Source organism: Scyliorhinus canicula, chromosome 12, assembly GCF_902713615.1.
Source record: "Scyliorhinus canicula chromosome 12, sScyCan1.1, whole genome shotgun sequence".
Lineage (NCBI taxonomy): Eukaryota > Metazoa > Chordata > Chondrichthyes > Carcharhiniformes > Scyliorhinidae > Scyliorhinus > Scyliorhinus canicula.
This window is the reverse complement of record NC_052157.1, coordinates 93,127,936-93,704,651: the sequence shown is the minus strand read 5'-3', so window position 1 is coordinate 93,704,651 and position 576,716 is coordinate 93,127,936. Positions and strand designations below refer to the sequence as shown.

General features: G+C 46.0%; 2 protein-coding genes across 2 annotated transcripts; both read right to left on the bottom strand.

Annotated features, from left to right (window-relative positions):
* Positions 1 to 56,470: 56,470 nt before the first annotated feature.
* On the bottom strand, positions 56,471 to 156,159 carry LOC119974297 (E3 ubiquitin-protein ligase TRIM39-like). The gene is made up of 10 exons (XM_038813069.1): positions 155,977 to 156,159; positions 154,927 to 155,097; positions 130,951 to 131,005; positions 116,731 to 116,757; positions 113,591 to 113,614; positions 112,261 to 112,287; positions 103,064 to 103,084; positions 87,742 to 87,762; positions 74,605 to 74,631; positions 56,471 to 57,447 (listed from the first exon to the last, which is right to left on the bottom strand). Exons 1-10 carry the CDS (start codon positions 156,157 to 156,159, stop codon positions 56,927 to 56,929), a joined length of 1,077 nt encoding a protein of 358 aa, XP_038668997.1. The 3' UTR covers positions 56,471 to 56,926.
* Positions 156,160 to 172,188: 16,029 nt separating this feature from the next.
* Positions 172,189 to 435,532, bottom strand: LOC119974296 (myosin-8). Its single transcript, XM_038813068.1, has 30 exons — positions 435,512 to 435,532; positions 423,216 to 423,251; positions 418,960 to 418,986; positions 411,758 to 411,793; positions 410,221 to 410,247; positions 387,793 to 387,828; positions 385,367 to 385,393; positions 373,491 to 373,526; positions 368,443 to 368,469; positions 363,549 to 363,584; positions 356,127 to 356,153; positions 351,418 to 351,453; positions 323,638 to 323,664; positions 312,315 to 312,350; positions 308,512 to 308,538; positions 300,944 to 300,979; positions 274,989 to 275,015; positions 248,413 to 248,439; positions 247,833 to 247,868; positions 246,165 to 246,191; positions 234,391 to 234,417; positions 224,743 to 224,769; positions 211,696 to 211,731; positions 211,261 to 211,287; positions 207,150 to 207,176; positions 199,328 to 199,354; positions 198,726 to 198,761; positions 198,121 to 198,147; positions 179,059 to 179,085; positions 172,189 to 172,226 (listed from the first exon to the last, which is right to left on the bottom strand). Exons 2-30 carry the CDS (start codon positions 423,241 to 423,243, stop codon positions 172,189 to 172,191), a joined length of 885 nt encoding a protein of 294 aa, XP_038668996.1. The 5' UTR covers positions 423,244 to 423,251; positions 435,512 to 435,532.
* Between the last annotated feature and the right edge of the window lie 141,184 nt (positions 435,533 to 576,716).

The following is a 576,716-nucleotide window of genomic DNA, read 5'->3' as shown; positions in this document are numbered from 1 at the left end:
TAAATCCATGTACACTACATTCACTGTTTTAACCTTCATCCACATGCGTGGTCACCTCCTCAAAGAAGTCAATAAGACTTGTAAGGCAAGACCTACCCCTCACTGATCCGTACTGGACTATCCCAAATCAAGCAGTGTCTTCCAGATGCTCAGAACTCCTATCCCTCAGTACACTTTCCATTACTTTGCCTGCCACCGAAGTAAGACCTAACGGGCCTGTAATTCCCAGGGTTCTCCCTATTCCCTTTTTTAAATAGGGGCACGACATTCGCCACTCTCCAATCCTCTGGTACCATCCCTGTTGACAGCGAGGACGAAAAGATCATTGCCAACGGCTCTGCAATTTCATTTCTTGCTTCCGATATGAATCTTGGATATATCCATTCAGGCCGGGGGACTTGTCTAAAGTCACGTTGTTCAAAACGCCCAACACATCGTCTCTCCTAACACGTACCTCCTCGAGCTTACCAGTCTGATTCACACTGTCCTCTCCCAACAATATTGCCCCTCTCGTTTGTAAATACTGAAGAAAAATACTTGTTCAAGACCTCTCCTATCTCTTCAGACTCAATACACAATCTCCCGCTACTGTTCTTGATCGGACCAACACTCGCTCTAGTCATTCTCATATTTCTCACATATGTGTAAAAGGCCATGGGGTTTTCCTTGATCCTACCCGCCAAAGATTTTTCATGCCCTCCCTTAGCTCTCCTAATCCCTTCTTCAGTTCCCTCCTGGCTGTGGTTGTACCCCTCCAGCGCCTGTGTGAACCCTGTTTCCTCAGCTTACATTGGTCTCCTGCTTCCTCTTAACAATACATTCAACCTCTCTTGTCACCATGGTTCCCTCACTCTACCATCTCTTTCCTGCCTGACAGGGACATACAGTATAAAACTCGCAGTACCTGTTCCTTGAACAAGTTTCACAATTCGCTTGAGTCCTGCCCTGACAGCCTTGTTGCAACCTTATGCACTTCAATTGCTTTGTCTGGACAGCATTGTATTTACCCTTCCACCCTTCCCCAATTGTAAAACAGTGGCCCTTTTGCATGCCAATATCCCTCTCCATTACTTAACGTGACAACCCACAGAATTGTGGTCACTACTCCAACAGTTCCCTCACTAACACATCTATCACATGCCCTGGGTTTCATTACAAGTGTCAAATCCATATGGCCTCTCCCTCTGGTCGGACAATCTGCAGACTGTGTTAGAAAAGCTTCCTGGACACACTGCACAAAACACTACCCCATCCAAAATATTTGATCTAAAGAGTTTCCACTCAATATTTGGGAAGTTGAAGTCACCCATGCCTACTACCCTGTGACATCTGCACCTTTCCAAACCTGTTCCGCCACATCTCTGCTGCTATTGGGCGGCCTATAGAAAACTCCAACAAGGTGACTGCTCCGTTTCCTATTCATGACTTCAACCCATATTACCTCGGTAGGCAGATCCCCCTCGAACTGCCATTCTGCAGCTGTTATACTATATATAATTAGGAAAACCACCCCCCACCCCCACCTATTTTAACATCCTCCCTAATATTGTTCAACATCTATAACCAGGGACCTCCAACAACCATTTCGGCCTCTCTTCTATCCAAGTTCCGTGATGGCCACCACATCGTAGTCCCAAGTACCGATCCATGCCTTAAGTTCACCCACCTTATTCCTGATGCTTATTGCATTGACGTATATACACTTCAACGCATCACCTTGACTGCAAGTATCTCCTTGTCAGTGTTACTGTCCCCACTGCATCACTACGTGCATTGGCGTCCTGAATACGGCTTCCTTAGTTGCTGGACTACAAATCCGGTTCCCATCCTCTGCCAAATTAGTTTAAACCCTCCCGAAGACTACTAGAAAACCTCTCCCCCAGGCTATTGGTGCCCCTCTGGTCTAGATGCAACCCGTCGTGCTTGTACAGTCCCCCCTTCCCCAGAATGCGCTCAATTATCCAAATACCTGAACCCCTCCCTCCTACACCATTCCTGCAGCCACGTGTTCCAACTCCACGCTCTCCCTATTCCTAGTCCTCGCTAACACGTGGCATTGGCAACAAACCAGAGATGAACACTCTGTCTGTCCCGGCATTTATCTTCCAGCCTAACTCCCTAAAACGTGTTTATTCCTCCAAACCCCTTGCCCTACCTACGTCGTTGGTACCATGTGCACAACGACTTCTTCTGCTCGCTCCCCTTCCCCTTCGGATCCTGAAGAACACGATCCGAGACATCCCGGGCCCTGGCACCGGGAGGGCAACATACCATCCGGAGTCCTCGCTCACGGACCACAGAATCTCCTATCTATTGCCCTAATCATTGAATCTCCTATTACTATTGCTTTTCTATGCTCCCCCCTTCCCTTCTGAGCCCGAGAGCCAGACTCAGTGCCAGAGACCTGGCCGCTAGGGCCTTTCCCCGGTAGGTGGTCCCGCCCCCAACAGCATCCAAAAACGGTATACTTGTTTTGAAGGGGAACGGCCACGAGGATCCTTGCACTGTCTGCCTGTTAGTTTTCCTGTCACCTGACTGTAACCCATCTACTCTTGTTCAGTTCCTTGTGTGTGGCTACCTCCCTGTAACTCTTCTGGATACCCCCTCTGCGTCCCCGGTTAGTCCAAAGTTAATCCAGCTCCAGCTCCAGTTCCCTAACACGGTCTCTGGGAGCTGGAGTGGGTGCACTTCCCCGCAGGTTTAGTCAGCGGGACACCAATGATATCCCTCACCACCCACATCCTGCAGGAGGAGCATGCAAACTGCCCTAGCCTCCATCCCCTCTTAATTTACAGAATTAGCTGCCCGTAGACCAACTGGACCTCCGGCCTCCGACTCTCTGCTTCCAGTCAGCTGTACTCTAAACTCCTGGCTCCCTTCACGCTCTTTGATAACGTAAACAGAGGAGCGAGAGTCAAACGTGCAAACTGGTGTTGAATTTATGAACCTTTTTTTAGAAAGTGGAAAGTTGGTGGGATCATGGTAGCAGAGGCAATCACGCACATAACGATAGTCACCCACGTACACATAGTCATGCGCACTCTGAGACTGTTTTCTGAGGGAGACAGCTACATAGGCACATAACATATACATAATCGAGCAGGAAGGCACGCCATGACATGCATGCTAGCACAGAGATGCCTGATGCCAGCCTTTGGCACATGCGCACTCACACACAAACAAATAAACACGCGAGAGGTTATTACAAATATCATGTGGTAACACCAGACGTTCTTAGAATGCGCGTTCGGCTCCATATGGTGTGTTGGTGTCCAATGCTGGTCATTAGACCTTAGGAAGGACGTCAATACTTTCTTAAATGTACAGAAGATATTTACCGGAACATTCCCGGAATAAGGCTCTAACCATCCGTCGGAGGGACTTGTGAACGTGGGCATTGCTACGAACAGTAGCAAATAAGGAAGCATGATCTGGCTGTTCCAAAACACGTTCAAAATCACATCAATTTCTAGACTTCCAAACAAGTCCAAATTGTTGTTCCCTCTCAAACCCCCTCAATTACCATTAGTGGTTACACAGACTAAATAATTGCTTTACCTCACACCAACGTGTGCACATCGTCATCTGATCTGTTGATCAAGAACTCCTAACTCTCATACAGAGTGGAGCTATTTACAGGTCCCAATTTCCCCGACCCATCGCATTGTAGTTTGAGAATTTCCATTGTGAAAGCAACTCAATTCACACTTCTCAGTGTGGTAATCTAGTGTTCCCCTCACTGAATCTTTACATGAAAGCACGTGGCGAAGATTAAAATTTTTGACAATGTTGTTTGCCTACTCACTGATTGTATGTTGTCCCCTTCTCTCGTTGTGATACCTTTTCTGAGGATTCATATTTATATTTTTTAAATATAACTTAAGACTGCCAAACTCATTTTTCCAAGTGCCACCGTGCTGTCTCACCAGTCTGTGGATTGCCACCAGTCATAGCGGCCACAAGAAACAGCCCGTCTTGAACACAGAGACCACCGGTTGCCCACACCCTGTGCTGCATGCATCCAGATGCCGAATACTTTACTCTTTCTGTCTCAGCCATTCCACAATCAGGAGAAGGCAGTGCATAACATTTGGGAGAGAGAGCATACCAAAGGGGACAAACTCACCGCAGCCACGCGGCCGGTACTGGACCTGGTTGGTGGTACCAGTGAGGGGGAGCTCGGCAACGGGCGAGTCAAGCCCTCACATGTCACCATTCCTCCTTCCATCTTACCTCAAACCCACGCCAAGCACCAGCCATTCCCATGGAACTAGTCCTCCTTTTCTCACACCTGTCGCTGCCGAAAGGCCTAAACAGCGCGGGCCTCTGACTCCGGGGATCCTCCCTGCGGGCGAGGGATTTTGGCTCGTCTACCTGGTGCACTCCGTTGGAGGCTACGAGACGCATTGCCTTTTCACGTACTTCGACATGCCCGATAGCTGTAATGCCTTTTTGGAGCAGCGTAGTTAGTATGGCAGCCAGGGAAGGGGATTTGTGTGTGTTGTGTTGGTGGTGGGGGGGCGTGGAGGGGGGTGGGTATAGGTTACGGGTGTATTGCGAATTGTTGGTGCTGTGCAGGGTGGAGGAGGGGTACTGTGCTGTGGATGGGGGGCTGGTGCAACCATTGGGCCAGCATCAATGTGCGGGAACATAGTTCCACAGTGAGCGGTGATTGGAGATTGCAGCAAGAGGGCACCTCAGCAGCTCTGGCAACTGCGGTCCGTTCTGGACGCCTCGGGCGTAACCACGACAGACGGCCAATCACCTGACCACTCTGCATCATCCTATGCTACTTCCCCCGGACCTGGGTAACGCACGACCCCCAGCGTGCCCTGCCAGCTGCAGGACCATCGGGTCCACGACCACTGTCGCGCCTCTGCACGTAGTATCTCTTCTCTCTTCCATGAGCAGCGACGCGCCTGTTACTCAATTTTTAAAGCGGGAACTAATGATCGCCTTCAGTTATTCCTTCTTGGGCAGCAGCGTTCCGCGGAAGCCCCTTAGAATACGGCTCAGGCTCCTTCTTCGCCTGCAATCACCGTATAATGTGCATACAGAGTAGAATGCATTGACGTCATTGACCACATCCCGATCATAGCATTATGTCGGACGCCACCGCAGGCCGCGATTTTGGGCTCGCACACGAATCAGGTTTCACGAGAATCCTGACGGCTGTCTTTACATTAAACAATCTCAGAATGGCCAGCGGTGGTTCAGTTGTTAGCAGTGATGCCTCACGGTGGTGAGGCTTTGGTTTCGAGCACGGCCCCAAGGTCACTATCCATGTGGAGTTTGCACATTCTCCCCATGTCTGCGTGAGGTCTCACCCCCACAACCCCAAAAATACGTGCAGGGCAGGTGGATTGCCATCCGAAAGTCCCACGTAATTGAAAAACAAATTGGATACTCCCAAATTTCCTGTAACAAAAAAAAATCATTGAACGCAAAACAAAACGAACTAACCGTTTCAATTCAGGCAAAACCCCAAATTATTTAATTCGGATGCGGGAGCGGACACCTATTTTATTATCAAGAAGTGGACGAGACCCACGCCAAGCTTTGAATCACGGATACTTCCCTCCCAGGAAGTGATTCCAGTGGACAACTAAGGATTTATTTTGCTTGGATCAAACATTATACTATTTACAAATAAGTTACCCCATTTTCCGTCCAAGGATTTTTGAATAATTGGTAAACAGTTCACACAATTCAATAAAGTAACGTCCTTGAACTTACATTCCCATGAAATTCTTTGCCGGCATCCGTCGTTTGAGCACTAAGTGCCTGATGCCAGGGTTGAATTGGGCGGTGTGGGGGCGGAGAGGGGAGGGGGGTTAAGTTGGCGCAATTCTGGTGCAATTGTTATAGCCATTCAAAAGTGCTAATATACCCAACACACACGCCACGTTGAATTAGTGGCCAACGCTCAAACGCTTGGGAGTTTCTGGTGTTCGGAATGTTAGTCGAGAGTCTGACGAGCCAGCTGCATATAAGCTCTCCTCACCACACACTGTCATTTCAACCAAGACGGTGGCACCACAGGCAGCGGCCCCAATGTTCGCAGTGGTTCAGCTCGATATTTTGCTGGATGGCACAGTTGCACTGTGTGAAAATGCGCCCCAAATGTGAGGAATGAGGCTTCCACCCAGAGCGATGTAAAATTCATCGGATGTGGCAGAGCTATGGTCGCAGTGGCCTCACCGTGAGAATAGGGTCGTCGCATGACATCGTCAGGGTGGCTGGGTGAGTCACCAGCTCAGTTGTCCTGCAACAACTTCATCACCCACAGCTTAACTCCAGAGGACAGCACCCCGTTCCATCATGTGGCCCAATCAGATGGACAGGTAGGTAGAGCTGGCTGAAGATGTGCAACCACCCAGGCACAGTGACTCATTAACGCCATGTCCATGACAGCAACCCATCCCGCATTCCAATAAGACACCCATTATTCGGCAGGTGGCGACAAACACCACTCACTGGCAGTCCACAGGCAGTCCACCACGCACCACGTGTCAACACCATACCACACACCATGCCGGGTCCCTTCACACACAGGTCACTAGTTGAGGACACCTTGCGCTGCCCGCATTAAAGTGTCTAACACTGTGCGTGTCTGCACCCCCAGGAGTAGGCGGCGCACAGCAGTTGGGAGTGGGTGAAGGACTGGAGTGCGCCTGCAGGACGTGCGACTCCTTTCGTCATGGCACAGAGGACGATATGTCTAATCAGTTGGGTGGGAAGACGCAGAACCTGAGGTGGGCATTAAGAAATAAAGGGAGCCCCGATTGCGTTGCCATGCCCATGCAAATGTTTACAGCGATAATCAGCATGTGTTATGGACAAGGGTTTTAGAAAATTCAAAAGAACATGATGGAGTTCAGCTGACCTACAGGTGGTTATTGATTTTGGTTACGATGGTACAAGAACTTGCCTTGAGGTGTTATCACAGATTCTCAGGCGTTTTTAATAAAAAAACAAACGTTATTCCTCCGAAGTTAGTTAACATTTCGATAAACACACACAGTAACCATTTTATCATCTATAAACATGAATACCCCACAGAGCTACCTAATCTATATATAACAATAAATGCATCCCCATTTACTCTTTCATTGTACTAACTCGATTCAAATGGAAACTAGAAACATGTTTTCAAAGGTGTGGGCCAGCAGGCAACATTCAAGGACCTGATACTCTGTTTCCTTTCCAAACACTCAAATTTGATTACATCCAGAAAGTAATTGTCTCTTTTCAAGTTATCAAGCAATTTTGAATCAGATTTTAATAAATGAAGACAGAGAGACAAGCCAGGATACGTATCTGTCTGAGTACAGCAGCGGAAATGCAAAAACGCAGGCAACAACTCAGAGCGACAAACCAATCCCAAACCAAAGCTAAAGTAAACCAAGTCCAACGAAAGTAAAACGAACCGCCAAAGCCACAGAAACAGCTCCACCCACATAATGACGTCGATCAATGGCGTCATGTTGATAAGAAAAAAACATTTATGACGGGGCACTCACATGATTTCCCCAAGAAAAGAAATAAACCATAAATTCAAAAATGGTTTTACTTTTTGCTTTTTCACTTTTGCGTGAAAGAAAAATTGACAATAAATATACATTTTTGAAACAAAAACAAAACAGGCAAACATTTTTAATGATACAGTCCATTTCAGTTATTTTACTTTCCATCATTAAAATTCCTTCTTTTCATCACATTAGTGACAAAGCACCGGCAAACACATTTTCTCGACCTGCCACGTGTATAATTTGTAAATGCAATGGCTGTAACAATGAATTCCATAGAAACATTCTGGCATTTTTAGTCCTAAATCGCTACATTAACGCCAATGGATTATGATCAGTATCTATTCTAAAATACATAGCTCAGGATATTGTAGAGGCAATGGTGATGATCTTTCAGGAATCACTGGCGGTAGGAATGCTGGCAGAGAACTGTAAAGTGGCTAATGCAACACCACTGTTTGAGAAGGGAGGGAGGCAGAATACGGGAAATTATTGGGAGATTAGCCTGACTTCGGTCATTGGTGAGATTTTAGAGTCCATCATTAAACACGAGATCGGGCAGCACGGTGACGTACTGGGTTCGTCCTGCTGCCTCATGGCGCCGAGGTATCACGTTCGATTCCGGCTCTTGGTCACTGCCCGTGTGGAGTTTACGTGGGTTGTGCCTCCACAACTCAAAAGATGTGCAAGGTTGGTGGATTGGTCACACTAAATTGCCCTTGAATTGGAAAAAGAAATAATTGGGTACTCAAAATTTAAAAAAGAAATTAAAGATTAGGTCGTGGCGTACTTGGAAGAGCATGATAAAATAGGAACGATTCAGCACGGATTCGTCAAGGGAAGATCATGTCTGGAAAATCTATTAGATTTATTTGAGGAAGTAGCAAGGAAGTTAGACAAAGGTTGAACTGTGGACGTGAATTATTTAGATTTCAAGAAGGCCTTTGAAAAGGTGCTGCATAGGTGACTGCTAAATAGGTTAAGAGCCGATGGTGTTCAGGGTAAGATACTGGCATGTATAGAGGATTGGCTGACTGGCTGAAGGTAGCGAGTGGGGAAAAAGGGGTATTTTTCAGGATTGCAGCCGGTGACTAGTGGTGTACCTCAGGGGTCGGTGGTGGGACCACAACTTTTCACAATATACATAAATGATCTGCAGGAAGGAACTGTAGGCACTGTTGCTACGTTTTCAGATGATACAAAGATCTGTGGAGCGCTCGTGGTATTGACAAAGCAAGCGGGCTGCAGAAGGATTGGAACAGGCTAGGAGAGTGGGCAAAGAAGTGGCAGATGGAATACAATGTGGAAAAGTGTGAGATCATGCACTTTCGAAGGAGAAATGGAGGCATAGACCATTTTGTAAAAGGGAAGATGCTTCGGAAATCAGAAGCACAAAGGGATTTGGGAGCTCTTGTTTGCGATTCTCCTCAGTTTAACGTGCAGGTACAGTTGGCAGTTAGGAAGGCAAATGCAATGTTCCCATTCATGTCGAGAGGACTAGATTACAAGGCCTGTACTTCTGAGGGTCTATAAGGCACTGGTCGGACTGTGGAGTATTGTAAGCGATTTTGGGACTGGTATCAAATAAAGGATGTGCTGGCCTCGGAAATGGTCGAAAGGAGGTTGACAATAATTATCTGTGGAATGAAGAGCTTGTCATATGAATAACGGTTGAGGACTCTGGCCCTGTACTGGATTGGATTAGATTGGATTTGTTTATTGTCACGTGTACCGAGGTACAGTGAAAAGTATTTTTCTGCAAGCAGCTCAACAGATAATTCAGTACATGGGAAGAAAAGGGAATTGAACAGAATTCAAGAAAATACATGAAAATACATAATAGGGCAACACAATATATACAATGTACTACATAAGCATTGGCATCGGATGAAGCAGACATGGGTGTAGTGTTAATGAGGACAGTCCATAAGAGGGTCATTTAGGAGTCTGGTGACAGTAGGGAAGAAGCTGTTTTTGAGTCTGTTCGTCCGTGTTCTCAGACTTCTGAATCTCCTGCCCGATGGAAGAAGTTGGAAAAGTGAGTAAGCCGGGTGGGAGGGATCCTTGATTATGCTGCCTGCTTTCCCCCGGCAGCGGGAGGTGTAGATGGAATCAATGGATGGCTGGCAGGTTCGTGTGATGGACTGGGCGGTATTCACGACTCTCTGAAGTTCCTTGCGGTCCTGGGCCGAGCAGTTGCCATACCAGGCTGTGATGCAGCCCGAGAGGATGCTCTCTATAGTGCATCTGTAAAAGTTGATAAGGGTTAATGTGGACATGCCAAATTTCCTTAGTTTCCTGAGGAAGTAAAGGCGCTGTTGTGCTTTCTTGGTGATAGCGTCGACATGAGTGGACCAGGATAGATCTTTGGTGATGTGCACCCCTAGGAAATTGAAACTGCTCACCATCACTACCTCGGCTCCGTTGATGCTGACAGGGGTGTGTACAGTACTTTGCTTCCTGAAGTCGATGACCAGCTCTTTAGTTTTGCTGGCATTAAGGGATAGATTGTTGTCGCTGCACCACTCCACTAGGTTCTCTATCTCCCTCCTGTATTCGGACTCGACGTTATTCGAGATCCGGCCCACTATGGTCGTATCATCTGCAAACTTGTAGATGGAGTTGGAACCAAGTTTTGCCATGCAGTCGTGTGTGTACAGGGAGTAGAGTAGGGGGCTAATTACGCAGCCTTGCGGGGCACCGGTGTTGAGGACTATTGTGGAGGAGGTGTTGGTGTTCATTCTTACTGACTGTGGTCTGTTGGTCAGAAAGTCAAGGATCGAGTTGCAGAGTGGAGAGCCAAGTCCTAGGTTTTGGAGCTTTGTTATGAGCTTGGCTGGGATTATCGTGTTGAAGGCGGAGCTGTAGTCAATAAATAGGAGTCTGATGTAGGAGTCCTTGTTTTCGAGATGCTCTAGGGATGAGTGTAGGGTCAGGGAAATGGCGTCCGATGTGGACCGGTTGCGACGGTATGCGAATTGGAGTGGGTCAAGGCGTTCCGGGAGTATGGAGGTGATGCGCTTCATGATCAGCCTCTCGAAGCACTTCATTACAACTGACGTCAGGGCCACCGGGCGGTAGTCATTGAGGCACTTTGCCTGGTTCTTCTTTGGTACCGGTATGATGGTGGTCTTCTTGAAGCAGGTGGGGACCTCGGAGTGGGGTAGGGATAGGTTAAAGATGTCTGTGAAAACCTCTGCCAGCTGGTCCGCGCAGGCTCTGAGTGCACGACCAGGGATCCCGTCCGGGCCGATCGCCTTCCGTGGGTTCACTTTCAGGAAGGCCGATCTGACTTCGGAAACTGTGATGGTAGGTATGGGTGAATTATGGGTTGCTGGGGCACTCGATAGCGGATTGTTGGTTACCTGCTCAAACCGAGCATAGAATGCATTAAGTTCAGTGGGGAGGGGTGCACTGCCGCCAGAGATACTGCTCAGCTTCGGTTTGTTGCCCATTATGTTGCTTAGTCCTTGCCACAACCGCCGAGAGTCTGTCTGTGACTCTAGCTTAGTTTGAAATTCTCTCTTGGCATCTCGGACGGCTTTGCGGGTGTCGTACCTGGATTTCTTGTATAGGACAGGGTCGTCTGCCTTGAACGCCTCAGATCTGTCCTTCAGTAGGGAGTCAATCTCGCGGTTGAGCCATGGTTTCCGGTTGGGGAACGTACGTACTGCTTTCTTTGGCACGCAGTCGTCCACACATTTGCCGATGAAGTCTGTGACGGTGGTGACATACTCATTTAAGTTAGTCGCTGAGTTCTTAAATATGGACCAGTCCACAGTCTCCAAGCAGTCACGTAAGAGCTCTTCTATCTCCTCGGACCAGCACTGCACAACCTTCTTAGCTGGATTCTCCCGGTTGAGTTTCTGCTTGTAAGCTGGGAGAAGGAGCACAGTCTTATGGTCTGATTTCCCAAAGTTGGTACTGTTTGGAGTTGAGAAGGATGAGGGGGGATCTTATTGCACATTACAAGATATTGGTTGGCCTGGATAGAGTGGAGGTGGAGTGGATGTTTTCAATTGTGGAAAAAGTAGAAGCGGAGGAAGCAATCCCACACACAAGGGTCGATCATTTAAAACAGAGATGAGAAGGAGTTTATTCAGCCAAAGTGTGGTGAAACTGTGTACGTCTTTGCCGCAGAAGGATATGGAGGCAAAGTAACTGAGTGTATTTAAGACGTAGTTGGATAGGTTTTTGATCAACAAGGGGATCATGATTTACGGGGAGAAGGCAGGAGAATGGGGATGAGAAAATTACCAGCCATGATTGAATGGTGACGCAGGCCCAAGTTGGGCCTTGTGGTTTAGTTCTGCTCCTGTCTTATGTAATTGTTTCGACGAATTGTGGTAGCATACATTTTAAAATCTTTCCAAGCTCAAATTCTGCTTTTCAATTGTTGAATACATCCTCTGTTGATCATTTACTTTTTTGGAAAAATATCAATCGGCCCTTTTATTCCTTCGTCGTGTTCTTGCTAGCGCACAGCACCTGCGCCAACATCAGTCCGATCGACAGACACCTTGAATGGTTTTGTGTAAGTTGGTGTGACCTACACAGGAGCACTACTTAACGCATGTTGGCTCTCCGCCGTCCACAAACATTAGCTACGTTTCTTCAGCAAGTCCCTCCGTGGAGCAACCATGCTGCTAAAATTCGGTCCAATATTTGGTAAAAGCCCTCAGGCCAAGAATTCGCATTGTTTCCATTCGTCCCTAGGGTATTAGAAACGCCACAATAACCTTTATTTTCACATCATGTGGGGCAATTTTTCCATCTTCAATTGAATGGCTAAGGAACGCGAGTTGGGCTTTTCCAAATTCACGTTTGGCTATGTTTACCAGCAGACCCGCTCCCTAAAAACCGATCGAATAACTCCTCGGATGTTTCAAATGTTCTTTCCACGGCTGATTAAAAATCAGCAGATCGTCTATGTCTGCCGCACACATAGGGTAGTCCTGAAATAACTTTGTCACTTAACGTTTGAAAATATGGCTGTGGCGTTTTCATTGCAAATGCGTAACCCTTGAATTTGGATACACCGTTTGGAGTCACAAAATCCGAAGTCTCCTGGGTCCTTTCGGATAAAGGTACCTGTCAGCAACATTAAAGTAAATCCACTTTGCCGATAAAAGCTGATTGTCCCACCTTCTCAATGCAGTCCTCCAAGCGTGGACTAGGAAAGAGTCTGTTCATGTAATTGCACTCACTTTTCTATCGCCCAGAAATAATTATCGGAACGGTCAGGTGTTGGTACCATCACTGTGAGTGAGCTGCATTGGCAGCAACCCACTTTATTTATGCCATTTTAAACATACTTCAATGTCTTTTTAATCTGTACCAATAATAAAAGAGTTAAGTCTATATGGATGTTATTTAATTGCAGCAGCATTTCCCACATCAACATCATGTATAGCCATTTTAGTACTTCCCATATACTTTTGCAGAATTGCCCATTTGATATTCGTAACCCTTTCAGGTCTGTTCATCTTTCCTTTGGCAGGTAACTCAACAATTCATCGCACTTTGTAAGAACATCCACGTTATCCAATTTACTTTGAGGAATAGAAAATTTAGAGTCATCTCGATGCCGCTTTTCACTTTCACTTACAATCAATAAAACCCCCTCCTTTGCTCTCCTTCCCTTTCAAAAAACATTTTAAGCGTGTTCACATCACACACTCGGTGAGTTTTTCTTCTATCTAGCGTTCTTACCACATAATTCACCTCAAATAATTTATTTCAATCTGATAAAGTCCATAAAACCATGCTTTTTAAATAATTTAGAGTACCCAATTACTTTTTCCAATTAAGGGGCAATTTAGCGTGGCCAATCCACCTATCCTGCACATCTTTTGCGTTGTGGGCGTTAAACCCACGCAGACACAGGGAGAATGTGCAAACTCCTCCCGGACAGTGACCGCAAAACCATGCTTTTAAAGGTACCCCTACCACTGGTAACAATATTGAAACTTTATCTCCACTGGCAAAACTAAGAGCTTTGGATTTCTTGTCCGCTACCCGTTTCATCACATCTGGTGCAACTTTTAAATGCTGTCTACCAATTCCCTGCCCTATTTCATCGTTCCCTAAAATTGACACGTAATCCAACAATGCATCATTGTCTGCTCACTCACCAATTTTTTCTTAATCAATTTCTGTGGTCCTCTTACCTCATGAACAAAAATGTGTACAAAAGGGCTGAATCTGGTTGACTCATTCGGTGCATCACGAATTGCAAAAAGTACGAATGGAATTCCATTATCCCAATTATTGTATATCTTGATAAGAAGCCCCCAACATTGTCTTCACCGTCTGATGGCACGTTCTAATGCTCCTTGCGATTCTGGATGTAACGCAGATCATTTAATTTGTTTTCGTCCTAAGCTATATATTACCTCCTTCATCCTCCAAATGTTCTTTTCCGTTTCCAACCATCTGATCAAAAATCATTTCTGATATCATTATCTTCACTCGTTAATTTCCCCTCTAGTTTTAACCAGCGACTTTCCGACCTCGTTACGACACATCCGTAAATATCCCAGGATCTGCGTCCTTCAACAATTGAGTTGTTTGATTTGCCACTGGCTTATCAATCATAAGACCATAAACATAGAAGCACAAATAGGCCACTTGGTCCAATCGAGTTTCTCCGCCATTCAATCATGGCTGATATTTTCTAATCCCCAATCTCCTGCCTTCTCCCCATAACCCCTCATCCCCTTATTAATGAATAACAGTAGCATCCCTGCCACCTGCGATCCAGCTATTTCATTACTCAAAATATACTGTATCCCTGGACAAGATAATTTCTCCATTAATCCTACTAGTACTTCACTACTCTGCACTGGACGTTCCAACCTCGCCTTATATAATTGAACACTACTTTCTCACACAGAATTCAACGTTTTACCACCTTTCCTGGGAAAATTCCACGCAAACTGTATAGCTTTTCTTCTCTTACCATTAAAGATTGACTAGCTCCTGTATCACTTACAATTCTGACATCTCTACCTACTCCTCGTGCTACAAATGAGTAAACTTTACCCACACAAGTAAATTATTTAATGATAAGTTGCACCATTTGATCGATGAACTGTTGATCAGGGTGTATATTCTTTTGCACCTCCTTCGCTTCAATTGGGCATTCCTTTTCCAATTGAACAAACCCCACTGTCTTATCCTGTTTTACCACATCAGTCTTCGCAGGGCTTTTCTTCAACCCCCAACATTGACTTTACACCTAGTTTGCTACAGTAAAAACATCTGAAACGTTTCAGTTCTCTTGAACCCTCTTGGATTTTGTTTTATTCTGAGGAGCACTCTCCTTACTTTCTCCCATCAGATTCGCTTTACCTTTACGACTTGAGTATTTCTCTTTTCCCCGCTTCCTATCCCTCACAGGTTGAAACTGATGTCGGAAACCAAATTGTGATTTATGAACTAATTCATAATTATCTCCCATTTCTGCTGCCAATCAATCAGTTTTAACCCTCTGCCCCTCCACATGAGTTTTCACTGCATCAGAAATCGAATTTTTATACTTCTCTGAAATTATCATTTCTCTGAGAGTTTCCTCCATTTGGTCTGTTTTCAAAGCCCTTATCCACCTGTCAACATTTCTCTGGTTGATCCTTTCAAACATCATGTATGTTTGAACAGGTTGTTTCCATAAATTTCTAAACCTTTGCCGTTCATATGCACCAACAATTGTTTTATTCAACTTCACATATGTGCCAGACACTTTCTCTGATATGATGCAAACGTGTCACCTTCTCTTCCTCCGAACTTTGTTTGAATCAGTAATATCCACGTGTTCTGTGGCCACTTGATTTGTTTAGCTACCTTCTCAAATTAAATGAAAAACATTTATACAGCCCTTTCATCAAACCTTGGCAATGATTGGACATATTTAATTAGATCCTCACCAAGCCTTCGAGTACAACGCTCTTGCTCACTATTCTCACCTCAGTCCTCAGATTGCACGTCTTTCTTTATCTCTGCAAACATTAACTGACTTTCACGTTTCATGGACAGTTTCTGAAGTTTAAAGTCTCTTTTTTTTCTTTCTCCCTGATCTGTACCTCGCGTCTCTCTTTTTTTGTTCCCCAACATTATTCGGTTATTTTCCCTTCTTTCACATTGAAGCTGTTTTTATTCTTTGTCAAGTTCAAACTGCTTGACGTGTAATTATATTTTTGGCATTTCCAATGAATCTGACTGTCACAGGCAATTATAGGAGCTCAGTTACCGCCGCAATTACCTCTTATTTTCGTATTTTGTCAGGCAATATTGACTGCAATGTTTTTGACAAATCTAGAATCCTTTGTTAAATCTCCGTTTGGAGAGTACTTAGTATGACGTTCTCCAACTCCAAAAACTTCTGAGCCTCTAAAAGATTTATTGTCCACAACACACTCCCTATTTGAACTGGAATATAACACCTGAAAAGCAAACAGAAATATGCTCACCTATCGCTGTCTTTAAGTTCACTAAGCCAACCTAATCAAGAAAGATAGACTTTCATCCCGGAAGAGCCCCCAATTGTTCTGGATCATTGTTTCTTAAACTCTAAATATATCATGGAGTTCACAGCTCTTTATTGATTTTGGTTACGATAAGCACAAGGCCCTGCCTTTCATGCATCATTCAATAGAGTTCTTCGGCGCTTTTAATGAAAAATGTAACTTTGCTCTCCGGATTTAGGTCGCATTTTTTAAACACACACTGAGCATTTTGTCAACTGCAAACATAGATACCCCATTCAGTTACTGTAACTTATCTGAAACTCTGAATGAATCTCGCATTACTGTTCCAATTTAATAACAAGATCCAAGTAGAAACCAGAAACCTCTTTTCAAAAGTACGACCCAGCACACAGCACTCAAGATCTGGTATTCATACTCTTGTTTCATTTACAAAACAGCAGTTTTGCGTTCATCCAGAAAGCTCTTCTCAATGTATCAAGCAGCCTGAAAACAACTTCTAAAATGAAGATAGAGAGAAAGGCCAAGATACTTCTCTGTCTGAGCACAGCAGCCAAATGTGAAAACGAAAGCAACAACTCAGATCCACAAATCAGCCCCAAAGTAAAGGGAAAGTAAAAGCAACTCCAGAGCTGCAGCCCAGCTCCACCCACCCAATTACATCGCTGAATACATGTGATAAGACTGAAACATATCTTAAAGGGACACTCCCATGATACTGACGTCTATGTTTCAGGGTCATCTCCCGTCAAGGCGGGTGCCCCGAGCCAAAACACCACAACTCACCTAGCGAGGAGGCTGGATCATCCAGTGACCCATTCCCCCTGCTGAAAACCAGCAACGGACCAGAAAACTAGTCCGGGAACGACAAAAACTTCTCGCCACTGCTTTCACCAACACACTCCACCATCCCTAACTCGGTTGGGGACTTTAGTGAAGAGGGTCATGCGGAACTACCTGATCAGCACCGGTAACGCATGTCTGAATAACCGTGGGAGAAGACATTCGCAGTATGGACCTCGCCTAGAGAACACTTCTGTCGAGCTGATTAAACCATATTTGGAAAACGCGGGTCCCACCAATGATGCAGATGCAGGAACATAGTTGCAGCTAGATGACGGCCGTCAGCAATCATCCAGCGCCTTCAGATACATCTGTATATACGCAATCGCCTGCAAGAGAAGGAAGTGCTGTCAAGAATAGGTGCCACCCAGGCGAAAACTGCAGGGCGGCGGCCATGCTGAAAGCCTTGGGTGTGAGGTTCATAGCTATGGGTCTGGATGTCCATGGCCTGGGGAACAGTGGTTAGACGGTTGCTGAAGTGCAATGTTCAACGGCCATGCCACAGGCAGCCATTTACCAGCACCACATATCCAGTGCTGCAGTCCACCAGCGAGTGGCTATTGGTGGCGAGACTATTGGGCTGGCGCAAGATGAACGCCGCCAGTCACAGATGGACGTCACACGGCCAGTGAGGGACGTGGCATATTTCCAGAGAGACTTGGCAAAGTGCGAGAGGGGCGTGTTGGAGTACTTGATCTCAATGGCCACGGGCATTGAGACCCTGGAATAGACGACAGCAGGCCTTCGGGACTGACGCTTGTAGGTGACCATGGAGCCCAAAAAGCTCGATCTAGCTGCCCTCTCCAGCACATGAAGGAGCCTGACGTTCAGGGTGAACTCCGATGAAGGAGGAGCGGGGCCGACCCGTGCCTGTGACTCCCACAGGGTAGGCGCGAGTACAGGTCAGTAATTCTGAATCAACTACAGCTGTCCCTGTTACGTCCACTGGGTAGCGAGTAGGTCAATGTGGCATGCCTCTCACTGGAACAATCGGAAGAGCTCTGGCCCAATAGAGGCTTGTCGCTCCAGAAAAAGGTCACCATTGTGGACCAAAATTACAGTGCTACATAAGCAGCTCCACGCTTCAACATCAGATGCATTAACTTCAGGTGCACGGAGATGGAGTATTGGGTTACGTAAAGTTAGAAAGGCAGCAGGTAGGATACCATTAGGTGTTAGGGCGCACGCAATTTTCATTACACTTTCGCCAAGAACGACATCTGCCGATGTACACTATTCTCAGGGTTTGCGTATTGACGTGGATCCGGCAGAAGATGTGCTGGGGGCGAGGTTGGAGTGGGGGTGGGGCGTCAGGGAATCCGATGACTCAGGGTGCGTATATTGGAGTACGTGCCATGTGCCAGGAACCCAGGGACATTTGGGGTTCGCACTCGGAGTCGCCCACGGATGCAACAGTGGACTGGGACAAAGATATGGGTGTCCTGTGTAATCGGGCCTTCGTGGCGACTGACCCTTCTCCTTTCCTCAGCCAAGGAACATCCGTGTCCCATACCCGTCCCAGATCCGAGCCCACCCCGTATCCCCTGAAGGTCTGTGGACCCGTGCGATGTAATGACCAGCGTGCCTGCAGGGATCACTTGGGCCGACAGTAGAATGCTGCATCGGGTAGTTGACGATTATGTCAACCGATGCGAAGCACAAGAGCTCATCACACTGTGGGTATTTATCTTCCTCCATCCCACTGACCAGACAACCTGACAACAGCCAAATCAAGGCAATAACTCGGTGGGGAAGCTGGTGGGAAGCTCGTTGGGCAGGCGGTGGAGTGCTGAATGCGGGAGTGTATGTACTGCAGGAAGGCGCGACATGGGAGGGGACTTATCCATCAAGGGGGTATGTGGGCGTAAGACAGCACTTCTTTTCCCACGGTGCCCTGGCTATCTCGGCAGCAATGCTGAGAACCATTTGGTTATCCGATGCAAGGCGGCACTGGCGTACACATACAGCGCATGAGGTCTGCCCTGGTCATCGTGCTTCCCGCCACATCGTTCTTGCCAGATGAGGCGTGGATTTCATCCTCCTCCTCCTCCAAAATGTCTTTCCTCTATTTCACGATTATTTTGAGGATGCAGAACCACACCATGATGTTGGAGACCTTCGAAGTGCGAAAATGGAGGGCCAAACCAGAGCGGTTCAGGTTCCTAAAAAGCACATTCAGGACCCGACGATTCCACGGTTGCTGCATATGCGTCGTTATACCGATTCACTGCGTCGGCATGGGACCTTCTGACAGGGGTCATTAGTCACGTCTGCAGCAGGCAATGCCTGTCGTGCAAGAGGCAGTCAACACAGGAGGCCGAACCTCGAAGGTGTTGGACAGCGACAGTGTTCCTGAACCATGGTATTGTGCACACCGCTTCTACATTGGGCACAGACCTGCACGATGTTCAGCCAGTGGTCACACACCAACATCACATTGATGGAATGGGAACCCTTCCATTTGATAATTGGCACCCACACATGCGCCGATGGTCGTAGGGGGATACGGATCACATTGATCATCGCAGAAATTGGGATATGCCAACAATTGGGGTGAAGCTTGCTCCCTGGGAACTCTGATGGGCTCGGTCCACATTCAATGTGATCACGTTTGACGCTCAGGCATATGACGCATCCATAAAAAGAACACATGTGCCTCTGTGCATGGAAGTCTGCGAAATCCCAGACAAGTCCCCAGTCGACGGTTGGAAGGACTGTGCCATAAACGTTTGTGGAACGAATCAGCTTAGTGGCGAATGGCGCACGTTCCTCATCCATAGGTTCGAGGTTCCATGTGTTCCATAATTGTGCAGGGATGGCGAATTGTCTCCAGGCTCAGACGTAGTTAGAGGTGACACTTTCGGTCTGGCATGTCCTGAGACAGCAAGCATCACCGGGAACATGAGGACTTATGGGATCGTAGGATCATAGAATAATAGAATCATAGACTTTACATGCAGAAGGAGGCCATTCAGCTCATCGGGTCTGCACCGGCCGTTGGAAAGGTAGCCGAGGCCTGCATCCAAACCGTGCCACCCATAAACATCACCTAAACTTTTGGAACCTCAGGAGCAATTTAACATGACCAATGCACCTAACCTGTACATTTTTGAACTGTGGGCGGAAACCGGAGCAACCAGAGGAAACCCCTGTAGACACGGGGAGAAAGTTCAACCTTCACACATACACTCACCCAAAGTCTGAATTGAACCAGGGACCCTGCTGCTGCGGGGGAGCAGTGCTAAGCACTTTGCAACCATCCTTTATTCCATTCCAGGTCCCTGGTGCTGTGAGGGAACAGTGCTACGCACTTTGCAACTATGTTTTATTCCCACCACCACACCGGTCATTGGACGGCCGGCTGTCCGGCATCATTTACTTGCCCCTGCTTCTCTGGGCCAGGCTCCACCACAGTAATCTCCAAAAAGCCACTGGTCGGGCAGCCTCAGTGCATCAGTAAGGGCTGCCCGGACTCGGTGGATGCGAAGCATACCTCTCTGAATTCCGAATTCGATATTCTTCAGTAGTGAAGTGCGTACATGTTCGCATGTTGAGTACTCCTACGCCAACCCAGGTATAACTGTGTGCACAATTACCCTTGCAGAAAGGGCAGCCCTTCCACTGCATATCCCTCCTGCAATATTGCACGTTCCATCTGACACACTGCCTTCTGCAGGGCACTCCTGTCCCCACCAACGCATGGCCAGTTGATGAAGTTTGTCACCCGGCCATATGGGACATCCATGAACGCGTGCAAAAGGAGCACGGCATTAAAATTATGGGATATGGTGATCGTGCTGGCGATCGGAAGACGGTGCGTCACCCATAACATCGAGGTTCCAAGTACACCGTCATTCAGCAGCGACGCTGCTCTCTCTGCTCAGCCATAGTCACTGGCGACACACTCTGTCCGAATGCTCGTCAAAGGACAAGCACTGCCGATATAAATGAGGATTTCTGTGATGCCTCATTCCTAACCCCTACTCAGCCATTTGGGCAGAAGACACAACGAACACAGGGACTAGCCTCTGCTCCTTTGGGTCAGCCACTGCTTTTGTAATACACCCCCCCCCACTACAAGCTGATGTTCAGGAAGCCTCAGTGCATATCTCTTGCCGCCGCGGCAACGTGAGTGCCAACCACTCGTAGCTGAGTTCCGCTGAGTTCCGCAGTCCATGTCCGGAAGAGGGTTTAAGAGTGGACATGTGAGCCTCCTGAGTACTGCCATTTCTCTCCATGTCCACCAGTCTAAACGGTGACCCTGGCTGACACTCCAACATGTCCATTGCATGCCCCTCTCCCGCTCCCGGACGTTCCTCCCCTGAGAAGCGTCCATCTGAAGCACCCGTCCATCTGAAGTCCTCGCAAATGCCTGAAATCGGGGAGCTCTGCTAAGATGGGTACCGCTGGTTGGCGCTAATATGCGAACGATATCATCGTCGTTCCTTGTCTTGTGTCCACCTGTGCCATCTACTGTGGTTGTCCTCCTTGGGTGGACAGTGCGATTCCCCGCTAGCAGAATAGCACCTGGTTGTTCGGAGACTGTGGAAATGGTTCCATGCGAGATTGACCAATGCCATGCTTGGTGGCGTACGTGCAGGCAGAACCCACGGATGGGACTTGGTAGGGGTGTGGGCATCGATTGGCACCATAGATGTAGTGTGCCTTCATTCTTTGTGTGCGACCCACGGCTTGTACATTTCGGTCGGGGGGGAGGATGGAAGTGAGCAGAAGCAGAGTGGGCAGACGGAATTGGTGACCATCGGTGGTCCCGTGGGATGGGATCGAAGATAATATTACTAGTGGGCATTAGAGCTGAGCCGGTTGTGTGCCAAGGTGTGTGTCAGAGGCGTCGGGGCATCCTCCTGTTCTCTCTGCTCGCCCTTTGCAAAGTTGCAGCGCCTCCGATGGTGGCACTGAGAAATGAGAGCACCTGTTGAGCCACTGGCTGTGCTGAACAACGCCCTTCCCCCTGACGCGTAGACTGGGGTATGAGGGTCACTGGGACGTGGCCTTGTGAGCGTGGGGTGCATACAGCAGTAACGCTCTGTATTTTTACAGGACAAGTAGGCAGACGGCGAAACGGACAGCTAAATGGCTGCTTGTAGACTGCTGCAATGGACAACTGTGCCCAGGCATTGAGGTCCCAGTCGGACACTTCGAAACCACGGCCCACCCCTTGGTCGACTCCTTCTTCTCCCTTGCCTCACAACCGCCTTTGGAAAATGTTCTTTCCTCGTCCCTCTTGCGTCCTGCGGTACACACACTCACACATATTATAACACCTACCAACAGATACCGTGTCCTGCACACACACCAACACATACTGTGACACACACGTTCAAACACGCCGGTACAGCGACAGACACGCACGCCCACTGTTACTGCAACAGACATGCACGCCCACAGACAATGATACACACAAGCACAGATTTGTGACGCACACAAGCAGACACTGCGATAGACAGTCACATTTACTACAATACACTCATAGGTCCTGTGATATATACATTGAAACACATATGGATGGACACAAATCACTGAGGATGCAGGAATCTGAATGAAAAACACAATGCTGCACCATCTCAGAAGCTCCGACAGCATCTGTGGAGATAGAAGGGAGCGAATTTCCTATTCTGGATAACACTTTATCAAATTTTGAGAGATCTGGGAGGGTGTGGAATAGTGGGTTCGATAGAGGGCCAGCGATATGTGGAGATCAGCACATATGTTGTTGATAGAAAGACAGTAAATGTAAGTGAGCGTGATAAAGATTAAGACGGTTGGTGACAGTGACAGGTAAAGTGATTAGAATGTGTGAATCGCAGAACAAAGGTAAACGATGAGTCAAAGGGCAAAAGTGAAGAGATGGCGCCACGTGATGTGGGGTAGGGGTAAGGGGACAATGGCTAGTGGAAAAATCTATGGACGAAACGAAATAAATTAACAGAAATGCAGATGGGTAAAGGTGGAGAGAATTCACAGGATAAAGTTGTTGAACTCAGTGTTACGTCCTCAGGTCTGCAGTGTCCCCAATCAGAAGATCAGGTGCTGCATCTGTAGTTTTCCCTGGGCTTCGATGTAACATCGCAGCATCCTAAGGACGGATATGTGGATATGAGGGCAGGACAGTGAGTGGAAATGGCAAGCGACAGGAAGGTCTTGGTCCTGCTTCCAGTCAAACGATGGTGTTCTGCTCAGCGGTCACCCAATCTTCGTTGAGGCTCTCCAATATAAAGTAGACCGCATTCAGATCAGCAAATGCTGATTGAAAGTCGTGCCTATGAAGCACTGCCTCACGTTAAAAGACTGTTAAGGCCCTTGGATGCAGAGCATGGAAGAGGTAAATGCCCAGGTATTACTCCTTCTGTGATTGCATGAGAAGTTGTCCTGGGGGACTTTCTTCTGGTTCAGTGAAGTAGGATGCGTGCAGATGTGTGGGAGATGGTTCGGTCTGGAATGCGAGGCCTGGTGACCACAATGTGTATGAAACCACGATTGAAACAAACCTGTTGGACTAAAACTTGGTGCTGTAAGACTTCTTACTGTGCTCATCCCAGTCAAACGCCGACATCTCACGTCACAATTAAGAAATCATGAAGACATGGCAGCAGCACTTATTATGGAAATTGCATAATTGGAACACGTATGATGGAATCGAAGGAACTAGAAGACGAGAATGGAGTTCTTACAGGATGTTGGGTTTAAGAACTGAAGTCCAGGTGGATGTGATAGCGTAGGTTTACAATATCTACAGTTAGATAGTCTCTCCTTAGAAATTGTAATAGAAAGATCAGGGAACAGAAGGAAATGTCGGAGATGAACCAAGTCATAAAGGGGTGGAATTTGAAGGCAACAGTAACATTTATTTACCACGTACAGGCGGGAACATGAAGGTGCACAGAAACATTCATCGATTCGCTGATAAAAGTGTTGTGGGATGGAGTCGGAGTTGGAATGGAACAAGGACCGTCTCGCATCAGCCGAAAAAGTAACCCGTGTGAGTCCCCATAGCCAAACCTCTGTTTCAGAGGAAGTTAGACAAGATAAAGAATACATCTTTCAGTCAGACGACAAGTGCAGGCAGAGACAAGAGAGTTGTAGTGGATGATGAATGTTCAGGCCTCTGTTCGAGAAAGAGCAGAGAGCCTTCAGACCATTCTGATGGGGAAAGGAAGGATAGAGAGATTATGATGTGCGCTCTCAGAGAGATCGCAAATGTAGCTGGAAGGGAACTGGACAAGTGGAGATAAATGAAATCAAGATAGGGAATAGTCAGTTGCGGAGGACAGATAGGGATTTGGGAGATTATGCGGTTGTGAGTCTGTGGAGGGAAGATCACCAGAACAGATCACCAATCAGTTTCTTGGAAACAACAGTTTGATGCTCGGTGGTTGAGCCATGTTTCGGGGGAAGGTAAGAGGTAGTATCTGAAAATTAACAGTTAGATTCTGCGAGGTAGAGGTCAGCATTCCAGACAACAACAATCCTATAATTGTTCGAGGGTTTAATGACAAGGATTGGGTTGGCTATTAGAAAGAGGAGTACAGCAAACTCAGAAGGCGACAGATTAGAGTGGGTGAGAGAGAAACAGAGAAACACATGGAGAAACTGCGACAGATGCACAATAAGATACTGCAGCACACATACAAACGAATGCTCGAACACAAAAATCCTAACAGATACAACGTCACGCACACCTATACAAATACTGTAGACACAGATATTGCGACACACAGAGTGAGGCACTGCGAAACACAGACACAGATACACCGACACTTATACAGACAAATGCTACGCACACAGATACTCGACAGACGCACAGGAACTGTAACACACATATACACTGTGACACATACACACAGATAAAACAATGCACGCACAAAAAGTACTGCACACAAAGATAATGCGACATACACATACAGATGCTGCAACCTTCACTCGCGCATACAGTGAGAGCGATGCACACACAAATAATGCAATCATACACTAATTGATACGTATTCACACTGGCATAGGTACTGTGACACACACACGTGCACACACATATACAGTGATACACACACGCAATTACGATATGCACCCATGCACAAAGAAAGACTGCAATGCAGGCACATGCTGCGGCAGACAGACTGACGCTGCAAGGGAAACACAATGATTCTCTGACAGACATACAGACAAACACCTTCTTCGACACAGATACTGTGAGTGTGCACAAAGAAAAGGCGACATACGCACTCACATATCACGTGACACACACGCAACCACATAATGAGACACACAAACTCACCTATACTAACACAAACACAAATACAAAGATACTGTGACACGCACAGACAGTTACTCCTGAGGACAGATAAAGGTAATATTCTGCAGAGGAGGCAAAAGATTTAGTTCGAAAGGGGAAATAAAATACGAGAGCAAGCTTGCAGGAAACATAAAAACTGAAAGTAAAACGTCTATAGATCGGTGAAGAGAAAATAACTGGTGAAGGAAATGTAGGTTCCTTACATTTAGTATGAGGTGAATTCATAACGAGCAACAAGGAGATGGCAGGCCACTTGAACAATGACTTCGGATCTGTACTCACTACGGAGTACACAAATAACCTTCCAAAACGTCTGGGGAAAGAGGGTCCAGCATTAAGAAGGAAATTAAGGAAAATGCATTGGGTAAATTGATGGGATTAAAACTCATAGAACATAGAACATTACAGCGCATTACAGGCCCTTCGGCCCTCGATATTGCGCCGTTCTGTGAAACCACTTCAATGTCCATCTACACTATCCCCTTTTTATCTATATGTTTATCCAATCACCATTTAAATGCCCTTAATGTTGGCGAATCCACTCCTGTTGCAGGCAGAACATTCCACGCCCTTACTACTCAGAGTAAAGTACCTACCTCTCACATCTGTGCTGTATCTATCTCACCTCAATTTAAAGCTATGTCCCCTCGTGCTAGCCATCACCATCCGAGGAAAAAGGCTCTCACTGTCCAAACTATCTAATCCTCTGATCATCTTGTATGCCTCAATTAAGTCACCTCTTAACCTTCTTTCCTCTAACGAAAACAGCCATAAGTCTCTCAGCCTTTCCTCATACAATCTTCCCTCCATACCAGGCAACACCCTGGAAAATCACCTCTGCATCCTTTCCAATGCTTCCACATCCTTTCTATAATCCGGCGACCATAACTGCACGCAATACTCCAAATGCGGCCGCACTAGAGTTTTGTACAACTGCAACATTACCTCATGGCTCCGAAACTCAATTCCTCTACAAATAAAAGCTAACACACTGTACGCCTTCTTAACAACCCTATCAACCTGGGCAGCAACTTTCAGGGATCTATGTACATGAACACAGAGATCTCTCTGCTCATCCACATTACCAAGAATCTTACCATTAACCCAGTACTCTGTCTTCCTGTTACTCCTTCCAAAATGAATCACCTCACACTTTTCTGCAGGAAACTCCATTTGCCACCTGTCAGCCCAGCTCTGTAGCTTATCTATGTTCCTTTGTAACTTGCCAAATCTTTCCACACTGTCCACAACTACACCGATATTTGTGTCCCTCCTTCTACGCCCTCCTCCGATACATTTATAAAAATGACAAACAGCAGTGGCCCCAAAACAGAGCCTTGTGGTACACAAAAAGTAACTGAACTCCAGGCTGAACACTTCCCATCAACCACCACCCTCTGTCTTCTTACAGAGAATCAATTCCTGATCCAAACTGCTAAATTACCCTCAATCCTATGCGTCCGCATTTTCTGCAATAGCCTACCGTGAAGAACCTTATTAAACGCTTTACTGAAATCCATATACACCACATAAACTGCTTTACCCTCGTCCACCAGTTTGGTCACCTTCTCAAAGAACTCAACGAGGTTTCTGAGGCACGACCTAGCCTTCACAGAACCCTGTTGACTATCCCTAATCAAATAATTCCTTTCTAGATTATTATAAATCCTATCTCATATAAACCATTCAAGACTTTGACCAAAATAGACGTAAGTCTGACTGGTCTATTATTACCGAGGTTGTCCCTACTCCCCTTCTTGAACAAGGGGACAACTTTTGCTATCCTCTAGCCTTCGGGAACTATTCCTGTAGACAATGACGACATAAAGATCAAAGCCGAAGGTTCAGCAATCTCCTCTGTAGCTTCCCGGAGAATCCTAGGATTAATTCCAAACGGCCAAGCGGACTTATCTATTATCATACTTTCTAGAATTGCGAACACATGCTCCCGATGAAGCTTAAGCCGTTCTATTCTAGTAGCCTCTATGTGAGTGTTCTCCTCGACAACATTGTCTTTTTCTTGCGTTCATACTGACGAAAAATACTCATTTAGCAGCTCTCCCATCTCCTCGGACTCCACGCACAACTTCCCACGACTGTCCTTGACTGTCATTCGTTCGCTTATTCCTGACATACCAATAGTGAGCTTTAGTTTTATCCTTGATCCTACCTGCCAATGGCTTCTCATGGCCCCTCCTGCCACTTCTTAGCTCTCTGTTTAGGTGCTTCCTAGCTAACCTGTAACTCTCGAGCACCCTAACTGAACCTTCACGTCTCATCTTTGCATAAGCCTCCTTCTTCCTCTTGACAAGTGATTCAACTACTTTGGCGAACCACGGTTGCTTCGGCCGACTGCTTCGTCCCTGCCTGACAGGTACATACTTATCAAAGGCACGCACTAGCTGTTCCTTGAACGAGCTCCACTTTTCAATTGTGCAATCCCCTGCAGTTTCCATCCCCATCCGATGCATCCTCAGTCTTGCTTCATCGCATCATAATTGCCTTACCCCCAACTATAACTCATACCCTGCGGAATATACCTAATGCTTTCCATCACTAAAGTAATCGTAACTGAATTGTGGTCACTATCACCAAAGTGCTCACCTGCCTCCAAATCTAGCACCTCTCCTGTTTTATTACCCAGTACCAAATCGAATTTGACCTTGCGTCTTGTTGGCCTATCTACATTCTGTCTCCGAAAACCCTCCTGCTCACATTGCACAAAAACGGACCGTTCTAAAGTACTCGACCAATAGGGTTTCCAGTCAATATTTGCAACGTTAAAGTCCCCCATAACAACTGCCCGGGTACTGTCGTTCCTATCCAGAATCATAATTGCAATCCTTTCCTCTACATCCTTGGAATTTGTCGGAGGCGTGAAGAACATTCCTAGAAGTGTGACCTCTCATTTCCAGTTTCTAACCTCAGCCCATACTACCTCAGCAGACGATTCCTCGTGAAACGATCTTTCTTCCACTGTAATACGGTCCTTGGCTAAAAATGCCACCCCTCCCCCTCTTTTCCCACCTTCCCTGAGCTTACTGAAATATCTAAACCCCGGAACCTGCAGCAACTATTCATGTCCCTGCTCTAGTCATATCTCCGAACTGGCCACAACATCGAAGTCCCAGGTGCCAACCCATGCTGCAAGTTCACCCACATTCCGGATGTTCATCGCGTTCAAGTACACACACTAAAAAACAACTTCCTGTCTACCAGTAAACTCCTACAACATTGAAACCTTACTCATGACCTCCCTACTCTCAACCTCCTGTACACTGGAGCTACAATTCAGGTCCTTAACCCCCTACTGAATTAGATTAAAACCTCCCGAAGAGCATTAACAAATCCCCCCCCCCCCGCTCCCCAGGATATTGGAACCCCTCTGGTCCAGTTGTAGACCATTCCGTTTGTAGAGGTCACACATACCCCAGAATGAGCCCCAATTTTCCAGCTATCTGAATTCCTCACTCCTGCACCATCATTGAACGGCCACTGCGTCCCACCGTACTTAGGGAAGTGCCACTTTAACAGTGAAAGCACTGGTGAACATTTTACAGCATTCTATACGTTCTGGAAGAGTTCCAATGAATTGGAGGGTAGCTAATGTAAGCTCACATTTTAAAGATGGAGGGGGAGAGAAAACGTGGAATAAAAGACTGGGCTACCTGACACAGGTGACGGGCAAACTGCTGGCGTAAATTATTAAGTATGAAAAAACAGCACATTTGGAAAGTAGGGACAGGATCGGACCAGGTTAGCACGCTTGCAATTTTTTTGAATTGTTTTGAGCATGTGAGCAGTAGAGTGGCCAAAGGTGAACCAATGGGTGTACTGTATCAAGTCTTTCAAAACGCTTTTGTCAAGGTCTTACACGAGAGATTAGTGAGCAAAATGAAAGCTCATATATTGTGGGAAATGCATTGACGTGGACAGAGAACTTGTTGGCAGGCAGCAGCCGGGACTGGGAATAAACTGGTTCTTTCAGAGTTAAGTGCTCGCACCCAAGCTGTTCACAATATGCAATAATGATGTCGACGAAGGAATAGTGCACACATCATCAAATCTGCAGATCGCAATTACCTGGGTGGCAGTGTGTGCTCTGAGGAGGAATGGAAGAGGCATCAGGGTGACTTGGACGGGCTGGCTGAATGGTAAAGTAATTGGAAAATGCCATTTAAGCTGGGTAAATGTGAGGTTGTTCACTTTGCTGTCAAAAACATGAAGGCTGATTATTATCTCATCGGCAGTTTAGAAAAAGGCTGGTGGTTGGGTTGCTGAATGTTGGCATGCATGTGCTGCAGGCGGCGAGGAAAGCTAATGTCATGCTGGACTTCATAGCAAAATAACTTGAGTATAGGCGCCCCTTGCTGCAGTTATGCGGGCCCTTGGTTACGGCACACCTTGAGATATGTGTGTAGTTTTTGTCTCCTTGTTTGACGATGTTCATACGTGCTATTCACGGTGGCCAGCGAAGGATTACCATGCTAATTCCGAGATGCTAGTACTGACATATGAAGGACGACTGGATCGACTGGGGTATTATCGCTGGAGTTCAGAAGAATGGTTCTGTATCTCAAACCAATATATAAGATTCTAATGGGAATGGACAGGGTAGATGCTGGAAGAATGTTCCCGATGATGGGAACGTCCAGAACTAAGGGCTACAGCGTCAGAATATGTGTCACGTCATTGAGCACTGAAATAAAGAACACATTCTTCTCTCAGACAGTGGGAATTTGTGGAATCCTCTACGCACAGTAAGCTGTTTGGGGCCATTTCTTTGGATATATTCAAGATGGTGCTTGACTTAGCTCTTGTGACTAAACTGATCCAGAGGTATAGGAAGGAAGAGGGAGTGAGATATTGAACTTATATGATCCGCCATGTTCATATTGAATGTTGGTTCAGGTTCGAAGGGCCGAATACCCGATTCCGGCACCTATTTTCTTTGTTTGTTACATTTCAAAAAAGACACACATACTGGTTTTTAAAATTAAGTTACGGTGTGTAGGCGTCGCTGCTTGGCCATCATTTATTGCCATTCCCTCGTTGCCCTTCAGACAGTGGTGGTGAGTGGCCTTCTTGAACCAAAGCAGTTCTCCAGGTGTAGGTACACCCACTGTGTTTTTGCAGAGGGAGTTCCAGGATTTTAACCAAGCGACAGCGAAGTGACGGTGATATATTTCCAAGTCAGGGTGGTGAGAGACTTGGATGGGAATCTCCAGGTGTTGGGGTTCCCACATATCTGCTGCTCTTGTCCTTCTAGATGTTAGATTTCGTGGGTTTAGAAGGTGCTGTCGAAGGAACCTCGGTAAATTCCTCCAGTACATATTTAGATGGTAACCAAGGCTGCAACTGTCCATTGGCGGAGGAGGGTTTGAATGTTTGTGGAAGGAGGAACAATGACGTGGGCTGCATTGTTCTGGATGATTCTTGGTTTCTTGTGTGTTGTTGGAGTTGCACTCATTAAGGCAAGTGGAGAGAATTGCCTTACACTCCTGACTTGTGCCTTCTTCGGTCCGCAGGTTGAGTTTCCTCCACGTATGATTCCTGGTCTTTGACTTCCCCTGGTAGCCACAGTATTAACTACTGCATACAAGCACACACGGGGATTGCGAAATTCGCTGATATTGCGACGCATACAGATGTGGCACGCTTGCAATTAACCATGAGTTTCGCTATTGCGTATGGGAGATGTTATCTTCGTCTGTTCGAACAGCTTTAAATTCAATAAAATCAAAATCAAACTGCATTGGATAAAGGACTTTCCACAATGAAAATTTCGATACTCTCTGGAACAGATCATATATTTTGGGAAATTCCTCACCCTGTATTTAATGACATAATTCATAGCAGCTCCAAAACTGATTGAGACCTAAAATAATTTACCGCAAAAAAATAGAACATCGGTTTATTCAACTGACAGCATCCCACGAACGGTTTCATTCCTGTGTACAATAAAGTACATGTCTTTCAAATATACCTCCAATTTCGTTTGAGAAAGTTTGCAGGTTTTCTCAGCAAGCCAGCGAGATCCTGATATTGCCACTCGCTCTTTAAAAAGAAAGAATTTTCTTTTCATCAACTTTGCATCCTCCGACAAACTATGCCCTCAAATTATTGTAACAATGTAATTGGAACGTATCCTCCATGCCTATCTTAATGAACACGCTCATTAGCTTGTCCCTCTCTCTCAAATTTGCCTAAAATCTTTTTACAAACTATGATTTTGTTACGGACCACGCCGATGACAAATACGAGGAGTTCAGCAAACACAGAAGGGGAACTTGGAAAATAGTGACGTATGTGTTTTTCAATGCTTGTTATAATGTGAGGAAGGGGGTATAACCAAATGCGAGAAAAACCCGCGTGCCACTCTTCCACCTTCTTCCAGCGGGCAAGAGATACAAAAGTTTGCACTCGCACAAACAGACTCAAAAGCAGCTTCTTCCCTGCTGTTACCAGACTCTTAAATTATCCTCTTATGGACTGATCGTATTAACCAGTAGGCTTCACAAGATGCCGGTGGTATGTAGTTACATTGTGTACCTTGTCTTGCTCTATTATGTATTTTTTTCATGTACTTCATGATCTGTTGAGTTGCACGCAGAGAAATAATTTTCGCTGTACCTCTGTACACGTGACAATAAACAGCAGGGCAGCAGGGTAGCATGGTGGTTAGCATAAATGCTTCACAGCTCCAAGGTCACAGGTTCGATTCCCGGCTGGGTCACTGTCTGTGTGGAGTCTGCACGTCCTTCCCCTGTGTGCGTGGGTTTCCTCCGGGTGCTCCGGTTTCCTCCCACAGTCCAAAGATGTGCGGGTTAGGTGGATTGGCCATGCTAAATTGCCCGAAGTGTCCTAATAAAAAGTAAAGTTAAGGGGGGGGGGGGTTGTTGGGTTACGGGTTTTTGAGTACGTGGGTTTGAGTAGCGTGATCATGGCTCGGCACAACATTGAGGGCCGAAGGGCCTGTTCTGTACTGTTCTATGTTCTAAAATCTAAATCCCGAAGCAGGCCCTTCTATATTTTGATTTATGAATAATGAAGGCACCTCTACTGATTCACTGGGCAAGGAATTCCAAAGATTCACAACCGTTTGGGTGAAGAAGTTTCTCCTAAAAGCAGTCCGAAATCTTCTTCCCCTTATTTTGAGGCTATGCTCCCTCGTTCTGCTTTCACCCACCAGTGGAATCAACCTTCCCGCATCTATCCTATCTATCCCCTTCATAATTTTATATGTTTCTGCAAGATCACCCCTCATCCTTCTAAATTCGAACGAGTACAGTCCCAGTCCACTCAACCATTCCTCGTAATCCAACCTCTTCAGCTCTGGAATTAATCTAGAGAATCTGCTCTCGGTGCCAGTGCCAGTGCGTCCTTTCTCAAATAAGGAGACCACAACTGAACTGAACTTCAAGTGTGGCCTCACTAACACCTTATGCAATTGCAGCATAACCTCCCTGGTCTTAAACTCCATCCCTCTAGCAATGAGGGACAAAATTCCATTTGCCTTTTGAATCACAAGTTGTACCTGTAAACCAACTTTTTGCGACTCGTGTACTCGCACCCCCAGTTATCTCTGCACAGCAGCATGCTTCACTATTTTGTCATTTAAATAATAATCCCGTTTTCTGTTATTCCGACCAAAATGTACAAGCTCACATTTGTTAACATTGTATTCCATCTGCTAGACACTAGCCCATTCAAATAACCTATCCAAATCCCTGTGCACACTTCCAGTATCCTCTGCACTTTTCGTTTTACCACTCTTCTTAGTGTCATCTGTAAACTTGGACAAATTGCCCTTTGTCCCCAAACTCTAAATCATGTATGTAAATTGTGAACAATTGTGGGCCTAATACTGATCCCCGCGGGACACCATTAGCTACTGATTGCCAACCAGTGAAACACCCATTAATCCCCAGTATTTGCTTTCTATTAATTAACCAATCCTCTATCATGTTACTACTTTACCGTATGCAGCTAACCTTTTGTGCGGCACCTTGTCAATGGCTTTCTAGAATCCAGATATATCAAATCCATTGGCTCCCCATTATCTACCGCACGGGTAATGTCCTCAAAACATACCAATAAATTAGTTAGGCACGACGTGCCCTTTATGAACCCATGCTGAGTCTGCCCAATGAGACAATTTATATCCAGATTTTCTTCCTTGATGATAAATTACAGCATCTTCCCTGCACCGAAATAGCTTACTGGCCTATAATTACCCGCTCTCTGCCTACCTCCTTTTTAAAACAGTGGTGAAAGTTTGCTAATTTCCAATCCACCGGGACCACCCCAGAGTCTCGTGAAGTTTTGGCATTCATCACTAGTGCATTTGCAATTTCCCCGTCATCTCTTTTTTTTTATAAATTTAGATTACCCAATAATTTTTTCCAATTAAGGGGCAATTTAGCGTGGCCAATCCACCTACTCTGCACATTTTTGGGTTGTGGGGGCGAAACCCACGGAGACACGGGGAGAATGTGCAAACTCCACACGGAGAGTGACCCAGAGCCGGGATCGAACCCTGGGACCTCAGTGCATGAGGCGGTTGTTGCTTAACCACTAGGCCACCGTGCTGCCCTCCCAGTCATCTCTTTTGGTATGCTGGGATGCATTCCATCCGGGCCAGGATACTTCTCTCCCTTGAGCCCCATTAGCTTGCCCATCACTACTTCCTTAGTGATATAATCCTCTCAAGGTCCTCACCTGTCAGAGTCTCATTTATATCAGTCAATAGCATGTTATTTGTGTCTTCCACTGTGAAGACCGACCCAAAACACCTGTTCAGTTCCTCAGCCATTTCCTCATCTCCGATTATTAAACTCCCTTCTCATCCTCCAAAGGACCAATATTTACCTTAGCCACTTTTTTTGTTTTATATATTTGTAGAAACGTTTACAATCTGTTTTTTATATTCTCAGCAAGTTTACTCTCATAATCTATTTTACTCTTTTTTATAGATTTTTAGTTGCTTCCTGTTGCCCCCTAAACATGTTCCAGTCCTCCAGTCTCCCACTAACCTTTGCCAGTTTGTATGCATTGTATGTAACGGAACAGAAGAATGTGATGAGGAGAGCTAAGGGAGGGCATAAGCGGGGATCAAGGAAGCCCCCAAGGCCTTTCACACATTTGTGAGAAATATGAGAAAGACTAGAGCGAGGGGATGTCCGATCAAGCACAGAAGCGAGAGATTGTGTATTGAGTCTGAAGAGATAGGCAAGGTCTTGAACCAGTACTTGTCTTTAATATTTACGAATGCGAGTGGCCATATTGTTAGAGAGGACAGTGTGAAACAGACTGGTGAGCTCGAGGAGATACTTGTTAGGAAGGAAGTAGTGTTGGGCACTTTGATAACTTGAGGATACACAAGTCCCCCAGACCTGAAGGGATATATCCAAGGATTCTATGGGAAGCAACAGATCACGTTGCAGAGCCGTTGGCAATGATAATTTCGGCCTCAATGTCAACAGGGATGGTACCAGGGGATTGAAGAGTGGTGAATCTCGTTCCCCTTCTCAAAAAATGTAATCGGGATAAACCTGGGAATTACAGACCAGTTTGTCTTCCTTCGCTGGTACGAAAAGCAATGGAATGGGTACTGACGGATGGGATTCTGAGCATCTCGAAAGACACTGCTTGATTAGGGATAGTCATCACGGATTTGCGAGGTACGTTCTTGCCTCACAAGGCTTATTGGATTATTTGAGGAAGTGACCAAGCACTTGGATGAAGTTAAGGCAGTGGATGTAGTGTACATGGATTTCAGTAAGCGTTTGATCAGGTTCCCCGTGGTAGGCTTCTGCAGAATGTAAGGACACATCGGAGTATTGGGGAATATGGCCAGTTGGAACGACTGGCTATCAGATGAACAGGGAGGGGATGGCAAATATTCAGCCTGAGCCAGTTACCAGTGGCGTACCACAGGGATCAGTTCTCGTCCTCTGCTGTTGGTGATATTCATTAATGACTTCGATTGGGAGTTGAAGGTGGGTCAGTAAAGTTTGCAGACGCTGCAGAGATTGGTGGAGCTGTGGAAGTGAGAAGTGCAGTTGTAGGCTGCAAACAGACATAGATAGGATGCAGAGCTGGCCTGGAAGTGGACAGGTGGAGTTTAACACTGAAAAGTGTGAGGTTCTCCATTTTGGAAGGACAAATATGAATGCGGATACAGGGTTAACGGTAGCGTTCTTGGCAATGTAAGGAGCGAGGAATCTTTGGGGTCTATATATAGAACATAGAACCATAGAACAGTGCAGCACAGAACAGTCCCTTCGGCCCTCGATATTGTGCCGAGCAATGATCACCTACCCAAACCTATACTTGTAACCCAACAACCCCCCCCCCACCTTACTTTTTAGGACATACGGGAAATTAAGCATGGCCAATCCACCGAACCCGCACATCTTTGGACTGTGGGAGGAAACCGGAGCACCCGGAGGAAACCCACGCACACACGGGGAGGACGTGCAGACTCCGCACAGACAGTGACCCAGCCGGGAATCAAACCTGGGCCCCTGAGCTGTAAAGCATTTATGCTAACCACCATGCTACCGTGCTGTCCCTATTCATAGATCTTTGAAAGTTGCCACTCAAGTGGATAGAGGTGTTCAGAAGGCCTGTGGCGTGCGAGCGTTCATCAGCAGAGGGATTGAATTTAAGAGCCGTAAGGTGATGATGCAGTAGTACAAAACCTTGGTAATGCCACATTTGGAGTATTGTGTGCAGTTCTGGTACCCTCATTTTAGGAAGGATGTGGAAGCTTTGGAAGACGTCACAGGCGAATTTCCAGGATATTGCCTGGAATGGAGAGTAGGTGTTACAAGGAAAGGTTGAGGGTCCTAGATTCTGATTAGAGTGGAGATGGATGAGGGGCGACTTGATAGAGGTTTAAAATATGATCAGGGGAATAGATAGAGTAGAAAGTCAGAAACTTTTTTTTCGGATCGAAGAAACCATTACAACCGGACATCAATTTAACGTGAATGGTTGAAGATGTAGGGGGGATGTCAGAGGTATGTTATTTACCATGGGGGCATGGAATGCAATGCCTGTGGAAGAAGTTGAGTCGGAAACATTAAGGACCTTCAAGCGGCTATTGTATAGGTACATGGATTATGTGCGCGTGTGCATATTGATTTGTTCTTAATCTAGGATAAAGGGTCGGCAAAACATCGTGGGGCGAAGGGCCTGTTCTGAGCGATATTTTTCATGCTCTATATCTATTGGGAGATAATAAAGGTAGTGTACCTCACATTTAAAAATAAATCCAGGCTGGGTGGAAGATAAATTAAAAGATTCATAGATTTTTACCGTAATAAACTAGGCCGTGTGAAATCGCAGTTTTGGGGGTTGGAGCAAAACACTGGGATGGCTGATGTGGTAAAACAGGATCGGCCAGTGGGGTTTGGTAAAGTGGAAAAGGAAAGCCGGATTGAGCGAACGAGGTGCAAAAGAATGTACATCCTGATCAAGAGGCAATTGAAATGAAGGTCCCAGATCTCTTTAAGGAATTTAGTTGGGTAAAGTTTGCTCATGTATGCCAGGAGGGGGAGGGAAACATTTCACACTGTTGAGACATACGGGACCTAGTCAATCTTTGATGTTCAGAGACGAGGAGTTATGCAGTTTGGGAGGAATATTGCCTGAAAATGTTTCAATATGTGGAATTTAAGCTAAGAGATGCCATTGCAGCATCTGACGAACCATTTGCAAGATTCCTCATTGTTTACGTACGACTGATTCATAAAAAGAAAAGTGGTATTCCATATCTTTTGACTATAATGGATGTGTCTATGCGGTTTCGATATGTCATTCTAGTACGCAATATCACAGCTAAAAATATAGTGGTGGAGTTACTTATAGGTTTCACTCGATATGGACTACTCACAGAAACACAATCGAATCCAGGATCAAATTTTACCTCGAGGTTATTCAAGTAGGGGATGGATAACTCGGGAGAAAAACAATTTCAATCAACTGCGTACCAACCAGAATCGCAGGGAGCGTTACGACGGTGGCATCAGACGTTAAAGACAATGTCGAGGGCTTTTTTTCAAGATTATCCAGAGGATTGGTATAAAGAAATTCCATTCACACTGTTTGCAATTATGGATGAACCTAATGTGTCAACGAAATTCAGTCCCTTTGAATTAATTTTTGGTCAAGAGGTAAGAGGACCACTTAAATTGTTTCAGTAGAAATTGGTGATCAATTAATCTGAAATTACATTATTGCATTACATGTAAAATATTAGGGAACTATTAAATAGAACCGATTAATTGCTACAAAAATAAATTGACGGTAGGCTTAAATGGCACAATTGAAGTGGGTTGCAGCAAATGGAGCTCACGCAATGTGATTGGACAGAAATCGGACGGTACCCAACGACTGTGTGCGAACTTTAGAAACACAAATGCAGTTACAAGAACAGACTTTTATTCTATCCCACGGTTGGCGGGCTGCAAGGTGGGGCAATCAGCTTTTATCACCAAACAGGATTAACTTAAAGGATACTGGCAGAGACTATTATTCGAAAGGACGAAAGGGATTTCAGCTTTTGTGACTTCAAATCGCAGATACGAATTCAAAGTTATGCCATTTGGCATGCAAAACGCCGCCGCCACATTTAAATGGTTAACTAAAAAAAAGTATTTCAGGTTACCCAATTGTGCCGTTACATAGACGATTGGCGATTTTTACGCAGGCATGGAAAGCACTTTTCAAGCATGTGATGCAGTTATTAGTTAGACTTCAGCATGCCGGTTTGGTGTTAAACAAAGCCAGAGGTGAATTTGGAAAAGCCCAAGTCACGTTCTTTGGCCATAAAATTGGACATTGACAAATTATCCCACGGGATTTGAAAACACAAGTGATTAGGGAGTATCAAATAATCTCGACAAGGGAAATAATGCGATTCCATGACATGTGTGCTTTTAATTAATTTAGGGTACCAATTCATTTTTTTCCAATTAAGGGGCATTTTCGCGTGGCCAATTCACCTAGCCTGCACATATTCAGGTGTGGGTGCAAAACGCACGCAAACACAGGGAGAATGTGTAAACTCCACACAGACCGTGACCCAGAGATGGGAACGCACCTGGGCCGCGAGGCATCGGGGCTCAACACTGCGCCACCGTGCTGACAAATCTTCAGGTGTTTCAACCAATTGGTTTACTCAATGGTTTACCGAGTGTGTCTTTATTTGGCATGAAAAACGCCCCAGCCACTTTTCAACGGTTGACTAACAAAGTCATTTCAAAATTGCACAAATGTGCGATGTATATCGGCGAGGTGGTATGTTTTTATTCAGACATGGAAATAATATTTGACGCATCTGATGGAGTTATTCGATCGACTTCAGTTTCCAATACCATCGACACGAAGGGAAATAATGCAAATTCGTGGTCTGAGTGTTTTTTGGAGCCAATTGGTGCATAATTGTAGCAACGTAGTTGCTCCACTGATGGACGTGCTGAAGAAGCGTAGGAAATTTCAGTGCAAGCCGTACTGTCAACAGGCATTTTACGGCCTTAAGGTTGTGTTAACCACTTCTCCCTTGTTGGCCACCAAAAAATTACATAAAACCTTTCAAGGTGGCTATCGATACGGGTGATGTGGGAGTCGGTGATGTGTTCATGCAAGAACACAACAAAGGAATAGCGCGGCCAATTGGATATTTTTCCAAGAAATGCAATGATCACCAGAGGATGTATTCAACAATTGATAATGTGACTGTGAGCTTGACCGTGACTTCACTATTTTTAACATTTATGTTACCAGCAGTTCATATGAAACAATCTGTGGCTCCGCGTAGTATGATAACATCTGATGTTCTTCCTTGGCAGTGCTTCCCACCGTCCACCCGCGTGATCCCGGCACGCGAGCTGGACATTACATCACGCTGTAGCATTGATTCCCTGGGTTGGCGGTGTGGGGATGGTCGGGGGTGTGTGAAAAGGGTGGGGAGCACGGGTCATCCACAGGATCCGCGCCATTCCACCGCCACCTGCCCCCTCCCAATGTCTGCCTGTTACCCCCAAACCCCCGCCCTGCCCAGACTATACCACCCCTCACACCCATCAGGCAGAGCAGGTGTTAAATGTGAACAAATAACTAAACTGTGCCCTGCAGCGTGCCAACCTAACTGGTGTCCAACATTCTGGCCCTCCGGGCTCTAACGCACGTCTATGTGGGACCCCAGACAGTACAGCAGGAGTGGATGCAGCGTCCTGTGCTTCCTGCCCTGGCACGTTTGTCCCCGTTGGCGGGCGTCTTAGCGGGCGAAGGGTTCTGAAATGGCCCGGCCGCTGCAAGGGTGTGACAGGTGGCACGGTGCCGCTCTGCCCTGCCCGCTACCCGCCAGATAAGCCAGGGATAAGGGCGCGGGATACCGAGGTGCTGTTCTGCCACAACGTCTGTGGTCTCGCCAGCACGGGCCTCATCACCTCCTCCGCCCCTTGGGTGCCAAAATGGCCCCTGTGTTAATCCATGGGACACGGTTGACAATGGTTAGGGTTAGCATAGAGCCCGGAAATCCAGAAAATTAGACATCAGTTAAGTTGCCCTCCACCTCTGGCAAGCCCTGGACACCGGCTCTGGGATCGCCCAGGACCTGCGCACTCGGGGCCAGAAAGCACAGGGAGTGAACCATCTCTGTCTGTGTTTGCCGCACATCAATCTGCGACTGTGCTACGACCTTCTGGGTTTGTGTCACAACAGGAAATGTCTGCGCCATCAACCTCTATGCCTGCGCCACATTAGCCAGTGCCTGGGCAATTCTGACGACTTTCCTAGCCATGGCTTTCTTTGTCCCAGCCACGCTAAGAAGCGCTGCTGCAATGTCCAGGTCGCTCTGGGGCATTGTCGCCTTTGAGAAGGGAACGTGTCCTGGGCACCGGACAGATCAGGCACAGAATTCCCCAGGCCTTTCACATGCCGATCCATAGCAAGAACGGCCACCCACAATGCTTCTACCGCGGATACTACACCTGTGGAGTTCCTGTGGGTGGCGCGCACTGCCGGCACCACATCTTGTTTCTGCAGGATACTTGACTTCTCGAACTTTGCCTGCACGTATTGGATGTTCACCAACATTGATCATCAAAACACTGGCTCTGCCACTGCATCTCCACTATTGACGGTACTGTCTGTTCGATAAGACAGAGACCCGTCTCGATGACAGCTGGTCCCTGGGTTCGGACTGCCCTCCAGCCGTCCTCCCCTCTGAAGCTCCTAAGTCCACCTGCTGTAATGGGTCAACTGTCTGTGCGCACCAGATAGTGTCCAAGGTACCTTTTCACAAAGAGGTCCAAACGAGGTGAGTGGCTCTGGGATGATGGAGTGTACTGGAGATAGCTAGCTGAGATATAAAATATGTGGCACCCTCTGAGCTCGGCTCACGGCGGGACCGGTGGGTGGTTTTGTGTGTATGGGGGGGGGGCTCTGGCTGTTGCATTCGGTGTGCGCGGTGGACGCCTTATGAACCTACCGGATCTCTAGGGGATGTTGGTGTGGTGGAGATGTACACTGAGGGTGTTGGTGGGGGTGAGGGTGTTTTGGGGGTGAGGATGGTGTGGGGTGAGTGTGGTATAGGGTTGGTGTTGGGGTTCATGTTGACATACGAATCATGAGAAGCTGCAACTCAGAGGGATCTCAACTCATCGCTCGTTGCTGAGCTGCACATCGGCGACCTCGTTTTGCTTCCAGTGCCCCCTTTAATGTTATTGTGAGGTGCTGCAGGGCTGGGGGTGAGTGTGGCCTTCTCCGTGCGGGGGGCACGGGAAGAAAAGAACAGTCTCAAAGAATACGAAACTTTGAGCGCAATGGGAGGGTAACTGGTGGCCTCAGTGACAAGGACACCCGGACAGAGCGACCGGTATTGGTGCCAGCATATGGGCATGGTGATGGTTTGGCGGCCCTCCGTGGGGGTGAGATAGGGGTAGGTGTGTGTGTGTGTGGGGGGGGGGGGGCGCAGTTAGTGCCAGGTGAACTGTGCTATCTACTTAGATAAATGATCTGGATTCGCGCAGGCTGGTAGGGCCGAAGAGCCTGTTCCTGTGCTGTAATTGTCTTTGTTCTTGGTTCTGCTCACCCAAGCCGCCCTGAGGAGGACGTGTCCTTTCGTCCGGAACTGCTGGCCATTTGGGACTAAGTTGGCCATGGTGCTGACCACATCTTCCACCTACACCCAGCCACAATGAATAGCGGCGGCTGTCAGCTTTCCTCCCGGCCCGGGATGCCGTGTCGCCCTACTCTCCTCCACAGCATCCAAGAGTGTATCGCGCTCTGTGTCCGTGTACCTTGGTGCCACTCTACTTACAGGCATCCTGTTGGTTGGGACGGTGTGTGTGGGGTGAGAAATGTTTTTATGCGACAGCTGCTTGTCAGCGTCCTGAGAATCAATGACCGACTCAGCGCATTCCGCCCGTTTTCATTCGAAACGATTGTGTTCCAAGTAGCTCCTGTGCTAGCAGAATTTTAGCCGCAGAATTGGTGCAGGAGTGGCGTCGATCTTTCTGTCCTGCAAGTGCAAAGAGCGGGATTATCTGTTGTCCGACGCTGATGTCGTAATCGGCGATAGAGTGGATAATCCGCTTCCAACCGCCCAAATCATGTGTTGCATGGTTGTCGAGTCTCCAACCCCAAGAATGGCGTCATCGTGCTTTTGTGCAGGATACGCTGTTAAAAAGTTAAAAGAGGACCTCAAAGTAGTAATCTCAGGATTGCTACCAGTGCCACGAAACAGTCAGAGGTGGTAGTCAGGAATGGTCCAGATGAATACGTGGCTTGGAGAATGGTGCAGGAGGCAGGGTTCAGATTTTTGGGACATTGAACTGATCCTGGGGGCGGTGGGATCATGACAAAATCGGATGGTTTAAAACTTTGCAGGACTGAACCAATGTTCTGGTGGTGCATTGCTAACTCTGTTGGGGAGGTTTTTAAACGAATGTGGCAGGGTGATTGGGAACCAGATGAGGAAGTAGAGAACAGTAGAGAAGCAGCAACTAAAGGCAGTAAGGTACTAGATAATAAACTCAATGTGACTAAGGCGGAAGAGTAGACATGAAGAGGACGATGAACGCAAATGGACACATGGTCTGAAGTGCATTTGTTTTAATGCGAGATGTGCAGCAGGTAAGGCAGAGATGAATTTAGGGGCTTGGATTAGTACAAGGGATATGATGCTATTGGTATTACTGACACTTGGTTGAGGGAAGGGCAAACTGACAACTAAATATCCCAGGTATAGATGCATCAGGCGGATAACGAGGGAGGGATAGGGGTGGAGGAGTTGCATTACTGGTTGAGGATGATATCACAGCTGTACTAAGGAGGGCACGATTGAGGGTTCGAGCACTTGAGGCACTAGGAGTAGTAGCAAAAGAAATAGGAGGAAGCCAATAACATCGTTGGAACTTTTACTGCAGGCCTCCCAAAGAAGGCGTGAAGTAGAGGTACAAATATGTAGACCGATTATAGAAAAATGTAAGAGCAATAGGGTGGTCGTGATGGGAGATTTTAACTTCCCAAACATTGAATGGAACTCTTGCAGTGTTCGAGGAGTAGATGGAGCAGAATTTGTAAGGAGCATCCAGGAGAGTATTTTTTAGAGCAGTACGTAAATAGTCCAACTCGTGAAGGGGCCATACTGGACCTGGTATTGGGGAATTATCCCGGCCAGGTAGTTGAAGTTTCAGTCGGTGATTACTTTGGGAATAGCGATCACAATCCCGTAAGTTTTAGAATACTCATGGACTAAGAGAAGAATGGTCCTTAAGGAAGGATAATGAATTGGGGAAAGGCTAAGTATAACAAAATTCGGTTGGAGCTAGGGAATGTGGATTCGAAGCAGCTGTTTAAGGGTAAATCCACATTTGAAAAGTGGGAGACGTTTAAGGAACGGTTTATTAGAGTGCAGGACAGACATGTCCCTGTAAAAATGAGAGATAGAAATGGCAGGATTAGGGAACTATGGATGACGGGTGGAATTGAGAGACTAGCGAAGATGAAAAAGGAAGCATACATAAGTCATAGGCGAATAAAACTGATGAAGTTTTGGCGACAGAATATCGGGAAAGGAGGACAAATTTCAAACGCGCAATCAAGTGGGCTAAAATGCTGTCATGAAGTAGCATTGGCTAACAGGGTTAAGGAAAATACCAAAGCCTTTTATTCGTATACAAGGAACCAGAGGGTAACTAGAGAAAGGATTGGCCCACTCAAAACAAAAGAGGGTATTTACGCGTGGAGTCAGAGGAAATGGGGAGATTCTTAATGAGTACTTAGCATCGGTATTCACCAAGGATAGGGGACATGACGGATGTTGAGGCTGGGGAATGGATGTTTAAATACTGTAGGTCAAGGCGGCATAAGGAAGGGGGAAGTTTTGGTATGCTAAAAGGCATTAAGGTGTACAAGTCCACAGGACGGATGGGATCTACGCTAAACTACTGAGGGAAGCGAGGGACGATATAGCTGGGACATTAACTGACATCTTTGCCAGCATCGTTGAGCAGGGTGAGGGTCCCGGAGGACTGGAAAATTGCTCATGTCGTCCCTTTGTTTAAGAAGGGTAGCAGGGATAATCCAGGGAATTATAGACCTGTGAGCTTGACGTCAGTGTCAGGCAAACTGGTCGGAGATATACTGAGGATAGGATCTATTCAACATTTGGAAGAAAATAGATTTGTCAGTGATCGGCAGCATGTTTTGTGCAGGGAAGGTCATGTATTACAAACCTAATAGCATTCTTTCAGGAAGTGACAAAGTTCATTGATGAGGGAAAGGCTGTAGTGTCATATACCATGGACATCAGTAAGGCGTTTGGTAAAGTTTCCATGGCAGGTTGATGGGAAAAAAGTGAAGCCGTATGGGTTCAGGGAGTACTAGCTAGATGGATTAAAAAACAACTGACTTGGCAACAGGAGACAGAGAGTAGTGGTGGAAGGGAGTTTCTCAAAATGGAGAAGCGTGACTAGTGGTGTTCCACAGGGATCCGTGCTCGGACCACTGTTGTTTGTTGATCTACAATAATGACCTGGAGGAAATAGTTAGGTGGCCTAATTAGCATGGTTTGCAGATGACCACTAAGATTGGTGGAGTGCTAGATAGCGAGGAGGTCTGTCAGAGAATGCATCAAAATATAGATAGTATTGGCGTGTTCGGCAGAGAAATGGCAGATGGAGTCCAATCCAGGCAAATGCGTGGTGATTTATTTTGGAAGACTCTAATTCAAGAGGGACCATCCGTTCAATGGAGGAGCACTGGGAAAATTGATTGTACAGAGAAAAAAAGAGAGTTCAGGTCCAATTGTACCCTGAACCGTGGCAACGCAGGTCGATAGAGTTGCCAAGAAGCATACAGCAGGCTTGCCTCATTGACGGGCTACTGAGTCCAAGTGTCGGCACGCCATCTTACAGTTGTATCGGACTTGGTTAGCCCATTTGGAATACTGCGTGCTGTTCTGGCCGCCACATTACCAGAAGTATGTAGATGTTTAGGAGATGGCGCAGAGGAGGTTCACCAGGATGTTGCCCGGTATGGGGGGTGCTAGCTGTGAAGAAAGGTTGACTCGATTGGGATTGTTTTCGTTGGAAAGACGGAGGTTGAGGGGGGACCTGATTGAGGGCTACAAATTTATGAGAGGTATGGACAGGGTGGATAGCAACAAGCTTTTTCCAAGAGTGGGGTTATCAGTTACAAGGGGTCAAAATTTCAAGGTGTGATGGGGAAAGTTCAAGGGAGATGTGCGTGGAAAGTTTCTTTTCGCAGTGGATGGTGGGGGCCTGGAACGCTTTACCAGCGAAGGTGGTAGAGGTGGGCATGATAGCAGCATTTAAGATGGATCGAGACCAGGGGTGGGCGAACTACGGCCCGCCAAAGGTCTTTATGCGGCCCACCAATATCAAGTCATAAAAAAAATTAAGTTTAATGGGGGGGTGGGGGGGGGGGGGGGGGGGGGGTGGTGGCTGTTGGGTTACTGGTATAGGGTGGATACGTTGACTTGAGTAGGTGTGATGGTTGCTCGCACAACAGGTGTGTCATGGAAGTTTCTACTTAAAATAATTAATTAATAAAATTTTCTTTAAAATCCTTTTATTGTTGGCTATGTTAACTAATAATTATTTTACTTAATGATACTATGCAGCCCTTTATAATTTTGAATTCTGAATGTGGCCCTTGCACAGAAAGGGTTTGCCCACCCCTGCCTCCAGACAGATCTATGAACAGGCAGGGAACAGAGTGAAGAAGATGCCTTTGGAAAAATACGCGACAGGTTTGGACAAAGTATCTGGATCGGGCAGGCTGGGAGGGCCGAAGGGCCTGTTCTGTGCTGGAATTGTCTTTTTTGTTTTATGTCTTTGTTTTTGTGTAGTTGTCTGCCGTGTGTGAGATATGATGTTTGTGTGATTATGTGTGGTTATGAGATGGATCTGTGTTTCTGTGTATGTTTGTCTGAGTGCGTGTGAGTGTGATTACGGATGTGTTGTTTGAAAGTGTGTGACTTTCTGACAGCACATTTGTTGTGTGATTGTAATTGCATGTGAACGTCTCTGTGATATCAGCGAGGTTCAGACTTCAAAATAGAAACATTTTTGAACTACAACTTTTGAACAGAATCATGTAACCCCTGTGCAATCCGAAGGGAAAGAGTTTCTAAAATAACTGAGGTAACATTCAGCCTTTATGTGTACATTTTATGTTGGGAACAGAGCCCATGTTAAAAATTCAGAGTTCACACTTAATCTTCGCGTCTAACATTCGCTGATGATTGACTTGGCAAGGTTATACGGACAGAGCCTTGGATTCGAACTCACCTGCTCCCTCTGCATTGCCGATATAAATATGACTGCAGGCCAAGAGCTGCAAAGTGGGAGTGGTGTGTAAAGCACTCCTTGCCTCGTACAGCACAGATAAAAGCTGAATAAATGCTATGAAGATGTAAAAGATACATTGCTGGATTGTAAGCTTTGGGATTCTCCGTTACCCCCGGTAGCTGTAGAATTTTCCAATGGCATGGTCTGCCGACAACGAGAAACCCTTTCGTTCGCTGGAGAGATGCAGAATCCCGTGGGAACGGTTTTGCGTTCGGACGGAGAATCCCGCCCAATCGTGCAGGCACTAACACTGCTGCCTCACAGTGCCAGGGAGCATGAATTGCTTCCGACCTCAGGCGACTGTCCGTATGGATTTTGAATATTCATACGCATGTCTTCTTGCGTTTCTTCAAGGTCCTCATTGCTAGATTTTCTGAACAACGTCCCCCCCCCCCCCCCATGCCGAATCGTATTTGGCGACGGGGCGGAGAATCCGTTGTAACAGGAATGGGTACTGGCACCGGGGTCGCAATTTCCACGCACCCAAAATTCGGCATAAACGTGCAATATGCCACGCGGAGTATCCACTGCCTCAAGTCATTCTCTGAGCTCCGCCCCGTGATGCTCCAAACCCGAGCACCCACATTCCAGATGGCGTGGGACTTGTTGGTCCAACCGTCTGCGATTCTCGCGTGGCAGCAGCGGACTAATCCTTGTCGCCGCAGTCGGGGGAGGGCAGATTAGCGCGCAGAGGGGGGATTATTCGGGGCTGGGGGAAAGGTTGTGTTTGCGGTGCGGGTGCACGAGTGGCCACTGCGAGGTACTATTTCGCTGGTTCAGGTCAGCGGGCTGCGTCCGCCATGGAGCATTGCGCGGCTGTTGGAGCCGCTACCGTGTGAATGTGTTGCCTCTGACCCGCTAGCTGCGAGCTCTCTGATGGCTGCCTAATAACCAGCAGCAAAACTAGGAATCTGCCGCCTTTTAAAAGATCACTGTTTCCCGACGGCGTTGGAACTTTGTCCTGAAAACGGAGAATCCAGCCCCAGGTTTCCGTTCACAGTTCAACGATGTGCCGATTATTATGTGGATTGGTTTTGACAAGTTGTCCCTTCGGGATTTGTTGCAGGAAGGGGGTGGGAATGGGTCTGTGTGGGGTGTAGTTTTGGAGGTCCCCGCAGGCTTGACCGGCCTTCTCCACTGTGAGGCTTCTGTGATAAATTATGTCCCTTGCAATATTTTGTCTGCAACATGCAAAGAATCCCTGTACGGAACTGAGAATGATTCACAAATGTTTTTTTTTTAAGACCATTGCAAAGATGGGATTCTGCATTGGCATACTCGGAAATCAAAACATGCAATTGGGCAGAAAATGCAATTGGGCGGAGAGTAGGATCCAACGCTAAAATCGCAGAGGGCGCCAGTTGATGCTTAATTTCAGTTCTGTGTCGCCTCGACAGAGGCGCTAATGCATTCCGGAATGCACGGACAGAAAACACTGTTTAAATTTAGTTCATACGCCTGACCCGTTTCTCTCTGGGGGGCCTCCGCAATTGCGATTTTAAAAATCGTGTAACCAGCATTGTGGCTGATAGGGTATGGCTAGTCTGCAACATTCTCATTCTTTTTTCAGTCATGCGACTGGCCAGAGGGCTTCAGCCAGGCCGGAGGGAGTGGAGGGGCGTGGCCTGACGGTGGCCTGTCGGGTCGGGGTGAACGGGCATTGAACACTATTGCCGCGGTCTGAAAGGCAGCCATGCGTGAACTTTCTTCCACAGATCTTATCGGATGTCCCACCTTCGGTGACCTCTGGACCCCGCCGTCCCATCAGCAGATGGCTACCCTCCAGTGCAACCAGTGCCATCTTGTTGGCTGGGATGAATATCTGTTGGGATGTAATGTGTGGGTGCGGCTGCAGATTGTGGTTCACGTGATGCAGTGCTAACACCTCCAAAGTCGCTGCATTGGTCGCAGCTGAAACGTCAGGTTTGCTGACGTCGAACTCCACATATCCCTCACAATTCTCTGCCATTGGGATTCTCTAATTTGCGGTAGTCCGAGTGTTTCCCGATGGCGTTGGCCTACGCCACAATGGGGAACCCCAGCGTCCATCAGGCAAAAAAGACTCCCGACACATCAGAAATCTGGTGCAGGCGGGATGGAGAACCAGCCCATATCTCAGTAATGTTGAATCCAGCCGAACGTCTGGACAATGTCTGACAGAGAATTCCAGAGTGCAGAAATATCTCAACGTAACTCTCTTCCCAACGGATATCCGTGGTGTTTAACAATTGGAAAATCGGCACTGCACTTGCACCATTCTGGTGCAGGGGCTAGCAGCGGAACATGTGGAAGAAGGGAGAAGACCGGTAGGCGCCACAGTTCGCTGTTACTGGGCGCAGTTGGCAGAGGCCGTCAGCATGATGGCACAGTGAGCATTGTCGTTGGACCAGGATCGTGTACAGGAAATAAAACTGCACGACCTCCTTAGGGCGGCCAGGGCGAATTAGCAACCCGTATCCCGGGACATGTCTCACCTCCCATACACCCGTAACTCAGCCCCTCCCTCCCAAGCCTGTCCCTATGCCAGCCCCAATGCCTGCCAGCATGCTCGGGTGCCCTGGCCACTAGGCCACCAGCTACTCAAACCCTGGAATGCATGCGTCGCTCCAGCTATATGTATGTGAATATGTATGTAACCTCACCACCACCAAGGCTAAGGCCGCGCAAAACCGACGGAAACGGGAGAAGACGGGAGGGGAACGAGCACACCTACAGCACCCTTCCACATTGCCCAAGCGACAGCACCGATGATCCCGGCGGCCAAGAGGAAAGAGAGATCGCTGGAGCGGAGGTTCGGACATGGGTGAGGACGTAGCGAATCCGCTGAGTTTGGTTCACTATGACAGTGTGTCGAGATCCCCCTCTCACCAACAATTCGCTGACCCCCACACTCCCCTCAACACCTCAACCCCAGACACCCGATCCACACACAGTCCTCACCCCCTCAACACCATACCACCATCAAACCGCAAACCACCTTCACCACCCTCACACCTCACCAGTATTCCAACGCCCCCCACCCAACACGGCTCCATCAGGCCCGCTGTCTAATCATAAAGGCCATCTGATCTTGCAGGACATGCAAGTGATGGCGGGTGCATCCGGGCCACGAACCCCAGATGGTGTCAGAGTCGGTGCCTCCCAGACATCTGACTACTGACGGGGAGATTAGCTCAGACAGGAATTCACCTGTGTACAGGCGCAGCAGGTGGTCCCGACCAACCCTGGCACCCAGGCCAAAACTACATGAGTGGAGTCTGCTGTGGAGGCTCTTAGGCCAACGGTTTAGGCTCTGGATCAGCATATCCATGGCCTTGGCCATTCTGTGCAGGCGTTTGCCGAGGCCCAGGAGAGGGCGGCCCTCTCACAGCAGCCACGGGTCAAAGCCACGTGGCCTTTCCTGCAGCGATCCTCAGCTTGGCACAGTCACAGCGGGCCATTGCTGGGAACATGGCCAGCATTGTCCTGGCGCTCGCCAGAGTGGCGGAGAGATTGAGTGAAGTGGCCCAGTCCCATAGCGAGGTGGCCCAGTCCAAGAGAGTGCTGCCCCAGTCGCTGGCTGATGTGATGCAGGCAACGAGGGTAGTGGCACATTCAAGCTTGATGTGGTGCAATCCCAGACAGAGATGGTCCACTCCTTCCCTCCATAGACGGGAGCGTGCTGACCCTGTTCAAGGCCGAAGCAGGCCTGTCAGGGTCAGTTGGCGGCTAACCTCAGGGGATGGATTTGCACGCATGTCTGTCCCATGACGTAGCCAGGGGAGTATCGTGCATCCCGAGGGAGGAGGAGGTGATGGGGCCTGTGTCGGTGACTCCCGTGTCGGAGATTTTGGAACGCCGCAGCATCTCGGACCACCCCCCCCCCTTCTTGTCCCTGGGGTATCAGGTGGGTAGCGGACAGACCAATGCGGAGACACGCTGCCTGAGATGCATGAGCACTGTTAGTGAACGTGAGGCCAGAAAGTTAGACACCAGTTACGTTGGCACGGATGCAGAGCACAGCTTAATTATCGGGTCTATCGCACACATCTGTCAGTATTCGATGACAATAAACACTTATTACCAACGTTATCACCTGCGTCGGTGTGCTCTCTGATAGGTCAGAGGGGTGAGCTGGTCCTGGCTGGCCAAGGAGAGGAGACGGGGACTGATGCAGGCCAATTAGGTGGACAGCGATCCCCCCTTCCCCACGGTCTGACCCCGACCGTGCTCACAACACCACTGCAGGGAGTGGGTGCGACCTTCAGGTGTAAAGGCCTGCGAGCATGCAGGGGTCACCCAAGTGAACGTTGCGACCTACGGCATGAGTCGCACGTTGTCCTACAATGCGGAGCTCCAGAGCACACAGCAGCGCATGTTCTCATGATCCTCCATGCAATGGACCGGATTCGCTATTACTGCCGACCCATGGCCTCAACCTCGTAGTGCTGCCTGCATGTAGAACTACGGAGGTACAAGCGGGGAATATTGGTGGGTCGGAAAGTGACAGGGTGTATGTTTGAAATGTGGTGTCCGTACCGCTAGACAGCCCCCTTCCAGTCACCAAGTCGGTGAATCTGAAGGCGACCAGACAGTCCAGTTAACCTTGGGACTGGCACACACATCGTGAAGCCTCCCGAAGCTGCCCAGGCTCATGTCCTGCTCATCAACCTCTCCCCCGCCGCCTCGTCGCAGGACGAGTCCTCCCCTTACTCTTCAGCCTCCTTCTACACCACATCGTTCCTCTGCTGCACAATGTTGTGGAGAATGCCGCAGGCTGCCATATTGTGGTACTGGGGGGTCCCTCCAGAGCGGTCCAGGCACCGGAACCGCAACCTCAGGAGTCTGAAGTACCTTTCGATCTCACTCCTGGTCGCTCTTTGGTTGTCATTCCTGCGGGTCTCCGGATTGATCTGTGGCCTCCGGATAGGTGTCATCATCCACGACCGCAGCGAGTAAAACCTGCCAGCCAACAGCCAACCCCTCAGCCCGTCGAACATGTCAGGTATCGTTGACTGTGCCAGGAAGAACGGGCGACACGGTAGCGTAGTCGTTAGTTGCTTCACAGCTCCACTGTTCGAATCCCAGACCCAGGTTACTGTCTGTGCGGAGTCTGCAAGGTGCATTGGCCTTTGTAATTTGCCCTTAGTGTCCAATCAGATGATTGGGTGGGCTGACTGGGTTACGTGGATAGGATAGAGGTGTGGGCTGACGGAGGTGCTGTTACCAACGCCAGATGCAGGCTCAATGGACCGAATGGCCTCCTTCTGCACTATAAATTAATTTGATTCTATGATTCTATAAAGGAATCGTGCATACTGCCCGGGTATCGTAGACAGAGGTCTACGTTACGCAGCTGATGGTCACAAACCAGCTGGGCGTTCATTGAATGGTAACAATGCCGGTTTATGTTTTGCCGCCTGTTAACCATATTTGCCCGTAGCTATCTATCTATTGCCTTGTGTGCCCAGGTTATCATGGTCTTGGCGTCGAACCCCACAGCCCGGGCACCATGATGGGCTTGGTCAATACCAAAAGTAATTTATTGATGCGCCAGGGAATATAGGGCTGCTGTGACAGCGCAGTTGTACCTGTGCACCGAGGCCTGTGCGATCCCGCACAGGTCACTAGTTGGTGCCTGGAAGGAACCCACGGCATTGACGTTCAGGGCGACTTTGACCTTTCCGGGCAACGGGAGCGCACCTCCCCCCCCAAAATATCGTCTTGCCAAGTGTGCAATCATATGCCAGGTGTGTTACACTGTCTCTCGACTCAGCCGGAGTCTTCGAAGGCATGAGCGATATGGCAGGTCCTCGAATGCCTCCTTCCCAGCTCCACCTCCTCCGCCTATTGAGTGAGCAGCCTTGCATCCTGTGCGGCTGCCACCTGCCACCTGCCCCACTGCAGCCCTCTCCGCTGCTACCTGCTCTGCTGCTGCAGCTTCCCCGTCACCTCAAAGTGGCTGCCGCCCATATGGCCGCAGGGCATCCCTCAGAGCTGCGGCTGACAACTACAACGGCAACCACGGCTGGTCGAACTCCAAAAGTTCTCTGCAGGTGTGAAAGTCCAACATGTTCGCAAGATGCATACTCCTGTGGGCAGCCAGGTTCAATGGGCGACACGATTGCCACGTTTCACAGTACGGGCTGCGTCCCCGCATGTGCCCCACCACAGCTTCACTGCTGCCATGTCGGTGGCCAGCACGCTGGAAGACTCCAGCATTGTGCGTTTCCCTGATGCCAAGGACATCGTTGGGTATCACTGCCATCGCTGGGAGTGACCGTATGTGTGGTCCTGGGTTGGCGGCGGCCGCTAGGGCCGAAGTTTGGGAATGAAGGGGATGCCATATTACCTGGGGGTAAGATGCGTGGGTGGATGCACCCATAAGGCCGGAGTCAATGTGTAGAACCAAGGCCGTGTATCTGCTCAGGACATTGACCAGCGTGATGGCGGTCGGTGCCTCAGCATCACCCCAGTCCACTGGGGCATTCTGCCAGTTCACTCAGCCTGTCCCTCTCCTCCACCGGCCCTGGAAGGCCACGCCCCCATCAACCAACACTGTCAGCGTCCAGGCCGGCAACCCGCAGTCTCTGCTCACCATACCTTACCTCTTCTCCTCTCTCTCTCAGCAGCCGCCACGCCAGGTACACTATTTTTGAAACCACAAGTGAACCAGTCATCTTGGACTCGGCACATCGGAGATGGAGAATCGCGGAGGCCTCGAAGAATAACAGGTCAGGCCCGCTAATGGCATGCATGCGCCAATTCAACGCTGTGCGTTTACCGTTGCATTTACCCCTCCCTCCCTCCTCCACCCAACCAACAACTGCCACTTTGATTTTTCATTCCTCCTTCTTCTGCTTTGGGATTATATGCAACCCACCCACACACCACATTGGACAGCGAATGCAATCTAATTTCGCTTTCCTTCTGTATAGTAATCTAATGGGACTTCAGCTAAGGCGCGGAAAGTTGCTGCACAGACCGTGGGGTTCAAAGGCCTTTTTCATCCAGAGCTCTAAAATTAATTAATTGCTTCTTTACGCACTCAAGGTATAATCGTGAATATTTTCACCTACAAAACATAATACTTTAAAAACCAGGCTTGTTACATATGTATTCGTTTCAACGGGACAAAATTGGAATTCCAGTATTAAGTGTCACGGCACGGTGGCATAGTGGTTAGCACGTCTGCCTCGCAATGCCAGATACTCGGGTTCAGTTCCAACTTTGCGTCACTGTCTGTGTGGTGATTTCATTTTTTCCTCATGTCTACTGATTTTTCTCTGGGAGCACTAGTTTTTTCCCCCATAGTTAAAACAGGTATAGCTTCGGTGATTGAGCATGCATTGATATGTGCAGATTAAGGGGTTCCATGCCTTGAGTGGGCAACTGGGCCGAGGTAGAATGCCCTTTCAGCGAGACTCGGCAATCTCTAGTGGCCAGTTTGCCTCCTTCCGTCGTGTCGTAATTCCATGCATTCAAACTAAGGGAACTGTTCCCTATTTCCCCTATGCAGGATCAAATATTTGAGCGGGGTTCTCCATCGTTCGACGGGGTATTCAGGAAGCACGATAGCCCAGAGAATCGCGGACGGTCGGGATTCATGCCTAATATCAGCTCTGAATCGTCTCAGTGTGAATGTCTTGCACCGGAAAAATGTGCAAATTCTCCATTTCCCGACGCCCATGCCGTAATCGGTGATCGTGCAGAGAATCCATTCTGTCTCCAAAATTTTGCCCGGCACCAGTTTGACGCCGACCATCCTTGCTCCGCCACCAATAGATGAGTTCCGACCACGCGGTTCACGTATGTTCTGAAGTGGTGTGGGCACTGGATGCCCAGACGGTGGCCCGTGGCATCGCCTATGATGAGTCGGTTCCACGCACGGCAAGCGCCATGTTATATGGCACGACCGCCCCAGTATGTTGACATGCGCAGGTGCGGCTACGGACTCGGCCATTCTTCAGCTGTTTTAGGTTTCGGAGGCCGGGTTCACTCGGAGCCGCTGCTAGCCCAATACTGGTTCTGGAATACGTGAGGGATTGCCCGCCATTTGTCGGTTTCAGTTGGAACGTAGCCGCTGAAACAGAAAATCCAACTCAATATGTTTCAGAGCATTTGTACAGTCAGCACCATTCGCATCTCATTATCGTTCCGACTCTGTATACTTCGGGGCCTCCGCGATGCTCTTCCTCTATTAGGGAGAATTCCCGATGGAAATATTCACTGCCGCTTTGAAACAAATGTGAAACTGGAGCCGTAATTAAGGAGGGAAAGAGATGAAGTATGGAAAGCGTCCAACATCGCCATAATTGGCTGACAGACAGGCCGCTTCCGGGGGTGGCGGTGCTCCTGCGAAGGCCAAGGGTAGTAGTGAGGTGTGGGGAGGAGGTGGCCTGTGGGGTCGGGATTGACGCGCACGAACCACCATTGCACCAGCTTGCAAGGCACCCATATGGCTATGTCCGCTGCTCGCTTCCGACAGTAAACCTCGGGCCGCAGGTCGTATGAACACGTCGCCAAGCTACCCGCTTCGGTACCCTCTGGCCCCAGCAAACCCTTCAGCGGGAAGTGCACGCTCCAGCGCAAGGACTGCAATCTTCTGGGCTGGTATGAGTGAGGGTGGAGAGCAAGTGTGCATATGCTGCAGCAGCTTGTCAGCCTCCTGAGTATGAATCACGCACCCAGCGGACCCCGCACAGTTTTGCATTAAAATCGATCATGTTCCAGTGGCCCTGTTACTAGCCCATCCATGGTCATCGAATGGGCCCAGATGCGACTCCAGTTTTGCTGTCGTAAAATTCGACGAATGCTGCCCCGACGTCAGAACTTAATCTTAGGAACGGAGAATCGGGCTCTTTTATGAAATCCAATTGGCTCTTTCTGTTTCAAATCGGCTGATCCGCTTATAACCATTGCAATTGACTTTCGATTTTTCTTAAAGCCCATATAACACAATTGAAGAAAATGTTGAAAATATTCAACAATATCACCACATATTACCTCAACACAACACCATTTCTTATTTTACGTTTTCCTATATGTGTACACCCTTTCTCGTAGTATTACTCCATAACTGTCGTGAGGTTAATATCTTTGGTACCGGAAATGGAATGCAATATTGAACCAGCTTGTGATGTTGTCAACAGTTTCGAGTTTCCTGTCTGCATTATGATTCATTGTTGCCGCATCCCAATGCACTGCAGCAGCAGCGTGCCAAGTTTAAAGGTCTGAAACCCTATGTTGTCATAGTGCGCTGGCAGATTGCGTCTTCTGCTGCAAACAAATTTATTAATTGCACTATGTGCTCGTGTTAGCAATCATAATTTTAATTAATATTGTTGTTCTTTTTGTTCCTGTTCTATTTTGTTATTTTTGATATATTTCCTTGATTTTCCGCATGGTCAGACCGCGTTGACACCAATTATTACAGCATATAGTGATATCCTTTTCGACCTTAAAGTATTTTGCTACTGTTAACTGTGTAGCTTTACCTTATACGTGTTTCTTCATTTTAATGAAAAACGATGATACTTAATGTGCTTGTCTGGGATTTAGTTATAAAGTGGGAGAGCATTTGCCTAAACCAGGAAAACAGAAAATAATATATGAGATTAAAGACGGATGCAAGCGAAATTGCTTTAACTGCTTGGGAGTCTCTCAACGCATGGAGCGTGCATGCTTCTTTAAAGCTTAATAATGATTAACGCTGTTGGTTATTCATAAAATGAGAACAATTGCTTGATGGGCAAGTTATATTATCTGTGCTGGTGATAATGATATGCGAATGATGCTGACTGGACAAACGCTCTGAAACATATTGAGTTGGATTTTCTGTTTCAGCGGCTTCGTTCCAACTGAAACCGACAAATGGCGGGCAAACCCTCACATATTCCAGAACCAGTATTTTAAATCGCTCGCAAATTTTAAATCGCTCGCAAATCCGATGCCCGTTGTAAACGCTTGGAATTTAATACGCGTGTGTTATGGAAGCTTGCCAATTGCTGTTGGTTTCGATACATTATTGTGTTCCCAAGATAATGGTAAGATTATCCCAAGACGCATTTATTGTCAGACTGTCCTTTACTTAATTACGCACAGAAGCTTTAACTGCTTGGGAGTCTCTCAGCGCATGGAGCGTGCATGCTTCTTTAAAGCTTAATAATGATTAACGCTGTTGGTTATTCATAAAATGAGAACAATTGCTTAATGGGCAAGTTATATTATCTGTGCTGGTGTTAAATGGGGTGCCATAGTAAAAACGAGATGCAACATAAAACTGATCACACTTTTTTTTTTACCTTTTATTAATTTCCTTTATTTGCGAAGCCAGACCAGATAAACAGCAAACAATGCACTATTGAAGCAGAATATGCAAAGCGATGCAAAATAGTCGCATTTTCAACAAAAATGCAAATTTCGTGATATGTTCTGGAGAGCTCATCATTGTGCTGCCGTGATTCGTTGAAGTCACGCTGGCAATGTAGCTGAATATTGTGTGGGCTTCTTGTGTGAGTTTCCCCCAGTTGCCTTTCAAGACCGTAAGTAAGGAAAGCAAACGTTTTGAAGAGGGAGGAGATTGAATGAAAGGGAACGGAGATTGTCGGGATATGGTGCTGTCAATGGATTCTAACGTGCAATTATGTAAAGTGTTAGCATAGAACGTTGAGTGAAAACGTGGTGTCTCTGGTGATGGAAATGCAGAGCTTCAATTTACCAACTTGCAACAGCAGCGAAATGTAAAAGGTAAACCCATCAGGACACTGGAATTGTTTGTTGGAAGGAGCGAGTAACAATCCAGTTTTGTTTTGAGGATGCAGTTTGCATGGCAATATGATCTCTCGTCCATGATATCTGTTTTCCTAGAAGTGTCGAAACTGGGATCTGTCGCTACATCACTGTCAGTGAGCCATCCTTCTCAGTGATAATCCAGAGTATGAAAACAGGATTAAGTTCACCACTGAATGTGTCAGTGATGGTGTGCAGGAGGCAGCTGTCACGAACATTGTAAAAAGACAACTTCCCCGCCTCATAGTCCAGGAACATTCCAATTGTGCTCACATCAAACAATACGAGAGAAGTGCCAAACGTTCTAACTCTAAAGTCCGTGTTTTTAATATTCCACAACATGAGAGTCCAAAAGCCCTTACTGGTTGAAGGCCTTCTCCACCTAGTCATGGGGGCATCGGGTTTTGCTATGCCTACACTCCATACTGTGCCCTTAGTCACCACGACCTCCCAGTAATGCTTGCCGGATGTGAAACGTTCAGAAGCTCTGATGGTCCAAGAGTCGTGGTACTTCTCGTCCTTCGTTGGCACTTTGCTCGCTTTGGGGTCCCACGACGTGTTTTTTCCATCTCCAGACACGCTGAACCGTGAATCAGACTTCTTAGCATCTAGATGTAGGTGGACTGTAACGAAACAACATGAGTTAATAACGAATCTCTCTTCCTTAATCTGATTGACCATCAGAAAATCGCTTGCACATTTGTATATTTTCCTCGAGCACCTCGTCCAAGTGACATTCCCATTTTCGCCACTAGAGGAATGGCATTCAGAGGGTGTGTGTTATTCACTTCACAATAACTAGAGGTGTAGTTGCAAGGTGGTTAACATTGTTGTTTCACAGCGCCAGGGTCCCAGGTTCGATTTCCAGCATGGGTCACTGTCTGTGCGGAGTCTGCATGTTCTCCCCGTATCTGTGCGGGTTCCCTCCGGATGCAGTGGTTTCCTCCCATAGGTCACGAATGACATGCTTGTTAGATAAAACTCTTCAGTGTATCTGAACAGGCGCCGCAGTCTGGAAACGAGGGGTTTTCCACAGTTAATTCATTACAGCGTGCTTGTGAGAATAATAAAGATTTATATTATTCATATCTATAGTCTTTCTAATTACGGCCATCCAATTGACATTTCAGGCATTGGGCAACCAGTGTACGTTTGTTGCAGTACGTAGATTTGAACAACAGAGTAAAAACCAGAGGGATTAGAAATATGAAATCGCAACACAAATTTCAGAAAAAATTCTTAGCTGATCATGCCTCATATGTAGAGACAAAATCAATTCGTCAACGTTCTTTTGAAATGACAACACCTTGACTTATTTGCTGTGCTTCGTTGATCTACTCTGCTGCCAAACCTTCCTGTAGCTCAACTGTTAACACATTTTGAAATCCGAGAGAGTTACTGATTCAACTGTCAAAATTGTAAATACAACTATCTGCCCTGGATCCTCTTAATGTTATCTCCCTGATGGAACCGGTTCCAATGGTAGAAACACAGCCACTACAGCTGCACAGGTCGATGCTGGTGCATTCACTCCATTCCTCCTATTTACGATATGTAACTAGAAACGCATTTCACTACATCAATTTGGAATCTTAGCAATTTGGAATATTTGAATTGCATTTATACGCATTTCGATCAATCATTTCAATTATTTATGGACAACACAGTCTCCACATTGGAACCATTGGCTGAATTACTGCTTTTGTGTTGAATTCAAAAAGTGATACATTGTCACATGTCAATTTCCTCATGGTCAATCCATAGGGTCTGTTCCCAAATAGAGAATTTTAAAAATATCATCGATATCTCTTGCGGTGCAGTTTCAGCAAGTCATTTGGATCACGAAACGTGCATTCCTCCATGAGTTTCATCTGAGCTGTTTCAGTCACCATAATTGGATGGATAGCATATCTCTTGCATCAAGGCCTTCCATCATAAATAACATAGAAGTTACAGTGCAGGAGGTCATCGTCCCACAGAGTCTGCACGGGTCCCAGGAAAGAGCACCCGACTTCAGCCCATGCCTCCACCCTCCCCCCGTTATCCAGTTGCCCACCTAACCTTTTTTTGTGGACAAAAGGCAATTTTTCATGGCCAATTCACCTAACCCTCACATATTTCGACGTTGAGATGAAAACAGACCACCGGGAGGAAACCATGCAGACACGAGAAGAACGTGCAGACTCCTCACAGACAGTGACCCAAGCCGTGAATCGAACGTGGGGGACACTGGGGCCGTGAACCAACTGTGAAAACCACGGTACCACAATCAGTTGAAATAATCTTGGGTGGCCACATTGTGAGCGTATAAACCCCGTCCACAATGCAATTCTGCAACCAACGTACAGAAGTGACAGTGCTCTATTCTGATATTGGTGGTTGCCATTCACTTTTTGCCGTCAGCAGCGTAGCTTCGCTATTTGGTCTAGTTGGTTAAATGGGAAATGCCACTGACCAGCGGTCCAAACTTCAATACTGCCACCAAAGAGCTGGGCGAGGCTGAAAAACAGGCGGCTGCGGGAGCGGAGAATGCAGTCCATATCTTCTCAGTGCACCGATTCCCTCTGAAGAACGGTGGCAGAGACTGTCCTTACTGGTTCGGATTCGACCGTTAACTCTGAAAAACGCTGCATCATTCCACTTTTTGCGGGAGTAAGAATTGAGAGGGGAGTCTGCTGATGTTTCGGTTCGTCTGGTTCAAATGCACCTACGGGCAGCTGTTTGCAATTTCAATTAAATGATTAATACCTGCACTTTAACCATAGAAGGAAGGCAAACAGATTGGCGGCCGAGAAGGTTATTCGGAACTTCATGTCCGCCGTACCAATCATTATGATGAAGACTGACCATCCAACTCAATAGTCTAATCCTGCTTTCCCCCATATTCTTTGTTCCCCTCCCCGTAACTACTATATGTAACTGCTTCTTGAAACTATCGAATATGTTTACAGTCAATTACTTCCTGTGGCTATGACTTTCAACAGCTCACCACTCTCTAGGTGAAGAAATATCTCACCATCACTGTCCTGAAAGGTCTATCCAGTATTCTCAAACTGTAACCCTTAGTTCTGGACCCAACCACCATCGGATCTACCATGTCCAGTCCTGTTCGAATTTTATAGGTTTCTAAGCGACACCCTTATCCTTCTGAGCTCTCCAGCGAATACAATGCCAACTGATTCGATCTGTCTCGCACATCAATCCTACCATCCTAGGAATCAGTCTGGGAAACTTTAGCTGCAATCTCTCCATAGCATGTACATCTTTTCTCAGAAAAGGAGACCAAAACTGCACACAATGCTCCAGGTATGACCTCAGTAAGGCCCTGTATATTTGCAGCAAAACATCACTGCGCTTTACTGGAATCTTCTCGCAATGAAGACGAGTGTACTGTTTCCCTGTTTTATCGCCTGCTCCACCTGTGTGTTTACCTTCAGCGATTTGTGTAAGAAGATTCCCAGGTCCCGTTGCACGGCCCTCTCTCCTACATTATGGCCATTCAGATAATAGTCTACCTTCTTGTTTTTGCTACCAAAGTGGATAATCTCGCATTTATCCAAATTATATTGCATCTGCCATTCATTCTGTGATTCACCAGTAATAGGACGTCTTCCATTGTTCAATTATGCATTTCTCTGTTGCTGACGGTAAGTGACCTACATGTGTCCTCACCAATCTGTATACTCTTCACTTGCCTGTAGAAACCATTACGGTGAATTTTTATATTACATGCAAGGCTACTTTCGTATTCTATTGTCCCTTCTTAATTCATTCATTTGCGCCTTCTTTGCTGATTCTGAACAGCTGCTAATCTTCAAACCTTTTGTATTTGTTTGCCAAATGTATGTTCCTTCCTTGGATCGAATACCATTCTTAATTTCCCTTGTAAGACATGTGTTGATAGTTAAATTCTTCACACGGTAGTCTAGCTCAATAAAATGAGAGATGGATTTGTAGGTATAGTACCATTTAATAATTAGAAACTTGCAAGGCTGGCTTACTCGTTGGACCTCAGAACACACACACAGCCGTCTTCTGGGAGCCCAGAGCAAGAGAGACCGAGTACAAAGGGTCTCTCCAGATATATTCAAATCACAGTAAGATTAACATATAAGCTTCCCATTGGTCATTCTATACACCTCCCGACCTAGCCATATACCCTGATGGGGTCACTTGGGTTTTCTCAATCCTGGGCCCTTGTTACCCAGCATCCTTTTCACATTCTCTCCATTAGTCTACCCTCCCCATTATCTAGCCAGGCTTTGCTAAACTCATTTGTTCTTTGTCTGTGAGCTCACTAGCATCGGTCAGACCCTATTATCTATATTGTTTTAACTAATAATACTATTTTATATCACATTCATTTGTTCAATTCCTCATTCCCTCCTTTTATAATTTCGTGATAACCTATTGGTTCAAATCGCAGTCACGGCCCCTCATCTAGGAACATTCGTCGCTGTATTTCTAATTCCTGTTGCAGCACCCCATCATCCACTGCATCCTCGTGGATCCGAACAGCCAAGCCTCTAGGGGCGGCTATCTGTTCCAGCGCATCCTGCATTTACCCATCACGCATTTAAGGATGGCCAGGCCCACAAAGATGCAGCCGAGTGCCACTGCTAGATACATGGCCATATTTATTAACCAATCCTTCCAACCTCCGAATCCCCAGCTACCTCAAAAGCCAGGGTCCTGCATAGCGTTCAGGTGGTCCCTTATGCGATCCATAAATGTAGTGATGCTAGCTGTTAAATCTTGAATTCCCATGACACAATTACCATGCACTATAGCGCATACCCCACCTTCACGGGCCAGAAGATAGTCAAGAGCATAACGGTTCTGCATGGCAATCAACCACAGTTGAGATAGTTCCTTTGATATTGCCCCGAGGGCCCCCAATGTCTCGTTTCCAAGGATGGTAAGGCCGCAAATAAAATAATTCATATCGTTGACCGCCAAGGAACCCCCCACACACCCCAGTGTCAAGGCGCTCAGAATTCCCCATCCGGCTGAGTGGCCCCCGTTGGGTGCTGGGACCTGAGGTTTCCTCAACGTTCGCAGAATTAGGCTGAGGCTGACGGCGCGCCAATCGATGGTGCAGTATCCACTCAGTGGGGCAGGGGACTGTGGTAGGGACTAGAGTCCCGATAGCAATTTGGCGGGGAAATTGGGGTTACAAACATTGGTCGCTGTGCCATTAAAGAAAAAGTAGTATCCTTGATCCGTGTACAGGCTAGCATCACAATCAGTATATTGGTTGGGCAGGGATCTCCAGTAGCCCATTTCATCCAGCTTTGGAACGCCCCACTCGGGCCTCCTAGCAATGCGGACGCCCTAGATCCAACAGTGATATGAGAGACATTCGCCCAGCCAGAAAGGAGCTGGAGGCCGGCGTTCAATGGAACGCAGGTGGTGTTATGACAGATGCATTGGCCAGACACCTGAGTGACGTGACACCTCCTATCCGTACAGGTGGGGAAAATACATGTTATATTCGTTTCCACCTCTACTAGCAAACACCCGTACCCCGGACTGCTGAAACAATTCTCAGACAACCGGGAATCTCTATTGGGAGTGAAGTGGCTAGGTATATACGCCCTCCACCATCGAAGCTTATCATGCTGAAAGTGGGAATTATTCCGAGGAAGGGAATAGCCGGTGGTGTGGAAGCTGGATCGTAAGGAAGAGTGATTAGTTCAGGCGGTGGCTCGGCACGCTGACAATTAACCACAGTTTGGGGAGTGCCCCAAACCGGTTAAACAGAAAATAACCTAGACACCGATACGGGGTTCGGGTAGCAGACTTACATATATAATTTACAGTGCAGAAGGAGGCCATTCGGCCCATCGAGTCTGCACCAGCTCCCGGAAAGAGCACCTTACCCAAGGTTAACATCTCCAACCTATCCCCATAACCCAGCAACCCCACCCACACTAAGGGCAATTCTGGACACTAAGGGGAATTTATCATGGCCAATCCACCTAACCTGCACATCTTTGGACTGTGGGAGGAAACCGGAGCACCCGGAGGAAACCCACATACACACGGGGAGGACGTGACAACCCGTCCCTGGCCATACAAGCGGTGGTAAATCTGGTAGTAGAGATTCATACTGCAAAAGTTACCACCCTCCCGAGTCCTAAATGAATCAAGTACATCCTCCGAGAACCTACGTTCTAGTTGTACCTCCCTCCTCATACGGCCCTTCCTCTGTCTAGTCCCTTTCTCTCTCACACAACCTCTTCCTACCCCCTCCTCACTGTCTGATTTTATTTCTAAGGCACCAAGGTGAACACATCCAAAATCAAATTTACATGTACTCCAAAAACAAGGCAATGTCCATGCAATAGTCCCTTACCATCGTCGGGACCGGTGCAATTGCTTCATGAGTCCTGCATGGTCCGTTAACCTGATGACCTTCCATGAGTCGATACCACGTCCTCGTATATGGGGGCAGCGGAGAACGTCACCTCTGCATAAGTGAAATGTTCTTGTAGTTTGGTTGGGGTTGCAGATGTAAATGATATTCCCCTGTTCCATTTCCGCCGCCCATGTCACTCCAAGCGAGGCGAGGTCGAAGATCACACAGCGGTGCGGAGCCACCATCATGCTTCACACCTGTAAAACAACGCTGGGGAATGGAGGTAAATTAGTGACCGACCTTTTTACAATTGTGGAGGTGGACCCAAGCACTCCGCCCCTCCACTTTGACTAGCAGTGGGGGTGGTAAGAAGAACTTGGAAGGACCCCTCCCATCGCGGCTCCAAACCTTTCCGAGTCCAATTTTTGACCATGACATAACTACCAGGCTGCACTGAAAGCAATCAGTGTGATGGGGAACGTGACGGTTGAGCTGCTCGAACCTGGCCGTGGAGCTCCTTGAGTACCTTAGTGAGGGCTAGAATAAGGTAGTAATTTCTTCAGTCATATGGTGAAACTGAACCAGGCTGGGAACATGCAGGTTCCAGGGAGTTCTAAGGCGCCTGCCATAAGGGATCTCGGCAGTGGAGAGCCGGGCCGATACCGCAGGTGTAACCCGCAGCTGGAAGAGGGCAAAGGGGAGCAACTTAAGCCAGGTCAGTCCCGTATCTGCTCTTAATTTAGCCAATTTAACTTTTGAGGGTCTGATTGTGTCTCTCAACCAACCCGCCTGCGGCCTGTGTGCACAGTGTAACTGCTGGCGTATGCCCAACTGGGAGCATAACTCCTTGTTAATCTGTCCAATAAAATGAGGCCCGTTATCAGAACTTAACTGGGCTGGTATGCCGTACTGGGGAATGATTTCCCGCATCAGAACTTTAACCACAGTAGCAGCTTTATTATCGGTAGTCGGATACGCCTCAACCCATCTGCTGCACACATCCACAATTACCAAAAGATATTCATAACATTGACACCTTTCCAACTCAATGTATCCATTTGGAGCGTCTCAAAGGGACCACTGGGCAATGGAGTTTGCCCCACCCCACAAGGGATACCTTTACCGGTGTTATATTGCTGACAAATCAAACACCGATTACTGACACTTTGGGCCAGCCCCTGCATTTTAGGGTGCCACGAAGTGTCCAGTAACAAATCACTAGTCCCACGCGCCCCACAGTGAGTTGCAAAGTGTACACATTCGATGACCCATAAAGCTAGCACATCAGACATTCAAGTCTGATGTGCTGGCGTGGCCCATAAAGAACAAACTGAATCATACAACCTAACCATTTCCACAATTGTTTATCACTCTCAGAAGCGTCCTCCTGTAACCTTATGACGTCTTGGATGGTTGGCATTGGCTTGTCAGAGGCAGATCTATTTACTGCAGAACGTTTAGTCTGACTCAATATTTTAGGCATCATCACTTGCTGAATTTGCGCGGCTGTCCGCGCTGCACATTCATTACCAACGTCAACCGGGATCTTACCGTTTGTATGGGCCGCGCATTTAATGACGGAAATCTGCGCGGGCATAAGGAGGGCGTGCAGAAGGTCATTAACTAAAGCCCGGTGGGATATATCCGTGCCTGCCGAGGTAAGGAATCCCCTATGCTTCCAGAGCTGTCCAAAGTCATGAACCATCCCAAAGGCGTATCGTGAGTCAGTGTAAATATTTACCCGGCGATCTGCACCAAGTATACATGCACGGGTAAGGACAAAAAGTTAGGCTTGTTGGGCTGCATAAGGGGTCTGAAAAGCGGCCGCTTCTAGGGTCAGGCCAGCCTGATCCACGAGTGCGTAACCGGACAGTCTCCGGCCAGTGGGGTTATTAATGCACTGCCATCAACATACATAATCATGTCAGGTTGATCTAATGGAATATCGCTCAGATTTTCCTTTATTGTGGTAGCTTCCTGAATCAAGGATAAACAGTCGAGGCCAGGTGTCTCTTCATGGCCAGGGGGGCCGCTAAGAAAATAGGCTGGATTTATAGTTGTACAATATTTAGATGCCAGACCTGGATTGTTTAAAAGGTACATTTCATACCTCTTCTGACGAGCTGCGGTGAGATGCTGAGTCTGCAGTTGTCCCAACAGTGTGATGACCATGTGGGAGCTGTACACCGTAACGTCCTGTTGGAGAGTTATATTGGCAGCAACCTTCAAACTATTGTACATCGCTGCCAGGATCTGGGTGCAAACAGGGTGGCCCAACGCCACTGGATCAAGTTTGGAAGAGTAGTATGCCACAGGCCGGTGCTTATCCCCATGTTGCTGGGTGAGTACCGCTGTTGAACATCCTTCTGGAACAGTACAATACATCTGGAACGGTCCGGTCGTACAGGGGCCTGCCGAGTGCCGGTGCTTGTAGCAAGGCCTGCCTCAGGCAACCGGAAGGCTTCGAGTGCCTCGGTGGTGAGAGTAAAATCCCCCATTCGCTCGTGTAAGGCGTCAGCAGCTTTGTATAGACAGCTATGTTTGGTATCCACTGCCAACAATAATTCACAATACACAGCCAATGACGGACCTCCTTGGCTATGGTAGGGGCGGGGAACTGATATATGGGTTCAAGCATACTGGGTTCAAAACTTCTGTGTGTGGCTGTAAGAAAAAAACCCTGATAGCTTGACCTTTGTCTGAGCCACCAGGACATTTGATTGTGAAAGGACGAGGCTAGGTGGTTTAATAACTGGATCACATCATCCCTGTGACTGGGCTCATGGGGACTCGCTACCAATAGGTCCTCTACATACTGAACTAGAGTGGAACTATGCTCCAATGTCAAGGCCTGGAGTTGGGTCTGCAGACATCTGGAGAAGAGCGTTGGGGACTTGATGAACCCCTGAGGCAGTCGGGTCCAGGTATACTGCTGTCCATTATAAATGAATGCGAACAAATATTGACTTTCAGATGCGAGCGGAAGGGCAAAGAAAGCGTGCTGGAGGTCAACTATAGCGAAGAGCTGGGCTCGAGCTGGAATTTGAGCCAGTATGTGGGCGGGATTAGGGACGAGAGCATGTAACAGCTGCGCGATGGCATTGATTGAACGTAAATCCTGTACTAAACGGTACTGGTCTGGTTTGCCTGGTTTTGGTACAGCAAGTATTGTGGTGTTACATTCTGATTGGCAAGGGACCAGAATACACTGTTGCAACAGTTCCCTGATTACTTTTTTCTATAGACGGGGCCGCTTGGGGTTTCAGGGGGTATTGCCGAATGGAAGGCATTGTTACATTGTCCTTATTCGGTACCTTAATAGGTGTAACATTTGTCTGTCCCACTTGTGATGGGCATTCTGCCCAGACCTGTGGGTCGACATATTCCAAAACGTCACGTCCAAGATGATGCTGAAATCGAGTGTTAATAGTTTCAGGGAGCTCCAAATATTTTATGGAAGTGTCGTCTGGCATGACTTCAAGTGTGTACCCCGTTGAAAATGAAAATGAAAAATGAAAATCGCTTATTGTCACGAGTAGGCTTCAATGAAGTTACTGTGAAAAGACCCTAGTCGCCACATTCCGCCGCCTGTCCGGGGAGGCTGATACGGGAATCGAACCGTGCTGCTGGCCTGCTTGGTCTGCTTTTAAAGCCAGCGATTTAGCCCAGTGAGCTAAATCAGCCCCTAAATAAATTGAGTAGCCTATTCTTTTTCTTTTCCAATTAAGGGACAGATTAGCGTGACCAATCCACCTAACCAGCACATCTTTAGATTGTGGGGGTGAAACCCACGCAGACATGGAGAGAATGTTCAAACTCCACATGGACAGTGATGCAGGGCTGGGATTTGAACACAGGTCCTCAGCGCCACAGTCCCAGTGCTAACCACTGCACCACATGCCACCCTGTTGGATCTGAATGATCCACTGCCCTCCTTAGCATAGGCCCCAAATCCTTGGCTTGGTATTGGTCTTGGACTTGACGTGTAATGTGAGGGCCTACAGAAGCTTACTGTAGCCATAAATGTGGTGTTATTGTAACAAAATCGGCTGTACCTTCTTTTCCCGTGACTGTGGCTGTAATCTTGACCGGTCATTCGGTCCCAATTAACGGCTGGTATTTGTCCTCCAACTCCCTGTTCTGTCCGGTTCTATCATAGGCCAGTGTAACGTAGCACAGTGAATGTTCAATATCTAACGCCCACCACTGTGGCGTGACAGAAATATAGCACTGTTGTCTCGTCATCCATGATTGAACCGTTACCCCTTCATCCCCACACTCGAGCTGTAGGTGGAAGATACACAGTAAATCTCTGGCCAACAAGTTACAGTCCAATCCAGTAGTCACCACAAACCGATGATCTGTAGACTTATACTCACGAGTGACTACCACAGGTTTATAAATAGGATACTCACACACCTGTCCTTGGAACCCCGACAAATGCTGGGTGCGGTCTGATAGTGGTAGTTGAAGTGCTGATTGCACTGAAGACATGGCTGCTCCAGTGTCGATTACAAATGGGTGATGTTGATCTCCTATCTGCAGAGAGATAAGAGGTCCCCTGTCCGATGGCAGTGTCCGTATGACTAAATTAGCGAGTCAATCTTGTGTTGGGAAAGGGTTTGCCTGGGAGAAGCCGGTGTACCTCGTCTGTCCTCCCCTTTGTGGGTACCCCCTTCTTTGAATCGGGTAGTCTCCTCCTGCTGGCTGTCTTTTAAAAGGGCATTCCTGATGCCAGTGATCTGCACGGTCACAATTAAATGCATTGTTCCCTCTATATCTGCCCCGTCCACTTTTCCCGGTAGACTAATGACCCCTCAGAGGGGGCGGCAGTTGTAAAACTGTTGGTGCATACGGTGGGCCATACATAGGCGCTACGGGTCCATTCGGGTGTGTTTGATATCCTCCACCGTGTTGATCCACCCACCCAAGATCGCAGTATTAGGGTACCAGCTGGTAAGCCACTGTATCTGCCGCTGGTTGGGTCTCAGATCATCCTTTTCCATCACGTACTCAGTCTTAATCTTTGTAACGGAGCCTCCTTACTGGCCTACACCCTCCTTCCAATAAAATCTGACTGCCCGGGCCATCTGGGAAGGGTCGTTCTCTGTCCAATTCATGTTATTACATTTCACGGCAGTAGCCACAGAAGGTGGTAGGCAATGCATTAACATAGCACAGTACTGAGGGGAATTCTGGACATTTTGATACAGCAAGTCGCCTGACTGCGCACGGTAGAGTTCATTAAAGCATTCCAGAAATTCCTCTGGCTCCTCAGTCTTTTTAGGTTTGAGGTCTAAGATAACAGAGATGTTTATGGGCTTTTGAAACGTGGCATTCAACGCATTCAGGATCTGTCTGTCTATCACCGTCCAAGGCATGGGTTTGCTGGAGTGTGGCGTGGCTAGCATAATTTAAATGGTTAAGGTGACTGCGGTATTCTGCTGGGTTTAAAACCTGGTGGACGAGGTCCCAGAGGTCCCGTGAATCAGCGTGATAGACCGAGATGGTGGTTCTCAGATAGTCCACGAAAGCAGCAGGAGATGTCTTCCTGTCAGGGATTGAAGCCAGAATAGCCATCATCTCACTGGGTCTCCATGGAAAATAAATACCTACAGTGGGTTGGGCGGCGGCTGTCGCAGCGTCAGGATTCGGTACTTCCTAACCGGCAACTGGATCAGAGTCTCACTAGGGGGCGCTTTAGCGGATTCCTCTGGCTCCTCAGAGAGTTCAATGTCTTTCCCTTCCACTAGGGTGAGCTCCGACCCTTCAGAACCATCCCCGCCCCTTTTCGTTGTTCCAACATTTGTCTGTCTCGAGACATCGGCCTTATGGGTAATTGTTGCAGTATAGGATCAGACCCTTCTCTTATTATCCGGGATCTGGTCCTAGAACTAACGGACTTGGGGAACCGAGCCCTTCTTTTCTAACCGCAACCAAAGGGACTGGAGAGGCTGGTATTATGTGAATCTGGGAAGGAGCAACTGGATATAAATTATGATGTCCTGGGGGCTCTGGAATTAATGCAGGCAATGTTACTGGTGCAGTGGGGACTCTACCCGAAATGGTCCAATTATCGAAGTCATCGCCTACCTCTGTCAATGCAAGTCCAGCTATTGAACTGCGTAGCCCATTTTTCTTACTCGAGTCTGCCCCAGTAGGTAGCTCACTCTCTTCAATGGCGCGTTTTTTGAATGCACACTCCTTTTTCAAGACCTCTAGAGTTTTCTGAGTCCCGCCTTCACTAATTGGAATCCCCATTTTAAGGGGATTGTCTTGCCAACTTGATAACATGATCTTATCCCTCTCCTCTTGACAATATTGTCTCCATAATCCAATCAACTCTTTCGCTCGGAGGCTTTGATATTTCTTCCAATTTTCACCCTCAATTTGTTTAATTAAGTCCAGAAATTTAGTGCCCCCTAGTGGCCATCCATCTCCCAATTTCTTTCTTAAAGTTGCTGATAGTTTTCTAAAATCTCTTGCTTTATCCGGATAAATATCACATAATATTTGCAAATAACTGTTTGGATCACTCGTGTTATCCTAGCAATTCCCCATTATCTCGAACTAGTCCTCTCGACTGCGTTGTTCGCCACTACAGTCCAAGGATACAATTTTAACTTAACCAACTATAGTTTCCAAAACACACGGGGAACTGAACCGTTCGCTGACGTCGCATCAATCCCACAATCAACCTTTAACTGAACTGTCGCTATGAAGACATCCCATCAGTTAAACCAACCCTTAACTGAACTGTCACGATTAAGACATCCCATCAGTTAAATCAACCCTCAGTCGTACCTACATCGACTGATTTTCCCACTTTTCTAATCCCCAGACTAACCTTTTATTTCGTCGAGACGATCGTACCGTACCAGCTGCGATTGATCAGACCAATCAGTCCATGTGAAAGGGGAAATCAACGTGGCAATTTACAGCTACTCACATTGTGGGCCCATTTCCACTTTCCGTGTCCAAAATCAGCCAAATGCTGAGTTCGCAGCTGGCCGGTGATCATCTGGAGAAACCCGGGTTTCAGGCAACAAATGTTGATAGTTAAATTCTTCACCCGGTAGTCTGGCTCAATAAAATGAGAGATGGATTTGTAGGTATAGTATTATTTAATAATAAGCAACTTGCAAGTCTAGCTTACTCGTAGGACCTCAGAACGCACACACAGCCGTCTTCTGGAAGCCCAGAGTAAGAGAGACCGAGAACAAAGGGTCTCTACAGATATATTAAAAATCACAGTAAGATTCACAAATACGCTTCCCATTGATCATTCTATACACCTCCTGACCTGGCCATATATCCTGATTGGGTCACTTTGCATTTCTCAATCCTGGGCCCCTTGTTACCCAGCATCCATTTCACCATTCTCTTCATGAGGCTACCCTCCCCCTTATCTAGCCAGTCTTTGCTAAATTCCTTTGTTCTTTCTCTGTGAGCTCACTACCATCGGACCGGCCCTATTATCTATACTATTTTAACTAATAATCCTATTTTATATCACATTCATTTGTTCAATTCCTCACATCAATTCGCAATTTTTTTCCGTTTTACGTTTGTTAACAGGAATAAACAATTGCAGCGGCCCTGCCGTGTGAACTTTGAATGTTTGCCCTTGCCTATCCACTGTCATCAGCTTGAGTAACATCCCACAATCGATCATAACCAACGCACACCTCACTGGATCGTAGTATCCTTTGTTACGATTCAGGACCATAGTCTCAGACTCAACTATGTCATTCTCCATCTGGTGAAATCGCCCATCATTGTATTGTCGTTCATCCCTCAGGTATCTCGCATAACTGGATTGCCAATAATTTCGTTCTCAATACACAACACTCTGTCTGCGATGACCTGTTCTCTAGTTGGCTCCTCAACATGTTGATCCAGAAACCATCCCGCTTACGTTCCAGGAATTCCTCATCCACATGATTATGGATAATTTAATTTTATGAACCTATATGCAGATTAAAATCACCCATAATTAAAATTGTTACTTTATCACATGCATCTCTAATGTCCTGTTCAATGCCATTCCCAATAATATCAGTTCAGTTTGTCCGTCTAAATAATCGCCCACTAAGATTATATGTCCCTTGCTGTTTCTCAGCTCTCTACATACATAGAACATAGAACATAGAACGATACAGCGCAGTATAGGCCCTTCGGCCCTCGATGTTGCACCGACATGGAAAAAAACTAAAGGCCATCTAACCGACACTATGCCCTTATCATCCATATGCTTATCCAATAAACTTTTAAGTGCCCTCAATGTTGGCGAGTTCACTACTGTTGCAGGTAGTGCATTCCACGGCCTCGCCACTCTTTGCGTAAAAAAACCACCTCTGAGCTCTGTCCTATATCTATTACCCCTCAATTTAAGGCTATGTCCCTTCGTGCTAGCCACCTCCATCCGCGTGAGAAGGCTCTCGCTGTCCACCCTATCTAACCCTCTGATAATTTTGTATGCCTATATTAAGTCACCTCTTAACCTTCTTCTCTCTAATGAAAACAACCTCCATACCAGTCAACATCCTGGTAAATCTCCTCTGCACCCGTTCCAAAGCTTCCACGTCCTTCCTATAATGAGGCGACCAGAACTGTACGCAATACTCCAAATGTGGCCGTACTAGAGTTTTGTACAACTGCAACATGACCTCATGGCTCCGGAACTCAATCCCTCTACCAATAAAGGCCAACACACCATAGGCCTTCTTCACAACCCTATCGACCTTGGTGGCAACTTTCAGGGATCTATGTACATGGACACCGAGATCCCTCTGCTCACCACACTACCAAGAATTTTACCATTAGCCAAGTATTCCGCTTTCCTGTTATTCTTTCCAAAGTGAATCACCTCACACTTCTCCACATTAAACTCCATTTTCCACCTCTCAGCCCAGCTCTGCAGCTTATCTATGTCCCTCTGTAACCTGCAACATCCTTCCGCACTGTCTACAACTCCACCGACTTTAGTGTCATCTGCAAATTTACTCACCCATCCTTCTGCGCCCTCCTCTAGGTCATTTATAAAAATGACAAACAGCAACGGCCCCAGAACAGATCCTTGTGGTACGCCACTCGTAACTGAACTCCATTCTGAACATTTTCCATCAACTACCACTCTCTGTCTTCTTTCAACTAGCCAATTTCTGATCCTCATCTCTAAATACATTTTCTATATTGTTACAGCTGACATTCTTCCTGAGTATTGTGATAATTTCCTCCTTGACCAGATATGCTACCCTATCGCCTTTTATGTTTTGTCTGTCTGTCCTCAATGCTGAATACCCCAGGAAACTTAGTTCCCACTCCTGGTCACCCTGCATCCATGTATCCATAATACCGACTATATCATATACGTTCACATCTATTTGGGGATTAGATCATCCGATTTATTACAAACGGTCTGCATGTTAAGGCACAAAGCACATAATCTTGCCTTTTTAACATTAGTCCAATATATTTCACTGTTTGAATATGGCTCTTAGTTTTTCTGCCTATCACTTTTCTTATTCCCCTCTTTGTCTTTTGTTTTTGGCCTTATTTCTTACTCCTTTGACTCCTTGCAAAGGTTCCCACCCCCATGTCATATTCGCTTACACGCTCTCCACCCACTCTGAATCTCCTGTTCCGAGGACATCAGTACCGGTCCTGCCCAGATTAAACCCGTCCAATTTGTACTGGTCGCTCCCTCCTCCACCACAACTGGTTCCAATGCCACAAATTCTCAAAAGCTCCAACTGACATTTGTTCAGTCAGGTATTTATCCAATACATCATGCTACTTATACTCCCACTCGCACGTGGCACTTGGAGTAATCCTCAAATAATTACTTCAAACTCCGGCTTCTCAACTTTCTTCCCAACTACCTATCGTTTCCTTTAAGACCTCGTCCGTTTTTTTTGTTACCACTGCAGTTGGTACCATGCGGACCACGACCACTGGCTATTCACACTCCCCATCCAGAATGTCCTCTTATCGGTGCAAGGCACGCTTCATCCTCGCAGCAGGGAGACAACATACCATCTTAGAGTCTCGTTTGCGGCCGAAGAAACGTGTATCTATTCCTCTAACAATTGAATCCTCGATAATTATTGCATTTCCACACTTTTTATTTCTCCCCTGTACAGTACAAGCCGTGGAGCAATCAATTTGGCTACTGTCGTTTTGCCCTGAGAGGTTATTCCCCTCAACAGTATCCAAAGCTGTATATCTGATTTCGAGGGGAATGACCACAGGAGAATTCTGTACTGCCTGCCTCGCTCTCTTTTTCTGCATGGTGGCTGCCTATTTCCTTCTTGCCTGTGGATTCTGAGACTCCGGTGTGACCACCTCGCTGTACGTTCAAACAACGACGCTCTGCGCATCGTGGATGCTCCACTGTGTCCCCACCCGCCACTCCAGCTCCGAAACCCGGGCTTCCAAAGGCAGCAGCTGGATGCACTTCCTGCAAAGACGCTAGTTACGGGAACTGGAAATGTTCCCCGCCTCCCACAACAAGGAGGAGAAGCAAATCAAGGCTTTGAAAACTTCTGCCACGACGTAACCTTTTAAATTATACCCACAGAAGATGCTTAATATCTGATTGCATTCAATACTCCCCGGCCCTTCTTTCATTGTCCCCGTTACTACCAACTGTAAACAGATTATATATGCAGATTATGAACCCCGCAACGGATTTTCAAACCATATAAATTATTTGTTATAAACATATCCAGGATTTACCAATTACTTATAAATCAGCTCGCTCTCTTAAAGCATTTTCTCCCATTTCTACCGAACTCCCTGTTTCCACACAAATCCCATAACACAGTCACTCAGCCGAGCAGCACTAACAGTGCTGAGAATTCAGCACTTAAACATCTCTGCTTTTATAGGCTTCAAATGTAAATGCTCTAGAAATGGTTTGAAACAGTTGAACAATTAACCTACCAACTCTAAATTTGACTGCAACTGAACTGACCCCTGTTTTAAGAATGGAACACACTAAAGTGCAGGTTGCAATTACCCATTTAAATAACTAATCGATCTACTGCTGGAAGCAAGTTTAATTAAAATTAGTTTCCTTGTCACTCACCAATTGAACTCGCTATTGCCCCAACTCCCAAAGCAATGCCACACTGTCTACCAGCAATGACAGTGCAGACATGGCATCGGTAATGTTGACTGCCAATGGAGCAATCGTCGACTATTGTAAGGAGCCATCTGTGTCACTAGTATCTATTACGAAAGGCAATCTGGCATTATCTCTAGCCTAAATGTGACACCATGTAGCATGTTGTCGGCAGTAACTGTATTGGGAGAACATTCTGATCCTGCTGATCGACTAAAATGGACGGATATTTATTGTAATGAAAGCGCAAAACGTATTTTCTGATGGACCGATGCAGAAGAGAAATATTACCTTTAGTTGATTGTAATTCTTTTGGATCTGAAAAATATATGGAGCAGGTGCATCAGCAGCGACATTGATAATTTCCCGAAAATAAATTGATGGTATGACGTCCTGGGAAGAAGCTGAAATGAATGTGTGTCTATTACTATGGCAGACTTTTATATCCCCTGCTTGATCTCCAGTTGTATTCAATACCGTTGGTCTCGGTAGTTGCACGTGGCGTTGACCGGGTGGTTATTCGAAAAAATGAAAAAATGAAAATCGCTTATCGTCACGAGTAGGCTTCAATGAAGTTACTGTGAAAAGCCCCTAGTCGCCAGATTCCGGCGCCTGCCCGGGGAGGCTGGTATGGGAATCGAACCGTGCTGTTGGCCTGCTTGGTCTGCTTTAAAAGCCAGCGATTTAGCTTTGTGAGCTAAACCAGCCCCTGTCTGTTTTTACGGCTAGCTAATTAAATCAAATACAGCCACCCTCTCAGTTCTATTGCATACGGTGGAGAAGCCGGCGTTGGACTGGGGTGAGCAGAGTAAGAAGTCTTACAACACTAGCTAAAAGTCCAAAAGGTTTGTTTCAAACACGAGCTTTCGGAGCACAGTTCCTTCCTCAGGTGAATGGAGAGGTATGTTCCAGAAACATTTACATAGACAAAGTCAGAGATGCCGGACAATGCTTGGAATGTGAGCATTTGCAGGTTATAAAATCATTACAGATCCAGAGAGAGGGAAAATCACAGGTTAAAGAGCTGTGAATTGTCTGAAGCCAGAACAGTTGGCAGGATTTTGCAAGTCCAGTCCAGATGGTCGGGGGTGGATGTGATGCGACATAAATCCAAGATCCCGGTTCAGGCCACACTCATGCGTGCGGAACTTGGCTATAGGTTTTTGCTGAGCAATTCTGCATTGTCGCATGTCCTGAAGACCGCGTTGTTTCTGGAACGTACCTCTCCATTCACCTGAGGAAGGATAAGTGCTCCGAAAGCTGGTGTTTGAAACAAACCTTTTGGACTTTAACCTGGTGTTGTAAGACTTCTTACTGTTCTATTGCATAATAACTGGTGTAACTCGTTATGGACGACAACCCGTTTAACCTCGCTGTGAGACTCTCATGTGAATCCAGATTTGTGCAGCGATTAAACAATTGTTCACAGCTGCTTACGTCAAGATGTGTAACACACCATTTGGGTGCTATGGCTGTGAAACTGGACTGTCATACTCTTCAACATATACCCATGTTTCTTCTTACTACAGCCTACAGGACAACGGGTTTGCATTGCATCGTTCATTATATCAACAATCAGAAATTGCGAATTTCCGTTTTCTGAAGCTGTAGCCATATTGGATCCAAATCACCGTTCTTGAAACATTTTCATCCTTTGCAACTTAATTTCCACTGGGTGTAATTACAGCCACAGCGAACTTCGGAATATAATGTTGTGAACTTGCCCGAGCGACAGCGACTAAACTGTGCTATATTTAAAAGACGGGTTGTGAGTGACTTGGAGTGGCACCTCCTGAGTATGATCTTGAAGTGTATCTGCTAACTTTGTAGTTTATGTACGGTTGGAAGGTGTGCCTAAGGATCCTTGCTGAGCCTCTGCAGTGCATCTTGGAGATGCTACATACTGTTGCTAATGTGCATCGCTGGATGAGAAAGTCAGTGCTCGCGGATGGGGTTACATTCGAGCGGTCTGCTTTGTTCTGGATGTCTTTGAGCTTGTTGACTCTTGTGAAAAGTGCACTCATCCAGGTAAATGTGCAGTAATCCATCATACTCAGGACTCGTGCCTTGTAAATGCTGGACAGGGTTTCGCGAGACAAGCAGTGAGGTTTTAGCCTTAAGATTTAACTTGCAAGATTTTAGAATGCTGATGTATCTTGCGCTTAACTTAATTGTAGAGCGCAATTGGTGAGTGAACTGATGAAAGCACACTGAACCGCAAAACAATACGGACACATTGAAAATTCAGTGTACACTGTTTTATGTTGCAGTTAATTACATAATGGTCGGTCGTAAATTATATAACTTGTCTTAATATTGCACTTTTAACACGGGAAACAACCCACAAGGACAGAAAAAATACTCCCACGTTTCTCCTCGAAATGGGCACAATTATATGGGACTATGTTCTGAAAGGGGAGTAGGCCGGGCTAATGGTGAAGTAGGTATGCGGTTCTCGGTGATAGATCTTGTCGAGGGAACAAAAGGACCACGGCGGGTACAGGCGTCATCTGCTGCTGTGATTATGTCCCAATGATGTAAACAAACCGACGTTGCCCTCGCGGCAGAAGAGACGTTTTTGTCGACTCCATTGGTGACGTGACCTTCGAAGTGGGATGAAGAATAAATCATTTGCGATGCTTTTAAGAGAGGAATTCGCACCCGTCCCGACTGAAGTAGGGGTTAGAATGCCATACACAGACTTCCCACCACGCCGACAATTGCGACAGTCCAGCCACCAAAACCCGCTGAACGTGCACTTTGTACTGCTCTTTGGATCAGGCGACGTGTCGGTGGAGCAATCGCAGTGGAGGAATCGCAGTGGAGGAGGAACGGAAAGCAAAGTTTATGAGTTGTTAACAAGGCTTGACGTTCCGCTGGTTGATTTTTAACGCATGGGGCATGTCAGTGGGAAGGGGTATGCACGATTAGATCCAGCGTCGCTGAGCATTGTACAAATTACCGTAAACCTTTTTCCAAACCCTTAACCGCCGCATCGTTCCAAAACCAGGTTCCTATGACCGAGTTTGCTCAGAGACACATTGTCCTGGCACATTCCGTGATCTGTATTTTGACCCGCTGTCACCGCGTGGCCCATGATGCGGCGGAAAATAGAGGTGCCGCCCTCTGACTGTTTCTGAGCAGATTCTGCTTTCAACGCGAGAAGCATTCTGACATGGTGGAGAGTTTGTCCTATCGCCGTGATTTACAGAATTTTGCACTTCATCGAGTTAATTATTCGCACAGGAGGGCAACGGCGCTCTCTCGTCGGCTCTCCCAACCAACCATCAAGAAAGCACTGCCTCTGTAAAATTAAGCAACGTTTACAAATGCCGCCAAAATATGTGACTGGTTCAATGAATCATAAGAACATAAGAACTAGGAGCAGGAGTAGGCCATCTGGCCCCTCGAGCCTGCTACGCCATTCAATTAGATCATGGCTGATCTTTTGTGGACTCAGCTCCACTTTCCGGCCCGAACACCATAACCCTTAATCCCTTTATTCTTCAAAAAACTATCTATCTTTACCTTAAAAACATGTAATGAAGGAGCCTCAACTGCTTCACTGGGCAAGGAATTCCATAGATTCACAACCCTTTGGGTGAAGAAATTCCTCCTAAACTCAGTCCTAAATCTACTTCCCCTTATTTTGAGGCTATGCCCCCTAGTTCTGCTGTCACCCGCCAGTGGAAACAACCTGCCCGCATCTATCCTATCTATTCCCTTCATAATTTTAAATGTTTCTATAAGATCCCCCCTCATCCTTCTAAATTCCAACGAGTACAGTCCCAGTCTACTCAACCTCTCCTCATAATCCAACCCCTTCAGCTCTGGGATTAACCTAGTGAATCTCCTCTGCACACCCTCCAGCGCCAGTACGTCCTTTCTCAAGTAAGGAGACCAAAACTTAACCTATCCAAATCCCTCTGCAGACTTCCAGTATCCTCTGCACTTTTCGCTTTACCACTCATCTTAGAGTCATCTGCAAACTTGGACACATTGCCCTTGGTCCCCAACTCCAAATCATCAATGTAAATTGTGAACAATTGTGGGCCCAACACGGATCCCTGAGGGACACCACTAGCTACTGATTGCCAACCAGAGAAACACCCATTTATCCCAACTCTTTGCTTTCTATTAATTAACCAATCCTCTATCCATGCTACTACTTTACCCTTAATGCCATGCATCTTTATCTTATGCAGCAACCTTTTGTGTGGCACCTTGTCAAAGGCTTTCTGGAAATCCAGATATACCACATCCATCGGCTCCCCGTTATCTACCGCACTGGTAATGTCCTCAAAAAATTCCACTAAATTAGTTAGGCATGACCTGCCTTTAACGAACCCATGCTGCGTCTGCCCAATGGGACAATTTCTATCCAGATGCCTCGCAATTTCTTCCTTGATGATAGATTCCAGCATCTTCCCTATTACCGAATTTAAACTCACTGGCCTATAATTTCCTGCTTTCTGCCTACCTCCTTTTTTAAACAGTGGCGTCACGTTTGCTAATTTCCAATCCACCGGGACCACCCCAGAGTCTAGTGAATTTCGGTAAATTATCACTAGTGCATCTGCAATTTCCCTAGCCATCTCTTTTAGCACTCTGGGATGCATTCCATCAGGGTCAGGAGACTTGTCTACCTTTAGCCCCATTAGCTTGCCCATCACTCCCTCCTTAGTGATAACAATCCTCTCAAGGTCCTCACCTGTCATAGCCTCATTTCTATCAGTCGCTGGCATGTTATTTGTGTCTTCCACTGTGAAGACCGACCCAAAAAACCTGTTCAGTTCCTCAGCCATTTCCTCATTTCCCATTATTAAAACTCCCTTCTCATCCTCTAAAGGACCAATATTTACCTTAGCCACTCTTTTTTGTCTTATATATTTGTAAAAACTTTTACTGTCTGTTTTTATATTCTGAGCAAGTTTACTCTCATACTCTATCTTACTCTTCTTTATAGCTTTTTTTAGTAGCTTTCTGTTGCCCCCTAAAGATTTCCCAGTCCTCTAATCTCCCAGCAATCTTTGCCACTTTATATGCTTTTTCCTTCAATTTGATACTCTCCCTTATTTCCTTAGATATCCACGGTCGATTTTCCCTCTTTCTTCCGTCCTTCCTTTTTGTTGGTATAAACCTTTGCTGAGCACTGTGAAAAATCGCTTGGAAGGTTCTCCACTGTTCCTCAACTGTTCCACCATAAAGTCGTAGCTCCCAGTCTACCTTAGCTAGTTCTTCTCTCATCCCCTTGTAATCTCCTTTGTTTAAACACAAAACACAAGTATTTGATTTTACTTTCTCACCCTCCATCTGTATTTTAAATTCCACCATATTGTGATCGCTCCTTCCGAGAGGATCGCTAGCTATGAGATCATGAATCAATCCTGTCTCATTACACAGGACAAGATCTAGGACCGCTTGTTCCCTCGTAGGTTCCATTACATACTGTTCTAGGAAACTATCGCGGATACATTCTCTAAACTCCTCCTCACGGTTGCCTTGACCGACCTGGTTAAACCAATCGACATGTAGATTAAAATCCCCCATGATAACTGCTGTACCATTTCTACATGCATCAGTTATTTCTTTGTTTATTGCCTGCCCCACCATCTCGTTACTATTTGGTGGCCGATAGACTACTCCTGTCAGTGACTTTTTCGCCTTACTATTCCTGATTTCCACCCAAATGGATTCAACCTTATCCTCGATAGCACCGATGTCATCCCTTACTATTGCCCGGATGTCATCCTTAAATAACAGAGCAACACCACCTCCCTTACCATCCACTCTGTCCTTCCGAATAGTTTGATACCCTCGGATATTTAACTCCCAGTCGTGACCATCCTTTAACCATGTTTCAGTAATGGCCACTAAATCATAGTCATTTACGATGATTTGTGCCACCAACTCATTTACTTTATTCCGAATACTACGAGCATTCAGGTAAAGTACACTTATGTTGGTTTTTTTACCTCTGTTTTGAATCTTAACATCTCCAGTTTTATTCCTTTTGTTATTACTGGGCCTATTAACAGTTTAGAAAAAATGAGGAATGGATTCGAATGCCCATTTTCGTTTCTACTTTCTCAACGACTGGCTGGAGGAGAGGTTGCACTTCCCGCCGGTCTTTTGGCATGTCTGATTCGCTTCCAAAGATAGTCATGGTTTTCGGCAGCTGCTGAGCTAAACGCTACAGTTCACTTTCTGTTCAGGTATGAGCTCAATAACTAGACCATGAAGCTGATTGCCACATATAAAATATGTATTTGAGTCATTTTCCCAAAAAATGTGGAACCATCCGTCACGCATCAATATTGTTGACACTATAATATCATATGTGACTACGATGTGGTGGCCATCACGGAAACTTGGATAGAAGAGTGCTACAAATGGTTGTTGGAGGTCCCTGGTTATGGATGTTTCAACAAGATTAGGGAGGATGGTAATAGGTGTGCGGGGGAGCATTGTTAATTAGAGATAGTATAACAGCTTAGGGGCCTCACGGTAGCATGGTGGTTAGCATCAATGCTTCACAGCTCCAGGGTCCCAGGTTCGATTCCCGGCTGGGTCACTGTCTGTGTGGAGTCTGCACGTCCTCCCCGTGTGTGCGTGGGTTTACTCCGGGTGCTCCGGTTTCCTCCCACAGTCCAAAGATGTGCGGGTTAGGTGGATTGGCCATGCTAAATTGCCCGTAGTGTAAGGTTAATGGGGGGATTGTTGGGTTACGGGTATACGGGTTACGTGGGTTTAAGTAGGGTGAGCATTGCTCGGTACAACATCGAGGGCCGAAGGGCCTGTTCTGTGCTGTACTGTTCTATAGCTGCAGAAAGGCAGTTCGAGGGGATCTGCCTACTGAGGTAATATGGGTTGGAGTCAGAAATAGGAAAGGAGCAGTCAGCCTGTTGGGAGTTTTCTATAGGCCCCCGAATAGAAGCAGAGATGTGGAGGAACAGATTGGAGACAGATTTTCGAAAGGTGCACAGAGTAGTTGTCATGGGTGACTTCAACTTCCCAAACATTGTGTGGAAACTCTTTAGATCAAATAGTTTGGATGGGGTATTGTTTGTGCAGTATGTCCAGGAAGCTTTTCTAACACAGTGTGTAGATTGTCCGACCAGAGGGGAGGCCCTATTGGATTTAGTACGTTGGATTGGATTGGATTTGATTGGATTTGTTTATTGTCACGTGTACCGAGGTACAGTGAAAAGTATTTTTCTGCAAGCAGCTCAACAGATCATTCAGTACATGGAAGAAAAGGGAACTAAACAAAATTCATGGAAAAACATGAGAATACATAATGGGGCAACACAAGATATACAATGTAACTACATAAGCATAGGCATCGGTTGAAGCATACAGGGTGTAGTGTTAATGAGGTCAGACAATAAGAGGGTCATTTAGGAGTCTGGTCACAGTGGGGAAGAAGCAGTTTTTGAGTCTGTTCGTGCGTGTTCTCAGACTAATGGATCTCCTGCCCGATGGAAGAAGTTGGAAAAGTGAGTAAGCCGGGTGGGAGGGATCCTTGATTATGCTGCCGGCTTTCCGCCGGCAGCGGGAGGTGTAGATGGAATCAATGGATGGGAGGCAGGTTCGTTTGATGGACTGGGCGGTATTCACGACTCTCTGAAGTTCCTTGCGGTCCTGGGCCGAGCAGTTGCCATACCAGGCTGTGATGCTAGCCAGATAGGATGCTTTCTATAGTGCATCTGTAAAAGGTGGGAAGGGGTAATGTGGACATGCCGAATTTCCTTAGTTTCCTAAGGAAGTATAGGCGCTGTTGTGCTTTCTTGGTGATAGCGTCGACGTGAGTGGACCAGGATAGATTTTTAGTGATGTGCACCACTAGGAATTTGAAACTGCTCACCATCTCCACCTCGGCTCCGTTGATGCTGACAGGGGTGTGTACAGTACTTTGCTTCCTGAAGTCGCTGACCAGATCTTTAGTTTTGCTGGCATTGAGGGAGAGATTGTTGTCGTTACACCACTCCACTACGTTCTCCATCTCCCTCCTGTATTCGGACTCGTCGTTATTCGAGATCCGGCCCACTATGGTCGTATCATCAGCAAACTTGTAGATGGAGTTGGAACCATGCTTTGCCACGCAGTCGTGTGTGTACAGGGAGTACCGTAGGGGGCTATGTACAGAGCCTTGCGGGGCACCGGTATTGAGGACTATTGTGGAGGAGGTGTTGGTGTTCATTCTTACTGACTGTGGTCTGTTGGTCAGAAAGTCAAGGATCCAGTTGCAGAGTGGAGAGGCAAGTCCTAGGTTTTGGAGCTCTGATATGAGCTTGACTGGGATTATCGTGTTGAAGGCGGAGCTGTAGTCAATAAATAGGAGTCTGATGTAGCAGTCCTTGTTTTCGAGATGCTCTGGGGTTGAGTGTAGGGCCAGGGAATTGGCGTCTGATGTAGACCGGTTGCGACGGTATGCAAATTGAAGTTGATCAAGGCGTTCCGGGAGTATGGAGGTGGTGCGCCTCATGAGTTTAGGAGGAACGTCTTCACCCAAAGGGTTGTGAATCTATGGAATTCCTTGCCCAGTGAAGCAGTTGAGGCTCCTTCATTACATGTTTTTAAGGTAAAGATAGATAGTTTTTTGAAGAATAAAGGGATTAAGGATTATGGTGTTCGGGCCGGAAAGTGGAGCTGAGTCCACAAAAGATCAGCCATGATCTAATTGAATGGCGGAGCAGGCTCGAGGGGCCAGATGGCCTACTCCTGCTCCTAGTTCTTATGTTCTTATGTTCTTATGTTCTTATATTCTTATGATCAGCCTCTCGAAGCACTTGATTACAACTGACGTCAGGGCCACCGGACGGTAGTCATTGAGGCATGTAGCCTGGTTCTTCTTTGGTACCGGTATGATGGTGGTCTTCTTGAAGTAGGTGGGGACCTCGGAGTGGAGTAGGGATAGGTTAAAGATGTCTGTGAATACCTCTGCCAGCTGGTATGCGCAGGCACCGGGCCCATCGCCTTCAATGTGTTCACTTTCAGGAAGGCCGATCTGACTTCTGAAACTGTGATGGTGAGTATGGGGGAATTATGGGCTGCTGGGGCACTCGCCAGCGGATTGTTGGTTACCTGCTCAAACCGAGCATAGAATGCATTAAGTTCATCGGGGAGGGGTGCGCTGCTGCCAGAGATACTTCTCGGGTTTGCTTTGTAGCCCGTTATGTTGTTTAGTCCTTGCCACAACCGCCGAGAGTCTGATGGTGACTCTAGCTTAGTCTGATATACTCTCTTGGCATCTCGGATGGCTTTACGGATGTCGTACCTGGATTTCTTGTATCGGACAGGGTCGTCGGCCTTGAATGCCTCAGATCTGTCCTTCAGTAGGGAGTCAATCTGGCGGTTGAGCCATGGTTTCCGGTTAGGGAACCTATGTACTGCTTTCTTTGGCACGCAGTCGTCCGCACATTTGCTGATGAAGTATGTGATGGTGGTGGCACACTCATTTAAGTTAGTCGCTGAGTTCTTAAATATGGACCAATCCACTCTCTCTAAGCAGTCATGTAAGAGCTCTTCTGTCTCCTCTGACCAGCACTGCACAACCTTATTAGCTGGATTCTCCCGCTTGCGTTTCTGCTTGTAAGCCGGGAGAAGGAGCACAGTCTTATGGTCTGATTTCCCAAAGTGCGGTCGGGGGATGGAACGGTAGGCGCCCTTGATTTTTGAGTAGCAGTGGTCAAGAGTGTTGTCGCCCCTGGTGGGACAGGAGATGTGCTGGTGGAATTTTGGCAGTACACTCTTGAGGTTGGCTTTGTTCAAGTCTCCGGCCACAATGAACAAGGCCTCTGGGTGTTCTGTTCATAGTTGTTTATAACTGTTTACAGTTCGTCCAGCACCGTCCTCACTTCTGCCTGGGGTGGGATGTAGACCGCTGTGATAATGGCTGAAGTGAACTCACGTGGAAGATAATATGGGCGGCACTTTAAGGTCAAGTATTCCAGGTCTGGGGAACAGTAGGTCACCAGGGTCACCACATCCAAGCACCAGGAGGAGTTGATGAGGAGGTAAACTCCTCCACCCTTCGCTTTGCCTGAAGATGATGTGCGGTCCGCCCAGTGAATAAAGAAGCCTTCAGGTTGTATGGCACAGTCCGGTGAGGTGGGGGTGAGTCATGCCTCTGTGAAACAGAGCACACAGCAGTATTTTACTTTCCTCTGAGAGGTAAGTCTGGCGTTACGTTCATCCAGCTTGTTTTCAATCGCTTGGACGTTTGCCAGGAGTATGCTGGGGAGAGGGGTCTTGAAACCGCGTTGCCTCAGTCTAACCTGCAGACCCCTGCGTAACCCTCGCTTTCTCGGTCGGCGGCTGCTGCTGGATGATCCTGGAATCCGATGGGAGACGTCTGCCCTTGTGGAAGGTAGGTAGTTGCGTCTGGCGGGGTCCAGGGCGCTAGCGAGGTCCAGGGCGCTGTTTACATATCCGGGGTCGCGTCTGGTAGAGTCCCAGCTGCTGGTTGAGGTAGTGGGGTTGCTGGGGGTTGGGTTTGCGATCCGGATGGGTCCAAGCGTTCTGCGGGCGCGGGACTACCTTGCAGCATGTTCGGGTCCTCGCGCGCCGTCTCCGTTGTTTCTAGGGTCCTGGGTCGTGGGCAGATTGGGCTAGGTCCCATGGTCTGTTCCCTCCCTGGGCGCTCCTGGGGTCGGACCTTGAAGTCGGCACGGTGGGGCCTCCATGTGTTTTTTTTATTTCTTCCATCACCAGGTACTTGGTAATGAACCAGGGCAGGTGATAGATTTGTTAGTGGGGGAGCATTTTGGAGTCAGTGACCACAATTATGTGACTTTCACTTTAGTTATGGAGAGGGATAGGTGTGTGCAACAGGGCAAGGTTTACAATTGGCGGAAGGGTAAATACATTGGTGTCAGACAAGAATTGAAGTGTAGAAGTTGGCAACATAGGCTTTCAGGGAAGGACACAAGTGAAATGTGGAACTTGTTCAAGGAACAGGTACTGCGTGTCTTTGATATGTATGTCCCTGTCAGGCAGGAAAGAGATGGTCGAGTGAGGGAACCATGGTTGACAAGAGAGGTTGAATGTCTTGTTAAGTGGAAGAAGGAGACTTATGTAAGGCTGAAGAAACAAGGTTCAGACAGGGCGCTGGAGGGATACAAGATAGCCAGGAGGGAACTGAAGAAAGGGATTAGGAGAGCTAAGCGAGGGCGTGAAAAATCTTTGGCAGGTAGGATCGAGGTAAACCCCAAGGCCTTTTACACATATGTGAGAAATATGAGAATGAATAGAGCGAGGGTATGTCCGATCAAAGACAGTAGCGGGAGATTGTATATTGAGTCTGAAGAGATATGAGAGGTCTTGAACAAATATTTTTCTTCAGTATTTACAAACGAGAGGGGCCATATTGTTGGAGAGGACAGTGTGAAACAGACTGATATGCTCGAGGATATACTTGTCAGGAAGGAAGATGTGTTGCGCGTTTTGGAAAACTTGAGGATAGACAAGTCCCCCGGGCCTGACGGGATATATCCAAGGATTCTATGGGAAGCAGGAAATGAAATTGCAGAGCCGTTGGCAATTATGTTTTCCTCCTCTCTGTCAACAGGGGTGTTACCAGAGGATTGGAGAGTGGTGAATGTCGTGCCCCTGTTCAAAAAAGGGAATAGGGATAACCCTGGAATTACAGGCCAGTTAGTCTTACTTCGATAGTAGGCAAAGTAATGGAAAGGGTACTCTTGGATAAGAGTTCTGAGCATCTGGAAATACACTGCTTGATTAGGGATAGTCAGCACGGATTTATGAGGGGTAGGTCTTGCCTTACAAGTATTATTGACTTCTTTGAGGAGGTGACCAAGCATGTGGATGAAGGTAAAGCAGTGGATGTAGTGTACATGGATTTTAGTAAGGCATTTGGTAGGGTTCCCCATTGTAGGCTTGTGCAGAACGTAAGGAGGCATGTTATAGTGGGAATTTTGGCCAGTTGGATAACAAACTGGCTAACCGATGGAAGACAGAGAGTGGTGGTGGATGGCAAATATGCAGCCAGTTGTCCAGTTATCAGTGACGTACCGCAGGGATCGATTCTGGGTCCTCTGCTGTCTGTGATTTCCATCAACGACCTGGATGAGGGAGGTGAAGGGTGGGTCAGTATATTTGCAGATGATACGAAGATTGGTGGAGTTGTGGATGGTGAGGAGGGCTATTGTCGGCTTCAAAGAGACATAGATAGGATGCAGAGCTGGGCTGAGAAGTGGCAGATGGAGTTTAACCCTAACAAGTTTGAGGTTGTCCATTTTGGAAGGACAAATATGAATGCGGAATACAGGGTTAACGGTAGGGTTCATGGCAATGTGGAGGAGCAGATAGATCTTGGGGTCCATGTTCATAGATCTTTGAAAGTTGCCACTCAAGTGGATAGGTCAGTGAAGAAGGCCTATGGTGTGCTAGCGTTCATTAGCAGAGGGATTGAATTTAAGAGCCGTGAGGTGATGGTGCAGCTGTACAGGACCTTGGTCAGGCCACATTTGGAGTACTGTGTGCAGTTCTGGTCGCCCCATTTTAGGAAGGATGTGGACGCTTTGGAAAGGGTGCAAAGGAGATTTACCAGGACGTTTCCTGGAATGGACAGTGGGTCGTACGTGGAATGGTTGAGGGTGCTCGGACTTTTCTCTTTAGAACGGTGAAGGATGAGGGGCGACGTGATAGAGGTTTATAAGATGAGCAGGGGAATAGGTAAAGTAGGCAGTCAGATACTTTTTCCCCGGGTGGAACACACCATTGCAAGGGGACATAAACTTAAGATAAATGGTGGAAGATATAGAGGAGATGTCAGAGGTAGTTTCTTTACCCAGAGAGTAGTGAGGGCATGGAATGCACTATCTGTGGAAGTAATTGAATAGGAAACGTTAGGGACCTTCAAGCGGCTATTGGATAGGTACATGGATTAGGGTAGAATAATGGAGTGTAGATTAACTTCTTCTCAAGGGCAGTACGGTAGCATTGTGGATAGCACAATTGCTTCACAGCTCCAGGGTCCCAAGTTCGATTTCGACATGGGTCACTGTCTGTGTGGAGTCTGCACATCCTCCCCCTGTGTGCGTGGGTTTCATCTGGGTACTCCGGTTTCCTCCCACAGTCCAAAGATGTGCAGGTTGTGTGGATTGGCCTCGAAAAAGTGCCCTTATTGTCCAAAATTATATGATTAACCTAGGACAAAAGTTCGGCACAACATCGTGAGCCGAATGGCCTGTTCTGTGTTGTGTTTCTCTATCTATTTCTCTATAATCAGGCATTCAGTTTCGAACAACAATACTCGGATAATACTTTTAATTCGTGGTTTGTTGGCTCAGAACTGGCCTTCCACATACTATTTTGTATCCCGAAAAATCCACCGATGGAAATTGAGTCGCACTATCCCACTATTGGTAAGTATATGTTATTCCAGTTGCACAAATGCCTCACCTGCTTTAACTCCCTTGCAATCTGCAGTTGGGTGAAGATGCATTTTAAGCGGTGAGGAAATTTCAAGCGCGATTGAAAAACATACCGAGGATCAGAATCTTAACTTCTGAATATTGTGCTTTGCAAGATACTTGGATTACAGTAGAATGTAGGCAATTGCCTTGGAAACTCAGAAATATCAATTTGTGTCCTATGTTTTACGTGTTACATACCCAGTTTACTACTTGGAGCGCCCGGTTGATTTGTACTACGGCTGTTATTTCTTCCTCGCAATTTATTCCTCAGATGGAATATATTCAATACACAAACATAAGGACTTATGTTTCGTCACAAATAATAGGTAATGCATACATCGCAGCAATGTGGATATAAAATAAAGTTTCATGAGAAAATGTGAACTGGTCACTTTGTACTCTTTTTACTTTTTTCCCTGTTGACCAAGACACGAAATGCATTCAAAATTGGCCTTACGATGTTTCCGCAACACTATTTCGCGACTTCTTCTACTTCACTCCCATTCACTTCGTGCGAAGTGGTACTTTATGCCACCTCTGCACAATGAAATTTTTCTATAGGTTTTCCGAAATATCCTCAGTAAAATTTTCGTTCAGAAAGCATTCTGTCTTCCAACTCCACAGCGGTACACTTTCTTGAACCGGTGTTGCTTAACAGGCATTTGAAAGAAAACTCTACCATGTTCTTGATCGCTATTAATTTATAAATGTTTACTTACTTGTTGGATTTTTGAACAAGTTATAATTATCGTTATGTACACAGAATAAGAAACACACACATATATATATATATATATATATATATATATATATATATATACAGATTTAGAAGAGAACGGCACACTCCAACATAGAATAAAATAAAATATGAAATAGAATAACTGGAAGGGAAATGTGCACTAGCTCGACAGCAGCAGCACTGTACACCTGGCAAAATTATTTACACCACGTAAGTAGGCGACTGTTTGCCGGGGGTGTGGGGGGCGGGTATTGGGGAGGCAAATATACATTTGGGTGCCAGGAAAAAAATTACAGTGTGCGATACTTGGCTCTGTTTTGTGTTGTTGTCGCCTGCTTCTCCCGGACGGGTCTCGGTGCCGTCCCGTGCTCGCCTCCATTTCAGCTGCTCAGCCAATGCTCCATCTTTATTTTCCTCGCTCCCCGCTCCAGGAGATGTCATGCACGTTTTGGCATCCCGTGCCTTCCTTCCGGCTCCAGTTTCCCCGCCCCCGCCCCACCCCACCGGTTCTCCTCTCTTAAACCACCCCCCCTCCACGGTTCGCCATTCTTTCCTCAAGTTTAGCTGTCTCCCCTCCCTCCCCTCCCCTCTTGGTTCACCTTTCTTTCCTCAGGTTTAGACGTCCCCCCTCTCCCACCCTCCCTCCCTCCCAGTCTATCTCTCCCTTTCATGCCTTGGCTACTTACAACAGATTCTTGACTACTTTCCCCTGATTCTTGGCTACCTGGCTATTCTTCCCCTTGTTCGATGGCCACAAACAGGTCCCGGAACAGTCGCGTGAATGGCTCCCACGTTCTGTGGAAACCATTGTCTGACCCTCGGATGGCGAATTGAATTTTCTCCATTTGGAGAGATCCTGAGAGGTCGGACAGCCAGTCTGCAGCTCAGGGTGGTGCTGCTGACCGCCAGCCAAACAGGATTCTACGGCAGGCGATCAGAGAGGCAAAGGTAAGAGCATGCACCCTCTTCCCCTGGAATAGATCTAGCTGTTCCGAGACCCCGAAGGCCGCCACTTTCGGGCATGGCTCCACCCACACCCCCACCACTTTGGACATGGCCTCAAAGAAGGCTGTACAGTACTCCACGAGTCTGGGGCAAGGCCAGAATATGTGGGCGTGGTTGGCCGGGCCTCTATGGCACCGTTCACATCTGTCCTCCACCTCCGGGAAGAACCTACTCATACGGGTTCTTGTTAAGTGGGCTCTGTGTACCACTTTTAATTGCGTCAGGCTGAACCTTGCACACGTGGCGGTGGAGTTGACCCTATGCAGTGCTTAGCTCCAGAGTCCCCACCCTATCTCAATCCCCAGGTCCTCCTCCCATTTATTTCTTGTGGAGTACAGTACGGTGCCAGCCCTTTCTGTGGGTGTGTCCTTGTCTCCTTTCGTAGTAAGGTTTTAAGCTGCAGATACCTTAGCTTGCTCCCCCTGGCAAGCTGACATTTCTCTGTCAGTTCATCCAGTGTTGCGACCCTGCCGTCTGTGTATTGGGTCCAGCCTGACAGTTGCCCTCCGTCCTGCCTCCGCCTTTTGAAAGTGGTGTCAGTCAGTGCTGCTGTAAACCTATGGTTGTTGCAGATGGGAGTTTTGTCCGACATTTTGGCCAGGCCAAATTGCTGCCGCAGTTGGTTCCGGGATTGGAGGGTGGGTATGACCACCGGGATGCTGGAATGTTTTTTGGGTGGGGGTGGGAGTGCTGCCGTGGCGAGGGCCCAGAGCGAGGTCCCCACGCAGGAGGCCTCCTCTGTGCGTACCTACTCGGCCACTGGCTCCTTGATCCATCCCCTTATTCGCTCGGCTGTCGCCACCCAGTAGTATAATTGTAGGTTTGGAAGATCTTGCCCCCTCTGGATTTTGTTTTTTGTAGGACCTTCATTGGGATCCGAGCATTCTTAACCCCCCTCCCCCCACCATACGAACGCCATGATTAGTTTGTCCAGCACTTTGAAAAAGGCTTTGGGGATGTAGTTCGGGATGGATCCAAACAGGAAGAGGATCCTGGGCAGTACGTTCATTTTGATTGTCTGTACTCTCCCCGCGAGGGAAATTAGGAGTGTGTTCCATATTTGCGGGTCCTTTTTTACTTCCTACGTCAGACTGGCGAGGTTCCATTTGTGGATCCCTTTCCAGTCATGGGCTGTTTGGATGCCCATGTTGCGGAATTTGTGTCGGGCTTGTTTAAACGGCAGGCCCTTTAGCGCTGTCACCTCCCCCCACCCCAACTTGCGGGTGTACTGGGAAGATCTCGGTTTTGCTCATGTTGAGTTTGCAGCCCGAGAAGTCTCCAAACACTTTCAGGAGCGCAATGATTCCGTCCATGCTGATCTGTGGATCCGAGATGTAGAGGAGCAGGTCATCTGCGTATGGTGTGACTCTGTGCTCTCTGCTTCCCCTTCGGTCCCCCCCCCCCGCAGGTGTTGCTGCCGCGAGCGCGATTGCTTGCGGTTAGATCGCTTGGGCGAACAGCAGCTGGGACAGTGGCATCATTTTCTGGTGCCCTTGTGCAGTTGGAATTATTGGGAGTTGGTATTGTTTGTCCGTACGCTCGCCATGTGAGCGTTGTGTAGGAGCTTTACCCAGGAGACGAACCGTGTTCCAAGACAGAACCGCTCCATTACCTCAATGACGTATTTCCATTCGACTCTGTCGAAGGCCTTTTCTGCTTTCAGGGAGATGATCATCTCTTCTGTTCTCTCCCCGGAAGGGGGCATTATCACGTTCAGCAGGCGCCTGATGTTCGAGGTAAGCTGTCTACCTTTGCTGAAGCCCGTCGGGTCCTCTGTAACCACCTCAGGTACACAGTCTTCTAGCCTTTTGCCTTGGATTTGGCCAGTATTTTGGTGTCTGCGTTCAGCAGAGAGATAGGTCTCTGTGACTCACATTCCGTTGGGTCTTTGGCTTTCTTAGGTATCAGCAAGATTGAGGCCTGTGCTAGCGTGGGTGGCAGTGTGCCCCTAGCTAGTGAGTCTGAGAACATCTCCCGCAGGTGTGGCAGTTCGGTCAGCGCGGTCGCGATTTTTTTGTAAACGTCCGCTGGGAATCCGTCTGGTCTCGGCGCCTTCCCCGCCTGTATGGAGCAAATGCTGTCATGACCTTTCCCAGTGCGAGTGGTGTTTCTAGGCCCCGTTTTCTGTTGTCCCCCACGACTGGGATGTCGAGTCCATCAAGGAACCGTTTCATCCCAGACTCCCCCCTTGGGGGCTCTGAGGTGTACAGCTCTTGGTAGAAGGCCTTGAAGGTTTTGTTAATCTTTTCCGGTTCTGTTTCCAACGTGCCTCCGGTACCCCTGATTTGTGCAATTTCTCTGGTGGCTGCCTGCTTTCTCAGCTGGTGCACTAACAGGCGGCTGGCTTTGTCTCCATGTTCGTACAGGGTCGCGTACACCTGGCGGAGTTAGCGCACGGTTTTCCTGGTGGAGAGCAGGTCAAAGATCCTTTGTAGCTCTTTCCTCTCCGCCAGGAGCTCCACGGTCGGGGTGTCAGAGTATTTACTGTCTACCTATAGTATGGAGTCGACAAGCTGCTGCCTAGCCACCTTTTCCTCCCTATCTCTTTGCACTTTCAAAGCGATGGTTGCACCTCTTAGTACGGCCTTCAGCATTTCCCAGAACGTAGAGAGTGAAACCTCCCCATTCTGGTTGTTCTCCGTGTACTCTGCTATGGCCCACGCTATCCTTTCGCAGAAGGCCTTGTCAGCTAGTAAGGCACCGTCCAACCTCCATGTGGGGCGCTGGGCCTTGCCAGTCTCTAGCCGCACGTCCATGTAATGTGGAGTGTGGTCCAATATCACAATTGCGGAGTATTCCACATTGTCTATCCCTGGAAGCACCATTTTCCCACCACAAAGAAGTGAAATCTGGTGTATACGTTGTGTACTGTGGAGAAGGAGGAGAATTCCTTTTCCCCCGGGTGGGTGATCCTCCAGGTGTCCACCGCTCCCATCTGTGCCATAAACTGACTGTGTTCGCTTGCCATGCTTGAGTTTTTCCCCGTTTTGGGGTTTGATCTGTCCGTCTTTGGATCCTGTACACAGTTGAAGTCTCCCCCGCCACCCGTCCCCGCCCCCCCCCCTGATTAGTCGATGCGTAGTTATGTCTGGGATTTCTGCCGTGGTCTTTTTGATGAAGCTCCTGTCATCCCAGTTGGGCGCTACACGTTGACTAGTACCACCGGTGCCCAATCCAGGTCCTCGCTGACCATGACGTACCGTCCCCCCAGGTCCGTAACCGTCTTTGTCGCCCTAAACATCGTCCACTTCCTGGTCAATATCACCACCCCCCCTGGCCCTTGTCCCATAGCAGGAATGGTAGGTCTATCCTACCCAGCCCTTTATTACTCGCAGTCGGCCCTGCTCTTTCAGCTGTGTCTCCTGGAGGAGGACTATGTTGGCCCTCATATTTCTTAGGTTGGTGAGGACTCTGGATCTCATCACCGGGTCGTTAGGTCCTCTTACATTCCAGGTGAATATCCTGGTGTGGGGCCTGTGCCCCCTCGCTCCTGTGGGATTAACCATACTTAACTGATGGACGGTCCCCTGCACTCTGGGGTATCCCTTCGCCCAGAGACCGTTCTGGGTGGGTGCTTGCAGCAGTTCCTTGTTTCGAGCCGTTGGTTGTGGCACTTTGCAGCCCTGTTCCTTTTCCTGCCTCTTTTGTCCCTCCTTACCCTGCATCCCCCCCTCCCCGGTCTCTCGCTTCCTGTGTATCCCCGCACCCGGTCTCTCCGGATTCCCTCCTCCCCCGTATACCCCTCCTTTGCTCCTCGTTCCCCTGTTCCTGTCCCCGTTTCCTATTCCGACTCTGATGGGTGTTCCCACCATCCCCTGCCTGGCGCCTTCCCCCCTCATCGGGGCGCGCTGTGGCCCTGCTTTGTTGCGTGCCCCCGGCGCTAGCTTTCCTGCAAGTGCGGTGGCCCCCCTCTCGGGATTTACTGTCTCGCTTCTCTCCTGCCTCGCCTCTACGGTTTTCTGCCCACTCTTCCCCCATCTTATACTGGACCCCTCTCGCTTGCTCTCCCTTCTCTATTTCTCTCATTCCCTCGTGCTGGGGGCTGGCCTCCCACCTGGAGCAGTCCCTCGGGCAGTGGTTTTCTCTTTGTTCAGAGTGTTCTTGCCGTGGCGGGGGCGGGGCGGGGGGGGGGGGTTGGAATTGCCTCACCCCCCCACCGCCCCCCCCACCCCCCCCACCCCCCGTCGGCGTGTCGTTGCCCCTTGTCAGGGGACCCTCGTCCGTACCCTCGCTTTAGGTTTTCCAGCCCATGCTCCTCGACAATCTTGTTTGCCTCAGCGGGGGCTGTCAAGAAGTATTACCTGTTTTGGTGTGTGACCCAGAGTTTCGCTCAGTACAGCATACCAAAAAGCACTTTGCTCCTGTGAACAGATGATTTTGCTCTGTTGAACTCACCCGTCTCCTGGCTATATCTGTCCCAATATAATCATAAATTCGAATGGCGTGTGCTTCCCATTTGCAGGCTCTATTTTCCCTGCTCCAGCACAGGATTGTCTCCCTATCCTGGTACTGGTGCAGTTCAGCTATGACTGCTCGCAGGTGATCCCCTGCCTTGGGCTTCGGGCGCAGCAACCGATGTGCTCTGTCCGTATCAGCAGGGTTGGGGAAAGTTTCCCTCCTCACTACGTTTCCCAGCAACTCAGCCACGTATGCTGTGGGGTTTCTATACTCGATCCCCTCTGGAAGGCCCACTATCCTGACATTTTGCCTTCTCGAGCTGTTTTCCTGGACGTAGACTCTGCCCTTAATGCTCCCCTGTGTTGCGCCCAGTCTCGTCACCTCTCTCTCCAGGGCCGAGATCCGGTCGCTCACGTCAGTCACTGCTTTCTCCAGCTCCTTATTGGTCGCCTCCTGGGCTTCCAGTTTCTCCCCTTGGGCATCCAGTTTCTCCTCTAGTATTGGCAGGACATGCTGCATCCCTGACATGGCTCTGGTTACTGCTGCCTGCACTGCGGACTCTATGTCTGTCTTTGCCTCTGCCTTGTTTACCTGATGATGCTCCCTCAGCGCCTCGCAAATGTTGCCTTCCAGTCCCAGCTCCCCCCTGGCCCAGGGGGAGAGGGCACCTATCTGTACAGCTCTGATGCGGCGATACTTCTGTTCTGTCGCCTCGTGTGGTGATTCGCTCGCATCAGGTGGCGCGTCCATTGACCCGTCTGCCTCTGGTTCCCCTTCTCCCTCTCCTTTGGCTCCCTTCTGGCACTTTTTCTCCCCTCCCCTTTCTTCCTTTCTTCTACCCTTGTTTTCCTTTTCCGCCCATTTCCGCACCCTATTTTTTTTGTTTCTTCCCTTTTTCTTCTCTCCTCCCTTCTTTCCTTTACGACTTTATTTTTTTTGTTTGATAAAACTCCTCTAATGTGGGCTTGTTTTGGGTGAGAAAAGAGAGAAAATAATATATTTCCCCCTCCCCTCTCTTTAACAGTTTTCTTTTGAGTTTCGTTTTTGTAAAAGTTATTTTTTTCTTCCTTTTCCCTCACTCACCCAGGGTAGAGAGAGAGAGAGAGAGGCTTCTGATCGGAGTTCCTTTTGTCCTGCGTCGTGGTGGTCAATACCGGTTGTGGTGGGGTTGGTTCGGTCCCCGTTGCTGTCCCCGCTGCTACGTCTGGTCCGCCGCTCGTCGCACCCCGCGCTCTCCCCGTGTGGGTGGTTACGTCGTTGGTCGCTCCTCCATGCCCTGCCCTCTCCGCAGTGTGAGCCCCGCTTCGGTCCTGGCCGCTGCCTCTCCGCTCCTGCTCTGCTCTCTGATGCCGTGGGGGGGGGGGGGATCTTCTCCTTCCCTGTTGTTCCCGCTGCGGAGAAAAAGGCCCCGACATTGTTGCAATGCGGGAGCCCCTTTCTGTGCGAACGCTCCGCTCGCCGACCGGAAGTCTCTCCTTGATCGCTCTTAACTACCCAATCCCAACACATCATTTGTCCAGGTTTCACCATATTTAAACTGGAACCGTAGCCGAGAGTTACGGGCCAATTTGGAATCGAATCTTTCATCTGGAAACAGTCAGGATTGCATTCCTCAACGTTTTGCAGCTCATTCACCTTTAAGATATCTAAATGTGGGATATGAGGTTCTAATTTGCTCCTGGCATGAAGCACATTGTGTATATGTTAATTAAAGAGTCATGCAATTTACGTCTTTCAATGCAGTAATTAATTTGCTGCAGCCAAAGAAAATATTTTGGCTTCTACGTTACCCAAAGAATCGGACAGACAGTTGGAATCGTGTTGCCCCATACGAGTGGACATTTCTTACAAGAAGGACGTCGGAGTAGCAATGTCTGCGACCATAAGCATGTAAAGACATTGAAGTGAAATGTAAATTCACAACGTGAAATTATTTTAAAGAGTGCATTAAGTTAGAGGTATTTTGGTCCAATTAATCCTGGCTGGACCAGCATTTAATGCGCATCCCCAGTTGCCATGTACATGGTATTATAGGCCAGTGAGCTTAACGTCGGTAGTAGGGAAGATGCTGGAATCTATCATCAAGGAAGAAATAGCGAGGCATCTGGCTAGAAATTGTTCCATTGGGCAGACGCAGCATCGGTTCATAAAGGGCAGGCCGTGCCTAACTATTTTATTGGAATTATTTGAGGACATTACCAGTGCAGTAGATAACGGAGAGCCAATGGACGTGATATATCTGGATTGACAGAACGCCTTTGACGAGGTGCCACACAAAAGGTTGCTGCATAAGAGAAAGATGCATGGCTTTAAGGGTAAAATAGTAGCATGGATAGAGGATTGGTTAATTAATAGAAAGCAAAGAGTGGGGATTAATGGGTGCTTATCTGGTTGGAATTCAGTAGCCAGTGGTGTACCTCAGGGTTCAGTGTTGGGCCCACAATTGTTTACAATTTATATAGATGATTTGGAGTTGAGGACCAAGGGAAATGTGTCCAAATTTGCAGATTACACTAAGATGAGTGGTAAAGCGAAAAGTGCAGAGGACACTGGAAGTCTGCAGAGGGATTTGGATAGGACCAGTGTGAATAGACAAGTGTCTGGCAGATGGAATACAATGTTGACAAATGTGAGGTTATCCATTTTGGTAGGAATAACAGTAAACGGGATTATTATTTAAACAATAAAATATTAAAGCATGCTGCTGTGCAGAGAGACCTGGGTGTGCTAGTGCATGAGTCACAGAAAGTTGGTTTACAGGTGCAACAGGCGATTAAGAAGGCAAATGGAATTTTGTCCTTCATTGCCAGAGGGATGGAATTTAAGACTCGGGAGGTTATGCTGCAACTGTACAAGGTGTTAGTGAGGCCACACCTGGAGTATTGTGTTCAGTTTCGGTCTCCTTACTTGAGAAAGGGCGTACAGGCAGTGGAGGGTGTGCAGAGGAGATTCACGAGAAAAATCCCAGAGCTGAAGGGGTTGGATTACTAGGAGAGGTTGCGTAGACTGGGACTGTACTCGTTGGAATTTAGAAGGATGAGGGGGGGATCTTATAGAAACATTTAAAATTATAAAGGGAATAGATAGGATAGATGTGGGCAGGTTGTTTCCACTGGCGGGTGAAAGCAGAACTAGTGGGCATAGCCTCAAAATAAGGGGAATTAGATTTAGGACTGAGTTTAGGAGGAACCTCTTCACCCAAAGGGTTGTGAATCTATGGAATTCCTTGCCCAGTGAAGCAGTTGATGATCCTTCATTAAATGTTTTTAATCTAAAGATAGATAGCTGTTTGAACAATAAAGGGATTATGGGTTTTGGTGTTCGGGCCGGAAATTGGAGCTGTGTCCACAAAAGATCAGCCATGATCTCATTGAATGAAATGCCGGAGCAGGCTCGAGGGGCCAGATGGCCTCCTCCTGCTTCTTGCTCTTATGTTCTTATGTATTAAAGGCGGTTCGTGGGAGTTAATTTTATTTTTTAAATAAATTTAGTGTACCCAATCATTTTTCCAATTAAGGGGCAATTTAGCATGGCCAATCCATCTAGCTTGCACGTTTTTTTTGGGTTGTGGGGGCGAACCCCACGCAGACACGGGGAGAATGTGCAAACTCCACACGGACAGTGACCCAGAGGCGGGATCGAACCTGGGATCTCAGCGCCGTGAGGCGGTTGTGCTAACCACTAGGCCACCGTGCTGCCCTAACGTGGGAGTTAAAATTGATCAAAACGGATAATGAAGAGGATCGTCTGACTGCACTGACGACTGCTATTCGCATGTCTTCCTAATAAGCTTCAGTGTAAACAATTCCATACTAACGTCAACACGTGTTGCTGCACGGTAGCATAGTGGTTAGCACTATGGCTTCACAGCGCCAGGGTCCCAGGTTCCATTCCCTGTCTGTGTGGAGTCCGCAAGTTCCACACGTGTCTGCGTCGGTTTCCGCTGGGTGCTCTGTTTCCTCCCACAGTCCAAACACGTGCTGGTTAGGTGGATTGGCCATCATAAAATGCCCTCATTGTCTAAAAAGTTCATGAAGGGTCATTGGGTTAAGGGAATAGGGTTGAAGTGAGGGCACAGACTCGATGGGCCGAATGCCCTCCTTCTGCACTGTATGTTCTATGTCTACGTTCTGACAGGTTGGTCAGAAATGCATAATATGCATACTGATTAGTTTTTATCTATGTCACGCCTGAATTTCAAGCTCCGTCCCTGTAATCCTATTGGACTGAATATTAAGAAATCGCTTGCATGGACTGCCTCCAATCTCCCTATGGGCATCATCAGTACATCATTAGGACCAGGATTACTTGTAGATTCAATGGCAAGCGGAAGTCCTTGTGTGTCGCCCATTCGCTGAACACAACTGAATTTTGAGAGAACTTGCTTGAATAAATATGGCCGGGTTATGTCCATGAAGAAAATTGCCGCTGTTTGGGAAAAGGCGGAAGCTACATCAGCTCTGTCATCGCAAATTAAACATTCTCCGCTTGGACTGCGAAATACTCGTATAACACATAAAGGACATCGGGAGTCTCTCCTCAAATGGAGCCTATGTGAAAATACACGGAGTCATGCCGCGAATACTCTTACTCGTTTGTCTGTCATGCCCTTGCAATGCATCCTTCCTCGTTATTTCCCGTCATGTCAGGCAACCGTGATTACTGCACTGTTTTGGTTCTGGCTCATTGTATTATACTGAATTAACTGGTTCCTCTCTTCGAACTACTGACGTTATCCCTCTCCTGAGCCAACGTTTAGAAGTTGCAACACTATCCTACAGCACTTTCCGGTGTCAATCCGCTCCATCGCCAACCATTTTTAAAAATATGTCTTTCACACATTATCCCCCTGTCTGTGTGGACCTCGCCCCCTCAGCCCAAAGATGTGCAGGGACAGGCCACACAGATTTCCACTTAATTGGAAAAAATGAATTCGGCACACTAAATTTCTATTTAAAAATGTATTTCACCTACTTTTCACTGCATGATCTGGTATCCCCTCTTTGGCATCTGTGAAGCGCATTTAACAAGCTATAATCCGTTCCAGTAAATCAAGATCGACCTCCTTTAAATCAACTATATTGCACGGGAATGGATATTCTAAATTGTTAATCCAAAATTAACAATTGCTCTTATTTAAGGTAGACGACAGGTAACATTCCCGTAATGTACACAGAACACATCGTCAAATGTTCCACTGCTTAACAAATTATTCGTCAGTTTGGAGATTGGTCAAGGTGTGCCTGTCATCCTGGCAGTATCCAGTAGTGGTCCACTGGTAAATTTGTACATGCAATTTTTACATTCTCGACTGAAGGGTCGATTTGAAAAGGAGCGTGCGTGTGATTCAGTCATACAGGCAGATTGGTACGTGTATATGTGTGTGTGAGAGAGAGATAGTCTGAAATTATTCACCAATGAGTAGATTGGGAATGGTGTTTGTGTGATTTTAACATTGTCCACTCGCGAGTAGATTGTGAAATGTGTTTGTCTGCGATACAGACGTTCTTCACTCGGTGAAGGTGCGTGCATGATTCTGAAATTCTCCAGCAGAAGCAGGTTCATTAACATATGTGTGTAATTGTGAACACTCTACACAAGACTGCAATTGTTCGTCGGTGGTGGAATATTTGAATATTTGTGGAAGAGGCAGTAGTCAAGCCGGTAGCTTTTTCATGAAATGTGCTGATCTTCTGAAGTGTTTTTGCAGCTGCATTCTTCCAAGCAAATGGAACGTATTCCATTACGCCCCTGTCTTCTGCATTGTAGATGGTGGAGTCTTTGGTTGTCAGGTAGCGACTTAATCGCCATAAGACACCCAGACTTTGACCTGCCCCAGTAATTACAGTATTAAACTGGCAAGTCCTGTTCAATTTCTGTTCAATGGTAACCCCAACACAGGATGATTGTGGAGGATTTAGCGATCGTAATGTAGCTGGTCGTCAAGGGACGATAGTTAGATCCTCTCTTGCAGGAGATGGACATTGTCAGGCACTTGCTTGGCACAATTGTACTTTGCCACTTGTCAGCGCAAACCTAGATATTATCCAGGTTATGCTGCATTCTTTCATGGACAGCCTCGTTAACGGAGGAGTGACAAATGTTGCTGGACATTGTGAAATCATCTGCGAACATCCCACGTCTGACTTTATGAAGGGATGGAAGGCACTCATGAAGCAGCTGCAGATAGTTGGACCATCCTGAGGAACTCCTGCAGTGAATTCCTGGATTGCAGATGATTGCTCTGCAACCATAACAGCCATGATCGTTTGTGACAGGAATGATTTCAACCGGTGGAAAGATTTCCCCCTGATTCCCAATAACTCCAGTTGAACTCCGTGATGCTGTAGTCATGCAAATTCTGCCTTGGCATCAAGGTTAGCCAGTCTCACCTCGCCTTTGGCATTCAGCTCTTTTGTCCATGATTGAACCGAGGCTGGAATGAGGTCAAGATTGGAGTCATCCTGGCGCAACGCAAACTGAGCGTCCATGAGCAGCTTACTGGTTAGTAGGTGTTGCTTGGGAAATCTGATGAAGATTTGTTCCATCACGTCGATGCCGCCGATGAGTAGACTGATAGGATGGTAATTGGCTGGAACCGATTTGTCATTTTACTTGTGTAATTTTTGGGCAACTTTCCACAGTGCTGGACAAATACAAGTGTTTCAGTTGTACGGAACAGTTTTGCTTGCGGTGCGATAAATTCGGGAGCACAATTCGTCGGTACTATTGCAGGAATATTGTCACGGCCCATAGCCTTTGTATTTCCAAATGCCTTCAGTTGTTTCTTGATATCACGTAGAGTGGATCGCATTGGCTGAAGACTGACATCACTGATGCTGGGTACGTCTGGCGGAGAGCGAAACTATTCATCCAAACGGCACTTCGGTGTGAAAGTTGCAGAGTATGCCTCAGTGTTGACGTTTGCACAAATGATCTGCACTCCGCCATCATTGAGGATGCGCAAATTTGTGGAACCTCTTCCTCCAGTTAGTAGTTTGATTGTCCACCACCATTCAAGGCTTCATGTGGCGGGACTGCGTATTTTATATCTAATTTGTTCGTTATGAAAGCATTTCAAGTATTACCTCTTATGCTGGTTGCACAAAAATAGTCATGTGTTGTAAATTCACCAGGCTCAATCCTCATTTCTTGTTATGCCTGGTGTTGCTCCTCGAATGTTCTCTAGTGCTCTTCAGCGAACCATGATTGATAACTTGGGTTGGTGGTAATGGGAGAGTAGGCGGTATGCCATGCCATGCTATTGCAGACTTTGGTGGAATACAATTCTGAAATTCTCCAGCAGCGGGCAGACAGTTGAAAGTGTGAGTATAATTCTGATACTCTCTACTAGGCGCTAGATTGGTGATGATGCTTGTGTATGATTTTGTCATCGAGCACAGGATAGGATGGAACAAAATATGGTTGTGTTTATATTTTACTATTCTTTCATGGACAAAAATGTTAACTTTTACAATGTTCACCGAAGAATTCCATTCCGAATTAACATGGTATAACAACATATTCATCGGAATATTGAGGTCTAATAAACCACAGCAGCACATTAAACGGCAGATGCAACAATGATAGGCACCAAACATTTCTAAGCGACTTACTGGATGTGGATTTGGCTTCACAGTGTCACAGTTCGCCTGCTGCCTCACAGCGCCAGCAACTCGTATTAAATCCCAACCTTTGGCACATGTCTGTGTGGATTTTTCACATTCTCTCAGTGTATGTGTGCGCTTCATTCAGATACTTCGGTTGCCTCCCACAGCCCAAAGATGCGCTGGTCAGGCGAATCGCTAAATTGTCCCTTCCTATCATAACGTTTGGTTGGGTTTCGGCGATAAAGTGGGGGAGTGGGCCAAGTGCGGTGCCGTTTCGGAGGGCTGGTGCAGACTCGATGAGCCGAATGGCCTCCTTGAGCACTGTCTGGAATTTATGATTCGATGGCGTCAGGAAACATGGCGCGGCCGCAAATTTATTTGAGTTCTCTTAGTCAAGATGCGTTTCAGCTGCTCCGACTGGATGTATTTCCGCAGATATCCCTCATCAGAAGCTCCAGTTGAAGTAGAAGCTTTCTTGCTTCTTCAGCTTGCAATATGTTGCCCGTCCGTCCTACTTAATATTTGGCTGCCGTAAAGAGCTTTCACCTCCCAAACACTGAATTAACTTCTACGAGCCTGCCCTAAATTCCCGCGCCAGCACCCCCATACATCTCTCCGCCTCTCACGATATTTGGCATGTGTGGTTCAATACTTTTTTTTAAGGAAATGTATCCTATATTTCCCCAAATACAGACATTATCCTATCCTATTCTTGTTAACCGTTCCTGTCAAATTGGGCGTATTTGCTGACAGGATGTATTTTCGCTTTTTGTTTAGCTAGAGAGCATAAGTGGAGAGGACAGTCACCATCCGGTCCCTTTGCACATCATCCCATACTACATTTAATGCAATGATCAAAGTTTGCGATCAGCAGCACAGCAAGGGCAACGTACCCAAAGCAGACAGATCCAAAATAACCTCCCTTTAGAATGGTCCTGAAGTGAATTGCCGAGTACGCTAAAAGAGATTGAAACAGTTTACGTGCACTGATATAAAACTTCCCCAGCAGCCAAATTGCCGAAGCATGCAACAAGTGAAATTGTTAACGTAAAGTAACATTTTAACTTATGGAGCACTGGAGAGTAACCAAATTCAGGCTCTGGAAGAACAATGAGCTCTACAAAGGCAAGTTACCTTCAAATCCGAAAGTCGCGGGGCCTCACGGTAGCATGGTGGTTAGCATCAATGCTTCACAGCTCCAGGGTCCCAGATTCGATTCCCGGCTGGGTCACTGTCTGTGTGGAGTCTGCACGTCCTCCCCGTGTGTGCGTGGGTTTCCTCCGGGTGCTCCGGTTTCCTCCCACAGTCCAAAGATGTGCAGGTTAGGTGGATTGGCCATGCTAAATTGCCCGTAGTGTAAGGTTAATGGGGGGATTGTTGGGTTACGGGTATACGGGTTACGTGGGTTTAAGTAGGGTGATCATTGCTCGGTACAACATCGAGGGCCGAAGGGCCTGTTCTGTGCTGTACTGTTCTATGTTCTATGTTCTATGTCCCTCAAGTAAAACCATAATTCATATTGTGAGCAACATCATTAACTAGTGCTTCGGACTCACCTTTTTCTTCTGTTTTTTCCTCTTGATAAAATATTGAAGATTAGTCACATTAGTCTTTCATCCAGGGAATTGTGAGCCAATTTTTGCTTTATTAATTGATACAACAGTGCACATCCGTTACTTTGAATTCCGCTATTACTGTGCGTGTGTCAGAGCGTGTGTGCCGATGAATGAAAGTGTTCGAGTGATTGCACGTGTGCATGTTAGTGTGTGTGTGGGTGCATGGTTGTGTATATGTTCCTGTCTATCTGCGACCATGTGAATCAATGCGAGCATATGTTTATACTGCGAGCATGTCCTATCTTTTTCAAATGTCGGTTAAATCATTGCAGGAGTTCCATATCAGTTAACTTGTGACGGTGTCGATTTCATGTGCTGAATGACATATTACCAATCTAAAATTAACGGATGTCTGTAGTTTCCTTTCACGTTGTCCCCAGATATGCAAGCCACTCTCGAACTCGAGAAACCTGCATATGCTAATCCGGGACAGACCTTTGCTAAAACCTATACATGCATCACAGAAGCATCCATTACATTAATTGCCAAAGTCATTAATAGACCAAATTCCACTGAGAACAGGATAATTCAAAAGGTTTTGCTAATTAACGGAAGAGAGAGACAGTATGCAGTGTTCTGATGAAAACGAAAGTTCGCAATATTATGCTAGAATGAGATTAATATTTTGGAACAAGTTAGGCATTTGTTGCGTTCTGTCACCAATCTTTATTCAATGAGGTGTGTGAAGTAAAAATGGGAAAAGATGTCACATGAAACATGGGAGTCTGGGAAAATCTGACCTAAGGGTACATGAGAAAATGTAGGGAAAATCCCAAGAAGGGTTAACAACAGCTGCGAAAGAAGGTTTTAAAATGCACATAGCCTTTATCAAACAGGCGTTGAGAAAACAGCTTGTGTCTACTCAAGCTGTAAAACTAATGTCTGTCTTTCCAAGATGATTGAAGTTTTATTTACATTAAAGGAAACAATATTTCGCACTTAATTTGAAGTTAATTATTTTAGTAAGCAGCTGAAAAAGAATTGCTAGGATCCTCATCTAATTAGGTGGCACATGTGTACGTGTGAAATCCTGCTGACACCAGTTGAATATGGGAAGCCGGAGACGACGTGTCCACGAGAGCACAGATTAACCCCAAATCGGGACCAGAGGTCTGACAAGCTAAGGGCACTATTTGGTAATAAAACAACTTTAGAAGTGACAGGAAGCATAATCCTCCTCAGATCAAAGCTCTTCTGAAAGGTAGAAAGGAATCAAATGTAATCAACGTACGATTAGATAAAGTCATGCTCAACGTGTATACATCGTCGTGTTTGAAATAATTCAGATTAAAGTTACCTTGAACAATCAAGAGCAAAACAAAGTTACTTTACGATTATGTCATATAAACTTAATAACTGTGGTAAGGAAAATATTGACCATAAATCGGTAACAGCCAGCAGAGTCAGCTCTCAATGCTGCCCTCGGTCATGGGAAGGATAGGACACAGAACGAGCACAACAGAGAATCCATCAGGAGAAAACCAAAAGGTGAAGAGAGGTTTTCGAGGTAGACCTGAACGTCTTTACAACCAACCAGGAGAATCCAAAAGCGAGATCGTTTTACTTTATTGTAAAGACTGATTTTATCTTTCAAAAGAAAAATAATCATAAATAACTTAAAATTTTAAGCTGAAACAGTGGTTATTAGACTATCGACTTTACTTACTTCGCAACGCGGGACCCGTGTTACTAAGTGGTAAGTAGATGAAATGTTCTAAGACGATATAGGTTATCCCGGGGATAACTTGAAAATATAGATTGACCCGAAGGGCACCGACTTAAGTCTGCATAGGATTCAGGGAGTGAGAATCTCTGTTCACCATTTAGAAAGTCTTATTGACCCTTTTTGGTGCAGGGGGAATTCGAAACATAGTGGTGAGTTTTTTTTTACTTCATAGCGCCCAGCTTGGAGGCTAGGATATTAGAAGTTACGAGTTAAGTGAAGTGCGGACTAGAATATTAAAAGTGTCTAGTTCCCAAACTATGGTTGGAATATTAGAAGTTTCCAACCTGCACAAAGGCTAGAATGTCAGATGTTTCCAGTCGATGTGTGAGTGAAATTGTACCAGCCAAGTTTAGTTTGTAATGTCATGTGTGATTGCATTTTGAAAAGATATTCTGTAAATCGGGTGGACGTAAAACTCAGGCTGGGTGTGAAAAACAGTAGACTAGAAGATACGTACCCTGATAAAAAGTCTGCAAGACATCTTGGTGACAACACTAATAATCTTGCATCCATTACTGGTAAAGGGAGGCCAAAAAATAACTCATCCTTAGAGTCAGGCAGATTGTGTGGGCAAGCCTGGAGAAATAGGGACGCCGAGGAACCGTTGGAGATCAATAACCAATCGACCCTAAACTAAAACAGGAAGATAGTGCCTTAGTCCCCTTGGATATGTCCCAGAAAGCGTATGTATCCTTAATTTCAGAGTGCACCTAAATGGGACAACCAGGAACAGAAGTTAGAGATCCAAAAAATGGCAATTAGAGTAATCCTCTTGCTCTGGAACACGGTAAAGAGATATGAAGCAATGGAACGAGAGTGGAAAATATTAACAGAGGAACAAAAACTGCTGGATAAGATATAAGCATCAGAACGGAGGGGTCTCAATTTTTGTTAGCTTACCTAAACCCTACAGAATGGAGATCCAAGATCCCGGCAGATAAATTAGTGTGTGGTTTATACGGATATGTGAAGCCCTACAGAGTATAGATACAATATGTCGGTAGATGAATGAGTGCATGTGTGTCTTTGATAAGGATTTATGAATTTCCTTTGGAGCTTCTAGTACTTAAAATGTATTTTACAAAAACGATGTTCACATCAATTAGAAGTTACCACGGCAGGCAGAAATTAAATCAGTGTTATGAGGTAATAAATTAGTATGTTCAGAAGTAAATTCGTCTCAGCATAAACACAAGAAGATGTTTTACTCGGGAGAAGTCAGAGTTGTGTTCAGGAAATTACTTTGAAACTAACTTTTTGAAATTCACACAGTACGGCTCCACGAAGATCCTAGCGCTCAATGGTCACAAAAAAGTGACGAGCAGGAAAATGAACGTTTGGAATGTGAAATACATGGTGGAAGGAGCGTTAGGAAATAAATATATTAGACCAGAAGTTGGATTGGGATAACTACTTGGATATCATGAAATGAGAATCTGATGCAGGTAAAGATTTAATACAATTATTTGCAGGAAAAATTAAGATATTAAATCCGATTGATAACACAGATGACGTTTGGGTGAATATACCAACTAAAACCACAGGCAAAGTAATCTGTGAAGATGTAAAAGGTAAAGACAAGATCGCTCAGAATTTGGGTGAACACACAGTTGAATTAGAGAAACATGGCGCCTGAAGCAATATAAAATGTATCGGAATTAAAACATCTGACCCGATTAAATAATAACAGAGGGATTAAGATAATCCATAGGCAACCTATCGACAGAAAATGAGGAAACGTAATCAGCAAGGAATTGAGAATACGGGATGGTAGATCGAGGGTTGTTGTTAATGCATCTCAGTTTCAAATGATTCATTGTGATCATGAGGAAACAACATGTCAAGGATGTCGTGCATTTTGTAGCCCAATTGTTTGAACGGGGAGTAGTCATATGAAGACCAGGAGAATTACAGATGCAGCGTATCCAGGTGATTTAAAGCTACCTTTGCAACGACAACGATGAGGAAATGCTGCGTCCCACAGGGAAATTTGGGGAATTTAGTTTTGTCACGAATGTTTTGTAAAATATCAGGCAACACTAATGATTCAAGTTTTTGACCACAAGATAGATTTTGATCCTGGGAGGTGTAATTGTAGATTGGATGGTATGATAATGACAAACTAATTACTGCAGAGAAAACCTAGCTTACGACGATGTAACTCTGAATGTATGTTCAGGATTGTGGTGAAGTGACAATTTTACAGTCCCAATTAGTGAGGGAGTATATAGTTTAAAAGATGTTTGGATGACCTGGAGACGAGAAATTAGACGAACATTGTTAAGAGACTGGTTTACCGCAATGATGCCGTGACACAGGTTAAATCATATCCACAAACCAATTGGACAAGGGAAAATAAATGTAGTACGAGATCAATGATTGACCTGGGAAACGGATTTAGAAAAATTATAAACCAAAATAAACCCCGAGACACGGGTTCTGGGGACAGATTGAAAACCCCGGGCGATGGACAGGCTTTAGAGTGATGGGAAACTTTGGTTATGAGTGTTGGGGGATGAGTGCACTTACTAGCCTTATGTGATGAAGTAGAGTGGGAAGACAGTAAATTAAAACCCGTTAGCAGCATTGATAGGACAGATGATCAAGATAAAATGTCATGTTCGTAACTTACCATTCATAAAAATCCGGTCATATTAAAAAAAATAAAGAAATTGGAAGTAAAAGCAGTAGCAATACACGAAATGTATCAGGGTAAGTTTCGACCAAATTGGACCATTGAGCGAGCAAAAAAGGAGGAGTTTGACATCACTCAGGGATGCAAGGATAGGAGGAGGTGGCTTAACAGGTCTTAGTTGCATGAAGTACATAAATTATAAGGAAATCAAACCGTAAAAATAGAAAAAAAGAGAAATGGTGGCAAAGGAAATCTGGATATCCTGGAGAGGGCACATCTAGAGTGTCCAAACAAAAATAGAAAATACAAATTAAAGAATAGGGCACGCTCCTGCCTTGACCTGTGCGGTTGATTTTTCAGATGGAAAATATAATACAGACATACTTGTGCAGACGAAGAAAGAGGACTACACTCCAGAAAAAAGGATCAAGTTTGAAGAAAGAAGGGAAAAAGCTAGGTTTAGGAGTAGTCTGGATGTGTTAAAATATGGGGAGCACTTACAAGCAGCATGGGAGACGTGCTAAACTTATCAGATAAATTAATAATTTTTAGACAGTATTCCTGGAAAACTAATGATACTCAATGGAACCCCGAGAAAGAGCAAGTTAAGATAGAAAACGCGTAAAAAAATAAAACCGTAAGTAGGAGTAAAAGTCACAGCGTTGCCCTGGAAATTGGGAATTTTAAATCATGTCAAAACTTATGTTGCGAACGTTAAAATAAAATAACTCAACGGAACGAACGGAAAATGATACGATTGGCTCCATATTTGAGAGAATTAAATGAACGAGCCCGGAGGAAAACATTACGGGTGAGAAACAAATCAAAATATCAAATTATTACTGAGCAGTAAAACCTTCAGTCACATATTTCGAATTGGACATGTGTCCTGGACATCAGGTGATGGAGTTTCTGCGGTCTCCACGGGGCACGTACTACGATGGAGTTATTAAGGGTCTCGGCAGACAGCAGCGACTGACGAGGAACCCCCACATGCTGAATGACAATAGCTTCTAATCTTTGCAGTTTGATGCCACGGCGGGAAATGTGTAACCAATGCAGAAAACAATATTATATTTGAGATCTGTCCCGGGAGACATGATTAGAGCGAGGAAATTGGCAGACGAAACCAAATTAATATGACTGCAACTTACAGCATAACATCCAAGTTTAATGAACTTATTGTACAAATAGAGTTAAATGTGTATGATCGGAAAGTCATTACTGAGACATGGTTGCAAAGGGATAAAGCTTTGGAATTCAATGCCCAGGTTTTTATTCAGGATAGGCTGGAATGCAAAAATGATGGCGTAGCTCTTCTGAGAAGAGACGGAATATAATTTTTCTGAGTGAAGATCTCGGCTCAGAGCTGTTGCAGTCAATATGTCATGAAGCGACATATAGTGAAGGAAGCAGTAGCGTGGTGCGAGGCTTCCGAACAGTGGCCATTCTGTAGCAAATAATTAAAACCAAGAAATAAGTAATCAATATAACAAGAGTACTGCATTAATGAATGAAACATTAGTTTTCATATAGTTTGGACAAATCAAATCTGAAATGACAGACAGTAGATTGAATCTGCAGAGTGCATTCGGTATGGGGTGTTAGAGCTGTATGCTATGGACCGAACTAAGGATCAGTCTATTTTTGACCTGGCAATGTGTAAGAGGTAGGCTGAATAAATGGTTTCGCCCGAACGTCTCCGAACAAATAATGATCTTGTGTAATTAAATTTACCAATCAGCTTAGAACATAGAACAGTACAGCACAGAACAGGCCCTTCGGCCCTCGATGTTGTGCCGAGCAATGATCACCCCACTCAAACCCACGTATCCACCCTATACCCGTAATCCAACAACCCCCCCCCCTTAACCTTACTATTACACTACGGGCAATTTAGCATGGCCAATCCACCTAACCCGCACATCTTTGGACTGTGGGAGGAAACCGGAGCACCCGGAGGAAACCCACGCACACACGGGGAGGACGTGCAGACTCCTCACAGACAGTGACCCAGCCGGGAATCGAACCTGGGACCCTGGAGCTGTGAAGCATTTATGCTAACCACCATGCTACCGTGCTGCCCTTAGCTTGAGTGTCAGAAAATTGGCATTAAAATATCTATGTTACACCTAATGAATAGAAATAACGACAGCATGAGGATGGTGTTTAACAACCTGCAATGGTTCGTTGGATTCGTAGGTAAGTCAATCGATGAGCAGTCGCATCCATTTTGGGAGATAATTCATGACTGCCAGAAAAAAGCCATCCCAATGAGGAGGTAAACAAAGGCTGCTATGTTACATGCGGAAACGAATACGGTCCCAAAGTTAGAGGTAGACAAGTGGAGGCAGGCAATTACCGAATGTACAAAAATGTGCAAAACGGCTAATCACGAGGAGAAAACATGTGATGGAGTCCAGCCGGCAGGACACATTAAAAACGGACAATAAGATATCTTACACGTGCATTAAATGGACGATAGAATTATTAAAATTGGAGTGCAAGACCCTCAGAGAATGAAACTGGTTATTAATTATTGGGAACAGGGAATTGACACGAGGACTAAATGAATGGTCTGCGTCGCTTTATGCTTGGAGGTAATAAAAACATCAGTAAAGTCTTTAAAATGGAGTAGGAATTAAAAAACAGCCACCGTCACTTAATAATTCGTTTGCGGCAATGCAATGTGATTAGAAGTTGACAGCTCCCGTGGACCTAATGGTTTGCATTGCAGGATATTGCAGAAGGTAGTTCCAGAGATCGTGTATGCATTGACAGTGATTGTAGCATAACCCTTGGATTCTGGAACTGTTACAACGGATTTCAAAACTGCCATTCCGATTCCCTTGTTCATAAATAGAAGGGGGATAATAGTAGAAAACTAAAATCTAAGGCTTGTTATTGGGAAAAATATCTTTCTCTTATTAAGGACAGAATAGTAGCGCATTTGGAACGTCATAATCGGATTAAGCAGAATTAACATGCTTTCATGAAGAAGCAATAATGTTGTACCAATTCACTATAGTTCTACGATGCAGCTTCAACTAGAGCAGATGGACCAGAAGCAGTCGATTAAGTATATTTTAATTTTTAAATGCAGTTGACACAGTGCCACACCACAGTCTTCGACGAATCGGCGGATCCGATGGCGTTGGAGTTAATTTTCCGGTGTGGATGGAGGATTGGCTGAGTAACAGAAAACAAGTAGTAGCGATACATTAATAATTCTCAGGTTGGAGAGCATTCTCCACTGGAGTACGATAGTCAGCAGTGCTGGGTTCGCAGGACTTCACACTATATGCATGAATTATTTCGAGAAAGGAACAGTGTGTACTGTATCCAGATTTACGATTGATACCAAGGTGGGAGGCAATGCTCGTTGTAAAGAGGAGATAAATAGCTTACAGGGATATATGAACAGTTTAGATCAGCGGGCAGAACTTTGGCAACGGAATTTATCGAGAGAAAATGTGACATTGTTTATTTTGGAGGAAGGAATGGCAAGGCCGATTATTATTTAATTGAAAAAAGACGGCAAGTCACAGGACGACTGGACCGGCGGTGTGTGTTTATGCAGCCAGAAAAGCTAGAATTCAGGTGCGAAAGTTAATCGGGAAGGAAATTCAATAGTGGCTTTGATTTCTCGGGCGCTGCAGTGTAAAATCGACGCAGCACCAGAAAGTAATGTGATCATTGGCATCAACACAGAGGAGGTTTACTGGGATGATTCCTTGTATGCTGGAATAAAACATGAAAGAAGAGTGAACTGCTGTGTACTCTGTGAAGTGGAGCAGAATAACACGTGATATTCTTGAAACATATAAAATTCTTCGAGGGCCAGACAGGGTAGGGTTTGGGTAGATTTTCCGCTCATGAGAGAGTGTCGGACTACAGGGCGTGGTATAATTACTTCTCTGAAATAGTGTTCGCTCTTTGGAATTATTTTATCCTGGAAGCTGTGGAGGCCGAGTCGTTTTCAAGGAGGTGATCGCAAAGTTTTTCTTCATCACGGGAATGAAGAATGCGGAGATACTGCAGGAAAGTGAACATTTTGTCAGCAATAATCTTCTTAAATGGCGTCGCAGGCTGCAAGCAATGAATAGAACAGTTATATTCCAATTTCTTATAGTCAGCTGGTCAGTGAGTGGATATAGGTGCCCATCATCTTCTTCCCCAGAGTTTTCCATAAACCACAATGCCGAGTGGTGGAGCGCCATGCGATAATCTCCAATCGCGTGTATGCCTGAGGCTACGAACACTTGCGTGAAGGAGGTAGCATCACCGACAAAGCAACTCTCCCAATGGACACAGCATCAAACATATTAACCACTCACCCTTGACACAGCGACCCACTGCGACATGATTATGTAACATATTCAGGATCAATCGCAGCAACTCAGGGAGGCTCCACCAAAACACGAGTTCTGCTCCAGCTACAAATTTAAAAGCAGCAGATTCATAAGAACAGCATCACCTGCACGTTACACATTCAAACCTCACACCATACTGACATGCAATTGATTCGCTATTCGTTCACTGTCCAGGGAAGAAAATAAAAGTAACACTTTTTTAGCAGGATTATGAGTGTTCCCGCGACAGGCGCTCAGAGGAGTTCTGCACAGATGGCTCAGCACTCCTTCTGAAGGTCCACTTGAAATTAAGAAAAAGTGCTGGACTTGAGAGCGGTACTCCTAATCAGCAAAACAATAATAACTACATATGGTTGATGTACGCTATTAATATTACTTTCCCTGGCAAGGTAAATAACCCAACCTCGATCTCGAAGCTTGACTTCAAGTTCTGGAAGCACAAACGGAAAAATAAGTATCAAGTGAGCATTCTATCGCGGAGAACCACATGCTGATCTAATATTTCAACGAGTCCCAGTGAGTAGAAAATATCCTTCTTTTTACCAGTTCCATTGAAATATCATTAACTTAAATCACCAATCTAGATCACCTTAACGCATTCCTTTTGACTGACGTTCAATTTCACATTTTGACGTCAACACTTTGATCCAAGTTATCAAGTTCCAGATCTAACTTGACAGAAATATTTTGATTCATTCTCTTCCTACTTTGCAATTCGTGTTATATCGTCAAATACCACGGGTTTGTAACGTTGTCTATTCGAATGTTTGCAACTGTGAGTACATCTAAGTTTCTGAATATATGTTTTGTGTAGAAATTACGGAGTGCTCGCCAAGGTCCTCAGATGTGTAACAATCTCTTCTACTTCAATTATATCTACCGTTCCGTGTTGTTGCCAGGTTCCTGCTTTACTGCCATTGTCAAATTTCTACAGTATGCATGTTGTGTTTTGTTGAAAAATACAGTTTTCATATTTTAAGATTCACATTTATCATCGAAGGATTTAATTCCGTTAATTATTCGCTTTCTTGATCCTGCTCCAGTTTTAAATCCACCATAAGCTTTATGATTTTCTAATAAGCCGGTTAATTTTCAGTCTTTACTGAACAACTTTGCGACACGCCCGTCACATATTTAGGACCACATGCTGACGTGCCGTTCACCAAATCGTTGTTGGCAGTATTGCATTAACAAAATAATCACCCAACTCAACTGTGCTTGATAGCTGATAGGAAATATGTGTCTGTCAAACCATCGATTTTAAAAATCTGTTTTATTTTAGATGCAGTCATGGGCTGGTCCTCATATATGTCACCTTTAAACTCCAATTCCCTGAGTTGTCAACAGCTCCAGTACTGTATATAATAGAGCATCCCAGTTTCTTGAGGCATAAAATGCACAAAATCATTCACAAGTCCCTCCGTATTGCAATAGTTCCTCGACGTTGCGTTCGACGCTCTGTGGGGGTCTGTCTCCTTGTCCTAGACTTTCGTGGCAGGTTCTAAGAATATTTTGTGCAAGGTTATGCAAAGAAGAAAAGGATGAAACTACTGTGATATGTCCACAAGGTTTTTCGAAGTTCTGTGGTTTTAAACATGCAAGGGAGTTTTTTCGTGAAGACGACGAATTGGCGTTTTATTATGGTCCGTATTGGATGCAGGAACCGGAAAGATGAACGTAATCTTGTCTGCTTCGCTTAAATAGGACATCAGGTTATATAATTCTATATTTACCTTTGAGCTTGTAGCAGACGTCAACTGATTAATAGGAAGAAACAAAAGCTATCACTTCAATGATGTGAAAGTGGAATAAAAATATAATCTCTTCAATTGCAAAATGTATATCAATATTGCAGTATTGTAATAGAGCACGCTGTCACAATGATTAGCAGTACTGCCACACAACGTCAGGCTTCAATTCCTGCCTTGCGTGCCTGCCTGTGTGGAGTTTGCACTTCCTCCACGTGTCTTCTCTGGGTATCGGGGTTCTCCCGTTTTTATCCAATTATCCAAAGATGTGCAGGTTAGGTAGTGTGGGGAGTAAAGGGTCAGGGAGTTAACCTCTTTCAGAAGGCGTGTGTGAGACGATTGGTCGAATGGCTTCCTTCTGCACTGTCGGAATCCTGTGGCTCAATTATATGGTGCATGAGGGCATTAAGACCAGGCGAGTGATGTATGCAAGCGATAAAAATACAATAATGACGGTAAATGAAATGAAAAATAAAGCCAATTTAAGTGCAGATCAAAGGGTGGCAAGTTTTGTTTATCAATGAGGGACACTGCGTTGTCTCACGTTGACCAATGCGTGGTGACGTCTCTAGGTAAGCATGGTCTCATACCACATGGAAATGTTCAAAAAAATCAGGCAGCATCTTTGGTTTGTCAAATTCGGTGTCAGGTATTCGGGTGCATCTCTCAAGCCGGATCCAGCAGTTAAGTTGATAACAAGGTTCAGGGGTTGGGGAACCCGGAGAGAGATGCGGAAAAACATTCAGCGGGTGGAACCGTGAGCTGTATCTGGGATATTTCTGCCGCCCTGGCACATTAGCGTTCCATGGGGACGATCGGGTATTGTGATCGTGTTCGGTCGGTTCAGGAGCGGGCCATAGGGAGGGGGGGGGGGGCTGTCGGTTAAAATTAGCACTAGTCCGACAGGCTGTCGTATGTCAGTATGCTTCAATCCCTGGTAAATTTGGACACTTTCCTCGTGCTGAGACTAGAATTATTTTATACCCTTGTATCCATGATACATAAACCTGGATTGGCAGTATCCTTGGAATGTACATTTCGAATAAAGAGGTTTCCGAGTTTCACGGAATCATGAACAAACCACGTCCATCGAGCCGTCAAAATTCACTTCCAACTCCCACATATTTCACAGGTTGAGACTTTTGTGTTTCCCGTAGCAGATCTTGTGGGGCACATCTAATCTCCGACTATTTGGAAACTGCAAAATAGGTAAATAAGGTTAATTTTAATACATTTAACTTTCAACGAGATCTGAAACGAGATCCACTTGCCGCCCCTTGCGCATATCGATCAATTTGAAATTATATTAAATCTGCAACGAAGTATAGCGCTCTATTGTTCAGTCTTAATGTTGTAATCTCGCAAGTGACATTTCGAAATCAATATCACAACTTTAATTGGTATGCTTCATATCATACAATGATGAAACAATCATGAATCTGTCATGTGTTTGATACACGAAGTCAGTAACGTTGTCGATCGCGAGTTTAGATTATGGTGCCCAGAAATTCAATTTGTCGGATGCTTTCAGATCACACCAATTTTCACCTCCTTGAATCCAGTCATGAGCACGTGAAATTGCCAACATTTCTGACACTTCGGTATTCTTTTGGCATAGATTTTGGCTCTACTTGGAGCACGAAATTGAACTTTGATTCATATAACTGAAGATCCGGTTGGTTTACAATGGGCCGCCGATGCAAGTTTGTTTATTCTGCGTCACAAACACTTCGAAATTAATATTGTGCAGCTCAAGGACGAAATAAAAACAGAAAATCCTGGATCCGTGAAGAGAAATAAAGTTAACGTTGCGCATCGCTATGATGGATTCTCAGAACCACAGGACCGAAGAATTGATAGTTCAGAAGGAGTCCATTCGGCCCATCTAGTCTACACCGGCCCGGGGAAGAGCACGCGACTTAATCCCACACTTCCCTCACCCCGTAACCCAGATCTTGGCGAGAACTCCATAATCGCTACACATAACGTTTTTTTGAAACAACGGGCAAATTGGCATGGCCAATCCACCTAACATGCACTTCTTTGGACAATGGGAGGAAGCCGTTGCACCCGGAGGAAACCCACATAGTCACGGGGAGAAGGTGCAGACCCCACACAGATTCCCAAGCCAGGAAGCGAATATGGAATCTTGGAGCTCTGAAGCAACTGTGCTAACTACTGTGATACCGTGCCGTCCCCACTGTGCTATCGTACCTCCCCACAGAAGTGAATAAGGTAGACATGGACAGAATGATATAGGTGGAAACGTGTCGGAGGATTTAGGGAAGGATGGAACACAAGTGATAACACGGAACAAATGAGATATGGACATTTTCGTTGTCGTGGAGTAAGACAAAGTGGAATGTTAGTTAAATCCCTCGAGTGAAGAATGGGATCATCCGGCCCATCGAGTCTGCATCGATATTCCTGAAAAGCAATGGACGTTGCACCCTCCCCTGCTCTATCTCCATCACACTGCGCATTAGATTATGGCCAATTCACCTGGAAACAAAGGTCAGTAGCACGATGTGCAAACTCTTAAAGGAAAGTGGCCCAGGGCCGCGATAGATCTTGAAACCTCGATGCCGCGAGGCAGAAGTGGAAATGACTACGCCACCGTGCAGTCCTATCTTCTATTTGGAGTCAACCTAACCTGCAAGTCGTTAGTGCGTTAAGGAATGAAGATGTAAATGGTTGCAACACGTGAGAAAGTAGAATGTGCTAATGAGAGCACCAGGACATCCAGTGAGAGGTGAACTGTGTGGGGCGGGATTTGTATTAGATCAGCCGAAGGAGCTCCAAAAGAACGGGCATGAGAATTGAATTGTGTGTTTGTGTGTGCGCGTGTGTGTGGGGGGGGGGGGGGGGGGTGGATTTACGTTGTAGAGGACGTTTACTCTCTCAATTTGTTTAAATCAATATTTTGTCGTAAAGGTTCTGACATGTCTAATCGGTAGACGAGGTGTTGATTTATTCAGCTTGCGTTATGCTCGCCGGTTAATTGCAGCAAGCCAAGGATTGATTTTAATTAATTGATTTGGTAGTGAAATATTGTCGAAGAACGATGGCATATGCAAGTAGGATGCTGATACTGACGCATATATTTCAGTAAATAAGATATTTACCATACTTTTGCCGGAGAATTGCCAGTTCTGGAACAAAAAGGATTCAAAGGTGCTAAGATTAAAGCGAAGATAATGCGGATGCAAATAATAGATATTTTGAAAATGGATACATTTCTTTAGACTTTAAACTAAGATTAAACTAACATGAGTAAGGCACGGGCGAAGTGCCGGTAAATTACATATTTTACATGACATTCCAAGGTACCTTACAGGTAATGACATTGTCTTACATTGAAAATTCTTCCAAAATAGGAAATCTGACGGAAATTATGCGCACAACTGGATCACATACAAAGCAGTGAACTCATGCTGGCATGCACTGAGAGTGTTGATGTTAACTGCAATACTGGAAAGTAAAAATGTAAAATTTGGCATGGTGCCTTCGAAATATTGTTGTGGAAGTAGTTATGTTCTCTTGATAGCTTCGACTTTTCCTCCCCTTAGTATTCTGAAATTTACAACACTCAAGCAAAGTTCCATAACTTGAAATATAGTGTACGCTAAATGTACAGGGTTCTGACTCTCAGACGACAGTGACTCCCATTGAAGTCGTGTTGATAAATACGTAGATTTTTGAATGTTGCAGTTTCATTTTTTCAATGTTTGGTTGATATACTAGATTACGACTCCAGTCCCAATACATTCACCGTATTGCTCACATAGATATTATAATGCATGTCATATCTCGAAATACAATGATACACAAACACGCAAAAATCACACAATTGGTCCCGATCACGGAGCAATTGCGGAGATTCTGGGAATGCGACAGCAAACAACAAACCGAAGTACAGCTGGAATAGGAACGTCGGCACTCCAACCTGCGCCTAAAATGCTGACCATCTGGTCTAAAACGATTGCATTTTTGTGGCCCGTATTCCTCGATTCCCACGCTATCTATATATTTGTGAAGACGCGCCTTAATCGTCACTATCTCACTTGCTTCCACCAACTCCTCCACGAGCAGATTTCCCGGCACCTACTACCTTCTGTGCAAAAAAAACGTCCTTCGCTCATCTCTACGAACCGTTGCCTTTCACACCTTAAATCCACGCCAACTAGTAACTGATTCTTCCACCCTGGAAACAAAAAGTCTGATCGTTCAGTTTGGCCATATGCCTCTCAGAACTTTGAAAACTTCTATGAGGTCGCCCCTTACCCTCCTTCGTTCCAGTGGGAACAAACCGTGTTTCCCCAACCTCTGCTCATAGTCAATGCACCTCACAGAACACAAAATTCTGTTCACACTCTTATGTACCAACTCTAAAACGTCCATGGCCTTCTGGTAATATATTCACAGTGTTGCCTAGCTGAGATTCTATTCAGGTGCAGCATGATTTGCCAGTTTGTATACTCAATGCACCGTCGGATTAAGGCACACATGCCATATGCCTTTCTGACTACTTTTCCACCTGCGTTGTCACTTTTATTGACCTGTGGACCTGGACACCGAGCTCCATCTGCCTGCAAAACTATTAAATGTTTCTGATATTTACTGTATATTTCCCACTAGTATTATATCTTCCAAAACAAAATACCTAACATTTACCCATATAAAACGCCATCTGTCATCTCTCTGCCCAAGTCCGTAACTGATCTCTCTCCTGCTGTATCGTCTGACAGTCCTCATCGCTATCCGCAATTCGGCGAAAAGCTGAGTCGTCCACAATCTTACAAGTCAGAGCAGTTGCGACTTACTGCAAATCAATTATATATACTGCAAACAGCAAAGACCATGGCTCTAATAGATCTGCAGCACCGTTAGCAACAGCCCTTCATTCAGAAAAGAACCCTTCCACTGCAACCCTCCTTCTCCTGTGGCCGAGCCAGTTCTGTAGCCATCTTGCCCGCTGACGTCTTATTCAATGTGACATCGCCTTCTGCACCAGTCAGCCATTAGGGAACTTGTCAAAGACCTCACTGAAGTCTAAGTAGATAACATCCATTGCGCTACCATCTTCAATCATCTTCGTCACTTCCTGGAAAAAAACTCGAGCAAATTAATGATAGACGGCCTCCCCTACAAAAAACGATGCTGTCCTTTGCGAATACGTCCACTTCCTTCCAAAGAGGAATAAATCGTGCCTCGAACATTCCTTTCAAATAATTTCCGTACCACTGACCTAAGGCATGTAATTTCCTGGACTATCGTTTCTGTCCTTCTTAAAGTAAGGAACATCACTAGCTATTCTCCGGCGTTCTGAAGCCTCACCTTTAGTCAAAAAGATATAAAGATTCTTGTCAAGGCCCCACCAATTTCCTCCAGTGCCTCCATCAATAATGTGGGTAGATTCCATGAGGCCCTGGGGATTTATTTACCTCAATGTTTTTCAAGACGCCTCCTCGTTTTTGATCTCAATGTGACCCAGACTATCTGCACATCCTTACCCAGACTCATCATCCACCAATTCCTTCTCTTTGGTGAATACTGATGAGAAGTATGTACTTTGTACATCGTCCATTTTCTTACATTGCGCTAAATATCACAGGATCCAGGGTGTGTTAATCAATTGGATACAAAGTTGCCTTGAGGACAGACGACAAAGGGTGATTTTCGAGAATTGTTTTTTAAACTGAAGGAGTCGGGACGTTTGCATAAATTCTACAAGGCAATAGTGAGACCACACTTGGAATACTGTATACAGTTCTGGTCACCTCAGTATAGAAATTATATTAGTAAACTAGAAAGAGTACATCTAATGATCACTAAGAAGCCACCGGTACTTGATTGTTTGAGTTATAACGAGAAGGTGGAAATGACTGGGTTTTTTCTTTACCTGGAGCGTCAAAGGCTCAGGGGCGATCATAGATCATAGAACAGTACAGCACAGAACAGGCCCTTCGGCCCTCGATGTTGTGCCGAGCAATGATCACCCTACTTAAACCCACGTAACCCGTATCCCAACAATCCCCCCATTAACCTTACACTACGGGCAATTTAGAACGGCCAATCCACCTAACCCGCACATCTTTGGACTGTGGGAGGAAACCGGAGCATCCGGAGGAAACCCACGCACACACAGGGAGGACATGCAGACTCCACACAGACAGTGACCCAGCCGGGAATCGAACCTGGGACCCTGGAGCTGTGAAGCATTGATGCTAACCACCATGCTACCGTGAGGCCCCTTGTAGATGTCTTATAAAATGAGGGAAATAGATCAGGTAGTTGGTCAACTTATTTTCACAAAGGTAGAGGAGTCTCAAACTAGAGGGCATGGGTTTAAGGTGAGACGGGAGAGATTCAAAAGGGAATTTTTTTAAAACAGAGGGTTGAGTGCCTTGAAGGAGCTGTCAGGGGAAGTAGTAGAGACGGTTACATTTTGCCTTTTATAAAGCGTTTGGACAGTAATATGAGACGCATGGGTAAAATAGGGTGAGGGGGCAAATGCGGGCAATTGGGATGAGCTCAGTAGTACAGACTGGGCGATATTGTGAAGTTTGGCCGAAGGGCACATTTTAAGCCGGAAACCACAATGACTCTATGATGCATATATTCGCTCTGCTGTTCACGTGTGGGCCATTCATTTCCCTGGCTGTTCTCCTGCTCTTTATATATTTATAAAAAGCTTTGGTATTGTTCTTAACCCTGTTGGCGAATGACATTTCGTGACCCCGTTTTAGTATTCCTGGAACCTACTTCCATCATATTCCTCACCAGTTTCATCTTTTCCCAGCCTTCCAGCTTTTACAATTGCTTCCTTTTTCTTTTTAGAACATAGAACATAGAACAGTACAGCACAGAACAGGCCCTTCGGCCCTTGATGTTGTGCCGAGCAATGATCACCCTACTCAAACCCACGTATCCACCCTATACCCGTAACCCAACAACCCCCCCATTAACCTGACACTACGGGCAATTTAGCATGGCCAATCCACCTAACCTTTTTGACCAGACTCAGAATATCCCTCGGTATCCAAGGTTCCCGAAAACTGCAATATTTATCCTTCTTCCTCACAGTGACATATCGTTCCTGAATTCATATTAATTGACATTTGAATGTCTCCCACAACGCCTCTAGATGTCGATCTAATCTCAAAGATCCGCCCACAGTCTACATTACTCAGTTCTTGCCTAATAATGTTGCAATTAGCCTGATCTTAAATTTAATACTCTCACCCGAGAACTACTCTTATCTTCATGCAACAGCATTGTAAAACTTATTGAATTCTGGCCACTGTTCTCGAAATGCTTCCCTCCTGAAACTCGAACACCTGGCGCGCCTAATTTCCCAAAACCAGGTCCAATTTGGCCGATTCCCCAGTTTGACTATTTGCACATTGTTTAAAAAAGCCCTCCTGCATACTGATACAAACTTTGCCTCATCCAATACCAACGTACTAAGTGAGTCCCAGTCAATAAGGAAGAAGTAAACATCACCCACCAAAACAACCTTGTTGCTGTTATACCTTTCCTGCATCTGTCTACGTACCTGCTCCTCTATCACCCGCCATCTATTGGGATGCCTGCAGTAAACCAGCAACAATATGACTGTAGATTTCCTATTCCTGAGCTCTACTCATATTTACTCGCTGCGTCAATCCGCTGAGGTGTCCTCCCGCAGTGTAGCTGTGATATTCTCTTTCACTGTAGTGAAACTCGCCCATCCCTTTTCCATCCCCCGCTATTCCGTTTGAAACATCTAAATCCAAGAACGTTCAGCTGCCAGTCCTGTGCCTCCATCAACCGAGACTCTGCAACGACAACATTATTACAGTTGCAAGTACTATTCCAAATCTACGTTGACTTGCCTTACCTCTTATACTTCCCGCAGTGAAGCAAATGCACTTCTGACCACCAGGGAAGCTATGTTCAGCAACATCTTCCCTGCCTGCTCTTTTTTCTGAGGCTTTCTCGCCCTATTAACCACTTGCCACTCAGTTATTTCACCTTCTGACCTATTGCTCTGGCCCGAACTCTCTGCCACACTAGTCTAAACCCTCCCATGTGACCGAATTAAACGCGTTGGCCAGGATATGTACGTCCCTCAACTTTAGATCTAAGCCGTCCTTCTTATAGAGACCCCACCTTCCCCAGAGTAGATCCCAGTGGTCGAGTTGTCTGAAACCGTCACTCATGCACGTGCTTTTTAGTCAGGTGTTTAGCTGTACGACCGTTCAATTTCTATCCTCACTGGCCCGTGGCACAGGCCGTACTCCGGAAATAACAACCATCAAACTGCTGTTTGACTTTCGACCTTACTCCCTGAACTCATGTTGAAGGACCTCGTCACTTTTCCTACCAAATTCATTCGTATAAATATATACCATTACGTCTGGTTGTTCACCCTCCCCCTTCAGAATGAGGTCAGCCTATTCAGAGACATTCTAGACCCTGGCACGAGCCTCTGACAACAGAGTCTCCGACACTGTTGCTCTTGTACGCTTTGTCACTCCCTGCTCAACAACAGAGTTAGCCGTGTTGGCACTGTTCTGTGTGTTCCTGCTGTTTTGTCCTAATAAAGCATTGCCCCCAACAGTATCCACACTTGATAGAGAAGGGGACAGCTGCAAGTGATACGTCCACGGCCTGTCTGCCCCTTCTGGCGGTCATCCATCAATATTCTTGCAGCCCCGTGTAACCACGGCTCCAAAGATCCCGTCTTTGACGCTCCTACTTGCATCCAACTGCTGATCCAAGGGATCCATGCGGTCTGCGAGGTGTTGCAAACAGGACAACATTCTCCAGATGCAGTTTTCAGGAATTCTGGAAGTTTCACTGACTTGCCATATGTCACAACTGAAGAACTTTACCGCTCTATCTGTCCTTTCTAAAACTGATAAAGACATGAATGTAAAAAATATATACTTCAGAGGTTAAGAAAATTTCTACTCTAAATGACACACACTATTCTTTCAGCTTGGTTCCCTAACTGTTATCTTTTTTAGTTCTTTCTATTACAGCTATTTATATACAATCCCTAGTATAAGATACTGCCCAACCACTCAAATTAGCGTTTTGCTCGGACGTCCCTATTGATGTTGTTAATTGCGTCCCAAGATAGCTTCTAGTAGCTTCCAAGGCAACGATCCGTGGTTGAGTAGGCTTTACATACATAGAAATGGCTTGCAGTAGGAGGCCATTCGGTCCTTAGAGCCTACTCGGCCATTCCTTATGACCATGGCTGATCATAGAGTTAAATACCCTAATCACCCCCCCCCCCCACCACCATATCCCTCATTTAGTCCCAAGAACTTTATCTAATTCCTTCATGAAATTGCACAATGCTTTCACCTCAACTGCTTTCCGTGGAAGCGAATTCCACAAATATTCCACACTCTGCGAATACATTTATGCTCATCTACGTCATGAAGAATTTATCCGTTATACTCAAGCTATGACCCCAAGTTGCAGACTCCGTCACCATCCGGAATCAATATTAGCCTGCCTAATCCTGTTAGAATTTTTTAAGTTGCTGTGAAATTCCTCCTTCACTCTGAACTCCAATGTACATCATATAACTGAATTCCTCTCTCCTCATATGATAGCCCCGTCTTCCCAGCAATCAACTTCTAAACCTTCGCTGCACTCCCTCCATCACCCCTCCCCCTCCATCTTTCGTCAAAAAGGACAATAAGATTGCATACAATACTTCAGCTATGACCTCACCAATGTCTTTAAGATATCTTGCAAAATATCCATATTCCTATACTCAAATTCTGTCGCTATGAAGGCCAACATTCAATGTGTCTTCTTTACTGCCTGCTGTACCCGCGCTATGACTTTCAGCAACCGACCCACGAGGGTACCAAGCTCTCTCTGAGTATCCACCTCTTTTAACATACACCCATTCCAATAATAATCTGCCTTCGTATCATCGCGACCCATGTGGATGACCTCACATTCATCCACGTTATACTGCATTTGTCATGCACATGTCACCTCACTCAGCCTGTCCGTATCCCGCTGAAGAATCATCTCTACAACCACCTCAAAATTCAACCTCCCACGCAACGTTATATCTTCTGGAAATTTCGTAATCTTGCATTTACATCCCTCGTTCAGATCAGAAGCATATGATATGAACAGTTGGGGTTCTATAACGGATCCCTGCTGTTCTACACTAGTCACCGCCTGCCAATCTAAAAAATATTTACTCCAACTTTTTGCTTGCACTCTCCTAACCGTATGACTCTCCATCTCAAGCCACTACCCACAATACCGTCTGCTTCAACTTTACATAGTCATCTTCTGTGTGTGAGAATCTATCCACAACATTCTGAAAGTCTAAATCAACCACACACAGCGCTTCGCCCTGGTTAACTCTTTGAGTTATATCAGATGTGAGTAATAACAATAATATTCTTTACTGTCGCAAATAGACTTTTTTCGTTTTCAGTAGTTGGGATGTTAGTTCAGTGGGACTGGAGGTTAGGGCAGTTGAATGTTCCTCCTGCAGAATGTGGGAGGAAAGGGTCACCTCGAGTGACCCTGCTGACTACATTTGCGGGACCTGCAGCCAACACCAGCTCGTCGAGAAACGCGTTAGGGACCTGGAGCTGGAGCTGGATGAACTTCGGATCATTCGGGAGGCGGAGGGGGTTATTGAGAGGAGTTATAGGGAGTTAGTCACACTTCAGGTAAAACGAGAAGGTAGATGGGTTACCGTCAGGTGAACGAGAGGGAACGGGCAGGCAGTGCAGGGATCCACTGTGGTCGTTCCTCTCAATAACAAGTACACCGTTTTGGGTACTGTTGGGGGGGGGGGGGTAAGCAATGGGGCACAGGTCTCTGGCACATAGTCTGTCCCTGTTGCTCAGAAGGGAAGGGAGAAGTGGAATAGAGCACTTGCCATTGGCGACCCCATAGTTAGAGGAACAGACAGGAAGTTCTGTGGGAACGAATGATACTCACGGTCGGTGTGTTGCCTCCCAAGTGCCATGGTTCGTGATGTCTCTGTTCGTGTTTTTGGGATCCTTAAAGGGGAGGGGGAGCAGCCCCAAGTCGTGGTCCACATAGGTACTGACAAAATAGGTAGGAACAGATATAGGGATTTGAGACAGAAATTCAGGGTGCTCGGGTGGGACGGTTTTGGTTTCCTGGATAATTGGGGCTCATTCTGGGATAGGTGGGACCACTAACAGCAGGATGGTCTTCACCTGAACCAGCGGGGTACCAATATCCTGGGTGGGAGATTTGCTAGAGCTCTTCGGGGGGTGGGGGGGGGGTTAAACTAATTCAGCAGGGGGTTGTGAACCTAAATTGTAGTCCCAGTGTACAGGATGTTGAGAGTAGTGTTGTCAGGGATAGGGTTAAAAAGTCGAAAGAGGGCACCGGCAAGCAAGGGGCTGGTTTAGCTCACAAGGCTAAATCGCTGGCTTATAAAGCAGACCAAGCAGGCCAGCAGCACGGTTCGATTCCCGTTCCAGCCTCCCCGGACAGGCGCCGGAATGTGGCGACTAGGGGCTTTTCACAGTAACCTCATTGAAGCCTACTCGTGACAATAAGTGATTTTCATTTCATTTCATTTTCAAGATGCTGGTTTGAAGAGTGTCTACTTCAACGCCAGGAGCACCAGAATAAGGTGGGTGAGCATGCAGCATGGGTTGGTACCTGGGATCTCGATGTTGTGGCGATTTCGGAGACATGGGTAGAGCAGGGACAGGAATAGTTGTTGCAGGTTCCAGGATTTCGATGTTTCTGTCAGAACAGAGAAGATGGTAAAAGAAGGGGGGGGTGGCATTGTTAATGAAGGAAAGCATTACGGCGGCAGAAAGGACGTTTGAGGACTCGTCTACTGAGGTAGTATGGGCCGCGGTTAGGAACAGGGGAGGAGAGGTCACCCTGTTGGGAGTTGTCTATAGACCTCCGAATAGTTCCAAGGATGTAGAGGAACGGATAGCAAAGATGATTCTCGACAGGATCGAGAGTATCAGTGTACTTGTTATGGGGGACTTTAAGTTTCCAAATATTGACTGGAAATACTACAGTTCGAGTACTATAGATGGGTCAGTTTTTGTGCAGTGTGTGCAGGATGGTTTTCTGACACAGTATGTAGACAGGCCACCAAGGGGCGATGCCGCATTGGATTTGGTACTGGAAAATGAACCCGGCCAGTTCTTAGATTTAGATGTATGTGAGCACTTTGGTGATAGTGATCACAATTCGGTTACCTTTACTTTAGCGATGGGCAGGGATAGGTATATACCGCAAAGCAAGAATTATAGCTGGGGGAAAGGCAACTATGATGCTATTCGGCAAGATTTAGGATGTATAGGATGGGGTAGGAAATTGCAGGGGATGGGTACAATCGAAATGTGGTGCGTTTTCAAGGAACAGCTACCGCGTATCCTTGATAAGTATGTATCTGTCAGGGAGAGAGGAAATTGTCGAGCAAGGGAACCGTGGTTTACTAAGGAAGTTGAAGCACTTGTCAAGAGGAAGAAGACGGCTTATGTTAGATTATACATGAAGGCTCAGTTAGGACAGTTAGAAGTTCGCCAGGAAGGACCTAAAGGGAGAGTTAAGAAAAGCGAGGAGAGGACACGAAAAGTCGTAGGCGGATAGGATCAAGGAAAACCCTAAGGCTTTCTATATGTATATCAGGAACAAAATAATGACTAGAGTAAGATTAGGGCCAATCAAGGATAGTAGTGGAAAGTTGTGTCTGGAATCAGAGGAGATAGGGGAAGAGTTAAGCACGGTAGCATTGTGGATAGCACATATGCTTCACAGCTCCAGGGTCCCAGATTCCATTCCGGCTTGGGTAACTGTCTGTTCGGAGTCTGCACATCCTCCCTGTGTGTGCGTGGGTTGTCTCCGGGTGCTCCGGTTTCCCCCCACAGTCCAAAGATGTGCGGGTTAGGTGGATTGGCCATGATAAATTGCCGTTAGTGTCCAAAATTGCCCTTCGTGTTGGGTGGGGTTACTGGGTTATGGGGATAAGGTGGAGGTGTTGATCTTGGGTAGGGTGCTCTTTCCAAGAGCCGGTGCAGACTCGATGGGCCAAATGGCCTCCTTCCGCACTGTAAATTCTATGTAAGTTAAATGGATAGTTTTTGACAGTGTTTACACTGGAGAAAGACAATGTTGTCGAGGAGAATACTCAGGTACAGTCGACCAGGCTAGATATGATTGAGGTTGACAAGGAGGAGGTGTTAGCAATTTTGGAAATTGTAAAAATAGATAAGTCCCCTGGGAGAGATGGGATTTATCCTAGGATTCTCTGGGAAGCCAGGGAGGAGATTGCAGAGCCTTTGTCCTTGATCATAATGTCGTCTTTGTCGACAGGAATCATGCCGGAAGACTTGAGAATAGCAAATGTTGTCCCCTTGTTCAAGAAGGGGAATAGAGGCAACCCAAGTAATTATGGACCTGTGAGCCGTACTTCGGTTGTGGGTAAAATGTTGGAAAAGGTTATAAGAGATAGGGTTTATAATAATCTTGAAAATAACAAGTTGATTAGCGATACTCAACACGGTTTTGTGAAGGGTAGGTCATGCCTCACAAACCTTATTGAGTTTTTTGAGAAGGTGACCAAACATGTGGATGAGAGTAAAGCGGTTGATGTGGTGTATATGGATTTCAGTAAGGCGTCTGATAAGGATTCACACGATAGGCTATTGCAGAAAATACGGAAGTATGGAATTGAAGGTGATTTAGCGGTTTGGATCAATAATTGGCTAGCTGAAATAAGACAGAGGGTGGTGGTTGGTAGCAATGTTCATTCTGGAGTTCAGTTACTAGTCGTGTTCCGCAAGGATCTGTTTTGGGGCCTCTGCTGTGTGTCATTTTTATAAATTACCTGGAAGAGTGTGTAGAAGGATGGGTTAGTAAATGTACAGGTGACACGAAGGTCGGTGGAGTTGTGGATAGTGCTGAAGGATGTTAGAGGTTACAGAGGGACATAGATAAGCTGCAGAGCTGGGCTGAGAAGTGGCAGATGGAGTTTAATGATGAAAATTGTGAGGTGGTTCACTTTGGAAGGAGTAACAGGAATGCAGAGTACTGGGCTAATGGCAAGAATCTTGGTAGTGTAGATTAACAGAGAGATCTCGGCATCCAGGTACATAAATCCATGAAAGTTGCCACCCAGGTTAATAGGGCTCTTAAGAAGGCATATGGTGTGCTAGCCTTTATCAGTAGGGGGTTTGAGTTTCGGAGCCACGAGGTCATGCTGCAGCTGTACAAAACTCTGGTGCGGCCGCACTTGGAGTACTGCGCGCAGTTCTGGTCACCACATTATAGGAAGTATGTGGAAGCTTTGGAAAGGGTTCAGATGAGATTTACTAGGATGTTGCCTGGTATGGAAGGAAGGTCTTACGAGGAAAGGTTCAAGGACTTCAGGTTGTTTTCGATAGAGAGGAGAAGGCTGAGAGGTGACTTAATAGAGGCATATAAGATAACCAGAGTGTTAGATATGGGTGGACAGTGAGAGTATTTTAACTCGGATGGTGATGACCAAGACGAGGGGACATAGCTTTAAATTGAGGGGTGGTAGATATAGGACAGCTGTCAGAGGCAGTTTATTTACTCAGTTAGTAGTAGGGGTGTGGAACGCCCTGCCTGCAGCAGTAGTAGACTCGCCAAATTTAAGGGCATTTAAGTGGTCACTGGATAGACATATGGATGAAAATGGAATAGTGCAAGTCAGATAGGCTTCAGATGGTTTCACGGGTCGGCGAACATCGAGGGCCGAAGGGCTCGTACTGTGCTGTAATGTTCTATGTTCTATGTTCTAGTCTTACGATAACAGTGCAATAAAGATATTGTGAAAAACCCTTCGTCGCTACATTCCGCCGCCTGTCCGTGTCGACAGACGAAAATTCAGAATGTCCAAATTACCCACCAGAAAGTCTTTCGGGTCTTGTGGGAGAAAAGCGGAGCACCCAGTGGAAGACAGGGTGAGAACGTACTGAGTCCACACAGACATTGATGCAAGCCGCGTTTCGAACCTGGGACCCTGGAGTTTTGAAGCAATACAGCTATCCACTGTGAAACAAAACGATTTCCGAAACGTGATTTACCTGTCATATATCCATTCTGACTTCGTCTGTGGATACCTTTTCTATCCAAATGCCGCGCCGTGAAATCCATGATAATGGACTTCAGCTACTTCCTTATTGACGACGTTTGGCGCACTGGTCTCTAGTTCATTTTAGTTCTCTCGACCTCCCTGTCTGAATTGCTGGGATTTATTAAATCTTTACAAACCATCCCAGACTTCAAACAATTTGGGAGAACGACAGCCACTCGATCCAATATTGTTAGGGTTACTTCCTGAAGTACTCTGGGATGACGATAATCGAACTCTTAAGAGTAACCTGCCTTCAATGCTGCTAATTTCATGAAACCCATATTTCGACTAATACCATCTTCCTTCAGCTCCTCGCTAAAACTTTTATTTCTGAAAATCTCCGGTACGTTATCTATGCCTTCCTTTGTGACCGTACATGCCTCTTTATTGTATATAATACTATCCCCGTTTTTCCTTGGAAGCCATAGTTTGGCCACGGTTCCCTTTCTCCTTTTGTGCCATCAGGAATAAAAAACAACTTTTGACCTTCATCAATTCGTTGTTTGAATGACTGCCGTTGCCTGCCCACGGTTCCTCACGGTTCCAAGAGCCGATTCAGACTCGATGGGCCGAATGGCCTCCTTCTGCACTGTAAATTGTATATAATGTGTCCCAGCCCATCACAGCCAGCTCATACCATCATATTTACCTTCCTTGAGACTCAGAACTCGAGTCTTGGAATCAACTACCTCACTATCCACCAAAAAAATGTATCATATAATGATCACTGTTTCGCAAGAGGTCTCTCACAACGAGGTGACCAACTAACCCTTCATCATTGCACAACGCCAAGGCCAAGGTCGTCTGCTCTCTTGTTTTTCCGCAAGAATTGTTTCAAAAAACCCATCCGGTACAGACTCTAGACATTCCTCCTCTTTTGTACTGTCACTAATTTTACTGACACAATTGTTATGCAGATTCAAATCAACCATAAACACAGATGTTCCTTTAATGTACGATTCTCTGATGTCTTGTCTAATGTTTCCCAACATTACCACTGCAATTTGGTGGCCTGAATACCACTACTCGGAATGTTTTTCGATCTGTGGTTTTTCTTGCCTCAACCCATACAGGTTACATACATCGCCAGTGCTCTTTTCATTACTCAACATTGTATCAATATTTTGTTCAATCAACAAGCGAACTCGACCACCTTCCACTGATTGTCCTTCCTATAAACCGAATACCCCTGAACATGGAGATCCCATCTGTGGTCACCTTGGAGCGTTGTCTCCGCAACCTCATCCATAACACACGTCTTTACATCTATCTGCGCAAATAATTCATCAATGTTATTTCGAATGCTTCAGACGTTCAGGTATAAAATCTTAAGCCGAGTACTTTTAACACTCCTTGACCAGTCCCCACTATGTTTTAAAGTGCCGTTATCGGATGCTGACACTTGATGTCTCTGCCTTTCACTTTTCTCCATATATTTGCTGTGTTTTTTCTTGTTCTTGATTCCACCTGCTGTGAATCGTTACTTAGGTTACCATCCGATCGGTTTGTATTTCTTCCAAATCCAGCTCAAATTCCGTCCGAAGGAGGGAAAGTGTCTGGTAAGAGCAAGCAACATGTAAGATGTAGTAATTTAGTGAGGGTGAAAAGGAACTTGCAACAAAGGAAATAGTGGAGATGTCTCCATGATACCTGTCTAGTACTGTAGACGCGCAAATTGAGGGGACATCCAATCTCAGAAGGACAGTTCCGTGTATTTAAATGTACTCAATACAACCAAGCACGCAAAGTTTGCCGCTTTGGGAAGTGAGCATGCCGATTATTAGTAACAGCTTTCAGAATCCATCCACTTCCCTGAGGCCATTTTTGGAAGACAGCATATGTTGATTCTCTGAGGCTGCGAGAAAAGTTGCATTCCTCAAACAGATCATTTGCCTGTTTCACGGCATTGGCATAGTACATATCCATAGATGTGACCCTTGGCTGCAAATGAAATTGTCCTCACAACTGACACTCTATCAATTTCATTGAGACATTTTAGCATCGTCGTGAGGTCACATTTTCCTGTCCTCCACTGTTAAATTTAATTACTTTTAAATAATCTTAACTAAATGTGAAGTGTATCGGGCAGGAGCAGAACACACACTATTTTTGCCCTTATGATCTCGAATAAAATATAGGATGTTTTAAAATTGTAGAACTACATGTTGATGTCAAAATACATGTTTGGTATTATGCAAGCTACCTGATGATTCATCGCTATCATTTTTCTCTGCAATACAAAAATGAATAAATATCTTCTGAAAAGATAAAATGTTATATTGCACCAAACTGATTTTGAAACATGACCGGAATCATTTTGCATGCCAATGCAATTAAAATATTGAAACATAAAAATTTAATTTGATTTTAGCTGCATGACGGTGTTTCTTTTGTTCAAAGTCGACATTGCATCTAGTTTTAAAACGTGTCAAAATGAAAAGTGGGTCGTTTTCGCATCGTCATGAAGTAATGCGGTATTGAATACAACAATTTCGTTCATCACGTGCGGCTTTATTCTTTGAGACGGCTGCCTAATTTAAACGCATACGTCAATTCCTTGGCCATGTTGCTGAAATGTCATAGTTCAAGACCATGCTAAATTAACTTTTTTCTAAAATCTGATATATAAATTCATTATGTCATGCATTCCAAATCTTACCCAATATGGGTATGCATCACATTCTTTCTCAAGTCCCATCTGAAAAGATTTCTATTCACTGAAAATCTATGACTTCGTGCCTTATATTTATCTTTCACAGTGGCCAGTATCTCGCGAGTGAATCATATAATTTTCAGCGCACAAGGAGGCTATTCGGCCCCTCGAGTCTGCATCTGTATTGGAAAAAGCACCGCTCTTCAGCCACCGCCCTATCCCCGTAAACCCATAACCCAGTAACCCCACCCAGAGTGGCTCTCTCAAGCTCCTCCTAGTATTGAATTGATATGGTATGTTTGCGCGTAGCCATCGCGGCAAGGTTATTTTGCTCTCTATATCTCGAAATGCTTTCTAATTCCTTAAATCATCCAGGCTGATTCGGTCATTGCTCTGCCTATTGTCTTTACATGCATTGTGTGGGTCACCACACAGAATGGCACAAAACACGCTAGTTAAAACCGATGCTAAGTTACACTAATGCTTAATTGTGTTTTTACTTTCTCATTGACCCCAATAATTGTCAAACCATCGTGTGCCATCGTAAACGAGTTATAAAATAGTCCTCTATCACAATTATATATGAAGCGTGTGACTCCACTGAACATTATGCCCAAGATGCCTCAAAGTAATATCCAAGACATCACATATAAAAGCAATATTGCAGTTTGTCAAACAATTTACGATAACAGTGTTGTCGCCTTATTTTTGCAAGATATCTACACACATAGAATTTATAATCCCAATTAACATTTGCAGATTATGTTTTTATAACAATGAAATCAAATGCTTCGGAAGCAATATCTGGCGATCGTAACTGGAGTTGTATCCCTTGTAAGGAGCATTTGAATAAGCACCTGAAACACCATATTATAGAAGGCGATGGACCGACTCTTGTCGAATGGGATTATAAGGAATAGGTGTTTAATAGCCAGCGCAGAGATGATGGGCCGACAGGCCTCTTCCTATGCTAAACAACTCCATGACTCTAAAAGTGTAATCGGATTAGTATCATGTTCATTTCTGCTATCCCTTACGTAATTCAGTCTCCAATGTAATGTCAACCTGTTTGTCCGACGTCTGGCGCTTCAAAACTACCTTGTTTTCACTTGGTTCTTCATAATCCGCACATTATTCTGTAACAATACGTTGTCTTGTGACTTCATCATTATCCAAACCATTGTCAAACACGACTTCTGTTTAAGAGTCCCAGACTCGGTGTCATTTAATAATCCATGGTTTGTCAAAGGTAGATAATGAAAGTTTAAAACGTCAATCAATATTTTGGCCGTTTATTCTCCGATTTACGGGCCTGCACTGTGAAGTTTCATTGTAATCTCAGTCGTTAAGAATGCACGCCATTGGAAAAACTCTATTTCATTAACAGTGATCCAAACCATTCTGAAAAGGATTTTAGGATTGTAACAGATGTCGGCCTTACTGCAGGGTTAAATGCATTGCAATAAAAATAATTTAATTTACTACATACTAGGAAAAGTAATTAGATTGCTCTAGTTATATCGTTTCCTGACTCAGCAGGCCGACATAATCCAGACTGTTGACGTCTACTGTTTAGTGCTCTCACTTCTATCTCCTATATTTCTTATCAACTGCATCAGCATTGCGTTGTCCACTCCGGTATTTACTTCCTTTTCTCTTTTTTTGAAGAAGACGTCAATGTACCGATTGAACACATCAAGCACACACTTTCACGGGAGGCGTTGGTCTATCTCACCTTGACGTCCAATGTAATTGCCTTCGCTGAGTCTCCGGTGTCAACGTCCTGGGTGAAAATATCACCCCGATTCTGTAATGGAACAGATATCTAAGTAGCTGCACGAGCAGGTCAAAAGCATCTGTCAGGAGTATAGTGGAAAACGCCCACATTGTCTGAACGCGTGCAACTTAAATAATGATAAAGAATGTCGACATCTTTGGTGGACTGGCAACTTCAGTTTTCTCTCGCAAGGATGCACACTGGCAGCAGTGTGCTTCATCGACGAAGAGCAATACAACAACTCACGAACAGCACGTTTTCACGGCCTCTGTCATAAATAAGGCGACCACAGCACATCGGCTGCAATACTTCAAGAAGTGAGATTCCCGATCCCGTCCTCAAGGGCATTAATCGGCGGGCATGAAAATGCTACTCTTTTAGCGTGGCTCACGACATGTCAAATGTCTTTATTGACGCATCTCCAAGCAAACTACTTGGTTCATTTCACTCTCCATTTATTTAAACGCATCTGTCTGGTTTCTGTCTTCCATGCTATACGACCTGTTTATCATTGTCCACTTATAGACTGTTGGAATCATGCAAGAACAATATAAATAAGTAATCTTGGAATTGCGACTTCGACGTTTGTAGTAATTGGCTAATATTATGATAATAGGTTAGCTGGTCCGTTTCATACCTTGCAATATTTTCCCAGACTTTAAACACCATTGGTTTTCTGTCGCAGGTTAGGTGTTTGTGAAAAACCGCAAATAAACGTTGGCATTTATTCATACTTTGCTCTGTGGTCGCTTCTTGATGTCTGCTGTTGGCGCAACGACCCTTGCCCATTTGCAGTCCACCTTCAACCTCCCTCCAAAATCATAAACCCTCTTCTTCCTCACAAACCATTATATAAATTTTCCCGGAAATTAGAGTTTGAGCCTATCGAAATATGACCACCACCACCCCCCCCCGCCATTATACAAAAAACCTCGCATCAGAAGTACATAGGTTATCCTACATAAATTGATTATTTATCTTTAAATGCCTCGAATTCTGCTATTGACATGGCATGCATCACTATCATTGCCGATTTGTTTATGCTATAACCCAGCAGGGTGAATCAATTCTGAAGATCTTTTCTTCGTCCCTATTTAAAAGTAACCAGGCGGCAACTTGTAATGGCTCCGTTCCTGCTCTTCAACCGAATGTCTGCTGCGGCCATACATCTTCCCTTTCTGGCACTTGCTATTTCTCGTCTACAGGCTGCCCATTGGTAATTTAATCAAAAGGCACACTGCTTACTTTCACATGAATGTTAACGGCACTCTTTTCAAATGAAATATTACGTTGTTTTCCGTTGTTGATCCCGCCTCTGTTCTCCAAGGAAATGAACCACCGCTGTACCACAGAATAGCCTGATACTAATCCAGATCATTTGAAATCTTGGTAGCAAATGACCGTGCGTTTCAGAAGAGACCATATCCCGAATTATCTGCTTCTGTTCCCAACGGCAGCGCTCTTCCGTCTGCGGTTTCTCGCATCGTTCGATGGCTTCAATTGGTTGTGTGGCTTCAATTGAAACTTCCTTTGATAAACGGGGGGTGGGGTGGTTGAAGAAAGCACCCAGCTTCCAGTGACCGGCATACCGACGGGAACATCCGCGTTGGGGGGGCCAGAGAATATAACCCCTTGTCTTTGCCCTGAATTTGACGGCCTGTCCTCTTCAGCTAGTTAATGCAATTGAGCGCTTATTGCGCTTTAAAATAAAGACAGAGGCAAGAGGCGTACGCCGCTCACCAGAAATTACATTGAATGCAGCCCATTTTAACACTAAAGACAATGACATATTTTTTAGCCGTGAAAGATTAGGAAGTGCAAGCAACATTGAACAGAATCACTTCCATTGTTGAAAGGCATCCACGGTAATAAAGATAGTTATTTTCAGCTTCAGTTCTGCCTCGTTCGAGTCATAGCGCAAACAATAACAGTCATGCCGTCGGCGTCCAGGCTCACTCGTTGCTTATCGTCACTTCGCTGCTTATCATTTTCAACTTCAAAGCACTTATAAAAACAACAGTCTTTGCTCAAAGCTCAGTTCACTTGTCATAAAAGCAAAGTATTAAATACATGGCATGGGTAACTTCAAAACGACCCCGAGAAGTGACTTGCGGCAGTTAATTTCGTTCAGATAAAAACATATCTCGTATTTATGAATGTGACAAATTCCATTCTGTTCACAGCGTTTGTGCTGAGATAATTGGCCTCTAACCACTGCTTCTCTCGTCTTCTATTCATTTTCTCTTCAATCAGTAATAAATCTATTGCCACGTTGTTCCACCTCCTGGTAATATTCTTGACTTTAATTCTACAGTCTCCATCTAATTTTTAAAAAATTAAGTTGAGAGTACTCAATTCATATTTTTCCAATAATGAGGCAATTTAGCGTGGCGAACCTACCTTTCCTCCACATCTTTCGGTTGTGGGGCGAAATCCGCGTAAACACGGGAAGAATACGCAAACCCAACACGGACAGCGCCGGGAGCGAACCTAGGACCACGACGCCACGAGGCAGCAGTTCTAACAACTGCACTACCATGCTACCCTGCAGTCTCCATCTTGATGACATACATGTGTTCATTCCATTTTTACAATGACATATCAGTTTGGTGCAACAATGCAAGAACTTCCTGAAGTCATTTAAATCGGTTCTTTACAGGTTGATCATTGTCAGTTCCTTTCTTCTTGCATTTCATCAATGCTGATCTCTATTGATAGTACGTTCATATTTACAATGAAGTTGTCTCGCTCAGGTATGTTTCACGCATTCCATTACGCTGCACACGAATAACTCCATCATTCCTTTTCGCTCGGCGACGAACAAAGGAAGCGATGAAGAGAACATAATCTCTCACTTTACGTTTCCGCTGGTTTGCAAGGCTGTGAGATTACGTTGACTGGTCATATACACGTAAGCATCTTTTCCCAAGTCGATCACTTTTATTGTACCAAACTATGAACTATTTGTATGAAGGCTGATTGACACAATTGATCGAGCACCAAATTGCCGGAAAAGGAACAGGAGATCCGAGATGTTGCCACAATTGATCGTAACTCAATTCGTGTGAAACATGTAAAGAATGATCGGCATATTTCCGGAAGTGCTGCATGTTGCTGCTCTTTATTCACTGGGCCTTCTCAAATTCCACATTGTAATAAATTATTTCCCGTAATATAATGAAGTGATTTGATTATTGAATCCCCGTTATTGTCTCATCCAACTTTAACACACTAAAAATCCAATAAATCGACTCATCGATTCGGCACATTGATTACATGTACATCTATACATGCTTCCCACATTTCGTTGTCAGGTTTCTGTACAGAAAGACGATATTACCATCGAACAACAGGATCACTGCGTCATTTGAACCCTCACGGAGAAGTCACCTTTGACCTTTTCCAAATCCCATCAGGCAGCTTAATATTTCCCAGACTCAGAATTTTGACCACGTAAAAATCAAGTATCTTTTCCGGTCATTGTGGAAACGATACTGCCCTTGTATACAAACTCAATATCCTTCTGCAGTGGCCGTGTGTCTCTTTAACTATGCTATAGGAATGGGACGTGAATGTATGTGTTTCCCCAATAATATCGTCCGTTGTTTGCTGAAGATGTTAATTAAGGGCTCGTAAGAGGGTGCGAAAGGGAAAGAGTAGGGTGCGACTTGCAGTATTGGAAAGGGAGAATCTGCACCTCGCCAGTCAGGACTGTACTTTGAGCAATAACGCCTTCCTCATTTTGTACAGATAACTTGTCGTCCGTGCACTAGTGGCAGCTATAATTCGTCCTCATTTCCGCTCATACTTAAGTTAAAATTCAATAGTTGCATGTCGGTTATAGACTGTTTGCTTGAATCCTCAACGGGTGAATAGAAGAATTGTGGAGCAATTTTACCCATCTCTACCTTAAAATAGCAAGGCACACCTGATTTTAATTTAATGCAGTCATATACTTTATTTTGCTTACTGCACTGTTCTTGAAGACTTTCAAGTTGGATTTCGGCGGGAGCTGGGATACTTCAGCTGGTGAGTAGATTTGTCAATTTCAAATTGCAGCAGCCAGCCATTGGATACCGGCAGGGGCTGAGCCTATCGGGAGGTGAGTGGTAAGTTTAAATTACTTACCTTTGCAGGGGTTGCAGTCAGTTGGATTTCGGCGGGAGCTGGGATACTTCAGCTGGTGAGTAGATTTGTCAATTTCAAATTGCAGCAGCCAGCCATTGGATACCGGCAGGGGCTGAGCCTATCGGGAGGTGAGTGGTAAGTTTAAATTACTTACCTTTGCAGGGAACAGGAAGTTTGTCCCGTGGACTTCTGGGAAGGTTTACCCCTCCCTAGTTAATAAATTCTGGTGGAGAGGAAACCCGAGACACTACACGTGTAGTGTCTCCCACCCGCCCTCCTCCTCTAACCTAATAATAAGACCCATTGGGGTGAGCAGGTGAGTGCCTTATTACATTATTATTTCTCTTTTTCTTATTTGTTAACCAGAACTAGGTTGGAAAAGACTATAGCAGAGGTCTCCAAGTTTTTTTAACTGAAATTTATACAAAGTAATAAATTAATTAACTAATCAGAGATGGCTGGGCAGGTGATGTGCTGTAGCTGTATGATGTGGGAGCTGGCTGTTCCCCTTGTGAATGGCAATGACCACATCTGCAGCAAGTGTTGGTTGCTGGAAGATCTCCGGCTCAGAATTGATGATCTGGAATCTGAGCTTCAAACACTGCGGCACATCCGGGAGGGGGAGAGTTACCTGGACACTTTGTTTCAGGAGGCAGTCACACCTGGGAGATTAAGTAATTCACATTCAGTAACTGATCAGGGACATCAGAGTGTGACTGTAAGTGAGGCAGGCAGAGGGAACCTGAGTTCAGGAGTGCAGGAGCCTCAGCCCTTGACCTTGTCCAACAGGTATGAGACTCTTGCTCCCTGTATGGATGAGGAAAGGGGCTCTGGACAGGATGAGCCAACTGACCACGGTACCATGGTGCAGAAGGCCATTCAAGAGGGGGGAGTAAAAAGACAAGTAGTTGTTATAGGGGATTCTATAATTAGGGGGACAGATAGTATCCTATGCAAGCCGGATCGGGAGTCTCGCATGGTGTGTTGCCTGCCCGGTGCCAGGGTGCGGGACATCTCTGACCGGCTTGAAAGGATACTGGAGCGGGAGGGGGAGGATCCAGTTGTTGTGGTCCACGTTGGGACTAACAACATAGGTAAAGCTAGGGTGGAGGACCTGTTCGGGGACTATCAAGCACTAGGAAGAAAATTGAAGTACAGGTCCTCAAGGGTCATAATCTCTGGATTACTGCCCGAGCCACGTGCCAATTGGCATAGGGATAGGAAAATTAGGGAAGTAAACACGTGGCTAAGGGATTGGTGTGGGAAAGAGGGATTCCACTTCATGGGACATTGGCATCAGTTTTGGAACCGGGGGGATCTGTACCGTTGGGACGGTCTCCACCTGAACCGATCTGGAACCAGTGTTCTAGCGAAGAGGATAAATAGGGTGGTCAGTAGGACTTTAAACTTCTGAGTTGGGGGGAAGGGAAAGTGAAAGCGACAGGGAGCAGGGAGTTAAATGGCAAGATGCGCAGGAGGATAACATGTAGGCAGGTGGATTTAAGCTTGAGGCAGACTAGGAATGCAACAAAAAGGAAGGATAACTTTGGACATCTTAGGACTTCCAATATCTGTACTGATAAGAAAGTTAACATTAAGGCACTTTACCTGAATGCTCGTAGCATTTGTAACAAAGTAGATGAACTAATGGCACAGATCATCGTGAATGATTATGATGTGGTAGGCATCACAGAGACATGGCTGCAGGGGGTTCAGGACTGGCAGTTAAACATCCAAGGATATACAACCTATCGAAAAGACAGGGAGGTGGGCCGAGGGGGTGGGGTTGCCTTGTTAGTTAAGAACAAAATTAAATCTATGGCACTAAACGACATAGGGTCGGATGATGTGGAGTCTGTGTGGGTAGAATTGAGGAACCACAAAGGCAAAAAAACCATAATGGGAGTTATGTACAGACCGCCTAACAGTGGTCAGGACCAGGGGCGCAACATGTACCGGGAAATAGAAAAGGCATGTCAGAAAGGCAAGGTCACAGTGATCATGGGGGACTTCAATATGCAGGTGGATTGGGTAAATAATGTAGCCAGTGGATCCAAAGAAAAGGAATTCATGGAATGCTTACAAGATGGCTTTTTGGAACAGCTTGTCATGGAGCCCACAAGGGAGTAGGCTATTCTGGACCTAGTGCTATGTAATGAACCAGACTTTATTAAAGATCTTAAAGTAAGGGAACACTTAGGAAGCAGCGATCATAATATGGTTGAGTTCAGTCTGCAGTTTGAAAGAGAGAAGGCAAAATCGGATGTAATGGTGTTACAGTTAAATAAAGTTAATTACGAGGGCATGAGAGAGGAACTGGTGAAAATCAACTGGAAGCAGACCCTAGCAGGGAAGACAGTAGAGCAAAAATGGCAGGAGTTTGTATGCATAATTGAGGACACTGTACAGAGGTTCATCCCCAAGAAAAGAAAGATTATCCAGGGAGGGATTAGACAGCCATGGCTGACAAAGGAGGTCAGGAAATGTATCAAAGAAAAAGAGAGATCCTATAAAGTGGCCAAAAGCACCGGGAAATCAGAAGATTGGGAAGGCTACAAAAACAAACAGAGGTTAACAAAGAGACAAATAAGGAAGGAGAGGATCAAATATGAAGGCAGGCTAGCCAGTAATATAAGAAATGATAGTAAAAGTTTCTTTCAATACATAAGAAACAAACGTCAGGCCAAAGTAGACATTGGGCCAATTCAAACTGATTTTGGAAGGCTAGTGATGGGAGATGAGGAAATGGCTGGAGAACTTAATAAGTACTTTGCGTCTGTCTTCACAGTGGAAGACGTTAGTAATATCCCAAAAATTATAAAGGGTCAGGGGGCTGAGTTGAGTATGGTTGCCATTACAAAAGAGATGGTGCTAAAAAAGCTAAAAGGTCTTAAAATTGACAAATCTCCTGGCCCCGATGGGCTACATCCTAGAGTTCTGAGGGAGGTGGCTGAAGAAATAGCGGAAGCGTTGGTTGAGATCTTTCAAAAATCACTGGAGTCAGGGAAAGTCCCGGACGATTGGAAGATCGCTGTTGTAACCCCCTTGTTCAAGAAAGGATCAAGACAAAGATGGAAAATTATAGGCCAATTAGCCTAACCTCGGTTGTTGGTAAAATTCTAGAATCGATCGTTAAGGATGAGATTTCTAAATTCTTGGAAGAGCAGGGTCGGATTAGAACAAGTCAACATGGATTTAGTAAGGGGAGGTCGTGCCTGACGAACCTGTTAGAATTCTTTGAGGAGGTGACAAGTAGGTTAGACCAGGGAAACCCAGGGATGTGGTCTATCTGGATTTCCAAAAGGCCTTTGATAAGGTGCCACACAGGAGGCTGCTGAGTAAGGTGAGGGCCCATGGTGTTCGAGGTGAGCTACTGGCATGGGTTGAGGATTGGCTGTCTGACAGAAGGCAGAGAGTTGGGATAAAAGGTTCTTTTTCGGAATGGCAGCCGGTGACCAGCGGTGCCCCACAGGGTTCAGTGTTGGGGCCGCAGCTGTTCACCATATATATTAATGATCTGGATGAAGGGACTGGGGGCATTCTAGTGAAGTTTGCTGATGATACGAAGTTAGGTGGTCAGGCAGGTAGTGCTGAGGAAGTGGGGAGGCTGCAGAAGGATCTAGACAGTTTGGGAGAGTGGTGCAGGAAATGGCTGATGCATTTCAACGTGAGAAAATGTGAGGTCTTGCACTTTGGAAAAAAGAATCCAAGCATAGACTACTTTCTAAACGGTGAGAAAATTCATAATGCCAAAGTACAAAGGGATCTGGGAGTGCTAGTCGAGGATTCCCTAAAGGTAACATGCAGGTTGAATCCGTGATTAAGAAAGCGAATGCTATGTTGTCATTTATCTCAAGAGGGTTGGAATATAAAAGCAGCGATGTGCTACTGAGCCTTTATAAGGCTCTGGTTAGGCCCCATTTGGAGTACTGTGTCCAGTTTTGGGCCCCACATCTCAGGAAGGACATACTGGCACTGGAGCGTGTCCAGCGGAGATTCACACGGATGATCCCTGGAATGGCGGGTCTAGCATATGAGGAACGGCTGGCGTTCCTGGGATTGTATTCATTGGAGTTCAGAAGGTTAAGGGGAGATCTAATAGAAACTTACAAGATAATACATGGCTTAGAAAGGATGGACGCAAAGAAACTGTTTCCGTTAGGCGAGGAGTCGAGGACCCGTGGGCACAGCCTTAGAATTAGAGGGGGTAAATTCAAAACAGAAATGCGGAGACATTTCTTCAGCCAGAGAGTGGTGGGCCTGTGGAATTCATTGCCGCAGAGTGCAGTGGAGGCCGGGACGCTAAATGGCTTCAAGGCAGAGATAGATAAATTCTTGATGTCGCGAGGAATTAAGGGCTATGGGGAGAATGCTGGGAGGTGGAGTTGAAATGCCATCAGCCATGATTGAATGGCGGAGTGGACTCGATGGGCCGAATGGCCTTACTTCCACTCCTATGTCTTATGGTCTTATGGTAAGTTCTTGTATAATGTTTGAAAGAAAATTGAAAGTATTTTATCATGAATCATGTTGAATTAGGTAGCATATTTTTACATTCCTTTCGCAAGGGGCCTCACGGTAGCATGGTGGTTAGCATCAATGCTTCACAGCTCCAGGGTCCCAGGTTCGATTCCCGGCTGGGTCACTGTATGTGTGGAGTCTGCACGTCTCCCGTGTGTGCGTGGGGTTTTCTCCGGGTGCTCCGGTTTCCTCCCACAGTCCAAAGATGTGCGTGTTAGGTGGATTGGCCATGCTAAATTGCCCGTAGTGTAAGGTTAATGGGGAGATTGTTGGGTTATGGGTCTACGGGTTAAGTAGGGTGATCATTGTTCGGCACAACATTGAGGTAATGTTCTATGTTCTATGTAACTGAAGATCTTAAGGTCGTTCCAACATAAAACGTGCAATATTTCAGGATGTCCCAATTCGCTATGCAGCTCAAAGAAATGCAACCGGAATTGCAACTAGTGGACTGGACAATCCGTGTAGAATCAAATACCCAGGAGACAACATAAAACCAATAGAGGATTTGATATTACCTTGGAACATTTTTCACTGATCCCATTTAACAGAATATGCAAGCTAAACATCCTATTCCTCGGTTTAAAAATAAAATACACAGCTGTGAACATTGTCCGGCACACCAGCACATGACCGACGGGAGCCCTCCCGCTGGGATATAGAAGATCACTTTATGACAAATATAGATAATTGACGTTTCTGTAACGTAATGTGTAGGTAGAAAAAAATGTGGTATGCAATGCTATTTTGTGTTGATGGTGGGGACCTGTATTGGGAATTGGCACTGAATGGAAGGTATTGTTGTGCACAATTTCAGACAAGCAAGATTTTCAGAAAAGCTTGAATACCAGAATAGGATGTCTGATGATTAAATCATGATAAGCAGAAGAGGAGATTATTCTAATAAGGTATATACAAATAGAGTGCAAGAACGTTTTTATATATACATAAAATTAATTAGGCAGCAAAAATAAATTAATGCCCCTTGGCCGTTGGCACTGGAATTACGGGAAAATGAAAAAGGGTAGATATTTTGGATAACAATATTCCGCTGCTCACGTGGTTCAAGACACATTAGGTGTAGAAATTTAAAACAAAATCCAGTGGTGATTTTGAAACAATTCGTATGGTTGGAGGACGACCCTTATCAATGGTAGTGTGCGAATGGATGATCGGCTCTGTGCTCAAAATCCTCACTGACTTATGGTCTTGGAATAGTACGAACAGCTGATTGAAACTCCGTGTGGAAGAAGACTCAGACTTCACGGGCGATCAGACATTGGTATTGTCCTAACCTGACAAGCACCTGTTTTGATCCCAACTAAAATGTATATTTGAACTTAAATAATTGGGCACTTTAAATACAAACTGAAGCTAACCTCAGTCAGGCTGTAGAGAATTCAGACTTGACCAAAGTTAAAAAGAAGACCCAGGCACCAGCTACCAGAAACAATTCTGAAAAGGACCCGTCAATCACCCATCAGGAGATCATCGCATCCGATTGGTGTGCACGTGTCTTTTGTCAGTTTCACCGATCGAACGAGACTCGTGCACCCAAATGTCTGCTGTTGCCTTTTATGGGAAAACGTTATGTGCAAACCATACCACCAGAGATGGGGCACTTGCGAAGTTACAAGGCATCCTGGCTAAAGGTCATCAAGAGGACTATTTAGGATCTGACCCCCGCCTCCCGGCCGAGACATAATTTTCACAAAGGCAGAGAAAATCGCAAATGGCACTGTTAACCTGCCCAGTTTACCACTGGCTCGGGACTAATGACAATCACACAATCCTTAGGAAGTATGGGCTTCCCCACTGAGGGGGAGGGGGGGGCGGATTAATCATTAGCGGGTCGCTGCATAAATAAAGCTGGCCTGTATGGAATAAGCTAGAGAGGAGTCAGCAGAAAGGAAGTTACTGCTGCTGTTGTATATTTATATGTTATTGTAAAAAAGGTTTTATTTCTGTTCTACCAACTCTTGTTGGATTCTTCGTGGCCCTCACGAAACTGGCGACGAGGGTTAAAATGGATAGCTGTCGACGCTGCTGAAGCCACATCCTGGATCTTTGTTTGATACAGGTTGGAAGTTTTCTTTCTGTTGCACTATGCCTCTTTATTGACATGTGGATATCTTTGCTGCTGCACTTCAAAGGTGGAACCAGTACGCACAACGAATGTGTCACTACGTCTGGGCAAAAAAACATCACCAAAGACGATCGGCAGGTGGTCATTTTGCCCACTTCCTGCGGTCTGTATACGTTTGGAGTGGTTAGGAGCCTTACGTACCCAGCTGCGCCAGACACTAAGGCATTTGATGAACTTGTGATGTTAGTGGGGCAGCATTTTAATCCAAACCCGTCCACGATCGTCCAGCGTTACATGTTTAATACCGCTGAGAGGGACCCAGTAGAATCCCTTGCAGTGGTTATCCATTCTAACAATGCGATCACCCAGAGAAGTTGTCAGCTGAACCAACATTGACTTTTCAACAGGCCATTCAGACAGTATTCTCCGAGAGAGCGCAGAACGGAGAGTGCAGGAACTACAGGGAATGGAGGTGCGCGGCTTTGGGCGCAACCCCTTCTATCCAAAAGCGTCTCCCTGCAACCTTGCCGTACCTTGGGCGGGACAGCGTCCGGATCGACGGCAGGAGGCGCCGGACGTTCCTCCCTAAGGCAAGACTTCTCCAGAACCGGTGGCTGAGGAACCATGTCTGTGTCGGACTTGTGGACGCCGACTTCCGTCACGGCCAACACTCCTGGGGCGCTAAAGGTGCATTCATTCCGACAGAAACTGGGGCCAGCCCAGGGACCGTACCTTCCATTTGGATGAAAATGCGGGACTACTGCCGAGGACGTGGATAAGGAAGGACGACTGCCTGCAGCTTCATTGTGCGGCAGCTCCCCGTGTGGCCCCCATTAAGGTGACAGATCGGGTCAATGGTCCACCCGTTTGATAATACGTTGGACACTGGCGCTGCAGTCTCCGTGATCGTCCATATGTCTTTCGATCACATCGGGCAGGGTATACAGCCCTTGCATTCACCTATACACGGCCAGGTTGGCCACCTACACGTGGGAACCATTGGACATAGCAGGAGTTTATGATGACGCCAGTTGTTTATTGACGCCAGGAGGCGGCGTTGCCCACTTAACCTGAGTGGGCGGCCATGGGCCCTGTCTGTTGGGTCGGGATTGGAGGCGCCATTTGCGGCTGCAGTGGCAGCACATCCTTCAAACAGTTTTTGAGGGTTGATGTTGGTGCCAGGACAGAATTTAGTGTATTCCAGAGGGTTTGGTGAAAATAAAGGGCCGGCAGTCCGTATCCAGGTCGAACCAGGAGACACGCCGCCCTAATTCCGCGCGCGCCAGTGCCTATGCCTTGCTTGAGAAGGTACACGGGAGCTCACTCGTTGGAGTCCTTGGGACATTATATCGGCCCATCACTTTCGCTGACTGGACCGCGCCATTTACCTGTAATGAAACCAGATGCCACAGTTTCACTTGTGCGGCGACTATAAACTTACATTGAATACGGCTTCAGGCTCGCCCAGCTATCCATGAAACCGAATAGAAAATGTCTATGCAAAGATTGCAGGCGGGACTCTCGCTCACAAAATTAGATGAGTCACGCCGACCTACAGTTGGAGCTGGACTTTGCCTCCCAGCCATATGTGTCTATTAATACACACAGGGGCTTGTATAAATATATACCATTGCCCATTGGGGATCTTCTGCCTCAGCTTTCACTCAACGGATCACGGAAGGCATCTTGAGAGGTTTACCGGTGTCATGTCCGCTTAGACGACCTTTTTATTACAGGGACGTCGGAGCAGGAATATTGTGGAAAATTTGGAGGCTGTCCTTGGACGCTTCTCGGTGGCTGGAGTACGTTTAATGTCATATACAGTGCGTTTTTCAGTCGAAAGAGTGGTCTACCTGGGTTATCGGGTGGACTACAATGATGTGCACCCCGTCACAGAGAACGTAAGCGTCATTCAACAGGCTCCCACCCTGACTGACACTTCACATATTCGTTCTTTCTCGGCCTCGTAAATTATCACGAGAACTTACTCCCTAACCTGGTAACTCCGCTGGTCCCCATTACACCTTCGGCTAAAGACGACTCACATCTTGGGTTGGGGTCAGCCACAAGAAACTGCTTTCCGGCGGGTAAAACAGCAATTGTCGTCGAGGTTCCTATCTCACTTGCTCATCACATGTAATGCATCTGCATTCGTATTCGGGCCGTCTTGTCCACAATATGGAGAACGGGTTCAATCAGCAGATAGCTTTCAGTTCCTGGATATTGACTGCCGTGGAAATGAAGTACACACAGATCAAGAAGCAAGGCCATTACACCTTCGGCTAAAGACGAATCACATCTTGGGTTGGGGTCAGCCACAAGAAACTGCTTTCCGGCGGGTAAAACAGTGGTCTTTGCGGTGAATTGCTTCCATCAGTATATCTTTGGCTGCCATTTCACTCTCATGACTGATCATAAGCCTCTGCTGGGGCTTTTCCGAGAGGATAAGCCAATACCACCCATTCCTTGCGCAGGGATCCAGCGCTGGGCTTTGCGCTCGCTGTCTCTGAGTATTCTCTGGAGTATAAACCAGGGACCTAGATAGCGAATGCTGAAGCAGTGAGGCGATTGTTCTTGTTGCCGGCCCCATATCGACATTCACGACAAGTGAGGTTGTTGCCACCCTAAATTTTATGGGCTCGTTGACTGCCACTGCATCGCAGATCCTTGAGTGGAGCCAAATTGAACCAGTCCTGTCAAAGGTTCGGCACATAGTCGTGCATGGTGGGCAACATAGACATTTCCCAGGCGAGTTGCGGGCATTTTTCTCCAAGCTGTCAGGATTTAGCTTGTAAGAGGATATCCTCTTGTGGGGGATGCGTGTGGCCTTATTGGAAAAAGGTGAGGACCTCGAAATACAGGACATGCACGATGGACATCCGAGCGTGACCAAAATGAAAATGTTGGCCCGGAGTTATTCCTTGTGGCCAGGCCTCGCCATCGACATTGAGATGGTGGCGGAAAACTGCTCCATTTGACTGGAGCAATGGCGTCTTCTGCCTCCGCGCCCCTACATCACTGGGAATGTCAAGGGCTAAAGCAGCACGCTTGAATGTCGATCTCGCTGGCCCATTTCAAGGATTCATGTTCCTTCTATTATTCGATGCCCAGTCTAAATGGCTGAGGCGCATAAGATGGTAGGCACAACGTCCTGCAGAACGATTCAGAAGATGTATTTGTCTTTCAGTACACATAGCTTCCCCGAGGTGCTCGTCACGGACAACGGCACTCCTTTCTCAAGTGAGGAGTTTGCGAGGTTCATGAAGATATACAGCATATCCCGTACCAGCACGGCAGCATCCCACCCGGCTTCTAATGGGTTGGTAGTGCGTGCAGTGCAGACAATCAAACCGGACCTAAAGACGCAGCCTTTGGGGTCTATTGACACGAGACTGGCTCGTTTTTTGTTTTCATATAGGGCCACTCCACATGCGGTGACTCGGATAGCTCCTGCGGAACTCCGAATAGCCCGTAGAATTCGCACGTGCATTAGCATGGCTTCCCGGATGTTGGCGCAAAGGTACGCTATTCCCAAGAATGGCAGGGACATGGCTTTTATCGGCATTGCCCAATTCGGCACTTTACGCCTGGTGACCCGGTGTTCATTCGAAATTTTGCTGGTGATGCCCAGTGGGTCCGTGGCGTTATCTTTCGACGAACGGTCCCGATCTTTTTCAAGGCGCAAGCCCAGGGTCGCCTACAGCGCAAGCATATAAACCACGTTTGGTTCAGACGGCCGCGTCTTCCAAAGATTCCCTGCCCTCGGAGCTTACTTCTCCAGCCGCAGAGACCAGAAACAGTGGAGGTCGTTCTTCACGGTTTTCTTCTGGCGCCGCACTCAAAGACTGAACAGAGCGTTGCAGAACCACGTGGAGATAGGGACGCGGAGATGACAGAGACATTGGACTCCCACTTCGAGATGGAGACACAGGATGCCTCAAAAGGGGAGTCCTCGGTCCCTCGGTCCCACGGGCCGTGGATGTACAAACATTACGTCATTCATCACGGAGATTACATTCCACCTGCACCAGCACATGGTGCAAATAGTGTAAGGCCTGCGGCAACACGACTCCGATGCCCTCCTTCACCATTGTCTCTGGTGGACTCCTTGGACATGGGGCGGGGGGGGGGGGGGGTTGGAATGTTATAACTTGTCTGCTTATCACTGGATGTGGACTAATAGCAATCCCGGAATCCTTAGGGTGTATGAGCTTCCCCAATGAGGGCGGAGAAATGATTAACAGGTTCCTGCATAAATAAATCTGACCAGTACAGAACAAGCCAAAGAGGAGTGGGCAGCAAGGGAGTTAATGGTGCTGCTGTGTATATATATATATGTTATTGTAAATACAGTTAATTTTCCGTTCTACAAACTCGTGCTGGATTCTTCGTGGCCCTCACAAAAGGCGCGAAGTGATGGAGGATAAAAAGAACCACCCGAGCACATTGGCAGCGGACACTAAGGCAGATGCAATGGAGAAATTTAATATAAAAGGAAGGAACGAGCTACCAACGAGACTCACCTTCATAATGACGGACCAGAGGGACTCAGGAATCCCACCCACCGTTCAATGAATCCATCTTTGCAGGTTGCATACTTGAATCTTGTGTATTTCTAGGATTATGTTTTATTGGTTCCTTCATGGGTTAATTGTGTGTTGAATTAAGGTTTTTTGAATTTATACTTGCAGATGTCCTTTGTTCTCCTTCCACCAAAAGACACCTCTTTGAACCTCTGAATACGTGAACTGGGCGAAAGAATCTGAAGAGGACAGGTACAACATTTGGGCACTATCAGATTCGACTTCAATTAAAAGTGACCATGTTGCTCTAAATTAGGACCCATCAACCCTGGGCTGGCCAATATGCCTTCTGAGCCTGAATTTAGAGGACACATATCTCAAGTGACGCGCAGTCTTAAGTGACTGAACGACTGATAAAGATTTCGACAAGTATATTCAGCTATTGTCTAGGTGTTTGGAATGTGAGGTATGCAAACTGCACTCAAACTTCGGACAGTCGAGCGAATTCGGAATACACTGCGATAGTGAATATACTGCGAACCAGACCCCATCCCAATTGCTTTCGAATACACCTGCGACTAATCCTAAGCGTTACAAAGGATAGTAATGACCTTTCATGCCAAATAGCAGGACGTCCTCCGTATATATTTACATTGTGCAAGGCCCAAATTCGTGCAGTACGGTGACACCGAAAATTGAGATGGAGGGTCCAAAGAATAAAATTGTTGGAGTCATGCCAATGCGTAGGTGGTTAAACGGGCTCCCAAACCAAGTAAGACGATCACGATTGCAAGTTGTTCAGAGCAGCTGCGTGGAAGAGAGATGGAGCTAATCAGAAGTTAACGGGAGAGAAGTCCAGTTGGCCAAATTAAAGGAAGGCTTAAAAGAGCAGCCAAACCAAATAATAAAAGAGAAAGAGAATCAAATGATGCCAATTTTTCTGGTATAAATGTCTACCGTTTTGACGCCCGTGTGGGGACATAGTCCCAATAATTGAGAATGAAGCCCATGAGGGGGGAACCACTGCCGGCTGACACCGGAATGGGATACATAATAGGGCGGATAAACGGTTTTGACGTTGAGTTTGTGGCGTGGACCGTTTTCACGCTCAATCGCAATTCCGTGGCGCCTCGGCAGCTGCATCAATATGTTCCACTCCGCAGTAAACACAATTGTCATTTCATTACCGGGCTTGATCTGGCATTCTCCGGGACTCCGCGATTATCTTCCTCCAACAGGCGCATTCCTGGCTGCGAGGCTCACTTTTTCTTTTAAAATTCGAAAACACAGGCGCCATGGCTGATTGCGGAGATGTGACCATCGGTTGCCGGCTCTGACACTGGCTGAGTTGGCTGTGCTGGGTGGGGGACATTTTCTCGTCCAGGGCCGTTGATGAGGGGAACCAGGGGACGGGCGTAGGGCAGGGACCACTCCCAGGGAATTGAGGTGATGTCCAGGCATTGACCGCCAATGTTACGGGCTGCAAGTTTATCATGCCGCTGCACAACTGACAGACCACCCTCACTGGCCGCTGGTTCTTCGTAGTGCCACGGCCTGATAAGTGCTCCCACTCCGCGCCCCTACGCTCACCCTCCACGCCACCGCCGCAAGCATTCCTGCCCCTATCTGCCAGTACACCACCCCGCACCCGGCATCCCGCCATACTATACAAGGCAACCGGCCGACAGCCGCTAATGGGACATACACGCGGCCACAGGATCATAAAGCACATAGTACTGCAGGAGGGTGCAGGACGTGGTCAGCGGTGCTTACAGCTGGCAAGGGGAGCGAAATCCGACAGTACTCCTGGCAGCATTGATTAGCGCCAGTGCCAGAGTGAGGTCAGGGACGTGGCCATGGACATGCGGATACCGATACTGCCCTGTCGCCCAGTGGACCTGTTGGGAATCTGGGTACGCACCGTGCTAACAGATAGACCTTTCTTCCCATGTATAAAATGGAACATTGCAATTCAACAAACAATCGTGGCCATCCTTCTTGTCGCCGCAGACCTGGAGATGCTTTGCGGCTGTCCGAGCTGCAACTGCTGTACTGCGAGGAAGCTGTAGTGGCGAATTGTGCAAAAGTGAATCTTCACTAGAGGAACAAGAGACAGCCGATAAAGATCAGGAGCCGGCCGGCAAAGATGCCAAAGAGGAGGGGTAGGAGATGCATTGGAGGCGCCACATCAACATTCATTTGTGCTGACAACGCCTATCACTCAAGGGCCTGCAGGACTTTACATGCCTTCCAGGACTCCGGCTGAGAGGGGGAACATTGCGACATGTCTGCTAGATCATAGTGCACCGACCACCAGGGGTAATTCGGGGAGGTTGCCAGCTCCCGGTTGCCATCAAGGTGATGGTCGCCATGAAAATCTATGTCACGGGACGCATTTGGGCGCTAAGTGGGATTTGTCTGGAATCTCACAGACCTCGGTGAACAAATGCATTCTCGCCGTCACGGTGGACCTACATGACCAGTCGGCACGATACATTCTTTTCAATGTGGAGCAAGCAGACCAGAGTTGCGGGGCAGTGGGGTTCACTGCCATTGCAGAGATTTCCCGGGTCCAGTGTGTGAACGAGGGAATGCATGTCGCCCGATGGAGAACTGCATCAACCAAGCCTTTTCACACAAACCGAAATAATTTCTGGACAATGAAGTGCAACTGGTGTGTGACCATCAGCTGTGAAACACATACATCTCCACCCGGTAATATGGCTATGTGAATGATGCCTTCTTCCTGGAATACTCGAGGATTGTTGATTTCTTTGACACGCACAGTTGGCTGTTAAGTGGAGGGGGATGGGGGTGAATTGTCGCCTGGACAACACCTATTATCCGCTACTGTCGTGGGTGATGGCACCTACCACAGGTCGTAGACAGACGCGGAGGCCGACTACAATGATGCACATGCAACCGTCAGGAGTGTGATCGAGCCTCGTGAAGTTGCGGTCCAGGCGCCAGTGCCACTCTGCATGGACTCTCCAGTATAACGCTGGGACGGCCGGCCGCGTAGTGGCGGCCTGTCGTGTGTTCCACAACATTTTTCGGAAGAGGGGAGGCGTACTGGAGGTGGAAGATCAAAGCTAGTCCCCGTCCAACGAAGAGGATGATAGAGATGGTGATTATGGCCTGGGCATGGGGTCCCGGCAGGCACCGGAAGCCGCATCATGCGTATACCATGCCTAAAACGTCCGGGATGCTCTGACTGCCTCCAGGTTCCCCTACTAGATGGGGGAAGGTCTGTGACACGGACACTGAATCCCACCACCTCAAACCCCAACCCCAGCCACCCCGTACTTCCTGCAATGCCCTCCATGAAATATACCTATCTACAACTAGGGTTGGCAGTAAAAGGTGGTCTGCTCCATGAGAAGCAGAATTATGTGCTTTGCTGCTCGTCAACTTTTGACAACATCTGACTCCTGCCCACGAAGTACTAACCATAGTCCACATGGCTGAATCCTAATTGCTGGCTGGCCTTTCCATGACACGGTCCATCAAATCCCTCGGGAGGTGGGGGAAGAAATGGTGAAATGAAAAGTACATTTCTGCGAGCAACTCAACAGATTATTAAGTACATGAAAATAAAACAAACGAAAAGTAAATACATAATAGGGCAACACAAGGTCCACAATAGAAGTACATATACGCCGGCATCGGGTGAAGCATACAGGGGTGTAGTGTTAATCAGATCACCCCTTTTGAGGGAAGTTTCGGAAGATAGAAACAGCGGTCAAGAAGCAGCTTTTGAGGCTCTCGGTGAGTGTTCTCAAACGTTTCTATCTTCTGCCCGAAGGAAAAAGCTGGAATTGTGAATCAGCCGGGTTGGAGTGGTCTTTGATCATGCTCCCGCTTTCCCCAGGCAGCGGGTGGTTCGGATGGAGTAAATGGATGGGAGGGAGGTTTGTGTGATGGACTGGCTTTGTTCACGACTCTGGGAAATTACTTGCTGTCTTGGGATGAGCAGTTGAAATACCATGCTATGATACACCCTAATAGGTGCTTTCTCTGACGCATCTGGAAAGTTTTGCAATAACTAATGCGGGCATGCCGAATTTCCATAGTTTCCTGAGGAAGCATTGGCGCTGTTGTGCTTTCTTGGCGGTCGCGTCGACGTTGGTGGGCCAGGACAGATTTTTGGTGAAGTGTAACCCCAGGAATTTGAAGCTGTTAACCATCTCCGTATCGGCTCCTTTGCTGCTGAGAGGGGTGTTTTGCTGGCATTGAGGTCTAGATTGTTGTCGCTGCACCACTCTATTATGTTCTCTATCTCCCTCCTGTATTCTGACTCGTGGTTAATCGATATCTTGCCCACAATAGTCGTATAATCAGCAAACGTCAAGTTTCAACCAAATTTTGCCAAGCAGTCGTGTGTGTACATGGTGTACTGTGGGGCTAAATACGCAGCCTTGCGGTGCCCCGGTATTGAGGACTATGTTAGAGGAGGTGTTGTCTTTATTCTTAATGATTATGGTCTGTGGGTCAGAAAGTCGATTATCCAGTTCTAGAAGAAGGAGCCAAATCTTTGGTTTTGGAGCTTTGATAGGAGCTTTGCTGGGGTTATGGTTTTGAAGGCGGATCTAGAACATAGATCAGTACAGGACACTATAGACCCTTAAGCCCACAATGTTGTGCCGACCATTTATCCTGATCTCAGATAAACCTAATCTATAGCCCTTCAATTTACTGCTGTCCATGTGCCTGTCTAAGATTCGCTTAAATGTCGTTAATGACTCTGACGCCACCACCTCTGCTGGCAGTGCATTCCACACAGCCACCACTCTCCGAGCAAAGAACCTACCTCTGTCAAATTCACGAGACCTTCCTCCAATCACCTTTAAATTATGTTCACTCGTGACAGCCATTTCCAACCTGGGGAAATGTCTCTGCGTATCCACTCTAACGATGTATCTTATCAGCTTGTGCAACTCTATCAAGTCACCTCTCTGCCTCATTCGCTCCAGTGAGAAAAATCCCAACTCCTTCAATCTTTCTTCATAAGACATGACCTCCAGTCCAGGCAGAATCCTGGTAAATCTCCTCTGTACCCTCCCCAAAGCATTCACATCCTTCCTTTAATGAGGCGACCAGAACAGGACACAATATTCCAAGTGTGGTCTAACTCGAGTTGTATAACGCCGCAGCAAAACCTCACGGCTCTTAAACTCAATCCCCCTGTTAATGAAAGCCAATACACCATACGCCTTCTTAGCAACCCTATCAACCTGGGTGGAAAATTTGAGGGATCTATGTACATGGACCCCAAGATCCCTCTGTTCATCCACACTTCCCAGAATCCTGCCGTTAACCCTGTATTCAGCACTCAAACCGACCTTCCAAAATGAATCAATTCACATTTATCATGGTTGAAATCGATCTGCTACTTCTCAACCCAGCTCTGCATCCTGTCAATGCCCTGTTGTAACCTGCAACAACGCTCTGCACTGTGTGAAACCCCTCCCCCCCCCCCCAACATTTGTGACATCGACAAATTTACTAACCCAGCCTGCGACTTCCTCATCCAAGTCATTTATAAAAAAAAACAAAAGACAGAGTACCCAGAAGAGATCCTTGCGTGATGCTACTGGTCACCGACCTCCAGGCGGAATACTTTCCATCCAATACCACCCGCTTTCTTCTTTCGGCCAGCCAATCCTGTATCCAGACAGCAAAATTTCCCTGTATGCCATGCCCCTAACTTTCTGAATTACCCTGCCATGGGGAACTTTATAAATGCATAACTGAAATCCATATACACCATATTCAATGCCCGAATTTCATAAATGTGTCTCGACACATACTCAAATAATTCATTGCGGGTTGTGAGGCATTACCTGCCCCTCATACAACCATGCTGACTATCTTTAATCAAACTATGTTTTTTTTCTAAATAATCATAAATCCTATCTCTCAGAACACTTTCCAATATTTTGCTCACCACAGACTAAGACTGATGGGTCTGTAATTCCTAAGGATTTCCCTATTCCCTTATTTGAATAGGGGAACAGCATTCGACACCCTCAAATCATCCGGTACTACGTCAGTGGAGAGGGAGAATGCAAACATTATCGCCAACGGCCCAGCAATCTGCATCCTCGCTTCCCATAGTAACCTTGGGTATATCCCGTCAGGCCCAGGGGACTTATCTATCCTGATGTTTTTCAAACGTTCCAGCACATCCTCCGTCTTAGTATCAACCTGTTCGAGTCTATTAACTTGGTTCACACTGTTCTCATGAGCAACAAGTTCCCTCTCTCTAGTGCATACTGGAGAAAAGCATTCATGTAGCCTCCCCATCTCTTCAGACTCACGGCACAAGTTCCCTCCACTATCCCTGATCGGCCCTACTCTCTCTCTGATCGTCCTTTTATTTCTCACGTACTTGCAGAAGGCCTTGAGCTTCTCCATAATAATACACGCCAGGGCTTTTTAATCACCTATTCTATCGCTCCTCATTCCATTTTGAGTTCCTGCGTGGCTACCTTGTAATAGTCTAGAGCCGAGTCAGATCCTCGCTTCCTCAGCCTTACGTAATCTTCCTTCTTCACTTTGACTAGAAGCTCCAATTCTCTTGTTATCCAAGGCTCCATAACCTTAGCTTTCCTTCCTCGTCTCATTGGGACAAAACTGTTGAGCACTCGCAGCAAGTGCGCCTTAAACAATCCCCACATTACTGTTGTGCATTTAACCAAGAACAATTGTTCCCACTTCATGCTCCTCAGCTCCTGTCTCATTGCAGTATAATTTCCACTCCACAATGTAAATAACAGCCCATTATGGGTGTTCCTACCCCTCTCCATGACTATGGTAAATGTCAAGGAGTTGTGGTCACTGTCATCGAAATGCACCCCCACCGAGACATCTGACACGTGGCCTGGTTCGTTGCCAAGCACCAAATCCACTATGCTCTCCCCTTGTTCGGCCTATCTACATGGTGAGTCAGGAATCCTTCCTGTACACACCTGACGAAATCTGTTCCATCCAAAACATTTGCACTAAGGTGGTTATTCCCGCCTATTGCGAAGATTAACCAATGATCAACATTTCTGAAGCCTTCCCTCCTGCCCTAGCCCTGTAGCTACGTGTTCAGCTGCACTTGACCTGTGTTCCTTGCCTTACTTGCAGGTTGCACCGGTTGCAATCCTGAAATCACTCCGCTGCTTGTCCTGCTCTTTAGCTTCCAAACTAACACCCTAAAATCACTTCTTAGATCCCTTTTCTTAGTTATGTCGTTGGTGCCTATGTGCACGACGACTTCTGGTTTTCTCACTCTCCCCGTTAATAATCCTGCAGGTTCGATTCGAGACATCCCTGGGCCCGAGCACCCGGGAGGTAACATACCTTCCGGGAGTCTCGCTCGTGACCACACAATATGCTATCCATTCCGCTAAACATTGAGTCTCCTATCACTATTGCTTTTCTATTTTCCCCCTTCACGCCTGAGCCACAGAGCCATACTCCGTGGCCTGAGACCGAGGCGTTGGGCCTTCTCCCGGTACGTCTTCCATCCAAAAGCATCCAAACCAATATACTTCTTTTGAAGGGGAACGGCCACGAGGGATCTCTGCAATATCTGGTCGTTCGTATTCCTTCCCCCTGACTGTAACGCAGCTACTTTTGTCTTGTACTTGGATGTTGCATACTTCCCTGTAACTCTTCTCTCTCACAACCTCTGCCCCCCGGATAATCCGACGTTCATCCAGATCCACCTGCATTTCCCTAACATGCTCTCTGAGAAGCTGGAGTTTCTGCACTTCCCGCAGGTATAGTCAGCGGTGGCATGTCACCATCCACATCCTAGAGGAGGAGCATACATCTTCCCTCGCCTCCATCCCCTCTGATCTGAATTCACAAAGAGATTTAAATGGTTTGAGGGGGAATGAAAGATTAAACACCTTTAGAACATTTAATATATATAAACTGCTGATACCATCCGAAGTGAACACTCGAAAATTGATGATTCTGCGAAAAGAAAGAATGATAGCTTGCTGCACCCAAAAAACAAAACAAACAAACAATAACATTATAAATAATTAAAAATTAACAAAATCACCAAAAGAAACAACTCTTATCTTACGGATTGTATCTGCCCTGTGGCCAACTGGGACTCTACCGTCCGACTCTATACCCAGTCAGCTGCACTCTCTGTAAATTCTGCGCTCCCTTCACGCACTTTGAGGAACTGTAGGAAATGAAACGAAAGGAGCTCTTTTCTCCCTTCTCACAAAAATCCTTCAGTCACCAGACTCTTCCTATAGCACTCAAATGCACTCAAACTTAGCACTGAGTGAAAAGAAAGTCTGCACTGTAAACTGGCTCACCTTTATACTGTCACTCCAGCCTCTGAAAACTGGCCTAATCCAATTAACTAATTAACAAGCTCCAGCTGCACGTAGCACCTCTGTTTGAAGCTGATTGACAACTTATCTTCTTCGAAACCCAAACAGAAACTTTCAAGTAAATTAACTAAATAAAAGAAAGACTAGACTTTAGGTAAAAATGAAGCCTTAATATCCCTTAGTCACCAAACTTTCACTATTGTACGCAGATTCATCACTCAGTGCAAACTAATTCATTACATAGGAGTCTATAATTAAAAAAAAAGAGTCTGATACAGGAGTCCATGTTGTCGAGATGCTCTCGGGATGGGTGTAGGCCCGCAGTGATGGTGTCTGCTGTGGACCAATTGAGGCAGTATGCGAATTGCAGTGGATCATAGAATCATAGGATATACCGTGCAGAAGGAGGCCATTCGTTCCATAGAGTCGGCACCGGCCTTTGGAAAGAGCACACTACCCAATCTCACAGCTCCGCCCTATCCCCGTAATCCAGTAACTCCAGAAATTTTGCATGGCCAATCCACCTAACCAGCACATCATTGGACTGTGGGAAGAAACCGGAGCACCCGTACGATACACACACCGGCAGGGGGAGAGCATGCAGACTCCACACAGACAGTGAACCAAGCCCTGAACCGAATCTTGGACCCTGGAGCTGTGAAGTAACTGTGCTAACCACTGTGCTGCAGTGCTACACTCAAGGCTTTCTCGGAGTATGGAGTTGATGCACTTCATGGCCAATCTCTCGAGGATATTCATTATGATTGTTGTCAGGGCCACTAGCCGGTAGTCGTTGAGGCACGTAGCCTGGTTCCCCTTTGGCCATCGGTATGTTGGTGGTCTTCTTGAAGCAGGTGGGGTACCTCGGAGGCGGAGTAGTGACAGGTTAAAGATTGTATCTGAACACACCTGACAGCTGGTCCGAGCAGGCTCTGAGTGCGTGACCAAGGTCCGGGTCTGTACCCGTCGCCTCCTGAGGATTCACTTTCAGGAAGTTCACTCTGACTTCGGAAGCTGTGATGATGGGTATGACTGTGTTATGTGCTGCTGTGGCAGTCGACAACAGGGCCGTTGGCTTCCTGTTCGAACCGAGCGTAGAATGCATGAGTTCATCAGGGAAGGGGACGCTACATCTGTAGCTTTTGCTCGGCTTCACTTTGTCGCCCGTGATGTCGTTTTGGCATTGCCACAACAGCCGCGAATCTGTAACGCTAGTCTGTGACACGAGCTTGGTTTGTTTTATTTCCTGGCATCTCGGATGGCCGTTGCGGAGACCGTACGTGGATAACCTGTATTGGACAGGGTCGCCTGACTTGAACGCCTCAGTACTGCCCTTCAGTGCGGAGTCAAAATTGCAATTGGGCCATGGTTTCAGGTTGGGTGAACGTCCTTACTGCTTTGTTTTTGCACGTAGTCGTCAAACATTTGCTGATAATATCTCTGCCGGTGGTGGCATACTCATTTAAGTTGGCCGATGAGGTTCTTAAATATGGACCTGTCCACTGTCTCTAAGCACTCACCGAGGAGCTCTTCTTTTTCCTCGGACGAGCAATGCATGACCTTCTTAGCTGGACACCCCAGCTTGAATTTCTGCTTGAATGCCGGGAGAAGGAGCACCGTCTTTTGATCTGATTTTCCAAAGTGCAGTCATGGAATGTAACAGTGTGAGCCTTTGATTTTTGAGACATCAAGTGTGTTGTCGTCCCTGTTGGGACAGGAGATGTGGTGGTGAAATTGTGTCAGTGCACTCTTGAGGTTGGCCTTGATGAAGTCCCTGGAAACCATGAACAAGTCCTCTGGGTATTCTGTTTCGTAGTTGTTTGTAACTGTGTACAGTTTGTCAAGCGCCTTCTTTACATCTGCCTGGGGTGGGTCGTAGACCACTGTGATAATGGCTGAAGTGCACCCACGTGAAAGGTAGTATGGGATGCACTTCACGGTCAGATAATCCATATCTGGGAAGCAGTTGGTCGCCAGGGTCGCCACATACAAGCACCAGTGTGGAGATGGCGAGGTGGAGGCTTCGGTGAGACATCGGAGCAGTAAGTGCTTGATCAACTGCAGGCACTGAGCCAAACTCTCCCACATTGTCCGCGAACCTATCCCCTCCCCAACTGCATCCACTCTGTGGCCTGCCCTGACCAGAGCAGCTCTCACACCCTTCCGACCGACCATGGAGGCAGGTTGTGGGCATTGTACACAGGTGCTTAAAGTGGAAAACATATATACAGATACGTGTCCTGGAAGCTATCTCTACGATATGCCCTGCACGCGTGACCACATAACCTGTGTCTACTTTTCTGTCCTTATTGCCCCCAATGCTATATCTGGTTGGGCACCAGGTGACGTGGAGTTGAGAAGGTCACTATGATTCCGCCCTCCGACCAATATACCATCCCGTGGCTGTCTTCATGTGTGGCCGGATCTGGATGTACCCGGCTGCTGTTCGGGTGTCCCGTGTGGTGTGGAGCTCTCCTGTTCTTTCTACTGTCCACCAGATGCCCCAGGGAAAGGATTAAAGAGTGTTCGCACCTGCACAGTCATCAGCAAGGCCGCATCACCTCCTCCTCCCTTGGGCTGCCCGATGACCCTCGGACTGCTTAATAGCAGTACTGCTTCACCTTATTAGCTGGACGGTAGCTACGAGAGGAGCTAAGCCAGGAGGCGCCACGTTTCGTGAGCGCAAGTGCTGTTGTATCGACCAGTGTCTGCATTCACGAGGCATCGATGCACGGGGAGTGGACCATTTCTTTCTTGGACTGTGCCACATCACGCTGTGACTGTGCCATCAGCTTCTGGGTCTGTGACACATCAGCCGATGTTTGAGCCATCTCCATCTGCGACTGCACATATACTTCTGCATCTATGCCAAGTCAGTCAGTCGTCGGGAAATGGCGTCAACGCTCTGTGTCATGGCCTGCTGTGGCAGTTGGCTCTTGCACATGGCAGCCTGTGAGAGGGCAACCCGATCCTGATTATGACAATCCTGATTATTTTTGCTGTCAGTCTGGTCTCAATAAAATTTGAGACAGATTTGCATGTATCAATTATTGTTTATTTTAACCAGCTAGCTGGGGTGATTCACTCTATTGGGAGAGCAGGACACAACCAATCTCCTGAATCTTCAACAGCCAGAGTGAACAAAGGGACAAAATATTTCTGTACAGATACATTCAAGTTGCATCAAATTTCACATACATACGACCAAATAATGCATCAGCAATGCATAGGCTATTCCTTCATGACCTGGTCATATATCCTGATTAGCTCATTTCACATTTCACAACCGTGGGCTCACTTCACATTCTTCAGCCCTTGGGGGGGCCCATTGACTCAGCATTCTCGTCCAGGCAATTACCCATCCCCCCATCCAAGCCATGCTTTGTTCAGTTCCTTTATACCGGCTCCTATACCCGGGTATTCTTTACATTATCCTAACTAATTATTCCATTTTGTATCACATTCGTTTGTTCAATTCCTCATTCCCTCCTTTTATCATTTCATGAAATCCTATTGGTCCAATCCCAAGTTGTGCACAGGATTCCCCTCTCACAGGATTCTGCTGAGAGTGCACGCACACATAGGGGCAATGGACTGCGGTAGAGACTAGAGTTCTGATAGCGATTTGGCAGGGAAATGGAGGTGACAAAACATTGGTCGCTGTGCCATTAAAAAGGAAGTAGTATCCTTGACCCGTATACAGGCTAGCATCACAATCAGTATATCGGTTGAGCAGGGATCCCCCAGTAGCCCAGTTTATACAGCTTTGGGATGCCCATTCGGACTTACTAGCAATGCGGAGAACCCTAGTCCCAACAGTGATATGAGAGGCATTCGCCCAGTCACAAAGGAGCTGAAGGCCTGCCGTCAATAGGAAGCAGGTAGTGTTATAAAAGACGCATTGACCTGATGTCAGAGTACCGTGACACTTCCGATCAGTACAAGTGGGGAACAGACATATTATATTGATTTACATCTCTCCCAGCAAACAACCGTACCCCTCACTGCTGAAACAATTCTCGTTCGACCGAGAATCTCTATTGGGAGTGAAGAGGCGAGGTATATACGCCCTCCACCGTTGAAGCTTTTCCTACTGTAAGTGGGAGTTATCCCGAGGAAGGGGAAGGCAAATAGATGGTGGGGCCGAACCCGGATAGTAAGGAAGAGTAACTTCCTCAGGCGGTGGCTCGGAACTCTGACAGTGAGCCACCGTTTTGGGTAGTTCCCCAAAGCGGTGTGACGGAAAATAACCTAGACACCGATACGGGGTTCGGATGGAAGACAACCCGTCCCTGACTACACATGCGGTGGTAGATTTGGCAGAAGAGATTCATGCTGCCCATGTTTCCCTCGTTCTGGGTCCTAAGTGAAGTAAGTATACCCCATGATAACCTGCGTTCTCGTCGTGCCTCCCTTCTTACTCGTTCCGTCTTCTTGCTGTTCTCCTCTCTCTCCTGCAACCTTTTCCTACCCCCTCTGCACGGTTTGATGTTACCTTTGTGGCACCAACCTTATCACATCCAAAACCAAATTAATATTTACTCTAAAACAAGTCAATGTTCATGCAATGTTCCCTTTCCATAGCCGGGACCGATATAATTGTTTCATGCGTCCTTCATTGTCCGTTAACTTGATAGCCTTCCATGAGCCGATACTAAACCCTCGTACATGGTGGCAGCGGATAACGTCACATCTCCAAAATTAAAATGTCCTTGTAGTTTGGTCGGGATTACAGGTACAGATTGTGTTCCAAGTGAGGCGAAGCCGAGGACAGCACCGGCGGCACGTATCCAATTCATCATGCTCCAGATGTGTAAAACAGGGATTGGGAAAGGAGGCAGGTTAGTGACCGACCATTTTACAGTGGTGGAGGTAGACCCAAGCACTCCCCCCCCCCGCACTCTAACTGCAGTGGTGGTGGTAAGGAGAACTTGGAAGGGCTCATTTCACTGTCGCTCCAACCCTTTGCGAGTGCAGTTCTTAACCATGACATAAATATCAGGCTGCACTGATGTTTCATTTTTCAAGCGAGCTATGTAATGGAGACGGTGAAGGGTGAGCCGCTCGAACCTGGCAATGGAGTTCCTGGAGGGCTTTACTGAGGGCTAGAACATAGTTAGTCCTGTCTTCAGTCATATGATGAAACCCCACCACTCTGGTAACACGCAGGTTCCAGATTGATGAGGACTCGAATACTGAGGTAGTATGGGCTGAATTAAGAAAAAGGAAACGAGATATCACCCTGTTAGAGCTTTTCTACAGGCCTCCGAAAAGTTCCAGAGATGTAGATGAAAGCATTACAAAGATGATTCTGGATAGGAGCGAAATTAACAGGGCAGTTGTTATGGTGGACTTTAACTTTCCAAATATTGACTGGAAACACGATTGTTTGAGTACATTAGATGGGTCCGTTTTTGTCCAATATGTGCAGGAGGGTTTCCTGACGCAGTATGTAGATAGGCCCACGAGAGGTGAGGCCGTATTGGATTTGGTACTGGGTAATGGACCACTATTCGATTACGTTTACTTTAGTGACGGAAAGGGATAGGTCTATACCGCAAGGCAAGAGTCCTATCTGGGGGAAATGAAATTATGATGCAATGAGGCAAGACATAGGATGCATCGGCTGGAGATGAAAACTGCAGTGGATGGACATAATGGAAATGTGGAGCATGTTCAAGGAACAGATGCTGCGTTTCCTTGCGAAGTATGTACCTGTTAGGCAGGGAAGAAGTGGTCGAGCGAGGGAACAATGGTTTACTAAAGCAGCTGAAACACTTGTCAAATTGACGAAGGAGGCTTATGGAACGATGAGACGTGATGGTTCAGTTATGGCGCTTGAGAGTTACAAGTTAGCTAGGAAGTCTCTAAAGAGAGAGCTACGAAGTGCCAGGAGACGACATGATAAGTCTTTTGGCAGGTAGGGTCAGAGATAACCCTAACCACTTTCTATCGATATGTCAGGAATAAAAGAATGACTAGGGTAAATGTCGGGCCAGTCAAGGACAGTAGTGGAAATTTGTGCGTGGAGTGTGAGAAAATAGGGGAGGTGCTAAATGAGTATCTTTCGTCTGTATTCACTCAGGAAAAAGACAATATTGTCGCCGATAATACTGAGATACAGGCTACTAGACTCGACGGGCTTGACGTTCATAAGGAGGAGGTGTTAGCGATTCTGGAAAGTGTGAAAATAGATAAGTCCCCTGGTCCGGATGGAATTTATCCTAGGATTCTCTGGGAAGCTAGGGAGGAGATTTGCTGAGCCTTTGGCTTTGATCTTTAAGTCATCTTTGTCTACAGGAATAGTTCCAGAAGACTGGAGGATAGGAAATGTTGTCCCCTTGTTCAAGAAGGGGAGTGGAGATAACCCCGGTAACGATAGACCAGTGAGCTTTACTTCTGTTGTGGGTAAAGTCTTGGAAAGGTTTATAAAATTTAGGACGTATAATAATCTAGAAAGGAATAATTTGATTAGAGATAGTCAACATGGTTTTGTGAAGGGTAGATCGTGCCTCTGAACCCTCATTGAGTTCTTCGAGAAGTTGACTAAACAGGTGGATGAGGGTCAAGCAGTTGATGTGGTGTATATGGATTTCAGAAAAGAGTTTGAAAAGGTTCCCCACGGTAGGTTATTGCAGAAAATACAGAGGCATGGGATTCAGTGTGATTTAGCAGTTTGGATCAGAAATTGGCTAGCTGATAGAAGACAATGGTGGTGGATAATGGGAAATGTTCAGCCTGGGTGCCCAGTTACTAGTGGTGTACCATAAGGATCTGTTTTGGGCCCGCTGCTATTTGTCATTTTTATGAATGACCTGGGGGAGGGCGTAGATGGATGGGTGAGTAAATTTGCAGATGGCACTAAAGTCGGTGGAGTTGTGGACAGTGCAGAAGGATGTTACAAGTTACAGAGGGAAATAGATAACCTGCAGAGCTGGACTGACAGGTGGCACATGGAGTTGAATGCAGAAAAGTGTGAGGTGATTCATTTTGTAAATGAATAACAGGAAGACAGGCTACTGGGCTAATGGTAAGATACTTGGTAGTGTAGACGAGCAGAGAGATCTCGGTGTCCATGTCCATAGATCCCTGAAACTTATCACCCAGGTTGAGAGGGTTGTTAGGATGGCGTACGGTGTGTTAGCTTTTATTGGTAAAGGAATTGAGTTTCGGAGCCATGAGGTCATGTTGCAGTTGTACAAAACTCTGGTGCCGCCCCATTTGGAGTGTTGCACGCAGTTCTGGTCACCGCATTATCGGAAGGACGTGGAAGCATTGGAAAGGGTACAGAGGAGATTTACAAGGATGTTGCCTCGTATGAAGGGAAGATATTACGAGGAAAGGCTGAAGGACTTGAGGCTGTTTTCGTTAGAGAGAAGAAGGTTAAGAGGTGACTTAATTGAGGCATTTAAGAAATGAAATGAAAAAATGAAAATCGCTTATTTTCACGAGTAGACTTCAATAAAGTTAATGTGAAAAGCCCCTAGTCGCCACATTCCAGCGCCTGATCGGGGAGGCTGTTACAGGAATCGGACCGTGCTGCTGGCCTGCTTGGTCTGCTATCAAAACCAGCGATTTAGCCCAGTGTGCTAAACAGCCACTGATCAGAGGATTAGATAGGGTGGACATTGAGAGCTTTTTTCCTCAGACGGTGAAGTACAGCACGAGGGGGCATAGCTTTAAACTGAGGGGAGATCGATATAGGACAGATGTGAGAGGTATATTCTTTACTCAGAGAGTAGTAAGAGAGTGGACTGCGCTGCGTGCAACAATAGTGAACTCACCAACACTAAATGGATTCAAATGGTCATTGGATAGGGATACGGATGATAAGGGAATAGTGTAGATGGGCTTCAGAGTGGTTTTACAGGTCGACGCAACATCGAGGGCCCACGGGCCTGTACTGCACTCTAATGTTCTATATTCTAAGACGTTCTAATGGGACTGCCATAAAAGATCTCGGCAGGAGAGAGCAGGGCCGATCCCGCAGGTATGACCCGCAGCTGGAAGAGGGCTATGAGGAGCAACTTAAACCATGTTAACCCCCTGTCCAATCTTAATTTGGCCAATGTGGTTTTGAAGTTCTGATTGTGTCTCTCAACAAAGCCTGGCGTCTGTGGCCAGTACGCACAGTGGAACTGCTGGCGTCTGCCCAACTGTGAGCAGAACTCCTCGTTAATCTGTCCAATAAAATGGAGCTCGTTATCGGAAGTTAACTGAGCTGGTATTCCATACATAAACAAATCATCATATTTTTACAGCCACTGACCCTCCGTCCAGCTTCCTTCTCTGATGATCACCAGTACAGGGATGTCATCTTGCTGAGTAGTGATGGGCCGAGTCTATCGGCATCATCCGAGTTTTAGCCAGCTTACAACACATATTAAGGCATCCAATGATTAGACAATATACAATTATAGTAACACGTATAATCAATCCATGAATCAGGTAAAATCCCATGACCGAGCAATGAGAGCTAACTCTGAGCTGACTCCTGCTGTAGGGTTTATATCCCTCTTCTAGTGGTACTGACGAGCAACTAACCCTCACACTTGTCATTCATATGTACATGTCATGATTTGTAAACTGTGCACGGAAATCAATGGTAAATGCATCCATCTCGCAAACCAGTGGCGATAGGCCCTTTGTATTATTCTTTCCTCAAGAGAAATCACCGTGAACCAGAGCTGAAGCCGCTCAGGAAGTTAAGACAATAGCTATCTCCGTGTGTTCCACTACCCACAAGGCATCTGACTACCTTTGGGGTAGCAGCACCGTAAATGCTTCTTCATGTCTCTGAGAAACAGCACACAACACGGCCACCGCCGACACAGATTTCCATAGACATTGGACATGCTGATGCATAGCCGAAACACTCTCCCACAAGCCATGGACGGCATTCATGCTGTGTTGTCCTAGATGGCACGCATGGCTGGCACTACTTCGCTCATGCTGCATGCCTTGCAGACACGTCCACAGGCGCCATCAAGTGTTGTATCTCGTCTCAACCCCTCATGTAGTTGCTAACTCTGGACGTCTTTCTCCACGGACGGTAGGGTCTGTAAGTTCCAGAAGGTCGAAATCCTTCTGAATTTGCAGCTACTCTACTGGAACCAGACTGTCCCTTGTGCCTCAAGGTCCAGAGCATAAGGTGCATTCCGCAGAGACCGTTCCCTCCGGGATAATCCAGTCACACCTCCACTATACCCAACGTCTCTCCCATCACCCATTGCACCTTCCCATGCAATTGCAGAATGTGTGACACCATGTTTAACGTCTCAGGCACAAGATACTCATTCCAGCTTTCAGCAGCGTTTCACTTCCACCTCTTTCAATATGGTCTATTCCTTTCGCTGCTCCCAATGTGGTCTCCTCTATATCGGAGAAACCAAACTAAGATTGGATAATCCCTTTGCTGAGCACTGTTTGTCCGTGCGAATTCAGGACTCTGACGTTCACGTTGCTTGGAATTTTAACACAAGACCCTGCTCCCATGCCCACACATCTGTCCTTGGACTACTTCAATGTTCTAGTGAAGCTCAACGCCGACTGGAGGAACAACATCTAATTTCCTGGTAAGTCTGCTTTCCGGTCTCATCATCAAATTCAACAATGAAAGATGATTAATCCCTTGACCCCCTTGTTTTGATCCCATTCCATTTAAACTGTCTTTTGCTATTTCTATATTTCTTGTCTTTCTCTCTACATATTTAATACCGCCCCGATCTTACCTTATTTCCATACCTATTCTCCCCTATGCTTCTCCGTTCCGTCGCCCAACATTTACATCTGTCACAGTTTATTCTCTGATGTTAGTTTCTCTGCTGTTTCGCTTTTCACATCTTTTGTTATCTCTCGAGACTGCCAATAACACCCCTTTCCACTGTTTCTCTGGCGATTGGTATTTTATTTCCTTGGTTTCTGTGGCTACGAATCACCTCCAATTCGTTCCCTCTACTTTCTCTGTCTTTTAGATTTGACAAAGTGTCATCTGGACACGAGACTTTAGCGCTTTCCTCTCCCTCCAGATTCTGCAAGAGATTTTCCAGCACTGTCTCTTTGGTTTTAGATTCCAGCATCCGCAGGAATTTTCATTAATTAGAAAGGCGACACTTGGGACACTGCGGACAGTTCTGGTCATCCTATAATAGACAGGATATTGTTAAACTAGAACGAGTGCAGAAAGAAATGTACTAGAATGGGCAGCACGGTGGCGCAGTGGGTTTGCCCTGTTGCCTCACGACGCTGAGGTCCCAGGTTCGATCCCGTCTCTGGGTCACAGTCCGTGTGGAGTTTGCACATTCACCCCGTGTTTGCGTGGGTTTCACCCCCACAACCCAAAAGATGTGCAGAATTGGTGAATTGGCCACGCTAAATTGCCCCTTGATTGGAAAAAATTAATTGGGTACTCTAAATTTAAAAAAAAAAGAAATGTACTAGAATAGTACCGGGACTAAATGATGTGAGTTACAAAGGGAGGCTGGTTGGACTGGAACTTTCTTCCCTGAATCGTAGGAGCCTGCGGGATACTCTAATCATCGCTCAGGAAGTAGTGAACATCTTTTCCACAGTTAAGGGACTCAAAACCTGGAGGGCATACGTTTAAGGTGAGATGGGAGAAGTACAAAACTGTGCAGAAGGGCAATTGATTTTTTCACAGAGTGTGTTGAGTTCCTGGAAGTAGTTTCCTGAGGGAGTCGTAGAAACGGGTATAATTGTGACTTTTAAAAATCATGTGGACACTTATAAGGTGGGTAGTGAGGGATATGGGCCATTTGCGGGAAATTGTGACTATCTGAATGGTAAAAACTAGGCGACATGCACAAATTGGTCTGCTGGGGTTATTTTCATGATGTAAGCCACTTGACATTTTGACTCAATTACCTAAACGTGATGTTGCTAATCGAATAATTCAAATAAAGGAGAATGTTTAAATAAGAAAGGACATTGCGGTTAATGACACAATTCAACCGCATGTTGTCGCTCGTTAGATAAGAACAGCAGATGAGAAAGTATATGTGAAGAGATGATTATTGTTCTTTCTGACTTTGTTCCTGAATTGTGAAGATATAGTAGTGCGAATGGATTATATGCTTGGATGACGTTGGAGAGCTTGTGAAGCAAACGAGACGGTTGCCAATACATCAGAGGGAACAAAGGTTGAATGAGCAGTATGTCATGTAGTCAAAGGCAAATGGAGTGTTAATGTAGTAAATTGACTTTTGAAAAAAATAACCTAAGGGTTGTGGGCGTCCCTGGTTATGCCAATATTAATTACTCGTCGCTAATTTCCATTCAGAAGATGGTGTTGATATCCCTTCTTGAAGGGTTTCATTCTTGCTTTGCGTTACCACCGCGGCTAAATACAACATGATGGCCAGCTGGGAAATTTCGGACGGAATTCACAAGCGAACTAGATTTCAGTGGGTCTGGAGTCACATGTTGGCCATCCCATACAGGAGGTTATTTTTATGAGATAATCGATCATCGTGCTCAGATATTTTATTCAGTTTAAATTCCACCACAGGACCTTGGAGTGATTTCAATCCGGTCCCCAGGTCAATACATTATCTGTTTGTATTAGTAGCCCAGTTGCAATCGTATCCGCCATCTCCTCACATAAATTTGAAAACTAATTGTTGCAAATGCATTATTAAACTCGAGGGCAGACATGAAAACCAATGAATGTTGATGAAATAATAGGCAAAATGAAATCCCGTCGACAGAAAGCATATGAATTTCAATGTGGGCACTTCTGCAATATTAGCTTGTCCTGTTGCTTAATTGTCTGCCAATTGTTCTCTCTCGATCAATGTCACTTGATCTGTTGAGTTTTCAGAACACTTTCTGTTTTGATTTCAATCCTTTATATTCGCAATATTTTACTTATATTATGACATGATCACTCTGTGATGTTTTCAGAGTGAGACCATTTGGCCAGTGGGCGACTGAGGTCATTATGTGTTACAACACAATGCAGGGACAAATAAGTTTGGTGTTTTTGTGTTCCGCGCAACAGACAGTGGCATGAGAAAATGTGTTTTCTGAACTGCATGTTTGCTTGTTTGAAATGAGGAGGGTGTAGATATGGTATTGGCGTTAATAGTTGAAAACAATGCACAGATCACTGACCGCATGGCAGTAATATGTGTTTTAGTTTAATAGAGCTCTCAACACATTGAGAAATTTCTTGATATATATTGATATTGTGTATATAAACAGGGTAGAAGGTAATTTGGGTGCAGTCGGTTTATTGGTTGTGTTGATATTTCTGTTTCCTAAGGCAGTTAGATTCTATTTCGTATGTGCTTCAATCGAAATAAAAATGCCTGTTGAATAACGCTGTTCTCGAACCCTCCTGCCTTCAGTTGCACGTTCTGCCATGTCAGGAAGATGGTTGAAGCAAATAATCCAACTTTTACGGTTCTCCATGTACTGCACACAGGTGTTCATATCTCTGCGTTTTCTACGTCTTAACTAGTCCCAAGGAATTGACTATGATTTTCTTTTCCAAGAAACATGAAAATCCAAAGGTGACAAAAAATGCCGCGTCACCTCCAGTCTCGGTCAAAGGGGGACAGAATGTGGGCAGAGGAGCAAGAGCGTGGGTTTTTTGAGATGCCACTCATTCGCTTGGCTGCCGACATTTGGCTAGAGTTCAGAAAGCCCTTCAAACTCGAGGTGTTCAGCCGCTTGCCAAATGTTTTCCTCTACATCACCTTTCCGCCACGGATTGCCTGGTGTTGGACATTTCCAATGAACATTTGAAGGTTTCCCTGAAGCGTGTCTACTGCCCGACCGGGGCTCGTTTACCTTTCCAGAGGTCGAAATAGAGCGCTTGGTTCTGGACGTTCTTGTCAGGGATGCAGATGATTTGGCTCACCCATTGGAGTTGATTGAGCAAGGCCGTTGCTTCGATGCTGGCGAACATAACCTGAGCGAGAATACTAACGTTAAAAAATTTATGGAGGCAGCGCTGGAAGTACTTCCAAATCGGTTTGAAGTTCCTGCTGCATACACTTTCACTTTTTGAGCCGGATATTAGGACAGTTACCTCAAGCCTGTTAACGCGTCATTACAATAGAATAGCTAAACACATTGAAAATTAAGGCGGCCTCAATTTAATATTCCTCAAGGGAACATGGTTTTAGAGGCTAAGATAACTGCCACATTCAGAAGAAACGGGGACATTGATGACAGGTGTGTCCATGAATACCATTTTGCACAGAAAAAAGCAAATTAGAAATGCCAAGTCTTCAATGTCCTCTTGTCCAAAAGTGAATTCTTAGGATAAATAATATAACTGTGATCGCTTAGTTGCAGCTACAAAACTGCAAAGGAGCGTTATTCTGGACTGGGCAGGTTCGTTGCGGACTCCTTAAATCTCGTGCGGTGAGATAGTGTGTGTAGCTCGGCAGTATGTTGAAAGAGCAGAAAGGAACAAGGTACATTTCAGGATTGCCAAAGAATGATTGCTTCAGTATCTTCCTCGGCCGGCAATCCTGTCTCAGACACAATGATGTATTAGCAGCGCAGCGGGTCGATCATCAAAGTCGATAAGAAGAAACAGAAAGAAGGACAGAGTCCTTTTATGACTGCAGTAGCTGCTGGAAAGCTCGTGACTTTAAATATGAGTTTGAAAAGGACACGCAAGCTGGATGGTAGCTTTCCAAATTAAACGAACTGAATGTGATCGATGGAGCGGTCTTATTTCGAAATGGAAGGGGGTTAGGACGGCTGGTGGTTGAGGCGTCAGAGTTCACGTGTTGGAGTGTCGGACAATTTGGATGAGGGGTATGAGATCGAATGCTTTGGAGGTGAGTTATTACTGTATTTGAGTAGTTGAAAATAGGGGAGGGTCTAGGTAGATGGCAGGACATCGACAGGCTTCAGGGCTTGGGCTTAGGTTTCCAACATTGGACAGGTGCGGGAACGATGTATTTGGATGTGGAGTATCTGAAGCAAGAAGCACGGAACCAAGCTCGCTGACATAAATGGGGTATGTCGGTAGCTACCTGTTTTTAGGCGGGCGAATTTCGGGAAGTGTAGGCTTGGGGAAATTGGAGGGAGTGGAGACCTGAACATTGGAGGGGTGGTGGGTGGTGGAAAGGGGGGTGGGGGCACTGGCGAAGTGCAGACTCGTGTGGCGGGCAACAATTGGATCCGTTAAAGTTGTGGGCTAGGAATCCACGAGGTGGAACATAAACGTGCAAATGTCACGATTAGTGTTCACGAAGGTAATTTAAGTGCAAGGATTGTGACATGATTAATTAAAATAATACAGATAAATTGGACAAGTGCATCTGTTTCAGGGTAGAAGAAAACAAACAAATCAATAAATCCAAGTGTGAGGCACAATCGAGATCGGTCCAAGAGTGTGGACTAGTTTCAATTTATATCAATAACTTTGCTGAATAGGTGCAATGAATTGCTGCCGAATTTGCCGCTGATTCGATGCAAATTGAAAGTGTGAAGGAGACAACATTTTCCTTAAATGTAGATATATAGGCCAAATGAGTGTAAACATAGAAGGATAGAATAAGGAATAGTATTGCGCCATTTGGCCCAGCGAGCCTGTTCTACCTTCATGATGACCATGGATCAACCGATTCAATATCGAACTTCCGTTGCCCTTTGCCCTTTGTTCCCCTTCGCCTTAAGTTCTAAATTTAGCTGCATCTTGAACACAAGTGAGTAGAGATGCAGTATGTTCATAGCATCGGAGGATCATGTTATCCTGACAGTTTAAAAGAAGATTGGGCCAGGCGATTTTACACCGATCCTCCAAAATATGACCCGACAAAACCTGTTGCCACTAAAGCACAATTGGCAATGATCAGTCTACACAGCCAACACTCCTTTGTACTCTGGAAGGAAACCTAAGCACCTGGAAGGAAACCACGGGGATTGTTTTCAAACTCGAAGCTGTCATCCACAATTGAACTCGGGTCCTGCCGCCGAGAGGAAGCAGTGTGGAACATTGTGCCACTGTGCTGCACCAAACCGATCATCAATTGGTCTGGATTCTCCGGTCCTCGGCCACATATTTCTCGACTGCACGCCATTCGCTAGCGGCAACATAATGTCGTCCTACCACTTGTCATTGTAACTATCCACGGAAGTTCACGTGCAGGGGTGCGCTGCCTCTGGCGAAATTAATCACGACGATCGTAGAATTCTAGTCCATGTTTCCAAGTTGAACGGTGCAGTTATACTACAGAGAGTGTCGGGAACACACTGATGTGACTCTGGATGAATTGCATATTCCTAATAAGAGTTCATCGAATAAGATGATACTTTTCAAATATTGCTGAAATTCTGAATGAACATGACAGGACAGGTGGTGTATGGACGTTGATTTCATGAGCCAATTCTAGATCCATGCTGCAATGCAATGAGAAAAGGTCAAACTTTACCTTTGTTTTTCTTTCTCAGCTTTTCCTCTGTAGGAACAGTGCAGAAATGCATCATTGGGAGTGTCATAGATCAGGCCAATTATCCAGTGTGGGAATTGGGGAAATTTTCTTTCCGCATCTTCTTCAAATATTTTAGGTCCGCTTTCCAATCATTAACATCTTCACCTTACTTTTAAGCAATTAAGTAGTTCGTCATAATTTCGTTTTCTGCCGGTACAGTTAGAGTCTGTTCGCAATTGTTTCCATGCAGGATTTGTGAAAGAGCAAGCTGATGAATTTAAACTGCGTTTAAATTGTTCTTACTCCCCTCCCGTTGCCTATTAAAGATTCAGACCAAAACCAGAGCTACAGATCTCCGGCCGTTTGAATTCTCTGTTCCGGCCGGCACGGCATCTCTGCCCGAGCTTGCCCTGTTGGCTTGGGGTGGTTTCAAGTGGAGATTCCAATGTGGAGCAGCGGGAGTATCCGACAAGCGTAGGACGACCCGCCGACAAGCATGCGACTCTGGTTCTGGAGTATTCAGCTCAGGGATACATTATACTGAGCTCAGCTGCAGAGCTGTTTACGGGTGCTGGTGTAGATCGTAACCACTTCATCATTGAATTCCTGCAGTTCAGAAGAAGGCCATTCCGCCTATCCAATTAGGATCGACGGTTCAAAAGAATGCCCCAAACCTGGCCCACTCCACCACAACAGTCACACTGCCCCAGCAAACCTTTGGATACTAAAAGGTAACACAACCGGCCAATCCATCGAACTTGCACATCCTTCGACATTAGGAGGAATCTGGAGTACCCAGAGGAAATCAAAGCAATAAGGCTAGATCGTCCAAGCTCCACCCCATCACAGTAAGCCGAACTGAAATCTGGGTCTGTTGCGCTATGAGGCAGCTCCGTGAACCACTGTGCCTCTGTTCCAGCTCAATACATTAATTCATCCCTCGGTTCAACTCTTGGTTAAACCGTCTGTCCATCCATCCATCCGTTTATATACCCACGTAACGGTTCGCCATTGTGTCAATCCATCCATCCATCCATCCAACCGTCCGTCCATCCATCTTTTCAAACACCCGCTATCACCTCCGTGCGCCCGTCCAACCACGCAAGGTGGTACAGTAATCAGTACAGTGATGCATATTTCATTCCATTCATGGATTCCTCCATCGACCCATCTGTTCTCTGGTCCGGTAATCAGTCCTTCCATCAACCCACATAGTCATGCACCTGCCTATCCTGCCTCATTTATGCATTTCAATGCGTTCGCCCGTCCATTCAATGTTATATTAAACCATTCAAACAATGTATGGATTGAAGAATGAATGATTGGATGAACGGACACACAGACGAACTAATATAGAACATGGAACAATAAAGTGCAGAACAGCCTTTTCAGCCCTCTATGTGGTACCGAGCTGTGTCCGAAACTATGATCGAGCTGCCCCACACCCTGTCATTCTGGTGTGCTCCATGTGCCTATTCAATAAACGCTTGAATGTTCCTGAAGTTTTCGACTCCACTACCACAGCAGGCAGTCCATTCCACACTCTAAGCCTCTCTGAGTAAAGAACCTAGCTCGGACATCGCTCCTATATCTCCCACCCCAAATCTTATAATATGTCCCCTTCTAACAGCTAAATCCACCCGAGGATATAGTCGCTTAACGTCCACTCTACCTATCTCCCTCATTATCTTATAAATCACTATTAAGTGGCCTCTCATCCTCCTCTGATCCAAACAAAAAAGCCCTAGCTTCCTCAACATTTCCTCATAAGACCTACCCTGCAATCCAGGAAGCATCTTGGCAAATCTCCTTTGCACCCTTTCCAATGCTTCGACGGATTTCCTATAATACTCCAAATGTGGTCTCATCGTGGTCCTGTACAGTTGCAGCATAACCCCACGGATCCTAAACTAAAAACCCCTGTTAATAAACGCTAGCACACATTATGCCTTCTTCACTGCTCCATCCACTTGAGTGGCAACCTTCAGAGATCAGTGGACATGAATCCCAAGATCTGTCTGTTCCTCCACATTTCTCAGAACCCTGCCGTTGAACCTGTAATCCGCATTCAATTTTTGCCTACCAAAATGAATCACCTCGCACTTATCAGATTTAAACACCGTCTTCCGTTTTTCGGCCCTGCTCTGCATCCGATCAATGTCTCTTTGCAGCCTACAACAGCCCTCCACCTCATCCACCATTCCACCAATCTTGGTGTCATCAGCAAATTTAGTACCCACCTTTCTGCCCCCTCCTCCAAGTCATTGATACAATCACAAATAGCAGAGGACACAGCACTGATCCCTGTGGTACACCGCTGGTAACTGGTCTCCACTCTGATCATTTTCCAGCCACATCCACCCTCTGCCTTCTATGTGAGAGCCAGTTACTTATCCAATTGGCCAAATTTCCCTTTATCCCACACCGCCTAACAAGTTTCATGAGCAGACCATGGGGAACCTTATCAAACGCCTCACTGAAATGCAGGTATCCGAAATAAACTGCTCTACATTTATCTACGCACTTCGTTACATCCTCAAAGAACTCAATCAAATTTGTGAGACAAGACTTACCCTTCACGAATCCGTGTTGACTACCCCGGATTAAGCTGCATCTTTCCAAATGGTCATTAAGCCTATCCCTCAGGACCCTTTCCATTAACTTTCCGACCACCGAAGTAAGACAAACTGGCCTATAATTACTAGGGGCATTCCTATTCCCTTTCTTGATCAGAGGAACAACATTCTCGACTCTCCAGTCCTCTGGCACTATCCCTGAGGACAATGAGGACCCAAAGATCAAAGCCAAAGGCCCTGCAATCTCATCCTTGGCCTCCCAAAGAATCCTAGGGTATATCTCATCTGACCCAAAGGACTTGTCCACCCTCAGGTGTATCGAAATTGCTAATACATCTTCCCTGAGAACACCTACCTCCACAACCCGACCCGCCCTTTTCACACTCATCCTCAAAAACACAGCACCTCTCCTCGGTGAACACTGAAGAACTGTATGCATTGAACGCATCTCCTTTCTCTTCTGACTCCATGCACAAGTTCTCACTGCTGTCCTTGACCAGCCCTAACCTCACCCTGGTAATTCTTTCATTTCTCACATAAGAGTAAAAAGGCATGGGCGTTCCTTGATCGGACGGGCCAAGGACTTATTTTGCCGCCTCCTAGCTCTCCTAAGACCTTTTTACATAGATTTACATAGAATAGTACAGCACAGAACAGGCCCTTCGGCCCTCGATGTTGTGCCGAGCAATGATCACCCCACTAAAACCCACGTATCCACCCTATACCCGTAACCCAACACCCTCCCCCCCCCCCCCCACTAACCTTACTTTTTTTAGGACACTACGGGCAATTTAGCATGACCAATCCACCTAACCCGCACATCTTTGGACTGTGGGAGGAAACCGGAGCACCCGGAGGAAACCCACGCACACACAGGGAGGACGTGCAGACTCCGCACAGACAGTGACCCAGCCGGGAACTGATCCTGGGACCCTGGAGCTGTGAAGCATTTATGCTAAACACCATGCTACCGTGCTTCCCCATATTTTTGTCGTTTATTCCTTGCTATCTTGTATACCTCAAGCAACCCAACTGAAAACTGTTTCCTCATCCTTCCATATGCTTCATTTTTTCACTTGAATTTACATTCAACCTCTTTTGTGAACCAAGGTTCCCTCACACGGCCATTTCCTCCCTGCCTGAGAGGGACATACCTATCAAGGACACACTGTTTTTATTCCTTGAACAAGCTCCACTTTTCATTTATGCTTTTCCCTGACAGATTGTGTTCCAAACTTATGCTCCATAATTCTTGCCTGATCACATCATAATTACCCCTCCCCCAATTATAAACCTTGCCTTGCCGTATGGCCCTATCCCTCTCAATTGCAATAATGAATGACACCGAATTGTGGTCACTATCTCCAAACTGCGTTGCCACAAGCAAATCTAACATTTGGCCCGGTTCATTACCCAGTACCAAATCCAATTTGGCCCCACCTCTTGTCGGCCGATGCACATATTGTGTCTGGAAACCCTTCTGCACACGCTGTACAAAAAGTGCCCAAACCGTTATTTTCGACCTGTAGAGATTCCAATCAGTATTTGGAAAGTTAAAGTCACCCATGACAACTACCCTGAGACCTCTACACCTATCCATAATCTGCTTTGCAATGTCTTGCCCCACATCTCTATTACTATATGGGGGGGGGGGGCTATAGAAAACTCATAACAACGTGGCCAATCCTTTCCTATTTCTAACTTCAGCCCGTATTACGTCAGTAGGCAGATCCCCCTCGAACTGCCTTATTGCAGCCGTTGAACTATCCTTGATTAACAATGCTAATCCTGCACCTCTCATACCTTCCCTACTCGTACTGAAACATCTATACTCCGGAACTTCCAACAACTCTTTCCGTCCCTGTTCTAACCCTGTCTCCGTAATAACCACACCATCGCAGTCCCAAGAACCAACCACGCTTCAAGTTCACCTACTTCATTCCGGATCCTCCTTTCATTAAAGTAGACACACTTCTTCCCACCTTCCTGCCTGCCGGTACATTCCTGCAACTTTGATACCCTACTCAGTACCTCACTCCTCTCAAAACTGGCTTCTCGACTGCAGCTCGTATCCTCACCCCCCTGAGAAATTGGTTTCACTCCCCCCCCCCCCCCGCTCCCCCCGATGAGCCGTTGCATATTTTCCTCCCAGTGTATTGGTGCCCCTCTAGTTCAGGTGCAAACCGTCCTGTTTGTACAGGTCCCACCTTCCCCAAAATGTGCTCCAAATATCCACGTAACTGAAACTGTCCTTCCTGCACTATCCCGACAGCCATGTGTTGATCTGCACTCTCTTCCTGTTTCTCAACTCACCAGCACGTGGCACCGGTAACAAAGCAGAAATGACAACATGGCTTGTCCTCGCTGTCAGCTTCCACACAAGCTCTTTAAATTCGTATTGTAAATTACCGTCCCTACTCTTACCTATGTTGTTGGTTCCGATATTTTGCACGACCTGTGTCTGTTCCCCCTCCCCCTTAAGGATTCTGAAAACATGGTCCAAGACGTCACGATCCTGGCACCCAGGAGGCCACATACCATCCGTGAGGCTCTCATTGCCACATAACCGTCTATCTGTCCCTCTATGTATCGAGTAAACAATAACTATTGCTATCCTGCTTTCCCCCTTCCATTCTGAGCCACAGGGGCGGACTCAGTGCTGGAGATCTGGTCACGGTGGATTATCCTTGGTAAGACCCCCCTCCCCACCTCCACTATTACCCAATGCGAAATGCTTGTACTAAGGGGAAGGTCCACAGGGGATCCCGGTACTGATTGTTTCCTCCCAGCCCCTCTTACCATCACCCATCTATCTTAATTCTCTTACATCCCTGAAGCTACTATCTATGCACATCTCTGCCTCCTGAAAGATGCAAGGTTCATCCATCTCGACCTCCAGTTCCCTCACGTGGTTTCTGAGGAGCTGGATATGGGTGAACTTCCCACAGGTGAAATCAACAGGAAATCTGACGGCGTCCCTCATTTCAAACATTCTGCACGAGTAAGATTGCAGTGCCTTCCCTGCCCCCCCCCCCCCCCCCAGTTAACTAGCAAGCGTCCAACTTAAAGACAGGTAAAAATATAACACTTAAGTAGCAACCACTGCGTCTCCCGGCTATCATCTCTCTCGCGCTGTTTTCACTCCCCCGACTATCACTCTCTCCTCTCGCTCTCTTTTCAATGTCCCGGCTGTCTCTCCTCTCGCGGTGTTTTCACTCCCCCGACTGTCTCTCCTCTCGCGCTCTTTTCACTCTCCCGGCTGTCTCTCCTGTCGCACTGTTTTCACTCTCCCGGCTGTCTCTCCTCTCGCGATGTTTTCACTCACATGTCTGTCTCTCCTTAGGATTCTAAAGGTGGGCGCGAAAGGTAGGATTACAGGGATAATTCTCCCACTTTGGAGGATTGCAGCAATTCGACCGGATGAGTAGCCTACTTTTCCACTGCAGGGCTTCCATAATTCTTTGATTAACATCTGTATGTGTGCAAGTATACCTCAACTGAGATTTAAAAAATAGAACACTGCCAGGAAATAATCGGATGTATTCATTTGGTTTGTGATTGCAGGATGTTTCTCATCATTCAATACTAAATCCGGAAACATGTCTGATATTTGGAAAATGAAGGATTCTGTGTAAGTGCTGATGAAATGGTGCGATCGTCACTGTGCAGAGAAACACTAATAACCTGCGTTAACGTGTGTTTTTAACGAAAGCATATAGCTTATAATATTAAGCGGGACGGAATAATATTTAGAGTACAGCAGACAGACAGAGCTTGGTGAACTTGGAACGTTTCTCTTTGCTCAAATCGTTCAGAACGCCTTTTCAATTTACACTGCTCCAGTGGTGTGACAGTGAGGCAAATATATGAATGTACTGAAGGAACTGGCGTTTTCTGAAACAATTAACAGTTCTTTTCCGGAAAAACGTGTTGAGAATTGGCAGCAATATATGAAGACGATGGTTTCAGTCGTGTACCTTGATGACGATTAGAAAGAGAGAAATATATGTCCTGAATGGAATGAATTCCTTATAAAATAAGTAACATGTGAAATAACTCCAGGTGCCTCATTACCACTTTCGAATTCCATTAAGTGCACCTAAAGGGCTCTTTTCACCAGATGGGCACAAAGAAGGCAAGCTCAGAGACTGGATAAATCCTAAAGATGAATAGGAGTTCAGCGTGTGCAGACACACTTTTGGCAAAATGGATTCCAGAAGGAAACGAGGTAGAAAGATTAAATAGTTTTCAAAGCTCTATCACCACTTCGAGAAGTACTTTACCTGCATCTTTCTCACTTGTGCCTTCATCTGCCGGTGCACAAAGAAAAATTATGAACTACAATGCGATTCAATAAATACGGGCTCACATAAATGGTTTCGAATTCGCTAAAGTATAAATTCAATTATAAAATTCCTTGCACATGCACTGTTATTATGGAGATGCGGAGAACGCTGATTGTGTTCCCCCGTATTGTCACATAAGACGACATTTCAGTGTTCCAAGATGCAATGAACACATCACAAAATAAGGGGCATGAGAATAATTTATCCACAGCATAATCACTACAATAAATACTGAAAAACTAATAATATTTACCAAGATATAATTCAGCCTTTCACTAGCGCATTAATTAATAACTGCTGCTCAGCCTCAGGCAGACGAAAACATAGCAGTTATTGATCAAAATTAAATTTGAAATCGCTGTAGTTTTCCCTTTCTGTTGCCTTTTTAAAGGAACATTTCGAATTCAACCGAATGTTTGATGTACATTAATATTACTTGTGCTTCACTTTGTGAACTCACGTATTCACGTGACTCATTTAAACACTTCAGGATACTATTTCCAATCACACGATTGGATGGAGTTTCATAAACTTTGAAATGAATCAGAAACCAACAACAAACATGATGGACGTATTGCATACATTGGACCTAGCCCGCATTTGCATCAATTTGCCTCTCACAGAATGTTTATTTTGATAAGGGTATAGATGACGTAGCTTCCATTTTATATTGGATAGATATACACTTCTTTCAAAAAATATTTTTATTCTCCATTTTCACATTTTCTTCAGAATTTACTCCTGACCAAAAGTAAACGGCAACGGTCACAATGTCAAGCCCCTTATTCACATCAATAACCTCATCCTCCCACCACCCAAAAGAACGGCCAACCTGACAATATAAGCATGAAATGAAACAAATCCTCTCCAGGTGAAAAAAAGGAAAGACTAAAAAGAAATCAGGAATCCCCTGTAGTCACCATTGACATATGGAGTCTACCTCGACCCCCCCCCCCCCCCATAGTCAACGCCATCCAATCCCCGAAATAGTACCGTGAATGACACCCATACATCTTGCCCCCTCACCCCCTCCTAGACTTCTCCCCTCCTCTTGTAAATTCCTCCCCCCACCTCGGTTCCTTCCTCCGAATTTTCACCCCGGCTAGACTCACCAAAACCTGTTCCACCAGGCTCCGATAGCCGCTGCACCTCCCCCACCTCTCTCCCGTTCCCTGGCCGGTTTATGACGGCCAGCGTGGAGGCCCCACCCGGATCTCCTTCCCCCTTGCCCGGTCACATGTAAACCAGAAAAAACCGTTTAGCACACAATCGCAACATTCACAACCCCCCCCCCCCCAAGACCCATCTTTGCATATAAAAGTCCCATCTCTTCATTTGTCCATATAAGTACAGAGTCGACTCATTTGGTACATACACCAACACGCAGTGAAGAAATAAAGGCAGGTGAAACGACATCAATACATGACCATTTCTCAATCCTGCCACAGTCCTTTTGCGTTCGCAAACTCCACCGCCCCTTCCGCCGTCCCAAAATAAATGTCCTTGGATTTGGAGGTCACCCTCAACTTAGCTGAATATGGTATGCCACACTGCTCCTTGCCGATGTACAGTGCCTTCTTCACCCAGATGAATTCAGCCCACCTCCTTTTCAGCTACATCATAGAGTCCTGGTCTATGGGTATACAAGCTCCAGCCCGCTGCACCACCCGCTTCGGTTTGTCCAGCACATAACTTTCTCCTTCACGTTATAACTACGGAAACACAGAGTTATTATTCTTGGCAGTTCACTAGGTTTTTAGTATTTACCTCAATAACCGACGAGCCCCATCCAGCTGATATCCAGAGGGTTCGCCGCCCTCCCCTAATAGCTTCACGAACATCGTGGCAAAATACTCCGTCGGAATTGGGCCTTCCACCCCTTCGGCCAGACCGACAATCCTCAGATTCTGTGCCTGGATCTGTTTTCCTGGTCTTCAATTTTGGCTCGCAGTTCCTTATTGGTCTGTATCACCTTACGCAACTCCTCCCCATCGAGGTGAGTTGATCACTGTGCTGCGACAGTGCCTCTTCCACTTCCTTCAGTGTCTCACCTTGCTCCCACACCTCTCCGGCTGCACTTCTTACCGCCATCCATGCCATGGTCATAAACCTTTCAATCTCACCTGATATCAGAATCCGCTCATCTCTGGAATCAACTTCGTGCACTTCATTTGAACTGCCTCCAATGGCACTACTATCTTTTCTCAAATAAAGGGACTAAAACTGTGCACAATACTCCAGGTGCGGTCTTGCCAATGAGTTCTATGTTCCAGAACTCAAATACGGTGGACACTGTCAGCATGTCATCAGCGGTACCAATCCGCAATTTTCCTGGAACTCCGCGATTCCCCGCCTCCAGTGGGCCAAATTCCTGACTGCGAAGTTAATTCGTAATGTTAAAAATCGTGAACCCGGCGTCATGGCGGATGAGGGAGAGAGTGGTGACATCGGACTGCTGGGCTGGGCACTGTCTGGGATGGCTGGGGTGGTGGGGGAGCGGCCAGGGTCCCGGATGATGGCAAGGGCACGGCCAGTGTTTCCACGGGACTGGGCTGCTGTCCATGCACGGACCGGCTCTGCAACGGCCTGCAAGACAGCCACCTTGCTGCACACCTCATTTAATTACCACCTGCTGAATGACACTGGGCATATGGGTGCACCCATCTTGTCACGCCAGTACAGCAGGCCCGACCCCACACCACAGCAATCACGCACGCCACACGGCGCAAGAACACCCAACCCCCAACTGTCCCCTTTCCCCCCCTAACCCACACACACCCACAAGCTGGGCAGTACGCGGCCCACTCAAGCATAGAGCCTTCCGTCGCGGCTATCGGGGGTCAAGGACGGAGGCCGTGGCCAGTACAACTGGAAAGGGCAGCGCATGCTGACGGTACCCCTGGCCGCAGGGACACGCGCTGGGCCAATGGCCACCACGGACACGTGTATCGATGCGTGACTGGGGCGGGGATAGTGGGCATGAAAGGCAGAGCCCGCAGTGCCAATCCGGGCACCGTGTAGCTCGTTCGACGTGATTGGGTACGCACTTTGCTAACATGCCTGCCTTTTAACCGCTGCATACAATGCATTTTGTAATGGAAACAGCAGTGGTGATTTTTTTCGCAGCCATCTTAGCCCTGGAGGATTCCCTGCAGCTGTATGAGCAGGCGTTCCTCGAGAGGGAGCAAGCTGTAACAGCAGAGCTCGCAGCAGTGTAGTGTGCCGCAGCAGCAGCACATTTAGTAGCAACTGAGGATTGAAAGTAGACCGCACAGCAGACCAAAGAAGCCGAGGTGTAAAGGAGGTACCGCATGAGGCCTCGCTCATACTGGCAGCACCTGTTATTAGAGGAATTGCCAGACCGAGCATGCTGCTGATGTCTCTGGCTGAGCAGTGGAGACAGTGCAACATAGCTGATAGATCAAGGTGCACTGTGGGCAGCATTCGCTCTACCGGTGGTCGTCAAGTTGGTGGTCTCACTGAACGTGGACACCACGGGGCCCTTCCAAGTTGCGAGTAGAGACCTGTTAGGAATCATGCGGATTTCATTGCACGGTGATGTGGAGAACCCGTATGCCCTGTTGGCACAACACATGCATTTCAAAGTGAACCGGGCCCTCCAGGATGTCCGGGAAGCGTATTTCGCCACCATCGCTCACATGCCCAGGGATCAGGGGTGTTCAACGAGATGCATGTACCCCACGGGCCGAAAAGATGACAGGCGGCTCTTCACAACAAGAAAGGTTTCCCCACAATGCACGTGTGCCTAAAGTTAAACATCAGATGCACATCATGCAGGTATGTGCCAGTTACCGTTCAGTATGTAGAACACCGTCACGCTGGCACATTTGACGATTCCTCACATGTTTAAGACTGGGGTATGGACTCCAGTCGACAGGGTTACGCACTGCGGTCGGGGTTGATGATGCCGAATCGGCAGCTACAGACTGGCGACGACATCAGCTCAAATGCGGCTCATGCAGCGTCTAGAGTTGTGATCGAGCGGCTGTTAGGCATCCTGAAGATGAATATCCGATTTCTGGACAGCTCAGTATAATGCTGAGAGGGTTGCGGTATCGTGGTGGCCTGCTGTATCCTCTGCAACATCGAGCAGCAGAGGAACGATGTGGTGGAGATAGGCCACGTCGGACTGACAATCCTGATTCTTTTGCCTCAGTCTGGTCTCAATAAAATTTGAGACGGGTTTTCAGGTATCAATTATTGTTTATTTTAACCAGCTATCTGGGTAACTCACTCTATTGGGAGAGCAGGACACAACCAGTCTCCTGCGTCTTCAACAGCCAGCGTGCAGACAAAGGGACAAAACATCTAAATCCATACACTTTTAAGTTGTAGCAAGTTTCACATATATACGACCAAATAAGGCAACGGTGCCAACCCAAAGCTCCCATAAGATTTCCCCACATTCCTTAATCTGTGCTGAGCCCCCTTTTACCAGTAACCCTTGCAACAAAGTAATGGTCCTCGTGGCTGCCCATCCCCCTCTTCCTTCCTTGAATCCCAGCTGATGTTTAAAAGTCCACTAGCCTAACTCCTTATTCTACTGCAGTAAAATGTTACTCCTAACTTGGCCTGACTATTCATTATGCATTTCTGTTCATTTCCTCATTCCCTCCTTTTGTCATTTCATGATAACCTATTGGTCCAATCCCTATCTGTGCTCAGGATTCCTCCCTCGCAGAATTCTGCTTAGACTGCCCGCACACAGAGGGGCTGGGGACTGTGGTAGTGACGAGAGTCCCGATAGCGGTCCGGCGGGGAAATGGAGGCGACAAAACATTGGTCGTTGTGCCATTGAATAGGTAGTATCCTTGATCCGCATACAGGCTAGCATCACAATCAGTATATCGGTTGAGCAGGAATCCCCCAGTAGCCAAGTTTACCCAGCTTGGAATGCCCATTCGGCCTTCCGAGCAATGCGGAAAGCCTTAGTCCCAAGAGTGATATGAGAGACATTCGCACAGCCACAACGCTGAAGGCCTGCCTTCAACGCGGCACAAGTGGCGTTGTAACAGACGCATTGACCTGATGTCATGGTTATGCAACACTTCCGATCAGTACAAGTGGAGAACAGACATGTTATATTCATTCCATCTCTGCCAGCTAACAGCCGTATCCCTCAATGCTGAAACAATTCTCGGACGACCGGGAATCTCTATTAGGAGTGAAGTGGCTAGGTATATACGGTGTCCACCGTTGAAGGTTATCATACTGTGATTGGGAGTTATCCCGAGGAAGGGGGAGGCAAATAGCTGGTGGGGCCGAACACGGATCGTAAGTAAGAGTAACTTGCTCGGGCGGTGGCTCGGAACTCTGACAGTGAACCACCGTTTTGGGGACTTCCCCAACGCGGTGAGATGGAAAATAACCTAGACACTGATGCGGGGTTCGGGTAGCAGCCAATCTGTCCCTGGCCATACATGCGGAGGTAGATTTGGCAGAAGATATTCATGCTGCCCACGTTTCCTTCATTCTGGGTCCTAAGTGAAGTAAGTATACCTCCTGATAACCTGCGTTCTCCTCGTGCCTCCCTTCTTACTCGTTCCGTCCTCATGCTATTTCTCCTCTCTCCCCTACAACCTTTTCCTACCCCCTCCACACGGTCTGATTTTACCTTTATGGCACCAGTCTTATCACATCCATAATCAAATGTACATTTACTCCAAAAACAAGGCAATGTCCGTGCAATGTTCCCTTCCCATCGCCGGGACCGATATAATTGTTTCATGAGCCAATCATTGACCTTTAACATGATAAACTTCCAGGAGTGGACACTATGCACTCGTACATGGGGGCAGCGGAGAACGGTACCTCTGCATAAGTGAAATGGCCTTGTAATTTGGTCGGGATTACAGGTATAGATGGTGTTCCAAGTGAGGCGAATCTGAGGACAGCACAGGCGTCATGTATCCAATCAGTCATGCTCCACACCTGTACAACAGCACTGGTGAAAGGAGGCAGGTTAGTGAACGAACATATTGGTGTGGTGGAGGTAGACCCAGCACTCCGCCCCTCCACTTCAAATGCAGCGGGGGTGATAAGGAGAACTTCGAAGGGCTCCTGTCAGTGTTCCTTCAATCCTTTCTGAGTCCAGTTCTTAACCATGACATAGCTACCAGGTTGCGCTGATGTATCATTTTTTCATTTTTCAAGCGAGCTATCTGATGAGGACGGTGACGGGTGACCCGCTAGAACCTGGCTATGGAGATTATTCTGGGCTTTAGTGAGGGCTAGAACATAGATAGTCCTTTCTTCAGTCATATGGTGAAACTGGACCAGTCTGGGATCAGGAAGGTTCCACGGTATTCTAATGGGCCTGCCATGAAATATCTCGGCAGGAGAGAGCCGGGCAGATCCCGCAGGTGTGGTCGCAGCTGGGAGGGGGCAACGGGGAGAAACGTAAACCCCCAGTCCACTCGTAATTTGGCCAAATTGGTTTTGAGGGTCTGATTGTGTCTCTCAACCAAGCCGGCCGCCTGCGGTCTGTACGCATAGTGGAACGGCTGGCGTATGCTCAACTGGGAGCAGAACTTCTCGCTAATCTTTCCAATAAATGGGGCGCCTTATCAGAACTTAACTGAGCTGGTATTCCGTACATAAATACCTCGTCATATTTTTACAACCTCTGGCTCTACGTCCAACTTCCTTCTGGTGCGATGGTCACCAGTAACGGGATGTTACCTTGGTGAGTAATGATGGGCCAAGTCTATCAGCATAACCCGAGCCATAGCCAGTTTACAACACATATTACGGCATCCAACGATTAAACAGTATACAATTATAATAATATTTTTGGATTTTGGATTTGTTTATTGTCAAGTGTACCGAGGTACAGTGAAAAGTATTTTTCTGCAAGCAGCTCAACAGATCATTCAGTACATGGGAAGAAAAGGGAATTAAACAGAATTCAAGAAAATACAAGAAAATACATGAGAATACATAATAGGCCAACACAATATATATATAACAAGTGTTATCGATCCATGTATCAGGTAAAACACCATGACCGAGCTATGAGAGCTAAGTCTGAGCTGAATCTCTTGTTGTACAGACTAGCAATATCTCTCATCATTTTCATTCTCATGTACATGTCATGATTTGTAAACTGTGCACGTATTTCAATGGTAAATGCATCCATCTGGCATACCAGTGTCGATAGACCCTTTGTGCTGTGCTTTCCTCAAGTCCAATCACCGTGAATCATTGCTGTCGCCGCTCAGGAAGGTAACACAAGAGCTATTTCCGTGTGTTCCACTATTTCCAAGGTATCTGACTACCTTGTGGTAGCATCACCGTAACAGCTTCTCAAGTCCCTTGAAACAACACTTAACTCAGTCCATCAACGATCAAAAAGTCTTTTATCCCTCACTGGTTTTTTTAATGTAGGAAAGTGCTTTCCGTTTCTCATTGGAATGGTAAATTATGATATCATGTATGATCCACTGATTATATTGCTTGCTTAATTACAGAAGCTTCAACCGATCCTGCTTATATTCCTGACTTCCTTACACTAACGTTGAACATTGTACTGGACCATGTAATCTGCCAGCCCTGCCTAACTTGAGACAATAACTCAGTTTTCTTCAAATCCCTTTTGTCCGTTATCATTTTCCTTGCAGCATGAAGTGTATACTGGCCATTATTCGTTTTTTTTTCAATAACACCACTCGCACATTTAATACAGTTAACTTTTTGGTGTTAGAACCAAATTGAATCCTCACATAACAGTCCCTAACAACTTACAGGGCATTTCGTCTGCATTAACTGTTACACTCTCCAATGTTATATTGGTTGCCGCATTGGTTACAAATTTCCCCTCGTGGCAGAAAGCTGCCAACATTCTTAAACTATTGTCATTTAAAATACGGGGGTTCCTCGTCAGTCGCTGCTGTCTGCCGAGACCATTAATAACTCCACCGCGTAATACGCCCCTCCTGGACACCACAGATCACACATCAGCTAACGTCCAGTGACAGTTGTCTGACCGGAGGTTTCACTATTTAGTAATAATTTGATACTTTGATTTGTTTCTAACCCGTAAGGTTTTTCTTCCGGACTCTATCGTTTAATTCCCAAAAATATGTAGCCAATTGTATCATTAGTTTTTCCCCCGTAATGTCTGAACCATTCCTCTCCGGAGTTTCTGTTGTTCCGGTGAACCTGTTGTTGAGGTTCGTCGTTAGTATTATTGTTGCTTCATCTGAAAACCAAATGAACAGGGCAAAGGCGGGGAGGGCCCTATTTCTTGATTTGTACCTTCCTATCCTTGCTTGGATAAACCAGAAGTACCCTCTCCAGGACTTCCAGATTTCTATTACCACCATTCCTCTTTTTCTAACTCAGTGATTCAATCAGGTCGAAAATTCCCCTGATACATTTCGGATATTGCTGCTTCATCGACTTCAATGTTTTTAATTCTGATTGTGACATGATTTTTTGAAAGCTAAGTTCCGAACATGACATGATAATGTGCTGGTTTAGCTCACTGATCTAAATCGCTGGCTTTGAAAGCAGACCAAGCAGTCCAACAGCACGGTTCAATTCCCGTACCAGCCTCCCCAGACAGGCGCCGGAATGTGTCTTTTCACAGTAACCTCATTAAAGCCTACTCGTGACAATAAGCGATTTTCATGTTTCATTTCATTTAATTTTCATGGTATCACCTGTCCTATCCTTACTGCTAACATGTTTCATTCACTGGCATCCTGACACCCACACCCAAACATCCCTTTTTCCCTTGTCCGAGCGGTTGGGAGATATGATCTATCCTGTGGCACGGCACCATTGCAGTGATACAGTCTCGAAGCACTGTCAGGATAATTTTACGTCCCCAGGTCATCACAAACTACAATCACCAGTTTGCTTTGAGCCGAAGCATTTACCCATTTCTATTGTTCTAAATGCAATATCAAATCGGCTGACTACGCTACATCTGTCATTCTCCTAGGTTCCATATGATTACTCCTTGACCAAACTACTAGGCTACAAGACGAGCGACACCATTGACACGATGTTTCATTATGTTCACAACGAATTATTTTAAACTGGGGACCAATTCTCTAATAAAACTGCCCCTCTGTTTCTATCAGCTGTGATTAAAAAGTACAAATTACTTTTGCTGCCCCGAGTAAATTTTGGTCACTCTTTCAACATGTGTCCCCCTCATCATCATCTCTAATTAACACATCATCAATATATACGAAAGTCAAATCATGTCTCTTTCACGTGCAACAAGTGTGTTCAGTTGCAGCTCTTGTTAGACCGCTTGACGGCTCTGGAGCTGCGGTTGGACCCACTTTGGAGCATCCGCGATGCTGAGGAGGTCGTGGACAGCACGTTTTGCGAGTTGGTCACACCGCAGGTGAAAGTTACTGAGGGAGATAGCAAATGAGTGAACAAAAGACAGAGCAGGAGTAGGAAGGCAGTGCAGGTGTCCCCTACGGTCATCTCCCTGCAAAACAGATATACCGCTTTGGATACTGTTGAGGGAGATGTCTCACCAGGGGAAGGCAGCAGAGTCCAGTTTCATGGTACCGTGGCTGGCTCTGCTGCACAGCAGGGCATGGAGAAAAATGGCAGGGCTATCGTGATAGGGCACTCGATTGTAAGGGGAATAGACAGGCGGTTCTGTGGACGCAATCGAGACTCCAGGATGGTATGTTGCCTCCCTGGTGCAAGGGTCAAGGATGTCACAGAGCGGCTGCAGGACATTCTGGGGGGGGGGGGGTGAGGGTGAACAGCCAGCTGTCATGGTGCACATAGGCACCAACGATATAGGTACAAAAACGGGTTGAGGTCCTTCAAGCGGAATTCAGGGAGTTAGAAGTTAAACTAAAAACTAGAACCTCAAAGCTAGTAATCTCAGGATTGCCACCAGTGCCACGAGCTAGTCAGAGTATGAATGTCAGGATTGATAGGATGAATGCGTGGCTCGAGAGATGGTGCAAGAGGGAGAGATACAAATTCCTGGGGCATTGGGACAGGTTCTGGGGGAGGTGGGACCAGTACAAACAGGACGGTCTGCACCTGGGCAGGACTGGAACCGATGTCCTGGGGGGGGGGGGCGGTGTTTTCTAGAGCTGTTGGGGAGGGTTTAAACTAATGTGGCAGGGGGATGGGAACCGATGCAGGAATTTGGAAGGTAGTAAAACAGGAACAGAGGCAAAAGGAAGCAAGGGGAAAAGTGTAAGGCAGAGAAGACATAGTCAAAAATCTGAAAGGGCGACAGTACAAGGCACAGTGACTGAGGGGGGCTCAGTGAATAGGCCCAGTAATAACAAAAGGAATAAAACTGGAGATGTTAAGATTCAAAACAGAGGTAAAAAAAAACCCAACATAAGTGTACTTTACCTGAATGCTCGTAGTATTCAGAATAAAGTAAATGAGTTGATGGCACAAATCATCGTAAATGACTATGATTTAGTCGCCATTACTGAAACATGGTTAAAGGATGCTCACGACTGGGAGTTAAATATCCGAGGGTATCAAACTATTATTAAGTACAGAGTGGATGGTAAGGGAGGTGGTGTTGCTCTGTTATTTAAGGATGACATCCGGGCAATAGTAAGGGATGACATCGGTGTTATGGAGGATAAGGTTGAATCCATTTGGGTGGAAATCAGGAATAGTGAGGCGAAAAAGTCACTGATAGGAGTAGTCTATCGTCCGCCAAATAGTAACGTTCTGGTCGGGTAGGAAATAAACAAAGAAATAACTGATGCATGTAGAAGTGGTAAAGCAGTTATCATGGGGGATTTTAATCTACATGTCGATTGGTTTAACCAGGTCGGTCAAGGCAACATTGAGGAGGAGTTTATAGAATGTATCCGCGATAGTTTCCTAGAACAGTATGTAATGGAACCTACGAGGGAACAGGCGGTCCTAGATCTTGTCCTGTGTAATGAGACAGGATTGATTCATGATCTCATAGTTAGGGATCCTCTCGGAAGGAGCAATTACAAGATGGTGGAATTTAAAATACAGATGGAGGGTGAGAGAGTAAAATCAAATACTATTGTGTTGTGTTTAAACAAAGGAGATTACAAGGGGATGAGAGAAGAACTAGCTGAGGTAGACTGGGAGCTAAGACTTTATGGTGTAACAGTTGAGGAGCAGTGGAGAACCTTCCATGCGATTTTTCACAGTGCTCAGCAAAGGTTTATACCAACAAAAAGGAAGGACGGTAGATAGAGGGGAAATCGACGGTGGATATCTAAGGAAATAAGGGAGAGTATCAAATTGAAGGAAAAAGCAGATTCAGTGGCAAATATTGCTGGGAGAGTAGAGGACTAGGAAATATTTAGGGGGCAACAGAAAGCTACTAAAAAAGCTATAAAGAAGAGTACGATAGAGTATGAGTGTAAACTTGCTCAGAGTATAAAAACAGACAGTAAAGGTTTTGACGAACATATAAAACAAAAAAGAGTGGCTAAGGTAAATATTGGTCATTTAGAGGATGACAAGAGAGTTTTAATAATGGGAAATGAGGAAATGGCTGAGGAACTGAACAGGTTTTTTGGGTCGGTCTTCACAGTGGAAGACACAAATAACATGCCAGCGACTGATAGAAATGAGGCTATGACAGCTGAGGACCTTGAGAGGCTTGTTATCACTAAGGAGGTAGTGATGGGCAAGCTAATGGGGCTAAAGGTAGACAAATCACCTGGCCCTGATGGAATGCATCCCAGAGTGCTAAACGAGATGGCTAGGGAAATTGCAGATGCACTCGTGATAGTTTACCGAAATTCACTAGACTCTGGGGTGGTCCCGGTGGATTGGAAATTAGCATACGTGACACCACTGTTTAAAAAAGGAGGTAGGCAGAAAGCACGAAATTATTGGCCAGTGAGCTGAACTTCGGTAGTAGGGCAGATGTTGGAATCTACCATCAAGGAAGAAATAGCGAGGCATCTGGATATAAATTGTCCCATTGGGCAGACGCAGCATGGGTTCATAAAGGTCAGGTCATGCCTAACTAATTTAGTGGAATTTTTTGAGGACATTACCAGTGCAGTAGGTAATGGGGAGCTGATGGATGTGGTATATCTTGATTTCCAGAAATCCTTTGACATGGGATTTGGATAGGTTAAGTGAATGGGCTAGGGTCTGGCAGATGGAATACAATGTTGACAAATGTGAGGTTATCCATTTTGGTAGGAATAGCAGCAAACGGGATTATTATTTAAACGATAAAATATTAAAGCATGCCGCTGTGCAGAAAGACTTGGGTGTGCTAGTGCATGATTCACAGAAGGTTGGTTTACAGGTGCAACAGGTGATTAAGACGGCAAATGGAATTTTGTCCTTCATTGCTAAAGGGATGGAGTTTACGACTAGGGAGGTTATGTTGCAATTGTATAAGGTGTTAGTGAGGTCACACCTGGAGTATTGTGTTCAGTTTTGGTCTCCTTACTTGAGAAAGGACGTCCTGGCACTGGAGGGTGTGCAGAGGATATTCACTAGGTTAATCCCAGAGCTGAAGGGTTTGGATGATGAGGAGAAGTTGAGTATACTGGGACTGTACTCATTGGAATTTAGAAGGATGAGGGGGGATCTTATAGAAACATTTAAAATTATGAAGGGAATAGATAGGATAGCTGCGGGCAGGTTGTTTCCACTGGCGGGTGAAATCAGAACCAGGGGACATAGCCTCAAAATAATGGGAAGTAGATTTAGGGCTGAGTTTAGGAGGAACTTCTTCACCCAAAGGGTTGTGAATCTATGGAATTCCTTGCCAGTGAAGCAGTTGAGGCTCCTTCATTACATGTTTTTAAGGTAAAGATAGATAGTTTTTTGAAGAATAAAGGGATTAAGGGTTATGGTGTTCGGGCCGGAAAGTGGAGCTGAGTCCACAAAAGATCAGCCATGATCTAATTGAGTGGCGGAGCAGGCTCGAGGGGCCAGATGGCCTACTCCTGCTGCTAGTTCTTATATTCTTATGTTTAATCAGGTCCCTTACTATTGCCTGAAAGTGGTTCGGGGAATTAACATATCCTTGTGCCAATTTACAGTATACGTAACGTTTAGTACCAAAGGTATTACTAGTTTTGCTTTCCTTATCTCCTCTATTTATCAGTTGGTGTTCATATCTTAATTTTTCTTTTTTTCATCTATTTTTATTAATCTTTCCCTTGCTTTCTTAATTAGGTTCTTAATGATTCTCATTTCCTGATACTGGAAGTAATACTCCTAATCTAAGCTCCTGTCCCGTATCTTTATTCCTTCAAGCTCCATCTGCAATGTAGTCCAAAAATAATCCAAAGTCTTTGCTGTATGAAAATCCCCGATCAAAAAATTTGATGTGTAGTGAGTTTCCAGAGAAAATACTGAAATCTCCACAAATTTGGAAAACAGCGAACAAAATTTTTAATTGTAGGTACATCATGGCTGCTTCTAACAAAGGAGCACATGGCGCACACCGAATGCCTCGTCTTCACATTTCAATTTAAATGCCTTTGCTCTCTTATTTCTTAATTTTTCTTGCATCCAAGATTATGCCGAGTTGAAACTAATCATATTCAAATCCTAGTTTATACATTTTGATTTTGCTTTTTGTTTACTTCTTGAGAATTATGTTCTAGTTAACTCCCACAACATTAATCATTATTACTGATTTCCTAAAGAAATTTCAAATACTTACCCCGTTTTAAATCTCACTTTAACGGCCGAGTACATCTCGTAATTGATGTGCAACTTCGTTTTGTAAAATACAATATTTTAAAAACTAGGAATACCAGAGGATGTTCACAAATCCTTATTAAACGGATTCGTTCATTCGTTGGAGATCACCATTCAAACAAAAGGAATTCAAAGCATTATACTTTCATTCATCTCAACCAACCGAACAATGAAAGTTTGAATTTTCAAAGAAACCAGAATAGAATTTTACAAACTCCTGAGAGCTCCACTTTCCGATACAGTTCTAAATTTTCCAAGTCTCTCGTTCCACCTAGTGGCCATTCATTTCCCAATTATTTGTTTCAATCAAAAAACGTATCTCCCAACAATAAATTTTAACTTAGCCAATTCTAATTGTACGGAATTGAATTGCCTCCAGGACATTCCACCAGCGGGCTTAACTGAATTGTCTCTGTGACATTCCACCAACCCGTTAAAGACCTTAACCGAATTTGTGCAATTTAATAAAACCAATTTTAGCCAATTCTAATTGTACTGAATTGAATTGTTTCAAAACATTCCATCAGCGGTCTTAACTGAATTGTCTCTGTGACATTCCATCAACCCGTTAAAGACCTTAACCGAATAAAAGTGTAATTTAATATAACCAATTTTAATTTTCAACTCCCATGCAACTAACTTACTAGGCAACATTCCAACAGCTGAATTGTTACTCCGTATTCACTCAATTATGTCCCAACCCTATGCCGTACCTGTATCGACTGAAATAAATTCTTCTAATCCGCCAGACTGACCATTGATTTAGTCGAGACTATCTTACCCGATCAAATGCGAGTGATTAGACTGTAATCAGAATTCGAGAGAGAGGAAAATCAACATGGTAATTTTACAGCTACTCATATCGTGGGCCCATTTCCTCTTTCCCCGTCCGAGATCAGTCCAATTCTGATTTCGCAGATGAGAGGTGAATGTCTGGAGAAATCCCGGATTTCGGCACCAAATGACAAGGCTGATTCTTTTGCCTCAGTCTGGTCTCAATAAAATTTGTGACGGGTTTGCAGGTATCTATTATTGTTTATTTTAACCAGCTAGCTGGGTGTCTCACTCTATTGGGAGAGCAGGACACAACCAGTCTCCTGGCTCTTCAACAGCCAGAGTGCAGACAAAGGGACAAAACATCTAATTTCATATAAACTCCAGTTGCATCAAGTTTCACATACGTACGACCAAATAAGGCCACGCTGCAAATTCAAAGCTCCCAGAGGCTCTCCCCACATTCCTTATACTGGCCTGAGGCCCCTTTTCCCAGTATCCCTTGCAACAAAGAAATGGTTCTAGTGGCTGCCCATCCCCCTCTTCCTTCCTTGAATCCCAATTGATGTTTAAAATTCCACTAACCTAACGCATTATTCTACTGCAGTAAAATCGTACTCATAACTTGGCCTAACTACCCATTATGCCTTTCTGTTCATTTCCTCAGGATGACGGGGATTCATGGTGGAGGCAGGGTGAGCAGGAGATGATCCCAAAGCGTGGCACGAGAGGCCACACTAACGTGGTGCCAGGACCAACGCATACGGAACCTCTGATCATCTCCCGGTTTATAGACTCGTGGCGACAGGAAACTGGCCATTTACACGGATACTGCCTCCCACCCCAACACTACGGGCACAGCCTTCCCCATAACCTGTAGACCACATGCCTTCAAGCCCATCCATGATACATACGGGATGTGGTCATTGGATTGGCAGTAACAACAGGTCTGTTCCATGGATTGAAGATCATGACAAATCGCTCTGCGTTGATCTATGGTGCTCCGTATTGTTTGACAACGTCTTACTCCTGTCCACTGCAGAACTTTCCACCGTCCACCTGGATGATCTCTGCAATCGAGCTGTCGAGTTAATCACAGGGTGCCATCGGATCCTCGGGGTGGCGGTGGCGCGGGAAGTCCAGGGAGGTGGCGGGATGAGGAGACGGAGGCAAGCACACACAGAAATTACCCCCATCCCCCCCCCCCCCGTCCGGTCTCTGGCCTTCGCACACCAGTCTACCACTCACATCGATCTGACAGAGCACAAAGGCAGTTTGGAACAGTTTGAACAGGTGTTTCCTGTGCACCAGTATATATGGATACGAGCCCCAGATCCGACAACTAATGTTTGCCCTGCACCAGTGTCAACCTTACTTGTGTATTATTTTCGACCTTATGGGCCTTAACGCCACCACGCCACACCACCGACCAGTCCAATCGTGCATCATGCCTTGTGTTTTGCAGAAACACCAAGAAAACCTGGACCATTCTGGTGCTCCCTCACATGTCCACAATCCCAAGCAGAAAGCATCAAGGTAACAGAAATGGACAGTCACAGCAGCCGGCGAAACGCAACCCGAGTCATCACGGAGCACCAGTCCTGGTATTGCACGGACTTATCGACATATCCTTATCCAAGACCCTGCAGCATCTCAGGGAAACTTACCTCGGCTGGTCCCTTTAGTGAACTGTCTCCTGCGGCACTATCCGTTGCGCACAACATGCGTGCGGTGGTGCATAAAGTGGAGGCAAGAATTCCCTAGGAGGCGGACGGCCGGAAAAGTGGACCAATTGGTCCCCTCGATAGTGGAGATGCACCTGAAAGTCGGAGACTTCATGAGGGGTTGACAGCAACGACCCAGCACCTGAAGTTGCAGTTGGAGTAGACCAACAACCTGCAAAGACAGGAGGCGATGCCCGTAAAGCATGGCACACAAGCCAACACCGCACGATTGGGGTCCATGGTGGAGGCCTTCGAGGCGAAAGTATCGACCACGGTACGGATGCCCGATGCCTATGGCACTCTTTGCGGACAGTGGCTGAGACACAAGACAAAGCTGTCCTTCTGCAGACAGTCATTATTGAGGCCACCATGACACAGTTGTCGCGCACCAGGTCATGGCCCTTTCAAACTGCTTCGGTGCTATATCGGAACGGTGCGATCGATGGCCTGGAACGAGGTCCTGGTCGGTGGCGGTCGAAGGGCGGGCGTTGGGGCTGGGTTTGGCCCTGTGTCTCAACGTCAGCATGCGCTCAATGGCACTGTGTCCCAACCCCATACCGCTGTACCCATACGCCCCGCATCTCCCGTCCCATCATCCATACCTTTGCCAAGGCTGAGCTTCAATAGGACCGTGTGATGGAATGCTCAGCTTGCATGCATGGATCAGCCAGGTAGGCGATAGAAAGTGCTTCCAGGGGCAGACATCAGACATGTTCATGCAATGCCCAGCACCAAAGGTTATCGCACACCGGAACACCATCATCCTGATTCCAGTGAGCAGAATCACTGCTACTGTCAACGCAGCTCGCATAGCCATAGTAACTCAGGAAGGAATCATGGAGGGGTGGCGAAGTTGGCGGATGAAGTGTGGTCTTTGGAGGGGATTGTCTGACGGTGGCGGCGGGGATGTAGGCATGAACACAGTGTTCTCCCAATCAGTGAACCTGGGCACGATTAAAACATCCCGTTTGAGATGGGGCAGGCGCAAACATTGTGCGGCCAGATGTCCCTGATCGAGCCTCATGCCCAGCCCATTCTCACCCACCCTCATATCCTCCCACTTTTGTCGAGACCTAGCATTGATCCTCATGCTGCCGCAAAACACCCCTCTGCTGCACGATGTTGTGGGGGACGCATAAGCTCGCTACGATGTGTGACACTATCCCATTATGGGACGATAGATCGTGGTGCAGGCCCCTCCTCAACTTCATCTGCAGTAATCGTCGCACAGTTCCATCACGTCCCTGGTCCCTGCTTCGACGTCGTTGTAGAATGTCTTCACCTCCGTCTGTTGCCGCCGGATAGTCGTCCTTAGCCACATCTGCTGCCGAAAACCCATGCCGAACTGGAGCCAAGGCCTCAGCCGTGAATGTGCCCGAGGATGTTACAAACCGTCGAGTGGTCCAGTGTTAAGGTAGCCGTGCACACTGGCCGGTTATGGCGTGCAGACGTGTATATATATATATATATATATTTATTTTAGATTACCCAATTGATTTGCCAAATAAAGGGCAATTTGGCGTGGCCAATCCATCTACCCTGAACATCGTTGGGTTTTGCGGGGCCAAACCAACGCAACACGGGGAGAATGTGTGAATCCACATGGACAGTGACCCAAAGCTGGGATCGAATCTTTGACCACGGCGCCATGAGGTTGCTGTGCTACCCCTAGTGCAGACGTATATGACGTGCATCTCATGGTCTCACCAGCTCCACATGCATAGTGTGGAACCAATTTCGGATTGTGAAAGCTGGCTTGCCTTGGGCCAGTGCTCTTCGAGGGACTTGGTTACGTCCATCCCCCTGGACCTGGTAAATCTCGGCGATGAAGGGAACCCCCGCTCCCCGGGTGTTCTGGTGCTTTATCTCGACATTGACTTCGATATAATATGCAGACCTATCAGAAAGGGCCGAGGTGACTGCACAGGTAAATCTGTGCCCGACGTCTGATATATCCCAAGCAAATCTCCATTCGGTGCCTGGAAGGACCCGGTGTCTTGCATTTTCAGGGAAACCATTGCTTTGACGGCCACTGGAAGCAAGTATCCTTCCCCATAATCCCTGGAGTCAGGTGCCATGATGCGGATGATATGTATTTCCACGATAGGTATTTCCATTTTCCTAAATGCGTCTCTCAAAGTGCCTTTTTTATTTCCCCTCGATTCCAGATCCCAACATATTGGCGACCACTGATGTGAAGCTTTCTACTCTGGAAGTCGATCATGTTCTTCATTGGGTGAGGCTATTACAGATGCCACTCTTGATTCTTCCAGCAACTGTCCCGTATCACGGAATGATTGAATTATCATGACAAGACCGTTTAGTATCTTCCTTTGGCAATCTCGTTTCCGAGCATTCCGTCCCATGCGATCAAATTAATTTTAGCCTGGTCAGTTGTTGCAAGACATCAGATTTCATTTCGCTTTGAAAGCGGTCGAAACAGAAGGTACACGAGGAACGACAATAAAATAATACCTAAGATCAAGTATTAGTGCCTCGACATCTGGTTTGCTACGATCCGGTAGGTGCTGCTACATAAGTGCAAATATGTATTTTCCATGCTTGCCAGGCACTCAAAATAATTGAATATATACAACTGCGTGTTAGTTTTTCTGCTATATTTACGAAACCGGCAAAATGTAATTAACCCACAATGATACAAGGTGCATTCAACGTGACGATTTCAAATTACAGCAGTCGCTTTTCAGATATATTAAGAGTCAAGCTGGATTTTTGAATCACGAAACAACGCACACGAATAAATCACAATTATATGTTCAATATTTTGTCCATCAACGTTTACCTTTATCTTTTTCGTCCAGCTTTTCCTCTATTATAGTGGACGGCAAGAATCGAAGGAATGTCAGACAATCAGAGAATTTACAGTACAGAAAGGGGCCATTCAGCCCATGGCGGTTGCACAATCCCTTCGAAAGTGCACACGCCTCCATGCTATCCCCGTAACCCAGTAAACCCGCCAACCTTTTGGACAGTGTGGGCCAATCCACCAAACCTGCACATATTTGGACTATTGGAGGAAACAAGAGCACCCGGAGGAAATACACGCAGACTCGGGGATGAAGTGAAAACTCCACACAGTCACCCCAGGCCGAAACCTGGAGCTGCCAGGCAGCAGTGCCAGTCAATGGGCCGCCCCTAAATTAAATCAAGTACTGCACAAGCAATCCTTCGCGAATTGTCACTGTGGGCATAATTCAACTAACGTTACATTTAAAAGTATGTAATGATATCGCACTTTTTATACAAATTGACGGAAGGCTAGGACCGACGTACAATCTTTCAACATCTACGCATGACATTCTTTTTGAGTTGTTAGTTTAATGAAATGAAAAATGTTGTACCTTGGAGCTGTGGAATATTCAGACAAAATTTCGTCACATTGCTCACCTAATTCCTTGAGCGACTTGCGACAGGCAGATAATTCTAAAGAGGAACACATAATAATCGGACAATTAATCGTCTCATGCTGAAAGTCAGATGATTCAATTTTCAGATTCTGACTGATTGCGAGGAATATCTGAGCCCACAAAGTTCATTCCACACGTGGAATTACGTGTGCTTCTAGCCCCGTCCATGTTCATCATATCTCATCATTTGACTGATACATTTAATTTCGTTTTCTCTACTTTCCTCAGAAAAATCTCTGTAATTAACGCTCATTACTTTCCTGGTCAGTATTTTTCAAACGTAGCGCAGAGAAAAGAAAGCTGTCTCTTTTCAGTTGTTTACTGAAAAATGGAGACTGGATTGCAAATACGGTGATCATTGTTTTCTGTGTCCGTGCATTTCCAAGCATCTGCGTTATGTTTTACTTTAAAATCGTTGTTAATTCGAATGTCAACTGAACGTCACCAGTATCCATAATTTCCCCCATGAACGAGGTTCAGCCTATTCTATATTTCAAGATAGCTTTAAATTATGTGGCTTCGTTGCGACCAACGTTTTGACAAGTAAAACATATGACATATGAAATGCATTTTATCACCTACTTTCATTCAATTCACGTTCGATGTCCACTAATGAAGGCAAAAGACACATTTAAACAACAACATATAACATGGAAACAGTATCAGCAATTTTGGAATCGAGTAATCAAGTTATTTTGCAAACGGACGAAATTATTTTTCAAGTTACGAAAAATATAGTACTATCAATACGGAACATAGCTGGCATTCTGTGGCTGGCTGGGATTGATATTCATTTTTTTGAAACTTCGTGTAAGTTAAAACACGTGGTGTGCGTGCGTGTGTCTTTGAGTTTGCTAGTGGATATGTTGAGGTGGAATTTTATTTTCGGCGGCAGATTGCTGCCGATGTAAAAATGGCTGCTCCCATTGCCTCCAATCCATAATATGTCCGTTAGGCACATCATCTTTCAAGGTTGCATCTTTTTCCAATTCTGTTCCTTTTTGTTCCTCCTCTTGAAATGCACGTTGGAGTTCCATTTTCTAAAGCGATGTTGTCAGTCATGGACACAACCAATGCTTTTGGGCAAAACCGTGAAAAACGAAGAGCATTAAGGATAGGTTATCTATGTATTGCATCGGTTCAGTGAGAGACATAATGGAAATTGTGATTTAGCGATTAGTAAATTAGGTATTTCCGTGTGGTGTTTATGAAAAAATGTTGAATAATTTCTCTTTTTTCAAATTTATAATGCCTAATTCATTGATTCCAATTAAGGGGCACTTTACCGTGGCCAATCCACCTACCCTGCACTGCACTTCTTTGGGTTATGAGGGCGAAACCCACGCTAACACTGTGAGAATGTGCAAATTGCAGATGGACAGTGACCCAGAGCCGGCATCGAATCTGGGATATCGGTGCCGTGAGACAGCAGTGCTAATGACTGCGCCACCGTGCTGTCCCCAAATGTTGAACACTGTTGACAGGAGTCAGCAGGTGTTTTAGAGAAGCAAATTGTTTCCCAAAGTGGAATTTGTCCATTTCCTTTGTATGGCAGGTGTGCAAAATGTATCAGCTGTACATCAATTATTCTTATTGCTAGCTACCTTCCCTTACAAATCGTGCTGACTCCAGCCATGAAAAGAGTTCCGGCCAACCAAGATAACACACATGTAATTTGATCGAGGCGGCGGATGGTCGGCACAATGGTTAGCATTACTGCATCACAGCGCTAGATAATCATGCTCAATTCCCGCCATGGATCACCGTTTCAAAGGCTTTGCCAAGTCCCATGTTTACAATCTGTAGGAGTTCCGGTTTCCTCCCATAGTGCACCATGTGCAGGTTAGTTGAATTGACCATGCTAAACCTCCCATTTTTGCCCAAAGGTTAGACAATGTCAAAAGGTCACAGGGTTGGGGCGGGGACGTGAACCTAGGTGTCGTGTTCTTTCAGAGAATGGGTGCAGACTCGATGTACCGATCAGGGTCTTTCTGCACTGTAAGGATTCCAAGGTTCTACACATCTAGCTACCCATGCACCATTCACCATCGATCGATGCACCAAACTATGTCCTGTCCATCCATCTTCTTTGTTCTTTCGTTCATTTCTTTGTTTGTTTCTTTATTTATTTTTTCTTTCTTCCTTTCTCTCTGTCTATCGATCTAGCTCTCTCTGTAGATATATATATATATTTATATGTATGTGTATATCTATCTGTCTTACTATTTATTTAGCAATCTATTCATTGACCTGTCTATCCATCCATCTATCTATGTGTCTATCTATGTATCTGTCTCTCTAACTATCTATCCAGATATTTACAATTCAACATATCTATATGGCTATTGATATATGTTTTTTTTTGTTTTACTGTTAATTGTCTAAAAGCAATTTAAGAAATCTTATGAACCGCAATCCCGGGATCTAAATTTGTTTAAATGTCTTGCATTCCCTTCAATTCTTTATTCTATAACATTTGTGGATGTCATTATTGCAATTAACCCACAGTATTTAGTAGTTTGCTGCTTCCACCACTGATGCAGTCTAACAGGAAAGTGAATCACCAAAAGCGTTCAGAGCAGCAACTCATCGATGCTTGTAAACTCCATGTTTTTACGCACAACCGTTAACTACCGGAAGAAAAGGAGGTAGCAGATGAATAGGATGCCACAACCTGATATTTCCCCTCCAACACACTCACCGTTGGAGGTGGAACTATGCACCGTCCCTCCAATGCCTTTCGGTCAAAATCCTGGCACGGCTTCCGTAACAACATGGTGCTGTCCCAAAGTCGCATGGATGACAGCAATTCAAGGAAGCATCGCAGTGCCACATTCTCAAGGACAATTTGGGACCTGTAACAAATTCTGTATTCGCGATGCACCAAAAATATATATTCGACAGTGTATTGCACTTGTAGACTCTTTATTCTTCTGAAGTTGCGTTATGATTCATCCTTTATCTGCATACTTTGTTTATCGAATGTTAACAGATTTGCCGATATTCGTAATCACCTCGCACAAAACCTATCTCAAGCAGATCTTCTCTTGGCAGAACATTCCAGTTTCACCAATGTACTGTTCTCAGTGATGATCTCATCATTCGATCTCATATGAACCGAAATTTATGATGCTCCTTCTCTGTAATCGTTCCATTGTTTATTTGAACTGGTTAGCGGAAGTGACTAAACGATATCAAATTATGATGAATCAGGTTTTTCTGAAATTGTCATCATAAATTCCTTGTTTCCGTTTTGAACCTTAGCATACATCGATACAGTTCACGATCCAATATTCCTTGAAAACTACGGTGGACCACTGCCCTGTTACATTTATAGCACTCCACATACACTTTATTCTCCATATTGATAAACCTTTCCATGAATTTTAACGGTTACCTGATGTTGCATTTCTGCCAATTTCCATGTTCCATTTCATAAGTATCAACATTCCAATTGTGTGTCTATCCAACTGGGGTGCATTTGATCTTTTTGTGTCACCCAGTATCTTAATTACAATTCGTAATAGATCATTGATTGACTTGTTGTTTTTCAAAATTTTACTAAAACAAAGTGCCTACGATCGTCAGCTTCCAAACGTTCACAAAATGCTATTTTGGAAGTTAATATACATATATGATTTTTCTCAGAATCTAATCGTACATTTTATAATCCGTACTGTGCAGAAGGATGCCATTCGGCCCATCGAGTCTGCAGAGACCATCAGCCGAGGTCCACCCGGCTTGCACACTGCAACTACCGAACACAACCTGAACGTTCCTGGAAAATAAAGAGCAGTTTACCATGACCAATCAATAGAACTTACAGATATTAGCTGTTCGAGGGAAACGGAGCACCTGAATCAAATCCAGGTGGAAACCCCAGGGAAACAAGGCCTGCATCGAACCCGAATCTCAAGCACCGTGCGGCGCAGTGTTAAGAACTGTGACTTTATAGTTTGGAACGGGTAGCAATGTATGGTACTGCGGAATTGCGCTCCTGCAGCTTCGAGAGTTTTCTTCATATTTGCGAAATCTGCGATTAAAAGAACATATAGTCCCTCCTTGGTGAGAACTAAAAACAGCAAGATAATATTCAGCCAGGGGCTTTATTGGTCACCACATTGCCTTTTGTGAATGATTCTGCACATCAGTAAGTGTCTCAGGAGCAAAATCGATGTATTCCCTTGATGGAAGGCACAGAATAATAGATCAAATGGAAAATTAAACTCTGCTGTCAGCAGTGGCAGATTAGGAAAGCATGATCAGGATATTTGGTTAAACGGAAATCTGTTGAAACTCTATATTTTAATATAAGCAAGTTCCTTGTTTCACTCACATCAATTCAAATTAAAAATATATGCCAATTAATTCATGACAGAAGGGAGCATCAGCTCAGATTTGGTCTTCACCGCAATCGGGTTTAATGCGCGTCTGATATCTGCTCGTGAGAGGACAGGGTATGAGAAATTACGCTTCCTGATTTTCTCAAGGAATATTGGAGTCCAAACTATAATTGTGTTTTTGTTGAATAAGACACAGAAGTTGAGCATCATTTTACCAATGAACGATAAAATATTGAGGCTACTACAAATGTTTGTTTTTGCAAGTAAAGAGACCCTGCATTCTATATTTTGAGGAAAATTTCATAAATCAACCAGAACTGCGAACTACCTGTTTACCTTTCGTCCAAAGTCCTTCTCAGTTAATACAGTTAGGGCTGACTTTTGGGCTAGGTGTCATCCAAACATTGATTTTTTCCCGTGCATAAGTATGTTCTTTAGCGCATGGTGTTCCTAACGGCTGTGCTGCGCCACAATTCGCCAAATCGCACGATTTTCCCTGCTCTCCAGTCCTAAAATATACATTATTTTCGTTGGCTGCCCAGCGACTCGTACAAGAACTACTGCAAGACAAATTTGCATTCATAATAGTCATTAGTTATGCATTTTTTGAAGTTACAAACAGGTGTGGTTTGGCACAGTGATTCTGGTACATCATGATGAATTGAATTTCTCTCGACAAACGATCCAAAATAGTAAATGAGTTCTGATTTTTCCAATTTCAATTTAGAGTACCAATTTTTTGTTACAAATAGGGGGCAATTTAGCGTGGTGAATCCAACTACCCGGCACGCATTTGACTTTTGGCGGTGAGAACCTCGCAAATATGGGACAATGTGCAAACTCCACACGGACAGCGACTTGGGATTAAGTTCGAACTCGGGTGCTCGGCTCTGCGAGGCAGCACTGCTCAAACAGCGCCGCCATGCACCTCATAAATGTGTTCTGAAGATGACTGGTGAAAAAATGGTTTTCTATTATTTAATTAAATCTTGATTACAACGAATATCTTTTGTCGTTCAAAGGAACTATCTGGGTAAAAGGGAAGTGACAATACTTCCGTTTCTAATGTCCTTTCGCCAATGTTTATTGATTTTCACAAGTGGTTTGCGGTACATTTCGCCACAGTCCCTGGGCAATCTGGCGATTCTCACTTGGTCTGCAGATTCGGTCTATCATAATCAAAATGTGGAGATGCCGGCGTTGGACTGGGGTGAGCACAGTAAGAAGTCTTGCAACACCAGGTTAAAGTCCAACATGTTTGTTTCAAATCATTAACTTTCAAAGCCCTGCTCCTTCCTCAGGTGAATAAAGAGGTATGTTCCAGAAACATATATATAGACAACTAAAAAGATGCAGGACAGTTCTTTGAATGTGAGCATTTGCAGGTAAAGACATAAATACCTGCAAAAGCTCGCATTCAAAGCACTGTCTTGTATATTTTACTTTGTCTCTATCTATGTTTCTGGGACATATCGCTTCTTTCACCTGAGGAAGGAACTGTGCTCCGAAAGCCAGTTATTATAATCAAGAATTACAAGCCAATTCCTCAGAAAATGCATAATAGCATTTACTCGATGTTGTTTACAATCAGATCGATAACGTTAAACAAGAATAATCAGGGCAGCACGGTGACGCAGTTGTTTGATCTGCTGCCTCACGGCGCCGAGGTGCACATTCTCCCCGTGTTTGCGTCGGTTTCCCCCCAAAAGCAAAAAGATATGCAGGGTAGGTGAATTGGCCACGCAAAATTGCCACTTAATTGGAAAAAATAATTGGGTACTCTAAATTTAAAAAAAACTATCTATCAGAAGCATATAACGTAACAAAGTCGTCCCAAAGAACTGATCAGGATGAGTCACGATGAAAAAGCAAACAGCACAGCAAATACATCGCTCTTACGGCTGGTGATTAAACATTTGTGGAAAGAGTAGGATTTTAAGCAGTGCATGAATGAAGAAAATTAAGAACGAAAGGTGGAATCGTTGATACACGGTGTGCAGCACTTAATGTTTCTAATTTATATGCAATTAACTTGGCCTATCGACTCACGCTGCACACCTTTGTGTTGTGGGGGAAGACCCACGCAAGCTCCGAGTCAGCAAACGCTATATGAACAATGACCTTGGGCCGGAACAGGATGCTGGACCTCGCCGGGAGGCAGCAGTGCTAAGCAGTGCGCCATCATGCCACCGTTGAGGAATTTAATTCACCAATGATGCGTCAAAGAATCATCAAGCAATCATAACTGAGGCACTGCGAGTGGGCAGCATCAAAGTAATATATACAACTCGAAATGTAGTTGTCTTTCAACCAGCTGCCCAGCCGAAAAGGAAGGATTCCAAAGTGACAATCCTGATTCCTTTGCTGTCAGTCTGGTCTCCATAAATTTGAGACGGACTTGCAGGTATCAATTATTGTTTATTATAACCAGCTTGCTGGGGTGACTCACTCTATTAAAAAGGACAGGAAACACCCATGTCGCGTGAATCTTCAAGAGCGAGTGAACAAAGGGACAAAGCATTTCTTTAAGATACTTTCAAGTTGCATCAAGTTTCACATACATACGACCAAACAAGGCAACAGTAATGAATGCAAGATTCCCATAGTTCATCCGTATACACTTATTGACCTGGCAATAAACCCTGATTGGCTCATTTCATATTCCTCAGCCCTGGGGGTGGGGGCTTTCACTCAGCATTCTCGTCCTTGCAACTTCCCATCTACCCTTCTTGACCATGTTTCTCCAGCCTAAGATAGAGACGTTTAAAAGTCCACTAACCTAACTCCTTATTCTACTGTAGTAAAATGTTACTCCTAACTTGGCCTGACTATCCATTATGCCTTTCTGTTCATTCCCTCAAAACCAAATTCGGAATGCTGCAAATCAAGAGGGCATCTTGCCTGTCCGGACCCATTATTGCCCACTGAGCTCACGACTGTCATTTAAACAAACTTTAGGCAATCAAATACACAAATAATCGAGTTGTGTTGGCCCTGATGTTTAGAGTTGGTAAATTACGGGGCATAGACCAGAACTAATTATGTGTAATCATTTTCCGTCTAGATTAGTGAGTCAAGCAGCAGAACGTAGTAGTGGATGAACTAGGTAAAGGTGGTGAAGGCAGGAAACCCTAAACTGATATAGGGTGGATATATCAGTTCATCTGCCCATTTCGAAGTCAGGACAAGACATCATTGACGCCAAAAAAGGCTGTCAGGGACCGTCTGAGAATTTGTTCTGGGAGAGGGGTATTGACTGGTCACCGACGAAAATGGGTTTATGTATGTAACCTAAATATGTGATTTGGGATAAATGTCAACTTAAGCAATACTGATGCTACGCAATTACACTGCTAACTTGCAACAGGGGATGATTCATTGACTATGATCGTGCAATCAATTGATGTGTCCTCAGTGCGCACATACAGATTGCGGCTGCACATTCAGCAGATTTATTAAGTGGTTGCATGCCGGTTAGAAATAGAATGCGGCAAATAATACGCTGCATAGGGCAGCAGGGAAACAACTGCACAGGCAGGCCGCTAATGCGTTGCAAGTGATCGGGATTCATCATGATGAAGAGGAATGTTTCTATTGTATTCTGTTTCCGATTTTGATCAATACTGTTGGCGTACGTGCTTGCTGAAAGGAACAGGGACCAGATTTTCGGGATGCAGACATGAGATTCAGGTAAGAATTATGGTAGGCGATAACATACAAAGATATTCGGTGGGTCATCGCATCTTGGTGTTTGGGTGGTTGTACGTCAAGCTACTGGGGTGTTCTAAGGTTTCGGTTTGAGGGTATGTCACGCGAGGTAGTTATAACACATGAGGGAGAAAGTTGCCCATTTCGGACATTTGTTTGAAAATGCCACTGAGGGAGCAGACGTTGAGCCTCGTGGATGAAACAAGGAACACACAGGGCAGATGGAAGATAACATGATGAAGTCGAGTTTAACAGATGCGAAACGATATTTGCCCTTCATTGAATAAAAACAGTTCGGATAATGAGGACGAACCCTATTTGCAAGTAACCTGGTCAGTTCATTACTATTTTACCTGAATTCTTGTCACTCGTTTCTTCATCTGCACAGAATTAAAATGAGTTGCAATTAACACATACGCATTTTCGTTTGTAAAAGCGCATAATCATTGTTTCACAAATTGCTGTTCTTTTAACGAAGATAAAGGATCGCAGTCGATGCCTCTACACCTCCAAGACACGTTGTTTATTTTTTCTTTGCCCAGGCAAAGTTTGTCAAAGTTTGAATTGTCAAAGTTATTACTCATGGAATACATCTCATTGTGTATCAATGATAATTATCCAAACATCACTTATAATTCCCCAGATGCCGATTCTCCAGACGTCGATTGTTTCCACCCTCGTATATTGCTTCGATCATAATGCCGAACAAAAAAGGCAAACTGTCCTTTGTTAATCTGATTGTCCTTTTCTGAAAGAAAAGTGCCAAGTTTGCCACGCTTTAACATGCGGCACGAGGTTGAGATAAGAATCTGGCAAGGCCGCTCATTTTCTACTCCACTGGCAGTCTTCCATGGGAGCGCTCCGACCCCGTCAATCTGATTTTATTTATTTTCCATGCTTGAAGTGCACATAATTGAATTGTGTCTTTTATGCTGAAAGATCGAGGTGGAATGATGAAGGGACGAAATTGAAATAGATAGATAGAGAAATACAGATCGCTAAATACAGCACAGAAAGGCCCTTCGGCCCACGATGTTGTGCCGAACTTTTGTCCTCGGTTAATCATAGAATTTTGGACACTAACGGCAATTTATCATGGCTAATCCACCCAACCTGCACATCTTTGGACTGTGGGAGGAAACCGAAGTACCCGGAGGAAACCTACGCACACACGGGGAGGATGTGCAGACTCCACACAGTGACCCAAGTCGAAATCGAACTTGGGACCCTGGAACTGTGAAGCAAGTGTGCTATCCACAATGCTAACGTGCTGCCCTTAAGAATAAGTTAATCTACACTCCATTATTCTACCCTAATCCTTGTACCTATCCAATAGCCGCTTGAAGGTCCGTAACATTTCCTACTCAACTACTTCCACAGGCAGTGCATTCCATGCCCCTACTACTCTCTGGGTAAAGAACCTACCTCTGACATCCCCCTATATCTTCCACCATTTATCTTAAATGTATGTCCCCTTGTAATGGCGTGTCTATTCCCCTGATCATCATATAAACCTCTATCAAGTCGCCCCTCATCCTTCTCCGTTCTAATGAGAAAAGGCCTAGCACCCTCAACCTTTCCTCGTATGACCTACTATCCATTCCAGGCAACATCCTGGTAAATCTCCTTTGCACCTTTTCCAAAGCTCCCATATCCTTCCTAAAATGAGGCGACCAGAACTGCACACAGTACTCCAAATATGGCCTGACCAAGGTTTTGTACAGCTGCATCATAACCTCACGGCACTTAAATTCAATCCCTCTGCTAACGAACGATAGCACACCATAGGCCTTCTTCACTGCTCTATCCACTTGAGTGGCAACTTTCAACGATCTATGAACATAGACCCCAAGATATCTCTGCTCCTCTACATTGCCAAGAACCCCACCGTTAACCCTGTTTTCCGCATTCATATTTGTGCTTCCAAAATGGACAACATCACACTTGTCAGGGTTAAACTGCATCTGCTACTTCTCAGCCCAATTCTGCATCCTAGCTATGTCTCTTTGAAGCCGACAACAGCCCTCCTCACTATCCACAACTCCACCAATCTTCGTATCATCTGCAAATTTACTGACCCACCCTTTAACTCCCTCATCCAAGTCGTTAATGAAAATCACAAACAGCAGAGGACCCACAACTGATCCCTGCAGTACACCACTGGTAAGTGGGCTCCAGGCTGAATATTTGCCATCCACCACCACTCTCTGTCTTCTATCGGTTAGCCAGTTTGTTATACAACTGGCCAAATTTTCCACTATCCCATTCCTCCTTACTTTCTACACAAGCCTACAATGGGGTGCCTTATCAAATGCTTTACTAAAATTCATGTACACTACATCCACTGCTTTACCTTCATCCACATGCTTGGTCACCTCCTCAAAGAAGTCAATAAGACTTGTGAGGCAAGACCTACCCCTCACAAATCCGTGCTGACTATCCCTTATCAAGCAGTGTCTTTCCAGATGCTCAGTAATTATACCCCTCAGTACCTTTTCCATTACTTTGCCTACCACCGAAGTAAGACAAACTGGCGTGTAATTCACAGGGTTATCGCTATTCCCTTTTTTGAACAGGGACACGACATTCGCCACACTCCAATCCTCTGGTACCACCACTGTTGACAGCGAGGACGAAAATATCATTGCCAACGGCTCTGCAATTGCATTTCTTGCTTTCCATAGAATCCTTGGATATATCCAAGGTAGGGCAGCACGTTCGCATGGTGATTAGCATAAATGCTTCACAGCTCCAAGGTACAGGTTCGATTCCCGGTTGGGTCACTGTCTGTGCGGAGTCTGCACGTCCTCCCCGTGTGTGCGTGGGTTTCCTCCGGGTGCTCCTGTTTCCTCCCACAGTCCAAAGATGTGCGGGTTAGGTGGATTGGTCATGATAAATTGCCCGTAGTGTCCTAAAAAGTAAGGTTAAGGCGGGGGGGGGGGGGGGGGGTAGGTTATTGGGTTACGGGTATAGGGTGGATACGTGGGTTTGAGTAGGATGATCATTGCTTGGCACAACATCGAGGGCCGAAGTGCCTGTTCTGTGCTGTACTGTTCTATGTTCTATGTTCTAAATTCTATATCCCGTCAGGCCCGGGGTCATCTCTATCCTCACGTTTTGCAAAACGCCCAACACATCTTCCTTCCTGACAAGTATCTCCTCGAGCTTATCAGTCTGGTTAACACTGTCCTCTCCATTAATATGGCCCCTCTCGTTTGAAAATACTGAAGAAAAATACTTGTTCAAGACCTCTCCTATCTCTTCAGACTCAATACAGAATCTCCCGCTACTGTCCTTGATTGGACCTACCCACACTCTAGTCATTCTCATATTTCTTACATATGTGTAAAAGGCCTTGGGGTTTTCCTTGATCCTACACACCAAAGATTTTCCATGCCCTCTCTTGGTGCTCCTAATCCCTTTCTTCAGTTCCCTCCTGGCGATCTTGTATCCTTCCAGCGCCCTGTCTGAACCTTGTTTCTTCAGCCTTGCGTAAGTCTCTTTCTTCCTCTTAACAAGACATTCAACCTCTCTTGTCAACCATGGTTTTCTGACTCGACCATCTCTTCCCTGCCTAGTTTTATTTTCTTTTGTTTTAGTACTAAATTAATTTTATACAAATAAGGGACAATTTTCAGTGGCCAATCCACCTACCCTGCAGATAGATATATGTCATAGATGTTTACAGCATGGCAACAGACCCTTCGGCCCTGCTTGTACATGATACACAGTTTCTATCACTAACCTAATCCTAATTGCCAACATTTGGCACATATCACTCTATACCCAGCCAGCCCATGATAAGGTTTAACTGTTTTTAAAGGAAAATAATGTACCCGCCTCGACCACTGCCTGCGTGAAAATACTGATCCACTGTATGTCTCTTGTCTCATATTAAACTAATGCCCTCTAGTTCTAGACTCCTCAGTCTTTGGGAAAATAAGTTCACTACCTACCGTCCCTATGCTCTTCATACTTTTATTGACGTCGGTAAGACCACCCATTATCCTTCAACGTGCCAGGGAAAAAAATGTCTCAGTCTATCCAGCGTCTCCTCATAACTCAAACAATCAAGTCGTGGCGTCATCCACGTAAATTTCTGCTGCACTCTTTCTCGTTATCAATACCCTTCGGATAATGTCCTTGAATTATGAGGGCCAAACACACGCAGAAACGACGGGAACGTGCAAACTTGACACAGACAGTGACCCAGGGCTGGGACCGAACACAGGTCCACGGCACCGTGAGGCAGCAGTGCTAACCATGGCTCCACCGTGTTGCCCCAACAGTGAAATTCTCAGCAACAATATGGCGATTTTAGTTGATTAACCATCAGTCTATTCTTTCAACAGCAGGATGCGTGCTTTAAGAAATCCTGGTGAAAAGGCTTGTTGAGTGGAAAGGAAATGTGAAATTATGTTGGACACATATGTGAACCAAGGAGATGTTTTTTAATCAGCTAACCTTTATCTATCCGTTCCAGCTTTCTTTCTGTCAGGGTGAACAGAATTCCAAAAAGTTCCGAATTAATATGAGAAAAAACAATTTAGTGTACAGAGAAGAAATCGGCCAGCCGGCGTTAATTTGCTGCGTTTACAAATATGTCATGTCTGAAAAGTGTTACCATGTACTTCAAATTGTGTAACAACGCACTGGATTTGGAAACTAGTTAAGCTGTGTACGTTGATATAATTTACATGTAATAGATAGTTATAGATATTTATAGAGTGAGAGTAAGAGAATATTAGAGAAAGAAAGGGAGAGACAAACGCAGAGAGAGAGAGAGCGCGAGAGAGTGAGAGGTAAGGAAACCGACAGACAGACCTGCAATGAAACATTAAACGCATGGGCCTAGATTTGTTTTGTTTATTTGTAAATCTATCCTGATTCCTTGCTCACCTAATGTTTTTAGCGTCTCTTGGCACGTTGATAATTCTAATTCACATAACAAGTAAAAATAAGTAAGTTAAATAAGTAGACTAAACGATCTTCTCCTCCGAAGACATGGACGAATCGATTAACATACTCATCAGCATGACATGCACCGTCTGAGACTGACAAGGTTCATACAGGGTTTTTATTTCCTGCGTGCAGGATGTATAAATGACCCAACATATCCCAGACTAGCCTTCCATATATTCTTGATTTCATTTCGATTTACTTGACCAGCCTTAAATGCATCGATGATATGTACTTCACTTCCTCTTCGTTGTGCTAATGCTGCAGTACATGGCATTTACTTAATAAAGCTATCACTTTGGAATGATCACTGCTTAATTAAAAACATTGTTTTGAAAAAATCGCCAGATTTTAATCCGCACAGGTGTATTGCAGAATCAAGGAAAGTTTAAAAATATATATGGCAGGTCACTAACTTTAGACCCTTTCCGAGTGCAATATATTTCATTCAATTGACTGTAACTATTTTATCAACACTCTTTTTTCTAGTATGCATCTTACCAACATTACGCTGCCTGACCACTCGAAACCCTGCATTCTATGTAAGTAATTTGAAGACCCAAAATGCTGCACATTCTCCTTTAAAAAACACAGTTAATGCTCAACGCACTCCTAAACTAGGGAGTTAGGCTGGAAGTTAAAAGCCAGGACAGACAGAGTTGCTAGTGCCACGTGACAACGAAGCTAGGAATAGGAAGAGAGTGCAATTGAACACATGGCTGTGAGGGCTTCCGGTATGTGGATAATTCGAGCGCATTCTGGTGAAGGTGGGACCTGTACAACCTGGACAGGTTGCATCCGAACCAGAGGGGCACCATTTCCTGGGAGGGAGGTTTTCTCGTACTCTTCAGGAGGGTTTAAACTAATTTGGCAGTGGAATGGGAACCGGATTTGTAGTCCAGAAACTAAGGTTGGCAATGTTCAGGACGTCAAAGCGCGTAGTGAGTCAGTGTGGAAGGTAACATTGACAAAGGAGAGTACTTGCAGGCACGGAGATGGATTGAAGTGTGTATACTTCAACGCAAGAATCATCAGGAATAAGGTGGGGGAACTTAAGGTATGGATCGGTACTTAGGAATAGATGGGGTGGCCATCACGGAAACTTGGACAGAAGAGGGGCATAAATGGTTGTGGGAAGTTACCGGTTATAGATGTTTCAATACGATGAGGGAGGTTGGTAAAAGAGGATGAGTGGGGCGTTGCATTATTAATTAGAGATAGTATAACAGCTGCAGAGATGCAGTTCGAGTAGGATCTGCCGACTGAGGTAGTATGGGTTGAAGTGATAAATAGGAAAGGAGCAGCCACCACGTTGGGAGTTTTCTATAGGCCCTCTAATAGAAGCAGAGATGTGGAGGAACAGGTTAGGAAACATATTTTGGAAATGTGCAGAAGTCACAGGGAAGTTGTCATGGGTGACTTCAACTTCAAAAATATTGCGTGGAAAGTCTTCAGATCAAATAGTTTGGATGGGGTGGTGTTTGTGCAGTGTGTCCAGGAACCTTTTCTAACACAGTATGTAGATTGTCCGACCAGAGGGGAGGCCATATTGGTTTTGGTACTTGGTATTGTACCAGGGCAAGTGACACATTTGTTAGTGGGGGGGGGGGGGGGTGGTGAGATTGTCGATTGTGGCCACAATTCTTTGATTTTCACTTTAGTAATGGAGAGGGAGAGATGCGTGCAACAGGGCAAGGTTTACAATTGAGGACGGGTAAATGCGATGATGTCAGTCAAGAACTGAAGTGGAAATGTTGGGAACATAGTCTGTCATGCAAGGACACAATTAAAATGTGGAACGCGATCAAGTAACAGATACGACGTGTCGTTGATATGTCTGTCCCTGTCAGGCAGGGAAGAGATGGTCTAATGAGGAATCCATGGTTGACAAGTGAGGTTGAATGTCTTGTTCAGTGGAAGAAGGATACATATATAAGGCTGAGGAAACAAGGCTCAGATAGGGCGCTTGAGGGATGCAAGATAGCCAGGAGGGAAATTATGAAAGGGATTAGGAGGGTTAAGAGAGGGCATGAAAAATCTTTAGCGGGTAGAATCATGGAAAACTTCAAGGCCGTTTACTCATACGTGCAAAATATGAGAATGACTTGAGCGAGGGTGGGTCCGATCAAGGGAAGTAGCGGGAGATTGTGTATTGAGTCAGAAGAGATAGGAGAGGTCTTGAACGAGTACTTTCTTCAGTATTTACGAACGAGAGGGGTCATATTGTTGGAGAGAACAACGTGAAACAGATAGGTAAGTTCGAGGAGATACATGTTCGGAAGGAGGATATGTGGGATATTTTGGAAAAACTTGAGAAAGGACAAATTCCCCGTACCAGACGGGATACATCCAAGGATTCTATGGGAAGCAAGAGATAACATTGCAGAACCGTTGGCAATTATCTCTTCCACCTTGCTGTCAACTGGGGTGGTTCCAGGGGATTGGAGAGTGGCGAATGCCGTGTTGCTGTGCAAAAAGGGAATAGGGATAATCCTGGGAATTACAGGTCATTAGTCTGACTTCGGTGTTAGGCAAAGTAATGGAAAGGGTACTGAGGGATAGCATTTCAGAGCATCTGGAAAAACACTGCTTGATTAGGTATAGTCAGCACGTATTTGTGAGGGGTACGGCTTGCCTCACAAGTCTTATTGAATTCTTTGAGGAAGTGACCAAGCATGTGGATGAAGATAAAGAAGTGGGTGAGGTGTACATGGATTTTAGTAAGGCATTTCACAAGTTTCCCCATGGCAGGCTGACGCTGAACCGAAGGAGGCATCGGGTAGTGGGAAATTTGGCCATTTGGAATACGAACTGGCTAACCGATAGAAGTCAGAAATTGGTGGCGGCTGGCAAATATTCAGCCTTGTGACCAGATGGCAGTGGCGATCGACAGGGATCAGTTCTGGTCCTCTGTTGTTTGTGATTTTCATTAATGACTTGGATGAGAGATTTGAAGGTTGGTCAGTAAATCTGCAGACGATATGAAGATTGGTGGAGTTGTGGTTAGAGTGGAGAGCTGCCGTCAGCTGCAAAGAGACAAAGACTCCAGATCATCGGCGGGAGCAGTGTCCAGGGGCCTGTAGGAAAGGAGAAGCAGCCTCCAGATTTTCGGCAAAAGTAGTGCCCAGGGGCCTGTAGGAAAGGAGAAGCGGCCTCCAGGTTTTCGGCGGGAGCAGTGTCCAGGGGCCGCTCGGAAAGGAAAGAATAACTTAAAATACTTACGTTGCAGGAGAAGCAGCCTTCAGATTTTCGGCGGGAGCAGTGTCGCGGGGCCTGTCGGGTAGGTAAGAATAACTTTAAATACTTACCCTGCGGGAGAAGCGCCCTCCAGATTATCGCGGGAGCAGTGTCCAGGGGCCTGTAGGAAAGCTAAAACAACTTTAAATACTTCCTTTGCACAAGAAGCGGCCTCCAGATTTACGGGGGGAGCAGTGTCCAGGAGCCGTTCAGGAATGTAAAAATAACTTTAAATACTTATCTTGCAGGAGAAGAGGCCTCCAGATTTTCGGTGGGAGCACTGTCCAGGGGCCTGTAGAAAAGCGGAAGTGGCTTTCAGATTTTTTCGGCGGGAATAGTGTCCAGCGGCCTCTAAGAAAGATAAGAATAACTTTAAATACTTACCTTGCATGGAAAGCAAACTCCAGTTTTTCGGCGGGAGCAGTGTCCAGGGGCCTGTCGGGAAAGTAAGAATTACTTTAAATACTTACCCTGCAGGAGAGGCGACCTTCAGATGTTGAGCGGGAGCTGTGTGTCCAGGGGCATGCAGAAAATGGAAGAAAAACTATAAATATTTACGTTGCAGGAGAAGGGGTCTCCAGATTTTGGGCGGGAGCAGTGACAAGGGGCCTGCAGAAGAGGTAAGAATAATTTTACATACTTACCTTGCAGGAGAACCAACCTCAGGATTTTCGGCGGGAGCAGTGTCCAGGGGCCTGCCGAGATTGTAAGAATTACTTTAAATACTTACCCTGCAGCGTCCAGATTTTTGGCGGTAGCAATGTCCAGTGGCCTGTCGAGAAGGTAGGAATAGTTTTAAATACTTCCCTTGCAGGAGAAGCGACGTTCAGATTTTGAGCGGGCGCTGTGTCCAGGGGCCTGGAGAAAATTTAAGAATAACTTAAAATACTTATCTTGCAGGTGAAGCGGCCTCCAGATTCTGGGCGTGAGCAGTGCCCAGATGCCTGCAGGAAAGGGAAAAAATACATTTAAATACTTACATTGCAGGAGATGCAGCCTCAAGATTGCATGGGGAAGCAGTGTCAAGGGGCCTGCAGGAAAGTTAAGTATAACTGTCAATAACTACCTTGCAGGAGAAGCAGCCTACAGATTTGCTTCGGGTGCAGTGTCCACGGGCCTGTCGGGTGGATAAGAATCACGAAGTACTTACGTTGCAGGAGAAGCAGTCTTCAGATTTTCGCGGGGAGCAGTGTCCAGGGGACTGACGAAAGGTTGGAATATCTTTAAATACTTACCTAGCAGGAGAAGCAGCCTCCAAGTATTCGGCGCAAGCAGTGTCCAGGTTCCTGTCGGGTTGGTAAGAATAACATTAAATACATACCTTGCAGGAGAAGCGGCCTCAAGTTTTTCGGAGGGAGCAGTGTCCATGCGCCTGGAGGAAAGGTACGAATAACCTTAAATCCTGGGCATGCAGGAGAAGGAGCCTCCAGAGTTTCGGAGGGAGCAGTATCCAGGGCCCTTTCGGGAAGGTAAGAATAACTTTAAATACTCGCTTTGCTGGAGAAGCAGCCTCCAGATCTTCGGCGGGAGCAGTGTCCAGGGGCATGTCGGGAAGCTACGATAACTTAAAATACTGACATTGCAGGAGAGGCGCCCTCCAGATTTTCGGCGGGAGCAGTATCCAGGGCCCCATCGGAAAGGTAACAATAACTTTAAATACTTACCTTGCAGGAGAAGCAGCCTCCAGATATTCGACGGGAGCAGTGTCCCGGGGCCTGTAGGGAAGGTAAGAATAACTTTAAATATTCACCTTGCAGGAGAAACTGCCTCGAGACTTTGGGAGACAGAAGTGACCAGGGTACTGTAGGACAGTTAAGAATAATTTTCAATACCTACCTTGCAGGAGAAGGGGTTCCAGATTTTCTGCGGTAGCAGTGCCCAGGGGCCTGCCGAGAGGGTAAGAATAACTTTAAATACTTACCCTGCAGTAGAAGCAGCGTCCAGATGTTTGGCGGGAGCAATGTCCAGTGGCCTGTCGGGAATGTAAGAATAGTTTTAAATACTTGCCTTGCAGGAGAAGCGACGTTCAGATTTTGAGCGGGAGCTGTGTCCAGGGACCTACATAAAATTTAATAATAACTATAAATACTTACCGTGCAGTAGAAGCGACCTCCAGATATTGGGCAAGAGCAGTGACGAGGTGCCTGCAGAAAAGATAAGAATAAACTTTACATATGTACCTTGCAGGAGAACTGCAGACAACCCACCCCAGGCAGATGTGTGGAAGGCGCTGGACGAACTGTACACAGTCATAAACAAGTATGAAACATAACACCCCGAAGGCCATGTTCATTGTGACCGGAGACTTCAACAAAGCCAACCCCAAGAGTGTACTGCCAAAATTCCACCAGCACATCTCCTATCCCACCAGGGGCGAAAACACTCTTGACCACTGCTACTCAAAAATCAAGGGCACCCACCGTTCCATCCCCCGACTGCACTTTGGGAATCAGACCATAAGACTGTGCTCCTTCTCCGGCTTACAAGCAATAAACTCAAGCGGGAGAATCAGCTAAGAAGGTTGTGCAGCTGCTGGTCCGAGGAGACAGAAGAAGCTCTTACGTGACTGCTTAGAGACAGGGATTGGTCCATATTTAAGAACTCAGCGACTAACTTAAATGAGTATGCCACCACCGTCACAGACTTCATCAGCAAGTGTGGACGACTGCGTGCAAGGAAAGCAGTGCGTACGTTCCCCAACGGAAACCATGGCTCAACCGTGTGATGACTCCCTTACTGAAGGACAGATCTGAGGTGTTCAAGGCAGACGACCCTGTCCCTATACAAGAAATCCAGGTACGATCTCCGTAAAGCCATCCGAGATGCCAGAGAGAATATCAAACGAAGCTAGAGTCACCATCAGACTCTCGGCGGTTATGGCAAGGACAAAAAAACATAAAGGGCTACAAAGCGAAGCGGAGCAGCTACTCTGGCGCAGCGCACCCCTCCTCGATGAACTTAATGCATTCTATGCTCTGTTTTAGCAGGTAACCAACAATCCGCTGTCGAGTGCCCCAGCAGCCATAATTCACCCATGCCCACCATCACAGTTTCCGAAGTCAGATCGGCCTTCCTGAAAGTGAACCCACGGAAGGCGATGGGCCCGGACGGGATCCCTGGTCGTGCAGTCAGAGCCTGCGCATACCAGCTGGCAGAGGTATTCACAGACATCTTTAACCTACCTCTACTACACTCCGAGGTTCCCACCTGCTTCAAGAAGACCACCATCATACCGGTGCCAAAGAAGAACCAGGCAACATGCCTCAATGACTACCGTCCGGTGGCCCTGACGTCAGTTGTAATGAAGTGCTTCGAGAGGCTGATCATGAAGCGCATCACCTCCATACTTCCGGAACGCCTTGACCCACTTCAACTTGCATACCATCGCAACCGGCCCACATCAGACGCCATTTCCCTGGCCCTACACTCATCCCTAGAAAACAAGGACTCCTACATCTAACTCCTATTAATTGACTACAGCTCCGCCTCCAACACCATAATCCCAGCCAAACTCATATCAAAGCTCCAAAACCGAGGATTTGCTCTCCATTCTGCAACTGGATCCTTCACTTTCTGACCAACAGACCACAGTCAGTAAGAATGAACACCAACACCTCCTCGACAATACTCCTCAATACCGGTGCCCCGCAAGGCTGCGTACTTAGCCCCTACTCTACTCCCTGTACACACACGACTGCGTGGCAAAACTTGGTCCCACCTCCATCTACAAGTTTGCTGACGACACGACCATAGTGGGCCGGATCTCAAATAACGACGTGTCCGAATACAGGAGGGAGATAGAGAACCTAGTGGAGTGGTGTAACGACAACAATATCTCCCTCAATGCCAGCAAAACTAAAGAGTGGGTCATCGACTTCAGGAAGCAAGTACTGTACACACCCCTGTCAGCATCAACGGAGCCGAGGTGGAGATGGTTTGCAGTTCAAATCCTAGCGGTGCACATCTCCAAAAATCTATCCTGGTCCACTCACGTCGACGCTATCACCAAGAAAGCACAACAGCGCCTATACTTCCTTAGGAAACTAAGGAAATTCGGCATGTCCACGTTAACCCTTACCAACTTTTACAGATGCACTATAGAAAGCATCCTATCGGGCTCCATCATAGCCTGGTATGGCAACTGCTCAGCCAAGGACCACAAGGAACTTCAGAGAGTCGTGAATACTGCCCAGTCCATCACACGAACCTGCCTCCCATCCATTGATTCCATCTACACCTCCCGCTGCCGGGGGAAAGCGGGCATCATAATCAAGGATCGCTCCCACCCGGCTTACTCACTTTTCCAACTTCTTCCATCGGGCAGGAGATTCAGAAGTCTGAGAAAACATTCGAACAGACTCAAAAACTGCTTCTTCCCCACTGTCAGCAGACTCCTAAATGACCCTTTTATTGATTGACCTCATTAACTCTACACCCTGTATACTTCCACCTATGCCAATGCTTATGTAGTTACATTGTATATCTTGTGTTGTCCTATTATGTATTCTCATGTATTTTCTTGAATTTTGTTGAATTCCCTTTTCTTTCATGTACTGAATGCTTTGTTGAGCTGCTTGCAGAAAAATACTTTTCACTGTACCTCGGTACACGTGACAATAAAAAAATTCAATCCAATCCAATCCAATCCAACTAGCCTCAAGATTTTCGGCGGGTGCAGAGTCCAGGGGCCTGTCGGGAGGGTAAGAATAACTTAAGTACTTACCTTGCAAGAGAAGCGGCCTCCAGAATTTGGGCGGCAGCAGTGTCCAGGGGCCTGCAGGAAAGGGATGAATAACTTTAAATACTGACCTTGCAGGTGAAGCGGCCTCAAGATTGTCTGCGGAAGTAGTGTCCAGGGGCCTGCAGGAAAGTTAAGTATAACTGTAAATACCTACCTTGCAGGAGAAGGGCTCTCCAGATTTTCGGCGGGAGCAGCTTCCTCGAGATTTTGGGCGACAGAAGTGTCCAGGGTACTGTAGGAAAGTTAATAATAACTTTAAATAACTACCTTGCAGGAGAAGGGCTCTCCAGATTTTCGGCGGGAGCAGCTTCCAGGGGTTGCCGGCAAGGTAAGAATAACTTTAAATATTTGCCATGCAGGAGAAACAGCCTTCAGATTGTCGGTGGGAGCAGTGTTCAGGGGCCTTTAGGAAAGTTAAGAATAACTTTAAATACTTAGTTTGCAGGACAAGCAGCCTCCAGATTATCGGCGGGAAGAGAGTAGAGGGGCCTGCAGGAAAGGTAAAAATAATAATAAATATTTACCTTGCTGGAGAAACTGCCTTCAGAATGTCGGCGGGAGTAGTGTCCATTGGCCTGCCGTAAAGTTAAGAATAACTTTAAATAATTACCTTGCAGGAGAAGCAGCCTCCAGATTTTCGTCGGGAGCAGTGTACAGGGGACTGAAGAAAGGTAAGAATATCTTTAAATACTTACAATTCAGGAGAAGCAGCCTCCAGATGTTCGGCGCGAGCAGTGTCCAGGGGCCTGTCGGGAATTTAATAATGACTTTAAATACGTAATTTGCAGGAGTAGCAGCCTCCTGATTTTCGGAGCGAGCAGTATCCAGGGCCCTTTCTGGAAGGTAAGAATAACTTTAAATACTCACGTTGCTGGAGAAGCAGCCTCCATATTGTCGGCGGGAGCAGAGTCCAGGGGTCTGCAGGAAACATAAGAATAACTTTAAATTCTTACCGTGCAGGAGAAGCAACCTCCAGATCTTCGGCGGGAGCAGTGTCCAGGGTCCTGTCGGGAAGGTAAGAATAACTTTAAATAGTTGCCTTCCAGGTGATGCGGCCTCCAGATTTTCGGCGGGAGCAGAGTCCAGAGGCCTGCAGGAAAGTTAAGAATAACTTTAAATACTTACCTTGCAGGAGATGTAGCCTCCAGATCTTCGGCGGGAGCAGTGTCCAGGGTCCTGTAGGGAAGGTAAGAATAACTTTAAATAGTTGGCTTCCAGGAGAAGAGTCCTCCAGATTGTCGGCGGGAGCTGTGTCCAGGGGCCTCTTAGAAAGGTAAGAATAACATTAAATACTTACCTTGTAGGAGAAGTGGCCTTGAGGTGTTCGGCAGGAGCAGTATCCAGGGGACATCGGGAAGGTAAGCGTAAATTAAAATAGATATCTTGCAGGAGTAGCAGCCTCCAGATTTTCGGCGGGAACAGTGTCGAGGGGCCTGTCGGGAAGCTACGAATAACGCAAAATACTTTCCTTGCAGAGGAGGCGCCCTCCATATTTTCGGCGGGAGCGGTATCCAGGGTTCCATCGGGAACGTAACAATAACTTTACATACTTAACTTGCAGGAGAAGCAGCCTCTAGATTTTCGGCGAGAGCAATGTCCGGGGTTGTCCACAAGGTAAGAATAAGTTTTAATATTTGTCGTGCAGGTGCAACAGCCTCCATATTGTCGGCGGGAGCACTGTCCAGATTCCTGTCGGGAAGGTAAGAATAACGTTAAATACTTGGCTTCCAGGAGAAGCAGCCTCCAGATTTCCTGCGGAAGCAGTGTCCAGGGGCCTGTAGGTAACGTCAGAATAACTTTACATACTTAGCTTGCAAGATAAGCAGCCTCCAGATTTTCGGCAGGAGCAGTGTCCAGGGGACTGTCGGGAAGTTAAAAATAACTTTAAATACTTACCTTGCAGGAGAAGCGGCCTCCAGATTTACGGCAGGGGCAGTGTCCAGGTGCCTGCACGAAAGTAAAGATAATCTTTAAACACTTGCATTCCAGGAGAAGCAGCATCTAGATTATCTTCGGGAGCAGAGCCAAGGGGCGAGCAGGAAAGTTAAGAATAACTTTAAATACTTACCTTGCAGGAACAGCAGCCTCCATAGTTTCGGCGCTGCAGTGTCCAGGCGCCTTTAGGAAAGGTAAGAATAACTTTAAATACTTACCTTGCAGGAGGATCGGCCTCAAGATTTTCGGAGGGAGAAGTGCCCAGTGGCCTGTCGCGAAGGTAAGAATAACTTTAAATTATTTTCTTGCAGGAGAAGCAGTCTTCAGATTTTCGGCGGGAGCAGTGTCCAGCGGCCTGTCGGGAAGGTAAGAATAACATTAAAGACTTACCTTGCAGCTGAAGCGGCCACAAGATTTTCGGCGGGAGCAATGTCCAGGGGCCTGGAAGAAAGGTAGGAATAATCGTAAAACTTGACTTGCAGGAGAAGCATCCTCCAGAGTTTCGACGGGAGTAGTGTCCAGGGGCCTGTCTGGATGTTAATAATAACTTTAAATACTTATTTTGCAGGACTAGCAGCGTCCAGATTTTTGGAGTGAGTAGTAACCAGGAGCCTTTTGGGAAGGTAAGAATAACTTTAAATACTTACCTTGCAGGAGAAGCAGACTCCGGATTTAAAGCGGGAGCAATGTCCAGCTACCTGTGGGCAAAGGAAAGAAGGAAACCCCGGTAACTATAGACCAGTGAGCGGAAGGGACTTCCGTTGCGGCCAAAGTCTTGGAAAGGTTTATAAGAGACAGGATGTATAAGCATCTGGAAAGCAATAATTTGATTAGAGAGAGTCAACACCGTTTTGTGAAGGGTATCTCGTGCCTCACGAACATTATGGTGTTCTTTGAGTAGGTGTGAAACAGGTGGATGAGGGTAAAACAGTTGATGTGGTGTATATGGATTTCAGTAATGCGTTTGATAAGGTTCCCCACTGTAGGCTATTGCAGAAAATACGGAGGCATGGTGATTTAGCAGTTTGGATCAGGAATTGGCTAGCTGGAAGAAGGCAAAATGTGGTGGTTGATGGAAAATGTTCAGACTCAAGTCCAGTTACCAGATGTGTACCATACGGATATGTTTTGGGGCCACTGCTGTTGTTATTTTTACAAATGACCTGGAGGAGGGCGTTGAAGGATGAGTGAGTAAATTTGAAGATGTCACTAAATTCTTTGGAGTTGTGGACAGTGCGGAAGGATGTTACAAGTGACAGAGGGACATAGATAAGCTGCAGTGCTGGGCAGAGAGATGGCAAATGGTGTGAGGTGATTCATTTTGGAAGGAATAAAAGGAAGGCAGAGTACTGGGCTAATGGTAAGATTCTTGGTAGTGTGGATGAGCTGAGAGATCTCGGTGTCCATGTACTTAGATCCCTGAAAATTGCCACCCAGGTTGAGAGGGTTTTCTAGACGGTGTTTTAGTTTCTATTGGTAGAGGGGTGAGTTTATGAGCCATGAGGTCATGTTGCATCTGTACAAATCTCTGATGTGGCCGCATTTGTGTATCGCATGCACTTCTGGTCACCACATTAGAGGAAGGATGCGGAAGCATTGGAAAGGTTGCAGAGGAGATTTACCAGAATTATTCCTGGTATGGAGGGAAGGTCTTATGAGGGAAGGCTGAGGGACTTGAGGCTGTTTTCGTTCGAGAGAAGAAGGTTAAGAAGTGACTTAAGTGAGGCATACAAAATGATCAGAGGATTAGATAGGGTGGACGGTGATAGCTTGTTTCCTCGGATGGTGATGTCTAGCACGAGGGGGCATCACTTTAAATTGAGGGGAGATAGATGTAGGACAGATGTCAGAGGTAGGTTCTTTACTCAGAGAGTAGTAAGGGCGTTGAATGCCCTGCCTGCAAAAGTAGTGGCCAGGCCAACATTAAGGGCATTCAAATGGTCATTGGATAGACATATGGACAATAACGGAATAGTGTAGATGGGCTTTAGCGTGGATTCACAGTTCGGCGCAACATCGAGGACCGAAGGGCCTGTACTGCGCTGTAACGTTCTATGTTCTTTAGATAGGATGGAGAGCTGGGCTGAGAAGTGGCAGATGGAGTTTAACCCTGAAAAGTGTGAAGTTGTCCATTATAGAAGGACACATATGAGTGTGGGATGCAGGGTTAATGGTACGGCTCCTGATAATGTGGAGGAACAAAGAGATCTTGGGTTCCATGGTCATAGATCTTTGAAAGTTGCCACTCAAGTGGATAAAGCTGTGAAGAAGGCCTATGGTGTGCTGGCGTTCATTAGCAGAGAGATTCAATTTAAGAGCCGTGTGGTGATGATGCAGCTGTACAAAACCTTGGTATGCCCACATTTCGAGGACTGTGTGCAGTGCTGGTCGCCTCACTTTAGGAAGGATGTGGAAGCTTTCGAAACGGACAAAGGAGATTCACCAGGATGTTGCCTGGAATCTTACGAGGAATGTTTGAGGGCGCTCAGCCTTTTCTCATTGGAACGAGAAGGACGAGGAGCGACTTGATGGAGGTTTATAATATCATCAGGGGATAAGATAGGGTAGACAGTAAGATACTTTCTCCCTGGTTGGAACAAAACATTACAATAAGACAAGCATTTAAAGTGAATGGTGTAAGATATAGGGGGATGTCAGAGATAGATTCTTTACCCAGAGAGTAGTGGGGGCATGAAATGCACTGCCTGTGGAAGTAGTTGAGTCGAAAACATGAGGGACCTTCAGGCGGCTATTGGAGAGGTACATGGATTATGGTAGAATGATGGGATGTAGATTAATTTGTTCTTAACCTGGGACAAACGTTTGGCACAACATTGTGGCCTAACGGCCTGAACTGTGCTGTATTTTTCTATGTTCTGTATTTTCCTATCTTCCATATGAACGGTATCTTTTGACCATTTTTACTGTGTTGCGACTGCAATTGGAGCAACTTCAGTTGTCTTATTATTCATTTTCATTGACACGCCTTTACAATAGAGAGAGAAGAAGGTGAAATAATTATCCAGCCACATGTAAACGTACGGAAAAGGCAAATATAGCTTCTGAAGGATTACCGTCCTTTAGTCCACGTATTGTGTCGCCTATTGGAGGCAAAGAAGCAAGAAACAGCATTACATCAACGGTTTTCTTTGTCATAGAACATAGAAGAACATAGAACAGTACAGCACAGAACAGGCCCTTCGGCCCTCAATGTTGTGCCGAGCCATGATCACCCTACTCAACCCACGTATCCACCCTATACCCGTAACCCAACAACCCCCCCCTTAACCTTACTTTTATTAGGACACTACGGGCAATTTAGCATGGCCAATCCACCTAACCCGCACATCTTTGGACTGTGGGAGGAAACCGGAGCACCCGGAGGAAACCCACGCACACAGGGGGAGGACGTGCAGACTCCACACAGACAGTGACCCAGCCGGGAATCGAACCTGGGACCCTGGAGCTGTGAAGCATTTATGCTAACCACCATGCTACCCTGCATAAATCACTGTCTCTTCCACTGTGAAAAATATGTATCATCGCGCTCTTCCTTCACGCCCAAATTACAGCTCCGGTCAAGCTTGCGCCAATCCATACCCAAACCTTCTCCACTGTCAAAGAAAAAAGATGGGGACAGCACAGGAAGAGGCCATTCGGCTCTCCAAGCTTGTGTCACCATGCTGCCTATCTAACGTAAACTTCGATACACTTCCAATGTCCCTTTGCCTCTATTCTGAACCTATTCATGTATTTCTCAAGAAGCCCTTCAGCGACAATATCGCACCTTCCTCGGCCACCTCCTCCTGTAGCGACTTCCAGGCATCCACTACACTCTGTGTAAAAAAGCTTCCTCGGACATCACCTCTGAACTTTTATCCTTGCACTTTAAACCTATGTATCCATGTAATCGAATTTTAGGCCCCGGGACAAAAGACTTCTACTATCCACTCTGGCCATGTCTCTCATAAATTTGTTGTCTCTCAAATTCCGTCCTTGCAATGACAACAGACCTGGTTTGTCGAACCTCTCATCTTAACTAATGTCTTCCGTACCAGGCACCATCCCTGTCAACCGATTATGGACACTTTGCAAAGCTTTGTCACCATTCTGTCCGTGTGGCGATCAGAATTGAACACTCGACTCCAAGTGTCGTCCATTTAACTGAGAATGCACTTCCATGCCCGTAACATTTCATCTCTCATGCAAGGAATCTGTTGAAAGAATTCCTCTTCACACTCAAAGACAGTTGCCTCTGGCGTTGTGCACGATTGTTACAAGTTGCGCTAAAGCTACCGTAAAAGAAATGCATTAGAAAGCGAACGTAAAATGATGACCCCCGGCTACAAAGAATCACCAATTGTCGGGAGATCTTTCCGACAGTCCATTCCACAGCGGATCAGATGTCCGAAGTGAAAGGAGCTGCTTTGTTCTCTCAGCTACCTCCTCATCGGAGCTGAAGATTATTTAACGGTATCTAAAAAAGATAGGCTTTGCTCTTCAGGGTCTGAAGAAAGAGAACGTATCTATTGTTGGGAAAACAGTGAGTGTTTAACATATCCTTTGCAGTGATGGTGCAATGATTTTAAGTCTGCAGGGAAGGTACAAAATCTTGCTTCAGAAAAACCTCTGAAACATACTCCGATTACCCATTTTGGACAAAGAAAACGATAGAGCAGAGTACTTTCTAAATGCTAAAGGGTTAGGTACAGATTTTTCCCAAAGAGACTTGTGGGTTCTGGTACCTAGATCCTTAAAATTCCACGAAAAAGTGCATAAACAATCAAAAAGGCCAATGGAATTATACCATTTATTTCAAGAGGATTGAGCATGAAGGCACCACATTTTGCAACAGCTATATCGAACCCTGGTTAGATTCCACTTGTAGAATTCTGTACAGTTATTGGCACCACACATTAGAAAATATATTTAGCATTGGAGGGGTTGCGATGTCGGTTTACAAAAATCTGAAACTTAAGTTAAGAGGCGAGATTGCACAACCTCTGCCCGTTTTCGCTAGAATATTGAAGAGTAGGGGTAATCTGGTAGAAATATTTAAGATAATAAGATAATCTTAGTAGTTGAAGATAATGTTAAAGAGTTACCTTCAGGGAGCAGAGAGGAGCGGACCGGCGAGGGTCACTGCTGCAGGGGTGAGGATAAAGGCAGCGTCAGGATCGAGGCCTTCACTTACCTTCCTGGAACTGAGAGGAGCGGACCTGCGCGGATCAATGCTGCAGGTAGGACAGCTGCTTGTCTGTTTGTTTATTCCAAAATTGAAAAAAACGTAAAATGAAGTCATGGTCTGATTGGCTGAAAGGCAGACTGGGCTAAATTTGAATATTTGTGGACTTACAAATTTTCATTTGATTAAAATTACAATTCTTACATTGATTTGAATTTCTATTTTTTTAATTTGACTTAGATTACTATTTTTAAGTTGATTTGAATTACTAATTTCGAATTCTTAATTCTCACATAAGTAACTATTTTGGGTTGACTTAAATTACCATTTGTGAGATGATTTAAATAACTTTTTAAAAATTGAATTAAATATATTTTTAAATTTCAATTAAATAACGATGTAATTTTTTGTCAGATCAATCAAGATAAATATGTAGGGATCGAGCTAATTAAATAATATGCCGGAGATTGGATATTATGCGACACAAAACCATCTTTCTAAAATTTAATTTCAAAAGTTTAATTTAATGGAATAAATCATGGCAGGACAGCTTCAAGGCATGGTCTGCTGCTCTTGCTCCATGTGGCAGGCTGGGACAGTTCCAGTCCCCAGGGCCAGCAAGTGTGCAGCAAGTGTTTCCAGTTACATCACCTGGAAGCTCGAGTTTCAGAGATGGAGCGACGGCTGGAGACACTGGAGCGTCCGTGAGTCGGAGATATTCGCGGATAGCACACAAAGAGAGATGGTCACACCGCAGGGTCAGAGTTCTCAGACAGAAACGGAATGGGTGACCAGCATACAGAGCAAGAGAGCGAGGCAGGTAGTGCAGGAATCCCCTGTGGCCATTCCCCTGCAGAACAGATGTACCACTTTGGATACTGTTGAGCGGAATGGCCTCCCAGGAGAAAACAGCAACAGCCAAATTCGTGGCACCGCGGTTGGTTGTGCTGCAGAAGGGAGGGGTGATAATTGTGACAGTGCAATAGGTATTGGGGATTCAATTGTGAGGGGAATAGACAGGCGTTTCTGTGGCCGTAAACGAGACTCCAGGATCGTATGCTGACTCCCTAGTACTCGGGTCAAGGATGTCTCGGAGCAGGTACAGGACATTCTGAACGGGGAGGGTAAACAGCCGGTGGCCGTGGCACACATCGGAACAAACGACATTGGTGAAAAACGGTATGAGGTTCTAAAAGTAGAATACAGGGAGCTGGGAAGGAAGTTAAGAAATAGGTCATCGAAGGTAGTGATCTCAGGATTACTACCAGTGCCACATGCGAGTCATAGTAGAAATGATAGGATATTTAATATGAAGACGTGGCTGAAGGGATGGTGTTAGGGGGATTGTTTCAGATTCCAGGGGCATGAGGATCGGTTCTGGAGGTGGGAACTATACGAAACGGACGGGTTACACTTGGGCGGGACTGGAACTGATGTCCTAGGGTTGCTATTTGCCAGAGTGGTTGGGGAGTGTTCATACTAATGTGGCAGAGGGACAGCACCCGATGCAGGAAGTCTCAGGAATAGAAACAGGAGGTGAAAGTATAAGGCAGATAAGCCACAGTCAAAAATCAAAACGTGCGACAGAACAAGTTACAGTGACTGAGGGGAGCTCAATGATTAGTCCCAGGAATACAAAAAGGAATTAAACGGTAAGTAAAAACATTAATGGAAAGCGACGCGGCAGGTTGTTACATGAAGATATGTGTTGAACGACAAGGAAAATTAGAAGAAAAGTTAAGAGGAAAAATACCTTAGAAGAGGTTACTGATCAAGGTGATAAGATTCAAAACAGAGATTTGAAAGCCAACATAACTGTACTTTATATGAATGCTTGAGTATTCGGAATAAAGTAAACAAGTTGATGGGGCAAATTATCGTGAATGATTGTGCTTTAGTAGCCGTTACTGAAATCTGGTTAAAGGATGGTCTCGACTGGGATTTAAATATCCAAGTGTATCAAAGTATTCGGAAGGACAGAGTGGATGGTGAGGGAGGTGGCGTAGATCTGTTATTTAAGGATGACATCAGGGCAATGATAAGAGATGACATCGGTGCTATGGAGGATAAGATTTAATCTATTTGAGTGGGAATCAGGAATAATAATGCGATAAAGTCACTAATAGGAGTAGTCGAGACGCTACCAAATAGTAACATTGTTGTGGGGCAGGCAACAAACAAAGAAATAACTGATGCATGTCGAAATGGTAGGGCAGTTATCATGAGGGATTTTAATCTACTTGTCGATTGGTTTAACCAGTTAGGTCAAGGCAGCCTTGCAGAAGAGTTTGTAGAATATGCCCGCCATAGATTCCTAGAACAGTATGTAATGGAACCTACGATGGAAGAAGCGGTGGTAGATCTGATCGTGTGTAATGAGACAGGATTGATTAAAGATCTCATAGTTAGGGATCGTCTCGGAAGGAGCGATCACAATATAGTGCAATTTAAAATACAGATGGAGGATGAGAAGTTGAAATCAAACACTAGCGTTTTGTGCTTAAACAATGGAGATTAAAATGGGATGAGTGAAGAGCTAGCGAAGGTAGACTGGAAGCAAACACTCATGGTGAAACAGTTGAGAAACAGTGGAGAACCTTCCAAGCGATTTTTCACAGTGCTCAGCAAAGATTCATACCAAAAAAAGCATACAAAGTGGAAAAGATTAGTGGGAGACGAGAATAAAGGTGACGTCTCTGACCGTGTGTTCAGAATCCTTTAGGGGGTGGGGGAACAGTCACAACTTGTGGTATACATCCTCACCAACGACATAGGTAAGCGAAGGTACGGGGATTTAAAATAGGAATTTAGGGATCTAGGTTGCAAGCTGAGAGCAAAAACAAACCATGTTGCTATCTCTGGTTTGTTGCCGCTGTCACGTGCTAGCGTGGTGAGGAACAGGGAGAGTGTGCAGATAAACACGTGGATGCAGGGATGGTGTAGGATGTAGGGTTTCAGTTATGTGGATAATTGGAGCACATTCTGGGGAAGTTGGGATCTGTACAGACAGGACAGTACCTGAAGCAATGGGCACCAATATTCTAGGAGGGATATTTGCTACGGATCTTTTTCTTTTTTTGGGGGGGGGGGGGGCTGTTGAAACTAATTTGTCAGGGGCAGTGGGAAAACGAGCAGCTGTCCGGGGGGGGGGGGGGGGGGTTGAAACTAATTTGGCAGGGAGAGTGGGAAAACGAGCAGCAGTCCAGAAGCCAGTATTGAGAGTTTTGAGGTAATGAGGAGGGTATCAAGTTCGCAGGAGTGTACCGGCACACAGAACGGTGGGTTGAAGTGTGTCTACTTCAATGCAAGGAGCATCCGGAATAAGGCACGTGAACCTGGAGCTTGGATTGGTACTTGGGACTACGATGTTGTGGCCATTACAGAAACATGCTTAGATAAGAGACAGGAGTGGTCGCTGGAAGTTCCGGGGTACAGATGTTTCAGAAAGAGTAGGGAAGGTTGTAAAAGAGGTGGAGGAGTTGCATTGTTAATCAAGGATATTTTAACGGCTGCAGAAAGGCAGCTTGAAGGGGATCTGCCGACTGAGGTAATATGGGCTGATGTTAGAAGAAGGAAAGGAGTTGCCACGATTTCGGAGTTTTCTATAGGCACCCAAATAGTAAAATAGATATGGAGGAAGAAATTGCGAAACAGATTATGGATATGCGTGGAGGTCTCATGGTAGTTGTCATGGGCGACTTTAACTTTCCAAATATTCATTGGAACCTCTACAGGTCGAACAGTTCGGATGAGGCAGTTTATGTACAGTGTGTGCAGGGGGGTTTACTGAAACAATATGCGAATAGGCCGACAAGAGTCGGGGGGCACATCGGATTTGATGCTGTGTAATGAACCGGGCCAAGTATTAGATGAGTTCCTGGAAGAGCACTTTGGTGATAGTGACCACAATTCGTTGTCTTTCACTATTGCAATGGAGGGGGATAGGGTTATACGGCAGGGCAAGGTTTGTAATTGGGAAGGGGTAATTATGATGCGATTATGCAAGAATTAGGGAGCATAAGATGGGAACAGAAACTGCCAGTGAAAGGCACAAATACTGCGTGTCGTTGATAGGTATTTTCCCGTCAGGCAGGAAGGAAATGGCCGTGTGAGGGAAGATGGTTCACAAAAGAAGTTAAATGTCTTCTCAAGAGGAAAAAAGGAAGCCTACATAAGAATGAATAAATAAGGTTCAGTTGGGTCGTTTGAGCGTTACAAGTTCGAAGGAATCAACCAGAAAAATGTATTTGGAGAGCTAGGAGGGGACATGGGAACTACTTGGCCGGTCAGATCAAGGAAAACCCGAACGCCTTTTACTCTTCTGTGAGAAATAAAAGAATGACCAGAATGAGGTTAGTGCCAGTCAAGGACAGTAGTGGGAATATGTGCATGCAGTCAGAGGAAATAGGAGAGGCGTCGAATGAATACTTTTCTTCAGTGTTAACCAAGGGGAGGGGCCATGCATTTGAGGATGAGTGTGTGGTACACGCATGTAGGCTGGAGGAGGTAGCTGTTCTAAGGAAGGAGGTGTTAGGAATTTTGAAAAACCTTAGGGTCGACAAGTGCACTGCGCCAGAGGGGATATATGGAAGGATTCTTTGGGAGGCAAGGGATGAGATTTCGGAGCCTTTCGCGTTGACCATTGGGTCCTCACTCTCCACGAGCATAATGCTCGAGGACTGGAGAGTGGCGAATCTGGTTGATCTGTTCAAGAAAGGGACTAGGAATGCCCCTGTGTAATTATTGGCCAGTTCGTCCTACGTCAGTGGTCAGTAAGTTAATGGAAAAGATCCTGAAGGATGGGACTGATGACCATTTGGAAAATATACAGCTTAATTCGGGATAGTCAACACGGATTCGTGAAGGGCAATACATGCCTCACAAACTGATTGAATTATTCGAGGAGGTAACTAAGTGTGTAGATGAAGGTAGAAGAGTTGATGTCGTATACAAGGAATTTAGTAAGACGTTTAATAAGATTCACCATTTTCGCTTCTGAAGAAAGTAAGGAGGTGTGGGATAGATGGAAATTTGGCGAGTTGGATAAGTAACTGGCCATATCTTAGAAGAAAAAGGGTGCTGGTGGATAGAACAATTTCAGACTGGAGGCCAGTTGCCAGCGGAGTACCAAAGGGATCAGTGCTGGGTCCTCTGCTCTTTGTGATTTTTATCAATGAATTTGACGAGGGGACTGAAGGGAGGGTCAGTAAATTTGCTGATGAGACCAAGATCGTTGCGTAGTGGATGAGGTGGAGGGCTGTTGTAGGCTGCAAAGAGACATTGATAGGATGCACAGCTGGGACGAAAATTGGCGGATAGAGTTCAATGCTAATAGGTGCGAGGTGACATATTTTGGTAGAAAACATTTGAATGCGGATTACAACGTCAACGGCAGGGTTCTGAGGAATGTTGAGGAACACAGTGATCTTGGGGTTCATGTCCACTGGTCTCTGAAGGTTGCCACTCAAGTGGATAGAGACGTGTAGACGGCCGGCATCGTGATAACGTTTATAAACAGGGGGTTGCATTTGAGAGCTGCGGGGTTCTGCTGCAACTGTACATTATCCTGGTGATACCACATTTGGAGTATCGTGTGCAGTTCTAGCCACGTTACAACCGGAAGAACGTGGAAACTTCAAGCAGGGTGCAAAGGAGATTTACCTGGATGCTGCCTGGTTTGCAAGAAAGGTCTTCTGATGAAAGATTGAGGGAGCTGGTGCTTTTCTCTTTGGAGCGTAGGAGGTTGAGAGGCGATTGAATGAAATAAAAATGAAAATGGCGGTTGATAAGATGATTACGGGGATAGATAGAGTGGACGTTCAGATACTATTTCCTCGGGTGGATGTAGCTGTTACAAGGGGGCCTAACTATAAGGTTCATGGTGGGAGGTATAGGAGGGATGTCCGACGAAGGTTTATTACTCAGTGAGTAGTTAGAGTGTGGAATGGACTGCCTGCTGTGATAGTGGAGTCGGAGACTTTAGGACGTTTCAAGCGGTTATTGGATAGGTACATGGAGCACACAAGAATGACAGGGATTTTGATAGCTTGATCTTGGTTTCGGACAATTCTCGGCACAACATCGATGGCCGAAGGGCCTGTTCTGTGCTGTACTGTTCTGTGTTATATGTCCAGATAATTTGAACTGGCGTTCCTAAATTATCCCTTAGTGTGAAAAGATATTCATGTTTGGTGACGTTACGGTGATGGGGCGGGGAGTAGACCTAAGCAGGATGAGCATTCAGAGGGTCGGTGCACACCCATGCGACATAGAACATACAGTGCAGAAAGAGGCTATTCGGCCCATCGACTCTGCAACGACACACTGAAGCCCTCACTTCCATCCTTTTTCTGTAAACGAATAACACCTCCGAGCCTGTTTGGACACTATGAACAATTTGCCATGGCCAATCCGCATAACCTGCATGTCTGTGGACTGTGGGAGGAAACCGGAGCATCTAGAGGAAACCCACGCGCACACGGGGACAACGTGCAGACTCCACAAAGGCAGTGACACATCGGGAAATCGAACCTGAGACTCTGGCACTGTGAATCCACAGTCCTATCCACTTGTGCTACCGTTCTGCCCACAATGGGATTAATGGCCTCCTTCTGCATCAATGGAATGTTACCGTACTACTCGATCATTCTTTTTTCTATGTCGTCCTTCATTACTTCAGTCTTCGTCACCTCGCAATATTAAACACGTTGTGTTGCTATACGCTTGGCGTTAGCTTGGATTGTTCACTTAGACTGCAGATTAATCTCCAAAAGTACATCCTTGAAGAGCACTCAAATATTAATCACTTCCACTGTTAAATCTGGAGAGCAGTCCGGTACAGGAAAACGGCCATTCACCCTACCGATTCTGCACCAAATCCTTTTTAGAACAATCATGACTTTTCCTCTTTGTACTCTCTTCGGAGTTAGCTGGAATTTTTGTCCCGACCAGCTTATTAATTTTTGCATCCAAAGCAAATACTGTTTGTTACAATATACCCGATCTTGTACGAAAACGCACATTCTAATACATGCTAAAACCATCTCTGCTGCAAAGTTCGTTCGCCACAAATTCTGGAATCTCCGCTGGGATGGGGTAATGTTGGGAACGGCAAAACTGCTGAAGACTTTAACAAATCAAAGAAAATTACGATTTTTGTTGAGTCGGTAGTTATCTGGGAATGGAAATTTCTACACTGATCTGCGTGAACTGCCATGATCCCCACGCAGAAAAGTCATCTTGCTAGTTGGGGAAAGAATCAAATATGTGAACGTACGCAAAGTACTTATGCTCTTTGCGTAATAACCAATGTAGCATACGAGCGTTGTTTCAATTGACGCCTTCTTTCGATGAAATGTTCACACAAGGACAGTTTACACTTTGGCACCACTGAACAGTTTCAAGCATCGATGAAAATGAATCGATCAGTGAACTAAGGGTACTAGTGTTTATTCAGAGATCGAATAGAATTTCCAACTCACTGAACCGGCAGTAAATTCAGCGATAACAAAAAAAATGATGTAACAATTGTTCTCACCAGACTTTTGAATTAGGTTGCTGCATTCTGTAACATATGAAAAGGAAGGTATCAACACAGAACTACTCGTGTCACGGGACAGTAACGAGACCTTAGCCGTAATGTGTTAGAAAGATATCCAGGTGTTTTAACAGCATGCCACAGTGCATGCCTTGACGATTAATCTTAAGGGCGTTTGATGCAGAAATCTAGAAGTTAATTGCGGTCTGGGGACACAACTATATTTCATTTATCTTTTTTCTGAGCACCCATTTGAACAGTATTGTTTTTTTTCTGCAAATGTGACAAATTGGGCACACAACACTGAAGAAGAGTTATGCGGTTTCGAAACGTCAACACTGTTTTTCGCTGCACGGGTGCTTGTCGCGCTCTAGTTTTCAAGAAATGAAATTAAATGAAAATGAAAATTTCTTATTGTCACAAGTAGGCTTCAAATGAAGTTACTGTCAAAAGCCCCTCGTCTCCACATTCCGGCGCCTGTTCGGGAAGGCTGGTACGGGAAAATGTTTTCTTTTAAAGCACAGCAGTGCAATTCGCGAGACTAACCTACAGCTCGTAGTTTATTCGCCCAGGAATTCTCAGTGAACTTCGTTTAACTGGGGCTTATTGATGCCACGTTCGGTGAGATGTGAAAACAGTGACATTCACCAGATCTAGTGAAGACAGTTCTTTTTTCCATGTTTCAAAAAGGCGGGAAATGGAGCCCGAACTGATGGCTGTTGGATACTTTGCTGGACGGAGTTTCACGGCTGTGAACGGAGAAAGCCGAGTTTTTAGTTTTATTAATAATCTTTATTGTCACAAGTAGGCTTACTTTAACACTGCAATGGAGTTACTGTGATTAACCTGTTTGGGTGCACTGAGGGATAATTCAGAATGTCTAGTTCACCAAACAGCACGGTACTTGTGGCAGGAAACAGGAGCAGCAGGAGGTAACACACACACACACGAGGAGAAAAGTGCAGACCCCGAACAGATAGTGACCGAAGCGGGAATCGAACCTGGCAACCTGGCGTTGTGAAACAACATTGCCAAACACTGTGCTATCGTGCCGCCCACGCTTGTTAGTTGTTACTCCAGATTATTGGAAACGCTTTACTTTTGCCCTAATGTGATAGACTCCCTTATTGTCCATCTGGTCACAGTTGTAGAACGTCAACCACGAGTAAGTTATTTGTTTTGCACGAACATTCGCTGCATTTATTTTTTTTTTTTTGAGCACTGACTTCTTCTTCCTTCAATTAAGGGGCAATTTTTAACGCCGCCAATTCACCAATCCTGCATATTTATGGGTCATTGGGGGTTAATCCAACGCAGATTCTGGAAGAAGGTGCAAACACCACACGTAAAGTGACCCAGGGCCGGGATTCGAACCCGAGTCCTCATCGCCGTCGGGAGAAATTCTAACCATTGTACCGCCGTGCTGCCCTAACATTCACGAATGAATGTGATAGGACTACAGAATCTGTATGCTGTCCTCTAGTTCTAAAATTCTGTAGATTTCTCCGTATTTCACTGTCAGTGCTGCTTGGCACGCAACTGGCCTGCGTTATAGCAAAGCAGATTGATACGTTATTCCTGGTAAACATACCAGTTCGATATATGTAACATTTAGCACGGTTTGAACAAACAGTACATTGGAGGATTCCTGTTATCAGATGTCAGGACCTTGTCTCCACAAAAACTGTTTTGTGGTACCTTGAAAAGGTACTCTCATATTCATAGGAATAACTGCTGTAGGTATTTGGCAGCAGTTAGATCATGCATTGTTTTATTCCCTTCAACAGCGTTGCAGAAACGGTCTAGCAGCAATACCCTTCAGGTGCTAGCCTGCACCTCCTGTAGTGGTGCATCTGAGTTATGCTTGTTGTGGGAATGTCACTTTAAGAAAGCTTGCCTGCTCAAGCGGCTGCAGAAATGTCAGAGTATGGGTGGAGATGAGCTCTGGTTCTGCTTTTTAGTTTCGCGTTGAGGAAAGGTGTGGGTGTGTCTGTGTTTTTTGGTTTCAATTTAGTGTTGGAGCTGGAGCCAGACAAAACAGGTGTAATTTCAATCTCTCTGACATCCAAATACTATCTCTAGATCATTTAGTAATTTCAGATTGATAACTGCTCCAAATAGAAAATCTCAACTTGATGTGCTGCTGGATGGTGAAAGGAATGTTTAAGGATAACTTAGAGGGTTGTATTTTGTTTTTTGCGGGGGTGGGGGGTGGTTGTATTTGAATTGATGGTTGCTAAGATGCCCACTGTATGTTTTAACATGTTAACTAAGTTCGTAGAATAACCACTATTTTGCTTTAAAAAGGACTTTAAAATTTCTGCTCCATCAAACCTGTAGAGTGTGCCGTGTGCTCCCCATGCCACAATCTTGTAAAATTTTTGGGTCAGATGAACTCCGCGATACACTTTGGGGGTGTCTAAACCCTGGTCAATTACAATTGGCGGCTCGAGTGGGATAAAAGTCTATCTCTTGGATAGGCTAGTGCACGTAAAGACAGTGAGGGGTGAGCATATTGTGGTTGCGGTGTGGTATTTCAGTTTATTTTATTTTTTATTTCATTGTGTTGCGGACAATGACTCTTTTAGGGGCTCTGAAGCTTTTGGGATCGCACGCAGTACCTTCCTGACAGAGATTAAAAACAGGCTTTTAGAGGTGGGACAAACATTGCAGCTAACATTGCCTGACAAAATGCGAAAAGGTTAGATAATTATGGTGGTGGATAAACATTTAAAATGGCCTGAGATACAGTTTGACCCATTGGAAATATAAAAAATTCAGTTACAAATTAAACAAATGGAACATGAGGAAGAATTAAATCAGCTTGAATACGAAATAGAGATAGGGCAAAAAGAAAGAAATATAAAGGTGAAAGATAAAGAGAAAGAGTTTGAATTTCAGAAAATGGCCATGAAACATGACAGTCAGTAAAACTCGGCGGGCGAAGAGGGAAACGTCCAGTTGGGGGATTGTGATGAGAATAGTGAGAACTAACGTCATAGTCGAAGGCTTGGTGGGGATCTCTTTATATATGTCACGCAGTGCCGAGGTTTGATGAGAAGAAGATGGAATCATTTTTGATTTCATTTCAGTAGGTGGCAAAACAAATGATATGGCCAAAGGGCATGTGAGTATTACTTATTAAGACAAAGCTGGTAGGTAGGCTAGTGAAGTGTTTGCATCACTGTCGGAGTGAGGTATCTGGAATGTATGTGTCGGTGAGAAAATTAACATTAGGTGCATATGAACTAGTGCCTGAAGTCTACAGACAAAGGTTCAGACATTTGAGGAAATAATTTGGTCAAACATTTTTGAAGATTGAAAGGATCTGAGTAATTTTGATAGAGCATTGTAAGATTATTGAAAATAGATAAAACTTATGAAGCATTCACAAAAAAATATACTTTTGGGGGAGTTTCAAAATTCAATTCCTGATGTAGTGATAATTCATTGAGCAGCACGTTAGTATAGTGGTTAGAACAAATGCTTCACAGCTCCAGTATCCCAGGTTCGATTCTCAGCTTGGGTTATTGTCTGTGTGGAGTCTGCTGGTTCTCCCCGTGTGTGCGTGGGTTTCCTCCGTGTGCTGCGGTTTCCACTCACAGTCCAAAAAAGTGCAGGTTAGGTGCATTGGCCATGCTAAATTGCCCTTCGTGTCCAAATTGCCCCTAGTGTTAGGTAGGGTTACTGGGTTCTGGGGATAGCGTGGAGGTATGGGCTGGGGTAGGGTGCTCTTTCCAAGAGCGAATGCAGACTCAATGGGCCGAATGGCCTCCTTCTGCACTATAAATTCTATGAAATTTCTATGGAAGTGCAGAGGGTTAAAACTGCGAGGTTAGTAGCAGAAATGACAAACGATTACGAATTAATTCATCAATCAATGCTTGGTTTCCGGCATCAGGTTCAGCCTGTGAGGGATAGAAACTGAGAACATAAAAACATACTCGAGCGGTAAAGGTAACGATAATCTGATGGGAGATAATAAGAAGAGCGTACTTCAGATTATAAAAGGAATCCTGGAGGGTGGAAGAGACATAACAAGTTTCAAATGTTTTCACTGTATTAACCGAGGCCATGTAAAGTCACAGTGTTTGTGCTTGAAAGAAAAGCACAGCGAAGGCTGAAATGGTAAGACCGGATAAGCTATTGGGGTTTGTTAAAGTGGTGAAGGAAAGCTGAAGTGAAGCGAAGGACGTTCAAATGATTGTACAGCCTGATCAAGAAGTGATTGACACGAAGGTGCCAGATCTCTTTAAAGAATATAATTTTGTGGGCAAAGTTTACTGATGTGTATCAGGATTAGCAGGTAACACAGTCACAATTTGCATCGATGCAGCAGCTAATGAATCTTTAATGGTAAGAGATGAGTCGTCATGTAGTTTTGGAGGAATATTGCCAGAATAGGTGACAATATATGGAATTTAGGGTGAGAAGAGTAGTGTTCCATTATGTAAGGTAAGATTCAAACATCCAGTGAAGAGTGGTGAAGTGTTAGTAGGAGCCGCACCGTAGTGTTAGTCGGGGCAGCATGGTAGCACAGAGGATAGCATTGTTGCTTCACAGCGCAAGGGTCGCATGTTCGATTCCCCGCTGGGTCACTGTCTGTGTGGGGTCTGCACGTTCTCCCCGTGTCTGTGTGGGTTTCCACCGTGTGCTCCGGTTTCCCCCCACAGTCCAAAGACGTACAGGTTAGGTGGATTGGACATGCTAAATTTCACTGAGTGTACATAGAAGTTAGCAGGCGTTATTGGATTAAGGGGATAGGATTGAACTGAGGGCTAAAGTGGGTCGTTGCGGACTCTATTGGCCGAATGGCTTCCTTCTGTTCTAATGAATAAACTATCTTGTCCAGGAATGCAGTTTGTCTTGGGTCATGACATAGCTGATCGCAGGTGGGGGTGATGCCGATGATGGATGAGTACATAAGAACATAAGAACATAAGAACTAGGAGCAGGAGTAGGCCATCTGGCCCCTCGAGCCTGCTCCGCCATTCAATGAGATCATGGCTGATCTTTTGTGGACTCAGCTCCACTTTCCGGCCCGAACACCATAACCCTTAATCCCTTTATTCTTCAAAAAACTATCTATTTTACCTTAAAAACATGTAATGAAGGAGCCTCAACTGCTTCACTGGGCAAGGAATTCCATAGATTCACAACCCTTTGGGTGAAGAAGTTCCTCCTAAACTCAGTTCTAAATCTACTTCCCCTTATTTTGAGGCTATGCCCCCTAGTTCTGCTGTCACCCCCCAGTGGAAACAACCTGCCCGCATCTATCCTATCTATTCCCTTCATAATTTTAAATGTTTCTATAAGATCCCCCCCTCATCCTTCTAAATTCCAACGAGTACAGTCCCAGTCTACTCAACCTCTCCTCATAATCCAACCCCTTCAGCTCTGGGATTAACCTAGTGAATCTCCTCTGCACACCCTCCAGCGCCAGTCCGTCCTTTCTCAAGTAAGGAGACCAAAACTGAACACAATACTCCAGGTGTGGCCGCACTAACACCTTATACAATTGCAACATAACCTCCCTAGTCTTAAACTCCATCCCTCTAGCAATGAAGGACAAAATTCCATTTGCCTTCTTAATCACCTGTTGCACTTGTAAACCAACCTTCTGTGACTCATGCACTAGCACACCCAAGTCTCTCTGAACAGCGGCATGCTTTAATATTTTATCGTTTAAATAATAATCCCGTTTGCTGTTATTCCTACCAAAATGGATAACCTCACATTTGTCAACATTGTATTCCATCTGCCAGACCCGAGCCCATTCACTTAACCTATCCAAATCCCTCTGCAGACTTCCAGTATCCTCTGCACTTTTCGCTTTACCACTCATCTTAGTGTCATCTGCAAACTTGGACACATTGCCCTTGGTCCCCAACTCCAAATCATCAATGTAAATTGTGAACAATTGTGGGCCCAACACGGATCCCTGAGGGACACCACTAGCTACTGATTGCCAACCAGAGAAACACCCATTTATCCCAACTCTTTGCTTTCTATTAATTAACCAATCCTCTATCCATGCTACTACTTTACCCTTAATGCCATGCATCTTTATCTTATGCAGCAACCTTTTGTGTGGCACCTTGTCAAAGGCTTTCTGGAAATCCAGATATACCACATCCATCGGCTCCCCGTTATCTACTGCACTGGTAATGTCCTCAAAAAATTCCACTAAATTAGTTAGGCACGACCTGCCTTTTACGAACCCATGCTGCGTCTGCCCAATGGGACAATTTCTATCCAGATGCCTCGCAATTTCTTCCTTGATGATAGATTCCAGCATCTTCCCTATTACCGAAGTTAAACTCACTGGCCTATAATTTTCTGCTTTCTGCCTACCTCCTTTTTTAAACAGTGGCGTCACGTTTGCTAATTTCCAATCCACCGGGACCACACCAGAGTCTAGTGAATTTCGGTAAATTATCACGAGTGCATCTGCAATTTCCCTAGCCATCTCTTTTAGCACTCTGCGATGCATTCCATCAGGACCAGGAGACTTGTCTACCTTTAGCCCCATTAGCTTGCCCATCACTCCCTCCTTAGTGATAACAATAGTCTCAAGGTCCTCACCTGTCATAGCCTCATTTCTATCAGTCACTGGCATGTTATTTGTGTCTTCCACAGTAAAGAGCGACCCAAAAAACCTGTTCAGTTCCTCAGCCATTTCCTCATTTCCCATTATTAAAACTCCCTTCTCATCCTCTAAAGGACCAATATTTACCTTAGCCACTCTTTTTTGTCTTATATATTTGTAAAAACTTTTACTGTCTGTTTTTATATTCTGAGCAAGTTTACTCTCATACTCTATCTTACTCTTCTTTATAGCTTTTTTAGTAGCTTTCTGTTGCCCCCTAAAGATTTCCCAGTCCTCTAATCTCCCAGCAATCTTTGCCACTTTATATGCTTTTTCATTCAATTTGATACTCTCCCTTATTTCCTTAGATATCCACGGTCGATTTTCCCTCTTTCTTCCGTCCTTCCTTTTTGTTGGTATAAACCTTTGCTGAGCACTGTGAAAAATCGCTTGGAAGGTTCTCCACTGTTCCTCAACTGTTCCACCATAAAGTCTTAGCTCCCAGTCTACCTTAGCTAGTTCTTCTCTCATCCCCTTGTAATCTCCTTTGTTTAAACACAAAACACTAGTATTTGATTTTACTTTCTCACCCTCCATCTGTATTTTAAATTCCACCATATTGTGATCGCTCCTTCCGAGAGGATCCCTAACTATGAGATCATGAATCAATCCTGTCTCATTACACAGGACAAGATCTAGGACCGCTTGTTCCCTCGTAGGTTCCATTACATACTGTTCTAGGAAACTATCGCGGATACATTCTATAAACTCCTCCTCACGGTTGCCTTGACCGACCTGGTTAAACCAATCGACATGTAGATTAAAATCCCCCATGATAACTGCTGTACCATTTCTACATGCATCAGTTATTTCTTTGTTTATTGCCAGCCCCACCATCTCGTTACTATTTGGTGGCCGATAGACTACTCCTATCAGTGACTTTTTCGCCTTACTATTCCTGATTTCCACCCAAATGGATTCAACCTTATCCTCGATAGCACCGATGTCATCCCTTACTATTTCCCGGATGTCATCCTTAAATAACAGAGCAACACGACCTCCCTTACCATCCACTCTGTCCTTCCGAATAGTTTGATACCCTCGGATATTTAACTCCCAGTCGTGACCATCCTTTAACCATGTTTCAGTAATGGCCACTAAATCATAGTCATTTACGATGATTTGTGCCACCAACTCATTTACTTTATTCCGAATACTACGAGCATTCAGGTAAAGGACGCTTATGTTGGTTTTTTTACCTCTGTTTTGAATCTAAACATCTCCAGTTTTATTCCTTTTGTTATTACTGGGCATATTCACTGTGCTCCCCTCAGTCACTGTACCTTGTACTGTCGCCCTTATGGATTTCTGACTATGTCTTCTCTGCCTTGCACTTTTCCCCTTACTTCCTTTTGTTTCTGTCCCTGTTTTAGTACCTTCCAACTTCCAGCATTGGTTCCCATCCCCCTGCCACATTAGTTTAAACCCTCCCCAACAGCTCTAGAAAACACCCCCTAGGACATCGGTTCCAGTCCTGCCCAAGTGCAGACCGTCCGGTTTGTACTGGTCCCACCTCCCCCAGAACCGGTCCCAATGCCCCAGGAATTTGAATCCCTCCCTCTTGCACCATCTCTCGAGCCACGCATTCATCCTATCTATCCTGACATTCCTACTCTGACTAGCTCGTGGCACTGGTAGCAATCCTGAGATTACTACCTTTGAGGTCCTACTTTTTAGTTTAACTCCTAACTCCCTGAATTCCGCTTGAAGGACCTCATCCCGTTTTTTACCTATATCGTTGGTGCCTATGTGCACCACGACAGCTGGCTGTTCACCCTCCCCCCCCAGAATGTCCTGCAGCCGCTCCGAGACATCCTTGACCCTTGCACCAGGGAGGCAACATACCATCCTGGAGTCTCGATTGCGTCCACAGAACCGCCTGTCTATTCCCCTTACGATCGAGTCCCCTATCACTATGGCCCTGCCATTTTTCTTCCTGCCCTGCTGTGCAGCAGAGCCAGCCACGGTGCCATGAACCTGGCTGCTGCTGCCTTCCCCTGGTGAGCCATCTCCCTCAACAGTATCCAAAGCGGTATATCTGTTTTGCAGGGAGATGACCGCAGGGGACTCCTCACTGCCTTCCTACTCTTGCTCTTTCTTTTGGTCACCCATTTTATATCTCCCTCAGTAACCTTCACCTGCGGTGTGACCAACTCGCTAAACGTGCTATCCACGACCTCCTCAGCATCGCGGATGCTCCAAAGTGAGTCCATCCGCAGCTCCAGAGCCGTCAAGCGGTCTAACAAGAGCTGCAACTGAACACAATTCTTGCACGTGAAGGAGCCAGGGACAGTGGACGTGTCCCTGAGCTCCCACATCGCACACGAGGAGCATGACACGGGTCTGGGATCTCCTGCCATGTCTTAAACCCTTGGTAAACTTAAAACAACTACAATTTCAAAATAAAAATAAATAAATTAGACAATGAAAAGAAAAGAAAAAGAGAGACTACTTACCAGTCACTTACCAGGGTTAAAACGCACCTCCTCACACTCTGCACCGAATTACCTCACTGCACCAAATTACCAAATTTCAATCCTCCACTCTGTATGAGTCTCACTCCGGATGAGTCTCCTGGAAAGTAACCACGGATTTTACTGGATTGTGTCGTACCATGGTCGCAAAGTCACAGGTTAAGACAAGAGCGGAAATAAAAGAGTGAGCATTAAGTTGTAGTGCAGTTATCAGAAACGTTTTTTGATCAGATGGTTGAGAAAGAACAAAATCAGGTGGAGGATGAGGCGGATATTGTTCGTTCGGGGAAAATGGCGGAGTTACAATAGAATGATGTAGAAATAAACCAGAAAGCATGCACGGAAGAGAAATCAGAGTGTATACCAGAGTGCTGTTACCATAAAAGTGATGTGTTGATGACAAAATGGAGACCTTTACGTGTGCAGGCGGGTGACAAGTGGGCAGACGTTCATCAAGTAGCATTGCCGGTAGGGTATCGAATGGATGTATTGTGAGTTGCACATGAGGTACCAGTGGGAGTTCATTACGGAGTAAGGAAATCTCAAACTAAAATCCCAAAACATTTTTATTGGCCAGGACGACATACAGAAGTAGGTACATTTCGTCGATCATGTCACACATGTCGAATGGGAGGGAAACTTCACGCAGTGATAAAACCAGGGCTCCATTACACATTCCAGAATTTGAGGAACATTTTTCAAGGGTCTTAATTGATTGCGGAGCATCGCTTCCCAAAACGAAAAGTGGGAATCAATATCGTTTGACCATAATGCCATTTCAGTATGTAATATTACAGCTAAAACGATTGTGCAGGAGTTAATTAAATCCTTGACTAGATATGGACAACCCACAGAAATACAATCGGATCTAGGATCAAATATTATCTCAGATTTATTAAAAGAAATCATGGATAGCTTAGGAATAAAACAATTTAAATCAACTGTGTCCCATCAAAAAACGCAGGGAGCGTTAGAAAGGTAGCATCGTACATTAAAGACAATGTTGAGGGCTTATTGTCAAGATTATCCAGAGGATTGGGACAAAGGAATCCCATTCGTATTATTTGCAATTGGGGATGCACCTAATGAGTCAACCAGGTTCAGTCCTTTCGAACTAATTTTTGATTAAGGGGCAGCACGGTAGCATGGTGGTTAGCATATATGCTTCACAGCTCCAGGGTCCCAGGTTCGGTTCCCGGTTGGGTAACTGTCTGTGCGGAGTCTGCACGTCCTCCCCGTGTGTGCGTGGGTTTCCTCCGGGTCCTCCGGTTTCCTCCCACAGTCCAAAGATGTGCGGGTTAGGTGGATTGGCCTTGCTAAATTGCCCGTAGTGTCCTAATAAGTAAGGTTAAGGGGGTGTTGTTGGGTTACGGGTATAGGGTGGATACGTGGGTTTGAGTAGGGTGATCATTGCTCGGCACAACATCGAGGGCCGAAGGGCCTGTTCTGTGCTGTACTGTTGTATGTTCTAAGAGGGCCACTGAAATTGATTACTGAAAAATTGGTGAGTGATGAATCAAAATTTACATTATTGGATTGCCCTGGCCCAGAACGTAGTTGAAGACGTCAATTGAAGTCACCCCCCCCCCTCCACCGAGTACATTCTATGCCTCTGAACAAGCTTCCCGCATGTTGTGATTAACAGAGTGCAATTCTTATGATTAATTATGCGCCAGGTCGGTAATACTCGTCCGATGTGCTGGTGGTGAAGAACACGTCCAGTGCTAGTGATCGTGGTTATTAGGATAATAGATGGGTGTGGAGTTACAGATACAGTAATTAAATCAGACTTACTATCTGAATGATACAGATCTGTTTCTGCAAGCAATTATACATTGTCTCATGTTCACCTTTATATCGATTCTTTCAATTCCAGGTTTGCATTGGATTGAAAATCTACTTGCTGTGGTGGAATTCTTACGCGGGTCCAGGTTGTCTTATCCAGGAACATTGGATTACCAGCACAGCCAAAATACCACTGCGTCTCATCCAACTTTTGTTACTGTGCAGTACTGCCTGAAACTATTTTTTCATGCGCATTAGAACTTTACCAATGAACGTGGGTAAAATGTTGAGATGATTATTGATTGGATTACGATTATTCTACATATTCGGCTGATGATGTGACTTGGAAGAATTGCACCCTCTCAGCTGAATATATGATTGCGTTTAAAGATGTACTTGTCCACTTTAAGTTGGAGTTGAGCGAGTTATGAAGCATCTCTGTCATATTGTCAGAGCCAGAACAGTTGCACTATTCATTGCACTTAACTACAATTGAATGGAAATTGCTGACTTGCACTTGGGAAAAGAGTGGCAACAAGAGGAGTGGAAAGTTGTTCTTAAAATATGGATCACTGTCTCTAAGATTATCGCAGACGTATTTTGGATTATTGTGCTGCAAAGTGTGTTTCAGACTGTTCATATTGATGGTCTTTACTAATTGTATACTGTTGCATTATTGTCTAAACGTAAGATCACGGTTAATAGCAAATGTGAAAAGACTACCATAAATTGTTACCAATTTGTAGGACAACTGTCAATAACATCTCGCAAGACATCTGGCGGCCTAATAATTACTTATTGTTATTTATGCGTTGTAGCTAACTGCATTTCCAACCAGATAAGATTGGATCAGTTTAATTAAGTACCTTTTTCTTTTTCTCTCAGCTTTTCATCTGTGAAGAAACAAATGAATTACGTCAATAGCGCGGGAGAGTGGAATATTGGTCGCACAGTGGTTAGCGCAATTGCTTCACAGTTCCAGGGTCCCAGGTTCCATTCACGGCTTGGGTCACTGTCTGTGTGGAGTCTGCACGTCCTCCCCGTGTCTGCGTGGGTTTCCTACGCGTGCGCCGGTTTCCATTCACAGTCCAAAGATGTGCAGGTTATGTTGATTAGCCATGATAAATTATTCTTCGTGTCCAAAAAGATTAGGTTGGGTTACGAGGATAGGGTGGAAGTCTGGGCTTAAGAACGGTGCATTTTCGAAGAGCCAGTGCTGACTCATTCGGCCGAATGACCTCCTTCTCTACTGTATATTCTATGATGAACAATGTGTTCGATCCTATCCCTGCAATATTTCACCCACCGCGACACAACCATTCGAATAGTATAATTTGAAATTTGGAACAAAAAAAAATCAAATATGAGAAAATTGTTACTATTCTCAAAATGAAGAATTGTGCTGATTGCTTTTTGTTATTTGTCATCAGCTTTTACGAAATTCAGACACATACTCAGACGTAAACAGCGCAGAAAAAAACGATCACCAGTGCACTGAAATACGAAAATGCTGTCAAGAATAAATGATTTATGGAAACTTCACCGACGGATATCAAGCTTGAAATCATGAATTTGGCAAATACACAAACACGAAAGTAAACAAGAAAAGGAATCAGAAGCATGTCATTATAGAAGGTTGATTACAATAACAGAGTTGTGCGTTTGTGGCGTATATTTGATTTATCTATCTATCTATCTATCTATCTATCTATCTATCTATCTATCTATCTATCTATCTATCTATCTATCTATCTATCTATCTATCTATCTATCTATCTATCTATCTATCTATCTATCTATCTATCTATCTATCTATCTATCTATCTATCTATCTATCTATCTATCTATCTATCTATCTATCTATCTATCTATCTATCTATCTATCTATCTATCTATCTATCTATCTATCTATCTATCGATCTATCGATCTATCGATATATCTATCTATCTATCTATCTATCTATCTATCTATCTATCTATCTATCTATCTATCTATCTATCTATCTATCTATCTATCTATCTATCTATCTATCTATCTATCGATATATCTATCTATCTATCTATCTATCTATCTATCTATCTATCTATCTATCTATCTATCTATCTATCTATCTATCTATCTATCTATCTATCTATCTATCTATCTATCTATCTATCTATCTATCTATCTATCTATCGATCTATCGATCTATCGATCTATCGATCGATCGATCGATCTATCTATCTATCTATCTATCTATCTATCTATCTATCTATCTATCTATCTATCTATCTATCTATCTATCTATCGATCTATCGATCTATCGATATATCTATCTATCTATCTATCTATCTATCTATCTATCTATCTATCTATCTATCTATCTATCTATCTATCTATCTATCTATCTATCTATCTATCTATCTATCTATCTATCTATCTATCTATCTATCTATCTATCTATCTATCTATCTATCTATCTATCTATCTATCTATCTATCTATCTATACCTCGACATATCTGTACATTTGAATTTAACCAAGACCTTACTTACCTAATTCCTTTTGCGCCCTTTGGCATGTGGTTAACTCTAGGGGACAGAGAGAGAGAGAGTAGCGTTGTAATCCAGCTAAATGTGTCATTCTGGTGCACTTCTTGCGCCGATTTTCAGATTCCTGACTATTTCCGAGAATGTACAAGGTTGGAGCGCAACGCATTGAGATAAAACATTAATTTTTCGCTGCCACTTTTGCTAAAATCTGCTGAAAAGTGTATCTACAATTCAGAAATTTGGATATGTTCCATCAGTGCCAAAACTTTTCAGGCAGCACGAACGTCATTATTTTCCAGTATATAGCATACGTAAGACCTTCATTTTCTGCTATCTTTCTTGCCAATAATCCTCTGGTGCTTATACATTTTTTCGCAACTTCAAAACCAATGTTTTGTGCATTTTCTCATATGTGTTCTGATAAATTTTCAACGTCCTCCTGTAATAATCCTTGGGTTTACGAAACGGAATACGAATTACCTTTTAAAGTATGTTTAATCATGCTTATTTAATATTTACGATCAATGATCGGTGGGCTCACTCAGACAAGTCAAGAGTCGAAGATCTTCCGCTTATCACCTACCTTCTTTTAGTTCATTCACTGTATTTTCTATTTGAGGGAAGGTATTTACAAAAATATAATTTACACAGGGATATTGTTTACACAATTCAATCGAAAATTATTAATCCACGGAACAACTGAACTATGAAAATCATTCATTCCAGCCATTGTCAGTGGGAAAAACACATTAGTGCAGCTAACTATCGCATTGGTACTGAAGTCACCCGTTATGGAATTCCCTGAACGTTGTTTGTGCTGAATATTCCTGGCCAGCGTCTGGCTGACATCAAAGCAACATTGTGAACCCTGTTAAAATAGTTTTTGCATGATAATTGCAAATCTCCTGACATGGTAATGTCTCCTCAACTGTGTTTACAACTTTCCTGGAACTTCGTGCTAAATTTCGATAAATCAATTGTGCACTTGACAAACTAGAGAATCTTTGTTTTTGGAGTCACAAATATGATTGTGAAAAAGGTCCGTTGTCCCACTTCGTCAGTCTTTGCCTCCATGCAGCGGTAGCACAAAATTGTTATCGAATGCTGACAATTTTTATCTTGTGAACAAACTTGCTGATCAGTTGCTGATCTCGTACTTCAGCAGTCCCCAGTGATCGTTCTTTGAACGCTTCCCTTTCCAAGCTAAATCACGACATAATCTGCAAGAAGATTTGAAACATAAACTGACAATTCTAATCCAGCTCACCGTCAATCGTTGGTCTTTCTATCTATTTCAATGAACATGTTGCGCAGGACCAGACTGCCGGCCACCAAACAACAGTACACCACATTGCCGCATTGCAAACGGCAGTTTTCCCACCGCAGGTGCATCACATTCACCCGCCTCTCGCTGAGCTCATTCGTTGTATAATCCCTTATCTTGTTTTGTCACAACATTATTGTCTTCACACGATGATTCGAATATCGGCTTCAGAGGATGTACAACTAGTAAACCTATTGGCGAACAGCGTATTGTTCCCGTAAGTTTGTTCATGGCAACTACATGCATTAAGTCTCGATTTGCATGATCTATTATGGCTGTAATACAACTAGTTCCTCACCACTAAAAAACACATTGATGTCAAGTATTTATATGGACCTAACTTTAAGCGCCAACCATTGCTGCCATAACATAAGCGTTATCTAATGATAAGGCCCTGGATCAATACCCCAATTTTATAAAGGTCTCAGATTATATGCCAATGACTTGTGTTAGTTAAAATTGTGAGGATACTTTACTGCACCAGGGTTTATACCACTGATCATTAAACTGCGTTTCGACAAAACAAACGGGAAGGGCGGCTTGGTGGCGCAGTGGCTAGCAGTGATTCCTCATGGCGCTGAGGAAGTAGGTTCTCACCCAGCCACGGATCACTCACCGCGTCGCGCATGCACCCACTCATCCACAGCCCGTGTCTGTCTTGGTCTCAGTCCCTACAGATCAGTGATGTGCGGGGCAGAGGATTTTGCCATATTAAATTGCCCATCAATTACCAAAAACAATAAATTGGGAACGTGAAATCAAAAGAAGACTCGAATTTGAACAGCCAGTTAAACATATCTGCAACAGATAATTAGATTCATACTTATTAGGTAAAAATCGTGGGCGGGATTCTCTATTGGCCATCTCTAAATTACGATTCACGTTATATCAAGATCGGCGCCAATCCGTTCAGGAAGGCACGCTCAGGAAACACTGTTTGCATCTCATTAGGGTGCCCAACCAGGTATTCTACGAGGCCACCTCGATTTTCCTCATTACATGGGCAAGAGTACTCAATGGGACGGTTCATTTGTTCTTTAAAAAAATCGTGAAAACTGTTGGCTAAGGAGGAAGAGGGTGGAGGTAAGACCGAACTCCAGCTCCTCAAAGATAGCGTTAGGGAACTGGATCTGGAACAGGATGAAGTTCGGATCATTCAGGAGGCAGAGGGATGATAGAGAGGAGTTCAGGACGGTTGCCACACCCAAGGTGCAGGACAAGAGTAGCTGGGTTATACTTAGGGGAAGGAAAAGGAACGGGGAGACCGTGCAGGGATCCCCGTGGCCTTCCCTCTTCAAAAATGTATACCGTTTTGGAAGCTGTTGGTGGGATGACTTATCGGGGAAGACCCTAGAGGACGGGTCTTTGGCACTGAGCCTCTCTCTGAGGCTCAGACAGGCAGGTGAAGAATAGGTAAAAATAGTGATAGGAGACGCAATGGTTCAGGGAACGGATAGGAGATTCTGTGGTCGCGATCGAGACTCCGGGAACCTATGTTGCTTCTCGGGTGCTAGGGTCAGGAATTTCTCGGATCGAATCGACAATATTATTAAGGGGGGGTGGGGGGGGGGGGAGGTGATCCACTAGAAGTCGTGGTGCATATCGGCACCAGCGACAACGCTAAGAAAATGATGACGATCTAAAAAGTGATTTTAGGGCGTTAGGTTGGTAGCTAAAGATAAGGAAAAGCAGTGCAGTCATCTCAGGATTGCTACTGGTGCAACGTGCAAGTGAGACAAGAATCAGAGAGCGAGTATAGGTGAACACGTGAAGGGCTGGTGCAGGAGGGCAGCTTTAGATATGCGGATCATTGAACAAAGAACAAAGAACAAAGACAATAACAGCACAGGAACAGGCCCTTAGCCCTCCCAACCTGCGCCGATTCAGATCCTTTATCTAAACCTGTCTCCTATTTTCCAAGTAACAAGTCTTACAACACCAGGTTAAAGTCCAACAGGACTGATTCAAACACGAGCTTTCGGAGCGCAGCTCTTTCCTCAGGTGAATGGCGAGGTATTTTCCATTGTCTACTTCCCTCTGTTCCCGCCCATTCATATATCTGTCTAGATACTTCTTAAATGATGCTATCGTGCCCGCCTCTACCACCTCCGCTGTTAAAGCATTCCAGGCACCCAACACCCTCTGCGTAAAAAACTATCCACGCACATCTCCCTTAAACTTTCCCCCTCTCACTTTGAAATCGTGACCCCCTAGTAACTGACACCCCCACTCTTGGGAAAAGCTTGTTGCTATCCACCCTGTCCATACCTCTCATAATTTTGTAGACCTCAATCAGGTCCCCCCTCAACCTCCGTCTTTCCAACGAAAGCAATCCTAATCTACTCAACCTTTCTTCATAGCTAGAACCCTCCATACCAGGCAAATCCTGGTGAACCTCCTCTGTACCATCTCCAAGGCATCCAAATCCTTCTGGTAATGTGGCAACCAGAACTGCACGCAGTATTCCAAATGTGGCCGAACCAAAGTCCTATACAACTGCAACATGACCTGCCAACTCTTGTACTCAATACCCCGCCCGATGAAGGCAAGCATGCTGTATGCTTTCTTGACCACTCTATCAGCCTCCGTTGCCACCTTCAGGGTACAATGGACCTGAACACCCAGATCTCTCTGCACATCATTTTTCCCCACGACACTTCCATTGACCATATAGTCCGCTCTTGAATTTGATCTTCCAAAAAGCATCACTTCTCATTTGCCTGGATTAAACTCCATCTGCCATTTCTCTGCCAAACTCTCCAATCTATTTAGATTTTATTGTATTCTCTGACAGTCCTCGCTATCTGCAACTCCACCAATCTTAGTATCATCTGCAAACTTGCTAATCAGACCACCTATACGTCCCTACAGGTCATTTATGTAGATCACAAACAACAGTGGTCCGAGCACGGATCCCTGTGGAACACCACTAGTCACTCTTCTCCATTTTGAGACACTCCCTTCCACCACTACTCTCTGTCTCCTGTTGCCCTGCCTGTTCTTTATCCATCTAGCTGGTACACCCTGAATCCCATACGACTTCACTTTTTCCATCAACCTGCCATGGGAAACCTTATCAAACCCCTTACTAAAGTTCATGTATACGACATCTACAGCCCTTCCCTTATCAATTAACTTTGTCACTTCCTCAAAGAATTATATTAGGATTGTAAGACATGACCTTCCCTGCACAAAACCATGCTGCCTATCACTGATAAGGAAACCATGCTGCCTATCACTGATTGGGAATCCTTTTGGGGAAGGTGGGACCTGCACATGAAGGACGGATTGCATATAACTGGAGGGGCACCAATAGACTGTGTGGGAGATTTGCTGGAGCTCTTCGGGAGGGAGGGACGGAGGGACGGAGGGAGGGAGGGAGGGAGGAATGGATTCACTTGTGTTTGTTTCAAAGGAAGACGTGTTAGGAATAATGGGATGAACAATGAACATGGATCAGTACTTGGAACTACGATGTGTTGGCCATTACGGAGACAATGACTTGATAGGGGCAGTAATGGTTGGTAGATATTCCAGGGTTTAGATGTTTTAAGAAAAATAGGAAGAGACGGAAATGAGAAGGAGGAGTGGCACTGTTAATTATGGAGTACATCACAGCTGCAGGAGGCTTGTCTACTGAGTCAGTATGGGCGGAAGTCAAAAGCAAGAAAGGAGAAGTCACTTTATTGGGACTTTTGAATAGACCCACCAATAGCAACAGACAGATGTAGGAACACAATGGCCGGCAGATCTTAGAAAGCTGCAGAAGGAGCAGGGTTGCTGTCATGGCTGACTTCATCGTCCCTAGTACTGATTGTAATCTCTTTACTGCAAATGTGTTGGAGCAGATTTTTTCACGCGTGCAGAGGAAGTTTTCCTGACTCAATATGTAGATAGGCCGTCTCGGAGGTGGGGGGGCGGGGGGGTGGTATAATGGATTTGGTGCTTGGCAATGGACTAGGCCAGGAGTCAGATGTCTTGGTGGGAGAGTATTTAGGTGACAGTGACCACACCGTCTTGAACTTTACCATCGTCATGGAGAGGGATAGGAACAGACCGTATTGGAAGGCATTTAATTTGGGGAGGGAAAATTATACAGCTATTAGAGAGGGGCTAAGGAGCATGAAGTGGGAAATATTGTGCTTGGGGAAATGCACAGAAGTATTTTGTGGGTTCTTTAACTTGCACTTGCTGCGAGTTCTCGGTCGTGTTGTCCCACTGAGACGAGGAAGGAATGGTCAGGTGAAGGAGCCTTGGATGATAAGAGATTTGGCGCTTCTCGTCAAGAGGAAGAACGAAGCTTAGGTACAGTTGAGGAGGCAAGGATATGGCACGGCTCTAGCGGTTACAAAGTGTCCAGGAAGGAGTGAAAAATGAGCTTCGGAGAGCTAAAAGGGGGCATGAAAAGTACCTGGCGGGAAGCGTTCGGGAAAGCCCCAAGTTGTTCTACACTTATGTGAGAAACAAAGGTTGATCAGAGTGAGAGTAGGACCGATCAGGTATAGTATAGGGAACTTGTGCCTAGAATATCAGGATATAGATTCTAGATAGATGGAATGTTTTGCTTCAGTAATCTCTAGAAAGAGAGCCATTTTTGCTCATGAGAACAGCATGAACCATGTTCATGGACTCGAATCAGTTGATATTAAGAAATAAGATGTGCTGGAAATTTGGAAAAGTATCAGGATAGATAAGTCCGCTGGGCCTCAGGGGATATACCCAAATTCACAACTGGAAGCGAGAGAGGAGTGAGCTGCGCCGTTAGAAATGATCTTTGAGACCTCACTTTCCACTGGAGTAGGACCGGATGATTAGAGGGAAGCAAATAATGACCGCCCTCTTCAAAAAAGGGAATAGAGAAATTCCTGGGAATTACAGACCAGTCTTACCGATGTGGTGAGCAACATATTGGAATGAATTCTGAGAGATAGAATTCATAATTATTTCGAGAAACATAGTTTGATTAAAGATAGTCAGCATGGCTTTGTGTAAGACAGCACGCTGACGCCGTTGTAGCACTGCAGTCTCACGGTGCCATGGTCCCAGATTCGATCCCGGCTGACAGCGTCATGGTCCCAGGTTCGATCCCGGTTCTGGGTCACTGTCCGTGTGGAGTTTGCACATTCTCCGCGTGTTTTTGCGTGGGTTTCGCCCCCACAAACAGAAATGTGCAAGGTATGTGGATTTAACACGCTAAATTGTCCCTTAATTCGCAAATGGATTGGGTCCTCTAAACGAAAAAACAACATGGCTTAATGTGGGGCACGTCATGCCTTACAAGTCTCATTGAATACGTTCAGAATGTAACGAGACACGTTACTGAAGGTTGCGCAGTGGATGTAGAGTATATAGATTGCAGTAAGGCTCCCCATGGTCGGCTCATTCAGAATTTCAGGAGACTTGGCATACAGGGAAATCTGGCTGTCTGGATACCCAATTGGTTGGTCAAAATAAGACAACGGGTGCCAGAGGATGGAACGTATTCTACCTGTAGATTGGTGACCAGTGGTGTCCCGCAGGGATCTGTTCTGGGACCTCTGCTCGTTGTGGTTTTTAGAAAGGATGAGGAAGTGAAAAGCTGGGTTAGTAAGTTTGTCAATGACAGGAAGGTTGGTGGAGTTGTCGATAGTGTCGTGGGCTGTTTTGGTTCCAGCAGGATATTGATGAGATGCAGCGTTGGACTGAGAAATGGCAGATGGACCTCAATCTAAATAAATGTGAAGTGATTCATTTTGGATGTTCGAAAGTGAATGCTGAATACAAGGTTAAAGGCAGGATTCTTGGAAACTTGGAGGAACTGAGGATCTTCGGGTCCACGCACAAAGATCCCTCTAAATTGCCACCCAGGTTAATAGGTTTGGTAAGAGCGCATTTCGTGTGTCGGCTTTCATTAACAGGGGGATTGAGTTTAAGAACCCAGAGGTTGTGGTGCAGTTTTATAAAACGCGGGTCAGACCACACTCGGAACATTGTATACAGTTCTGGTTGCCTCATTATAGCAAGAATGTGGCTGCTTTTGAGGGGGTGTGCAGACTTACCAGGATTCTGCCTGGACTGGAGGACATGTCTTTTGAAGAAAGGAGGAGGGAGTTAGGGCTTTTCTCACTGGAGCGAAGGAAGACAGGTGACTTGATAGAGCTGTACAAGGTGATGAGAGGGGTAGATACAGTGGATAGCCAGAGACTTTTCCCTCGGGAAAAAATGACTCTCACGAAGGGATATGATTTTAAGGTGATTGGAGGAAGGTATAGGGGAGATCTAAGAGACAGATTATCTACGCAGATGTGGTGGGTGCGTATAATGCACTACCAGCTGAAGTGGTGGAGTCAGTGTCATTGGGTACATTTCAGCAACTCTTGGACAGGCACATGGGCAGCATGCAATTGAAGGTGTGTATGTTATGTTGATTGACGATTTGCATAAATCGTAGGCACAACATCGTGTGGCACACCTGGCATCATGTGAACACTCCGCACGATTTCTGGCAGCGACGGGGCCAATATTATGGGGATGAGTGGGGGAAGGTACATGGGTGTGCAGAGTACGCAGTCCCAACCGAGCCTATGATCTAACCTGGAAGACCTGTTGGGTATTGGAAAACACACCTTGCTATTATGTTGGTCTCTCAGCCGCGGCAGACAATGCATATTGGAATACAACAAACAATGTTAGCCTTCCGGTTCGTCCATGCAGCCGCTAGTGATGTAATGCGGCTGTGCGAGCGGGTGCTGCTTGAGGACGAGGAAGCTGCACCAGCGGAGGGTGCAGAAACGAAGTCTGCAGCAGTGGCGCGTGCAGAGACAGGTAGCAGCCTGCCAGATTGGAGAGCTGGCTGCCCAACAGGTTCAGGAAGAAGAGGTGCAAAGTAGCCGCCACATGAGCCCTCGTGTGTACTGGCACAGTCAGGCATTTGAGGAGCTGCCGGACAGGGCATGCCGTCGAAGACATCTTTGAACACCTGACACCAGGGGGAATGCGGGTGGACACCCGCTCTTGGTGGTGTCAAGGTGGCGGTGGATATGAACTTTGACATGATCGGGTTCTTCCAGGAACCGACTGAGGACATGTAGGGGACTTCACAGACATCGCTGCACAGATGCATCCGTGCGGACAAGGAAATCCTGTATGCCCAGGCGGATCAATATATCCACTTCAATGTGGATCGAGTCCAGCAGGATGCCCAGGCAGCGCGGTTCGCTGTCATCGACGGATGCCCCTGGTCCAAGGGGTGATCGACGGGATGCATGTCCCACTATGAGCACCGGCTGATGAAGGGCCAATCTGCAAAATAACTAAAGGGGTTCCACTCTCTTTAAGACAGGGATAGATATGTTCTTGATTGATAAGGGGATCGGGGCTATGGGGAGAAGGCAGGAGAATGGTGATGAGCCGTGAATAGATGGGCCGAGAGGTTTAATTCTGCTTCAGTCTCTTATGGTCTTGTGGCTAATCTGTGGCCTGTGATCATTAGCTGCACATAATGCACGTTTGTTCCCAGTAACCGAACAGTTTGCACGAGGCCTTCACCCTGGCGGACTCGAAAATGCCTGACATGTTCTAGAGGCCCGAGCCCGTCGTCTGGCGGTTGTTTCCTGGGAAACAGTGGTTATCAGTTGCAGTCATGGCTGCTGCCGCCTATGCGGATGCAACAGAACTATGCGGAGACCCGCTACAATGACGCCCATGGAGCGCCGAGGGGTGTGATTGGGAAATGCTTCAGCCTGCTGAAGATGCGGATAAGATGCGTAGAGCACTCTCTCGGAGATCTCCAGTATAATGCTGAAATGATTGCTCCTATCGTGTTGGACTTCCTGACTCCTACACAATATCATGTAACAGTAGGGTGACGTGCTGGAGGAGGATGATGAAGGCAGGGCCTCATCGGACCAGCAGCATGTAGAGCTGTGAGAGGCTGAGTGGAATATGGAGCGCAGGTAGGCATGGGACGTCGAAAAAAATGTGTGTCAGGGCCAATGTACACAGGATGCGCTGAAGACCTCCAGGTTCTCGAACTGGGGGTTGTGGAGTGATTGGCCAGGTGCTTCCCAACCACGAACTCCATCACTTCCGTCCCTCAGTGCCCCGCCCCCCCCCGACACCGGCCCCAGTCACTGCCGCCTGCAACTCTCTATGTGATACATACATGTTGCACCTGTGAACAGGCATTTGACGGCCTGAAGGCTCCGTTAAGCACTGCTAATGTGTTGGCCACCCCAAATTACACAAGATCATTCAAGGTGTCGATCGCTCCGCGTGATGTGGGACTAGGTACTGCACTCTTTTTTCACTATGCTCATCACTATCCTCAAACTGCCCGTTATCTTTACCTCCGCCAATGTTAACTGACATTCACGTTTCGTCGCCAGTTTCTGAAGATCAAATTCTCACTCTTCCTTTTTCCTCTCTCTCTTTTTCTGTTTGTCCTGCCAGGGCTATTCTTTCTTTTTCCCTCATTTCTGAATCCAGGTGCCTTAATTATTTTCCATACTTAAACTGCATTTACTGTAATTGAATTTTTGCCTTTTCCATTGATACTGATTGCGTCTGACGCAATTTTAAATGCTCAGCTACCACCTTATGTTACCCTTTTTAGCGGACTTTATCAGGAAATGTTAACTGGAGATTGTAAACTAGTGTGGCAGTGAGATGGAAACCGGATTAGGAAGTTAGAGGTCAGTAAAGAGGCAGCAACTAAAGCCAGTACGATACTGGATAATAAACAAAATGTGACTAAGGGGAAGAGTAGACAGGGAAGAGATCATGATCGCAAAGGGACATGTGTCTGAGGTGCATTTGTTTTAATGCGAGAAGTGTAGCAGGTAACGCAGATGAACTAAGGGCTTGGAATATTACCTGGGGATATGATGTTATTGGTATTACTGAGACTTGGTTGAGGGATGGGCAAGACTGGCAACTAAATATCCTAGCGTATAGATGCTTCAGGAGGGATAGAGAGGGAGGTAAAAGGGGTGGAGGAGTTGCATTACTGGTCAGAGATGATATCACAGCTGTCATTAAGGTGGGCACGATGGAGGATTCGAGCACTGAGGCAATATGGATAGAGCTAATAAATAGGAAGGGTGCAGTAACATTGTTGGGACTTTACTACCGGCCCCCCAAAAACGAGCCTGAAGTGGAGGTACAAATATGTAGACAGATTATAGAACAATGGAGGAGCAATAGGGTGGTTGTGATGGGAGATTTTAACTTCCCCAACATTGAATGGAACTTATGTAGTGTTGGAGGCGTAGATGGAGCAGAATTTGTAAGGAGCATCCACAAGAGTTTTTTTTACAGCAGTATGTAAATAGTCCAACTCGGGAAGGGGCCATACTGGACCTGGTATTGGGGAATGAACCCGGCCAGGTGGTTGACGTTTCAGTCGGCGATTACTTTGGGAATAGCGATCCAAATTCCATAAGTTCTACAATACTCATGGACAAAGACGAGATTGGTCCTAATGGAAGAGTGCTAAATTGGGGAAAGGCCAACTATAACAAAATTCGGTAGGAGCTCGGGAATGTGGACTTGGAGCAGCTGTTTAAGGGTAAATCCACAATTGAAATATGGGAGTCTTTTAAGGAAAGGTTGATTAGAGTGCAGGACAGACACGTTCCTGTGAAAATGAGAGATAGAAATGGCATGATTAGGGAACCATGGATGATGGGTGGAATTGTGAGACGAGATAAGATGAAAAAGGAAGCATACATAAGATCGAGGCGACTCAAAACTGATGAAGCTTTGGAGGACTATCGGGAAAGTAAGACAAATCTCAAACGCGCGAAATAAAGAGGGCGAAAAGTGGTCATGAAATATCTTTGGTTAACATGGTTATGGGAAAACCCTAAAGCCTTTTTATTCGTATATAAGGAGCCAGAGGGTAACTAGAGAAAGGATTGGCCCTCTCAAAGTCAAACGAGGGAATGTATGCGTTGAGTCAGAGGAAATGAGTTAGCTTCCTAATTAGTACTTTTCATCGGTATTCACCAAGGAGATGGACATGATGGATGTTGAGGCTAGTGATGGATGTTTAAATACTCTAGGTCATGTCGGCATATGGAAGAGGGAGGTTTGGGGTATTCTAAAAGGTACTAAGGTGGACAAGTCCGCAGGGCCGGATGGGATCTATCCCAGGTTACTGAGGGAAGCGAGGGACGAAATAGCTGGGGCCATAACAGATATCCTTGCAGCATCCTTGAGCACGGGTGAGGTCCCGGAAGACTGGAGAATTGCTAATGTTGTCCCTTTGTTTAAGGAGGGTAGCAGGGATAATCCACGGAATTAAAGACCTGCGAGCTTGACGTCAGAGGTAGGCAAACTGTTGGAGAAGATACTGAGGGATGGGATCTATTCACGTTTGGAAGAAAATAGACTTATCAGTGATAGGCAGCATGATTTTGTGGAGGGAAGGTCATGTCTTACAAACCTAATAGAATTCTTTCTGGAAGTGACAACGTTAATTGATGAGGGAAGGGCTGCAGGTATCATATACATGGACTTCAGTAAAGCATTTGATAAATTTTCCCATGGCATGTTGATGGAAAACGTGAAGTCGTATGGGGTTCAGTGTGTACTAGCTAGATGGATAAAGAACTGGTTGGGCAACAGGAGACAGAGAATAGTGGTGGAAGGGAGTGTCTCAAAATGGAGAAAAGTGACTCGTGGTGTTTCACAGGGATCCGTGCTCGGACCACTGTTGTATGTGATATGCATACATGATCTGGACGAAGGTATAAGTGGTCTGATGAGCAAGTTTGCAGATGATACTAAGATTGGTGGAGTTGCAGATAGCGAGGCGGACTGTCAGAGAATACAGCAAAATATAGATAGATCGGAGAGTTGGGCGGAGAAATAGCAGATGGTATGGAGGGTGCTAGCTATGAAGAAATGTTGAGTAGATTAGGATTGTTTTCATTGGAAAGACGGAGGTTGAGGGGAGACCTGATTGAGGTCTACAAAATTATGCGAGGAATGTACTGGGTGGATAGCAACAATCTTTTTCCAAGAGTGGGGATGTTAATTACAAGGGGTCACGATTTCCCGGTGAGAGTGGAAAAGGTCATGGGAGATGTGCGTGGAAAGTTTTTTATGCAGAGGGTGGTGGGTGCCTGCAACGTTTGCCAGCGGAGGTGGTAGAGGCGGCGTTGATGGCATTACTTAAGATGCATCTGGACAGATATATGAACGGGTGGGGAACAGAGAGAAGTGCACCTTGGAAAATAGGCAACTGGTTTAGATAAAGGACCTGGATCAGCGCAATCTGGGGGGGGGGGGGGGCGAAGGGCCTGTTCCTGTGCTTTAACTTTCTTTGATCTTTGTTCTCTTTGTAATGTTTTTGCCAAATATAGAAACCTTTTTTTAGTTTCCGTTTGTAAGATACTGCGCGTGACCTTCTCCAGCCCAAAAAAGTATGCGCCTCTGAAAGAGCCATTCTCCACAACACTGTCCCTGTATAAACTTGAAAATAACAGCTGAAAAACAAACAAAAATATGTTCACCCCACTGCCTTCACGTTCAATAAGCCAACTCCAATTACGAAAGATATAATTTTATCCCACGAACCGTCAGTTTTGTTATGGGTTCGAGCTAGAAACTCCAAAGTGTATTATACAGTTCACCTGACCTACGTTGAATTTGGCCGCGATGAGCACAAGATCCTTCCCTTCAGGTGTGATTCATCAATCTTGCTAGACCTGTTAATCAAAATAAGCTTTATTCTACGAACTTGGGTAACATATGGACATACAGTAATTTGTTTTTTTTATCAATTACAAACATAAAGACACAACACAGCTGCATAAATCTCTATGTTTAACACTTAATTGATTCAGCTTAACTGTTCCAATTCAAAAAATAAAATGTAATTGACCAAAAAACACTTTTCAAGGGCGTGGCACAGCACTCTGCATTTTCTCTGGAATAAGAATGGCTTTACCTGAGATTCTGATCCCATCTCACCAGTAGACTTAGCTTCTACCGGACAAAAAAACTGCATTTTTTCAGTTACCAAAGCAGGTTGCTATAATAATTTTTTTAACTTGAACAACTCGTGACAATGAAAGCACAGAAAGACAGGGAGAAAACTTTTCTTTCTACTTCTGAGTTCACAGCAGGAAAACCTGAAATGAAACTAAAAGAAAATCTCCCAGCTACAGTCCAGCTCCACACACAAAATGACATCACAATAACCACGTGATAAGGCAAAAAACGTTCTTGAAGTGACACTTCCATGACACTCTAGTGGGTGGGGGCCCTAGCTTGGCAATAAGAGTGGGTCTGGTCCATGGGATGGTGAATGATGACATGCCGCCCTGTGATAAGTTCTGGTGCTCCGTATCGTTTAACAACGTCTGTCTCCTGCCCATGGAAGCATATTTCACTGTCCATCTGCGTGGATGGACTACAGCGAGCTGCCCATTACATCACGCACTGCCATCGGATCACTGGAGTGGTGGTCGTGTGTATCACGGCCCACCCCAGAGTCCGGCCATTTCCCCAACCCAACCTCCGCCTATTTACCATCCCCACTTTGCCTGACCAGCTGAAACCAACCCACCCCTCACACCCATCAGACACAGAAACTAGGCAGGATGCAACACTGGTTTCGGGTAATTATTGTGAACAACTATTTATGTGGCCTAAACTGCTCTGTGCCCATGCCAACTTAAGTTCTGGCTACTTCATGGCATTACAGACCCAAACGCTATGTTCTAGTGGATCTCCAAATGGGATATCAGGAGTGTAGGCGCATTGCTCTGATTCCCTACTGCGACATGGGTTCCCGTGGGCGAGCATCGTTGGGGCGATTCGGCCTGCATGGGTTTGGCTGCTGCTCAGCAGTCCCAGGCAGCGTAGCGCCGCCCTGTGTTGCCCATTTCCCACGAGATGCACAACAGACAGGAGGGTGTGCATGAGGGTGTTTTGTTATCTGCCCTGTGGTGTTCATCGGCAGGAGACCCATAACCTCCTTCTACCTCGGGTGCAGGATGATCCCCCCTCCCCCCGCCCCCGCTACTCCATAGGACGTGGGTGAGAGGGGAGATATCCCCTGACACGAGCCGACATCTGGCACTGCCAAACCTACAGGCCCCCTCTGATCACGACCAGCATATCTATGCTGGCGGACATGGAGCACTGGGAGTAGACCACTTCCGTCTTGGACTGCATCGCATCAAGTTGCGATTGTGCCACCACCTTCATGGTTTGTGTTGATCAGCCAGTGGAACGCCATCTCGCTGTGTGACTGGGTCTGCTCCCTGTGTGTCTGCGCCACGTTAGACAGCTCCTCGACAATGTCTCAGACGTTGCCAGCCATTACCGAGTGTAACGGGGCCGCTCGCAGAAGCACAGCTACAGTTTCCACGTGGCTCGGAAACATGGACACCTGTGAGGCAGTAACCATGTATTGGGCATCGGATAGCGCCTGCGCAAAATGCTTCAGTCCTTGGACGTAATGATCCATACCTGCAACGTCGCTTTCAATGCCTCCACAAGGATGCCACCGGTGCATCGTTGGTCTGGGTGGCATTGGTGGACAGCATCACCTCCTGTTCCTGACGTCGTTGGACGTCTCCAACTGCTCCTGTAGGCGTCGGATGGTCGTAAATAACCCCTCATGTAATCCCAGGCATTGTAACAATATTTACGCAATCAATGGGACTGTCTGTTCCAGAACATCGTGACCCATCTGAGCAGAAGCAGGTTCGTCGGGTCAGCCTGCACTTCAACCGTCCGCCCCCTCGGGTATTTCTACGTCCCCCGCTGTACGGGATCAACTGCATGCTTATAACAGAGAGAGTCCAGGGGTGTCCCACTAATGTCCCTAACCGAGCTGAGTGTCTCTGGGATGCTGGAGGGTTTTGGGATCAGCTGTGACGGCAATCTGTAGCGTTCTTCGACCCGAACAGCTGAGCGCCCTGTGTCTCGGTGGAGGACTGGTCACCGAGCTGCTCCCATCACTTTTTGGCTCACGAGGGGTCTCGGCTGTGGGACTGGCTTGTGCGGGGACGGCAGATGGACCCGCCCCTTACCCAGGAAGTCATGTAAGACACAAGATATGACCCATGACTGGACCGTGGGCCAGGCTGGTGGGGGTTAGCGCGGGCGTGGGTTGTGGTAGTTTAGGTGTGGTGTCGGTTGAGGGTTTGGATAATGTTGAGGGTGATGTGGGGATGTTTACAGTGTTGGGAAGAGGATGCTGTGGGTGCTATGTTGGAGGGTGACTTTACACACGTGTCACAGGGAACAGGAATTCAACAGGGTCCCATTTCCACAACCATGGGCTGATCTGCACCTCGGCGACCTCCTTTTCCTCCGGGCTGTCAACCACGTCCATTTACCTATGGTCTGCAACGGTTCGGGGCCAGTGGTCAGGCGATCCCCCTCCTACATTCTCTCGCTGTCGGCGGTCCGCTGCGGTCTTCTCGTTGAGGGGACGAGGGTTTGGAGTGCGGCGGGTATACAGAAATAAATGTAGTTTTAGACAATCGATGCATGGAACCCAGCGGGTGCGTAGGTGATGGCGTCAGTGGCCAAGGACCCAGATCGTGGCGGCTGGTATGCCTACCAGCACGTGGAGAACGGTGGAGGTTCGACCGCCCTCAGTGGTGGGGGGGGGGGGTGCTGTTGCAGGTGTGTGGGAGGGAGTTTGCTACCTGGTCAACACTGCTGCCTACTCACGTTGGGCGCAGTGAGCAGATTGTGCAGTTCTTTCTGGCACTCGAGGCCCGTCGGATGGTGTTGCCCACGGTGCTCAGGACTCTGAACCTCCGCGCAACGATTGCAAAAGGTGATGTCTGATCGCCTCCAATCCGAGCCAGGATACAGCGTCATCGAACGCACCAACACCATGTGAATCAGGGTATCCAGCTCGCCGCCAGTGAACCTCGGCGTTTCCATGTTATAGGCTGGGATAATGTGTGTGGCGGGAAAATTGATTACATGCGGCAACAGTTTCTTGGCCTCTGGGTGTCAATCGCAAAGTTCACGAATCCAGCACCGTTTTTAATTAAACTCTACTATGCTCCACGTGGCGCCGGTGCTATCCCCTTTACGGTCGCGGAATTGTTCCAGTGCTGCGCCATTTTTTCCGCCATCGTCCATTCTTCTGCGTAGGCGTCATCTTTTATTCCCCGAAACAGAGAATCTCTCTCCGTATCTTGCGTCTGGAAACTTAAGTCACATATATATATATTTCAATAACACTTAAGGGGCCGCACGGTAGTAATTGGGGGCCGCACGGTAGCATGGTGGTTAGCATAAATGCTTCACAGCTCCAGGGTCCCAGGTTCGATTCCCGGCTGGGTCACTGTCTGTGCGGAGTCTGCACGTCCTCCCCGTGTGTGCGTGGGTTTCCTCCGGGTGCTCCGGTTTCCTCCCACAGTTCAAAGATGTGCGGGTTAGGTGGATTGGCCATGCTAAATTGCCCATAGTGTCCGAAAAAGTAAGGTTAAGGGAGGGGGGGGTGTTGGGTTACGGGTATAGGGTGGATATGTGGGTTTGAGTAGGGTGATCATGGCTCGGCACAACATCGAGGGCCGAAGGGCCTGTTCTGTGCTGTACGGTTCTATTCTATAACTTTAACAATCGGCTTTTACTTGCTTAGCTGCATAGATTAGAAAGTCAGAACCCTTTTTTATGGCCAAACTGAAAAACCTCTCTTCGGCTTTGACCCTGGAAGGAATGTATTTATCCTTTCCACCTGCCCCCTCCCATTGGCTACATGACATGCTCCCAATTCACTGTTTGTCCAGTTGTAAGTTGTACCTTGATTTGTTCAGTAATGCTCACATTGTTTCATTAGCTTTCTATTTTTTTATTTTATTTTATTTTTATTTTTTTTAAATTTAGAATATCCAATTCATTTTTTCCAATTAAGGGTCAATTTAACGTGGTCAATCCGCCTAACCTGCACATCTTTGGGTTGTGGGGGTGAAACCCACGCAGACATGGGGAGAATGTGCAAACTCCTCACAGACAGTGACCCAGTGCCGGGATTCGAACCCGGGTCCTAAGCGCTGTAGGCAGCAATGCTAACCACTGTGCCACCATGCCGCCCTTCATTAGCTTTCTATGTACACAATGGTAAGAATATGTTTAATATGTATGAGCAGCACCCGGGGGAAAAGCCGATAACCTTACTTTTATTCACCGACCTAGCAGACATTCTGCTCCTCAGCATTTTGTCCAGGGTTTTAATGAAGTCACTGCAATTTTCTATGCTCATCACAGTCGGAATATTTGTTTTTAAATCGATAAATTAGTTGAACGATTATTTCCTCAAGCTTTCTGTTCAGCATTGAAGCGAACAGGAAGCACGTGAGGTGTGGAGTGGAGAGGCTGGAGGGGGAAGCGTTGTCTCCATTGCTTTAGGTCATATCCTGCACACATAAACATGGTTGTGGCTGTTTTCAACCAATCATACCAGTGCCATGTTATTATTAACAGAGTGCATCTCGGTTATATTCTCGGCTCCATCATCCTCGATCGATTCATCAGACACTGTCCCACGATCATAGTACCAGGAGTGGACAAATTCACTGTTAATTGCGCTTAATTCAGGCGGACTGATCCTTCTTCGCCTCGCAATTCATTTGCAGTACGCATTCATCAAGATCTTTGTGTCATTCAGCGTTGAAATGAGAAATGGTACATAACATTCTGACATAATAAATGCCAGGCAAATTCCAACAATTCCCCGTTGACTTCAATACATATCATCAGGACTAAAACCCATCAACTATCAACATTTTTGGTGTTACTGTTGAGCAGAAATTGAACTACGCCATTCTTCTGGGTACCGTTTTTACGAGAGCAGGTGGAGGTCAGGCAATTCTATCTGAGTGATTCAGAGTATGACTGTCGAAAATCTCTCTTCCATCTGAAAGGCAAAGGAAAGAGTTTCATGAAATTCCCTCCTCTTGGCTGAACGAATGGAGCTCTGAACGATCACGTGAAGCTTGAAACCATCCAACATGAACCACCCCACGTGGTAACTTAATTATTAACCGAAACTGCCTCCACAACAGGCAGCACTGCCCACCATTTCTAAGACGCACAGTAGCAATTGAACAAGAGCACTCAGAAATCAGCGACTTCTACCAGGTAGAACAATTACATAAAATTGTCATGTGCTGGGTGATATGTCCAAGAAACAGCTATGACGATGTAGACATTTTTAGAAATTCCAACCGAAATTGCATAAGGAGCTGTTAATGGCCCAAGGGAATGGATACAATGAGGACTGTGATGTCTCGTGTTTTGTCAAGTTCATGAACAACGAAGTAAAACGTTACTTGCAAAAGAATAATTTAAATGCCAGTAAACCAACTTCAAATAGACAAATGACTCAGTTTGCAATTCAGTTTCACTCGACGATTATTCAACAAGTGATATACCAAGTGTTTTCAAATTAATGCTGTAATTTGTCTCAGTTATTACACTGCAACAGTTCGCTCACAGAATACCAACAACTTCATCCATTAATTCATTTTTTTAATTTTCAAAGAGGTCTTTCAAACACCGTAGTTCTGTATCAATACTCTTTTTCAGTCTGAAATATTTTGGAAACTTGCCAGCAACACTGACTCTCGCTTCTCTCTTGTGGTAACGTTCGGCTGTCCAACAGGGTAAGTGATTTTAAAATCACGTGGGCCCCATTGTTAATCACAGTTCATTGTGTTGAGGTAAATATAATCTTTCTCAAATCCAATGAAACACGTGTATTTATCATTGAGGATCTTCGGCATCGCACAGAATTATTTTGATATTCGTGATGTCCTGTCTCTTTCAACCTATTGGTTGAAGGTGGAGCGAGTGAACCTCGATGAAAATATGTGGTGTTCCATTTCATATAGAAATATTGATCATCTCCAGCTCAAACAGTCTGAAACGCTGAATTATCTACGCCATACCACAGTGCAGATGACATAATTGGGGGAAAGAAAAAACAGTGAGCAGAAATCTGACAGACATACTGAGAATATACGGAAATGTGGACTTACATTCAGGGAGCTTGGTGGAAATTTCTTGTGGACACTCTCAGGCAAAAATTGAGGGCAATGCAGCAGACGGATGTTATTGCTCGCTCACACTATTGTGTCAAAAAGTAAAGTTGAATCAAATGAAAAAGCTAATAAATCGAGACAATATTTATGGCTGGTTAATGTGTCACATCAATTATTAAACAAAATGCACCGTCATCATTAGACCAGATAGACTTTTTATAGAATTTACAGTGCAGAAGGAGGCCATTCGTCCCATCGAGTCAGCACAACCTCATACAAACAGCACCCTACTGAAACCCACGTATGTATCATATACAACCCCTCCACGTAATCCTTTTTGGAAGCTGAGGGCAATTTAGCGTGGCCAATTGACCTCAAACGCACATATTTTAACTATGGGAGGAAACCAGAGCACCCGTAGGAAACCCATGCAGACACGGGGAGAACGTGCTGACTCCAGACAGACAATGACCAAGCCAGAAATCGCACCTGGGACCCTGGGGCTGTAAAGTAATTGTGATAACCACTATGCTACCGTGCTGCCGGATATATCCACTATTGGGCTGGGGCTGCCAATATTTGAAGATTATTATGTTCCATTCTCCAACACTTGAACAGGCAGAGGCTGCAATCATATGAAACTTCTGTATTTTGAAAATGTTATCTGTACGCACATGTCCATCGATAATAATCACCTCACGGACGGGATGATCTTAATTATTTGATTCGTGATAAAGCATAATTTCAATAATCACTTAAACAAAAGATCGAATGTTCGTCATTGTATTCCTTCGTGGGCTATCAGCATTGCTGTAAATGTCTGCAAGATTGTACAACCATAATTATAATTGGAATGGTGATGGCGAGCCATCTGTTTAAGGCGATTCAGTGGATCTTCTCCAGATGCACGTACTGTCTGGAAGGAATCGCCAGGATTCCGAGGTAGAGAAATGGTGAAGAAGTGTATATTGACAAGTTATAGAACTGTGTATCTGACAGCGCAAATTCAATGATGACGTTGCCATGCATATTCTGCCGTCTCACTCCTTGGTTCCAAATATATGGGTTTGAGACGTATCTTTGAAAAAACGTTGGATGATTGTTATAGAGGATATTGTGTACTTATACACGGTGCAGAAACTGCATGATTACTGTCGAGACATTGAATCTGCCCTCAATTTCAGTCTGAGATTTAGCAAAGCAGATGCAAAGCTACTTTAATGTTTTTATAGATGAACCTATGAAAAACAGTCTTGTGTATTCTCGCACAATCCAGGAAATGACGAGAAGAAAATGTGAGGAGATGTATTCTATGAGTACAAAGAAGGCAAGGGAATACACAATGAACGGTAGGACGCCATGATGATAATAGCACCCGGGTGTTTTCTGCGTGCATGTGCAAAATGAGGTCGACAAGTTGGTTCAGACGGCATGTGGCACACTTGACTTCATTTGCTGAGGCTTAGAAAATAAGAGCAAAGGGAGATTACAATGGAACTGTATAAAATACCCATTTGGCCGCAGCTGGATTGCTGCTGTTCTGGTGGCTGTACGATAAGCACGTCGTGATTGCTTCAAAAAGCGTGCAGAGACGATTCGCCAGGATATCTCATGCGATGGTTCATTTCAGCTGAGAGCACAGGCTGCTTAGCCAGGGGTTGTATTCATTAGAGCAAATAAAGCTCAGCGGTGATTTGACTAAGATAAAACAAATATGACGGCAAAGAGCGGGAAGATATGAATACAATTTTCCGATTAGGAGAGGACAATAAATACGAACATAAGAACGAGGAGCAGGAATAGGCCATATGGCTCCTCGAGCCTTCTCCGCCATTCAGTGAGATCATGGCTGATCTTTTGTGGCCTCAGATCCACTTTCCGGCCCGAACACCACAACCCTTAATCTCTTTATTCTTCAAAAAACTATCTATCTTCATCTTAAAAACTTTTAATAATGGATCCTCAACTGCTTCACTGGGCACGGAATTCCATGGATTCACACCCTTTTGTGTGAAGAGATTGCTCCGAAACTCAGTCCGAAATCAATTTCCCCCAATTTTGAAGGGATGCGCCCGTGTTCTGCTTCCACCTGCCAGTGGAAACAGCCTGCCCCCTTCTATCCTATCTATTCCCTTCTTAATTTAATATGTTTCTATAACATACTCCCGCATCCTTCTAAATTCCAACGAGTCCCAGTCTACTCAACCTCTCCTCGTAATCCAACCCCTTCAGCTCTCCGATTAACCTAGTTAATCTCCTCTGCACACCCTCCAACCCCAGTACGTCCTTTCTCAGGTATGGAGACCAAAACTGAACACAATACTCCACGTGTGGCCTCACTAACACCTTATATAATTGCAGCATAACCTCCCTCGTCTTAAAAGCCATCTCTCCAGCAATCAAGGACAACATTCCATTCGCTTTCTTTATCAGCTGTTCCACCTGTAAAACAACTTTTAGCGGCTCATGCACCGGCATACCGAGGTCTCTCTGCACAGCAGCATGTTTTAATATTTTATAATTTAAATAATAATCAATTTTACTGTAATCCCTACCAAAATGGATAACCTCACATTTTTCAACATTGTATTCCATCTGCTAAACCCTAGCCCATTCTTTTAACCTAACCAAATCGCTCTGAAGACTTCCGGAATCTTCTGCACTTTTTGCTTTATCACTCATAGTAGTGTCGGCCGCAAACTTGGACACATTGCACTTGGTCCTCAACTCCAAATCATCTATGTAAATTGTGAACAATTATGGTTCCAATACTGATCCCTGAGGGACACCACTAGCTACAAATTGCCAACGAGAGAAACACCCAATAATACCCACACTTTGCTTTCTATTAATTAAACAATCCTCTATCCATGCTGCTACTTTACCCTTAATGCCACGCAGCGTTATCTTATGCAGCAAACATTTGTGTTGCAGCTTGTCAAAGGCTTTCTGGAAATCCAGATATACCACATCCATTAGCCTCCCGTTAACGACCGTTCTGGTAATGTCCGCAAAACATTCCAGTAAATTAGTTCGGCAAGACCCGCACTTTATGCTGCGTCTGCCCAACGGGACAATTTCCATCCCGATGCCTCGCTATTTCTTCTTTGATGATAGATTCCAGCAGCATCCCTCCTAAACTCACTGGCCTCTCATTACCCACTTTTTGCCTACCTACTTTTTTGAACAGTGGTGCGACGTTTGCTAATTTGCAATCCGCCGGACCACCCCGGAGTCGAGTGAATTTTGGTAAATTATCACTCGTGTATTTGCAATTTCCCAAGCCACTTCTTTTCGCTCTCAGGGATGCATTCCATCAGGGCCAGGAGACTTCAATCAATGACCACGAGTGATGGTCAGAGTCTGGAGACTTCGAGTTGATTTTAGGAAAACCTTTTGCACTCAGAGGGCGGTGGGCATCTGTAACCCATTGCGTGTAAGGCTCGCAGAAGCAGAAACCATCACTTCAATTAAGACGCATTTAGATGTGCACTTGAAATGCCACAACTTGCTCGGCTACAGACTAACTGCTGTAAAATGGGTTTCGAACAGATAGGTGCACAGTGGACGACGCCGACACGAGACGCCGAAAGGCCTCCTTCCAAGCTGTAAAATAATATGACTTTTCTACATTCTGGAGAGGCGTTGGGAATTCAGCAGTTGAATTCCTGCCGTTTTCATGGTTTCATTTCAACTTGCAGACATAGTATTTTCATAACTTTTAAAGCTCAGAATTTGCTCAATGATAGCCACCGTCATTCTAATCGTGTGGACAAATAATGGAGAACCTGGTGAATATAAAGTCACCTGGAACAGATCGACAACAAACCAGGCTTCTAAATTAGATAGCTGAGGAGATTGTGGATGTATTGCTGGTGACCTTTCAGAAATAGCTGGAGTAAGGTAGGGACCCAGAGGACTGGAAAGTGGCTACGGTAATTCCAATGTTTAAGAGGAGAGGAAGGCAGAAGACGGGAAATAATAGGCCGGTTCTTTGAGGAAATAATGAGGAATGTAGACAAAGGGGAATCAGTGGACGTGATATATTTAAATTTCCAGAAGGCCTTTGATAAGGAGCTACATAGGAGACTGCGAAATAAGTTAAGAGTCCATGCTATTCACGTAATATCCTGGCACGAATAGAGGATTGTCTGGCTGACAGAAGGCAGTGAGTGGGGATAAAGGGGTCTCTTTCAAGATGGCAGCCGTTGGCTGGTGGTGTATCTCAGGGCTCGACGATGGGACCGCAACTTTTCACAATGGTTGATCTGGAGACGGAACGGAAGGCACGGTTGCGAACTTTGCAGATGATACAAAGATCTGTTGAGGGGCAGTTAGAATTGAGGAAGCAAACGCGCTGCAGAAGGAATTGGACAGGCCAGCAAAGTGGGCAAGAAAGTGGCTGATGGAATACAATGTGGAAAAGTGTGCGGTTATGTTCTTTGAAAGGAGAAATGGAGGCACAGATTATTTTCTAAATGGGAAGATACTTAGGAAATCAGAAACACAAGCGGACTTGTGAGTCATTGTTCATGATTCTCTTCAGCATTCTCTGCATGCTCAGTCGGCAGTTAGAAAGGCAAATGCAATGTGAGCATTCATGTCGAGTGGGATAAACTACAAGAGCAGTGATGTTCTCCTGAGGCTATATAAGGCTGGGGTGTGACCTAATTTGGAATGTTAGAGAAGTTTGGGACCCCGCATCGAAGGAAGGATGCTCGGATCTTGGATAAGGTTCAGAGTGGGTTCACAAGAATGATCCCTGGAATGAACAGCTTGTCGTATGAAGAACGTTTGAGGTCTCTGAGGCTGTAATCGTTGGAATTAAGAGGGATGATGGGGTGATCTTATTGAAAGTTACAGGATACTGCGAGGATAGTGGAGGTGGAGGATGTTTCCACTTGGAGGAAAACCTGGAAACACAGGACACAATCTCAGACTAAAGGGACGGTCCTTTAAAATAGAGATAAGGGGGAATTTCTTTAGCCAGCAGGTGGTGAATCTGCGGAGCTCTTTGTCGCAGAATGCTGTGGAGGCCAAGTCGCTGAATGTCTTCATGGCAGATGTAGATAGGTTCTTGATTAATAAGGGGATCAGGGGTTATGGGGCGAATGCACGAGAATAGAGATGAGAAAAATATCAGCCATTATTGAAAGAAGGTGGACTTGATGGGTCGAATGGCCTAATTATGCTTGTATGTCGTGTGCTTGTTTGAAGACGAGAGACTTTCATTCTCTGTTTGTGAGATGGCTGTTGGCTGACATTATTGTGGCATGCATTTACTTCCACTCATCAAAGCAAAATTGAAAGTTGACTCGGAATTGTTGTGTATGACTCGGAGGACGTTCATGTTCGGAGAGCTGTGAATGAAAATAAGCACTCTGAAATTAATAGGGAGCATTGTCAGTATTTTCGTCTTGATGGATCAAATATATCTGATGAGGCAGGAAGATGATTGGACCTGTGAACCAACACTGAGCATATTGTACAGCAAAGGTCGGAGGCTGAAGAGATTTGTTACCAGTAACGAAAGCAATGTTTAGATGCATTCCAGATTTTTTAAACCAGTAACTCGCATTGAGTGAGATTCAACTAGCCTTTGCCTTGTCACACACGGATTATTATGTTGTGATGTCAAAATAATTCACTCAATTTTTATTCTTCCAATCCAGCACTTTATCTCTAATGTAATCAAGGTTATAATGAGGTATGGACAACTTCCTGTTTCATTTGATTTATTTTTCCAATTAAGGGTCAATTTAGTGTGGCCAATCCACCTAGCCAGCACATAATTGGGTTGTGGGGTTGAGAGACACGCAGACACAGGAGAAGTTGTAAACTCCACATGGAAAGTGAGCCGGGATGGTGATAGAATACAGGTCTTTGGCGCCATGTGACAGCAGTGGTAACCACTTCGGCACGGTGCCGTCATAAGCTGTTGACGACTGAGCCGAAAGTACATGTTGGCGCACAGATTATTGATGCTAATGTGAGGTGAGAGCGACAGTTCTTGACATCAAGGTAAAATTTCGTCGTGTGGAGGAATAAAGGGCTCCTGGAAATACTGTGGTCAATGGACCAAGATAAATTTCTTGGCTGTTTGGTGTTATACCTGAAACAATGCAAGATGGTCTCGATGATCGGTTTTCAGTCATCTTATTTCCGGGACATCACGGCAGCAACTACCCATGGTCGTGTTATAGGCCCAGCCATCTTCAGCTCTTTCACCGATGACCTTCATTCCATCCCAATGGCAGGAGTTGGAGTGTTCACTGATCTTTGCACAATTTTGTGCACTATTTGTGACTTCACAGACACTTAAGCAATCCATGTTCACATACAGAAACACCTGGACAACACCCAGGCTTTCTGTGGCAAATGTCAAGTAAAGTTTAGGTCATATAAATTCCAAGAATGACAATCTCCAGCAAGACAATATCTAACTATCGCCGCTTGACACTCGATATCATTGTCTTCGGAGAATCTACCACTGTTAACATCTTGGGTGGAACGGTTGCCCAGAAACGGAACATGACTGCCGACATAGATACTGTCACCAATAGGAATATCTACAATGCTGTTTGAAAATATTACCACATTTTAACCAAAATATGGGGGTCGTTCCTTCGTCCCATCGCATCAGATTTATGGCTGTCGGGATTGTTTTTTCGCCTGCTAGCCAATGGGGTTTCCCGCTGTGCGGTAGCGGCATGCCGTCGGGAAATCCAGGGGTGGCGGCAAAATGGAGAATCGAGACGGCGGCGAATTCAGCCCTTTGACTGACACAGAGTAGCAGCAGTGTGTAACATGTGCAGTATGTACTGCAGCAACTCACTGAGATACCTTAGAAAGAAGCTTTGATGCCATAGCCACGATCATTTTGAACAACAAGCATTTCAGACACCAAGAAGCACCAGCATTTGTCGGTTGACCTCGAAGTCACTCATCATCATGAGTTGGAAGCACAGCTCCGTTCCTTCACTGTCGTTCGGGCAAAAACGTGCAATTCCCTTACTAGCAACGCTATGGGTACAACTACAGCCCAGGTAATGCACAAGGTCAAGAACCAAAGTCACCAGCACCACCTGACGGTTTACTGCAGATGGCATATAAATGTTAGCCTAGCCATTGCAGCCTAACTCCAGTAAATTATGAAAACTTGATGACTTAAATGTTCTGCCGCCGCTGCATTCAACTGCTTCACCGATGGACGGTCGTGGACTGATACCCAGGTAATTAGTGTTGTTCGGTTGTTTTTTTATTTTGAAGTCAAGATGTACTTGAAGAAATTTCCACTTTCGCAGTTCAGTGTATGATTATATTCAAGGTGTGCTTGCACAGTTTTTAGTAATAGGTCTGTGATTTCTCATAGCCATTCCCAAATGATTTTTCTGGTTCTGGTTCTGCACGATTCTTTGCTTTCTCTGGGACTGAAATTAATTATCTAATGCATTGAACTTGTGATGCTGGTAAGCAGAATGTATCTCAAAACAGGCAGCTTTGGTTTCAAGATAATTGCTGATAATTTCACGTTTTTAATTGCAATAAAGCAGCGTTCTCTCCTATCATTACAGATATTTGAATAATTGCCCGTTTCGTCCTTTAACCCACACATGTAACCCATCACCGTAACAAATAAACTCATCCTTCATCCATCAAACACGACAAATTAAATATATGGCTATAACATAATCTTCGAGTAGTTTGACACCATTTCAAAGATGGCATTTCGCTGTCAAATATTGAGAGATTGCATCTGTACCATCTGCCATTGCATGTGGCGAACGATTACATTTTAAATCCAAAGTCTGAAGCAGTGCCACAGAGTACCTTCATCCTTTCGTTGCAACTTTTCTTCTGTTAGGGAGAAACACATTAGAAACACATTTACATCATTCATGCGCTGAAACTTATTGCAACAAATGCCGCTCAATGGTCCACTTGGCAACTTCTGTATTAACATTTCTTGTTCAGTTCCTTGTGCACTGTCAGTGCATGAATCATATGCATAATTAATGAATCGTATATTCATATAATCACATTTAACATAGAATTATGCTTTACCGCACTTGCAATCACATGGCAAGATATACTTAGCAGATAACATGGATGGACCCATTATTCTTCAAGATCCGACGACTGCAGTGAGTTTTTTACTGATTCGAAAAGTAATAGGTAGTTTGAGATGTAGTGCTTTAAATATATACATATATATATATATATATATATATTTATTGCATGCTTCAACGTACAAGGTGCCTTCAGGACTTGCACTAAGCAGATTTGGAATGACAAGTTCAATGAATGTTTGGGCTGCATGCAAATTAAGTTCGGTCGCCGTCCAAGTGACGCAGTTAAACAGGGCCATAAGCTGCAGTGAGCCAAGCTGTTTCCACAGCTTGAACTGAGGCATGTCGATCAACAAAATACTGGAAGCGAACATGGAATTGCCATGTTAAACGCCAGTAATGGTTTATATCAATTCCAATTTAAACATGCCGCAACATAGAAGAAGATAAGATTCGACCGAGTATGCATCCCTTTCATTGTTTCCAAAGGAAGAGAAAATTTGGATTTTTCTTTGGCCTGCAACATTAAGAGACAACACGACGTTTTGAAAAAGCATGAAAATAGTTGCTGTGCTGAAGCATACCCTTGCTAATGACCTAAACCATGATAACGAACAGTTTTATGTAGACACATACATAGAAAAGAGATGGACATGGAGGTCATTTGACACTTCAATAATCTCCAACGTTCTTTATAATGATGGGTGATAATAGAATTTTCATACAATCATAAAATTTACAATTCAGAAGGAGGTCATTGGGCGCATCGAGTCTGCACTAGTCCCGAGAAAGTGCACCCTACCAAAACCCACACATGTAACCCATCACCGTAATAAATAAAACCACCTAAATGATTGGACAAGATGGGGCAATTTATCATGGCCAATCAACATTTCTGCACATGATTGGCTGTGGGAGGAAACCGGAACTCCCGGAGGAAATCCACGCAGACACGGGAAGATCGTGTAGACTCCCCACAGACAGCGACCCAAGCCGGCAATCTGACGTCGGTCCCTTAAGCTGTAAAGCAACTTCGCGAACGACTATGGCACCGTACAAATTTCTCAAGCATAATATTCCTTTCCTCATTCCTTGCTGTCATTTCCTGATTATACCCTTGCTTTCGGAATATTACGCTATATCTTTGATAATGCACTCTTGAAATGTGCATCCTATCACTGTGCACACAGTTCTATAGTTCCCCGTTAGCTCTTTCCCTCCCGTTTTGCATCGTTTTACTTCCGACTTTCGATAATCAATTTACCCGTCTATCGATCTATCTATCTATCTATCTATCTATCTATCTATCTATCTATCTATCAATCTATCTATCTATCTATCTATCTATCTATCTATCTATCTATCTATCTATCTATCTATCTATCTATCTATCTATCTATCTATCTATCTATCTATCTATCTATCTATCTATCTATCTATCTATCTATCTATCTATCTATCTATCTATCTGTCTATCTGTCTATCTGTCTATCTGTCTATCTGTCTATCTGTCTATCTGTCTATCTGTCTATCTGTCTATCTGTCTATCTGTCTATCTGTCTATCTATCTATCTATCTATCTATCTATCTATCTATCTATCTATCTATCTATCTATCTATCTATCTATCTATCTATCTATCTATCTGTCTGTCTGTCTGTCTGTCTGTCTGTCTGTCTGTCTGTCTGTCTATTTATCTATCTATCTATCTCTCTATCTCACTTTCTGCCTATCAATGTGTGCGTGTTTATCTATTAGTATGTCCTTCTAGCGCAATGCTCCAGCGTTACTTGAGTAAAACATGTGAGAGCACCCCATTATGAATTTATTGGTCGAATTCAACAATGTGGTAAAGGAAATGCGCATGGTTCATTTTCATGTAACCATTCGATAAGTCACTTCATCAAATATTTATTTCAGTTTCTTATACGAACCGAAAGTCCCTGGATTCGGTTGACATCAGCAAGAACACTTGCAGAACACACGTGCGAGGAATATGCGATTAAAAATCGAAACTATCCTGCAATAGGGAAAGCCGAAGTAATACGTGCGAGGTACGACTTGAAACATGATATTTCGTGGATTTGTTAATCGCCTGGCTTTGTTCCGGGGTGAGTTTGGAAACAAATAATATAGGAGCACCTGCATGCAATTTGAAACTTCGAATCTGCTCCACCATTATGATCGTGGACATTCATCCAACTTAGTAAGTTGAAACCGATTCCGCCCGAAATTACGAATAACCAGCAGGAAAATATGTCTCATTTTCATTTGTCCATCTTGTGCCTTTACCTCGCCCATCAATTCCGAAATACAAGTTGATCAGAGAGGTAGGATATTCATCATGTCGCACTATTCGTACCACTACATGGAGTAATTCACTTGATTGGACCATGGCTTTTGCCCACCTACTTACAACTTGGAATATTCTTGGAGCGTTTGGCAAGCTTTTTATATTCTATGCGTGTCGATGTGGATTTTTTACGAATAGTGCGGTTTCCTTAGGCAGTCCAAATATGTGCGCGTTAGTCAAAATTACCCGTTCTAAATTACCCCTGAGCACAGCTTGGGTTCAGAGGATGGGATGAGGTGATGCAGGAGTCGGCAATTTTGGAGATTTCGTTTGAGGGCCGGCGCAGGCAGGTTGGGACGAATGACCTCCTGCACTCTGGAGATTGCATGATTCCCAAGTTGAAAGATCGATCCATAGTTATATTCAACTCTCCATATTCAGGGAACAACCAGTTCAGACGTCCAATGGAGTGTTTGGTAACAAAGTACAGTGGTGAACAGCAAATTATGCACGGCATTTTGAAGAGCATCAACTTTGTACAATTTCAACCACAACCGGACTGATGGATGGCAATGGAGCAACGATTATAAGGATCGAGTTGATCCTGTAGCATATCGTGACACCGCGCATAATTGCTTAAATCGCATCAACACTCAATCAATGATACGAGAGTTTACTCTTTCTGATATGTATTTTTAAAAATATATTTTTAATGAAAAAACAACTCAGCTTTATGAACATATCGTTACTGTGTGTAAACGAACGACGATTCGCAGGTGCAGCAGAAAACCAAAGACATAAGGAGGCGTTTGCAAACATGGTCAAAGCTTCATGATTAAAGAGGGCTCTGTGAAGTTCCTTAAGGTAAATATAGAAAGGTAATATATGAAGACGTTTATGGATGGTTAATTACATTTGAGGTCAAGGCAAGCAACCTTACGGTTATGAATGTGCAATGGATGCAATTTAGAATGCGCACGACGTCATAAATGAACACACACATTCATATGACAGCGATGTGAATGGAGCAGGTTTTAAATTCAAACTAATTATTTACTGTCAGCTACTGTTATTAGGCGGTGTCGTTGACGAGGGTAAGGGAGCGGGAGTTCGCCAATTTTCATACGTGGGTGTGGGTGGAGTGCTGTAATTTCGATGCGAAATTAAACTTTCTGCGATCACTACATTGATACAGATGGTGGAAGTTGTTTTTGATAAGCAGATTGAATACGATATTCGAGGGCATGAATCATTTTTTTCAGTAAAACAGAGGCCGACATAAAGGTGTAGGGGTACGACGTCATGGACTTGCAAGAAGTTGTGCATAGGGATGCTCTGTATTTGTGTTTTGTAGGTCAGAGCGAGATCCATTGCGACAGCAGCTTTATGAATGGACGGACTAAATGACAGGTTCCTGCAGTGGTGAAAAATGTAGGCGGTAAATTGGAGTTGTGCTAGGGGCACTGTCGAAAACAATCGCCAAACATGGATAGAAATTTATGTCAAACACTAGACAAATGATAGTAAATGAAACATAAGGACCGTGAAGAAAGCATTTTCTGAAAACATTTTTCCTAATTACATAAAATACATTATTCCGTCAGTTGAAGTGCAGACACATTCCCACCGGTCCCAGGGACCCATCACACCCTACCTGGCATGCACAATTACCAAAATAGGGTTTCCATTAAAAAAAGTTTTTTCAGAGATCCCAATTCATTTTCTCCAATTAAGGGGCAATTTAGCGTGGCCAATCCACCTACCATGCACATTTGTGACTTGTGGGGGCGAAACCCATGATAACACGGGGGCCTCACGGTAGCATGGTGGTTAGCATCAATGCTTCACAGCTCCAGGGTCCCAGGTTCGATTCCCGGCTGGGTCACTGTCTGTGTGGAGTCTGCACGTCCTCCCCGTGTGTGCGTGGGTTTCCTCCGGGTGCTCCGGTTTCCTCCCACAGTCCAAAGACGTGCGGGTTAGGTGGATTGGCCATGCTAAAATTGCCCATAGTGTAAGGTTAATGGGGGGATTGTTGGGTTACGGGTATACGGGTTACGTGGGTTTAAGTGGGGTGATCATTGCTCGGCACAACATCGAGGGCCGAAGGGCCTGTTCTGTGCTGTACTGTTCTATGTTCTATGTAACACGGTGAGAATGTTCAGAATCCACACGGACGGTGAACTAGAGCCAGGATCGAACTTGGGGCCTCAGAGCCGTGAAGCACCAGCAGCAACGACAGCCCCTTCGTGCTTCCCCAGGTCTTCCGTTTTGACAGTTGTAAATATGTAATGACCTCGCATGGAATTTCTCATCAAAGATCCATCTTGAGAACCGATAATCACTTCATCCTAACGTCACATATTTTGCAGCAAAAGCGTTCAAAACCTAGTTCTGATGCATCATGTATGAATGATTTAGAAGCATTGCGGTGTACATTGACGAAGAGATTACACTTGCAAAAGTTTGTCCATTTACAAAGATAGCTCTCATTGGTTTCTAAAGACGACACTCGCGGTGCTAACCTGCTTCATTGAAAGCTGCTTGCCACTTCAATAATTCTGGATCCCGATTATGAAGATACAAGTCTTTATTTATTTTCAAGAAATTGCTGGTGTTGCAGTCAATAATATATGTTGTCGTCAAATGCAAAGTAGGACATTGTTCGATCCATCAGCTTCATGTTGGTGTTCTCAACACAACAATTAAATCATTGTTCAGCAATCTCAACGAGTTGGTTTGAAACAACGTTGCAGTCCTTACACTGTGGGGATATACGTTGGACACACTTGTAGAACCAGGTGCAAAATTGCGGGTGTCATGCCGTTACCTCCTTCAGTATTAAGACATGTTCCACACATGACCTACGCCATTCTCAACCTGTGACCCCTGTTATAATGTGAATGTAGTCTATTTGTTTTCATTCTGTCGACCCACGATAATGCTGTCCACTTCTATCAAATTTCTGGACAATTTATTTTCCTTTAATGTGATCGATCTCAAATTGGCCAAGCGATGCTAATTTCTGGCTTTCAACTTTATATTCCAACCGAAAAGGCAATTTCCTCCAATCACTCACGTTTCATGTGTTTAACCAATATTAGAACCATACAAACAGACTTAAGTTACGTCACCGAGAAATGTCATTCAGCCCACCTTTCCCATGTCTGCCAAAAGGCTACCCAGGTGCACTTTTTTATCACGTATTCCTGCATGAAGACCGTAGCCCTGTAGCTTGGAGCACTGACTATGCAGCTCCAGGTATATTTTATATGTGTTTAGTTTAGCTTCCTCCATCTGCAACTCGGGCAGTCCATTCCAACTCCTACTAAAGTCTACGTAACATTATTCTTCCTCGTTTTCCCTCGACACATTTTGACACCTTTTTTGAATCTATGTCCACCGGTATTCGAATTTTCCGCCAATCCATGCAATTTCATACTTTCCACTCTATCTCTCCCCCTCATAATTTTAAGCAGCTTCAGCAAGTCACCCCTCAACGCATTTTGTTCCAAGGAAGATAACCCAAACTATTAAATTACTACCCGTACTAACACTGTTGTAGTCCTGGCAGCATTCCACTAATCCTCCGCTGCAGATAAAATACATCCTTCCTGCAATATGCTGAGTAAAAATGCACATAATATTCCAGTTGTAGAGTCATCAGTGAGTTATACAATTCCAATATTATATACTTACATATATGTTATATATTTCTGGCAACGAAGGAGAGCATACCATATGCTTTCATTGCGACCTTGTCGCCCTGAACTGCTGCCTTTAGGGACCTACTTACGTGTACGTCAAGGTCATTAACTTTATATAACGTGTCTTGGTATAGTTCCATTTACTATGTAGTCCCAATAACTGTTGACAGTTATTTAGAAATGCATACTTCCGACAGTTCAAAAGGTGGCCATTCGGCCCATCGGGCCTGCTCTGAAACAGCACGCCACCTGGGGTTACTCTTCAACACTTTTCTCGTACCCCATCACACCAAAACACTTGAGCAGCTTTGAACACGAAGGGACAATTTCGGCATGGTCTATCTGTCTAATTTAACTGTGGGAGGCAACAGGAACACACTGAGGGAAGGCATGGAAACGTAGGGAAAACGTGCAAAATCCACATAGATGCCCACGGCCGGAATCAAATCCGGGTCTGTGGCAGCAGTGCTGAGCGGTGGACCACCATGCCGTTGGTCGCAGTGTTAAAATCCATCTATCACATTATCGCCCGCTCGAGGAAGTGATCTATATTGTTTTGGGCGTTACTGTTCTTCTCCTCACTATTCACTACTCGGCAAATCTTTGTGCTGCCCGGAAATTTTGTTGACGTGCTCCCTCCCCCGAGTTCACGTCCAAATCGTTGAGAAATAATCCAAAGAGTAAGAGACCCAAACTCGAGCCCTGCGAAACAGCACTTGACACTAGTTTCCATTTGCAAGGGCATCCATCGACACGTTGTTCCATGTTACCAAGCCAAATGTTTTCTCGTTTGCCACAGTGTCCTAAATTTTATGTGGCTGTACTTTATTTAAACAATCTGTCTTGTCAAACGCCAGCTAAAATTAATGTGCAGAGCATCAACTCCACTAACTTCATCAACCTTCATCACTTCTTAAAATAATTCAATAACATTTGTGAGACAAGGTATTTCATTAATGCTAGTGATCCCTGGCGAATCCATACCTTGAATGAAAGTTGATCCTGTCTCTCAGGATTGATTCCACTAATTTGTCCACCAATGCGGTAAGAGGAACTGAACTCTAATTGTTTGGCATTTCCTTCAATTCGTGTTTAAACAATAAAACTACTTTTGCATTACGCCAGTCATCTCGTACCTCCTCTGTACGGAGCGATGATTGGAAATATTCCTGAGAGCATCGGATATCTCGTCTCTGACCTGATCCAGCACCTCCCAAACAATCGTTAGGGCCCTGGCCGCTTATCAACGTTAACTTATTCCAACCATTCGAGTATATCCTTTCTCATGATTATCCCACCAGAAACTTCACAGTTCTCCTCCTGAACTGCAAAATCTGCATCCTCCGTTTCATTTGTAAACACGTAGATGGAACATTAATTTATAAACCTCCCGACAGTAACCTACACACTCGTTACCTTCTCACATTTCCCACCGTTTGCGTAAACAACCTGCTGCCATTACTAGATTGGGCAACTTTATAAAACTCTATTTAACGTCGAGAAATACAACTTCACAAATTGTATTAGCTCCCTTTTTTTCTCCAACACCAGAAAGATCAGGATCTGTCCAATGTCGCTGAGAACACATTTTGGTTTCTATTAAAATTTACTTGCATTCTTCAGCAAAACGTGCATAAACGGACTAAGGAACATAGAACATACATTACAGAAGGAGGTCATTCTGCACAGCGAGTCTGCACCGACCCACTTAAGCTTTCATTTCCACCCTATCCCCGTAACCCAATAACCTTGTTGGTCGCTAAAGGGAATTTATCATGGACAATCCACCTAACCTGCACATTTTTGGACTGTGGGAAGAAACCAAAGCATCGGGAGAAAACCCACGCAGACACGTGGCGAACGTGCAGACTCCGCACAGACAGTGACCCAGTAGGGAATCGAACCTGGGACGCTGGCGCTGTGAAGCCACAGTGCTATCCACTTGTACTACCGCGCTACCCATGAAATACATGGACGACTAGCCAAATTTGCACTGCCTTTTCGAGAAAAAGGTGACGGCTCTTGTTATTGAACTTAACCATCGAAATTGTGAAGATAGGGGGCGTCGACGTTGATAGATTGGGCAGTGTTATGTCGAGGGATCACAGTGGATAGGTAATAACAACACTGAAGGAAGGAATGGAGAAACTGCAAGAGCTGTTTATTCCTCTCTGGCACAAAATCAAAATAATCCATGTTTACAATGGAGATTAGATATTATCGGATCCAAGAAAGACTCATAGATTTTCCAAGAAAAAATATTACGCGTTAGGATTGGGAGAAGTTTAGAACAGAGCAAAAATAGGCCAAGGAATTGATTAAGAAGGGGAATTTAAATACGGAAGTCTACTTGCAGGAAGTATAGAGACTGACACCAAGAGTTTCTATATGGATGTGATAAGAAATTGCGATTTGTGAAGAAGAATGTAGGACGCTTCCTCCAGACAGAATTGTTGGATTGTATAATGACTCCTGTGTCCCACAGGCAGGGGCGGCACGGCAGCTCCGTGGTCAGCACTTTTGCCTCACAGCACGAGAGTCCCAGGATCGATTCCTGTCTTGGGCAAATGTCTGTGCGGAGACTGCACGTTCTCCGCGTGTCTGCATGTGTTTCTTGTGGGTGCTCCCGTTTCCACCCACAGTACAAAGATGTTGAGGTGAAGTGGATTGGCCATGCTAATTTGTCATTAGCACACAAAAGCGGGAATAGAGTGGAGGTACGGGATGCTCTTTCCAAGGGCCTGTGTGGCCTTGATGGGCCGAATCGTCTCTTTCTGCACTGGAAATTTTATGATTCAATTATTCTCTCAGCAACGGAATACATACATTGGTTCTGTCCTCACAAAAGAGGACACGAATCAGATACGACAAATGTTGAAGAATGCAATATTTTGCGAGAAGGAAGGTTTGAAGGAGTTTAGTATTAGCAGATACATGGTGCTGGGAAAACTGATGGGATTTAAGGCTGATTATCGACATCTCACAGTACTTAAGGAAGTGGCTCTATAAATATTGCATGCGTTAGTGGTCATCATACAGGATTTGCTTTTGTGCCAGAGAGCAAAAACAGCTCTTGCAGTTCCTCCATGCCTTTCTTATGTGTTTGTCATTGCCGATCCAGTGTTATCCCTTTACAAAACGCTCCGCAATCTACCAACGCCAACAAACGCCTCATATTTTCATAGTTTCGGCGTTGAAGTTAAATAACTAGATTCTATAGACTATTCAGGCTTCCATGCAGATTGGAGGGTAGCTAATACCACTTCAATATTCAAAAAATAATGTAAAGAGAAAACAGGAAATTATAGACCAGTAAGGCTTACGTTGGGAATGGGGAATATTCCCGAATCTATTATTAAGAACTTTACAGCGTTGCATTTAGGAAACAGTGGTGGGATGAGACAGGGTCAGCGTGGATTTATGAAGGGGAAATGATGCTTGCCAAATCTACGGAATGCTTAGAAGATGTTCTTGTCAGCGTTGACAAGGGGGGGGGGGGGAGAGTCGATGCAGCATAGTTGGATTTACGCGAAATGTAAGAGATAATCCTGCGAGATTTAAGCTCATGAACTGGGAGAAGTGTTTCGAGATGGATAGAAAACTGGTTGGCATAAAGGAATTTTCGGTCGGAATTAACGGTTCTTTTTCAGCTTGCAGGCAGTAACTAGCGGGGTGCCACTGGTATCGGTGCTTGGTCACCAGTTATTCAGAATATATGTATGTATATATATATATATGATTTGGATGAGGCAACAAAATATAACATCTCAAAGTGTGCAGAGAATACCAAGTTATTTGGGAGGATGAAATGTGACAAGGATGCAGAATTCCTGCAGCATCATCTGGACAGGTTGGGTAAATGGTCAAATCACTGGCAGATGCAATAGAATTTGAACAAATGTGAGTTTCTTCACTTTGGTAGCAAAAAAACAAGAAGGCAGATTACTTCCTGAATTGCTGCAAATCAGGAAACGGGAGTCTGCAGCGGCACCAGGATGTCCTCGTGCACCAGTCGCTGAAGGTAAGCATGCTTGCATAAGGCGGGAAAGAAGGCAAATAGTATGTTGATTTTCATTGTAAGGGTTTTCGAGAACAGGAACATGGGTGTACCTTTGCATTTATTCAGGGCATTGGTGAGGCCACGTGTAGAATATTGCGTGCAGTTTTCGTCTGATATTCTGAAGACGGATGTTCTTGCTCTCGAGGCTTTGCAGCAAAAATGTTTTGGAGGCTGATCCCGGGGATGGCGGAAAAGACGTATGAAGAGATGGTGACCAGATTACAATTGTTAGCTTCGGAGTTTAGACCAATGAGACTTATAAAATTCTTAGAGCATTAGGTAGTGTAAATGCACGGAGGATATTCTCGATGGTTGATGTATCCAGAACCAGGGGTGACAGTCTGAGGAGTCGGCGTATACCATATCAGACAGAGATAACGAGACATCTGTTCACCCAAAGAATTGCGAGACTGTGAAAATCATCAACACAGGGAATTGTTCAGGATATGAAATTGAATACATTCAAGATGCGGCTAGATATTGCACAAGAGGTGAATGGAATCAACCGTTATGCGAAGAATGCAAGATTACGCTATTGTGTGGGACGATGAGCTGTGATCGTGACGAATGGCGGAGGAGGCTCAAGGTGCCGATTGGTCTCCACCTGCACATATCTTCTATGATTCTATGTTTCTATGAATATTGACTTTTGATCTACAATTAAAACCTTTATTAAAACATGCACACCATTGAATTTAAACAGACTGACCAGTGATTTTTGTGAAGGTTTTTGTGGACTTCCATTTTACACTCAACAATTCTGGTGCACATCGTTCAGATCGAGAAAACGTGAGTTTGTATGAAAAGACATAATAAGACAAAGGATAAGTATACCCCGCAGAGCAAGAGTTATAGCTGGGGGAAGGGCAATTATGATGCCATTAGACATGACTTAGGATGTGTTGGTTGGAGAAGTAGGCTGCAAGGGCTGGGCACACTGGATATGTGGAGCTTGTTCAAGGAACAGCTATTGCATGTTCTTGATAAGTACGTACCAGTCAGGCAGGGAGGAAGGGGTCGAGCGAGGGAACCGTGGTTTACCAAAGAAGTGGAATCTCTTGTTAAGAGGAAGAAGGAGGCCTATGTGAAGATGAGGCGTGAAGTTTCAGTTGGGGCGCTTGATAGTTACAAGGAAGCGAGGAAGGATCTAAAGAGAGAGCTGAGACGAGCAAGGAGGGGACATGAGAAGTCTTTGGCAGGTAGGATCAAGGAAAACCCAAAAGCTTTCTATAGGTATGTCAGGAATAAAAGAATGACTAGGGTAAGAGTAGGGCCAGTCAAGGACAGTGGTGGGAAGTTGTGTGTGGAGGCTGAGGAGATAAGCGAGATACTAAATGAATACTTTTCGTCAGTATTCACTCAAGAAAAAGATAATATTGTGGAGGAGAATGCTGAGACCCAGGCTATTAGAATAGATGGCATTGAGGTGCGTAGGGAAGAAGTGTTGGCAATTCTGGACAAGGTGAAAATAGATAAGTCCCCGGGGCCGGATGGGATTTATCCTAGGATTCTCTGGGAAGCCAGGGAAGAGATTGCTGAGCCTTTGGCTTTGATTTTTAGGTCATCATTGGCTACAGGAATAGTGCCAGAGGACTGGAGGATAGCAAATGTGGTCCCTTTGTTCAAGAAGGGGAGTAGAGATAACCCCAGTAACTATAGGCCGGTGAGCCTAACGTCTGTGGTGGGTAAAGTCTTGGAGAGGATTATAAAAGATACGATTTATAATCATCTAGATAGGAATAATATGATTAGGGATAGTCAGCATGGTTTTGTGAAGGGTAGGTCATGCCTCACAAACCTTATCGAGTTCTTTGAGAAGGTGACTGAACAGGTAGACGAGGGTAGAGCAGTTGATGTGGTGTATATGGATTTCAGTAAAGCGTTTGATAAGGTTCCCCACGGTCGGCTATTGCAGAAAATACGGAGGCTGGGGATTGAGGGTGATTTAGAGATGTGGATCAGAAATTGGCTAGTTGAAAGAAGACAGAGAGTGGTAGTTGATGGGAAATGTTCAGAATGGAGTTCAGTTACGAGTGGCGTACCACAAGGATCTGTTCTGGGGCCGTTGCTGTTTGTCATTTTTATAAATGACCTAGAGGAGGGCGCAGAAGGATGGGTGAGTAAATTTGCAGACGACACTAAAGTCGGTGGAGTTGTAGACAGTGCGGAAGGATGTTGCAGGTTACAGAGGGACATAGATAAGCTGCAGAGCTGGGCTGAGAGGTGGCAAATTGAGTTTAATGTGGAGAAGTGTGAGGTGATTCACTTTGGAAAGAATAACAGGAATGCGGAATATTTGGCTAATGGTAAAATTCTTGGTAGTGTGGATGAGCAGAGGGATCTCGGTGTCCATGTACATAGATCCCTGAAAGTTGCCACCCAGGTTGATAGGGTTGTGAAGAAGGCCTATGGTGTGTTGGCCTTTATTGGTAGAGGGATTGAGTTCCGGAGCCATGAGGTCATGATGCAGCTGTACCAAACTCTGGTACGGCCGCATTTGGAGTATTGCGTACAGTTCTGGTCGCCTCATTATAGGAAGGACGTGGAAGCTTTGGAACGGGTGCAGAGGAGATTTACCAGGATGTTGCCTGGTATGGAGGGAAAATCTTATGAGGAAAGGCTGATGGACTTGAGGTTGTTTTCGTTAGAGAGAAGAAGGTTAAGAGGTGACTTAATAGAGGCATACAAAATGATCAGAGGGTTAGATAGGGTGGACAGCGAGAGCCTTCTCCCGCGGATGGAGGTGGCTAGCACGAGGGGACATAGCCTTAAATTGAGGGGTAATAGATATAGGACAGAGGTCAGAGGTGGTTTTTTTACGCAAAGAGTGGTGAGGCCGTGGAATGCCCTACCTGCAACAGTAGTGAACTCGCCAACATTGAGGGCATTTAAAAATTTATTGGATAAGCATATGGATGATAAGGGCATAGTGTAGTTAGATGGCCTTTAGTTTTTTTTTTTCCATGTCGGTGCAACATCGAGGGCCGAAGGGCCTGTACTGCGCTGTATCGTTCTATGTTCTATGTTCTAAGTCAATCCGCTAAGAATTAATTTTTCACAGAGCGAGGTGTCTTACCAACTCAAAGCGTAACGATTCCTTCCACTGTTCGTCCGTTAATTATTTTTACCACATTCTGAAGAACAAATCACTCCCCGCCTTTTAAGGCACACTGAATATATGAATGCAGTGGAAAGTTATTGAATAACATTATTTTCATCTGCACATTATGTTCTCCGATGTATACTTTGTTATTCCGAAGATAACTTCTTGCTCTGGATGTCATGCTATTTTATTCCGCGTTTATCTCGCTTGGAGATCTACCAGAAAGGTAGCATATCACATTTTACTTTGGTTTCTTGAATTTTGTTTTATTCTCCCTTTTCGATCAAGAGCGGATGCAATGTTTGAATGTCGTCCCTTTCGGAAGACCCTACTTCGCATGAATATAAACTTTATCGGCTTCAAAGGACTCCCTTTGTCTGAAGTCCCATTTTTTCCTCAGTACAGTTACTTCAATTTTTTTCACATTGGTACTTTGCTCAACAATTTGACGGAATAATGATTTTAAAATCACACTCATAATTCAGATCGCTCTTTCATATGCTAGTTTTCTGATTCAAATGTTATGCTTCCATTGTCACGCTCATAAACACTTTTGTATTGCAAAAGTAGAAACATTTATCTGTTTTATGTGCGAAACAGTTCCACAAGCGTACACAGATGCACACACCACAGCTACACACACGCACACATTATATTTTCTAGTTTCCTTGTTCGCTACAATATGTCAATTAAGTGATCCTATACGTAGTACAATTCCAGGGGGTACGCTACACGATGGATCTTGATTTCGTGGAAACCATAATTGTACATTACTTTCAGAAGTGAGCTTAGAAAGTTCTTAGAGAAGTTCCGTTACAAAATACGCATTCCCTTGCTATCCGAAGGAACGTATAATATGTCCGTGACGTGGGGAAGAGAACGCTTTCGGAGTATTGGAATATTTGTTAATTATATCGTTAACCTTCCATATTTTGCTCCTACAGTTATAGCCACAGGCACAGTCAGGGACGAGTGCATTAAGGGAGGGTGTGTAGCCCCTACAGTCTAAAAGTTCCCCCGCGATAAGAGGCTTTAGAAGGGTGCGCGATCAACCCTAAATTAGCAACATAACAAGGACGTCATAACCTTGTAGTTAGATAGGCTTGCAGGCACGGATGAGCCTGCCTAAATTGGCCAACGGAGCAGGATAACTCCGTTTAAATTCATGACTGAATAAAGTGGTCCAGGACTCTTTCGCCAAATGAACGATAATCGCACGGATCATTAACTGCCAATAGTGTTAGAGATGGGTAATACGTTAGAAACAACCTCTGATATTGGAAGTGCGCTTCAAGCCTTGTGTGTACAATATCCGGAATATTCCAAGCAACTGAGACAATTGTCAGGAGAATTACATAAAAATTGAGGCAAATAAAAATGGCCACTGGGGGAATACTAATGCATTAAAATTGGGTATAAAATTGACAGAGAAATGAATTGTTAAAACAACCAAGGTCAGAAAAAAAAGGAATGCACGGATCATTAACTGCCAATAGTGTTAGAGATGGGTAATACGTTAGAAACAACCTCTGATATTGGAAGTGCGCTTCAAGCCTTGTGTGTACAATATCCGGAATATTCCAAGCAACTGAGACAATTGTCAGGAGAATTACATAAAAATTTAGGCAAAGAAAAATGGCCACTGGGGGAATACTAATGCATTAAAATTCGGTATAAAATTGACAGAGAAATGAATTGTTAAAACAACCAAGGTCAGAAAAAAAAGGAATGCACATACGTGAAAAGAACCAAGTCATTAGGCTATCCACCTTGAATCTATATATTAATCCATGTGAGTTTAAGCTTTAGTGGGATAAGGTGCTGTCAGGGACTGCGTAGTTCCCAGATCTTATCGCCCAGAATTCTGACATAATAAACTGTTTTGTTACTGATACTCAGGGCTTCGTGTGAATATTTTAACCCCGAACATTTATTGTAAGTCTGGAAGGATGTTGCTGAGCTGGACGCCGCTCGTGCTGGTGGACAAGGCGAGTAGTCAAACCTTTGAGCGCCAAAAAATAGAGTCACTCGGCAAGGCAGACGGACGGTGAAGTAACATCCAACGAATCTGGTATCAAGGCCAAATGAGTAACACAGTCAGTTTAAAAGTTTTAGTTTTTTTTGTTTTTAAAGAGCAAAATACTCTGGTTAAAAAAAACAACGATCAAAGATGGGTGTGATTTCTGTGGAATAGAGGAAAATGGTGAGATACATAGAAGTAAAGATAAGACAAATAAAGTTAGAAGCACAAATGACATAAATTAAACCTTCACACCATTTGGAAAACACGGAATTGAGCTCTGATTCCTTAAAGATAGCAATAAAGCGGGTAAAGATAGCGGCAGTACAGATTGTGCAAACTGGAAAAAGACACCACAAAACTGCCAACAATTACGGCTAACGACTGTCCCGGAATGTCTTAAGGAGAGAAAAAAAATCAAATTAAGTGAAGTCCAAAAGATCAGAAAGAGGCTAAAACACTCAATTAGTTTTGTTCAGGAATATCTGAGGATGACTAATCCCCTCTCCCAAAACGAAAAAATGTAGAGGAAAATCAATACAAGATCACGGTTAGAAACTTAACAATGGATACATGTCGAGAATAACTTCAGATCGTTCCAAGCCGTCCAGATAAATTCGGCAGTAATTCAACTCATTTGAAATAAAAGAAAAATAAACATCCAGTAATGTCTCTTTCCAAAAACCGGTTAAATAACGAACATTGAAAATTGAAAAAAAGGATGGATAATGTTTGAGGTCACGTAGCGGATGGAGATGGCATCATGCCAAGTTCTTCACCACTTTCGATTCTGTGCGAAAAGTTAACCATTTCAGCAAGCATGTCATCTGCACAAAGAAATATACCTCTCTAAGAATAGCTAATGCCTCTAAAATTAATCAGTGGACATTGATCTAAATGGAATGACACAGGAAGGAGAATGAAAAATTGTGTTCAGTGTTTTAATTGTGCTCTATTTTAGAGAAAGAGTGAGAGGGTTAGAGAGAGAGAGCCAGAGACAGAGACAGAAAGAGGGACTGATAGAGACAACGAAAGTTGAGAGAGCGAAAGAGAGCGAGTCAGGGAGAGACAGAGACGGGGAGAGATAGTTAGATAAATAGAAAGAGCGACAAGAGTTCCATAGACAGACAGAGTTACGTAGAGAGATAGGCAGAGAGAGACAGAGAGAGAGAGACAGAGAGAGAGGGGGATTTTAGGCATCTAAACTTTGTTCTGAACTATTCACCGTCTCTGTATTCAGACTTTGACTTCAGACTTTGACTAGTAAAAGTTTTGTTACGAGCTGTGATTATTTGAACGCTTCAAATTGTCTACGTATTGCCTTTAAAGATTGTAGTTTGAGTACAATTAACAATTTTTTTCTTTTCAAAGGCTATCATTGGCATTTCCAGGGTCATTTTGATACACAAGGAATTTTAATCAGGGTGCAAAATCACGTATGTGAGAATAAGAAAATATTAGTTTTATGGTGTTCAGTGGAGGTTAGGATAGTTGAAATACACATGACAAATATGATCAAGGCGGTGTTTCATTAGTTCAGGGTTAAAACTTCCCTGCCATAAATAATCATCAGCAGGGTAAAACTAACCTGTCTCACAACGCAGATGTTTTAATTATGAGACTGCAGAATTATGTATAAACAACAGATGGGTAAATGAAATATGTCTATGATCATGCTCGTCTGGGAAAGGGCCACGATACAGCGCACAATTGGTTCAGTCAGAGATTCAATAACATATTGTGTTTGCTGAAAGACTTGATAACGGGAATTTGGCAGCACTCCAATTTTTATTCCCAGTCCATTTGAGTGAAAAATATAAAAACACGGTGGATATGCGAATGGCATCATTCCAATTTATCCACCCACTATAAGCCCCTTTTTATCTCTGCAAGAAAAATAACCCTTTCAACAAGCTTTTGAGTATAATCTAGAAGATGTCTTGACAATCACATGCTGGGTTTGCCTATGAGCTCTGGCCCTTTTAATTCTGATAAAGTAATTAAAAGTCCACACAGCTGAATATGCATTTTACTTGCAACTTACAAATCTTAAGTTTTGAATTTTCAGGTTTGTTTCAGATTAATTAAGCCACTCTGTCCCATGCAGAATGGATCTTTGAGCAAGAACACCCTGGACACAATTGCATGTCACTTATCAAGGACGATTTATCTGTCTGGGAGGACCTATCGGATGCCCCTCTTAAGGACCCAGACCTGACCTTGTTCACAGATGGAAGTGCTTCCATCGGTGAAAGGGGGTGCGGTTATCAGGATATGCTATATTCAACCAGGGTGGGGAGACAGTAGAATCAGCAGCATTTGAAACTCCATTCTCGGCCCAGCAAGCAGAATTGTTTGCGCTAATACGTGCATGTGCACTAGGAACAGGCAAAAAAGTAAATATATATACAGACTACAGGTATGCCTTTGGAGTTGTGCATGACTTTGGACAATTATGGAAGAATAGAGGATTCTTAACATCAGCTGGAACTCCGATTTCCACCAGCAGCTGGTGACCCAGTTACTCCAAGCTCTTATGCTCCCAGAAAAGGTAGCAGTGATAAAGTGTACTGCCCATACAAAAGGAAAAACTCAAATAGATGAAAGAAATAGGCAGGCAGACGATCAAGCAAAAGAAGCCTCCCATTCAAAGGAAATGGTGGTGCCTGAAATGATGAGCCAGAGTAAAAGCTCAAAATGCTAGTCTCTACAGGAGGACGCTCCTGCTCGCGATAACATTTATGGGAAGAATTAGGATGTACATATGATAAAGAAAATAAGCTGTGGGTCACCCCAGCAGGGCAGACATGTGTGCCCGATGCGTTGGCAGCCTGGGTGGCCGAACGTGTACACTTTGCAACTCACTGTGGTGCTCGCGCTACAGGTGATATATTGTTTAAAACCTGGTGCCATCCCAGACTGCAGGAGATATCCCAACGAATTAGCAGTCGCTGCTTGATATGTCAGCAGTATAACCCTGGGGAGGCTGTCCCCTGCGAGCAGGGGAAAACACGATTGCCCGAGTGTCCCTTTAAGACCCTTCAACTGGACTACATTGATTTAGAACGATGTATATGTTATAAGCATGTATTAGTGATTATTGATGTGTTTAGTAAATGGATAGAGGCGTATCCTACTGTAGATAATAAAGTTCTTATGCATGAAATTGTACCAGGGTTTGAAATTCCATATCGTTTAAGCTCCGGTAATGGACCTCACTTTGTGGGACAGATCAATAAAGAATTCTGCACTCAACTGGGAATTAAACAGCATTTGCAATGTGCCTACCGGTCCGAAACAGCTGGGATGGTGGAAAAGCTAACCAGACTTTAAAGACTAAGCTTTTTAAATTACAAGCTGAGACTGGAGCCACTTGGCTCAAAATATTATCTATTGCACTCTTTCAAATAAGAGCTACCCCAGCAGGAAATCCTGTATGGAAGACCTCTCCGCACTCCATGGGATTGTGAGATTCCCGAAGAGGTCTAGTTCCACCACATGACTACAGAAATGGCTAATTACATAATAGCCTTGACTAAAGTATTAATGTGTCTCCACTTACGAATACATGCCGCACAAGAGAAATGCCACCCTTAGCTAGCTCCGATATTGTGCAACCAGGAGATCATGTGCTGATCCGCAATTGGACGCGGAAGGGGTTGGAACAACGTTAGGAGGGACCGTTCCAAGTTCTCCTAACCACGTCCACGGCTGTCAAAGTTGAAGGACGCAAAGCGTGGATTCACACCCACCACTGTAAACTAGTTAAGTTTTCGTGATTATTAACTCTCGTTTTAAGTTGTAGGTACATACGACCTTACTCGGACTAGGAGCAGGACCCCACGATGAAGCTGCTCTTTTTACTCGTGGTCCTCGCCAGCGCCATCCAGTTTACACACACTAGCGTCCGACTATGTAGACCTGGCGGACGAATTCTGCACCTTTGTCGCGAGGACACCTTTAGCTGTGCCAACAGCACCACAGATGAGACCTTGTGGACGACGACCCCGGTAGATACCTGCACCACCATCATTCATCAAGATGAGCAGAGGCCTCGCTTCCTGACTACCAGTGGATCACTGACCTGCGATCGCTACGCTTGCCAGTGGGACTACTGGTGTATGAGGAAAGGCAAGCCACGAGTTCCTGAATTTATGACTATTCATACACATCCGCCTATCAGGATGAAGCGGGCAATGCACCATCTGACTGCTAACTCGTTTTTGTTCATGACCTACGGGGTAAAGAGACTCCTTCAGTCTTCCTCGGACGATTGGTGGGGATGGTTGTGGTCTAGCTCCGGGACCACCTATCTGTTTCATAGATTAATTATCTTTATTGTTGTTTGCATTTTGCTATGTATCATTGCAACCTGCGTGAAATGCTTTTGTAATCGTTTAGGAGCCTTTGGGATGCCACAGATGCTGCAGTGGCTTCCCCAGTTAAACAAGCAGGTTGGCAACTTAGACAACTTAGTAGGTACCGAAAATGTGTATGAGGACGTTAGACCAAAGGATGATTTCCCGGAGGAATTCCTCAGACTCTCAAGGATAAGCCCCTGAGGGCTGTGTGATCATGGAATGATCAAAGAGGAGAATGAGGATTTGAAGCAAGGGTTAATAGCCAGAAAGAGCCAGAATTAATGGGATACATTAGTGGAAAATTACAAGTGCAAGAGATTGTTATTGAAGCCATTGAAGGAGAATGAACTTTCTGAGATAAGGGAGTTGATATTTGAAGTCGTGAGCCGACACATGACTGTAAGCCGAATAGCCTTGAGAGAGAAGGAGCATGGGTGGATGACAGGATATGAAATGTGGGAGCCCCTTGCAACTATGGTTAACACCTGCTAATTAAGCTAAGACTGCTACATACTCATCTGCCAATAGATAACCTCAAAGTCTGTAAAATCATGTATTGGAACTATGGCAATTACAAATTTATGCTTTGTAATGGAGGCGAGCTGAAGTGAATGTAAGGGACAGCCCCCTAATATTACATATTAAAAAAGGATGATTTGAGCAATACTTTGGCACTTTCCGTGGTGGTTCTCCGGAATACATAGAGAGTGGCCCCAATCGTAATAAAGAATATTCTGAAGTACGGACGTGTTCGAGATTGTTTCTTCCGGACTGAGAGACAAGTGAATTAGAGACGCATTCACAACTACACCGCCGATCACGAAACATTGGTATCGATTACAGTAACTGACCTCTTCTGCTCTGGTGGTTATTCCTCAGCAGCTGCCAATCACGTTGTCTTCCAATCCCAAACAGCCTGATTCTACTCCCTTTCCAAAGGTCACAAGCAGGACTGCCGCGATAGGCTCATCGTTTCAACCTACTCCTGGACCACCGAGTTAATTTCTTTCTATCATCTTCTCCAGTCCCTTTCCATCCTACATCCACGATTTCACTGTTGCCCTACATCATCTTAAAGACGCAGTTATTCGCCCTTCACAGCCTGCTCTTTACTGTGAAATCCCAATCCCTCTCTACTTCGTTCACCACAATGATATGATGTCTCTCGGCTTCTTGCTCGATCAGATGGCTGGACATTCCCCATCCACGACCACTGGTTTCCGTCTTGTTGCGCAATGTTCTCAGTGCGCAATCTCTCTTTTGACACGTATCACCTCAGTCGAACCAAATGCCTTGCCATGTCTACTCACCAGCGTCACAGTTTTGCCTGTCTCTTCATGGGGTATGTGGAACATTCCTTTTTGCAGTGATATTCCGTCCACATCACATACGCTGATTGGTACACCGACACCTGTTGACGTGCCACTTCACATACCCGTTTAAACCTGTGCACGGTATAAATTTTGCTTCTAAACTCCACTCTTTGGTCACATTTGTACGGTCCATTTCCAACACGTTTCCATTGCCTGGACGTCTCTGTACCTATTGGTGGGGATAGACTGCCGACCAGGATCTATTACTAGCTCGCCGACTTTAGTTTATCACAATACACATACTGTCTTGTCTTCATCCTATTCTGCCAGTTCCGTCACCTCCGTCGCATCCGTTGCAATGATTCCACATTCCAAAATGGTGCTGCTGCTATGCCTTGTTTCTTGCTTCATCGTGGTTTCCAACCACTATGGCCGACAGGGTGTCTCAAAGGCAGCACGGACAACACTTGTCTTTACGAGTGACAACCGCAGATAATTTTAAACTCCACGAGCTCTGAATCAGCGATGCATGCACATTTCTCTTTTTTCTTCTAATTTGAACTCTGTGAAGGAGACAGATGATAAATTTAATGAATGTTCGGAAAACGTTGTAGAGATGCATCACGTTAATGCATTTAGAATCACAGTACATTGAGGGTTTTCTATCCGTACACAGAACTTGATCAGTGAGGACATGAGTGACTTTTTTCTACATGTAAAAACGCACTTACACAAATAGCTGCTGAGTTTGGTTGCACTCATGCTGCGTGTGAAGAGGATGGTGTTGTTCAGTAAGAATACAACAATGCGAATGATAGAAACTGTTAAAAGAATGTCGTGGCAACTTAAGGCGTCTAAAGCAGGAAGGGTCTCAACGTGTGCAATGTTGAGAACATGGGTTGCCGTGGCCAATGGTTAGAAACATTGTCATTTTGAAAACAAGGCAACCCATTTTTATTTCACTGTACTGACGATCGGGAACGAGACAATTCGATCACAATTGAACCTGAACCTGGCTTTGTGTTGGAGTTGAGAAGAAACATTTTCGTTTGAGCTCAAATATATGCTTCAAAGCCGGTACGATCCTAACAAATAACGAGTTGCATTATCCGATTTCATGTGTTTTGGTATTTAGGAGGGCATTTCAAACTGCAGTGCAGAAGAAATATTATAGAAAATGTGAAACGCTGTATCATCCACCCACCTCCACAATATTCCCTTCTACCTACCCTCCGCACTCACCCAGAATTTCATGAAAGACGTCTTGGTTCATAATGCTGCCTCAGAGCGCCATGGACCAAGGTTCAATGCAGGCCTTGACGTCACTGTCAGTGTGCAGTTTCCACGTTTTCCTTTATCTGCATGGGTTCCGGGCTGCTGATCCACTTTTCTCCCAAAGCTCACATGTGTGCAGATGAAGCATATTGGTCGTGCCCAGTTTCGCCTTAATGTACAAACGTTAGGTGTGATCACGGTGGGCAGCACGGTGGCCTAGTGGTTAGCACAACCGCCTCACCGCGCTGAGGTCCCAGGTTCGATCCAAGCTCTGGGTCACTGTCCGTGTGGAGTTTGCACATTATCCCCGTGTCTGCGTGGGTTTCGCCCCCACAACCCAAAAATGTGCAGAGTAGGTGGATTGGCCACGCTAAATTGCCCCTTCATTGGAAAAAATAATTGGCTAATCTAAATTTTAAAAAAAAAAGTGTGATCACGGCGATCGGGCGAGAGAGTGGGCCAAGAACGACTACGGTTTTTCTGGGTCGGTACGGTCTCGATAGTTCGAACGGCTTCCTCCAGCAATGTACTATTCCATATTCAAAAGTTTTAATTGCTAACTTTAGATCATGGTGATTTTATCAACCTCTCGGACGAGCCTTGTAGATGTAGGCCGTAAAACAAGTGCGTACGATCTCGCACTTTAACATATGTTCTGAAACACTGGAAAACGGTTATGCCAGTGACCCTCAATGCTTGTCCAGAAAAATCGTGCTCGAAATTTACTCTTTGCCAACCACAGCAACCGAGATGATCGCCGTTGAGTCTATTAATTTCGAATTCAAATCGGCATCAGTTTCTTTATTTTTGTGCGTAATTATGCTTTCTTGGTTTCATTAAGTCCAAGGTCTGTGGAACAACGTCCATTGAATAACGTGGGTGGTAAATTTCGACATCCATGCCAAATATACGAAGGACACAAATCAGCCGACTGACGGAACGACACATAATATGTTACGTCATGTTATAAAAGTAGAGTATTGGGTGAGATAACATTTCGAGCTGTTAAAGAAAACAGATAGCCGACACAGAATCTGTCAGTAAATGTCGTTGTCATGTACTTTTCCATTCCATCACTAACCACTCAAATTTGAAATACCATTATCTTTTTCATTGAATGTCTCTTCTGCGAGAATGTAACATGCATAATTCAATGAGGTATTGGAACATACTGCGACCGAACAGCCACTAGTCGTGCCGACTACATGCATTTCCATTATTTTTCATAGAATACCAAATTCAATTTCAGTGCACGATACACTGAAAGAACAACGAAAATATGGATCAAGTAAAAACGACATTTTAACAAAATAGATTTCATAAAGGATTTTGTTTCCAACCAGAAACACATTTGTATGACTCAGGCGTGAAACATAGACAATCATAATAAAATGTCAATAGTTAGGTGCCTCTCCTTTTGCCAATAGAGATATGATTCATTTTCTATCCACCATAATGTAGCAAAGTTGAGATAGTTCGTGTGGAAAACCGCAGCAGCATATCTATATAGCTTCAGTTGAACTCACAAGATTTTTGAATTAACGGTCTAGTTCAGTGGGCTGAAATAACTGATTCCTGATGTAGAGCCAAACAAACAGCAGCGGTGGATTTCACATACCGCCAGAGGTTAATTATAAATGTCCACCTTCTCAACCATGTCTCTAAATGAGACAACTAATTGGAATGTATTTTCACCCATTACTTAACATCCCTGATGATCATATGCTGATTTTCCCTTTGAGGCGAGAGTTGAGTGGTCGTGAATTAACCTGAGAATCACCTTTCTTCAGGTTTGAGTGTTTGAAGCGACACATGCCACGGAAGAGTCAGAAGAGGAAGAAGTTAGTGACCAGAAAGAAGTCATTGACGTATTAACAAGCTCTTTTAAGCCTGGCCAACAATTCAGTTTATCTTCGATAATGATCAAGCTGACACGCAGGTGGGAGTGACGCCTGCTGTTATTGATAAGCCGGTGGAAAATCAGACAACTTAAGTGTGAGGGACTGGGATTTATCCCGATTGTATAGTAATAAGTTCCCAAAGTCCCACGTTAAGACAAGAAGAGAAATCAAAGAGTGAAGATAAAGTTCAAATTCAATTATCAGAAACGATTTTTGATCAGATGGTTGAAAAAGAATAAAAACAGATGGAAGATGAGGTGGATATTTTTAGATCAGGAACATTGGCGGAGATACAACAGAAAGTTATATAACGCAAGTATCAGAAAGTATACAGGAAAAAGGAATCTGCCTGTATACCAGAGCCTTATTACCGTAAACATTGTGTATTGATGAGAAAATGAAGACCTTTACAAATGCAGGTGGATGAAAAGTTGGCAGATATTGATCAAGACGTGTTGTCGGTAGGGTATAGAAAAGATTGGCGGCAGCTCTTCAATGGCAGCATTTGCTTCGCGTAATGTAAGTGATTTCTTGCGGAGTGGTCCTGTGTCATGGTTCCGTTGTCAGGGTCAAGTGAGGGTCTTTTGCGTGGCAAGGTCTGAGGTTGGGTCTGAGGGAGCGGCAACGTTGTCGAACGGAGGCGCGTGCCCAGTCGGGCCGACACCAGGGATAGGATAATTTAAAGAGTTTTTTGCTGGTGCTTTCGGTGATCGCTGGGTGGGAGGGCTCCAGTCCTGGGTTGATTCCTTGGCGGCTGGTCGCTGCTCGCTGTGGGGGGGGGGGGGGGGGAGGGGGGGGGGGGGGGCTCCGGCATGGGTGCGTGGCTGGCGGGCGGAAGCTGCCCGGTGGTGGGGCTCCGGTCTGCGGGCGGTCGCAGCTCGTGGAAGCACCTACGAGCAGCGACCGCCTGCCCAGGGACGGACCCCGTCAGGCGGTCGCTGCTCGTAGGTGCTCCGGTCAGCAATGGAAAAATACGGGATGCCATTGTGCATGGTCCAAGGTTTGTATCCTTGTTTATACAGTATATAGGCTGAAATAAATGTGAATGGCTGCGTGTCCAGGCAGTCGGAAATAAGCGGACTTCTACCATGGCAGGATTCGCACTCGGTTGCAGCGAACATGGGACGCCTCTCTAACACAAGCTCCTTGACAAGTGCACTGTGACACCACCCAACAACAATATTGAAAGTAAAGTATGCTAAAAGCTTGTCCAATGTAAGAAAATAAATAATAAACACACAGAGGAAAGCTGGATTCTGAGATACTTGAACAAATGGGTATCTTATTATTGCTTTGATTATTTGGTGCGTTGAAGAACAGACATCAATGGAAAGAATATCGAGCAAAGCCAAGCCGTTGGCAGTGACCCTCCTCCCCTCCTCCTCCCCGCACAGGCAAAATTGTGCATTAAGTTCTCCTTTATAAAAATTGTGAAGAATGAATGACCTTCGGATGCCAATATACTGCACGTAATTGTTTATATATCTAACTTCAAAATCGATTGTCTGTTCATCATGAAAATATATGCAATAAGGCAACAGAGGCTAACAGTATATTTTTCATCCGACGTGTACGCACGATTTACAAACTATGTTATTCAGGTTCGGGGCGGATTGCGCATAACAAAAACGTACGCACTTAGAAAGGTAATTCTCGGTGTTTTAGACAGACGACGATCAGTGCTCACCGCCTTCCTTTAATGCTGCTTGGCACTTGGATAACTCTGGATCGTGATAAACATTTTTAAATTACTTTTAAGAACTCTTTCAGCCATTGAAACATGTGGGTGGCACGGTAGCACAGTGGTTAGTCCGGTTGATTCACAGCGCCAGGACCCAGTGTTCGATCCCAACTTGTGTCACTGTCTGAAGAATCTGCACGTTCTCCCCGTGTCTGCGTGGGTTTGCTCGGAGTGCTGCCGTTTCCTCCCGCAGTCCCGAAAGACGTGCTTGATGGGTGAATTGGACATTCTGAATTCTGCCTCTGTGAACCGGGACTGTGGCGACATCGGCATCTTCACAGTAACTTTGTTGCAGTGTTGCTGTAAGCCTATTATGATACGGAAAGCATTATTGTTACATGTAGCCCTGATGTGAAAGTAGGAGACTGATAGATATATCACGTTCAGATTGACTTCTTGTAGGAGAACCAATTGAGCCTGAGTCCACCTTCCTAAACCTGTTCGCCTAATAGTTCAGTATCCACAAGTGACAATTGTTTACAATACGGATTTTATACACCATAACAAATTCAAGTTCCGAAATTGCAAAGAGTAACAAAACATTACCTCCTGCAACATTAGAATATACTCCACGTATTGCCTATGCACGTCTGGCATTATTATTTCAGTTGCTGTCTCCTAATCATCATGCTCCGCAAAACTGAACAGTATTTAACTGTTTATGTAAACCTCCTCCAATTGTGCATACTTCCAGATTTTAGCAGCTCAATGTCCTTCCCTTCAATGCGAACAAACTCACCTTTTCCAATTGAAGTTATTTCCTGGCCTAAAGTTATTTCTTCCAATCTAAATTGTCATTAACTCATTTCGCACTTGTCTCGGCGAATTTAAGCAAAAATGTACGTGCCTCACCGACAAAATCAATTCAAAGTCGGCGCTGAACTCAGCTCTTTAAAATGTAATCACATCGTTTTTTCATCATACAAGATCAGTCAGTCAAACGTCGTTCAAAAAATATTTTACTTTCCAGTAATAAAAGCCGCTCCCGTCCAATAATACATAAAGCTGAAGAGCCAAACAGGATCTGTCTTTTACAAAAAGGTATCTTTTATAAATCAAACATTGTCAAATGAACCTTGATTATTCCCCTGTTTTTAACATCTTAAAATATAGAACATAGAACATTACAGAGAACATTACAGCGCAGTACGGGCCCTTCGGCCCTCGATGTTGCGCCGACCTGTGAAACCATCTGAAGCCTATCTGACCTATTCTATTCCATTTTCATCCATATGTCTATCCAGTGACCACTTAAATGCCCTTAAACTGTTGCAGGCAGGGCGTTCCACACCCCTACTAGTCTCTGAGTAAAGAAACTGCCTGTGACATCTATCTTATATCTACTACCCCTCAATTTAAAGCTATGTCCCCTCGTGTTGGCCATCACCATCCGAGGAAAGAAACTCTCACTGTCCACCGTATCTAACCCTCTGAATACCTTATATGTCTCTATTAAGTCACCTCTCAGCCGTTTCCTCTCTAACGAAAACAAGCTCAAGTCCCTGAGCCTTTCCTCGTAAGACCTTCCCTCCATACCAGGCAACATCCTAGTAAATCTCCTCTGAACCATTTCCAAAGCTTCCACATCCTTCCGATAATGTGGTGACCAGAACTGCACGCAATACGTCAGCTGCAGCATGACCTTGTAGCTCCGAAACTCAATCCCCCTACTGATAAGGCTAGCACACCATATGCATTCTTAACAGCCCTATTAACCTGGGTGGCAACTTTCAGGGATTTATGTACCTGGATGCCGAGATCTCTCTATTCATCTACACTACCAAGAATCTTGCCTATGCCCAGTACTCTGCATTCCTGTTACTCCTTCCAAAGTGAACCACCTCACACTATTCCGCATTAAACTCCATCTGTATCTTCTCAGCCCAGCTCTGCAGCTTATCTATGTCCCACTGTATCCTATAACATCCTTCGGCACTATCCACAACTCCACCGACCTTCGTGTCATCTGCAAATTTACTAACCCATCCTTCTACACTCTCTTCCAGATCATTTATAAAAATGACAAACAGCAGTGGCCCCAAAACAGATCCTTGCGGTACACCACTAGTAACTGAACTCCAGGATTAACATTTGCCATCAAGCACCACCCTCTGTCTTCTTTCAGCTAGTGTTCTTGAAAATACAGAAAAATGTGTCATTTGAAACATGGAAGTCTGGCAATATCTGGTTTGAGAGGGTACAGGGAAAGATCCCACAAAAGTTTCATAGCAGCTTCAAAGAGCAGGGTTGTAAAATGCAGATTCTTGCTCACAAGCAGGCTAATCAAACACACCAGTCTCATGTGGTAAGCTAAAACAATGGCTCACACCTTCATGGAATTTAACTATCTCAGGAAGCATCTGAAAAAGCATGGATGAGAGTTTCAATTGCATTAAGTGACAAATGTTTAAAACAGGCAAGTCTTTCAAGTCATAACCAAGTTAAATTTTAGCATACCGCTAAAGGCAAAGTTTCACACCTTAATTGAAATAAACTCTCTTAGTAAACAGCTGGAAAGGATGGAAGATACTCAGTCAAATTTGGTGTCAAATTTAAAGTGTAAAATTCTATGAACATCAAACAATTAAAAGAAAATTGGAGACGACCTGGCTACGAGAAACATCATTTAAGTCAAAATCAAAGGCAAAGTTATGAGCTGGGGACAATTGGAAAATTAAACGATTTGAAATCACAGAATTAAAAGTAACACCTATTGAAACCAAAGCATTGTTTAATCAGATCTGAGAGGAGACGATATGCCCAAAATGAATAATTAGTTGTAGTAAGATGTTTACATCAAAGATACTTTAAACTATCAAAGTGAAACAAGCCCATTTACAAAAGTCGTTAAAACGTAATAACTCTCAGAAAGAGAATATAAACCCAGGGAGCAGAAGCAGAACAGCAACAGAGAGCACCAGCAACAGGAGAGAAGGGGAAGAGAACTGAGAGAGAGAGAGAGAGAGAGAGCTCGGTCATGGGAAAGACAAGACAAGCAGCCGAGTTTAAACAGCTATACATCTAAGGAAGGCTAGAATTTAAACAGGAGTCAGAGTCAGCTTAGAGATAGCTAGCAGAGCCAGCTCTCACAGCTCGGTGCATGGGAAGAACAGGACACAGCAACCGAGTTCACCAGCGAATACAACTCAAGAAGACCAGATTTTAAGAAGATCGATTGCCAAGGTGGGCCTGAAGCAGCCAGAAGCAAGATCTTTTTTCCTTTCTGTAAAGAAAGTGTTTGCAGCTTTTAAAAGAAAAAATATAATAATAAAAATAACTTAACCTGAAAAAGTGGTTATTAGCTTACTTCACTTCCTTAATAACGCAGGACCCAGGACATCGATGCTATTAAGGGGTAAGTAGGTAAAATTCTTCGGTGAAGGTATGGGTTATACCGGGGGATAACTTGAAAAGATAGTTTGACCTGAATAGCATCCACAGAAGCCTGCACTGGAGTCAGGGAGGGAGAATCCCTGTTCACCATTTAGAATATCAACCTTTTTTTGGTATAGGGGGAATTCTAAGAATAGTGGTAAGTTTTAACTTCACTAGCCAATTACTGATCCAAACCGTTAAATTACCTTCAATCCCATACTTCCTAATTTTCTGCAGTAGCCTACCGTGGGGAAACGTATCGAACGCCTTACTGAAATCCACATACACCACACCAACCGCTTTACCCTCATCCACCTGTTCGGTCACCTTCTCAAAAAACTCAATAAGGTTTGTGAGGCATGACCTACCCTTCACAAAACCGTGTTGACTATCCCTAATCAACTTGTTCTTTTCAAGAAAATTATAAACCCTATCTCTTATAACCTTTTCCAACATTTTACCCACAACCGAAGTAAGGCTCACAGATCTATAATTAACAGGGTTGTCTCTACTCCCCTTCTTGAACAAGGGGACAACATTTGATATCCTCCACTTTTCCAGCACCATTCCTGTCGACAAAGATGACATAAAGATCAAGGACAAAGGCTCTGCAATCTCCTCCCTGGCTTCCCAGAGAATCCTAGGATAAATCCCATCTGGCCCAGGGGACTTATCTATTTTAAAACTTTCCATAATTGCAAACACCTCCTCCTTGTGAACCTCAATTCCATCTGGCCTGGTCGACTGAACCTGAGTATACACCTCGACAACATTGTCTTTCTCCAGTGTAAACACTGACGAAAAACATCCATGTAACGCTTCCCCTATCTACTCTGATTCCACACACAACCTTCCACTACTATCCTTGATTGGCCCTAATCTTACTCTAGTCATTCTTTTGTTCCTGATATACCTATAGAACGCCATACGGTTTTCCTTGATCCTATCCACCAACGGCGTTTCGTGTCCTCTCCTCGTTCTTCCTAACTCTCCCTTTAGGTCCTTTCTGGCTAACTTGTAACTCTCAAGTGCCCTAATTGAGCCTTCATGTCTCATCCTAACATAAGCCTTCTTCTTCCTCTTGACAAGTTCCTCAACTTCCTGAGTAAACCACAGTTCCCTTGCTCGACAACTTCCTCCATGCCTGACAGATACTTACTTATCTTGGAGACGAAATAGCTGTTCCTTGAAAAAGCTCCACATTTCGATTGTACCCATCCCCTGCAGTTTCCTTCCCCATCCTGTACATCCTAAATCTTGCCGAATATCATCATAATTGCCTTTTCCCCAGCTATAATTCTTACCTTGCGGTATATGCCTATCCCTGCCCATTGCTAAACTAAACATAAACGAATTGTGATCACTATTACCAAAGTGCTCACCTACATCTAAATCTAACACCTGGCCGGGTTCATTACACAGTACCAAATCCAATGTGGCATCTCCCCTTGTTGGCCTGTCTACATACTGTGTCAGAAAACCCTCCTGCACACACTGCACAAAACCTGACCCATCTATAATACTCGAACTATTGTATTTCTTGTCAATATTTGGTAAGTTAAAGTCCCCCATAACAACTACCCTGTTACTCTCGCTCCTGTCGAGAATCATCTTTGCAATCCTTTCCTCTACATCTCTGGAACTATTCGGAGGTCTACAGACAACTCCCAAAAGGGTGACCTCTCCTCTCCTGTTCCTAACTCGGCCCATACTACCTCAGTAGACGAGTCCTCAAACGTCCTGTCTACCGCCATAATACTTTCCTTGATTAACAATGCCATAACCCCCCTCCTCTTTTATCATCTTCTCTGTTTTTACAATAAAATCTAAATCCTGGAACCTGCAACAACCATTCCTGTCCCTGCTCTACCCATGTCACCGAAATCGCCACAACATCGAGATCCCAGGTACGAACCCATGGTAAAAGCTCACCCGCCTTATTCCGGATGCTCCTGGCGTTGATGTAGACACGCTTCACACCAGCGTCTTGCTTGCCAGTGCCCCTTTCGAACTTTTAACCCTATCCCTGACCTCTCTACTCTCAATATCCTGTACACTGGAATTACAATTTAGGTTCCCATCCCCCTGCTGAATTAGTTTACACCCCCCCCCCCCCCCGAAGAACACTAGCAACCCCCCCCCCGGCCAGGATATTGGTACCCCTCTTGTTCAGGTGAAGACCATCCTGTTTGTAGAGGTCCCACCTACCCCAGATTTTCCCCAATTATCCAGGAAAGCAAAACCCTCCCTCCTGCACCAGCCCTGTAGCCACGTGTTCAACTCCTCTCTCTCCTTATTTCTCACTTCGCTAGTACGTGGCATGGGTAACAACCCAGAGATTACAACTCTGTTCTAGCTCTCAGCTTCCACCCTAGCTCCCTGAATTTCTTTCTCAAATCCCCATCTCTCTTCCTACCTATGTCGTTGGTACCTATGTGGACCACGACTTTGGGCTGCTCCCCCTCCCCCTTAAGGATCCCAAAAACACAATCAGACACATCACGAACCCTGGCACCTGGGAGGCAACACACCAACCGTGAGTCTCTTTCGTTCCCACAGAACCTCCTGTCTGTTCCTCTAACTATGAAGTCCCCAATGACAAGTGCTCTGTTACTCTTCTCCCTTCCCTTCTGAGCAACAGGGACAGACTCTGTGCCAGAGACCTGTGCCCCATTTCTTACCCCTGACAAGTCGTCCCCCGCAACAGTATCCAAAACGGTATACTTGTTTTAGAGGGGAACGACCACAGGGGATCCATGCACCGCCTGCCGGTTTCCTCTCCCTCTCCTGACGGTAACCCATCTACCTTCTTCTTTTACCTGAGGTGAGACTACCTCCCTATAACTCCTCTCAATAACCCCCTCTGCCTCCCGAATGATCCGAAGTTCATACAGCTCTACCTCCAGGTCCCTAACGCGGTTCTCGAGGAGCTGGAGTTGTGTGCACTTCCCGCAGATGTATGTGAAGCAGTTACTTTAAACGGACAGACCAGTCGGAAGCACGAGTGTTTTTGTGGAATTTTAATTAACACTCAGCAAATCTGGTGCCCAGCGCCATGATTTTGAAAACGTTTGACTTTATTCCTCAATGTAACTCCGCTACTAATTATTTCTTAACCGTGCGACGAAAACTCTGCAGACCAAAGGATTAATTATTTGAAAGCAGGCGGCATGTGGCGCACTGGTTGCCACTGGGACTGCGGCGCTGAGGTCCCACGTTCAAATCTCGGACCTGAGTCACTTTCCATGTGGAGTTTGCACTTTCTACCCTCTCTGAGTGGCTTTCACCCACACAACCCAAAGATGTGCAGGTCATGTGGATTAGCCACGCTCATGTGCCCCTTAATTTGAAAAAACATAATTGAGTACTCTCAAGTTATTTTTCCCTCATGTCGCAGAGAAAATTCCATCCCTCCTGTCCCTCCGAATACTGAATGCATGAATGCTTCGGAGGGTTATTGGTTTCTATTTTATTTACATCCACATTTAGCTCTGCTGTTTGTTCTTGCTAGTGTCGCCTTTAACTCTCTGGTTCAAGATACTTTTTCTTGCTAGTGTCTTGCTAATGTCTTGCTAGTTTCGCCTTTAACTCTCTGGTTCAAGATACTTTTTAAATTTGGCGTGTTTCTCGCTTGACGTATGCACCCAAAAAGGCATCATACCACGTTTTACTTCTGGTTTCGCGTGTGTTTTTAATCTCCTCTGTTTTTCAAGAGGTTTTTATTGTATTTTTGTCCTTTTGGAAAGTACAACGAAAGCACCGAAAAACATCAGCTTTAATTCACAGACATTTGTGTCGTCTTATTTACGATTCATGTTAATGTTGCCTCATTTTTATCATACAATGCGTGCAGTACAGAAGGAGGCCATTCGGGCAGGCGTGTGTGCACGGACCCCTTGAAATATCAAGCTACCTACACGCTCTCCCAATTAAACCTCTAACTACGCCGAACATATTTTTCGAGGCAAAGCGAAATTAGGCATGGCCAATCCACCTATCCTGTCCATCCTCGGACAGTGAGAGGAACAGTGAGTATAAATCGCGAGTCCAGGCCGATGTTCCCAAAATCCTGTTCCTTCCATCAATTGAATTTCGCACTCTTTGAAGATCTTACTCATACTTCAGATTTATTAACTTACCGTTTTTTAGTTCCTTTACTTTATCCTCTGTTTGAGACAGACAGGTTAAAAATCGTGAATCGTACCTGCTGTTGAACAGAATAAAGGCTTGCTCAGATTACGGGATTTTAATAATTTACTGGATTTGGGCGTTACTGTTTCGACGAACATTTGTTACCCATCACTAGGTTTACTTCAGAAGGTGGTGATGAGTTGCCTTTTTGAACAGCTGCAGTCCTTCAGGTACAGGCACACACACTATGTTGTTGGTTAGGGTGTTCCAGGATTTTGCCCAAGTGAAAGTGAAGGAGGGGGGATATATTTCCAATTCTGGTTGTTGAGTGACTGGGTGGAAAATTTCAGGAAGCGACGTTCCTAAGTATCTTCTGCTCTTGTCTTTCAATAAAGTAGTGGGCGTGAGTTTGGAAGGTGCTCTTTAAAGAACTTTGGTGAGTGACTGTGTATCTTGTAGATGGCACACAAGGATGCAACGATTTGTCGGTGGTGGAGGGTTTTATTGAATGTGGAAAGGTGAGAAATCATGCGGGCTGCTTTGTCTGGATGGTACCAAGCTTCTTGAGTGCTGCACTCATCCAGGAAAGTTTAGACTGTTCCAATACATTCCTGGCTTGTGCCATGTCGAAGATGGACAGGCGGCGGGTTACTCAGCGTACGGTTCCTTGTCTTTGTGCTGTCCTGGTAGTCACAGTATTAATGTGGCTAGTGCAATCCAGTTGCTGATCAACGGTAACCCGCTGGATGTTGAATGTTGGAATTCAGCGGTACTAATGACATGGAATATCAAGGGGCGATGGTTACATCCTCTCTTGTAGGAAATGGTAATTGGCTGGCATTTGTGTGGATCGAATGTAACTTGACATCATCTCACAGTTACGTGGTGTGCGTGAATCTGACTTTATCATTATCGAACCAGGCGTGAATTCATTCAGGCTCTTCCAACGTATTTTGTCAGTACTGAAAATCAAGGAAAGCACACACTTATGTCCGACCTGCCAATGTAAGGTTTTCCTCTGAACCGTGGGTAATGGTGACTAGGTCAATACTGTCGGTTGGGTGGCACTACCCTGAGGAACGCATCTCGTGCTTTACGTAAGCTTTCGCTCTGGACACCCAGCACTCCAACAGGATTACACATTTCGCTATCTGTTCGGTATGAAGGACAATCCAGATCACCTCCCTCACACCCAGACGCCTCCCACTATCTCAACAAAGAAAAAAACTACACACGCAACCAAATCTTCCAATGGGCGGCAAGGTTTGTAGTAACACGTTCGGACAAATATTGCACCCATTAAAACGACAGCAGCAACCAATTGAACTCTCGACTCCGGCTAATAGGCCATGTCTGTGGAATGCACATAATGAGGTCTGAAGTCATGGTCCGTAATGTCATCCTGATTGCAGAGCCTAACTGGTCATTCTAATGCAAGAACAATTTAATGGCGCTAACGACGATAACTGATGAGGGTGTGCGCCTTTGTGGAGGGCAGACTGATATGAAGGACAATGATGAGCTATTTTCCTCTTAACATAGAGCCAGAACTTTATTGCATCTGTTCATGATTATAATCCGAAAACCAGAGTTTACGTTTCCGTGAACAACGGGCTCCGGACACGTCGGGTTCAGGAACACAAGTCGTTGTCATTCAATCCGAATATTAGTACGTCGCTGAGTCAATTATGTGAAAAATGCCTTAAGTAAACGTTTGGTATCTCGATCAGTAAATTGTTGACTTGCACCTGTTATATTTAAAACGGACAGAGTAAGGCGGAGGTGGGGGGGGGGGGGTGGTGGGGGGAGGGGGGAGGAGGATCATCCACTCGGTGCATTTCCTTGATGATCGCTGCAAATATTTCGTCAGCTTCTAACCCATGTTTGGGCTCAGAAACAATTGATGGTGTTCAGGCAGTTGACCATGGCCCGTTGGATCGTTTATGTTACACTACAAGACCAGTCTCAACTTTATGTGGCAGAACTGAACAGCGTTAATGTCGTATGGCTGCTGATTTGGAAGCTAATTTTATTTTTGCAGAGCCAGAGACACCGTCTGCAATATCCGCCATTCCGAGTGACAACAAAAGTGGACATTTGACTCTGGCGAATCTAGACAAAATGGTTAAAAGTAATTTTCTGGTTCGCTTCTAATATTTCCCATGTGTAGAGGACCGATCTCACGTCAGCAATGCAAAAATAATAAAAGCAAATTCGATTTCAGCACTGGACGTTCAGGGGGCAATAATTTTATTTCTCCAAAGGTTTGTTTCATATCAGAGGGAATAACAGACAGAAAAATAATTCCAGCCTTCTTGACAAACCAAAAATCAATCCATGAATGAATCAAAGGCAGAAAAACAGAGCAATATGAGTTTAAGGCGTTGTCATTCGTCGCAGAGGGTAGGGAGCTAAATTTACCACCAACGTGCAAACAATGATACTTGAAATTCATTTTCATTTTTAGCTGCATTTCTTGTGCAACTCACTGAAAATCAATGTAAATTAATCTCGTTCCTCTGACATAAATAACTGTTCAACAATTCCAGGAGCAATGCATAGCCAAGTATAACGTTCCGACACATAAACAGGAATAAGGTCAGATGCTCACCAGCTTACTCACGCAAATATGTTTTGACAACAGCCTTAATGTGCGATTGAAAAGGAAAGCGGTGGAGTCAAATCAGGACGGAAAATCGGAGTTGAATCCTCGGTAATTGGAGGCATGTGCGCTAAAATTTGTAATTTGAAATGCAGAAGCGACTGGAAAATGAAGAACATACAGATGTTCCAGCCAGATATGCAGAAGTGCTGATATGGCTTGCATATGAGTCACTGTGGTGCAAATTTAAAATAATTACGCTAAGTTAAGACCACATTTGATCAACAGATGCTGGCCGCAAGTGCCGCTAGAGGAAATAGCCGCAAGTGCCGCCGAGGGAGCGCGCGATTGTGTGAAATAGAGAGTGAGTGGGAATATGAGAGGGTGGTTCGGCGGCTAATTGTATTTCGCGCGACTTAATTCGCAGCTTGGGATAACCGAAAGTGTATGGATGTTGCCATCCTACAAAAAAAAGTCAGCTTCGCGTTTTTATTTTGGACCTATAATTGATCTGTTCGTAACCAGACAAATGTTAAACAAGCTAAATGAAAGCAAACCTTTTACAAATTGTAACGATTGTATTCCTCTTCAATGCTGGCAAAATCGGAAAGTCACTTCCCACTTTTTTACACTTAAAATTATGTAAATGGGCATATCGGCAAAAAAAATCTTATCTACATCCTATTCTAACAAGCTATTCTACTTTCCAAATGATGATGCTTTGCTCAGCAACAGAGGATGACATTGGACTAGACTCACCGATTTCCCAACCGCTTGTTTCTCGTTCGCTAGCGGCGAGATTGTGTACATTCACTGCTTGTCAATGGGATTGCAAACGAGGCGACACCACGCTGCAGATAGACAGGCTTGTAGGACTGTGCTTCCATTGGGAACAGAAAATACCAATTCTCCCTTGTCGGTATTCACTATTTCCGCTGGCAGAGGTGCCCGCCCGCGCATTTCGCGGCGGCATGTGGTCGTTACAGTTGGAAATTCAACTGAAAAGCGACGGGTAGAAAGAATCATGCGGCCAGCCAAAGGAGCATCACCGAAATGCTTGCGGCAAGGGAAGCGGAGAATATTGCACTGTATGTTCCAGATTCACCCACAATATTATGTACACTTACAGATAAATTGCACTTACGAAGTGTGTAGATTTGAAAAATCAGGTCTCGGAGATTTCTACAGTCTACTTTCACGAATGTTTACCTGATTGTTCTCCAGCTTCTTGGCACTTGGATAATTCTGGATCGTGATAACACAGTGTAACGTGATTCTTTTTCATTGATTTTGAGTGATTGCATCAGATAGTCATTATGGCTGAGAAGGAGATTATTCGACCGAGCAGTTTCATCTTAGGATCAGGGGTTATGGGGAGAAGGCAAGAGAATAGCGAGAAGGGCAGCACGGTAGCACCTGTGAAAAGCACTGTGGCTTCACAGCGTCAGGGTCCTGGTCCGATTCCCCGCTGGGTCATTGTCTGTGTGGGGTCTGCACGTTCTCCCCGTGTCTGCCTGGGTTTCCTCCCATAGTTCAAAGACGTTCAGTTGAGGTGGATTGGCCACAACCTTAGTCACCAAAACGTTTATGACGGGTTATTGGTTTACGGGGATAGGGTGGGACTGAGGGCTTCGGTGCAGACTAGATGGACTGAATGGCCTCTTTATGCACCGTATGCTCTATGAGATAAATATTAGCCATGATTGAATGGCTGAGCAGACGTGATGGGCCAAGTGGCCAAATTCTGCTCTTAGTCATATCATGCCTCTGTATCGTCGACTCACTGTATTGAGGTCTCGATCGGCAATTTCATATCCTCCAGGTGCCTCTCGAATGTAATTTTGTATCAATGCAACCTCCCCGCTTCCAGAATCTGACGAATAATATATGTACATCTTCCAAACATTTCATGGAAACTTATAAAATATCCGGTAATTCGGTCTCTGGAACCCGTTTTGTAATTCATTGCGGTCATTGCTGATCATCTACCTCAATATCCTGCTCCCGCTCCCCTCACAAATTATGTTATCATTGTAACCCAGGAGCCATATTATATCCCGCCTTGAAAGCATTAATGCCGGAATTACCTGCCCATTTGGATTCTCTTTCACATCGGAAATCACAACCCTGTGCGCGGGCGACCGGCGACCTGGCTACAATGGAAATCCCTATGACAAGCAGAGGGAAGATGGAACGCAGCTACCCGCGAATGTGTGGAGCAATGACACGCAGCTGGGGAGTGGGGGCTCGGAGAATGCTACCCCAAATGATTTGTCTTGATATACTTCCTGTCTCAGCGAATTGATTTGGCTTTTCAAAATCTGGATGAAGAAATGTCTCCTTATGCAATCCTAACCGGTCGACATTGAAGCACCTGACTCTGATCCTTGGTTGACGACCCACCACCATGGACAGCAACGTCCATTCGTTCATTCTGGATAGTTCAGTTTCTATTTAACGGCTTCCAATGAGATTCCACATCATTCTCCTGTAATCGCAGACGTATAATCCTAACTAATCAGTCCCTCCTCAAACGTCAGTTTGTGTCATCTCAAGCGCCAGTCTGGTGAACCGTCCCTGCAGAACATTCTTCCACAGATAAGGATACGGGCACTGCATTCAGGTTTCCTTGTGTGGTATCACCTTAGACATGTACAATTGCAGGCGTATAACTGCCCCTGTAGTCGACTTGCCTTACTATGAAGGCTAACATACAATTTTCCTTCTTATAACCTGCGGGAACAATACGTTTCCCTTCAGCAACTGATGTAGGAGAACACACATGCCTTGCTGAACATTCCCCTCTCTCAATCTGCGTCCTGTCAGATAATTATGTGCCTTCAGTTTTGCTACCAAAGTGAATAACCTCGCCGTTATGCACATTACACTGCATTCCCAATGCATTTTCTATGCACTGAACTTATCCCGACAACGATATATTTCTTGTTTCAACGCCTCGTTTTGTGACGTCTGATGTATTCGATCGCCTTTGGTCTACATTCTGCAGCATTCCAATATTTGTCTAATGAAATCATCTCTCAACAGAAGTTTCGTTACTGACACGTGAACGGCCTCAGTTTCTTTCATCCACCTCCTTTCTGGTCTTAATAATTTATCCTAATTGAAATGCATAGTTTTGCGCCAAGAAAACTGGTCTAATTTTTTCCGAAGTTTAATGTGCCTCTTTGCAAAACGGTGTTTTAATGTTGGGATTCTGAAATACATTTGTGTTTCACTCATTCGCCCGATTACATGTTCACTCAGGAAAAGTAAGAATCCAACAAATGCCGTTAAAATCCCAGATAATTGGGCAATACTGGCTTAGTGGGTTAGCGCTGCTGCCTCACGGCGCCCAAATTCCTTGTTGGACCCCGGCTGTCGGCCACTGTCCGTGTGGAGTTTGTATATTCTCCCCATGTTTACGTCGGTTTCGCCCCCACAATCCAAAGATATGCAGGCTAACTGGATTGGCCGAGCCAAATTGCCCCTTAATGGGAATAAACGAATTTGGTACTCTAAATAGGAAAAAAGTGATAATTCCTCATAGTTTTGCGTTAAAAGAAATTATGTCTGTTTATTTAAAAAGTAAATGGATTAGAGGAAAAGTATCTTTCTTTTCCAAAACAGATTTTGCTCTTATAATTTAACCAGAGCAGCGTTATGACTGAGAATTATTCAGCACCCTGTAGAATCGAAACTCAACCACCAATGCCGATGCACTGACTTCTCAATCGCTGCTGCGAATGTATTTCCGGGCATCCTTCAATAAGGCCGTTATTTTTGCCTCGGGGGCCCAACTCGCTTAACAAGGCAACGGGATGTTGATGATAAATCCTGAATGTGATCGGTAGTAAAAACGTCATTGCTGATGATTTATCACCGGTGTAGTATAGACTATATGAAGTCGATTGGCCGCATGGTGGTAGACTGGCTAGCAGTGTTTATTTACCCGACAGAGAAACAGACTCCGCTGAGATAATGAACTACACACCCGAAACATCGCCAACCTTTTTATTGATCCTCCTACAGTTGTTCGACTAAAAACTGCATTTATATCCAGAATAAGACCGACTCTGTTCTCAAAATACTAACCATTCGCATGCCGATGGAATGTTATCGATTGATATCTGATGTGCCAAATTCCTAACATGTCGTCATTGAATGACAATTTCGTTCATCAACCCGTTCTTATAAGTTATACATTATGAACCATGAGGAATATTTCAACGTATGCATTACTAAAGAATGTACTCCAAACTGAGGCAGACAACGTTGAATAGACCAATGAATTCTTACAGAGAAGGAATAGACCATTCATGAAATTTGCAAAAAAACATCTGAAAGAGCATCCAGCCCTCTCCCCGTGCACATCCTTAGATGCTGAGGGACAATTTAACATGGTCGATCCAGCTAATCTGCACATCTTTGGACGGTGATTGGAATTAAAAAAAGGCTGAGAAAAGCAACTCAGACACGGAACGAAAGTTGAAGCTCTACTAAGACTGTCACTGAAGGTCGTTAATGAACCCAGATACCTGGCACTGTCAGGCAACGGTGCTGACCGCTCTGTAACCATGCCGCCCAATAGACGTCCTATAGTCCATTCTGCACCGGGGATGAAGCATCAACAAAGACGTTTGCACTCCGGTCACATGAAGGAGTTTATATTAAATGATTGTCGTAGGAAAATGGGAATCAGAAAATATCAGCCATGGTTGAACGGCGGAGCAGAATTGATGGACCGAGTGGACTAATTCTGCTAATTTGGTTATGGTCTTATGGTAGCCAATACCACACCTGATGTTCTCACTTCGAAATTTTTCCAGACACTTTCGGGGATTTTTCCAGACATTTTAGGGGATTAAGGTCCACACATGGGAATCTCATTGCTGGATTGTTCGGGGCAAAGAACAAAGAACAAAGAAAAGTACAGCACAGGAACAGGCCCTTCCGCCCTCCAAGCCCGTGTCGACGAATGTGCCCGTCTAAACTACAATCTTCGACACTTCCTGGGTCCGTATCCATCTATTCCTATCCTATTCATGTATTTGCCAAGATGCCCCTTAAATGTCACTATCGTCCCTGCTTCCCCGACCTTCTACGGAATCGAGTTCCAGGCACCCAGTACCATCTGTGCAAAAAAACTTGCCTCGTACATCTACTGTAAACCTTGCCCCTTGCACCTTAAACCAATGCCCACTAGTAATTGACCCCTCTACCCTGGGAAAAAGCCTCGGGCTATCCACTCTGTCTATGCCCCTCATAATTTTGTAGACTTCTATCAGTTCGCTCCCCAGCCACCATATACCTCTGGTAATGCGGCGACCAGAATTGAACACTGTACTCAAAGTGTGGCCTAACTAAGGTTCTATACAGCTGCAAAATGACTTGCTAATTCTTATACTCAATGCCCCGGCCAGTTAAGGCCAGCATACCATATGCCTTCTTGACTACCTTCTCCACCTGTGTTGCACCTTTCGCTGACCTGTTGATCTGTACACCCAGATCTCTCTGACTTTTAGTACTCTTTAGTGTTCTACCATTCACTGTATATTCCCTGCCAGCATTAGATATTTGTGCGGATTAACGTCCATCTGCCATCTCTCCGCCCAAGATCCAAACGATCTAAATCCTGCTGTATTCTCTGACAGTCCTAATCGCTGTCCGCAATTGCACCTACGTTTGTGTCGTCTGCAAACTTACTAGTCAGACCAATTACATGTCCTCCAAATCATTTATATATATATTGCAAACAGCAAAGGTTCCAGAACTGATCCCTGCGGAAAGCCACAAATCACAGCCCTGCAATTAGAAAAGCACCCTTCCATTGCTACACTCTGCCTTCTATGACCTGGCCAGTTCTGTCTCCACCTTGCCAGCTCACCACTGATCCCGTGAAACTTCACACTTTTGTACCAGTCTTCCATGAGGGACTTTGTGAAATGCCTCACTGAAGTCCATATAGACAACATCCACTGTCTTACCTGCATCAATCATCTTTGTGACCTCTTCGAAAAACTCAAGTTAGTGAGGCACGCCCTCCCCTTCATAAAGTAATGCTGCCTCTCACTAATATGTCAATTTGCTTCCAAATGGGAGCAGATTCTGCATCGAAGAATTCTCTCCAGTGATCTCCCTACCCCTGACATCAGGCTCACCGACCTGTAGTTCCATGGATTATCCTTGCTACCCTTCTGAAACAAAGGAACATCATTGGCTTTTCTCCAGTCCTCCGGGACATCACCTGAATACAGTGAGGATCTAAAGATTTTTGTCAAGGCCTCAGCGATTTCGTCACCAGCCTCCTTCAGTATTCTGGGGGTAGATCCCATCAGGGCCTGGGTACTTATCTAGCTGGATACTTTTGAAGACGCCCAACACCTCGTCTTTTTGGATCTCAATGTGACCCAGGCTATCTACACCATCTTCTCCCTACTCAACATCAACCAACTCCTTCTGTTTGGTGAATCCTGATGAAAATGATTCAGTTACCACCTCGCCCATTTCCTCTGGTTCCACACGTAGATTCCCTTGCCAATCCTTCAGTGGGCCAACACTTTCTCTGGCTACCCTCTTGCTTTTTCTGTGCGTGCAAAAAGCCTTGGGGTTTTCCTTTACCATATTTGCCAATGAGTTTCCGTGACCCCTTCTCGCCCTCATGAATCCTTGATTAAGTTCCTTCCTACTTTCCTTGTATTCCACAGAGGCTTCGTATGTTCCCAGCCTTCCAGCACTGACAGATGCCTCATTTTTCTTTTTGACGTGGCCTACAATATCTCTCCTTATCCAAGGTTCCTGAAATTTGTCGTATTCATCGGTCTTCCTCACAGGAACCTGCCGGTCCAGAATTCCTTTCAACTGACATTTGAAAGACTCCCACTTGTCAGATGTTGATTTATCCTCAAACATCCGCCCCCAATCTAGGTTCTTCTGTTCCCGCTTAATATTGTTGTAATCAGCCTTCCCCCAATTTAGCACATTCACCCTAGGATCACACTTATCCTTGTCTAGCAGCACTTTAAAACTTACTGAATTGTGGTCACTGTTAACGAAATGCTTCCAGACTATTCTTCTACCACCGGGCCTGGCTCATTTCCCAAAACCAGGTCCAGTACAGCCCGTTCCCTAGTTGGGTTGTCTGCATATTGTTTTAAGAAGCCCTTATGGATGCTCCTTACAAACTCTGCCTCGTCTAAGCATCTAGCACGAAGTGAGTCCCAATCAATACTGGGTAAGTTGAAGTTTCCCATCAAAACAACCCTGTTGTATTTACTCTTTTACAAATCCTCTATCTCCCTCTGGCTGTTGGGAGGTGTGTAGTAAACCCCCACCACTGTGGCTGCACCCTTTTTATTCCTGATCTCTACCCATATAGACTCACTGCCCTCAGAGGTGTCCTCCCGTAGGACAGCTGTGATATTCGCCCTAACCACGTCTTTTACACCCCCTCTATCCCGCCTGAAACATCAAAATCGTGTAACGTTTAGCTGTCAACCCTGTCCTTCCCTCAACCAGATCTCTGCAATGGCAACAACAGCATTGTTCCAAGTACTTATACAAGTTCTAAGCTCTAAGCCTTAGCAGTAATATTTCTTGCATTAAAAAGTTTATAAGTTTAAACTCTATAAGTTTAGCAATGCCATTATCAAACTAAATGATCCTTTATTCACTTGTAAAATACTTCTGTTGGTGACAAGTTAATTTTCTTGAAAATTACCAGAAGGGTTCCCAAGTCCAAGTTCATTCTCGAACGACACCGCCCCCGCACCAATGACACGAGCATCCACAGCCCGATAAAGCTGCGATTATTTGCTCTGTCTGTCACTGACGTAGGTCCCAACATAGTTTTTAAACGTTGGAATGCAGTTTCATCGTCTTCCAGCAAGTTAAATTTCTTGTTCTTCATCAAACCTTCTGATTGTGATACTGCTAACATTTTGCACAAGCACATTATTAAATCCACTCAATCCCAGAAATCTAACAATATTCTTTCCTTCTGTCTGTGTTTCTATTTGCAAAATTCCTAACAGTTTTGCATCTTGTGGGGCTCGTTGACTATGTCTCACAATATGTGCAAAAACAAATTTCAGGTTACATAAATGCACACTTGGCGGAATTTATGACTACATTACCTAATTTCAGGCGTTCTAACAGGTTTTGCAAGTGTTTCATGTGAACACTTGCATACAAAATGATCAGAGGGTTAGATAGGGTGGACAGCGAGAGCCTTCTCCCTGGATGGAGGTGGCTAGCACGAGGGGACATAGCCTTAAATTGAGGGGTAATAGATATAGGACAGAGGTCAGAGGTGGGTTTTTTACGCAAAGAGTGGTGAGGCCGTGGAATGGCCTACCTGCAACAGTAGTGAACATGCCAACATTGAGGGCATTAAAAAATTTATTGGATAAGCATATGGATGATAAGTGCATAGTGTAGGTTAGATGGCCTTTAGATTTTTTCCATGTCGGTGCAACATCGAGGGCCGAAGGGCCTGTACTGCGCTGTATCGTTCTATGTTCTATGTTCTATGTTCTAACTGCAAACCTTTACATCTTAAATGTGCACTGAAAGATGCTTCGTCCTTGACTCATAATCGTCTTTCGCTTCTCGAAGAGCAGAAGTTTAAACATATATAGTCCTTTTGGAGTTATGATTTCTGAGCTTTCCTTTACCTTCTCAGATCAAGGTACTTACCAGCTGTTCAGCACGTGTTATTTTGCGTTTGCACTCGAGCGAGCAAAAGACCGCCACTCGGCCCATCGAATCAGCACCGACCCACTGAAAGGGCACCCCTCCTAGTCTCAATTCCCACCAATTGCACAAAACCCACCTAACGGTTTGGACACAAAGGGGCAATGTAACATGGCCAATCCACCTTCCTTGCAGACTTTTGAACTGTGGAAAGAGTCCGGAACACCCAAAGGAAATCCACGCAGGCACTGGGAGAATTAGCAATCTGACAGTTGCTCAAGGTCATAATTAAACCCTACAAATATCCACTTATATATTAATGAACTTCTAGTCAGTAAACCTGTCCGTATTTTCGCTTTGATCGAGATGTGTGCCTTGTCTAATGCCCTGAATTATCCTTCGAATTTCTGGTCTATACTCAGGAAGTTGTGTGGGACGCTATTTTCTCATTAATCATTGAGTGTTTACATAATAACATTCAGGAACACATATCTCCATTTAACAGCACGCTGTTTGATCAATTTAGTTAATTTGGAATGAGCCTGCTGTATTTTCAGAAATCTCTTGGAACTAAGGATATCAATTTATTTCCCGGTGTCAGTTCGATCTTCGGTCAGTCTACTCAGGATCATGCCAGATTACATTTTCTTACCTTTCTCATTTAGGACTCTAAATCTGGACACCACTTCTTGTTTTATCCTTTGTACACGGGACCGCGTTACTACGCACTCAGGAAACTCCCTGGGATTGTCTGTTTATATGTTTTCTTAAGTTAGATTTTCTACAGGCTGTTCAGATACAGAAGGCATAAATACGATTCGTGAACAAATCGCCATTCTTCCCTAGAACTAATTCAATCCCTGAAATGAATGACGTTCGTGCTACTCAAGCAACGTCTTCAGCCTATATTCAAAGACGTATTTTCTTCCTGGTTTCGCCATAAACTGTTCACTAGAATATTTCCTTCTGGAGAACAAGTATCCTTATTCCACATCATTAGCCGTTGTCTCACTCCTATATCTATTAAAATTATCTAATATTTCCTCGTTGTATTGTGGGTCGGTGGAGACAGTTTTTTGCCGCATTCAAAATTCCAAAACACATCAGCCACCTGCTGGTAAGTCTGCCCCTGCACAATTTGTCGACAAGTTTAAACCCAGTGTGTGCTGTTCTCTGCACATCAACCCGGTCGGCTTCTTTTGTTCTCCAATCTCATATTTAATAGTTCCTTCTTAAATATCAATCGCTAACCACATCCTTTTAAGCACCTGCATCAAGATGTATTTTGGCCCAGAAAAATCATTCAACTCTCCTCACATCGGTTGGCCCACAGCACCATTTAAAAAAATAGAGCTGAAGGCTTCTTGAAGATTTCAACACGATCTTTCTTTAATGACTGGCTTTTTCTCACAAATTCCCATTTGCTACCTCTCACTGACGTTAATGTGATTTGAATGAAATATACTTGCTCTCTAAATTAACCCATTCGTCAGGAATCTTCGTGGCTTGATATGCAGTTCTAACTTCGTGTCTCTCCAAAGGAATTATTTTCATGGGAGTGATTCATGCAACATAATTATTTGCCTAAGTTCCAGGCACGTTTTGACAATTGTGAATGCTGCCGCCCACTTTTCGAAATTATTTTCTTGTAAGCTTTCAGGTTCAATTTAAATCTTCACAGGTTATTTTCCTTACAATTCGAAAGTATTCGGGAATCTTCTTGTGTGACCTCAGCCCCACTCAGTGTAGCCTTCTTCACCACATCGTCCTCCGCAGAAATTTCACTTGACACATTCGCAGAGACTTCAGTTGCCCTATTCCAAAACTCTCCTTAACACGGATCGACCATTTGTATTTTGACCATTTCATTGTTCCTGCGATTTTCTCAATGTCGTGAAAATAAAAGGCTCAGTGGACGTCCTATTCGTCGAATATGGGAGGCGCTGGTGCAAATCGAAATATTTCTCCAGTAGCTTTATGGGAACAACTACATCCAGGCTGCATCTTCTCTGGCCGTTCCACTCCCACTGCCCACACTTGAATCTGAAGTTGTATTTCTCTCCTCGTTTCCTCTGCCATTGCTAACCAGCATTTCAAGTGCCTTTTTGAACATTTATGTTTCTCTTGATCCTTTGTTTTTGCAATTATCCTTAATTCCTTTGTTTTTCGTGTGAATTGAATTTTAGTGAATTCAAGTTATTCCTGTTTCGAAATAGAAGCTCTGCCTGCCAACCCCTAAGGGCAGCACGATATCACAATGGATAGTACACTTGCTTCAGAGCTCCAAGATCGCAGGTTCCGTTCACGGATTTGTTCACTGCCTGTGCGGAGTCTGGATGTTCTCGTGTTTGCGTGTGCTTCCTCCGGGTGCTCCAGTTTCCTCCCAAAGTCCAAAGATGTGCAGGTTTGGTAGATTGATCATGCTACATTGCCCGTCGTGTCCAAAGAAGGTAGGCTGGAGTTACCGGGATAGGGTGGAGGTGTGGGCTTGGGTAGGGTGCTCTTTCCAAGGGCCGGTGCAGACTCTATGGTGCGAATTAACTCCTTCAGCTGTGTAAATTCTATGATACTATGATATTCAAGTCAATTGATATTTCTTCATTTAAATTTGTCTCAAATTTGTTAAACTCTGTAGGCGAATCAGACGTTACAAGGTAATATAGTACACACCCTAACACGTCTGGACGTCTGTGGGGACATCTTTGCTGTCGCCGTATTTTGTATCACTCAAATCTTCATCTTGTTCCACGCTTTCCTCACATAGTGACGTACAAAACGTCACAAATTCTATGTATCCACCGAAATCTGGGCCAAGAGCCACCCCACTGTCTGTTGCCAACCATGCCGACGTTTCATGTTCGGGAATATCAAAACTCAGAAAGGTGTCTTGAAGCACTATTTCGTAGTGGTGCACATGTTCTTTTTCAAAAAATATCAGGAACGATATTCAATCCAGTGAGGTAATGGTCCAGCCGTTTTGTGAACATCTCATTAAGAACATTTATGAAATAAAAGGTATGTGAGCCACTCACAGCAAAAAGGGCAATAATACATTATGGGCATTACGTATACTGATGACGTGTAAATGTATATGAAACTCTCCCTTCTCAACAAATTTATGTGGAACTCTATGAGCGAAATCCAGCAATTAATTACAAAAACCTGTTCAATGTAGTCAAGTCAGGGAAATAATTTTCATGTTCAGCAGAGGCGGAAATTTGCTTTTAGTCGACCATTTGAGCAATCTACTGCAGTTCCTATCCTAGTTATCTCTTTCTCTCCTTATTTTGCGATCTCGAATTATGACATTTCTTGCAATTTTTTGTTATTCACCATATTTCCTTTTTGCCAGGTACATCTCAAATTCATAATTGCACGAATGTCCGTTCACTAATTTCATAATCTCTCCATTCGTCACTCGACTGCTTTCAATGGTCACATTTGTAAAATAATTATTTTCCTTTATAGGCGAATAAGTATATTTTTATTTCACCAGTAGATTATCTTGAATCAACTCCCCCATTTACTTTGTTTTTAACTTAATTTCTGCTCATTACTGGAGGAGTTAGATATCCTTATTTCTGTCAATGCTTAAATATATGAAATTTCAACGTCATTAAGTGTTTGTTTGGGCATCAAACAAAAGTGTGCAACTCGATGCACCTGTTCTCCTCACGTGAATGATACAATACGATTTACGCTATGATCCTGTCGAAAAGTGAGAGAAGAAATGACACTCTGTGACATTTTAGTTAATTGAACGCAGTGGTGATTGTTGCCAGCGTACGTCGGTTGCAAACACATTGTCGGTCAATGTAAATCCACTCAAAGTGAAATGTACCTTTCCCTTTACCTTTCGAACTTTCGTCTGGAGGTAAAAGCATGCCGATGTCAATAAAAAAGGTGAAAAAAACGCCCACAGATGTGGCACCAATGGGTTAAAATTGGCATGTTTATGATATTTTACATGTTGCACATGATGTTGAACATGATGCTTGAATCAAACAAAGATAGTGCGCATTTATAAAAAATACACTTAATCGAGGGATGAGTTTTCATCAAAGATAATGCCTTGTAATAAAATGTGATAGACAGCCAATCAAATTAGGGCAGCAGTTCGTCAGCATTTCAAAGCCTGCCATGAGGTATATGACACAAACTGAATCCAAAACGAAGCAAGAAAATTCGAGATGTGTGCTGTTATGGGCCAGGGTGTAGAAAGCAAAAATATATATCATGGATTTCACCTGACCTACGAGTGTTTATTGAATTAGGATAGGATCGGTACAAGAGCCTGCCTTTAACGTGTTATTCAATATAGATGTCTGGCTTTTTAAAGCTAAAAACAAGCTTCAATCTACGAATTTAGTTCACATTTGCATAACACATACAGTAAGAATTTTTAGCAACTGCAACCTTAAAGACCGCACACAGCTACATTAATCTATATATAACTCTTAATACATTCACTCATAACTGTTCCAATTCAATAATCAATTCCAAATAAAACCAGAAATCTCTTTTCACAGTTGTGGCGCAGCACTCGGCGATCTTCCTGGTATAAGACGTGTCATTGACACTCTTGTTCCCCTTTCCAAACAGCAGGCTTGAATTCCTCTCAGAAATCAATTATTGCTTTTAAGTTATCAAGTATTCTGGAAACAGCTTTTAAAATGAAGATGGAGTCACATCTTTTACCCTGTGCATTCCAAAACCAAACTCAAACAAAAGTAAAACACACAGCACCACAGCCAGCTCCACCCTCACAATGACATTACTGAAGTCATGTGATGAGACAAAAACATTTCTTAAAGGGACATTCCCATGGCAGTGTGCAGAAAAACAGTATTGCGGCGTTCATGTGAGGCAAATAAATAAATGTAAACTTGTCATGATTCGATCGGCATGCATTCGAAGAACAAAGAACAAAGAAAAGTACAGCACAGGAGCAGCCCTTTCGGCCCTCCAAGCCTGTGCCGACCTTGTTTCCCTTCTAAACTAAAACTTCTACACTTCCTGGGTCCATATTTGGGGCCTCACGGTAGCATGGTGGTTATCATCAATGCTTCACAGCTCCAGGGTCCCAGGTTCGATTCCCGGCTGGGTCACTGTCTGTGTGGAGTCTGCACGTCCTCCCCGTGTGTGCGTGGGTTTCCTGCGGGTGCTCCGGTTTCCTCCCACAGTCCAAAGATATCCGGGTTAGGTGGATTGGCCATGCTAAATTGCCCGTAGTGTAAGGTTAATGGGGGATTGTTGGGTTACGGGTATACGGGTTACGTGGGTTTAAGTAGGGTGATCATTGTTCGGCACAAAATTGAGGGCCGAAGGGCCTGTTCTGTGCTGTACTGTTCTATGTTCTATGTTCTATATCCCTCTATTACCATCACATTCATCTATTTCTCAAGATGCCCCTTCAACGTCAATGTCGTCCCTGCTTCCAGCATTTCTTCCGGCAGCGAGTTCCAGGCACCCACTACCCTCTGTGTAAAAAAACATGCCTCGTACATCTTCTCTAAATCGTACCCCTCGCACTATCCACTCTGCCGATGCCCCTCATAATTTTGTAGACCTCTATCAGGTCAGCCCTCAACATCCGTTGTTCCAATGAGAATCAACCGAGTATATTCAACCTCTTCTCATAGCTAATGATCTCCATACCAGGCAACATCCCGGTAAATCTCTTCTGCACCTCCTCTAAAGCCTCCGCATCCTCCCGGTATTGTGGTGACCAGAATTGAAAACTATACTCCCAGTATAAGAATCACTCGCTGGAGTTCTAAATTGACAGATAACATTAAATTTCTCGTGCTGTGACTGGGCAAGCAGAATCACCAACCAATTCTTGCTAGAATTGGAACAAAAACAGCAAATCAATTGCTATGGGCCAGCTTTAGAGAACCCCAAATGTATCATGGAGTTCACCTGACCCACCCCCCACCTCAACTTTTAGTAGTTTGTGGTAAGGGGAGCACACGGCCCTCTCTACAGGTGTGGTACGGCAGAAAACGAAAGTTTTCTTTTTAAAGCAAAACAAGGTATATTCTATGAACTCAAGTTAACCTTTTTAAAACATACAGTGAACATCTCAGCAAGCATTAATTCAAATACAACTCCAAAGAATGCAACACGAAGTAATCCTTAATAAATTCCAAAACAACATCCAAAAGGCAAAATATCCTTTCACGGCAGATATCAGGTTGAAATTATCGAATGAGAGCAGTTATCCTTTGAAATCACCAAAATGAACACCCATTAGCTTCTAGAGAGAACCAAGCACATCTACTGGCTCTCACTGCAGCTCTACTCTCTGAACACAAAAACAAAAAAATATACACAAATACACTCAAGCTGTTCTCCAAGTGAAACAAAAGCTGACAGACAGCTCAGCTCCACCCACACATTGACATCACTGCAGTAATACAGAACAATTTCGTAAAGGTACACCTACTAAAGTTATTATATTAAAAAACATATATTTCTTAAAGGTACTCTCACATCTCACCGCCCGCCAAAAAAATAAACCTTCAACTTCAAGATTATTTCAATTTTCACCTTTTCGCTATTTTTTAAGAAAAACACACGGTAAGTTTACTTTTCATTTCAAAAAAGAACACGCAAACAGGTATAATAATACAGTCCTTTTTTTCTTCTTCCTCCAACTGGAATGCCTCTTGATTGAACATATATTTGAACAAGAATGTTTCTGCACGATGCATGCATTTCTCTATGCCTCGGAATGTCACTGAAAGTCAGATACTTTAGTTCAGTCTGATCACAGAGTCCCTTTTAATTCTGGAACACAAGAGGATTGGTTGTCACAACTATTAGCTCGTCAAGAGACCGTTGAAATTCACTGTCTACTGGAATTCGTTACGCTTCTTGAGCAAGTCCGTCAGCGGAGCAACCACACAGCTAAGAGTCGGTACAAATTTACGGTAAAATCAACTCATACCAAGAAATTGCATTATTTTCCTTTGTGTCGACGGTATTGGAAACTCCCCAGTAAATATATGTTTCACATCCCGTGGGACCATTTGACCCTGTCCGATTGTATGACCAATGAAAGTGACTTGGGCTTTTCCCAATTTCCTGTTGGCTAGGTTTTACCCGCCTCTGAAGTCGATCGAATAACACCATCAGCTGTCTTAAATGTTCTTTACACGTCTGGCTGAAGATTAACAGATGTATACGGCACAACTGTGTAATCCGGAAACGACTTTGTTAGTTAACCGTTGAAATGTGGCTGTGGTGGTTTTCATGCCAAATGGCATGACTTTGAATTGGTATATACCATCTGGAGTGACAGATGCAGACATCTCCTTCGCCATTTCTTATAATGGTACCTGCCAGTAATCATTAGGTGTATCCAATTTGTAAATCAAAGCTGATTATCACGCTTACTCAATGCAATCCACCAAACGAGGGATAGGATACGACTCCGTTCTTGTAACTGCATTAACATTTATATAGTCCACACACAACCGTTGGGTACCGTCTGGTTTAGGTACCATCACTATGGGTGAGCTCCATTGGCTTCCAATCCATTTCAATTATCCCATTTTTAAGCGTACTGTCAATCTCTTTGTTAACCTGTGCCGATTTAAAAGGTTATGTCTATGTGGATGTTGCTTGATTGGAACAGCATTTCCGACATCTACATCATGTATAGCCATTTTAGTACATTCCAATTAATCTTTACAAAACTTGCCCATGTGATGTCAATAACTTTTTCAGCTCAGTTCGTTTGTCCCCTGGAAGGGAATTCAAAAATTTATACAATTTTTACCAACATCCTCGTTTTCCACTTTAATTTGAGGGATGTCAAATTCACAGTCATCTGGATTTGGTTCTTCACTTTGAGATAGAATCATTAAAACGTCCTCCTTTTTCACTCCTTCCCTGACAAAGAACATTTTAAGCACATTCACATGACATACTCGGTGAGACTTCCTTCCATCTGGCATTCGTATTGCATTGTTCACCTCACTTAATTTCCTTTAATCAGATAAGGTCCAGAAAACCTTGCTTTTAAAAGTTCACCTACCTGGTAACAATACTAAAACTTTATATCCACTACGAACTTTGGATGACTTGCCCGCTGCATGTTTCATCACAACGTTTGTACAACGTTTAAATATTGTCAATTTAATCTATTTAAGTCTATTTAATTGTTCCCTAAAATTTGACACGTATTCCAATAATGCAACTTCTGACTTATCGATCACCATTTTTTCCTTAAACAATTTAAGTGGTCCTCTTACCTCATGACCAATAATTCGTTCAAAAGGACTGAATTTGGTTGACTGATCAGGTGCATCTCAAATTGCAAACAATACGAATATAATTCCTTTATCCCAATCATCTGGCTAATCGTGACAAGAAGCCCTCAACATTGTCTGTAATGTATGATGCCACCTTTCTAACATTCAATGAATGCGATTCTGAATGGTGCGCAGTTGATTTACATTGTTTTATTCCTAAACTGTCCGTAACTTCTTTGAATCATCTTGAGGTAAAATTTGATCCTTGATCCGATTGTATTTCTGTGGGTAGTCCATATCTAGTAGCTAATTTAAGTACCTCCTCCACAAATGTTTTAGCTGTAATATTACGTACGGAAGGGCCTCTGGAATGCGAGTAGACACATCCATTATCGTCAAAATATATTAATTACCAGTTTTCATTTTAGGAAGCGGTGCAACGGAATCAATTAGGACACTTGTAAAATCTTCATCAAATGCTGCAATGGGTATTAAGGACGCTGGTTGTTTCACTGCTTGAGGTGTCCCCATCACTGGACATGTGTGACATGATTGACAAAAAATAACTACATCTTTATGTAGTCCAGGCCAATAAAAATGTTTTTTGCATTTTAGCTTGAGTTTTCCTTATTCCCAAATGATCTCCCACTGGTACCTCATGTGCAACTCGCACACTTATCGGCAATACTACTTGATGAACTTCCGCCCACTTTTCATTTGTCTAAAGGTCTCAATTTTTCATCAAGTCCTCACATTTACGGGAATAATACTGTGGGAAAAACTCAGATTCCTCTTCCATATATGTTTTCTGATACATCCGTTTTATTTCTATATCTGTTTGTAGTACCTCCGCCAATTTTCCTGAAATAAAAATATCTGCCTCATACATGGGGCCTCACGGTAGCTTGGTGGTTAGCATCAATGCTTCACAGCTCCAGGGTCCCAGGTTCGATTCCCGGCTGGGTCACTGTCTGTGTGGAGTCTGCACGTCCTCCCTGTGTGTGCGTGGGTTTCCTCCGGGTGCTCCGGTTTCCTCCCACAGTCCAAAGATGTGCAGGTTAGGTGGATTGGCCATGCTAAATTGCCCGTAGTGTAAGGTTAATGGGGGGATTGTTGGGTTACGGGTATACAGGTTACGTGGGTTTAAGTACGGTGATCATTGCTCGGCACAACATCGAGGGCCGAAGGGCCTGTTCTGTGCTGTACTGTTCTATCTATCACTCCACCTGTTCTTGTTCTTTTTACGCCATCTGATCAAAACTCGTTTCTGATAAATTAACTTCAACTTTATCTTCATTCTTTGATTACTCTTCCTGTCTTAACCTGTGAATTTCGACCGTGTTACGACATAATCCGGAAATAAATCCCTGGATATTCATCCTTCAACACTTCAGTTGTGTGATTTTGCACTGGATTATCAACCACAGTCGGCATCACTCCCACCTGGAATCCAGCTATATCATAACCAAAAATAAACTGTATTCCTGGACAAGTTATTTTCTCTATTATCTCTATTACTCCTACTACCACTTCACCACTGTTCACTGTACTTTCGAACCTTACTTCTCATAATCTTCTCACCCTGAAATCCACGTATTACCACCTTTTCTGGCAATATTATTCTCAAACTACAAACTACCCATCTCTTAGCATTAAAGATTGTCGAGCTCCCGTATCTCTTAAAATTGCGACTTATTCGCTTGCTCCTCCTGATACTGAGGACAAAACTTTACCCACACAAGCACATCCTTTAAAGAGATCTGGTACCTTCTGCTCAATCACCCCTTGATGACCTGTACAATCTTTTGTACCTCCTTCGCTTCACTTGTGCTTTCCTTTTCCACTTTAACAAATCCCACTGCCTTATCCTGTTTTGCAACCTCAACATTCCATGGGGTTTTTTTCAGCCAGCAACACTCTCACTTTACATGGCCACATTGTTTACACTGACAACATTTGAAACTATTACATTTATATTCAGTCCTCCTGGATTTCTTTTTCAATCTGAAGTATGCTCTCCTTATTATGCCTCATCATATCACACTTAACTTCACAACATGTTTATTTCTCATGTCCCCAGTTTCTATCCACCACTGGCTGTAACTGATGTCGGAAACCAAGCTTTGATTTCTGAACAAATTCATAATCATCGGCTCCACTCGCATTTTTGCCAAGTTGCCACCCAGGTTAATAGGGCTGGAAAGAAGGCATATGGTGTGCTAGCCTTTATCAGTAGGAGGATTCAGTTTTGGAGCCACGAGGTCATGCTGCAGCTGTACACAACTCTGGTGCAGCCGCACCTGGAGTACTGCGTGCAGTTCTGGTCACCACATTATGGGAAGGATGTGAAAGCTTTGGAAAGGGTTCAGAGGAGATTTATTAGGATGTTGTCTGGTTATGGAGGGAAGGTCTTCCGAGGAAAGGCTCAGGGACTTGAGGTTGTTTTCGTTAGAGAGGAGATGGCTGAGAGGTGACTTAATAGAGACATATAAGGTAGTCAGAGGGTTAGGTAGGGTTGACAGGGAGAGTCTTTTTCCTCGGATGGTGATGACCAACACGAGGGGACATAGCTTTAAATTGAGGGGTGGTAGATATAGGACAGATGTCAGAGGCAGTTTCTTTACTCAGAGAGTAGTTGGGGTGTGGAACACCCTGCCTACAACAGTAGTAGACACGCCAACTTTAAGGGCATTTAAGTGGTCACTGGATAGACATATGGATGAAAATGGAATAGTGTAGGTCAGATAGGCTTCAGATGGTTTCACAGGTTGGCGCAACATCGAGGGCCGAAGGGCCCGTACTGCGCTGTAAAGTTCTATGTTCTATGAGTTCTTACTACATCAGGAATTGAATTTTTCAACTCCTCCAAAAGTATAATTTATCTGAGACCTTCATGCATTTGGTCTACTTTCAAAGCCCTTCTCCAGCTACCAAAATTACTCGATTGAGCCTTTCAATCGCCATGCATATTTGACCAAATTATTTCCTTACATTTCTGAACCTTCGTCCGGAGGCTTCAGCCACGAGTATATATGCACCTAAGGTGGATGTATCACTTCCTCGTATGTCCCAGATAGATAGAACAGTACAGCACAGAACAGGCCCTTCGGCCCTCAATGTTGTGCCGAACAATGATCACCCTACTTAAACCCACGTAACCCGTATACCCATATCCCCATATCCCAACAATCCCCCCATTAACCTTACACTACGGGCAATTTAGCATGGCCAATCCACCTAACCCGCACATCTTTGGACTGTGGGAGGAAACCGGAGCACCCGGAGGAAACCCACGCACACACGGGGAGGACGTGCAGACTCCACACAGACAGTGACCCAGCCGGGAATCGAACCTGGGACCCTGGAGCTGTGAAACATTGATGCTAACCACCATGCTACCGTGAGGCCCCGGTAGTACCACCCCCGGTAGTAATGCAAACACTTCACTAGCCCTGCCTACCAGCTTTGTTTGAATCAGTAATACCCACATGTCCTCTGGTCATTTCATTTGTTTAGCTACCTTCTAAAATTAAATGAAAAAGGGTTCTACCAGCTTCTCATCAAATGTTAGCAATGCTTGGACATATTGAAATAGATCCCCACCAAGCATTCGACTATGACACGCTTTCTCACTACCCTCATCGCTATCGTCCAACTGTACAGTTCCCTTTACATTCGCCAATTTTAACTGACGGTCATGTTTCATTTTCTGATGTTCAAGCTCTATCTCTATCTTTTTCTCTGATCTGTACCTCACTTTCTCTTTCTTTTTGTTTAGCTATGGCTATTTATTTTCTCCTTTCTTCTCTCTCCTTTTTGTTGTCCTCTCTATCTCTTTCTTGTTTCCTCCCTCTCTCTTTCGTATTCAAGTTGCTTTAATTCTTTCTCATGTTCCATTTGTTTAATTTGTAACTGAATTTTTGCCATTTCCAATGAGTCAAACAGTATCTCAGGCAACTTTAAATGCGTAGCCACCGCCATAACTACCTAATATTTTCGCATATTGTCAAGTAATTTTAACTGCAATGTTTTTTGCCAAATCCAACAGTCTGCTTTCATGTCTCTGTCCGTACGGAAACGTGTGTGAAATTCACCACCACCAAAGCTTCAGAGCCTCCAAAAGAGCCATTGTGCACAACACACTCCCCACATAACCTGGAATACCAGACCTGAAAAGCAACCACAATATGCTCACCCCTCACTATCTTTAAAGTTCGCTAAGCCAATCCAACAGAATGGATTTTATCTCGGACGAGCCCCCAATTTTGTATTGGCCAGGGTTTAGAGAACCGCAAAGTGCATAATAGAGTTCACCTGACCCCCAACTTACAAGGATTGTGGTGTGGGTTGCACACGATCCATACTACAGGTGTGGTTCAGCAGAAACCGAAAGGTATTTTTTAAAGCAAAACAATGGTTTTTCTATGGACTGAAGTTAAACATTTTGAAACATACACTGAACATCTTAGCAACCATCAATTCAAATTCAACCCCCAAAGAATACAACACTAAGTAATCCTCAATAAATTCCCAAACAGCATTCTGAAGACAAAAGACCCTTTTGACACAGAGATCAGGTTTTAATTCTCTAATGAGAGCAGTCATCCCTTTGAATGCACCCAATTGAACACTCTTTCGCTTTTACAGTGTTCCATGCACATCTTCTGGCTTTCACTGCAGCTCTTCTCTCTGAAAACGAAACCAAGAAAACACAGACACACCCTAGCTTTTCTCAAAGTGAAACAGGAATCTAACAGAGCACAGCTCCACTCGCACTCTGACATCACTGCAATAATAAACACTAATTTCTCAAAGGTACAGCCACGACAGTCATTCTATAAAAAACACCCCTTTTGTAAAGGTCCCCTCAGTAACTCTATTGTCAATAAAGACGAGGTGTTGGCATGCAAGTGCCAAAGATTAATCAACGATCAGGGGCATTAAAAATATATAGAAGACACATGATTTAAAATGCTGCATGAATGTAATTAATTTCAATTGGGGGGATTAGAGAAAATACCAGTCTGCCGTTTACAATGAACAAAGAACAATACAGCACACTAACAGGACTTTTGGCCATCCAAGCATGTCCCGCTCATTAGAAAAATCTTTGCCAAAACACTCAGCACTTCGTTGTGCCGTACACTCTTTACCTATCCTATCCATATGTTTGTTAATATGCATTTGAGCGCCGTCAATGTATCTTCTGCCATAACTTCCTGTGACAACGAGTTGCAGACACTCACCATCCTCTGCGTGAAAGCCCTGCCTCGCACAGCCTTAACCTTGTCCCATGGGCCATAATCCTATGCCCTTTGGTGACTGACACCTCCACCCTGGAAAATAGTTTATTCTCATCCACTCTCTCCGTGTCCATCATCATCCTGTCGACGTCTATCACATCACCCTACAACTTTTGTCTTTCTATTAAAATAGTCCGAGTCTGTTCAGCCTCTCCACATAGCTAACACTCTGCAGATCAAGCAAATTCCTGGAAAACCTCCTCTGCACTTTTTCCAAAGCGTCCACGTAATTCTGGTTGTGTGGCGACCACAATTGCGCACAGTATTCCAAGTGTGCCCGTACCAATTTTCTGTACAACTGCCGCATGACTTGCCAGTTTTTAATCTGAATGCCCCGTCAAATGAAGGCAATCATTCCGTATGGTTTCTTGACTACCGTGTCCACTAGTGTTGCCGTCTTGAAAGATCTCTGAACGTGCACGCCCAGACCTCTCTGACTTTCTATATTCTTAAAAGTTTTGCAATTTATGGTGAGGAATTGCACAAGCGAATGCGATACAAAATGGGATAATTAGTTAGGATAATGTCGAGGATACCCGGGTATAGGAGCCAGAACACAGGATCTAAGCAAAGCATGGCCAGGAAGGGGTGAGGGGCAGTTGCTAAACGAGAATGCTGAGTGAAAGGGGCTCCCCCAAAGGCTGAAGTATGTGAAGTAAGCCCAGGGCTCAGGAATGTGAAATGAGGCAATTAGGATATAAGGCCCGGTCAAGAAGTGTATATGGATAACCGATGTGAATTTTGCATTCATTCCTGTTGCCTTATTTGGTGGCATGTATGTGAAATTTGATGCAACTTGAATATATCAGTCCAGAAATGATTTGTCCCTTTGTTCACTCGCTGTTGAAGATCGAGGAGACATGGTGGTGTCCTGCTCTCCCAATAGAGCGAGTCACCCAGCTGGCTGGTTAAAATAAGCAATAATTGATACCTGCAAATCCGTATCAAATTTTATTGAGACCAGACTGACAACAATGAATCACGATTGTCAATGGTGCATTTAACCTCGACGTTAGACCTAACAAAATGCATGACCTTTAATTTGTCCGGGTTCAACTCCATTTGCATTTCTGTGCCAAATGTTCCAACTTGACTGTGTCCTGCTGTCCACTGACAATCCTTAACACTATTTGCCACTCCAAGAACATTGGTGTCTTCCGTAAACTTACTAATCAGATCAGCCATATGTTCTTCCAAATCGTTTACGTGCACTGCAAATAATAGAGGCACCATCACAGATCACCACGGAACCCCAACAGTTACAACCTTCCATTCCGGAAAAAAATGTAGTCTCCACCTACACTTCGTCTACTGTGACAGAGCAAATTCTGTATCCATCTTACCATTCACATCTGATCCCGCATGACTTCATCTTTCATACCAGTCTTCCATGTGGCCTCTTGTCAAATACTTTACTGAAGTCAATGTAAAAAACGTCCACCGCCCCTTCCTCATCTGACATCTTTGTCAACTCCTGAAAAACCTACACAAAGTTAGTGAGAAACGACCTCCCCTTCACAAAACCATGCTGGTAATCAGTACAATTGATTCCAAATGGGTATAAATTCTGTCCCTGAGATTTCTCTGCAATACTGACGTTCGGCTCACCGGCGTATTGTTTCAAAGGTTATCCTGCCATCTTTCTTAAACAATGGCACCACAGTGGCGATTCTCCAGTTATGTGGAATCTCAGCTGCAGAAAGTAAGGAAGCAAAGATGTCAGCCAAGGCCCCAGCAGTTTCCTCCCTTGTTTCCCTCAGTATTCCGGGGTAAATCCCAACCGGACCAGGAGATATATTCAACGTGATGTATTTAAAAAGATCGAACATCTCCTCTTTTTCGATGTGACCATGATCCAGACTGTCTACACTTCTTATCCAAGAATCGTATTGCACAAAGTCTCTTTCATCGGTGAACGCTGATGGAAAGAACATCTCCTATTTTCTCTGGCTCAACACATAGACGACGCGCCCCCCACCCCCTCCCCTCAACCCCACGCCGGCGCAATGACCATTAGACGTCCAATCATTTCCCTGGCGACCCGCTTGCTTTTTACATTTCAATAAAAAGCTTTGGATTCACCTTAATCATACTTGCCGAGGAGTTTTTCTGACTCCCAGCCTACCGTTTTCCCCACTTAAGTACCTTCCTACTTTCCTTATACTCCTCAAGGGTCTCGACTGTCTCCACTCTTCTTGACCTTTTCTATTTGACGATGTTTACAATATCTCTCGTTATCCAACGTCCTCTACTTCCATATCCAATCTTCCGTACGTATCATTCGTTCTCTCAGGAAGTGATGTTCCTGAATCCTAATCAACATTCGCATGAAAGACTCGCTCAGGTCCGATGTTGATCTATAATCCAACAGCTGCGCCCAATCCAAATTCTTCAATTTCGATCCAATGTTATCGTAATTTGAGTTTGGTAGTTCAGCACCTTAACGCGAGGGTTACACACATCCTTGTCCAAAAGTACCCGAAAACGTACGGAATTGCGGTTATTACTCCGAAATTGTCCCCCTACTGAAACCTCAACCACGTGTCAGGCTCATTTCTCAATACTAGATGCAGTACTGCGGCTTCCCTAGATGAACTGTCTGCATATTGCTTCAAGAAGCCTTTCTGGATCCATCTTAAAAACCCTGCCTCATACAAACCCCGAGCACTAACTGACTCCCAGTCAATCGAGGGGAAATTGAAACCACGATCACAACAACCATGTTACTTTTGTTCCGATCCAAAATCTCGCGACCTATGTGCTCCTCTCTCTCTCACTGCCAGTTGGGCCGCCGATCACAAACCTCCTGCATTATGATTGCACCCTTCCTGTTCTTGCGTTCTACCCAGATTGCCTCATTGTATGAGCCCTCCGATGTGTGATCCCGCTGTACGGCTGTAATATTCCCCTTAACTAGTATTGCTACTCCTCCTCCCCTTTTACTTCCCCCGCTATCTCCCTGAAGCGTTCATGCCATCCAAAGTTCAGCTGACAATCCAGCCCTTTCTTCAACCACGTTTCTGTGGAAACCACAAAATCATAATTTCTTAATCTACCTTACGCGCTACACCTCTGGCGTTAATACAAATATACTTCAATCTGCTGCGTTTGAGCAGACAGGGTGATGTTTTTATATTAGTTTGTTCTCTATTTCCCCTAAAGTCATTACACCTTCTAAGTTTACGCTCTGCCACCCCCCCCACCTCCCCCCCCCCCCCCCCGCCGCCTCCCCCAGCCGCAAGAGTTTAGTAGATTCACAGTTAAATAGAAAACAATAACAAGTAAAATAATTTGGATAGCGATGTCTAAAATAATGAAAGAAATAGCACGTGTTCACATATCAGCCTTAGTCAGCACTTTCTGTTCGACGCAGGGACCGCAGAATCCAACAGATATTCACCTTTGGAAGACTTTCTCCCTTCTCGTCTGAACCAAGACATTCTCCAGAAATACACTATTGCCTGAGTTTGTTGCCCGCAACTTTCGTGAGTTTCGTCACCCATTGTCCATCAGTTCGTATTCCTTTTTTGCAAATCCCAATAATCCCTCACCTGCAAGAGGATATGTATTAACTCATGCTAGTTTAATCATTATATCGGTTTTGCTCCACAGTGAATCTTCCATGTGTGCGGAGCCCCAAAGACAAATAATCAGTACAGAAATAATCAAAGTACTTCATGTTTTTGCATTCCACATTGAGGGATTAACGAATGATTTTGGTCCTATGAACTGTTTAATAGCCACAAATTATGACAGGTTTTAAAATCATTCCAGGCGTTAAAATATCGATGAATTTGTACCATTCCACAATGAAGAGCACCATGAGTAGAAACGTCGAACAATATCTGAGGCGAGATGACCCGGCAGAGCAACTTTATGAATTGCATAATGATACAATGACAAGTAGTTTGCAAGCAACAATATTTTAGGTTAGTTCTCACTATAGTTAGTTGCAACATTTCATACTCAATTTTTAAAAGCACGTAATTTCGGTTTTGTAGCTTTGGTAACATAATGTAACGCACAATTCGTCACAAGAGTAATAATTAACTTTGAGTCACATAAACAGCCATTGGATCCGGGGTTCACAGTTTGGTTAGAAAAGTATGCTTCAAAAATAGCCTTAATGTAGATTGCAACGGAAAGACGCGGAGAAAATTTAGGAATGGACATCAGTTGAGTCCAAGGCAGTGGAGACACTGCACACGTGTAAACATCTGCGATTTAGAAAGCACGGGAGGTTGCAAAAGCAGTAGTATTCATGTATATTGAATATAATCTATGAAATGTATGAATTTCTGACAGTCTGGAAGGAGGCCATTCGTGTCTGCATCTCCCTCCAAAGGAGTAAACGACATAGAGTTATCGTTATCCAATATAAACATAACCCGGCGTTTTGGCCATGGCCTATCCACCGAACATGAACATTTATGTGCACCAAGGGTCACATTAGTATTGCCAATTCAACAAAACTGCAGATTTTCAGATTGAGGGAGAACTGCCAAGCACACGGTGGAAATGCAGGCAAACGCGGTTCGAACTTTGTAAGAACATGTAGTCACCCACCGCTAGAATAGTGTCTATGTCCACTACACTGGAAGATATTGGAGCGAAGTACTCGGCCATTGTGCTGACCTCCTATCGAAGCGATCAATGTATAAGTCATCACAGAGAAGAGCATAATATCAGAGGAGATAGGGGGAGCGTTAAATGGATATTTTTCATCAGTGTTTACACTGGAGAAAGACAATGTTGTCGAGGAGAATACTCAGGTTCAGTTGACCAGGCTAGATGGAATTGAGGTTCAAAAGGAGGAGGTGTTATCAATTTTGGAAAATGTCAAAATAGATAAGTCCCCTGGGCCAGATGGGATTTATCCTAGGATTCTCTGGGAAGCCAGGGAGGAGATTGCAGAGACTTTGTCCTTGATCTTTATGTCGTCTTTGTCGACAGGAATAGTGCCGGAAGACTGGAGGATAGCAAATGTTGTCCCCTTATTCAAGAAGGGGAGTAGAGACAACCCTGGTAATTATAGACCTGTGAGCCTCACTTCGGTTGTGGATAAAATGTTGGAAAAGGTTATAAGAGATAGGGTTTATAATCACCTTGAAAAGAACAGGTTGATTAGCAATAGTCAACACTGTTTTGTGAACTGTAGGTCATGCCTCACAAACCTTATTGAGTTTTTTGAGAAGGTGATCAAACAGGTGGATGAGGGTAAAGAGGTTGGTGTGGTGTATATGGATTTCAGAAAGGCGTTTGATAAGGTTCCCCACGGCAGGCTATTGCAGAAAATAAGGAAGTATGGGATTGAAGGTGATTTAGCGGTTTGGATCAGTAATTGGCTAGCTGAAAGAAGACAGAGGGCGGTGGTTGATGGCAAATGTTCATCCTGGAGTTCAGTTGCTAGTGGTGTACCGCAAGGATCTCTTTTGGGGCCACTGCTGTTTGTCATTTTTATAAATGACCTGGAAGAGGGTGTAGCAGGATGGGTTAGTACATTTGTAGATGACACGAAGGTCGGTGGAGTTGTGGATAATGCTGAAGGATGTTATAGGATACAGAGGGACATAGATAAGCTGCAGAGCTGGGCTGAGAGGTGGCAGATGGATTTTAATGCGGAAAAGTGTGAGGTAGTTCACTTTGGAAGGAGTAACAGGAATGCAGTGTACCTGGCTAATGGCAAGATTCTTGGTAGTGTAGATGAACAGAGAGATCTCGGCATCCAGGTATATAAATCCCTGAAAGTTGCCACCCAGGTTAATAGGGCGTTAAGAAGGCATATCGTGTGCTACCCTTTATCAGTAGGGGGATTGAGTTTCGGAGCCACAAGGTCATGCTGCAGCTGTACATAACTCTGGTGCGGCCGCACCTGGAGTACTGCGTGCAGTTCTGGTCACCACATTATAGGAAGGATGTGGAAGCTTTGGATAGGGTTCAGAGGAGATTTACTAGGATGTTGCCTGGTATGGAGGGAAGGTCTTACGAGGAAAGGCTCAGGAACTTGAGGTTGTTTTCGTTAGAGAGGAGAAGGCTGAGAGGTGACTTAATAGAGACATATAAGATAGTCAGACGGTTAGATAGGGTGGACAGTGAGAGTCGTTTTCCTCGGATGGTGATGACCAACACGAGGGGACATAGCTGTAAATTGAGGGGTGGTAGATATAGGACAGATGTCAGAGGCGGTTTCTTTACTCAGAGAGTAGTAGGGGTATGAAACGCCCTGCCTGCAACAGTAGTAGACTCGCCAACTTTAAGGGCATTTACGTGGTCACTGGATAGACACATGGATGAAAATGGAATAGTGTAGGTCATGTAGGCTTCAGATGGTTTCACAGGTCGTCGCAACATCGAGGGCCGAAGGGCCCGTACTGCACTGTAATGTTCTGTGTTATATGTTCTATATCACAATGACGTCATTTGAAACTGGTTATAAATCAACACATTATTTGATCGCCAGCCATGGTTGTTGAATGAAGAGGTGGACACTGCCGAAATCACTAGCTTTCGGAGCAGTGGTCCTTCCTTAGTTGAAGTGCTGAAGCACTGCTCCGAAAGCTAGTGATTTGAAACAAACCTGTTGGACTTCAACCTGGTGTTGTAGGACTACAAACCGGGAGAGAGCACGGGCCACAGACCAGCCTGAACTGGGCAGACCCAGACAACAATCCAAAGCCTGATTAAATCCCCCAAAATGGGAGTAACCCCACGCGAGTACAGAAATGCTCCGAAAGAGTGAAGCCTGCTCACGGATCCATGAGAGCCGATTGAATCATGTATCTGCCTCCCTCACCACCCCCACCACCCCCGCCGCAGCACAAACATCTCAAACCGCGCCGGGCACCAGGACGGACACGACACTGAAATCGAGACCAGTGACCCCACCAGACAAAAGCCTTGACCTTGCAAATGGTCACACCTCTTCCTCCAGCTCCCGGGACCATACAGAAGCAGCCGCCGACTGACCAAGCAAGAGCAACACGACGATCTGAAAGTCAGACGAAAGCGACGTGTTTAGTTGTCTCCTCTTCCCAGGATGCACTTGGCAAACAACAAAGTAAAGGAAAACAAGTTGGATCAGTTAACGCTGGACATTCCTTTCAGAGAGTGTCAGAGGCCACGGTGTGCTCTTTTTCATGGAGACATGGCTCAGACCAGCTTCATCGTACTGTGCGATACAACCTGACGGCTTCTGAATGCAACAGATGAACTGTAAGACGTCATCAGGCAAAAAGAAGGGTAGGCGGGTTGGCCTCTTGAAGAATTATTCCTCCTGCTTGGACGCGGAGACCCTGGTGAATGACTACTTCCCAGACCTAGATTACCTGACTGCATAGTGCCGCCCATTCTACCTTCCACTGGTCTATACATCGATCATTATCATAGCCATGCACATCCCACCCAAGGCGGAAATTATGATGGCCTTAATGAATTCGACACTACTAATAATAACTGTGAAACAATGCACGGAACCCTTTTTTATCTTGGCCTGCAACTTCAAACAGCCAGCTACAAGGGTGTTCGCCAAATTTCAAGCAAAGCGCCTCCTGTCCCGTCAAGGGCGCCAACATTCTCGAGCACTGCCACAAATATCAAGGACATTAATCGAATTATCCCGCTACCGCACTTCGGAAAAGCGGGCCGCAAGAGAAGGTGCTCCTTTTCCCAGCATTAATGCTGAAACGTAAGCGAGCGAATACGGTTCAGAAGTTGGTGCAATGCTGGTCCAAGGCAACATAACCGCTCCGACGTGACTGCTTTGTGTCAGTGACCTGGTCCATGATCAAACAAAGTGTTCCTTTTGCAGGCATACATGCCGAGATGAAAGTTGGATAATCCGGTTTCGATTGTGGTGCAATGCTGTGCAAGACAACAGAAGAGCTCCTACGGGACTGCTTCTTGTCATTGGCCTGATCCATGCACAAAACTCATTGGCCGAACGAAACGTTTAGACCGCCACTGTTGTTCTTTGTTTTATAAATGCTGAGTACACAATTATTTTTTTTCCAATTCTGGAGGACTTTAGCGTGGCCAACGCCCCTAACCTGCACATCTTTGGCTGTTCGGGTGAAACCAATGAAAACATGGGGTGTATGTGAAAACTCCACACGGATCGTGACCCAGGATTGGGATGCAAAGCCGGGTCCTCAGCGTCGCAGTTCCAGTGCTAACCACTACGCAATATGACGCCCTTGGTAGACTTTATCAGCAAGAGTGTAGAAGGCTACATGCCAAAATTTGTAGTACATTCTTTCTCCAATCGGAATATATGGTTCATTCGGGAGATTACCTCCCTACTGAATTCCAGGTCTGTGGCAATCAAATCAGGCGACTCTGTCCTATTCAGTAAATCCAGGCAAGACGTCTGTAAGGTCGTTTCTGCGAAGAGGTAATAACAGACTAAGCTAGCTTGCGGCAAGTATTTAATAACAGAACGGGCTACAAAAGAAAGCGTGTTAGAATCTTCGGCAGCTGTGCACCGCTCCCCAAGGAACTGAATGCATTCTGTGCTCATTTCGAGCAGGAAAACATCAAATCGTTTCCTAGAGCACCAGCAGGCTCAGACACACCCATACATACCGTCACATCTTCCAGAGTCAAATCGGCCTGATTGAAAGCGAACCGCCGGAAAGGGACAGGTCCTGACAGGGTCTCTGGTCGTGCATTCTGATCCTGTAGGACTAAGCGGCAGATATGTTCGTGAACATCGTCAACCTCTCCCAACTATGCTCCGAGGTTCACACGTGCATGAAGAAGACAACCATCATCATTAGTACCAAAGAACAACCGGTCAACCTGCTTCAATAACTACCGTCTGATGGTCCTGACATCAATCATTATGAAATGCTTTAAGAGGATAGTCATGAGTCACATCAACTTCATACTCCTCGAATGCCTTCATCCAATTTGAATACATTTTCAACCGGTCCACAAAATATGCCATTTCAATGGCTCTACACACATCCGTTTAGAATCTTCACAACAAGAACTCCTAAGTCAGACTCCTATTCATTGACTACAACTCCATTTTCAACGTCATATCCCAGCCATACTCATATAAAAACGGCGAACCCCAAAACATAGCTTCATAATCCTGAACTGGACCCTCCACGCCCGGAACTGTAGAGCACAATCAATAAAGAGAAACAGCAACACCACATCCACTATAGTCTTGATACTGGGGCCCCACAAGGCTGCGTAATCCTCCCCCTAATGTGCTCACTATACACACACGACAGTGTAGCAGAACATGGCTCCAATTCCATCTGCAATGAATTTACTGTGAAAAGACCCTGGTCGTCACTCCCAGGCAGCTGTTCGGGTGACAAATTAAGTGTTTTACCCGTCAGTCTGGTCTCTGGGTGTGGTATTATTCATTTTTAAACAACTTGCAAGGCTGACCAGCTCTAAAGAGACTCAGGACACATACAGTCTCCTGAAACTTCCAGAGCAGAGCGAGACAGAGGACAAAGCGATCTTCTATATATATCATTCAAATGGCATTAAGTTTCACAAATAAGATTCCCATTGGTCATCCTATACAACTTTAGGGGCAGCAGGGTAGCATGGTGGTTAGCATAAATGCTTCACAGCTCCAGGGTCCCAGGTTCGATTCCCGGCTGGGTCACTGTCTGTGTGGAGTCTGCACGTCCTCTCCCTGTTTGCGTGGGTTTCCTCCGGGTGCTCCGGTTTCCTCCCACAGTCCAAAGATGTGCAGGTTAGGTGGATTGGCGATGCTAAATTGCCCGTAGTGTCCTAATAAAAGTAAGGTTAAGGGGTGGTTGTTGGGTTACGGGTATAGGGTGGATACGTGGGTTTGAGTAGGGTGATCATGGCTCGGCACAACATTGAGGGCCGAAGGGCCTGTTCTGTGCTGTACTGTTCTATGTTCTATGTTCTAACTCCTGACCTGGCCGTATATTCTGATTGGCTCACTTCGCATTCGTCAAACCTGGGGCCTCTTGTTACCCAGCGTTCTTTTCACCATCTTCTGCACGAGGCCCCTCTCCACCCTTCCTGGCCATGCTTTGCTCAATTCTTTCGTTCATTACCATGCTTTGCTTAATTCCTTTTTCATTTATGCAAACGCACTACCATTAGACCGGCTCTATCCTCTACATTATCCTAACTAATCACCCCATTTAGCACCCAGCTCTATCATTTACACTATTCTAACTAATTATCCCATTTTATATCACATTCGTTTGTTCAATTCCGCATTCCCTCCTTTTATCATTTCATGATAACCTATCGGTCCAATCCGTAGCTATGTCCTGACAACCATCCGGCCCCTCATCTAAGAAAATTCGTCGCTGCATTGCCAATTCTTGTTGCAGCACCCCGTCCTCTGCTGCACCCTCGTAGATCCGAACAGCCACGATTCTAGGTGCGTCTATTTGTTCCAGTGCACACTGCATTTTACCCATCACGTATTTAAGGATGGGCAGGACAACAAAGACGCAGCCGAGTGCCATTGCTAAATTCATGGACATATTTATCAACCAGTCCTTCCAACCTCCGAATCCCCAGTTACCCCAAAAGCCAGTATCCTGCATACCGTCGAGGTGGTCCCGTATGCGACCCATCAATTTAATGATGATAGCGGCTGGGTCTTGAAACCCTATGATACACTTGCCCTGCACTATGGCGCATACCCCACCCTCACGGGCCAGAAAATAGTCAAGAGCAAACCGTTTCTGCATGGCAAACAACCGCAGTTGAGATAATTCCTTAGTTATTGCACCGAGACCTCCAGGATGGTGAGACCAAAAATATAATAATTCCAATCGCAAACCGCAAAGGAACCCCCACAACTCCCAGTGTCAAGACGATCAGAATTCCCCATCTGGCTGAGTTGCCCCGGTTGGTTGCTAGAACCTTAGGTTTTTCCCAGTTCTCGCAGAATTCGGCCAGAGACTGCCCGGCGTGTCACATGATTGTGCAGTATTCACACAGAGGGGAAGCTGTCTGCGGTGGAGACTAGTGTTCCGATACCAATTCGGCAGGCAAATGGGGGTGACAAAACATTGGTCGCTGTGCCATTACAAAGAAAGTAGTTTCCTTGGTCCATTAACAGGCTACCATCAAAATCAGTATATCGGTTGAGCAGGGATCCCCCAGGAGCCCAATTTATCCAGCTTTGGAACGCCCGTTTGGGCCTCCTAGCAATGCGGAAAGCCCTAGTCCCAACATTGACATGAGAGACAATCGTCCAGCCACAAAGGAGCTGAAGGCCGGCGTTCAAAGGAACGCAGTTGGTGTTGTAACATGACGCATCGGCATGACTTCTGAGTGACGTAACACCTCCTGTCCGTACAACTGGGGAACATACATGTTATATTCGTTTCCACCTTTACCAGCAACCAGCCGCACCTTTCCCTGCTGTCACAATTCTCGTACGACCGGGCATCGCCATTGGGAGTGAAGTGGCTGGGTATATACGCCCTCCACCGTTGAAGAGTATCATACTGTGAGTGGGATTTATCCCGAGGAAGGGGGAGGCAAACAGCCTGTGGTGCTGAAACCGGATCGTAAGGAACAGTGACTTGCTCGGGCAGTGGATCGGAACGCTGAAAATGAACCGCCGTTTGGGGAGTGCCCCAAAGCGGTGATATAGAAAATAACCTGGACACCGATGCAGGGTTCAGGTAGCAAACAATCCATCTCTTGCAATCCATGCGGTGGTAGATCTGGTAGAAGAGATTCATGCTGATCAGGTTTCCTTCATTCCGGGTCCAAAATGATATTCGTATAACTCCTGATAACCTACGTTCTCCTTGTACTCCCCTTCTTGCACGCTCCGTCCTCTCGCTATTCATCCTCTGTCCCACAACCTTTTCCAACTCTCCACACGGTCTGGCTTTATCGTTATGGCACCAATCTTATCATGTCCAAAATCATATTTACATTTACTCCAAAAACAAGCCAATGTCCATGCAATGTTCCCTTCCCATCGCCGGGACCGGTGCAATTGCGTCATGGGTCCTTCATTGTACGCTAAGCTGAATACCTTCCATGAGTCGATACCATGCACTCATACATGGGGGCAGCGGAGAACGTGACCTCTGCATAAGTGAAATGTCCTTGCAGATTGGTTCGGGTTACAGATATAGATGGTATTCCCCTTTTCCATTTCCGCCGCCGCTGTCACTCCAAGCGAGGCGAAGCTGAAGATTGCACAAGCGGCCCGTATCCAACCCATCATGCTCCACACCTGTAAAGCAGCGCAGGGGAAGGGAGGCAGGATAGTGACCGACCTTTTTACAGTGGTGGATGTGGTTCCAAACACTCCTCCCCTCCACTTCAACTGCAGTGGGGGTGGTAAGGAGAACTTGGAAGGGCCCCTCCCATCGTTGCTCCAACCCTTTCCGAGTCCAATTTTTGACATTGACATAACTACTACGCTGCACTGAAAGCGATCTATGTCTTGGGGATGGTGACGGGTGAGCTGCTCAGATCTGGCCATTGAGCCCCTTGACGTCCTTAGTGAGGGCGAGAACATAGGTAGTCATTTCTTCAGTCATATGATGAAACTGGACCAGTCTGGGAATATGCAGGTACCAGGGACTTCTAAGGGGCCTACTCTAAAGGATCTCGGCAGGAGAGAGCCGAGCCGTTCCCGCAGGTGTAACCCGCAGCTGGAAGAGTGCAACGGGAAGCAACTTAGCCATGTCAATTCCGTGTCTGCTCTTAATGTAGCCAATCTAATGTTGAGGGTCTGATATTGTCTCTCAACCAGCCCGGCCGCCTATGGTCTGTACGCACAGTGTAAATGCTGGTGTACGGCCAACTGGGAGCAGAACTCCCTGTTAATCTGTCCAATAAAATGAGGCCCGTTATCAGAACTTAACTTGCATCAGAACTTTAACTACAGTAGCAGCCTTATTATCAGTTTGGATACGCCTCGATCCATTTGCTAAACATATCCAGAATGACCAAAGCATATTCATAACATTGACACCTTTTCAACACAATGCAATACATTTGCCTGAGCTATATTGCTGACAAATCGAACGCCGATTACTGATACTCTGGGCCAGCTCCTGCATTTTAGGATGCCATCAAGTGTCCAGTAACAAATAACTCGCCCCCCGAGCCCCACAATGCGTTGCAAAATGTACACATTCGATGACCAATAAAGCTAGGACATCAGACATCCAAGTCGGATGTGCTGGCGTCGTCCTTAAAGAAGAAACAGAATCATATGTACAACCTAACCGTTTCCACATTTGTTTATTACTCTCAGGAACGTCCTCCTGTAATCATATGACGTCTTGGATGGTTGTCATTGGCTTGTCAGCGGCAGACCTATCTATTTCAGAACGTTTAGTCTGACTTAACATTTGAGGCACCATCACTTGCTGAGTTTGCGGGGCTATCCGCGCTGCACAATCTGCACATCCATTACCAATGTCAACCAGTGTCTTACTGTTTGTATGGGCAGCGCATTTAATGATGGAAATCTGCGCGGGCATAAGGGAGGCCTGCAGTAGGTCGTTAACTAAACCCCGGTGGGATTTATGCGTGCCTGCCGAGGTAAGGAAGCCCATTTTCGTCCAGAGTTGCCCGAAGTCATGAACTACCCCGAAGGCGTATCGTGAGTCAGTATAAATATTTACCCGGTGATCTGCCCCAAGTATACATGCACGGGTAAGGGCAAAACGTTCAGCTTGTTGGGCTCAATAAGGGGCCTGTAAAGCGGCAGCTTCCAGGGTCAGGTCATCCTGATCCACGGGTGCGTAACCGGACAGTCTCTGGCCAGTGGGGCTTATTGATGCTGTGCCATCAACATACATAATCATGTCAGGTTGATCGAACGGAATATCGCTCAAATCTTCCCTTATTACAGTATCTTCCTGAATCAAGGCTCGACTATCGTGGTCAGGCGCGTCTTCGTGGTTAGGAGGACCGCTGAGAAAACATGCTGGATTGATAAATTTACAATATTTAAATGTCAGACGTGGATTGTTTAAAAGGTATATTTCATAACTATTCTGCGGTAAGATGCTGAGTCTGCAGCTGCCCAGGCAGTGAGATGACCGACTGGGAGCTATGCACCGTAATGTCCTGTTGGAGAGTTATATTGGCAGCAGCCTGTAGACTATTGTGTGCTGCTGGGATCTGGGTCGAACAGGGTGGCCCAACGCCATTGGATCACGTTTAGAAGAGTAATATGCCATGGGCCGGTGCTTATCCCCATGTTTCTGGATGAGTACCGCTGTTGAACACCCTTCCAGAATTGTACAGGTCATCTAGAACGGTCGGTCGTACAGAATTGTACAGGACATCTAGAACGGACCTACCGAGGGCCGTTGCTTGTAACAAGGCCTGCTTCGGGCTACGGAAGGCTTCGAGTGCCTCGGTGGTGAGAGTAAAATTCCCACATTCGTTAGTGTAATGCGTCAGCAGCGTTGTATAGACAGCGATGTTTGGTATCCACTGCCTACAATAATTCACCATACCCAGCCAATGACGGACCTCCTTGGCTGTGGTAGGGGCGGGGAATTGGCATATGGTTTCAATCATACTGGGTCCGATACTTCTCTCTGTGGCTGTAAGCAAAACTCCTAAGGACTTGACGTTCGTCTGAGCCACCAGGACCTTTGATTGTGAAACAACGTAGCCCAACGAGGATAGGTGGTTTAATAAATGGATGGAATAATCCCTATTACTGGGCTCGTCGGGACACACTACCAATAGCTCATCTACATACTGCACGAGAGTTTAGCCATGCTCCAATGTCAAGGCCTGGAGTTGGGTCTGCAGACATCTGGAGAAAAGCGTAGGTGGGTTGATGAACCCCTGAGGCAGTCGGCTCCAGGTGTACTGCTGCCATTGCAAGTAAAGGCAAACAAATACTGGCTTTTAGTTGCGAGTGCAAGGTCACATAAAGCGTGCTGGAGGTCAACTATGGCGAAGACCCGGGCCTGGGCTGGAATTTCAGGCAGTATGTGGGCGGGATTAGCGACAAGAGCATGTAACGGCTGCGCGACTGCATTGATTGAACCTAAATCCTGTACTAACCGGTACTGGTCCGGTTTGCCTTGTTTGGGCACCGCAAGTATGGGGGTATTACATTCTGATTGGAAACGGACCAGAATAACCGTGTTGCCACAGTTCCAGGATTAATTTGTCTATAGACGGGGCAGCTTGGGGTTTCAAGGGGCATTGCCGAATGGAACGCAGCGTCACATGGTCATTAACCATTACCTTAATGGGTGTAACATGTGCCGGTCCCACTTGTGATGGGTATTCTGCCCAGAACTGTGGGTTGACATATTCCAAAACGTGACGTCCCAGATGATGCTGGAGTCGAGTGTTAATCGTTTCAGGGGCATCAAAATATTTTATTGAAGTGCCGTCTGCAAGACTTGAAGTGCGTACTCTGTTGGATCTGAATGATCCACTGCCGTCCTTCCCGTAGGCCCCAGATCCCTGGCATGGTATTGGTCGTGGACTTGACGTGTAACATGAGGGCCCACAGAAGCTGACTGTTGCCATAAATGTGGAGGTATTGCAACAAAATCGTCTGCACCTTCTTTTCCCGTGACTGTAGCTGTAATCTTGACTGGCCATTCGGTCCCAATTAACGGCCGGTATTTGTCCTCCAACTCCCAGTCTGTCCTGTTCTGTCATAGACCAAGCCAAGGCAACGTGGTGCAGTGAATATTCAATGCCTAACGTCCACTACTGGAGTGATAGAAATATAGCATTGTTGTCTCATCCTCCATGATTGAACCGTTACCCCTTCTTCTCCACACTCTAGCTTTAGCTGGAAGATATACAGTAAATCTCGGGCCATCAAGTTACAGTCCAATCCAGTAGTCACCACAAACTGATGATCTGTAGACTTATTCTCATCAGTGACTGTCACAGGGTCAGAAATAGGATACTCACACATCTGGCCTTGTGGCCTTGGAATCCCGACAAATGCTGACTGTGGTTCCTTCTGAGTTGTTGGTCAATGCGAAGAGCTGGAGATCAGGAAGGACTCATGTTCTGCAGCTAATCAGAGCGCGGGCGTTGTGCATATGAAGATTGAGCTTCACAGAGACTGAAACCTCCTCCTGTCTTTAAAAAACTTTATTTCCTCCCCTTTCTATTTCTATTCTCATTCTGATGTTCAATTTTGAGTTGCAGCAACTGACGTGAATGGAAGTGAATCCAGGAAGGGTGCAGACTCTGTAAAGTTTTCCCCAGGTCGCTGTCTCTCTTAATTGACATTAGCAAGAAAAAGCAATAGACTCGAGGATTGGGAGCAGTTTAAAATTCAGCAAGGCTGGTCATTGAAATGGGGATGATGAATCTTGGGTAGGGATGATGGGCAGGGGTTTGGGAATGGTGGACAGTGGATTATCGGTGGTGGCACTGTATTGTAGATGGCGGACATTGGATTGGGGATGATGGGGTGGCAGGGTGGCACGTGGTTAGCGCACATGCTTCACATCTCGAGGGTCCGATGTTGAGTCCGGAATCGAGTGACTGTGCAATTTGCTCTTTATCTCCGCGTCTGCGTGGGTTTGCTCCCACTGTCCAAAGAAGTTCAGATTACGTGGATTGGCCATGCTATATTTCCCTTAGTCCAAAAGGTTACGTTGCGTTACGAGGATAGGATCGAGGTGCAGGTTCAAGTATAGTGTTCTTTCCATGGCCAGTGCAGACTCTATGGGCCGAATGGCCACCTTCTGCGCTGTAATTCATATGATTCTATGAAGGGGTAAAGCCTTTTCCCACAACATAATCTCAGATTTGGATTTCCGAACGTAAGTGAGCATGAGAAATATCGATGCCTTGTAAGATGTCGCAGTGACAGTCGAAGACCTGAATTATTTTTTTCCCGTAAGACACAGGGCAGGCCAAGGTCAAAGTGGGAGCTTTCATCCACTTGGAAGTAGATTATTTAAGTGAAGGTGCCCAACTTTTTATGAGGGCAAGTCATGTCCAATACACAGCATACTCGCGGGCGCAATTAGCTCAGTAGGCTAGACAGCTGGTCTTTAATGCACATAAAAGCCAGCGGCGCGCGTTCAGTTCCCGGAGCAGCCGTGAATTGTGAATTTGCCCTCTGTGTAATTCAACAGGTGCAGGAATGTGGGCCTTTTCACAGTAACTTCATTGCAGTGTTCGTATAAGACTACTTGTTACAATAAAAATATTATTATTCTGTGCATGTTGTACGTGCCAAATGCCGGTAATATGTCAAAACTGCCTGGTACAAATTTGCCTTCCTGGAAAAACATAGCGAGGTATTCCTCGTTTTTGGCTTAAACGATTTAAGGTGGTAGATTTCAGACAAATTGGAAACAAAAGAAAAGTTAAAACAAGTGTTCAATTGCACTGGAGATGGCGCACAGATTAAATACGAGGTGTTTGCCTGGAATGGAGTATTTGGGCAACGAAGAGAGATTAGACAGGATTCGGTTGTACTCTGTAGATCAGAGAATACCGATAATTAGTCGGTGTTATTTAGACGTTTTACAGTGGATGTAAATGATGAAAATGGCAACCAGAGATTGATGACCGTCTGACATGCACTGCATGGAAGGGTGCCAGATTATGGTAAACCGCTCAACCGTGAAAATGTGCATACGCGGAAAACTAATGTCAGTAACATTTCTGGATTGGTGCCAAATTGTGGAAATTGAGATATCTTAGTGTCTGATTCTTGCAGTAATTACGGTGTATACACTACTGTCCAAATGATCTCATATGTACCAGATGATTCGATGACTCTATAAGTGTATCACAACTTCTCACACTTGTTTCTGCGTCGACCGTTGGCAAAACATGTAAATTAGGGAATGCTTGGTTATGTTTATGAGTCTCTACAAATGCTATTATCGGATGATTTTTTATGACCGTCCCATTTTACGAATCTACCATTTTTCCTAATAATGATGTGGTGTGCTCTAACGGGTTAATATTTTTGGATTCACAACCGTGCAAGTTGTAGGAACCATAACTGTGTAATATTTGAGACAAACTGCACTGAAGAAGCTTCGCATGTTTCAAAAATTGCTACTGGAGTGTTTTGTAGGTTAGTATCACGATCCTTACCTAAGTCCTTTAAAGCTTCTTGGCATTTGGATAATTCTAGATAATGACAAAAACGCAATATGTTTTATTCACAGCATTCACAGGAACCTGATGAATGGTCATTCAATCATAGGATCATTATGGCAGAGTACGAGAATATTAAATCTCTGGGCTCCACGCAATATTTATGCAACAGCATTTTCTTCTGATGGTCAACCACAGTAGTTATTAGTATTTGAGTTGTTCAATCCTAATTCTCTGAACTGAATTGAATATCTACATTTTAAAATGCTAGTCCTGCAACCACTTATCACGTATTCAAGCTACTGTACTTGCATTTACACCAAAACAATGATTCTTGTTGCGCAACCAATGCTCCTGGCCACTTCCGTGTGGCTAACACATATCCTTATCCAAGAAAATCAGGGACTTACTCGTTCCTACATCTCTTATCATTTAAGAATCGTAATTCATTCCATTGTGGATACATGGAAATACATTTCCACCATGCAAAAATATCATAAATGCATCCACTGCCTGTTGGTCAGTCTGCCCCTGTATAATTTGTGAACACTTTAGAACCTATTGTGTGGCCTTTTGTATATATGAGCCTTACTGGCTGTTGTTGTTCTCCAATAGCGGATTTCGCAGTTCATTTCTTAAGATCTATAACTTCAACCGAATTCCCAGCTCTATTTCCAGCTTTGACAGCAAGTCAGCTAGACATGAAACGTTAGCACACTTATCTCTCCACATATTGCGTAAGACGTGTTGAAATTTCCAGTACTTGCTGATTTTGATTATCTTTGCAATCCTGCACAATTTGTTGGTGTGGCTCAATGAGAGCTCGTGTCTTTTCTTTTGTCTTCCAGTCCTGCAGAATGCTTGAAATTGTCGACCACTATCTATTTATTTCCTATCTCGGGCAATCACGGTGGCCTAGTGGTTAGCACAGCTGCTTCACGGCGCTGAGGTCCCAGGTTCGATCCCGGCTCTGGGTCACTGTCCGTGTGGAGTTTGCACATTCTCCCCGTGTAAGCGTGGGGTTCGTCCCCACAACCCAAAAATGTGCAGAGTAGGTGGATTGGTCACACTAAATTGCCCCTTAAGTGGAAAAAATATATGGGTAATCTAAATTTAAAATATATATAAATATTTATTTCCTATCTCTTGCACATCTTCATACTTTTCATGTTTCTTTGATTTAGAAGTGTGAGAAAACATGTTTGGCCATTGAACCAATTCGTTCATCAGGAATCTCTGTGGCTTTCTGCTCAGTGCTAACGTTTTCCTCATCCACATGAGTTCTAATCACTCTAGGTGATGGTTATGCAAATTCTTCCAACAGAAGTACATCTCTAATAGCCTCATAGGTTTCTGGTCTCCTAGCGCTCACACTCAAACATCAACATTACCGAGCTGATCCGTTTAACATGAAATATCAACCTTGTCAGATTATTTACTTAAATTTCAAAGCATTGAAGCTCCCAGACAATAATGCATAAATATTCACTGGACTGGATTGTCTCTTGCGAGTCCGCCACGCTACTGCTGATAGCGATGACAGTGATGTTGTCGTCGCGAATCGCTGGTCGTTGGTTTTTATATTCACTTTGTTTGTCTTTTTTACAATAAATGTAGAGTAGCCATTTTTCCCAGTTAAAGAGCAATTTCCTGTGGCCAATCCACCTAACCAACACATCTATGAGCTGTGGGGGTGAAATTCATGCATATATGGGGAGTTTGTGCAAACTCCACGCGGACAATAACCCAAGGCCGGGATTCAAATACGGATGCTCAGCGCCGCAGTCCCAATGCTAACCACTGTGCTAAATGCCGCCCCAATTCGCTTTGTTTGTCAATGGGATTTCCAGACTCTTGCCAGTGGGATTGCATTTTCACGGCGAGATAAACGTGGATGGGGAGACTATCGTGAATGGGGCGCACCAAATAAAAAACGCCCCATTGCGACAGTAAAACCGCGGGGCACGCCTGCACTGCCGACAGGGACAGAACATTCCACGATCTGCGAATGGCCGGAGAAGCACGGCCTCTTTATCTTTCTTTCACACACCCAGAGCATTCCGCTGACAAACTCGATTGGATTCCCTCACCTAAACACAATCTTATTGGGTAAGAAATGTGTCCAAATAATTGGTGACCATGGCTGTGTTCTGAACGAAATAAAACAAAAGTGTCAACCGACGTTCCCTTTTCCTCAAAGTGTTGATGATCTAATAATCGATATATGTTTCCTGGAACTTCATGAATAGAAGAGCGTCCTCATCCGCCTGCTCCGGTCGCTCTTTTCTCATTGGCCATTTTTTCTGTTGATATTTTATTTCTCTCTCCTTTTCCCTGCCTATCATTGCCCACATCTGCAATTCAGTGGAAGAATTTTCGTTCCTTTCTTTTTCTCTTTGTCGTTTTGTCTTTCCTTTTTTTTCTAATTTATTATTTTTAATTGCACCAGAATTTCACTGAATTCAATTTCTTCACGTTTGGAAATACGTAGTCTGGCTAAAAGTTCTTGAACATTAAAATGCGTGGTTATACCCTCTATGACATCAACTTTCGTAATTAATTTCATTAACCATAATTGCAATTTATTTACCAGTTGCACATTTTAAGTTTGATGTTGTAGCCACCTGGGTTGGCCACTTCCCTAGTTTAAAATGGAGATACGCAAAGCACGCAGGGAAAAATGGACAGTTCAGAGGAGCAAGCAGTTTGCAAAGTGTTCCTCTATATTCGACTCGCAGAAAGCAGACAGCATTGACACCAGCAATCAGAATATTAATGAGCGATTCCCAAGCACAACGGTAACAATCGAGAACGGTCAAAACAAGTTATACTCCTCGGCGCCAGCAGGAGCCCAAGACAAAAGAGTCTAACGAGCACCCAAGGAACACCCAGCGATCAGGGAACAGCCCCAGTATTGGGAGAATTCAAACCGATCGATTGGTACGTGATCTAACTGATTGGAGGCCGGAACGGGGTCCGCCTAAAAGGACGCGAAGCATAAAAGACAGGTCCCAAGTTCAATTCACCCTCTTAGCCGGCCCTCCCAGCAGAACATCTTAGAAGCTTGGAAGAACTCTTGACCTTGAGAAGGAGGGGCCTAACTAACAGCGACACCGACAAGTAAGTGTCCAGTCCACGCACGCTACGAGATAGGCGCTCCTGACCCATAGTCAGTATCAGTTAGAAGCCCGCAACCCCAGGATTGAACAATAGGCAATTGTTCCCTGACCCAGTGGGTTATTTTCCAAAGATAAGTATTGGCTTGTAGTGGTGGAGATAGTCTAGTTTTGTCGGGTTTATGCATGAGTAGCGATTAACTGTGCATATAATACACGTGTTTTGATTTGAACCTTACTAATTGCTGTGCCGAGTTATTGATCAGCACTTGAACTTGAACCTCCTGGTGGTATCATAAAGATTCCTGGCGACTCTAGAGCAAGGTAATAAAACAGAGCCAATTGAGTGTAAAGCACACCCACCAGAACGAGCAACAAGGTACACTTTTGAAACTTTCCAAGATTATGTAATATATTCCAAGACCAATACTGGGCAATGCTAGGGCTATTTCTGAGCAACTTTATTTTGTTTCACACAGCTCGCACTTCATTCAACGCTATTCTCTATCTCGTGTAGTTGAAAAAATAACCAGTTCCCCACACCCAAAAAAATATGTTTTTTTAAATTCCAAGAGCCTATAATTTGATTAGAGACACGCTTGACTGTAAGGTGTGGGTATACAAAATCCAGAAGGATAACTTGGAACACCGCTGCTCAGTGGTGTGTGTATGTTTCTTTCGTATAATTGTAGGAAATATTTAGAACCTAGTCAGTAAACAGTCTAGTCGTTGTGTGAACACTCAACACAGAATGTGCAGCAACTAAAAATAATGACAAATGCACACACAAGAAGAAGGACGGGGATGCATTTGTAAGTATACTAATTGTTAAAACGCATAACGCTCCATTGCACTATTCCTTGGTCCCCAAATGCGTACTCATATTAACGTCTGAAGCTCCCCTTTCCAGAAACCGCATTCAGAGTTTAGTAACACTATAAACAAGTAGATACCGCAATCTGGCCATTTTCTCGTAATTTGTCTTCAGGTTCATCAAATTGCAAAAAATGGCTGATTCTTCCGGGAGATCTGAAAACTGCTGCAGTTCTGAAAGTGGCTGCCTTACTCTCTCTTCCTCGTGTAGTGTTCCAGAATTATGCTACTTGTTTTCGTTTTATTCATTTCATCCCGAGGGAACCGTTTTTGGGAAGAACGCTTGATTTTCCGTATCTCTCCACATCTCTGTTGTCCACTGTTACGTATGTAAACTGTGCTTTCCACTGACAGGTGCATTTATATATTTTAATGTCACCAGCCATCTGCCTCCATTAAGGTCGCAGATTTATTTTCATTAAATCTTATGTTTCCCCAATTCTTAACGGGCATTACCTGTTTATGCAATTGTGTGATTTTAGGAATTAACAGATAATTAAAAATATGATATGTTTGCATATGCATCGAAAATTTTTTAATCTGTTCATGACGTGCATAACGTAACGTGGCATATGTTACAATTGAATACAAAAGGAATGGATAGATGAATTATGTGACACTTTATATATAATAGATAGCAGCTGCATATTTTGTCAGTGTTTGGCATGGTCAACTACATTTTCACTCCGTGTACGCCCAGTCAAATTCATAAAGTACCGTTCTCTTTTTCCTTCACTGTTTCGTCTGCGTGTAAGAAACATGCTTCTTCATTACTGTTTTGGAAAATACCTGTTCATATATAGCATCAATGTGGTCAAATCCATACATGCGCGATAATTTACACATATAATTCAATTTCTAATTTCGATACATGATTCTTGAATTAAGAATGAAATTTAGCATTTTTAAGAAGGCTGTTTAACATATGAATGCGTTTTAATCAATGACATCGCCGCATATTGACTGAATCGAATTCGGGCGCCAGTATGATGAGAGATATGACACAAATTGCGTCCAAAATACCAAGGCGAAGTTGAGATAGTGTGTGCAGAGTAGCCGTAGTTTTAAAAGTAAACAGATGAAGACTCCGTCGGCATGGGTTAAGGTTGAATGAACTAGTGTTCTGAATTTCTTGGTAACATTAAATTCGCTGTGCCGAGGCAGGGCAAGCAGAGACTGTCCGAAAATCTGATAGAATCATGAAACAGCAGCAAAAGTACCAGTAGTAAAGACAAGATGTTGCCTGGGTCGAGGCGAATATACATTGACGATCAAAAGCCTTCAGAAGCCGAAGGGATTTGCGATAAAAAATTGCACGACCGATTTGATTCGTCTGAAGTTGAATGGATTTACGAAAATGATTGTCTGTTTGTCCTTCAGTATATCAAATTTGAACTGAATAAAAAGTAAAATATTTTGGATATCCATGTGCAAGTTGTTGTCAGGAATGACATTTGTTCACATCCAAGCCTTGGTGAGCAACATCTCTGTATTTTATGTGGAAGGGACATAATAAAAAAATCTCTGCAGAAATTACTCCTTGGAAAATGTATTGCCTTTCCCGATAAAAGAGTATCCGGAAAGCCAATCTCCAGAAATAAAGGATTGACCGGGTATGTCGCCCGTAATAGTATTGCGCAAATTACAAATTGCCCATTGCTCAGGCAATTGAGATATTGGTCGGAAAGCGAGATGACCCATTAATTCGTCCGATTGCAACCACCATTTGTAATAAATTGCATGTTGGATTCAGATCCCTTTAAATTTTCCATGTGAGCAGAGCCAGGAAGTCGCATCAACAGGTTAGACTGGGGCAGGAAGGTGGCTCAGAGGTAAGCACTGCTGTCTCCGGAACTGAGGGCCTTGGTTCATTCTGGCACTGGGGCACTCTGTGGAGTTTGCATATTTTCCCCGTGTCTGTATGGGTCTCACCACCACAACACAAAGTTGTGCAGGGTAGGTGGATTGGTCATGCTAAATTGCACATTAATTGAACAAGAAACAGTGTACGGATAAAAGTAATGGTTATTCCATTGACCACGTTAAGAGGAAAACCAATTAATTCGTTCGATGAATTGTTTAATAGCTAATATGAATGGCAGGCAGAGCAATAATTCCACGCGTCATGAGGAACCTATAATGTGTACAACTCCTCCTCTGACAGCACCAAGAGCAGAAATATCGACGCATATGAATATGAGAAGATATCACCAAGTAACGCATGTTCACGGAGCTTATAATTACCGCCGGCACATACACAATAATACTTCAGATCCGTTTGCATGTTGACTAATTGCAGGATTTCTTATACAAATTAAAGAAACTGCAATTTATGCTTTTTGTAAGATAAATAAACGTACAACTCTTCACTGGCGGAGTACGAGTTATACAGTTCTGTGGGATATCTACAGTCCAAAACGAGGCTATTCGGCCCGTCCGGTCAGCAGCGACCCACCGAAACAGTGCTCTGCACATAACACCCGCATCCCCGCTCACGCACCGCCATAAGGTGAACCTGTGCATATCTCGTGCGTAATCAGCCTAACTTCCATATTTGTCGACACAAAGGGTCAATTTAGCTTGGCCAGTCCACCAAACTGGCGCATCTGTAGGTTGTGGATATAACCCACAGAGCGCAGAGGAAATTCAGGCAGACACAGTAATAACATGCAACATCAGATAGTCACCATAAACGCAATTGCACATAGTTCATGGAGCTGTGAAGCTAGCATTTCTAAGTGCTTTGCCACCGTTCCGCCCCATGTCGTAGCGATGAACACATAATGCATTGATCACATGGGAGTGACATTGCCAGGGGATAAATTAAACGCAGTTAAAATCAACACTTTACTGATCGCCTGCCATGGCTGATATTTCCCGGCGGGGACACTGCCGAAAATGCCTCTGGTGGATTTGCCGCAAATGGTGTCCAACGAGACTGTATGCGTATGGATGTGATTGAATTATGGTCGCTTGGGCGGGAGGCGGAGGTTCGGTCTCCAGGTTTTGAAGGAGGAGGGAAACCGAGCATGGTCAAATGGAGATGACTTTTTTCTCCGACTTAATGACAGATGTGGACTACCGAAAGTATGTGGGAGGTAGAATCAACAACCCCAGTCCAGATGGAGCAGGGACAGTTCTGGGTATGTATATTTCTTTCCAAAACAGACACGGAAAGACAATGTTACAGTGTTCATATTCAAGGGCATGGAACTGCACGATCTGTTGATGCTCTGCATGTGTCTTTATGACTTCATATCCGGACCAATAAGACAATTTAATTGCGAACAAACTGACTTCATGGCAATTTCCAAACATGGGCAGTGATTGAGTCGGTAGCTCGGCACAAAGCTGGGAGCCTCCAGGGAGAAGTAGCACCCGGCCGTTAAATAATTGAATGTTCAACACATGTTAAACGTAGATAATAAATCACAATCACCCGCAATGAAGTTACCGTCTTCCAAACCGAAAGCAAAGTACTGCTTTTGTTTGCCTCAGTCGTTTTTGTTTTTGGGTGATCAGACACCATTTCAAACAAAAGTCGGATCAAAGTAAGGATTTAATTGCACTGAAGAAAGTTTATAGGTCAATCGCCAAGATGTTAACTGGCATGTAGAATTGTGTTAAGAAGAGGCAATTGGTAGTTTCGAATGATTTTGACCAGATAAGGCTGAGGGAGACGTGATTGAGGTATGCACAATTGATTTAGCTGGAGTGAGATGATCAGATGCAGTAAAGCTGAAGGTTCAAAAACGAGGTGGCATATTTCACCAAATCGTTATGGGAGATTGGAAATTACTGCCCGGGAGGGCAGTACCGTTGGGGGTTGTCACATCATTAAAATAACGTAGAGAAACAATTGATGTTTTGTAACATTCACAGCAATGCGTCAAGTGTTGTAAAATTGAATTTTTGAAGCTGTGGTGTAATTTTGTCGGTGCAGACTTTCAGGCCAAAGAGAGATAGCCGTTACATATATATCGTCACAACCAAGGTGCAGGCAGAGAAATGGGCGACGACCAGAAGGGGCAGGCAGTCTGTGCAGGAATCCGCTCTGGTGGTCCCCCTCGAAATCAGGAATAACACATTGGATACTGTCGGGGGAAATAACATAACAGGGGAAAACAGCAGCAGTCAGAGCAGTGGCACCGCCGCTGGCCCTGATGTTCAGCAGGGAGAATCAAAGCGCAGAAGAGCAATAGCCATAGGGTCTGTATAGTCAGCGACACATATTGCTTCTTCTGTGGTCGTGACAGAGACTCCAGGATGTTATGTTGACTCCCTGGTGCTTTAGTCCAGGACGTCTCAGAATGGGGAGCGTGCATCCTGAAGGGGGAGGTCAAACGGGCAGAGGTCGTTATACATATAATTACTAATAACATAGGCAGGAATGGGGATGAGGTCTGCAGCAGGAGCTCAGGAAGCGAGGCAGAATGTTAAAAGATTCAAGGGTTGTAATCTCGGGATTATTCCCTGTGCCACGTGCTAGTGAGGCTATAAATAGGAAGAAAGATCCGCCAAACACGTTGCTATACAGCTGGAGAGGAAGGGAGAGTTTCAGTTCTCTGGAGCACTGGGTGCTCTTCCGGGGCAGGCGTGAACTGGATAAAAACGACCTGTTGTATTTAACCTGGAGAGGCAAAGATATCCTGGCCGCGGAATTTGGGAGAGTCACAATGGAGGGACTAAACTAGTATGGCTGGGGGTTGGGTACCGCAACACTAGTAAAGAAGGTGAACATTTTGAGGAAGAATGAGGAAATAGGGCCGCTATGGCTCTGAGGATGAAAAGACGGAGATTTTGCTGAAAACCGCGGGACTGGTCGCCTGAAGTCCATATGTTTTAATGCAAGATGAATAACAGGTAAGTAGATGAATTTCGAGCGTGGATTAGTACTTGGATGTATGATCTTGTTGCGGTTACTGAAGGAATTCAGGACTGGCATGTTCCTGATAGGAAGAAGGATAAACGTAGCATATTTCGCGCTCCTTGGATAACGAGGGATGTTGTGGGCCTCCTCAAAAATAAAAAAGAAGGCATTTCTCAGGGAGAGACGGCTGGGGACACACGAAGCCTGTGAGGAACACAAGGAAAGTAGGAAGGAACTTAAGCAAGGAGTCAGGAGGGCTAAAACGGGTCACGAATAGTCATTGGCAAATGGGGTTAAGGAAAATCCCAAGGATCTTTACACGTACATAAAAAGGAAGAGGGTAGCCAGGGAAAGGGTTGGCCCATTGAATGTCATGGGGGGAAATCTATGTATGGAGCCAGAGGAAATGGGTGAGGTACAAAATTAATACTTTGCATCAGTATTCACCAAATAGAAGGAATTGGTGGATGTTCAGTCTGGAGAAGGGTGTGTAGGTAGCCTGTGTCACACTGAGATCCAAAACGACGAGGTGTTGGGCGTCTTTAGTAATGTTAAGGTTGATAAGTCCCCAGGGCCTGATGGGATCTGCCCCAGAATACTGAAGGAGGCAATAGAGGAACCTCCTGAGGTTCGACAGAAATCGTGGGATACTCACTGCCTTCCCATTATGTCCTAGAGGACTGGTGAATAGCCAATATTGTTCCTTTCTTTAAGAAGGGTAGCAAGGATAATCCAGGGAATTACAGGTCGCTGAAACTTACGACAGTGGTCGGGAATTTACTGGAGAGAATTCTTCGAGACAGGATCTCCTCTCTTTCGGAAGCAAGGAGTCGTGTTAGTGAGAGGCAGCACGGTTTTGTGAAGGGGAGGTCGTGTCTCACAAATTGGATAGAGTTTTACGAGGAGGTCACAAAGATCTTTGATGCAGATGGGTCAGTGGATGCTGTCTATGTGGACTTCAGTAAGATCATTGACAAGGTTCCTCATGACAGACTGGTACAAAAGGTGAAGTCACACGGGATCGGAGGTGAGCTGACAAGATGGATACAGAACTGGATAGGTCAGACAAGGCAGAGAGTAGCAATGCAATGGTGCTTTTCTGATTTGAGGGCTGCGACTTGTGGTATCCCGCAGGGATCAGTGCTGGAACCTTTGCTGTTCGTAGTATATATCACTAATTTGGAGGGAGATGCAACTGGCCTGATAAGTAAGTTTGTGGATGACACAAAGGTTGGTGGAATTGCGGGTACCGATGAGGTCTAAGAGATACAACAGGATATATATATATATATATATATATATATTGTGTTGCCCTGTTATGTATTCTCATGTATTTTCTTGAATTCTGTTCAATTCCCTTTTCTCCCATGTACTGAATGATCTGTTGAGCTGCTTGCAGAAAATACTTCTCACTGTACCTCGGTACACGTGACAATAAACAAATGCAATCCAATCCAATCCAGGATTTAGATCTTTTGGAGACTTGGGCGGCGAGATGGCAGGCAGAGTTTAATCCAGGCAAATGTTTGGTAACACATTTTGGAACGTATAAAACAGGTAGGGAATGTACAGTGAATGGTAGAAACCTCATGGGTATTGACAGTCAGAGAGATCTCTGTACACAGGTCCACAGGGCACTAAAACGGGCAACACTGGTGTAGGAGATAGTCGAGAAGACATCCGACATGCTTGCCTTCATTGGCCGGGGCATTGAGTAGAAAAAAAGTCATGTTGCAGCCGTATAAAACATTAGGTCAGCCACAGTTGACGTATAGTGTTTAATTCTGGTCGCCACACGACCAGAAGGATGTGCAGGCTTTAGAGAGGGTGCGGATGAGATTTACCAGAATGTAGACTGGTAAGAAGGGCAAGACCTATGAAGAGAAGTTGAATAAACTTGGTTTGTTCTCACTGTAACGAAGTAGGTTTAGGGGCGACCTTATGCGGGGCAGAGACAGAGTGGATAGTCAGAGACTTGTTCCCATGGTAGAGAAGTCAATTACTGGGGTGCACAAGTTTAAGGTGCGAGGAGATGCACGAGGCAAGTCTTTTAGACGGAGGATAGTGGGTGCCTGGAACTCGCAGCCGGAGAAGGAATTGGAAGCATGGAAGATAGTGACATTTAAGGGGCAGCTTGACAAATACATGAATAGGTTGGGAATAGATGGATACGGACCCTGGAAGTATAGAAGATTGTAGTTTAGTCGGGCACATTGGTAGCACACTGGCTTCGAGGGCGGAAGTGCCGGTTCCTATGCTGTACTTTTCGTTGTTCTTTGTTCTTTGTCCCGAACAATCCAGCAAAGAGACTCCCATGTGTGGACCATAATTCCCTAAAACGTCTGAAAAAATCCCCGTAAGTGTCTGGAAAATTTTCGAAGTGAGAAAATCAGGTATGGTATTTGTTGCCATAATATCATAACCATATGAGCAGAATTAGGGCACTCGATCCATCAATTCTGCTGAACCATTCAATCATGGCTGATATTTTCTCATTGCCATTCTCCTACGACAACCATTTAATGTAAAACTCCTTCATCGGACCAGAAGTGAAAACGCCTTTTTTGATGCTTCATCGCCGTTGCAGAATAGACCATAGGACAAACAGTGTGGATAGTCAGAGACTTGTTCCCATGGTAGAGGGGTCAATTACTACGGTGCACAGGTTTAAGGTGCGAGGAGATGCACGAGGTAAGTAGTTTACACACAGGGTAGTGAGAGCCTGGAACTCGCATACGGAGGAGGAATTAGAAGCAGGGACAATAGTGACGTTTCAGTGGCATCTTGACAAATATATAGAATAGGATGGGAATAGAGGGATATGGACCCGGAAGTGTAGAAGATTGTAGTTGAACAGGCAACATGGTTGGCGCAGGCTTGGAGGGCCGAACAGCCTGTTCCTGTGCTGTACTTCTCGTTGTTCATTGTTCTTTGACCATCTTCGGTATTGGATGACTCTTTGACTTTATCAATGAATCGCAATATCTCGCAATTTATCCCATTCTTCTGCAGTAAAGATTGGCAATCACTTGCACTGATGAGTATGTATATACCTCTGGAAGCGTTCATATCAAACCCCAGTTTAACAAATTATTGTCTTATCCTCATTATATTGTTTGCAGTGCAGAGCGTAACATTACTTTTTGACGCGTCAAATTTACGGGATTTACAATTAGGTCTATACATTTACAGAATAATTACACTTAAAAAATAATCACTTTCAGATACAACTCTCGTACAATTAGGCAAACTATTAACACGATGCTTACATGATTCCTTTAAAACTTCATGGCACTTGGATAATTCTGGATTGAGATGAACGAGCGAAACGTGGGTCTTTCGCAGCATGTACAGGTACTTGATTTTCAGTATTGTAATTAAAGTGTGAAATGCAGAGTAAGAGGTAATTAGCTCCATTTGCGTCACTTAACGATGTTGAAATCCAAATCACTGATTTTCGGAGCACTGCTCCTTCCTCAGGTAAATGAAGATGTATGTTCCAGACACATATATATAGTAAAAGTCAAAGATGCAAGACAATGCTTTCAATGCGAGCATTTGCAGGTAATTAACGCTTTTAAGACTCAGCTATAGGGGTAACCCAATGTTAAAGAAGTGTGAATTGTCTCTAACCAGGACATTTGGTAGGATTTCCCAGGCCTGATGGAGGGAGATGAATGCAATGCAACATGAATCCAAGGTCCCAGTTGAGGCCGTTTGCGGAACTTCGCTATAAGTTTCTGCTCTGCGATTGTGCGTTTTTCCACGTCCTGAAGGCCACTTTTTCATAGAATTTCATAGAATTTACAGTGCAGAAGGAGGCCATTCGGCCCATCGAGTCTGCACCGGCTCTTGGAAAGAGCACCCTAACCAAGACCATACCTATACCCTATCCCCATAGGGGCAGCAGGGTAGCATGGTGGTTAGCATAAATGCTTCACAGCTCCAGGGTCCCAGGTTCGATTCCCGGCTGGGTCACTGTCTGTGTGGAGTCTGCACGTCCTCCCCCTGTGTGCGTGGGTTTCCTCCGGGTGCTCCGGTTTCCTCCCACAGTCCAAAGATGTGCGGGTTAGGTGGATTGGCCATGCTAAATTGCCCGTAGTGTCCTAATAAAAGTAAGGTTAAGGGGGGAGTTGTTGGGTTACGGGTATAGGGTGGATACGTGGGTTTGAGTAGGGTGATCATGGCTCGGCACAACACTGAGGGCCGAAGGGCCTGTTCTGTGCTGTACTGTTCTATGTTCTATGTAACCCAGTAACCCCACCTAACACTAAGGGCAATTTGGACCCTGAGGGCAATTTAGCCTGGCCAATTCACCTAACCTGCACAGCTTTGGACTGTGGGAGGAAAACGGAGCACCCGGAGGAAACCCACGCACACACGGGGAGAACGTGCAGACTTCACACAGACAGTGACCCAAGCCAGGATTCGAACCTGGGACCCTGGAGCTGTGAAGCATTTGTGCTATCCACTATGCTACCGTGCTGCCCATTGCTACCGTGCTGCCCGTGCTCTGAAGAACGCTTACCAGGAGATGAGAGGCTGAATGCCCTTGACTGCTGAAATGTTCCCTGACTGGTCGGGAACATTCTTGCCTAGCGATAGCTACGCAATATCCGATTATCCATTGACGCAGCGTCTGCATGGTCTCGCCAATGTGCCATGCTTCGGGACATCCTTCCTGCAGCGTATAAGGTAGCCAACGTTGGCCGAGTCACGCAAGTATGTACCACTTACCTACTGGTTGGTGTTCTGACGTGCAAATAAGTTGTCGTATTTTCTCCACTTCCTGGACGTACTGGACCGCACGAAGTGTACTCTGTTGGTTGTGTCCCATGTTTGTCTGCTGAGGCATGTCCATAGATGATGGGTAAGTAAGCCATCTCCAATGTATAAATCTTCCGTATACACAGGATATGCTCAAACATGGAGGAGCGTCACAGACATCTATAGACACTGAAAGATGCCCTCGTACAAACGGGATATGACGCGGCACAGCAAGAAACCTCACCGACCTCCTCAGAAAACAAACACTGGTCACAAACAATAGAGCACACTTCGTCGTCCAGGACATGACCAGATCAGAGAAATTACGACATATTATTCGCAACCTTCTACACGCCATCATATGAAGATGAGTATCTTGCCGACGGCATCCCCACTGCTTGTCTTCAAATAACCAAACAGCCTTAAACAAACCATTGTTTGCAGTAAACTACCCCGCCTTCAGAACAGCGACCACACAACTCTGCCATGGCAACCTCTGCAAGACGTGCCATTTCATCGACATGGGTACCACCATTACACGTCAGAACACCGCACACCAGGTACACGGTACATACCTGTGCGACTCGGTCAAAGGTGCCTACCTCATAAGCTGCAGGAAAGGATCTCCCGAAACACGGTACATTGGCAAGACTATGTCGACGCTGCGACAACGGATGCCTGAACATTGCGTGCCAATCGCCAGGCAGGAATGTTCCCTTCCAGTAGGGGAACACCTTAGCGGTCAAGGGCATTCAGTGTCTGACCTCCAGGTAAGCGTTCTCCAAGGCGGCCTTCAGGATGTGCGACAACACAAAATCGCTGAGAAAAACGTTATAGCAAAGTTCTGCATACATGACTACGGTTTCAACCAGAAACATTGATTCATTTAGCCTTACATTCATCCCCCACCATTTGGCATAGGCTTGCAATATCCACGTACTGCCTGGCTTAAGACAATTCCCAGCTATTAATCCTGGGGTTACCCATCTCAGGATCTGTAAGGACTTAATTGTCTGCAAATGCTCGCATTGGAAGCATAGCCTTGCATTTTTGACTTTGTCTACATATATGTTCTTGAAACATTACTCTTCATTCGCCTGGGGAAGGGGCAGTGCTCCGAAAGCTCATGGTTCGAAACAAACCAGTTGGATTTTAATCTGATGTTGTAAGATTTCTTACTGCGCTTACTTTTTTAAAACATCAGTTTCTGAACCTTTTCCTGGACAATCAGCTGATAGCCGGATTCGCTGGTCCCCAGCCGAGTGCTTCTCCACGGGACACGTTCGCTGGCAGCCGTAATCTTTCATCCTTCCGCGTGGTACTGTGATTTCCCATTTCTGCTACCCTATGCCGGCTGCAAACCCTCTTGTCGGAGTCAGTTGGAAAGATAATTCCGACGACCCGAGAAATCTGGCCACATTCTTAGTCTTCCTTCTGTATTTATATACTCGTGTAATATCTTGACATGATTTTATATACTCCTGTGTGAGCAGACTGAACCTTTCGTAGGTGGAGCGATGTCCTGTTTTCTCCCTTTAAGTCATTTTTTCCAATTTAAATTGAGACTTCGCGCCCAAACTGCCCTCTCTCGTTATGTTCAACCTAATTTGTGTGTGCCTATTTTCAATCGCCGTTATAAAGTCAATGTTATTAACGTCAGGTTATTCACCTTAATTTCCCCTTCTTTTCTATCGATTAGATACAGTCAGAATCTATCAAACGTTTTTAACATCCCATGTTGAATTATGTTTAGAAAATGGATGCATTTGAATAGAAAAAATGACATTTCCTAAATGTTATGGTTCTTTTTACTTTACCCATAAGTTGGTACCTGGATTTTCACCTGCTGATAGAATCTAAACTAGAACCTTCACTACCATTACACTGAACGGCCGGTCCTTCTTACGAATGTGCTTCTGGACTACCTTGAATAAGTCCGTCAGACTTGCTGCTGACCAATTCTGAGACACATCGCACTGATCCAAAAACCGTGAAAATATCTTAATTGCGCAAACCGTAAATCTGTGTCCTTTTCTTACTGAAAACTAGGCTCAGCAGAGCAAATTACGAAGACAGTCGAAGACTCGCCATCCTTCCAGTGATCTTGTTTCAGTACGTACTATCACACGACACCATTTCTCCCGAATAAGGCGGTATCCGTCTCTTGCTTGGTTCTGCTTTGAATGCACGCGACAGGTGTCGTACAGCCTTTTCCTTTTTGTTCATGACATTCTTTATCGTCGTAAGTAGGCTTACATGAACACTTCAATGAAGCCACAAATAAAATACCTACTTGCCACTCTCCGGGCACACGAGGAATAATTCAAAATGTTCAATTCACCAAACAACTCGTCATTTGGGACTTGCCGGAGGAAACCCACACAGATTCCTGAAGAACGTGCAGAATCCGCACACCCAGTGACCCAAGATGGAAATCCACCATGCTCCCTGCGCTCTGTCCTTTTTCACTTGATTAGCAGGTCACATGCTCAAAACATAGCTGGCATCTAAAATGGATAGGCCTTTGAGGCCAACAAAGTCTTCGTTTTATTCGGTTTTTCCTGTTTACAAACAATTCACGGGCCATTTCAATGTAGCATGTTTTCAATGCCGTACTTTTGATTTTCGCTTCCTCTTTGAGAAGTTCATTTAGAAATTCAAATCTTATGGTTCCGAGATCACCCGCAATACGACGTCTGTCTCACACAACTGGAAACAAATATTTCTACGCCTGCAGTTGAACGAGTACACACACAATGGCACGCAAAAACGCACCTCGACACAAATGCAAATGCAACACACACACAAACACGCATAAACAGACATCAATACAGTTTTTTCTGATTTATTTGGCACTATAATAGGATTTTTTTCTAGATCGTTATCGCAATTCGAGAGTTCATCGATAACTTGCGTCTTGATGTCATGGAAATCATAATTCAGAAGATATTTCAAATATGGCCGAACAAAAATCAGAAAACCATTTTACGAAAACAGATTTCACCATGTCATCTGACGAAATTTTAATCAAGCGCATGACTGCAAGTGAAACAATGACTCGCATGATACGTCGTATCCAATATAACTTTCAGTGGTAAGATTTGATTTCGCCATTCCATTGGACAAAATTAGCATTTTTTTCTGCGGAACTGTGGATCCTGCAGTACAGGTTGCTTTTGGAGGCACCTGTTTGATCTATCTTGTGATGATAAATCTTTTTTGTTGGTTAAGCCTCACCCATTCTGAGCAGTATATTACCTACAAATTCGTAAATAAAAAAACATGGCACTAATTGCAGACATTTACTGCAGATTATGTCCCATCGATTTAGAACGGAGAGATTTAACACGAGAAATTTATCTCCTCCAAATGTGGCTTATGCATTAATTCACATACCTTTTTTGAGTTCGTTTACTGTATCATCTATTCAGGCACGTAAATGATATACATATTTCATGAACAAGACGTTATGCCCGTTGGAGCTCCAGCAATTAAACGGTTGCTCATGTTCACTTCAGTATTCTAAATCAGTGAAATTGGTGACCACAGCAGTACACATGAATGTCATAAGACGATAATAATTCGCACTTTAAATAGAGATCCATGCAGGTGAATATATCTTCATATTTGCTTTCATGAGAAGATAATCGTGATTACAATTTGATTGTTCCAGACAATTGACATGAAGACATTAAGACACGAGGACGAGGGGGAAAGAAGATAACTCGCATTTTGCGTTAACAGAAAGAGTTTAAATTTATTCTCTTAAAACTTCAAAGTATTACGATCCCGGACAAGACCCCAACATTTGCCAGAATGCCCCACAAAATCTCCAGTATTTTATTTATTTCGTAAGACTGTGAGGAATAGATACTTCCTCTAATGAATGATTCCACGCACAAATACGGTTGCGATATATTAAACCAAACTTAATTGCTCACACAGACTTTAACATGATTAAGAAAATGTCTTATATTAATCAATGCTTAACATTGACAATGAAATACCAGACGGATTATCTTTTATCTCCACTCAAGCAAAAACCATCGCAGGTACAATTCCACTTTTATATATAGTTAGACAACCCAACAATACTTGCTCCAAAGAAATGTGTTGGAAGAAGCACGTTTGAGAGAAATCCTTGAGGCCAAGCAAAGCTCTAAGAGACATGCAGGAGGTAGATTTATTGAATTGCATTATGGAGCTTGTTTTAAGCCAAACGTTCAAAAGTCATAATACACAGCGGCCGCTTCCTAATGTTGAGGAAATACGACATGCATTTTGTAGGAATATAAATAGGGGCAAATTTACGAGATGGTCACCGTAACTGGCTAAGTATTGAAGTATTTTGAAAAACAATAAGGATGGCGAGAAGTACGTTTCTGAATTGATGGTAGCATGATGTGAAGATACCGGCGTTGAACCAGGGTGAGCACAGTAAGAAGTCTTAAAACACCAGGATAAAGTCCAACAGGTTTGATTCGTGATTTTAAACAACCCTGTAGGACTTTAACCTTGTGTTGTAAGACGTCTTACTGTTTCTGAATTGAGGGAAGATGGGAAAAAATATGACGAGCAGTGTCAAGTCAACGGGAAGCATAGTGGTCGAAATGTAACTTCAGAGCTTCTTGGTCCCAGGTCGATTCCCGGCTTGGGTTATTGTCTGTGTGGAGTCTGAACGTTTTCTTTGTGTCTGCATGGGATTCCTCCCGATGTACCGGGCCCACGAGTCCCCAAAGACGTGTTGTCACGTAATTTGGACATTCTAATTTATTCACCTGTGTACACAAACAGATGCCGGCATCTGACGATTAAGGGGATTTTCACAGTAACGTGATTACAGTGTTAATGTTAGTCAACTTGTGACAATAAAATAAATTATTATTTGCTATTGTTTTTTAACCAGTGCTGTCAAGCGCACTTAGATATCTCGCCAACCCTAATTCTGGGAGTAGGAGAAGCCAGATCAGCAAAACGTTTTCCAAGCATTGGATGGGAGTTATATATCTTTGGTGCTCTGCTGTTCTGGCACAACCACGATTGAAGGTGTTTTTTTTGTGTGCAGCAGAATCCTGGAAGTGGCGTAATGTTGCCGTCACGGGGCCACAATGAAACAGTCCAAAATTTGCAGGACAGGGCAAAGCGACTACTGCAAATGTGAATACACTTAAAAATAAGGAAAGACAGTTCAATATATATCATGAAACCATGGACGATTGTCACAAAACCCAATCAAGGATTTACTACTCCGTCCGCTTGTCAATATGATTTCCGACTCCTGCCAACACACAAGGAAACTGTTAGCCCCGGATGCGGTCCATTCTGGCGCCCAACATTCGTGAGCACAGACAATTTATTACTTACTCCTGCCGTTGGGAACAATTGAGTCGATAACTTGGAACAAAGCTGTGAAGACCCACCCGAATGATGACTCGACATGTACATGCATATTTGTTTAGTCCCTGCCAATTATGTGCAATGCATCAGAGCCAGTCGATTAAATATGTCTGGCTCGAGAGAAACAAAAACAGTGATCTTTTTTAGCTTCCACGATTTAGTCACTTGTAGACTAGACAAATGAATAACAAGCGATAAGTAAGGCAAGGATTTAGTTATACTGGAGAGGCTGCAGAGCATATTCACCATGATGTTGCCTGGAATTGAGCATTTTTACTGGGGAGCGATGTTAGACAGACGCAGGTTGTATTCTTTGCAGCAGGCATTTTCAAAGTGGGAGTTGCGACCCGCGGGTGGGTCGGTATCGGTTGTCGGGAGGGCGGCGGAGCCAGCCATCGCGGAATTCCCGTTCGTTGGAATTCACGTGGAACAGCCGCAGCAGCCGACTGTGAACCAGTCCGATGCGAACGGCTATAAAAATGGCGGCCGCTACCAGCAAAAAAGAATGCGGAAGCACTGCACATGCGTGCCCATCATCAGAGGGCATGCGCCCCGGAGTGTTGGGACTTGTACCCGTGGTCAAAGTGCGACAGAGGCATGGCAGCAGCTGACTGTGTTGTGAACACCGATGATTAAGAAGGCTATGACCTTGATTTGTTTTCATTCCCTATGCATTACTCAAATTATCTGGAGAGAGTATATATTCCCCATAGTTTACTCATGCCATAACTGAACATTTGGCAAGGGATTATAATCAAAACCATGGGGAACCATCACATCATCACCCGCTGTGTACTGAAGGCTGGCGATAAGTCGTTTGCTGACATTTTCGAGTACATTGAAGCACTGAATGGAAGCAGTGACCAGTCAGTTCCAATGATGGTAGATTTCATCCGCTTCAATAGTTATTATAATGAGCTGTCATTATGGGAGATACTCAGACTGTGCAAACTGAGGTACGAAGAGGAAGTGAGGAACTAAGGGCAGCACGGTAGCACAAGTGGAAAGCAATGCGGCTTCACAACGCCAGGGTCCCAGGTTCAATTCCCTGCTGGGTCACTGTCTGCGTGGAGTCTGCATGTTCTCCCAGTGTCCCCGTGGGTTTCCTCCGGGTGCTGCAGTTTCCTCCCGCATTCAAAAGACATGCAGGTTAGGTGGATTGGTCAGGATAAATTGCTCTTAGTGTCCACAAAGGTGAGAAGGGATTATTGTGTTACGAGGATAGGGTGGAAGTGAGGGCTGACGTGGGTCAGGGATTTTTGATGGCCGAATGGCTTCCTTCAACACTGCATGTCCTAAAAAAATCCACAGTTTCCTCCTCTATAAATTGTCCTCTCTGGCTGATTGTTTCTGATGAAATTTGGATGCTAACACTGTCTTACATTGCAGACATCTTTGGAATTTTAAATAAAATGATCCTCAAATTGCAAGGGAGGGATGATGATCCCTTTCGGTAATGTGGAGCAATCACCGCTTTCCAAAAGTCATTGGAAGTTAGGTCATTGGCAGTGCAAAGTCAAAATGATTACATGTCCCTCACAATGCTACGATACATCGAAGAAAAAAGCATTATTTTGTTCTTTTTTTATAGATTCAGTGCACCCAATTATTTTTTTCTCCAATTAAGTGGTAATTTATTATGTTCAATCCACCTACCTTGAACAGCTTTGGGTTGTGGGGGTGAAACCCACGCAAACACGGGGAGAATGTGCAAACTCCATGTGGCACATAGCCGGAATTGCACCTGGGACTTCGGCGCCATTAGGCAGCAGGGCCAAACCAATGCGCCACCAGAAAACAACTTTAAAAGGGAAACTGTAAATCGTCTGGCAAGCCTGATTCCAAAAGAAGCTACCAGATCTTCTGCCCATCAGCTTTGACAGCACATTAAAAGCACAGCCCAAGTCAATGTAACTGCCAACATTCTGGAGTAGCTTCTTCGAGGAGTATCCGCAGTGATTAAAACAAGCATTTTGTTGCTTTTGTCCTTCATAGAGACAGCCATGTCCGAGGTTAGACTTTCTGTTCTCACAAACATTATGACAGTCCTGAGGAGCTCGCAGAATCCTGAACGCGATATGCGCATAGCCCTCTCCTCCTGTGAAAATGATTACAGTGTGATCCTGAAGACAAAGCAGACTCACGTCTAAATTAATAATTAGAGAAAATGGTAGGTCGTGAATTACAGCCAGTGTGAATCACGAAGTTCAGCTAGTGCGGGTTACGAAGGTAGACTGGCATGGGTTGCGAAGGTGGTTAGGCATTGGTCCCAATGGTTGGCCGGTCCGTAAAAATGTTTCCCCGAAAAAAAAAGATATAAAAACACTGCTTTAAATCATAGAAAACTGATGTTGTACCTGATTGTGTAAGATTATTTTGATGGGTAGGACAGAGTTGTTGGGAACCAGAAGTTATTGTCAGTTGAAGCAGAACTAACGAGGTGGCTTAATTTTAGGGTGAGCGGCCAAACTTACAGAAATTGCCCGAAGGACGATAATGTCAACCAGGGCGGGGTGAAAGTCTGCAATACGTTGTCGCGGAGGGTAGTAGGGTTGAGAAACCTCACGATAACATTTGGATGTTATTTGGTGAGTAGTTTAAATATGATACCAATTGGTACAATTGGCTAAATTCTGGCATACGACTTCAGTGTATATTAGTCATTTTGACCGTGCAGACTCGATGCACCAAAGGACCTTGCTGTGCAGTGTAACTCTATAAGAGTCCGGTAATTGGTTGCCTTCCTACCTCTTCTATGCAGCCAACATTGGTAAATGTAGGTACCGCTTTGTTACACTTCTAAAAATGCAAAGATCTATGCAAGTGAACAAATTGAATGAAGTTGTTCATCAACATCTCAACTTATGAATCAAATATATTTTCCAAATAAGGATAGGTTACGTTGGGACAAAGAATAACATTCCTTTTTTATGTGTCCAGTGTGCAAAGTTACAAAGTATGTGTTGGTAGATTTTCAGAGAACTTGCACAAAAAAGTCTACCAAAATCTGCTCTATATATGCCATAAATTCGAATCAGGATGCTTACCTGAATCCTTTAAGGCTTCTTGGCACTTGGATACTTCTGGATCGTGATACAAACGCGCAATATGTTTTCTTCATAATATTTACAGCTGCCGATTTAATGGTTCTTGAATCCCAGATTCATTGTGGCAGATCACAATTTTGATCAATCTATCGGCTTTCTGTGAGCTTTGGACATATTGAAAATAATAAAATTACATGTGTCTAAACCTATAGCCCGGGAAATTAATATTCTGCAGGTGCCTATCAATTTAGTTTTGAAACCACACACCGTTCCAATGATGTAGAGAAACAAGACTACACGATTTCATCATTTTTTTCAAACTTTAATGTGAACTCTTCAATGCTCCTTTGATATTGGATGATATTCGCATGATTAATACTGTATTAATGCATGCGTATTCACGTTCTCTTGAAATAACCCTGCATCAAATTTGATACTTCACCTGATTTATCTCTTAAGGTAAGCCATATCTAGTATATAACTTGGTCAGTTAATCTGCCATTCTGTTCACTGTAATGGTTCTTAAAAGTAAACCTTCGGGAAGTCTATTCGATGTACGCATAAAAAGATACACGTATTGTTTTCACATTATCAACAATGTTTCAACATATTGTTTTCATATTTTCAACAATGTTCCGATGCAGTCAAAAATAACTGCTGTACAACGTTTTTTGAATGATACGACGGCATCTCCATTTCATAATTGACATGTGTGAGATTTCAGATCGGTGAGAGGTATCGCCAGTCCCGCTGCCCTATGTATCTCTGTGGCCCGCTGTTCGCCAGCAGTGGGTTGCTCTTCTCCACCTCTTGTCAATGGTATTTTCTCTGGAAAGGACTCGACGCCAAACGGAAACATGCTAGCACTAGCACGGTTGACTGCCAGTGGGAATAGTGATATCCAGCAGGCAGTTATTCCGGCTGAAACTTAGTTATGGGCCGGAATCGCCAGCCTCCCTACCAAGTGTTTCTCGCCTGCAGGAGATGTTACGCTGTTCTGGCGGCGGGATTCTCTGTTCCCAACGCTTGTCAGTGGCATGTCCCTTTGAAGCCACTCAAAACCTTCCACTATAGCGGATATAATACAATTGTATGCAGTTCTGTCCCTTTGGACTCTGCCCAAACGTGTGTGAGGTGACATTTTCCTTATTGCGTGATTCTTTTTTTAACAAATTACAGGAATGGACTGAGTGCGCAATTTCCCAGCAAAATGTGAACGTGCTACAGCGAGAGATAATTGCCATGAGTTTCCCGGCACCCGACCCAGCGAAGACGGCAAAGCTATGCAGGGTAATTGCTCCACTTAACGAGGCCTCAACGGCTTCTCGCCCTAAATGCCGGCTGGCCAGCTGGTTTGTCAGGCCCGTGCTTACAGCTTGTTGCTGATATTTTCGCGCAGCACTTAAACTGCACATGCTCAGCCAACAAAAGCAAGGTCCAAAAAATGGCGTGGAGGAGACCAGTTCCAAGATTCAGGGATGCTGAACTGGAGAGGCTCCTGGACGCTGGGGAGATCATGATGGATATCCTATTGCCCCTGGGTTCCAGTGGGTGAGCAACAACGTCCTTTGTGACCTATCAGAAGAAAGGGACACTCCCAGGTAGGCCGGAATAGTCCCGAGGAGTGGCGACAGTAGTCAGCAGCTCCCCCGAGTTGCACCCCACCGATGAGGCCGCCTCTCACAGGCGGCACACGTAACAGGGCTGCATGGCTGTGCACTTGCCGCCCGCATGTGAATGGGGCAGGCCCATCGCAGAGCGTACAGAGGGCGCCAGCCTGGGGCATATACGGCTCTGGGATGAGGTAAACAGCTGGCTTCCTCCACATCAATTGTGCATCATCGGGAAACACCATGACGTGCTGGTAGAGCTAAAAGACCTAGGCACGTTGAGAATCACCAAAGGCATCGGGGTATGGGTAGAAGCTGGGAGGGGATAGTTTTTCTTTAAAATTCATTTTATGGTGTCGACAACTTGGAATATTTAACCACGATCTCGTTCTGGTCTCGCATCAACCCATTTTGGACTTTGCTCATTTATATTTGTTTTTGCATCCATATGAGTTCTGATTACTGTAGGAGATGAAGCTTTCAGTTCTTCAAGCAGAGTTACTTCGCTAACGGCTTTTTAATTTTACTTCTGTTTTAATGCTCCCACGAATCAAATTAAAACCTTGTCAAATTCAATATAAATCTGTCCAGACTTCTTTCTTATACTTCAGAACTATAGTTTTCTTCACTGTGTCGCACTCCCTGTCCTTTCATCTGACAAAGTTGCGGAAGCGTTACCAGCCCTGACCACAAATAATCTGTCACCTGAGGAAGGAGCAGTGCTCAGAAAGCTAGTGTTTGAAACAAACTTGATGGATTTTAACTTGCTGTTGTAAAACTTTGAACTGTTCTCACGCCAGTCCAACGCTGGCATCTGCACACCACAAATACTCGGTAATAGTGGTGTGCAAATGTCTTCCAAACATTTCGTTTTCCCGGATATTTTGTCAAGGGAATAAAATATGACTGCGTGGACTTTGTTTCCGTCATATTTTGGAGGTGCTTTCAGAACTCGAAATATTTATTGGCCAGTTTTACTTCTGGAGCTATTTTCGTGCTCTGCATTATTCGTTTTTATCCCATTTAATTTTATCCATTTAAATTTCAAATTCTTGTTCTCTATCCTTTTCCCCTCGGCCAGTACTAACTGCTGATTTTCAAGTGCACGTGTTGTGATTTGAATTCTTTCTCTTTATCTTCAACGTTTCACGGCATTTTATAATTTGTTAATTTCACGTTAGCATTTAATTTTACTTAGTTCAATTTCTTAACGTTTAGATGTTCTTCATCTGTCTGACAACTCTTGACCATTTAATAGACGACTGTTTCTTCAACTGCTTCAACTGTCACAATCTCTGAAGGCAATGTTCATTGCAACGTATTTACAGATTTCATCAATTTGGGCCATTTTTACAGCGACCTTATTTTCAGTCACATGTTCCACTATCGAAAAAATTATGTGTTTTAAATTTTCAGCTAACAGCCTCCAAAATATTTGTTGACAAACACGCTGATCTTCAACGTCAGGGTATCGCAATATCCAGAAAGTAACTAGGAGCACTGGTTCGTAGTGTTGAATGTGATGAACGATTCAAAGCGCAGGAAGAAAGATTCCAAGCTTTGTGTGAATACTGAACAATATTTATAAACGGAAAAAAGGAAAGTCCACATACGCCAAGGAAGAAAATAATATAATATGACTTAGTAAGTATACGGATTACATCATATAGTTACATTTACATCAGTTTCTTCCTTGATCCCAAATGGGTATGTTATATGAAATCCCTTTCTCCGAAAAAAACACTCAATTACAAAGAGCTTTTTGAGATAAATTCAGAAAATACCAAACAGTAACCAGTCCAAGATGGGTACTTCTGGAAGGAGGTTCGGCGATGGCAGAAAATTGCTCCTTCATCGGGAAAATATATTTGCACACTGCTGTAGATTAAGTGACTCTCCCTCCGTTATTTAAAGTCATACAATTATGCTATTAACTCCCCTTTCATGCAATTTCAACCCAGAAAAGGACGCACTTGCAAGTACCTGCCAATTTCATAACATCTGAACTTTGTGGTAGGGCACGGAGAGGAACGACTGTGGGCTGCCAACCCGAACACTCGCTGGGCTGGCTGGGGTGGGGTCCCAGCTGCGGAATGGCACTTGCATTACCGTGGCCTGCAACACAGCCGCCTTGCCGCACACCCGACTAACCAAACATCCTGACCACTGTTTCTACAGAGTGTTACCGACCGTAGGTGCAGGCCCACTCCGCCCACGACCCTCCACACATCGCCATCAGCCCCCCCCCCCCCCCCCCCACCGACAGCCATGCGCTAGCGGCCAACCCAGGGAAACGTCCGCAGTAGCCATTAAGGGTGGCCACGGCGTCTGAGGCTGCCCGGGGCTGTTCCAGCCTCACGCACCCTTGGCGTGAGCCCCGGTCGGAAGGGTGAGAGGTCTCCGTGGTCTTTGCCACCTTTGGAAAAAGGTGTGTCGTGATGGGGGAGGGGAATGGATGGACATGCCGGGTTTGATGCTGCAGTGCCAACCATCACCAACATATAATCCGGTGGACCTCGTTGGGAAAATGCTACGGAACATTCCAATATGTCGTACTTTCACCACCTGCAGAAATTGGTTATTGGAACTAATCCAATAAATTTGGCCTTCATGCTCGTCAGCGCAGTCCTGGCGGATGTTCTGCGGCTGTATGAGTGGATGCTTCTCGAGGAGGAGAAGGAGGAAGCTGCAGCAGTGAAACGTGCAGCAGCAGAGCGGCAACAGGTGTCAGGAGGCAGCTCCCAGGTTGGAGAGTTGGCTGCCTAACAGGCCGACGAAAAGTAGATGCCGAGGATGCGTGGTATGTGGCCTCATGTGCAACGGGACCAACTGCCATTCGAGGACCTATTGGTGCGGGCTCGCCGTCAAAGACTTCAGCTGAATAAAGAGACTGTGCGAGATATTTGCCAGATAATGGCACACCTGGCACCGTGGGGGTATGGGAGAGGAACTCGTACCAGTGACGTCCAAGGTCATGGTCGCCCTGAACGTAAATGCGCAGAGTCCCTCCTGGGGCCAAGTGGGGACATTTTCGAGATATCCCAGACCTCGGTACACAGGTGCATCCATGCCGTTCTGAACGCCCTAAATGCCGAAGATGCTGAATATATTCACTTCAATGTGGACCGAGCCCACCAGGATGGTCAGGCAGACAGGTTCACTGGCATCAATTCGATGTCTCGATCCGGGGTCTGAGGTGGATCGATGGGATCTACCTCGGGGGGGGGGGGGGGGGGGTGACCTAGTGGCACCTGCGGATAATTGTCTGCTGAACACGAACCAACATGCGTGCCAGTGGATGAACCTGCAGATTATATGTGACCATCAGCTGTTCATCTTACATGTTTGTGCGCAGTACCAGGGCAGTATGCACAGCTGTGTCATCCTGGTACACTCTTTTCCTGGATTTCTAGAGACGCACCCCGGATGGCGGGTTGGTTACTGGTCGACAGATGATATCCACTGTGGTTGTGTCTTATGGCGCCTATCCGAGGACCACAGGCCAGAGACGCATGATAACGGTGCCAATTCCACCACCGGGAGCTGTTTGAGCGGCCTCCTGAAGATGCGGGTCAGCTGCTTGCATTACTCTGGAGGCGCCCTCCAGTATTTTCTGAGCTAGTCGCCCGCATTGTCACGGCCGTTTTGCGTCCTCCACAAAATCACACAGCAAAGGGATGAATGGTCGTCGGAGGAGGAGGAACGTCAGGCATCATCCGATGAGGAAGCTGTGGGTGGGCGGGACACAATCGTAACGGGAATAGACAGTCGCTTCTGCAGACGCAATCGAGAATCCAGGATGGTATGTTGCCTCCCTGATGCAAGGCTCAAGGATGATTCAGAGGGGCTGCAGAGCATTCTTGGGGGAGGGTTAACACCCAGCTATCGTGGTGCTCATAGGCACCAACGATAGCGGAAAACAAGGCATTGAGGTCCTACAAGCTGAAATTAGGAAGTTCTGAGTTAAACTAAAAAGGACAACCACAACAGGTAGTAATCGCAGGATTGCTACCAGTGCAAAGAGCTAGTAAGAATAGGAATGCCAGGATCGATAGGATGAATGTGTGGCTCGGGAGATGGTGCAAGAGGGTGGGATTCAAATTCATGGGGCATTGGAACCATTGCAGGGGGAGGTGGGGCAAGTGCCAACCGGACGGTCTGCATCTGGACAGGACTGGAACGAAGTTCTTGCGGGGGGGGGGGGGGGATTTTGTAGTGCTGTTTGGGAGGGTTTAAACTAATGTGGCAGGGGGATGGAACCGATGCCGGAAGTCGGAGGGAAGTAAAACGGGGCCAGAATCAAAAAAGCAGTAAGGGAGAAAGTGTAAGGCAGGGAAGCAACATTAAAAAATTACAATGGCCCACAATACAGTGTCCAGTGACTCAGGAGAGTTTGGAATGGGAGTTGGCCAATGCAGGATTGAGGGTACTGTATGTAAATACATGCAGTGTACGGAGCAAGGTAAATAAGCTTGTTGTGCAAATTAAAGTTGTCCGGTACGATGTTGTTGGCATCACAGAAAGTGGCTGCAAGGGGATCAGGTCTGAGATCGATATATCGAAAGGGCAGGCAGCTGGGAAAGGTGGCAGGGTTGCATTGTTAGAAAGGAATTAAGCTAAATCGTTCGCAAGGAGCGATATAGGATCAGAAGGCATAGAATCCCTGTGGGCAGAGTTGAGGAAACGCAAATGTTTTTTAAAAAACGCTTATGGGAGTTATGTCCAGGACCGCTAGCAGTAGTCAGGATGTGAGGCAGAAAAAAAATCAGGAAATTGAAAAGGTATGTAAAAAAGGTAATATTGCAATAATCATCGGGGACTTCAATAGACAGGTGGATTGAGAAAATCAGGTTTGAAGTGAATCCCAAAAAAAGGAATTTCTGAAATGTCTAAGATGGTTTTTGGAGCAGATTGTGACAGAGCCTACTGGGGAACAGGCAATTCTGAATTTGATGAAGTGTAATAAGGCTGACTTGATTAGTGAACTTAACGTGACGGAACCCTTGGGGAACAGTGACCACAATGTGATCGAATTTACGCTGCAGTTTGAGAGGGAGAAGTTGCAATCAGATGTAACGGTATTATAATTAAATAAGGGTAACTACAAAGTCATGAGCGAGGAGCTGTCCAGAGTTGATTGTAAAAGGCGCCTAACTGGGAAGCCTGTGGAAAAGCAATGGCAGGGGGTTTGGGAGGTTATGAGGCAGACACAACAGAAATTGATCCCAAGGAGGAGGAAACATTCTGAGGACGGACAAGGCATCCATGGCTGACGAGGGATGTCAAGGACAGCATAAAGGCTAATGCATATGCATACAAAGAGGAGAGGATTAGTGGGAAACCAGAGTATTGGCAAGCCGTTAAAAGCCATCAGAGGAGAAGTAAAAAATAAATAATGGGGGATAAGATGACATATCAATGCAAACTAGCTAGTAATATAAAGGAAGACATGAAGAGAATTTTTCAATATGTAAAAAGTTGGAGATTGGCAATCGTAGACATTGGGCCAACAGACAATGTCGCTGGAGAAGGAATAATAGGTAACATTGAAATGGCAGACGCACTGAATAGTTATTTTGCGTCAGCCTTCATGGTAGAAGACACCAGTGGGATTCCAGAGCTCCAGGAGAACCAAGGGGCAGAGGTGAATGCAGTGACCATCACAAAGGAGAAGGGCCTGGGGAAACTGAAAATATCTGAAGGTGAATACGTCACCTGTAGCGGATGAACTACAACCCAGAGTCCTAAAAGAGATTGCTGAGGGAATTGGGGAGGCATGCGTGATGATTTACTGTAACATCACGGTTTAAGAAGGGAGGGAAGCAGAAGCTGGGAAATTATATACCGGTTAGCCTGAATTTGGCTATTGGTAAGATTCAAGAGTCTGTTATTAAAGGTGAGATCGAGAAGCACTTGTAAGTGCATGGTAAAATAGGATTGAATCAGAATGGATTTGTGAAAGGGAGGTCCTGTCTAACAAATCTCTTAAGGTTTTTGAGGATGGGCAAAGGAAAACGAGTGGACATGATTTATTTACATTTCCAGAAGGCATTTTACAATGTGCCGCATAGGAGATCGTTAAATCGGTTAAGAGTCCATGGTGTTCAGGGCAAGACCCGAGCATGGATAGACGATTGGCTGACTGGCATGGGGCAGACAGTGGAGATAAATGAGTCTTTTTCAGGATGGCAACCAGTGACTAGTGGTGTGCCTCCGGGGTCTGTGCTGCGACTTCACCTTTTTATAACATACATCAATGATTTGCAAGAAGACACTGAAGGAACCTGCTCACAGGTTCACTAATTCGATATGGGGGGACTGTCCTTGGGCATGGGCATCGCATCCCAACTATACATTCCCTCACTGCCTCCTCACCCCCCCCCCCCCCCACCACGGACAACTCCCACCCAACACCCACACCTCTCACCCGCTCCCCCCCACCCCCGTCTGCAACTCCTTTCATGATCCTTACATGCCCCACTGCAGGCAGTGGGCGCGAGATTGGCAGTAACATCGGCTCGGATCCATGGGTTGGATGATGACGACAAATAGCTTTGTGATGGCCGCTGATGCGCCCCATCATATGATGACACGTGGCCCCTGCACAGGGTAGCACTCTACACCTTTCACCTAGCTTATCGCTGCATGCGAGCTGGCTCTTCAATCACGCAGTAACAACGTATCCCTGGCTTGGCAGTGGTGGGGACGACCGTGCGGTAGGTGGGAGAGTGGGTTTGCGGAGCCGGGGCCACCCGCTCGAACCGCCCATTCCGTAACTCCAACACAATTGTGGCAACCGCTGTAATAGTGGCAACCGGTGATCAATATGAATGAATATATACAAATATGTGCCCTTGCCCCTATAACTAAATTCGCACTTCAAGAGTGCCAACTTAATTCGTGTCTGATGTCCTGGCAGTACGGGCTCCAATTCTACTTCTAGGTGGATCCCCAAATGATGAGCAGGCTTGATTACTGCCCTGATATCTGGGTCCCCATTGGCGGGTGCCTTCTCGGCTAACGGGTCCTGGATGTGCTCGGCTGCTGCTAATATTTCCAGGGAGACGGGGTGCGACTCTGTTCTAACCGTTCCCCACTTTATGCACCAGGGACAGGAGGGGGGGGGGGGGGTTGGTCCGAATTGTTTAGGTGTTCCAGCACCTCCCCTACGGGTGTCTGCAATCTCCCAACACCAACCCCCCCCCCCAGGGAGTATCTGTCCAGGCGACGCCTAATCGTCCCTCATTCCCCTTCCCACTTCTAAACTCCCTCCAACTATCGCTTCAATCCGCCCTCCACCCCAATCCTCCATTGAGACCCGCTCCAGCAACTATAAACCATGCGTATGGACAACGATGGTCTTGCTGTGACTCCTCAAGGAACATTCACCCACAATCGACGGGAGAGGGCATACTTTGGACCTGAGACCCCTCACCAACTATGAAGAGCGTGACCGGGCGGTGATGATGTTGGCGAGGAGATGCGGTCGAGGGAGCGGTCGCTGGCAGATGCCACCTCGGTGAGGGACCACATGGCTCCCGGCAGAGTACTTCTCAACAGTGAGTAATGATTGCCTCACAGCCTGACCCATCCCTCCCACTAACCACATATCCATTCTCCGCAGGTTCTCCAGCAAACGGCTCCTAATCACCCTGTTCAGCCTGCTTGACTGACTCAGAGGAACATACCCGGTGCTGAGCTCTCAAGATGCAGCAGTTATAGTCACGGCACCGCTGTCATCCCCAATCTCCACGACTGCAGATGCAGCCACCTCGGTGGGAACTGTTAGTGGTCAGGCGTCTGAAAAAAACTGGTGAACATCACGCTACTGCTCATGCAATCTAGTGGCAGGAACCAGCAGGCGAGACAATACTTGGAGGCCTGCTGGACGCGTGAACCGGCATGGGTCCCAACATGACGTTGAGCCTCTGAAGCAGAGTGAGCCGAGGCTGTGTGGCGACCCGAGGAACAACCTGTATCTTCAGCTGGACATGATGTCGTCACTCCAGTAGATCCAAAACCGATTGGAGGTGTCCCAGAGACTATGGGCGCAGGATGTGCGCTGGCAATGAGTGGCACTGATGCCAGCACTGGTGGCTGTCGACCGCAGTGGACAAACTGGTGAACAGCGTCGGCATTATGTGTTACGTTTTCCAAAGCGTCACGCAGTCGGTTCAGCCATGGATGCGTGTCTCGGCAATATGTCTGCCTCACTAGGGAATATCGCACGAACCAGGCCGACCTCGATGGGGTCCTGTGGGATATGGCATGCTCTCAAAAGAGAATGGGAGCTTGTCGCAGCTGGGCATGGTTGAAACACTGAAGATCATGGCCCAGACACTCGTGTGTGTCTCGGCCACTGAAGAGCATCGCTCACGGCGTCTACACGGAGTTGCCGACCACGGGGAACCAACAGTTCTGGCAGAGCCAGATGATGAAGGGGCAGCTGATCCTAAGATGAACCTCACGGATCTAAGGCTAGCGACAGGGGGAGGTGGTGCTGAATGCCAAGCAAGGCCCTTCCGATGGGATGGAGATGATGGCCACCAGGACTCCCGAATTTCACGTCTCTTATGAGACCGTGACTCGCAGGCGGCACGCGGGAGAGGGCGTCACGGCTCTACATGTGTCGTCGAAACGTGAGCCAGAGCCCCCGGAGGCATCGACGGCCATGGGTATGCAGCTGGCTGTGCCTCCTCATTAAATGTGCATCCTGGGTACACGCCTGGACGTAGTGGTAGAGGTCGGAGGGCTGTGCATGGTTAACATCAGTGAGGACACCGGGATAGGGGAGAAGTTAGGTGCCCGATAGGGACGGATGGGTTTAGTGGTTCGCGGTGTTGGTTGCGAGGGGCGGCACAATAGGGAATGGGGCATTCTACAGCGCATTAAACAACTTTTTGCACATAAATTATGAATCCTTTATTACTTTGTTCAGCAATGCGGCTGACACCAGGATCCTTTAACTATTTCTCCAGGCATCCGGCCACCCCCGCCCTCTTCGCACGTAGCACTCTCACACACTACAGTCGTGGGCATGTACCTCCACCTGTGTCCCATCTTCTGGATTTTCGGATGTTGGCTGCTGCATGTGTGATTTTGTTTGCAGACATCGAGGTATCATCGTAATACTAGGCAGTGAGTCGCACAAGCTATATGGCTCTCCTACCAACGGAAAGCCACGTGTCAAGTGTTTCCTTCACCACGATTGCCAATTTCGTATTAGAGATAGTCTTCAGCCGCACAGCCAGGGGCCTTAGCAGTCGTTGGACATTGTGGTTGATAGGTGTAGCAGACGGGCAGATATAGGGGTTCCCCTTGAGAACAAAGTGTTGGCATGGTGATGCCATGAGCCGTTGCCACATAGCGCCTCCCTCCCCATATTCCAATGCCTGCTTACCCAGTGGCCCTGGTCGCTTTGCGTTTGAGCAAAGATTGCGGGTCCCCTTCTCGGCTGTCCACGGAAGCCTTTCCACCAGGTTTACATTTGTCAAAAAGAGCACTAATCGGGTCTAATGTGACCTCTGCTGGGGAGAAGGGACAATATCACGAGATCATTGGATGACGATGGCTCTTGTTATTTGTATGGAAAAGGGGCTTTCGTGGAGATAATTAGTTTCTAGCCACGCTTTGGCGGAATTCTAATTTCGCCGACGGAAGCAAGCTGATTGCACCGCAAACTGCTTGGCGCCGAATGTGGGTTCCCTTTATGGTTTATCCGCTACTTTGCGGCCCGTTACGTTTAAGCACAAGTATAATGAGGCCGGAAGAGTTGTCAGTCTCAAGCCACGTTCACCAACTACCAAAGAATTCAGCTGAAAGTCAATCCCTGAGTCTCATAAACGGTGAATTCGGCCTTGTTCTCCAACGATAAGCAATTATATACATATTTTCGCTGCACCGGTGGTCAGCCTCTAATGAACTCCCCAATATACTTTATTTTTTAATCTTATATTTCCTTAATTCCTAATGGGCATTATGTATGCTTGTGTACGTAAATGGTTAGCTGTATGGAATGAACAGACCATTGGACAAGATGGCGCGTTTGTTTGTGCAGAGACCCAAATGTAACAAATCGTTTTATCTGTTCTCATTATCTGAGTGGCAGGGTGTGATACCATATGTTATGATCTAATATGAATGGGAGAGATAAGATGGGATACTATAAGAATTTTGATCAAGTAGAGCAGTCGCATGTTTTATCAATGTGTTTGAAGGGCGAACACATTTTCGCTCAGTGACCAATCAGTTACTGATAGCACATACCTTTTACTGTTTCCTCCAATGTTGCATCTGGGAGGGAGAACAATGCTGACCTTAATCATAGCTGGAAAATACTCCACCCGAGGTGGCATCAATGTTGCGAAATTCATATATTTGTGATATTTTTCATGTCGAATATCATGTTTAATTTCGGTACATGTTTGTCGTTGAGCAACATGTTTTAACAATATTGAGTATCATACTGGACCATTTAATCAGTTGTAATCAACGGTAATACCGCATAATGCAACTTAATAGACACAGAATGAAAAGCGGAATCAACGTCAGCGTCACTAACTTCTGATTAGAGGGATATGGCACATAATTAATCAAAAAACAAAGAACAAAACAAAAAACGAAAATTCAAAAAATGTGGTGAACTGCGATATCTCGAAACATAAACAGCAGGAGATTCAATGAGCATGGCTTGGCGTTTTGAGGCAGTGCACAAACAAGCTCGAACTTTTGCGACAAGTGGAAAAGCGCGGCGAATATCACATCAATAAAGATTGGGGGCTGGTTTCTCAGTCTGCCAATCCTGGAATGAGGACAGGGATTGGGCGCATCAATGCGTTCCACTCCACCTTAGAGTAAACACCGTCATCATGCCATAAGCTGCATTCTCTGGTTTTGGGACAAGTCCGCAGCCGCCACATGCGAATAACCGACAGTGGAACCACACGAATGCCACGCTGTCGGGGATTCAGCCTGTCGGGGACGGAACATTGCGGGGCAACCTGAGGCGCTGGATGCTCGGCCCGGCGCTGCAGGCCGCTACCTTGCGCATGCGTTGCTGCGGACCGTCCATTCTTCTGGCTGTATCGGCAGCAAGAGCCGCTCCAACGACAGGGTGGGGACATAACCTCAAATCGGAGAATCAAGTTCTGTATTCTTCGGGGCCTCCGTGATCTTCAGCCTCCACGGCAGGGAATTCCTTATACCGAGGTAAACTTATGCTTTCAAAAATCGGGAAACAGGCCGTTACTGATGAGGGACAGAGTGTTGGTAGGACATGCAGTGGGGAAACCCTGGGCTGCCGGTCCTCACAATGGCTGGGCTTCTTGATGGGTGAGGGTCTGCCAGGCAATGTGTCTCGGTGATCGGGGTGCTCTAACAATGGGGCAGGCCGTGGGCCTGTGGTGGCCTCGTAACCCCACCTGACTGGGGCGGTGTTCAGGCATGGACTGCCATTGCAACAGCCTGCAATGAAGCCAGTTTGCTGCACATCCCATAGACCACGAATTGTGGCTCGTGATTCTGCTGAGTCCAACATGCAGTATGCTTGCTTCCACCCCAACACCCCGCATCCTTATTCCAATTCTACAACACTCCATCACACGCATACCAGCCTGCATATTTCACCTCATCACCCCAGTACCAGAGTCCCCACACTCCATCCCGGTACCACTGCACCCTTGCCCCTACTCTGCAACATCCATTCACCACTCCAGCCCCCTCTCTACAGCCAAACACCCAAACTCCACGCACCACCGCACCACAGTCGTACTGCATCCTCACCAACCCACTGCAACGTCGGCTAAAACACATCACAAAACGGATGCCACCTGCTGGTAGCACATCACGAAGCGCAGCTCAGGGTAACGCGCATTGTAGCCCCTCCAGAGTGGCGGCAGACGTGGACCACGGAGCACAACCCTGTAAAGGGCACGAGTAGCATTCCATATTCGGGACGGGCCCTGGGGCTGGAGTCACTTTCGGTGCCAGGCACAAAAGGGCCCAGGAATTATGAGATGGGGTTGGGGGGTTATATCTGGATGTAGGTCAGCAGTGTCAACCAGGTTTACTGCGTAGCCCGTTGCTCCTGGTTGAGCACGAATACGCATCATGCTAACATGTCGGTCCTTCCTCATCTTCAGATAATGGACGTTGGACGTTAACGACCAATGCCGGCCTTTCTCCTAGTCGCTTCAGTCATGGGGGTTCCACTGGCACTCTGCCAGGTGCAGCTGGTTGAGGAGGAGGACTCTGCAGAATCAGAGCTTTCCGCGCAGGTACAGGTTGCATCCAATGAGGGCAGAGAGCTGGCCATGAATAGGCTGAGCCCGACGTGAAATGCTGGCACCTCTTGAGCCCTCCTGTGCAGCGTCAACGCCTGCCATTCGAGGTTCAGCCAGAGCGGGCATGCCGTCAGAAACTCCAGATGACAAGGGGAAATAGTGCAACATTTCTGCTGGATCATGCTGCACCCGGTACCGCAGGGGATGGGAAATAAGACGCACTCTTGGAAGCTGCCCAGTTGCGCGTCTATGCCACAGGGTGAGTCCTGCCTTGTGATGAGTGTCGCCCTGTCCGTGATTTCGCAAATCTCAGTGCACAGGTTCATCTGGGCCATCGTGGAAAGTAAAACCTGATCTACTTTGCAAAGTTTGCTCTTGGCAACGAAGACAGATTAGTATCACAATGCTTACCTGATTTCATTAAAGCTTCTTGACAGTTGGAAAATTCTGGTTCGTGATAGCGATGCAAAATATGTTTTGTTTAGAATGTTTACAGGTGCCAGATTACAAGTCAGTGAATCATCAATGTATTATGACAGATTGAGTGTTTATTCGAAACATCGGCTTCACATGCACTGTCAATTCGAATCAAAGTAATTAAGTGTCACTTCTCTAATCCTGTCGAAATAGAATTTAAATGTCTCCACTGGCCCATCGAATATAATTCTGAAACTGTGTACTGCCCCGATTGCAGCACTAAACCAATTATATAATTGATATTCTACATTTTCATTAAGACAAAGCAACATAGGGGGCAGCAGGGTAGCATTGTGGATAGCACAATCGCTTCACAGCTCCAGGATCCCAGGTTCGATTCGGGCTTGGGTCACTGTCTGTGCGGAGTCTGCACGTCCACCACGTGTGTGCCTGGGATTCCTGCGGGTGCTCCGGTTTCCTCCCACAGTCCAAACATGTGCACGTTAGGTGGATTGGACATGATAAATTGCCCTTAGTGTCAAAATTGCCTTTAGTGTTGGGTGGGGTTATGGGGATAGGGTGGAGGTGTTGACTTTGGTTGGGGTGCTCTTTCTATGAGCCGGTGCAGACTCGATGGGCCGAATGGCCTCCTTCTGCACTGTAAATTCTATGATCTATAAATAGAAGCAGGACTAGGTGAAATCTTGACGGCTGGAGTTTTCTTCAACATTTATTCTGGTCATGGCTGATCATCAACCTCAATGGCTGGGACTCGCTTTCTCCCCAAATACTTTCATTCCTGCCACTACAGTAGCCATATATATTTCCGTGGGAAACAAAAGTGGCCGCAATTAAGTCCTGTTGTGGCGAAGTCTGCAGTCATCGCAAATGCTGAGTGAGGAAATATCACCTCATCCCAGTCATAAACCTCACAATATTAGTCTCTGGCCCGCATTCTCCTGTCGTTTGGATCACAATTTTGAGCCAGGAGCGCACCACCATCAAACTGTTTCAGAGCGGCATTAGATGGTTACAATGGAAATTGGCAAAAACGGGAAAATAGAATCGGACTGCCAGCGAACGGCACACGCCGACAAACACGCAGATAATGGGCGGGAGAATACAACCCTCTGACCACTTCTTCTGGACCATCCACCATTCGGAGCATCGTTCCTGTATTGACCCTGTATTCTTCCATTAGAATTGTATGGATTTCCATGAGAATCCCCCTCATTCTCCACAACCTCAGCAATATGATACTCTCAACCCGATCAGAAAATTCCCTCACTGGAGCTGAAGAGATCCATCCGCTCGCGTATGCCATTTTTGCCAAGGCATGAATGGATTTGCTGAACATTCGGTGGACACCATCTATACGTTCCACATTGTTTGATTTTTCATAATTAAGGGCAAATATATGCGTGGCTAACCAACCTACCCTGCAAATCCAAAGGTTTGTGGGGCTGAGACCCATGCAGATATGAATAGAATGTGCAAACACGACAGTGACCTGGGCCTGGGATCGACCACGGTTCCTCAGTGCCGTGAGCATCGGTAGCCACTATGCCACTATGCCGATACCCTACTGATTTAAAGGGCCGCATTCTCCTGTCTTCCTGCCACTTATTGCTTGCCATTGTACCATTCTCCGATGCCGGGTTTATGTCTTCGTGACACTTGTGAATGGGATTTGCAGTTCAATCCCCACTAACTCATTACAAAATCCGTAGAACAGAATGAGAATTTAGTGTGGTATTCTCTGGCCCCACAGCAAGCTTGGTTCTTGTCAGCACACCATTCAATAGTGGAGGAATTCATTGCATCCGCCATATGGCAATGAAAATTCCAAATGAAGCCTAACCATGCCACTGGGAAATTTCCCAGCAGGAAAAAACGAATCGCAACCACCCGAGACATCGAAGCTGTGTCAGAAAACATTTGTCGCAATACTCCGATTGTCGGGAGTCTCTTTTCCGCTGGCAGCGTACTCCTGTAATAAGGTTTTGCGGTGGGAGGGGCGGTTTCAAAGGCAAATCCACTTTACAAGATATTCGGGTACAGGAGATTGAGAGTAGAGAGGTCAGGAGCACAGCTTTGACATCGCAGGAGGGCGCCAGTGTTCAGGTCGGTGGTTTGACGTGTGTCTATTTCAATGCCAGGAGTATGCGAAATAAGGTAGGGGAACTGGCAGCATGGGTTGGTACCTGGGACTTCGATGTTGTGGCAATTTCAGAGACGTGGATAGAGCAGGGACAGGAATGGTTGTTGCAGGTTTCGGGGTTTAGGTGTTTTAGTAAGGCCAGAGAAGGGGGCAAAAGAGGGGGAGGTGTGGCGCTGCTAATCAAGGACAGTATTACGGTGGCAGAAAGGATGCAAGATGGGGACTCTTCTTCTGAGGTAGTATGGGCTAAGGTTAGAAACAGGAAAGGAGAGGTCACACTGCTGGGAGTTTTCTATAGACCACCTAATAGTTCCAGAGATGTAGAGGAAAGGACGGCGAAGATGATTCTGGAAAAGAGCGAAAGTAACAGGGTAGTTGTTATGGGAGACTTTAACTTTCCTAATATTGACTGGAAAATATATAGTTCGAGTACATTGGATGGGTCGTTCTTTGTACAATGTGTGCAGGAGGGTTTTCTGAATCAATATGTTGACAGACCAACAAGAGGTGAGGCCACATTGGATTGGGTTTTGGGTAATGAACCAGGCCAGGTGTTAGATCTGAAGGTAGGTGAACACTTTGGAGACAGTGACCACAATTCGGTGACCTTTACATTAGTGATGGAAAGGGATAAGTATACACCGCAGGGCAAGAGTTATAGCTGGGGGAAGGGCAATTATTATGCCATTTGACATGACTTAGGATGTGTAGGTTGGCGAAGTAGGCTGCAAGGGTTGGGCACACTGGATATGTGGAGCTTGTTCAAGGAACAGCTATTGCGTGTTCTTGTTCAGTCTGTACCAGTCAGACAGGGAGGAAAGGGTAGAGCGAGGGAACCGTGTTTTTCCAAAGAAGTGGAATCTCTTGTTAAGAGGAAAAACGAGGCCTATGTGAAGATGAGGCATGAAGTTTCAGTTGGGGCGCTTGATAGTTACAGGGAAGTGAGGAAGGATCTAAAGACGAGCAAGGAGGGGACATGAGAAGTCTTTGGTAGGTAGGATCAAGGAAAACCCAAAAGCTTTCTATAGGTATGTCAGGAATAAAAGAATGACTAGAGTAAGAGTAGTGCCAGTCAAGGACAGTGGTGGGAAGTTGTGCGTGGAGGCTGAGGAGATAAGCGAGATACTAAATGAATACTTTTCGTCAGTATTCACTCAGGAAAAAGATAATATTGTGGAGGAGAATGCTGAGACCCAGGCCATTAGAATAGATGGCATTGAGGTGCGTAGGGAAGAGGTGTTGGCAATTCTGGACAAGTTGAAAATAGATAAGTGCCCGGAGCCTGATGGGATTTATCCTAGAATTCTCTGGGAAGCAAGGGAAGAGATTTCTGAGCCTTTGGCTTTGATTTTTAGGTCATAATTGGCTACAGGAATAGTGCCAGAGGACTGGAGGATAGCAAATGTGGTCCCTTTGTTCAAGAAGGGGAGTAGAGATAACCCCGGTAACTATAGGCTGGTGAGGAGAACGTCTGTGGTGGGTAAAGTCTTGGAGAGGATTATAAAAGATACGATTTATAATCATCTAGATAGGAATAATATGATTAGGGATAGTCAACATGGTTTTGTGAAGGGTAGGTCATGCCTCACGAACCTTATCGAGTTCTTTGAGAAGGTGACTGAACAGGTAGACGAGGGTAGAGCAGTTGGTGTGGTGTATATGGATTTCAGTAAATGTTTGATAAGGTTCCCCACGGTCGGCTATTGCAGAAAATACGAAGGCTGGGGATTGAGGGTGATTTATGGATGTGGATCAGAAATTGGAACGTTGAAAGAAGACAGAGAGTGGTGGTTGATGGGAAATGTTCAGAATGGAGTTCAGTTATGAGTGGCGTACCACAAGGATCTGTTCTGGGCCGCTGCTGTTTGTCATTTTTATAAATGACCTAGAGGAGGGCGCAGAAGGATGGGTGAGTAAATTTGCAGACGACACTAAAGTCGGTGGAGTTGTAGACAGTGCGGAAGGATGTTGTAGGTTACAGAGGGACATAGATAACCTGCAGAGCTGGGCTGAGAGGTGGCAAATGGAGTTTAATGTGGAGAACTGTGAGGTGATTCACTTTGGAAAGAATAACAGGAATGCGAAATATTTGGCTAATGGTAAAATTCTTGGTAGTGTGGATGAGCAGAGGGATCGCGGTGTCCCTGTTCATAGATCCCTGAAAGTTGCCGCCCAGGTTGATAGGCTTGTGAAGAATGCCTGTGGTGTGTTGGCCTTCATTGGTAGAGGGATTGAGTTCCGGAGCCATGAGGTCATGTTGCAGTTGTACACAACTCTAGTACGGCCGCATTTGGAGTATTGCATACAGTTCTGGTCGCCTCATTATAGGAAGGACGTGGAAGCCTTGGAACGGGTGCAGAGGAGATTTACCAGGATGTTGCCTTGTATGGAGGGAAAATCTTATCAGGAAAGGCTGATGGACTTGAGGTTGTTTTCGTTAGAGAGAAGAAGGTTAAGAGGTGACTTAATAGAGGCATACAAAATGATCAGAGGGTTATATAGGTTGGACAGCGACAGCCTTCTCCCGCGGATCGGGGTGGCTAGCACGAGGGGACATAGCCTTAAATTGAGGGGTAATAGATATAGGACAGAGGTCAGAGGTGGGTTGTTTACGCAAAGAGTGGTGAGGCCGTGGAATGCCCTACCTGCAACAGTAGTGAACTCGCCAACATTGAGGGCATTTAAAAGTTTATTGGATAAGCATATGGATAATAAGGGCATAGTGTAGGTTAGATGGCCTTTAGTTTTTTTCCATGTCGGTGCAACATCGAGGGCCGAAGGGGTTGTACTGCACTGTATCGTTTTATGTTCTATGTTCTATAACCCGCCAAAAGCGAACTCGGGACGACGAGAAAAACGTGACTGGAGACCACGTAACTGCAGCTCCGCAGAACCAAACTTTTCTTATCGTGTCGTCTCAATATCCCCCCTCCCCTCCTGCGTAATATTGTATGCCTGTGACCTCGTTATAACCCAAGAACTAAAAGCCTTGAATGGCTTATTTGCAATTATTCTGCAGCTTGGTTTCGCCCAGCTGTCCATATGCACTGGGCATCACTACAAGTGGTGACCAAGTGCCGCCATTCCCTCGAAACAATTGACTACCTGCAACAGAAAATGCTTTGACTACCCCTAAAACCACTTCTCCTGCTTTGAAGCTACTCATTCATTTCATTTTCACTTCAAGGAAATGTTATTTTTTCGCCTTAAATACTGTTGTCCCGTACCTCTTCATGCGTCCCAAAACATATATCCTTATGCCAAAACATGACGGATTGACTCGTTCCTGTATTTATAGGGGGGGGGGGGGGGTATGGATATTCCATTGTGGGCACACTAAAATAATATTCTTTCACATATAAAATTGCAAAACGCATCTGACAACTGCTGCTCACCCTGCCCCTGTATATCATATGGACACGATTTCATTACTGTTGTCTGCTCTATTCTTGTTATCTCTCTTGTTCTCAAACCTCGGATGAAGAGTGTTTTTTTCAAAGATGTACAACTCCTGCTGAATTTAAATTTTTACACTCTGCATAATTATCTGGTTTGGCAAATTCTACCTTCTTACTTTCGACATATATTTCTGTCTTGTACCTTCCCATTTTCTATCTCAGGTAGAAAGGTGTGTTGCGAAAACAACGTTGTCCTCTGAGCTAACTTAGAGGTCAGCATAATGCGCGACTTGTTGTGTAATATTTACTGTCGGTTCTTCCAGAAGAATGCTTATCACTGCAGGTGATAAACAATTAATTTATTCCAGCAGATTTTTTTTCTAACGGTCTGATCGATTTCTTCTATCTTTAGCGCTCACACCCATGTCCCGTGTGTCAACGTTACTTTGTTTCACTCTTCCAAATTTAATATAAATGCTTTCAATATTACTGAACATTCGACTGTAAGTCTGCGGTAGTAATCCATAGAGTTTTCTATTCTGCTATTTCACTGACAAAGTCGCATAGTCCGCACTCGCCCTGCCAACAAGCTTGAACGTGAAGAGTTGTGTGCAAATACCGTCTTTTTGTCCGGCTGCTTTATCAGTTGGTGTGGGTTGGCGTTTTCAGAACCCCAAAATTTATCATGGAGTTTAACCAACCTCTCCATTCAATGTACAGTTGATGTTGAAGCACACGGCTCGGTCTCCAGGTGTGGTATTACATTGATGGACACATGGGGTTTATTGTGTTGTACAGAAGAAAATCCCTTGTGCCAGTGCATTCAAGAGGTAGAGTATCAAGGCAAGGTTCAAAGCGTTTTACTGTATTGTACAAGTTCTGAAGTCCTTCAGGGAGACCCACGCATCCAGATCCTAAGAATGGCTTGACCACGGTGATCTCCCCGAGATGCAGACGAGGTTCAATATTTATAGAGAGTACAAGCATTTGCAAGGTTTTGGCGGGCTTTGGCCGTTCAACATTTGAAAAATGCAGATAAATAGTACAGATACATGATTTCCCCGGGCTTCCTGACTCTGACGTCAATGTCTCGTCATCTGCTTGGTTTTAATAGATGTTCCCTTCACTTACAATGGGGTCCCATTATCTCTATGCTGTACCTTGATTAGGTGTTGAATGTGGTTCCTGGCTTAACCTGGGAATCTATTGTGTCAGCCTCCTGTTTGGTAGGATTTGTGTCTGTGTGTAAAACTAATCTAATCAATATATTTAATCCTTAGGTTTCTTTTGCCTGCCTGGATCATTTTGGTTTTACAACATTTCATTTTATAACATTTCATTTTATCAGTCTTCGTTTTAATCAAAATATAGATATATATATATATCTGCCCCACTGTCAGGGTCTTGACTCGCAGATATCCCGATCTTCTGGAAGATGCAGCTTCCTGCTGTTGCTAGGCAGATTATAGATTCTCCATTTCGTTCGAAAAAGGTTTCTCAGCTGTGCAAAAAATGGGATTCAAACGAATGCCCATCCCTTTACATCATAAATGGTGCCAATCAGTCCAATAAATGAAGAATGCTTTGATGATGTAAATATTAATACGAATCCAATATAGCCTTAAAAATGTCCTACTTCAGTCCCTCCTCTCGTCCAGGGGGTCGCATTCATGGCTGACCCACCATGGACGATCTTCAGACGTAAAGGGATCTGTACAGCTGTCGTCCTTGCTGTTGTTCCTCTTCCCCCATTGTGTGGTACAGTTCTTGCATCTGGATGCTGGCAGTGGGTAGCTTTCTTGATACAATATTTGCAAATATGACTTTAATACAAATTAGACCCAGGCAGAGTGTGAACAGGATGGCTATTACTAAAATGACTCCTTTCATGATGTATGCTCCCCAAACTGTGTTAAACAACCAACCTAACCATCCATCAGTGTCTGTGAGCCCCTGTTTAAAACTATCCAATTGTTTTTTTATCCTGGACATGGCTGCTGTTATGTTTAGTCTCTCGTCGTGTACATATGTGATGCATTATACTTTGATGATGGTGCAGTCCCGTTCTTGTCTGGCTAACTGATATTCTACCCTCTACCGCATATCTTGTTTGTCTTGTGTATCGCCTGAGTTCCGCGAGTTCTTCGTCAATTGCCCCTAGTGCTTGTGGGGTCCTGTTTCCTAGGATGATCAGGCCGCATATAAAGACATTCCTATTCTTGGCGCTGAACACCCCTGCTGCGCCTAGGGATAGTGTCCTCAGGAATCCATATCCCAATGAGGATCCCAATGTGACAGGGGTTTGATTGTCCCCACGGCAAAGAACATTGGCGGCCTGTCTGTGGCCATCATATATACATTTTTAAACAAAAACACATAACCCTCTTTAACCCGAAAACATGCATTACCCCTGGGTCGTCTGACCCCATGGTTCCATGTTGTGGAACCTTTCTTCCCCCGGGACTGCCCACTTGATTGTACCTCTTGGTGAGAATCAAATGGGTATGTCCACGAGGCTGAGCTTACGTGGATGCCGTTGCACTTGCCACACATGAGCTGCCTACCCGCGGTGACTGCAATGCATTTTTTTTGTTTGCAGTCACAAGTCAAGTGTCCTTCCCGGACCGGCACTCCTGGAGGGCACAATGGGCCTCAGCGCACGAGTCACTTTTAGGGACCAAGGCATGCACGCACCCCCATCCCTTTCCCTTGAAACATTGTGGGTAGTCCCCATGTGTCTCTACCTGTTGTTGTCCCATCCCCCCTTAAATTCCCGGCTCAGTGAGCTCTACACATCTCCCTTATATCCCTTGTTTGAAATGTCCAAAATGTTCCTTGCAGGGCGCCTCCGATGTGTCAATAGTAAACTGGTCTTTTGGGAGCCACCCTGGTGTTGCGATAAATAGAGAGTTTACCGATCGCGCTGAAGGGTAATAAGCGGTCCTATTCCCATTGATCTGCTGGTGTGTCCTAAGGAATAGGTTTTCTTCCACAATTGGTGGTTCTGCTCCCCTAACCCTCATGTGTTGGAGCGTATTTACAATGGTCATGGATATCATTAAATGTATCTCTGCTCCCATCTTGTTTTTTTTTTACAATTGTTACGATATTTCCAGAAAATAAACAAGCAGATGATTAAATTAAAGGTTTTTGGTTTTGATGTCTTGATCATAGGTCTGTACCTGGTCCCTATGAGATTTGAACAATTAAAACAGTACCTTTAGTTTACTTGTCTTTATACAGCTTCAATTGGGTCCAGCGTTTCCAGATCCCCTGTCCCCTTATATCTATGTAGGCACAGGTATCTCCGCTAATAATGACCATGTAAGGTCCGTGCCATCTCGGGGCAAATCCTGGTTTTGCAGGAAGCATTTTTGTTAAGACCCGGCTCCCGGCTTTTGGGACCTCTGGTAATGTTTCTGAGTCCTCCTGTGTGTCAACGTGTGCCTGATTTGAAATTATGGACTGGCGCATCCCCTTTAATTGGGTGCTGAGGTCTCGGATGTACCGGCGGATCCGATCTTTTATCGGACCCACGTCTGCCCCACCTGTGATAATTTTTTCGGGTAAGTGTATTGCTCGCCCGGTCATCAGCTCGTATGGAGTCAAGCCGGTAGTTCGATTTGTGGTCGCTCTAAGCCTCATCAGAACCGCAGGTAGGACATCTGTGCAATTTCTACCTGAGGATTGCATTGCTTTTGCGACAGTTACTTTTAGAGTCCGATTCATCCTCTCCACCATCCCGGAAGTTTGTGGGTGGTAGGGGATGTGAAATTTCTGTTTATTCCCAATAATTGGCAAATATTCTTCATAATATTTCCTGTAAAATGTGTTCCCTGGTCCGAATCTTACTGAGTTGGCATCTCCGATCGGGGAATAATTTCGGTTGCCAAGATCCTGGCTACAGTTGGAGCTGTACAATTGGTTGTGGGGAATGCTTCCACCCACCCGGTGAATTGGTCAACTATTACTAGGCAGTATATTTTTCCGTGCGATGGAGGCAATGATCCTATAAAGTCCATTTCTATCTGTTCCCAGGGTCCCATTGGTCTAGGTTGATATCCCATCTTTACTTTTATGGGTTTCCACTTGGTTGTGCTGTGCACATATAGTGCATCTACGGCAATATGTAGCCACATCTCGTCCTAGTCCTCTTCACCACAACTCTATACCCAGGCTATGTAACATTGCACCCTGCCTGTGTGGGAGAGTCCGTGGTGTAGTTCTAATAATCTGGTCTGGATGCATCCTGGTGCCAATACCCGGTTATCCTTTCTCCAAACCCGATCTGTCCCTTTAACTGCACCCAACTCCTCCCATCTATCTCTTCCTTGTTGGGGAATGTCCCTGTGTAATTTTGGTATGTCAATTTCCTCCTGTTCTACCGCTATCGCTGCAAGGGACAGGCTTTTAATATCGCTATTCTCCAATGCTTGTTGTGCCGCTGTGTCTGCGGCTTGGTCTCCTTTTAAATGAATCCACCCCGGGGTATCCTTCCCTGGTTCCCGATGGTGGGCTTTATTTTGATTACTGCAGCCTCTTTAGGCTGTTCACTAGCTGCTAGCAGAGACCTTATTCGCTGCTGATGTTTAATGGGGGTGCCTCCTGTGGTAATGAACACCCTTCTCCCACAATCTATCAGCACCAGGTAGTCCTTCATTAGGTCGTTTCCCATGATTGTGCCCTCATTATTCTGACACACGTAAAATTGCATTGGAATGTACTTGTGGTTAAGTTCTACTAATGTGGTCTCGCATAAGATCCACGGACATTCTCTCTCCCCCTACCCCGATTATGTATATCCTTTTGTTGTTTAGTTGGTTAGTGGCAAGGGTAGGTTTGTAATTGATATTGCTGCTCCTGTATCTACTAACATGTGGCATTCCCTACCAAGGCTTCCACATATACACTATCCTCCTCTTTCCTGCTGTGAACGGGAGCTACGGATTGGGAGATTTCGACCTGTGTTGGTCGATGCGTGGTGTGGACGGACACCAGCTTCTGTCAGGATTCACTGTCTTCTGTGGGCGTGGCTACACTAATCCTCTCCTGTCTCCCAACTCCCTGGCTTTGGGTCCCTTGTAGTCACCCTTGTGAATTCCGGGGATGTGATTCCCGCGGGGTTGGTCTGTAGTGGTCTTGGAGTCTTCCATGTTTCCCCCAACACGTTGCCTCGGTATGTCCTGCTCTGTGGCAGTGGTCACAGCAGAGTCCGCCATCCTCGGGTTTCCCCCTGAATGGCGCTCCCCTGCAGAATCTATCCATATGCCCTGGCTGGCCACATGTGTAGGTTCTCCCCTCACCTCCGTTATGGTGGGTCCCGGTCCTCTCTGGTCTGGGCTTTGTCAGGGCACCTTTCTTTTATTTGTCCCGCTCGCCCACTCGACTAGCTCGTCATAGTCCTGGGATGCTATCACCCCCATCCTTAGGACTTCCCGGTGTGCCTCCGATAGCATGTCCTTAAATACTTCGATAAAAGCCCTGTCTCTCCTATCCACATTGTCCTGTCCTGAACACTCCCTATATACTTGGAATAATCTTTCTCCAAACTCCGATGCTCTCCCCCCCCCCCCGTCCTTGTCTGGTATTCGTGATCCTGCTCCAATTAGTGGGGGAGTTCCCTAAGACCCGTTGGACTTCTGTCTCGAATGCTGTGAAGGGTGCCTGCTGCGCGTTTATCTCAGCCGTTGCAGGAACGGCATGTGTCCACCTTCATCCATTATAGTCCTGTGCTGCTTGGGCGGCTGGACCTCCTGCCACGAGCCTCCATTTATCCGCTGGGTCGGTTGCCCTGACCAGCTGGTGTATGTCCCTCAAATGTAATTGGTGCCCCACCCAGAGTGTATCTCGTTCGCCCCAAAATTGCAAGTTTGCGCTTCTGGGTCTTAACTGCCCCAGTGAGGCCATAATCCGCTGTCTTTCCCTTAGGGTAAAAGGCTTATAGGTCGCTTTCGGTTGTGCTGCCGTCCCTCCTCTGTTGACTGGCGCTAGATTATAATTTTTTATGTCTCCCTTTAATATGGGAGCTGTTGCTTCGCTCTGCACTGACTCGTATGAGGGCAGTGAGGTCCGTTTCCTCTGATCTCTGCTCTATCTCCGCAATGTAGTTTCTGTGTTCTAACTCTCTCACTCTCTCCTGCAATACCTTAATATGTTCTGTTTCTTGTGTCTCTCCTCCATGGAGGCATTTACCTTCTCAATTAGTCCAGCTAACTGGGTAACCAATATTACTCCCATTACCTTTGTTTTATCCCGTTTCACTCTATCTACCCATTTTCTTTGATCTTCCAAAGTTTTTGATGCACTCCACCCGTTCCGTTTCATCTTTTCAACAATCGCTTCTCTGGCTAACAAATACTTAAAAATGAGAGCTATTGCAGTTTCATCCTTATCAACGTGGTCTGCCATTTTGCTGTCTAGCAGTCCTGCAACCTCCGTATGCTGGTTCTAACAGTAAAAGTGCTCCATCTTTCTCTCCCTGATCTCCTTTTCACTGATACTGCTCCAGCACCGTCTGTATTGCTGTCGGGTCGCGTAGTGGGGCCCCAGTGAGCCTTTTGCCCCTGTGCTCCCGCAACTATTCCTGACACCTCACACCTTGGTCTATTTTATGTTGTCTTATTGGGATGTGTGCTGGTCTTTAGTGGGTTTGTCGGCCCCTGTTCCCAGCCCCTTTAAGTACAATGCCTCCCGCTTGGCCACCAACCCCACTCGCAAGGCTGATCCATCACCCCAAAGAGGGAGTCTCAGCTCCCTGGTATCCTGCTATGGGCTGTAGTGTTCCCTACAGACGAACATGGTTATAAAACTCCGCCCGGGCCCCTAATGGACTCTCCGTCGTCGTGTCTCTTGGTCAGGATGGATCGGGTCCCCTTTTCCTCAACACTTACACATGTGTATTTGTTATCAAAGCCCCTGTTAAAATTAGTAACTGTGTCGACTCTGCGTTGTTTGCCTCTACAGAGTCGGTGTTGCTACCCGATTATACACTGTCCGTGCCTTGCTCCCAGAGTGCCTGTATCTCTTCGTGCCCGTTTCAACACCTAACCCTAGCGAGGGAGATTCCTCCTCTTAACGTCAGATTTAAGGTAGGGCACCCTGAGTCGAGCAGTCCCTTGTCTGATAGCTTTGGCACAGACAGCGGTTTCATTTACTGTCCTGGGTTAGTTACACCAATTAGTTTTGCATGCGGTTCTTATCCTTATATTTCCCGTTATCAAATACCCTAAAAACTGTTATATTTACCTCTGGTTCTCTATTTCTCCTATTAAAAGTTTCATTAAGGTTTTACTTACCTTTTTCCACGCGGTCGCCTTTGACCTACGCCTCTTTAGCGCATGGTATCTCTGTCCGGCGTCCTCTTTTACTCAAAACGTTGTCTGTACTATTTTTTAAAAAACACGTAGGCAAGATTATACAATTCTCCAGGACAAAATTTAAAACAGACAAACCCTAACCTTTTAAACAAACCTCATTTTGAACGGAGACTTGCTGCAAGACTTGCAGTTCTTGGCTGCACTGGATTTTTATCAGATTTGTTTAAATTTGATTCCGGCTTCCAGACCGTGGCCACCAGTCAAGAAGTCAGATACCAAACCCAAGTTCGCAGCGCCATTTGTTGTAGGGAAAAATCCCTTTGTGCCAGTGCATTCAAGAGACTCAAGGCAAGGTTCAAAGCGTTTTTACTCTATTGTACAAGTCCTGAAGCCCATCAGGGAGACCCACGCAGCCAGCTCCTAACAATGGCTTGACCACGGTGATCTCCCCGATATTCAGATGAGGTTCAATATTTATAGAGTACAAGCATTTGAAAGGTTTTGGCGGGCTTTTGCCGTTTTACATTTGAATAGTACAGATAAATAGAACAGATGCATGATTGCCCGGGCTTCCTGACTCTGACGTTAATGCCTCGTTATCTGATTGGTTTTGATAGGGATTCCCTTCACTTACAATGGGGTCCCATTATCTCTATGCTGTATCTTGATTAGGTGTTGAATGTGGTTCCTGGGTTAACCTGGGGATCTATTGTGTCAGCCTCCTGTTTGATAGGATTTGTGTCTGTGCGTAAAACTAATCTAATCAATATTTTTCATCCTTTGGTTTCTTTTGCCTGCCTGGGTCATTTTGGTTTTACAACATTTCATTTTATAACATTTCATTGTTTTAATCAAAATATATATATATCTGCCCCACTGTCAGGGTCTTGATCCGCAGATATCCCGATCTTCTGGTCATGGTGCTGTTTTAAGATGCAGCTTCGTGCTGTTGCTAGGCAGATTATAGATTCTCCATTTCGTTCGAAAAAGGTTTCTCAGCTGTGCAAAAAATGGGATTCAAACGAATGCCCATCCCTTTACATCATAAATGATGCCAATCAGTCCAATAAATGAAGAATGCTTTGATGATGTAAATATTAATACGAATCCAATGTAGCCTTAAAAAATGCCCTACTTCGATTGCATGAATTCAACTTAACCTTTTTACATAAACATTGAATCCATTAATACCCCTCACGTCCAAAATAACCCCGAAAATAATACAGCACTAAATAATCCCCCAAAATGTTCCTTCACACCTCCAAATGACATAACACCTGTAAACAGAATCACATCAGGTTAAAGACATTACTATTATGAGTTTAAATCAGTGTTCTTCAAAGTCGGGAGCGCGACTCGCAGGTGGGTCGTGGGCGCGGGTGGGGGAGGGTAGGTCGGACAGGCGCCGGAATGTGGCGACTTGGGGCTTTTCACAGTAACTTCATTGAAGCCTACTCGTGACAATAAGCGATTTTCATTTTATTTCATTTTTTAGTTGTTTGCCGTGGCTCTCCGGATCACACAAATCCCGGCGCAGCAGCCGTGTTTTCATAACGCCGGCTGCAAGCGGCAGCGAACAGGTAAAAAAAAAATCGGCTGCATTGCTCATGCGCGCACTATGATCGGCACGCATGCAGATTCCATGAACATGGAAAAATATTTGACCGAATTGTGCATCGCGTAGATAATTCCACATGCATGCGCAGTGCGGCCGCTATATATTTTTAAAACTGTGGCAGCTTTTTGTTTCACAAGTTCTGCAGTGGTTTTTATTCATTTATTCATTGATATTATCCATTTGATTTTTATTTATTTTTCATTGATTTAATTCATTTTATTTGTTTTGAAAGTTTGCGGGAGAGTTATTTTTTTGTCATTTATTTTATTCATTTCATTGTTTGTTACAAATTCGGTGGGGGTGGGGGGGGTGCTTTCATTTTTTTCATTTATTTTACTAATTTTATTTTTATTTATTTTGACAAGTTCGGGGCGGGGTTTTATTTGATAAAACGTTTCAGGAAAAATCAATCGGAACATGGGACAGATGGAGACTCAATACATCCGAAACAGGAAAGCTGCACCTTCATCGAACAGGTTCCATTGGAGGAGGGTGTACGAGGGCCTAAGGGACCCAAAACCATTTCCTTAATTTTGGCAGCAGCAGACAAGGTAAGGGAAAATGTTGGGTCGCGCAGTTCGGCGGCCGTGGGTCGCAAAGTTCGGCTGGCGTGGGTCGCGAAGGTCGGCTGGGTTGGGTCCTGAGGATTGGCCGGTTGGTAAAAGTGGGTCCCCCGAAAAAAAGTTTGAAACATATACTTTCTCGTTTCACTAAAAAACAATAAACACAAACAAGCATAATAATAAAGTCCATCTTTCCCGTTCTTCTTCCTCCAACCGAAAACCTTCTCGATTGACAATCTCTTTGAATAAGAAAGTCAACGCACGATCCATCTACTCGTTTACGCATCGGCAATTCTTCTTAAAGTTAGGTACTCAGTCAGTCTGATCACACACTCCAGTGCATTTCTCCAATTCAGGAGCATCGGTTATCACAGCTTTCAGGCAGACACATGCCTACTGAAAATCCGCTGTCCATTGACATTTTTTACGTTACTTTAGCAAGTCCATCAGTGGAGGAGTCACACCACAAAACTTTTGCACAAAGGTTCGATCAAATCCATTCATGCTAAGTAAAGGCATTATTTCTCTTCATCTTGAGGGTATCGGAAACTCTGCAAGGAAAGTAATTTGGTTTCTCCAAATTCAGTTTCGGCTAGGTTCATCACCAAACCTGCTTCCTGATGTCGATCGAAGAACTCCATGCGATGTTTTAAATGTTCTGTCCACGTCCAGACGTCGGAAATAAAAGCAGATTGTCCCACATTCTCAATGCAATCCTTCAAACGTGGGATAGGGTAAGAGTCCGTTCTGTAACTGCATTCACCTTTCGATAGTCCACACACAACCGTTGGGTACCGTCTGGATTAGGTACCATCACTCTCGGTGAGCTCCATTGACTTCAATCCACTTCAATGGTGCCACTTTTCAGCATATTCTCAATATATCTGTTAACCTGTGCCAATATTAAAGGATGAAGTCAATATGGATGTTGTTTAACAGGAACAGCATTTCTCACATCTACATCATGCATATCTATTTCAGTACTTCCCAATTTATCTCTACAAACCTCCCCATGTGATATCAAAAACATTTTTCAGGTCAGTTCGTTTTTCCTCGGGAATGTAATTTAACAATTCGTCCCAATTTTTAAGAACATCCTCATTTTCCAATTTAATTTGAGATATGTCAAATTTGCAGTCATTTGGATTTTGTTCACTTTGAGTTAGAATCATTAAATCTTCCTTTTACTCTCCTTCCCTTTCAAAGTACATTTCAATCTTATTCACAAGACACACTCGGTGAGTCCTCCTTCTCTCTGGTGTTTACACCACATAATTCACATCACTTAATATCCTTTCAATCGGATACGGTCAACAAAACCTCGCTTTTAAAGGCTCACCTACCACTGTTCACAACAGTAAAACTTTATCTCCACTGAAAAACTACGAACTTTGTATTTCTTGTCCGCTACCCGTTTCATCACATTTTGTGCAACTTTCAAATGTTGTCTAGCCAATTCACCTCCTCTACTTAATCGTTCCCTAAAATTTTACACGTAATCCAATAGTGTAATTTCCGATTTCACACCCACCAATTTTTCCTTAAGCAATTTAAGTCGTCCTCTTACCTCATGACCAAAACATCGTTCAAAATAAGTACATTTGGTAAACTCATGAAGTGCATCCCTAATTGCAAACAAAACGAATGGGATTCCTTTACCCCAATCCTCTGCATAATCTTGACAATACGCCCTCAACATTGTCTTTAATGCCTGATGCCACCATTCTCACGCTCACTGTGATACTGGATGGTACGCAGTTAGAACATAGAACATAGAACAGTACAGCACAGAACAGGCCCTTCGGCTCTCGATGTTGTGCCGAGCAATGATCACCCTACTTAAACCCACGTAACCCGTATACCCGTAACCCAACAATCCCCCCATTAACCTGACACTACGGGCAATTTAGCATGGCCAATCCACCTAACCCCGCACATCTTTGGACTGTGGGAGGAAACCGGAGCACCAGGAGGAAACCCACGCACACACGGGGAGGACGTGCAGACTCCACACAGACAGTGACCCAGCCGGGAATCGAACCTGGGACCCTGGAGCTGTGAAGCATTGATGCTAACCACCATGCTACCGTGAGGCCCCGAATGATTTAAATTGTTTTATTCCTATGCTATCCAGAATTTATTTGAATAGCTTTGAAGTCAAATTCGATCCTTGATCCGATTGAATTTCTGTGGGTAGTCCATATCAAGTAATGAATTTCAGTAACTCCTCCACAATCCTTTTACCTGTAATATTACGTACTGGAATGGCCACTGGATTCCTGGTAGACACATCCATTATAGTCAAAAGATATTGATTCCCACTTTTTGTTTTTTGAAGCGATCCTACACAATGAATTAGGACCCTCGTAAAAGGTTCCTCAAATGCTGGAATGGGTATTAAGGGCGCTGGTTTTATCACTGCTTGATGTTTCGCTATCGCTTGACATTTGTGACATGGTTGACAACATGTAACTACATTTTATGCAGTCAAAACTAATAGAAATGCTTCTGGATTATAGCTAGAATTTTCCTCAATCGCAAATGACATCCCACTGGAACCCTTGTGGAACTCGCAACACTTCCTTTCTGTACCCTACCGGCAATACAACTTGATGAACTGCTGCCCACTTTTCATCCGCCTGCATATGTACAGGTCTCCATTTTCTCATCAAGTCATCACTTTTAAGGCAATAACACCCTGGTATACTCACAGATTCCTCTTCCATGTACGCTTTCTGATATATCCGTTTCATTTCTACATCTTTCTGTTGTAACTACGCCAATTTTCCTGAACTAAAAATATCCGCCTCATCCTCCACCTGTTCTTGTTCTTTTTCAACCATCGGATCAAAAATCGTTTCTGATAATTGCAATTCAACTTCATCTTCACTCTTTGATTTCTCCTCTTATCTCAACCTGTGACTTTGCGACCGTGGTACTACACGGCCCGGAAAAATCCCAGGATATTCGTCCTTCAACACTTCAGTTGTCTGATTTTCCACTGGCTTATCAACCACACTAGGCATCACTCCCACCTGCGATCCACCTATATCATTACCCACGATAAACTGTATTCCAGGACAGGATCGTTTATCTGTTACTCCTACTCCCACTTCACCACACTTTACTCGACTTTCCAACCTTACCTTATATAATGGAACGCTACTCCTCTCACCCTGAATTCCACATATCACCACCTTTTCTGAGAGCATTCTTCTCAAACTACATAATTCCTCATATCTTACCATTAAAGATTGACTAGCCCCTGTATCTCTTAAAATTGTGACTTCTTTACCAGCTCATCCTGATATACAAGAGTAAACATTTCCCACACAAGTACATTCTTAAAAGACATCTGCCACCTTCATAACAATTACTCCTTGAACAGGCTGTGCAATCGCTTGCACCTCCTTCGCTTCCCTTGGGCTTCCCTTTGCCACTCCAACAAATCCCACTGTCTTATCCTGTTTTACCACATCAACCTTCCCAGTGCTTTTCTTCAACCACCAACACTGTGACTCTACATGGCCTAGTTTATTACAGTGAAAACATTTGAATCTTTCAATCTCTTTTCCACCCTCCTGGATTTCTGTTTTAATCTGGTGTACACTCTCTTTCTTGTCTCACATCAGATCATCTTGAACTTTACCACTTGAGTATTTCTCATGCCCCCAGTTTCCATCTCGAAGCGGCTGAAGCTGATGTCGGAAAGCAACCATTGATTTGTGAACTAATTCATAATCATCTGCCACTTCTGTTGCTAATCTCGTAGTTTTAACCCTCTGTTCTTCCACATGAGTTCCCACTGCATCAGGAATTGAATTTTTAAACTTCTCCAAAAGTATAATTTCTCTGAAGGCTTCATACGTTTGGTCTATTTTCATACCCTTATCCACCTATGAAAATGACTCTGTTTGAGCCTTTCAACCGCCATGTATGTTTTTCCAAATTCTTCCCTTAAATTTCAAAACCTTTGTCTGTGAGCTGCAGGCACCAGCTCATACACACTTAAGATGGATTTCTTCACCTACTCATAGGTTCCAGATATCTCCTCCGGAAGCGACGCAAACACTTCACAAGCTCTACATAACAGTTGTGTTTGAATCAGTAACACCCATATGTCATTGTGGCCATTTCATTTGTTTAGCTACCTTCTCAACTGAAATGAAAAATGCTATATATTTAAATAGATATATTTAATATATCTATTAAAGATATATGTATATAGATATATTTAAATAGATTCCCACAAAGCCTTCGGTTATGACGCTCCTTCTCACTTTCCGCATCACTCTCATCGAACTGTACGTTTCCCTTAATGTCTGCCAATTTTATTTGACTTTCATCTTTCATGGCCATTTTCTGAAGTTCAAGCTCCCTCTCTTTATCTTTTTCCCTGATCTGTACCTCCCTTTATTTTTCTTTTTGTTCTGCTGGGGGTATTCTTTATTTTCTCCTTTCTTCTCTCTCCTTTTCGTTTTTCTCCCTCTCTCTTTATTTCCCTCTATCTCTCTCCCTTTCTTTTTCATCTCTCTCTCTGTTTCCTCTGTCTCTCTCTTCATTTTTCCTCCCTCTCTCTCTTGTATTCAAGCCTCTTTAATTATTTCTCATATTCCATCTGTTTAATTTGCAGCAGAATTTTTGCCATTTACAATGAGTCAGCTTCTATCTTAGGCAACTTTAAATGCTTAACCACTGTCATAATTACCTCATATTTTCGCATTATGTGATGTAAATTTGCCCTGAGAGGATCAATACAAGGGTTCTATAAAAGATGTCAGCCTTTTCTGGACTTCCTGGCGCAAAGATAGGTAACTTGGTCAATAGCAGGAGCAGCCCGGGGGTGGGGGGGGGGGGTGGGGGGGGGGGGGTGTTCCTTACTGTAGTTTCTATTCTGTAACTTTATATTGTGTTAATTTGCATTGTTGTTAAAATGCTGTGTTGTGCATGGGGGTGGGGCGAATGTTTATGATTCTTAATACTATTGTTATTTTTGGTATTTTACTATGGTGCGTTATTGTTCTATATAGTCAACATTTTTCAATAAAAATTATTTTTTAAAAAAGAAGAATATTTCTGAACATAACAGTAAGATAAATCGACATACGTTACGGAAGTCTATCTTGCACTGAGATCGTTACGTATATGCATGTATATGTTCACATGAAGCTCGGCCCTGGTCCTCATAAATATAGTACCTGAAATCTGAGACACTGCTTTAAAGAAACACCAGACAGTGCGAAACAACTCTATACACTAAATACAGAAAATATCTTACACAACCAGGCCAAGGTGTTGAGGCCTATGAAATCATCTTCTGCTTCAGCGAAGTCGGAAAATGGCTGCTTCCTCAGTGAAAATATATCGGAAAGCTGCTGCAGTTCTGATGTGAGCTCCATCTCTGTTATGCAGTGTTCTACAATTATACCATTTATTTTCTGATCATGTTGTTTCATCTCCCAATTCAGATACTTCAACCAGCTCTTTAATTAAAGTTTACCTGTATATTACCCGTATACCCGTATAGCGCAATTACTTCACAGCTGCAGGGTCCCAGGTTCGATTCCGGCTTGGGTCACTGTCTGTGCGCAATCTGCACTTCCTCCCCGTGTGTGCGTGGGTTTCCTCCGGGAGCTCCGGTTTCCTCCCACAGTCCAATGATGTACAGGATAGGTGGATTGGCCATGTTAAATTGCCCTTAGTGTTGGGTGGGGTTATTGGGCTATGGGGATAGGGTGGAGGTGTTGACCTTGGGTAGGGTGCTCTTTCAAAGAGCCGGTGCAGACTCCATGGCCTGAATGGCCTCCTTCTACACAGTAAATTCTATGAAATTTAATGATCTTTATTTATGAGTACAGCAAAGGACGGACACGCATATAATGCAACACACTTTGTTAAATATAATAAAGCCGTAAATTACGCAAGATACATGCAAGAAACACCCAGGATTCGACGATACTACTATCGTGGAAATCATAATAAAGACAAATACCTCGAGGTTCGACTTAAGGAAATTTATTGACGCAAATATATTTATGGAGAGAGTGTTTCAGCTGCAAAGCCAAGGGACGACATTCTGAGTTGTGAGTCGAAAACCATTATAGTGTGAAATAAGCAACTTTGAAGAGCTAAAGTTTGGAAACATACGCTAGAGGAAATATGAATGTTTTCCCCTTCATTTATAAACAATTCAAGTACGTATTTTGTTGTCCTTCAGAAGAACAACTTAGTATCATAATAAGACTGAGTACAAATACTAAGCAGTATTTCGTTTACATTACTTGACCTGCTTATTTTCGCTCAAAGGCAGTGTTAAAATATAGTCAATATTCCCAGCATTCTTCTAATTTGGTAACTCATTAACTTCCCTTCCACAACGACTGTAAACGTGGTTTGGTAAATTGTACATCCGTTTCCTGTGTCACTCCCGATCCTCATTGCAAAGGAGAATTCTGGTCAGAGTCACCTCAAACACTGACTTTGCTCTCAGTCTTTGCTTCGAGTCTTTGCTCCGAGTTCTGCGTGTCTTCTGCTTGCCTACTGTGTGTTTTCTGCTCCTGGTGTCTATGAAATCACTACGTTTATCCCCTTCCTCCCGTTTTACCAGAAACGTCTCTGGCATCTGGCAAATGGCGTCTCGGCAGGGGATCCCAGCAGAAAACGTTCCGGTTGATTACTGGTTGACAGGCCAACTGATCCCGCCCCAGGTTTGCGAAATCTTTAGCTCTGGGTGCACAAGAACTGGTACCATATAAGGTAACAGTAGATACTCTCGCTGACGTGATGTCTGGCTCGATTTGGGATGCGAACAACACTCTTCGTGAGTTCTGACTGCAGTATTACTTTAAAATAATCACAATGCTATTGGCAACAGAGTACTTTTCCGGCATTTGTGTGTCAATTTGCTTATCTCTACAATTTGACGTTAACTTCTCTCTTATCCCACTGTCTCCACGAAATGCTTGTTTTCCACTGATTGGCGAATTCGCATCTTTTCATTTCATTAGTCGTCAGTCTCTCCTCAACTTCCCGATTTATTTATATTTTTAAAATCTAATTTTCTCCAATTCCTAATGGGAATTATATTTCCTTGATTATGTAAAAAAATTGCGCGATAAAGTATTGACTGACCATTGAACGGCATGAAGTGTTTGATTTGGCATTGGCATGATGGGTGCAAATCATTTTATCTGTTCTCATCACTTGAATGGCGCAGAATGATATAATTTCATTTGATCTACTGCGAGAGGAGAACATTCATTCTGTAACATATTCGATTATGGACAGAAGCTTTCTGTTTTGTCAATGTATGCCGTGGACGAATACATTTTCACTCAGTGGCCGCCAAGACAAAGTAGTAATTTACCTTTATCTTTTTCCTTCAACATTTCATCTGGGATGGTGAAACATGCTGAGTTCAATCGTGCTTTGGAATACACTTCTACCGATGCGGCATAAATATGCCCACATTGACACTTTGGTGATATTTTATATGTAGAATGCAATGTTTAATTTTAGTACATAAGTCTTGAATGAACAACTGAATCTAGCATTTATAATCATATATATTAGAGATTATGTCGCAAAAAAATGTGAAAGACACACGATTAAAATGGGCGTCAATAGTTCAGATTCCTCAACGGCTGATGAGAGAGAAATTAATCTAAATCAATGCGCAGATAATAATAATAACCGCTATTGCCACAAGTAGTCTTCAATTAAGTTACTGTGAAAACCCCTAGTCAACGCATTCCGGCGCCAGTTAGGGTACAACAGACTGTCTGGAACAGGCATAGTTCTAAACATAAACAGATGAAGGTTCAATCAACATGGCTTGAGCGAAGAATGAGATGAATGATCAAGAGTTAGAAATACATGGATTGCAACACATTTGCAGTGGTGGGCAGAGCAAACATAAACTAGATAGAAATCCTGCTTGCAGTTGAAAACAACAGCAAATATATAATCAATAAAGACTGTTTCCATGCAGATTCCAAAGACATATAGATGAGCGGGAGCCTTAAAAATCCAAAGCGCCAAAGCGGACATTAGATGCAAATCTGCAACACTGATTCGATCAGCTTCAAATGGAGTGGCAAGAAAATCGCAGTCCGCCGTTTGATATATTCAGAGTTGAATTCAAGAAACAAGTAAATTATTTTGTCTAGCTATGTTCAAGGTTTGACAGGAATTATTTTGTTCACGTATAAACCGTTGTCAAGAATGTTTCTGTATTCTCTTTTCGAAGGAGACATTGCAAAAAATTCCAGCGGTTGTTTGGAAAAATGGCTGGCATTTTCGATGAGCCACAGTCTAATTATGTTCCTCTGTCATATGGCCTTTTCTCACGAAACTTGAACCAGGCGGCACGGTGGCGCAGCGGTTTACACTGCTATCTCGTGGTGCTGATGATCGCGGTCCGACACGGCCCTGGGTCAGTATCCGTGTGGAGTTTGCACATTGTCCCTGTGTTTGCGTGGGTTTCGCCCCCACAAGCCAAAGATGTGCAGGGTATGTCGATTGGACAAGATAAATTGCCCTTAATTGGATACTCTAAATTCATTTTTAAAAAATATAAACTTGAAACAAGCCATCCTCCAGCAATACACGATTATCTTTGTTTGAGGCCTTAATGTTCATGATGAAATCACAAATTGTTCATTGGCCCCGATTTATTTATTTAGCAGTCCCAACAATTTAACACGGTTCGAGTTGATAACCATTTGAATCGCAGATCGGGTAAATGACAAGATTAGCACGCCGGATTCGCTTCCCCATGAATTTTTCATATGCGTGGAGCTCAGAAGTGAATCCAAAAATTGCAGAAGAATTACACTTCAAATCCTGTCTTCTGATAAAGGCAACTCTGCATCATATGTGCAAATAATTATCCTTGTGCTTACCTGATTCTTTTAAAGCTTCTTGGCACTTGACTAATTCTGTATCGTGGTATGAACACGAACAATGTTTAATCATAGTGTTAACCAGTGCCGGAGTAATACCAACTTATTGAAGCATGGAGCCATTACATCACAGAAGAAGTTATTTTGATTCATCGACTTCATGTGCGTTCTATATACTTGAGTCAAAGGAATCAAATTCCAAGTTTCGGAATATTTCGCCCGATAATATACATTTCTTCAGGTAACTATCGAATTTAATTTGGTAAGTAAGCACCACCCCGCTTCCAGCACGTAGCCACAAAGTTTAATTGGTTCTATACAAATTCGATAAAGACATAGAAACAGGGAATAGGAGCAGAAGTAGGTAATTCGGCTCTGGACCATATTCACGAAAGTCAAGGCTGATCATCCACATTAACAACGGATTTCCACCCGTTTACACGTAACCTCGAACCCTTTTGTCCCCAATAGATGTATCTAACTCCTTCTTGAAAACAAATAATACTGTTTGTCACAACTATAGCTTGTGATACTGATATCCAGAGTCCCCTCAATCTCTTCCTAAATAAATGTATTATCATGACAGCTGTAAGTGTAGTTTATTCTGTTCCTCAGACTCTGAAACCTGCTTCTGGACACTCCACCATCGGAACATCCTTCCTGCATACACCCTGTATCCTATGGAATAGCATGATTTCCTACGTGATTCCATGTCATTCTACTGTAATCCGTAGACATTTCCCTTAACTGACGAAATCTCGGGTTCAATTATTTTTTTCCCGATCCGTGTTATTAGGCGGCGTTCTGTTAGCTGGCGTCAAGGATTATTTGCTCCTGCTCTTTGACTTCACGATTTCCCATTGACGCCAACCAGCGGTGCCAGGAAATCCATCGGCGTATGTGTGCTATGGACGGGAAAATTGAATCGCCACAGTCACACAATTCAGGCTTCCCTCATATGGAGGCCCCAGCGTACCAGGAATCAGTGTGACAGAAATAGCTAGACTCCAGATGAAACGCGGTATTCCCCAGTCTCCCTGCTGATTATTTCTTGGCCAAGTACGTTTCGCTGGCGAGGGGGTTCTTTCCTCGTCCCCCTTGTGAATGGGTATATCCGTCCAAGCCACACCATGCCGCCGCCACCCCTGCATAATATTTTGCAATGTGACGGAGATTCGGGTATTGGAGGAAAAGCTATATCAGCTTCGAAATGCTTGTCTTCGGCTTGCCGGTAGGGGCGGCCTCAAGGTTCACAAACACGTGCCAATGGGAGAATATCATTTAATGCATACGTTTCTTAATGACGCATCCGCATTCATTTAGCAGGCCTGGAATCCTAGAAGAACACAGAACACACGGTGCATAAGGAGACTATTCGGCCCACCGAGTCTGCCCCGACCCACTGAAGCCCTCACTTTCACCGTATCCCCGCAACACAATAACCTCCTCCTAACCATTTTGGTCACAATGGGCAATTTATCTTGGCCAATGCAGCTAAACTGCACGTCTTCGGAATGTGGGATGAAACTGGAGCGACCCAGTGGCGAATCTAACCTGGCCCCTGGCGTTGTGAAGTCACAGTGCTAGCCACTTGTGTTACCGTGCTTCTGTTCTCTGTCCCTCCATGATGGATCGGTCCGCAGAACTGGTAATCTCACAATCGGATTTAATTTCCGTTCTTTAGCAGCATGGCTTTGAAGGGTGGGAAATTAAGTGGGTCAGAGGAGTAGGCCCTTGGCGGACTAACCTCCAAAGTCAATTTGAGGACAACCCCCTTCCCCAACACACGCGCGCGCACACACACACACACAATGCAGCTCATGTCCCCTTCTTCAACCAGTAATTCCTCCCGCCCCCCTCAGTTCGCACGCCACCCCGCAGGGTTGCCATGCATGAGGGGAACCACCAGGCATTCCATGGATAGGGAGACCCCCAGGGAGCCCTAACTGACAGAACCGCTAAATGAAACCCTTACAGAAGAAACCGTACAGTTACACTCAACTAATGAACTATGGGATACCCTAATAGAAGGATCTCCGACATAGACCTCCGAACGAAAAGAACCCCCTCAGCATTCTCATCATTACAGATATACCCTTTTGCGATCCCCCGAGGCCAGCGACCCAAAGCCACGCTTCCGATACGACAAAGAGGCCCTGTCTGGAAGCGAGAGAGCTGCTAAAGAGACCCTGCCTTGAATCTGGAGAGCACTGCCAACTGCAGCAGTGAAAAGAAAACAAATACGTAACACTTGCCTGGATGCTCGACGCGTCCATTCTTGGAAGGAGAACAGCTGTAATTCATAGTTGAACCCTGAACATCAATTTGTTCGAAGCCATTCATTCCTTTCTAATCGTAGGCTCTGACTGACCGCTTCCAAAAACGAGCTGCAGCTTCGGTCCATTCATCTACGAACATAAATACCGATTGTATTCGGTAAAACACCAATGTTTACAAAACAACAACCACATCATAGAGAGGGAATCAAACATGTGATTGCAAAAACTTACCGATCTTTGATGTGGGTGATGTTTGTTAACATTGGGCTTTCATCACTCAATTTCACGCATCCTGGAAGGGAGAGGAATGAGTCAGGACCCCAGGTGGTGTGTGGAAGCTATCAATCACAGCCTACTCGTACAAATTAACGAATGTCTTGCAGCTCTCTGTGGGGTTGGATAATAGTTCACAGCTGTTCTCATTCGAGGAATGTTCAATTGGTCGTCCCTGGATTACTCATTTGCTTTCAGACAGGCATCTCTTGACTCGGAATGGTCTGTGGTGGGACAGTCTTTGCTGATCCCACTAGTCGACTGATTCCTGTGGTGAGGATCCTTCAGTTAGGGGGATGATATTGATGCTCGGTTTAGTTAGGTGATCTGCGGGTTTTACTTCAGTTAGAGAATCCCACTCGTGGTCCCTTTGTAGGGATCCTTCAGATAGAGTGGTCGATGTGGGGATATATTTAGTTACAGGGTCAGACTCCATTTGGAGCACTATCTGCAATTTTGAGCTTCCATGTAAGGAAGGATGTGCTGGTCTTGAAATGTATCCAATGGAAGTGACACGAATGGCGACTGGAATGAAGAACTTCTCATGGGAGGAGTGGCTGAGGACTCTGGCTATGTACCCGTTGGAGTTTGGAAGGACGATCGGAAATTTTCCTGAAACCTGCAGAATACTACGAGGTCTCGATAGAATGGACGCGGAGTGGGTGTTTCCAATATCAGGAAGAAGATAGTGGAGGCCAAATCACTGGTTCTTGTTTCATAAGCGAATCTGGATAATGTGGGAAGGCCGGAGAATGGCGATTTCAAAAATCTCAAGTGTGATTGAATGGTGGAACAGAATCGATGGCAAATGGAAATAATTCTGCTCCTCTCTCTCATGGGAACTTGAACAATTTGAATTAAGTACAAGCCAATTACGACCAAAAATGAAGAAATCTGAAATGATGCCAAAAGGAAAGGAAACAGAGAAAGACAAAGACAAGTAAAAACGCTGGCAGAAGTGAGACATGGCAGAGAGGGAAATGCCGAAGCCGATTTTCAGCTTCAAATGCGGGCAGTGGGAAAATATGGAACACAAAAGTTGGAAGAAGGAAATAGATCAAAATTTGAAGCTGCTGGAAAAATATTTAGTTTCCTGAAAGTAACTCCAAAACCTGACGAGAAGACATCCGTTGCGACACTTATTTAATGCATTGACTGAATAGGCGAAACAATTGCAGGACAAAGACGGTGACGCTTATGTGCCTTTGTCAGATGAAAGGACTGAGGAGCGAGACACGGTGAATGAAGCTGAACTGAGTGCTTATGAATTTGTGCCGGCAAACGTTCAGAAATATAAGAAAGCAGTCTGAACAGATTTATATTCCATCTTCTTCTATCGGCCAGGAAATAAACAGATGAACAGATTCAAAAACAGCTTCTTCCCCGCTATTATCAAACTCCAAAACGACCTTATTAAGAACTGAGCTTATACATACTACTTCACACGTATGCTTCACCCGATATAGGTTTCTACATGTTTACATTCTACACTTTGTGTTACCCAGGCCAGCAGGTGAGCTTGAAACAACGCAGCCCCAAAATCTCTCTGCATAGCTTACTCCTAGCATATGTCCAATATCTGGAAAACAAGCTAGACGAACGTAAAGCCAGGCTCACTCCTGCTTCACCGGGATCTGCACTTCAGCCACAGCGCTTCTCAATCCCCCGTACAGCGGCCTCATGAAAGGCTAAACGTGGTGGAGTCTGCCTCTTAGTAAACAGCTCTTGGTCCCTGGAGGTCGCAACACTGGCGAGTTTCTGCTCCCCAGATCAAGAATACCTGACGATGAAATGCCGCCCCTACTACCTTCCACGGGAGTTCAGCTCCGTTATCCTGAAGGCAGTTTACATCCCACCCCATGTGTGCGTTGAAAATCGCGCTGGACTACATATACACAAGCACAAATAGCCTTGAAACGAAACATTCTGAGGCCTTGTTGATCGTTGGCCGTGGATTTCAATCAAGACAAGTTCAAGAGCATACTACCAAGTTACCACCAATACGCTACCTGGTCCACCAGAGTCCCAAACATTCTGGACCACTGCTCCACTAGGATCAACCGTGCGAGCCGCTCCGTCGCCTCGACCACACTTTGGCAAATCTGACCGCAAGGCTGTGCTCCTTCCCCCGGGGTATAAGAAAAATTGAAGCGGGAGAATCCGTCAGAGAATGTCATGTAATGTTGGGGAATCGTCTGATCTCGTACGGGACTGATTAGAGTCTGTCGACTGGTCAGTATTTTAAAAACGCTGCGACTAGCCTGAACGAGTACGCCACGACAGTAAATTACTTCATTTGTAAGTCTGTTGAAGACTGTGTGCCAAAAAATCTAATCCGGGTGTTCCCCAACCGGAAACCCTGGATGAACAGGGATATCCATTGTTTGCAGAAGCTAGGGTCTGAGGCGCTTAAGTCAGGCGACACTAACATATCCATGCAAGCCATTATGATCTAAGGAAATCCAGCAAAGACTGCAGAAGACAGTATGGGGCTGATTTAGCTCACTGGGCTAAATCGCTGTCTTTCAAAGCAGACCAAGCAGGCTAGCAGCACGGTTCGATTCCCAGACAGGCGCCGGAATGTGGCGATGAGGGGCTTTTCACAGTAACTTCATTGAAGCCTACTCGTGACAATAAGTGATTTTCGTTTTCGTTTCATTTTCAGGACCAAGTTCGAGTACCAGGCTTGCCACACGGACCCCCGCCAAATATGGCAAGGTATGTAAGACACAACGGGCGGCAAGATGGAGGCATGGAAAATCACCAGCTCCAATGCACTCCTCCCTGATGACCTCAATGCATTCTATGCACGCTTTGAGCAAGAGTTTAGTAATTACACGCATCATATCCTCCCTCCCGGATTGCCTTGCTCCACTTCAGTTCACCTACCGCTGAAACACGTCCACAAAAGGCTCCATTTCCCTGACGTCGCACTCAAAACTGGAACATCTAGATAACAAAGTCACCTATGTCAGACTCCCATTTATTGGCCAGAGCTCCGCCTTCAACACTATTATTCCGACGATACTCACCTCCACACTCCATGTCCTGAGCCTCGGCTCCTCCCTCTGTGACTGGATACTGAACTTCCTAACCCACTGACCACAATCAGTAAGGATAGGCAATAACACATACACCACGATCATCCTCAACGCCGGTGCCCCATGAGGCTGCCTCCTCATCCCCCTTCTATTCTTCTTATGCACCTCTGACTGTGTGGCTAGATTCCCGTCCTACTCAATTCTAAAATTGACTTATGACACCACGGTAGTGGGCCGGGTTGAAAACAATAACGAGGGAGAATGACGAGGAATGAGGTAGCGAATCTGGTGAACTGGTGCGACGACAATAATCTCTCCCTCAATGTCAACAAAACGAAGGAGATTGTCATTGACTTTAGGGAGCATAGAGGAGAACATGCCTCTGTCTAAATAGGACCGAAGTAGAAAGTATCGAAGGATTCTGATTTTTAGATGTTCAGATTACCAACAACCTGTCCTGGTCTTCCCATGCTGACAATATAGACAAGAAAGCCCACGAACGACTCTGCTTTCACAGAAAACTAAGGGCATTTGGCATGTCAGCTACGACTCTCACCAACTGTTACATATGGTCCATTGAAAACATTCTTTCTAGTTTTATCATAGCTTGGTATGGATCCTGTTCTGCCCAAGACCGCAGGAAACTACAACATGTTGTGAATGTAGCCCAGCCTATCACGCAAACCAGCCTCGCATCCATTGACACTATCTATAGTGTCACTAAAGTTGGAAGAAGGAAATAGATCACTATAGTGACACTATCCTCGGAAAGGCATCCAGCATCATTAAGGACCCGACGCACCCCGGACACACTCTCTTCCACCTTCTTTCGTCAGGAAAAAGATACAAACGTTTGAGGTCACGAACCAACCGACTCAGGAACAGCTTCTTCCCTGTTGCCATCAGAATTTCGAATGGACCTACCTCGTGTTAAGTTGATATTTTCTCTCCATCCAAGTTATGACGACAACATTACATTCTGTAGTCCCATCTTTCTTCCCTGTGTACGGACAGCGTTGTCTTAAAAGCATGCTAGAAACAACACTTGCCACTGTATACTAATACATGTGACAATAATAATTCAAATCAACTCGAACCTATTTTGAATTTACTTTTTTATATTATTTCATTTTCATGTACTAAATGATCTGTTTGTGCTGCTCCCAGAAAAATACTTTTCACTGTACCTCTATACACGTGACGAAAAACTAATCTAATCCAGTAAGTGAATCAGTAGCGATAACGTCACCACTCGTCTGCCTCTAATCACTTATCTCATTTACGTTACTTGTGATTCATATTTCTCTGGCATCCTTAATGGGAATTGCATATTATTGTGGACGTAAATACGGGGCTGTATTTGGTATGAAGGCATCATGGCACGCTCTGAGGGGTTTGTTTGGACATCGACCTAAATGGTACAGTTCGGTTTAGCTGTTCTTCTTACCTGATTGTCGATATGATATGATACGTTATGATCTAATATGCGCGGAACTGGATAGAAGGCGGACTGTGACATTTGATACAAAGGATTGCGTGTTTATGGCGGTTTATTTCATGGACAAAGACATTTTCACTCAATGACCGCTCAGTCAAAGTCAAAAAGTACCCTTTTCCTTTTCTTGCAATGTTTCATCTGGGAGGGAGAAATATTCAGACTTCAACAATATCTTGGAACGTACTCCAACCAATGTGCCACAATGTGGCCTAATACAAACAATAATGATATTGTACGTGTAGAAAGTCATGGTTAATTTCAGTACCTGATTCTTGCAGCAACAACTTAACATAGCATTTATAATGAAAAAAGTGACTTAACCAGGGTACACGTTTAAATTAAAGAAAAAAAAACCGTGTAATCAAATTTGAACGACAATCAATCAAAATAGTAATCTGTGCATCGCATCAGGAACGTATTTATCAGAGAAAGTACTCAAACTGAATCCACATATAACAAGGCGATATTAAGATGGTGTGTTGAACAGCTGTCAACGTCAACAGAAAAGTAATCCATCCACATGGCTTGAGAGGAGAATGAGATGAACGAACAAGAGTTCTGGAATTATGGATACAATTCAATTTGCAGTGGTGAGGCAGGCAAAACAGAAACTAACTGAATATCTTGCAAGAATGCGAAAGCAACCGGATGCATGAGATAGATGAATGGTATGTTTCCAGGTTGCCAATTAAGATATAACGACAATAAGGGGCATGAAAAAGACAAAGCAGACTTGAGATGCAAAGAAGCAACATCGATTTTAGAAACTTCAAATGCAGTGGATGTCAGAACACCTCAGTCCGCCGTTTAGTACAGTCAAAGGTGACTTAAATAAAAATAAAATATTTTGGATAGATATGTGGAAAGTTCCGTCAGAAATTAAAAAATCTCTTCACGTATCAGCCTTGGTGAGCAGCATTTTCCCTTTTCTGTGTGAGGGAGATCATGTAAAAATCTGGCAGAAATTCTTCTTTGCAAAGCATTAAGACATTTCAGAATTAAACCTGAACAACGCAATTCGCAAGAAATATGCACGTTAAAAATTGCCCATTGGTCAGTTTTTCTCTGTTCTCCAACCTCAACAATTCCACACCTGCTATCTTGATCGGACAGAGAGGATACCTATTATCTTGTGCTATTTGAATAATCATATATGGGACATTACAAGATTGACACCTGGGGTTTTCTCCACGATGAAGAAATGTAATGTCTATGTGTGCATCGAAGAAGAACTCTGTGCATATCCGCCTCCCAATTCGTACATGCCCACCAGTGGCCAGCCTACATACGCGTAACTCCTCGCATTGTTCTTAGCCAATCCACCTGACCTGAGCATTGTTTGAAAGGATGGGTCAGTATAGCATGCCCAGTCCACAGAACCGCTTAACTTAACTTAAATGTGATGACAGTGGGATGAAACCAGATCACACATTGCTATCCAGGCAGAGACGGTGTGTACGTGTAAAGACATCACTGACAGCCAAGTCGAGAATCGTACCAACATCCGTGGCGCCGTAAAACCACTCTGCCATTGTGCTACCGTGTGTTCAAGCGATGAATGCATAATTAATCGGAAAGATCGAAGCGACATTACCATGACGCAATTGTACCGTCTGAAATCAACTCACTGTTTCATCGTCAGCCATGACTGTTAATGCCTGCCAAAGGCAGTATCATGAACTGCCTCTGGCGGATTAGACGCCAATGCCACGCATGACCGTATGTGTGTTTGTGTGAGACAAAGTTAACGTGGGTTACGAGACAGGGGGTCGGGGTTGCATGCATTGCTGCCTGCTTTGTTTTTGGAGCAATCTAGTAATGCCGAAGGGTAATGTCAGTTCCTGAGATATAATTGCAGTTTTGGATTACCAAAATGTGTGGAGAACAGAATCAAAAACACCATCTAAGAATTCCAAAGTGGACGTGGACGGCATGATTACTGGTCCCTCTAGAGACACGGCGAGAAAAGCATATATGTGCATGCTCGTCGCCATAAAATAGGCGATAGATGAGATGCTGCACCAGTATTATTAAGACTTGATATCCAGGCCAAGAGGACAATATATTAGAGGACAGACAGACATCAGCAGAAACTAATACAATGGGGAGGTGTTAGGCCATACAATCATAACATTTACAGTGCAGGAGGAGAACATTCGGCTCATCGTGTCTGCACTGGTTCTTGGAAAGAGCAGCCTGTTCAAGTGCACACCTCCACCCTATTCCCGTTATCCAGTAACCCCACCCAACATTAAGTGCAATTTTAGGCACTACTGGCAATATAGCATGGCCAATCCAACTAACGAGCGCATCTTTGGACTGTGGGAGGAAACCAGAGCACCCGGAGGAAACCCAGGTACACAAGGAGAGAATGTGGAGACGCCGGACAGACAGTGACCAAAGTTGAAAATCGAAGCTGGGACCCTGGAGCTCTGAAGCAATTGTGCCAACCACTATGCCGGTGTCCTTCAAACTTTACTTCCGGGACCCATTTCTATGAATCGGCCAATCTTCGGACCCCACCCAGCCAACCTTCGCGACGCACGCCTGCCGACCTTCGTGACCCACGCCAACCGACCTGCGTGACCCACCATTTTGTCTTACCTTGTTTGCTGCTGCCCAAAATGGCGGAAATGGTTTTGCGTCCCTTTGTCCCTCGTCCACGCTCCTCTAATCGAGCCTGTTGGATGAAGGAGCAGCCTTCCTGTGTCAGAAGCATGGAGAATCCATCTGTCCAATGCTCTGATTTTTTTTCCTGTTAGGTTTCATTAAATAAATCCCCAACCCGAACTTGCCAAAATAAATAAAAATAAAATTAGCAAAATAAATGAAAAAAATGAATAAAACCCCCCAACTTCTAAAAAAATAAAATGAATGAAATAAATGAAAAAATGAATAACTCCCGCCTCCGAACTTGAAAAACAAATAAAATGAATAAAATGAATTAATAAATGAATAAAAACCGCGACAGAATTAATGAAAAAAATAGCTGCAACCGTTGAAGAAAATAGTGGCCGCACTGCCCATTTATCGACGCGCATGCGCAATGTGGCTGAATTTTTATGCATGTTCGCGAAATACACATTAGCAAAATAAATGAAAAAAATGAATAAAACCCCCCAACTTCTAAAAAAATAAAATGAGTGAAATAAATGAAAAAAATGAATAACTCCCGCCTCCGAACTTGCCTATCATCATGCGCGCATGGGCAATGCGGCCGATTTTTTTTTTTAAAACATTGTCGCTCCCGCTTGCCGCCGGCGTTATGAAAAGCCGATCGCGTGCGGGGATTTGCCGTTTGTGAGTGCCGGGGACAATAGCACCGTGACCCTCCCGATACCCGCCCGCGACCTACCCGCGGGACGCCGCCCCGACTTCAAAGAACACTGCACTATTCCACCGTGCTGCCATAGTTCGGAACAAAACAGAAGTAATGCTCACCGGACAAATACATGAATATATGCTCAACGCGTGTCAAATGTAGGTAATAAATCACAAGCGCTCAGCAGAAAGCTCTCTTAAAGAAAAATACGGCACATACTCCTGCATTTTCCTATCGATGTCTTTGTCTATTTTAAATAGGAACGTTTCTCAAAAAATGCAAATCAAAGCACAAATGTAATTTGACTGGAAAAGAGATTGAAACAAGAGATCAGAATATTGCCTGGCAAAAAGTATTTGAGCTATGAAGTGACAATGGACAGTTTTTCTTTGTTATTAGACTGGAAAATGTTGATAGGAACATCACTGAGTGGCATGAGATTTACTCGGGTGGATAGCAACTGTTGCTCTTTGGTGAAGAGTGAAATCACGACGGGGTACGTTTCACTAAAGCGTGGTTGGAGCCTGCAATGGACCGCCAGGGAGGGCATTAGAGATGGAATACCTCACACTCTTAAAAAGGTACGTGGGGTAAGCAATTGAGCGTTCCTAACATTCAAAGTCAGGCGCCAAATGCTGCAAAGGGGAATTAGTGCAGATTTAGTGTAGATTTGTCAGTGCAGGCTTGATGGCCAACTGTCAGTGCATCTTAATTTATTACATATTCCCCTTTGTTGCCATATTGGAAAAAACCTCGACGTAATTTGTTACACATATGAATAGTGTAGACCTCTGATCGTGTCGATAGCGGTTGGAGTGGTTTATCAGTGATCCAGCATTAAAAAATCTATTTATATTCCTCATGACGTGTTGTGCAGTTAAAGAGGGTAACACATTTTTTGATCCGTGTTTAAGATTTTCAAATAATAAAATGCATGATTTACAAATAAGACTGCAGTTTTTTCAGAATGATACAATTTAAAAACGTGTGCACATACAAAAGTAACTCTCGGAGAATACCTCAGGTTTATTTTAACAATGTTTACCTGATTCCTTTAAAGCGTCTTGGCACATGGATACATCTAGATCGTGATAGCAAGTTGCAAGATGGTTCGTTCACTGCCAAGCATGTACTTAATTTATAGTCGCTAAATCAAAGTCATTATGGTAGAGTGGGAGTGTATCGATGCATATGCTTCATGTTGTCTTTTTGCAAGCCACAGACAATAATAGATTTCAACCATTCTATATCTGGCCTGGTAGGTAATTTTATCCAGTGGAGTATCGAATTCAGTATTGACTTATACATCGTTCCTTCCCAAACCTGCAGCCGAGCACACAAAAATAATTGTAAACACATTCCCAATGTCGTTCTAGGGCAAAAGCATCGGATTGTGGCCACTGCCCTATACGATTGAAGTTCTCCATTCCAGCAGTCGCGGCTCTGTCCATGGTCCGTGTTCGGTGCTGCTGGAATTCTCTATTCCCGGTCCTTGTCAATGGCATTTCCCATTGAAGGTACACCATGCCGCCTCGAACATACATTGGCCATAGTGCACTGCCAGAGGGGAAAAGGTAATTCAAACGACTAGAGAATTCCGTCACATTCGTAGTCTACATTGTGCATGTATACACTTGTGAACTCTCATTCCATGATTTCAAATAAACCCATGCGAATACCCTCAATATTTAGCATCTATCTGTAGTAAGATTCTATATTTTCTGCCGTTCAGCCATTTCTTCCAATCTGCATTAAAATCACCGACCGTACAATCAAGATTCATTTTATCAACCGAGGTTCTCTGTGCCTCTTTGCTGAAGGACGTTTTAAAGTCAATGTTGTGAAATGTCAGTTAACATTCATTTTCTCCCACTATATGTTCAGTAAAAAAAATCAGAATCTATCCAACGTGGATAGAATCCCATTTTGTATTCTAATAAAAACAACTGGCTCATTGTCCGACAAACATCAAACGGAATTATACTCTTATTGCTTAACCCCCACGTTGCTGTGTGATTATTCATTTTCCTGCCAGAAAAATCTCACCTGCCAGTCGTTGTTACGAATGTGCATCTGGACTTCCTTGAATAAGGAGTTTCAGAACTTGCTCCTGATCATATCTGATGGAAATCTCACGTCTTCAAAACACACGAACATCTATAAAAAGCACGAAATATAACTCTACTGCTGCTTATTTAACTTCGCCGAAACATCGGGAAGCACGGAGGCGCAGAGGGATAGCACTGCTGCCTCACGGCACCGAGATCCCAGGTTCGATCCCGGCTCTGTGTCACTGTCCATGTGGAGTTTGCACATTCCAAATTGTATATTACCAAACCAAGTCTTTGCGTGGGTTTCGCCCAACCCAAAGATCTGCAGGTTGGGGGATTTGCCAATCTAAAGAGCCCCTTAACTGGAAAGTATGAATTAAGTACTCTAAATTTATAAAACAAAAAAAAACTTTGCCGAAAAACAGGCTCTGCAGACGAAATTACCGGACACTCTCAGCATCGCTATACTTCCAGTCATCCTCCTTCAGCAGCTCTTCTCACACTCCACTCTACATTCTGCCTCTTGTTTGTTTCTCGCTTCAGGAATGCAACGGCAGTCGTCATCTTGCCTGTTTATTTCATATTTATTTGATTCTCGACTTCACATGAGCTGTGCATCGTTGGTTCCATCATTTGTAATCTACTTTGGAACTTCAGAGTTGCATCTATATTGCATCGGACCCTAAGATCAGCACATTATTTGGATCATTTGTTCCCCCACCACCCTAATTATTCATATTTTATTCACTTCTCACTTGCAGTCTTCCCTCGGCCATTTGAATTTAGCATTTTAAATGCCACACTTTTAACTTTATCTTGCTGTTTGAAAGTCTCCTGCAGCAATTCGAATCTTATGATTCAGTGAGCACCCTCAACACGACGTGTGCCTCACACCAGTGGAACAATCTTAACTGCGTCTCCCGCGGCCAACGGTTCAACAAGCACCCCTAACCCCAAACATATACACATGAACGTAAACACTCACCTGCACAAACGCACACAAATATACATAAACACGTACACAGCCAAGAACGCGTATACAGACATTCAAACAGTATGTCCCGTCTGATTTGGTGACTGGAGTATGACGTTTCAACATAATTACAACAGATCTTGACTTCAACGGCACCATGCGTCATAAAGTCATGGAAATCGTAACTACAGACAGCAATTTAAATGTAACCATCAAAAGTCAGATACCGATTTTACTGAAATATATGTTCCCATGTCATTTGATGCAGTCTCAAGCAAGTACATAATTGCAAATGAAACAATGCATTGCATTCTACGTCCACTCCAATATGTAAATGAGTGCGATGCTATTTTGTTTTCCATTTCCAATGCAAAAATAGAAGTGCATATTAGTCTGCGGAATCTTGGACACTGCAGTGCAGTTCCTCTTGGAGGAAACTGTTTTGATCTGTCTCTGCCTTCGGATGCCTGTAACATACTTCTCTAGATATGTCCTTGTACTTAGTAATATTTGGCCTCTAATTACATATGTTTCTTTGGAAATTTCACATCGATTATGAATAGAGATCCATCAGCACTCGTTTTCTAATCATTGAGGCGAAAATGCTGAATTGTTTCACATTATTCTCTTTTACATTATTTATTGTCCGTTGTCCGAAAGTAGCTGCGAGAGGCAGTGGCAGAGTAGGGTACAGTTTTTTCCTTTAAAAAATAGTTACACAGTTCCATTAACAGGGTGGGTATCGAGAAATATGCGAAAATGCGGGCAAATGGGACTAGGTTTGTGATTAAAAGCTGTTCGGCATTGACTAGCTGGACCGAAGGAAGTGTTTCCATGTATAAACAAGTGTGACTCTATAACTCTATATCACCTGTTCATGCGAGAAAATTCTACACACATTCCGTGAGTAAAGGAGAATGACCATCTGATTATTCAGGTTCATCTTAGAATTCTAACTGAGTCAAGTTGGTAACCAGAGTTGTACATATGAATATTTTGAGGTACTGTAAGTCAGGTTTACTCGATTGTTTGAAAGCTAGTTCATGTTGTAGTCTGAAGCCAACAGCGCGAGTTCTACTACGAGTGGCGCTGGTTATACCGGCCGTCGCAACCTTGCCCTTGATCTGAGATGTCGACGTGTCCATGAGCTGATTTGTCGAGATCCACTCAAAGAAAAAAATAGCATATGGTGCTCTGGCATTTCTGGTTTGATCCGAAAATCATTGGTTTGTTTCATATTAAGAACTATCCAGGTCAATATTAAGTAATATTCGCCTTAATCAGAAAATGAAGTCGATGACGAAATGCTTGTTCTTGCCAATTGCAATGAAGAGATTCGGACACTTTCCCCAGTGAAAGGAATTTCGTTTTATACTGCAACACGCGTTACCGTTGACATCTATTCACAAAAGAGGTTTTCGAAGTCCAAACGGGCTTTAACATGCTTCAAATACGACAACTCCCGACTCCCAGACGATAATAACCCACTGTCTGAGTCAGGAGAGGAGGTTTTCGAGACTGTGCCCCTCATAGTCGTATATGGGCATCGAAAGGTGCCAGAAGACTTCTGACCTATCTTGTGCTGCATTTAATGTAGAGGAAAGTCGTGATGATTCTGGTTATACATGTCAGGCAACCGAAAATCAGTGGGAAGAATCTTAAAAAAAAGCCCGAGGAACAGAATTAATCCCCACGGAGAAGGTAAGGATTCATAACATATATTTCTCATGGCTTTGCCACGTGGCGACATTGCCTGACTAATTCATACATCAGCCATTTTGAGCATGTGAGCATGTGTGTACGAGGGCAGTGCAGATATTGCAGTTTGCATGGAATTCATTAAGGCAGTTCACATAACCATGCATGGAAGGCTGGTTAAGCAGGTAAGAACCCATTAGTTCCTGTGCAATTTTACGAAGTGGTTCGAAAATTGTGTTCTTGGTAGGAAACAGATCATGGTTGTCGAAGTTTGGTTTTTGAAATTTTGGTTTTAGATTGGATTTGTTTATTGTCAACTCAACCGAGGGAGGGTAAACTATATTTTCTGCATGCAGTTCACAAAGATCATTTAGTACATGGAAATAAAAGAAAAAACATTATACAGCAACACAAGGGACACCTAGAAACCGGGATCGGGAGAAGCATAAAGGACTATTAATCAGGTCTGTCCATCAGAAGGTCGTTTGGGATTCTGGTAACAGCGGAATTGAAGCTGTTCATTAATCTATTCCTGCATTTTCTCAGGCTTATGTATCTCCTGCCCGTGGAAAAAGTTGCAAAAGTGAGTAAGCCGGGTGGGAGAGTCCTTAATTATGCTTCCTCTTTTCTAAAGACAGCGGAAGGTATAGATACAGTCGCTGAATGGGAGGCGTATTTGTGTGATGGAGTTGACAGTGCTCACGACTCTCTGTAGTTTCCTGAGGTTTTCGACCGAGCAGTTGTGATGCAGCCAGATCGGATGCTTTCTGTGGTGCACATGTAAAAGTTAATCGGAGTCAGTTTGGCCCTGCCGAAATTTTCTTAGTTTCCTGAGGAAGAATAGGCGATGTTGTGCTGTTTTGGTGGTTTTCCGGACGTGGGTGGACCAGAAAAGATTTTTGGTAATTTCACACCTAAGAATTTTAAGCCATGAACCATCTCCACCTCGGCCCCGTTGATGCTGACAGGGGTCTGTGCATACTTTGTTTTCTAAGGTCAATGACTAGCTCTTTAATTTTGGTGGCATTGAGGGATAGATTTTGGTCGTTGCATCACTCAACTAGGTTCTCTATCTCCCTCCTGTATTTTGCCTCGTCGTTGGCCGAGATCCAACCCACTGTGGTCGTGTCATCAGCAAACCTGTCGATGGAGTTGGAACCAAATTTTGCCACGCAGTGGTCTCTGTATATGTAGTATAGTAGGCTGCGAATTACGGAGCCTTGCGGGTTCCCGGTATTGCGGGCTATCATGGAGGAGGTGTTGTTGTTTATTCATACTGATTGTGGTCTACCGGTAAAAAGTCAAAGATCCACAATTAGCCCGCTGGTGTAGTACAATAATCGGTCGCTTGATGTTGGTTGGGTAGATTAATGATCTAGTCATTTACGATGGAAGGATGATGAGTACGTTCGTAGAATACACGGAAATTGGATCTCGGACAACGACGAGGCAGAATAGAGGTGGGAGATAGAGAACCTAGTGGAGTGATGCAACGACAAACATCTCTCCCTCAATGCCAGCAAAATTAAAGAGCTGTTCATTGACATTAGAAAACAAAGTACTGCACAGATCCCTGTCAGCATCAACGGCGCCGAGGTGTAGGTGGTTGACAGGTTCAAATTCTTACGTGTGACATCACCAATAATCTGTCGTCGTCTTTTAAATTGCGAGGAGGAGCAAGGCATTGGAATCATAGAATCACAGAAGCATTAGCGGACTTCACACGTTCGTATTAGGTTCACCACGATATTCTACATCTGGTGAGCCGTATTCCCGATAGCGAGGTTCACTTTTGCATTGTAAAATAGTGAACGATGAGTGACAGAAAGGATGTACGACAGGGAGATGCAGAACTTGGGCTGCTCGGCTAGCCGGATTGGCTCTGATGGGAGATTTACCGGCGCCTGCGGGTGATGGACGAACATGCCTTATTAATGAGGTCTCCCCCACGGTACTGGGGTGATGGCGAGGCATGGCCACCATTGACCCGGCCAGCAAGGCAGACATCCTGCTGTGCAACCCGATGACCACTCACCTTGGGCCTTGGTTCTGCAGCGAGCTTCCAGATGTATGGTTCCTCAAAACCCCCATTACCGCACCTAGCCCCCATCCTCCTCACCACCAGCCTGCACCCCACCGTTCACCATACAACCGCCGCTCCCTAACCGAGAGCCATCTGCCAGCGGGGCCCAACACGGCCCTCTCAAGAACAACACGCACAGTTATCACTATTAGGTCGTAGGGTGTGGACCACAGAGCATAATGCTGCCAAGGGCGAGCGTACACTTGGAAGGAGGGACGGGCGCCAAGTGCAGAGTCCCCATGGTACTAGGCATCAATGGAGCCAGTTGTGTTGGATGGGAGGAAGAGTCCTGAGGGAGCAGAGTCCATAATGCAAACTGAGGTCACCATGTAGTACATTGGAACATGTGGAACGTGGTGGGAGGGGGAGGGGGAGTAACCATCTTAACATGTAGGCTTTTCTCCCCCACAGACAGTGGAAATAAAATGCATGATGCACAACGTTGGCCTTCTTCCTAGTCGCCATATCCCTGGGGGTGCCGTGCGGCGCTACGATCTGCATCTCTCGAGGCGAAGGAAGCTGCAGCAGCGGAATGCGCAGCAGCGGAGCATGCCCAGGGAAATAGGAGGCAGACATTTACGATAGCGAACCTGCTCACGAACAGGCCAGGTAGGATGAGTTGCAAAGGTTGCGCCACATGAGGTCTTGAGTGTACATACATCACCTGTTCTTCAGGAAACTGCGACATCGGGCATGCTGAAGAAGACTCAAGCTGATCAACAAGGCAGTGCAACATATCTGCCAGATTAGGGCACAACTGGAACCATGCGGCAATGGGCTAGAGCACCCACTGCTGGTTCCTAACAAGGTGACGGCCGCCATGAACCTTTATGCTACGAGATCCATCCAATGTGCACTTGTCTTGGTTCTCACAGATCTCAATGCGCATGTTTATCTGCACCTTCACGGTGGCGATGTATGCTATCTCGGCACAAGACATCAATTTCATTGTGAACCGAAACCGATAGAGTACCGAGCAACCGGGTTTGACCACCATGTGCAACTTTCCCTGCACAAAGGGAAATGGATTCCACTCGATAAACGTGCAGCTGAAATACGACCAACAGATGCAGACCATGCATGTCTGCGCCTGACATCCGGGATGCATGCACGACGCCTTTATGCTTGGACACTCAACGATTCCTGCCATGTTCGACACGTCCCCCAACTGGGCGGTTGGCTCCTGTGCGACAGGGGGTGTCCACTGCAATGACGCCCACACAGCGGTGATGATTTTGATTGAGCAAACTGTGACATTCGGAAGGTGCAATTCACGTGGTGCTGGTTTAGCATAGGGCTAAATTGTTGGCTTTTGAAGCAGACCATGGCAGGCCAGCAGCGTGGGTTCAATTCCAGCCTACCCGAATAAGCAACGGAATGTGGCGACTAGGGGCTTTTAAGAGTAACTTTATTTCAAGCCTATTTGTGAAAATAAGCTATTTTACTTTATTTAGTGTTCATGTCTCCTGCCTGATGCTCTCTGGAGCGGCCGACCAGTATGACGCTGAATTGGAGCCCGCATTGCTGCGGCACCCATAGTAAAATGCTGCAGAGGGACTGTGTGCAGCAGGAGAAGGGTGAACGGCAGGTCTCGTGGGAAGAGGAGAATGCGGTTAAGGGTAAGAATGGACAGGTCACGGAGAGCAGGGAAGCACGGGAGGGGATACGAAGTTTGAACAAGGGTAAAGGTACATGGGCGCTGTCATCACCACCAGGTTCTACGACTGGGAGAGGATCTTGCCAGCGGCACAGGGACCTAATTCCACAGGCAACACCCCCCCACACCCCCACAACCCCCATACACACACATGCACATACGCTTCCCTACTGCCACCCCTGTGTGCAGCCCACTCCATGATACATACCTGCCGCACTTCAGTGTGCGGCCCCTGGGTCTGATCCAGAGAATGGAGGATGAAGGAATTACGCTCAGCGATGAGTTTTGATGCTCCACATTATATGGAACATTTGGCTCCTACCCATGATAGCACATTTCACCGCCCAGCAGGGTGATCGGTGCATGCAAGCTCGTCATTCCATCGTACGGTGCCATTGGATACTTTGGGTGATGGAGTTGGACGCTGTCTGCGGGGAGTGTGGGGAGACCATCCGACCCATGATATACGTGCCGTCGTCCCTCTAGGTAGACTGTTCCCTGCAGCTGCGCCCACATAATTGTTGTTTATCTTTCTGGCCTTATGGGCCCTGAAACGACTTAAACATAGGTCGCCATAGGGTACAGCAAGAGTGGAGGCAACCTACTGTGATTCCTTCCTTAGACCTGGGCTTCTAGTGGCAGCCATCTCCTAGATGACTGGGCATGGATGGGCTCGGCTGCTATTTGTTCCATGAGGCGTGGTGCCACCCTTTTCTTCCCACTACCCACAATATGGGGAAGGGAGGTGCGGGCAGGGATGTGTGGCCGGTTAGTTAGAGGTACTGCGGTGTTCTGACACCAACACTGCGTGCGTCACCAGCACGGGCACCGTCTCGTTAGCCTCCTTCTGGGTGCGCAATGACCCCTGGAATATACTGTGGGACCGGCGTGCATGCACAGCCAGTCCATGAGACTTATTTGAGACCTGTTGGAGACATCCCTGGAGGCCCACTCTGGTCTTGGAAATGGCCCACACGGTCGCAGCCAAGGAAAACAGGAAGTGGATAATCTCGGACTGGAACTGCATCACATGACTCTTTGAATGTGCTACCACTTTCTGGGATTGTGTCACATCAGCAAGTGACTGCACCCTCTCCCTCTGGGACCGAGCCACCTCCCTTTGTGCCTGCGTCATGTCGACCAGTGCATGTGCAATCCCAACGACGTTCCCAGTCATAACCTGCACATCGCCACCATTGTATATTGAGGCGGCAAGGAGTTGTGAAAATTGAACATTTCATGTACAAGCGACGGGAAAATAGAATGCCACTGCGAACGAACTGCGTGATACCGAAAAACAGATGAGTGTGAAAGAGGCGTACCCCGCCCATTATCTCACATTTCTCATCCTTTGCTCTTAATGCCTCCAGCACTTGCTTTATTTTATGTGCAGTTGAACTTGTCGTTACACAATAAGGATCCAGAATACTCTCTACCGTTTTTCTGGGGATGGATTTTCCCACAGCTATTAATCAACAGTTGGAATCGCTGCTAGCGGTGGTCAAGCATTTTCATTCCCCAGAATGAATTGACTCCTTGTAACGGAAAATGCTTCTGCTACACCAACAACGGCACGCAAATTGTTAACTCCTCCAAAATAAATGTTTATGTTTCGTCGTGCATTCTGCTGGGCAGAAACTATTGCTCTGGACAACAGATATCCTTCCCCCCAAACATTACTGATTCACTAATTCCTGTATCCCTTCCCAATGTAATATCATTCTCCATTTGATTGTGGCTTTTGCTTCTTAATTTCAAAACTTAATAGCGCATAATTAGATTTGTTATTATCTTTGTTAGTATCACAAGTTGGCTTATTAACTATGCAATGAATGTTACTGTAAAAATCCCCTAGTCGCCACATTTAGACGCCTGTTCGGGTACATAGAGGGAGAATTCCGAATGTCTAATTCACCTCAGAAACACGTATTTCGTGCCATCTGGGAGACAAACAGAGCACCGGCAGGATCTAGTACGGATACGGGGTGAAATTGCTGACTCCCGCACAGACAGTGACCTAAACTGGGAATGGAACACGGGTCCATGGTGCTAACCATTGTGTTACTGTGTCATAAGCCACAGACCGGTCACTTTGCCCCTGCATAATTTGTGGATCAATTTTCACCCCCTGTGTGTGACCTGTTCGGATTATCTGCTCTTATTCTCCAATCTCGGATTAATTGTGATTTTTTAATGATTTATAATTCTAACCGGGTTTCCATTTCTAAACCTCCATAATGATTTGGTTTGACCCAAATAAGTCTCATAACTTCGCTCATATACCTCAGTCGTTCAACACCTCCATTTATTTTCATTTTGAGGTGTCGACTCCTTGGAATGTTCAACAACGACCTCTTTCATGTCTTGCACTTTCCCGTTTCTATTTACTCAGAAATGCAAATGTTCCGAAAAGCGACGTTGTCCGATGAGCCAAATAAATCGTCAGCATAATGCAAGGCTTGTCTCACAGTTTTAACTGTTTGTTCTTCTATAAGAGTTCTGATCACCGCAGATAATGAATCTTCATATTCGTCTGTCATGCGGCCTGATAGGTTTACTCTGTTCCTTCTGCACTCACCTACGTATTAACATTGCTTTGTTGAACCCTGTCCAATTCAATATATATCTGTCCATCTTATTTCTTATATTTTTGCAGCACCTATTTTCAGCACTGTGTATAGCTTTCTGCTGTGTAAGGTATTACCCAGTCCATCCATTAGACCAAGACGCGTAACGGTCACGAGCCCAACATATAAGGGATCACGGTGATAGTGATGGCAAATGGAGGCACGGTAGCGGAGTGAGTAAAACTATTCCTTCACAGCTCCAATGTCCGGTTTCGATTCCAGGCTTGGGTCACTGTCTGTGCGGAGTCTGCATTTCCCCACTGCGTCTGTGTGGATTTCCTCCGGGCACTCCGGATTTCTCCCACAAGTCACTGAATTCATGCTGTTGGATAATTTGGACATTCTGAATGCTACCTCTGTGTTCCAGAACAGGCGCAGGAATGTGGTAACTGGGGGCTTTTCAAAGTAACTTCATTGTAGCGCTAATGTAAGTCTACCTGTGGCAAGAAAAAATATTATTATAATGTCCATGCCACGCTATTTGCCCTTCTACTTTGTCAATTGAATGAAAACAATTTCTCGACGGATGTCTTTCGTCAAATTTTGGAAGTTCTTTCTTAAACCATTCACTCGCTTCACGTCAAGACATATTTGCTTCCGTCACCTGCTCTGGTCGGTCGCTCTTTGGCATTGCCCTTCATGTTGAAATTTTCTTTCTTATTTTCCATCTCAACAAATGCAAACGCCTGAACTTTCAAGAACACGTTTTTTTTTTAGTTTCATTTACTTTTTTAACTTTTTGCTTAATTTCCATTTTCTGTATCTGTCGGTGTAATTGAATTATACTCAATTCAATTTCTTCACGTTTCGAAATATCTGTTCTAACTGAGAACGATAGGAAATTTTAATGCATGGAAATTTCTTCAATTACCTCGAATTTTTTAATCTCTGTAGCTAAACCCCATTGCAACTTCTTCACACGTTCCACTAATTTAGATTTACATACATTGTTACAGCTTTCCAATATTATCAACTGTACTCCCGAACAAATCTTGCGGCCATTGCAAGAGCTATATTTGCAGTCAATTTATTTGGCGTCACTAAGCTATTCAATTGGTTCGACGCCATAATCGCTCTCTTTAACTATAGAAAGTGATACATTTCCTCCACCCAACATGATTTGTTTCCCCATTCCAGGCCAACAACATCCATTTTTGTGTTGGGAACCACGCTGATCTTTGATGTGAGGCCATCCCAAGGCCCAGAGGTGTAACTTGGAGCACGTTTTCTTCGGGTGCATGTGTTTACATTTGCATAATGTGCTGAACAATTACACCACATTCAGTGCACAATGATTTACTTCTGTGGACATTTCGTAAATGATATTTATGAACATATCAGGAAGGCAGTTCTACAGACACGCCAAGAAATATACAATTAACTATGGTCATTAAGTACACTAGCAAATATGCTTACATACATTGATATGTAACTATCGCTTGATCCCCTAATACCATTGTTTCCTGAAATATGAGACACGCCTCTCACAAATAACATGCAATGTGAAGCAAGTATATGATCAGCAGCCAGCAAATAATTACATTACCACAAGCAGTCCAAGGTGATGATGTCTGCAAGATAGTTTTCAGCTTCAGCGATGGTGGAAAGTGGCTACTTCTTTCCGAAAAATATATCGGCAAATTGCTGCAGTTTTGATCTGAACTGCCTCTTGTCTCTGTCTATCTCTTATTTAGATTTCTAAAAATGTCCGGTATATTTTACTTTTATGCTGTTAACTCCATGGAGTACACTTTTGGCCTGGACGCGTTAATTTGTTTGTCTCTTGACTTTGGCGTTAACATTTCTACAGCCCCATTGTTTACAAGTTATAAATGTTAAATTATTGTTTTCCACTGATGTGAGAATTTGTATCGTTCCATTTCACTAATGGCCTGCCTCTAATCTGATTCGTGGTTTATACTGCCTTTTATCGCATTGTCTCCAGTTCCTGAAAGGAATCATATGTGCTTTTCTATTTAAATACGTAGACATGTAGGTTTAACACATGATTGAAACGTATGGCCAGTTTGCTTAGACATCGACCGAAATTGTACAAATCTGTGCAGTTTTTCGAATTGCAAGCGCGCGAAAAGATATAACACGTTATGATCTAATAGGGGCGGAATAGGAGAGAAGAATACTGGTACATTTTAGATAATGGATAGCTGCCGCATGTTGTAGCAGTCTGTGTCAGGGACAAATGCATATTTGCACAGTGACCGTCCAGCCACAGTCAGAAAATCAGAACATACCTTTCTCTTTTTCCTTCGATGTTTCATCTAGCACGGAGAAACATGCTGACTTCAATAAAGTACGAGTAAAATACCAAATCTCTGCGGCAATAATGTGGTCAACTCCATGCATTTTTGATATTGTACATGTATAATACCACCATTTCTAATTTCAGTATATGATTTTTGTAGCAGCAACTAAATCTGGCATTTATAAAAAAGTGACGTAACTAAAGGGTACGTTGCGATCAACGATACAGCCTTACCATCAAATGTGAAGGACACACAATCAAAATAGGCATCAGCATACCAGCATCCTGAACGTCTCCTTAGATGGGGGGACGCTCCCAGTCAGGCCCTTTGCATAGGGGAGAGACTCCCGACCTTGGACGCTTGACGAAAGGTCTGGAGTTACCGATAGGTAAAGAACTGTGGCACCTTTATATTGCCACATTACCCACAAGCAGACATCAAGTTACTGAAGGCCGCGAGAGACACTTTACGGGAAGAACTAATAAACACGGACAGTAAGGATAGGGTAACCCGATCGACGGTTGCGTGAAAGGGCAAGGACAGCACAGAACAGAGCCTGTTAAAATGGGAGGACAAATTTAGAAAGGAAGTGAGATGGTGACTCTGGTGCGAAGAACTGAGTAGGGCCAACTCCACTTCCTCCTACAGAAGGCGATCCTACGACATGTAGTTTAAAGTAGTGCATCAAATAAGCAGGTACTTCCCAGAATTAGAGGTTGCATGCGAACAGTGCAAAGAGGCCCGGACAAACAGGACCACATATTCTTGCCCTGCACCAGACTTGTTGGGTTCTGCACAGGCTTCTTGGATGCCATGTCTAAGGTTTTGGGGATGTGAGTGAAGCCGCACCCCAGAGTGGCAGTTTTCCGGATATGGAACCAGCCAGCACCTTTTAAGGGAAGCGGGCCGACGCCGTGGCTTTCCTTCTTAATTTCAAACCGCTAAATCCTGCTCGGCTAGCGATTCGCAACACCAACCACAGTTGCAGACTGGCTGACAGACCTGTCAGAATCTATCCACCTGAAAGGATCAAGTAAAGCATCAGAGGGTCGCACCAGGGCTCACAAAAAGAATGGGGGCTATTCAACAACCGGGTCCAAGACCTGTTCTAAGCCAACACTGACTAAGAAGAGGGAGGGTAGGGTGGAGTTAGGAAGCCAGATAAAAACAAATGCTCTGGAAATGAACAGAGGGGAATGGGAAGAGAAGTGATGAGGGAACCCAAGAGAGTCTCAGAGAGAAACAGGGAGAAAACGGGAGGAGGGTAGGGGGAAGGAAGCTCGCCTCAAACTCACAAGGACAATAACTATGAAACGAAAACTATGACTTGAAATTAAAACCAACGAGATACATTTGTACGACAACCAGGACAAAGTTTGGGGCCAGGGAAGAATAAGACGACAAACGCGGTAGGACAGTGGTGCTCGGGGTGTGGGGAGGGGGGAATACGATAGCGGGTGAGGGGGGACTCAGACGGAATGAATGTATGTCAAATGTGCCAGAAAGAAATTTAATAAGATGTAAATTCCAGGTGCACTATATGTTAATTTGTTATTCTCTATAAGCTGAAAAATGCCAATGAAAATATGCTAAAGTAAGAGATATATAATTCAAAATGAATTCAACAGGGCGAAATTAAGGTCATGTGTGGAACAACCAGTGCTATAAAACTAAACAGGTGAAGATTCAATTGAGCGAAGCATGATGTGAATGTACAAACGATCGCTAGTTCATGGATTTGAAGTGGTGAGGCAGGCACCCAGAAAGTACTTCATAATCTTGTGTAAATGTGAAAACAGCGGCAAATATACGGAGAATGTAACTATGTTTCCAGGCAACTGGCAAAGACATCTCGACGATCAGGAGCTTTCAAAAGACATAGGACGCAGCACAAGAACACTGATTTGGTGAATTTCAAGTGCCCTTGATGGAAGAATTTAAAAGTCCACCGTTTAATATAGTCAAAGTAGAACTGAGAGACACATAACCATCGTGATCGAAAATAGAACCTCAAAAAAAAGGAAATTATTTTGGATAGTTTGGTGCAATGTTACGACAGAAATGCCGTCTATTGATTTCAAAGCTTTTTGAGCATCATTGCCGTATTTTCTGGTATAGTGAGATATTGTAAAAAAAAAATCCAAAATTGTCTTTGCAAATCTTTAAGGCCTTTCTGGATAACCCGGAAGCAAGCCAGAAATCCGCACGTTACATGTTATCCATTGATAGGCTGTCTTTCTTTTCCAATCCCAACAATCCCACACCTTCAAAATTGATCGAACAGAGAGTCGCCAGATAGGGTAGTGACACAATTGACACATCGGGTTTGCTGTGCCATGAAATTTGTATGTGTGCGGAGCACGGAAGTCAGACCACCACTGCAGATATAATTGAAAGTAATTCGGATTTTGTATTTCACGTCGAGGGGGAAACACTTAATTCGTTCCAGTTAACATGAGCAATCCACCGAACTGCACATCTGAGGACTATGGGAGGAAGCCAAAGCACAGGGAAGCGAGGTGGACAGAATGAGAACGTGCAACGACCACAGTCAAACAAGGTCGAAATCATAGCTGAGTCCATGGCGCTATGAAGCCAATCTGTCACCGCAACACATCATGGCCAAGCGGTGAATGCATAATTCGTTAAACAGATGGGAGAGACATCACACTGACAGTATTTTTATACCGTTCGAAATGACACGTTATTTGATCACCAGCTGTGGTTGTTAATGCTCGCCGATGCATGCCACAATCAGCCACTGGCGGATAGGACGAAAACGCCACCCAACGAACGTCTGTGTGTTTGTGTGACAGAGTGCAAGTGTGGCTTGAGCGTGGGGCAGTTTCTGGGGATTTAAAATGTGAAGGATTGGAGCAAGGCTGAAGCGTAATTTAATTTATTACAATGTAGTTGCTGTTTTGGATTAGCGAATGTATGTGGATTGTACAATGAACGTCGCCAGCCAACATGGCCAGGATTATTGGAGGTCATGTATTATTGTACCTATTTCAGAGACGGCGAGACATGGTTGCAGGTGCATGTTCGTTGACATGAAAATCGATGACATAAGTGAAAGTACCGATTATGATTTTTTTGCTAATTAAAGTGCAATTTAGCATCGCAAATCCACCTAATCTGCACCTCTTGTGGTTGTGGGATGAATTCCTCGCAGACATCGGTCGAATGTGCAAACTGCACACATACTGTGACAAGGTTCTAATCCGTTTCATCAACGCCATTTGCAGTAGTGCTAACCACTGCTCCATGTTGCCAACATAGCAGATAGCCATTATAACTGTCTGAGACCGGGCAGCAACATGGCGCAGTGGATAGCAACGCTGCCTCACGGCGCCGATTTACCAGGATCGATCCCTTCTCTGGTAACATGCCCAGTGGAGTTTGCACATTAGAACATAGAAATATAACATAGAACAGTACGGCACAGTGCAGGCCTTTCTGCCCACGATATTGTGCTGAACAGTTATCCTAATCTAAGATGAACCCAACCTGCACTTTTTCAATTTACTGCTGTCCATGTCCCTGTCTAATTGTCGCTTAAATGCCCCTAATGACTCAGACTCCATCACCTCCGCTGGCATTGCATTCCACGCACAGAACGCTCTGTGCGGAAAGAACATACCTCTAACATCTCCCCGATAACTTCCTCCAATCACCTTTAAATTCTGACCCCTCGTTACAGCCATTTCCACCTTGGGGAAAATAAGCTGGCTATCCACTCTATCCATGCCTCTGGTCAGCTTATACACCTCTATCAAGTCATCTCTTTGCCTTCTTCGCTCCAGCGAGAAAAGACCTAGCTCCCTCAACCGTTCTTCATAACACCAGCCCCCCAGATCAGGCTGTAACCTAGTGAATCTCCTCTGAGCCCTCTCCAAAGCATCCACATCCTTCCTACAATGAGACGACCAGAACTGAGCACAATATTTGAAGTGTGGTCCAACGAGAGTGTTATAAAGCTGCAGGAAAACCTCGCGGCTCTTAAACTTATTTCCCCTTTCCATGAAAGCCAACAAATCATACGCCTTCTCCACAATCCTATCAACCTGGGTAGCAAAGTTAGAGAGATCTATGTGCGTGGACCCCAAGATGCATTCAGCATTAAAAATTCTAGCTTCCAAACTGAATCACTTCACATTTAGCAAGGTTGAACTCCATATTCCGCTTCTCAGCCCATTTCTGCATCCTTTCAATGTCCTGTTGAACCTTCAACAACCCTCAACACTACCGACAACTCCATCAACCTTCGTGGCATCATCAAACTTACGAACGCAACCTTCTACTTCCTCATGCAAGTCATTAATAAAAGCCACAAAGAGCAGAGGTCCCAGAATAGATCCTTGCTGGACACCACTGGTCACCGACCTCCATGTAGAATGCTTTCCATCCAATACCACTCGCTGTCTTCTTACTGCCAGCCACTTCTGTATCCAAACAGCCAGATTTGCCTGTATCCCATGCCCCCTAACTTTCTGAATGAGCCTATTATGGTGAACCTTCTAAAATTCCTGACTGAAATTCATATACACCACATACACTTCCCGACCTGCATCAATGTGTCTCGTCACATCCTCAAATAATTCACTGAGGCCTGTGAGCTATGACCTGCCCCTCACAAAACCATGCTGACTTCTTTAATCAAACTATGCTTTTTTCTAAATAATCATGAATCATTTCTCTCTGAATCCTGTCCAATATTTTTCTCACAACAGACGTAAGACTGATGGGTCTGTAGTTCCCAGGGACTTCCAGATTTCCATTCTCAGATACATGAACAATATTCGCCTCTCTCCAATCATGCAGTACTACGCCAGTGGGGCGTGAGGGCGCACAGATCATCCCTCCCTTCCTCGAGTAACCTTGGTAATGTCCCGTCAGGCAAAAGAGACTTATTTGCCCTGATGCTTTTCAAATGTTCCAGCATATCCTTCTTCTTAATATCAACCTAGTCGAGTCTATGAACCTGGTTCTCACTGTTCTCATGGGCAACAAGGTCCCTCTCTCCAGTGAATACTGAAGCAAAGTATTCAGTTAGGCTGCCCCAAATCATCAGACTCGAGGCACAATTTCCCTCCACGATCCTTGATCGGCCCTGTTCTCACTCTGACCATCCTCTTACTTCTCACATAAGTGTAGAACACCTTGGGGTTTTGCCTAATTCTTACGGCCAGGGCTTTATCATACCCCCTTCTAGCTCTCCTCGGTCCATCTTTGATATCCTTCCAGGCTAGCTTGTAACCCTCTCGAGCCGAGTAAGATCCTTGCTTCGGCAAACTTAGGTAAGTTTCTTTTTCCTCTTGACATGAAGCTCCACGTCTGTTGTCATCCAAGGCTCCATCACCTTATCATTTATTCTTTGTCTAAGTGGGTCAAAACTATTCAGCACCGCAGCAAGTGTTCCTTAAAACAAAACCACATTACTTTTGTTCATTTTCACGACAAAAATTGTTCCCAATTGATGCTCATCAGCTCCTGCCTGATAGCAGTATAATTTCACCTCCACCAATTAAATAAATTCCCGTACTGTGTGTTCCTAACCCCCTCCAAGGCAATAGGAAAGGTCAACATGTTGTTGTTAATGTCACCGAATTGCTTTTCCACAGAGACATCTGACACCTGGCCTGATTTGCTGCCGATCACAAAGTCTAAAATGGCCTCTCCCCTAGTCGGCATATCTACACAATGAGTTAGGAATCCGCCCTGTAGATACCTGACAAAATCTGCTCCATTCAAACCATTTGCAGTAAGGAGGTTCCAGTCAATAGAAGGGAGGGTGAAGTCATCCATGACAACACATCTGCACTTCTGCAATTTTCAAGATCTGCCGGCCAATCTGTTCCTCTATCTCCCTGCTGCGATTGGGCGGACTGTAGAAAACTCCCAATAAAGTGACTGCTCCTTTCTTGTTTTTGACTTCCGCCCTCAACTGACTCAGTAGACAAACTCTCCTCAACTACCTCCTTTTCTGCAGATGTGGTGCACTCCCTAATTAACAGTGCACCTCTTCCTCCTATTTTACCTCCCTTATTATTCTTCTGAAAACATCGAACGCCGGAACATCTATCAGCCAGTCCTGCCCCCTTGAAATCCATGTTTCCGTAATGGGCACAACATCGTACTTCCAAGCACTGATCCATGGTCTAAGTTCATCGCCCTTATTCCTGACACTCCTTGCAATGAAGCAGACACACTTTAATCCAGTGCAACTGAGCCTTATCAACTGTCTATCCTTCCTCACAGATTTGCTGCGTACTATTTCTGCCTATTCAACAGCTACGATAACATTTGTTTCATAGCTCTAATCTCCATCCCTCTGCCGAACTAGTTTAAACCCCACCGAAGTGCTGTAACAAACCTCCCACCCAGGATATTAGTGCCCCTCCAGTTTCGGTGCAATCAGTTCTTCATGTACAGGTCCCAATTTCCCAAGAGGATATGCCAATGATCCACATATCTCAAGCCTCACATCCTGCACCAGCCCTGTAGCAAAGGGGCCATCTACACCCTCTCTTTCTGTTCCTTGCCTCACTTGCACGTGGCACCGGCAGCAATAATTAGATTAGTAGTCTACTTGACCGGCTCTTTAGCTTCCAAACTAACTCCCTCAAATCACATTTTAGATCCTTATCCCTTTTCTTAGCTATGTCGTTGGTGCCTATGTGCACCACGATTTCTGGTTGGTCACCCTGCCCCTCATGAGTCCTGTAGACTCGATCCGAAACATTCCTGGCCCTGTCACCCGGGAGACAAAAGATCTTCCAGGAGGCTCGATCGCGACAACAGAATCTCCTATCCATTCACCTTACCATTGAGTCTCTTATCACTATTGCTTTTCTATTCTCCCCCTTCCCTTCTGAGCCACAGAGCCGTATTCAGTGCCATACACTTGGCCGCTAGTGGCTTCCCCGGTAGGTAATCCCGCCAACAGCATCCAGAACTTATTTTGAAGGGGAGCGGCCACGAGGGATCCCTGCACTATCAACCCGCTCGTTTTCCTTCCCCTGACTGTAAGACAGCTACTCTTGTCCTGTACCTTGTGTGTGGCTACTTCACTGTAACTCTTCTCTTTTGCCCACTCTGCCTCCCAGATGATCGGAAGTTCAATCATTTCCAGCTCGAGTTCCGTAACACGGTCTCTGAGGAGCTTTGTCCCCGTGATTGCGTGGTTTCGCCCGCACAATCCATAAATGTGCAGGTTAGGTTGTTTAGCTACGCTAAATTGGCCCTTAATTTGAAAAAGAAATGAATTGAGTGCTCTACATTTGTTAAAAAACAGTGTGATCCATGTGGCGGAACTGATTAGCTTGGGACAAAAATGGGATGATCAACGGATATGTATCTGAATGAATGTATGTTCAACGCGGTTCCAATGCAGGTAATTAATCCTCAACGCACAGAAGCAAGTTGCTTTCTTAACAATATGCAGATGCTTTTCGTTCTTTATTCCTTCCATGTCGTCGTCTGTTGGAGTTCAGACACATTTTAAACAAAAAGGAACTCAAATAAGACCAAAAGACACAGGAGCAGAATTAGACCACTCGCCCTATTGGATCCGCTCCGCCATTCAATCATGGGTGATATTTGTATCTTCCTCATTCTCCTGCCTTCTCCCCATAACCCTCATCCCCTTATTGTCTAAAACCTATCCAACTCTGTTTTAAAGACACTCAGTGACTTGGCCTCCACAACCTTTTGCGGCAAAGAGTTCCACAGATTCACCACCCTCTGGCTGAATAAATTCCTTCTCATCTCTGTTTCAAAGGATCATGTCTGTGTGTCCTCTGCTTCTAATTTTTCCGATAGGTGTAAACATTTTCTTGACGTCCACTCTATCGAGGCCACGCAGTGTCCTATCAGTTGCATTATAATTCCACCGCATCCTTCTGCACTCCAACGTGTACAGACTCAGAGTCCTTAACCGATTCTCACACGACAAGCTCTTCATTCCTGCGATCATTCTTGTGAACCCCTTCTGGACCCTTTCCAAGATCGCACATCCTTCCTTAGATACGGGACCGAAAACTGCTCCCAATACTCCAAATAGTGTCTGATCAGCGCCTTATATAGCCTCAGCAGTACATCACTGCTCTTGTACTCTAGCCCTCTCGACATGAATGCTGACATTACATTTGCCTTTCTATCTGTCAACTGAACTTGTACGTTACCGTAAAGTGAATCATGAGCAAGGACTCACAAGTCCTCTTGTGTTTCTGATTTCCTAAGCACATTCCCATTTAGAACATAACCTTCCAAAGAGCATAATCTCACAGTTTTCCACATCGTTCCCCATCTGACACTTTCTTGCCCACTCTGCTAGCCTGTCCGATTCCTTCTGTAGCCCGCTTGCTTCCTCGATGCGATCTCTACCGATCTTTGTATCATCTCAAACTTCGCAACCGTGCCTTCAGTTCCTTCCTCCAGATCACCGACTGCTGAGGTACACCCCTCTGAACTATTTTAACAGTCTCCTATGCGACACCTTGTCACAGGCCTTCTGGAAATCTAAATATATCACGTCCACTAGTTCTCCTTTGTCGAACTTCCTTTTTACTTCATCAAAGAACTCTAAAAGATTTGTCAGACATGACCTCCCCTTGAAGAAGCCGTGCTGACTCAGTCCTATTTTATCATGCACGTCCAAGTACTCACCTTTCTCATCATTAATAATGGACTCTAAAATCTTACCAATGATCAAAGTCAGGTTAACCGGCCTAAAATTTCCCATCTTCTGCCCCCTCTCTTTTTCAACATTGGTGTTACCTTGGCCACTTTCTAGTCCTATGGGATGCTTCCTACCTCCAGGTATTCCAGAAAGATCATCACCAAGGCGCCACAATCTCTTCAGCTGTCTCTTTTAGAACCCTGGCGTGCAGTCCTTCCGGTCCAGGTGACTTATCCATCTTCAGACCGTTCAGTTTCCCCAGAAACTTCCCCCTATTATTTGACACTGCACTCACCTCTGCCCTCTGTTTCTCCATTTGTGATGGCATCCCACTGGTGTATTTCCCCGTGACACTGATGAAATGTAACGATTTCGTTCGTCTGCCATTTCTTTGTTTCCTATTATTACTTCCACAGCCACATTTTCCAGTGGCCCACTGTCTATTTTTTCTCTCTCTTACCTTTTATATATTGAAAAAAGCTCTACCCATCTTCATTTATATCACTAGCTAGCTTCCACTCATACTTCATCTTCTCCACCCTGATTGCTTTTTCATTTGTCCTCTGCTCGCTTTTAAAGCGTCCCCAATCTTCTGGCTTCCTACTAATCCTCGCCACTGCGTATGCTTTTTATTCAGCTTTTATGCTGTCCTTGGCTTCCGTCGTCAGCCATTGATACCTTATCGTCCTCCTAGCATGCGTCTTCCTCCTTTGAATTAATTTCTGATATGCCTCTGGAATAACTCCCCAAACAGCTGTAATTGCTATTCCACTGTCTTCCCTGCTCGTATCGTTATCCAATCAACTCTGACCAGCTCCTCTCTTATGTCTTTGTAGTTATTCTTGTTTAATTGTAATACCATGACATCAGATTGAAGCTTCTGCCTCTCAAACTTCAGGGTCAATTCTATCATATTGTGGCTGCTGCTCCCTATGAGTACCGTCCCTTTAAGTTCCCTAATCAAGCCCTCATAAGAACATGAGAACTAGGGGCAGGAGTAGGCCATGTGGTCCCTCGAGCCTGTTCCGCCATTCAATCAGATCATGGTTGTACTATTGTTGACTGAGCTCCACTTTCTGGCCCGAAAAAGATAACCTTTAATCCCTTTATTCTTCAAAAAACTATCTATCTTTATCTTAAAAACATTTAATAAAAGAGCCTCAACTGCTTCACTGAGCAAAGAATTCCATAGATTCACAAGCCTTTCGGTGAGCATGGTCCTCCTAAACTCAGTCCTAAAACTACTTCCCCTTATTTTGAGGCTATGCCCCCTAGTTCTGCTTTCACCCGCCAGTGGAAACAACCTGCCCGCATATCTCCCATCTTTTCCGCTCATAATTTTATACGTTTCTATAAGATCCCCCTCATCCTTTCAAATTCCAACGAGTACAGTCCCAGTCTACTCAACGTCTCCTCTTAATACAACCCCTTCACATCTGGGATTAACCTAGTGAATCACTTCTGCACACCCTCCAGCGCCAGTACGTCCTTTCACAGGTAAGGAGTCCAAAACGGAACACAATACTCCAAGTGTGGCCTCAATAACACCTTGTATAATTGCAGCATAACCTCCCTAGTCTTAAACTCCACCCCTCCAGCAAGAAGGACAAAATGCCATTCGATTTCTTAGTCACCTGTAGCACCTGTAAACCAACGTTTTGCGACTCATGCACGAGCACACGCAGGTCTCTCTGCACAGCAGTATGTTTTAATATTTTATCATTGAAATAGTTGTGTTTGATTTCACCTTCTCTCCCTCCATCTGTATTTTAAATTCCAAAATATTGTGATCGCTTTTTTCGAGAGGATCCCTAATTATGAGATCATTAATCAATCCCGTCTCATCACACAGGACCAGGTCTAGGACCACATGTTCCCTTGTAGGTTCCATTACATACTGTTCTAGGAAACTATCGCAGATACATTGTACAAATTCCTCCGCAAGGCTGCCTTGACCAACCCGAATAAACCAATCGACAAGTAGATTCATATCCCCCATGATAACTGCTGTACCATTTCTACATGCATCTGTTATTTATATGATTCTTGCCTGCCCCACCATAATGTTGCTATTTGGTGGCCTATAGATTACTCCTATCAATCACTTTTTCGCCTTACTATTCCTGATTTCCCCCCAAATGGATTCAACCTCATCCTCCATTGCACCGATGTCATACCTTACTTTTGCCCGCATGTCATCCTTAAATAACAGAGCCACACCACTTCCCTTACCATCCACTCTGTCCTTCCGAATAGTTTCATACTCGCCACGACAATGGCTGGCGAGTGGTATTTAAGCTATTACGAGAGGATTAGGAGTTTGTATTTGTCTTCAGAGAGCAGAATGCTGATGGGGATCTGATTGAGCTGCAGAAGATTGAGAAGGATCGAATCAACTGTTCCTCTTTGGTGATGCGGCAATAATTAGCTGGCAAAATTCAACAAAGAGTGGTGGTAAACTTGAATACACTACTTGTGGTGGGTGGTGGTAGAGATGGGAAAACACACATAATTTCATAAGTACATGGACAATCGCAGCTGTAACTCAAGGTCATGCATCAGGTGCAGGTTTAGTGTGGCGTTATCGTATCAGGTTAGATGGCAACGAACATCCTACGTACAATATGCGTCTTTGACTTTAATTATAACAATATATCGCAGGTGAATATGCACAGACCACTGGAAGTGTTCATATCAGACAGAGTGGTTTATCAGTGACCCAGTTGAAGGTTCGATTAGCTGTCCCTCATAATGTTTTGCGCAGTAACAGAGGTAACATTATTTTTTGATGTTTCAAGTGTTCAAAATTTCCACATAATGATATGCACCTTTGAAGAATGATTGCACTTCAAAATCGTCCACTTCCAGAAGTCACTCTCGGGGAATTACGCAGCTTATTTTCACGTTTCTTACCCGATTTATTTAAAGCTTCGTGGTAGTTCGATAATTCTGCGCCATGATAAAACAGAACAACATAAGTTCTTCACAGCATTTCCAGGTACATGATTTACAGGAATATGATCAAATCCTGTTGGACGGGAGGTTATTCGATGAGCCTGCTTCATGTTGGCTCTTTGTACTCCACTCAAAGAAAATGAAGTCCTCCATTCTAAATTGGGCGCTCGAAGAAATGTCCTCGTGGTCTATCAAATTTAATATTAAAGTGTAGACCCTGCGCCCACGCCACAACAACAAAAAAAGACACGGAAAATTATACATACATTTCCCATGCCACTCTTGGGTTTATGACCTTTCGTTTGTGCATTTGCTTGTGAGCATCATGCTGGATGATTAGCTTTGGCACAGAGTCTCCGGTCCCCCAGAAGCTTGCTTCCAGTCTGTGTGCATTCGGTGGCGGAGTTCTCACTTCCCGCCGATTGTCAATTCAATTTCCCATTCAAGCTGCAACACGCTGCCTGCATACCCGACGGTTGCCAGGCGGGAAAAAAATCAAACGAGCATGGAATTCACAAATCTGAATCTGTATTCATCATTAATACACTTGCCTCACTTTTCTGCCTAATTTCCATAGAATTTACAGTGCAGAGGGTGACCATTCGGCCCATCGAGTCTGCAAAGGCTCTTGGAAAGAGCACACTGCCCAAGGTCAACACCTCCACCTTAGCCCCATTACACAGTTACCCCACCGAACACTAAGGGCAATTTGAACACTAAGGGTAATTTAGCACGGCCAATCCACCTAACTTGCACATCTTTGGACTGTGGGAGGAAACCGGAGCACACGGACGAAATCCACGCACACACGGGGAGAACGTGCAGAATCCGCGCAGAGTGTGACCCAAGCTGGGAAACGAACCTGGGACCCTGGAGCTGTTAAGCATTTGTGCTAACCTCTATGCTACCGTGCTGCCCCAATTGGCTATACCCCACTGTAAACAACCTCAACTCTTCGCATGTAGTAGGATACCTATTTGGTGCCTTTAGGTCATTTCTTCCAATCTACATTGAGACTTACCGCCCAAACGATCGAATCTCATTGCAATCAACCAACGCTGATGTGCCTCTTTGCCAAAAGGCCGGTTTAATTCCATCTTGTTAAATGTATTTTCACAACATTCACTTCCCCCACATTCAAAATTCACACAGCAGAAATTAGAATCGATGTTGCATTCCACACAAACGCATTGATACCATTATTAGAAAACACGAACGCATTGGGCTGGATAATCCACTATTTTTCAAAGTCGAGGGCGCGACCCGCATGCGGGAGTCGGGAGGGTCGCGGAGCTGTTTTCCGCTGCGCTACCGATCCCGCATATCCCCGCTCAGCAGCCGGCATTTCATTACGCCGGGTGCAAGCGGCAGCGACCATGTAAACAAAAAAATCGGCCGCATTGCGCACGCATGCATGATGATCGGCGCGCATGCGCATTCCGCGAACATGGAAAAAAAATCGGTCGCATGCACAGTGCGGCCGGTATTTTTTAAAGTGGTTGCAGCTTCTTGTTTCACAAATTCTGTAGTCGTTTTTCCTCATTTATTCTTTTATTTCATTCATTTGGTTTTTTTCATTTACATTTTTTATTTTATTAGTTTTGCAAGTTCGAGGGATGGGGTTTATTCGTTTTTTTCACTTATTTACATTTTCTTTTACAAGTTCGGGGGGGGGGTTATTCATTATTTTTTTCATTTATTTTACTGATTTTATTTTTTTTTATTATGACAATTTCTGGGCGCGATGATATTTGATAAAACTGTACAGGGAAAAAAATCAGAACACTGGACAGATGGAGACTCCATGCTTCGGACACAGGAAGGCTGCAACTTTATCCAACAGGTTGGATAGGAGGAGCGTGGACGAAAGCAAAAGGGATCCAAAACCATTCCTCCATTTCTGGCAGCAGCAAACAAGGTAAGAGGAAATGGTGGGTCGCACAGGTCCGCCGGCGTGGGTCGCGAAGTTCGGCTGGGTTGGGTCCCGATGCTTGGCCGGTCGGTAAAAATGTCTTCCCGGAAAAAAGTTTGAAAAACGCTGGCATAATCCATTCCTGAGACACGAGGCGGGATTCTCTGATCGCCGACGCAGAAATTGCTAGTTCGGTGATTAGTCGGAGAATCCACACTTACGCTAGAATCTGGGGCGATGCTGATTTTGAGGTCGTCGACCTCCTCAAAAATGAAGATCTCGCGGAGACGCAGCACGCTGTATGTACGGTTTCATTACTTCACTTTAGGGTCGCAGCCAATACTCTGTCCCTGAATGTATGGCATCCCTGGCGCCGTCGATCGGATGTGATCACACCATTCGGGGAACTCACGAGGCGGTTAAGCGCCGCCACAGTTGGGAGAATGCCGTTCTGCTTGTGGGGGGAGGGATTGTTCGACTACATGTGCGGGGTAGTCCCAGTGTTGCAAGGGAGGTAATGGGGGCAGTTTTTGAAATGCGGCACAGCCGCCGCATGCAGCCACCGTGCACATGCGAGGAAACAGACATGGCAATTCCATGGCTTTATCTGCAGCTAAAGCCTCACGCTGCACGAATGCTAGCCGCCCTGGGGTTGGAAAATCGGTGCGGCTTGGAGCTGACTTCAATAGAATCATAGAATCATAGAATTTAGAAAGCAGAAGGAGACCATTCGGATCATCGTGTCTGCACAGTCCTTTGCAGAGGGCACACTAATTAAACCCGCACATTCACCCCAGCCCACTGACCCCACCTAACCTTTTTTGGGCAATAATGGAAATTTTGCATGTTCAATCCACTGAATCTGCACATCTTTCGACTGCAGTTGGTAATCCGGAGCACCTGAAGGAACTCATGTAGACACGGGGAGAATGTGCAGCCTCCTGAAGGACAGTGACCAATACTAATTATCGAAACTGGTACTCTGGAGCTTGTCCTAAGACCAGACAGAGACTTCAGACATAACCGTGGGGTCGGGATATCCAGCCCATGTGTTGACACTACCACTAGTGGACTAGCATGGCACAACGTGTCGGAGAATCAAGTCTATTGAAAAACGATTCCAGTTTTGCTGTGTCCGTGATTGACACACAAGGGCTGACAAGCTCCAGTCGTACATAAATAATTCACGCCACACACACACCACCCCAGCGAACAAGCGGGCTATTAGGAGAACGATGCTAAGATTATCCGATGCCGAGCTGGAGACCCTCGGCCCGGGAATGAGACAGCGCGGATCACAATTCATCGTGCACTGGTGCAAGTGGCAGAGGCTGTCAGCGCCGTCGTGTAAGCGTCGTCACCCGGACTGGCATGCAGTGCCGTGAAAATCTTCTCGCCGAACAAAGGGCGGCCAGGGTGAGATGGCAGAATTGTGCCTTGACACGGGCCCCGCCTCACGGTCCGGTAAAACACCCATCATCGGTGGACGGCCAAGCCCCAGCAGGGTCCCAAATGCCAGCCCCCATACCAGCCGCCATTGCCGTTGTACCATCGCTACTGAGGCCAGCAGCTACCCATTCCCCTGGCTGCATGTGTAGCACCATGTAATAGTGATGATGAATGACTCACCTCTCTCAATCTAGCGGCGGCGTCCCTGGTCAACCGATTAATGACAAGGAGAGCAGCACGGACAACAGCCCTCCGCCCGAGACACATGAAACCCCGAGGCTCGGGTGAGAGGTTGACAGTGGATTTCCATTGCAGTCTGTACCAACACCGTTCACCATCCCAGAGACACTCAGCTCAGTTGGGCACTTTAGCTAAGACGCTTCTGCGACACTCTGGTGCGCACCACAGAGCTGTTCAAATACATCAGGTGGAGGTAAGAGGAGTCGAGGGGCTGGACGGTCGGAGGGTAGATCGAACATAGGAGCTAGTTGCCGTCCGGATGGGTTCGGGGCTTTGAGAACATTCAGTTCCAACCATAGTGACATAGACGTAGACATAGAACACACAGTACTGAAGGAGACCATTCGGCCATTAGTCTTTACCGACGCACTTAAGGCCTCACTTTCACACTATCCCGCAACCCAATAACCCCTCCTGACCTTTTTGGACATTAAGGGCAATTTATCATGGCGAATCCACCTAACCTGCACATCTTTGGACTGTGGGAGGAAACCGGAGCAACTGGAGAAAACCTAAGCAGACACGGGGAGACCGTGTAGACTCCGCAGTGACAGTGAAACAGCGGGCAATCTAGCCTGCGACGCTGGCGCTGTGGAGCCACAGTCCAAGGCACATATGCAAACTTGCTGCCTGTGGCGGTATCCACCTATTTTGAAGGCTGATCAGAACTGATTTTATATTAAATCATATATCCACTTTATATTAAAATCAGATCAGAGCGAATGCTATATTAAATCATGTATATAATCCTATATTGAAAGCTGATGATTGATGATTCCATTATTAATGTAAACCATTACGTACCACAATCATTTGATTTAATATGTGTTATCTTTGTAAGAGTGCAGAAACAGTGAACTAATTCAGTCTAGTGGCCTTGCCACTAAGGGAGGCTACTGCTTGGCAAGTAGGGAGGCTGCCAAAACGGGAGGCTGGTGTTTTTCTGGACATAGTAGCTATCTCCAGAAAGGTATCAACCTCGTATCCTTAGACACAGGTGCACTGATAGGCCTCTCGGACATTAATGCCTTGTCAACCAAGAGAGAGATTGTTCTTTGGCTCGAAATAACTGTGAGGAGATAACTTGTTTTTCAAAATAAGGGACTATGCTAAAACTCCCCTCGAACTCCGTAGCTCTCCTTGAGTGTAAAAACAATATAAACATTGAAGCGAAAGCTGCGAAAGTTAGTGTTTCGCTTGGAGAGCTGTTGGGGATATTATGGGGTCTTTAATTGCAATCTGGACACGTTGAGCTCTGCTCTTGATTGAGTGTCGAGCTCCGAAAACTATTAGTCGTTGTAAGTATGAAATGTTATTAGTTTAAGCAAACATGTAGTTAAATAAGCTCAGACGCTAACTCATCACGCATCCAGTATCAGTCAAACTACCATTTATCAAAACAATTTTTCTTGAAATTAATTGCGTATATATTTTACCATGTAGATCCTTGTCTATTGCAATAAATAAGTCTCACTTAACTGAGACTTTTCATACTATAACCCTTTGAGGCTAGCTGGAGGGTCACTTGCCCATGCCTAGCTCTCAATAATTAGAAATATTTACTTGAAGTTAAGGAAAAGATCGCAGTCTAAGTTACAGTTTATCCTGTACACTGAAGGTAGTGTTTGCAAGGCACATTGTGTGTATTATAATTAGATCTCCCATATAGCGAGTCTTAATTTAGATGTAAACAAGACCTTGTCTAGTAGCTTACAACCTTGAAAAGTCGTGTAAATCACAGATAAATAGTCCTCAACCGCCACATGCCCACGATGGGACCTGGGCGAGCATTCAACATCTGCGTGTGCAGATGGAGGAGTCCAACTGCGTACACAGGCAGCCATGTGTGAGTACAACCTGGACATTAAAGTGGCGCTCCACAGTGTGGCCCAGTCCAACTAAGCCATGGCTGGGAGCCTCGGCGGCATTGCCCAGGAGCTGTGTACAGTGGCACAGAGACTGAAGGAGGTGGCCCTGTCCCAGGGGGAGACAGCAGTCACTGGCAGATGTTGCACAGACACAGAGGTATGGTGGTACAGACGAAACGTCGTGTGGTGCAGCATCAGGCGGATGCCATAAACATGCAAAGCGTGGCCGAGGCCAGAGCGGGCTTCCAAACTGGCAACGTGAAGTGGCGGGCGAGCCTCCCGGGATTATTTCCACATATTACAACAAATTATTGTCCCATGGAGTAGCTCGGTACCATCAGGCACCCCAAGAGAGGAGGAGATGATGTGGCCCATGCTGGTGACTCCCGCAGGGCAAGAGTAGGAACATCGCAGCCCCTCGGTCTCACCTCAACTGACCATGGCCCATCTGATGTGTAGCGTGTAAAACAGGGCAGCACCATGGCACATGGGGACATCCGAGTTTGGCTGCCCAGGAGACGCACACGATCGGGCACACATAAGGCCACCTTCACACCAGCTATGCTGTCTGGGAAACGACGTCGACGGAGCGTTAGGCCCCCGACGCCCGTCAGTGATACACCAGTTAACTTGGCATGGGTAAAGGATACCATTTAGGGGCAATGGCAAAAATTTGTAAATATTTGTGACTTCCATTACACCAACCTCTGTGGTCTGTCTGTTGGTATTGTAGTGTGGATTGGTCTGGGCTGGCCGAGGGGGTGTTGGTGGGGGGTGGATGGCGTAGGACCTGTGTTTGGCCACACACCCCACCTTCCTCTCCATCCACCCCCTACTACCTCACCGTCCCCACCACCGCTATCGCAGGGATTGCATCCATGTGGTGCAATGGCCAGCTGGTATGCCGGGTTCACCATGTGAATGTTGCAATGATGGGTATGAGTCCGATTTTCCCATACGATGCAGTGCACCAGGGCTTAACGCAGGGCCAGTTGTCATCACCCTCCATTCCATTCACCAGACCCACTCATACTGCCATCTCAGGGTCCCCACTCCATAGTGGTGCAGGTATATATCACGGTGGCTGTGCAGACGGTGGGAAGGTGATCTGAAAAGTGGGGTGTGTGGTTGGGATTTTGTGTCTGTCCCCTGGTCAGGCCCCTCCACCCATTTCTTGTCGGTCAACGATCAGAGCATGTCCTGTGCATTGGCCCTAATACACACGTTGTGCGGTCACACTTGCCTGTCTGGATTGCATTTTTTTTCCATCCTCTGCAATACATATTAAGTGGAAGCTTTTTCGCTTTCTGCATGGTGACCTGTTATCTGCAGGTTCCAGAAGAGCTGCATGCTTCCAGTCAATCGCCCCCTGGGCCGGAGAATCCCGGTGATGGTGGCGAATCCCACTGCCCGTTTATCCCTGTGGGCTAGTTCCATATCGAGGTGGATTCACAGGCACCTAGGCGTGCGGAGACGTCACGGATGCATGTGTGCACCGCACTGTCTGAGATCCAGGACAGGTGAGAGTTTGGTGTCTTGAAGGACCACGTCGCGGAAATTACAGGGCGACCATCAGATTGATGGACACCGGGCCACGTCCTCTTCGAGCGGCTCCCGCTCATCCGGCCGCAATGTTGCGGTGACTGCAAGGGGCGCCACAATTGGCTGTCGAACTCCAAATTCCATTCCATGCCGATCATTGTCCGAAGACAAGACCAAGGTGTCTCACTCTGTCATTCTGGTGTGCTCCGTGCGCCTATCCAATAACCGCTTGAAATTTCCGAGAGTGTACGACTCCACAATCATAGCAGGCAGTCCATTCCACACCCTAACCACTCTCTGAGTAAAGAACCTACATCGGACATCCCTCCTATATCTCCGACCCTGAACCTTATATATATGCCCTCTTGTAATAGCTATGTCCACCCAAGGAAATAGTCTCTGAATGGCCACTCTATCTATCCCCTCATCATCTTATAAACCTCGATTAAGTGCCCCGCATCCTCCTCCGCTCCAAAGAGAAAAGCCGTAGCTCCCTCAACATTTCCGCATAAGAACTATTCTGCAAACAATATGGCATTCTGGTAAATTTTCTTTGCACCGTTTCCAATGCTTCCACACCTTCCCATAGTGAGGTGACTAGAACTGAACACAATACATCCAAATGTAATTTTACCAGGGTCATGTAGAGTTGCAGCATAATCCCACGACTCTAAAACTCAAGCCCCCTGTTAATGAACGCTAATACACTATTGGCCTTCTTCACGGATCTATCCACCTGAGTGCCAACCTTCTGAGATCTGTGGACTCGAACACCAAGTTCTCTCTGAGCATCCACACCCCTCAGAAACCTGTAATCCGCATTCAAATGTCTTCTTCCAAAATGAATCAGCTCGCATTCATCAGGGTTAAACTCCATCTGCCATTTTTAGGCCCAGATCTGCATCCTATCAATGTCTCTTTGCAACCGACAACAGCCTTTTACCTCATCCGACTCCACCTATCTTGGTGTCATCAGCAAATTTACTGACCAACCCTTCAGCCCCCTCCGCCAAGTCATTGATAGAAATCACAAATAGCAGACGACTCAGCACTGATCCCTGTGGTACACCGCTGGTATCTCGTCTCCAGTCCGAAAATTTTCCATTCACCACCTCCTTCTGTCTTCGATGTGATAGGCAGTTACTTCTCCATTAGGGCAAATTTCCTTCTTCCCCACGCCTCCTTACTTTGTTCATCAGCCGACTATGAGGAACCATTTCAAACGCTTTATAAAATCCATGTATACGACATCAACCGCTCATGCCAACATGGTAACATGGTGTATGCTCCTGTGCCCAACGAGTTTCGATGGGCTAGACCGTGGCCCCGGTTGGCACAGGCGGCTCCGTTCCCGCATGTCACACCCTTCATCCGTTCTCTACTGCCACATCGGTGGATGACACCTTTGGGGGCCTCCTTTCCCGGCTCCCGTCCCTGCTGCCAGGGTAGCGTTGGCTGGCACTACCCACGCTGGGTGCTGCCGTGGGTGTTGTCCTGGGTTGCCCCACCGTGGATGGCGGCCGGTTGGGCGGTGAGATTCGGGCTGGGCAGGGGGAGTTTTTGCGGCAGGGGTGGGTTGCGGGGTTCAGCTGGGGCACCCATAAGCCCGATGTGACTGTAGTCAACCAAGGGCCATGGTGGGTGGTCTGTGGGTGTGCAGCAACAATACCGCGATAACACGGTCGCTGCTTGTGAACTGCTCTCGTCGGTCGCCTCTTTCCCCCATTCCCCCCACCCCCCGGTCCAGGCAAATCTCCTACAACCCCTGCAAGCACGGCCAGTGTGCGCGGTGGCAGCCTGCTGTCCCTGCTATGCGTGTTCTCCATCATCTCTCTCGCAGCAGCAAAGGCGCCAGCTTCAGGAATTTTGTGTGCACGCTGTCGGGATGTCGGCCCATCGGAGGCAGAGAATCGTCCACCCACGAATGAGATGGAAGTGGTATTTATACTCCTCGTAGCGCATTTAGGCCATTTTCGTGGTGACGGAGAATGACGATTTGGCGTCAAAACAGCGCATGTCGCGGTGTTGGTGTCGGAAGCTATTTTCTGCACAATCCCATTTACCGCTTTGGCGTCGACCGAAGGTGAATCCCACCCATTATTGTTTATTTACAAAATGTTACGGCTCTTATTACTTAACACAAACGCTGGTATGCAATTATTCATTCACCTGCTCAATAAAGCTGGACCAGAACCTCCACTGTCGTTACACTGAGTGGCCAGTCATTGTTAAAAATGTGCTCTGAACTTCATTGAATAATGCGCTCAGATCTGCTTCTGACCAATTCTGATGAACAACACCCTTATCCAGTAATTGTAACAATTCATTAGTAGCGCTACATGTAAAACTGCTGTTGCTTATTCATCGTGCTGAAAACTCGTCTCTCCTTATCAAATTACCGAGACACTCTAAGCATCGCTATCGTTCCTTTCGTTCTTCGTCTCATACAAAAGCGTATATTTTGTGAATCTAACGCATTCAGACTCTTGCATCGTCCTTGCTTCAAGAATATAGCCAGCACACATCATACCTGCCTGTTTATGTTTAAGTTAAATTGATTCTCTATCTCCCTATTATTTCAATGAGCTCTCTCTTTCATTCCATCATTTTTAGTCCAGATTGGAAATTCATAGATTGGATCTGAAACACATCAACCTCTAAGATCAGCAAACATGTCGGCTGATTCGATTTTTCCTGATTACCCGTGATTCATTTATTTCTCATTCGTAATCTTCCCATCAGCATTTCGCATTTTCAATGCCCTAGTTTTTAACTTCATTTGTTCTATAGAACATAGAACATAGAACGATACAGCGCAGTACAGGCCCTTCGGCCCTCAATGTTGCACCGACATGGAAAAAAAACGAAAGGCCATCTAACCTACACTATGCCCTTATCATCCATATGCTTATCCAATAAACTTTTAAATGCCCTCAATGTTGGCGAGTTCACTACTGTTGCAGGTAGGGCATTCCACGGCCTCACCACTCTTTGCGTAAAAAACCCACCTCTGACCTCTGTCCTATATCTATTACCCCTCAGTTTAAGGCTATGTCCCCTCGTGCTAGCCATCTCCATCCGCGGGAGAAGGCTCTCGCTGTCCACCCTATCTAACCCTCTGATCATTTTGTATGCCTCTATTAGGTCACCTCTTAACCTTCTTCTCTCTAACGAAAACAACCTCAAGTCCATCAGCCTTTCCTCATAAGATTTTCCCTCCATACCAGGCAACATCCTGGTAAATCTCCTCTGTACCCGTTCCAAAGCATCCACGTCCTTCCTATAATGAGGCGACCAGAACTGTACGCAATACTCCAAATGCGGCCGTACTAGAGTTTTGTACAACTGCAACATGACCTCATGGCTCCGGAACTCAATCCCTCTACCAATAAAGGCCATGACACCATAGGCCTTCTTCACAACCCTATCAACCTGGGTGGCAACTTTCAGGGATCTATGTACATGGACACCGAGATCCCTCTGCTCATCCACACTACCAAGAATTTTACCATTAGCCAAATATTCCGCATTCCTGTTATTCTTTCCAAAGTGAATCACCTCACACTTCTCCACATTAAACTCCATTTGCCACCTCTCAGCCCAGCTTTGCAGCTTATCTATGTCCCTCTGTAACCTGCAACATCCTTCCGCACTGTCTACAACTCCACCGACTTTAGTGTCGTCTGCAAATTTACTTACCCATCCTTCTGCGCCCTCCTCTAGGTCATTTATAAAAATGACAAACAGCAACGGCCCCAGAACAGATCCTTGTGGTACGCCACTCGTAACTGAACTCCATTCTGAACATTTCCCATCAACCACCACTCTCTGTCTTCTTTCAACTAGCCAATTTCTGATCCACATCTCTAAATCACCCTCAATCCCCAGCCTCCGTATTTTCTGCAATAGCCGACCGTGGGGAACCTTATCAAACGCTTTACTGAAATCCATATACACCACATCAACTGCTTTACCCTCGTCCACCTGTTCAGTCACCTTCTCAAAGAACTCGATAAGGTTTGTGAGGCATGACCTACCCTTCACAAAACCATGCTGACTATCCCTAATCATATTATTCCTATCTAGATGATTATAAATCGTATCTTTTATAATCCTCTCCAAGACTTTACCCACCACAGACGTTAGGCTCACCGGCCTATAGTTACCAGGGTTATCTCTACTCCCCTTCTTGAACAAAGGGACCACATTTGCTATCCTCCAGTCCTCTGGCACTATTCCTGTAGCCAATGATGACCTAAAAATCAAAGCCAAAGGCTCAGCAATCTCTTCCCTGGCTTCCCAGAGAATCCTAGGATAAATCCCATCAGGCCCCGGGGACTTATCTATTTTCACCTTGTCCAGAATTGCCAACACTTCTTCCCTACGCACCTCAATGCCATCTATTCTAATAGCCTGGGTCTCAGCATTCTCCTCCACAATATTATCTTTTTCCTGAGTGAATACTGACAAAAAGTATTCATTTAGTATCTTGCTTATCTCCTCAGCCTCCACACACAACTTCCCACCACTGTCCTTGACTGGCCCTACTCTTACCCTAGTCATTCTTTTATTCCTGACATACCTATAGAAAGCTTTTGGGTTTTCCTTGATCCTACCTGCCAAAGACTTCTCGTGTCCCCTCCTTGCTCGTCTTAGCTCTCTCTTTAGATCCTTCCTCGCTTCCCTGTAACTATTAAGCGCCCCAACTGAAACTTCACGCCTCATCTTCACATAGGCCTCCTTTTTCCTCTTAACAAGAGATTCCACTTCTTTGGTAAACCACGGTTCCCTCGCTCTACACTTTCCTCCCTTTCTGACTGGTACGTACTGATCAAGAACACGCAATAGCTGTTCCTTGAACAAGCTCCACATATCCAGTGTGCCCAACCCTTGCAGCCTACTTCTCCAACCTACACATCCTAATTCATGTCTAATGGCATCATAATTGCCCTTCCCCCAGCTATAACTCTTGCCCTGCGGGGTATACTTATCCCTTTCCATCACTAATGTAAAGGTCACCGAATTGTGGTCACTGTCTCCAAAGTGTTCACCTACCTCCAGATCTAACACCTGGCCTGGTTCATTACCCAAAACCAAATCCAAAGTGGCCTCACCTCTTGTTGGCCTGTCAACATATTGTGTCAGAAAACCCTCCTGCACACATTGTACAAAGAACGACCCATCCAATATACTCGAACTATATCTTTTCCAGTCAATATTAGGAAAGTTAAAGTCTCCCATAACAACTACCCTGTTACTTTCGCTCTTTTCCAGAATCATCTTCGCCATCCTTTCCTCTACATCTCTAGAACTATTAGGTGGCCTATAGAAAACTCCCAGCAGGGTGACCTCTCCTTTCCTGTTTCTAACCTCAGCCCATACTACCTCGGAAGAAGAGTCCCCATCTTGCATCCTTTCTGCCACCGTAATACTGTCCTTGACTAGCAGCGCCACACCTCCCCCTCTTTTGCCCCCTTCTCTGACTTTACTAAAACACCTAAACCCCGGAACCTGCAACAACCATTCCTGTCCCTCCTCTATCCATGTCTCTGAAATGGCCACAACATCGAAGTCCCAGGTACCAACCCATGCTGCCAATTCCCCTACCTTATTTCGTATACTCCTGGCATTGAAATAGACACACTTCAAACCACTGACCTGAACACTGGCACCCTCCTGCGAAGTCAAATCTGTGCTCCTGACCTCTCTACTCTCAATCTCTCGCACCCCAAAACTACAATCCAGGTTCCCATGCCCCTGCTGAATTAGTTTAAACCCCCCCAAAGAGTACTAACAAATCTCCCCCCCAGGATATTGGTGCCCCTTAGGTTCAGATGTAGACCATCCTGTCTATAGAGGTCCCACCTTCCCCAGAAAGAGCCCCAGTTATCCAGAAATCTGAATCCCTCCCGCCTGCACCATCCCTGTAGCCACGTGTTTAATTGCTCTCTCTCCCTATTCCTTGTCTCACTATCACGTGGCACGGGCAACAACCCAGAGATAACAACTCTGTTTGTTCTCGCTCTGAGCTTCCATCCTAGCTCCCTAAAGGCCTGCCTGACATCCTTGTCCCCTTTCCTACCTATGTCGTTAGTGCCAATGTGGACTACGACTTGAGGCTGCTCCCCCTCCCCCTTAAGGACCCGAAAAACACGATCCGAGACATCACTTACCCTTGCACCTGGGAGGCAACATACCAAACGTGAGTCTCTCTCGCTCCCACAAAATCTCCTATCTGTGCCCCTGACTATTGAGTCCCCAATTACTAATGCTCTGCTCCTCTCCCCCCTTCCCTTCTGAGCAACAGGGACAGACTCCGTGCTAGAGACCTGCACCCCATGGCTTACCCCTGGTAAGTCGTCCCCCCCACAAGTATCCAAAACGGTATACTTGTTACTCAGGGGAACGACCGCAGGGGGTCCCTGCACTGACTGCTTCTTCCCAGTCCCTCTTACAGTTACCCATCTATCTCCAGTCTTTGGTGTAACTACTTCCCTGAAGCTCCTATCTATGACCACCTCTGCCTCCCGAATGATCCGAAGTTCATCCAACTCCAGCTCCAGTACCATAACTCGGTCTTGTAGGAGCTGGAGCTGGCTGCACTTCCTGCAGGTAAAATCAGCAGGGACACTAACGGCATCCCTCACCTCAAACATCCTGCAGGAGGAACATTGCACTACCTTCCCTGCCATACCACTTAATTTCAACCAAGTTCTGGTAAACAAATATAAAACAAATAAAAAATAAAAAATAAAAAAATAATAATATAATATAGCACTTACCTGCTCACACCAATGGGTCTTATTATTAGGTTAGAGGAGGAGGGCGGGTGGGAGACACTACACGTGTAGTGTCTCGGGTATCCTCTCCACCAGAATTTATTGGCTAGGAGAAAATCCTTCCCAGAAGTCCGCGGGTCGTACTTCCGGTTCTCGCGCTCTTTTCAATGTCCCTGCTGTCTCTCCTCTCGCGCTGTTTTCAATGTCCTGGCTGTCTCTCCTCTCGCGCTCTTTTCAATGTCCCTGCTGTCTCTCCTCTCGCGCTCTTTTCAATGTCCCTGCTGTCTCTCCTCTCGCGCTCTTTTCAATGTCCCTGCTGTCTTACCTCTCGCGCTCTTTTCAATGTCCCTGCTGTCTCTCCTCTCGCGCTCTTTTCAATGTCCCAGCTGTCTTACCTCTCTCGCTCTTTTCAATGTCCCTGCTGTCTCTCCTCTCGCGCTCTTTTCAATGTCCCAGCTGTCTTACCTCTCTCGCTCTTTTCAATGTCCCTGCTGTCTCTCCTCTCGCGCACTTTTCAATGTCCCAGCTGTCTTACCTCTCGCGCTCTTTTCAATGTCCCTGCTGTCTCTCCTCTCGCGCACTTTTCAATGTCCCAGCTGTCTTACCTCTCGCGCTCTTTTCAATGTCCCAGCTGTCTTACCTCTCGCGCTCTTTTCAATGTCCCAGCTGTCTTACCTCTCGCGCTCTTTTCAATGTCCTGGCTGTCTCTCCTCTCGCGCTGTTTTCAATGTCCCTGCTGTCTCTCCTCTCGCGCTCTTTTCAATGTCCCAGCTGTCTTACCTCTCGCGCTCTTTTCAATGTCCCTGCTGTCTCTCCTCTCGCGCTCTTTTCAATGTCCCAGCTGTCTTACCTCTCGCGCTCTTTTCAATGTCCCTGCTGTCTCTCCTCTCGCGCTCTTTCCAATGTCCCAGCTGTCTTACCTCTCTCGCTCTTTTCAATGTCCCAGCTGTCTCTCCTCTCGCGCTCTTTTCAATGTCCTGGCTGTCTCTCCTCTCGCGCTGTTTTCAATGTCCCTGCTGTCTCTCCTCTCGCGCACTTTTCAATGTCCCAGCTGTCTTACCTCTCGCGCTCTTTTCAATGTCCCTGCTGTCTCTCCTCTCGCGCTGTTTTCAATGTCCTGACGATCTCTTTTAGGAATACACATAATATGATTCCATGATCACACTCAACATTACGTGTAGATATAGTTTTCCCTACGCCTTGCGCAGTGACGTACACATCAACACGCAAACACACACATACGTGCACACACAGACATGCACACGCAAACCTTCATACAGAATTTTACATATCATTTGGTCGCTGGACTATGATTATTTGTGCAGCTGATTCCAAAAGTTCCAGAGTCCATCCACACCATGCCTCTCGAGCTTAATCCCAGAGTTGAGGGGTATGGATTACGAGCAGCGGTTGAGTAGACTAGGACTGAAATCGTTTGAATTTGGAAGGATGCGGAATCTTACAGAAACAAATAAAATTATAAAGGGAATCTTGTTTCCAGTCACCGGTTAAATGCAGAACTAGTGGCCATAGCCTCAAAATAAGGGGAAATAGATTTAGGACAGAATTTAGGAGGAACCTCGAAACCAAAGGATTCGAAATGTGTAGAATTTCCTGCCCAGTGAAGCAGTTGAGGCTCCTAAATTAAATGTTTTCAAGATAATGTTAGAAAGTTTTTTGAAGAATTATGGAAAAAAAGGTTGTGATGTTCGGGCTGGAAAATGGAGCTGAGTTCACAAATGTCCAGCCATGATCTCATTGAATGGCAGGGCAGGCTCCAATGAAAATATGGCCTACTCCTGCTCCTAGTCCTGATGTTCTTGTGTTCTTATGTCTCATATCACGGAGATCATAGAAACAAACAATCGTACGTGGCATAACAAATTTCAGAGAACTGTTTTCCGAATATATTCTCCCAAGGCGTCTGATAAAGTATTAACCAAACTCATAACTACTAGTAAAAAAGGGAAACACATGATACTTCCTATTCAGTATCTAATGAAGTGTTACGCAACGTTTTCCATTTCCAATTTCCAAGCCAAAAGTGCACTTTTCTGCGTAACTGATGATTCTGTAGTATCCTTCCTCTTTGGGGGAATCTGATTCGATCTATCTCTGTATGAGGATACATGGTATTTGTTTATATCTTACCCGTTCTGCACATCAAATATCCTTGAAATACATTAAAAAACATGGCGCTCTGTTCACGCGTTTCCAGGCGATTTCCCATCTATTTTGAATGGAGAACAATTAACACGTGTTTTCTTATTCTTGCAATAATTGTGCTGCCTTCGATCACGTACCTTTTTTTAGTTCTTCTGTTATATATTCTGTTGAAGTGAGAACATTACATATCCATTTGTGGAATATTGCCAAATACCCATCGGAACAGTACCAATTAACTTGTTGTTCAACATCAATTTCGTACTCTAACTGAGTGAAATTCATAATCACAACAGTAGAAACGAATGATGTGAGACAACAGTTCGAGAGACAGCTGGTTGGTGATGCAGTGTATGACCACCAGCGCGGTTTGAATTCCGTGCCAGTTGAGGTCAAACAAAAATGCCCGCCTTCTCAAGTTTGCCCCTCGCCGAAAAGTCAAAATCGATCATTTGGGGGTTATGAAGACATTCCAACTTTCAACATAATCCTCTGCTTGTTTAATATCGAGACCCACGCAGGTCAATACTAATTAACATGTGGTTAAATCAGAAAACGAGGACTAGGAAAAAATGATTATACTCGCCATTCAACAAGAAGAAATTATATCACCTTCCTCAAAGTGCGTTAAAAATAAACAATTTAGAAGTATTCGTTTAAAATTACAAAGCAGTATGATCTCAGACGCGACCTCAACAATTCCGAACACTCCGCCGAGATACACCAAACCGTGAATACATTTATTAAACAGTGAGGCAAGAACACTCAAGATCACACAAAAAACAATTCCATGAAAAAAAGGGCAAGGTGTATTAAAACGAACTTTCGTGTTCACATAATATTACCTTGAAAAGGAACAACTATCGCGTTTAAACTGTGCGTAACGATGACAATGTAACACGAAATCCTAAGTGTTATCTTTGATAACCACTGACGAAAAATCCATCTGAGTTAAAATGCCACTTTTTTCTACAGTTTGTCATTCCAGCAATACTTGCTCCAAAGGGATGACTTGGGTAAACATCTTTGAGAGCGACATTCTTCACGAAACAACGCAGAACGACGAGCAATCAGGCATATATCTAATAAATACTCAGAAATGTGCGAGCAATAGAAAATGAAAATTGAAAATCACTTATTGGCACGAGTAGGCTTCAATTAAGTTACTGTGAAAAGCACCTAGTAGCCCCATTCCGGCGCTTGTCCGGGGAGGCTGGTAGGGGAATCGAACCGTGCTGCTGGCCTGTTTAGTCTGCTTTAAACTCCAACGATTTAGCCCAATGTGCTAAAACAAAATCTGCCGCACTGTGCACGCGCACATGATTATTGGCGCGCATGCGCAGTGCGGCACTCTTTCTTTTTAAACAGTTCCAGCATTTTGTTTCCCAAGTTCTGTAGTGGTTTATATTCATTTATTTTATGCATTTGATTGATTCATTTTATTTGCTTTACATGTTAGGGGAGGCGGTTTTTTTTTTTTTTTCATTTATTTTACTCATTTTATTTTTATTTTTATTGACAAGTTCGGAGCTGGTGTTTATTGATGAAACTACAGGAAAAAAAATCAGAACATTTGAAAGTTGGAGCGTCCAGACTTTCGACATAGGAATGCTGCACCTTCACCTAACAGGTTCAATTGGAGGAGCGTGTACGAGGGCCAATGGGACACAAAACCATTTCCTCATTTTTGGCTGCAGCAAACAAGGCAAAATAAAATAGTTGGTTGCGCAGGTCGGCTGGCGTGCGTTCCGAATGTAGGCCAGTGTAGGTCACGAATGTCGGCTTGGTTGGCTCCCAAAGGTTGGCCGGTTGGTAAAAATGGGTCCCCGGAAAAAAAGTTTGAAGAACACTGTACTAAGGCATAAATTAAAACAAGCTGGAATCAGTTAAAACATGACGAGAACCATATGTGTCACTTCGCTAAGATTTGACAAGCATTGAAGGATTTTTTACCAATGCTTATCATCGTGTTAGACATGAACAAAAGTAGATGAATACAATGGAAAAGCAAAATTACATAAATGAGCAGAAGATATTGCTTGAAGATAATGTCATGTAACCAGCAGGGGTGTTTGAAGGGGATTAAATGTCCTGATTTGCGAGCAGACAAAAACTTCCAGCTCTCAGAGCTGCTTCGAAAATAGGAAGGACTGAATGCAGGAGGGTATCACAGTTCCTGAGAATACCTACAGATAAAAAGAGAGAAGGTCCGAAAAACCGGAACGGAAATCCCAAAGCAAGATTTTATTTTTATTTGCTGCATATAAAGTGATGTTATCTTTTGAATTAAAATAATGTAAGTTAAAAAATTACTTTAACCTGAAATAGTGATCATTACCGAGCATCGAAAAGTACTATTGCCTCCGAAAGAATGGACTCAGGATAGAAGCTACCGAGTGGTAAATAGATAGAATCTTCTTCGTAGATATAAGTTATATCAAGCCTGCATTAAGGATTCGGGGAGTAAAAACCTTGTCCACCATTTGGAAAACCTTTTTTGGTTTAGGGATCGATTTCTAATAAAAGTGGTGATTTATATGCAAGGGCTGTATTCTCCGATTTTGAGACTGACTGCCGTTGTCTGCATGGAGACCATTGCATTTAACAGAAGAAAAAACGGTGCAACAGCTGCACCGATTAAGCTATATTAAATGGGCGAGCACAATCGCCAAGTCGAACGTAATCGATTCCAGGTAACACATTGCAGGATTCGCCTGATCCGTCATTAGCACTCACGAGTCCCACATGTGTAGCTGCACTTAAATGATCCACCCCCACATGTACCCTGCAAGCCAACATGAAGGTTGGAAGGCCAACAGCACCACGACTCAGGGACGCTGAGCTGAATGCACTCTTTGACGCTATGGAGCTGAGTTGGTTTCCCCTGTACCCCGGCCCTGGAAAAATGATGCGAGGCATTGTTTTGCACAGGGCCTGGGCACAGGTGGCAGACGCGGTCGGCACCGTGGACAACGTCGCCTGGACTGACATAAAATGATGGAAGGAACTTCACGACCTCCCCAGGACGGCCAGGGTGAGTTGGCTGCTCCGTGGCGACGCGACTAACCCCCCCCCCCCACACACACACACACACACACGCACACAGAAACCATCCACTGCCCCCACCTCCGCCCCCACCGCCCCTCCCCCACCCCGCGGAGGACGGCCGAATCCCCACCCATCGCCATAAGCTAGGACTCATGCCGTCCGACATGGCCCGGTTGCCTGGCCAATGTGGCCACCATAAAAACAACCACTGGGCTGCATGCATCAGACTTCCCTATGAGAAGTCCGCAAACAACAGACAGGAACTGGAGCAGAACGGAGGAGGACTGCCAGTACAGAGGCCCCTCGCCATGCTCGAGCAGAGGGCACTGGACGTGGTTCGCAGCCGGGAAGAAAGGGAGATCGCTGAGGCAGAGATCGGCTGCGGCGATGAAGTGAGAAGCTGCATAGTTGCGTATCTCCATGACACATCAGTGGATCCACCCACCAGCCGCTCACCATCCACACTACCCACTTCCATCCTCCTCACAGCATCCCCCGCCACATTCGCGCAACACATCGTCACACACACCTCACCCCATACACCCCACTCCCCTCACATCATACCCCCGCAACCACCCCCCTAAAAAAAACATTTCCTCCAAGTCCCTGTACGGTGGCAGCATGATGTATTGCAGTCCCAGAAGGAAATGGACAACTTCCTGTGCTCCATGGCCGCGAATATACAAAACATGGACAAGACCATTGCAGGTCTCCAGGACTGGAAGCGACAGGTTCCGGTGGGGGGAGGGGGGTGCGGGTGGGGCTCATGGAATTTCTTCGCTGGCAACTTTAGAGTAGCCCGGAAGGCATCGGGCACCGCGAGGGAGGAGGAGATGACGGGGCTGTATCGAATGCCGCAAGGAAAATTCTGGAGCACCGGAGCACCTCGCACACGCCCCTCATGTATCTGCTTACATCTGGTGCGTAGTCGGCAGAACAGGCGCACCACACTACCCGCCACACACGAGCAGCGGGCTGGCCCATCCTGCCTGAGTTGCCCCAGGAAACCAATTCTACCGAGGTCATTTGTCGCAAAGCTTGAGTTGCAGCAGGCTGCCTGCCCTCCTTGATGTCGGGACTTGGGAACGAATACAGCGTAATATTAGGGTCCGAAAGACCGGAAAGTGAGAGACTAGTTAAGTTGTCACTTGATAGCGTGTATATTTTTCTGCGGGTCTCCGCGTCATTCTGTGCTCTCTGGATAGGTGTCATCAGCCACGACTGCAGTGGGTTACCCATTTCACCCAGGACACATCCCCTTAGCTCGGGGGGGGGGGGGGGTGGAGTGGGGCGGGGGCGAGGTGGGTGGAGGGTGCCCCACGAAAATGTAAGGAACAATAGAGTATACCGGGATGAAGAGGTTGTGTGCATTGACTGTGTTTCATGTACAGAAGTGCACGGTGTACAGAAAATGGTCATACACCAGCTGGATGTTCTTTGAGTGGGACCCTCTTCGGTTCCTGTGGAATGCCCTCTTATTCACAGGTGTCCAGAGGTCCACATCCGTTCTGTCTATAGCGCCCAGGTCCCATACATCCCGGCGATGGCTGTGACGCACGCTCCTCGGGCACCCTGCTGCGTTCGGTCCACATGGACCTGGCTGCATTGAGGCACTGGGGCACATGGGGCCTCCGTGATGGCGCGGATGTACCTGACCTCCGATGTCACTGCGACGCCGAAAAAGTCGACACTTGGCAACTGGAAAGTCCCATCGCACAAGGGTTCAGGTCGACCACCACCTTGACGATCATGGGAGCGCATGTCATCCCCCATAACCCGTCGGTGTCACCTGTGCCATCATTTGGCACATGTCACACTGTCTCTGTTCTCATCCAGAGTCTCTGACGGGACGCCAGTTCTGGAAGTCCTCAAATGACAGGCGGTGCTGATACACACGAGGAATCATGCAGCGCCTCCTTTGCGGCCCCTTCTCCGAATGTCTGTTTTATGCTGGCGCTCCAGCCTGTGTGGCCGCAACCTGCCATTCTTCCAGCCCATTCTGCTGCAGCCTGTTACTCTGCAGCCTTTCAGTCTGCAGCCCGTTTCGCTACAGATCGCTCCTCTTCTGACGGTAATGATGCTGCAGCTTCTCCCTCCTATCCGAGAGATAACCACCTCCGCAGCCACAGTGGATCCCAGAGACCTGCGACCATTGCTACCGCGTACAGCCATGCTGGGTGAAAGCCAAAAGTCATTATCTGCAGGGATTGGAAGGCCAACAGGTCAGCATGCGCATACTCCCGTGCCCAGCCAGGTTCCATGAGCAACACAGTAGGCTCGGTTGGTTCTGGGGGACCCACGCACGCATATTGGGGGCAGCACGGTAGCATGGTGGTTAGCATAAATGCTTCACAGCTCCAGGATCCCAGGTTCGATTCTCGGCTGGGTCACTGTCTGTGTGGAGTCTGCACGTCCTCCCCGTGTGTGCGTGGGTTTCCTCCGGTTTCCTCCCACAGTCCAAAGATGTGCAGGTTAGTTGGATTGGGCACGCTAAATTACCCGTAGTGTCCTAAGTAAGTAAGGTTAAGGGGGGTTGTTGGCTTACGGGTATAGGGTGGATACGTGGGTTTGAGTAGGGTGATCATTGCTCGGCACAACATCGAGGGCCGAAGGGCCTGTTCTGTGCTGTACTGTTCTATGTTCTATGTTCTATATCCCTCCCCGTCACTGCATCTTTGCCGCATCGGCAACTGGCACCGTTGGCGCACCCGGTCCTGGACCCCGTCCCTGCTGACAGGGGTAGGGTTGGCTGGGACTGCCTTTACTGGGGGCTGCCGTGGGTGATGCCCTACAGGGCACCCCGTTGGATGAGGCCGGTTGGTCGGATTGTTCGGGGCCCGTTCGCGGCACAATTTGGCTTGTGGTGGGTTGCGAGGCTGGGCGCAACCATACGGTCAGTGTTACTCTATAGAAAGAGGGTCCGAGATGGGATGGCAGTTGGTACGCATAACATAGCTGCCGTAATGGAGGTCGGTGTCTGGGTACCGCCGAACACCTGTGGGCTAGGGAACACCGGCTGCTCGGCCTATTCCCCCTTCCACTCTGCCGGTCTAGACAGGGACACCCGCCCCCATTGGAGGCAGAGAAGCCAATGTCCGGTACGGCAGCACACAGTCAGTCAAGACTACTAATTTCCTGCCTACTCACTCTCGCTCAGCAGCCACGTCACCAGAAGCTGAATTCTCCGCAAGCCCGCGCCGAAATCGCGGGCGCCGAAATCGCGGGCGCCGAATCAACCTTTACGCGGCAATTGTGCCTGGTGTCCATCCTGCGATTCTCCGGTTCCTGGAGAGTCGCACACGCGTGAGAGGGTGGGGGATCGAGGGCAGAGGGTGGGGGGCCGCAGGAGCGGCCGGGGCAGCGATTAGGCCGCTCGCATAGAAGGGTGGATGTCATCCCTGGCGGCCCTACATTGCAGATGTCGGTCTGAAAACCGAGTCCGCCATGATACACAAAGTGGCCGTTGCAGGCCGGCACCATGCACATACGTAGACACCCGACCAGAAGTGCGGGGAACCGCATCTACAGCCAGAACTGCCAGACGCACTCTCGGGCCCGTGTAGCCCCCGATAGCAAGTGAATTGCCCTCGGGTTTTGTTAAGGATAGTCAAGAGTGAAACGCAAGTGTTTTTAGGACGGCGTGGAGACGTAGGCCCATTTTCGGAGAACCCCCCCACCCCGGTTGAAAACTTTTGAGGGCAGCAGTGAACAACGCCGTCGAGAAATTGGCCCATCCACGGCAGTGGATGACCACGGATAATTTGGTGTCAGGCCCGCTAATGATATGACCAACGAACTTTAAACCCGCGCGGCGGGCAATGCATTAATACTATTTTCAGGGCGATGGAGCTTCCCGATTTGGCGTCAAACCAGCGCCAACCGCGATTTTGGTGTCGGAGGTTATTCTGCGACCAATTTCGTATCGCTTTTGTGGCACTGGCAAATGAAGAATCCTGCCCTAACTGTTGGATCAAACGCAGAATAGGTGGACGTTTGCCACAGAAAAACCGGCGCTGCTCCTGGACCTATTCCACAACCGTTAAGGTGCTGCTTTGAACACAATCGATTCCAATGAACAATGGCGCGAGATCGACACTTGGAAGGCTGGTAGGCAACTGGTACTGGCATGACCTTTTCTTCATTGCTTTCCGGTTAAAGGTAAAACGAGAAATATTTCATAGATTAGAAAGACAAAAACTAGCTGGAAATGGGGAAAATGAACAAATCAAACTTTGAAACTGGAGATGCAGTGCCAGGTGATGTATTGTTCCTAAAGGGTGTCGTAGCTGGCAAACCCAATTGTGCTTCCCCAATGACTAAATTTGTAGTAAGTGTTGGTTACTTGAATATCGCTGTCTCAATGTTAATGAGCTGGATTTTGACCTTTGAATGCAGCGATACATCAGTGACGGTGAGAACTCTGGCCACTGTATTTCAGGAAAAAGTAATACACCTTAGAATAACTGACTTGAATTCACCAGTGGTCATGGACAGGGACAGGAGCATATGACTGACAGTGAGGGAGGTGGAACAAGATATTGATAAACAAGAAGAGATATCCTGATGAAAGAGTAAAAGCAGCTAAGGGCTAAATTAAAAAGCGGAACAAAACGGTAAATAATGTATTGATAAAGACCTGAGCCAAAAGATAATTGACACAAGGTCAATAAGATTTGAGCATAACTCAAGGGTTGGTGTGGGACAAATGGGTTTGAATTCATGGGACATTGGAACCATCTCTGGGACAGGAGAAAGTTGTTCTAATGGGATGGTCTTCCCCTGAATCAGGCTGTGTGATGACTCCTCCAGAATCACGCAACTAGATAAGACTTTAAACACAAATAATGTTTGGGTGGGGTGTGAAGTGCAAAGTTGTGTGAAAAATTGGAAAAACAAAGTTGAAAGCGAGCGTGAAAGTGCAGGTTAATTATCAGGAATTTAACCTTGTTAAACGGGTCGAGGGCTGAAGAGCGATTGGTAATAGAACACGTAATAGAACAGAAGGTTTAGGCAGCGGCAGGGATATAACTTCAGTCACACTAACAAAGAGGACAGCTATGAGAAGGGCAGTGGTCGATGCAAGACTGAAGATTTTAGATCTAAATGCACACAATAAATAAAGGAATCTAATTGAGCTTTTTGAGCCCATTGACAATGGAGGGAACGATGTTGCGGCTATCACAGAGACGTGGCTGCAAGGGTATAAGTGCTGGGTTCCACATATCGAAGAATATGTGCTCTATCGAGAAGGTAGGCACGTGGGTAGGTGGCTGGCACTCATAATGATAAATGAACTTCAAACGATAGCAAGAAGCAATATGATGTAGGATATTTGTCAATAGAGTTGAGGAATTGCAAGGGAATTAAATCAACCGACAGGAGTTATATACAGCCCCGCTAGCTTTAGACAGGATGTGGGGCAGAAAATAAACCAAGAGGTGGAGAAGGCACGTAAGAAATACAATATTACATTTATCACGTGGACCTTCAGACTCCAGGTGTATTGGGAAAATCAAGTGGATAAATCACACAGACCGGATTGACTGAAGCCCAGGGTTATGAAGAAGATAGCTGACAATATTTGAGGCATTAATGGTGATTTTTTTAAAGAACCCTTGGAAGCGGGAGGCCTCCAGAGGCTTGGAAATAGATAATGTAACAAACATGTTAAAAAGGAAGGGATGCAAAAGAATGGAAATCATTAGCCTGTTTGACTGACTTCAGTTGTTGGCAAGATTTAGATTCTATTCTTAAGGATGAGATTTTAGAACATTTACAAGAGCATGGGAATATAATCCAGAGCGATAACTGATTAATCAATGGAAGGTCATGCCTGAAAGATCTGTCATAATTCTTTGAGGGGGTAACAAGTGAGTTATTCAAAGGTGACCTATGAATGTGATCTGTTCAGATTTCCAGAATGTCTTTTCCACAATGTGCCGATCAGGAAACTGCGAAATAAATTTTATTTTAAAAATACATTTAGTGTACCCAATTCATTTTTTCCAATTAAGGGGTAATTTACCATGTCCAATCAACCTAGCCTGCACAGCTTTGGGTTGTGGGGACGAAACCCACGCAAACATGGGGAGAATGTGCAAGTTCAACACGGACAGTGACCCAGAACCGGGATCGAACCTGGGACCTCGGCGCTGTGAGGCAGCAGGGCTAACCCTCTGCGCCACCGTGCTGCCCTCTTCCAAAATAAGATAACAGCCCATGGTGTTAGGGCAAAGGTACTGGCATGCATATTGGAATGGTTGACTGGTAGACATCAGGGAGAGGGGACAAAGGGATACTTTTCAGAGCGGAATTTGGTGACTCGAGGTGTCCTGCAGGCGTCAGAGTTGGGACCGCAACTATTCAGGATATGCATTAATCATAGGCAAGAACGAACAGAAGGCATTGTTGATAGATTTGCAGATTATGCATTGATCTGGAGAGGCCCAGGTTGTGTTGAGGAAGCAGAAATGCATCAATGCGACCTGGACGGGCCGGGAGAGTTGCCAAATAAGTGTTGGATGGAAGAATATGTAAAAAAGCCCTTCGGTTCTGCTCATTGTTTGGAAGAATAGAGGCATCTGCTATTATGGGAATCTGAAAAGCGACTAAGTAGTGCTAGGTCAGGATTCTCTTGAGGTTAGCGTGCAGGTTCAGATGGCAGTTAGGGAGCAAAATGCAATATTAACAGTCATAAAAAGGGAGTGATAGTACGAGGGCCCCGGACGTAATGTTGAAGCTGCACAAGGCTGTGTTCAGATCCAATTTGGAATACTGTGACATTCACTAAGTAGAAGGACAACGGATGAATGTGAATGATTGGGGACCCCTGTGATATAATGGAACAGTTGCGCCAGGTGTAGAAGTCGTATTAGATCTTGAGTAAGTTTAAAATTCCATATATCCCCACATCCAGATTAAATTGAAATAGGTTTTCTGATGGAAGAGACGAGGTTTTGTGGGCTCTGATGCTAATTTTCAAAACCAGTCTGGCCGTAGGTAAGATGTTGGTGGACAGCTGGATTAACAAGAACAACAATTATTCTGGAAGGGATTATTATTGAACCGTATTTAACATGCGAAGGAACTGAAAATCAGTCGTAGGAAAAACATTTGAAACAAATTCTGAGGATCAGAATTAATATACAGTGGGGAAGTAAATAATGCATGAGAGATAATGCATCTGCTTTGCCAGATAGAGACAATGCCTTACTTGTGTCATTGATTTTAAAGCAGTTTACATCTACACATGACGGCAGTGTTGGAGTTTGCATGGAAGTCAGTGAGGCAGTTGACATTGTCATGCATGACAGCTTGGTGAAGTCGCTAATAGCCAAATGGATTTATACAAAATGGATACAAAACACATTTTGTGGCATGAATCAGAGCCCGCTGGCAGCAGGGTGGCACAGTGGTTAGCATTGTCGCGTCACAGTAAAAGTGATTCAGGTTCAATTCTGGCTTCGGTTAACTGTCTGTGTGGAGTTTGTACGTCATCCCCATGTCTGTGTGGGTTTCCAGCTGATGTTCTAGTTTCCTCGCAGTCAAAATATGTGCATGTCAGGTAAACTGACCATGCTGAGTTGCCCGTTAGGGTCCAAATGTTTCGCTGAGGTGACACAGAGAGGGGAATGAGTGGGCTTAAGTAGTGTGCTCTTTCCAACGGCCAGTGCAGATTTGATGGGCCGATTGCCCTCCTTAGGCACTGTAAAATCTATGATTCTATGATGTCGATTGTTGTGCTTTGTGACAAGAACCAGCTGAATCCTCGTGTCCTTATCCAAATATCTGTGAAGGTTGACTAGCTGGTTGATATGCACGTGACAATTGGGAAATATGCCTTGGGGGGGGGGTTCTCAGGACCCAAGCCACGTCTGTCTAGGTGGCGCGCAGTTCATTTCAATCGGGGGCTGCACGGTAGCATGGTGGTTAGCATCAATGCTTCACAGCTCCAGGGTTATGGGTATACGGGTTACGTGGGATTAAGTAGGGTGATCATTGCTCGGCACAACATCGAGGGCCGAAGGGCCTGTTCTGTGCTGTACTGTTCTATGTTCTATGTTCTATTTCCCGTGGGAGTCTCGCTCCTCGCCGTTTTTTAATTGTGTTTAATCTTGAAACCACCCCTTGTCGCCGCAACTCACATTGGTGCGGGTACACTGTGAGCCGAACAACTGAATCCTATCCGCAGAATTATGGCCATTATTTTGCTGTTGTTAAATTGTTCGTTCGGCCACAGTTAGGCAACTGTGTGCCGTTACGGTCAGCCCAGCACAGGATGTATGTGCAGCACCACGGATGGTAAAATGGGGTTTCAACACGACAATGCCATGGCGGCCACTCTACAGCTATGGTGGGAGGGGCAGAACGTGCCACAGTGGGTTAACTCTGTTGCCTCACGACGCCGAGGCTCCAGGTTTGATTTCGGCTCTGGATCTCTGAATGTGCAGAATGTACACATTCTCCTCGTGTTTGGTGGGTTTCGCCCCACAACACAATGATGTGCAGACTAGGTGGAATGGCCACAATAAATTGTCCCTTAATTGGAAAAAAAGAATTGGGTACTCTAAATTTATTTTTTTAAATGCTATTACGGGAGGATGAATAGTCTTGCGGTTTGTCCTTTAGGCGAGGGGGGTGTGGTGAAAGTGATGAAGGTGTTCAAAGTTCTAAGGATCATAAATAGACTAGAGATGAAGGGAATTATTATGTTAGTAGAATGGTCAATAAGACTAGCCGGTTTAGCTCAGTGGCCTAGACAGCTAGTTCGGAATGTATGGCAGCGCGGGTTTAATTACCGTACCTGCTTACCCGAGCAGGCGACGTAATATGGCGACCTGGGGCTTTTTATAGTAGCTTAATACTCGTGACAATAAGATATTATTATTAGACAACAGGACATTTAGAGGGTTTTGTTTTTGGAACACATTCACGTCCCGTACGTATTGTGGTGCAGAACTCAATCAATGGTAGAGACATAACCTCACAGAACATGTATGCATCATTCGGATAAGCACGTGGATTGCAAAAACCTGCAAGGTTCTAGAGCAGTGCTGAAAAAGGGATTCGAATACAAAAATGCCTGATGGAAGGCACATGCACGGTGGGGCCAATGGCCAATTTGTTTGTCATAAAATTGCATGACTTTATGACTCGAAAATTTTCCACACGAGAATTACGATATATTATGTAACATCATCCTGGCAAAGGCTTAATTGTGTTGTCACTGGGCTCCAGTGACGCAGGCCAAGGTCTAGATACCCAGGTTATATTTGAATTAGGGCAGCTGCTGAAGTGTGAATTCAGTAGAGAATCTGTAAGTTAACTTACAATTATGATGAGGAAGCCATTGCCAGTTTTCGCAGAAAAATCTGGGATTCACCACTCTTTCCCTTCAGAATTGCATTTCCGACTGAATTTAACATATACCATCGGGAAATCTGTTGGTGGAAATGCGGCCTATTCCGGCCGATATATGAACACAGATGGAATTTATCACATGCTGTTGCCATTGGTGGAAATTAGTCCAATGCATGGACCAAAGTCGGGATAGTCCATCGAGAATGAACACCGGACACCTAACTGTTTAACGCGTGTCCAATGTAGGTGATACTTCACAGCCACTCAGAAGCAAAGCGTCTCCATGGAAAAATAAATACAAAGACTATTCGTGTTTTTGAAGTCCGCCATTTTGTCTGTTAGAGATAACGAACAAAAGACAAATTAAAAGAAGGAAGTAGTTGCACGGGAAAGGGTGCAAAACAGAACGACTTGGCTCCAGCCCAGAGTGGTACATTTGTGTGACGGAGCGAGGTTGGATTGTCTTAGTGTGTATTTTGTCGAGCTGAGAGATATCATGGGTTATCTGATTGAGATGTGTAAGGCTATAATGGGTATGGGCAGATATAGTTTTAAAACTGAAAATCTCAGATTTGAAATCGCTGGTCAGGCCAGCATTTTTCTCCCGGACTTAGCTGCCTTTCAGAAAGTGGAAATGAATTGCCTTCTATTACCATTGCATACATAAGTACACCCAAAATGCAGTTGGGAAGGGAGTTCCAGGAATTTGCGCCAGTAACAGTGAAGACATGGCGATATATTTCCAAGTAATGGTGTTGAGTGACTTTGAGGGAAACCTCCAGTTGCGGTGTTCTGATGCATCGTCTGCACTTGTCCTTCAAAACGGAAGCTGTCGTAGATTTCCAAGGTGCTGTGGAAGCGACCTTGGAGAGTTAAAGCAGTGCATCATGCAGATGGTACACGCCTGCACCTGTTTGTCGATTGTGAAGGGAGTGAACGTTTGTGAAATGTAGAGCAATCTAGCGGGATGCATTGTCCTGGGCGGTGCGAGCTTCTTAAGAGCTGCTGGACCAGCACGCATTCAAGCAAGTGGAGAGTATCCGTTTGCACTCTGGACTTGGGCTTTGATTGCAGCGATCATCCGTTTTAGACGTGCTTTCGAAGGAAATTTGGCGAATTACTTTAGTGCATCTTGTAGATGGTACAGTCGGCTGCCAGAGTTCACTGGTGTTGGGGCGATTGAATGTCTGTTGAAGGAGGAATAGAAAAGCGGGCTGCTTTATCTTGGATGGTGTCGTGTTTTTTGAGCGTTGTTCGATGTATGCTCTTCCTGGCAACTGGAGAGCATTGCATTCAATTCCAGTATTGTGCCTTCTACATGGTGGACAGACTTACGGATGGGTGGGGTGGCTGTGCCGTCACGAGGTGACTTTCTCGCTGTAGGATTCTGAGGGTGAAATTCGCTGTTTGCCGATTCCGAAATTGCAAAAGATAATTGGGCGTGGAATTGGTTCCAGCACGAGACAGTGGAGGGCGCTGAATTGAAGCTAAATAACGATTCTCCACCACCTCGAGAGCGGCGGCAATGTGCGCCAGAACACATGTACAGTAAACACTATTTACATATCAGTCGTGGACCTCACCCCGCTTTTGTGTCGGACCGCGATTATCCAGCTGCAATGCTCTAAGTTCCAGTTGGCACGGTTCACTTGCGCTTTAAAAATCGTGAAACCGGCTTGGTGGCTGATGAATGAGTGGCAGAGTACGTATAAAACGGAAAGGAACGACTGTAGGGTGCCGGGCCGGACGCTGTCCTGGCTGGCTGGTGAATGGGGCAGGTAAGGGGGGCGCGGGGCGCTGCCAAGGCCGGTAGAAGTGTGTGTGACGGAGAATAGACCAAGTGACCGAGGCGAACCCCTATAGCACTGCCGCAGTTCCCAGGCAAGGACCCACATTACGTCGGCCTTCTTGCTTCTCAGCCACTGATCACCCACCCTGCTCCCTCGTTCTGCAGAGTGACACTGGCCTCCTTGCTTCCCCTGGTCTGCTCCTCCGAACACCACCCTCCACCACACACACCAACCTGGCCACTACCTGCCCGTACAAGGCACAACCCACAGTAGCCCTTATGGTGCCACGGTGCATACGCATGACAGTGCCCGCCAATGGAACCGCTGGCCTCAGGGACAGGTGCCAGGGCCAGAGGCCCCATGGTGCCAGCCACCGATGGGACCAGGGTACGGGATTGGAGAGGACATGCTGGAGCAGAGACCGTGGTGCCGACGTCACCCATCATGTAGCCCGGTGGACCTTATTGGGCACAGGGGTAGACACGACGCTAACGAGTCGGTCTTTCACTGTCTGCACACAATGGATTTTGGAATTTAACCAGCAGTTGTGACATTCCTGCTGGTGTCCCTGACAATCCTGATTCTTTTACTGTCAGTCTGGTCTCAATAAAATTTGAGACGGATTTGCAGGTATCCATTATTGTTTATTTTAACCAGCTAGCTGGGTGACTCACTCTATTGGTAGAGCAGGACACAACAATGTCTCCTGAATGTTCAAATGCTAGATTGCAGACAAAGGGACAACACATCTCATTTCATAAACATTCAATTTGCATCAAGTTTCACATACATACGACCAAATAAGGCAACGGTGCAAATGCAAAGCTTCCATAGGCTTTCCCCAAATTCCTTTAACTGGCTTGAGGCCCCTTTTCACAGTACCGCTTGCAACAAATAAATGGTCATAGTGGCTGCCCATCCCCCTATTCATTCCTTGAATCCCACTTGATGTTTAAACGTCCACTAACTTAACTCCATATTCTACTGCAGTAAAATTTTACTCCTAACTTGGCCTAACTGCCCCTCATGTCTTTCTGTTAACTTCCTCATTCCCTCTTTTTATCATTTCATGATAACCTACTGGTCCAATCCATAACTATCCTCACGATTCCCCTCTCGCAGAATTCTGCTAAGACTGTCCGCACGCAGAGAGGCAGGGGACTATGGTGGGGACTAGAGTGCCGATAGCGAATTGGCGGGTAAATGGAGGTGACAAAACATTGGTCGCTGTGCCATTAAAAAGGAAGCATTATCCTTGATCCGTATACAGGCTAGCATCACAATCAGTATATCGGTTGAGCAGGAATCCCTCAGTAGCCCAGTTTATTCAGCTTTGGAATGCCCATTCGTACTTGCTGGCAATGCAGAAAGCCCTAGTTCCCTAAGTGATATGAGAGACATTCGCCCAGCCAGAAAGCTGAAGGTCTGGCTTAGCGGGAAACAAGTGGCTTTGAAACAGACGCATTCACCTGATGTCAGGGTTATGCGACCCATCCGATCAGTACAATTGGAGAACAGACATGTTATATTCATTTCCAGCTCTGCCGGCAAACAGTCATACCCCTCACTGCTGAAACAATTCTCGTACGACCGGGAATCACTATTGGGAGTGAAGTGGCTAGGTATATACGCCCTCCACCGTTGAAGCTTATGATACTGTGAATGGGAGTTATCCCGAGAAAGGGGAAGGCATATAGCTGGTTGGGCCGGACCAGGACCGTCGGGTGGAGTAACCTTTTCTTGCGGTGGCTCGGAACTCTGAAAGTGTACCACCGTTTTGGGGAGTTCCCCAAAGCGATGAGACGGAATATAACCTAGACATCGATGCGGGGTTCGAGTACCAGACACCCAGTCACTGGCCATGCATGCGGTGGTAGATTTGGTAGAATAGATTCATGCTGCCCAGGTTTCCCTCATGCTGGGTCATAAGTGAAGTAAGTATACCTCCTGATAAAAAGCGGTCTTGTCGTGCCTCCCTTCTTACTCGTTCCATCCTCTTGCTATTCCTCCTCTCTCTTCTACAACCTTTTCTCACCCCCTCCACACAGTCTGATGTTACCTTTATGGCAACAGTCTTGTCACATCCAAAATCAAATGTATATTTGTTCCAAAAACAGGGCAATATCCATGCAATGTTCCATTCCCATCGCCGGGAACGATATAATAGTTTTGTGAGAGCTTCATTGTCCTTCAACGTGATAACCTTCCATGAGTCGATACTATGCCCTCGTAAATGGGGCACCACAGAATGTCACCACTGCATAAGTGAAATGTCCTTGTAGTTTGGTCGGGAGTACAGGTATAGGTGGTGTTCCAAGTGAGGCAAAGCCGAGGACAGCACAGGTCGGCCGTATCTAATCCGTCATGCTCCACAAAGCGCTGGGGAAAGGGGGCAAGTTAATGACCGACAATTTTGCAGTCGTGGAGGTAGACCCAGCACTCCGCCACTCCACATTAACAGCAGCGGGGGTGGGAAGAAGAACTACGAAAGGCTCCTGTCAATGTCGCTACAACCCTTTCCGAGTCCAGAACTTAACCATGACATAACTACCCGGCTGCACTGATGTTTCTTATTTCATTTTTCAAGCGAGCTATGTAATGGGGACGGGTGAGTGAACCTGGCTATTAGAACAGTACAGCACAGAACAGGCCCTTCGGCCCTCGATGTTGTGCCGAGCAATGATCACCCTACTCAAGCCCACGTATACCTATACCAGTAACCCAACAACCCCCATTTACCTTATTTTTTAGGACACTATGGGCAATTTAGCATGGCCAATCCACCTAACCCGCACATCTTTGGACTGTGGGAGGAAACCGCAGCACCCGGAGGAAACCCACGCACACACGGGGAGGACGTGCATGGAGTTCCTTGGAGTTCCTTGTGATAGAAGCACAGGGGAAGTTGCATTAGAGAATTGGTCCCCAGTTTTAAATGGTTCATTGTGAACCTAATTAAACATCGTGTCAAAGGTGTGGCACGTCATGTAGCCCAGTAGTTTGGTCAAGGAGTAATCATATGAATCCTATGATAATGACAGATCAAGCGTAGTCAGGCGATTTGATATTGCATTTAGAACAATAGAAATGGCGAAATGATTCAGCTCAAAGCAATACTGATGATTGAAGTTTGTGATGACCTGGGGATGTAAAATGCGCCTAACAGTGCTTCGAGACTGTATCACTGCAATGATACCGTGCCACATGAAAGATCATATCCCCCAACCGCTCGGACAAGGGAAAAATGAATGTTTGGATGTGGGTGTCAGTATGTCCGTGAATTGAAACCTGTTAAAAGCATCGATAGGACAGATGATACAATGAAAATATCATGTTCGCAACTTAGCTTTCAAAAAATCCTGTCACAGTCAGAATTAAAAACATTGAATTAGATGCAGCAGCAATATCCGAAATGTAGCAGGGAAAGTTTCGACCTGATTGAATCACTGAGTTAGAAAAAGAGGAATGGTGGCAATGGAAACCCAGAAGTCCTGGAGAGGGTACTTTTGGAATATGCAAGCAAGGATAGAAAGATACAAATCAAGAAATAGTGCCCTCTCCGCCTTTGAACTGTTCATTTGGGGTTCAGATGAAGCAACAATTATACAGATGACGAACCTGAACAACACTCCGGAGAAGAATGTTTCAGACAGTATGGGGGAAACACTAATGATACAATTGGCTACATATTTGAGGGAATTAAATGAAGGAACCAGGAAGAAAAACCTTATGGGTTAGCAACAAATCAAAATATCAAATTATTACTGAATAGTGAAACTTCCGCTCAGACATCTCTAACTGCACGTAAGCTGATGGGTGATCTATGGTATCCAGGAGCGCCGTATAACGCGGTGGAATTATTAAAGGTCTCGGCAGAGAGCAGCGACTGACGAGGAACACCCGTATTTTAAATGACAATAGTTTAAGAATCTTGGCAGCTTGCTGTCACGAGGGGAAATTAGTAACCAATGCAGCAACCAATATAGCATTGGAGAGTACAACAGTTATTACAGACGAAATGTCCTGTAAGTTGTTAGGGACTGTTATGTATGGATTCAACTGGGTTCTAACCCCAAAAAGTTAACTGCATTAAATGTGCGAGTAGTGTTATTAAAAATAAAACGAATAATGGCAAATATACACTTCATGCTGTATGGAAAATGATAACGGACAAAAGGGGTTTGAAGAAAACTGAGTTACTGTCTCAAGTAAGGCAGGGCTGCCAGATACCTTATTGACCAAATAAGGCAATGGTGCAAATGCAAAGTTCGCATAGGCTTTCCCCACATTCCTTAAACTGGCCTGAGGCCACTTTTCCCAGTATCCCTTGCAACAAAGAAATGGGCATAGTGGCTGCCCATCCCCCTCTTCCTTCATTGAATCCCAGTTGATGTTTAAAAGTCCACTAACCTAACTCATGATTCTACTGCAGTAAAGGTTTACTCCTAACTTGGCCTAACTACCCCTCATCCCTGTCTCTTAATTTCCTCGTCCCCACCCCTGAGGAATGTCTTTTAACAGTACGAACAGGCGCTGCTCTAGGAGTTGGAAGAACCTGCAGCAGCAGATCTAGCAGCAGTGGAGTAGGCAGTAGTGGAACGTGCAGCAGAGGGACAGGTGGCAGCCGTGCTGTGCTGAGAGCGAGCCGGCCAAAAGAGCGATGACGTGAAGGTACCAAGGAATCGGCACCTGAAGCCCCGTGTGTACCAGCAGTGACTGGCATTCGAGGACCTGCCCGTATAGGCATGCCACCAAACTATCCAGCTGAGCAGTGTGACAGTGCGACATATCTGCCAAATGATGACAAACCTGGAACCACGGGGGTACGGGGGAGGATACCAGCTCCCACTGGCGTTCACGGTGATGGTCTACCTAAAATATTATGCGACGGGTTCCTTCCAGTCACAGATTAGGGAACAGTCCGGAATATCACAGCCCTTGGTCCACAGGTGCATCCGTGCTATCCAGGAGCTTAGGCGGCTCAGTACATGCACTTCAATGTGGACCAAGGTCACCAGGCTTGGCGGGCATCGGGTTTCGCCACTTTTGACCAGATGCCTAGTCTCGAGGGGGTGATCTACGGGATGCATGTCCCACTACAAGTGCCAGCAGATGGCAGACCGCTCTACAAAATTCGAAAGAGGTTTCACATGATGTACGTGCACCTGACCTGCGACCATCACATGCGCATCATGCACATCTGCAGCCGACACACGGGAAGATTGCAGGGCGCCGTCATCGTGGCACGGTCGACTTTTCCTCAAATGTTCGAGGATGCCCCCCCCCCCCCCCCGATGAGGGCTTGGATCCAGCTGGACAGATATTATCCATTCCGATCGTGGCTTATGACAGGTATCCGGATGCCACATGCCGACGGGGAGAGCAACGCGCGGTAGCATAGTGGTTGCCACTATTGCTTCAAGCACAGGATGCCGGAATTGACACATCGCTATGGTCCCTGTCTGTGCGGAGTCTGGACATTTTGTCCATGTCTACGTGGGATTGCTCAAGGTGTTCTGGTTTCCTCCTGCAAGTCCAGAAAGATGTGATTTTTAAATCAATTGGACATTCTGAAATATCCCTGTGTGAACCTGGGCATGTGCCTGAGTGTGGCGATGGAGAGGTGTTCATATTAAACTCATTGCTGTGTTAATGTGTGCATACGTATGACACGAATGACGATTATTATCATTATAACGACGCACATGCAGCGACCAGGATCATGGTCGAGCCGTGCTTCGGCCTCCTAAACAAGCGATTCAGTTGCATGAATGCACTGGAGGGCCCTGCAGTCCGAAAATGAGAGGGTCTCCCGCATCTGGGCGGCCGGCTGCATCCTCCACAGCATGACATAGCTGAGGGTGATGTGCCAGAAGAAGAGGAGGAATGTTAAGCCTTGTCCGACAAGAGAATACGGAGGAGGGTGAGGATGGGCTGGGCATAATAATAATTATCTTTATTATTTTCACAAATAGGCTTACATTAACACTGCCAATTAAGTTCCTCTGAAAAATCCCTTCTTGCCATATTCAGGCGCTTGTTCTAGTACACAGAGGGAGAATTCAGAATGTCCAGTTCAGCTAACAAGCACTTCGTTCGGGACTTGTCGGAGGACAGCAGAACAACCAGAGGAATGCTAAGCGGACACGGGTAGAACGTGCAGACTGTGCACAGGAAGTGACACAATCAGGAATCGAATCTGGAACCATAGCGCTGTGAATCAACAGTGGTAACCACTGTTCTACCGGTCCGCCCATGGTAACCAGGCGGAAACAGGAGGATGTCCGGGGCACGGACAACCTCCCTCAACCCTTCCGTCCCTGCCATCCCCAGTCTTCAACTCCCTCCACGATATATAAGAAAACAAGTAAATAAAAAGATAAGAACTCGGAGCAGGAGTAGGCCACTGGCCCTTCGAGCCTGCCGTTTCATTCAATGAGATAATGGCTGACCTTTCGTGGAATCAGCTCCACTTTCCCGCCGGAACACCATAATCCTTTCAAAGAATTTACAGTGCAGAAGGAGGCCATTCGGCCCATCGAGTCTGCACCGGCTCTTGGAAAGAGCACCCTACCCAAGGTCAATACCTCCACCCTATCCCCATAACCCAGTAACCCCACCCAACACTAAGGGCACTTTTGGACACTAAACCGGAGCACCCAGAGGAAACCCACGCAAACACGGGGAGGATGTGCAGACCCCGCACAGACAGTGACCCAAGCCGGAATCGAACCTGGAACCCTGGAGCTGTGAAGCAATTGTGCTATCCACAAGGCGACCGTGCTGCCCCTTTATTCCTTCATTCTTAAAAAAAACTCTCTTTATCTTGAAAACATTCAATGAAAGAGCCGCAACTGCTTCACTGGGCAGGGAATTTCATGGATTCTCAAAGCTTTGGGTGAAGGAGAACCTCCTGAGCTCAGTCCTAAATCTGCTTCCCCTTATTTTGTGTCTATGCCTCCTAGTTCTGTTGTAACCCGCCAGTGGAAACAACCTCCCCGCATCTATCCTATCCATTCCCTTCGTAATGTTATATGTTTATATAAGATCCCCCGCATCCTTCTAAATCCCTAGTCCCAGTCTACTCGACCTCTCCTCGTAATCAAATCTCTCAACCGTGGGTTGAAACTAGTGAATATCCTCTGCACACTATCCAGCGTCAGTAGGCAATTTATCAGGTAAGGCGACCAACACTGAGCACAAGACACCAGGTGTAGCCTCACTAACACATTATCATGTTGCAGTATAACTTTCCTCGTCTGAAAGTCCATCCCTCTAGCAATACAGGACACAATTACATTCGCATCCTCAATCTGGTGCTAGTTTAGCTTAGTGGGCTGGGCAGCTGGTTTGTGATTCAGAATAAGGCCAGCAGCTGAGAATTCTGAATTTGTCGCCTGTGTATCCGTACAGCTGCCTGAATGTGGCGACTAGAGGCTTTTCACACGAATATCATTACAGTGTTAATGTAACACTACTTGTGACCATATAGATAATTTATTTATTTATGTAATGACCTGTTGCACCTGTAACCCAACTTTATGCGACTCATGCACTTGGCCACCCAGGTCCCTCTGCACAGCAGCATGTTTTAATATTGATCAGTTCTATAATACACTTTTGTTTTTATTCCTACCAAATGGACAACCTCATACTTGTTAACATGTTATTCCATGTGCCAGCCGTTAGCCCATTGACTTAAACTATCTAAATCCTCCCTACTTCCTCTTGAAAACAATGGTGCCACGTTTGCTATTTTCCAATCGGTCGGCCCCACCCATTGTCAAGTGAATTTTGGTAAATTATCACGAGTTCACTTGCAATTTTCCTATCCATTTCTTTTTGTGCCCTGGGATGCATGCCGTCAGGGGCAGGAGTCTTTTCTATCTTTAGCCCCATTTTCTCACCCATCACTACCTCCTTCATGAAAACAATCGCCTCAACGTCCATACCTGTCATCGCCTCATTTCAATCAGTAACTGGCATACTTTTACTGCTTCCACTGTAACGAACGACCCAAAACACCTGTTAATTCCTCAGCCATTTCCTCACTTCGAATTATTCAATCTCCCTTCTGCTATGTGCGAAACCCGCCCTGCAGAAAAACGCCTATAGAAAAAGAGAAAGCTGACAGACAGCGCAGCTCCACCCACTCTCTGACATCAGTGCAAGAATAAACAACCATTTCTTAAATGTACTTTCACTGCAGATATTAATGTACACGCCCATTTATAAACAGGTATTTCCTAAAGGTACTCTCATATGGCATCTCCATCCTAGAAAAAAAATAAACCATCAACTTCAAGATGGTTTCATTTTTCACATTTTCACTCCCCTTTATGAAATGCACACAGTAAATATACTTTTTCGTTTCATAAATACAACAGACACAAACAGATATAATAATATAGTCCATCTTTTTGTTCTTCCTGCAACTGGAATGCTTCTGCACATCACATTAGTGACAAAGTATCGGCTATCACGATTTCTCGTTCTGCCACATGTACTCTTTTAACATGAAATGGATATAACAATAAACTCCAGAGAAACAGCCTTGCACAGTTATTCCGGAATGGCTCCAAAAACGTCAACGGTTTATGATCAGTTTTCACACAAATGTGAAAAAGTTGCAAAGCCAGCTCCAAACTCAAAGTTTCCTTCTCAATCGTTGAATACTTTTTCTGGTGAGAATTCAATTTCTTTGAAAAATAACCAATATGACACTCTAGCCCTTCGTCGTCACCTTGTAGAAGCGCCGCTACTACGCCCACATCACTCGCATCAACAGCAACTTTGAATGGTTTGGTATAATTTGGGATGGCTAACACAGCCACATTGGTTAATACAGCCTTCAGGCCATGAAATTACTGTTGACACTCGCTGTCCACTGAAATTTGTCACGCTTCTTGAGAAAATCCGCCAGTGGACCGACCACACTGCTAAAATTCGGTAGAACATTCCAGTAAAAGCCAGTCAAAAAAATCGCATTATTTCACGTCTTCTCGAGGTTGTCGGAAACTCCCCAATAACTTTTGTACCCACATACAGTGGTGCCATTCGACACTGTCCAATTGACTGGCCAAGGAAAGTTACTTAGGCTTTTCCCATTCACTTGTGGCTACTTTTACCACCACACCCGCCTCCTGAAGTCGATCGAAAAACTCCATGAGACATTTTAAATGTTATTTCCATGTCTGGATGAAAATTACCATATCGTCGATGCATACCATACAATTGGGTAATCCTGAAACAACTTCGTTAGTTAACGACTGAAATGTGGATGCGTCGTTTTTCATGCCAAGTGGCATAACTTTGAATTGGTATACACCATCTGGAGTCCAAAAGCTGAAATTACCTTCGCTCTTTCAGGTAAACGTACATGCCAGTGACCTTTAAGCAAATCCAGTTTGTAAATAAAAGCGGATTGTTCCACTTTCTCAATGCAATCCTCAAAACGTGGGCTAGAAAAAGAGTCCGTTCTTGTAACTTTACTAAAATTTCGAGAGTCCACACACAACGGTTGGTAACGTCAGGTTTTGGTACCATCACTACGGGTGAGCTCCATTTGCTGCAACTTACATCAATTATGTCATTTTTAAGCATCTTCTCAATCTCTTTCTTAACCTGTGCCAATTCTAAACGGTTAAAGCTGTATGGATGTTGCTTGATGCAACAGCATTTACCACATCCACGTCATGTTTAGCCATTTTAGTACTTCGCAATTTATCTCTAAAAACTTGCCCACCTCATATTAATAACTATTTCAGGTCATTCCGTTTTTCCTCTGGAAGATAACTGAACAATTTATCCCAAATTTTAGGAATAGCCTCATTTTCCAATTTAATTTGAGGTATGTAAAAATCACAGTCATCTGGATTTGGTTCGTCACTTTGAGTTAGAATCATTAAAACTTCCTTTTTCTCTCCTTCCCTTTCAAAGTACCTTTTACTCATATTCACACAACAGACTCGGTGACTCTTCCTTCTATCTGGTATTTTTAACCACATAATTCACCTCACTTAATTTCCTTTTAACCTGATAAAGTCCACAAAATCTTGCTTGTCAAGGTTCACCTGTTACTGGGAACAATACTGAAACTTTATCTCCACTGATTTTAACTCCGAACTTTGCATTTCTTGTCCGCTACCCGTTTAATCAAATTTTTGCAACTTCTAAATGTTATACAGTCAATTCACCTGAGCTATTTAATCGTTCCCTAAAAATTGACACGTAATCCTAAAATGTAATGTGGGGCGGCGGGGGTGGGGGGGGGGGGAATTGGATTGCTTAGGGGGGCACTTTGGATTTGGTATTGGGTAGTGAACCAGGCCAGGTGTTAGATTTGTTTGTGGGATAGCACCTCGATTCGATGCCTTTCACTATTGCAATGGAGAGAGTAAGGGCCAGGCGGCCGGAGAAGGTTTATCATTGGGGGATGGGTAATTATGATGCGATTAGGCAAGAATTAGAGAACATTAAATGGGAACTGAAACTGTCAGTGAAAGGCACAATGAAAATTGGAGCTTGTTCAAGGAATAAATACTGCGTGTTCTTGATACGTATGTCCCTGTTAGCCAGGGAGGACATGACCGTGTGAGGGTACCATGGTTCACAAAAGAGGGTGAATGTCTTGTCAAGAGGAAAAATTAAGAGTATATAAGGATGAGAAAACAAGGTTCTGTTGGGTCGCTTGAGGTATTTAAGTTAGTAAGGAATGAGCTAAAAAAAAGAGCTCAGGAGAGCTAGGAGGGGGCCTGAGAAATCCTTTGCGGGTCGGATCAAGGAAAACCCCAAGGGTTTTTACTCTTATGTCAGAAGTTTTAAAAAATGACTAGGGTGAGGGTATTGGCGTTCAAGGACAGTAGTGGAACCTTGTGCGTGGAGTCAGAATAAACAGGAGAGGCGTTGAATGAACACTTTACTTCAGTGTTCACCAAGGAGAGGAGCCATGTTTTTGAGGATGAGAGTGTGAAACTGGCGGGTAGGCTGGAGGAGGTCGATGTTCTGAGGAAGGATGTATTAGCAATTGTGAAAAACATAAGGGTCGATAAGTCCCCTAGGCCAGACGGAATGCATCCATGGATTCCTTCAGAGGCAAGGAATGATATTGCAGAACCTTTGGCTTTGATCATTGGGCCCTAACTGTCCACGGGGATAGTGCCAGAGGACTAGACAGTGGCGAATGTTGGCCCTCTGATCCATAAAGGTTATAGGAATGACCCTGGTAATTATAGGTCTGTTAGTCTTACTTCCGTGATCGGTAATTTAATGGAAAAGGTCCTGAAGGATAGGATTTATGATCATTTGGAAAGATGCAGCTTAATCCGGGATAGTCAACATGGATTCGTGAAGGGTAAGTCTTGCCTCACAAATTTGATTCAATTATTTGAGGAGGTAAATAAGTGTGCAGATGAAGGTCGAACAGTTGATGTCTTATACATGGATTTTAGCAAGACGTTTTATAAGGTTCCCCAGATTCGCTTCTGAAGAAAGTAAGGAGGTGTGGGCTGGAGGGAAATTTGACCAATTCTATAACTAACTGGCTATCACATAGAGGGAGGTGGTGTTGGATGAAGAATGTTCAGAGCAGTTACCAGCGGTGTACCACATGGATCAGTGCTGGGTCCTCTGCCATTTGTGATTTTTGTCATGTACTTGGAGGAGGGCGCTAAAGGGTAGCTCAGTAAATTTTCTGATGACACCAAGATTGGTGGAGTAGAGGATGAGGTGGAGGGCTGTTGTAGGCTGTAAAGAGACAATGATATGATGCAGAGCTGGGCCCACAAATGGTAAATGGAGTTTAAAGCTGATAAGTGCGATGTGATTCATTTTGGTGGCAAACATTTGAATGCGGATTACAGGGTCAACGGCAGGATTCTGAGCAATGTGGAGGAACAGAGAGATCTTGGGGTTCGTGTCCACAGATCTCTGAAGGTTGTGACTCAAGTGGATAGAGCTATGACGAAGGTTTATAGTCTATTAGCGTTTATTAACAAGGGACTTGCGTTTAAGAGCCACGGGGTTATCCTGCAACTATACATGACCCTGGTGAGACCACATTTGGAGTATTGTGTGCAGTTCGGGTCACCTAATTATAGGAAGGATGTGGAAGCATTGCAGAGGGTGCAAAGTAGATTTACCAAGATGCTGCCTGGTTTGCAGGGCAGGTCTTATTAGGAAAGGTTGGGTGAGCTAGGGATTTTCTCTTTGAAGCGGAGGAGGATGCGAGGCAACTTAATCGAGGTTTATAATATGATGAGGGGAATAGATAGAGTGGACGTTCAGAGTCTATTTCCTCGGGTGGATGGATATAGCTGTTACAAGGGGGCATAGTTATAAGATTTAAGGTGGGAGATATAGCAGGGGTGTCCGAGGTAGATTATTTACTCAGAGTGGTTAGGGTGTGGAATTGACTGCCTACCGTGATAGTGGAGTCGGACACATTAGGAACTTTCGAGCGGTTATTGGATTGGCACATGGAGCACGCCAGAATTACAGAGAGTGGGATAGCTTGACCTTGGTTTCGGACAATGCTCGGCACAACATCGAGGCCGAAGGTCCTGTTCTGCGCTGTACTGTTCTATGTTCTATGTTCCATGTAATTTCCGAATTCTCAGTCACCAAGTTTCGTCAATCAACGTAGGTGGTCCTCTTACCTCGTGACCAAAAATTTGTTCAAAAGATTGAATTTGGTTGACTCATTAGCTGCATCCCCAATTGCAAACAGTACGCATGAAATTCCTTGATTCCAATCCTCTGGATAATCTTGACAATAAGCCCTCAACATTGTCATTAATATCACATGCCACCTTTCTAATGTCCCGTGCGATTCTGGATGGTACGTAGATGATTTTTGTTTTATTCCTAAACTACCCATAACTTCTTTGCTCCTTGATCCGATTGTATTTCCGTGGGTTGTCCTTATCTGGTAAATAATTGAACTAACTCCTCCGGAATCGTTTTCTGCTGTAATATCTCGTACTGTAATGGCCGCTGGTAACCAAGTAGACACGCATATTACCGTCTAAACATTTTGTTTCCACTTTTCGTTTTCGGAAGTGGTCCTACGCAATCAATTAGCACCCTTGTAAATGTATCCTCAAATTCTTAATGGGTATTAATGGCGTTGGTTTTATCACTGCATGAGGCATACCTATCACTTGACACTTGTGAAATAATCTACACAATTTAACTGCATCTTTACGTCGTCCAAGCCAATAAAAATGTTTCTGGATTTTAGCTTCAGTTGTACTTATTCCCAAAGTACCTCCCACTGGTCCGTGATGTGTGCAACTCGCAACACCTCCATTTTATATCTTACCGACAATACTACTTGATGAACTTCTGCCCACTTTTCAGCTACCTGAATATGAAAAGGTCTCGATTTTCTCAAGACATCACTTTTACGGTAATAACACTCTGGTATACACGCAGATTCCTCTTCCGGGTATGCATTCACATACAACAGATTTATTCCTACATCTTTCTCTTGTAACTCCGTCCATTTTCGTGAAATAAAACTATCCGCCGCATCCTTCAACTGTTCTTGTTCTTTTTCAATAATTATCAATCCTGATCAAAAATTGTTTTTTGATAATTGCACTTTAACTTCATCTACACTTTGATATCCCGTCTTCTCTTAACCTGTGACTTTGCGACCTCGTTACAACACAAACCGGAAAAATGCCAGGATATTCGATCTTCACACTTCAGTTGTCTGATTGTTCACTAGCTTATCAACGACAGTATGCATCACTCCCACCTGCGATGTAGTTGTATATTACCCAAGATAAACTGTACCCCTGCACAAGATAGTTTCTCTATTACGCCAACTGCCACTTTTGAAAACTTCACTGGACTTCCCAACCTTACCTTATATAATGGAACACAACTCCTCCCAACCTGAATTCCACATATTACCACCTTTACTCGCAATATTCTTCCCAATCGACATAACTCATCAACACTGACCATTAAAGATTGACTAGCTCCCGTATCTTAACAGTATGACTTCTTTACCTGCTCCTCCTGAGTTAACTTTCCGCAAACAAGTGAATTATTTAAAGAGATTTGGCACCTTCTTGCAAACATATACATAGACATAGAACATACTGCGCAGCAAGAAGCTATTCGGCCCATCGAGTCTGTACCGACCCATTTGAGTCCCCACTTCCATCCGCTCACCGTTACCCAAGAACAAAGCCTACCTTTTTTGGTCACTTCGGGCAATTTATCATTGGCAATCCACCTAACATGCACCTCATTGGACAGTGGGAGGAAACCGGAGCACCGGAGGAAATTGGCACAGACACGGGGAGAACGTGCAGACACCGAATTGACAGTGACCCAGCAGGGAATCAAAACTGGGTCTCTGGCGCAGTGAAGCCACAGTGCTAATCATTTATGCTGCCGTTGTGCCCAATCGCCTCTTGATCAGGCTGCACAATCGTTTGCACCTCCTTCGCTTCACTTGGGCATTTCTTTACCACTTTAATAAACACCGCCATCTTATCCTGTTTTACCACAGCAGCCTCCCCAGTGCGTTTCATCAACCGCCAACACGGTGACTTTACACGGCCTAGTTTATTACAGTGAAAATATTTCAACGGTTTCATTAATTTTCCACCGTTCTGGATTTCGTTTTTAGTCTGAGGTACACGCTGCTTATTATCTTCTATCTGATCACCTTTCCCTTTACCACTTCAGTATTTCTCATGTCATGCTGAAACCGATGTCGGAAACCATACTTTCATTCATGAACTAATGCATAATCATCTGCCATTTATGCTGAAAATCTCGAAGATTTAACCCTCTGGTGTTCCACATGTGTTTTCACTACATCAGGAATTGAGTTTTTAAACTCCTCCAAAAGTATAATTTCTCTGAGAGTTTTATAGGTTGTTCTATTTCCAAATCCCTTTTCCACCACTCAAAATTACTCTGTTTGAGCCTTTCAAACGTTAGGCCAAATTATTTACTTTAATTTCTAAATCTTTGTCTGAAAGCTTCAGACACGAGGAGCCACATATTCATCCTCGAAGCAGCGGGGTAGCATAGTGGTTAGCACATTTTCGTCTCAGATCCAGGGTTCGAGGATCGATTCCGGTTGGATCACTGTCTGTGCGGAGTTTTCACGTTCTCCCCAAATCTGCGTGGGTTGCCTCCGGGTGCTCTGGTTTCCTCCCACAGTCCAAACATGTGCTGGTGAGGTGGACTCGCCAAGCTAAATTGCACTTAGTCTCGAACAAATGTTAAGTGTGGGTTACTGGGTTACTGAGATAGGCTAGGTACGTCGGCATCAGTAGGGTGCTCTTTGTAAGGGCCGGTACAGATTCTATGGGCCAAATGACCTCCTTCTGCACTGTAAATTCTATGATCCTATGGTAGCAATCCTGAGATTACTGTCTTTGAGGTTCTAAGTTTTAGTTTAACTCCTGACTCCCTGAATTCAGGTTGGACGACCTCTTCCCGTGTTTACCTATATCGTTTGTGCCCATGTGCAACACGCCATCTGGCTGTTTACCCTCCCGCGCAGAGTGTCCTGCAGCTGCTGACAGCCATCCTTGACTCTTGCACAAGGGAGGCCACATACCATACTGGAGTCTCGATTTCGTTCTCAGAACCGCCTGTCTATTCCTCTCACAAATAGGTCCCCGATCACGGCAGCCTTGCCATTCTTCCTCCTGCCCTCCTGCGCAGCAGAAACCGCCAGGGTGCCACGAATCTGGCTGCTGCTGCCTTTACCCGGTAAGCCAACTCCCTCAACAGTATCCACAGCGGTATACCTGTTTTGCAGGGAGATGGCTACAGAGGACATCTGCACTGCCATCCGACTATTGCTCTGTCTTTTGGTCAACCATTTTCTAGCTTCCTCAGAAGTTTTCACCTCTGGTGTGTCCAACTCAGTGAGCGTGCTATCCACCACGTCCTCAGCAACGCTGATGCTCTAAAGTGAGTTCACCGGCAGCTCCAGAGCTGTCAAGCGGTCTAGCAAGAGCTGCAGCTGGAGATATTTCTAGCACGTGTAAGATCCAAGGTCAGTGGACCTATCACTGGACTCCACATAGTACATGGTGAGCATGATATGGGTATGGGATCTCCTGCCATGTCTTAAAACATAGGTTAATTTATACAACTACAATGCCAAAAAATAAAAGAAAAAACAAAGATAGAAAAATGAAAAGGAAAACTACTTACCAGTCGCCAGCACCAGTAGGTTTTCTCTTGGTCAATCAAATGACAACCCACGTGTGACATCACTTTTCAGTTTATCTCCGCGCTCATTTCTTAAATCTCGCTGCACTCTATCTCCGGTCTTTGTTGAAATACAGACTCTCTCTCTCTCTCTCTCTCTCTCTCTGTGCTTTATTTGAAGTTTCACCCCTCTGTTTCCGCCATCCTGACAGAAGTCTCCAACCTCGCTCTCTCCGCTAATTACTGATGTCGCGCCTCTCTCTCTCTGTGCTCTTTACTGAAGGCTCGCCTGATTTTTCGGCGCTCTTTATTGTTTCACTACGACTGGGGTTCCTGGATTGGTGGTATAAGCGGATCTGTCCATGGGAAGGAGGGTGAAGACAAATTGCTCAGCGATGAACTTCGGCGCTCTACATAGTTTGGCAACGTCTAGCTCGTGCCGACGGGAGCACGTTCTCCCGTCAACCCTGTTGATACCTGCATGCACGCTGGCCATTCCATCATCCAGTGGTGGTGACTTTTGGAGGGGGCGGATGGGTTGGGGCTATGGAACCCACGCCACTCACAGTATCCGACAACCCCCAGCATAAAGTGCGTCCGTCACCCCCACCCCCCCCCCCCCCCCCCGCCCCCGACCAACGCAGACTTGCGTACCCCTGACACACATCTGGCAGAGCACTGAAGCAGGTCGTAACAGTGTGAACAGTGTTTCCTGTAACAATGTATGTGCGCGTTGTGGACTAGCCCTGAAAACCTAAGTGTGTCCTGCAGCCGGGTAAGCTAGACTGGTGTATAACTTTCTTTCTTTTCTGGTCCGGACGCTTTGCCAAGTCGGTTTGCCAGATGGTACAGCAAGAGTGGCGACGGCCTTCTGTGAGACCTGCAACCAGTGCTCCCGTTGGCAGTGGTCTTCTGGGGCTTCAGGGCCTGGATTGACCCGGCTGATGCTTGGGTGTCCCAGGTGACGAGGTGCCGCCCTATTCTGCCTGCTGCCCACCAAATGCACCAGGGACAGGCGTAGGGGAGTCCAACAGGCTGCGGCGTTCTGGCATCTCCCCTGACGGAGCCTCCGGAACGGGCCCATTACCTCCTCATTACTCTGTGTGTACAATGGCCCCGGTGTACTCTATGAATATTGATGCAGTGATATCCCCTGTGGCTCCCCTGCCACCTGACATTGCCAATCATGTAGGCTCGCTCTGGTCTCGACCTGGATCCACTCGCTTGCGGCTTTGGAGTACAGACAGTGGACCATCTCTTCCTGGAAAAGGGCCACATCACCCACTGACTGTGCCGCAGCCTTCTGGGTGTGTATCACAACAATCTGTGACTGCGCCACCTCCGTCTGAGACCTTGCGATTTCTCTCTGCATCTGTGCCACCTCAGCAAAGCCATGGCCTACTTTGACTGTGACTCGATCTGGAGTGCCGCTGCAATCTCCAGGTTGCTCTGGCACATCGTTGCCTGTGATACGGCAACTCTGTTCAAGGCCACGAAAAGCGCCTGCACAGAATGCCATAGGTCTTGGTCATGCTGGTCCATAGCCACGAATTTCGCCCCAGTGCATCCACTGTGCGAATCACGCCCGCGCTGTTGGCCCGGGTGGCACGCATGTTCGGAACCACCTTCTTCCCGTGCGCACCGTTCGACGTCTCCAACTGCATCCGCAGGTGCTGCATTGTCATCGAAGGACTGTCTATGTTGACTGCATCTGCCACCTTCGCCCAGGCATGATGAGCGGCGCTGGCTGCAAACTGCCTTCCTGCGCCACGATATCGTGTCACGCTCCTCGCGCGCTTGGCGTCCAGGAGGATCTTCTGCTCGACATCAGTGAAACAGAGTGCCAATTTCCTTGCTGCCCTCTTCTTGACCGGTCTGGTCAATGTGGGTTTTGACCTGTGCATTCACGGCTGCAGCTTGTCAGCGTCTTGAGTGTTAGTTGCAAAACCGGCTTTTCCGGCTCCGTTTCTGGTTAGAATCGATTGATTCCCACGTGCCGTTGGTACTTGCCCTTAATAGCAGCAGAATCTGTCCAGGTGCGGCGCCATTTTTTCCGTTCTGGATGGCCAGATATTCTGCTGTGCAGTCACCAAGTATCAGGAACGGAGATTCCCGCGTCTAGCCTTTGATATGATTTGGTGGCCACAGGATTAATATGGATAGTCCATTTCAGTTTCTGATCAATGATAACACGCTGATGTTGAGCTTCAGCGATTGTAATACAATTGAATATCAAAGTCGAATGATAGGTCTTCTCCTCTAGGAGATGGTCATTCCCTAGAACTAGTGTTGTGCAAAAGTAACTTGCTACTTGGCAGTCCACGCTTGGATTTAATCTAGTTCCCGCGATATTTGGACGTGAATTGTTTTGTAATAGTGGAGTCGTGAATGGTGCTAAATATTGTGCGGCAACCCCAACATCTGACCTTATGATAGAGGGGAGGTCAGTGATGAACCAAATTAAAAAGTTGGTGCCAGTACACTACCCATAGGAACACCTGCGGTGATGTCCTGCACCTTAGATGATTCAACGCCAACTGGCACAACTATCTTCGTTTGTGTCTGTTTTGACTCCAATCAGTAAGAGTTTTTCTCCCGATTACATTAACTCCAGCTCACTTAATGCTCCTTGATGCCACACACGTTCAAATGCCGCCTCGATGACAAGTGCAGTAACACCGATCTCTCCTCTGGCATGGAACGTTTTGGTCCATGTTTGAACAAAGGTGAGGTGATGAGGTGAGGAGCTGGTAATAAAATGTATAATGTGAGGGGAGCCAATGGTGAACACGATTATGTCCATGCACCTCAACACTGGATAGCATCACAGAGCAGTAAATGAAAATGTTCCGACTCCTGGCATTGTTGCAAAATGTAGAGAGAGATTTCGGAGAGGTTCTTAGTTAAAGGATTTGATAATGATTTCGCTGTCATAGAGAGATATTATAGATTTCTGCACATAGATATAACGCTGTGCTTCTCTTAGCAATTAGTTAGTAAGGTGTGAGAATCATTTTAACCAGTGTAATATAAACTAGCTTTGTTTGAAATACATAGCTTGATGTTCTTTGTCAGCTCTACGTCTTTTAACCATCTTGACGAACTCCACAAGGAACATCACAGAGCTGGCTGATCCTGGAAGAACTCAAACTGAGCCCCCGTGATGAGCTCACTGCTGAGTAAGTGCTGCTTGAAAGGTCTATCCAAGACTCCTTCCATCACTTTGCTGTTAACGGAGAGTTGAATGGCAGGATTCATTTGACGAAGCGTCATCCAGACTCGAATATCAGTGACCCATTAGCTACGCAGGGGCTCAGACCTGCTGAGATCGTCTAGAATGTTGTGTTTATGTTTCAGACTTCTGTATTCAAATAAATATGCTTTTATGATTTGATTGTGAATGGCTGGGTTGGATTTGCCCTGTTTTTATGTAAAAGATATATCTAGACAATTTCCCACATTACTGTGCACATCTACGTGCAGCTGTACTGGAACAGCCTATCTAGTGGTGTGGCAGGTTCTGTAGCACAGGTCTTGTGTACTATTGCAGAAATATTGTCCCAGCCCAGACTGCTAGCTGCATCCAGTGCCTTCAGCCATTTCTGGATATCAAATGGGCTGAATAATATTTGCTGAAGACTGACATCTGTGATGTTGAGGGGCTTCAGATGGGACCTCCGGCATCCAATGAACATCTCTTGCTGAAGATTACTACGTGCTCTTAAGCCTCGTCTTTTGCATATATTTGCTGGGCACTTCCACCAATGAAGACGGAATATTTTATGGAGCCTCCCCCTCCAGTGAACTGCTTAATTGTCCACCACCATTCACTGGTGGATATGGCAGGTCGGCACTGCTTTGATCTGATTTTATCGTTGCACAGTCGATTCATTCTGCCCATTTCTTGGGGCTAATGCAGTTTGGTACACTGGTCGTCTTGTGTTGTGGCTTCACAAGGTTAATTTCTTATTTTACGGTTCGTGTTGCTCATGGCATGCTCTCTTCCATTGAATCGTGAGTTCGAAGGTTGAGGTTGAATGCATTTATGTGCTGCTGATGGCCCACCGCGCCTCATTGATGCCCAGTCTCCAATTTCTAGGATGTTCGAAAGCAATCACATTGTGTTTGGTTGTAGTGCACCACAACACGAAGTCGGGTATACTCAATGTGAATGTAAGATCTTTATTCCAAAGGAATTATGCGGTGGCCACTTCCACCGATACTTTCATTGACAGATGTGTCTGTTGGAGGCAGATTGGTGAGGGTGTGGTCAAGTACGCCCCCCCCCTCTCTTGGTCCCCTCAGCAACTGCTGCAATCCCAGTCTGGCAACTCTGTAGTTTTGCTAGAGGCCACCTTTTTCTTTTGTGGTACTGCCAATCAACTCTTGATGGTACACATTGACGTGCCCAACCCAGAGAGTATTCTGTGGCCTTGGCATCCTCAGTGGTTCCTCGAAGTGGTGTTCAACATGAGCAGCACTGATTCATCAGCTGATGGTGGCCAGTACGTGAACAACAGGAGGATGTATCGTTACAAAAATAAAATGAAGCCATGAAACTGCAAGGGGCCAAGATTCGATTTTGAGGACTCCCGTCGCAACTTCCGCCCAACTCCTGTACACCACTGAACCGCCACCTCTGCTGGGACTGTTTCGACGGTGAGACAGGAATGTTGATACTGGTGTCTGGGACACTGTACGTCAGGTATGATTCTGTGAGTATGAATACGCCAGGCTATTGAACAATCCCCGAGATATTAGTAAAGAGGAATTTGCACGGTCGATATGGCTCGGTTTCCCTGGGTCGACGCTCGGACAAATGTCAAATGCATGAAAGCATAAACCATTGAGAAAATTACAAATAACAATACAGCACAGCAACATACCCTTCGGCCCTCCAAGTCTGCCCGGATGACGAAGTCCGTCTCAGCTAAAACCATCTGCACTCCCTGGGTCCGTACTCTTCTGTTTACATCCTATTCGTGTATTAGTGAAGATGCGTCTTTGAGATCACATCGCACCTGTTTCCACCAACTCAACCGGCAGTGAGTTCAACGCAGAAAACATTGTCTGTGTACTTTTGGACCCAAATGATCACCTGGAAACAAGTAGTAAATTAGCAAGTCAGCTGCTCTGACAGTAAATGCCGAATCTCCAAAAATGCTTGTCTCGTTGCGAAAACACTTTTTGAAGCCAAATGTATTTTATATAATTGAGAATACCTCTTTTGGATCAGAATTGGATGAACGTCGCCAAATTTGGAAACTTATTCTGTGAATTACTTGATAGTCATATGCAACAGAACAAAAATGGTTAACCCGTTGAGAAAAACACCTTTGAAGCAACACAAACCAGACGTTCTTCGGTTTAGCTAGTGAGGTAATAACAAGAGGATTCATTTACCCGTCGGAAAAGTGTTTATCGATGGCGCAAAGGACGACAACGTTAACTGGAGCATTTGGGATTGGGGAATTCACTGCCTGGGACGGTAACAGAAGAGGGACACCACAGAACATTCAAAACGTGTGTGGATGAGGAATTAAAACATCATTACGTTAATGAAATTCGCCAAATTCTGGGAAATGGGACTCGAGTTGATGTATTATAATTTTGATCGTGCAGACTCGATAGACCAAAGACCGTTCCTGCACAGTCTGGCTCTAAGCGTCTAGCACCATGTTACCTTTCTTCTCCTTTTGTGTCGGCAACATTTGCAAAATTCGGTACCACATTGTTACACGTATACATATTTTAAGTCCAGTGCAAGTTCTCAGAACGGATGAAGTTGTTTTATCAACAGCCATCTGAAGAATCTTACACATTTTGTAAATAATGATCTGCTGTGAAGTAATACATGTTTATGTTTTATTTGTGATTTGACAAGTGTGCAATATTTACGAATGATCTGCATTTTATTCAGAAATATTACTCTTAACAACTATCCTCTTGCACGATTCACCATGTGTCAAATGTACAGATAAGCCAATGCTTACCTGATTGTTTTAATGCTTCTTTACACTTTGATAATTCTGGATTTTGTTAACAATGCAAAAAATGTTTTTTTCCAAAGTATTTCCATGCATGGATTAATAGTAATCGAATCATGCAATCACTGCGGCAAAGTAGGAGTTGATTCCATCCATCAGATTCATGTGAGCTTCGTCATCAACTCCAGCCCCCTGAATTGCCTTGATCCACGTCAGTCCGCCGACCGCTGTAATAGGCTCCACAGCAGACGCCATCTCCTTGGCCCTGCACTCAAGATTGGAACACACAGATAATTAAGACGCCTCAGTCAGACTCATATTTATTGACTACAGCTCAGACTCAAAACCATTATTCCGACGAAACTCAATTCCAAACTCCGTGGCCTGGGCCTCAGGTCGTCCCGTTGCGTCTGGATCCTGCACTTCCTGAGCCACTGACCACAATCATTAAGGACTGACAACAGCACCACCTCGATGATTATCCTCGACACCGGTGCCCACAAGGTTGTGCCATCTGCTTTGAACAACCTGATTTCCAAATGTGCTGCTGCCACCACTAACGGAGCTGGTGTAGCACGGTGGGCAAACCATCTGGTTCGTAATGCAAAACAAGGGCATCAGCACAGGTTCAATTACGTGCCGGCCTCCGCGAACATGCGCCGGAATGAGGCGACTGGGGGCTTTTCACATAAACTTAATTGTAGCCTACTTGGGACCATCAATGAGTATTATATTATTGATATTAGTCTTAAATACAAGGCGGATTTACAACAATGACGCGACAGAGTACAGGTGGGAGAGAGCATCTGTTGAACTGATGCTATGACACTAATCTCTCCGTGAATGTCCGACATGAGGGAGATTATTAACGACTTCAGGACGCGGAGAGGAGAACGTGCCTCTATGTACATCAATGGGAACGAAGTAGAAAGGGTCGCATGCTTCACGTTTTTAGGTGTCCAGATTACCAAAAACCTAGCCTGGTTCCCCATGCCGACACCATGGTTAAGAAAGCCGACCAACGACTCTACTTTCGCTGAAGACGAAGGAAATGTGGCATGTCAGCGTCGACTCTCTCCAAGATTTACAGATGCACCACAGAAATCATTCTTTCTGGTGATATCACAGCTTGGTGTAGATCCTGCGTTGCCCACAGCCGCAGGAAACTACAACAGATCGTGAATCTTGCACTGTTTTTATGTAAACCATCCCCCATCCATTGACTCTGACTACAATTCCAGCTGCCTCGGAAAGGCAACCAGCATCGTTAAGGACCCCATGTGCCCGGAACATATCTCTACCACCTTCTCCCGTGAGGAGAAATGTACAAAATTTTGAGGCCGTGTGCAAATTGACTCAAGAACATATTCTTCCCTGCTGCCATCAGACTTTAGAATGGACATATCTCGTATTAAGTTGATCTGTTCACTACACTCTAGTTCTGACTGAGACATTACGTTCTGTTGTCTCTCCTTCCTTCCCTATGTACGGTATGCATTGTCTGCATAGCATGCAATAAACAATAGTTTTTACTGTATACTAATTCATGTGACAATGATAAATCACATCAAATCAAAGGGAATAAAATACCACCTCTCTAGAACTGCCACCTGAGCATTTAATTTTCCACAAAAGTCTATTGAATTCTATTTTGTAACTATGTACTGACTTGCTTCCAGTACCTAGCCAAAAAAAATGTATTCTTCCCATTTAGATAAGGCATAGAGACCTAGAAAAATGGAGCTGGATTAGCTATTTTGACTCCTCGATGCTGCTTCGCCATTCATTATGCACATCACTACTTATCCACTTCAATGGCTGGTTATCATCTTCTCCCCATATCCTCTAATCACGTGCACCCCAAGAATTTGCCTAACTTATACTAAAAAGGAAAAACTATTTTGGCATCAAATAGATACCGTGGACGAAAATTTAACAGTCAAAGACTTTCTCTCTAATATAAGAATCTCAGTCTCTATCTCTGGGTGAGACATCGGTGTTCAGATCCACAGATCACTGAAAGGGACAGCACAGGTGGAGAAGGTAGTCAAGAAGGCATACGGAATGCCTGCCTTCATTGGCCGGGGCATTGAGTATAATAATCTGTAAGTCACGTTGCAACTGTATAGAACTTTTGTTAGGCTACTATTGGAGTATATTATTCAATTTTGGTCGCCACACCACCAGAAGGATGTGGAGGCTTTGGAGAGGATGGAGAAGAGATATACCAGGACGCAACCTGTTATGGAGGGAATTAGCTATGAGGAACGGTTGAATAAACTAGGTTTGCTCTCAGTGGAACGACGGAGGTTGAGAGCCGACCTGATAGAGGGCTACACAATAATGCGGGGCACAAACGGAGTGGATTGTCAGAGGCTTTTTCCCGGGATAGCGGTTTAAATTACCCGGAGGCATATGTTTAAGCCGCAAGGGGTAATGTTTATGGGTGATGTATGAGGCAATTGTTTTTACACAAAGGGTCGTGAGTGCCTGGAACACGCTTCTGGAGGAGGTGGTGGAAGCAGCGGGGATAGTGACATTTAACGGGGTCTTGAGAAATACATGAATAGGATGGGAATAGAGGTGTAAGGATCAAAGAGGTGCAGAAGATTTTAGTTTAGATGGGAAGCATGGTCGGCACCGACTTGGAGGGCGGAAAGGCCTGTTCCTGTGCTGTACTTTTGATGTTTCTTTGTTCGTTCTCTGATATCAGAAGTTCGGTCTCTCTCTCAGATATTAAATTCACATTCTCTAGCTGATAATACGATCTCAGTCTCTCTCTCTGACATTAGAATCTCAATCTGTCTCTCTGATATTTGAATCTCAGATTCTCTCTCTCTCTAATCTTAGAATATCAATCTATCTCTCTCTTTCTCTGATATTAGAATCTCAGTTCCTCTCTGACCGTGGAATCTCAGTCTGTCAATGATTTTAGATTTTCAGTCTCTCACTCTCTGATATTAAAGTTTCTGTCCATTTCTCTGATATTAAAATATCTGTCTCACCCTCTCAGACATCACATTCTCAGTCTGTCTCTGACATTTGAATCTCGGTGTCTCTGTTACTAGAATCTCAGTCGCTCTGTCTAATATTAGAATCGCTATCTCCCTCTTTGATGTTGTATTCTCAGTCTCTTTCTGACCTTCGAATATCAGTTTCTCTCTCTGATATTGCAATCTCGGTCTCTTGCTCTGCTAGGGAATCTCAGTCTCTCTCTGACCACAGAATCTGAGTCACTTACTGATATTAGAATATCAGTCGTTCTCTCTCCTATTTGGAACACAGTATCTGTCACTGAAATTGGAATCTCACTCCCTCTGATAGCAGAATCGCAGTATCGCTTACTCTGATATTGGAATCTCAGTTTCTCTCTCTCTGATATTTGAATCTCAGTCTCTCTCTCTCTCTTTCTCTCTAATATTAGAACATCAATCTATCTATCTCTATCTCTCTCTCTGATGTTAGAATCTCCGTTCCTCTCTGACCGTGGAATCTCAGTCTCTCAATTATATTAGATTTTCAGTCTCGCAGTCTCTGATATTAAAGTTTCTGTCCATTTCTCTGATGTTAGTATCTCAGTCTCTCTCTCTCCGACCTTAGAAACTCAGTCTCTAACACTGATATAAGACTGATATTAGAATATCAGTCTCTTTCTCTGTGATATTAGAATATCAATCACTCTCTCTAATTTTAGAATTGAGTCACTCCCTCATATTCGAATCTCGGACACTCTCATATTTGGATTCCAGTCTCTATCTCTGATATTGGAATGTCACTCCCTCCGATATTAGAATCTTAGACTCTCACTATCTCATATTTGGATCCCAGTCTCTCTCTCTGATATGAGAATCTCACTCCCTCTGAGGTAAGAATGTCTGTCTCTCTTTCTCTGATATTAGAATCTCTGTCTCTCTATCTCTGATATTAGGATATCAGTCTCTCCCTCCCAGACAGCATATTCTCAGTCTCTACCTGACATATTAATCGCAGTCTCTCTTTCTCCGATATTTGAATATCAGCCCCACTCTCTCTCTGACATTAGAATCTCATCCTGTCTCTGTGATGTTAGGATCTCAGCCTTACTCTCTGACATTGGAATCTCAATCTCTCTCTCATACTAGAATCTGAATCTCTCTCTCTCTGATATCAGAATATCAATCTATCTCTCTGATATTAGCATTTCAGTCTCTCACTATGATATTAGAATCTCAGTCTCTCTATCTCTCTGATATTAGAGTCTCAATCTCTCTCTCTCTCTCTCTGATATTATGACCCTAGTCACTCCTCTCTTATATTAGAATCACAGTGTCTCTCTGATCTTAGAATTTCAGTCTCTCGCTGCCTGATGTTAGAACTTCAGTCTTTCTCTCTCTGACCCTCAGGGCGGTATTCTCCGACCCTACGCCTGGCCGGAAAATCAGAGGGGGGCGGCATGTGTTCCACCCCGACGCCCCCATTCCTTCTGCCGGATTCTCGGCCACCGTTTTTTAGGCGGGGTGGGAATAGATCCGCGTGCGGGAATGTGCCGTGGGGGCACTTATTCCCTCTGCGCCGGCCAATGTACCGGTCCGTCATGGCCAGCGTGGAGATGAACGTCCCTGCGCTGTGATGGCGCCAGCACACGATGGCGCACCAACACGCGCCGGACAGCAGAGGCCATTCGCTGCCTTTTGGTGCAGCGCCAAGCCTTTCGGCGCCGGCTGGCGCAGCGCCCACAGTGCCGGCCCAGCCCCTACAGGTGCGGAGGATACCGCACCTTCCGGATGGCCGACGCAGGAGTGGTAGGGCGCTGCTACGGCCCACCCCACTGGGGAGGGGAGACTCCCGCCCCATGTACGAGAGCCACCTGGATATTGTGCTCATCAGAGTAACCCGGTCACAGCAGGCCGGGGCTGAGGCATCGTCGGCAGTGCACAGGTGATGTCCCAGCACAGCAGGCCATTGCTGAGAGCATTGCCCAATTGCTGGCCGGCGTCGCACAGACATGGAAAGAGGTGGTCAGGTCCCAGAGGGAGTTGGCCACATCTTGTACTCCATGTTCGCTAAGTCAGACCCTTGTCGATACCACAGCAGGAATCCAGGATTGGCAGCGCCAGATATCGGGGCAACGCACACATACAGCAGTTCTATGCGTCCACCCACAGGCCCGGGTGGGTCGCCAGCAGGATGGCCGGTTTATTGGCGATGGGAGCGTGGGCATCGCGCTGTCATGTCAGGGGCTCCCCGGCTGCTCCGAGTGTATCCACCCTTTCATTTCCCTCATCCGGTACCAGCACCGCCCCCCACCCCCCCACAGCAAGGACGGCCAGTGTCCGAATCGGAAGCCCGCGATCCCCCCACGCCAACTCCAACCTCCTCTCTCAGCCGCCTCAGCTAGCACGCCATCTTCACAATTTTTAAAAGGTTTTTCGAAACATGCCGTCGAGAAATCTGCCGATCCGTGTCGCAGAATCACTGAGGAACTCGAGAATCTGTCGTCAGAGCAGATAACGAGATTCATTCTGGACAGCCGGGCTGCGCGACGAGCACCGCGATCTCCTCGAGTTGGGGGGTCCGGAGAATGCCGGATCTGCGCGAAACTGGTGTCAAGCTTGATTTTCGCATCGGCGCCGATTCTCTGACCAGTTGTACTTAATAATTTCAGCGTCACTGCATGGAGAATCCAGGCTGTGAACGTTTATGACGGCAAAAATGGAGCGACAGGAAAAAGTGTTCAGCCACTCCAAAGGGGCTAGTATGGGTGTCAAGGGAAACTCCACACTTTACAAGCGCAATGACGGTGGCTTCGCTGGTTCCTTGATTGCTGTTAAGCTTCAGCTGCACTGAACAGATTCTCCTCCCTCCCCCACCACCACACACACTCAGACACACACACAGTCGCAGCAAGCATAGCTGGAAATAGAGCAGTGTCACCATTCCGTCACACTGCGCTGGATACCCTCCTGGACTCCGTGTAGGAGACGTTGATGGTGCTCTACCCCTGCCCAGACGGGAGTTCCTCAGGGCCCGCCGTTCACAGTGCCTGGGCGGGAGTGGTAGTCGCCATCAGCGGCGTCAGCGAAGTCGTTCGGAACTCCACTAAATTCAGGTGCAAACTGCACGAAAGCCTCAGGGAGGCAAGAGTGCTCCTTGCACGAACGTCCCCATCTCACCCACAGTGCCGACTCCACCCCGGGAGATTGCCGCATCTCCACCCTGCCACGTATGCCATCACCCGTGCCAGTCGCAATGGCCGGGGCACAGAACACTGATATCGTCAGCTGCCCAATCCCTGAGCTGCATGCGTCAGTCTGCCTGACAGTGTGTTTGAACCCCCCCCCCCCCATCCCACACATCAGAAGACCCGAGGAGTAGGACGTGCACAACCGCCGGGAGTGGGAGATGACCACCGGGGGACCAAAAGACCTGCGTTCCCTCACAATACGCGAGCAAAGGGCACTGGACGTGGTCGGCAGCACCAAGAATAGGGATGTCGACGAGGCAGAGGACGGCGTTGCACAATTAAGTCAGATCCCCTGTCTACTGTCTACTATGACACACATGTACTCCTCGAACCCCCATCACCAGACCCAAACACTGACCACAATCCCAGCCACACGCACATCAACCCAATCCACTCACCTCAGCCCTCACCTCAGATCTCACCTCCTGACCCTCACACCTCAACCACTTCCGGTTTTCCAACCATACATGGCGCCTTGAATCATATAGCACCTACCGGAGATGGGCCGGGACCATCTGGGGTACGTCACCCACAGCCAGTACCAGAGCCTGATCTGCCCGGACGGCAGAGCACCGATGGGGAGAGCAGCCAGAGTACCAGAAGAGGCCCTGCTGAGCCAGGAGTTCGGGTTAGACGAGGGCACTGACGTTCACAGCAGGACATAGCTGAGAGCGTCGGCGGCACTCGCCATGTGCAGGCCGGCGTGGCACAGGCACAGAGAGAGGTGACTCAGTCCCAGAGGGACCTGACTCCTCTCACTGACCGATGTGGCCCACAACCTGAGGGACGTGGTCCAGAACCTGAGGTGCACGGCCCATTCACTGGCTGATCTAGCACAGACCCTTCGAGTGATGCCACAGATGTGGTGCAGTCCCAAAAGAAGATGGGCCACAACCTGTGATAAATGGCCGCGAACGTTCAGACCTTTGTGAATACCGAGAGGATATCTCGGACTGGCAGCGCCAAATGAGTGGGGGTCATCGACAGATGGCTCCGCTCGCACACTCGTTCCATGGAAAAGGCCGGGGGCAATTGGCACCGAAGGACGAGGAGGAGATTGAGCACGTGCCGTTGACTCCTGCAGTGGATGTTCCGGAACATCGCAGAAACTCAGACTCTCCCCTCCTGCTTTGTGCATCTATTAGGCAGCGGGCTGAACAGTGAGAGACCACGGCACCCGGGATGGCCGAGGAGCAGCCGGGATTGTTCAGGCTGGACCGCCCCTGGGGACCCTTGTAGCATGGCGTGACTCACACAACCCCTCCTCCACTCCTACTATGTCATCTCGGGAACCTCAAAGGGATAGTGGTAGGGCCGGGAACTCCAGAAGGTCATTCACCGCTTAAGTTGGAAATGTTGCAAGACACAGTTTAGTTACAGGAGCGAGGAATCACGTTGTTTGTATTGTCTCAGAATAAACACTTGTTCATTAGGTTCCACGCTATCTTAGTACTCTGTCTGTTGGATGTAGCCAAGTGGTTGTTAGTGCTGGCCAGTGGGCGTGGGAGTGGGGTACGAGTAAAATCCGGTGGGTGGACCGTTTAGCCCTCCACTGTCCCTGCCCGGACCATCCCCCGCACAGCCTCCCTAGAAATTCGACAGGGCCTTATGATGGGGTGCTACTGTGCTCATGAGTTAGACATTGTTAAACGATGTAGAGCACGGAGCTCATTGAACAGCCGCTTGTCATCATCCTCCACCATATGGGCTATACACGCTCTCACTGCCAACCATGTGACCCCAGCTGGTAGGCCTTCAGCTATATATAATGGAGTGGTTGTGTGTGCGTGTAGTTTGGCGATGAGGGAAGTGAGGGTGTTCACTGGTGTGGGAGGTCAGGGTATTCGTTGGTGTCGGTGTGGTATGTTGATGCCCGTGCCCCTTGCTAGTTACTCCTATCTCGCCTTCGTCTTTGAAACTTGTCTCGATGAATGTCTCTCTGGCTGGCGCTGGCGGTACTATTGTGCGAACTAACTCTGACCTGGCCCAATCTCCCGCTCATTCGGCCACTCCCCTCATCTTGCTCGTCTGACGAGGCCTGCCATTCATCCTTACCCTTGTCGAGCACAGCGCCGTTCTGCTGCACGATGTTGTGGATGTCTAAGCAGACCACCGCAATTCCAGCAATCGCCCGGGCGTCGTACTGCAGGGGTCCTCCAGATCGGTCCATGCACCTGAAGCACTTGTTCAGTACCCCCAAGCACTTGTGGATAACACCCCAGGATGAATAACATTGCAGCAGGTCTCCCACGGCGTTCTGTAGCCTCGGTGCAAACATCACCAGCCACGACCGCAACGGGTAACCACGGTTGCCGATCAGCCAGCCCCATAGCTGAGGGTAGGCGGGGTTCTCTAGAACATGTCAGGCATCACCGAGTTTGCCAGTATGAAGGAATCATGCACAGTGCCCGGCTTCCGGGCGCAGACACGCATAATGCACAATTGCTGATTGCATACCATCTGAATGTTGAAGAAGCGGCACTCCTTCCTGTTTGTGATGTGGAGATGCCGGCTATGACCTGGGTTGAGAACAGTAAGAAGTCTTACAACACCAGTTTAAAGTCCAACAGGTGTGTTTCAGACACTACCTTTCGATCACTGCTCCTTCCTCAGGTAAATGAACAGGTATGTTCCAGAAACCTATATATATATATATATATGTACACTGATTGAAAAATGTCAGACAATGCTTGCAAAGCGAGCAATTGCAGCTAAGCAAAACTTACAGATCCAGATATAATAGTAACCCGAGGTTCAAGAGGTGTGAATTATCTCAAGCCAGGACAGTTGGTAAGTTTTCGCAAGCCCAGGCTAGATAGTGGGGGGGGGGGGGGGTAAATGAAATGCAACAGGAATCCCAGGTCCCGGTTGAGGTCGCACTCATGTGTGCAAAACCTGGCAATAAGTTTCTTCTCGGCAATTCTGCGTTGCCGCACATCCTGAAGTGAACGCTTATCCGGAGATCAGAGGCTGAATGACCTTGACTGCCGAAGTGTTTCCCGACTGGAAGGGAGGAGTCCTGCCTGGTGATTATCCGCGATGCCCATTCATTCGTTGTCACAGCGTCTGCATCGTCTCGCCAGTGTACCACGCTTCGGCCCCCCCTTTCCTACTGGATGACATAGAGTACTCTATCGGTTGTGTACCGTGTTTCTCTTCTGAGGAAGTCGGTGAGGGTTTTTGCTGTGGCGCATTGGATCTGTCGATTGATGAGTCGAGCACCATATCCCATTCGTCAGAGGGAACTTTTCAGCGTCTGTAGATATCTGTTATGCGCCTCCTCGTCTGAGCAAATCCTGTGTATACGGAGGGCTTGTCCTTAGGGGATGGTTTCTTTAATGTGTTTAGGATGGAAGCTCGAGGAATGGAGTATCGTGAGGTTCTGCTGGTTGTGATGCCGAGTTTCTCAAGCTTCCTGTTCTTGGTGTACAGGTAGGTGGCATATTATCGTTGTCTCATCTGTTGGCGGTGTTCTGCAGCTGGTCTGCTGCGACCTGAGCACAAGTTGAGAACATGGCCTCGATCTTGACGATGACTGGGCTGAGCACATTAAGAAGTCTTACAACACCAGGTTAAAGTCGAACAGGTTTGTTTCAAACACTGGCTTTCAGAGCGCTGCTCCTTCCTCAGGCGAATGAAGAGGTATTCCAGAAACATATATATTGATTGATTCAAAATGCCAGACAAAGCTCGGAATGCGAGCATTTGCAGCAAATCAAATGTTTACAGATCTAGAGATACGGGTAACCCCAGCTAAAGAGGTATGAATTGTCTCAAGCCAGGACTGTTGGGAAGATTTCGCAAGCCCAGGCCAGATGGTGGGTGGTGAATGCAATGCGACATGAATCCCAGGTCCCGGTTGAGGTCGCACTCACGTGTGCGGACTTTGGCTTTATGCTTGGATTCTGCATTGCTGCGCGTCCTGAAGGCTGACTTGGAGAACGCTTACACGGAAATCAGAGGCTGAATGCCCTTGAAAACTGAAGTATTCCCCGACTGGAAGGGAACAGTTCTGCCTGGTGATTGTCGTTCGATGCCCGTTCATTCGTTGTCGCAGCATCTGCATGGTCTCGCAACCTACCACGCTTCGGGACATCCTTTCTTACAGCGTTTGATGTAGACAACGTTGGCCGAGTCGCATGAGTATGTACCGCGTACCTGGTGGGTTGAGTTCTCACTTGCAATGGTGGGACAAATTTCGATGATCTAGCTCATCTTGAATAGATTGCCATGGCAGGATTGTGTGGTGTCGTGGTCGCTATTCTGAAGGCTGGATAGCTTGTGCAAGCAATGGTTTGTTTGAGGTTACGCGGTTGTTTGAAGGGAAGTAGTGAGGGTGTGGGGATGACATTGGCAAGATGTTCATCTTCATCTATGATGTGTTGAAGGCTGCGACGAAGATGTGGTAGTTTCTTCGGTCCAGGAAAATAATGGACGACGTAGGGTACTCTGTCGTATGTGTCACGTGTTTGTCTTCTGAGCAGATCGTTGCGGCTTTTTCCTGTGGCCCGTTATAACTGTAGATCGATGGGTCGAACGCCATATCCCGTTTGTTCATTTGTCAGCGTCTGTGGAGGTCTTTTACGCTCCTCCTCGCCTGAGCAGATCATGTATACACGGAGGGCTTGTCCATAGGGGATGGCTTCTTTAGTGTGTTAAGGATGGAAGCTGGAGAAGGGGAGCATCGTGAGGGTCTGCTGGCGGTGATCCCGATTCTCCAAGCATACTGTCCTTGGTGTGCATAGCAGTGGAATAGTATCGTTGTCTCATCTGTTGGCGGTGTTCTGCAGCTGGTCTGCTGCGACCTGAGCACAAGTTGAGAACATGGCCTCGACCTTGCTTTCCAGGTGCGTCGACTGCTGTATAGCTGGCGTACAATTTCGTTGATGAGAGTGAGAGGTGAGAACGCAGAGTCTCTCAGCGCAGTCTGTGTTGTAGGTTCTGTTGAGTTGGTTTGTGATCTGTAGCCCTTTCGGGACCTTGTCTGCTTCCTTGCATCTTTGTAGAAACTTAATGTCAGTGTCTGTATGCACGGTGGTCCTGGGGATCCTCTCCACTTTGAGTCGGCAATTTGTGGTGTTGATGGTATCCATGATATGGAGATGGCGACGTTAGACTGGGGTGAGCACAGTAAGAAGTCTTACAACACCAGGTTAGAGACCAACATGTTTTTTTCAAAAACTAGCTTTCGGAGCACTGCTCCTTCCTCAGGTGAATTAAGAGGTATGTTCCAGAAACATATATATAGACTAATTCAAATATGCCAGACAATACTTGGAATGCGTGCATTTTCAGGTCATCAAATCATTATAGTTCCAAAGATAGGGATAACCCCAGGTTAAAGAGGTGTGAATTGTCTCAAGCCAGGACGGTTGGTAGGATTTCGCAATCCGAGGCCAGATCGTGTGTGTGTGTGTGACGGGGGGGGGGCAATGAATGTAATGCGACATGAATCCCAGGTCCCGGTTGAGGCCGCACTTACGTGTGTGGAACGTGGCTATACGTTTCAGCTCGGCAATTCAGCGTTGCCGTGCGTCCAGAAGGCCGCCTTGCACAACGCTTAACCTGGGAATCTGAGGCTTACTACCCTTGACTACTGAAGCGTTGCCCGACTGGAATATAACATTCCTGCCTGGTGATGGTCGATCGATGCCCGTTGATTTGTTGACGCTTTGCCTGCATGGTCTCGCCAATGTACCACGCTTCGGCACATCCTTTCCTGCAGCGTATGAGGAAGACAACGTTGGCCGAGTCGCCCGAGTACGTACCGCGTACCTGGTGGGTGGTGTCCTCAGGTGCAATGGTGGTATTCATGTCGATGATCTGGCACGTCTTTCACAGATTGCCATGGCAGGGTTGTGTTGTGTCACAGTCGCTGTTCTGAAGGCTGGGTACTTCGCTGCAAACAACGGTTTGTTTGAAGTTACTCGGTTGTTTGATGGGAAATAGTGGGGGTGTGGGAATGACCTTGGCAACATATTCATCTTCATCGATGATGTGTTGAAGGCTGCGAAGAAGCTGTCGTATTTTCGCTGCTCCAGGAAAGTACTGGACCACCAAGTGTACTCTGTCGGTTGTGTCCCGTGTTTGTCTTCTGAGGAGGTCGGTGCATTGTTTTGATGTGGCGCGTTGAAACTCTCGATCGATGAGTCGAGCGCCATATCCTGTTTGTACGGGGAATCGTTCAGCTTCTGTAGATGTATGTTACGATCCTCCTCATCTGAGCAGATACTGTGTATCCGGAGGGCTTGCCCATAGGGTATGGCTTCTTCAGTGTTTTTTGGGTGGAAGCTGGAGAAGTTCAGCATCGTGAGGTTCTGCTGGTAGAGATGCGAGTTTCTGAACCTTCCTGTTCTTGGTGGCATATAGGTGTCATAGTATCGTTGTCTCATCTATTTGGCTGTTTTCCTCAGCTGGTCTGCGTCCTGAGCGCAAGTTGAGAATATGGCCTCTATCTTGGATTCCAGGTTGCATCAACTGCTGTGGAGTGGAGTACGTGGTGGTTGAGGATTGTGAGAGTGTTGAGACGGCAGAGTATATCAGCGTAGTCTGCGTTGCTGGTCGATGTAAGACCTGGGGATACCCCTGACTCGGGACCTGCAAAGATTTGATTACCTGCAAATGCTCACATTCCAAGCAATAGCTAGAAACTTTGAATCACTCTGTATATATGTTTCTGGAATATACCTCTTCAATAACCTGAGGAAGGAGCAGTGTTCCGGAAGCCAGTGTTTTAAACAAACCTGTTGTACTTTAACCTGGTGTTGTAAGACTCTGACTGTACTTCCTGATTGTGAACAGCGGACTGTTATGCACCGGTGTTTGGAGGGCGGCATGCATCCCATCGATGTCCTCCAGGACAGGCATCGTGGTGAGCGAGGTCGACACTGTAGTCAAGGTACTTCTCCGCCTGGGCATAATGGGCGTCAGTGATGGCAAGGATGATCCTGTGCGCTGATGCCTGGGAGATGCTGTACAGCTACCCACTGGGAAACTGGAACGACCCCGCGACCCATAAACGTTCATCATTAATTGACCTTGACGGCCCCCAGTAGCGGATGTCCTCCCCCAGTGGGAGTCTTATAAGGAAAGGTTGATTAGAGAGCAGGACAGACATGTTCCTGTGAAAATGAGAAATAGAAATGGCAAGATTAGGGAACCGTGGATGAGGGTGGAATTGTGAGACTAGCTGAGATGTAAAAGGAGGCAAACATACGATCGAGGCAACTCAAAACTGATGAAGCTTTGGAGGAATATCGGGGAAGTAGGACAAATCTCAAACGTGCAATAATGAGGGCTAAAAGGGATCATGAAATACCTTTGGCGAACAGGGTTAAGGAAAATCCCAAAGTATTTTATTTGTATATAAGGAGCAAGAGGGTAACCAGAAAAAGGATTGGCCCACTCAAAGACAATAGTGGAAATCTTTGCTTGGAGACAGAGGAAATGAGTGAGCTTCTTCATGAGTACTTTGAGTCGGTATTCGACAAGGGGAGGGACATGATGGATGTTGAGGCTGGGGGTGCATGCTTAAATACTCAAGGTCATGTCGGCATAAGGAAGGGGGAGATTTTGGGTATTCTAAAAGGAATTAAGGTGGACATGTCCCCAGGACCGGATGGGATCTATCCCAGATTCGTGAGGGTAGCAGGGATAATCCAGGGAATTATAGACCTGTTAGCTTGACGCCAGTGGTAGGCAAACTGCTGGAGAAAGTACTGAGGGATAGGATCTATTCACATTTGGAAGAAAATAGACTGATCAATAATAGGCAGCATGGTTTTGTGCAGGGAATGTCATGTCTTACAAATCTAATAGAATTCTTTGAGAAAGTGACAAAGTTAATTTATGAGGGAAGGGCTGTAGATGTCATATACATGGACTTCAGTTAAGCATTTGTTAAAGTTTCCCATGGCAGGTTGATGGAAAAAGTGACGTCGGGTGGGGTTCAGGGTGTACCAGCTAGATGGATAAAGAACTGGCTGGGCAACAGGATACAGAGAGTAATGGTGGAAGGGAGTGTCTCAAAATGGAGAAACGTGACTAGTGGTGTTCTGTGCTCGGACCACTGTTGTTTGTCATATACATAACTGATCTGGACGAAGGTATAAGTGGTCTGATGAGCAAAATTGCATATGATACTATGATTGGTGGACTTGCAGCTGGCGAGGCGGACTGTCAGAGAATACAGCAAAATATAGATAGAGTGGAGAGTTGGGCATAGAAATGCCAGATGGAGTTCAATCGAGGCAAATGCGAGGTGATGGGTTTTGGAAGATCTCGCTCAAGAGCAGACTTTATGGTCAATGGAAGAGTCCTGGGGAATATTGATGTACAGAGAGATCTAGGTGTTCAGGTCCATTTTACCCTGAAGGTGGCAACGCAGGTCGATAGAGTGGTCAGAAAGGCATACAGCATGCTTGCCTTCATTGGACGGGGTATTGAGTACAAGAGTCGGCAGGCGATGTTACAGTTGATTCGGACTTTGGTTAGGCCACATTTGGAATACTGCGTGCAGTTATGGTCATCATATTACCAGAAGGATGTGGATGCTTTAGAAAGGGTGCATAGGATTGCCTGGTATGGAGAGTGCTAGCTATGAAGAAAGGTTGAGTAGATTCGGATTGTTTTCGTTGGAAAGACGGAGGTGGAGGGGAGACTTCATTAAGGTCTACAAGAGTGGGGGTGACAATTACAAAGGGACACGATTTCAAGGTGAGAAGGGGAAAGTTTAAATGATATGTGCGTGGAAAGTTTTTTACGCAGAGGGTGGTGGGTGCACGCAATGCTTTGCCAGCGGAGGTGGTAGAGGCGGGCACGATAGCATCATTTAAGATGCATCTGGACAGATATATGAACGGGTGGGGAACAGAGAGAAGTAGACCTTCGAAAATAGGCAACAGGTTTGGATAAGTGATCTGGATCGGCGCAGGCTGGGAGGGCCGAATGACCTGTTCCTGTGCTGTAATTTTCTTTGTTCTTTGTTCTATACCCACCGGTGCCTGGCGTGCCGTCATCTGACAGATGTGTCGCACTGTCTCCATGCTCAACCACCATCACCTTCTGCATGCACAGGCCTGAAAGTTGATAATGGAGATGCGGTTGCGGTGCACAACTGGCCTCATCTGACGCCTACTTTACACCTGCTCCTCCCACTCCTTGTCCTATTTGGGAGCAGTTCGCCAGGCTGAGCTGTTGCCACCTGCCCATCTGCAGCCCGTTCCTCTGCTGCAGACTCCAGATTCTCTCTGATCGGCTCCCACCCATGCTGCCACAGGGCTGCACGCAGGGCTGCTGCCATCACCACGGCGGCCAGCGTCGTGGTTTGATGCCAAGAAGTCATTATATTCTGCAAGGGATGGAAGGAAAACGTAAGACCATAAGAACATTAGACACAGGAGCAGAATGAGAGGACTTGGCTCATCGAGTCTGCTCCGTCTTTCAATCATTGCTGATACTTTCTCATGACCATTATCCTGCCTTCTCTCCAAAACCCCTGATCCCCTTATTAATCAAGAACCTATCTATCTCTGTCTTAAATACACTCAGTGAATTGGACCCCACAGCCTTTTGCGGCAAAGAGTTACACAGATTTACCACCCTCTAGCAAAACAAAATCCCCCACTTCTCTGTTTTAAAGGATCGTTCCTTTAATCGGAGATGGTGTCCTCTGGTTCGCGTTTTTCCTACAAGTGGAAATATCCTCTTCACGTCCACTCTGTCAAGACCTAGCTGTACCTTGTACGTTTCAATAAGAACCTCTCTCAGCCCTCTAAACTCCAACGAGCACAGGCCCAGATTCCTGAAACCTTCCTCATCCAACAAGTTCTTCATTCCAGAGATCACTCTTGTGAATCTCCTCTGGACCCTTGCCAAGGCCATCGTTCCTGAAATATGGGGCCAAAAACTGATGACAATACTCCAAATGAGGTCTGAGAAGAGCCTTATGCAGCCTCAGAAGTACATCCCTGGTCTTGAATTCTAGCCCTCTTGACATGAATGCTAACATTGCGTATGGCTTCTAAAATGCCGTCCAAACCTACACATTATTCTTAATAGAATCGTAAACAAGGACTCCCAAGCCCCATTGTGCTTCTGCTTTCCTGAGCATTTCTCCATTTAGAAAATAGTTGATGCCGAGATTCCTCCTTAAGAAGTGCATAACCTCATTCTATTACACATTGGACTTCATTTGCCACTTCATTGCGTACTTTTCTACTTTGTCCAATTCCTGCTGTAGCCCCATTGCTTACTCTTTACAACCTGTCGCTCTGCACGTCTGTATCATCTGCAAAGTTAGAAACAATGCCTTCATAACCTTCTGCGAGATTATTAATGCATGTTGTAAAAAGCTGTGGTACCACTGAGTCACACCACTAGTCAGCGGCTGTCATCCTGAAAAATACCCCTTCTTCCCACTATTTGCCTTCTGCCAGTCAGTCAATCATCAATCCATTTCAGGATCTTACCCTTAACACCGAAGGGCTGGTTTAGCACACTGGACTAAATCTGTGGCTTTTCAAGGAGACCAAGGCTGGCCAGCAGCACGGTTCAATTCCCATACCAGCCTCCCCGAACAGGCGCCGGAATGTGGCGACTGAGGGCTTTTCACAGTAACTTCATTGTAGCCTTCTTATGACAATGAGCGATTTTCATTACATTTAATTTTAACTTATTTAACAGTCTCCTTGCCAAAGGCCATCTGGACATCTAAATAAATCACGTCCACCGATTCTCCTTTGTCTAACTTGCTTTTTACCTCCTCAAAGAACTCTAACATGTTAGCATTCCGCATGCTCCCGTGTGCAACCTGGTACCATGGGCTACACGGTGGCACAGGTTGGCACCGCGGGCCTCAATAAACTCATGTCGCGCCCCCACCCACGAACTCAGTCGAAGTCGTTGCTCCGGTCCAAGCAAACTTTACTGCTGCCAGGGGCATAAATAGCTCACACTTCCCGCACTGGGGGCTGCCGTCGGTGAGGCTCTGGGTGGTTCCTACGGTGGGTGTTTTCCATTGGGTGGGGTGGTCGGGGCGCCATCAATACGGCCATTGTAACAGTGCACCCAGGGGCCAGTGTGAATGACCTTCAAGATGGCTGCCTTAATGGCTGTCGGTGCCTGGGCACCGCCGCTGCCCTTTTGAGGGGCTCACAGGCTGCTCGGCCTACCGTGCCCCCTTCTCTTCCTCCCCACGGAATTGGTAGCCCGCTCCTGCCCCCGAGAAAGCACAGTCCGTGTCCGAGCCGCAAGCCTACAGTCACCCGATGCTAATTCCTAACTCCTCTCCCTGCCGCCGCAGAAAGCATGCCAGTTTGTTTTCGGGAATTCGGACCATCCGGTGAGCTGAATCGCGGTAGCCATATAGAAACGGTGTCAGGACCGCTATTTATATGCCTCCTGTACTTCCAGTCTGAGCGCCGGGCGCCGCGATTTTACCGTGTTTGGGGGGCGGAGAATTCCGATTTGGCGCGAAACTGGCGTCAGCTGAGAGAGAATCAGGCTAGAGTAACCTGGTCTGGCGGGACGGAGATCCATGACACATATATACAGATATTTAGAGAGGAAAGGTCTGATTTGAGACAGTCAGGATGGCTTTGTGAATGGAAAATAATCATGGGATCCAAGTAAGTGAGTTAGCTAACTGGGTAAAAAATTTGTGTCATGACAGAAGACGATAGATGGCTGTCGAGGCTTATTTTTGAAACTGCAGGCCTGTGACCAGCTGTGTGCCTCACGGAGTAGTGCTGGGTCAATTGTTATTTGTTCCGAATATTAATGATTTAGATGATAGCTTAAGAGGCATGTTTTGTAAGTTGGCAAATTACAGCAAGATGGATGGCATTGTGGACAGTGAAGAGTGTATCGCGGATTGCAACGGAATCTTGATGAATTGGGCCAGTGGTCTGATGAATGGCATATCGATGTTATTGAAGGTAAATGTGATGTGATGCATTTTGGTGGATCGAATCTGGAAATAACTTTCTCAATTTATTGTGGGGCGTTGGAGAGAGTTATAGAACAAAGATATGGAAGAGTACAGGGTCATTCTCCTTGAATGTGGAGTCACACGTGGTGGTGAAACAAAAACATTTGGCATGCTTGGTTTCATTTGTCCGAACATTCATTACAGGTGTTGGTGAAGTTGCACAAAACATTAATAAGGCCACACTCGGAATACTGTGCAATTCCGCTCACACTATTATTCAAATAATATTAGGAAGCTGGAATCACTGAAGAAAAGATTCACTAGGATTCTGCTGGCACTGAATTGTTTGAGTTAGACGGATAGGCTTGGTAGACTGGAATATTTTTCCGGGAGAAAGGCAGGCTTACAGTGATATTGTTGAGAGGAAAATAATGAGGAGCATAGATCAGGTAGATAATCAACATACTTTCTCAAAGGTAGGGGCGTATAAAACTAGAGGTCATTGCTTTACGTTGAGGGGGGAGACACAAAGGGTCTGGGATAGCTTTTCACACTGAGCGTGGTGAGTGTCTGGAACGAACTGCCAGAAGCAGCAGCAGAGACGGGTAATAGTGTATTTTAAAACATATTTATATAGTTATATGGGAATGCTAGGTGGAGAGGCTTATGGCCAAATACTGACAATTGGATCTAGCTTCGTGGTACAAACTGAGCAGCATGGACAAGTTGGGACGATGGTCTCTTTTCATGCTGTAAGCCTTGACGATGCCATTATTTATGGGCACCACGGTTGCACATTGGGTAGCATTGTTGCTTCACAGGTCCACGGTCCCAGGTTCGATTCCCGGCTTGGGTCGCTGTCGATGTGGAGTCAGCACTTTCTCCTTTTGTCTGCGTGGGTTTCCTCCAGCTGCTCCGGTTTCCAGCCGCGTTTCCTGAATGACCGGCCTGTTCGATAATTTCGACAATCTGAAGTCTCCTTCTTTGTCCCCGGACAAGTGCCGGAATTTGGCAACTAGGGCTTTTTCAGGGTTGCACGGTTGAACAGTGGTTAGCATTGCTGCATTCGGCACTGAGGACCTGGGTTCGAATCCCGGCCCTAGGCTTACTTGTGACAGTAAAGTTTATTATTATTATTCTTCTTCTTATTATTATTATTAAGGAGTACGAGCCCACGCACAAGCTGACACTGTAAAAGTGACTCGTAGATACCGGCTATGTCCTGCTATTTGTCTGAATAATTTGCCAATGGATTTAAAAAAACGAAATGACTGATGTATTTTTGGTTAGATTTTGTAGCTGCTTTCACAAATCTAAGTGTGTAACCAACAGCATCATCTCCAGAACTAATTTCTTCCTCCACCTGCTCTGCTAGCCCTCTTTCCACTTGGCGCATTTGACGTTGAAGTTTCATTTCACCTTCCAATTGTTTACACCTGCATTTGAAGTATAAGGAATTTTAGTTTATGTTTCTGTCTCTTCCTTTTCTTTGTGCTTCATTTCAGGTTGGAATTGAATGTCAGTAAATGCAATTTCTTCGCGTTTCAAAATATCTGTTCTCTCTGACATCTCTTGGTCATCTCAATAACGGCAAATTCTTCAATTATCTCAAATTTCTTAATCTCTAGATGCAATCTCATTTGCAACGTATTCCCAAATTCCATCAATTTAAATTTATGTAGATTTATCAAACTTTCCAATAATATACAGTATGTGCCCAAACAAGTCTTCGACCATTGAAGAGACATTGTTGCAGTCACCTTATTTTTCATCACAAAGCTCATCACTTGGTCCCAGGCTATGCTCACCCACGATAAGTTTAGGAAGTGACAAATTTCCTACATTCAACAAATTATGTATATTTAAAATCAAGGCCAAGATCCTTCACTTTTTATATTGGAAACCACGCTGATCATAAAAGTGAGAACGTTCCAAAATCCTGAATGGGAACTCGGAATACCTGTTCGAAGTAGTGTTTGTGTTTTTCTTTGGCATGATGTGAGGTATAATTTACAACGCTTTGATAACAGCACAGTCGCTGTGTGAACACTTAATAAACAATATGAAGAAAGAAAATCGCTTATTGTCTCGCCTCCGCTTCAATGAAGTTACTGTAAAAAGCCCTGGGTCGCCACATCCCGGCGCCTGTCCGCGGAGGCTTTAATCCGGGGAGATGTAATCATTTAAAGGTTAGACTACTCCATACACATGCCAAGGAAGACATAAGACAATCTAATCAGTAAGAATACGATGACTATACACAGATACATGTCTCTGAAACTATCCATTGATTTACAAATACTGAATTTACCTGAAATCCGAGACACGTCTTTACCGAAACAACATACAAGGTTAAGTAACTATGCAATTAAATCCTGTAAATAATAATTACATCTGTTGGTTTACGCATATAGGGAGCTTTATGGGATTAACAGATCATCAAATGATATGGTGGATATATTTGACCTTAGCCCTAAATGGAACAATTCGTTGTTTCTGTTCTCTTCATATCAATGGTGCCATACGTTATTTATTAGAATCCTATAGGAGAGAGTGAAGAGATAAATTACCTTTCTCTTTTTCCTTTAACGTTTCATCTGGAATGAAGAAACATTTTCACTTAAATAGTGACTTGGAAAATATTCCTACTGATGTGACATCAATGTGGCCAGATCCATTCACTTGTGATATTTTAAACATAGATGCTTTTACGGTACACGATTCTTGTAACAACAAGGAAATCTAGCATTAATGAAAAAGGACACATCACGAAGAGATACATTTTAATCAATGATGAAGCCTTATAATCAAATGTGAAAGACACACAATCAAAATAAGCATCTGTATATTGGCATATTAAACGTCTGTTAAGGAAGACATGACGCAAAATGAATTCTCAATTACAAAGCGAAATTAAGATAATGTATTAAACAGCGGTAAATCGAAACATAAACAGGCAAAGATTCAATCGGCTTGGCGTGAGCGAAGAAAGTGATGAACAAACAAGAATTCTAAATTAATGGTTAAATCTTGAGGCAGAGAAAATGGAAACCATCTGGAAAACCTGCTAGAATGGGCAAATATCATCAGTCAAGGCTACATGTTTAGACAAGTGCAGAGCAGAATCATATGAATGTTGTCTGGAATAGACAGTTTCAGCAGTAGAGGCTCAATAGGATTGGTTTTCTCTTTTTATTTAATCAGAACAGCTTTGAACGGTGAACTGAGACTATTTCAGCAGTGGTCGACAGGAAATCCAGTCTATTTAAACCGTGCCCCACTTTAAACAATGTCTACTTAAACAGATGCCTGCAGTACACAATTATTTTTTTCCAATTCAGGGTCAATTTCGCGTGGTCAATCCACCTACACTGCGCTTCTTTGGGTTGTGGGTGCAAAACACTCGCAGACACGGGGAGAATGTGCAAACTCCCCACGGACAGTCACGGTGAGCCAGGATCGAACCTGGGACTGCGACGTCGTGACGCAGAAGGCCTAACCCACTGCGCCACTGAGCTGACCCAGGCTGGGTTCTCTTTTATCAGCAGAAAAGTTTAGGGGAAAAGATTATAAGATCACAACGGAAATAGAGAGGGTGGAAAGGAAGCAGCTGCCTGCCTCATTTAGAGTGATAATAACAGGTGGCACAGAAGTGCAGTGGTTCGTACTGCTGCCTCACTGTGCCGAGAACCCGGGTCACTGTCCGTATTGTTTTTGCATATTTTACCTCTATCTAAACCTAACCCCCAACCCAAAATATCTGAAAGCTATGTAGATTGGCCACCAAATTTGCTCCAACTTAGAACTTTAAAAAAGAGTTAACAAATAAGGGGGACCATTTTCAGGCGATAGGCAGGAGATTTTGACGGGGCATGAGGGAGGAAAGTGTCAACCAGAGTATGGTGGACGTCTGCATTTCACTATCTTGGAGGGCAATATATTTGGGAAACCTTCGATCAATGACAAAGTGCGTGCGGTAAGCACTTGAAGTGTCGTAACATTCAACACCACGGGTCAAAGTATGCAAATTGGGAATTGTGGAGATACATTGCACATTTTGGCTATGGCGACTAGGTAGACTGAAAGATCTCTCCACCACTCGAGAACGCGAAAGGTACTTCACAATTTGTCGCACTTATTTTCCCCACTCTCGGCAAATTTGGTAAAATTGTCCTCACAATCTTAAGATTGTATCATATTTCCTTCTAATAACGTGCTTTGCTGCGACAGAAATTGACTGAATTTGTTGATGTGTTTTGCATGCAAGATTTACAGAACACACTCTGTAATCTTCCAGACATATTCCACTGCTGGAACATCTCCACTTGCAAAGTTTCTCCAAAGAATAATAGGCCAAAATTCACGATGCTTACCTGCTTCCTTCAGCGCTTCTTTAAACTTGGATAAGTCTACATCGTGATAGCAAAGAAAAATCCGTGTTCTTCACAGCATTGAATGGCACTGATTTATCTTCTTGAATAATAAAGTCTTTAAAGCACAATTGGAGTTTATTCCAAACATCAAATTCATGTCAGCTTCTGACATTGAAATGTTTGTTTTCCTAACCTGGAGCCCAAGGAGTGAATTTTGTCCACAAGCATTGATATCATATGCAATTTTGAAACTCTGCAAGTCATGGCTTCCTCAAATGCACCAATAACAAATATAGATCATCTACACAGTCATAAAAACAGCACGACATAAGAAATTAAGAGCAGAAGGCCATTCAGCCCATTAAGCCTGTATGAACATTCACCCTGACCACGCCTGAACATCCAACTTAATAGCTTGTTCCAGCATTCATCCATACACTTCGATTCCTTTCAACCAAGAACTAAGCATAACTCTTCCTTGAAAATAGTGGGCGTGATTCTACGGCGGCCAACGCAAATGTCGAGAAGAGTGGTTGGGCAGAGAATTGTTCCAACGCTGAAATCACGACTGGTGCTAATTTGACATAAAAACACAATTCTCCATCGCCACTACAGCGGCCTCAATGCGTTCTAGAACACACGTACAACTAACGCCGTTGCACATCATTTGAAAGCGGAGATTCTCCAATTGGCCGCATTCCCAACGGCGCAGTTCACTACTGCTTTTGAAAATCATCAAAACGGCGTTGTGGCTAAAAAGGGAGAAGGAGGAGGTAGAACATAGAGAGGCTACTGTGGTCTGCCAGGAATACACTGGTCAGGCTGGCTGGAGTGGGGTGCCAGCTGGATGGTGGTGGTGGTGGGTGGGGGGGGCGTGGCAGCGGTGGTGACGGCAGATGGGCTGTGGCGCTGGGGTGAACAGGCACGGATGGCCACATCCACGATCGCATCTCATCCTCCGCAACAACTCCACCACCCAAGCGCCAGTGGGGAATCACGTAACATAAAACATAGAGCGTAACAGCGCAGTACATGCCCTTTGACCCTCGATGTTGCGCTGACCTGTGAAAACACTCTGATGCCCATCTATATCATTACCTTATCATCCATATGTTTATCCAATCACAAGTTAAATGCCATTGATGTTGGCGAGTCCACTACTGTTGCAGGTAGGGCATTCCACGCCCTTACTACTCTCTGAGTAAAGAACCTACCTCTGACATTTGTCCTATTTCTATCTCCCCTCAATTAAAAGCTATGTCCCCTTATGCTAGCCAGCACCATCCGAGGAAATAGGCTCTCACTGTCCACCCTATTTAATCCTCTGATCATCTTGTATGTTTCAATAAGTCACCTCTTAACCTTCTTCTCTCCAACGAGAACATAATTCAGTCCCTCAGCCATTCCTCATAAGATCTGCCCTCCATACCAGGCAACATCCTGCTAAATCTAGCCTGCACTCTTTCCAATTCTTCCACATCCTTCCTATAATGCGGCGACCAGAACTGCACGCCATACTCCAAATGCGGCCGTAACAGAGTTTTGTACAGCTAAAACATGACCTCATGGCTCCTAAACTCAATCCCTTTACCAATAAAAGCTATTACACCGTATGCCTTCTGAACAGCCCTATCGACCTAGGTGGCAACTTTCAGGGATCTGTATACATGGGCACCGAGATATCTATGCACATCCACACTACCAAGAATCATACCATTAGCCCAGTACACTGTCGCCTTGTTGCTCTTTCCAAAATGAATCACCTCACACCTTTCTGCATTGAACTCCATTTGCCACCTCTCAGCCCACCTCTGCAGCTTATCTATGTCCCTCTGTCACCTGCAACATCCTTCCGCACTGTCCTCAACTCCACCGACTTTAGTGTCATCTGCAAATTTACTCACCCATCCGTCTACACCCTCCTCGAGGTGAATTATAAAAATGACAAACAGCAGTGGACCCAAAACAGATATTTCTGGTACACCATTAGTAACTGAACTCCAGTATGAATATTTCCCATCAACCACGACCCTCTATCTTCTTACAGCGATGCAATTTCTGATCCAAACTGCTGAATCACACTGAATCCCATGCCTCCGCATTTTCTGCAATAGACTACCGTGGGAAACCTCATCAAAAGCTTTACTGAAATCCACATACACCGCATCAACTGCTTTACCCTCGTCCACCTGTTTGCTCACCTTCTCAATGAAGTCAAGGTTTATGAGGCACGACCTACCATCCACAAAACCGTGTTTACTATCCCTAATCAATTTTTTCCTTTTGGGATGATTATGAATCCAATCTCTTATAAAACTTTACAAGACTTTGCCCACAACATAAGTAAGGCTCGCTGGTCTATAGTTACCGAGGTTGTCTCTACTTCCCTTCTTGAACAAGAGGACAACATTTGCTATCCTACAGTCTTATGGCTCTATTCCTATTGACAATGGCGACATATAGATCAAAGTCAAAGGTTCAGCAATCACCGCCCTAGCTTCCCACATAATCCTAAGATAAATCCTATTCAGCAGAGGGAACTTATCTTTTTTCACACTTTAGAGAATTGCTACACCTCCTCCTTATGAACCTCAAGCGCTTCTCGTCCAGTAGCCTGTATCTCAGTATTCTCGTAGACATCATTGTCTTTTTCCTGCGTGAATACTGACGAAAAATATTCATTTAGCACATCTCCTATTTCTTCGGACTCCACGCACAACTTCCCACTACTGACCTTGACTGGCCGTACTATAAACCTAGTCATTCTTTTATTTCTGACATAACTATAGAAAGCTTTACCGTTAACCTTGATCCTACCAGCCAAAGACTTCTCATGTCCCCTTACGGCTCTTCTTAGCTCTCTCTTTAGGTCCTTCCAAGCTACCTTGTAACTCTCGAGCGCCCGAACTCAACCTTCAAGTCTCATATTGACATAAGCCTCCTTCTTCCTTTTGACAAATTTTTCAACTACTTTAGTAAACCACGGTTCCGTCCCACGACCACTTCCTCCCTGCCTGACAGGTACATACTTATCAAAGACACGCAGTAGCTGTTCCTTGAACGAGCTCCACTTTTCAATTGTGCCCATCCCATGGGGTTTACTTCCCCATCCAATGGATCGTAATTCGTGCCTCATCACATTATAATTTCCTTTCCCCAAGCTATAACTATTGCCCTCCGGTACATTTAATCCCTTTCCATCTCAAAAATACACGTAACTGAATTGTGCTCACTATCACCAAAGTGCTCACCTACCTCTAAATCTGGTTCATTACCCAGTACCAAATCCAATTTGGCCTCGCCTCTTGTTGACCTATCTACATACTGTGTCAGGAAACCCTCCTGCACACATTGGACAAAAAAGGACTAATCTAATATACTCGAACTATATTGTTTCCTGTCAATATTTGGAAAGCTAAAGTCCACCATAACAACTAACCTGTTACTTCCGCTACTATCCAGAAACACCTTTGCAATCCTTTCCTCAAAATCTCTGCAACTTTTCGGAGGCCTATAGAAAACTCCCAAAAGGGTGACCTCTCCTTTCCGTGGACCTCAGCCCATACTACCTCAGTCGATGAATCCTCATCAAACGTCCTTTCTGCCACCGTAATACTGTCCTTGACTAAGAATGCCACCCCTACCCCTATTTTACCATCTTCCCTGAGCTTACTGAAATATCGAAACCCCGGAACCTGCAACAAACATTCCTGCCCCTGCTCTAGCCATTTTTCCGAAATGGTCACAACATCGAATTCCCAGGTACCAACCCATGCTGCAAGTTCTCCCACCTTATTCAGGACGCTCCTGGCGTTGAAGTTGACTTAATTTAAACCACCTTTCTGCCTGCCGATACACTCCTGCAACCTTGAAACCTTACTCATGACATCAGTACTGTGAACCTCCTGTATACTGGAGCGACAATTCAGGTTCTCAACACCCTGCTGAATCTGTTTAAATCCTCCAAAAGAGCACTAGCATATCCACCCACCCCCCTCCAGGATATTGGTACCCCTCTGCTCCAGGTGTAAACAATCCCGTTTGTAGCGGTCCCACCTACCCCAGAATGAGCCCCAATTATGCAGGTATGTGAATCCTGCAGCATCCCTGTAGCCACGTGTTCAACTGTTCAACTCACCCTATTCCTCGTCTTTCTAGCACGTGGCACCCGTCACAACCCAGAAATAATAACTCTGTTCTATCTCTAAGTTTCCACCCTAGCACCTGAATTCTTCATGTGCATCCCTATCATTTTTCCGTCGTATTTCGTTGGTGCTAATGGGTACCACGACTTGTGGCTGCTCTCCCTCGCCTTTAAAGATGTCGAAAACACGATCCGAGACATCGCCGACCCTGGCACTGGGAGGCAACACACCAACCGAGAGTCTGTCTCGTTACCACAGAATCTCATATCTATCCACCTTACTATTGAGTTTCCAATGACGAATGCTCTACTCATCTTCCCCCCTTCCCTTCTGAGCAACAGGGACAGGCTCTGTGCCAGAGACGAGCCCCCATGGCTTACCCTTGGTAATTCGTCCCCCCCCCACCAGTATCCAAAACAGTATACTGGTTATTAAGGGGAATGACCACCGGTGTTCACTGTACGGACTGCTTCCTCCCAGCTCCTCTCACCGTCATCAATCTATTTTCATTCTTCGGAGTAAGTACATCCCTGAAGCTTCAATCTATGACGACCTCTGCTTCCCGAATGATCCGATTTTCGTCCAGCTCCGGCTCCAGCTGCCTAACTCGGTTTCTGAGTAGCTGGGTGCACTTCCCACAGGTGAAATCCGAGGGACACTGATGGCGTTCCTCAACTCAAACATTCTGCAGGAGGAAGATTGCACTGCCTTCCCTGCCATCCCCTCTGCATAAAACAAGAAAAATAAAGGAAGAGCTTACCTGACATTCACTCAACACCTTAGGTTAGAGGAGGTGTACGGGTGGGGGACCACAGAAGTGTAGTGTCTCGGGTTGAGCAACTGCCCAACTTATATACAGGTACTACACACCTTCACAGAAATCCCCTCTGCCGACATCCGGTTTCCTGCTCTTCTGAAACAAAAAAACAACTCCGAAAAAAGGTTAGTTAAAAAAACAAAGGCGACTTCTCCTGTAAGGTAAGTTTTCCAACGGGAAAACTGTTTACTGTTCTCGCTGAAAAACTGAAGGCCGCTTCTCCTGTCAGGTAAGTTTATATAGAGGGAAACCTACCTTCCCGACAGTTCCCTGGTTGCTGCTCTCGCTGCTGCCACTGAAAAACTGAAGGCCGCTTCTCCTGTGAGGTAAGTTATTAAAGCGGGAAACTTACCTTCCCTGCAGATCCCCAGTTACTGCTCTCGCTGAAAACCTAAAAGCCGCTTCTCCTGTAAGGTAATTTTTTAAAACGGGAAAATCATCGACGGCAACGCCCATTGTATACACTACCGTGGCGCAGAGTCGAGGCAGCAGAGCATGTCACTGGAAAGTGCTACGCCTGCATTGACGAGCATCAGGGCGAGAGGTCGCCAAGGTGGCAGGCACCATCAGGGCCAGGGGTTGGGGATGCGGTCATCCAAAGACCACCCTGTAGCCTGGTGGACGTGGTTCGACACGGGGGTGCACACGATGCGACATTGTCGGCCTTTCGCGCCCTGAAGCCAATTGATATTGTAATACAACCAGCAATAGTGGCCTTTTTGCTGGTCACTGCAGCAAAAGGCGCTGCACTGCGGCTGAACAAGCTACCGCTGCTCGAGGAGGAGGAAGCTGCACTACCGGAGACTGCTGGCCAGAAACATGAGGCAGCAATCCAGATTGGACAGTCGGGTGTCCAACACACGAAGGAGGAGCAAGTGGTAAAAAGAGGACACCAAATGAGGTGGTGCGAGCCTTGGCAGCGTCTACCATTTGAGGATCCGCAGGACTGGAAATGCTGTCAAAACTCTGTCCGAGCAGGAAGACAGTGCAACATTGTTATATCATGGCACACCTGGCACCGCTGGATAGCCAATTACTAAAGGGGAGGATAGCCACTACCGGTGATGGTCACTCGGAACATGGACGCCTCCGGAAACTTCCAGGCGCAATGTTTGGTATCATTCCAGGATCACGCAGAACCCAGTGCACAGATTCAGCCCTGCTGTGACTGAGCCCCTATTTCTCCAGTCGGCACAACAAATTCATTTCAAATTGAACTGACCGACCATATTTATAGGCAGCAAGATTCGCCGCCAATATGGGATGACCCGAGTCGAGGCGGTAATCAATAGGATGCATCCCCCCTACGAAAAACTGCAGATTGCAGGCCGCTCTATATAAGTCAAAAGGGGTTTCACTCGATCAATGTGCATCTGATATGTGACCATCAGATGCGCATCATCAACGACTGCGCCCCATACGTGGGCAGTGTGTATGACACATTCATCCTGGTGCATCAGATGATTCCTAAATATTAGATGTGCCCCCCATCGAGTGGTTTGGCCCCTCAGTGACATGCCTTCTCTCCTGCTGTCATGGCTGATGACATCTATCAGGGGGCCACAGACCGACCCCGAGACCCGCTACATCGACACACACACAGCTTCCAGGTGGGAGACCCGCTATATTGACGCACACACAGCTTCCAGGAGGATGATTGGGCGTTGTTGCTGCTTCCTAAAGTTACAGTTCAGCTGCCTGCACTGATCTGGAGCGGGAATCCAGTATGACATCAGAAGGTTGCCTGGATGGCGGCTCGTTGCATCCCCACAACATCGTGCAGCAGTGAGGCGATGTGCTGAAGGAGGAGGATGATACCAATGATTGCTCGACAACGAGGATGTGGGAACAGCGAGAATTGTAAAATCCTAGGTCTCAGGATTGCATGGCAGGCCACACGGCATATGCCACAGGGCCAATAAGCATCGGAATCTCTCATCGCCTCCAGGTTCACCGACTGGGCGACGAAACTGGCCAGGGACAAGGAAACCCCTCAAATCCATCTGACTGTTCTTTAATCTTTTCCCGGAAAGTGGGTGTCGCTGACAATTAGGCCAGCATTTATTACCCATCCCTATTTTCCCTCAGGAATTGGAAATAAATACTGATCTATCGATCGACGCACACATCTGAAAGTGAATCAGAAAACACATATTGACAAATACTTGTCATACCCCTGCGGCTAACCTGTGCCCTTCACACCTGCTGACTTAACAGCTGTCTATAATTCAGTCCTTATGCGCCCTCATGCTACATCCAAGTAAATCCCCAGCCAGTTAATCAGGTGTGGAGGTCAAATGCTGTGATTAACTACCTTTGACCCATGTTCCCGTTGGGTGCCGTTTCCAGCGGCTACCGGGCGTGGATGGGCCCGCTACTGCTCGGGTGTTAGAGGAGGCATAGTGCCGCGCTGCTCTGCCTCTTGCGCCAGTGACAGGAGATGGGGATCGTCCGAGTTACTGCGGTGTTACGGTACCTTCCCTGCAGGAGTGATTGGCAGGGACCACTTCATATGCTCCTCGTGTGCCCAATGGGCCATGTAAACCTCCATGGGATAGGGATCCAAGAACACGTATCCGGAAAAGCACCCCCGTACTCCTGATGCTTCCAGTAATAAAGGACCGCCCTGGTCTCGACGAGGGTATGGAGGTTCAATGCCACGCTGTACAGTGAGTCCGCAACCTCCCCCTGATACAGCACCTCGTCACCGATTCGCTGTGCCATTAACTTCTGGATGTATCGCATCAGCCAGTAACTGCACCAGTTGACTCTTGGATTGGGCCAACTTCATCTGCGTCTGCGCCATGTTCAACAGTGGCTGGATAATTCCGATGACTTACTCAGCCATGGCCCACTGTGATAGGGTCACACTCAGAATTGCGGCTACAATATCCAGCTGGCTCCTCATTCGCCAAACTGTGATATGGCACACCTGAACTGTGCCCCGGCCGACGCCACCGCATAATGCCCAGTCATTGAACTAGCTGGTCCATAACTGACATCTTCTCGCACAATGGCTCCAACACGGAAGCCACACGTGTTGTGTTCACTGGGTGACATGCATGGTCAGTATCGCTTCCTGCTCCTGAACGCGTTTGGACACCGCCAACTGCGGTTGTAGTATGGGAAACGACAGAAAATCCTTCATGTCGTCCCTGGCTTTGTGACTGTATCTGCATAATCAATGGTACCATCCATTCCCGAAGCCCAAAAGCAACTTTGACCGCAGCCAATTCATGCAGTCGGTCCATCTTTCGACTGTTCGCCTTCTCTGGTGTTCCTATCTCCACTGGTATACCGGATCATCTCTGTGTTGCGGACCAGATGGTGCCTCATCACAATACTGCACAACCGACGTATCTCCTACTGCGATGGTGGAGGGTGTTGGGTAAAACTGTGATGGGAAGTCAGTGTGATTACCGGACACGAGCTTTGGAGAGTCTTGATGCACAGATTTATGCGTAACCTCTGTGCCACTCACCTCAGAACAGTTCCGCATACGGTGGGCGTGTGCATTCTTTGTGACACTGGCTGGTTTGGAGGGAGATCAGGGGGTCACGACCCTTCAACAGATGGTCCTGCAAGACACATGGCACAATGCATTATGAGGCCACGTGCCGGGTTGTAATGGGGCTGCTGGTTGGAGTTAGGGTGAAGGTTCTGGTGCCTGTGGGGGCGAGGGTGTGTGACGGTGCTGTGAAGCTGATGCTGCGGTTATGGTGGTATGGGGGTGTTGTTTGGAGGGGGTTGTCACAGGTGTCATAGGGGATCGCAACTCAGCCGGGTCACATTACCTCGCCTGTTGCGTATCTAAACTCCGCGACCATTCTTTCCTCTGGGCTTCCGGTACGGCCAGGTCCTCTGCAGTTCCAGCGGTCCATGTCCTGCATTCTTCCGATCCCGGCGTTCATTGGCACACAACCCCTGTCAAATTTGTGGAGACGTTTGCATCCCTAATGATTTGTCTTCTCGGAAATTTAAAACTATTTGCTTTACTTGCCCTGCTATCTCCGAATTCTTATTTGATTTCTGAATATATGTAACTCCAACCTTACATCAAATTGTCGGAATGCCTAATTAGATTGCGTGGCCACTGAATGCTTCTGGGAGGGATTCTCTGATTTGAAGATAGCCATGGTGTGGAGCTGCCGGTGTTGGACTGGGCTGAGGACCTGAGGGCAACTAGAGTATTTCACCTGACGAAGGAGCAGTGCTCCGAAAGCTCGTGTTTGAAGCAAACATGTTGGACTTTGAACGGCCTTCTTACCGATTTTAAGACAACGTGCTGATGATGGCGTGGGAAAGAAGCGGTTTACAACAGAGCAAACCGCGCAAATGCTCCACCGATCCTCGGCCTGGTTTTGGTGCTGAAGGGGAGGGGGGAGTTGGGGGGGGGTGGCCAGCAGGCATGCAGGGTAATGCCCCGACTTTACCTGCAGAGACGGCCGGATACTTCTCTGGGACAGCTGCCAATAACAGCCCCCCTTTGCCAAGGCTCCTCACCCCTCGAACACCCACCAATGCCACCGCCACACGAACACCCCCTGTCCGCTGACCGCCTCCACCTGCCCCCGACTGTCGCAGTACTGGATTCAGTCCACAGCTGCCACGCGAGGTAATCGAACTTTGTGAGCTCACGGCGTCCCAGGCCGTCGGGAAGTCAGCCCATCAGGGGAAAAGCAGCGAGGAAGGCCTTCAGGTGACGTCCTGTTCACTGTCCATAAGGCATACGGCGTATTCTCCGAGTACATCGCATTTGAGGAGCAAAGCATCGCATAACAACCGTCCTCCTCGACTTCGGTACAAACTAGGAATCTCCGGGTGATGGCCCAATATGCTTTTTGCATCGGCGACCAGAGTACTTCGCCCTCTTCCTTTCCTCTCTCAGTCTCTCAGCAGAATGTTCTTTTTCTTACTTGAGGTGTTTTGTCCTTGCAATTTTCATCAAAGACTGATTAATTGTCTGTCTTCTATATCATATTCATGTAAGGTATCTTCACTGGTACTTTCCATTGATAAACGTCCGGAGAAGAGAATCCCGCCTCCAACGAAAGGTGATTCTGAGAAACACGTGGCTGGGGAACAGGCTGGTGGAATATCCGATGTTTTGAGTAAGTGCTGTCGCCAGATGGATACAGTGCCGTTTCACTGCAGGAAAAATGGTGCAACAGCTGCACGGATTCAGCCACATTAAAAGTGCAAGCAGCATCGCAACGTGGAACGCAATCAATTCCATGCACAACGCCGCTCTACTCCCCGGGTCCATCATTGGTGCACATGAGGCTCACCGCATCTGCTCTAAACCGATCCATTTCCCCACAACCGCCGTCCTCGCCTCCAGGATGGGAGGAAAGACAGCAACGCCACGGTTCAGTGGCAATGAGCTGGAGACCGTTTTGGACGCAGGCTGAGATGTCACACACCCGTCCCACACATTCGTAACCCTATTCCTGCGTTCACCTGGGGGACAGCCGAACCCCCACCCTGCCCCACATGCCAGAAACCATGACATCTGCCATAGCCAGTGACGCAATCATCTATAACCCTTGGGCTGCATGCATCAGACAGTCTAACAGTGTCATTGTTTGTGTGTGCTTCCCCGTCCCTCCAGGAGAAGGCCTCACGCAGGCGCCGCAGTGGGACAAGACCTGAGGGGAACCACCGGAACTGTGACGCAACACCATGCCCAAGCATATGGCAGCGGACGTGGTCGGTGGCCTAGAGGAAAATCAGGTCACCAGGGTGGACGTCGGTGGCCGGCTTCAAAATGAGATCCTGCTTGGTTTCGCTGTACATTTTACGCCAGCGTGACTTTAACCCATGTGCGGTGGACACATTTTTATTTTTATTTCTTTTCAGCGCAGTACAGGCCCATCGGCCCATGATGTTGCACCGTCCTGTGAAACCCTTCTGAAGTCCATCTACACTATTCCCTTATCGTTCATATGCCTATCCAATGACCATTTGAATGCGTTTAGTGTTGGCGAGTCCACTACTGTTGCAGGCAGGGTATTCCACGCTCTTACTACTCTCTGAGTAAAGACCCTACCTCTGACATCTGTCCTATATCTATCTCCCCTCAAGTTAAAGCTATGTCCCCTCGTGCTGGACATCACCATCCGAGGAAAACGTTTCTCGATGTCCACCCTATCGAATCCTCTGATCATCTTGTATGCCTCAATTAAGTCCCCTCTTAACCTTCTTCTCTCTAACCAAAACAGCCTCAAGCCCTTCAGCCTTTCCTCATATGATCTTCCCTCCATACCAGGCAACATTCTTGTTTATCTCCTCTGTACCCTTTCAAATGCTTCCACGTCCTTCCTATAATGTGGCGACCAGAACTGCACACAATACTCAAAATGCGGCCGCACCAGAGTTTTGTGCAACTGCAACATGACCTCATGGCTCCGAAACTCAATTCCTCTACCAATAAAAGCTAACACCGATCACACAAGTTATCTAATTGATAATAGTTTATTACACACAAACAAACAAGTTGAACCCTAAACTAACGCACAAAAAAGACGATAACATCACGTCCAGGTGACTGACCAGTGGAGACCAGCTATGGTCTTATCTGGAATACGTCTTCTGGCAGTTCTGGATGTCTCTTGCCGGTCGTCTGCGACCCTGCTCTGGTCGCTTTGTGGGATACTGTGGATGTTGCTCTCCTTCGATGGAAAAAGGTATCACCGCTGTTGTCGTCGGTGGTCGTCAGAGCGAGCGGCGGAGTCCACTCCAAGGGCTAAATGGCCTCCTCCTCTTCTATTTGCTATGTTCCAATGCAACGTCTGGGCTGCAGGCTTTGTATTTCGCAAGCTGCAGCCTGTCAGTGACCTTGCGTTGCCCAATGTCTCATTGCTGACGGCCATTTCAGAAAGCCGCAAATCTCTCCTCGTCATCCTTGACGCGAAGCATGGTGGACACAGACTCGGACCAATACCTGCCCTGCATCCCCAGTCACCCGTCCGTCAGGTAAAAGCCTAACTCTGCATGCAGAACACCATAATATATATTGCATGAGTAACAAAGACAAATATACATGACATAACGGGCCCAATACCGTTACAAAATTGAAGTTTTTTTTTTGAAAAATACAATTTATAGTCGAATGCAAAGGTAGTAAAATATTGTAAACTGTCATGCGAGAGTAACTTTAATAAATTGATGTTTAAGCAATCTGTCCTTCAGAAATGGAGCAGCTCATATTACTGAAGTGAATTCGGGGGAGCTGAACTGAGTTCACTTCTGCGTTTTGCAGTGTTTTGGTTTCAGTTTTGAGGAAAAGAACTTGCGTGTGTCTGTGTTTTGCATTGAGCTGGATCTGCGTTGATCTCTGCGAGCAAAGACTATCTGAATAATTAATAATGAATAATGTGGGTGATTTAAATGTCTTTGACATGATGTGTTTTTGTTTAATCTCTTTTGGAGATTTGAAGGAATATTTTGAGCGATTATTTAGTGTTGTATTATTTTCGGGATTACTTTTGAAGAAAGGGGTGTTAAGGGATCCAACGTTTATTGAAAACGTTCAGTTGAATTCATGGAATAAAACTTTTTCTGTGTTTAAAACCCCACGTGTCCTTAATTGTAGTGCCGGTCCTGGAGACCAAGCCATGTGGTGTAAAAGCAACAATACATTAAAGGAAGAGGTTGGCTTAACCCCATGATACTTCTTGGAGTTCTGAAAACACCGCGCCCATAACAATTGTGGGCTCGAGGGGTATAAAAGTCTATCTATTGGATTGGCTTTGTGAACTTAAAGACAGTAAAGAATTGATGCTTTTCCGGTGTGGTACTTTAGTTGAAGTTGGGAGAGTGTTGTGGACAATTGCACTTTCAGAGGCTCAGAGGTTTTTGGGGATGGAGAATGTCTCACGGACAGGAACGAAATGCAGACTGTTAGATTTGGCAAAAACATTGTAGTTAACATTACCCGACAAAATGCGAAATAGTTAGGTAATTATAGTGGTGGTTCAGCATTTACAGTTGCGTGAGATAGAGTCTGACTCATTGGAAATGGCAAAACTTCAGTTTCAAATTGAACAAATGGAACATGAGCAAGAATAAAAGCGGCTTGAATAAGAAAGGGAGAACGAGGAAAAAGAAAGAGAGAGAGGGAGAGGGAGAGAGAGAGGGAGAGGAAAAAGAAAAGGAGCGGGAAGAAAGCAGGAAAGAAAGAATAGACCAAGCAGAACGAAATGGTAAATAAAGGGAGATACAGATCAGGGAAACACATAAAGAGGGGGAGTTTGAACTTCAGAAAATGGCCATGAAACATGAAAGTCAATTACATTTGGCAGACATAAAGGGAAACGTACAGTTCGATGATAGTGATGAGGATAGTGAGAAAGAGCATCATAGTCGAAGCTTGATGCGAATCTATTTAAATATGTCCAAGCATTGCCAAAGTGTGACAAGAAGGAAGTGAAAGCCTTTTTTCATTTCATTTCAGCAGGTAGCTAAACAAATGAAAAGGCCACAGGACATGTGGGTATTCCTGATTCAAACAAAGCTGATAGGTAGAGTTTGTGAAGTGTTTACATCACTACCGACGGAGGTATCGGGAACGTATGAGGAGGTGACGAAAGCCATCTTCAGTGCATATGAGCTAGTGCTTACAGACAAAGGATTAGAAATTAAAGGAAAGAATTTGGTCGAACATACATGGAATTTAAAAGGCTTAAACAGAGTAATGTTGACAAGTGGATAAGGGCTTTGAAAATAGACCAAACGCATGAAGCTCTCAGAGAAACTATACTTTTTCAGGAGTTTAAAAATTCAATTCCTGGTGTAGTGAGAACTCATGTGGATGAACAGAGGGTTAAAACTGCGACATTAGCAGCAGAAATGGCAGATAATTATCAATAAGTTCATAAATCAAGGATTGGTTTCCGACATCAGTTTCAGACAGTGAGGAATAGAAACTGGTGCATGAGAAATACTCAAGTGGTAAAGGTAAACATGATCTGATGGGAGACGAGAAAGAGAGTGGACCTCAGATTTAAAATGAAAAGCAGGAGGGTAGAAAAGAGATGAAAAGTTTCAAATGTTTTCACTGTAATAAACTAGGCCGTTTAAACTCACAGTGTTGGTGGTTGAAGAAAAGCACTGGGAAGGATGATGTGGTAAAACGGGATAAGACAGTGGGATTTGTTGGAGTTGTAAAGGAAAGCCCAAGGGAAGCGAAGGCGATGGAAACGATTGGACAGCCTGTTCAAGAAGTAATTTTTAAGGAAATGCCAGATGTCTTTAAAGAATTTACATGTGTGGGTAAAGTTTACTCATGTGTATGAGGAGGAACAGGTAAAGAAGTCACGATTTTAAGAGATAGAGGGGCTGGTCAATTTTTAATGCTAAGAGACAAGGAATGACATAGTTTGGGAAGAATGTTACCAGAAAAGGTGGTGATATGTGGAACTCAGGGTGAAAGGAGAAGCGTTCCATTATATGGCGAAGTGGCAGTAGGAGTAATAGATCAACTATTTTGTCCAGGAATACAGTTTATCTTGGGTAATGGTATTGCTGGATCGTAAGTTGGAGCGATGCCTACTGTGCTAGATAAGCCAGTGGATAATCAGAAAACTGAAGGGTTGAAGGACGAATATCCTCGGCTTTTTCCGTGTTGTGTAGTATCACGGTCGCAAAGTTACAGATTAAGACAAGAGGAGAAATCAAAGAGTGAAGATGAAGTTGAAGTGCAATTATCAGAAACGATTTTTGATCAGATTGTTGAAAAAGAACAAGAACGGGTGGAGGTTGAGGTGGATACTTTTAGTTCAGGGAAATTAGCGGAGTTACAGCAGTAAAATGTATAAATAAAACGGATTTATCAGAAAGCATATACGGAAGATGAATCTGAGGGTATACCAGAGCGCTATTACCGTAAAAGTAATATCTTGATGAGAAAATGGAGACCTGCACATGTTCAGGCGGATGAAAAGTGGGCAGAAGGTCAGCAAGTAGTATTGCTGGTCGAGTGTGGAAAGGAGGTGTTGTGAGTTGCACATGAGGCGCCAGTGGGAGTTCATTTGTGGATAAGGAAAACGCAAGCTAAAATACAGAAACGTTTTTATTGGCCTGGACTACATAAATATGTAGTTAAAATGTCATCAATGATGTCACACATGGCAGGTGATAGGGAAACCTCAAGCGGCGATAACACCAGCGCCATTAATACCAACTCCAACACTTGAGGAACATTTTACGAGGGTCAGAATTGATTGTGTAGGACCGCTTCCTAAAACAGAAAGTGGAATCAATATTATTTGACTATAATGAATGTGTCTACTAGGATTCCAGAGGGCTTTGAAGTACGTATTATTACAGATAAAAAGATTGTGGAGGAGTTACTTCAATTATTTACCAGAAATGGACTACCCACAGAAATTCAGTCGGATCATGGATCAAATTTTACTTCAAAGTTATTCAAACAAGTGAAGGAAAGCTTAGGAATAAAACAATTTAAATCGACTGTGTATCGTCCAGAATCGCAGGGAGCGTCAGAAAGGGGGCATCAAACATTAAAGACAATGTTGATAGCGTATTGTCATGATTATCCAGAGGGTTGGGATGAATAAATTCCATTCCTATTGTTTGCAATTATGGATGTACCTAATGAGCTTACTAAATGTAGTCCTTTTGAACTACATTTTGGTCATGAGGTAAGAGGACCTCTTAAATTAATTAATGAAAAACTGGTGGGTGAAAAATGGGAAATTACACTATTGGCTTAAGTGTGAAATTTTAGGGAACAATTAAACAGAGTAGGTGAATTGGATAGACAACGCTTTAAAGTTGCACAGAATGTGATGAAACGGGTAGCGGACAAGAAACCGAAAATTTGTAGTTTTGTTAATTGGGCTAAAGTTTTAGTGTTGTTACCAGTGGTAGGTGAGCCTTTAAAAGCTAGGTGTTGTGGAATGTATCAGATTGAATGTGGAATGTATCAGATTGAGGGGGAGTTGTTGGGTTACGGGTATAGGGTGGATACGTGGGTTTGAGTAGGGTGATCATGGCTCGGCACAACATTGAGGGCCGAAGGGCCTGTTCTGTGGTCTACTGTTCTATGTTCTATGTTCTATGAAAGGAAATTAAGTGAGCTGAATTATGTGTTAAAAACATCAGGTAGAAGGAAAACTCACAGAGTGTGACATGTGAATATGCTCAAAAAGTACATTGAAAGGGAAGGAGAGACAATTGAAGTTTTAATAATTCTAACGCAAAATGACGATCCAAATTCAGATGACTGGGAATTTGACAGAGCTCATATTAAATTGGAAAATGAGTATGTTCTTAACAATTGGGATGAATTGTTGAGTTACCTTTCAGAGGAAAAATAAACTGACCTCAAAGAGTTAGTGATATCACATGGGCAAGTTTGTAGAGATAAATTGGGAAGTACAAAAATGGCTGTACATGATGTAGATGTGGAAAATGCTGTTCAAATCAAACAACAATCATATAGACTTAATCATTTAAATGTGGCACATGTTAACAGAGAGACTGAGAGTATGCTGAAAAATGGCATAATTGAAGTGGGTTGCAGCCAATGGAGCTCACCCATAGTGATGGTGCCTAAACCAGGCGGTACCCAACGGTGGTGTGTGGGCTATAGAAAGTTTAATGCAGTTACAACAACAGATTCTTATCCTATCCCACGTTTGAAGGATTGCATAGAGAAAGTGGAACATTCTGCTTTTATTTCCAACTTCCAGACGTTGAAAAAACATTTAAAACATCGTATGCAGTTCTTCGATCGACTTCAGCAGGCGGCATTGGTGATAAACCTCGCCGAAAGTGAATTTGGAGAAGCCCGAATCACATTCCTTGAGGAGTTTCCGATACCATCAAGACGAAGGGAATTAATGCGATTTATTAGCATGAGTGGTTTTGATCACACCTTTGTGCAAAATGTTTGTGGGGTGATTACTCCACTGATGGACTTGTTAAAGAACGTCAAATATCTCAATGGACAGCGGACTTTCAAGAGTCATGTCACTGCCTGAATGTTGTGACAACCGATGCATCTGTATTGAAGAATTGCAAGAGAATCTATGATCAGATTGAACTGAAATATCTAACTTCAAAAAGAATTGCTGATGTGTAGAGGAATAGATGGATCGTGCATTGACTTTCTTGTTCAACGAGACTGTCAATCGAGAAGCATTTCGATTCGAGGAAGAAGAACTGGAAAAATTGACTCTATTATAAGAACATAGGAACTAGGAGCAGGAGTAGGCCATCTGGCCCCTCGAGCCTGCTCCGCCATTCAATGAGATCATGGCTGATCTTTTGTGGACTCAGCTCCACTTTCCGGCCCGAACACCATAACCCTTAATCCCTTTATTCTTCAAAAAACAATCTATCTTTACCTTAAAAACATGTAATGAAGGAGCCTCAACTGCTTCACTGGGCATGGAATTCCATAGATTCACAACCCTTTGGGTGAAGAAGTTGCTCCTAAACACAGGCCTAAATCTACTTCCCCTTATTTTGAGTCTATGTCCCCTAGTTCTGCTTTTACCCGCCAGTGGAAACAACCTGCCCGCATCTATCCTATCTATTCCCTTCATAATTTTAAATGTTTCTAAAAGATCCCCCCTCATCCTTCTAAATTCCAACGAGTACAGTCCCAGTCTACTCAACCTCTCATCATAATCCAACCCATTCAGCTCTGGGATTAACCTCGTGAATCTCCTCTGCACACCCTCCAGTGCCAGTATGTCCATCTTCAACTAAGGAGACCAAAACTGAACACAATACTCCAGGTGTGGCCTCACTAACACCATATACAATTGCAACATAACCTCCCTAGTCTTAAACTCCATCCCTCCAGCAATAAAGGACATAATTCAATTTCTCCCTGCACAGCGGCATGCTTTAATATTTTATCGTTTAAATAATAATCCCGTTTGATGTTATTCCTACCAAAATGGATAAGCTCACATTTGTCAACATTGTATTCCATGTGCCAGACCCTAGCCCATTCACGTAACCTATCCAAATCCCTCTGCAGACTTCCAGTATCCTCTGCACTTTTAGCTTTACCGCTCAATTTAGTGTCATCTGCAAACTTGGACACATGGCCCTTGGTCCCCAACTCCAAATCATCGATGTAAATTGTGAACAATTGTGGTGTAAATTGTGAAAAATTATGCCTGTTTGCGTGTGTTATTTGTTTTTGTGAAACGAAGAATTATATTTACTGCGCACATTTCTAGTGGATGGTGCGAAAGTGCAATAATCATGAATTTGCTGGTTATTTTTTTCCTGGGAGGAGGTGTCATGTGAGATTATCTTAATAGATGGATGTTTAAGCAATGTACCTTCAAGAAACTAAGCAGCTCATATTACTGAAGTGATGTCTGAGGGGGGGGGAGCTGAGCTCTGATCACTTCTGCTTTTTGCAGTATTTTGGTTTCATTATTAAGGATATGTGTTTGGGTGTGTCTGTGTTTTTCAGTGAGATGGATCTGCGGTGCTCTCTGCCACCAAAGAATATCTCTCAATCAGTTGTGTGATTTAAACTCATAATAGTAATGTCGTTAACCTGATGTTTTTCTGTTTAAAGGAGATAAGTCTTTTGGAGATTTGAAGGAACATTTTGAGGGATCATTTAGTGTTGTATTATTTTCGGTGTTATCTTTAAAATCAGGGATGTTAAAGGATCCAATGATTATATTAAATTGTTAAGTTGATTTCATGGAATAAATATTGTTTTGTGTTTAAAAACCCACGTGTCCATAATTGTAGTGCCACTCCTGGAGTCCAAGCCGTGTGTTTCAAAAGCAACAATACATTAAAGGAGAGCATGGTTGAACTTCATGATACATTGGGGTTCTGAAAACACCGCTTCCATTACAAAACATAATACAAAATTTGAGAAATACTTTGTGGTAGAAATTGCAGAAAATATCGACGATCAATGCAAACAGACTGGTCTTGAGTATTTTCAGTTCTACAAAGGTCATACACAAGCCAACTTGCATACTCAGTGCAAAACATATTTGAGTCCCCATGGTTATTTAGTTTGTCTGAAATAAAGGAACCCGTGCAGTAAACATGGGGCCCGTGTCCTGGCTCTTCATGATGTCTGCTGTCCACCTACTTAATTATACCGTGAGGATGATGATGTGTACTAAGGTAAACGGGATCAGCATCACAATGTTTATTCCATGAAATCAACATAACCCTTTTAAATAAACATTGGATGCCTTAACACCCCTTAATTCAAAAAGTGGGAGATGGGACGACAAGTGGTGTGTCTCAAAAGGGTACCGCCCCAATCCCAGGAATCATTCCACCACGTGCTGGCCTTGCGTTCTGCATCTGTCGGATGACATACTGGGTTTGCTGTCTACGGGCGTCCTGGGGAATCAAGCATATTTTCTGTTATTATTTCAGACATTAGGCACGCATGGAACCTGCGCCATCATCTGTGCTGCGCGCACGCTTGTATTATTTGTCTGTCGAACTGCCCCTCACCTCGCCTCACACTGATCATACTCTTGAGATCACCTTCTTTATCAGCACTCATGCTGAACTGTCTTTCCGTTCACGGATAACAGACTACCAACGTGTGTGTCCTGCATATACCTTTCAGGCGTAACTGTCGGGATTATTCTGGGCGCAAACGAGGCAATCCTCAATATAATGTGTGGCATGCTCCTTTTGTTCAGGCCACCAACATAATGATGGTTCGTAGTAATTTCCATGCCCTTCTTACATGTCCGTCATGGAAATGGTATATGAGCTGGTTTCGGCCCTGAGCAGGGACATCATTCCTCTCCAATGAACAGAGCCGTACTGTTTGGTCAGCTCGACCTCCCATGTATCATCGGCGGCCTGTAATTGCCGTTCAGATTTTTTTCTAGAGAATCGCCTGGGCATTGGGACTGAGCTGGGCCATCTATGTTAGTCTGCGACACATTAACCGCATTTATTGGCCGACCTCCAGGTGGCTGCCAGAAATTTCCGTTACAGACTCTGGTAAGGCATCGGCCTGACAGTTTCCAGGTGCCGATGTCCGTTAATGGCTCTTCATCTCAATGATGCCGTCAGTTGCTTGTGACAGCTCGGCGCACTTAGCTCAAGTCTTCCCATCAAGTGCGCCCTGCCGCCCCTGTGTTTATCTCGGTGCCCGATCTCATCATATGGGCCCACCTTTCCCTTTGATATATTTCCGTATTACCCTTTCCCATATGAGACACCTTCTGCCCCTGTCCTCTGCCCATCTACATATTTATCTGTTTTCTGAGCTGCCATATTCATGTGAGGGCACGAGGTGGTGGAGGGTGGATTGCGCAGCGGGTCCGGCTTGTGGACATGTTCCTGTCCTAATCACCCTGAATCTGCATGGAAATTTGAAGAGTGGACCCTGTCGTCCCTTGTTAGAAGCGCATGAAGTGTGTACAAACGTCCGAAATGCGGTGATTTGTCCAATACGGATCTTACACCAGTGGTCTCTTTTGGATTTTTATATAACCCTCAAGAATGGAGACGTTATATTCCCACCGATGTCCTTGTAATCCTGTCCGTTACGTCGGTCAATTGCCTTCCAAATTGGGCTCAGACGAAATGTCCAAGAATAAATGTCCTGTAGGATCATTCGGCGCATCAATTGCTATTTCCAGCGTGTCTCCGAACCGTATATGATGGACAGATGACCACACAAGTTGTCTAATAAAATACTAGTTAATTACACACACAGTTAACATTTGTCAATCATATACACATGCAGGTTGGACTCTAAACTAACACACATGAAAGACGACATTAAATTCCAGGTGACTGGAAAGTGCAGAACAGATATGGCCGAAACTGCAATCGGTCGTCTGGCAGTGCTGGATGTCATTTGCTGGTCGTCTGTGTCCTCGCCATTGGCCCTCTGTGGATGGGGTACACGGTCATCCCCTTCGCCAGTTGTTGCCGTTGGTGGTCAGGATAACGAGTGGTGGGCTGCACAGCACCATTTATCCCTTACAGGTTTCTCATGATTTTGGGTAGATGTCCAATAGTTGGATCTGGGCTCGATCACCCTGATCGATCTCAACCAATTGGGGGTGGACACCTTAATGGCGGGGCGCGACTCAGTCAGCCATAGCCGTTCGAGTCTGAAGCACGTTGACCGTCCTAAAGAAGAAATCAACGCGACAGTTTCTACCTGCTGCCCAATGCAGCGCAATGACCTTTCGGAGGCCTTTTTCCTGTGTTAATTTCGGCAAAGTCCGGGCGGCAGACATGGTGTCTTTGCAAACTGCAGCTTTTCTGTGTCCTATTGTGGACCAATTTCCGATCGATCTTTGGAGGCGGCCATTTTATATGGACACAGACCTGACCCCTCCTCACCTTCACCACTTACCCACCTCTCCCTCCTCACTCTTGCTCCCGTCAGCACCCTCACCCCTCAAAGCTGCGCCGTGCACACGTACCCTCCACCCTCGGTCGTCCGGCCCATTGTCGAATGATACATGTCTTCTTGTGTCTTACAAATCGTGCCGGGTATGGGGCCGGTCCATCCGGGGCCTCCCGCCCCCAGCCAATGCCAGAGCCGATGGCCCCAAACTGACGAGCATTGATGGTGAGAGCATTTCGAACGCAAGAACTCCGCCCAGTATTCTGGACACCCCAAAGCCCGGGAAGGAGGAGAACACCAACTATTCGTCAGTCCTGTCTCCAACACATTGGACACAGAACATTACAGCGCAGTACTGGCCCTTCGACCCTCAATTTTGCGCCCAGCTGTGAAACCCCTCTATAGCCCATCTACACTATTCCCTTATCGTCCATATGCCTATCCAGTGACCATTTGAAGGTGTTTACTGTTGGCGAGTCTACCACTGTTACAGGCAGGGCATTCCACGCCCTTACTACTCTCTGAGTAAATAAACTGCATCTGACATCTGTCCTATATCTATCTCCCCTCAAATTTAAAGCAACCTCGCCTCGTGCTAGACATCACCATCCGAAGAAAAAGGCTCTCAATGTCCACCCGATCTAATCCCCTGATCATGTTGTGTGCCTCAATTAAGTCACCTCTTAACCTTCTTCTCTCTAACGAAAACATCCTCAATTCCCTCAGTCATTCCTCGTAAGATCTTCCCTCCATACCAGGCAACATCCTGGCAAATCTCCTCTGTACCCTTTCCAATGCGTCCATATCCTTCCTATAATGCGGCGACCAGAATTGAATACAATACTCCAAATGCGGGCGCATCAGAGATTTGTACAACTGCAACATGAACTCATGGTTCCGAAACTCAATTCCTCCACCAATAAAAGCTAACACACCGGACGCCTTCTTAACAACCTTCTCAACCTGGGTGGCAACTTTCAGGGATCTATGGACATGGACACCGAGATCTATCTGCTCATCCACACTACCAAGAATCTTACAATTATCGCAGCACTCTGTCTTCTTGTTATTCCTTCCAAAATGAATCACTTCACATTTGTCTGCATTAAACTCAATTTGACACATGTCCTCCCAGCTCTGCAGCTTATCTATGTCCCTCTGTAACTTGTATCATCCTTCTGCACTGTCCACAACTCCACCGACTTTAGTGTCATCTGCACATTTACTCACCCGTCCTTCTACACCCTCCTCCAGATCATTTATAAAAATTTCAAACATTAGCGACCCCAAAACAGATCCTTTTGGTACAGCACTAGTAACTGGATAGCAGTCTGAACATTTCCCATCAACCACCGCCCTTTGTCTTCTTCCAGCTAGCCACTTTCTGATCCAAAATGCTAAATCCTGAATACCATGCCGCTGTATTTTCCGCAATAGCCTACCGTGGGGAACCTTATCAAACACTTTACTGAAATCCAGCTACAACAGATCAACTGCTTTACCCTCATCCACCTGTCTGGTCACCTTGTCAAATAACTCAATAAGGTTTGTGAGGCACGACCTACCCTTCACAAAACCATGTTGACTATCTCTAATCAAATTATTTATTTCCAGATGATTATAAATCCTATCTCTTAAAAAACCTTTCCAAGACTTTGCTCAGAACAGAAATAAGGCTCACTGGTCTATAGTTACAGGGATTGTTTCTGCTCCCCTTCTTGAACAAGGGGACAACATTTTCTATCCTCCTGTCTTCTGGCACTATTCCTAAAGACAAAGATTTTTATTAATTATTAATCGCTTATTGTCACGAGTAGGCTTCAATGAAGTTACTGTGAAAATCCCCTAGTCGCCACGTTCCGGCGCCTGTCCGGGCAGGCTGGTACATGAATCGAACCGTGCTGCTGGCCTGTTTGATCTGCTTTAAAAGCCAGCGATTTTAACATGAAGATCAACGCCAAAGGCTCAGCAGTCTCCTCCCTAGATTCCCAGATAAACCCAGGATAAATCCCATCTGGGCCAGGGGACATAACTATTTTTGCACTTACCAGAATCGCTAACATCTCCTCCTTATGTACCTCAAGACCGTCTAGGCTAGTAGCCTGTATCTCGGTATTCTGCTCGACAACATTGTCTTTTTCCTGTGTGAATACGGATGAAAAATACTCATTTAGCATCTCTCATATCTCCCCGTACAACTTCCCACTACTGTTTTTGACTGGCCCTACTCTGACCCTAGTCAGTCTTTTATTACTGAAATATCTATTGAAAGCTTTAGTCTTGTCCTTGATCCTACCTGCCAAAGATTTCTCATGTCCCCTCCTGGCTCATCTTCGCTCTCTCTTTAGATCCTTCCAACTAACTTGTAACGCAAGTGCCCTAACTGAACCATCATATCTCATCATTACATTAGCCTCCTTGATCATCTTGACAAGTGTTTCAACTGCTTTACGAACCCATGAGTCCCTTGCTCGACGACTTCCTCCCTGTTTCAGAGGTACATACTGATCAAGGACACACAGTAGTTGTTCCTTGAACATTATCCACATTTGCATTGTGCCCATCCCCTGCAGTTTTCATCTCCAGCCGATGCATCCTCCATCTTGCCTCATCGCATCATAATTGCCTTTCCCCCAGATATGACACCTGCCTTGCGGGATATACCTGTGCATTTCCATCTCTAAAGTAAACATAATCGAATTGTGGTCACTAACACTAAAGTGCTCACCTACTTGCAAATCTAACACCTATCGTGTTATCGAATACGGCCTCGCCTCTCGTTGGCATATCTACATACTGCATCAGGAAACCCTCCTGCACACGTTGGACAAAAACGGACCCATCTCAAGTCCTCAAACAATAGTGTTTCCAGTCAATATTTGGAAAGTGAAAGCCCCCATAACAACTACCCTGCTACTTTTGATCCTCTCCAGAATCATCTTTGCAATGCTTTCCTCAACATCTCTGGAGCCATTCGGAGGCCTATGGAAAACCCCTAACAGGGAGATCTCTCCATTCCTGTTACTAAACTTAGCCCATAATACCTCAATAATCGAGTCCTAATCAAACGTCCTCTCAGCCACGGTAATACTGTCCTTAACTAACAACTCCACCCCTCCCCCTCTATTACCACCTTCCCTGAGCTTACTGAAATATTTAAACCCCGGCACCTGGAACAACCCAGGTGGAGTTATTCCAGGTGCCGGGGTTTAAATAAGATTAATGGGGGTTGTTGGGTTACTGGTATAGGTATACGTGGGCTTGAGTAGGGTGATCATTGCTCGGCACAACATCGAGGGTCGAAGGGCCTGTTCTGTGCTGTACTGTTCTAATTCTAATACTAACCATTCCTCTCCCTGCTCTATCCATGTCTCCGAAATGGCCACAACATCGAAGTCCCAGGTACCAACCCAGGCTGCAGCTCACCCACCTGATTCCGCATGCTCCTGGCATTGACGTATACACACATTAAACCACATTTCTTCCTGCTGGTACACTCCTGCAACTTTGAAACCTTACTCATGACCTCATGACTCTCAAGTTCTTGTGTACTGGAGCTACAATGCAGGTTCCCAAACCCCTGCTGAACTCCCTCCTGCATCCCAGAGACTGTCAACTCGATTGGGCACATTAGTCAAGAGGCTCCTGGGACTCTGTCTCATACCTGCCAGACATCGAGTCCAGTACAGTAGGTGGAGGTCGGAGTAGCCGAGGGGCAGGAAGGTCGGAGGGCAGGACAGGCCTGGAATTACCAGCGGTCCAGACGGGCATGGTCATCTAAAACATCTAATCCCAGCCACAATGCAGGTGCAGTCAGAGAACCAGGTAATACAGGAGGGGTTGACAGCGGGCATGTAGCAGGTGCAGTCGCAGATGCCAGAACACCTCAGCATCTTGGACTGCTCCACTTCCTGGACCTAGTGCATCCGGTGGGCAGCGGGAAGAACAGGCCAGCTCCACGCCACCCTGGACACTCGGACAGCGACCTGGGTCATCCACGCTGGGTGACCCCAGGAGATGCGAACCAGCACGGTGGTCACAGGGCAAGAATTACAGCAGACTGCCTTTCGTCCTGCTGTACCATCCGGAGAACCACCTTGGCGTAGTGTTGCGGCATGAAAGGCCGAAATGTTATACAACAGTTACGCTGGCACAGGTGCAGGGCACATTTGAGTTATAGTGGTTAGCGCCCAGACTGTGTATATATCTCCGAACAATAAATATCTGCAACCACCGTTAGAACCTTCCTCGGTGCTCTGCCTGAAGTGTGCGGTGTGCGGGCGTCGGCTGGTCAGTGCTGGATGGAGGCTGGGTCCAGTGCAGGCCATGTTGGTGGACCGTCCTCTCCAGCTTCCTTACCGCCACCCCCCATCATTTCGATCACAATCCGTTCTTCGAAGATCTGTGGTGCTCCGCATCCTATGACAATGTCTGACTCATGTCGAAAGTAGCACCTTCCACCTGCTGATCCCTGCATATGTGCTGGCCAGTCCATCCCATGTCCATCCTGTCCTGTCGGGTCCCTGGTGCATATTATTTAATCAGCCGTAATGTCGTAGGAGAGAGAGAGGGGAGAGGTGACACACGGTGACATTGAGGTAACAGTTATCAGCTTCATTTGTTGCAAGTATGTGTCAGATGCAAGTGCACTTTTAATCAGTGAATTCCGAGTCAAAGTCATACAGTAACTACCTTTATCTTTGTCCTTTAATGATTTGTCTGGGAGGGAGAAACACGCTGAATTCAGTAACATATTGGAAAGCACCAATGCCGCCAAATTCGTTATTGGTGATAATTTGCATGTGTAATATGCTTAATTCCAGTATTTGATTCGTGAAAGAACAACAAAATATTGCATTTGTAAAATAAGTGCATTTAACCAAAGAATACGCTGTAATAAAAGACAAAGCCATATCATCGAATTCGAAAGGCACTGAATACAAAAAAGGCATCCGTATGTGCACCTTCTCAATGTCTCCTGAGAGCAATCGGACTCAAACGGCATGGCACGGCGAACTTGAGATTGCGTTTGTGGGCCAGCCATCGTCATGAAGTTAAAGAGCTGAAGATTCGTTTGGTATGCCTTCGACGGCGAATGCAATGAACGAACAAGATTTCTCAATTTACGACTGACATCTTTGAAGTGCTGAGGTGAGAAATATATAAGCAGGTAGTAATATTGCTAGCGTTGTAACCAACGATATTCCTGGAAGAATAAAGATGTATCTAAGGATTTGCGTATTGTGAAGCCAAATGGAATTTGTGGTGCACATGGCAAGACAAAATTGGCAATTTTAAGTGGAGGGAAAGGAGGTTATTGAGCCCGTCGATTTGTAAGACGAAAGATGAACAGAAGAAGCAAGTAAAGCATTTTGGAGAGCCATGTGCTTGAACTATGACATGGAAAACATGTTAATTCTCAGTCTTGGACATATTTTTGTCGAATACACCAGATTTTGCGACGGCGTGAACACTTAGCCCCATTATCGGCATATCCCGACAAAGATAATGATATGCCTATTGTGCTTTCACCCCGCAAGGCGAGCAACACGTCTACGCCATTTTCGGTGTGCCGAAGAACTGCTATTTTGCGTCAAGTCTGCACGTACCCCGATTTTTTTCATTGGAAGCTGTTCTGCGCATATTCACGTTTCTCGCTTTTGGCGTCGGCTGGTGGAGAATCCCGCCCACAAACTTTCAGCCCAATATGTTGACGGAGCAAGCTACGTATTTGGCTGCACGATTAATTTCGCATTGTTATCACAGATGCAAAATACTTTTTTCCACATGTTGGCTATATTCCACCTTTTCATTTCTCAACTAGCCTGCCATTAATGGATTTCCCTTTTAGTTTGCTATTTTAATCTGAATCTTCCGCAATTCGGAAGATGAATCGAATATGGCTGCATCTGTAAACAGTGAGCTATATGGAATGAACAGACTATTCAAAGATATGTTGGTATGTTTGTGCAACGGAAAAAAGTGTACACATTAGTCTTTCTGATCTCTTGACACGACTCGTCCAAAATCTGAACAGCAGAGCTGATCTTGATAACGTTATTAGCCAGTTATTACAGTTGGACATATTCACAAGGCGCTGGGCGGACCACAAATTGGTTTCAGGTCTGGAAAGGTGGGTAAAATATTACAAACTCGATAACCGTGCGTCTATATATCCATCCGTAAAATCGTCCATGATTCCATCCATCATCTAGCCACCCAACCATCCATCCAGCAATCCATCCATCGGTCTTTCTATCCATTCATCCACCCATCCACCCATCCACCCATCCACCCACACATCCATCCATCCATCCGTCCATCCATCTTTCCCTCCCTCCATCCCTCCATGCATCTATCCATCCGCCCGCCCGCCCGCCCGCCCGCCCGCCCGTCCGTCCGTCCGTCTATCTATCTATCTACCCCAACATGTTTTGTGCAGGTTATGTAAGACATGTAACAGTATAGCTTAGAATGACTTCTTCGAATTCACATGGTTGAAGAAATCAGTGGTTTCCAACATATCCAAGTATTGGGTTATCCCTATTTTCAAACAATAAACTCCCCAAACATACAAACACACTTATCGAGACCAAAAAGATGGGACAAGCTGTGTTGGAACGCCAATGCAGAAGATGTGTCGGCTGGAGCCTGAGAGCAGTCAGACGGCGTCACTGATACGACCGGGCGCTGGACTCTCCCCTACCCGGCGTGACGGAGGGTTCCGGCGTAGTGAAGTGGCGCCAACCAAACAGGGGTCAAGCCTCCCCATAGGTGGGGAATTCTCCCCAACTTTGAGGGCCAGCCCCGCGCCGGAGCGGTTGGCACCAGACGACTGGCGCAAAAAACCGGCGCCCCCGACAGCGGGGCAGGCCGAAAGGCTTTCGCCGGTCGTCGCATGCGCCGGCAGTGACGTCAGCGGCAGCTGGCGCTGACGTCACCACAGGCGCATGCGCGATGTGGGTTTCTCTTCCACTTCTGCCATGGCGGAGGTCGTGGCCGCCGCGGTGGAGAAATAATGCACCCAGGGCACTGGCCCGGAGTCTGAGCGGGGGTCCCCGATCGTGGGCAGGCCACCGTGGGGGCACCCCCCCAGGGTTCGATCACCCTCTGCCTCCCCAGGACCCCGGGTCCCGCTCGCGCCGCTGATCCCGCCGTTACAGAGGTGGTTCAAACCTCGTCGGCGGGAGAGGCCTCCCAGCGGCGGGACTTCGGCCCATCCGGGCCGTAGAATCACCGCAGGGGACTCTCCGATCAGAGTGGCGAGATTCCCACCACTTCCCGGGAAGCGGTGAATCTCTGCCTCGGCGGTGGCGGGATTTCCGACGGCCCCAGGCGATTGTCTGGCCCTGCTGGGGGTCGGAAAATCCCGCCCCCGATGTAAAAACCGCTGTTTACAGCAAGCGCAGCTGCATTGCTGTCTTGCTGTCTGTGTTATTGCTTTCGGACACCCGCCCAACATGACTCCAAACAATACTGCCCCCCCCCGACCTAGGCGGAGAAACACCTCCGCCTCCCCCCCCCCCCCCCACCAGGAGCACGTGTTGGATATTTTATAATACACCCTAGGCGGAATTCTACGCAAGGCCCGACGCCGTCGTGAAACCCAGAGAGGTTCATGACGGTGTCGAAGGCCTAACTTCCCCCCTATTCTCCCCCCACTGGGGGGCTAGGAGGCCTGTGTCTTAAATCTCGGCCGCCGAGAATGATGCGGCCGGCGCGCCTAATGACGTCTGCCGCGCATGCGCGTTTGACGTCATCCCCTCCGCTGCCCCGCAAGATGTGACGGATTGATCTTGCTGGGCGGCGGAGGGAAAAGACTGCGTCCCTTTGAGACGCCGGCCCGACGATCGGTGGGCACCGAACGCGGGCCAGTGTCCTCTCGAGCACGGTCGTGGTGCTCACTCCCCTCGCCGCCCCCACAAGCCACAAACCAGGTATTGGCGCCATGTTCACGCCGGCAGAGACCAGGGGGGGGGATTCTCCGACCCCACGCAGGGTCGGAGAATCGGCGGGAAGCGGCGTTATTCCCGCTCCCGCAGGGTTTTTAAATCTCCCACCGGCCAAAAACCGGCGTTGTGCAAATCCCGCCGGCAGCCTCTGAAAACAGCTGGCGCCGGCGGGATTTCATTATATTTTTAGATTCCACAATACTCCGGCCCGGATGGGCCGAAGTCCCGCCGACGTGGCCACGGGTCACGTCGGCGAAAAACAAAGTACCTTTAAAACGGCGTCAACCATTGATGATGGTTGACGCCGTTCAGTGTCGGGGGTGGGTTGCGGCATCGGGGGGGGGGTGGGTTGCGGCATCGGGGGGGGGGGGGTGTTGCGGCATCGGGGGGGGGGGTGGGTTGCGGCATCGGGGGGTGGGTTGCGGCATCGGGGGGGTGGGTTGCGGCATCGGGGGGTTGCGGCATCGGGGGGTTGCGGCCATCGGGGGGTTGCGGCCATCGGGGGGGCATCGGGGGGTTGCGGCCATCGGGGGGTGGGTTGCGGCATCGGGGGGGTGGGTTGCGGCATCGGGGTGTTGCGGCATCGGGGGGTTGCGGCCATCGGGGTGTTGCGGCCATCGGGGGGTTGCGGCCATCGGGGGGGCATCGGGGGGTTGCGGCCATCGGGGGGTTGCGGCCATCGGGGGGGCATCTGGGGGCTGGGTTGCGGCATCGGGGGGTTGCGGCCATCGGGGGGTTGCGGCCATCGGGGGGGGGGGCATCGGGGGGGTTGGGTTGCGGCATCGGGGGGGTGGGTTGCGGCCATCGGGGGGTTGCGGCATCGGGGGGTTGCGGCCATCGGGGGGTTGCGGCCATCGGGGGGGGCATCGGGGGGGTGGGTGGGTTGCGGCATCGGGGGGGTGGGTTGCGGCATCGGGGGGGGTGGGTTGCGGCCATCGGGGGGGCGGGTTGCGGCATCGGGGGGCGGGTTGCGGCATCGGGGGGGGGCATGGGGGGGGTGGGTTGCGGAATCGGTGGGTTGCGGCATCGGGGGGGCATCGGGGGGGGTGGGTTGCGGCATCGAGGGGTTGCGGGCATCGGGGGGTTGCGGCATCGGGGGGGTGGGTTGCGGCATCGGGGGGGGTGGGTTGCGGCATCGGGGGGGTGGGTTGCGGCATTGGGGGGGTGGGTTGCGGCATCGGGGGGGTGGGTTGCGGCCATCGGGGGGGTGGGTTGCGGCCATCGGGGGGGCGGGTTGCGGCATCGGGGAGGCGGGTTGCGGCATCGGGGGGGGCATCGGGGGGGTGGGTTGCGGAATCGGGGGGTTGCGGCATCGGGGGGGCATCGGGGGGGGGTGGGTTGCGGCATCGAGGGGTTGCGGGCATCGGGGGGTTGCGGCATCGGGGGGGGGGGGGTTGCGGCATCGGGGGGGGGGTGGGTTGCGGCATCGGGGGGGGGTGGGTTGCGGCCATCGGGGGGGGTGGGTTGCGGCCATCGGGTGGGCGGGTTGCGGCATCGGGGGGGGGGGTTGCGGCATCGGGTGGGGGGTTTGGGGGCAGCGGCGTGCAGAGAGGGGGGCTACGGATGCCCTGGGCCAACGCACCGTTGCCCCTCCCCCTCTGTACGCCGCTGCCCCCTACCCCAACCACCCCCCTCACCACCCCTACCTCCCTCCCCACCACTCCTACCCCCCTCCCCACCACCCCTACCTCCCTCCCCACCACCCCTACCCCCCTCCAACGCCGCCCCCATCTCTCGCAACGCCGCAACCCCCCCTTAACGCCGCACCCCCCTCCAACGCCGCACCCCCCCCCCACCCTCTAACGGAAGAAGGAAGGGGGGAGGAGGAAGGAGGGGGGAGGAGGAAGGAGGGGAGGGGGAGGAAGAAGGAGGGGAGGGGTAGGAGGGAGGGGGAGGAGGAAGGAGGGGAGGAGTGGAGGAGGAAGGAGGGGAGGGGGAGGAGGAAGGAGTGGAGGGGGGAGGAGGAAGGAGGGGAGGGGAGGAGGAAGGAGGGGAGGGGGAGGAGGAAGGAGGGGAGGGGGGAGGAGGAAGGAGGGGAGGGGGGAGAAGGAAGGAGGGGAGGGGGGAGGAGGAAGGAGGGGAGGGGGAGGAGGAAGGAGGGGAGGGGGGAGGAGGAAGGAGGGGAGGGGGAGGAGGATGAAGGGGAGGGGGGAGGAGGAAGGAGGGGAGGGGGGAGGAGGAAGGAGGGGAGGGGGGGAGGAGGAAGGAGGGAAGGGGGAGGAGGAAGGAGGGGAGGGGGGAGGAGGAAGGAGGGGAGGAGGAAGGAGGGGAGGGGGGAGGAGGAAGGAGGGGAGGGGGGAGGAGGAAGGAGGGGAGGAGGAAGGAGGGGAGGGGGGAGGAGGAATGAGGTGAGGGGGAGGAGGAAGGAGGGGGGGGGGTGTGGGTACCGGCGTTGAGGGGGGGTACCGGCGTTGAGGGGGGGGGACCCGGCGTTGAGAGGGAGGGTTGCGGCGATGAGGGGGGGTTGCGAGAGCTGGGGGGCGGCGTTGGAGGGGGGTAGGTGTGGTGGGGAGGGAGGTAGGGGTGGTGGGGAGGGAGGTAGGGGTGGTGGGGAGGGAGGTAGGAGTGGTGGGGGGGGGGTGGTTGGGGTAGGGGCCACCAAACCCCCCCAAATGCCGGAACCCCCCCCAAATGCCGGAACCCCCCCCCCAAATGCCGGAACACCCCCCCCCCCCAAATGCCGGAACACCTCCCCCTCCCAAATGCCGGAACACCCCCCCCAAATGCCGGAACACACCCTCCCCAAATGCCGGAACACACCCCCCCAAAATGTCCGGAACACAGCCCCCCCCCCCCAAATGCCGGAACACACCCCCCCCCCCAAATGCCGGAACACAGCCCCCCCAAATGCCGGAACACACACACCCCCCCCCCAATGCCGGAACACACACACACACCCCCCAAATGCCGGAACACACCCCCCCCCAAATGCCGGAACACACTCCCCCCCCCCAAATGCTGGAACACACCCCCCCCCAAATGCCGGAACCCCCCCCCCCCCCAAATGCCGGAACACCCCCCCCCCCAAATGCCGGAACACACCCCCCCCCCCAAAATGCCGGCACACACACACCCCCCCCCAAATGCCGGAACACACACACACCCACCCCCCCCAAATGCCGGAACACACACCCCCCCCCAAATGCCGGAACACACACCCCCCCCCCAAATGCTGGAAAACACCCCCCCCCAAATGCCGAAACACACACACCCCCCCCCCAAATGCCGGAACACACACACGCACAACCCCCCCCCCCCCAAATGCAGGGTCTGTTTCTCTCCTCCTCTTCCTCCTCCAAAAAACGCCGGGTCTCACCACTTCCGCAGCTGGTGAAACTGACGCGTATCGCGTCAGTCAGCTGCTGGACCCTCCGGGAACGGAGATTGCCAGCTTAAAAGAAGGCCCGGACGCCGGATTGATTAACACCGATTTTTCTCGCCGGAAACCCACATTACGACGGGCAACGGAGAATCCCGCCCCAGGTGTGGTTACCGCCGGCGTGATCCGGTCAGGAATGGCAGGCCGCTCGGGCCATCCGTGTTGGAGAATCGCGGGCTGGCGTGAAAAACGGATGCCCACGATTCTAAAAGCGGTGTGTCCCAGAACGCGACATGCCGGGCGCAATTCTCCACCCCCCACGACGGGTCGGAGAATAGCGGGAGGGCCTTCCCGACATTTTTCCCGACCTCCCGCTATTCTTCCCCCCCCCCCCCCACGGCCGCCCCACGACACGAATCGCTGCTCGCCGTTTTTTTACGGTGAGCAGCGATTCTCCCCTATCCGATGGGCTGATTTACCAGGCCATTACGACCGTTTTCTCGAATTTAAACACACCTCGGGCGAAAGTCACCGAAGTCCATCGTGACGCCCTTGACCGGCGGGCAAAAACGGCGCTGGTGACTCAGGTGTCGGGGCCCACTTATCAGCCCGAAATCTCATGTCTCGAAAGGGCCAGCAGCGGAGTGACGCTGTATGCGTCAATTTCACCCGCTGCGGAAGTGGCGTGTCGGTTGGCGAAACATGATATAAATAGCACCCCACCCCCCACCCCCCCCCACTCCACCACCACACCCCCCACACGACCCCCCGGCGTGCGAGCGGAGAATCGCGCCCTATCTCTCTTTCTCAACAGCCACCACACGAGTATCTTTGGGCGGGAATCGTCGGGGATTGGCATAAATCCAGCTGTGCCGTGCGGACGCCGTCCGCAATATTCTCCGGCGCCCCAAAAATCCTGTCGACGTGACTTATGGTGGCTGCCTCGAAGAATGGCAAGGCCCCACGTTGCAATGGGCCCCAGGGCCGTGCGAATTCTCTGGGACGGATGGCCGAAGTGCCGCCGATGTGACCACGGTTCACGACAGCATTAATGAACCCCACTATTTAACGGCGACACCCAGTCCTGCTGTTGACGCCAGACAGTGCGGAGGTAGCGGGCGGCGTGCGGCGGCTGCCGGAGAATTGACGGTAGGGCCGCAGTTGTTACGGGGGTTGCAGAAGCCGTTGGAGTGTGAGGGACGAGGGAGGGGCTGGGGAGGGGTGTGGTGAGAGACTGGGGAGGGTGAGTAGTTGGGGCGGGTGACGATGTGGGGCTAGGGAGGTGGGGAGCGGAAAGGGGGGAGGGTGCGTGCCGGGGAGCAAGGGGGGTTCCGTGGAAGGCGATTCATGGGGAGGGTGGGTGCCTTTGAGCATGAGGTGGGATTGAGGACGGTGAATTCCAGGAAGGAGAAGGGGTGCCGTGGAGGGCGAGTGATGCGGAAGGGGCGTGCCGGAGTGGAGAGGGTCGGCCGTGTGATTGGTAAGGGTGCATGGCGGGGAGGACACGGTGGAGCGGGGAGGGCGAGTGATGAGTACGGTGAATGCCGGGGTGGAGAGGGGGTAGGGTTGGTGAGGGTGCGTGCCCGGAAGTCGAGGTCAAGTGATGGCGAAGACGCATGCCGGGAAGGAGAAGGGTTGCCGGGGAGGGCGTGTGATTGTAAGTGTGCGTGCGGGTGAGGAGAGGGAGGAGTCAGGATGGGCGGATGATGGGGAGGGTACGTGCCGGGGAGAAGAAGGGTTGACGGGGTGGGTTCATGCCTAGGAGGAGGGTGGAGCTGGTGAGAGAGAGTAATTGGGAGAGTACGTGCCGGGGAGAGAGAGTGAAGGGGAGGGTGCATGCCGAGTGGCGAGAGGCGGAGGTGGGGGGGGGGGGTGACGGGGTGGGCGAGAGATGGGGATGGTTTGTGCCAGGACAGAGAGTGGTGGGGAATGCGTGGAGGACGCGTTATGGGGGATGCTACCTGCCGAGGAAGCGGGGAGGTGGGTTTGGGAGGGTTACTGCCGTAAAGGGGGAGGGGGTGGTGGTGACGTTGAGTGATGGGGAGCATGCGTGACAGGGAAGATAGAGGGGCGAGAATAGCGAGTGATAGGGTGGAAGAGTGCCGTCGAGGTGAGGAGGGGATGGGATGTTGGCGAGGGTGCGTGCCAAGGAGGAGAAGGGGTGCCAGGGAAGGTGAATGTTGGGGAGATTGCGTGCCGGGGAGGAGGATGTGGGATTGGGGAGGGTGCGTGCCAGGGAGAAGATGGGGGTGCTGGGGAGGGCGAGTGAAGCGGAGGCTGCGTTCCGGGGAAGAGAATGAGCATGGGATTGTGACGGGTGCATGCAGTGGAGGAGAGGGGGTGGGGCGGGCAGAGCGTGCGATGGGGAGGGTGCGTGCCGGGGACCATAGGGTGGAGGGTTGGGATGCGTGACGGGGATGAGAGAGGCTCGGAGAGAACGAGTGATGGTGAGGGTGCATGACGGTGAGGTGACGGGGTTGCCGGGGAGGGCGAGTTAAGGGGATTGTGCATGCCGTGGACGAGATGAGTTGGTGGGCATGACTTCGAGGGGTGGGGGCAGGGAAAGGCAAATGATCGGGAGGGTACTTGCCGGGGTAGGGGGCGGGGCCAGGGAGGGCGAGTGATTGGGAGTGTGCATGCCGGGGAGGAGAGGTTCTTGCCGCGGAGTGCGACTGAAGGTGAGGATGCATGCGAGGGGAGGGGTGGGGCTGGAGAGGGCTAGTGCTGGGGAGGTAGCAAACCGGAGATGAGAGGGGGTTGCCGTGTAGGTCAAATGATGGGGAGGTAGCATGCCGGGGAGGAGAATGGTGGGCCTGGGTTGCGCGATTGATGGGGATGGTGTCTGCCAGAACGGTAGGTGTGTTGTGGGGAAGCGGGGAGCGGTGGCTGGGGAGGACATTATTGGGACAGTGCGTACCAAGGAAGAGGGGCGGTGAATTGAGGAGTTTGCCTGCCGGGAAGGAGAGAGGGGGTTCGGTGACGTTGAGTGATGGGGAGCGTGCGTGACGGGGAACAGAGGGAGCGGGGAGAGCGAGTGACACGGTGGATGCCTGCCGTCGCGGAGAGGAGGAGAGGGGATGTTGGCGAGGGTGCGTGCCAAGGAGGAGAGGGGGTGCCAGGCTAGGCGAATGTTGGAGAGTTTGTGATCCAGGGAGGAGGGGGTGGGTTGGGGAGTGTGCGTGCCAGGAAGAAAATTACGTTTCCGGGGAGGGCGAGTCATGCGGAGGCTGCGTGCCGGGGAGGAGGATCAATGTGGGATTGTGATGCCGTGGTCGAGAGGGGTTGGGGCTGGCTAGGCGTCTGATGGAGAGGGTGCGTGTCGGGAACGAGAGGGGGTGGGTTGGGGTGGGGGTGACGGGGAGAAGAGAGGGTCGGGTAGAACGAGTGATGGGGCGGGTGCATGACGGGGAAGTGACGGTGTTGCCGGGGAGGGCGAGTGAAGTGGAGGGGGCATGCCGTGGAGGAGAGGTAGTGGTGGGGAGCGTGTGTGTCTGGGAGGGGTGGTGGCTGGGGAGGTTGAGTAATGGGGAGGCTACGTGCCGGTGAGTAGGGGCGGGACAGGGAGGGCGAGTGATGGGGAGGCTCCGTGCCGGGGAGTGGGGGCGGGACAGGGAGGGCGAGTGATGCGGACTTTGGGTGCCGGGGAGGAGAGGCTGGTGCAGGGTAGGGCGAATGAAGGGGATGGTGCATGCCGAGGAGGAGAGGGGTGGGGCTGGGGAGGGAAAGTGATGGGGAGAGTGCAAGCCGTAGATCAGAGGGGGTTGCCGGGGAGGTCAAATGATGGGGAGGGTGCCTACCGGGGAGGAGAGGGGTGGGTCTGGGGTGGACGAATAATGCGGAGGATGCTTGCCGGAGAGGAGAGGGGCGGGCATGGGGTTGGTGAGTGTGCATGGCGGGGAGGTGAGGGGAGGGCGGGGAGTGTGAGTGATGGGGACAGTGCGTGCCGGGGAGGAGAGGGGGATAGGATTCGGAAGGGTGCGTGCCCGGAGGAAGAGGGGGGCGTCAGGGTAAGTGATGGCGAGGGTGCATGCCGGGGAGCCAAGTGGAATGCCGGGGAGGCCTGAAATTGGGAGTGTACGTGCGGGGGAGAGGAGGGGAGTGTCAGGAACGACGGGTGATGGGGAGGGTTTGTGTCGGGGAGGGGAGGGGTTGGGAGGGATGGGCCATGCAGGGGAGGAAGGGTGAAAGCTGGTGTGGGCGATTGTTTCGGAGAGTACGTGCAGGGTGAGCAGGTGGGCGGCACCGCGGAGACAGAGTGAAGGGGATGGCGCATGCCGGGGGTTGGGACTTGTGTGACGGGGGGGTGGGCAAGCGATAGGGGTGGTGTGTGCCGGAACGGAGGGTGGGTTGTGGTGAGGTGCGTTCCAGGGAAGGAGGGGGTGGGTGGCTGGGGAGGACGGGTTATGGGGAGGCTACCTATCGAGGAAGAGGGGAGGTGGGTTTGGGAGGGTGCCTGCAGTAAAAATGTGGGGGGGTCGGTGACGTTGAGTGATGGGGAGCATGCGTGACGGGGAAGACAGGGGGGCGAGGAGAGAGAGTGACAGGGTGGATGCGTGCCGTCGAGGATAGGAGGAGAGGGGATGTTGGCGAGGGTGCGTGCCAGGGAGGAGAATGGGTGCCAGGGAAGGCGAATGTTAGGGAGATTGTGTGCCAGGGAGGAGGAAGTGAGGTTGGGGAGAGTGCGTGCCAGCGACAAGATGGGGTGCTGGGGATGGCGAGTGATGCGGAGGCTGCGTTCCGGGGAAGAGAATGAGCATTGGATTATGGCGGGTGCATGCAGTGGAGGGGAGGGTCGTGGGGCCGGCAGAGCGTGTGATGGGGAGGGTGCCTGCCGGGGACCAGAGGGGGGAGGGTTGGGGTGCGTGGCGGGGATCAAAGAGGATCGGAGAGAATGAGTGTGGGTGGTGGGGAAGCGGGCAGGGGTGGCTGGGGTGGACGTTATTGGGAGTGTACGTGCCGAGGACGAGGGGATGTTGGTTTTAGGAGGTTGCCTGCCGGAAAGGAGAGAGGGGGTTCGCTGACGTTGTGTGATGGGGAGCGTGCGTGACGAGTAAAAGAGGGGGCGGAGCGAGCGAGCGACACTTTGGATGCGTGCCGTCGAGGAGAGGGGATGTTGGCGAGGGTGCGTGCCAAGGAGGAGAGGGTTTGCCAGGGTAGGCGAGTGTTGGAGAGTTTGTGTGCCAGGGAGAAAATGGGGTTGCCGGGAAGGGCGAGTTATGTGGAGGCTGCGTGCCGGGGAGGAGGATGAGTGTGGGATTGTGGCGGGGGCATGCCGTGGTGGAGAGGGCTTGGTGCGGGCTGGGGGTGTGATTGAGAGTGTGCGTGCCGGGAACGAGAGGGTGAGGGTTGGGGGTGGTGGGTGATGGGGAGGAGAGAAGGTCGGATAGAACGAGTGATGGGGCGGGGACACGACGGGGAAGTGACGGTGTTGCCGGGGAGGGCGAGTGAAGTGGAGGGTGCATGTCGTGGAGGAGACCTGGTGGTGGGGAGCGTGTGTGCCTGGGAGGGGTGTGGGCTGGGGAGGGTGAGTGATGGGAAGGCTACGTGCCAGTGAATAGGAAGCCGGACAGGGAGGGATAGTGATGCGGAGTGTGTGTGGCGGCGAGGAGAGGCTGATGCCGGGTAGGGCGACTGAAGGGGAGGGTGCATGCCGAGGAAGAGAGGGGTGGGGCTGTGGAGGGAAAGTGATGGGGATAGTGGAAGCCGGAGATGAGAACGGGTTGCCGGGGAGGTCTAATGATGGGGACGATGCGTACCGGGGATAGAGGCGCGTGCATGGGGTTGTTGAGGGTGTATGGCGGGGAGGTGAGGGGAGGGCGGGGAGGGCGAGTGATGGGACCAGCGCGTGCCGGGGAGGAAAGGGGTTTAGGGTAGCGTTCAGGAGCGTGATGGCGAGGGTGCACGCCGGGGAGGCGAGGGTGATGCCGGGGAGGGCCTGTGATTGGGAGTGTGCATGCGGGGGAGAGGAGAGGAGTGTCAGGAAGAGCAGGTGATGGGAAGGTGTCGTGCCGAAGAGGGGAGGGGTTGGTGGGGATGGTCCATGCCGGGGAGGAGGGGGTGGGAGCTGGTGAGGGCGAGTCTTTTGGAGAGTACGTGCCGGGTGCGCAGGTCGGCGGCACCGGGGAGACAGAGGGAAGGGGAGGCGCATGCCGGGGCGGAGAGGGGGGTGACGGGGGGAGCAATGGGGATGGTCTCTGCCGGGGCGGAGGGTGGGTGGTGGTGAGGTGCGTGCCAGGGAAGGGGGGGCTGGCGAGGACGAATTATGGGGAGGGTACGTTTCGAGTAAGAGGGGGTGTGGGTTTGGGAGGGATTTTACCTTAAGGGGGGGGGTCAATGACGTTGAGTGATGGAGGAGAGGAGGAGAGGCTATGTTGGCGACGGTGCGTGTCGGGGAGGAAAAGGTGTGCCAGGGAAGGCGAATGATGGGGAGAATGTATGCCGGGGAGGAGGAGGAGGAGTTTGGGAGGGTGCGTGCCAGGGAGACGATGGGGGTGCTGGGGAGGGCGAGTGAAGCGGAGGCTGCGTTCCAGGGAAGAGTATGAGCATGGGGTTGTGGCGGGTGCCTGCAGTGGAGGAGAGGGGGTGGGGCGGGCAGAGCGTGTGACGGGGAATGTTCGTACCGGGGACGAGAGGGCAGAGGGTTGGACGGTGCGTGACGGGATGGACAGAGGCTCGGCGAGAACGAGTGATGGTGAGAGTGCATGACGGTGCGGTGAAAGGGTTGCCGGGGAGGGCGAGTTATGGGGAGTGTGCATGCCGTGGACGAGAGGAGTTGGTGGGCAGTGTGCATGCCTTAGAGGTGTTGGGCAGGGGAGGGCAAATGATGGGGAGGGTACATGCCGGGGAGAAGGGGGCGGGACCAGGGAGGCCGAGTGATGGGGGTGTGTGCGTGCCGTGGAGGAGAGGTTGTTGCCAGGTAGGGCGACTGAAGGTGAGGGTGCATGCCGAGCAGAGGGGTGGGGCTGTGGAAGGCAAGTGCTGGGGAGGGTGGAAACCGGAGCTGAGAGGGGTTTGCCGGGTAGGTCAAATCATGAGGAGAGTGCGCACCGGGGAGGACAGGGGTGGGCCTGTGGAGGGCGAGTGATGGGGACAGTGCGTGCTTGTGAGGAGAGGGGGTAGGTTTCTGCAGGGTGCGTGCCCGGAAGGTGAGGGGGGCCTCAGGGCAAGTGACGGCGAGGGTGCATGCCAGGGAGGAGAATGGGATGCTGGGGAGGGCGTGGGATTGGGAGGGTGCGGACCGCGAAGGTGGCTGAGGGTGGGATTGCGGCGTGTGCATGCCGTGGAGGACAGGGGGTTTCTCGAAGGGCGGGTGCTGCGGAGGGTGTCATGCCGGGAGGAGAGGGTTGTTGGGGACGGTTTCTTCCGGGGAAGAGGAGTGGGAACTGGTGAGGGCTCGTAATTGGAGAGCACGTGCCGGTGAGCAGGAGAGCAGCACCGGGGAGAGAAAGTGTAGGGCAGGGTGCTTGCCTGGGCCGGAGGGGGGGGGATGACGGTGGGGTCAAGCGATGGGGATGGTGTGTGCCAGGCCGGAGGGTGGCTGGTGCGGTGGGGCATGCCTGGGAAGGGGAGGGGTGGGCTGGGGTGGACGAGGTATGTGGATGGTACGTGCCGCGGACGAGGGCAGTTGGGTTAGGGAGGTGCCTGGCGGGAGTGATGGAGAGCATGCGTGACCGGGAAGAGAGGAGGAGAGGAGAGCGAGTGACAGGGTGGATGAGTGCCGTCGAGGAGAGGAGGAGAGAGGATGTTGGCGAGGGTGCGTGTCAGAGAGTAGAGAGGGTGCCAGGGAAGGCGAATGTTGGTGGGGTTTGCAACCGGGGAGGAGTGGGTGGGGTTGGAGAGTGTGCGTGTCAGGGAGTATTTGGGGTGCAGGGGAGGGCGGTGATGCGGAGTGTTCGTACCGCAGAGGTGGATGAGGGTGGGATTGCGGCGTGTGCATGCCGTGGAGGAGAGGGGGTGGGGTGGACATGGGATGTGATGGGGAAGGTGCGTGCTGGGGATGTGAGGGGGTTGGGTTGGGGAGGGTGCTCGACGGGGGGGAGAGGGTGTTGCCGTGGATGGCGAGTGAAGGGGAGGGTTCGTGCCTGACAGGTGACGGGGTGGCGAGAAGTGGGCGTCGTCGTGTGGGCGCGTACCGTGGCGGAGAGGAGATGGTGGGGAGGGTGCGTGCCTGGGCAGGTTGGGGGCTGGGGAGGGTTAGTGATGAGGCGTGTACAGTACAGAGAGTAGCGGGCGGGGCCAGGGAGTGCGAGTGATGGGGAGTGTCCGGACGGGAGAGGAGACGTTAATGCCGGGATAAAGCGACTGAAAGAGAAGGGTGCATGCCGAGGAGGAGGGGGGGATGGCGGATGATGGTGAGGATGCGGGCCAAGGAGGAGAGGGGTAGCTGGCGAAAGCGAATGATGGGGAGGATAAGTGCCGGTAATGAGGTTGTGTGGCGGGGTAGGGCGAGTGGTGGGGAGGGTGGGTGCTGGGGAGGCGAGGGTGCTTCTGGGGAGGGTGAGTGATGGGTCGGGTGCGTGCCGGGGAGTAGAGAGTGCTTCCTGGGAGGGTGAGTGATGGGGAGGGTGCCTGCCGGAGATGAGAGGGATGTGCCGCGAAGGGCAACTGATGAGGTGGGTGCAGTCCGGGGAGAAGGATGGGGCTGGGGAGGGCGAAAGATGGGGAGGGTGAATGCCGTGAAGGAAAGAAGGATTCTGAAGAGGGTTAGTGATGGGGAGGGTGCATGCCATGGAGGAGGGGGTTGGGGGGGGTGCGTGCCATGGAGCAGAATGGGGATTTGGGTAGGGTGCGTGCCGGGAAGGAGAGCAGGGGAGGAAAGGCGGACAGGCGACGGCAAGTGACGAGGTGGGTGCATGGTGCATGATGTGGAGGAGAGGGGGAGGTGGGGATTGTGTGTGCCGGGGAAGAGAGGGTGCTGCTGCTGTGAGCGAGTGATGGCGAGGGTGCATGCCGGGTAGCAGTGGAGGCTGCGGGAATGGAGGGTGATGGCGAGGGTGCGTGTCGTACAGGAGAGGGGTTGGTGGTGACGGTGCATGCCATGGAATAGGGGGTTCTTGTGAGATCGAGTGATGGAGTTCGTGTGTGTCGGGGATTCGGGGTGCTAGTCCGGGAGGGTGAGTGATGGGGAGGGTGCTTGCCGAGGAGGAGAGAGGTTTGCTGGTGAGGGCGAGTGATAGAGAGGGTGAATGCTGGGGAGCAGAGGGGGCTGTGGGGAGGGCGAGTGTTTAGCAGCGTTCATGCCAGGCAGGTGAGTTGGATGGATGGGGAGGTTGCTTGCCGGTTCGGGCGAGTGATGCGGAGGGTGCTTTCCGGGGAAGAGAGGGGGTTGCCGGGGAGTGCCACTGGTGGGGAATGTGTGTGCCGGGTGCCGGGCTAGGGAGGGCGAGTAATGGGTAGGTTTGGTGCCGGGGAGGAGAGTGAGTGTACGTTGAGGGCGAGTGATGGAGATGGTGCGTGGCGGGGAGGAAAGGGGGGTGGGGAGGGCGGATAATTGGGAGTGCGGCTGCTGGGTAGGGGAGGGGAGTGCCGGTAAGGGTGAGTGATGGGGTGGGTGCATTCCGGAAAGGAGTTGGGGTGGTGGGGAGGGTGCATGCCGGGGAGGAGAGGGGGTAGTTGGAAAGGGTTCGTGCCGGAGAGGACTGCAGGTGGGGAGGGCGAGTCATGTGGATGATGTGTGCCAGGAATGAGTGGGGTTGGTGGGTTGGGGAGGCTGCGTGAAATGCAGGGGGGAGGCGGGGAGGGCGAATGATGTGGACGTTGTGTGCCGGGGGGGAGATGCGATGGTTCCGGTAGGCTGCATGCCAGGGAGGAGGGGGGAGGGTTTGGGCAGGGCGCGTGTCGGGGAGCGGGGGGGGGGGGGGGGTGGGTGGCGGGGGGCGGGGTGGGCGAATGATGTGGACGTTGAGTGCGGGGGTAGATGCGGTTGGTTCCGGGAAGGTTGCGTGCGAGGGAGGGGAGGGGGTTGCCAGGGAGAGCGATGGATTGGGAGGGTGCATGTCGGGGAGGAGAGTGTGCGTGCTGGGGAGGAAAGGTGTGTGGAATTGGGGAGGGTGCGTGCTGGGGAAGAGAGTGGGGAACAGAAGGGCATGTAATGGGGAGAGTGCGTGCCATGGAGGATAGTGGGTTGCCGGTGAGGGCGTGTGCTGGGGAGGGTGAATGCCAGGGAGGAGAGGGGGTGGTGTCCTGCCAGGGAGCAGAGGGGTTTTCGGTGATGGTGAGTGATGGGACAGGTGCGTGTCGGGGAGGAGAGTGATTTTGGGGTTCGGGAGGATGTGTTCCACGGAGGAGAGGTGGGTGCGGGGAAGGGCGAGTAATTAGTAGCGAGCTTTTGTGGAGGAGTTGGAGGGTGCTCGGGAGTGTGTCTGACAGTGAGGAGATGGTGTGGTTCGGGAGGCTGAGTGTCGGGGAGGAGAGGGGAGTGCTTGAGATGGCGAATCAATGGGTAGCTTGCGTGCTGCGCAGCAGAGTGGGTATTGTTTTTGGTAGTGTGCATGCCGGGGTGGAGGGGGCAGGGCGAGTGATGCGGAGGGTGCTTGTTGGGGAGCAGTACGGAATGCTGGGGATGGGGACTGTTTGGGAGGGTGCGTGCAGGGGAGGAGAGGGGTGGTGCGGTAGGGGATAGTGTGTGCCGGGGAGAAGAGCGTGTCGGGGAGGGCGAGTGATGGGGAGAGTGAATGCGGAGGAGGCGAGGTGGTTGCCGGGGGGTGCAAGTGATGGGGAGGGCGCGTGCCTGGGACGAGTGGGCCGGTGGTAGGAAGGGCGGGTGATGGGGAAGATGCGTGGCATGGAGGATAGTGGATGGTTGTGAGGGTGCGTGCCGGGAGGAATGGGGCAGACTGGGGAGGACGAGTGATGGAGAGTGTGCATGCCGGGAAGGAGATATAGTTGCCGCTGAGTGCGAGTGATGGGAAGGGTGCGTGCCGGGAACGAGAAGGGGCTTCCGGCGAGGCGGAGTGATGGGGAGGGTGCCTGCCAGGGAGGATGGTCGGGTTTGCGGAGGATGCATGTCAGGGAGGAGAGCAGGTGTTCGTTGACGAAGTTTGATGTGCAGCGTGCGTGACTGGGAGGAGATTGGGTGTTTTTGAGGGAGAGTGATGGGGAGACTGCATGACGGGGAGCAGAGGAGGGGGTTGAGGAGGGTGCGTGACGGAGAGGAGTGGGGTTGGGAAGGAAGATTGATGTTGACGGTGCATGCCGGAGATGAGAGGGGTAATCCAGCGAGGCTGCATGCCAGTGAGGAGAGTGGGGTGGTGGGTTGGCGATGGTGCAGGAAGGGCAGGAGGCAGGGCGAGAAGGGCGAATGATGGGGAGGGTGTCTGCGAAGGAGGAGAAGTGGTGGCTTCAGGAGGATGCGTGCTGTGGAGTAGGAGGACGTGGGGTTGGGGAGTGAGCGTGCTGGGGAGGAGAAGGGAGGTTGGCTTGTGGAGGAATTGTACCGGGGCGGAGGGGACTGATGGGGAGGGTGCGTAACGGGGAGGAGAGGGGATGTCGGGGAAAGGGTTTGATGGGGCGGGTGCATGCCGGGGAGGAGGGGGTCTGGCTTTGGGTAGGGTGCTTGCCGGGGAGGAGGAGAGGGCGGGGAGGGAGTGTGATGGGGAGGTTGCGTGCCAGGGAGGAGAGGGGGTTGCTGGGAAGGGCGGGTGATGGGATAGGTGCGTGCCGCTGTGGAGACACAACATCCTGATGCTGGACGTGGGTGTAAACTGCTGGAACTGCACCTGCACATCCTGGAGTTCACCGAACAACACTCAAGTAGTCGCTGGCTCGTGAAGCATGGTGGTGCAGTAATTAGCACTGCTGCCTCACTGTGTTGCGGTCCCAGGTTCGATACCGGCTCTGGTTTACTGTCCATGAGGGGTTTGCACATTCCCTCCGTGTGTTTCACACCCAGAACGCAACGATCTACAAGGTAGGTAGATAAGCCACGCTAAATTGCACCTTAATTGAAAAAAAGATAATTGGGTATACTCCTTGTTAAAAGAAAATGTAGTCCCTGGCTCTGCGACTGCAGTTCCAATCGAGATGGGTCTGCTCATTCCAGTAACCCAGAAACAATCTGTGTGGCAGCAAGTTTCTGGGATCTGCCTTACTTCCTATCGTCCGCCCCTTTGGGTGCTCCTATCTGCATCTGCTGTACTGGGTCAACTGTATTCTGTGCACCAGATAGTGTTCCTGAAACCTCTACAATAACATGGTCAACCGAGGTGCGTGTCGCTGGGATGGTGGATGGTGTTGGAAACCTCTGTGATGCGAAATCACTGTTATGCTGCGACACAAGCTCTGTGGTGTCCTAAGTCTCGAGCGGATCACTGGTGACCACGTCACTCTCATGACTGCTCTGTTCCGGTTGGGTCCGGCTTTTGCACTGTCAGGAGGCTTGGGGCGCTAGATATACACGCCCCATCCTTAAAGACACAAGACAAAATACATGATTCAACATCAGAACGGGATGGGGTGTGAAGGGAGTGGGGTCCGCATGGCGTCGTTTTTGTGTCGGTGGTGTGAAGGTGGTGTGGATGTGACGATAATGTGGGGGTGGTGTTGGAGAGATGTTAAAAACGTGCCATGGGAAGCGCAATGCAGCCGGGTCTCAATTTCACGCCTATGATGACTTCCACCTCGACCACCTTCCTTTCCTCCGGGTTTCCTGCCACATCCAATGGGTCAGACAATGAGTATACGTATAGCAGGGAATCACTGTCGTGAAACTTGAATGTAGAGATGGTAATGCGAGACGTAATTTGATCGTCAGTGTCGGTTGATAACGGTAAACGGTGGCGGTGCCAGAAAATGTCGGTGCAGGGCATGGCGCAAAGGCAGTCGAAGGAGACTGTGTGCATGTATGTGTGTGTGCGTGCGCGCGCGCACAAGGGAGGGGTGTCTGCATGAAAGTTGCGAGAGCAGGATTGATGGAATGTGCAAGGTCGAAAGGAATGCGATTTTATTTCAGTTTAATCGCCGTTTTGACATATCGGTAGTGATGTATGGTAGAATCACGGACATCAGGCAAGATGGCGCATGGGAAGTCGTCAAACCAATGTTTCTGGAACATACAGACCGGGACAGGGATAAAGTCGACACGCCCTTGGACTTACACATTGCTAATCTAAGTAATGCTACAAACCTCTGTTTTAGACCTTATATCTCATCTGGCCCACCGACAGCAATCACCAGACAACTGTAGCACAACTGTAACGGTAATCAAATGCAGATGTTAAATCATTACCGCCTATAGAAATTGGTATTTTTCTTCAAAATGCAGCCGTGGTCTCCTTCTTTTTAAGCTTCGACTATTTCTGTTATAAAGCAGACAAATATAGAAATTAATTCAACTAAAAGCAAGGAAGCAATTGTACGGAAGTGACTGCCGAGCCGGTGCATCTGGATGTTGCCCAGAATGGATATTTCCAGCAGTGGAGGTTGAATTGGCTTGTTTTTTTTGAGAAACTGAAATTTTTAGGGAAAAAATAGTCCGGTAGAAAGATCATAAGGCGTGTCGACACGGTAGATCGGAAGAGCAGTTCGCCTCCGTTAAAGTGTTAATAACAGGATGGCCCAGTGATGCAATGGATAGTACTATTCTCTCACTGTGCCGAGAACCCAGGTTCGTCCCGGTTCACTTCCAAATTCTCCCGGTACATACGCCTCATCTGTCATGTGTAGAGTAGCTTTAAGAAATGGATGATAAAGCAATGTACCTTTAAGAAATGAAGCACTCGCATTACGTAAGTGATGTAAGAGGGTAGGGTGGCTGAGTTGAGCTGATTTCTGGTTTTTAGGACTTTTCGTTTCACTCTGAGAGAGCAGCTGAAAAGTGCCTGGCTGGTTCGCTGTGAGAAGCATGAAGAAAAAGAGCTTGGCTGTGTCAGTCTTTGCAATGAGCTGGATTCTGCTGTGATCTCTGCCATGCAAGACCATCTCTGAATTAATTTGGTTATTTAAACTCATAATAGTAATGTCTTTAACCTGATGGGTTTCTGTTTAATGGTGTTAAGCCTCTTGGCTGTTTAAAGGAACAGCTGAAGGATATTTAGTATTTTATTATTTTCAAGTTTATCTTTGAAGTAAGGGGTGTCAACCGAACCTTAAAAAATGTTCAGTTGAATTCATGGAATAAACTTTGTTTTGTTTTTCAAAAATCAACGTGTCCATAATTTTAATATCAGTCCTGGAGACCAAGTTGTGTGCTTCAAAAACAATACTATGAAGGGAGAGGTTGGTTGAACTCCAATATACATTTTGGGGTTCTGAAAACGCTCCTCCCACAATAATCCCAACACAAAAATAACTGAAAGGGATGTGGATTTGCCACGCTAAATTTTCTTTAAATTGGAAAAGTTAAAGAAATACTCAATAAATAGTTTCCACAGTTTTCTGGTGATGGGCACACGGTGTTAACGGCGACTGAGGGATGAAAAAGTCTACCAGAGCACGGTGGCTGACTGCAGTTTACTGCCCTGGAGAGTAGCAGAGGTGGGAAACCTGAGACCAATGACGAGTACAAGGAATAAGCACATGAATCTTCACAATATTCAACACCACGGGCAAAGTCTGGAAATCGGGATGAGTTAGGTGCATTGTTTTTGACTGTGCAGATTTGGTATGCTAAAGGATGTCTCCTGTGCTCTATGACTCGAAAACCAGATCACAATTTGCACTATTAATTTCCTGTCTCTGAAGGAAAATTTGGTCAAATCGACTATCTTATACTTCTGAATAAATCAACAATTCTGAGGTTGCTGATATCCTAATGAAGATGCTCATCGGCATCCCTAAGAGTGTATTATATTTTCCTCCTTATAACGTGTTGTGCTATGACAGAAATTAACATTCTTTGTTGATGTATGTTGTATGCAATATTTACAAAAAATACTACGTAATCTTGCAGAAGAAATACAGAGCTGAAAAAATCCACTTGCAATCATGTACAGTCAAAATATACGGTCAAGTTTCAAGATGCTTACCTGCTTCCTTCAGAGCTTCTTTAAATTTGGATAAATCTGGAACGTAATAGCAAAGCAAATTATGTTTTCTTCACCCCATTGATTGGTGCTGATTTATCTTCATTGAGTCACAGAATCATCACAGGATAGTAGGAGTTTTTTTCGAACCATCAACTTCATGTTAGCTTCATATGGTTTAGTGAATGCATCCTATTCCACCTTTCTTAACCTGGATCCCAAGAAGTAAATTTCGTGCACGTGCATGCATAGCGAATGCAATTGTGAAATTCGATGCGTCGTGTCTCCTGAAAAGCCCCAATAACATAAATACGTTGTGTACACAATCATAAAGACAGAAGGACACAGGGAATAAGAAAACGAGTAGGTCATTCGGCCCACCTAGCCTGTTTCGACATTCACGACGACCATGTCTGAACATGCAAGCCTGTTCCCGCTTTCCTCCATGCAGTTTCAACGCAGAGCTACACATAACTCTTCTTTAAAAATAGTGAGCAGGATTCTAGGCCGGCTAATTCAGAAATTGGGTATCCCGATTGGGCAGAAAATTGGTTCCAACGCTGAAATCGCGTTGTGTGGCGATTAGTATAATAACCTTTATTGTTACCAGTATGCGTATGTTATCAAGGCAACGACGTTACATTGAAAAAACCCCAGTCGCCACATTGCGGCGCCTGTTCGGGTCCACAGAGGGAGAATTCAGAATGTCGAAAGACCCTAACAGCACGTCTTTTGTGACCTGTGGGAGGAAGTCGCAGCACCTGGAGGAAACCGACAAACACTCGTGGAGAACTTGCAGACTCCAGACAGACAGTGACCATGCGAGGAATCGAAACTGGGAGTATGGAGCAGTGAAGAAACAGTGCGACACAATGTGCTCCGATTTATTGCCAAGTCTCAATTCTTCGTCACTTCGACAGTGGCGTCAATGCGTTCTGGAACAATAAAAGCCTTTTTCATACTATTAGCAGGCCCAAGCCGTTATTCGTCTCCAGGGCCTTCAAAATTCTCCAGTGGGCCGAACACCAACAGCACCATAAGACCATAAGACCATAAGACATAGGTGTGGAAGTAAGGCCATTCGGCCCATCAAGTCCACTCCGCCATTCAATCATGGCTGATGGGCATTTCAACCCCACCGACCAGCATTCTCCCCGTAGCCCTTAATTCATCGCGACATCAAGAATTTATCTATCTCTGCCTTGAAGCCATTTAGCGTCCCGGCCTCCACTGCACTCTGCGGCAATGAATTAAACAGGCCCACCACTCTCTGGCTGAAGAAATGTCTCCGCATTCCTGTTCTGATTTTACCCCCTCTAATTCTAAGGCTGTGCCCACGGGTCCTTGTCTCCTCGCCTAACGGAAACAGTTTCTTTGCGTCCACCCTTTCTAAGCCATGTATTATCTTGTAAGTAAGCACAGTTCAGTTCTGCTTAAAGGGGAGCACGGTAGCATAGTGATTAGCACAATTGCTTCATAGCTCCATGGTCCCAGATTCGATTCCCGGCTTGGGTCACTGTCTGTGCAGAGTCTACACGTTCTCCCCCTGTGTACGTGGGTTTCCTCCGGGTGCTCCGATTTCCTCCCACAGACCAAAGATGTCGTTCGGGTCCACAGAGGGAGAATTCAGAATGTCGAAAGACCCTAATAGCACGTGTTACGTGGATTGGGCATGGTAAATTGTCCTTAGTGTCCAGAATTGCATTTAGTGTTTGGTGGGGTTACTGGGTTATGGGGATAGGGTGGAGGAGTGTGGTTGGGTGTGGTGCTCTGGTGGTTTCGGTGGTTTTGGAGGGCGCATGTGCACTGGGTGCACTCGTTGAGTTGATGACTCCGGAAGCACCATGGGGCTCGGATAACCAGGCATGGGCCTCGGATAACCAGGCATGGGCCGCCAGATACGCGGCCTGCAAGGCAACAGTCTTGCTGCCCACCAGAATGACCATCCACCTTGACCACTGATTCTGCAGAATAAAACCTCCGATTTGTGTGCTCCAACAACCGCTCTCCCCATTCCGCAATAACCCGACAATCCAACCGGCCGCCACACTCGGTGGGGAATCAGGCAGCCCACCAATGGCAACTCTCACTGTATCCCCGACGGGTCGTCGGGTGGAGGCTGTAAAATTTATCAGAGGCAAGTGCCACGTCAGCATGTGCAGACACCAGGGCGAGAAGCCCCCAGGGTGCCCGGCACCGACGGATCCAGGGGGGTGGAGATGGGGGTCTTCCAGGGCCACCATTTAACCATGTAACCTGATCTATCTGCTTAGGCACGGAATTACTCACGATACTAAAATTTCAACATCTTTCGGATTGCTCCCACAACCCCGGCAGACAATGAATATTGGAACTCAACTAGCAATGGTGACTTTCCTGTTCGTCACAGCTGTCACGGGAAAAGCGCTGTGGCTGAACGAGCTGTCCCTGTGTGAGGAGGAAGAAGCTGCACCAACAAAGCCTGCTCGAGTGAAGCAGGATGCAGCTGTCCACGATGCAAAGCCTGGTGCCCAACTGGCCAAATAGTAGCAGGCCGTGTGAAGTATTCACCGCATGAGGCCTCGCCTCTCTTGGCAGCGCCTGTCATTTGTGAATCTGCAGACTGGGCATGCTGTCAAAACTCTGGCTGCGCAGGCAGCAACAGTGCAAAATAGTGGCATCCTTCTACCGCTGGCGAATAGGGGAGGACAGCCGCACCCAGTGTCCTTCCAGCTGACAGCCGCCCTGAATTTCGACGCAACAGTCTACTCCAGGCGCAAATATGTGTTCTCACTGGGATCACGCAGAACATAGTGCACAGATGCAGCCGTGCAGTCCCCGACTCTCTATTTGCCCAGTCGGCACAGCACATTCAATTTGAACCGACCCACCAGGATTCTGGGCAGTAGGATTCACCACTGCGATGGGATGACCCAGTTCAGTGGGTGATCAATGGGATGGAGGTCCCCCGACGAACGTCTGATGCTGAGAGGCCGCTCTGCACAATGTAAAAAGTGTTCCAATCGACGAACATGCAGCTGATATGTGACCATCAGATGGGCATCATAAACGTCTGCGCGTGAATACCCAACACTCTACATGACACATTATACCTGGCGCCTCGATGATTCCTGACATATTCCATATGCCCTTTCATCCATTCTGGGGGATTGACAACCTATTTGACATGATTTACCCGCTGCGGGCGTGGCTGGTGACACCTATCAAGAGGGCGCAGACCGACTATGAGACCCGCTTCATGGGCTCACACAGCGACCAGGGGAGTTATTTTGCGGTGTTTCTGCCTCCTCATGTTCCAGTTCAGTTACCTACACTGCTCTGGAGTGGCAATCCAGTTTGACGCTGATAGGGTTGTCCGCATCGTGACGCCTTTTTTAATCTCCACAGCATCATGCAGCAGAAAGGCGAGGTGCTAAAAGAGGAGAATGGACACCACCAGTCGCCGGTCGAGGACGATGCTTGGAGGACGGGGATGGTAAAAACCAGGGGCTCAGGCAGGCATGGGAAGCCACACGGCATATGCAATAGGGCCAATGTGCAAGGAGCACTCACGTCGCCATTCCCAGACTGTGGGTAGGAAACTGGCCAGGCGAAGGACTGCGTAGCGCGTCGCTATTCCTTATATCCCTCGACACCTGACCAAACCAGTTGCCTGCGAGCCCAGCGTGTTATATCCCTGCCACCCTTTATTGGCCCAGAGTCTGCAGCAACAACGTGTTAGATTCATGGGATAGAGGATGATGAAAGCCGGAGGTAGGATGAGTTCTGCTGCTCTGGTTCGTTTCAAAATGTCTGCCTCCAGCGCACGGAAGTCGTTTGCACTCTCCACCAAGGTGATACTTCCATGCGACCTGGCTATTCCTTCACATTGTACTATCGCATTATTGGGGTAATGGTGGTGAGTATTGGCGGCGGGAGCGAAGGTAGGGCGGAGAGTCCGTCCCACCCACAACGTCCACCCATTCCACAGCACCCCAATTTGCTCTCTGTGGTCATGCTAAACGAGCGCACCTGTGAAACACATCAGTCAGACCTGAAATGTTTTTTCCGGGATGGGGGCGTCGCTGATCAAGGCACCATTCGTTGCACATCCCGAGATGCCCTTCATGAATTGGCCTAACGAACGACACCCACATCCCAGAAATGAATTGAAAAAAACAAAAATTAACAAAAACGTACGCTAGCACCTTTAGGTAAACTGTGCGCTGCGCTCTGTTGCCGGCTGCTTGTCTTCCTACCTATACGGACATGCCCTAATGCGACATCTAGGTGGATGAACAGACTGTACAACAGGAGCGGAGACAATTGGTGTGATTTCCGCCCCGTGACCTGGTTTCCCATTAGTTCACTTCTTCTGAGCTACTGGACCTCAATAGGCCATCTGCAGCTCTGGAGCTCCATGATGTGTTTTGCCGCCCTGTTCTACCCGTTTCCCAACAGGTGCACCAGGGAAAGGAGGTGTGGTAAGCCGAGATACTGCGGTGTTCTGGCATCTTACCTGGAGGAGTCAGTGCCGCGAGCCCTCTCACGTCCTCCTGCATCGAGGTGCCCCATGGATGTTGCACCACTCCATGGGATGGGGTGCAAGGGAACCTATCCCCAGACATTCCACCACCACCTGACCCTCCCAGACCTGGAGGCACGCCCTGGTCTCGACAGGGGTCTGCATATTCACGGACATGTTGCATAGGGATTCGACCACCTCTGTCGGGTAGGAACAACATAACTAATTCACTGTACCACACTTTTGGAGTCTGCGTGGCATCCACAAATAAGTGCACCCTTTCGCTCTGGTACTGGGCCCCCTTCCTCGGTGCCTGCACCACGTCGGCCACTGGCTGGTCATTGCCGCTGACATACCCCGCTCTGACTGGATCACACTCAGAAGTGCCGCAGCAATTTCCAGCTGTCTCTCGCATATGCCTACGTGCGAGGTGGTATGCGTGACCTGAAACCTCGCCAGTCCCTCCGGAGAATGCTCCGCGGCTTGAACAAACTGGTCCATAATGGAAAGCTTCGCCCCGATGCCTCCATCGTGGAAGCTACATGTGCGGTGTTCGCTGGGTGGCACGCAGGTTGGTGCCACCTCCTAATCCAACTGTTCCTGCAGGAATGGGATATTCACCGCCATTGATTTTAGTTATCCTGTGCTGTACTGTTCTATGTTCTATGTGCTATGTTCTATTCCCTCATGTAGCCCCAAGCTCTTTGCCTGCATCCACATAAACGATGCGTCTATCCATTCACGAAGCCCGAAAACTATCTTGACCACAGCCAGTTCTAAGGGTCGCCCCATTTTCCGACCTTCCAATCTCCTCTCGTGTGTTCAGATCTCCATATGATGTAGCAGATCAGCTCTGAGATGCGCACTGGATACTATCCCACGAAACCCTTCAGCAAAGTGCCCAACCAAAGTGTGTGTAAATGGGATGGTGGAGGGTGTTAGATATATCTGTAAACGGAAGTCATTGTCATCATCGGACACGAGCTTCGAAGTGTCTTGGGGCACATGAATATGGTTCTCCTCTGTGCTGCTCTCCTCATAACTGGCCGGCACACGGAGTAGGGGAGGGCTCTGGCTGGTGTCGGGGGACATCAGATGGACCCGCCCCTTCACCAGCAGCTCCTGCATGAGACAAGACAAGATGCATTATCAAGCCACGTTCCAAGTGGTAGTGGGTGTGGTGGGGCTACTACTTGGAGTGGCGGTGAGGGTCCTCGTGCGGGTGAGGGCGAGGTTGGGGGTGAAGGTGGGGGTGTAGATGTTGTGAGGCTGGTGTTGGCGGTCATGTTGGTATAGGCGTGTTGTTTGGAGGGTTTTCATACAGGTGCCACGGGAAACGGGAACCCAGCGGGGTCTCAATACATCGCCCTTGGCCGATCGCCAGTCTGGCGACCACCCTTTCCTCTGGGCCGCCGATACCTACAGGTCTTCTGCTCAGTTATAGTATGGAGGCGCAGTTTCGGCGGTCCCTATCCTGTATTCTACCGCTCCTGGTGTTGATGGGCACATCCTCCTGTCAAATTTCAATTGTGGGCACTTTTTCACCACTATTCTGTTGTCCTCTCAGGATTTAAAACCTATTGGTTTTGCTTGCTCTACAATTTCGGAATTCATTGTTCATTTCTGAACATATGTATCTCCAAACGGACTTCACTTTGTCGCCGTGTCGAATTGATTGGTTTGGCCGATGAAAGTTTTACTTTTCTTCTTCTCAATCAGTCCCTCAGCACAACCTTTTTTAAATTGAAGTGTTGTTTCCTTGCAATATTCAACAATGTATCATTTCTTGTCTGTCCTGTTTCGCACATTTCCGTGACGTATCTTCACTGGTAAATGTTATTGACAAACAGGTGGAGAAGAGATTCCCGCTAGCACCCAACAGGGCGCTGCTGAGAACCACGTGACTGGGGAACAGAAACGTTCAGCCCAATATCGTGAGGGTCACAGCCACATGTTAATCGGCATCGCTAATTTCACATTGTCGTCCCAAATGTAAAATCCATGTTTCCGCATATTGGAAAATGTGCACATTTTTATTTCTCTGTTCGCCTGCCTTTAACAAATTCGCCTTTTAATTCGGAGTTCTAATCTGAATCTTCGAAAATACTTAACATGAGTTCTATATGGATGTTTCAATGATCAGTGAGCTCAATGGAAATAACAGACTATGGAACGATCTGACGGTATTGTGGGGCAACGAAATAAAGGGTACAAATCAATCTTTCTGATATCAGAACCTGACTGATGCGTTTTATATATTATACCGTGATTTCATAGGAGAGGGACGGGATCGATGCCATATGGTGACCCTGAGATAATAGATAACATTTGTTGACAGTATGTGTCAGGTTCAAATCCACTATTAATCAGTGAATTCCCAATCAAGTCACATAGTAACTACCTTTCTCTTTTTCCTTCAATGATTCGTCTGGGAGGGAGAAACAGTCTGAATTCAGTAATTCAGTAATTCTTTCTTAAATTGGAAAGCACCAATGCCGCCTAATCCGTACATTTATGCTATTTTACATGTGCAATATATTGCTTAATTCTTGTACTTAATTCTTGAAAGACCAACGAAATGGAGCATTTGTTTAAAAAAAAGGACACGAAACGAAGGAATAAGATGTAATCAAAGTAGAAGTCA

What these genes read in the sequence shown, in the direction of transcription:
- LOC119974296 (XM_038813068.1), bottom strand. Translation starts at nt 423,243, where the DNA reads ATGTGCCAAGACGCTTTAAAGGAATCAG. An exon ending in AGTGAAGGAAAAAGAGAACG is followed by an intron (nt 351,454 to 356,126) that starts GTACTTTATGAA and finishes GTCATTATCTAG; the next exon opens with AATTATCCAAATGCCAAGAA. An exon ending in CGAACGTGAATTGAATGAAA is followed by an intron (nt 198,762 to 199,327) that starts GTAGGTGATAAA and finishes GTTCCTCTTTAG; the next exon opens with AATTATCTGCCTGTCGCAAG.
- LOC119974297 (XM_038813069.1), bottom strand. Translation starts at nt 156,159, where the DNA reads ATGCAGGTGGATCTGGATGAACGTCGGATTATCCGGGGGGCAGAGGTT. An exon ending in CGTCTGCTACAAGCTCAAAG is followed by an intron (nt 112,288 to 113,590) that starts GTAAATATAGAA and finishes TTGTGCTTCCAG; the next exon opens with AACTTGAAGTCAAGCTTCGA. An exon ending in TTGCAAGGGAGTTAAAGCAG is followed by an intron (nt 74,632 to 87,741) that starts GTGAGGCATTTG and finishes TATATTTTTCAG; the next exon opens with ATCCAAAAGAATTACAATCA.